The following is a 576,716-nucleotide window of genomic DNA, read 5'->3' on the forward strand; positions in this document are numbered from 1 at the left end:
TTACGGGTCAGATGAAGGCTGAAGGTCTCTTTTCCCAACAGTCCAACAATTGAACAGTGGTGTGCAAGAACGGGATATCAAAGAACGTATGATAAGCTATTTGCAGCTCTAGAAAAACACTCTTATGACAAAATTTTCAATGCATGGAACCAGTGCTTCAGTGTCATGAATAGCAGGAAGGGTTTTCCTCCCCCTCACTGGTCAGTGCCTCCATGTAGTGCAGCAGGACTTCTGCAGCTGCTGCTGCCCTTCACCAACAATGAACTCAAGATGTTATCAGATCCTGGGAGAATACAAAATCCTAAACCAAGAATTAAAACATATGTAATTTGGGTCACACAGGCCGCCTTTCTTGGTTATCAGTCAATCAAGCTGCTACAAACCAATGCTGCTGGCTTTCTGGTGGAATATCAGACAGCTTGGGCAAAGGGCACCTAGCTCAGGAACAGGGTCAGCTCTTTATCACTCTGCTGGAAGTAGAGCAGGCCACCAGCATGAGGCCAAGTTTCACAGGTTAGAAGCAGAGAAGTCCCTGTCTGCCCCCAAAAGACTTCTCTCTGAGTAACAGAGCTCCCAGCCCATGATGGGAACAGCATTTTAATACTGCTCATAATGATGCCTTGTCTTGATGAGAGAGAGCCAAGACAACATCTAACATGTATTAGCCTTCCTCAAAAATTCACATACATAATCTGGAGCAATGCTGAATCTGGGTAGGAGCACTGAATGGAGGTGCTGGCCCCAGCTAGTTGGGGTATGCAGGCATCCCTGGGGCTGGCTACAGTTTCCACCCAGACTCCTACAGAGGTACAAAATACAAATGCTTTTGTAGCTGTTTTCTCTGTTTCCTTAGCAAAGATGCCTGAACAAAAGTAGTGTATGCCCCAGAACCGTGAGTGTTAAGAATTAAAAAGCTGCACCTAGAAGCAGATTTCTGCACAAAGGATATGGGATATAAATTCGTGAGCCCATGAGATTAAGTGGTCCCTCTGGATGGGGGTGGCACCAAGTCTGCTCTAAAGCAGCTTTGGGCTCTTCCCTCACCCTTGTCTGAATGCAGCCCGTGTGGCCTCACGGGTGAGCTGCAGGATTCCAAGTAGGGGAAAAGATCCAGGACCACTTGCTATCGTGGCCATTACTCATCCCCCAGCACAGGCTGGGCTGCAGCCAAAAGAAGTTATGTTTCTGGGATGATCATTTATGGTCAGGCATGCTTTCTGATAGAGGCAGCTAAACCTTGCTAACGTGAGATGTCTGGGACAGCAAAGCCACCACAATAGGGGAAGATCAGCCCAGGCCAGCCCATGGGAGGACAGACATTTGTGATGGAAAACAGCTCCATTAGCTTGTTGCTTTTCCACCTCCCAACTCACACAGCCTGCTCTCTCAAAAGCTGAGGAAGAGAAGAAAAAAAAAAAAAAAAAGCTTTTCATTAGACAGGGAGGGGAGGAGGGGAGTCAAGCGAGGCTCTCCACACTTCTAACAAATAGACAGCAATAGGGCCTTCTGTAGCCTCCCTTCTCAGTCTGCTACCTAATCAGTGGTGAGATGCTCCTTCGAGCTTTTAAAATGAGTTCCAGTTTAGATTTCCTTCCTCTTGTGTAAATCTAAGTTTTTCTGTAAGGGAAGCATCAGGTCCAGGTCATGAAGTGCCTCCTGTACATCATGAGGCCATCTGTAAGGCTGCAGAACAGCACGAGGAAACAGCAGAAAATGGGGAATTAATATTAAGACGCAAGCTCAAAACAACACCAAAATACTCACATCTGTGGCACAGTGGTCCTCAGGGTGAAAAAAAAAGAAAGAAACAAACCAATTTTTGAACATATTCTGCTACATTTTGGTACAGTAAAGCCTTTCATTCACTGATGGACTCAAAATATGCCAATGCCACTTGTTGTCATACAAACCCTGACCCAGGGATATTAAGGTGGGCACAGTGACATTAAATATTTCCTTTTTTTTTTTTTTTTTTTTTTTTTTTTTAAAAAAAAGATCATCCACCTCATGGTAAAAGCTGCCAGACAAACTGCTCAGCTAGAAGTCCTTCACTGGGCACAACAGACACAGGGCTGAGGATGCAATGGGCTCAGAGGCACTGCTGGCTTGCTAGGGACGTGCCTCCAGTGATGGAGCTCTTACACAATCACTTATTCTTCTCAAAATCAGCATCTTGACCAAATTACATTTTTTCTAAAGGAGGTTTAGTTTTTTTTTTTGTTTGTTTGTTTGTTTTTTAAATAAATTAAATGGATAGACCAACACTTCCCTATCTCTGACACCCACATACATACCCCCTGAACACTTTCTCAAAGAGCCAACATCAAGGCCCTTTGGATTTAAAAAAAAAAATAAACAAAAATAGTTAAAAAACAACAATAACAACAAAAAAGACACCTATGGTATCATCCTAGTATCATCCTCTCCACTGCCAATAATCAGTATTTAGAGAGCATTTACCTCAGGTGGTAATCATACCTGAAGCTTCAACTTCTACAGATGTGCCTTGACCCCAGGTGATCTAATTTATGAGTTTCCATGTTGTGGCCATGAGCTGCGCAACATGGCTGTGTGCGGGGCTTGTTTTAAACCTACTGGGTGGTCAGACCATCTCATTCCTGCATTGTAGGGAACAAAACTAAGCACCGAGTCACAGCCTTGTGACTCGTTGACAGCTCTGCAGCCCTCCCCTGCTTTCCCTTTGTCAAGCTGAAAAGTTGCCAAGCCTTTCACTGGATGGGAGCATGCTCTCTTCTCCTTGTCTGATATTTTTCACAATTCTGCTGTGTGACATACTTCTGGAGTCCTTTGGTATTGCCATAGCATCCTGTAACATTTCCCAGTCTGCTACAGGGAAGTTTTTCCCCAGATTTACTTAACCTGACTCTGTATCACCTACAGACTTACCACTGGAAATGCAAGCAGACCCAAAAAACCCAAGCCCCAGGATGTGAGGATGCCATCTATCATCTCCTTGCACCACGAGCAATAATTATCTCCTCCCCCTGTTATTTATGACCTATGGCCTCCTCCCTCACTGGGTTAGTAGCTCTGCCCAGAAGTGTCCTCCTGAAGGATCTCAGCTGTCCCCCTTGTCATGTGTTAATTAGGGACAAAAATCAGGCACTGAGGGGGAGGGGGGGAACCCTATACAAAATAGTACTTGTTAAAAAATAGTAATATACATCATTTTGGACTAGCAGGGATCCAGATTCTGTATTGCCTTACATTCATAAAGTCTTCTGCCCACTCGGTCCATTCAGGGCTGTCATGTTTTTGGAAAAAAGTGGGCAGGTTTCAAGGTCTCACCGTGATGCCAGTGAGTGGATTTATGGATTTTTGCAACCCTTTCTTCCACTGAATATGGGGGCTGTGTGTTCAGTAAGAAACTCACATTTTGTTGCATGGGTGTTAAGATTGATGGGAGTAAAAGGAACATGGGCTTGTATTTTAACACTTTGATGAAAAAGGATATTTCTTCTAAGGTGTAGTAAGTTTCTTTTCAGAACATGGGCAATTTATTTTTTTAAAGGTATTTGTCCACCAGAGGACTCATTTCATGACAAATCACAGCAAAGTTGTGCTGCATCCCATCCTCTCCACTCCACTCCTTCTTACGCAAGATTGAGGCCATTTGCCATTATTGCCACCAGGTGCAGCAGAGAGGGACTTTCTGATGATGCCCTCTGTGACAGTATCGCCTTGAAATCTGTATTGATGGCACAGAGAACTGATCTCAGTGAATCCATAACAGGAAAAGTTGGAAGAGTGATTCAGTTCTCCATTCACCTCCTTGATGTTGGCACTTACGAAATTTCCCTTGTTTAAAAAAGCCTTTATAAAATTCCGGGGAAAGGACTGAGCTTTCCAGCACAGATGTCAATCCCCTGCCTTAGTCCTGCTGAAGGATTCTTGTGAAAGGCTTAGAGTCCAGTTCTTAGTTTCATTAGGAGTTGGGAAGGGCTCTAAATAAACTCCAGCCTGTGCAGGCTCCTTCAGTACAACCTCACACTGCTGCTGTAGCTACATGGACCACGGGGCTGAACGGGGCATTTGTTAGGCTCTTAAAAAGCCTTGTGCATTAAAACACACACATGGAGTGTTTTAGCACTAATGTGCATGTCAGAAAAATGGGAAATGTGTATTAGATGCACTTCAGGTGCTCTGGGAAACAAAGCAGAACACTTTCTGAGCACAGGGTGGAATTTAACACCTAAAGAGCCCCTGTACTTGTTGCTGGGAGGTGGCCATGTAGATGGGGTCTGAGCTGGGAGGGTGCAGAAGACTTCAGGTCTGACCCTGTCCTCGTCTGCCCCTCTGCAGGAGGCAGGAGGTGAGTGGTGAGACCACTAGGATGCTAAACCTCCTCCTGTACCAAAACCTTCTTACTTTATTAGTTCTACCCTTAGAATATCCTTTTTCTTTATTGTAATTTTCCACAGTGAGTAATTTCATTATTGAGGAGAGGGCTGGGGGAAGCACATCCATGAGATGCCTCATGCAGCAGATGCAAGAGAACTGTGCAGGATGTGCTGAAATACTGTGTGCTGCCACATCTTGTCTTGCCGGGATGAGCTTGACCTCCAAATCTGGGCACAACAGCAAACTCAAGGTTAAGGGATGGATGCAGCTTCTCTTTGCCAAGGTTGATTAATCTATGTTGAACTTCTTATACAATTTTTTATTTTTATTTTTTATTATTATTTTTTGAGGTAGCATGTGTTAATTCAGGCATTTCTGAAATATGGAGCATCTGCTGGTGGGTGGCTGAATACAGGAGGGACTGTGTCGATGCTACCCATTTGTTCCTCATTGTCCCATACTGGAAATGTAACTGGAAATGTTAGCATCCTTCCTGCTGGCAATGGACGTGAGCCACAAGAGCCTAGTGTTTAGCACCGGGCACGCACCTGAGCTGCTCTCCCACCCAACAGGGGAAGCTGAAAATGAAGCAGCAGTGAGCTAGGGCTGGCGATGCTGAGCTCCAGGTCCAGCTGCATGTGCTGTAGGCAGGGTGTGATCTCCCCAAAATACAGCTGAAAAGACAGCCAAAGCTGGTCTAAATAATGCTAGTGAAGAGGATGTGAAAAATAAATAAAGTAGTGGGAAGGATTTGATATACTGTGATTCTGAACCAAAAAGCTGTGTGCTCTGTATTTAATGCATCGTGAGCACATTTATTACTGCCTCCCAGTGTGTCAAAGCTCTATCGGGCTGCCTGGGAGAGAAAGTGTTGTATCTGTAGGGAGAAAAAACATTAAACCTAGTACTATTTAACATGTTTACTAGGGATAAAATGTGCCACCTCCAGTGTCAGAGCTGGACTCATCGGAACAGTCACCCACATGTCTATTCAGAGGCAGGTGCTGTCATTGCTCCAGTGCCACTGACTGTTACTGGGCATAATTGTAATTAGTAATAGGAAGTCCATTCTAGAGCAGTGTTTTTTGTTTTTAATAGTGACTATTTTAAAAAAAAAAAAAGTACTCTATTTATTTTTAAAGCCTGACATGGTGATTAAAGCCCTAAGATAAAGCCTTTGAATTACAGCCCCATTTATCAGGATGCTTCAAGCTGTGGCTGCAGTGCTGGGAAAATCATGTCCTGACTGCGGCCCCTGCACGCTGTCAGCTCAACACATGCCCTCTGCAAACTCTCCTGCAGGACATGGGGCCATCACACCCTAAAGTGTCCTCCTGTGGGCTGGGATTTGGCTTAGGGCAGCCACTGCTCTGGCCTCAGCCACTCTGGGGACAGTGTCCGTCCTTGATGGCTGCAAATCGAGGGGCGCCAGCACGTTGTTGTGGTTTAAAGAGCATCAGTAAGGGGTGAGAGAACTGCAGTTTGGTTCATGTTCCGCAATCCCATGCACCAGCACAGTCCCAGAGGTCCCCAAATCGGCAGCATTAACGCTCCAGGCGCTAGCATTGCTGCTCAGGCTGCACGTAACAGACCAAAGGGATGCAGCTGGCTTGGAGCTTGCCTGCACACAGGGTGCAGTGCCCCTGAAGCCCCTCTTGCACTCCGTCTTGGGCACCACTTTGCCACCCAGTCCAGGCCTGGGGAAAAAGTAACGCCACGTGTTGGGGCTGTGCAGGGGAGACTCGGGCACGGCTGAGCATCTCAGCACCTCCCTTGGCTGCCACCATCAACAGGAGGATGGCGTTAAGGACTAGAAGGGGTGGCAAAAATTCACATGAGAAAACTTGCAGCTTTCCCTCCCACCAAACCATTCCCAAAGGAAGAAAACTCATAGCCACAGGCTGTGAGGTGAAGCAAAAAAAAAAAAAAACAAACAGTTTTTATTGTGCCTGGAGCAGAGAGACTACACGGCTTGGTGCACAGATGGAAATGCTGAGCTCCCGCTCAGCTCGCTGTGATTGGGGCACATGGCCCCGGTTGGTGCCAGCTGATGCCTCCTTCACTCCCTCCTCACCCCATGTGAAAACTAGGCAGGAGGCGTCCGCCCCACTCCCCCCTCTCGCTCAGGGTTTCTCGCCCCGTGCTCGGCATGGGGCCACCTCTCCCCTCCCGCAGGCAGCTCAGGCAGGCTTTGAAGAACTCATTTATTGGCTCGCAAACAGGCGGTCGCATCCGTCGAACTCAATTTAAGACCCAGTGTGTACAAAGTCACAGTCACGGCTTGAAGAGCACAAGGCAGCACCCTCGGAATAATCATTAAAAGTCCCGGCATATGTACAGCTAAGTGCCACCTTGAGTATTCACAACACAGTAACGTACTGCAATTAGTCGCTTAAAAGTAGTTCCCTAGAGAAACAACCTTCCGCTCCGGCTGCGGTGCAGGAGGGAAGCCCCCCGCGAGCGGGGCCGGAGTCTGTCCCATCTGTCCATCCATCCCATCTGTCCGTCCCATCGTGGGGGGGACGGTCAGTGTCGCTGGCAGGTGTGCAGGCGAGAGGTGTCGGGGGGGCCGTGGTCTCGCTGCAGGCGGCACGCCAGCCCCTCAGCGCATTGGCAGCGCTGGAAGATCTCCAGCCCGTGGGCGCCTTTCCGACGGTGCCTGGTGCACACCTGCCCCTCCCGCAGCACCGGCTTGCAGATCTTGGACCAGAAGTGGCGGGCGCAGCACAGCCCGGCTGCGCAGTCCGACGAACGCAGGCAGAAGTCCCCCTCCTCACCTGCGGGTCAGAGCGGGGATCAGGGCGCTGAGCGCCGTCGGGGGGCTCCGGGGCCCCTCGGGACGCGCGCCCACCACCTCCGCCCCCCCGGGGCTCCCCCTTTCCTCTTACCTTTGCGGGCGGGCAGCCAGGCGGGCGCGGGCGTCCGTCGGGGCAGCGCCTCGGCGCCGGTCTCGTCCAGCTCGGCGGCGCCGGGAGGGGACTCGGGGGGCGTGCAGAGCCCTGTAGGAGGCAGCGCGGTCAGCCGCGGGGTTCGCCGATCCCCTCCCTCCCCTTTCCCTCCTGCCCGACACCCCCCGAACCCCGCCGCCCCTCACCGTTGCTGCAGGCCGTGCCCGGGCAGCACATGGCGTCGCGCAGGCAGCGCTTGCGACGTCTCCGGCAGGCGAGGCAGAGCGGGGCGCCCCCACCGCGGGCCGCCCCCCCGCAGAACTCGTCGGGGCCGCAGTCCTCGTCCTCGGTGCACGGGAAGGGCTACGGGCGGCACAGCAGGGACCCCCCGGTAAGACCGGGGCCGCCGCCGGTGCGGGGTCCTCCCCCCGACCCTCCCCATCCCCGTCCCGGCTCCTACCTGCCGGGTGGCGGCCGGCGGAGGTTTATTGCTGCCGTCGAAGGGCGCGGCGGCAGCGGCGGGGGCGGCGCTGGCGGCCGCTCCCCCCTTGATGGCGTTGGAGCTGAGGGCGCCGCCGGGCGCCGCCGCCCGCCCCGCCGGGGCCGTGCAGCTCAGCGCCGCCAGCAGCGCCACCAGCGCCCGCATCGTCCCGTCCCGTCCCGTCGGTGCCGTGCCGTGCCGCTCCGTGCCCTGCCGTCGGTGCTGCGGCTCCCGCGGCCCCCGAGCAGCGCTACCTGCCCGCCCCGCCGCCGCCTTTATACCCCGGGGGCTGCCTCCTGCTCCCGCCCCTCGGGGAGGCGGCCGCGGCGGCCGCGGATGGGATTTCAAAGGGCCCCGGGGGGCTGTGCCGATGCCCCCCCACAACGCCCCGCCGCCCCGAGGGCTCCGTCATTGGCCGCCGGCCCGGGAGGGGGATTTCGCAACGACGGGGGCAGCTCCGCGGCCCCCCCCCAGCACCCCCCTCAGTTCCTCCCCCCAGGCCCCACCGCCAGATGCGGCTGCGGCTCCGCTGTCTGCAGCACCACCCCCCCCCCCGTCCCGCCCCGTCCCGTCCCCATCCCCGTGCCTGTGAGCCGCCGTGGGGAGCGAACCCACCCCCCCCTCAGCCCCCTCACCCCGCTCCTTTGGTCTCCCAGCCCCGCGTCTGTCGTCGTCCCCCCCCTCCCCGTCCCAGCTCCCTTCCTGGCGCCAGCGCAGCTCTGCAGGAAGCTGCAGAGAGCCGGGATGGGGGGGAGAGGAGCCCGCCCCGTCGGGCCCCCCCCCCCGTGCACTCGCCTGACCCCAGCCCGGAGAACCGGACCGGGGGGGTTGGGGGAGTCGTCTCTGGGCTCCCTTTGATGCGTGGAGATCAAAGGGGGGAGCCCAAAGAGGACCCCCGACCCCCCCCCCCGCTCCCTCGCACCCACCCGTCGAGGCGCCCCGCACCGCCGCGCCCCCTGGCGGCGCCTCCAGCGCTTCTGCGTGGAGGTCGGGGTTAATTGGAGAGGCTTTAATTGTCTTGTCGGATCGGGCCGGTACCTGCCTTAGGTACGGCCCCAAAGCCCCAGCACAAGCGTATGTTCCCCCCCCCCCCGCCCCGCCCCCATTTGCCGTCGCATCTCGGCTCGGCTCCTCGGCAGAACACCCGGAGGGGGATACGAGGTCGTGCAACGTTTTGTTTGGCTCTCCCCTCCTGCGTGTCACCGTAAAACTAAGCAAAAAGTCCGACTGAGCAGGAGAACTCTCCCAGCTGAAGAAAGAGAGCAACGCGCTGCTCAAAAGTAATTATTTTTATTTCAACTCTATAAAGTATACAACAGGCACTCGGCAATTACAGCTGCAGGGAAAATACAGAGCAAAACAAAAGCAGTTAAGTTCATGAAAAAAAGTTCTTAAATCTACCTCAAAAGAGTGCAACTGGTCGACGACCATCGGATGACAGACAATTTTCTGACGAACAAGAAAACTCTTTTATGTAGAATCCATTGTAAGAAGAAAACCAGAGAAATCAGATTACAAAAAATAAAGGACCAGTGTAAAAACAGCATAAATCGGACTCAGGATGACAGGCAACTCCACACAAAATTTCCCTTTTGCCCGTAGAGCCTGAGGCTGGCTGAGTCCCAGTGTGATGCCCGGCAGCTTGGAGAAATGGCATTGCTCCCAGGCTGGCTGTGGGGCAGTGCTGGGGCCTTGCCTCCACGATGGGCTGCATGGGGGGCTGGTGGAAAGCACGGATCCTGCTCGGTCAAGGGGCTCAAACGAGCTACTGTGGCGTTTCTTGGGGGGTACCCGGTCTTGCCTCAGAGACGCGAGTAGCACACAATGGCAATTCACCGTTAGCTGGTCATCGCTTTTCAGGGCAGAACATTTGTTGTGGGTTTTATAAAATATGGTACGTTGGAGCCGGACTGCACTATGGGCTGAATCTGCACAGCTTAGCGAAACAGGAATACCTGTATACAGACTGATAGGATGTCATATATTAATTTGACCCGCACATACATTTATACATTTCACAGAAATGACTCTGTATCTCATTAACAGATACACAGCTCTGGTACATTTAACAGAAATAAGAGAACGACTTCATCATTTCTGTAATTCATCAATATTATATAATAAAAGCTTATAAATTGTTAGCAGAAAGAACTGTAAAAAGCAGCAAGCTAAGAAAGGACAACATTTTGAGGTGTGTTTGTCTTTGTCATGCAGCATAACACCAAATTTGTATTTTTTATAGGATGCCATGGATTTAAGGCACTTGCAACAATGCCAGATAGCTAGTCATGTTCTAAACCTATGGGACAGATGAGTAACAGTACAGTCGACATAAAGTTTAATAATACTGACAATTATGACATTAATTCAAGTCTACTTCAATCTAAAAACATTACATTACAAATAAGAAAATGAAGTAATAATGCCATGGAACTCTAAATAAAAAGATATATGTGTACCACAAAATATCAACACGAAAATACCTATTTACATAAATATTTGCTTGTGGTCCTGTTGTTAAATAAGAGTTTGCTATGGATAATGCAGCACTGTAAGAAGCTACAGATCTTCTGTATCTTATGACACCAATCCTAATATGCTTGTTTTAAATACGGCAGCTGATTTCCCCTTGCATAAATACACCGTTGTCCCATATATTAAAAAAGGAGACAAAGAAAAGACAGTAAGTGGAAATGCAGAGGCAATCAGTTGTTGTGAATATATATATATATATTATGCAACTCAAATATATTACTTATAAATGAAGGCGTCTATAATATACATATGCTAAGTATGTCATTTAAAAGATGCTTAGTAAAAGTGATGGAAGTCGAGTGAGGTGTTTGATACCAAAACAAATTTATATTCAGTACAGTGCATGCCACATGATGCAGGTCTTGCGGTGCATGGCACAAGGAAAAATGGATAGGAAGAAAGGAAATAACTCATCAGCCCATTTTAAAACATTCTTCCCATAACATTTCTGGGTTGCCCCCAAGGGGTTGTGATGCTCCTGGCAACCCTTTGCTCGACAGACAGTTGAATCTCGCTACTCACTGTGACTGTATTGAGACAAACTCCTCTGTATGTACTTCTGTAGAAAGCCAACAAATGCAATGAGTTTTGTCCTCCATAGTAGCCACAGCATTGAGTGAAAAAACGGGGGGACGTGAATAACGAGCTCAGCCTTCATGCAGCAGGCGCGTGACTGCCTGTTTGCTCGGATGACTGATGACTGTTTTAGCCCTAGTGTTCAGCGTTTGCTTTCAGTCCTTTGGATTGAAAACTAAGTATTTGTTCTACACGAGTGATTCCTGGTAGGCGTAGTTACTGTCTTTTCCCTACCATTTTCAAGACAAACAAATTTTGATATGATGCTGTATGGGACAGATGAGCACCGGAAAAAATAACCTGATGTTATTGTGCGGATGACGTTGCCTCGCCCTTCTGCATAACTATGGAGAAAATTCAGCAGAATGGACTGGGTTTGAAGGGGCCTGTGGTGACCAAGCTCTTTAGGTTGCTGTCAAGCAGCAGACATTGTAGATGCTGTCAAGGAAGTGGAGGAAACATCTTTTTCATATGTTCTATTAAGACTATGGAAGTCACTTCCATTAGGAACACAGAAAAGATTTAGCATTGGAGAAATAATTTTTTACAATTAAAACGTATGTTTTCTGCACACTATGCAAAAATGGCCAGCAAAAGTTGATCTTTTGACTTCCAGGATATGTAACCGCTCTTGACGACTCTGAGATGAAATGGGGCAGCATTTGCTACTTTGGGAGCAGGGTCTGTTAGAAAGCTGATGTTTCTTGTTGGTACAATGGGATAAACTTTTAGACCCGTGTACAATGCAACGAGTAGGCATACAGGACAGTATTGCCTTCTTACATCTGTATAAACCAGAAGAGACTTCACTAGAGCAAAGGAAAAGCAGTGGAAGTCAGGGGAAGGAAAGCATACATGCACCAACATCCTTCTCCCTGGCTTATTTTTCACACAAACTGATCCAGCGCTGGCCATCCCCGTGCCTTAAATGTGGTCACTGGGGTCTTAGTACAGTGATGATAAGGTAGATCGGTAACTTTTACAAAACAAACCCACATGAAATATCAGATTTCCACTAAATTCCACTGACTTTTCTGTGGAGCTCCTTCTGATTTAGTTTGGTGAGACGTTAGGATTACATTTTTATGGGCAATACTAAAAACAGAGCCAGCAAACTGTCCCTCCACCACATTTTATATTGTTTTAATTAGCTTTGTAATAAACATGGAAGAGATGCAGACATGGAGACGTAAACTCATCTGTTCTAAGAGCATGATGGAGAACGATGCCTCTTGCTACATATTTCTGAAATGGTGGTTGACTGAATAGGTATATTCACAGATGAAGGATGTACGTAGCACCTATAAAGTACATTACAGGTCTTATATTTTCCCTTTGGGTTCTAAAAAGGTAAAAGTGAAGCTTAGTTTTATGCCTAATAGCTAATCAATAACCGGTTAATAGCTAACCAAAAGACCAGTTGGCTGCTGTTGCTTTATTATAGGACCATTATATTATTATTTTATAGGTAAAATGGGTAATTTTATGATTTCTTTCCATGCATTTATGTTTTTGTACCAAAGGAAAGGAAAAAATGCAAATGTCGTGTTACGTTATGTTCTCAGCTGTACGAGAGAAGCGACCCATATCTGCCTTAACAGGATCTAGAGCAGTTGTGCTTTTGTTTTACCAGATTAAATAAAAATTCTCCAAAAGATAGAGGAAAAGTAACATTCATTCTTGTCATGAACACTGCTTGGAAAGAAAACGGACAAATTTTACCACTGCTTTGACATGAACTCTTTGACCAGTACTGTTGCTGTCCTCCTTTGTTCCTACACTGGCCAACAGCCGAAGACCTACCTAGTTTGGAGTGTGGGAGAAGCCCAAATCCTGTACTGTATTTACCTACAGCACTTAATAAATTTCTTTTGATCCTACTGATAAAGCCAGTACCTTGCAGCTAGAATGAAGTGTGTCTTACACTATGTATCTTTCGACTTTTGTAATTAGAGCGTAGCAAGATCATTGCAGTGATAGAAAACATGTTTCTTTACTGGTGAAAGGCTTTGCATCAGGACCACCATGTCAACTGCTATATTAAGTTTGAACATAAAACATGAAGAGCACTATTGTCATCTAAGCAATAAGTCCTAATGCCACTGTAGTTACTGTAGCAGCATCAATCAAGGCATCATGGTGACCCCGAGCACGAATCCTCCCCAGTTCTTTCAGTTTCGCTGGCAGCCATGTCCCAGGAAGCTGTCTTCAGCAAGGCAGAAGCAGGTAAGAGAAATACATTAAAAATCTATGTCCCATCCTGAGTTGTCGTCAGGGGGTGGTTCGTCATTGTCCTCAGGGAAGCTGTCAAAATTGCTTGTGTCTGTTGGAGATGCAACCTGTGGAAAGGACAGAGTGACAAGATGGGGACCATCATCAGAGCTGGTTTTTGGACCTCTACAGACCTCTTGACCTCACAGTGATGATCATGCCAAAGCATTCAGTGGTTCTTTTTATTTACTCTAGTCCCAAGGATACAGCTAAGCAAGGATAAGCAAGGTGTGGCAGTAGAGAAGTTTTGCATTCAACAACTTTTTGCTGAATCCCAGGAGGACTTTCCACAAAATCCCCACTGGTTTCCTACTGTCTCTAATGACCCAGGCCCTCTAGGGCTCTGCCTCAAGGGGAATTTTTCCACCCATTGGAATAAAGTTGGCAGAAAAGACTTGAAAAAGCCCCTGTGTTCCAGGAGCACCTTTTTTCCCCAAAGCCCAAGATTTCCAATTTATGGCTTCAGGATCCTGAATCTGAGGTTGTCAGCGGGGCCTCCGGTGCTTTCTAGCTTCCTGACAAGTATTCCTCTGCCTACAGAGCCAACCAGACAAACTAATATTCCTAGGATGTTTCTGAATTTCCAATTATCAATTTTGACACAAATGACTGTTCTAAGCTACAGTGCAACCAACCATGACCACTAGAACAAGGAAGCAGAGAGCCTGAGTTTCAGCTAAGGTTTATGAAGGCCAAGCAGAATTACTTTCTAGGAAATAATGTCATTTAAAATCTACTGTAGCTAGATGGTTTCTATTTTTATTTTTTGCTTCATGAAGATAATCGAAACTTTATTATAATGAGACCCTGACACATCCAATGCAATTGAAATAAATGAAACAATACAAAAAGAGACCAGAAGTTCCTTACAGGCCAAAATAATCAGGGTCAGACTGAAGGAGTATGTTGAGCTGTAAAGTAGCCAGTGCAGACTGGAGAGGGCAGCACTTGCTGTAGCAGTGCCGTGTAGGAAATGCTTGCCATATTTTTTTCCCAACCTACAGTCCAGGAGACATATTTGATGCTGGATAACTGCTCAGCTGCATCAGAATTTACCTGTGGAAGATAATGTCAAACTCCTTGCATACTCAACTCACTGTGAAAAAAAACACCACTGTATACTGGATTTGGTATTTATTTATTTATTTATTTATTTTTAGTTATCTGGGTCTGCTTACTTTGTTGAGTTGGAGAACCTTCATCTTTAGGGTCCTCATCCTTGGTGGGCTCTGAGTTTGCTTTCCTTCATGGCCCTTGTGCTGGACCCTGTCTCTCTTTTTCTCTCAGCCCACCCCTATGCGAGTTTTCTCTTTGGGAGAAGAACTGAGGGATGTATGCACAAGATAACAGCTACCAAAGCAGAAGAGATGCAGCTGGTGTGGCCATTCACAACTTACGCGCACAACCTGTAGCTTCTTGCAAAACCCCTCAGCAGTGATGCAGTGTGCATAAGTGGACTGCATGGGGTGAAAGCATCTGTGGAGCTCCCCTGGGTTCCTCTGCAGATGTCTACACTAAGAGCATCTGGCAGAGCTGGCACAGTCATTTGAACTAGGTGAAACTTTATGGGAGTAAGTCCTGTTTTGGGAGATGGGGTCTATTTTGCCTTCATCTGACAAAATAAAAAAGGCAGAGTATATCCAAGACAATTATAGAGTGTTTCTGTTTTTTTTTTTTTTTTTTTTCTTTTTCTTTTTCTTAGAAGAAATATGATCTAGAGAGAAAGGCTGTGTGAGTTGTCACTCTGCTAACTGACATTATGTGTTGCTAATGCTGTTGGGCATGACTCTCCACAGCTCTGTGTCACCCGTATGTGGCCTGTGGTCCTTCATGATCAGAGAAATGGGAACAAAAGTCTTTCTCAATGCCCTCTCCAGCCAAGAAGGGATACTCCAGATATATCTCTTGTCCATCCTCGAGGGTAAAGTGCAAACATTGGTATCATCTGCCCGGTCACTTGCCAGCATTAAGAGCTTGTGATGAATTATGGTGAAGAGATCTGCATGTCTTTCTCAAAAACAAGAGCCATGATGCAAGACAGCAAATCTTTGGAAGAGTCAAGAAGTAGGAGTAGCTTTTCAGGTCAGCTTCCATCACAGATTTTTAATTTGTGGTATCAAAGCTCAGCTGCTCCTCGAAGCAACATTCTAGCAGCAGATTTATCCTAAAATCCTGTGGAGTGAGGGCTAAGGAGTAGGTTTTGATTGTCTCAGTGGTAGTACACAACTGCTAATGAGAGTTAAAGAAACTGTGAAAGGCCTATTTCTGAAAACAAAACAAAAGCTAGTCTCTATGTTTAGCCCTTCTGGCTCCTTTCCAGCTAGGGAGGAGAGGTGCAATGAGTGAAGGAAAAACTCTACACAGTTTTGGTCACTTTGCAGATATGGCCATTACTGAGAGTTGGGTCTTCTGCCAAAGCAACCGAGCTCCTTGAGGAAAACAAGACTGAGCAGGACAGACAGCTTCGGGGTTGAAAAACTGTCAGTGAGGTTCGCTAGGTAATGGAGGCACATTTTATAGAGGATATCAAGAGTATGTCCAGAAAAAATATTCGTCCTAAGAACTCTAGGAAAGAAGAGTTGTGTTGCTTTGGGAATGGGGCAGTGTATGGCTGTCAGCATTGATAAGTTGCCCTGGAAGAATGGTTGAGTCTTCTGAAGAGGGAAGGATGCTCCTGTCTTATTTTGGACAGCCCTGACGTTGGTGTACTGGCCAAAAGGATGGTGGTGTGCTGGCAGCAGATCACTTTTGGGACCATTGCAGACATGTCCCTGGTAGGATGGCACCAGACCTAGGAATATACATACCAATGATGCCAAGAAAAACCCTTTCCTGATACCGTGTTGGACCTATGTGAAAAAGCTGAAGAAGTGTGACTTGTGCAAAACAGGCTAGAGAATGGCCTCTGGGCAATGCCAAAAAGAGTAGAGACAATTTCTGGTGGTGGAGCAATGTCATGGGAGAAATTCATGCCCGTAGAGAGTAGATATTATTGAAGTCACTGCTGTGGGTTGTTCTATTTGAGGGTTAGACATGCAGGGCTGATACATATATTAGGTAAAAGCAGTGTTTCAAATGCTCTTGCTAACTAAAAAATCCACTAAAAAAAATAGAAAAAATATTTGGGCATTTTCATCTACATTGGCGTTCTGCACAGAGCACAGGCAAACCAGGAATTGAAACTGGACATAAAGGAGTAAACTTGATTTCACTGACTTGAAATATGGTGAACAAGTTAACAGTTATTGAAAAGTTAATAGCCATTAAAATCAGCTTAACAGAAAAAAATAAAAAAAAATAAAAAAATAAACAACCACAATTTTGATTTATAAAATATTTACAAGCTGTTTGGTGATCCTGCTTTAGGCAAACATTTACAAAGTCCTGATTTCTCCTGCTGCCTGTCACTGACTTCTGTAGCCCATAGGGCAAAAGGGGTACACAAAACCTCCTTGTTCTTTCATAGCTGTTAAGAAAGCTTTGGGATGGCAAATTCAGCCCCGGCGCTGTGCCTGCTGTTGCTGCAAGAGGTACAGGACCACGGACAGACTGAGCAAAGGGGTGCAATTAAATACAATTGCTAATGTCATTCTCTCACTGATCCATTGGGAGAGGCGTGGAGAGAAAGGGATTAAATTGAAACAAGGAGGGGAGGCTGCCGAACAGAAGGGGCCAAGGTAATTTCTATCAGCTAATCCTGTTTGGTTTCTCTTTGCAGCAGGCTTTGTGGGTAAAGGGCTCACAAAGACATCAAAGGAAGAGCTTTGCTGCAAAGGAAAATGAGTAGAGCTGTCCCTCCGAGTCTGCTCCCAGTTAAACATAAACTAGTCGGTAACAGGGCTTTTCATGTAGGACACGGATGCAGGAAAAAAGGGTAAAAAGCACAAAAGAAAAGACAGAAGGAAAGATTAATGCAAAAGAAAGGGAGATGGCATACAAATCCCACTTGCCCATCAAAAACAGGAATAAAGTAGAAAGAGGACACATCTGAAAAAAGGGGTGAAAGTAGCAGCTCTCTGCTGGAATGTGAAAAGTAAATGAAGAAAAAAATGCAGCAGGTGAAAAAGAGAAGAAAACATAATAGTGAGTGATTCTGCCCGGGCAGCTAAGAGCATTTCATCACAGTCATGCCCTAAATGACTTCCACTGGAAGAGAATGGCAGGAGACAAAGTATAGGTGAAAATGTCCCTAAATGGACTTTTTTATATAGGGTTTTGCTCAATTTTGTTCTCTGACCAGCATATTCAGATGAAATAAAGCACATGCTAACTATAGTGTATTAGTGCCTGAAACTCACAAAATTCGTGTTAAAGAGACAAATTGCTTGGGAAAGAGAAATGAAGTAGTAAAACTTACACTTGGTATTATAGGAGGTGTCAGTGTCCCTTTTCGTAACCCTTCCCAGTTAAAGCCTTCAAACCACCTAGAAAGGAGAGAATAATAAAGCATGTCGGGAAGTTAGACATATGGCTAAAATATCACATAATGAAATTTAAATTGCTTAAACAGTGGGTTTTAACTCCTGCAGAGATGTTCTTCAAATGGTCAGATTAGCCTTAGTTATTTTTCCTGTCATGTTTATATTCGCTTTCTCGGCTGAAAATGGATTCTGTGTTGCAACCCAGTGGTGATACCATGGCAAGTACAAATTACAAATGCTCAGAAGAAAACTGTTCCTCACTGAGGGTGTCCTGGCATTTGCTCTTTCCTTCCTATATAGCCAGTCTGTGCCATATGAGACCCCTAACGTCCTTTCTTTGTATGAGATTGGATGCTCCAGCCTGCACAGGGATGCTCTCTTCCTGGTTTGGGCACCTCAGGTTTTCTTGGGTTAAGGGTGAGCCCTGAGCTGGGCTCACCCTCAAAATGTCTATCCAATGCATTTGTATTGCTTTGGGGATGGGAGCAGAGTAGGACAAGCACAGATGGAAGAGGTAACCTGCCTCTGCAGTGGTCCCTAACTTGTTGTTTTTTTTCCTTTCAATAAGTGTAAAAACTCTTCATTAAATTTCTGTAGCAAAACAGAGCTTATGTAACATCACTTAAGAACTCTCTCCCATCAAACCAAAAGGTTTGATGAATTAACATTATGGGTAGAGAGAAAGTTTGCTGGGGACGGAGGGGAGAGAAATGGAGGAAAACCTTGGAAAATGATTCTGCAAACCAGAGAAATCCAAGCAGGCAGTGGCTTAGTTGGATTGTTTCCAAATGCTCTTCTGCATTCAAGTAATTAAAGTGTAATGGTCAACGTGCAATGTATTTTGGTCATAGGCAAGGCTAGAAACAATATCAAAACACAGGAAAAAAACCATCCAACGCAAACTCAATTACAATTTAAAGCATACTAGATGGGAAAGGCCAAAGGAGTTTGAGGAAAGTGAGTCTGGCAGAAAATGGAAGTGTTTGAAATGTATGTTTCTGTGGGTTCAAATGATGGATGGCTGGGGAATACACTTACTTGTGCTTTTGGATATCTTTCACTCCGTTTTTCAAGTTCCCTAATCTTTCTGATGGATTGTCCCTATAAAATGAATAACAATTTAGGTTACTTTCTTAATCCTTCTGAACAACTCATTTCTTTACAAATAAGAGAAAAGTGATTATATTTTATGCATTTACCTGCATAGTTTTTTAATTAAATTAGCAGCATTTTTGGCAATCTTCTTTGGAAATTCAATCATGTCAATTCCTCTTAATATGATATTATAGGTCTTCATGGGGTCTGGGCCTGAGAAAGGGGGACTTCAGAGAGGAGAGAAAGAAAATGTTAAAAGTTTGTCTTTAAAATAGCATTAAAGATTGATTAAAAAACAAACAAACAAGAAAAAAAAACAATAACAACAACAACCAAGAAAAACAGTACTCTACTGTGAAATGAGGAAAGGTAGGTGACAAATAGGAATGGTTTGCTTTGTATCATCTTAACCATTTCTCAGCCAAGGTGCTTTAATAGTGTCAGAATTTAAGTGATGCTGGCTGGAAGGAAGTACCAAAGAGTAAAGTAATGTTTTCTGGAGCAGCACATGACAAATCTTGTTTCCATGAAGACCCACGTCCCAGCAGCCTGGGGAACAAGGGTCCTAGATTTGCTCACTGGCTTATTCTCAATTTGATGTTGTGACCTGCTTTCAGTGGGGATTAACGCTTCCATTGGTTTAACAGAACAGGGACAAGTTCACTGAAGAACAGCAGTATGTGAACAAAGAGTCCCTAAAGGCAGATGCTACAATTTGCTTGCTTTGGGCTGAACAACGAGGCACGTGCTCCTGCAAGGTGGCAAGACGTGAGGTCCCAAACACAAAACAGGCTTCCACTGTCCTGGGTCCATCCCCAGAGCTGCTACACAGCTTAGATGATGGATCCTTTTCAAGCTCCTGTATCTTTGGTGGATAAGGTAAGGAAGTGCAAGAAATCCAAAACTGTCAAAATATGCAGTAATGTATGCATTCAACTTTTGCAACTAAACTAAATAAAGGAAAGGGTGGATATGGGGTCTCAAGCTCTCATAGTGTCAACTCTACCTCCTCCTTTTCAGATGTGCAGCATCCCACTACTGCACCTCCTTGGTTGAATTACAAACCCTTTCACTGACATGTTCAGCTCGTTCTCAGTTTACAGGAGCCTGGGGACAAAAATGAGGGTGGAGTTCTGATGACATGTCACAGCATTTCCTAAAAAGCCTGTTCATATCTTGCCGTTTGAGAGATCTTCATGGAAGATCTCTCAAACGGAAAATCTCTCAAATGGAAAACTAATTATTAGGTTCAGCAGCACAGTGTTGAGGCTTCACTGTGCCATTACAGCACATGCCTGCTCTGAATCTTTCCTGTCATCTAATCAGGGTGACAATGGCAGAAATATTTGGATCTTTTTTCAGCAGCTGCGCCAGCTCCAATGCCCATACCTGCCAGTCAGGAGTTCATACATTAGGATTCCCAGTGACCAGTAGTCTGCTGAAATGTCGTGACCTTTGTTCAGGATGATCTCAGGGGCTACGTACTCTGGAGTTCCACAAAAAGTCCATGTTTTCTTTCCAAATCCTATTTTCTTTGCGAAGCCAAAATCAACCTGTAAAAGGAGGAGAATAGCATCAGGGCAGAGCAAGAGAGGGAATTTCAGCCATGCACTCATTCCTCTTGAAGTGAAGCAATGCAGAAAGAAGATTTCCTTATGGGAATATTATTGCAACTAAAACATCATGGGTTGTTCAAGAACCAGACAACTGCAGCGATCTTTTTGCTGATTTACCCGTCATAATACAAAAAGAAGATTCTTGTGAGAGAAGAATAAATGCCAACACCGAACATTTCTTGGAACATGTAACTTCACATCATTGCAGATCAAGTTGTTTTGTTGTTGTTGTTAAAGTCCCAGCTTTTACCTGAGCAAGAGCTATTCAGGCTAAATACAGACCATGGCAGCATCTGCTGAGAAGTTCAGATTTCTATTCCAATCCAAAGAGCTTTGTAGTAACAATTTATTTGAAAATGATGCAACATGCTGGTGGGATCACTAGCCTCAATGTACCCTTATACCCTTATACCCTTATACCCTGTGGCACACCAGAGCATGCTACAGGCAGTTGTGGAAAATGAGACTACACAGGGAACCAAAGCTGTTCTTTGGGGCCTGAGCAGAGCTCAGGTTAGTAGGTTTAGTGTATTTTTAGCTCTGCCCTCCCCTGCCTTGGTGCTGTATTTGCCCAGAGGTGTGGTCTGCAGCACACTCTGCTGTCCCTTGATAGCTGTGAAATGCTCCTATGCCTTCCTGCACTAGTCAGGGACAACACATCAGTATTGTCATCCTGAATGATCACAAATCCACAAGAAGGATCAGTCACGCTGTGGGATCTGGGATACTTCCTGTGCTACCATAGATGGATCCAAGGAGATCAAAATGCCTAAGGAGCTGGGGGCTGGTGATGGGAACAGCAGACCCTGGTCCAGATCCTACTCGGGTGGAGAGAAGGACAGTCTGACATCTAATCCACCTCCATCATCTGACACCTTGCTGGAACCCTCAGCTTCAGTGAAATGCTGTAGAGGATTTATTCTTCTGTTATTTGTTAAACTTAGTATTATGGTGATACATGATGGCTGCCGCAAGGCTGTAAAGGCCCATGATAGTGATGGTCTGACTTACCACTCCCAAAGACTGACATCTTCTCCCTGACTGACTGACTCCCAGGTTTCCCTTCTCAAAGGCAGGGAAGAGTCCCACATCCAGTCAGAGATGTTGCCCCATTGTGAGCCTCATGAATGGAATGAGCCCCTCTTGGACACAACTCTTTTAGGGTTGTGTCGTCCCATCCTTCACTGGTGGTTTCCCAGGTGCCAAGATCCTCATTAGTTAGAAAGAGGGGTTCCCCAAAAGGGGTGCGACAGCACCTCCTGCCAAGGACAGTCTTTCTTTTCTTCTCCCCTCTCCATGGGTTCACAGAGACTTTTTCAGCCTTCAGACTTTCTGAGTGTACTTTATTTGCAGCACACCTCTACACTGATTTTTGATGCAAAAAAAAACAATATACATGAACAGTTCAATACAGTGAAATCCATCAGTGACACTTTAATGTGAGGAGTGGAGATCTAACACAGGTGCTCCCATCCTGGTTTGAGGAGGTGGACGTTGTAGAAGTACAGCACTGAGAAGTACCACAACACTCTGGGAAGAGCAGGTTCAGGGAGAGCCTTCAAGAGTCACTTTAGAGGAGCTGGCACATATCAGTCAGGTTTGTCATCAGTGCTAAAGTGCAAGTGGCCTTAAAAGTGTCTGCGTCTACCCAGAACAGCAGTACACAGGACATGGATACAATTTGATTATGCACATTTTGCTTGATAGATACTGAAAAGAATGCAAAGCTGAAGGACAAAGAGCATGCAGGGACTCCTACAGAAATGGTGCTAATGATGCAATATGTGCGTTGCTCCAATGAACAAATGTAACCTCTTCCATGAAAAGTTATAGCCTGCAGACATTATAATGCTATCAAAAGTAAAGACAAACCAAATTTCAATCCCCTTTCTAAAGCAAGAAGCTGAGTCAGCTACAGTTCAGCAACAGTCTGATGATCCAGAGCAATTAAAAATAATAATCTTGTGCCATGACAAGGTCATGGTTAACATTTCCATTAAGAATAATGTGGTTTTTTTTTGCTTATACAAAGGAACTTATTCAGAAACAACAGTCTGCAAAAAAATGCCACCTGACACCTATAAAGCTCACAATGTAAGTCCTCTCTGTCTCCTAACGGTATCTTTTTGTCTTTCAGTAGCAGAATTAGCGTTTTCCAGCTCAGCTACAGCCTCACTCTGCTGGAGGTTGGGAAAACATCCCAGTGATGAGTGACGATATTCTGGCCCTGATCGTATCTCAATATTTACTGATGGCCACCATCAGAGACTGGACCTTGGGTTGGGTGGACTTTTTTTCTGACCCTCTATGGTTAATTCCATCTTCTCTACCCATAACACTAGTTGTCCAGTACTAGAAGACAGGAATGGTGTCTTTTATTTATTTATTTATTTATTTGGCAAAACCAGACATGGCAGGCACTTACCAGTTTGGCATAACCTCGATGATCCAGAATGAGGTTTTCTGGCTTGAGGTCCCTATAAATTATTCCTTTGGAATGCAAATATGCAAAAGCTTCGACTACGCATGCCGTATAAAACCTGGTTGTTGAATCCTCAAATGAACCTCTGTGTAAAACAAGAAAGAGAAAGATGATAAAGTGATTTCTGGGTACAGGACTGAGCTGTTTCTACAGGTCATTATCACCATCATGGATATAAAGTAAGGGCTTGATTTTTGCAAGAGGTGAGCTATTCTTGCTGTAGTTAACCTATATTTATTCTACCTAGAGCAATTCTTTATATTTACAATTTCTTTTTCTTAACAGCCTAAAACCGTATTGTAGGCCAATCCAATCTCTTCCCTTTCTGGACTTCATCTTATATCCATATAAGATATCCAATATATCAATATCCATACGGTCCAGTAGAATCACCCAATACCTGGAAAATGACTGCTGCTGAACTGACCTTTTTACATAAATTTACATATATTTCTATTTTTTAGGTTAGCTTCTTGGCCTTCAATTGACATTCATATCAAACATTTGAATCTAAAATACTGTAATTTTTATTTTGTATTTACATATTTTAGAATTTAAATTTATAAGTAAGTGCCTTCTATGTAAAAGGTGATTTCTTTATTATAATCTTTGACTTTTAGGTGCTGAAAGAATTTTGAACTGTGAAGATTAAGAACTCCCATACTCATGTTCATACGCGACAAAAGACAGAAAAAATGCATTTGCTGGGACTTGAAGTGTTAATCGTAAATTCAGCGTTGTGTGCTTTTTGATCCTCATTTGAGTACAAGTTTGCAAGCAGTTTTCAGAAGCAAAGTATATTCCGCTGCCTGCCTTGAGCTTGTGGCTGGAGTAGAGCTCAGAAGCACATCTAAGCTAGGTGGCAGCAGAACCACAATTTAAAGCTGAGAGAATTGAAGATGGAATTATCAGGCTCTGACAAAGATGAAGGATACCTTCTAGCACCTGCTAACTTTGCTACTCTTCTCCTTTTAATGATACAGAGAAGGCATGGTTTTAGGAGAAGGAAGAATTATAAAAATTCAGTATGGATAATTAATTAAAAGTAATTTTATACATGTTTTTTGATCAATCTTTCCAATGCATTTCTTTCACTTTCCAAATTTAATTAAATCATGTTTCAATTATGATTCTATTGCGTATTTATATGCGATTGCTCGCACACTTCCCTGCCCCGCCATTGTGTTATGTGTATGTACCATGTACACCCACACAACCCACATTCCACCTGCCTCCTGCTTACACACAAAAAACAAAAACAAAACACTGCAAGGTCAAATCCTCCAAAGACAGGAAATACCAGGACCACATTTGCCTGTGCATTACGATGCGGTATTTAATTACATGCTTTCAGACTATTTTTTCCATGGCACTTCTGTGCCCCAATCACATAATGCTAAGCTATGGATTCAATGCACGATCCTGTGTCCCACGTTGATGAATGGCCCTTAATAAAGCTGGACCCAACCCCCGCACAGAATTACTGGTTTCCTCCTGAGATTTCCTCTGGTCTTCATTGCTATTATACCTGACTTCTTCGTAAGCATTAAGAAATGTTAATAGATATGGTTCATTATGGTTTATGACTTATTGCAATGTCTCTGTGACAGATGTGGAGGCTGCTATTCATAGTCGGGGGGGCAGAATTTCATACACTGAAATGAAAAATGCAGGTCTTTTGACAGGATGGGAAATACTGATTTTTCAAAAGGCTTTGACGGACTTTGCATTTTTTATTTCTAAATTGCACTTTCCCATTGATTTTATTCACAAATGTGGTATCTGATTAATGCCATTATTTTTTTAAAGTCCAAAGTTAAGGCCATGTCAGTAATGCATAAAGGTGCTGTGCTGGAAGGACTGTATCTCTCAACCATTTCTTGCAAGACTACAGTGAGAGTGAAATCACCACTGCACCTACTGCAACCCCTGGTTGCACCCTGCAGGGTCACTGTTGGCCTTCATACATGGTGCCCAAAGTCTCTGACACCCTTACGACAATCCCCCATTTTCCTATCAAGGGCCTGAACTTCCAGACAGGCTCCCAAACATGAGGATCAGTAGCATGGGCACCTAGGATGTAGCTGCCATCTCTGTGATCAGAAAAGGCTGACATTAAAATGTACCATCAACTATTCAGGGGTATGGAGTACTTCTGGTATGAACACAATACGCTTCAGAGATGAAGACACTTATCATGAATACAGTTTATCACATGATTATCATCATTACCACCACTACTTTCTGTATCTTTTCCAGGTTTGTAGAGATGTCATGAGAAGGTAGCCTGAGCTAAGTCTCCATTTATATAAAGCCTTGTACATGTTGGAGATAACCTAAATCAGTCCTAAGGGTATTCTCGGTTATAATTGGATTCCCTTTGTCTCTAGTCAACTGCATGGGAACAGAAATATTGTATTATTTCCTTATCTTCTGGGGATCTTAAATTAAACATAACATAGTAAGACAGGTTTTGCAAATGAAAGATAAAGACCCTTGGTTATCTGAAGGCACATTAAAAAATATTCAACTTTTTATGACAGTAACTTTTTAATACTCACCTGTCCCTGAGAATTGTCCACAGCTCTCCACCTAGACAAGCTTCCATCAGCATGTACAGGTACTTGCTGTCCTTGAATGTCCTGTAGAGCCTAGCATCGGAAAACAAGAAAATAATATAACATTGACAGTAAAAGTCAAGGTGCCAATTGTTCCCACTTCTCATAGACCATGTGCTTCATCCCACAAGACTGGGAGGATCTTACAGAGCTAGTGCTGAATTTATGGAGATCATTTCAATCTCTCATCAGTCCTTTGTATCTCATGGGAAATAATTCAGCAGAAAAAGATGGGAATTTGAGTTGTAGAATCACAGAATCATGAAGGTTGGAAAATACCTCCAAGATCATCTGCTCCAACCATCCCCCTACCACCAATGTCAGCCACTAAACCATATCCCTAAGCACCATGTCCAACCTTTCCTTAAACACCCCAAGGGACAGTGACTCCACCACCCTCCTGGGCAACCCATCCCAATGCCTAATCACTCTCTCTGAGAAGGAATGTCTCTCCTCATTTCCAACTTGAGCCTCCCCTGGTACAACTTGAGGCCATTCCTTCTAGTCCTATCATGAGTTACCTGTGAGAAGAAGCTGACACCCAGCTCCCCACACCTCCCTTGCAGGTAGCTGCAGAGAGCAATGAGGTCTCTCTTGAGTCTCCTCTTCTCCAGACCAAACACTGACAGTTCCCTCAGCTGTTCCTCACAGGATTTGTGGGCCAGGCCCTTCACCAGCTCACAGCCCTTCTCTGGACATGCTCCAGGGCCTCGATGTCCTTGCAGTGAGGGGCCCAAAGCTGAACACAGCACTTGAGGTGTGGCCTCACCAGAGCAGAGTACAGGAAGATGATCACCTCCCTGGTCCTGCTGGCTGCACTATTCCTGGTACAAGCCAGGATGCCGTTGGCCTTCTTGGCCACCTGGGCACACTACTGGCTCATGTTCAGGCGAGCATCGACCAACACTCCCAGGTCCTTTTCCTCTGCACAGCTTTCCAACCACCCTGCCCCAAGCTTGTAGCACTGCATGGGGTTGTTGTGGCCAAAGTGCAGGAACCAGCACTGAGCCATGTTGAACATCATCCCATTGGCCTCTGCCCATCAACCCATCCTGTCCACGTCCCTCTGCAGGGCCTCCCTACCTTGTGGCAGATCGACACTTCCTCCCAACTTGGTGTCATCTGCCAACTTATTGAGGGTGCACTTAATTCCCGCATCCAAGTCATCAGTAAAGATATTAAAGAGGATGGGCCCAATGCTGATCCCTGGTGAACACTGCTTGTGACCAGTTGCCATCTGGATTTCACTCAATTAATGAAGTGTATCAGAGCAAAAGAAGCAATTACAATAGCTCTGAGTATTAAATATAAAGTCTGACACTTCTAATGGCATAACCTGACACTTGGCTTTCCAGATTTGCTTGAAAAAAAAAGAAGTTTTCCTACAATTTTAACAATGTCTGTATCATCTTATTCTTCGTGCTACAGATACAGCTGTAGATCTGCTGTATTTCTTCTTCCATTTCAAGGAAGTGCTGCCCAATTTGTGATTAATTTCAGAATTTAAAACTACTGATTTAGTCAAGTTTAAAGAGAACCTGCTGACATTTAGGTATCTAAAAGCACCCTTCCTCTTCATCCTAGGGGCTGAATGTGGAGGAAAATTTGTCTAAAGCGATAGATGGGCCAGGATTTATGAACCCATATTCCTTCTCAGAGTGATATATTAAACAAGTGCAATTATAAAACTATAGACATAAACATAGGGAATTCAGTGTCAGCTACTTTATTTGATTTTAATATTGAACCAATTTTTCCCCCCAAAGCTCTGAGGTGGGCAGCAGTATCTCTTGCAGGAAGACAGGAGAAGAAGGGTGGGGAAGGGATTTGCTTGTCAGGGAAAGGAAACCCATCAGGCACCTTAAGACTAGGCCGTGTGATGGATCAGGGGGTTAAAAAAATAATTAAAAAGGCAGGATTTGGTTCATTTTGCAGGCATTTTGTTAATATTAAGGTACAGGGCAAAACGTGGGTTTGGTATGCCTTCACACTATGATGCTAGACAGAATTTGTTTCCTGTGTGTGTTTGCATAGCACAGCACACGGTTTAGCAGCAGCTACCTGATACATTTTTAGCATGTTTAACAGAAAAAATTCCAGCAACTGCAGCTGTGATGCAGGCAGGACATTGGGTACTTGCTGATTGTCCTGCTGAAGCTAGGACAGGGTCTGTTACTGCTGTCTGAATCAATCTTACTTTTCCTTGCTTTCACATGCATTAGAGGTCATAAGATTACAAAAAAAAAAAATCACAGAAAAAAAAGCTCAGTGCTTATCTACCTGTGAAATATTCTGTAGCTAAAATGTACTATATGTGGCCACAATGAAATTTAATGGAAAAAAACAGACTTGTGCTTTAGAGCTTCCCTTACTACAATATTACCTATGTTGACATTTAAAACCTCAGTTATGCATCTCAGAAAAGTTGGAACAAACTAATTGGCCATTTCATATGTTTAAAATTTATGGATTTACAAAAAAAAAAAAAAAAACATATTTCTTGCTAGTTGAACAAAATAAAATTTATACTACAATACCATAATTTCATCTACATTAAAGTTTACAGAAAACCTACATCTTCAAGAACCCCAAATATGAATAATTAAATATTTTTGATTGCCTGTTAATTTAAATGCTGCTGAAATAAAGCACTACTTTCTCTTGTTAAGGCAGCCCTGCTGAAAGCTTACTTTCCAGAACACCTTAAGGGCATCAAATCTGGCCAATCAAATATTATTTATCAACTTTAACAGAAGTGCAAAGTTTATACATGAGATGTATAGCATGAAGTATGAAACCACAGTATTTCAGTAGATCAAGCAGTTATAAGTCTGAAATGTCACAATATTGGAATTCATTCCTTTATTCATTTTCTTACTCATCTAAATATTTACAGATCTGCTGCAGAACATCCGTGGCTCAACACTTGCTTGTTCCTTTACCAAATCCACACATAGCATTTTGTTCTGTAAAGTTGTCAGTTTATCTATGAGTAAATTTTATTGAGTGATATTTGGCTTCTTTTTTTTTTTTTTCTTTGCTTGGCTTAATGCATTTTGAAAACCTAACTGAAATACTTTTCCAAGATTTTTCACAAACAGTTTCATGAAGAATTAGGAAAACAATTCTATTCTTCAGGAATTTTGTCTTTCCCATTCTGTTATCCCAGAGGTTGTCCTTGGTTCAAGATCATTTTAAACCTACCTTTAACCTAAAGGCTCAAAACACGATTTGTCTACCAAAATGGTAACATCTCTGCCTGTAGTACCCAGAAAAAAAATATCTCAGCTACAGGCCTGGCCCAAAAAAGGGTACAAACACGCTATGAATAAATTTAGGACAGAAAGTAGAAGAAAACTCAAAATCCCCATGGAGATGCAAAAGGAGAAGTGAGAGAGAAAAGTGGGCATGGGCTTTGATAAGCCAGTGAACATTTTCTAGTTTCCAGCAGCTGCAATAAGAAAAGGTTGGGCTTTGTGGCTTAGAAAGTCCCTCTCCTGTGCAGGATGTCTAAGGGGTATGAAAAGTGTTTAGGGAAGGCTTGTTACTCTAAAGGACAGGAAATATTGCATGATATGGAAAGAAAAAAAGGGATTCAGTTTGGCCCTACATCTGAGCTGCCTGCTTTGTCAATAGTGTACAGATCATTTTACATGTGTATGCAAGTAATAGTGCAACATAATTATATAATACCATATAAATATATATAGTGATGTTATAGCTAGGGACAGACACAGAAAAACAAGAACATATAACGAGACATAACAGCAGCAAATAACTCAGCCTGACTGAAGTCCTCTACACTGGCGTGCTGGGAAGTCTGCACTGAATCAAAAATTGAGTTTTGATGGAAACTGCCAGGCCATAAAGCACTGGAAAAAGTTCTTCCTTCATCCTGTCTTCTTGTCACCTTTTCCATTTTGGGCTCACTTTGGAACAAGAAGAAGACTGGGATCACTTCAAAGTTCATCTTATCACTGTTTCTCACCATTCAAAGCACCTGCTTTGGCAAAGGGGCCGGACCCAATCTCTCAAGGTCCCTTCCAACCCCTACAATTCTGTGTGATTCTGCCCTAGACCTATGACCACTGCATCTTTTTTTTTCCCACTTGCCTATTGAAAGAACAAAAAACTTAGAAATAAGGAACTGCAGTATATTTCTTTTATTAGCTATGAATATCAGTGGCTCCATAAGCAAATGTCTGTAGGCTCAGGCTTTTTATTTAGGAGTGGGTATTCTGGAAATGGTGTTAAGATGTCCCTCTGGTCAGCTGGCTCTGTGTTTCACCTTTCTTTACACCAACATACTAAGCCAGCTCAGGCTTCAGAAAATAGATCTATAGGCTAAAATAGCCTGCAAGGTATATTTGGCTCTAGCCTAGGTAATGGGGGCATGTTTGTGAATCAAGTATTACAGTGTGAAGGAAACTGCAGCTGGGTACAATGTCAGCATGCAGTTGTCACCAATGAATCACAGGTGAAGCCTGGGCTCCTGGGGAATCCCAGGGATCAGCCAGGCTTTTGGCCAACACTCGCAGTGGTTCTGCCTGTGAAGGAAATACCCCCTTAGCAGATGATGGGTTGCCATCCCCGCCATGCACTTGCCCTTATATTTTGTCACAGTGGTTTGGTTTCTCTCCTGAGTTAGCACACCTCTCTCCAGCACTTTTTGGGAGAGGGGTTGATCTCTTCCAGCAAAAGCCAAGGGCTTCAGCCCATCTCTTTGGGGGTGGGATGAAGCATCCTTGGCTTAGACATGAGGGCTGTCTTTTAGATAGCTCCAGACTGGGGAAATGCATTACCCTGTCAGAGGTCCTGCACTCTGATCCTGACCTAAAACATATAAAAGGACTGTTTCTCCTTCCTGCAGACAGATACTCATAAACTTGAAGCATCAGAAAACTTCAATATTAGGGTCAAACCAAAAATGATTAACACCTGGTTTTGTTCCCTGAAGAACTGCATCTGCTTAAGTTTCAGGAAGCATACAATTTCAGTGCATTTGCTCAAGATGAGTCAAGGGACAATGAATCAAGTCTACAAAATATACCTTATATATGTAATGGATACAACTGGTCATTCACATAACAGCACGTGATCTCCAAAGATGAAACCCTGCCTTTTAACTTCCTTTTGTGAGATGGAAAATTCAGAAGAAAGAGGAAAATTCCTATTGAGTAGGGGCAACACTAAATCATGGTGTGTATGTCTATGTGGAGCATCACGCGCTGGCATCAGCAAATCTGCCCATGATCTGGGATGGCAATGTGTTTGCTCCAGGAGCCACAAAGCCGTGTTAGCATGGCGCAGGGACCAAGCAAATCAGTCAAGACATGGATTTAGTTCAGGCTTGGGAAGAACTCCCCGATTCCCTATGGGCAGAATAATTTCATATTTTCCTGGGAAAACAAACAAAAACAAACAAAACAAAACAAAAAAAACTTATTCTATATTCTGTATTTGCAGTCACTTGCAGGGAAGATATGGCTGAAGTGTTTTTTTAGTGATGCATGGATAAAACCTATATGGTTTTATCAAATGCTGAGACTGGCTGTCCTTTGCTCTATCACGACAGTGTGTGGGACAGAGGGACAGTACCTCACGATGAAGTCCGAGTGAGCGCTCTGCATGATCTGCTTCTCTGAGCGGATGTGCTCCTGCTGTCTCGTGTCCACTATGTGACGTTTCTTCAGGATTTTCATCGCAAAAGTTTTTGACTCTTCACTTTTCAACTGGACCTTGGGTAAAGTAGACAAATGCACTGGTTAGAAGCAAGGCGTGTCCCCTCACTAAGCTGTGAAAGCCTAACTGCATGGGCTCACCACCTATCCTTCGGAAGAGTTGAAAAACAAGTTTCTGTCATGAAAAGCACAATGCACTTGAACAAGAGCTTGGTTGTAGAACCTGAGCATTCCCGCCACATGCTTTCTGCAGTCACACACAGGTCACCTCCTGCACAATCCAACATTTCACCAATGGAAACTCTTCTTTTGCCCCAAATCTATGTTCTCTTCTTACCTCTTCAGCCATCAGCTTCATTAGAATATGAAGCAGATTTTAACCCATGGCTACACCAGGTACTGCTGTTTGCTATGAGGGTATGCCATTAAATTGAAAAGCCATTTCCAAAACTCATTGTTGAAGGGAAAACCCAACTGTCAGCATTAGTTTCAAGTCAGAAGATGTTGCTAGCTAATGTACAACATTCATAAAGCCTTCTACAACTAGTAATACATGTACCGCCTCTGGCAGGGAAATGCAATCCTTGGATGTTTTTAAGGGATGAGAAGAGCTGGCTTTTTAACACCACTGCTTTGTCACGTCTTTACTTTTAACCTTAAGCCTCAGCAACCTATTTTTAGCCTGATTTCCCGAGATGAGATTGAAGGGAGTTGTTTGCTTGCTTGCCAATGTTACCATGGTAACTTCTGAACCCTGAACCATTCCCAGCTAGCTCTAAGCAACAGGTACAAATCCCAAAGAAAACTACAACTGAACTATCCTTTCCATCTTGCTCATCCCCTATTAGTCACCACCAAATGAGAAAGCAGCCTCATCGCTGGCCTACCAGGCCTCTTAGTTTGCTAAATTCCTCCATTAGCTGTTCATAATAATATTGCCAGTTAAGTGATTGGGAAAAACATTACGCTTACAGTAGGAGGTGCCACTTGGTGACTTCTATTTTGGTTTTCTTGCAGGAATTTGGCCTCAGCCAGCAGACAACATCTTGTTTGTCATGAGCTCCATCAGGAATTCAGCTTGCCTTTTAAGTTAGGAGACAACATTCATGCAATGGCATTTTATTTAATATAATATCTATCCTTATATTTTTTAATAACAGAAATATGAGATGTGACATCTTCAAAAGTTCTCCCAGGCTGTCCCTACAACCATAGCATTGCACAGTTTCCTCTGTATTTGTGTGGTAATGGTTCAGGTTACAGGGAAAATACAAGGAGGGATGGCATCTACAGCATCCAGTCTTTGTCAGAAATCAGACTGGTTCCCAGGTGTACACCAAGGCGCCTACAGCTTAAGGAGATCAGATCCAAAAAGCTGATTCTCAGATGGCAAAGAGACACATCAAACAGATTCGCAACACAACTAGAAGTGATTAAGAAATATACACTAATAAAGGAGAATCCACCTTCTGTGGCCTAATATTTTCATTATAAATTCTTTATTAATGCTGTTTCAGTGGTTTCATCTACAATGGCGCAAAATGCAGACATAATAGCTCACATCACCAACATAAATCTTGTCTCTGCCTGCCAGAGAACAGAAGCTGTAGATCTTTGTGATATGTAATTTCTATAACGTGGTTTAGGACTAATGAACTTAATAAAGCCAGGAAAATTTGAAGATGGAATGAACTTCCTCATTGCTCTTATGTTTCTCAAAACACCTGTGGATATCTCAATTTTGCCATCATTTTGCTGTTGCTTTCATAGAAGTACCTTCCTGTTCCACGATCTGATTCTAGGTTTGCAATCACTGCTTGGTGCAATATTGGTGTGCTCAAGTACATATACTGACATATATGCATGCATGTACATATGTATGCATGTATTTATCTGCCTGTTTTAAAACCACTTGGGGTTTCTGTCGTCATATTGGTGGCTTTTCGTTTTCCCTGCAGCCACAAGCATTTCCAATCTCACATAAAACTTCTTTTTCCAAAGGAAAAAAATTCTGCATCTCACACTGAGACTCATAATTATTATCTTTGCATGAAGCCTGTGCTCGCCATTTAATCTTCATGGAGACAGGGTACAAAGACCTAAACAATCCACATAAAACAAAGAAAAACATTTTTCCTCATCTCTGAGGTTATTTATTGAGCTCCCAAGTTATTTATTGAACTGGAGCTGCACAATGCTGCTCTGCTACATGTTTTGACCACAGCTCAAAGCAGAACAAAATTCTGTATTTACTCCAGACTGAAAGTGATAAAAGTGAGTTTGGTTTGGGGTTAGAGCTTTTTTTTTTATTTTTTTTTTTTTACTTTATTTCATTTTGAGTAAATAAACGGCATATGGACTTTAATTCAACTGTTTGAACTAAATTATTTGACATTATTCAATCTAAATCAAACCAGGGTGTTTCAGGGGAAAAGGGAGATTAAGGCGGTGACACAGGGGATGAAGCAATGATGAAGGTAAGGAAAAACCTAGGGTGAGCAAAATTTACTAAATCTTGAAAACAACAACAACAACAACAAAAAGTAAGTTTTAGTATGATTAAGAATGTAATTCTGGAGAATTTGTCCCTCCTCCTATGGATGGCAAACCAGATTGCTGAACCTCTCATGAGCCTCACCCATCCAGTGCAGTGTAATCAGCTGCCATGCAAATTATTTCAAAAGTCTTTGCAAAGCCATATCACATGTTACAGATCATTTGTTTTCTTTTAGTATGTTTTATTGTTAGATTGTCCAGAAACAAAAAATAAATGAACAAGAGAGCCAAGAAAGTAGATCTCCTAGCAAACCTAAAAACTAGTCGGTCAGTTTGAACAAGACACATGTTCAATAAAATTATATTTAACACTTCTAAACTTAGTCGAAACACAAATCTGTGTTTCTCTTTCTAACGTTAATCTTTACTAGATGTCAGTGTTAAAAATAAACATGACAACTGGGTGGAGTCTCAGATCACTGAATTCCAAAATTATAGGATAAAGTGAAATATGTATAAATCCCAATTTGTCCACTTATGGTATAACATTTTGATAATGGGTATTCTGACTACTTGTCCTACTTGTCAAATTTTTGTGTCTTTCATTAGAAAAGTTATTTCTCTTTCTTTCTCCTTTTTTTTTTTTTTTTTTTTAAATTATAATTTTTTCATGGATGCCTGGGTTTTGAGGAGGTAATCTGCTTTCCTATATTTACCTGTACACCTTCAAAAGAAGTACAGGAAAAGAAATTACTATAAGGAAGAAAAAGGCAGCATTTTCGTTTGGCGTTTGATAATGTTATCACTGCCACAAATGTTTAAATATGGAACAAACAAGTAGCTACAATTAGCTAATGCAAGACTTTGACATTATGCCACAGGAGAATTTATATACATTTTCCATTCCCTTTCCTAATGTGCTTCGTAATGCAGAAGATTTGCAAGAAGTTGAGAACATGGGGGGATTAACTTGCATTCAATGTGCTGATGCACTGAAACATACTGCTGAGGTACAAAATCTAAGGCTTAAATTTTGGATCACTTTCTTTCCTATGTTTTTCTCTGAGCTGGTTGTCCACCTGGATGATGAATCCTGAAAACTTCTCCTTCTCCAACATGCCTTAGTTGGTTTGGAGTTTCTGCTGTAACTGCCAAATGATGGACTGTGATGACTATTTTTTTATGATGTAAAGCTGTCCGTCTCCAGATCATTTCTACTATTCCTATAAACAGTAACTTTTAATGTTAACTTCATGGTAGTTTATAGAAAAAAAGAACATGTCTAATTCCAATCTAATTACTACAGTTGAAAAAAAATATCCAAGAGTCACCTACACTTTTTACTTTAAAATTCAGGATTAATGTTAGGATGCTGAGAATGGGCTGTCCTCCAAATATAATGAAAAAAAAAAAAGCACGTGATGCCACAAAACCACAAAGATTTTGTCTCTCAGCTCAGAGGGAGGTGGATATGCTGGGCAGGAAGCTCAGCCTTCCGAACAAACCCACCACAAAAATATCCTAAATGCTTTAGAGAAATGAAAAAGGCAGGCAGTTTGCAAAGGAGCCATCTTTGCTATACAGCCCAGGAGATCAGCTTTGACATAACTTGAAGCAACATCTTAAATTTCAAAGGCCCCAGGACTATTGATTTGGTGGAGACGTGCTGGAGCCTTGGGTTTCAATCATTTTTCTCCAAGAGGATTGACACAGGGTAACCAGCAGCCTCCATCTCTCTCATTTTTTTGCAAGTAAAAAGCATTTCCAGTCCCTTCCCTCCTTCTTTTCTAATTACTCTCCTCACTTTGTCCTTACATAGTCATTACCCTTTTACCAGTGCAAAATTATCTCTTTTGGAGATGCAGAGCACTGAGAGTAAGAGCAAGCAACATGGCCAGTGTAAATGTCCATATTCACTGAAAATAATAACGCTGCATATTTTACTGAAAGGCCCACTGGCAAGGAAAAAACTACAAATTAAATTTATAACACTGAGTACAGCGTTATACTTCCCCTTCTCCCTGCTGTCAAACATACGCTTCAGCTTTCCATTATGCAGCCATCTCATTGTGTTCCGGCACATGGTCCATGTTTGCAGTTCTGCCTCTCGCTTGCACGGGCTAAACTGAATTCAAAGCAGGCTGAACAGCAAACCTCCACCAATAGCAGACTACAGGCCTATACAATCTTTGTCAGTGCAAAAATCCTCCAAAAAGTGAATCCTGATAAACCTATAGGTGCCACTGATCAGGCTCCATCCTGGTTGGGCTCCCTCCTGGTCAATCTGTGTAAGCTCTTGACCTCTGTTAGAAATGACACTCTGTAGGAGGGTCTAATCCTTTTCATTTGTGGAACAATAATATATTTTCTTGTCAAAAGGTAAAAGAAAATCAGTCGGGAGTGTGGTGAAATAAAGCCCAAATACCACCCTAAATTGTGACATACGAAACCAGTACTAAGAGAAGTAAAATGCTTTACATCAGGTCATTCTGCAGGATTGTTACCCAGGAAATGAGCTGCATCCCAGTGACAAAAATAACAGCAGAAACCTTGTTTATAACTACGTGAGGTTAACGGTGGCAGCCACGTGCCACCTGGGGAGCACATCCACACAGAGTCATCACCTCATCCTCTCCTCTTTGTCTGTGCTTCAGCATGATGCCCCATACCCAGGTAGCATGTACTTTTTTGGCAGCCTGTGTCATCAAGACAAAGCCACCCCTGAGTGAACCCAAACAGATAGGTCGCTATTTGCAAATACATTCAACAGACATGAGGAACAGTCAGGAAGACAGGCTTAATTTTGCTGTTAATAATTTACATTCACAGGACTACATTTAACTTCTCAGCATTCAGAAAATAATGCTGCTTCAGTAAAGAAACTTTAAAAAATCCATTATGAGGTGGGTAAAGATGCCTTGGTGGTGAGTTCAGTAGAAGAGGAATGCTACAAGATTAGGACAAGATGCAACCACAGGGGAGAAGAGGACAGTAAAAGTAGTGGAGAAGGAGATAGAGAGCGAGAGGAATGACAAGGACAAGAGAAGTCCCTTCTCTCTTCCTATTCTGAGTCCTTGTTTCCTTAGACCTTAGCTGGCTTCTCCTGCACTCTCTGTGCTTATAGAAAAATGTTGCAACCACTTCAAAAATGTTGCTTTGCTTTATGATGTACAAACTCCTGCAACTTCCAAAACACACAGTGCGTTCAAAGTCTGCTCTGTTAACACAGCTATCATTCACATACAAATAAAAATGTTTTTTACCTTAGTGCTTTTTCATTTTTATTTTATTTTATTTTATTTCTTTTTTTGGGGGGGATGGATATTTATAAGACAAAATTGTGCATTTGTTGTGCAATTGTGATTGTGCATTTTCTCTAAAAAGCTGCCCCAGATAATATGTTCCTCTGTGATACTCTTTGCAGACCCTTAAAGCCATGAAAGACATGAAAGAGCAACAGACCCACGGGCATGGCCTGAACACATTTCGTATTTATAGTTTATCCTTCCTACATTTTGGCAGCTAAAATAGAGATTACAATTTGAATGGCATTTGCCACTGAAAAATGCCCAGATTTCTTCTGATGGAACAAGCATATTTGAACATGAATTCTTGCAGCTTCTGGACACTATACTCACAAAAATTTGCTCATAAGCTTCAGAGTATTCTACTAATCCTCAGGGTAGCTGGCCTCGCTCCTAACTAAATGAGAACACACAGTGAGCAGAGTTTGTGCAAGTAAAAAACATTTATTTTACTCTGGAGATGTGGCTTTTTCCTAAATGCTCTGCAATAGTGATCCTTTAGGAGCTGGCCAGAACCTTTTCTTGAAATCTTGTATACACTGCTGACAGGCAGGTTTCTTGTTGCTAATGTCTCCTGCTGATCACCCACTGTGGGCATGGTGATACCTATATAACAACAACGATGGTAGTTTAAACACCTTCCTAAAGGGCTTCTGCTAGCTGACTTATGTGTGCTTTATTTGGAAATAATGGAGAAATCAGGGCTATCATGAAACATGAATATCTTTGTATCATGTTAAATAACAACTGACTCAATGCAGCGCTTGGGAACTGAAGTGCAAATGCTTTTGCTTGCCGGGTATGCACAGGGTCCTTTATTTTCCACGGCTTCCCAACTAGATGCATTTGAAGCAACAAAAATAGCAGCAGCTGTTGCTGAGCGCAGCACTTGGGCTGCAGGCAGGCTAACGAGAAGGCAAGCTGAGATCTCCTAATCCCAACAGCTGAACTGCTGCACGAACAAAGCAGCGGCATTTCCCCCCAGCAAAAGAGTACAGCATGTTTTTAGTACTAAATATACTTCTGTTCTCCCAGGATGAAACAGACTTCCCCAGAATGATATTTGTTGCCTTACAACTTGCTTTTTTTTTGCCAGCATTTGTTTCTATTAGGCAAGGGGGGAGATATCTTGCTCATATTTATTCCTCAAAGTATTTCAGATGTCTCCATTAAGGTTTTAAAGATACTTTGCTCATCTCCGTAAGGCCAGATTCAGCTGCTCTCCTCACCTAAGGCTTAGAGAGAAATTGTAGCTTGCATCTCCAAATCATAACAAGCAAACTACCCAGTGGTTCTTACTCCATCCTTTCCACCTCATGCTCAACATCACACGAACAAGTTTTTGCTCAAGGCTGTTGGGAGAAGAGGAGGAATGCAGCTTATGGGGCCCACGTGTGAATAGGGGTAGCGATCAGGCTGGATGAGACTGGGTCGAGACTAAAAAAAAAGATCTTAAGATGAAATAAAATAATAATAATAATAAATAAGTTTCTGGGATATACTGTAGGCTGAAATTGTGAAGGCTGAATCCAAGAATGAATTATAAATGGGCATTAGAGTGGAAACTGTCTGTGCTGTCCTCATTTTCTTTGAAAAAAGTCTAGATTCATTTGGTTGGGGAAGCACCAAATATCATATCCTATCACACAGCACAATCAGAGTGCTATGGGACTCCGTTGGAAAATACATTGCAGAATTACACTCTATGAGTACACATAAATATGTAGTAAAAATTCAAGTTCCTGAGAAAACCTCAGATATTTAATAATTTAAGTTACTTAATCAAATTCTGACTTTTGCAAAAAATACATAATTCTACGTTTTGATCCCTGTACTGAAAATTGCTATTCAATGCTTGACAGCATGAACAAGTAAGTTTTTTATAAGCACGGACATTGGGAAATGCATTAAAATTCACACCTTTCTCTAAACCTCAGAGGTAAATATTTTTTTCAAAAATGTCTAGAAGGAAAAGGCTAAAAACCAGTGAGGAATGTAAACTGTTTCATGCATAAAATCATTCCAATAAAAAGTAAATACCAGAAGAAGGGTTATATAGTTAAAATATGTTAAACCAAATGGAAAAACTCACTACTGTGGTTTCCTGAAAATATAAGATGGACATAAAGTCTCAAACCTCCAACCCCAGCCCCACTCCTGAGTTTGTCTTTGTTCATAATACAGCACCTATTTTTACATCTTACTCCTACCTCCAACATGAGCCCAAGCCTCCAGCTTGACAGCTCATATCCTGATCAGGACTCCAACAATATTTGATGTGCTACAAATGGTGTCTCATCTTTCCAAACCATGACAACATCCTTTCCATTAGCAGGCAAGTCCCAAGAATATATCTCAATCTACAAAGTAACACCTGCCAAAGATGTATTCAATTCCATCGAGAATTAAAAATCAAAGGAAAAATAAAGAAAAATGCCCTATCTGACAGTATCACTCAAATGTTTCAAATCAAGCATCCTGCATATAGTCAAGAAGGGCAGAAGAAAACAAACAAAAACAAACAAACAAAAACCACACACACACAAAACAAAACAAAACAAAACAAAACAAAACAAAACACAGACCAAACCTTCATAAATAGTATTTTGCTCAGCTCCACAGCTGTAGTTTCATTATTGTCTGAATGTGGGATTTACTCAGGTACCTACCTGATCTTCCAATCCTTCACTAAAACCAATTTTCTTGTATTGACTGTATCCAAAGTACACTATCTTTCAGAAAGATGGAGACGAAAGGATTCTTAACAATTAAAAATAAGAAAAAAACGTTTCAAAGATTTTTAAGAGAAGACTGATCTTGAAAAGCTTCGTAATAGCTGGAATAAAATGATAGCTATGCAATTGGAAATTTCCACTGATAAATGTCTGAGTTATGCATCTGTCACTCTATCGGAAGACAATTACAGGATTTTTTGCCTTGCCATCTAACTACTTCACTAATGTTTTTATTTACAAAAAAAAGGCTATAACAAATTTGATTGCACTTCATCATCTGTGGCCAGATTTTTCTTAAAACATAAATAAAAATGAAAAATGCCATACTACCCATTTTAAAAGGTCTTGTATAGTCCCAGTAAAATGTGGCAGAAACTCAGTTTTTATGTGTATGTCCTGATTAATCTCCATATTCTAAAGGAGTTTTTAGTGGCCATCATCAAGCCGAAAGGAGGTTACAAGGAGGACTTCAAGGGGGTCTGTCTAGTATATATCACCATTACATACTTTTATTAATGGTTTGGATAATGAAACAGGAAGAATATTATTAACTTTGCACATACTAAAATTGAGATAGAAAGGGCTATGAATGCTTCTGAGAAGAGCAAGGGAATTAAATTTGATTTTTACAAATTGAAGTAATGGCTTGAAATAAAAGGGACACAATTCAGTGACGGCAAAGGCACATAGCTGCACTTGTCCTGCTCTACCTGACCATGGGAAGGTACAGGTTGGACTAACGTACCTAGTATGGGACACTGCTAAAAGAGGGGAGAACCAACTGGGAACTGAGAAAACATAATGACCACTGACACGGAAATCACGAATTGCATGTCAAGCTCTCAAGAAGAATATTTGTTTTTTCTAATGGGGAGTATTTCAGGTTTATGTGATAATGGTCTTCAAATATATACAACTCTACTGCATGAGAAGGGAAGAAAGTGCCCCCAAGTCCACTTGAAACGAGAACAACAAATGACAGGCTAGGAGGTGTTATATATCAGGAAAACTTTTCTTGCAGCGAGGAACGGTAGGCACTGGAATAAAGTGCCTCGGGAGCCTTCTGTCCTGCAGACTTTCAATGACAAATCAGGGAAAAGTGGTCAGAAGTGGTTAGGTGTATTTGATTCTGCTGTGGGGCAATGGTGTTCGATCTCTTTAGGTCCCTTCCAGCCCAAGATATAATGAACATATGGTTGAAATATGTGCTTTAAGTGCCACTGACTTCCTCAAAGCTGCCAAACATTGAAACATATGATTAAATGTTTTGTCAAGTCAGGGCTAAAAGTTGGGCCTGTCCTTAATCTGCCTGTTCATACTGTTGCTCTCAGGATCCCCAAACCATGTGTTACCAAAGCAGCACAGAAGGCACAGCTCCCTCCAAGCTCGCCTACGTGCAGAGGTAGTATAAGTCTGTAGGTTTTGCCAGCATATTTTCCCGAGAAGCGAGAAATATGTAGCTGAAACCAAGCCTCAATGGTGTGGGGTGGATGGTGTGTGGGGGAAACATGTTATTTTTGCAATTTTACAATAACAGGAGAGATTTAAAATCTCCTTCTCCCTTCTCTGAGTGATTGTTCGAAGTGATAACTGCATGTCAGTATAACCAAGGCATGCATTCAGGCCTGGACCTGATTTTTAGTCTACCTGTACTCAGCCATCATCTACATGAACTGATTCATAGCAATAATGACTCTAACCTTGTATGTTCAGATACTCTGATACATTTATTTCAGAGCTGTCTAAAATAATCTTGATTTAAATCTGGAACACGTGACCTGGGGCAGACGATTAGAAACATATGACTTAAATTAAAAGGAAATTAAAGAACAAAGACAAAAGCAATAAATTCAGGAGAGATGATTTATGAAGGCTGAGAACACCTGACCTACATGTCTGTTCTTTGCAAAGTAGTGCTTTGTAGGACACAAACCCAAGACGATAGATTCATTCACTGTTGTAATGTGTTACTGAGGCACCCAGATCCCAACACAGAAGAGGCTCAGCTGACACAGTCCTGACAAGCTAAGCAGCAAAAAATAGTGGATGCATCTTTTAATCTATGCTATTAAACACAAGAAGTCCAGTCCTATTATTTCCCTTCTCCCACGCTAAGAGACGTGTCCATGAGCTGGATGAGAGGCACAGGAAGAGATGTCCCAGAGCTGCTTGCACTACCTTGGCAACTCTCCAAAATGCAGAAGGGTTGCCCTAGGAATGTGGCACCAGCCGGCCCTGGGCAGACTATGGGCTCTCGAACCCACCTGTTTGTTTTTTTTTTTTTAAACAGTGAGCGTCACACAGCTCCTGCTGTACGCACACAAATGCCTCTGTTTGCTCCATCATAGGGTCACTTGTTTTGATGATCCTGCTATCGAAACTTCACTGCCAGTGTTTAGAAGCAGCCCTACAATGATTCTTTTCCATGGATAGCACATGGAAAAACTCCTTATTGCCTACTTTCAAACCGTGTTTTGACTGACATGCAAGGACGCGATGCAGTTTCTGCCTGACGTGAAATGCTGCTCCTGTTCAGTGGCAGAGCTGGTCCCCAGGGCAAGCAGCATGGGACAGCTCAGCTGCTCTGCCCCCCTGACAGTAGCCTGGATAAAAGCTGACTGCAGACAAAGTCCAGCTGGGGATAAAGGAGCAGAACAGCGGCCATAAGGACAAGACACGTTGTAAGAGGCATTAAGTAGCCATTAAAAATCTGGGCCAACTACGTACAACAGCAACGCAAATCTGTTGGAAATTTCTCTTGACATATGGAAAATAAAACTGCTTAGAAAAGGTCCCACATGTGCTAACCAGGACTTCTCACCACAGGAGATAAGCTTTCTATTACAGGAACAAAACCAAGACAAAAAGATATTTCCACGTGTTATCTCCATAGAATTGAAAATTACTTAAATAACAGGCTGTCTGGCATGAAGGAAATGTACTACCATATGAATTCATTGATGGGATGAATGCTGAAAACAGCCGGCATTCACGGAGGTGCCTGGAACACCAAAGTGTATTTACACAAGCCACACCAGAACGTTAAAAAATGTATGCAAATGGGAACGTTATTTGCCTTTGGCCAGCAAGACCCAAACTCAGACCTAGACATTCCAGTTTCCAACCAGACACCACCAGTGGCCCTCTGGAAGGGTATACAGATGTCCTGGGGGACTTGCCCACAGCAGCTGGGGTTAATCTATAAAAATCCTCTTCCTTGGAAAGTGTAAAAATTGCAGTGTTTTTCGGGAACAAATTCCAGAACTGCTGGGCATTAGCAAGATGCAGTAGTACATGAAAGGAATAAAAGAGTCAAGTCCTCCGATACATTTTGCATTAGTTCATTTCTGGCCGTAAATCATAAAACATGTTTTTTGTACCAAAGACAGAAACAAGAGGTAGCAATTCTCGGCTCAGCTTTGATGAAAATATTCTCTTGTTTGAATAACATAATGACCTCATTTTCCAGTATTCAGCAATGAAATGGCAATTCATAAAGGTACTTAGTTTTTTAAAGCTGACAGAATATTAACATAGTTTGCCTTGGTGATAAAGAAAAATAATTAAATCATGAGTGCTAAGCTAAACTTTTAAATATTTTTATCCTTCTTTGTGGAATTCAGTATTAGTTAAGAACTGCTACAGTCTATTTAGCAGAAATATACGACTACTTAGTGATGTAATACATCTTTATTTCCTCCTTAACTAAAAATCTTAGGAATGTAAATCTGAAATATAAGGTTTTCTTGAGACACTTAGCTCTGCTGGAGAGTCTGAAGAGCTAAATGCAAATTGTTATCAGGCTCACTTTAGGAACAGTACCTGAAGAAGTCCTTTGGTATGTTATACCTTCACATTTTCTTGCATTTTTCCTCTCTTCCCCATCTCACTTCTCTTAATTACTGAAACACCTTTCCCAAAGGAAAATGCTTCTCTAGTCTTGTCCCCTCCTCCTTCACGTAGCAGGCACAATGCAGGGAATAACTGTAATCACACCATACAAGCAACTTCTGTGTCTCCAACAAACTGACAACAGGAAATTAATATGGGAAGTGGTTTAAGCTGGTGAGAAAGAAGAAGACTCTTTCTTCTTCATTTTCACCAGATTATTCACCAGAGTATTTATAATTTACCCAGAAAACGACCTGCTTAGGACAGGAAGGTCACGGGGAGTTAAACTCATCCTTGAAAAAAAAAAACCCTAAAAGGTGATTGAAATATTTCTCCCATTAGTAGCCTTTTGTAGGCTTTGTAGGTGGAACCAGGGATTCTCGAAGGCTTCTGAGTTTTGGAACTCTGCAAAGATTTAAATATTTCTACCTGATACTGATTTGATATGTTAAAGTAACAGCACGTTCATTCCTGCTCTTCTTCACACCTGACCAGATGTCATGCGTACATAATATTTAGTTTTTCTCAACATCTTATAGCTTCCAAATTAACTTTGAATGCAGCTAGAGGTAGAGGACTCATGACCATCACTCATAACACAGTACAATTTTTTTTCACATCTGTGCATTTTTAGGGTACCTGAAGCAACCCCCCATGAAGACAAACTCATCCACCTTCCCAGGAACAACATGAGGTATTCAAAGCTTGAAAATATACCCCCCAAAAACTCAACAACTACACCCACTCACCCAATCAACCAAAAAAAAACATCTTAGAAATGAAAATAAGCCTAGCAAGCTCCTTCCAAGATTCAAAACAAGCCCCCAAATGGTAGGTCCCTCACTACAGGTTACCTCAGGCTGATACCCAGTGGTGTTATCAACTTAGGAAGCAAATCCCCTGACCTTTATAATGGTGAAAGACCTTCATATGTGAAGTTGAGCACCACCTGAATTAAACTCCTGCTCTAAAGTCTCCTCTGCAGAACATGACTGTAGAAGGAATGGGGAAAGGACATCCTTTCCAGGCTGTGCGTGAGCTCCAGTGACTATCTTCCAAAACAACTGCTGCTAATATTAAATAAATAAAAACAAAAACCAAGGAAGAGATCAAAGTTCTCATTGATGTCCTCTGTTTTTCACAGTTTTACATAAATCAAAATAAGAAGAGTTAGGAACAAATCATATGGAAGAATGACTTCCACTTTTAACACTGATTTTATCCATTATATCACAAATAATTACCAAACTACTTATTTTGCCAGTTTTCCAGTTCCCAGCAATAAACAAATAATATAAAAAAAGTCATTTGGGGCTCTCATATGGTTACAGAGTAAGGATTTCCCATAAATTTTGTGTTGTCAGCAGTAAATGTTCACTGTTCTGCTCCTAACTTAAAGGAGTACCTAACATATTGTACTGGTGTTCAGTATCAGAAACTCCTCCTTGGTCAGCATGTTGATGTAAACTAAGCTGCTTCTTTCTATTAGAAGTTTTTGTATTTACATGATATTACACATGATCACAAAACAGCTGCTGATCCATGCTCCTCCTGCTCAGGTTTTGTTTTAATAAAGACTACATAGTTCTAAATCTAAGCAGAGCAAAAAGCTGTTTTTGCTTTTTCACTAGAATTCACAGAATCTTTAGTGAAATAGTATTTTTCTGTGAAATTTTATTATAATTGAATCTACAGTTTCCGTGATAATCAAGTAGATCTGCCTCTAGATCTGAATTAGAAACTGCTTAGAGGAGACATCGCACCGTTATTCCAGTTTTGGCTAAGTAACATTTTAAGATTTTTTTGCTCTTTCAATCTTATCACTTAACCAACAGCTGCACAATGATTCAGGTTCTTGCTAAAAGACAATCAATGTTATAAACAGCATTGCTTCAATGTATGACCATGTAGAGAGAAACAACACGTGCTCCTCTCTCCTCAACCTAGTATATATTTTTCAGTTACTGCAAATTATTTATTCATTTGTTTTTATTTACCCAGAAATGTCATGCAGCTTTCTTCCACCATTAGAAAATATATGATCCTATCACATACTTCTCTTCTGGGAATTCTGTTGTAATACTGAACAAAAATAAAAAGACTCATAACACAGTAGTGGTTCCCGGACATCACACAAAGTTCAAAGAAGAAAAGGTTACCTACCAGTTCAACTCGTCCAAAACCTCCGACTCCAAGGGTGTCAATGATGTTGAAATCAGACAGTTTCAGGTTAGCGAAGAAGGCAGCTTCGGCTTCATATCTGGATTTTTTTATGCGAAAAAATGGAAATTTCTTAGAGGTGCAAACATGAGTACTGCGCAATACTGTACCCGCATGGCATGAGTGTGGAACAGCGTTTACCTGCTTAATTTCCATCTTATCTCTTAGAGTTTGCTTTTATTCACACTCATTGTTTCACAGTTCCCAATTGTAGCATAGCTCCAATTTGCACAGTTTTCGAAGTGAGAAAAGCAAACATACCTACTGCATGCCTACAATGCAAATGTCTGGTACTGTAATTCAGCTCCAGCTACCCAACAAACGCTACATTTTGACATTTTCTATTGATCTTCTTGTGAAGAGAGGGTGGTTTTTTTTTGGTCTTTAAGTATTTTTGGAAGATAAAGTCTCTCATACAAGTTTCTCTTATCCACAGGCTGGCAGTAGTTTCTATAAATGTTTATTGAAAGTGGCAAGATCATTAAGGTCCCTGGAGAGAAATCACAGCCAGGTTTTATGAAATCAGATCCAATAAGCTGAGGGCTGGTGTGCAAATGCCTGAAATGAATGACTTCAGTCACATATTAGCATTCCTATAAGGATATCTTCAGTTCTTTTCCTTCTATAAACTCAACTTGGAGTAGAAATTCCAGCACAGGAGGTCCCAAAATCCAGATGCTCCCTCTTTAGCCCATGTGCAACTAGCTTGTAACAGAAGTTCACAAAGCCCTTAACTAGGGATGCATGCAAATCCAACACATGCAAGCCTGCCAAAATAAGCTTCCCATGACTATCCTCATGAATATGATTCCTCTAAAATAGCTCCTTGTCAAGGTTTATGGTATTTTTAGAAAGGCTCGGAAGGGAAATGGATGAACTGGATCCACCCACTCAATAAAGTTTGACATTCAGCTGCCGGAGAAGGCCCTGTGCATGAGCAACCTTTGGCTGTTGGTGACACAGACTTGTATGGGAAAAGAGCATTGACGGATCATGAAGAGAGGCATGGAAGGTGGGAAGGGGGAACTGGCTTGGAAACACAGTTTTTGATATTTAACTTCAGCCATATTATCTTGCTATTCACAGATAGACCATAATCTGCTATTTCACCCCAGTTCTTCATTTGAGCATGATAACGCCATAGTAAAGATAAAATAACATAGTGTTAGCTACAATCATATGTACATATCTGAGCTACAATCATATGTACATATCTGCCTATCCTTCTAATGTATCTTATCTGTCATGCCTGTTTCTAATCTAATTCAGTAATGGGATAACATTGATTTACTGACTTACTCCCCTCAAAATAACTTATTCATTCTATTTAAAACTGAAATGACATTGGAGGAAAAAAAAATTGTGGTGAAAGAGAAAAACTGAGAGGTGTCACTAAAGGTGAAAGGTCACATCACAAACCCCCAAATACAATGCAATAAAGTGCAATTTTATCTTGGGGATACTGTCAACAAATCAGATAAGCTCTGCTTTATTATTTATACTGTCACCAGATCCTCTCAGTGACCTTGCTCCTGTGACCAGAGCAGCCTGACTGCATCCGATTTTGGAAACTAATCAGCACCGAGCCTGCTTTGAACTTGGGATAACCTTGTGTGACACAGCTGCTTATTGATCATTTTATACTAATCATGAGGTGCATATTAAACCTGGAGCTGAAAGGAGCTCTGGTAAGAGAAAGCCATATTTGTATGTTCCCTTCTAAATCACCAAAGACACATCATTTTAGGGGTGACAGTGCAACGAGATGCGTCTAATTTTCATGATAAATGTATAGACAGCATATGAGTTATCTTCTGTTTTCCTGACCAGTTAAATACCTCTAATGATTTATAATTGCTAGAAAGATGAAATCCCAGCATGAGAAAATTTCCTTTCAGCAGTGAAACTACTGAGGCAAAACTGCTAGTCAAAAAGCCCTGCATTAAATTTGCCCAAGGCTTGGGAGTCTCCCTTGGTGGAAGGAGGCAGGAAAGAAGATGCCAGCCAGAGGGATCACTTGCTCTCAGAGAGGCAGGGAAATAGCTACCCTGCCTCCGCTGGGCAAGGTATTTCTCAATGCTGAGCGAGGAGGGGACAGGAGATGCCAAACAAGAGTGTCTCAGGAGGAGTAGGGTCTCCAAAGACATACAACAAAGTTAGAGGAAATTATCCTGAATAATGGTGAAGTCCTACCAAAATGATGCACAGTTCACATCATGTGACATAGGAGGACAAAACTAAGTCAAAGATGCCCCTGCGCTGGCAAGGAAAGCAGGATGTTAGTCCCAGCCCCTGGAAGATCCACCAATTCTCCTGAAAATGCCTTGGTTTGATGGGAACAGGGATATTCTGCTCCAGACACAACTTCTTCAACATTTTGTGTACTGAGTTGTAGAAGCTGAAAGCTCTGCTGATGGCCTTTCAAGTAAAAAAGATGTGATAATTTATTATTTTGTTTAAAAAAATGTACTTATAGTGTTATTGTTATTGTTTTTTGAAATCCCTCAGTTGATTCTTTCTGACAGATAAGACTGTTTATATGCAGTTAGTACATACAAGAGCAATGAAGCCTATGAAACAAACTAGATGCAGCTTTCTAGGCATCCTAGAAAGAAAAGAAATTTAAAAAATATATAGTAAAACAAAAATGTTTGTAAAATCAAGCATGCAAGCCCTTCACATGCTTACTAACAACAGGCACATCTGAATTCTGTTTTATTCCCAGCTACAAAGGTCAAAGTCCACCTTCAAATCAAATTCCTACATGCTGAGAAACAGGAGTTATTCACTTCAGCCCTGCAAAGTTAAGAATAAATCTCACCAGTCTTTTAAATAAAAATACCCAAGTGCAGATATTTCCAAGGCATCTCATAAATCAGAAATCAGGGTGTAATCCTCACCCTAAAATTAAGAATATGAATTCAGCTTTCGTCTTTTAACTTTGTTAATTTGAGCATGTTTAAACTCTCTAAACAAAAACTATAAGGGTTCTGCAGTCTGTGCCCTAAGAAGTTCTAGGGACAAGCACATGGGATGTCTTAATTTTATCACCTCCAAAACAAAGGGGATCCTTTTGATAGGGGAACATAGTGCAAAGAAATACAGAAGTAGTTTAAAAATCGTGGTGTGTCAATTGGAATATGTTCAGCTCTGGACCAGGTCTAAGAAATCTGAGATACTGTGGAGGATGCTTGGGATATTCTTTGGGAATATAACAGAGATAGGATGAATGGGAGAGATGGTTTGACGACACTTGTGCAAGCTAATGTGAAAATAACTCAGTAATAACTCTGTGGGAAAAATATCTGTGTGTCAGGTCAGGGCATATTTATTCTGGGTACCACTTCGCAGATGCCACAGCCTCTTCCCATCTGATAATCAGGAGTCTAATGAGAAAGGCAGTTATATTCTAAATATGCAGCCATATAGTTGTGCTCTGAAATTTGACAAAGAAAAATATGACTTTTTGACCTTTGCAACAGTTGGTGATTGAAAATATTTGTATTTTAAGTTCATAATTTAATAGACAAGAGGTGTTTTAGGAAGACGTCTTGGGCAAGCTCTGAGATGTGAACACTGATCAGCATCACATCTGCATTCAGCAATGTTCTGGAGCTATGCAGATGCCAGGCTCAACCTTTCTATACGGAGATTTCTGGGATTTTCTGACCCTAATTGGAATAGACGTTATTCGGAAAGAGCCCTTCATGGGGTATTTTGGTACTGGTTCTTTTTAAACCAGATATCAAAGGCCTGAATGCCCAGCAAGTCACAGCTGGAAATGCACAAAAATAACAGATACAGAAAATTTGTCAAAACATAACAAATCCAAATAGCAAGGAACAACAAAAAGTCCGTGTTTCATAGTATCCTTGCTAAATGCCTATTCTGCTTCTTTGATAAAGAACTTTTAAAACGAAGGCTGAGATTTTCAGAGGAGCTTGGAGAAGGCAAGGTAGCAACTCCCAGTGCACTAATGAGGCTTTTTGTTTAATATAAACTGGGTTTTGTAACTTGTCCTATAAAATCAGCTCAACCAGAGCTCACAGTTCACTCCTGTAACTAACACGAGAAGTAGCTTCTCCACTTGGGACTTTAGAAAACAGTACAGAGGAGGAAATGTTCACATATAGGTCAAACATGAGCATGCTGCAGAATCTCCCAATCTCTCCTCCAAGGTTTGTTGAAAATCTGAATGACGGAGATACCTACTGAAATCTCATTCAAACGACTGTCTGTATTGGTCATATGAGTATCGGTATCCTCCTATGGAAGAGTTGGGGTGTGGGATCACCCTTTCCTTCTCTCCCTCCAAATAAAATAAATACTCTTAAAGTGTCACTATTAAAGGACTTGGTTTTGTATCATCTTCAGCATGGACAGGTGTCACATGCAAGAAAACAGAGTTCTCAGGGGGATCATGAATAAATACCATCGTCCACATGTCCTGTTACTTTGAAAAAGCAGTGCTGGGGCCACAGCCAAAGCATTTGGGCAATGCCTGTTATGCAGAACAGGAGAGGAAAACATGTAGGTTTCTGCACTGCTGGAAATTTCCAACAATTTAAATAAGCAACTGCTTCATAGGACAACTATTACTCCAAAACACGTTTCAAGCTTTTTTTCCCCAAACTATAAATACAAAAATTCAGAATAATCTTAACTAGGCAGCTAAAAAGAATATATGAGAAAATGATGGGAGCAAAGGTTTGTAATTACCCAACTGCTCAGCTTTACTAAACTAGCTCATGATTCCTATCACATGAGCTAAATGTGTTGGGAAACATTAGACATCTGTTACCAAACAGTCATCGTGATACAAAACTTGGCTTCTCTCCAGCTGCACGCTGCCAACTAGATGTAAATTGTAACCAAATGGGAACCAACCATCAGCTCCCTGATAAGAGCGGACGGAACAATTTGGGTTGGATAAAACACAAGATTTTGGAGCCTTCCTCAGTGACAGGCACTTGCTCATTTAAAAGCTATTTTGGTGGCCTTATATTCAGTTTTGTTGGCTGTCCCAGTCACTATAGCACCCATCGTAAAGGCAATGCACTTCTGCAAGCAAAAATAATGAATGTCTGCAAAGACTAGAATAACCTGAGTTGCAATAGTTGGATGGTGATGACCAGATCCTGTCTGCGAGAAAACATGTCCAATGAGCCTAAGACCCACAAATGGGGTGGGGAAAAAATATCACAAAAGCAAACCTTATTTTCGTGCTTACCAAATTAGTTTTACCTCATTATATCTCCCTATGATTCTTACAATAAAGCTAATGTCTTTCTAGCATTCTGCTTCAGCTAATGCTACTCTTGAAAAATGAGTTTGTGATAAATGAAAGACAAAATTACCTCAAATCTTCGTTGTTGTCATTATTTTTTTCAATACATTTGAATATACATATTTTAGCCCTGGCAAAATGACCGACCTGGAACTACTTGTGGTACCCAACTGCTGTTTGGCTGACTGGTACCTGAAGTCACAGAGAAACTTCTGGATGGATTAATGCTAGTAAGAGAGATCCAATACCAACCATGAATGAAGAGTGGCAGAAGATAATGATCAGATTCATGTAACAAGGAGGCTTCAAATCTGAAAGCGATGTGAGGGAGAGCAGATGTGGCAAATGCTGCTGCAGCTTCCATGCCTTCCCTTCCACGCTGGCCAGCTCTCTTGCCCTCCTGTTATGATTACTCCAAAAAGCTCAGATTTGGGTATTTCTGAGTGATTTTGGAGAACAGGAGATCTATGAATGGTTATATGAGTGAAAGCGAAATAAAAAGCGCCTTGCGTCATTTCCATGAGATCCTTACCTTGAACTACGCCCTGTTTGTGTGGGACTCAGAAGAGTTAGCCACATTCAGGCCACAGACAGAAGCATGGTACAGCGAGACTGTATTTTACACAACCAGCAAGATCCAGAGCCTGGAAATGCCTGAAAGCAAATTCTTGAGAGGCATTGAGAGCAAATCTGTATTTTTTCTTGGTGTACTGCCACTCATCCTCTCAGAGGTCCCACCCCTGTGCAAAGCACTTCTATTCTAGCTTCTGCTTAAGATACTCATCCATTGGAGTCAGTGCATAATTTGGGTGGGGCAATGTCCCTTGACAAACTATTACTGGAAGCCAAACCCAGAAAATATCTGTACAAACCCAAAACCCTGTTGTGAAGACAGCAATATGCTCTCAGAGCCCAGTCAGCTCTCCACAAGCTAACACTGGCCAAAAGGAAAATGTTCACCCCAAAACTGCAGTCAGGCAACAAGAGCAGAAAATATGTATTTTCTAAGTACTGTCCCTTTGTGTGGCAATGCCCATGTTTTGTGTTTCTTCCTCCAGGTATCAAATGTCTGTGTCTCTCATGACACACAAATACACATTTTTTACTTTCAAACATCCCTTTCAGATACATGCTATGATCAGTAAGAACACAAATATCAAGAAAAAGACCAGCTCTTTACCTATTTTACTGTCAATCACGTAACATTACAGAATTCATTTCAAGCTCCATCACATTACTGCAATTTATTTAGCTTGTTCACAAATATGGAATTACAAAATCATACCAGGACATCTCCATGGATAGTGAAAGCAGGAAGATGCTGATCAAAGACACCAAGCTGTTGGATAAAAGTACCGGCACAAGAAGACTGTGATTTGTCCCATTGGCAGTAAAGTTGTCCACCCAGCCCAGAGCTGTATTAGCCAGGGGCACTGACATGCCATTGCCCTAAATCCAAAAGGGATTTTTTGCCCTTTAACAGAGACACAGGGTTGAGGCAGATTAGTATGTCCATAAATATTTTCTGCATGGTATTTGCTAACCTAATGTTAGCTCGCTCCTGGGAGGGATGGGTTTTATCCACAGATCTTGACTTGTTAGAGTAAGGATTTTCTTGCAGATGAGGATTTGCTGCCCTCTGCGGAGGAAGAACAAGGAGGAAAACATCACATTGATTTTGTACTTCTCCATTTTTTCTAATTGTGAACAACACTGAAAAAGTAAAAAGTGTATATCAATCTACCTACAGATACATGTAGAGGTGTATCTGCCTACTGATGTATGTAGATAGACGGATACACACCTTTTACTTTTTCAGTGTTGTTTGCAATTAGAAAACATGCAAGACTGGAAGACTGAAGATCAATATGATGATTTCCTTCTTGCTCTTCCTCATTGGAGGGCAGCAAATACTTGTCAGCAAGTCATCTGTAAATAGATAGAAGGAGAAAGTATGATAAATGATAATATAGCTTCTCATTTCAGGTCTCCTTCTTCCAGACCATCTGTCTGAGGTCAGCAGTGCAGTAGCTTTAATTCCTGACTTAGCTGCTACCACTTCCTTCTATGTCTTATACCTTCAACTGAAAATCCAAATCAGGGAGATTTCATCTGGATTTTTAAAAAGCAATGTGCTCAGGGAGACTATGCAATTGAAAGCTGCAGCTGCATGGACAACTGCATTGAAAAGAAAGGGTTGTCTTTCTTTTCAAGTTCATGCTGTCAGGGCTGTGAATTTCTCTTTGACCTACTAGCACTTGAACTTACAGTGTACTTGCCTTTAATGACCTTCAAATCAGGAGAAATAGCATACCTCCTGGTTTAGATTTTCTTACAGAAAGTGAACATTTTAGTTGCAGCTAAAACAGACATTAAAGCTATGGCATCTCTAACTTCCTCTGGAAAGGGAAGGAGATCTGAAATTAAAAACATAAAGTTAAAAAACTAACAAAGAAATGATCTTCCCTATTTAAAAGTACATTACTTTTCAATTAGAACTCCACAATGTGATCATGGTATTATGCTGTTATATTAAGCTGTGCTCATTGTGAGTTGTTTCAACAGTTAAGCAAATAAGAGATTTGTTTGAATTATGGGGCTTTGCAGACTTTCTATTGCATGGAGACCAATTTCATTCATGTAATTGAATGCATTAAAGTACAGTCAGTTAAAACAGTTCATAAAGACTTTCTCATCATCCAGGCTCTTAAAAAGTCTAATACTGTTGAATTCCTAAATGTGACAAAAGGTTGGTAATACCTTATTAAACAAATTATGCCTATTAGGTTCTGTCTAGCACAAGTAAGAGCACTGCAGTGGGACCTTATCTGAACATAGGACATGCAAGGAAGAAAAAAAGCCCCCAAACCCATATTTCACAGTTTTCCTTATGTTTGCTGTAGGAACTTGTCCTCTTGTAGCTTGGGGAAATGCATCACTCCCTTCAAAATGCATGACTGCTCCCCTGTCTATGCTCACAATCAACTTGATCAGAAAAATCCACACCTCTCTGATTTAAGCAGATGCAAGAATCTTGTATGAACATGAGTGTATTTTGATTGCCTTTATTCTGTTACTATACTACTTCACAATACTAGTCACTCATATGCCAGAAATAAGTACAAATTTTCGTGTATGAACTGAACATGATTTTTTTCCTTCTTGTTTTGATGAAACAGTTTGCATGAGCAGAGTTTCTGTATCATTGATTTTCATGATTTTTTTTTTCTGTTAAGCAGACAAACAAGGCTAACTGGATATTTCTTACTGTGAAATACCTGCTAATAAAAATTCATGGCAAATCACTGATTGCAGTACAAAGCCATGAATTAAAGTGGTTGCATACAGCTAGTGGTTCTCCCCAGATTCTTTCCTCACTGCCTGGATCATGGCCATGAGAAATCTGAATGCTCTCTGAGTCTGTCTGGGGGCTGCAGATCAGCGAGAAAACTCACAGTGTGTTTTCAGCAGAATAAATCCTTCATTTTTAGCTGGGATACAAACCACTGGCTGAAAGGGAGGTGATAATCCTGTACAGGTGTGAAGTAGAGTTCTTTCAATCAAGCACAAGATTATCAGGTTGTTGTTTAGGGAATTGGGTCCTTGTTTTTCACTGAAACTGAGAGGAAGGTGAAAACAAAAAAATAAATAAATTTGGGAATCTGAGTTTTGCAAGTGAAGTAACCAATATGCCCACATCACTACCAGCCTTCCTGCCAGCCTGCCTTTGAACACCTAACACTTGTGCAATGACAAGCAGAGCAGCAATAAGCAGCATTGCAGTGCCCAAACTGCACCCACCCAACTTACCTGGACTGCTCTGCAAACGCTCTGCTGAACCTGAGTGGTCCTGGTCCTTGCAATACTACATCAGCCTGGGCCCTATTTCATGACTGTATTAAATATGTAGTTCTACTGACACATCACTAAAATGTGTGTTTTATTTTCTAGATCCACATGTTCCTCCTTTTTTCTCTAATGAAACAGCCCAATGTTTCCAACGAGGCTCTCATTTGGTGTCCCACTTCGGAAAATCCCACTTTCAGCTCTAGTTAAAATAATATTTCCACTTTTGAAATATGCCTAATGCTGAGAATATCCTGAAATAGTTCAAACATGATACATGACAGTATAGACTTACTTACAAAAACAAGACTTTACTCAATTTTAATTAAAAGGGGTGGAGGGAGGATGTGGAATATTCCTTCCTCTGGTGGTGTTTCCTGCTCTGTGCAGTATTAAAAGATATTGCGCAAGGAGGGGGACCTTTTTTTTTTTTTTTTAACACTGGATGGTGAAAGCTGATTGAAGAGATGCAAATGTTAGAACCTTCAAATGATTTCAATCAAAATTGGACTTGCTATCATGTGGGTGCTAGCTGGAGACCAAAGAAACAGTCTTGTTGCCAGTGCATCTCTGTCTTGGCTTGGCAGTGGGGGACTGAACCCAAAACAGTTGCTGACAGCGCTATTGTCTACAGTAGGCTGGATTAACGTTGGGTGGAAAGCTCATTGCTGACAGTGGAAAAGTGAAATGTGACCTTTTCCAGCTCCAAGATGCTGCTACCCCAGGCAGCAACAACAACATCTGGAATTTAATGGAAAACAAAATTCCAAGGGAAAGCAAATCATTTTTCATTGCGCCTCAAACACTGCACTCTGACATGTCAAATGAAATTGGCATCTCAATTTCATTTGAATGAAATCAAATCAATACAGATTGAAATATCTTTTAAGAATGTTATCCATCCACATCTTTTTTTTTTCCCAAATGAACTCTTGCTGAAATCATGAATATCTGTACAGCATTTCCTTGCTGACAATTCAACACTTTAATTAAGAAAAATCCCCACCAGTTTTCCTTGTTCAATGGGCATCGTCACAGTTCCTGGGTGGGAGAAATACTGGTTTACTATCTACACATGCCCCATTGTCATCACATTTCCATGCAGTGGATATGTGGTACAGGGTTTTTTTGTTTTACTTTGGTTGTTTGTTTTGTTTTGTTTTGTTTTCCTCAGTTTTACTGTGTTGAAAAGATCTTCAAGTGAAATATTACACCCACTGGACAACAAAAGGTAGCTATTATATGCTTTAGCTCATTGCACTGCACTGCACTGCACTGAGTTTCACTTCCCAGACACCCCATTCCAACTCCCAAGAAAGCTGTTCTTGGCTTTTTTCCACAGCTGTGCTCATTACAGCAGAAGAGTTGGGTTAGGATCAGATTGCAAAGAAACGTTTATTGTGCTCGAAGACACATACATTGCAAAGAGAAAGCTCTTCTGTCTGGCTGATGAGAATATACTGAGAGCACAATGCACTTCAGTTGGCTTTCTTTATCTTTGCTATTGCAGCACCCTGCAGTATTATGCCTTAATGGCCTTCTTGGCACATTTCTCTTCTCACATGCTAATGCTAGTACAAATAACCAACCTTTTTGAATAAAGTATTAGATTCATGTTGCTGGGTTGAAGCACAACATCTAACATCCCTCTGCAGACTGACACAGCTTCAGTCAAATGCAGTTCACTGAGGAACTGCCAGGGACTTTTCACCTATAACATATTAATTCTGAGTTTATTCTTTCTAAATCATGGTTTAGTACTGAGATAAAATTCAGACTGAAATCCTCAAATTCACCAACTAATTCAGCTACAGCTTGGGTGTAATGAGTGGTAGTGAATTATATTTTAGCACTCAAACCCTAGTTTTTACAGTAATACAAGCTCAGTGCAAAACAAACCTCCTGTGACTGTGTGCTTGCTTGTCCCTAATGATAACTGCCCGTCAAATACAGAAGAACAGGAAGTATTACAGTAAGGAAAGAGACAAGTACACTAACTTCCCTCTAATCTCTTAATGAGTTCTGAATTTAGGTGTTTGGATCTGTAGACAGAAGGTGGAATGAAGTTGCTTTTTTTTTTTCCACTCTTCTTATTTACTTTTGAGAAAATACTTTGCATATCACAGCATCACAGGATCACGAAGACATGCTGCAGCAGTCCCAGGCCTGTCCCGGCAGAGGTGGATCCACTTCCACCCGTTCCTCCACACCTGGTGGATCCAGCTCCATCGGCTCCACGGTGCTGGGCAGAAGGCTAAGCCAGTCCTTGCCTGGGACTGCCCAAACGGGATGCCTTCCATCTGGGATGTTCTCAGGCCAGGGTGCCAAACCAGGGGGTCATCCAGTCCCACGCCTCAGCCCCATGCCACCGTCAGCTTGATTTTCACGCGTGGGTCCGGCACTGCCCTCTGGTTTATGGCCATTGCTGGGTCCTGCACTGGGCTCTGGGCTATGGGCACGCCTCTGCTCCCTGCGACTGTCTGCTTGATGCTCCCGCCTTTGCTCCACGTCACCGTTGCTCCTAGGGTAAGGCCCAGGCCCCCTGTCGCTGGCTGTGTGAGGGGCCAGCCTGTTCCCCACATTGTTGCGGTGCCAATGGTACTGCCTGTGTGTGTCCGTGGGCTGGGCACCAGAGGTCCCTCAGGCACTGGTGTCTCTTGTGCCACCGGCGCTCTCCCTCCGCCCACGACACACCTCCTTCTGCTCAGGTGCATTCCTTCTTGGTGCTTCACCGCACTGCATGGCTGTCCTCGCACACAAGGAGGCCTGCTTCTTGCCTTGCTCTTCTGATCTCCTTCCTGCAGCATGAGCTGGCAGTCAGAGGGCCCAGATGCTCAGCGAATGCTGGGCCAGCTGCAGGGGGCCTGTTTTATAGGGCCCGCAGCAAAGTGGTAGTCACGATGGCCTCAGCAAGCCTCTGCGATGGAGTGGCCTATGCGTGGCCAAAGGCGGCGGTGCTAGGAGCGGCCTGGAAGATGCCCTCCCGTGGACAAGGAGAAGGGTTGGGGGGCTGAGGGCCCCTTTTCTGGGGCTGGCTCCCCCACCCCATTTGGCTTGCCATAGAGAAAGGCTGCTCCTCGGCCACAGGGACTGCCCTGCACCTCCCATCCTGTGCCCTGGGTTTATTTTTAACACTGCGTTTTAGGCAATTTCATTCTATTCTTTACGGAGAAGAACAGAAGCAAGGTGCATCTTCAGCCCTAATTCCCATGTGCGCTTTGTGCTCCAAGTGAAGAATTTCTTCCTCATGTCACATCTCATCTAAATCTCCCCTCCGTTTGTTCAAAGCCATTGTTCCTGGATCCATGGCTACACTCCCTGATAGAGTCCCTCTCCAGCTTTCTTCTGAGCCATTTTTATGGGTAAGGTTAGGTGGCAAAACAGCAGGACCTAGGAAATTGCAGCCTTATCTACCTTGTTCCACACATTTCACATGATGTTTTCCAGCTTAGGCTCTAGCCTCTCACCAGTGTAACACAGAATCATTAAAGTTGGAAAAGACCTTCAAGATCATCTGGTCCAACCATCACCCTGCTACCAATATCACCCTTTAAAGCATGTTCCTATGCACCAGGTCTAGCCTTTCCTTGAACACCCCCAGGGACAGTGATGTCACCACTTCCCTGGACAAACCATTCCAGTGCCTGACTGCTCTTTCTGAGAAGAAATGTCTCCTACTTGTTTTAATTGTCGCAGAGCAGTGCTTACTGAGTCAAGGACTTTCCAGCTTCTCACACTGCCCTGCCAGCAAGGATGCTGGGGGTGCAGCAGGAGCTGGGAGGGGACAGAAGCAGGACAGCTGACCCAAACTGGCCAAAGGCCAAAAAGAGCAAAGGACCAAAGCTATTTTAAGGCAACTTGTCAGAGTCAATGTGGAAGAGCCATGGCCAACTTACAATGTTAGAAAGCACTTCCTAGGTAAGCGAGATGTGATCTCAAGGAAAATTCAGTCTAATTACAGTTTCATGTTGCTCAAATCACAGTTAATTCTGCTTGTTGCTCTTCTGCTTTACAAAATCTCATGATCTGATAAGTGTATTGCAAACTGCTAATTAGTTCCCATGGATCCCAAATCTGCTCATCTAACCATGTAAACACTTAATGGCCCTTTTGCCTCCATTCTTAATGTAGGACCATGTTGCTTGCATAAGTAAATGCTCACCATGGCAATAGCAATACTCATTAAAAAGACTTGATTGCTCTATTCTTCCCCTAGATTATTTTTTTTAATGTGGAGAACAAATCAATATACTGATGCTAGACATATTTATATATCCAGCTCACCATGTTTGCTATTTATTGCACATTTGTTAAAGTCCCATGGGTTTCAAACAGTGAACTCTATGTTTTGCCCAGCGACCTGTATGAACTTGCTTCTTGTTTTTAAATGGCCCTAACTTTCTAGGAAAAAATAGCTTCCTAAATGGTTTCCAGGTTGATGACTGCTCAGAAGTCATCATTACTTTGAGCAAACTTGTGTCTTCTCAAGGGCTGCCCAGAGCCATTTTTGCAATGTTTCCTATATAACCTCTTCCAAGTTGTCAAGCAGACCCATGTGTGACAGGACCTGGAGACGCTGCTTCAGCAGATGGGTGAACTCTGTTTTTCTTGGCAGAGTTCAGTGGCTCCCCCAGTGTGCCCACAGATCACCAAAGAAGAGCTGTTCATTGCACTGGGGTCACCAGACCAGACCTCCAGAAGTGTTACTATGAAACCATCATTTGGCAAATGTCAAATGCTGGCACTGCTGAAGTTGTTGCATCCGGAATGTTTCATCCTAACTTACTTTGAAAAAAAGGTGACATATAAGGAGAAGGCGGGGAGGAGGGAAATATTACATAGGATCCTACTGAAAAAGTGGGAGCAGGCAGGAAGCAGATTTTTCCTTACAAAGCAAGTACGTGTGCACACAAAGCGAAATTTTCACGCTGCTTGTTTTTTCTGGCAGACAGATGAAACTGTGGGAAGAGATCAGTGAAACTGGGTCCCACTTAACCAGCTCTGTCCTGATACTACCCTGTGCTTAACTTCTTTTAATTTGACTTATTTGCTAGGACTTTTCATCCTTATTGTATCACTTTCAAAAGCAAAATCCATGTCTTGGGCCCTGCCAGATACACAGGCAGGCACTGGGGTCCTTCAGGGCAGGTCACTTGTATGCATTGTGCCCTGTGAATCTGGAAAACACCCTGCAACATCACAAGGAGTGTATCCTTGAGCCTCTCTCCTCTTCCAAGATGGTCCATGGCACAGAAATGGGATTGCACTTGCTGCCAGTTCAATCCCTCTCAACACACAACTCCATCTGTAAGAGGTCTGCTCATCCTGAAGGACACAAGTACCTGCTTTCTTCAAGAAGTGGCATATGTATGTCCTACCACTGAGTGACTGCAATAGGACATGCTGCCATATGTTCACTGTCACCACACTCCAAAACTTACAATGAAGTATGGATTTGTGTGAGACTCCTCTTATTGGAAGATTGATCTCCCTGTTGAAATGAAACTCCAACACCACTTTAGACAGGAAGATAGTGAGAAGCCAGGGAGAAACCCTAGGTTTGAAGAAAAGTAAAAGAGCTGCCACCAGACACAGGTTGAACTTGTGAATGCAGGCGCTCAGCTTGCACAAGTCTAAAAGCCATTTCCTTTTCTGCTTGGTCCCAAAGCAGCCACCTCTGCAAACTGCTTCTTCTCACTATTAGCTCTGCAACTCTGCCAGACAAAAAAGGATCAGCCTCCTAGCAGAAGAAGGACTTGTCAACAGGACCCCTGGGGTTGGTGTGAACTGGGAGGTGGCAGAGGGTGAACTGAACAACTAGCCATCAGTCAGACAATGCTCCAGTTGCACCATAGGGACACAGAAGTCCAACACGGGAAAGGAGAGGAGGAAGAAAATGCTCAGGACTCCTGAGCACATCTGCCAGACTACTGACGCGCAGCAACAACAGACTGCTGGGGAGGTAACTTGCAATGGAAAAATGCTGCTATGATGATGCTATTGATGAGAACTGTCCTAAAGAAAAGTGTGGAGCCAGACTCTGTAGCACAGATTGAAGTGAACAACAGAAGAGTATAATAATAACTTCCTCCTAGGAAAGAGGAACTTCCTCAAACTTGTGATTTGATGATGAACAATATGCAAGGTCCAGTTCAAAGTACTAACGCTGAAGAGCCTCCCTATAGGGGGAACCATGATGTACTGAGATTTCACATGGCTGAAGGTCTGAAAAGAGGTTTAAAATAAAAGCACAACTCTTGCACTTAAAAAAAAAAAATGAGTAATTCAAGTAATGCAAAGAGCAGTTAAAACTTTGTTGGGAGAATTAAATCTTAGCAGAAGAATGTAACTGGCTGGAAGCATATAGCAAACATACATCAACGACGGACCTAGGAAAGGTCGGAAGGAAGCTGGTGTGGCTTAACAGCAGGATAAGATAGTATACTAAAAGCAATAAAGCATCCTTCAAATATGAAGAGGTTTCGTATAAGAAAAGAAAAAAGAATAAAAAAAGAAAGAATCAAACCCTGTCTGGTTAAAAGGAAAAACACCACAAGGAAGGGCATTATACATATATATATATATATATACATATATGAAGTAACAACTTCAAAAGGCTTAAAAACAAATAATAAATCCTTCTCAATCACAGCAACAGCAAGAAGCCTGACGGTAGGCTGTAGGGTCTCCAGAGGATCATGCTCTAGAAAGAGCACACTGAGAAGAACAAAGCCATGTGAGGAAACACTCAGTGCACTTTTTACCCCTCGGTTCAGCATGGAAGATCTTGGGGAGATCCTGCTACCGCAATCTTCCTTCCCAGGGGAATCACCATCAATTGAAGTGTCAGTAGGGGACCTGAGTCAACTAAATGAATATTAACACATCTCCAGCCCCAGATGGTATTCACTCAGCACTTCTGAATGAACTCAAGGTGAACTACTAACTGTGGTTTGTAACTAGCTCTGCTCACTGAGGGATGGAAGTGGCTTTTTGATGTGATCCAGAGTGCTGTACACAACTAAGCCCAACATCTGTACTAACAGAATTAGTTGACACATGGATAAATCTGACTTCTATGGGGAAGAGCCAACTTGCTTCACAAGTCTACTGGAGTTCTTTGAAGAAGTAGACATGCACATGGGCAGGAGAGATCTGGTTGATATAGTTGGCTTGGATTTCCAGAAGGCATTTGACAAGGTTTGAAAGACTGTTAGAAAAATTAAGCTGCCATGAGATAAGAGGAAAGGTCTTTGAATTGATTTAAAAAAGGTTAAAAATAGGAAACAGCAGATAGTAATAAGTGGCTGGTTTTCCTAATGGAAGGAGGCCAAGAGTTCTTCAAATCTCTCCTGTTCAACATTTTATAGACTATCTGTAAAAGGGAGGAATAAGTAAAACGACAACATTGATTGAGGATATTGGATCACTAAAGATAGAAAGAAAAGCACGAGGTGAAAAAATGCAGAAGGACTTAAAGATACCAAGGGACAAAGTAATTTATTCTCTTGAAATTCTGAAGAAACGCAGTGATGAATGTCAAGAAAAAAAATTCCTAATCTTGCACATGCAACAGTGGGCTGATTTGGCCATCTTTATCCCCTCTCCCATTTCAAAAACCACAGAGTACAACTAGAAAAAAGTACCAAGAGGTGTAACACTGCAGATCACAGGATTGATTTCTGTTGCAGGAATAAGACAACTCAGGAGATGAGAAAGCTCTAGAACTTGCATGGCATATATAAAGTGGCTAAGCAGAATCAAGGTGGACAAATCATTGAGAGCTACTAAATATATAGATAGCACCCACACGCAGGAAGGTCCTTAGTCCCAAAGCATTGGAGACTGGTGGATTACCATTAATATCCCAAGCATCTCCTTGACTCTTTTTCCTTGATGCCTAGTGTTGGGCACAGTCAGAGACAGGATACAGAGTTAGCACCATCTTTTGTCTGATCCAGTGAGGCCATTTGTATATCAGCACTTCCAATGTATCTGTATATAAATGGATGGAAATAAATTGAGAAATTTAGCCCCTTCTTGCAATATATAAGCACTGAAAAAAAAAAAAAAAAAAAAAAAAAAAAGAGTTGTGTTCCACAGTGCCTGGCACCTGATCTGGAAGTCTGTTTTTGTTCTACAAGGGGAGAGATGAGCTGTTCAATCTTACAACTTGTCTTGACTAGATAAAAGGAAGTTTTTATCAGAAAGTATTTAACATATGGTGGCTCACATGAGGAAAAAACATAGTTTCCTTTTATTCACTGATGCAAATCCTAAATTCACCACATGAGAACTCTGCCAAGTGCTTCGTCAACATTTCAATATTATCATGTACTAATTAGAGAAAAGAAAAGAAATCCAAACCAAACAAACCACCCCAAACACCACGTTTTTCTAATGCAGATTATTCTTTGGCTTGAAAAATGATGCAAGCTATCTCATTTTGTGAATATCAGGAAGATGGAAGGAACTCCTAAACTCCTCAACTCACGGAAGCTCAACATCTCATTTGACTTTTTTTTTTTCAATTGGGGAAATATTTCCTAATACAATTAATACAAGCTGTAGCTCTCCAGATCAGCAAGACTTGTAAAATATTTTTGCTGAGTCCAGAGGAAGCAGTAAGGATGTTAACCTGCCATTCAGCACATGTACTTCCAGTATATTTGTTACCTATGAGAAAGGTGTTTGGGGAGCTTAGGGGACATTGGAGTGTTGCACACAATTCCCAAGTACTCAACTCATTTTAGAGAGGGGCATAAGACATGCCAGGAGTTGAGCATGACTTGCATTAATTGCTGAGTGCTTCCCAAAACACACTTCCAAGCCAGAATCACATACTACAACACTGAAATGTCACCGGTTGCACATCATCTACTAGGTTCAGTGCCCCAAAACTGGAAAATTCAATTCAATAGAAGTAATGATGTGTGTATCTGCACACATGGGCAGGAGACCTAAAGAAGACCAAGTGGTTGTTGTTGAGAAATGCTGATGATAATTCAGGGGACAAAGAATCAAAAGCAGTGAGTTTCCTGGTAGCTTCTTAACACTCATATGGGCTCCCATCCATATTCAAGCCTTGACAACTTTTGAAAGGCACTTTCCCGTGCTTCCACTGGAGGGCAGGAATATCCCATGTTTCTACAGACAACCTTTCAGCTTATTGCTGCAGACCCAAATGCTTAAAAAAACTCTAGCAAGGCCTTGTCTTCAGAAGACTTTCTTTTATACTTACAGACTTCAACTTGTCTTCTATTCTATGTTTATGAGCAGCTTTTTTTTTTTTTTTTTCAAAATGACGTTATTTCCAAAAAAAAACCCAACAAACAAACAAACAAACCAACAAACACGATAACTACAATATTCCCATTTTACGCTCTTGTCTCATGTAGCTCAGCAATATCACCCAGAGCCCCTCTGCTTGAATTATGTGCAACACTCCAATGTCCCCTAAGCTCCCCAAACACCTTTCCCATAGGTAACAAATATATTGGAAGTACACGTGCTGAATGGCAGGTTAACACCCTTACTGCTTCCTCTGGACTCAGCAAAAATATTTTACAAGTCTTGCTGATCTGGAGAGCTACAGCTTGTAGCATCTGTATCTAAATTAGTGAAAACTATAATCAAGAGCAGAATTAGCAGACACAGGAACAAATTTGATATGCTCTCTTCCACAAAGGAAAAAGGGACACATTAGTGTTACTGACAGGGTTATGGATAAGGCTGATCTCCTTGATGGCGTTTATTTGGTTTCCAAAAAACATCTGAGAAGGTTCCCCAGGCAAAGGCAATTAAAGACACTAAGCTGCCAGGAGATACAAGGAAACGTCTTCTCATGGAGCAGTAGCTGCTTCAGAGCATGGAGGTCAGTCAGTCACCTGTGGTCCTTCAGGGCACTGCATTGGAACCTGTGCCATTTGATGGATTTAAAATTGAACTGGATAAAGGTTCAATAGTGGAGTGATGTGGTTTTCTGTTGACATTAAGCTACCCAGAGTAGCAGAAAAAACAGGGTGAACCATGAATAGCTGCAGAAGGACCTTAGGATATTCAGTGACTTGCCAATAAAACGTCAGATGAAATGAAACAGAGATGAACTTATATACACAGAAAAAATAGCCCAAACTATACACGTGATAAGATGGGCTCCGAGATGACTGTCCAGTCCTATGAAAGCAATGGTTCAGTGGTCAGGGATGGTCAAAAAGACAAACTGAATGTCAGGGATTACTAGGAAAGGAGCACAGAACAGCATGCCTTTATGCAAACATACAGCACCTGGTACTTCCATGCCCTTCTGTTCCACCCTGGTACAGATACAGCAGCAAGATTTACTTAGCATATGCAAGCATCTAAATGCTTAATATCTGGGCATTAATATCTGAGCTATATCTGGGTAATGCTGAGAATGGTCTGCTGTAAGGAACTTTTCTCCAAATTAAAGTTTCCAAGTTTTACAGACTAATTCTTTCACAATTGGAAATAGAAATGTCAACATTTTCTTGCTGTTTGCTACAATGACCCTATGTTAGCACATTAAACAAGAAGTAATTCTGCAGGTTAAACTTTTTCCACTCTTTCTCTGCTAATTACATTTCAATCTGTGGATGGAAGATGTGAGAGAGCAGGACGGTGCCAGCTCCATCTCTGCCTTGGCTTTTCTTTTTTGATTGCTGGTTAATTTGCTTAATCTTTCCATATCTGTTTCCTTATTTGTAAATGAAGGCCCACTGAAAGACTTATTTACAAAGAGATCATCTGTGGGATGTCTGGGATCAGATCAAAAGCCCATTTTGCACATTACGTACTCTGGAGAACAGGTGTAAGGATGCCCAGGGAGAATCACAGAATTGTAGGGGTTAAAAGGGACCTTGAAAGATCATCGGGTCCAGCCCCCCTGCCAAAGCAGGTTCCTTAGAGCAGACTGCCCAGGTGGGCATCCGGATGGGCCTTGAATATCTCCAAAGAAGGAGACTCCACAACCTCCCTGGGCAGCCTGGCCCAGTGCTCCGTTACCCTCACTGTGAAGAAGTTCTTGCGCATGTTGGTGCAGAACTTCCTGTGCTCAATTTTGTGGCCAAAACCCCTTGTCCTGTCCCACAAACCACCGAATAGAGGTTGGCCAAATCCCTCTGTCTCCCACACCTCAGGTATTTATACACATTGATGAGATCCCCTCTCAGTCTTTTCTCCAGTCTGAACAGACCCAGGTCTCTCAGCCTTTCCTCATAGGGAAGATGCTCCAGGCCCCGTATCATCTTTGTGGCCCTCCGCTGGACTCTTTCCAGGAGATCCCTGTCTTTCTTGTACCGGGGAGCCCAGAACTGGACACAGTACTCTAGGTGAGGCCTGACCAGGGCAGAGTAGAGGGGGAGGATCACCTCCCTTGACCTGCTGGCCACGCTCCTTTTAATGCATTGGCCCTCTAGGCCACCAGGGCACACTGCTGGCTCAACCTGTTGTCCACCAGGACCCCCAGGTCCTTCTCCTCAGAGCTCCTCTCCAGCAGGTCGTCCCCCAGCCTGTACTGATGTGTGTGGTTGTTCCTTCCCAGGTGCAGGACTCTGCACTTGCTCTTGTTAAACCTCATTTGGTTTCTTCCTGCCCATCTCTCCAGCCTGCCCAGGTCTCGCTGAATGGCAGCACAGCCTTCTGGCGTGTCAGCCTCTCCTCCCAGCTTTGTGTCATCGGCGTACTTGCTGAGGGCATACACTATTCCCTCATCAAGGTCGTCGATGAAGATGTTGAACAAGACCGGACCCAGCACCGACCCCTGGGGAACACCGCTAGTCACAGGTCTCCAGTCAGACTCTGTGCTGCTGATCACCACCCTCTGAGTTCAACCAGTCAGCTAGTTCTCAACCCACCTTACTGTCCACTCCTCTATCGCACACTTTCTCAGCTTTGCTAGCAGGATGTTGTGGGAGACAGTATCAAAAGCCTTGCTAAAGTCAAGGTAGATAACATCCACTGCTCTCCCCCCATCTACCCAGCTGGTGATGCCATCATAAAAGGCAACAAGGTTGGTTGAGCACGACTTCCCCTTGGTGAATCCATGTTGACTGCTCCTCATAACCTTCTTCTCTTCCAATTGCTTGGAGATGGCATCCAGAAAAAGCTGTTCCAACACCTTTCCAGGGAAAGAGGTGAGGCTGACTGGCCTATAGTTTCCTGGATCCTCCTTCTTGCCCTTCTTGAAGACCAGAGTGACATTCGCTATCCTCCAGTCTTTAGAACACCTCCTCTGTTCTCCAGGACCTTTCAAAGATGATAGAGAGTGGTTCAGCAATCACCTCTGCCAACTCCCTTAGCACATGTGGATGCATCCTGTCAGGGCCCATGGATTCGTGTGCTTTGATCCCACTCAGACGCTCCCGAATCATTCTCTCGTCAAAGAGGCAGGAGCTCTCCATTTCCCAGACCCTTTCTTCTCCCTCCAGGGTCAAGGAGTCCCGGGGGGGGGCGAGTCCTTGAAGCAAAGACTGAAGCAAAGAAAGCATTCAGTATCTCCATCTTCTTGGAGTCTCCCATTACCAGGGAGAAATACCCCCCTTATTCAGCAAGGGACCCACATTATCTCTAGTCTTCCTTTTCCTGTTTACATACTTAAAAAACCCTTCTTATTATCCTTTATGTCTTTTGTAAGCCTTATCTCTAGGTGGGCTTTAGCCTTCCTCGTTGCGTCCCTGCAGGCCCTGACAACCCTTCTATACTCCTCCCAAGAGGACAGGCCCTTTTTCCACATTTCATAGACCTTCCTCTTCCTTTTGATCTTGTAGATGAGCTCCTTGCTCATCCATGCAGGTTTCCTGCCCCCCTTCCCCAATTTCCTACTCTTAGGGATGCACTGATCCTGAGCTTGGAAGAAGTGCTGTTTAAATGTTGCCCAGCTCTCACAAGCAGGGCAAGCACGTAGTGCTAGTTCCATGAATACTCTCATAGCCTCAGCTGAGGCTCCACAGTTTCACAGGAGCTACTATAAATGTGTTACATGAAGAAATAGCAGAGTTTTGACAGCAAGATGATCCTTGTAGTCATCATCCTCATGATAAGCTCCATAACAAGGGCTTCAGGAGCAGGAAATATAGCTTAGCATCCCCTGGCCCCAGTAAGAAGAGGATTGTTCCACCATTTATATTTTTGTAATAAATCCAAGATTTTTCATTAAACTCTTAAGTATCTTTGTGGTACAGAGATGCTTCTTCCAACAGAAACCTAAGCAGTTGCAAAGGAATGATCCTCTTTATTCCATGATCTGATACAAAGCCTAGATCAAAGCAAGGATTTTTTGCATTGCAAACACTTCTCCAATATCACCCCCTTGTCACTCTATACACAAAATCTTTCCAAAGGTGCATTTGTTTCTTCTCTCAAAGAGAATCATGCACTTTTTTTTTAAATGATTTTTTTTTTCTCCCTCTTTCAGCATCTTTAATAATCAGCAAAGTTCTAACTCCTATTCACTAAGAAGATGGAGAGGCCCAATAACACTTATTTTTTAATGAAGTAAAAATAATACTTAGCTAAAAGGTAAATACTGATTCCCGGGGAAGAATTATACAGCCAAACACTTGGTTTCTGATAAAGACCGTCTTCCTGCATTTCCACTCCACTAATGGCTATGCTGTCACTTGAAACTCCCCAAAGAGACTTAATGCCTTCTTCTTTTCCTAGAATTAGCAGTGGTGGTTTTGAATTAGCTTCCCTTGCCATGACACAGAATTGATAATGAATTAGAAAAAGGGCTGAACTCAGCTACATGCCAAAGAAGTGTAATTGTGAGATTTTACTGTATGGCACTTCAGTGTCAAACGCCACCAACTCCTGATTAATAATGGGCAACCCAGGGAAAGTCAGAAGCCTTTCTAAGTGCTACAAGGGAATTAGGGATGTATGCATCCAGCAGGGGGACCAAAATAAGAGAAGCTTCTTAAATAGACAGCACTGTCTCATCTTACTTACTATGCCACAAAAATACATGTAGGTTTTCCTTTTATTTATTTATTTTTCTAGTAGAGTGGGTTTCAATCCTTTGTAGCCAAGACCTGCAAGCGCCCTCTTCACAACAGCTGTGGTATTTCCAGAGCTTCTGGGGCTTCAAACTGGCAAAACCACTCCTCTGGGTTCACAGAGAGAAGAACAAGCCTATTTAGCTAAAAAGCTGTGAAAAAAGGCTTTTATCCCCTTGTTTTCAACCTGACAGGAATCCACTGGTGCTAAGCAAGTGGCTGCAGGAGTGTTGCCCTGTGACAAGCAGCTACACTGAAATATGCTGCCCTCTGACTCTGCTGCATATTTTCCTTCCCTGCTATTTGTTTCCTGCTTAGCTGTTCTGATACTCTACCTTACTCCCATTTTTCTCTTGATTTCTCTACCCACAGTGCAGCAGGACCTTCTGTTTTTCCATTAATCTGCAGCGCTATGCAGCCTGCCTTCTCCAAAAGCAGCGAAATGTAAGCCAGGGATACTCCTTTCTGATAACAGACATTTAGGACCTAAAAATATTGCTTTTCTAATGTTAGGTCTATGCACCACTCATTTTTTTTTCAGTCTTGGAGGCAAAGGAAGTGGAGGTAGTCACACATTCTTGAACAGATATGATTCCCAAATTAATCATTCCCAAATTAATCATTCCTTTGTCCTGTTAGCATCATTCTTTATCAATGCTGATACCACTGGGCTACAGCAGCTTCAACTTGTCCTTTCTATGACATTTTTAATTTAATCCTTAGTTTTTAAAGCAGTTCTTTGCTACGGTTGAATTGAGGGGTATGAGATTTGTCAAAAATGCTTGCCTTCTTGGGGAGGCTACACAATTTGAAGTGGCTTCCTTCAGCTTGTTTTTGTCTGATCCTGATGTTTTGGATACTTCCTAGGAGCAGTAATTGACATAGGCATCTAGTTAGGACAACTCCAGATATGTTACATGGTGGGAACCAAAAAGGTTAAGGACCACACCAGAAGAGATGCAGCTCTCTCTGCCTGTGCCCAGGTTTGGGAATTAGCGAGGAATCCCTGGGCTCTGGTGACCCACACTCAGATGCGTGTAGGAGGCATTAGCAATGAACTGAAGGGATCACATTTCCCCTGTAAACCAAAAGGTTGAGTGTCCAATAGCTCAAATGACCATGTAGCATGCAGGAGATGACTGTGAATTCAAGGTCAGAGGTTTGAGACCATTGCAGAATTCCTCCTTCGGCTCTTCCTGCAGGGGCTGGAGCAGTGATCCTGTGGTTATTACGGGGGGCTGACCTCAAAGAGGCTGCCTGCCACTAGTCCTGCTCCCATTTCAGGAATTCTCACAAGGATGAGCCTAAATCTGATGCCTGGTTCCTCAAAGTCTTCTACACAGACAACCTCATTGCATGATTATCTGTTCTTTGCTGCTCACAAAGCTGAGTTATGACATTAGAAGTAGCACAGTGCTAGGTCAGGTTTACCAGTCTTGCCAGCTGAAAGTCTTCTACACATAGCAGTGGAGACCCTCCAAGATCCCCAGGAATATCGTATCCCATGGCAGATACCACCAAGATACCCTTCCCCAACTTCTTGAGCCCGAAAATCTCATCACAAGTCAAAAGACCCCTCTGGTCCTGTTAAGTTCACTTGTTGCCCTGGCAATTTTGAGAAGGGTCAACTTACATTCCAGAGCCAACCCTGTTTTTTAAATGAATGGACTACATCCTTAGTAAACCTTTATGAAGTGGTCAAAGTCATTTGAACCTGGAGAACCACTGGAGAAGTCCAAAGTCTTTCAGTGGAGGTGGAAGAGACCACCTTCTGGAGAGCACTGGGTTCTGCCATGAGTCTCAGTACTCTTCCACCACAGGGATGTGGAAGGACCAGAGACACAAGGCTGCTACATCATTGCTTACCTTGATGAATGTCTACAAAACATAAATCTCCGAAACTACCTCTGGAGCAGAAATAAAGGGAATCTTGTGCTATTTTATTTATTCTCTTCTGTTGGAACAAGTGAGAGACATTTAGATATTTCAGAGGGCGGAGCACCACAATAATGAGGACAAAAAAAAGTAATGCCCGGGAGAAAGGGATAATGAAGTTCTCTCATTGAAAAAAGAGAAAAGAAAAAAGAAAAAAAAAAGTTTGGAACTGCAAAAGAATTTCTTGCCCAACAGATAGCCTATATAAATTCAGGAGTAACACTGAGTGTAAAGAGATGACTGAAAAGAAAGATGAACTTCCTGGCATGGACAAAAAACTACTTATAGATGCTGTGTTATGAAGTGAAATGCTTACCACTTCCCTTCTGAACACTACATAGAAAGATAATTTTGAAATCACTTTACTTCAAAAACAAAGCAAGCATGAAACTTAGGGAAAAACATTTCAAGGAGCTCCAAAAAAAGATGTTGAGATACCCCTGGAAGCTGTAACATGGGATGATGGAGATAATACAATGATGTCAACTTCTGATGTAGTTCCTTTCTTTAGTAGATCTTAAACTGTTTTAGTAGATCTTAAGTTGTTCTTCTGATCCTTAAACCAAGGGACATAGAAAAGCAAATTGTCCAGGGTTGTTCATGGTGCTGTTCAGCAGTGCTGAAAACTTCAAGGTTTTTAGCTACTCTATTGCTTCTGAACCAACAGAACCAAACAGTGGCAGCAAGGGAAGGCAAGCAAGTTCATCTAATACAACCTACCCTAAATCAGCAATACCAACCCAAACCGGCTTCAAAGAAGGTAGCAGTGAGAAGAAAAGGTATCTATCAAGAGAAGGGTTATGTCAATGTGATTGCCACATCAGTCCACACAGAAATTCAGGTTCTGGAAAGAGCCTATAAGAGCAGATGATCTCAAACAGGCCTGCTCGACCTCAGAAATAAGCATTTGTAAAAAAACAATAGTATAGTGATGATAACACTAAGTATCCCAAAGGGTGTCCTGGCTTCAGCTGATTCTGTGAGGAATATCTCATTATCTGTTGATAGCCAGTTCTAGATATTCAGGAACACAGCTGTGAACATCCACCTCAATGCATATGAACATTAAACCAAACAAATGACATGTTTCAGGAAATGCTTATAAGTCTTAGCATTAGCCCTACCAAACCCACTGTTTCAAAGACCTTTTCTGTGGGTATATGTGTGTATAGTCTGTATATGTGCAAATTTTGGCAAATCCACTGTATTTTAAATCCAGACCAGTCAAAAGATGCAATTTTATTTATTTATTTTAAATCATAGCCTTATGCAATCTGTATTCAAAGTATTACATTCATATGCTTCCAAGTCAGTTTGAAACACAAGCATCTCCTAAAGAATTTATATACACACTGTGCTGCTGCAAGGAATGTCCTTCGGAGGTTTTCCTAATGATTTCCTACTAATTACTTCAGCTAATTATCTCAGCTAATCTATTACCTCGATTCACTGGCAGATTCCGAAGCAGTGGATGCTAGAGGATATCATGATATATGAACTACAGTGTATTTTCCTTTGCATACATTTCCTTTCCATACATTGTACTTTATGTCAGGTTTCCAACTCACGAGCTATAAATCATTATATCAAGTGGATAGTTTTTGTTTGTTTGTTTGTTTTTGTTTTGTTTTAGTTTTGTTTTAGTTTTGTTTTAGAATTATTATTAATTTTTTTTAAACAGTGGAAGACTAAACTGAAATAGCCATAAAAGAAGGTAATAGAAATTGTTAGCTCCCCATCAGAAAATGTAAACCTAACTTTTAGGCACTGGACACTAAATTTTCAAACCATAAAAGCATAAAACCACCCAAACAAAATATTTCAGGAAGGAGAACCTTCTCTCTACTCTACTTCCATGAAGAAACTCAATTACCATCAACTTTCTTGCATTTAACTTGCCCCAATTTTCCTTTCCAAGTTTATTTGGTTCTCTGCTTGTTTGTGCTTGGTGTATAATGCTGGCAATTCTGCACAGAAAAGGAGCTATGGTTTTGAAGACCTCTCTTCATCTCTTTATTCTCTGTTGTTGCACCAGCTCAGGTTCCCATAGAAACTGAGAGTAAAGAGTGAAAGTATAAAATACAAATGAACAGGTCTAAGCTGGCACTGTTACGTTTTATTAGACATATAAATATGAAAAACAGGCACTGAGTACGAGTGCTGTTGCAACAGAAAAGCCAGATAATGCTCAGCATATCATATAAATAGAGGGAATATAAATTTTAAAGACTGGAGTCACTGAGTGCTGACTATTAACAGGCTGATAACTGCTTTCTGAAATCAAATCGTCTTCTAGAGCAGACCATCGTGGCCCTGAAGCGCATTCACAGCATTCACTTTGAGAACAAGCAAAATACCTTCTCCTCAATGGTGGGCTTGGTCCTGAGTTCTCTGGGTGCTCCAAATCATAACTGAGTTTCCTACATTTAAACTGGAGCTTTGAGTTGTGGGAACAGGGCAGCAAGCACTAATTTTATGGATGTTTATGACCTTGTAAGGTGGATTTTATCATTTTAAATTATTACCAGTGTATTGATTCAAGTTCCTGAAAAACTGCTTCTGATTGTGCATTGTGTTTTAATTATCTGATATATATTTGCTCCTTTTTTATACGAAACTCCAAGAGTCCTGCAAAAATTCATCCAGGATTTAAAAGCCAAAGCACTGATTTGGGCTTCTGCACAAGAGAAGATGCTAAAACCACTCCTGCTGGCCTTGCAGGGGCTGCAGACAAAGCACAGTGCAGGGATATGTTTCTGGGACATGGATGCTTCACAGGGTGTGCAGGAACAGGTTTTGCAGAACTGGCTCAAAAACGATGTGCAGCCAAAGGAAACTCCAATACATGCTGATCATTGGGTGATACTGATGGAACATGTAGCACAAAGCATAGACAAAAACCTCACTAACACCCAGCGGCGACCTCCTAGCTTGCAAATGCTCATGTAAGCTGAGCTGCAGCTGAGTCCTGCTCCTCCAGTCCTGATAGATACATGTGAGAGGCAGCTTAAGCAGGACACAGCTGCAGCCATCAGTCCGAGTCCAGCCAGTAAAGCCTCCTGCATGCTGCCATCCCGGCTGCATTTACACTTATAGAAAATATTAATGTCTTTGGCAATGATGTCTGGAGAACCAGTTCCAGCCCCTGGTCCCAAACCCATTGTAAAAATGGCTTTCTGAACACAGAACAGTCCAGATGCTTTCTTCATGGTTTTGAAGAAATGAATGTATTTTGAATGCATTCCTAGATTTTTATTTGAACAGAACTAGCTTCAAAAATCTAGATAAAGGGGCTTACTAAAGATGGAGGACTTCAGGAAAATTAGCAATTTGGTTGTCCCTGTGAAATGCCAGTATGATATCAGGATTTTTCATGTCATAAACAAGATATTTGAAAGTGAGAGACAATATTATAAATCAGTTCAAGCTTTGAATAAATTTTAAAACTCAGTGATAAATCTGTAACTGAGTGTAAGTATTTTTCTAAATATGATTTCCAGCAAAAACATAAAAATTGCACCTGTATACAAGTATCCCATTAGCATTTCTCTCCTTCAACCAAATACCTCGGATAAATACCTCGGATAAAAGTTTACTTCAATGGCATAAATGCCCAGGTAACCAAGTTTCTTTCTGACTGACAGCCAAAGGAGGTCAGCATTCAGATTCCTCCAATGCTAAGCTTAGATTACAGGGGAACTTAAGTTATTTTTTTATTATAGCCTTCACTTACAGACTGGAAGGGCTTTTCATCTCAAAATGCCTCCATGGTAGTTGGAAGTTTCCCTCGAGGAACGTCTCTGCCTTGTTCCTGAGCACCCTCCTCTTGCTGTCTCCTAAAGGGCGATGCTCAGCCTGTGCTGAGCACCAGCTCTAGAAGTAATGATGCCTTCTTCTAGAAAAGTTCATCTTCTAAGCACTTCATATACTAAGAACTTGTGGGAAACTAAGAAAACTTAGCTCAGGTGGCTATAATTTTTTTTTCAATCCAAAATGTGACATCCAGCAATCATGAAGTTGAAAGGTGAGCTCACTATTTGTAGCTCCTGTTGGCTTCTTGAATGATATGGTCTCTGGCATACCTAGAGCTCGGCTTTCTTATGTTAGTTTCCTCAGTTAAATGGTGCAGGAGATGCTGCTGCTCAAACAAACATTTGAGATTTTTTTCTCCCACCCATGTTCAAAGCAATACTGCAAAATGCTTGAAGCCATTCAATGAGACTCGCTATAAAGGGCCCTTGCACTCAAGGGACACCCTTGTACATGCCCTCATCTGAAACCATCACCAACCTTCAACATTAGGAAAGTGAAGGTACAGGACTGCTTGCTTCCAACCTTTACACCTTCTATCCTGAAAAGTCTGAATATTTTCCCCATTTCCAGGAGCAATAGACAGTAGCTGTTCTGGACAACAAGGCAATGATAAAAACCTGCCAGCTTTAAAGGAAACCAGAACAAAACACATAGAGAAACTAGAGAATCACAGAATCACAGAATTTCTAGGTTGGAAGAGACCTCAAGGTCATCGAGTCCAACCTCCAACCTAACGCTAGCAGTCCCCACTAAACCATATCCCTAAGCTCTACATCTAAACGTCTTTTGAAGACTTCCAGGGATGGTGACTCCACCACTTCCCTGGGCAGCCTGTTCCAATGTCTAACAACCCTTTCAGTGAAGAAGTTCTTCCTAACATCTAACCTAAAACTCCCCTGGCTCAACTTAAGCCCATTCCCCCTCGTCCTGTCACCAGGCACGTGGGAGAACAAACCAACCCCCACCTCGCTACAGCCTCCCTTGAGGTACCTAAAAAGAGCGATAAGGTCACCCCTGAGCCTCCTCTTCTCCAGGCTGAACAAGCCCAGCTCCCTCAGCCGCTCCTCGTAGGACTTGTTCTCCAGGCCCCTCACCAGCTTCGTCGCCCTTCTCTGCACCCGCTCAAGCACCTCGATGTCCTTCTTGTAGCGAGGGGCCCAAAACTGAACACAGTACTCGAGGTGCGGCCTCACCAGAGCTGCGTACAGGGGGACGATCACCTCCCTAGCCCTGCTGGTCACGCTGTTCCTGATACAAGCCAGGATGCCGTTGGCCTTCTTGGCTACCTGAGCACACTGCTGGCTCATATTCAGCCGACTATCCACCATCACTCCCAGGTCCTTCTCTGCCTGGCAGCTCTCCAACCATTCCTCTCCCAGCCTGTAGAAGATACTCATACTTTTGCTTCTGCATTTAAAAAGTTCACCTAAAGTAAGTTAAGTAAGTTTTTGGTAACTAGAGTTTTATTTTAGCTGATTCGAAGAAAAGTATTTGATGATATTTAACTTTTTGTGAAGTGCTGAGCACAGTCCAGGACCACGGAAGGCTGTTCCTGGCACTCAGTCTTGGAGGATTTTACCCTCGCAAAGGCTGGAACAATAAAAGACAAAAGTAATGCCTGATTTTGTTTGTTTGTTTGCTTGTTTGTTTGTTGTTGTTGTTGTTTTTTTTTAATGTCAGCTTCAATATTTAGCAAGGGTGTTTTTGAAACAGCAGTAATTTCATGCAGGGCTTTCTTTCCTGAGATTTGAACTTCGGAGCTCTGGAGTTTTGAAACTCTTGTTTCAACTACCTTTTGCAAGCAGGAGGTAATGCCTTTACTAAGCACATGCTCAATGCTTAACAAACATTTTTATGTCCAAACCTGACCCAAATACAAAATGTAACAATGCAGTTTTTGCATACGTATTAAAATGGCTTATTTGTAAGCAGTCAGGTTGATAATAGGATCATAAAACATCTCTGAAATTTTGAAAAGATAAACTCAAGACTTTCATTTCCCTAAGTGTATGCAATCGGAAAGCAAGCTAAGAAACTGGAGAAATTTAAAGAGATGGCTCATTTTTCAAAGCTTTCAAGTATTTAGCTTTTCTGCAAAACCAGCATCTGTTGGGACTGACTGGCAATTTTCCTACATGTTAAAAGAGTAACAGCCAGTTACTGGCTTATTGCCAGCACATTTCTTACTACCAGCTCCTAAAAGAATTTTGAGTTATAAGAATACATTTTGCCATCAAAGATGAATGATATCCTTTTGACACAGAAAGTCTCTAAGTGAAATAAGGAGTAGCTATCCATTAAAACTTCAAAGTGTGAGAAATACACCTTTATTAGAAAGCATCTTCTTAAAGGATGAAGGATTAGGCAATGCACCAAGTGCAGCAAATCTCATGATTTGAGACTACGGTTGGTACAAGGAGCTGGAAGTGCACCTGCAGTTCTGATGGCTGTGGGTGAAGGTAAAGCATAGCCATTTGTAAGAGATAATCAACAACCCAGCAAATCTCCCTTGCTTGGGAGCAGAGCTGTGATTGCAATTCCACAAATGCTTTTGAGCACAATTTGTCAAGATTGTGTCAGACTAATCCTTTGTTTTGCTATCAACAAATTATGTTGTTTGATGTGTTCAGTAGAGCAACCTGAAATCACACCTGAAAATGAAATAACAAAGCCTATAAAATATTAAAAACAGAGTGTAAAAATGCTTGCGTGTGATAGTACATTGAGCAGGTAGAGATAGGAACGCTTAATTCCCATTACTGAAATGAATTTTAAATACAGCTGTGTTCTTGTAAGTTATATCAGAAATTTAATCACAACAGTCCTATTATAAACTTCCAGGTAGTTTTACATTCATGTCCAAAACAATGGGGAAGATCAGACTTTTATCGTCTCTCTCAGGGTTTACAGGGACTCAGCTTTCTCACATATTCTAAAACTTCATTTTATCTACATTTTTTATGTTTTACCTTGCTATACATATGACAAAGCTGTGGGATCATTTAAATCTTAAGAACAGTTTTTCCTCTTTTTTCTTTTATTTTCTTGAGGAGCTGATTTATAATAGACTTAGAGCTCAGCACTTCCCAAATCACTTAATGGAGTCAGGCACTGAGAAAATATAGCAAATGCAACACAGGGCAAATCAATATAAGTCGAGTGTGGCATAGTCAGGATAAGTAAGTGTACTGCCCAGCTGTATGGCTTGGGATGGCCTAAGTGCTAGAAGCAAGCAAATGGAAAGAAAACTAGAAAAAGCCATCAGCATTGCTGGAAGCGTCTTTTTTGTTTGTTTGTTTGTAAGTAAGCCTCCTTTACTTGGTGTTACAGATTAAGTTACTGTAGTAGCAGGTTGCCACCTTCCCCTTGCACCAAAAGGAGGGAGTGTGGAGTCGTGTGGGTCCCGCAGCTGTCTACCGGCAGCGATGAATACAGGGACTCATCTCGGCAGAATAAATTGCTCTTCCTCTACAAAGCCTCTTGGCCTGCCTTTGGTTGAAGTGCTTAGCATTTGGCTAAATTAAGGGACATCAAAATAAGAGAGTCTTGCAGTTGAGTTTTGGCAGCCCGCAACATAGGCACCACATTGCCAGTATTGCCACGGTCCAATATTGCTCATAATCATGAGATGATGAGATATGAGTAAAAATACTGAGTTTAATGTGGACTACATTTACACTGTAAGCTATCTCTGGAAATTAATTTGAACTTTCAGGAAAACCGATTATGTATACTTTGCAGGGGAAAGGAGAGTAAAAAGAAGAAAAAAGGTTTGTTTTGATGTCTCAGCTGCTGGTGGAGTGGAGGCGTCAGCAGTAACTTTGGAGTTAAGCCTGTATTGCTTTTTTCACTACAGGAGGATTAAATTTCTTCCATTTCATAGTTCAGCGATTGAATTTCATCTCTGAATTTGACACAATTACTGTTCAGGGGTCAATTGAATTTGCTATGCAGTTTTTGGGTAACACACTAACTTTCTCAGGGAAAACAATTCACATTCACTCATCTTTGAAATATAGACCTCCACCCTCTGCTCTTTCCCCTCTCCCTGCTTTTAAAATAACTGCATAAAGCAAATTTTCAAACCTTTATAGCCATTCCCTGCATATCTCTGCCTGGAAAGTTTCTCAGGTACGCAGCATGAACTTCATCTGGCAACACCTTGATCTGCTCTGCCAAGGAAAGTCAGCAGAGGGGAGATGGTGCTCCTCCACCTCTCCCCTGGTGCTGCCCTCCCTGGAGCCCAAATCTCTTCCTCCTAGAGTTCCCCTGGGTGCCAGCACCAGCCTTGCCTTTCAGCTCTCACTGGCACTACATTTCCCTCTTTTCTCTCCTTTACCAACATTTGCCCCTAAAAGTGAGGTCAGACCAACTCCTGGTGGACCTCATAAGAGTTGGTCAGGCACAGCCAAGGACAACTGCTCTAGCAGGTGCTGGAAAAGCCACAAATAATCCCACAACTATTCCTAACAGTTCTGAAAATCAGTAGGTCTCTATGGAATAAGCATAAGTGAGTTTCATTTACAATATATTTGACTCTGTTGAAGCACGCTTGTTATTTACATCCCTCTGATGAAAGTGGAGCAGAAATAGCATGTCTGCCAGTGCTGTAATACAGCGCTATGTAGGTAATGTTGGGGACAGCTCATACTGGGCAAACATACTGGGCACCAGATGGACAGAAACTGTGCACAAAGGCTTTCATGTTACTGTTGCCCCTCCGTTCCTCTCAGATGCCAAAGCTTACCAAAGTTTCTGCTTAAAGCTACCAAGACTGCACTATACGAATGGCAGTGTTAGGGTTAGGAACATATTCTGAACAGTTCCAGAATAAAGTGTTCAGACAAATGCCAGAAGAAAGGCTAATATTTCTAATACGCAGACCTCCTTTTCCATCAAGCGTTACCAGGTACAACTCAAGTTGCTGAGCACATAGATGCATTCACAGCACTATTTTTCTGTTTCCTCTGGAATGAGACTCATAATCTTCAGAAAGCTTTCTGCTGCATTTTTATTTAATCATCTCTCAGCTAGTATTGGGCTCTAATTTATAAAACAAATGCAGCAAAATATTATCATAGCAGCCTATTTCAAAAGCACTTTTTTCTGCTATCTGCCATCTGACACAGCCCATTATCATATCGAAAGGTCAAGTTAGCAAGAGAAAAGCGTATAGATTATTATCTAAATAAAAATGACCTGTTTTTAAAAGCTAATCTAATATATCCCTTGTGAGTGACACAGTGCATTACCCAGTGCATTTTCTCAAGACGAAAGCAGCCATTAAGTCTACCCAGCACAGATCTCTGCATGAGTAATGCAAGACTGCAAGTAAATGTCAACTCACCATCAAAAAAAATAAAGCAACAATTTAGCAGTCTCTACTATTTTTACTTAGGACTATCACCTTGGATGTTATCTTGATGTGCTCTTACCTTTTAAAATAATTTCTGAGAGCTTATTTTCTAAGTAAACACCTATTTGTTACAGCAATTGGGAATATCTGATAGCTAGACTTGGATACAAACTAACATTGGCTTCAGTATGAAATTACAAATTATTTAAGGACAAACTCTGTTATACACAAAATTCTCCATCAGAAAGAAAAAAGTCTCAGAGTCCAAATAATGCTATTTTAAGTCAGTTACATTCTTGGTGTTGTTTTTATTATTTTTTTTTCTTTTCCTTTTCTCAAAATAGCAAGAGTTATTTTAATAGTTTACACAGCCTAAAAGAAATGACTGTGAGCTCTGCTTTATATAGAATTAGTGATCTTTTTCTCCCATTTTGCATGCCCTAAAAGCTTCCCCCACTACCACTCTGGCACTGCAGATAGACAAGGAAAAAGCTAGTTTCCATATGGTCAGTAATTCAGAAAACAATTGACACAGAGGGAGACAGAGCCAATTATTATAGCCCTCATGCTGTCCAACTTTTGTTATGCTGTAAGCCAGAAAATATTTTCTCTTGAAGAAGAACAACTAATCTAATCATACAATAGCTCACTGACACCGGGGGTCAGTGAATTATTTCAGGAGAAGTTTTCAAAAGCTGTGGCCCAACAGAAAGTTGGGTCTTAATTAAATCATTCTCTTTAATTGGTGTCTCCTGATTTGGAACTTCTAACTGAAATTTCACTTTTGGCAGGGGTTAAAAAACCTTCTTGGCTTATCTTTCTGAAAAAAAGAGAAGATAAAGAAATAAAAAAAAATCCTGTCCTAACACACAGTGTTGTTTATCACTTACAAAACCCACAGACTGGCTCTACTGTCAGTAATACCCTGCACCAAGGAGCTTGCAGACCAGCATCTGCATGCACAGCTTTCCCATCTTACCAGAACAGGAAGTGCAAGCAGGGTTCTGCCATGGCACTATTTTTGGAGCTGGGTACCATTAGGGCCAACTCCAGCCTCACTATGGGCATGCAGAGGTTGGCCACAACTTGTATCCTGGAACCCATAGACCCCCGAAGGGCCAATGCCTACACTACAGGAGCACCAGCATGTGTGACCAGATCTCTGCCACCACCTTCAGACAAGCACTGTGATGGCAAAAGCAATGAAGAACAACAGTCTTTATGCCCAAGGTGCGTTAAAATGTATTTTGCCCCAGATGAAGAGCATGCAACTGTTAGTGCAACTGAAGCTTACTGTTCCCTCTAACATCAAGAATATGAGAAGTGGGCTCCTTTAAGGTGAGTCCAAAGGAACCAGACTGGAAGTACTCCAAAGGAAAATGCCACTGAAATGCATACAGTTTATACAGCAGGCCCTTGCCACCAACATTTTTTTCTCTACAAATCCACTCCTATTAATCTGTACTATTTACTAATACAGACCTAGCACAGTAAGCACCCAGCTCCCAGAGACAATTTCAACTCTAAGAACAGCTCCCAAAGAAAACCTCATAAAGCAAAAGAAAAGGCTGCATAGGAAGGAGACACATAGAGAGCCAGCAGTGGCCCTCCAAGAAATACCATTGAGGAGGAGCACAGGATACTTGAAAATACTTTCGCCTTTTAACATGTTGGCAAGAGAGAAATGAGACAGACCAGGGGATACGAGTCCAGTACAGTACTTGGACACAGCACGGGGAAAACCCTGAACAGCAGAGGGCACCTGGACTCCAGCTACTAGGCACTGCGAGACACCAGGAGCAGGCTGCCCTCCAGCCAGGAACACAAGCACCTGCTGAGCCAAGAAGTTTTCCTAAACTGGCATTGTAGAAAATACTAGTGCGAAAATGTATTGCTATACATATTGCCATTTTGGCAGCTGCAAGTGCAAGGAAATGAGACAGGGCATCACCCTGCTTTGTTTGCTCAAACTGTAAAACTATCTGTGTCCTTCTCATTAGAATAAAGACAATTTTACTTTTCAGGCCAGGATAAAACGGGAATAATATCTAGAAAGTATGAATACAAAATTGGAAAAATATTGAAAACAACCCTCTGCATCGAAACTAAGTCAATAAAGTGTTAGGATGCCTTGTTATGAATATATGTAGCGAAAGACGAGGGGTAAAATGACAAAACGGATGACCCCAGCCAGTAGAATAAAAGGTTTGGATGGAGCTCTTTATTAAAAAACAGAACAAGTTAAAATGAAGGGTGTTTGGGGTCAGAGCTGCTAAGAAAGGAAACAGAATTGTATACCTACACAAAGGTCCCTGCCTCCTCAAGTCCCATGAAAGGGAGACAATTTTGGCTGTGAGTATCAAGATGTATACCTCCAGGGCTGCAACACAACTAGAATGAAAGAAAGCAAAAAGTGCAATCAAAATAGCCCATGTCTGCAGAGAGCCTGGAGCAATATCATGGAAGGCACCAGTGTCTGGACTTCAATAGGGTATTCATTTCAAGCCCCGCTGCCACAGGAGATAAACATCAGCAGATAATTCTGGATGTGACAGGAGAAAAGGAGCGCGGGGAGACCCTGGTCATCAGAGCGGATACGCTCTGCTTGGCAGGGTGAAGCCAGGATGCTGCTAGCTTTCCCAGTGTGGTGGTGATGGACACCTTGTTGCTGCCATCTCTGTGCCATGGGCTAGGGTGCTGCCTTCCTACAGCCTTATCACAGAAAGGTGGGAGCAAGCTAGTGGGGACCTTATCTGATGACCTTGTTAGTGGTTGAAGAAGCGTGCAGTGATAAACCTCAAGAGTTTTTTGGATAGGGAAGACCAGCAGAAGGGATGGGATTTCTGTGCCTGGAGCGAGTAGTGTTTGTTGAACCCTCACCTCACTTGGCACCAATAACTGCAGTAGAAACCACCTGCTTCCCCTTGGATTTATGAGAGTTGCAATAGTGGCTCTATCTGGAATGAATCTACACTTAGATGGGTCTTATTTAGGTGTCTTCGTCATGCCCCAAACACCAACACCACAGGCAGAGTGTGCTGGACCCAAGCCTGACGCTGGGACACGAGTGCTGCTCTTTTGAAAGTCCTGCTTTCTCAGAACATGAACCAAGTTAAAAGTTTGCTTCTTTCCTTCACCTTCACGCTGGCAGGAATGTAACTAATATTCATTAGCTGATGAATTTATTAATGTACCTGAATACACCCGAGGAGTAGAATATTAATTATGTAGTTTCACTGATGATTTCTGACCTAATCGAGAGACTGAGCACAAAGAATGCACTTAAGGAGTAATGTCACTTCCAAGCTTGCAATAAGCAGGAAAACATCTCTCCAAAATATAAAAGCAGGAAGATATTACTTGTAAACAAGTAAATCAAATCTAGTGTTGGAGTAAGCTTATGTTATAAAGATGATCTCTGTAATTGTGAGGATAAAAAATGGGTCCTTCCATTTAGATGAAGACTGGAATTTTTATACTCACCAGAATTTAAGAAAACTCACAAAATGGTATCAAAAATAACTCAGCTCGAGTACATTAGCAACTGAATTCCACTGCCTTCAGCAGCTCAGGTGCAGACTGGCTTTCCTAGACAGGAAGGTCGAAACCCTTGAAGAAAACAACTGTCTCCAAGGTCTGCTTGGCAGGAACTGCTGGGCACCTTCCCACTGGAGCACTGGGACAGCCTCATATGGGGCATCCTGGCTGCCTGTGTTGGCCAAGAGCCAGGCATTCAGGACACAATCCAAAGGTGTCCACGCAGAACAAGGAGACGCCTACAGCTGTCATTGACACTATGCGGATGCCTAAAAGCAGGGGTTGAGAACAGAGAAAAGCCTTAAATCCCCACTATGACCCCTTGTTTATTGATGCAGGGAGCCCCTCTGCTCAGCTGAAGTATTTTTCAATGGTGCTATGCATTTTCTTTTCCTTCAAGAACCTAGCAGATACTTTAAATTGTGCCCATGGGCAAGAAGTGGTACCTCCATTGTCCACAGCAGTTTGATTGCTAGAACATTTTCCCAGGTCCTAGGAGCAACTTAGCCATATCTCAGGTCTTAACTGGGAAAACATCAGGTTGCCAAGAGATAAACTCAACAAAATCTTGTTCAGTCCTTTCAGAGCTGGAAGATTTTTGGATGCATGGAAAGATTTTCTGCCCTGCAACTTCTGCCTAACCATCTCTCAGATGCATCCTGCACTGGGACAAAAAAAAAAAAAAAAAAAAAAAAAAAAAAAAAAGTAGTGCCACCAATTTTGTACTATTTCTGCAATGAACACCTGCCTATGGCCCAAGTCCTGCTTTAGGAACATGAACCCTCTAATCAATAGGAATTTAATAATCATCTTGATACGGATAGGTGTTTAAGAAAATACGTATTTGCTGCCATTCTGTAGCATATTTTGTAGACATTTTTCATATTTGTTAATCAACAGGAATAAATAAAATATTACTGTTCGCATTTCAGCCCTGAATGTGTCTATTACTCCAAGGAAAAGCAGGCTTTGACACATTGTAATGCAGTCTTAGAATGACGTCCTCTGCATTTACTTGCATGACCATGCCTGATGAATGTCTGACCTCTGCATGGATCATCTTGGTCCACCTGACACATGGTGAGATAAGGGCACACAGAAAATTCCTCTTCATCCAACGGCCTTTTGTCACCTGCCATGCAAACTCTGAAAATGAGATGCTAGCTATAAAGATGCAAAAGTAGGACTTTCTTTTATGTGATTTGAGTACCCGAATGCACTTTATGTCCTGAGCTCTTCCATTTTGCAAACTTCTCTTCGGAAAAGGTAAGTCCTTGAAGGACAATTAGCTGAAGCTAATTAACACAGCTTGAAAAGTAATCCAGGTTAAAATTTCTGCCAAGTAGACTCTTCTCCCAGAGGAGTTTTATCTTGCAAGATATAGAAACAATAACTCTTGAGTGATAAAACTTTCTGAAGCAGCTTACAATACATCTCGCTTCACTCTCGAAGTAACTTTGTCATTTGTTTCCTATTCTTGTTCATCTCTTTGCAGGAATGCTCTTGCTTTCCAAGCAAACGTGAATATGGCATTCAACTAATAAATGCCATATATTTTGAAAGCATATTCCTTTTAAAATGTTTCTCAAGACAGACAGCACTGATCCCTTCCGCTTTTTCAAAGACAAAATGTCAATATGTGAAGGTCAATAATGTCATTGTCACCTACAGTCTCAAGTCACCGGATTCAAGCACTGGCTTCTAAGATGGCAGGAAAAGCTGCTTTCAAAAGTTGCTATCATCAGTTCTTCCTTTTGGGAGACAATTCTTCTATCACCAGCACTCCTTTGCTTTGCCCTTCCATTTGGATGAAATAGCATTGGAAAAGAACAAGCATCAAGAAGATAAAAGTTCAAAAATGCTAAGGTCAACACAGGCCCACTGGTTACCAAAAATTAAGACTTTACTCAAAATAGGTCCAAAATCAGTCCTCCTGAAAACATGTTGTAAAGTGCACAACAGATCCTGAAAGCCTTCCCCTAAAAGTCACTAAGCCATACTGAAACACTCTACAATACAATCTGCATACCCAAACATTGCCTGCGATAATAAATTGCTATGTGATATTCTCTATTAATAATACAGCTTAAAATTGTAAATGTGAGAAGACAAATGATGAAATGGGAAATGACAAGTTCTATCTGAAAATTTTGTTTGGTGCTAATGGATTCTGGTATAACCTTAATATAAGTTCCTGTGATAAAAACATCATCTTAATACTAAAAAAAAATAAAATAAAAAAATCCACAGTTTCATTACCAATGTTTTCTTCCTTTTTGGTCAGATGGAAATCAAAATATTCCATATAGTAGCACTAACAATAAAATCTAAAAATATAAAATCACATGCCTGGGATACTTGGGACCAACTATCTGAAGCTGCTGAGGTTACTTTTTCACCGCTTTGTAAAATGCTTTGTATAAGCTGTTGCTGGCATTAAAATGTCATGTTTTTAGCTGGTACTAATAGATAATTTATATAATAATGGACACTATATTTATCTGTAATACCCAATAGCTATTTATTGACTATTATAACATACTGTCCCATTTGACTTTGTATTCTGTGTTCTAATTACCTAGTTTCTGGGAAGGTAAAAAAGGCTGATAACTTCCTGTCTTAATTAAGGGAAGAATTTTAGGGAACTTGAGCACTGGAAAAAAAAATAGTACATGGTTAATTAGGGGCAGGGAAATATTACTCAAAACAAAAATGCAACTCTAGGGTGCCTTCTAGTACCTTAAAACAAATTAAAACATAATTAAAAATGTATTTCAAGTATCACTCAAAGACGGTAATACAAGAAAAAAAAATAAATCTTAATTTGCACATACTTTGCAATATTAGTAAATTTCTTGGGATGCATATTCATTTTTTGAAACAAACATTTTTAATTGAATAACTATTTAGGTTGTCTCATTTTCTCTCCAGTGAAGTGCCAAATACCCTTATTACACACTATTTTAAGCCTCTCTGGTTTGAAGAGAAGTTTCTATGTGTAACTTAAGAGCAAGCTTAAATTTATAGTTCTGCAGACCACTGATTAACAGGCACACTTTCTGAGTGTTTGACTTGGAGTAAACACCCAACCCCTTTGTTAATGTGGTTAAAAAAAAAAGGAAAAAAAAAAAAGAAGAATAAAAAAAAATTAAGTGATTTTTATACAGCAACTTCATTTTTTTTTTAGACTACCTTTGCTTTGGAATAATATTGGTTTATATTCACTATTATTTTTATCAAAAAATGTTCTTCTTAATAAGCTTTACTGTTGGTATAGAATAAAGTATCGACATACCAGTCTTTCTACTAAAAAAAATTGTATATCAAGAGTGAATTATCAGTTGGGATTTTTTGAAATACTTTAAAATCACAATACACTAAAGCTCATTTCTGAAACAAATGAATATAGCTAGAACTTTAGACAAATATATTGCTTCACATCAAAATAGCTGTAATATTCATTCAAAAATGACAACCTTGATTTCCCACTCTTTGTCTCCGAACAGGATTTGACTCTGGGAAAACATTTCAGAAAGATCAGAGCTCTCTAAAGAAACAAATCATGTTAAACAGTGCTTTTCAAGACCTGTAATTTCGTACTTCAAACTATTGCACGATATTATTATTATTATTATTATTATTATTATTATTATTATTATTATTATTATTATTATTATTATTATTATTATTATTATTATTATATTTATTATATTTATTATTATTATCACCATCGATGAATTAATCATAATATCAATAATTATTATCATATTTATCAATGACACAGTAATATATTTATAATACCAATAATTATAATTATTAATAATTATATTTATTAATATTATTTTTTTCTTTATTTTCTTAAGGTCTCAGACTTCTTTGGACTCCAGTACCATGATTAAGACATGATTAAGACCTGGCTCTGGGCACCAACCTGAGGAGAGCCATCTCCTTCTGGCCCTCCCATACTCATGGAGAGCACCAGGAAAATCCAGAGTAAGCACCTAATTCTCTACTTTTTAATCTGTTTTACACTATTATGTTGAGAAAATGTTGTTTTTTGTTTGTTTGTTTGTGTTTTTTTTTTTTTTAAATTACCATGCTTCACTATCAATAAAACCATTGCAGCAAGAAAAATGAGGTTAAGATTTTATGCTGAACACAAGGAGCTGGCACTTACTTTGCTTTTGCTTCTGCATCTTCATAGGCTTTGTTGGAAACATCATCTAGGCCGCCAATCAGATGTTTGAAGGAGCTGTAATAACAAAGGTGCATTTTTAAGAGAAAAAGGGTCCAACTGTGAGGGAGCTAAGCAAGCCGACGTGGCTGTTCAGCAGCAACCTGGGGATGTCCTTTAATGCTCCTGGATAATATCCAGGAAGATCCAAAATTTATTTATTCTGCTTTTAGAGACTGAACCCAACCTCTAACAAGTTTCACAGTAAATCTGGCACTGTCAATTTGACTGGTAAGTCCCATAATGGTGAGGTGCCACCACCATGTCCCTGTCTTCCAACCAGAACCCCCTAAAATACCTCAGTTTTCAAAGTGAAGGATAATCTTTATTTCTGTATCTCAGCTTTCTCACTGCAAAAGAAACAGCAACCAAGAACACAGTAAGGAGAAATAAAAAGAAGGGATAAAAAAACAGACAAGGAAAAGAAACTGACGGCAGAAAGACAAGCAAATTATCATAAGCCAAATTGTTTAATGACATTTAAGAGGATATGTGGCCTGAATTGGGTTAAACACTGAATAAGATGGTGAAATGTTAGGAGTGCCCGATACAATCAGAGTTGAGCTGTCTTCTGTACAAGCCCAGAGTAGCTTGAGAAGTCCCCTAACACCATTCTCTGTCTCAGGGGAGATGCAAAGGGCATAAACAGATTGGAAAAAGAAAATCTTTTTGTATCACGAGTGACTCAAACAAATGGACCCAATAACCATATAATCAACTAACAAGTATCACTCCAGCGAGAAAAGCATTAAAATTGTGACTATTATGCCCGCATTAGTGATACTAAACAGTATCAGAAACCAAATAAGTAAAAAAAAATTAATATTTAAATAATATTTGTAATAATTAATTTCAGTTATTAACAACTTAAAATATTACAGATGAAAAGTATACTTCCTACACATTTCTATTATTCCCAGGAAGTCTGTCACACATAGGGTTGTTTTTTGTTCTTTTAAGAAAGAAAAAGCCTCTTTCAAAATGAGGATAGAGCTAGATTAATTTGAAAGGATGAACTGCTGTGAATGACAGTCTCTTGACTGATCTCAGCCCTAAGGTCACAGCTTCAAAAATAAGAGCACTGCAGTTCCTCCCTCTTCTATATGGTCATGACCCTTTTGAGGCACTGAACAGAGACGAAGAACAGAATGGCTATTAAATCAAAAAGTTGAAAAAAATAGACCACTCTGGAAATATCCTCTGCCCACACAATTCCCTCATTTTTCCACTTTGTTTAATTTGTAATATTTTAAATTATACAACCTAGGAAATCATTTATGCAGCATGGGGAAGCAACAGGAACTCATTAATAAAGAAAAGAAAGTAAAGACCCCTTTGCTCTTCCATGGAAACTGTGTTAGGAACTTTTTAACAAGGCAGGGGCTCAGCAGGCTGTAAGCTTCATTATTAAGATGTGTTAATAACCAGAGGATCTTTTCAATGCAAAATTTTTCCCTCAGCAGTGAAAACATTAAAAATTTAGTTCCACGGTTTGACACATCAAGGTTTGTCTTCCCAGCAATGAGTATGTGCTACGGGATGAAACCAAACCCTTGAAAGATGGCAGTGAAAGCAGAGATGTATATATTAGTGCACCACAAACAGATATTTACACAATTGAGCAAGACAGTGTAATACTGTAATCCTCCTGGCATGCTACAAGACATGAGGTAAGGCTTAAAATACAATTTTAAGTAGCTAGGGTTGCTTTAATGTGGTTAGGAAAATGTAGTAGGGTTAAACATTCTTTTTTCTATTTTGGCAATGTGAATAAATCTTTGTATAGTGAAACATTACATAGACAAACAAGAAAAAGTCACAGAAAGGAGCAACAACAGTTTGTCTAAGTTGCTTAATTTTTTTTTTATTATCTTAAGCCAGATTTAGGACTGGGCAGGATTTTTAAGTTCACTGGTGTCACTCTTCTATTGTCTATCTCAGAGCTGTTTGTCTATCACCTTGGTCATAACTTCCCCCAGAATTTCATCAGAGAACTGCTCAGTTTTTCTCTGCATAGCCCTCTCTTTTCATTTTTTTCATTCTCTCCTCATAACCAATTTTCTCCGTGGATAAATCTCACTCCAACTGGGAAAAATAGTAAAGAAGAAGAAATGAAAATCTCAAATGAAAGGAGATTCAGCTCAGCTTGTACGGGGTCAGTCGTGCTAGGATAAACTTTTTATGTTATTTTTCTCTGATTTCCATTGCCAAGAGGGTTGTTACAGCAACCTTTCAAGACAACTTATAGCTAGCAATCCCATCACAAACAAAAAAAAAGGCTTTCAAATAAGGACAAAAAAGTAAGACAAGATGAAAATTGGAAAATCCCCCAAATACTTAAAATGCTGTCTTAAACAAACAAAAAAACAACAACACAGCAACTACCCAGAAATAGGTATGTGCAACTGAAGAAGACAAACAGAAAAACAACATTTAGCACTCAATATCTGCAAATAGCAGGCAATTTTGAAGCACTACTAGCCTCCATCAGGAGCAGCTGTGCCTTGAGTTTTAGTGGCTCAGCTTGTCTCTAATATTTGCATCAGGCAATTTGTACTCTCAGCACCTACAAGATTTACACCTGGTAAATCTCAGCGCTACGGGAAAATATTGTTATCAACATAAACAAATTATGTGGAGGAAAAAATCACATATAAATAAAAGATGAATCTGAACCATCAACTGCAGTGTAAATATTCTTACAGTTCAGAAGAACACAAACTCTTTTAAATGCTATTCTAGGTTCAACAGGTATATATGAAAAAAAAGTTTAAAAAACTGCACAAACTTCTCTCAGGGTGCCAACAACGATCAAAATTTTACGAACATGTTTTGAAAATTTTCTTCCTTTTTTATCTCCATACAAAGTAGCTGCAAGTAAAGTGTGTCTGTATGTGATTATTCAAATTAATTTCCAAAACAGACACTGAAGGTTCTCCCACTTGTGCCTACACAGTTTTTAGCAGAAGATGTCTTAGGCAAAATTTCTGAGCGGATCGGTCCATCAAATTCAATTCATTGGAATTATTAACTTTTCCCGAAACAGTACAACCTACTTCTACACCAGATCTAATAACACTTCCAGGGAGTGTGAAAATTCACAATGACAGGGCTAGGGCCAAGCTTGAAATACCTTGGGGTCAGCCACATTGTACATCTTCCACTGTTACTTTCTTCCTAGAGGATGAATTACTGCAGTACAACGGGAAATACTTAACTAGCAACTGTTTGTTTTATTTTACATAGGTTTTTAGCAAGTCATAAACACAGAAGCGTTCTTGGAAATAAAAACCAGTAAAAGATATCTGACAATGAAAAAACATTATAAAATATTAATACATTTACCTAGATCATATATTCCATCGGAAGAAAGCTACTTCTGCAAAAAGCTTCCTAGTTCCCCAAGCAGAGAGAGGTTCTACAAATGGTCAGATGATTTGCTGCATAATTTGACAACTACCATGAATTACATGTTAATTTGGAAGTTTTAAAACGAATTTCCCTATCCCCCTAGTTGGGTCTACGCTTCACTGAAGGCAGGAAAAGCACCTCTGTCACTCCATATAGGCTGTCTAAATCACGCAGGCTTACTGCTTAGCCTCAGCATGGAGAACTATGCACCCTGCCCACCACGGAGGTCCCTTAGCAAGGCTGTCATCCCCTTCTGGTTAGCCTTGTCACCTTCTAATCTGTTTCCCCTGTTGGGTTAATGGAACCATGGAACCTCTTCCTCCATGACAGAGTGCATGGACGTGTTGAAACTTGGAAAGTTTTCCTACCTATTACAAAGCTCGTTTCTATGAAATACACCTGAACATGTAGCACTTCCCCTCCTCTCCCCCTTTTCTTTTGTACGGCAAGAGGACAACTCAACTTTATAGCAAATTAGCAAATCATGGATTTGCTTTCATATTCCTCTTTCTTGGAAACAAACTAGGGTGGACAAAATTAATAGAGCTCTCAGAGCAGCCAGTACAGAGCTTGTACTAATGCCATCACCTCACCTGGGAATCCCATCTTTGAAGCTCACTTCATTTGCTATGGATTTTCTAAATATTGGTAGAATATGGATTGCAAACCAACTAGCCAATTCTCTTCAGACATTCCCCAAAACAAACTCCCAGATTATAAATTGATTCCCTATAAATCATTTCCTAAATGTGTCACCTTCCTATGACGAAAATTTCTAAGAACTGATGCCTGCTAGATGGAAGAAACCTTAGGTGTCCTTGTCCAGTTCATTTACCCAAAGAGCCCCTTTCATTTCTCACTGTTCCATTTTTAGCAGAGAACCACAGTAATGAACCAACTTTTTTAACTTTCTCTTTAAGCTTAATAGATGACCTTCCAGTATTAATAGTCATTATTTTTCCCTTTTCTCTGAAAATTTACAGTCATTTCTATTGATACAAGTCCACAAAATGTTTTCACATTTATGCTATACAGATCTGACCACATCCATTTCCAAACACATCCAGGACTCCCTTCACTACTAGTACTTTAACGTCTTCTTCAAACTGATTTTGACCCAAACCAGATAGCCATACTGGTCACCTCTTCCCTACAAGGTTCCAGTCTATTGAATCCCCAAGAAATGCGTCCCCTTTATTAATCTTTCTCCAGCTGTGCTTCATGTTGTTTTTCTACTATCACGTTTCTGTCATCTCTGTGCAAATTTTGGACCTGACACACAACACATACCTTTCTGTTTCTGAGATAAGACCACGATTCCCTCTGCTCAGGAGGCAACAGTTTTCCTTCTCTTGTTCCTTGCACAATTCCTTGTTTTGCAACAGATTCCATGCAGAATTTCCCATGATGGCTGCAAAGCCTCCCTTCTTTGTACAGTCACAGCCTGGATTTCTTCACAGATTGCAGGTCTTGGCTTCTTCTCTGCTTTTTTTCCCCTCTTGTAGGTCATGCTTTCCCTCTCTTCATGATCACAGAATCAGCTAACTTTGAAGAGACCTCCAAGATCACCTAGACCAACTTCTGACCTAACACTAACCTCCTCTAAGCCATGTCACTAAGCTCGACATCTAAACATCTTTTCAAGACCTCCAGGGATGGTGACACAACCCCTGAGAATTGGCAAGAGTCGTTTATTGCCAGGACTTCTTGCAGGCAAGCCTGCGGGATGTCCATGGTGTTTGGTGGCTCCAAGCTAATGCTTGCGATGGAACCTGAGCAATGAGTATGGGGCTTCACCGCACTGCATGGCTGTCCTTGCACACAAGGAGGCCTGCTGCTCGCCTTGCTCTTCTAGTCTTCTTCCTGCCGCACCAGCTGGCAGTCAGAGGGCCCAGATGCTCAGCGAATGCTGGGCCAGCTGCAGGGGGCCTGTTTTATAGGGCCCGCAGCAAAGTGGTGGCCATGGTGGCCTCAGCAAGCCTCTGCGATGGAGTGGCCTATGCGTGGCCAAAGGCGGCGGTGCTGGGAGCGGCCTGGAAGATGCCCTCCCGTGGACAAGGAGGAGGGTTGGGGGGCTGAGGGCCCCTTTTCTGGGGCTGGCTCCCTGGGGCCATTTGGCTTGCCAGAGAGAAAGGCTGCTCCTCAGCCACAGGGACTGCCCTGCACCTCCCATCCCTTTCATTTTTCCTCCACCATCAACTCTACCATGGTATATACTGTCCTTACAGAGCCTCCAGCACACACACTGATCTCCAATAACTTCTATTCCCTGAATATATATACTCCATCTATACTTCCCTTTTTGCTAACTTATTTGCTAATAACTAATGTTATTACATTTTCTTCCTTCTTATCGCCTTAAAAGCACGTGCCAAAACTTCCTACTTGCTGCCCTAAGTTTACTGACTCTCATCATTTGTTGGCTTCTTATGTGTAGGCCAAAATTATATCAACAGATTGAGCTAAAATACTCACTTAACAAAATTATCTCCCACATTCACATTTCCTTTATGCCACACGTGCTATTTTCAGAAAATACAATGTAGAATCTATGTGAAATAGTTCACTGGTATCTAGTTTAAAATAACAAATTTCTAGTTCAGCTTTGACCCTGTATCTTCATTGTTGGCTTCAGATCATTGCTAAAGGACAAGTTCCTAAAGGTTCAGCTCACAGGTTGTTCATGAGCAATTTGCATTCACTCACACGGGAGTGAAATGCAGCATAATCTGACATAAAGCAAAGTCAGCTGAAACTTCTGCCAGAGCTTGGTTGGAACTGGATGATCAGCTTCACCTCATCTCCTGTGTGGTGGAGACTGCTGATGAAGCCAGAGAACACCAAGGACCAAATCCTGGTCAAAGTCATTATTCTGGTAAAGGAAGGAACTGAAAAATGTAATTGCAAAACAGACAGAATGTCTGTATCGTCTGTCAAAATAAAATTTCCTTCACAGAAGCAAATCTGCAGGAATGAATATAGTTTCAGCGCAAGGATGGGTAGGAATGGCTTAAAATCTGTGCGACACATCAAATGTTTGCTACACTGCAGCATCTTCTTATTTGTTAGATCATGACTGCTCATTTCTACATCAGAAAAGGATGCTGAAAATTCATTGATTAAAAACATTTCTACACAAATATGCAAGAAATAGCTATACTACTTTTTGGGTGGTTTGGGGGTGTATTTGTAACCACAATGGCCTTATTGTTTCACAAGGAAATTAAAAAGAAAGGCAGCACTGACATAGTGAGAGTTTGGTAACTGAAGTCCTGTCATATGGTTAGAAAGCCATTTGGCTTTCCTCATGGTCTTTTCAATCCCCAGAGCTACACTCCTGTAGCATTTTAATACATATTTTTTCTAATTTCAGAAATGATTTTAGGCAACCATTTCATCTTTTTTGAGCTTAAGCAATATCCAATCTCACAGCCAACTCTCCCAGAACTTGCTGGTAGCGTGGCTCCTTCCTATGAAGTAAGTTTCCTACCTTATTACCCTCGAAATCCTCCAGCAACTAGAATTGCCCTACAATTACTTGTAATACTGCCAAATGCAGAGATCAGACTTCCATCTCTTGGGAATAACTTGGTGTGATAGCAAGGTGTACATGTAAATCTCAAAATTTTAACTGTTCACTAGATGGACTAGATGGGAGCATGACAGCCTTATTACAGTGCAGCTCACCTGATCCATTTGACCATTAAGGAAACGATATTATTGCATAACTTGTTCTTGGGAATTGCCAAATCAATTCTGCCAAAATGTTTCATATTTGGATTGATACACAGAGCATGAAAATTGCTGCTTCAGTAGTTATATCTGATTAAGCAAGAGCTTGTCTTGTAATAGAAAATATTAAAAAACCTTAGTGACAAGCATCACTCCTCATTCTGCTCAGCACAACTTTCAACTGTCAGCACAGCTGCCTTCTGTTTCCATTGCTGCCTAGCATATAGCTCAGTGCTAACCTTTATGTTGACCACCGTGGCAAACCAAGCGTTTTCATAACTCAGTGTATCCAGATATACAGATATGCTATTCTCCTCATTAACCGAACAGTGTCTACACAATTTTCCAAATTTACAGAAGTCTTATTAAAATTTCTCCATTTGAAAATTAGCTTCTACAGTTATCCACATACCCATAAAACAATAATCTAAGAGAGAAGCTATGACAAGAAAGTCAGATCTGGTCAGAAAAGAGGACAGTCATCCTTGAACTATAAATAGTGCTATAAATAGCATTACTTTTCTTGCTCTATATATAGGATTCTTATAAATAGCGTTACTCTGCTACTAATTGCCGAGCATTACTAGAATCTCTAGTATAGATTAACTACAGCTTCATCAGTTAAATATAACTTGTGCTTCCTTACTATTTCAAGGGCATTATGTTCAGAGAAAAAGGCCCATTAGACAAGCAAACAAACAGTCTGAAAAATGATCTGGAAGGAATTGCTTGTTATTTATTTATTTTTAAAATCTTATGGTACAAACCAAAAATGTCCCTCACAGAAGTGTTCAGAAAAAAAATGCAGAAATGACTCTTTGTTTTATATTTCTCTGAATTAATGCTTACTAAAATATTTAATTGTGTTGATTCTTCTTGCCCCACAGAATGATAAGGGTTATTATGTATTTATCTGCCAGACTACCTTGCATGTATATGCAAAAGAAAGCTACTCAACTGACAGTCCTGAAGTTCACCAGCTGTTTTTGACAGGAACACCATTATTTTGTTAATTGATCATAAATTAACTTACATTAAAGATACCTAGGATTTTTGAAGTGTTCTTCCTCAGTTCTGCCACTACAGAATACTAGATTTTTGGAAACAAAGGTTTGGAGGAAGTCTCAAAAGATAACTGAACACGAAACTCCTGTATTAAACCAGGACTGAGTGTATTTAGATCACCCCTACACGAGACATCTCCTATTAATGTCATCAGACTACAAGAATGAATCAGAGGTCACTCCTGACCCAGCAGCCAAACTTTGAGTGTGTCTTGTGTAGATTCTATATACCTGAGAAGGAGTTCAAGAACAGATCAAGCGTTTATATTTACATCGATACAACTGAGACTCCCTAGAGCCAACGGTAGATCTTACATATTTAATAAATCCAATACATTTATTTTCTTTCTGAACACTTGCAAACGTCTTGTTTTCCTATGGCAAGGAGCTCCATGAGCCATCCCTGTATGAAGAGCCATCTCCTTTTGGCCTTTACCTCCCTCCTACAGGTATCTTTGGATTCTTGCTCTGGAGGAGGCAGTGAAAAATCAATCCCATTCATCCTAAAAATCTCTCTCCTGATTCACAGATCTGTACTACATTCTCTTTTATCACTTCTTTCCCCAATGAAGTCTTAACCTACTTGCTAACAGAAGCCATTCGCTCCTTTAATTATACTTTTTACCCTCCTCCAAACAATTTTTGGGTCTAACATACCATTTTGAAGGTAGCAAGAACAACATGCAGCATGCAAAGTCCAGGCAAATCATAGATGTATTTTTTTTTTCTTAAGGATTCCTAACAACAGATTTTTGTTTTATTTTACTTAGGTCACAGCTGAACTCTGAGCTGATCTTTTTTTGTGGCACTGTCCATTACAAAATCAGTCTTCCCTACGCAGTAACAAGACACACAGCTAACGCTCGCTTTCTAGTGTGAGGCATCTCTGTATCTTGTGATGTCCATTCCTGTGCCTCACAACCCTCATAACTGGAAAACCATCCCAGGAGTCACACTAGATTTTCAAGGTAATGCTATTTTATTTTATTTTTTATCCCTCTCCCAGCAGTCATAGGAAGCTGTCAACTTTGCAGCACTGTTCACTGGACTGCAGGCATTTTTTGTCAAGATTAAAATCACAAATTCTTCCAACTTTTCCATGTAAAGTAGGAAAGACATTATTTTGCTCTTCTGATCTACCACCTCTGAAGCATCAAAGATTCAAGCAGAGCTGGGTCCTTTGGACAGTGACCATCCAACCCCACATGGAAAAGAATAACAACATGTTTCCCTAACATTTGCCAGAGGATTTATTTCTTTCATGACATTTTGCTGATGCAAACTCTATCTGTGTCCCACCATAACGCCTGGATCTGTTTCCACAGTAATGCTCTTTCCCCATTTATTTCTATTTTGTGTTTCTGCACATCTTAATTTTCTGCATTTGTCATCATTGAATTTTGTCTTACTGATTTAGGTGGATGTTCTCTCTACTTCATCAAGGACACATGTAATACATTGTGAATGTATTTCTCAAAATTAAATGACAACTCTACAGAATTTTTTCTAGGGCTCTAGTTAAAAAAAAATGTAAATGGTGTAAACTGAAGATACACAACACCACAAGACAGGAAAACTATGTACTTACTCTCTGTCTATGACGAGACAAGTTACTGCTTCAGCTGCAATGACGTTGGCAGTTCTGACATCCTCCCTGAAAGAAAAACACAGTATATTTACAAATATATTTCATTCTTAAAGCACTTCAAGAATAAAATTCTGGGTTTCACAACTTTTTTCATATACTGATTTGGACAGATGTTCATCATCTGTACAGGCCTCAAGTGTGTGAGAGCTAAAAATCGCACATGAGAAGAAAACCAGAAATAGGTTCCCCTTGTAAATAGGACATCAAACCATGTATAGGCCCATGCTTTTTTCTTAGGCAAAATCTTTTATCTTATGGTGTATGTAAATGGTTATTATCAAAATATATCAAAATATCATCCATTTGCATAGATTTATTTGCAAACATTTAGACTTCTGCTACATCCTTCTTCCTCAAAGTCTACATTTTATCTACCTGGGCCACGGTCCAGAGGGAAACATGTCAGCACTGAAATGCGAAGCATGCAGTCAAGTAGGACATTAGAGCAGGCTACAGGACGCACCAGGCATTTGCTCTCTGAGCACACAGGTTGGAACTAAACTTATCAAAGGGTGTCAGATTAGGAGCAGGGTGTTGAAAGGTCTCAGCATAAATCTCCTCTCTCAACCATTTTCCAGGTAGCTTCAGCACTAGCTCAGCAAAGCCATTTAAAGGCACTGCCATGGTGCTGCTACTTTTCACCAGCTTCTCAGAAACATCGTGCTTAGAAATCGGTTCTGTGCACCTGCATCTTTGTTATCAATTATTTTGTGTCTTCCCTCCTCCTGCCACACACAGCTTGGCCATGGTCAGCCCCAACTAAAAAAATATGAGGTTATTTCATTTTAATCACACTGGTTTAGTGCTTCATCGTGGTTTAAATGTCATTGCATTTTTTTTGTGTTGGCAAACCAAATCCACAAGACACAGACACTGGTTTAGTGCTTCATCGTGGTTTAAATGTCATTGCATTTTTTTGTGTTGGCAAACCAAATCCACAAGACACAGGGTCATTGCTTTATTCAAAACCACTCAAAATTTTACCATCTATGAACTGTAAATGGATTACAGGCAAAATAGATCCACTTCTTTTAAACACATCTAATTAATTTAGACTGGAAAACCACTGCTCCTTTCCACTGAAGTAGAAAATGAGATTTAAAAATGCTGTTGGAAATAGTTGTTCCTCTGTTTAAAGACTGGAGGTATTAAAGCAGTAATATGGTGAAAAGAAGTTTGGTACATGCACACTCATACAGGAAAAGGCACTCTCTCTTTAATTGTTAATTAAATTTACTTTAAGTACTTTCAAGCTATCTTTAATTTACTATCCTTAAACTATCTTTAAAGCATAGCAAGCAGAAATACAATTGAAGTAAACATTAATGCTCAATCCTACATCCAAATACTTTCTTTGAGCTTATTTTCAATTAGAGTACATTAATGCTAATTTATCCATGCCAATAAACAAAATTATGGTAATTTAAAACAAGTAGAAAAAAGTAGCCTAACAGTGTGATACAAATATTTCTATTAACTTCTAAAAATTTGGTAAATATAGAAAGGATAAGAAATTATAACAATTAATATTCCATTAAGTTGATGTAGTCAACTTTTGCTCATATATTATTAATTTATTTAAAAAGTATGCAAGGTTTTTAGTTGTCATTAATTCCAGTTAAAACTTAACATGTCTTACTATGCAGGATGCCTTTCTGTCACAAAGAGTCCACCATTATAGAATTATTTTCAGATTATAGACAAGTAAAATACAGGTGTTATTGCTTCAGTGTTATTGCTTCAAATGTTTTAAATAAACTTTAATGTTACAGATTAAAATACACGAATAACTGTTAGGGTTTCCACTATCTTGTACTTAATACATGTGTCTAAGCAGCATGAAATTAGTGTAGAAGGAAGGCTCTTTCCCAAAAGATGCTTTATTTAGCTCAAACATGAGTCACAGGGATGGTAAGGGTTTCTATAATGCAGAAAGTCATGTGATTCTGAGGCTTCCTTATGTTCAGCACACACAGAATTAACTGATAAGTCAGGGAAAATACAATTTTTTTATGAATTACGTGGTGCAAAACCACCTCCCCATAAGTTTGCATGCCCATAACAGCCCCAAAATGCCCACCTTCACAGCACTTCTCATGGAGAAAATGAAACTGTAACAAAGAAACATGGGGAGAAAGCATTAATCCAAAGGGGATGCTCTGAGGTGTACCCTCTGTGCAGTCACTTGGGAGCTGGCTACCAAACCCAACGCTGCCACCACTGAAGGACCCCTGTCCTGCACACAGAAGCTTTCTGCTCCTACCACTGGGGCACATCTGTCCCAGTGGAAAGGCAGAGGTGCCTGCTGCACAACACCAAACTGAGCAAAAGGACCAACAGACTGACTGCCACCAGCCAGCTTGGATTTCTGGGGGTCTAGCACCGCTCGTGGCCATGGCTATATGTCACTGCCATAGTGCAGGCTCCCTCTTGTCACCTGCTCTGGAGAAAATTGATTTCACAAGACCGAGGTGGGTCAGGAAAGTGCCGGGTCCCATGATTTTCTGCTTTGCTGAACAACCTTATGCTTCCCCAGTCTAAATTGATTTTATGTGGTTTTATAAACCTTGTGAGCTCCCATATTAGGTTTACCCATCATGCAGGATTAAAAATCTAATCATGTTCTTAGAAACAGAAGGATGAAGCAGAAGGAAAGTCAACATATTTTCAACTCTACATGAACATTAATCTTTTACATGCATCAGCCGTGAAATACAAGACAGTTTTAAGCACTGCCTACTCTCACTGTACCCTTACAAATTACAAGCATTCCTAGAGCCTTGCAATGCCCCTGGGAAGTAACCTCAACGACCTTTGCAGCAAAACAAATGATCAGAACACATTTAAAGGTTATATTGCAAAAGGTGACTGCCAGCTGCAGCAGATGACATTAAATGCAACAAGTAATTATTTGAAGTGAATGGCATTAAATGCAATAAGCAATTATTAGAAAGCATTGCTTGCGAGCACTGACTCAGATATTTTCTTGGCTTCATCACAGGAGTACTCATCACTGCTCCCAGAGAAAAAGCGCTCTTCATCAGAGCAAGTGCCTTCACTCTCTGAATAATCCATTGCTGATGTTTGCCTTCACCATTTTCTCCCAGGAAAATGCCTGCTTTCTTCCAGCCAGTTACTATATTTTATCCTCTGGGCGAGCTCCGGTATTTTACAGCCCCTCCAGCTTCAAGCTTCTCGACTTGGAAAAAGGTCGCGGCTGCTCAGGGGACTTCTAGTGTGCATTGTTGGGAAATTCAAGCCGAGCGTATTTGGGAGCAGCCACAAAGAGGTGCAGGCAGCACACAGGCAGGCACAGATCCCAACAGCGCTACCAAAAGCCCTGGCAGGATACTCTGTACCACCCCGCTTCAGTAGGCGCTCGTTAACCCCACAGTGGAATTAGGTGGTAATCGAGCACATCCTGTACCACAGCAGATCATGCAACACAGCAAATCTTGTGCTTATTTTTGTTGAGGCTAACCAGTTTCCTAAAAATCAAAAATCTTTTTACCCCCAAAGATCAAAGGAATCCTCCCTCCTGCCTTCTGAAATTGTAAAAGGAGGAAAAAATATGTACACGTATTCCCTGGTTATAATTTGTCACCATGTGTATCTCCAGAAGATTCAACAGCTTTGATTCTGATATGCCGTCAGCAACTTAAGAGCTATGATGTTGTTTCCAGGAAAGCCTTCTGATAAAACTGTGTTGATACACTGCATTTATAAAGCTGTGTTGGAAAATACAAATATGGAAAACAAGGGAGCTTTGATCAGAGACTACATATGGGGCCCTATGACAGCCTCCGTTATCTGGTTCTACCTACTTTGATCATAAAAATTGAACTTAGATTTTAAAATCTTTGAGGTGATTGCTTCCTACTTCCATCAGAGTCCTGTCCCAACTCTCATACCTCCTGCCACACACCACCACTCAAGAAAGGCAATACAATCCTTGAAATGAATGGAAACTACAATTTAGAAGGTTTAATTCAGCAGTATGTTATTACGTTGGCTTGAACCTTTCAGTTCCAAGCTTAGGAATCCCTGCACTTCGCTATTTCCAGAAGTTGGCCATGATACTGCAAGCAGAGCCCCCCTGCCTGCCCAGCTTTGGGACCAACCCCCCCCAGACGCAGCCGCCCCACACAGAAGAGGGTGTGTTAGGAGGCATGAGCACGCTGACACTGGAAGTATCAAGTTTACAGCTGAGCCTCTTCTGCTCTAACCCTGACTGGCACTTTGTCATTCAATATTAATTTCAAGGTAAAACAGAGGAGAGACATTTTAAGGTGTGTGGGTAGGCAAAGCTGTCTCCTTAAAGGACAGAGCCAGGGCTTGCTTTTCAGAGGATCACCAAATTCGTGTACTTCTCAGAATATTCAGTGAGGGCAGTTTTTACCTGCAATGTTAAAGTTAGGGTGTAATCAGAAAATACCCAACAAAATAATACAGGGACATTAGAGATGATGGTTTATGAGTTTATTAGTCTTAAATTCAAGTTGTTAATCAGTTTCAGTCATAATATTTTTTCCTTTCACCTACTTCAGACATGTCCTAAAACCTTAAATCAAGCTTATTAAAAATACCATAACAAGGTCAAGCGTGCTGTGGTTGGAAGCGGCAAAGAACATTTAAGAGCTTGAATATCAGCAAACTGGGGACCTGCGAATAGCTTCCCTGTAGCAAATTTTTTAAAACCACCAGGGAAGACCTAATTTTTTCTTTCATCTTTTCTTTGAAAGCCCTCTTTAACACCACTTTGAACCTCATTTCAATGATCTGAAGACTCATTTCCAAAAGTCCCGCAGGACTTGAGGTCCCTACCACAGACCTCTCCCAATCAGAGGCAGCTTCTCAAGGGAACCATGCAGGGCCAGGTGCTGAGCCATCAATGCTCGGTGGGCAGCTAAGGTCCTTCAGTTACTTGCCGAAGAAAAATGGGATGCTGCTGTCAGTTTCAGAGAAAAATTAAAAATAATTACATTTACACACATTGCTATAGCCAATAGCTTTTCAGCAGTCTACGAGCCCATTTAGATCGACAGTCCATGGTTCTTCCTGGGAGATACAGCCTGAGCAAGAGCAATGTCACCTGTAGGTGGTTCCATCTAAAGGATTAGGGCTAACCTTGGGAACGAGGTGATAACTTTACACAGATTAGCAGCAAAAAGACAGGTTGATTTTGCGGTACCCTCCGTTGTTACAGTTTATGTCGCTCTGCACACTCTTCCCTATTTTTTCTTGGTAGCCACCTCTGAAACAAAGTCAGTGTAGCTCTACAGAACTGTAATATGGCGCAGCACAATTAAGAGTATAAGCCATGGTCTTTATTAGTTACATGGATTTATGGATTGATCCCAAATCAGAAAAAGGCCCCTTGTAGACTGGGGTTTGGTTTCCTAACACTTCGGCTTTCTGAGGACGTGGTAGACATTTGCCATTGGTTTGGACAATAAAAATATTTTACTGGAAACAATAAATGTAATGTGACCTATTAAACATCTAAAACTTGTAGTGTCAGGTATTTCCACAAATGTCTACAGAAGAAAGCGGTTTCTTGTAAGAAAACCTTGGCATGATTTTTCCTCTTAAATGGCTATGTCTATACAAAACGCTTGCCTTACATTTACAAGCATAAATCAGATAGTAGCCAAATAAAGAAACTCCACTACAAAGCCTAGTAAAACATACAAACTTAAAAAGCTTCCCTTGAAAAGAGTTATGCTATGAAAATCCCCATTTTTGCAGCAAGAAAAGGCATTAAAGCCTCACCTTTTATAAAAGGAATGAAATATAATAGCCAAGAGGATTTGCTTCAAGGTACCAAAATTTGAAGGCACTTATCAAGACATATGCACGCCACCATACATACAATACACATTTTTGTGTAATTTAGGTTATATATCTACTGAGAAAAGAAAGCACTACTTACAGATCAACATCTTGGTTCAGTCAATGTAGTTTAAAAATACTATTTACGGGCCTTTTATTTCATAGAAGTTATTGAATAAAAGCTCCCCAAATAGGCTAGAGAACGTACCAGCCCTTTTTAATAATTTGTTTTGTTAACTTTCCTTGGATTCCTGTTTCTAAAATCTATTTATTCTTCCAGTGACTCCCACAGAAAAGAGAGAGTCCTTTCTGGTAACTTATTCTAATATTTATAAATTTGAGGACTCAGTGATGGTGAACAGGTTACTCAAGACTCTGCTGGCCCCAAAAAATCTGTTCTGTCTTTACTGCACTGGCACTTCCAAAAGCACATAGAACTCCTCATAATGGCTGCTACAATTATACCAAATTGTAACTCAAAACAACTAACAATGTGCTGGAATAATTTCAGGATGGCGTGCAAGGTCTGACAGTTATTTTCTGGCTCATATTAATGGTGGATGTTATTTCATGAGAATTAAAATGCTTGAAGGGCTTGTCGTTCTTTTTACCTTCATGAATGATACAGAAATCAAGTCCAGCTTACATAAAATGCCATCTATTTTGGTATTAAAGCAAATGTTCTCATTATAAGAGAGAATCTGATTTTTGTAATCACATTTGTTTTGAGAAGCAGCTACTGTACAAAAACTGCACTGGACTGAACTGTTCCCCTGCCTGCCCTGCCAATACCTAAACTCCAGCCCTGAGCAAGCCATTTCACTACCCTACACCTGATTACTATACGAAAATGAGAAAAATTGATTTGTTTTGTGAACATTTGGTTCTACAGGCAGAAGAAACTTCTGGAGACATGGCTGCTCTTACTTCAATTACACATCTGGTATACTAAATCTGCTAAATTAGCAAGCGTTACATTATCATTACCTTTGCCCATATGAAGAGCTACAATGCAGATAAATATAGCCCAAAATAGCATTAATTAAAACAGAGGCACTATGAAAGGCACCATCCATGTGAAACACCTTCCTTTCCAGCCTGCCTGATTACCTTGGGAGGGAAAGCTGGTAGGCGTCTTCTAATCATCACCACCTGCCTTAAACTGCAATTACTTCCTGCATCCTCTGCAATACATGTATAATTTGCACAAGGTAGTTCAATAGTTGCAATTAGTTCAAGCTAGTTCCTAGGAAGCTCATCAATACCATGCTGTACCTAACTGACTCCCATCAGTGAGCCCTGCGATCTTAGGGCTCTGAAACAGAGCTGATGTGGACCTTGCATTGCTGAGCTTCTTCAGCCCCAAGGAAGCTATTCCTGCCGCTTGGAAAACAAATGAGAAAATGCAGAGGGCAAGTATTAACAACACAGAGATCTTCTGCAGCATTTTTAAAAGTTGGTTTGAAATTGGCCCCTGCTAGCCACCTTTGCATTTATATATACTATTTAAAGCTGCCAACGATTCAGGAAACCAAGAAGGGATTTTGTCAGCTGCAAACTATTCTGAGAAGAGAAGGGTACGCGTGCCTCGTGTTCTGAAAGCAGAAAAAAAAGGTCTCACTACCATTTGATTACCAAGAAGCTGGCATATATCTAGCAGTACCAACTATTTTGACAGTCAGCATGAGCCTTTTCCCCTTGCTGAGAGGCATAATCAGGTTCTTCTACCAACTTCTCTCTGCATAGTAATCTTTGCTGCAACAATATGAAAAAGTTAGGAATCACATGGGTCACAGCATTAATGATGTTATCATTTTCAGTATATTCTCACTGTATTTAATCTATAATTGATAATGGCTAAGTACTCAGGAAATAATCTATGACCTCTGACATGACTAATTTAACATATGTGCACTTTTCCTGAGCAGTAAGTTACTATTTTGTCATTATTGCTGAAAACAGCTACATTAAAACTAAATCAAACTGTGATCTGAGAGTTAAAGCACTGAGTTGTATCTATTACACATTAACAAAATCGACTCTGAGCTTACATAATGTCATTTAAAAACATGTAAGAGCTTTGCATGATCACAATTAAACCTCAGGAACAGCTAAGGTATATGATAATATTTGCAAGCGTATTTCATAAGTGGGTAAACTAATGAAGCACAGCCTAAATGAGGTGCATTAGATTATGGAGCCAGCAATTAGCCTCTGCAGTAACAAAACTGGCAGCTGGCTTCTCTTCAAGAATTGACCATGCTGCATCACTTTGGCCTAACGTACTTACAGGGTTGGCATGTTCATAAAGCCACGGGCTTGTCATTGCTGCAGAAGCAAGGATCATATTATCCTTAACTGTGCCACTTGGACAATGGGCCAGCATCACTATTTGCCATCCTTCTAGCTCAAGCCCCATGTTAACACAGAATATTCTTCAATAAAATTACTGGGGAAAAAGTGCATCTAAACTCCTCCTTACAGGTGGAGGTCTTTAAATAGCTGTTTTTATTCTTTTTCTTTTTCTCCCTTCAGTGACTTCTCCCTCCTATGACTGTTATGTTCCTTTTCTTGCTCAGCATCTTTGTACATTCAGAGTACTGGGATAAATGTTCTTTGTCATGCTGGTGCAATAAGTGATGCTATTTGTATATCGAAACCATGTCTCAGAGCAAGGATACCTGGCCTGTCTTCAGTAAATAAGGGCTTCCTTCAGTTGAGAATGTATTTTAAAGGATTTATTGTGAATTCACCTTTTTTTTTTTTTTTTGAAACAGACTATACCAGTAGATACCGGTGGAACCATACCAGAGGATCTGGGTACCTCTGCCCCGGTGACCATGCCAATTTTGCCTTCATCCCCATGCTACTACAGGTCCACCCACCTCTTCTTCACTTCTGCAGGCCAAATTCACTGCATCCACTGTCACCCCACAGATCCTTTGACTTTCTTCTACAGTACCCAGCTGTTCTAATTGATGTCAAATTTATATTCACAAAGTACAGTTTGCCATTGCCCTGCATACACCAATGGGCTTTTAATGGCCCTGAGCAGCCTCACCCGGAACCTCCACCCCACAACTTCCCTCCATGGTCCAGGAGCCCCATTGCAGCTCAGCCTGGGACCCTCAGCTGTAGGTACAGCTGGCTCCCCTCATCTCTGGCCCTATTTCTAGGCTGGACCTTGGATTTACAATGTAGATAGCTTGTGTCCAGCCCCACCTCTCCATGCCTGATTCTGTAACCTTGTTTGCAGCCCTGCCTCTGTCTCTTCTGCTCCTGCTGGCAGCAACCTGGGTGGACCCTGGACCTTGGCCATCTCCTCCCTGTGTCTGGGAGTGTGGGAGCACCCGGATGCCAGCACCCAGCTCAGCATTTGGTTCCACTCCGAAGGAGCTTGGCTAATTACAGCAAACCCTTTCTCCTGTTTGCTGCATGGAGTGTCACACCAGTAAGGGGAACAAAAGCAGCACAGGCAATAGCAGAAAGGGTCCAAACACCTCATCTTGAACTAGAACAAGAAAATTAATATCCCGAATACCAACGGTTAATGATGCGAAGAACCACACTGGTGCCTGCTGATGTGAATACATCAGATGTGGCCAAGCAGGAAGGGAGCTCGGAGACACTCGCTGCTGCTTTTTCTTCAGCAGCCTTTTCACGTCTCATTAAGCAATGTTTCACAGATAGCTTCCAGACTAGCTAGCAGGGCTCCAGCAAGAAATCAGTATCCTCCAAAAACTTCTCAAAGCTTCCCACTGATGCAATTAGCTCTTTTGAGACCCTACCAGTCTGCGCTTCCCATGCAGCTTGCGCTTTCATGTGAGCTCTGCTCAGCGTTGCAACACAGGGAGACCTGAACCAACCTTCATCAGGCTGCAGCAGGTGCTGGCTGCACGCAGATGAGTTGCAGGGACTCTGTCAGCCTGCAGAGTTGGAAGGACTCTGTCAGTCCACGGTGCTGCACACTGCCAGGCTCTGCTCCCCTGCGGCAGTGTAACTCCCGCAGAGTCAGACCAAGCATCCCCTGCTGCATCCTGGGCTGCAGCACTGACAAGCAGGTGGGGCTGTGGTTTGGTCTGCCTACTCAATTCCTTGTTCTGTTGTTATTTTATGATGGTAATAGAATAGGAGGGAAAATTATGGGCAAAATTTATCATCAGTAAAGACACGAAGCCGTTCATTTCTTCCAGTCTTATTTCCTCACTTGGGTGCACACAGTGATAGAGCAGATATTACAGTTTGCCCAAGAGTGCAGCTCTGTGATCACTTTAAAGCGATCTATGATAAATCAAACGTTTTGGAGGCTCGGTTTTCACTTAGGTCAGTGTGACTTGCCCAATAGCCACTAGTGCTAGAGGAGGGGAGCAGTGGCCAGGAAGGAACAGGGAAGCTCAGGGTTAGCCGCTTTGGCACCAAGACGGCATTGTACTCACTTCAGGTGACCGCATAGCCTCATCCAAAACCACCTGTGCTGGCCTACACGCAGCCGAGCTTTCAGCCCCATCTTGTCTTTCAAAGCTGTCAAGTTGGAACTGGAAATCCACCCTTCTCTTAGATGTTCCCTCCTGATTTCATCTTTTAAGCAACCACTGACGAATTGCAAAACCTGCCAACCTTTGCAAAGGCTGCATTTCTAACACATTTCATAGCACAGTACAACTGCTTACGGCATGCATCAACCACAGCAAAAAGCAAATGACACACTTTGCCTGTGAAAGACATTGTCACAAAATAAAATTTCTTATTTTTTACCTGTTAGAAAGCATTCATTGAACAAACAATTCTACTAGTACCAAAAAGGAAGAGATGGTATGCTTTGAAAAGCGTTGCTCATGAAAGCTTGAATATGCCATTAATATTCTTATTAAAACTCCATTATACTTATTAAAAATCCATTAATATACTTATTAAAACACAAAACAAACATCAAAAAAACAAAGCCAGTTACGTAATGTCTGGAGGGCAACATAGTGGAGCCTTAGAAAATAAAGTGAAAAATCTGAAAAATCGATTTGCTGCAGCCTGAAAAGAAACCAAAAACTTCGAGCAAGCCAAATGAGATTTTATGCTCCACCTACACCCAGCCTTGGTGAGCAGAGGGAAATTTGTTTCAAGGCAGTATTTACAGTTTTCTTTCAGTAACAATGACAACAGAGGAATACATCACAACTTAAAACAAATATAACCCCTAAGTTACTGATACACTACGCAGTCCCATCTGATCTGATGACTTCTTCACAGATTAAAAGTCTCTCCAGAGTTTAGTTAGTGGAAAGATGTGCTGTCTCCTTGCATGGTGATACAGAGTATTTCATTGCTCTTCGAAGCAAGGCAGCTGTACAGCACCTATCTTCATTTGCATGACATTTTACATTTATGTAGTTAATGCTAATTACTGCGGTGGTGGATGTATTTATTTTTCTAAATCTATTTCAGTAGGAAATGATTAGCCATGTCTGAAAGCTGAATTGCACTAGAAGTACACATGGTGCTTTGTAGCTGGTAACGACTGTCTCCACTTGTCTGAGTGCATTCAGGCTCAAATACTCTAAAACCAGAGGACATGACAACTAGGCACTCACCAATGCCCATAAAGAATAATGGTTTTGTCTTTCTTACATCTTGTATTAAGAATAATGGTTTTGGCTTTCTTACAGCTTATATTAGTCCAGGTGTGGCTGCCTCTGCATTCAGGAGATATCCTGTCTCCAGCTGTGTTGTTTTATTCTTTTTACATGTGTAGAAAGCTGTATTGTAACAACATTACACCATAAGTTAACTTACATTCTAGTTTTCATAGTTGCTTAGTTAAAGTGGGAGAAATTGGACCACTGCCTTCAATTATTTTATCATTCATTTTCATGTAAAAGGTTTTGTATAGCATATCATGATTTATTTCTTTTTGTATCTTACAGTCTTCTAGCAGAAATGTTCCATGATTTTCTAGGATAAAACATTTAATTGAACACTGAGTTTACTTTCTCTCTCTTCACTGTATTAAGGCATGGTAATGCAATGGTTCTTTACTGTCAAGAAAAGTAGACATATGCATTTTTATTGACTCCATTAGTATATAGAACTGGATCTCAAACTGAGACTCAGTTGCTTTTGATTTTTGGGTCTGTGGAGGTGGGACTGAACAGAGACTTCCACCAGAGCTGATTTCCCTGAATTCTGAAGCTGGAATACAATAGTACCATCTCCTGGGGACCCTCACTTTTGGCTCTGGGACATCCCCTGGATCATTCAGGAATTTCCTGAATGTCATGGAAGCTCAGTTATTTTAATGGACAGCAAAGTCAACATTCCTGCCATTTCAGAAATGCCATATAGTACCATTCACAAACTTCCAAATTTAAATCAAAATCATTTTTACCAGTATAGCCATTGAAGATGCATTCAGAACTCATTTCTCTCATGGTCAGCTTTTTTCTGTTTCTGAGTCTAAATTTACTCAGAGCAAGCTTAAATATAATTGTTCCTGGACCAAAATACAGTTTGCAAGGAAAAAAAATATATTTTTTTATATATTCACCTAGAAAGCCCAAAAAGTTTCTCAGATTTTACTTTGCTGACATAAATGAATCTAGGTGTCCTATGTTTTTGTCTTAGGCTCTCTTAGTCTCTGGTCCTTCTCTGTACCTATACCAGCGTGAGTTCATTTTCCATGAGCTTGTGTGTCCTCAGTGGTTTGGAATATTCTAAGTTACATCTCACTGGGGTTTTGTACAACAGTACAACATCATCCTTTCCTCCCTGAATAAACCTCTTTTGATGTCACCTAGAACAGTACTTGCCATTTCACTGCTTCATCAAACTGGTGGCTCACACGCAATTTTTGCAGTCGAGACTGGGATTCAATCCCTTTCTCCATGCCCAACTTGAGTTGTAGTCAAACTCGTGTATGCTAGCCTTTAAGCACATCGACTCTTCAGACATACGTGACCCAGTTCCTTCAGTACGACACCCTTGATCTTTGCTGCCTGTGAACAGTGCCTCCTGAATTAATGGTATCAGCCTAATACCGACATTGTTAAATGATGGTAATTAAGCAGAATTAGTTGTAAGACCTTGCTTAATGATCTCTACTGGATTCTACTCCAGCATAGTGAGAACTCTTCATACTACCTGGTTCATACTTATTCTACGGTTCTTTCGCTAGTCTCTGCCTCATGCTGTTTCATTTCTGCATCTGCTGCCAATAAAACCTTGTATTCATACCCAGATAGATTATATCTGCTGTGGTTCCCTTGTCCTACACTTTCACCTTGGCCTGCAGGCACAGCTGGGCCAGCTGTGACAACCACCTCATGTCTACTGTCTACTCTAAATTTAGTAAAATAATAGTAAATAAATAAATAAATTACAAATTGACGAAAACAAACCAAAACTTCATAGTTAATAGGTCCAATTCCACTTCAGTCACAAGATTGTTTCATGAAGAAAAAAGTTGGCTTTGCTTTGAGGAACAGATGGGACCAGTTTAACTCCAGATCTGAGCTGTTCTATGCTCCTGTGGTAAAAGTAAAACATACATGTACAGTATTTTGGAAAACATTGACTTAAGTATTACATCAAACTTCTGGTTTATAGTTTCATTTGATCAGAAAAAATAAAATTTCTAATAATTAATTGAATTCCATCAGTAGCACTGTTGAAAATAAAGTCTAATCTTGAAAAACAAACAAAGGAACAACAAAAATACCCAACCTACCAACCAAACATACAAAAAACTAAAACTAACCTTCAACCAATGAAGATTATTGCTCTTAAGCAATGTCGTGCACATAGGTCATGACACAGCCCTACCACAAGATTATGTGAATCTCATTTTCAATAACCTATTTCCTTAGTAAATCTCAATAAAAACAAGGAGTCAGATGGCAAGCATCTCAAATACTTTTGATTCTCCATGAGCCTGCTCTATATACCAGCTGTAAAAATAATATCAAAATAAATTGTAATACATTCTTATAAAAGGATTAATCATCCATATTTATTATTTGAGAGTATTACAACCACTAGAAGTATACTATGCTGATAAAAATGCCTTTTTAAAAACAAAAACAAAAACAAATTTAAATTAAGTTTTACAACTGATACCTCTAAGAGAGTTACAAATAGTGTCTGTGAACAGCTCTTCTCTGTCATTGTGAAAATCCTACCTAAGGAACTAAACTGACATGAAAAGAAACAAATTAGTTTCTGGCCCCAGTGGGGGTGCCATTTATTTGACCTACAGGAAATTATGTTGCTGGAAGTAAGATAAAAGTGTTAAGAGAGCAATTAGGGTTGTCACCTATCATATTCCCAGGAGGAAAGTGATGGATCCTCATTCCTGGCCTCCTGTGCTAGACATCTTGGTGATGAATATTGCTATTGCTTTAATGGGCAACGAAAGCAGCTGGAGCTCCTTCCTTCCATACCCCGACACGGAGGCAGCACCCTGCAGTGGCTCCCTCCATGCCTTTTTTTCTGACATTTTCCACCAAAACAGGTTGAGGGACTCTGACAACTTGCATATAATACATCTGACAGCTTAGGCACTTTATCGTGGTGACAGTCTCGTGCCTTGACAGCACTTTGTTATACCAGCTCTTCTCAACATGGTGGTGGGGCAAACTGTGGAGCTGCTCTTGTTCTGGATGAACATGTACCACTCTGATAAGATGGATTTTATTGCTTCAAGGGCTAGTTTTATATGACATACACTGATGAACACCTGAATATCAAGGTGGAAGATTCAGCAGCGAGTGCCAGGGAATGCACAATAAAAATCTAAGCAATTACCTTATGTCTTACAGCCATAGTTTAAAACTATTATACTCTTTCAAGATACTTTTCCATTTTTTTTTCTAATTTAGATCGGCCATGCAGGTATTTAAAAGCAAATTGTGATGAATTCCAACATCACATCTGAAGACTAGGACATTTAATATGGGAAATACTAGAACTACTTGCATCAGTGAGTATGAGCAGGTGCAAATTTATGCTCCCCTTCCTTCCCACCTCCAGCACATAGAGGCATTGCCTTGCAGGACTGCAGCTTCTCAGTCCCTCAGTCCACAGACTGTTTCTTGGATGGTCACTACCTGCATTTAGGGCAAAATCCTCTGTATGCCACTGTCCCATGGAACAGCCCTAATGCATTACATGGCTTTAAATAAACCAAGTGAAGACTTCCCCCTTCAGGTGAGGCAGACTTGCCCCAGTATATAAAGCATTTGTAATTCAAATCTGAACCTGAAAGGACAGATGGGTCTGAAATGAAGCCATAAGACCTGGAGAGCTGAGGGACTTGTGCAAGGATGTAACCAAGGAGAGTCCAAGCTCCTCCTCTGATGGGGTAAAATGCCTCTATGGATCAGTGTTAAACCATCTCCAGTGCTAAAATGGGACACCTCTTATTTAAATTTGATTACAAATGCAAAGTTTTAAAAATAGGGTTAGATGAAGAAGAAACACGAGTCTAAGCTTAAATAAAATGATTAAGCAAAGCAGGTAAGGATCTAACCATTTTAAATTCTTTTAACACTAACCTGCATTTTACTTCAATATATGTGAAGAAAACTGTATCTATCCAGAGCTGGAAAGGGATAAAGTTCAAGAAGTATCAGGTTTTATGCCCAAATTCTATCTGAGGCAAACTGCTGGGGGGTTGCTTATGGTTTGTTGTCGTATCTAGTTGCATAAATTCCACTGTTTCAGTAATAGCAGCTACAGAACAAGAAAAAGAAATCTTTTCTATAAGTATTCAGTAACAGAAGGATTACCTAGGCTTTCTTCACTACAATCATTATTTAGCTCAAATGCCAGTAAACCACTGCTGAGCAGAACAGAATTTTAAATAGGCTACACTTGTAATTTATGGGTATCATTTTTCCTAACTCTCATAAAACTTTATAAAACAACTAGGACAAGGATTACATTGTACTTTTTTACTACATTGAAGCCTATGTCGTCTCCTATAACCTATACATGTAAACCCTACACGAAATCATTTTTATTCTTTTATTTTTAATTTTTAAATCTACCTCCAACTTTCATTTTACCTGCAACAATGAGAGCCGTGGCAAGTCTAGAAACCTTACTTATAAAAGTGAAGCCAATGGTGAAATTATAGAGAGTACTTTTGAATACAGTAGTCTAAGACCCATTAAGGGCCTGCAGAAGTAATCTGGAAGCCCAGAGTTACATTTATTTACACATATTCTTACTACTGTATTAATATGCACTAATATATTAATATTCAATATGGATTTTGCTTGGCAGTACTAGTACCACTAGGTGTTCTCAAGACATCAGTCTCCATGGGAATAGAATTTCTGCTCAATTAGTTTTCTGAAGATGTGAAATTCTGATACATTCCTTGCAAACCTGATCTGAATCCCTTGGTATTCTTTTTAACACCCTTGTTAAAGCCACGTGTTGGTGAAACGCATAGGAAAGCTAAGTATTATTAGCATTCTGCTAAAGATGAAAGACAACGTACCACATTTTCTGATAAACAGCACTTATCAAGACTCACGAATAACAGCTAACAAAAGCCACGCAAACAAAATTTCCTTTGCCCTTTCTAATGACTGCATCTGGCCTGGTCAATTAGATACAAGTCAGTCGCAAGGCAGAAACTGAAGTCTTATTTTTCAAAAAGCAGGTAGCATGAGAGAGCGTAGCAGGTAAACTTGGGAAGCCTGCCTATAAACCCATAAGAAGTGCTATCCTCTCATCAGCTGTTCACCCAGGTGTTAACACTTGAAAGCACAAAACATCAATTACTAAACCATGGGAGCATGCAGGCAGGCTGAGATATTTTGAAAAAAAACACTCTCTTTATTAATTTTAATCAGCTTTTCTTATTGCTTCAGGGAAACAGAGGGATTATGGGCAGCATTGGGGCGTACAGAATACTTGAGAGTCAAGCACTTGTAGGCTATTATCTGACGCAGTCTCTGCTCTGCCTTTTTAGCAGAGAAACTCGTACAGAGCCTCTGCTTTCTGCTGTCCCTTGGGGAATCCATCTGGTTAGGAAGGGAAATCCAATAAAGGCAGAACAGCTGCGAGAATGCATTTAGGAGTTACACTACAGATAGTCAGCTGAAATCATTCATTATACAGTCTTTTAAGGGTGAAGAGGAAAAAGAGATAAATATCTCCGTTATCCTGTGCTACTGACTCACGTGTGGAACATTATCTGGCTTAAAACATTGTAATTGCACTGATCTCATCATGGCTGGATTCGCTGACATCTCGCCAAACATCCCACAGTACATGCCAATGATGATCACTTTGCTAATTCAATCTAAAGTGTAAATTGAGCACAGTGTGTGAGGAGGTGAAGGTGGCCAAGCGACTATAGCATGTCCTCTTCAGGACATCCAACCAAATCATTTGAGCAGTCTACCTGAGGACCACATGAAGGCACGTGACAAAACTTCCTTTCCAGCCCTGGTCTTTTTGCAATCATAGCTTTCGGGATGAAGCTACGGTAATTCAGTTGCAGCCGAAGATGGAGATATCATTTCTCTGGCAACGGTGCTTGGGCATTAAGTTGGTTCATTCCTTCTCTAGCCTCCTTTCCTATCCTCTGTCTTCAGGAGTTGTATCAACTGCTTGAATTTTTAGACTTCCTTCATCCGGACTGCACCAGTCTGTGCTGCATTCAGCACAGCTTCTGCAACAAAGTTTACTTGCACATTTACAATTACCAAGTCTTAAAAGTCCTGCAAATGACACTTGTAGCGTGTTTTATGTGTGCAGGCATGATTGAAGAGTCCCTTACTCTGCTGCTGTATTGCAGCAGTTATAAAGAATTCTCCCATTTGGGCTTGCATTGTTTATTTATTCATTTATTTATTTATTTTTCTTAACTTTTTTTTTTTTTTTTTTTTTTTTAATCCCCTTTTCAATCTTCATTGGCTTTACTTCCATTTCATTGCAGTTTTTCTCTGCACTTCTGCTACTGCATAGAGCCGCTGCGGGGAAAGCACAACTTCTTGCAGTTATCTCCCAGACCCCCAAATCCTTCTGCTCCAGCAGGGGGACTGAACTAGGATGACCTTTCAAGGTCCCTTCCAGTCCCCAACATTCTGTGATTATCAATTTCTTCCATTGCAAAGCAAGCAGGACAGCGGCCACAGTGCTCACCCATTGCACTCACAGCACTGGCAGCCAAAACACAAGGGACATGTAGGGTATTACAGGGGAGCCAGGCTCGGATTTATGTGTGTGTTTGGGGCTGAGCCGTTTTTTCTTGTGTCATCCATATTCCTCATACAACACTGGTCAGCCTTGCTGCTGGCAGAGAGTAAGGCAAAGATGCAGTCCCACAAATCAAACGCATCTTGGTAGTTAATAAGCAGGTTGCCAAATCTACTTAATGACTTAAACCAGTAATTCCTGTAATTTACTCCGAATCAGTCACGAAGCAGTGTCTCACTAGCAAGTCATTAATAATGGTGCCCATGTGAAACAACTCAGGAGTTTGCTTTGAAAGAAAAGCTGCCCTTCAGCTACCACATGCATTACGCTGCTATTCTAAACAGCCGAGAGTGTTTTTAAGGTATATTAAATGCTAATTATCACATTCAAGGACAATTATATTTGGGACAAATCAGAGGAGTTCTACAAACATTGATCACATAAGGTAAATCTAGACAAAGTCAAAAGATGAAGAAACTTGCTCGTATAAAGAGGAAACCAGTTACCTGCGTACACGTTTCCTCAACATATGTGTGTTGCAGTTGAACAGAGCAGGTAACAAATATTAGTAAGTTTTGAAGAATATAAGCTGCATAAGTATAAGCTGTTGATTTATAAGTACTGAGTTACATAAGTTGAACAGTATAAGCTGTATAAGTATATAACGATATCAGCTAAGAAGACTTTCTACATATCTGCACATGCACATTATTGTTGCTTTTCTAATTTTTCTAACATTTTAAATTTGAAAAAAATGCTCTTCGGAAGTATTTTTAAAGGGAAATAAAAAGTAGCAAACCACAAAATTTTGAAAAGGTTGCTTGCGGAAAAGTAATTTGCAGAATAGCAGCAACAGACTTTGGCATACAGAGCCACATGAGATGGTGTGTGACCCATTTTCTTCATGAAGCACTCTACAGCTGCACTTCAGCGTATTATTTAATAAGTCACAAGAGATAAATGCAAACAGGGAACAGAAAAAAACAACAACACACTCTTTAAAAAATAATTACCTCACGTTGGGATATGGTGATATCTTAACCTTGTTAAAAAACCAAAGATTCTGGTTGGAACAAAGTCTTGTTATTAGTGAACCAATTAATTTTCAAAACATATTAATAAGCAAAATTTCATCCAGTTAAATAGCATGAATAAAATCTGAGATCAAAGTCTAGCTAATGAAAACAGATGCTCTTCTGATTAACTTGTACTGAATTAAACAATCAGATTAAGAAGTTGGGGGTTCTGTTTAGTTTTAGCTTAAGCTATATAACTCAAGGAAGTCTAGTGAAATATTTTGTTTGAATAAAATTAGAAGAATTTGTTCCATGTCTGTTTCTTTACAGCTTATTCAGACCAAACTGTCACCAGAACAGACCAACTGCTTAAAAATACAGGACCCGCTGAAGCAGAAAAGAGGCAGAAGTCCTGCACCTCTCTCGTTCTGGCTTCAGCACCAGTAGGACATGCAAAAAATAGCTTTCAATTTTTCAAATTAAAATTGGAAAAGCAATGCAAAAGCTACTTCTCTTATTCTCCTCAACCAAAAGATGACTGGGACAGTCACTTGGACTGCAACGTACAGACAAGCAGCACAATACCTCTACAGATCAAAACTGAAAGCATCAGTGACCGTCTCTGTATGTTCTCCTGGACCTGGGAAGAAAACATGTTGCTTTGTGATCCGCATATGTAATGAAATCTCATTTCCAATGAATCTGTGTGTATTTTGTTCTAGGAATGAGTGTAGGAATCTAATTGTAATTTATTTTTTCCTTTCAAAATTGGACAAAGCTATCATGAAGGCTTAAAACCTAGCACTGCATAGAGAAATGAAGACAAGGAAAACATGGAGGTAGTAAGGGACAACCAAATTGGATAAGCAGCATTTCCTCAGACTTGGAGAAAATTCAGATCCTTCAGTCTGTGCATGTATGCTCCATGCATACGTTCGGAGTGAAGCCCACGTGCAGGCTCACATTATTTTGGAAGGTAAGAAACCTATGTCCATGAGCTACCTTTTGTTAGTCCCTACAGCCTCCAGACAGTGAGTGAGGGGACCAATTTTGGAAGAGATGACCTAACCTGCAAAGTGTTATTGCCTGAAAGGTCCTGAACCACTGCAGACGGTGTCATATAAAGGCCATAAACATGACTTCCTGTGTAAAATAATCCAATAAACCATGCCTATGGAGATGAATACTTACCATCTGTTTGGATAGTTTTAACACCTCACACTATGAAGTTAGATCTGCTGTTTGTGAAAAATAACCTCCAAGAAACAAGAGCTTTTTTCTTCTTGCTAAATCTGAAACGTACAGGTTTGCGTATGTGTCATACCAGTGCTGTGCAGAAAACCCAGCTGACTTTGAACATCCTAAATGAGTCAGGGGACCATAAAGTTTCACTCTGCTGACCCAGGGCTCTTAAGGACACAAATCCAGCCCCCTGGATTCCCATCCAGCTGCTAGCACATACGTTGACTAACTCCCTGAACATGGTGATTTTCTCTTTTTAGAAGAGCAATGTTTTTCAAATAAACATGACTGCTTTCCCCTCGTGATTTAGAAATGAGGGGGAACTTAATCATATATATTCAAATATTCTTTTTGGTTAGAAAAGTGAAGGACAAAAACTGATATTGGACAGCATGGCATTAAAGTGCACATAATTTGAAATGTTATAGACTTTTGAGTATACAAATACTGCCAACAGCAGTGTCACCAAAATCACTGGAACTTCACACACAAACTGAGAGCTTCTTTAGCTGCTGAATAAAAGGGGGTGTCAGCAACAGAACATGGGAAAATAGCTGGGTCTAGGGGTCTGAACTAAAGTCTGCTTTCCGTGGTTGACTCATCTCCCTTGGGTACTGATAATATCACAGAGTGGGTTGGGTTGGAATAGACCATAAAGATCATCTAATTTCAACCCCTGCCATGGGCAGGGCCCGCTGCCCCCAGCCCCACCCAGCCTGGCCTTGGGCACTGCCAGGGATGGGGCACCCACAGCTCCTCGGGGCAGCCTGGGACAGGGCCTTACTGCCCTCAAAGGGAAGAATTTCTTTCTCCTATCTCATCTAGTCCTACCTTCTTCTAGTTTAAAGCCATACCACCTTGTCCTATCCCAACACCTTCAATTTTAAAAGCATAAAACGTTTTATAAATTAGCTTGCATTCCTCTTAGATGCCCTGGCTTAGAAAGGCAATATCTTTATCTGTAAAAAGAGATTTGCTCAAGGACACATTCTGGGGTTATTCTGAATCCTAAATATTTTTGTAATATTTTTTGTAGCATCAGAGCAATAAACCAATAGCACAAAAGCCTCACACTTTCCCAGTGATCAAAATAGTTTCATTCCCTTAGGTAGAGGGATCTCTCAAAAAATGCCAAGTCATGTACATCTCTCACAGAGTCTACAGATCCTACCTAGAAAGGCCACCGTATGCAACATTTAAGATTTGAACATATAATGTGATGCATATTGATCAACTCCTTGGCTTGTGTGGGCTCCCCTGAAACCCATGCCGATTAGATATATTCCCATTTTCATTACAATAAAAGACTGGGCTCAGTAGCTTTTTGAAGCAAATAGTTACAATAATCCCTGTTAAATGCCAGCCTGTTTGTTTAAATTACATCTGTTGGTATTTTTTCCCAGGCAGTTTTTTGAAGGCAGAAACTACAAGTTGCCATTTAGAAACTTCAGATTGGACTTGCTGAAGAATTTCAGAAAAACTTCATTTGGAGAGTTGTACAATTCTGCAATAGATTAGCTGGTAACTGACTCTCTCTCCATCCTTGGGGATTTTCAAGATCAGGCTCAAAAAGGCAATGACAAATTTGATCTAGCACTTGCAACAGCCCCACCTGAAGCAGGCAGCCAGATCAGAGACCTTCCTTTCAGCCAAATTTCGTATGTTTGTTTGTTTGGTTTGGTTGTTTGTTTAGTTGGTTGTTTTTAGTCTATCTCTAGGTACCAGTTCCTTTATGTGACTTCTTCCTTTCCACAGTAAATTCAACTAATTAAGAGCCAAGTAATACAATGGTTACTTTCTGGATTAAAATGAACTTTCACTTTGGCACTAAGAACTTTCAAAACTCATGGTGCAAACTCCAAGTTACCTAAACAACAGGAACCAGATACCTTTTTATGCCAGCCTCCTGGTTTTCCTTAAGGCTTTTATATTCAGACAAATCTTGAAGACAGTACTAAGAGAATTTTAGATGAGGACTGTAGATGCAAGATAGGAAAGAATATCACAGCCAGAGTCATCTTTACTTTAAAAATACTACATTAACCTATGGTAATATAAGATATTGGAAATACTCAGCTTCAAAATAAAGTAATATTGAGTTTCAAATCCATTCCATTTCTTTTTGAAAAGTCCTAGCCATTACCAGAGGAAATTTCAAAATGTCCAAGGGTCAAGCTATTAAAATCACAGTGAAGCCTTCACCAGCAGATAAAGCATATTACCTCCCAGTGACCCGCAGGTGATGGAACGAAGATCTATTCCACAGCTTTTGCATAAAAGCTTGTGCATACTTTCTGCAAAATCTTTCTTGGCTATTTATGGACTGATGCACAGACTATACTCCTTTTAACCTCCAAATACATCCATCAAGTTTTGCCTTGCTTAATTACTGTCTTTTCAGTGCAGAGAGAAGATGCTCTTGACCACTTCTGCAATCAAGTGTGTAGAGGAGGTGGCTCTAGGAGCTGTATGTCTTCAGTCTGTCAGCTGCTTGGCAAAGAATTCTTTATGTTTACTTCTTTCTGACTTAATTTCAGTTGTTTTTTAACCTGTGTCACATGTGACCCTATCTAGTCAAGTGTGGAAGATGAAAATAATTTTCAAAATTACTATGAAGGACCAAAAGAAGCTCATCTCCATACCTGACAAAACTATTCATATCACAGCGTGTTGCAAAAGTCATTCGGGCACTGCAGAAGAAATATTCAAGAGTTAAAAATATGGGTATCCTCACAGCAGTGCCTTTTGCTGAATTTTAGGTAGATTATTATTGGGCTCTTGCTAACGGTACTGATTCTTCACTCAGAGTTGACATGGGCCGGTGACAACACTGAAGTTACCTAAGAGAATAGATAACTTAATTTGGAAGAAATACTAATCCTCATCATCCCTCTTTCTGTATTTAACACTTAGCCCCTCTTGCCAAGTTCATATCCTTATCAGTGGCTTACTGTCTCTGTTTGAAAGCAAAAAAAAAAGTCAGACCTAACGTTATCGCACAGTTCCAGACAAATTCTTTGTGAAGTTCCCAATCCTCTTTTACCTTAAATTACACTATAGAATGGGAAAATAAAATAGCACCTAGGATAAATGATGATTAACCTCTTTTAATAGTCATTATCATCTTCATAATATCATGGCAAAAAATATTTGAAAGTGTTCCAACTTCTACCCAGTTCTATAATTGAAAACATTTTTTCCACTTAATTGTAACATGATTGAGGAAATAATGAAATTTAGCAAGTGCCTTAAAGATAGGCATTTTATAGCTTTAGACTTAAGAAATCAAGAATTAGATTTGAAAAAGCCCAGAGGCTGAGGAAAAAAAAAAAAAAGAATTTTATAGTAATATAAAAATTATATGAATTTAAATCTTTGCCAGCCCCTTTAGCTGCCACAGGGAATTGCTTCATTAGGGAAGTTCTGCCATATAAAGGTTTAACATTTGCTTCAGCCTGAACAAACCTAGACAAAAAAATGAAACAAATGTTGACCACAGCCTCAGCACCTCATTGATGTGGAGGAGAGTCGAGGTGAGGGCAGAATACTGGGGACAGCCGCATCCCCACCCAGCCAGTAGAGCTGAACAGCAGGAAGCTCTTGTCTACCTCCCTAGCTCTCTACGACGCTTCAAGGACCAGTTTTATTCCACTCTTCTCTTTCACTGTTTTTTGTAGCAATTTTGTATAGGAACAGGAATCATGAAGGTGTCTTGATGGGTTAGAAGAGACCAGGTGAGAATTCTTGCATTCGCAACAGCAAAAGAGTAGTGCAGAGCTGTGGTGGGAGGTTGGACAGCAAGCAAGGAGAATTGCATCTTTTGCAATTTCTTTTAGAAAAGAGAAAAGCAGTGAGATAGTGGGCAGAGAAAGGAGACGCAAGCTTGACAAACGACTGTCAAGGAATGAAAAGACAGCTGTAGGACTGGTGTTTACTTAGAGAGATGGCAGAACAGGGAAGACAATCATAATTAAGGAAATCAGCCTGGCTGCAGGATTTAAGCAAGGGTAGTTTGGCAGCACAAGAGCAAATGAATTTGCAGATAAAGACCTTGTGCTTAGAGGGCAGATAGAGAAAGGAGTCTTGGAGCCTGAAGAGCATCAGCTGCTGCGGGGCTGAGGGGCCACAGCTGTGGGTAAGAAAGGAGAAGTCCTGGTGATCATAAATTGAGGTGGACAAGCTCACAACCAGCCAGAAGACTACTAACAGAGCTGATCCAATAATAACGCTTTAACAGGGCAAACAACTCAGTACTGGAAAAGGCAACATGGTCCAGTCTGTCATGTAAAGATCCAGAAACAAAGGGCTAATCTCAATGCTGAGGCTGGGCTGCTTTTTCACCTTTATTGACTGGGCAACCTGACACATTGAAGAAACCTAAGGCTTCCATAGCCACTGAAGTTCTCTCTTCAGAAACAAAACCAGGTCTACTTTATTTGAACAGATCATTTGTTTCCATTCGTTAAAGTATTTGGCATAGCACAGAAGAATTATTCCTGAGACAAGCATTAACATTTCTAATATATGTGTACAGGTTGAAGGTCCAGAGAAGTGCACATTATCCCCTTAAACTTCCTTTACTGTCATCAAATATTTCCTTAAAAGTCATTAACTAAGAACATAATTCCTAAAATCTTACTTCAACCAAAACAACATAACCGGCATGTCAAAAGGTATGCGTAAGCTGAAGATAGGTTGGAATTTTAACTTCTTTTGTACTTCAACTACTTTGTATATCACAAAAAAGCAATTGCTTTGCCACTCTCAATTTTCAGGAGTTATATCATTTTCCTTCTTCACACTTCATCGGAGCACGCATTAAGGCAGCCTTCAGTGCATAGGGTATTTTTCCCCATCTGGGTAGATACCCCTTGGGAACAACAACAAAAAAAAGGTAAGATAAAAAACATCATTTATCAGGCCACTATGGAGTGCCACAATAATAAAACATCCTTTAAGTCCTGTTTGCAAGGCTTTGCAGCATCCTAGCTATGAAGGTTAGAGGAGAGCTTGGCAGCACAGCTCCCATTCCCGCCATGGAGCCAGACCCGTTCATGTACTGTCCCACGCAACTGGCACACTTACAGTTCATTCCTGCGTTAAATTCAACTTTAAAATGGAAACCCCAAACCCTAGGTGAAGTTTCTAAGGGTCATTGGTTCATCCTATTAAAATATTAGTAGGTCATTGATGAACTACAATAAGGAACATTTCTACATAATGCTGCAGATAACCTGAATCTTTTGTGTTAAGTAGCCAGATACATTATGCAGATATTTACATCAAGGTTGTATATAAATAATAAACTCCTAATAGGAAAAACATTTCTAAAAACCCACTTTCTACCATTTATAACGAAAGCCAAACATAAAGGTAACACGAGCTTTGCATATGAAGTCCCAATGCTGTAATAGGAGCACCACAGCATCTTTCAAAAGCTATGCTCAGATTTCATGTTTGCCTAAAATAAAACCTGACTTTGTTCAGGGCTAACACAATCTGTTTATTTTTAAATGTTAAGGATGATATCTGCAGTTGGTGTCCATGATCCCACTAGCTATACTGGTTCCAGATTCCCTTGTGGAGCCTGGCACTGAACCGGGACAAGCCAAAACCAATGTATTTGCTTTAATGTGATGAATACTTCAAAGCTTAACTGTATAACTCACAGTAACAGCCAAGGACACTTGCTTCATGTTCAGAGGCTACAACTGAAAACAGAGCTGGTAGAGCTCAATTTTGCATCACCAACGTGAACAGTCCCACTGCAGTCTTGAAATGGGGAAAAGATCTATTCCAATCAGTGCTAGTGACAGGAATTAATTTCAAAGCAGTGATCTGGTAGACAGATAGCTGTCAGGAAATAGAAATATATATGGTCTAAGAATAGCATACAGTCTACAAAACTCCTTGTACATGCAGAAGGAGAAAAGCAAACCTTAAGAAACCAGGTCCAGCAGTCTTGCAGTCATCACCTAACCTCAACATGCATCAGCTCTGACAATAAAGCTATTTTCAGAGATGGTGGCCACCACAACTCACCTCCTGGCCCCTTTGGAGAGATTCTAAAACTGCCAGCCCAGTAACATTTCCTGTGATGGGCTCACGCCTGCATTAGGAATTAATTTGAAATCACTGGTTTACGGGACACACTTCCCATTACTAGTAGAGCCAGCACTTGTGGGCTGTCTCCAGTGGTTAGACCCACTCAGACTGAAAAGCTCTCCTCTCCATAACACAGCTGTGAAAAGCTAAAAGCCAGCTTTTAACTGAAAAAGGTGGATGTAATGAACAGAGGCTCATCCCCATGTTGCTATCAAGCTCATATTACATGTTCAGCAATTCTTTGCCAATGCCAAGGCAGATATGCTTTTCAGGGTGACGTACCGTGAGCTAAAAAGGTAATTAGCCTACTCAGAAATCATTAAATGCATCCGCAGAAATGATTCTTTCTTCAGTTTATTAGCTAGATGGGTCCACATGGTCTGAATGTTTTTTCTGCCGCAGAACACAATACCTATGTAATTCCACACTGGGTTTTCCACAGCTGTGTTCAGCTGTTTACCCGCCACCCTTCCCTACAATGAGCCACGCTAGGCACTCTCTTCAACAACAAATATCTCCAGCACATAAAACTGTAAATGCCTAACGCAGTCTGGGAAAAGGAGCTCATTCTTTCAAAGACAAGCTACAAATGGAAGAGGATTTCTTATTGCATGGCTTGATAAATATATCTGTATTACAGCAGATTGAGTAAGCCTTCAGAGCCCACTGAAATATTTGCTTTGGTCCCCATTTCTTGGGAAGATTTGGTTTGTGTTTGTGCTTTCCGAGTTAGCCAGCTCTCCTGCTTGCTTGCAGTTGCTTCCCGTGCCATAGGCATCTGTGTCTGCCTAGCGCCTTTGCAGCCTGGGTCCCTTTGGGGATGCATTAGTGGTGCCACCGGCTGGCAGGCAGTTGCTGAAAAATAAACAGGTTCAGTAGCCTGAGGAATAATAGCAGGGCCATGGGTGGGGATGCAGAAGGATATAAATATAGCTAAACAGCAGGAGGAAACAGCTTTGTTTGCTTCATTAAGTTTTACATGAGAAGTGCTAGGGCAAGCTCAGGTCTGGACAGAGATTAAACTCCCCTGCTCCCAGGGCAAACGGGAGATCATCCCTGCTGGAGGGCATTTGGCCCCAAACCTTGCTCTGTGCTCTCATCCAAGAAAAGGAAGCAAAGGGACTGGGTTGTGACAAGTTCAATTATTTGCAGAAATGCTCAGGCAACTGCTCATGGGATGAGCTGTAACTGTGTGAGGGCATTTGATTCTCTTGTCTAGACTTCAGCAATACAACTGTCAAGTCTTTGGGGAACAAATGATGCTATATCTCTATAGCTCTGCCGGAGAGAGGTTTTAGCTCATCACCTCAGACAAAACAAGTAAACAAACTCAAAAAATCCACAATTACATACTCCAGGCTCAAGCAGATTCTTAAACTGCATGCCATGAAAGAGGGCATTGCTCTTTTGATGTCTTATTATCAATTTCAATGAGCATTACTTGAAAAGGGTGATCTTAAAATGGTCTTTTAATACAGTAGAGTTCCTAACAAAATAGAATTAAATAGGCATTCATGCAGACAAATAGCCAGCTCCAGTCTCATAAATATTTCATTCTTAATTTTGAGCGTGTCCATGGCAGTTAACTACGTTACTTAACGGTTGGATGGACGTAACATGAAATCTGGAAAATAGATGTTCATCACTAGGCTTCCTACTGGTAGTACTTACATGCAGCCACTCACAGACTTTTTATTTTATTTTTATTTGTTTATTTATTTTTAATCCCAAAGGAAATAAAGCTGACCTTCATTAGGCTGCTGAAAGTGGGGGGACCCTGTCTGGCCCAGCTGTCTGCATGTCATTGATAGACAGCAGCTCCGGAGGGGACAGACCACAGACGAGGTCTGGCACAGGATTAATCCCTCATTGGAAGGGCCACTGCATCCCTGTAAATTATAGGAACATCTACTGACTATTGACCCCTAAGCAAAATGTTGGTGGAATGTGCAGTACTTTGAAAACATCTATAAATTGAAATGGACACAGATTATTTCATGGTGTTGCAGGGCTATGCAATCCATCTGACTTACCTTAAGTGCTAATCTAGTTTTAGTGTTGCTACATTTTATTTCTCTTCTTAACTCACAGCCAAGTGTTTTGCTGTTAGAAAACTCAAGGTCATTTGGATTCCTACTTCGTTGTACGTAGGAGATAACCTGTAGCCAGTATCCGATGCTGAAAAATGTCAGGGCTGTGATCCTGACCTGCCAGAGAGTTCAGAAAGGGAACTGGTTGTTCAAGGATGACACATGCACTACAGAAAAGTCATTTTAAAAATAGCAAGTCTGTAATGGCATAGATTTGCTTTCCCCACAATGCTGAGTAACCTGGGTAACATAAGTTACACTGAAAAGTGATTGTTGTTCATAATCTCAAATATGCAAATAAGATCAAGAAAATAATTATATGCACTACATACAAACTTGCACCAAATTGCTCTTACATGGGTGGGGGCTTAAAATTATTGTACTATATATGTATAGTATAGTATATTTAGCCATATTTACTATATGTCTAAATCAGGATCATGTTAGAATCACCAATTTAAATGGCCAGTATTTGAATTATTTGACATTCAGAATGAAAGTCATGAAAATACATTACGCTACAGTTTAGAGATAGAATTATTTTAATATGCCACAACAAGGAACATGCTATTATTTTGCATCACAGGGCTTAAATATTAAATATCACACCTGATGATGCCTTATAATGATCACAAAATGACTAGACACGGCATCCCAATATCAGGCTACTATGCATCCTTGCAGAAAGACACCCAATTTTGTATGCATGACCATTTTATAAATGACAGTTATTTTAAAGGGAGTTACAAGCCTGACACAAAAGGCCAAATCTGTCCCCATTACAAAGAGAAGAGAAGAACCACATCACGTTGTGCTGTACCTGAGCTTGTCCATAAATTAAGCCCCTTTCACTGGAAAGCAGCCATTGCAGGAAGAGATAGAAACAGGCATTGTTTTGTGAATGCCATTGGGCCCGCTGATGCTCAAAGATGTATGTTTAAATATGTGCATGGCTGCTTAAATGATTCAGGAGCTGAACAAAGACAAAATATGCAGCAAGAAAGCTTTGCTCTTTTTTTCCCTGTGATTACATATTGTGGTAAAGCTGCCCTGAGGGCTGGCTAATGTGAATTAACTTGTCTGCACCACTGGCAGATGCACAGAGCAGTCAACAGGCTGAGAGTTCATGCACAGCTCACCCTGCAGTTACTCAGACTTGTGCTTCTGCATCCCCAGCAGGGATGTATCTATTTATTTTAAGGGACTTGGGAAAGAATTATAAAGCTGTGCTGCATTGTTCAGTTTCACTTAGTGCTTATAAACCCGAACAGAGCTAGCAGGAGTAATTTGATGGAAATATTTTCCCAACAAAACGTGATTTCCTCTGGAGGTCTTCTACAGGCATTTTTAATTCCCTCCCTATTAACACGTTTGTTTGCAATTATGGATTTTTTCCCCCAACTAGAAACATCTGTCGTAAACTAGCATTTCAGCATTTTGACAAATGCATGACCGTTTTGAAATTTTAGGATAAAATGTTCTGACATCAAATACCAACATTGTTAAAAACAATAATAAAAAAAAATACTACAATTTGTTGTGGGACAGAAATTAGTGTTTTTTCTGTCTTTTGCACAGGTATTGTTCGCAAAAAAAAACACTAGTGCCATTGGCCAAGGGAAAAAGCTTGGAGGACTGTCAGCACTAGAAGAAGCCTTCTGTCCTTCAGGCTACTTTGCATTCTCTAAGCAAGAAAAGTAAATTGCAGTCTCAGGTTCACACTCTTTTAATAAGCAAGACTCACCAGATCTGATCCCTGCAATCATTTCTATCACTAACTGGTATCACTCTTCAAGAGGATACACCCCCAAACTGTGCTGGTTTAGAACTTTAATAAGAACGTGTATTTCATATATGAATGGTGCTCTAGCAGCTTAGATACCTAACAAAAAGCAACAATACAATACCTCTGTGGTATTTCCTGTGCATTACCTATTTCAGCAACAGGGTTTTTTCTCATACTCTGAAATAATGTTCAGTTATAGAGGCATCAGAAGAAAATTCAGAGACAAGCACTGCAATAAGTGTAAGCAAATACATTCATAACAATAAAACCCTCGTAATTCTGCTTTCCTCCATCTGGCAAAATCTTGCTGCCCAGTGTTATATATATTTTAAACTCAGCGGGAAGAAGAGTGTATTTGCTGTGTATGACTGTATTCTCGAAGGAAAACAAATACACGGTTTCAGTTCCCAGGGTATGATTCAGCTGTAAAAAAGCCAGAACTATAAATAATCTGTGCTCTTATAAACTAATGACTGTTATCTTTAAGCCTCAGAACAACCTGATTATTAACTTGATCTGAGTCATGACTCTGGCTCTGAGTATGACTTCCCTTGTAAAAATTGAAGCAACTTTATTTATATATTTTATGTTAAAAGAAGAGTAGTAAAACAGGCATTTTGAATTTATTGCCAATTATCTCGTAATAGCTATTTTTTCCAAAAGAATATTCCTGTTTGATAGACTAAATAAAAAGTCAGGTATTTGTTTTCTTTCTCTCAGACAATGCAAAAAAAAAAACAACAACTATAGATTTTATGTACAGGCCTTCTGATGATATGATTGTCTTTATTCCTTCAGTTACGGATGTATTTTCATGATTATGTATTTTATGTAAACAGGTTTCTACAATGCAAAGTAGCTATTCAAAACGCAGCACAAGGCAGGCAATTGATAAGGCACAAAAGACTCCAATTCTGATGCTCACTGATCTTGCTTAAGTATATAATCATTTGTTTTTCCTTCTTAATGCACTGTTTACTGTCATTCAACTGAAATGGTTTTTGTTCAGCAATATTACAAAATAAAGCTGCATCTGATTTCCAAGTCAATTACCCTGAAATTCTAGAAATGTGAAAGCAAGATATTTGACAATGGAAAATCAAGCAGCTGAAACCCCCCGATTCGCTTAAATCCAACCCTACTCAAGCTTTTTAAGTGATCATCTAAGCACAGACATTGAAAAGCCAGTACGGGTATGATTTTTAGCTAATTACTTTGCTTTTTCTGCTTGAAAGTGTGGGTGTATGAGCACAAGGAGTGGTCTGCTGAACATCTCTTGCTGCCATGTACAACTTTAGCAAATATCACACAACCAGGAAGGAGCTGTTTGAAATCTGGACAACACGTAGTTATGTACTTCAAAACATCTTCTCTGGTACAGCTAGGAGAAGACATAGGCAGATCATCATTGCTCTCGAGACAGTTTTGTTTGGGAAAAGTATCTGGCATAGGAAGTCAGGTAAGAGACACATTTAGATAACATGTAAGAAGTCATCTTAAAACCAAAGAGTACAAAATGGGGTACCAAAAATTGTATCTACTACTCTCCTTTTTCTAACTCACATGAATTAGATGATTTTGTAATTCCTCTCCTTGCTGTATTGCTTTGGTCCTAAAGAAAGCCTTTGTCTATGCAAGCCTGGGAGAGTAACTCTTGGACACCTAGCTACTGGAAGCAAATCTAAAAAGCTGCACAGCTTTCAGGCAGAAATGCGAAAGGCCACCGTTACCTGCTTGACCAAGGCATTTCTTCTCATCTTGCATACTTAAACTGTGGATCTAGTTGCCACAGAAGGCCGTGGATTTTAAAAATACTTGCATGAGTTTGAAAGTAAATTGAAAATCCATCAAGGACTATAGATTAAAGCTACCAGCTCTGGTTCAGAACATTCTTGCAGGTTTTGGCTACTTTTACAGATAGGGCTAGATGGACCTTTGGTTTCACCCTGGTGTTATCAACACTATATTCCTATTTAAGACAGCAAAAGTCAGTAATATCAATTCATTGCTGTTTGAAAAGCGTAATGCAGCCTTCATCTCTGTAGTCACAACACACTGCTCGCAGGCAGAGTGCCGTTAAAGCCGATACATCTTGTCCCTGTTTCCCTTTACCCCTTCATTTCTCAATATGCTACTTGTCAAAGATGATGTGGATTTAAAAGGAGCACACTTATTTTTTCCTGGTGACAAAGCAAGGTTATGTTTTTGTAGCCGCGAGTTCAAGCCCGTGTAACAACAGCTGGCACAAACCTGCCTGCTCCTTTTAAAGGCTTTGGATGAATCTCTTAATTGGGAGCCTTGTCCCTGCCGGACCTTCCCCAAGCATTACGAGCTCCTGGCAACCAGCTGAAGCAACTGGCAGCACACTTCTGTGCAAGCCAACATAATACTGGCTGGCATTTTATGAAGAATACAAAGTGTGAAGCATCTGTATCTATAGAAAGCAGAGAGACTACATCAGCAACCAATACTTGCTTGCAATAAAGTAATTAAACAGATTGCAGAGGCCCTGATGAAGATTTCATAATTTACTTTGGAACAGCAGTTATCTTTTTGGGTATCAATCAAAGAAATAACTTTATCTGTGCCAGAGCAATTCCCTGTCTGAGGACCTTGGAACCAGGACACCCGAACACAAGCAGCCAGCCTGGAAATGGCATGGCGACATTTTAATAGCGTTTAATTAATGTCGTGGTGTGCACTTAGGAGATCAATCAGACCACCCAGCCACCTCTCCAGACGAGCAGAGGCCAGATGCCTGCAGGACGAACGTGAGCCCCGCAGGGAAGCATATGGTGATGTTTTTGAGGTGTCCCTTTGCCTCCTCACTTCCAGCTGTCTGGGCTTTCAAGCTGTTGCCCTCGAAAGCCTCCAGTGGGGTTTCATTTCAGAGCTTGGCCAGCAGCTTTCTGAATCCTTTAAAAGCTTCTGGCATTCCCTGTGCTGCAAGGTGATGGGTTAAACTGCTTAGTGCCATACTGCCTGAAACAGGACTCCCCTCTGATTGTTTTCAAGCCATTATCTGAGTGCTTTATTCAACACCCCCAATTTCCTCTGTCATCAAAACCCATCAGTCATCGCTCCCTTCTATCTGCTCCCAGGCCTCCCATGACATTATGGGCACGGATCTATCTTATTAGGGGAAGACGACAGGAAATAAGGCCATAATGGCTGAAATACATTTTAAGATTGCCTAACGCTTGTAATGAATGTAAAAAGCAGCTGATGTAATGGATGAAATAACTTCCTGCTGGTCCTCAGAGACTCTGTGTCGGATCCACAATCAGTGAACTATGCATACAGCATTGCAAGGGCTGGACGTGAGAGGGGCTGTGAAATGCTTAATATTAATTAATATTAATTAATTAATATTTTAATATTAATAAAATATTGATAAATAGTGAGACATTATTTATCAACAAAGGTGATAAACTGTGCTTCCCAACTTGCTACTTCTGATAAGTTTAAGAAGTTTCAGTTCTGCTGCCCTACAACACACACAACCTCCTTTTATGCAAGCAGCCACCTCTGGGAGCTTATATCCATCATATGGAGAGTGGTAAAGAAAACTGATTTAGCTGTAAACACTAAAAACCAAGAACTCAGGAAGCAGGACAGCACAGAGCTGGTACATAGCACATCAAATGCTTCAGGAAAAAAAAAAACAACACAAACAAACAAAAAAAAACAAACAACAAACAAAAGGATTGGTATTTCCCCTTGGAGAAACAGAAATTAAAATGTTGTCCTCTGACACCAACCTACAATGAGACTTCTCTTTGCCACCTACAAACTTGTGCGGTCGCCGAGGAATGCCACAGACATTTCCAGTCTCCATTCCCTGCTCCTTTTCTGAGAAAATTCAAGGCCATGAGGCCATGAGGTCAGCAGATGGCAAGATTTTAGTAGAAGCAAATGTGAGCAACGTGTCCAACCAAGATGAAACATGACTCTTGTGTTCCACTGGGAAGTTCAGTCAAGGACGTTGAAACGTTTTTTCTAAACACAACTGCTCAGGCACAGCGAGGGCTGAGAGCAATGACAGGGCATTTAGTAAATTAGAACTTTTTAGATATGTCCGTCTCAACAGGTGATTTGTAATACGGAGAAGTTTGTGCATGTCAAATGAAGGGGTAAAATAAGAAACATTCGACAGCAAAGGATTATGAAATATACTATTTTACTGTGAGAGTGAGGATCGGTTTTTGAACAGGAGCATCCATTTTACCATAAATAAGTAAATACATAACAATTATAAAATGTAACAAAACTAAAACTAATAATAATAATAATAATAATAAAGATATAAAAGACACTCCAGTCTATACTTTTCAGGCAAAGACTGGCTCTGTCTCTTTGAACAAATTGAGCAAGGAATGCCCACTGGAGGGAATCCTTGACAAGCAATCAAGTATTGGGGTTGTGTAAATTGCAGCTGCTAATTCTGACCATATGCTACTTTTAAACATCACTGTGCACAGTGCCTGCATCAGCAAAGGAGCAGGGCTCACGAGTGAGCAGTGGCTCAGCCCCCAGCCTCGGTGCCTGCCCAGACACAGGTGGGGTCCATCCTTCTGCCACAGAAAACTCAGGATTTAGGACCTCACCGAGCCTTGGTGCACAAACATGCACAGAAGGTCACAGGCAGGTTGAAGAGGCGCTATGTCTGTACCTGCACTCACAGTCTGCTGCTGCCATGAAGGCACAAGGATGATGAGTACTGCTTTCCCTTCTGAGATGGGAACCAGCTGTGAGGGAATGGTTGTCTTTAGGATATGGATCCCCTTTTTCCTCATAGCAACAACTTTGCACTAACCACAGTTTGTGAGGAGCAGCAGGCAAATCAGCCTTGCAAGCTAACAACGGCAAAAAATTACCAGGCTCTACTCAGGACCTTGCCTTGCCTGTAGTTACTTACACGTGCCACAATTTTGTGTAAGTCCCCGTAGTTATTTCCTGATGGGCTCTGGCCATAGAAGACTGCCAAGGTTGCTGTGAATTGCATGGGGCACTGAGCGTGTGGGGTCTTGTAATACAGAAAAGAGTATTTGAAGTAGACAGCATACAAATCTGTTTTACCCTCCAAATTAACTATTTTCTAACTGCTGAGAAACAGTCTTATTCCCTTATCACTTGAACCAAGTAAATAAATCCTTGTAGTCCTTTAAAAGCTATTCATGAGCAACAGGGGAAAAGTATTTCTGGAAAAACAGAAAAGAAACAGGAAAGAAGACAGAAAGTGAAGAAAGAAGGAAGCAGGATGGCAAGGTAGTCACTTAAATAGGCTTCCAGGCTTTGGCATTTAAGTTGTTGATTAAAACCAAATTGTTATGTTCTTATCTGGAAAAGGATTAGAGTAAAGGTCAGCTGAGCAGTAGCAATGGTATAATTACACAGGAAAAACATAGCGTTAGTGCAGGGAGAAGACCGGGAATATTTGTGGAACCCCAGCACCCCTTGCAGTTTATACAGATTTAATAAAAAATGATTTATTTGTAGGCTTACTTGTAAACCCGGTCACAGCAAGAGAAAACAGCAATATTTTCAAAAAATAAATGAATCAGTTGCACTGTCAATACTCTAATGCCCTACTAATGTCTCGTTCTCTTCTTAGCTGCCAGCTACTAGACCTTTCAACAAGTTTTTGGGATTCTATTTAGTTCCTATATTAATTTAGGGAAAAGTAAAGGTCCAAGATTTAAAGATTCATTAATATCTCCATGTCCACTACTTCTTTGTCCCTCACACCATCTTGATTCTTCCTGTCACAGTTTCCTCCACACGCACATAAAAATTTGTCCTGGTTTCAGTTAGAACAGAGTTAATTTTCTTCCTAGTAGCTGGTGGAATGCTGTGTTTTGGCTTAGGACGAGAAGAGTGCTGATAACACCCCGATGTTTTAATTGTTGCAGAGCAGTGCTTATACTAAGCCAAGGACGTCTCAGCTTCTTGCTCTGTCCTGCCAACAGGCATGCTGGGGGTGCAGCAAGAGCTGGGAGGGGACAGACCCAGGACAGGTGACCCACACTAGCCAAAGGGGTATTCCATACCATCTGACATCATGCTAAACAATATATAGGGGTGGCTAGCCAGGGGAGGGGGGCCGGACTGCTCGGGGTTAGGCTGGGCATCGGTCAGCAGGTGGTGAGCAATTGCATTGTGCATCACTTGTTTGTACACATTATTATTAGTAGTACTATTATCATCATTGTTATTATTATTATTATTATTGTTATTATTATTTCCTGTCTTATTAAACTGTTTTTATCTCAACTCACTGGCTTCACTTTCCGTTTCTCTCCCTCGTCCCAGAGAGGGAGGAGGGGGGGAGGGTGAGCGAACGGCTGTGTGGTGTTTAGCTGCCGGCCGGGTTAAACCACAACAAAATTTAACTAGTGCAAGCTGCTGTGACAGATTTTAATGGGAAATATGGTATAAAGTTTTTGGGTGGTCAGCAAGGAAATTTTCTTTTTACACTACTATACACACAGATCATATATTGTTTTACGTATCATGTGAATTGCCAGCACACAAAACATACCGTAGAGATTTTGGGGACAGTGGTTTCTAACAGTAGGACTGTAACTAAACAGGAGCCTTCAAGAGCTAGAGACACAAATGGGAAACAGCACAAATTCTCTTGAAAGGAAGATGTGCTGTTATGTCCTGAGAGACTGGTATTTCTGTACTCATTTTCCAACCATCATCAAGGTAACAAAAAATTTCTATATCCATTAAAGCGAAGGAGCTCAAATATCACTACAATTTGTCACCATGGCAGAGCACCTTGTCCATGACCTGAAGACCAGCATTCCTTCTTCACCCTGTGCACCACCAGTATTAAAATAATAAAATTTAAAAAATTAAAATAATAAAAATCTGCACTTTATTCTTTACAAACAAGGAAGAAGAGAGGACACCCTTTGGCTGGGGCTGTCTCAGCTGGGAGCTTTTTCTCCAGGTCTCATTCACAACCTCCAGCGGCTGCCAGAGGCAGGAAGACTTTCCTAATTCTCTTTCCTAATTCACTTTCCAATATGGTATGCCTTCACATAATTAAAACCAGTTGCCAAGGCACTCTCATCTCTTCCAACAGGCTGTCACCCTGCTACGGAGGTGCTTGTGGTCAAGTGGTTCACTTTGGCTTAACTGAAGTCACAAAAACCTCTCTACAAGGCAAATGCACATTCAAGGGGCTTTATAAATCCACATGATTGAAGATGATAAACTCTACGTGAAAAACAAATCATTTCATTACTTTCAAAGATACCTCACAAGGACAAATGAGCAAACTAAGCTGCTTTCAAAATTCAGCTTGGTTTTAATAAACCTCTTTTACCTCACAAGCATCTGTCTCAGCCACATTGAGCTAGCTACCTATTGTGGTAACCACATTAAAAACAAACCTTTCAAAGACAACAGACTAGCAATACAGCAGAAAAGTACTGAAAGAAGCTGCCATTTTCATCTCAGAATTTGAAAAACATCTCTGATAGAAGTGTTTAATATATTTGTGCAAGTTTAAAATCTAAGCATGACCTCTGTCCTCCCGGTACTTTTTTTCAGTACTATGTAATTCCAGCATTTTTATTAATGTCAATGTAAGTATATGTTTATATATATGGTGAGCCCCATGTCAGCTTCAACCAGGCACACTCACCCAAATTCTTCTGTTCTTGCCACCAGAGACTTCAGGCCACAGTCTTTTGAGGTTCCCTCCTACAAAAGCCAAAGCGCTCACCAGAAAACCCCCAGCTACTGGACCTCAGAGTTGGATGTACTCTAGCACTACTTAAAATGTTATGAACCAAAGTATTTGTATTTCTTTCAAAATCCCTCTTCTGTTCACCAAGGTGGGCTCCCACGCTGCCTCTCCAAAACATCAACCCTCTGTCACATGCCATCACCATTTTGTCCTCTGGTCTGCAGTTCCTCCTGGATACCCAAACGAGGTGAAACCCCCAGTAGCCCAAATCACAGCTCTATTCAAATATACTGTGTAATGTAATAGTACAGAAGCAATGGCTCAAACTGCTCCTTTTTCGGGTTGGCCAATGGGAAACCATTTCTGAAGGAGAAAGAGCCTTTTCATATGATCCTCCAGATTTGCTTTTCTTTCCTCTTCTCTGCTTCCATCATTCTCCCTACGACTGTCCCCTGTAGACTAACACGTTTTCCATCGATGCAGCACGGCATGCTCTTGCTCAAGAATTCAGCTGTGACATCATCAAAGCAGCACAATTATTAGCCAGTTTTAGTAAAACATATATTAGCCACAAAGTAGGATTGAGTTTTTCTCCATTGCCTATTTGAATGAGTTCTGTTATTTCCCTGTTGATATAAATAATTATCGTAAATAGCACTATGTTTGTTTTTTTTCCAATTAAGAAAACATCCCAAAAAGTAACTGATTGCAAGTATACATAAATGATGTGTTGTTATACTGTAAATTATACATCTGCAATCTCAGATTCAATTAGCAATTAGCCAGGAAGGTAAGAGAGCAGTGTAATAATTGGGAACCATGAGTATTACTGTAAGATGATGGGGCTGATAATTTTGTGACTTGTTTTGTTCCTGCTGGTGTGGAATTGGATACTGTGGAGTAAAGTCTGCCATCTGGTGCAAGTGAGAAAAACAGAATAATGTATATCATCAGTGGATTTATATGTCAGTATTAACATTTCTATCAGAGACTAGAAGATATTTGTTATCCATCCTCCTACAGTGCAGTGATAAGCAGAATCAACATTGCAGCTATTACTTTCTACTGGCCAGAAAGAAATGCCTTGAAGTTGTAACCATATCCTACACGTATGAAATCATAACACATGACCAAATAGCAAGTAATGAAGCTGTTACTGAACAGATTCCAGCAAAATTTTGAAAAATGAACCAAAGAACAAGTGAAGAAAATACACTTAAGTTTCTTGAGTTTATCCTGAACTCTCAATCTTAACTGTATTTTACACATGCAGCAGAAGGCTTACGTAGTTGCTGAACAGCGATGGCTACACAGTCCTGAAAGTTACTAATTTACAAGTAATTTATTGAGTTGCTGGGTGCTCTACATCACAATGTTTCCATACCATTCATTTTAAATAGAGCTACAGAATTATTGAACTTACTAGCAAACTGGATGTACAGTACTTGAAATATGCTGTCTCCATATCAAAACATATAACAAAATCAAGTTTTCCTTCCAAACTGAGAATATAGTATCAATTATTAAGTTTCAGTTTAGTTTCAGAAGATAAACTTATTATGTATTGAATATTTAAATACATGCAGACAAGTATTCCTTGTAAATTATCTAATTTCAGACTCTGCCAGTCAGCCAAAAAACTTAATTTGAAAAGCTGAGAAATTCTCACAGTTGTGTTGCATGTCACTAGAAATATTCAGGGAGGCAAGCTATGAAAATCCTTTTATTTGCCATATCTGGTCTTCAAAAGATGGTTTGTTTGGCACACTATTGCCTGTTCTCACTACTGGATTGGCTGTCTCAAGATATTTGGTTCTTCTTTTAACATACCAGCACTGAGAGTCAAGTTTCTGTGAGACTCTTGACAAACGAAAATAAGTGTTTCTAGCTTATATATTTGTGGGTGAAATTTTAAAAATATAGTTCATCTCCACCTTAGCATTAAGAAAGTAACCAAAATAAGGACGTTTATTTGATAAGCATATTATTTAAAAATTAATGTATAGATTTTCAGAGGTATGACAAGTTTTGTATGGGACAGGTATTCCTGGCTGCCAGAAGGAACAGAAAAATTGGGCATCAAACATTCTGGCTTCCCTTTGGAAGAAGAGAAATTTATGACGGAGCAAACACACAATACATTCTCACAGCATCAATGAGAAGACCAATAGCTTACATGCAGAGCTAAGTACTCAGAGTGAGATGAAGTGTTTGTTCATTAAGATTAACGGTTGCCCCACATTCCTGCATAAAGCATGTTTTCCTATTCCCATTCTTATTGTTCCCTATAGAAATAAAGTGTATTTTTATAATCCATTGAATCTGGATTTTTAGTTGCTATTCCTTTAGTTGCCCCCCAAGTCATTCCCAAAGGATATTGCTTATATAAAAGAGGTCACTCTCATACAATTACCATCTCCACCAACATCATATATACACAATAAGACAATTTAAAAAACAGCACTACTGCCCTGACTTCAGCTGTCTATCCCATACAGAAGACCATGATGATCTCCTTTTGCCATACCTGAGAAATATGGCTGAGTTGCAAAATATCAAACATTTCAGATCTTCAAATATATGACAGTGCCATGATATAATATATATATATATTATAATATATATGACAGTGTCAAAGTATCTTCTTATGTCTACAAACAAGGGAAAATCTACATTTGGCCACTCCATTGCAGAACAAGTTATATTTCCCCATTAAGGAACAGACACATTGCAACATGCAACACTAAGTGACAAAGCACAACTCCAAAAACATAAAACCACTTCCAATGTAATTCTTGCGTATTTCTAAATTGTAAGAGCCCTCTGAGGATCACATAAGTCCTTGAAAAATTATCGCAGCATAAAAGCTACATCATAAGGAGCACTTACCCTTGAAGTGCTTTTTCTCCAAACCAATCTCCTTTCCCTAAAGTACGGAGAAAGACTGGATCTTCACTGGGGGAGTCTTCACGAGTAACATTCACCTGTTGAAAAGCCAAAACCCCCAGCATTTAGAAAACCTTTAATTAATGAATACGGCCCATTTGTTCAGAAAGGGATTAGTCATCTCCCAGATCTCTCAAGAAGGGTTCCAGTTCATATTCAAACCATATAAGTCACCAGTACTGAACTTTTCCCTCAGCTATCAGCAACCAGTTACTATTTCTCCATAAACTAATCTCAAGCCATCCAAGAAAAGGAATTATTCATTATATACAAATGAGTTATTTCCCACCAACAAGCCTACTACTCTTGGAAAAATACAATACTTGTGTTTTTCGAAGGCTCTAAACATGGAGTTGGCTGCACAAGCACAGTCATTGCCTATATGGAGTCAACAGCTCAAATGGGTTCCAAATATTTCATGTGTATAAGACAGACACATGGCATAGGCTTCTGTTAGCTTTGTTCCACATGATTTCTTGCATTGCTCGAACGTAAGGGAGAGCACATTGTTCACGTAAGGGAGAGCAAAAAAAGAAAATCTACCTTTAGTCATAATTTAAATGAAACAGTTTGGATCATTATAGGCTGAAGGATGGCTCCTTTCATTTTCATCATGTCCTGAATTCGTTGAGGAGATAATTCTAGCCAGAGCAAAAATAAGGTATTTTCATCCCAGTATAAAGAAAAAATAAAACCAAGATGGTATTTTGATTTTTGCAGTAAAAGAGAAAAGCAATTACTGCTGATGGAATGGAGAGTTTTACATGGAATGTAAAACAACAGGAGGTGTAACCTAGTGTAAGCCCAAGTTTAAGATGGAAACACAGCAACAACAGGTAGATGACTACACATCTCCGAGTGATGATGTCCCATCTCTGGGATCCTTTTTATTTTCTGAAAAGATTTCAGAAGAAAAATAGTAATTGATCGTCTGAACACACTTCTACTTTGTATTATCTTTGTAAGTGGCTCTGGTTCCCCAAGCCAGTATGGAATACAAATCCCAACAGCTGCATGACAAAACCCTGGAACACACTGCTGGGGGCTGAGGACAGCATGACATAGTTTGCTCATTATCAAGATCTTACGAAAGGTGAGTACTATTGATGTAATGGCCCTCTGTGAGAAATATTTTCTGCTCTTCAGCTAGCCCGTATCAGAGGCAACTCATACTTCTTACGGCATGCAAAAGCCATGAAATACTGCCCCTGCAATCAGAGAATGGTGGGGACCATCTCTCTTAACATTAACCATCTATCAATCTAGTTGTCCAGGCTCCATCCATTGCCAGTGGAAAGCGACAGGAATTTCCAAAGCCAGAGCTGTCCAAAATTTAAGTGGAATGAACAACCCTCTGGAGGGTTTACAAGGGAAAATCCCTTTTCTCTTTGCAGCATTTCAGGCTGTTTGCTATAATCAGAGCTTTTACACATGCAAATTCACAAAGCCCAAATTTAGGACAACAGACACTTCCTTTCTGATTTAGAGACATTTCAGTTTAATTATACCATTACATTTACAGTTCTGCCCTGCACTTTCTCTGGTTTCTTGCACGGATGGTAAAACAGTGGGTTTGAGTCATTAGTGAGCACTGTGTCTCCAACACACTATGTTAAACATCTGCACTGACTCATCAAGCATCAGATGAGGGTAGGAAAAGTGTAACAGACAAGCCAGGAAGGTTTATAGCCGATGAAAAACAAACCTGGACAAACAAAGGGAACTTTAACACATATTTAAGCTCTTTCTCCATGACCTTCACTGATCCTCAGAAATGAATGCTAAGGGACTACGGGAGTAATTTCAACACAGCTCAGAGCAATGACACATCTGAACAGCCCAGCACCAGTGAAGAACCTGCATGTTATGGTATTAAATTGGTGCCACACCATTGTTTTTAAGGGGAAAATGGTGCACAATGGCACAGCATGACACATGCAGTGTCTTGGTAAAGGGAGGACACTGAATCGGCACAGAGCAGCAGCAAGTCACGACCAAAAGGGATCAAACTGTTCCCGTCTGATGTGTTAGTCAACAGATTTCTGCTCACAGGTTGTTTTGAACAGGTTTTGATTTCTATTCACTTGGAATTGAGGAAGTACGCTAACAAATAGCACTGAATTGTAAGGCCACGTTCACCATTTTTGCAGCATTAAAAGCACCTTTGCTGCTGCTGCATTCACTGTCCCAATTCTGCAAGGAGCTGTCTGTTGACCACAGGCAGTCTCAGATAAGGGAACGTATATGGGGTAAATTGGTAGCCACATTCCCCCAAACAATTAAGTGACTAAAATCCAACTAAGAGGATCTGGATTGAGTAGCATATGAAATCAGGAGGGAGAAAAAGGGGAAAAGGGTCTACCCTCTGCCACTAAGAGAACTATCAAAGCACAGAGTGAAAGAAAAAAAAAATCTTTTGAAGTATTTCTGAAAAAAGTGCTGAACTCAGAAATTTAAAAATCTCGCTTCTCTTGACTGTCACTGCAGAAGCTCTGACAAAAGGTAGGATAGAGTTTTTAAAAGTAGCTTTCACTGCTAATACACAATGCTGCTGACTGCAGAAAGTACACGTGAGGTTCTAGGTACGTGAGCTGGAAGCAGAATTTCTTCTGTTTTACTAAGCCACCTGGGTGAGGTTTCAGCATGGGGCATGGGACATAATGTGCCCCTGCTTCAGAAAGTGCCAAGCAGCAGCATACACTGATACGTTTATTCTGTATCTCATTGCTATTTATTCCATGTTTCACTGCTAAGGCTCTATTTCTGCTAGCCTGGGACATATCCTTAGCATGGGGTAGTTCTGATATCACTGTGTAGCTATGTCCCAACACAGGCATTAAAATTAAACACCCTCCCACTCCATCCTTCATCAGTAACAGATATCTCATCTCTTCTGCAACTCAGTGAGGTTGCAAGAGAAAACTGGGCAGAATTTAATCGTCCTGGTGAAAATTCCTGTCAAGCCACCAAGATCCAGCTGAGGATCTGGGAATTCCTCAACAAGCCCATGTGCATTGTTTTGTTTGAACTCCCTTTTTCTGGCCATCAGCTGCTACAGTAAGATAAAGCTGCAAAAGCCATGGAGATAAAACCAAGGAGCTTCTCAAGAGGGATTACAGAGCTCTGGAGCAATGGTCAAGGACATGAGGGGCAGGTGGTTCTCTCCTCCATCCTGTTGGCTTGAGGAGTGGATGAACCACACAGGTCAACAACTGTTTGTCCAGTGGCTGCCAACAGCAGGGATTTGGTTTCTACAACCATGGCACTCTGAGGACTGAGGAGTGCTAGGAAGGTATGGAGCCACAAGACCGAGTGGGTCAAAAGCACCCTCACCAACAGGCTGGTCAACGTGGCAAGTGGGCTTTTAAAACTTGGTGAGGAAGGGAGGTGCATCCTCCCATGAAAATGGTCTGAATAGAAAGGATTTGAAGTGTACATCATGGTTGTCTGTGTTCTGGAAAAAGATGAAATCCTACTTCTCAATGGAGCGAATCAAAAGAGCACAGGGGAATACCATCAAATTCCTACCTCTACTGTCAATGATTGGCTTCATTTCAGAAACCTGTCCATGATCATCTTCTTCATCTGAAAAAGACACCCTTTTCTTCTCATAAAGACTGCCTCCCAGCAATAGAGAGTGGAAGATGACGGTGAAAATCTAGTTTGAGTATCTGAGAGCTGACAGCTCAGGATTCAACCCAGCTGTGTACAACACCCACATTCCTCCTGTGCAGATGCCATGTTTGTTTTTTTTTGCTAACTTTAATTATGCATGGACTACATTATCTGCCTTGGTGCAAATATCAAATCCATGAACCAGGAGGCTTGGGTTGGCTTAATTTCAAGCATATTTAACTATTTGTGTTTACTTTTCACGGATCACATCTGATCTGCAGTGGTAAACCAGCATGTATTCCCTTGAATGTCAATATCCTGCTACATGGAAAGAAGCCAAATGTTTCTCAAGTGTAATAATATTAGGCCGGCTAAAACAAACTAAAAAAGAAAAAAAAAAAAAGTCAAGTGGAATGAAAAAAAAAATGGATCCATAAAATCCCACCAGGATTTTACAGGAAAAGAGGTCAAAAAGCATATTTTCCCCTGTGAGCAGTAAAGCAGAAACTTAGACCATTTTTCTTCCCCTAAGAGAAATCTGAGACTTCTCTGAGTTCCTATTATTTAATTTGGAAAAGCTACAAAATGATAGTCATGGGAATGAAGTCTGGAAGTCAGCCTTGTAAGAGGGATACTTGGTAAAGACTAGTGTAGCATTGCAGAGTACCCTATAAAAAAATTTGGCTACAAGAATGCTGGGGTAAAGAAGCATGCAGGGACTCAGAGTAGGTGTCTGCAATTAAATAAAAAAGCAAAAATAAAAAGAAAGCTCTAACCCAGCTTAGAAAACTGTGATTTAGTAAGAAGGAAAAAGCAGGGAGATGCATGCAGCATGCAGGAACACTTTGGGATGGCACAGGACTACCTAATGCAGATAACCCATCAAAGAAGAAAGGACCGAGCTCGTTTGGTCATGTACCAAGAGACTTAACTGTCTTCAAGCCCCAAAATGTTCACTGTGAGCACACGTGTAAAACAGCATAAGATCTACTTTTTTTTTTTTTTTCCCCTTCAGGTCACTCGCCACTCTTCCCTACTGATACAATGCCAAGAAGTTTAATTAAATGTCAAGTGTTGCAACATTTGTGCCCTGGGGAGGGGAGAGAGAAAGCACTGGCTGGCACTGAATTTCAAGTGCATATCATCACCATTGCCACCTTCACATTTCCTTAGAAGAGTGTCAACTTACCTTTCCTTTGCTGATTATAAAGAAAGTGTCCCCTCGAGCACCTTGTCGGATAATATACTCTCCGCTTTCATAGTGTGTCTGCAAAAAAAAATAATAAAATATGACCAAACATAATCAGATAATGTTATTCAGTTGATAATTTGGCAGTTTTGCAAGATAGTGCTTAGGGAAACATAACCCTGGTCCAATTTTATCCAAGTCTGGCACTGTTTGTGATTTAAGAATTGTCCTATGTCAAGGAATATAATAATTAAAAAGAAACCATTTCTGGCTTGCCCATTTTTCTTATTACTGTGCTAGTGCCAGCTTTTGCCCAGATGAATTATCCTCACAGCCTAAATCCACTTATACTAAGTAAACCTGACACAGGCATTTTTGACAGAGAATACAGTACATGAACTGAACTGCAATAATATATTTGTTGTAAATATAGTTCTCTACCTAAACCACCTGAAAGCCTGGTATTTTTTCAGCACTGCCAGCAAGGGTTTTATTGAATAAATAATTTTTGCTCTCCCCCTGTTACTATAGTAGTTTAATCTGTCTTTTTTGTCTTATTTTATGGAATATTTATTGCTGAATTTCTGTCATATCTTGCCAGAGCTTGCATCTAAACTTAATAGGATAGCTTAATCCCCATCACAATCAATATGCATTTATACTTCACCAAAAAATAAGCCAATATGTTCTAAATAAAGGCTCCACACAAATATTTAACCCTCCCACCCCCAAACTAGCAGATTCTTCTGAAGTGCTCTGCACCCTGTGAATTCAACAAATATCCGTTCAACAGCAAGCAGAGGTGAGCAAAAGACCAAGCATCCTCCCCAAATCTCCTACTGCTAAAATGAAAGCTGTTGTTTTAGTCAAGCCTCTGAAGAGAACGCAGACGTGGCTGCAGGTGTCAGGTCTTCCATGTCCCAGCACTGATTTGTGACAAAGCCTGCCCCAAAATGCCACACACACTGAGCCCTGGTGCGGATGCTGTTTGGAAGCTACAATGAGCACAGAGCTCCAGAAAAGAACACCGGATCTTTTAATCCTAAAGTATGTATAAACAACAGCAAGCAAGGATTTGGTTAAAGCTTTAGATCTGAGAGCTTTACTCTCAGCTTCTGGCCATGTAACACACCGACATGACAAAGCCCTCTTCCCCAGGCCAGCCTGATGTCTTGGCCTCAATCAGCAGGATGAACTGCACCAGCTGCTTAGCGCCGAGAGCCACAGTCCTGCAGCCGTCTCTGGATCCTCACATGAGTCCTCCCAACCCTCCCATTCAGGCTTCCACAAAGGGAATGGAAGGAGAATAAAGTTAGAGCCTGGAAGGATCCAAAGCTGTCTCTGGCTTTAGCATCTCTTGCCTACCATATATATATATATATATATATACATATATATATATATATGTATATATAATTTTTTTCCCCTAGTCTGTAGACTTATTCAAAATAAATACTGCAAGCCCTTCTCCCCACAATTCAGATCATATTCCTCCGGCCCTTTGATCAGTTCCCAGTCAGGCAACGCTTTCCATTCGCTTGACCCTCCCATGCCCTTCCTCTGGTTCATGTCTTCATCTTTACATATTCAAAGCCCATCTCCCTCATGGCTAAATCCAGCGTGCTGTTTTTGCTCGAATCATCCAGTCTCCAACAATGCTCTGATTTGCCCTCTGAAATCCTCCTTCTCTAACACAAATCAATTCATCCATGTGCTTTGCCCATTCTAACCAAATTATTTCTGTGCGTTTACACTTGAAAGCACTGTGTGAAGTAAGCAAAGCACATTAGTGCTCACTCATGATACATGCAAACAGAAGTAATTCCAAGCCTCTTGCTTTTAGCCAGACACATTAAAGGTACCAGCATGGTCTCTGGTACATATGGTACCACTATACATCCTCTGAAGAAAGCATTTTGGCAGGTATGCCAAAATATAGGTATACAGATGTATATAAGGTATACAAATTCATGGCATAGCTGATTCATGTTTTAGGAACACAAACTCCAATTCACATAGAGAAAACCAGTTCAAGAACAGTGGGAGAACAGCAGGAATTCTGACAGCTTGACACTGGTGTGGTGGCACATACAAAGTAATAACATTTAAGTTAAAACCACAAAAAGGGAAGTCAATAAATGAGTCTTCACTAGCCTTAGACTGACCCCATCACTATTTCTGGACCTGCCTCTGCAAGATTAAATGTAATGGCTGAGATCCAGTAAGCTGCTAAAAGCCAGGCTCTACTGAAGGGGATCCTTCTGATGGAGATAACCATCAGTCGACATCTTAAACTCTAGCTCCAGTATCCTGTATACAACTGGTTAAAGAGTTTCTAAATTGCTTTTAAAATAGGCAATGAATATTTCTAACCACCTTTGCAATCAGCAGATAGGTAAATAGAAATGCACATAGTGAAACACCCCGTATTTTAGTTTAGAGCTCATTTTTTTTGATTGACTTTTCCTCCAGGAGAAGAGACCCTGGACTGAGCCAAGAGCTCTTACCTGAATACTGTATTTTCAAAGGCAATAAACAGCACAGTGATGAAAGCTAACTTAGTGTCTTTTTCAGTGAAACCTAAGTGTCACATAGGTTTTTGAGTATACTTCTAAAGACACAGAAGCTGCTCTATTCTCGTGTTTTTTTTCTTTTCAGCAGAGAAACAGAGCTGAAGGTCCAGCATGTAGATGGAGTGCAGAAAGCCCACAGAGAAGCAGGCAGGCTGCAGAAACACAGCTTGACAAAGCCAAGACAACCAGGTAGAAAAGCAAATAGTTTCAAGGTCTTGTGTGTAGGGGAATAAAAGGGTTCTAAGTCATTGAGGTCCCAGCTTTGCATCAAAATCTGCACGAGTCGGCACTCGAGAAACAGCAAGGATAAAGCAGAGAAATTACTGTTGGGAACAGTTGCCTACCAGCAAGCCACTAACGTGTACTTTATAAGCTCTGGTGAATGGGGATAAATACTCACTTCAATGAATTATAAATGCTGCAAGACCTGGAACACTCATCATGCTAACCAGGCTGTTGTTTTACAAAATAACACCAGGCCCTTGTGGTATTTCACAACAGGGCAAGAGCTGCTTTATGCCTCTTGAACAGGTAGTAACCACCTGATCAAACCCCTCAATGCAGAAAGCCCTGAAACATGGCTAATCCTGCTGTAAAGCTTCTGCACTGAGGGAATACCATGGTGCCAGGTGAAGGAATGGAGCTGAAGCTAATCCCCACATGGTGTGGAGGTGCCTGCAGCAAACATCGAATGCTGGGACGGACATGGAGATGCCAGCATTGAATTTCTCCCCAGGGGAGACGGATCTGCTCCACTCACATGAAGAAGCCTCCAGCCTGTCTCAGTCTTCATTTTCTATATAATCCAACCTTTCCCAGTCTACACCAGTAAGGGGGGACAATGTTCTCCTCCACAAAGCACGGAGGTCCGTGGGGAGCCTGCTGTGCAGAGTGCCAGCCAAACAAATGGCCCAAGCACTCGTGTCTGCATCAGGAACCAATTCCATGCTCTAACAGACAGCTTCTTCCTCACAAAAGAAGTGATAAAACCTTTGGGTCCTGGGGTTTCTGCTTTCTTGGAAGTGCAACACATCCATACTTCAAGATTGAAAGTTTCTGTAAGAAAACAGAAAGCTCAGATTCTTTGTTAATGCTTATAGCTTTGGTTTTGCTTTCTGTCCCATACTTCATGTAATTCCTGTGAACATTTAAATACTCTTGCTCTTCAGTGATGAGAGAGGAGCTATGGACACAGGGCTTCCATGTTTTTAGGGCTCCTGAGTCTATCCCATGAAGCAGAACTCGGAGCTCAAAGCCACTGGATTATATTTACAGAAATGATGTGTGAGGAAAGGGAAAAGTTAAGCTAAAAAAAGAGAAAGCCCTCACTAGCTTTCTCAGGGAACAAAGAACTGGTCCTAAACAAAAACATTTTAATAGGAAACAAACACGAATTACCCATAAGCGAGAGAAATAGTCATGTACTTACTACATACACTCATTTGTCCACTGAATTTACTTCATGTGTACCTAGGCAGGCCTGGCAGGTGCTGGGCAAAGAGCAAACAGGCTGAGAGAGCCAGCCCAATGAGCGTTTCAAAGGCACTGGAGCATTTCTCGACTGCTCTCAGCCAGCGCTGTGGCAGCAGAGCCCTGCCAGCATTTCAGAGCAGCCCACTTTTGAACCTTTCAGCCTTTATTACCCCTCTTTTTCCTTGGCAGTTCTGCATAATACCAAATTGTTAATTCCTGAATCCTTGCTCAGACAATGGTCAGCTTCTCTTCTCTTGTATAGTATCAAAAGCTTTCAGGATCAGGAACATGATGTCACCTCATCCCTTTTTAAAAACAAAAACCAACAACAACAAAACTGGGAATTCATAAAAAATCTATGATTAATAAAAGAGATATTTTTTAGACCTTAAGAAGCTAAACTGATAGTTTTTTTTTCTTGTTTAATTGTTAAAAAACAATTATATAACAATTATAGTTATAAAAATATAACTAACACAGAAAACCTTTGTAACAAGGAGACCTGTGCAATCATCTGTTTGTCTTTGTACTTTTGTTTCCTCACCAAAAACTAACAAAGATTTTTCTCCTCTCATAGTTCAAAGGGATCATTGGATTCATCTAAATAATATCCAGAAAGGGAAAGATCTCACCTGCAGGAGCCATAGCCTGTTTGGGCAACCCTTTATCTTCATGCTCTCATGTCACAGAGTACCAGATCATGCTAGGCAGGCTAGAAAGCAGAGGTTTAAACAGCACTTTTCCTGCATTAGGCACCCTGTTTGTGGCTTCTGAGCCAAATGAAAGAGCAGTTTTAAAAGGATTCTGGGCCAGCCCATGCATCAGTAACTGCAGTTTCACTCTGAGGAGGTTTAACTAGAAGGACACAGCTCAATAAACAGAGTTGGCTCTACTTACACCTATAAGTGGTAGGCTTCAGCTAGCATCTAGGCTGACTGAACATTTAAGGTGGATTACAAGCAATTCAGACAGCGCAGACAGAGCAGCTTACTTGTATTTATCTTGATATTAGGAACAGCAAGAATTTTATCATCTGAATCAGGATTGAGTAGTGAACACCAATCTAGTGAACACCAAAGCTCTCCATTACTATCAATGCTACCAGCACTCCCACTACTCCCGGAATTAATATTTACAGCAAAATCCTCAGCACATCTGGGATACTAAATTTACACTACCAGGATGCAACCACACACATCAGATCTCTCAGAAAATTGTTCCTCAAACATACATGAAAGCTACTTGGTGCCTCCAAGTGAGATGCAGATACGGTGAATACCTCCCGTACACTGAACACGTTGAAGTCTAGGTATCAGTCAAAGAGTTGGAGTCAACATCAAGAGTCAACATCAAGAGTTGTTGGAGTCAACATCAACATCAAGAGTTGGATCAACATCAAACAGAGTTTCACTTCAACTCTTGCAGTAATTCCAAACTGCCATTTCTCCAAATAAAAGAGAGAAGATGTAAATAAATGATATTAAATAAATAAATAAATCCCTAAACAAGGCCAGTTTCTATGCAACAACACTACATATCAGAGCCAGACCTTAATCCATGTCACGCAGTACTCTGTGTCTAAACGGTCTTCATGCCCAGTTAGGTTAAAATCAACCTCAACATACAAAGAAGCTTGAACATTTTGTAAGATATCTTTCCCAACCTAAATTAACACAAGTTCTGGAAGCCATCCTTTTCTTTAAAGTCTTCCTCTGCGTGGCCAACCAGCAAAGCAGATCCCCAGTTTGCCTGGTAATCACAGCTTTTATATATATAATTTTTTTTTTACTTTTGTTGTTGTTGTTGTTGTTGTTGTCAGTTTGACTTAAAGCCTAGCAGAAATCCCAGCACCAAGGGGAAAAATATTTAATTAGTGGGATTCATCAGGTGAGACACTGGTCAGCCCCTCCAGTGTCCTCTATGTACGCCACAGAACTTGTATGTGAGCGGAACAGCCTGCAGTCGAGGCAGGCCGTGCTGGGAAAAAGGAAACTTTTTCCCAACCTCATGAAGCCCTCCATCCCTTGCAGAACACCTGCAGCCCAGCTCTGACTGGGGAAACACCCCTGTAATTAAACCTCTCTTGAGAAGCAAATGGATTTTTCTGAGACCAGCCTTGAACACCGACAGAACTAGGAACAGCAAGGTATTAGTCCCATAACTGTCTTTTTGTGTTCTCCTAGTGTCACTGAGCTCTGTGTGTGAAACCACAAGTCCTCACTGAGCAAAACCTCAGCTGAAACAAGACCCAAGGGAAAGAAGAGCTTGTCTGAGCAGCTGCAAAAAGCTCCCAGCAATCACCCGATGCCACCCCTCTCAGAAAAGTTATTTGTGCACTTAATTTCCTTTGCTAGCTGCTAAGCAAATGTAGCATCACACACTGCATTTCTTTCTCCTCATCTTTGTCCTTCTTTCTAATATAACATCATGGCTGGAACAAGAGGAGAAAGTCTGAAATCTGAATTTCTGCACCTTGTCCTTTCCAGAGGGGTTTCTATCACAGTGCTGCATTGTGCATGGGATCGACTCACAGCTCATAAACTCAAAATGCTGCACTAATCAGAGGAAAAAAATCACCTTTCTTACTTCCCAGATCTTTCCACCCTCAGCGCAGAGAAAGCCTGGGCTTTGCAACTTCAGACATCTGGGGGAAGGCTTTGGTCCACCAGCCTTATTTTGGCATCCACCAGCTTCATTCAAGGCTTCTGTTCCTGACCACCACCAAAACCTACGGAGCTTTTAAAGCCTGCCAAGTGTTGACACAGGCTGTGAGGAGAAACCTTGACACTAGAGACCAACTCGATGGTTAAGCTTCAGAAAACCTCATTTTCCTCCAACTGGATGCCTTTAACTTCTGTGTTTGCACTGAGACCATTTGAAAGAGGTGGAAAAGAGATTTAATGTTTGGAGTGCTACGTAACCCACGTCGGCTGTGGTGCAGAGAGGCCAAAATCCTCTGAAAGGTCATGTAAGGGGAACAGAAATACAAAGGTAGCTTTGAGACGAGGAGCTTCACCCTCTGCAGCCAAAGGCTCTGTTAACAAGCCTCAGGTTTGCACCACATAAACCAGTGAGGATAACATGGGCTTGATGACAGTTCTGAATGTACAATCCATCTCCCACAAGGTGTATTTTTTAAATACTTCTAAGTACATTATTTTGCTGGCTGTTCAAAAAATATTCACAGAATCTCAGCAAAACTCCAAACATACGAAGCTTTCAGAATACTTTTGTTTCTGTTCTGGACTTTCTGCTCTATTTTTTTTTCCAAGTCTAAAATGACCACAGCAACACTAGCAAAATAAAATTTTTAAAAGTTTATTTGCTAGAAAATGTGGCAAAACCCATTTCAGGGTAATATTGGTGTAATGTACTGAATTCTTTAGGAATCATGAAACTTATTTTTTTCTGCCTTTAGTACGAGTACTCTCACGAAACATCTAAAAATGCTGCTCTCCGAGGGAGCGGAAGGGCAAAATCGTCCTTCTGTAGTCCCCTGCTTGCTGAGCCTGAGAATCCAGGTGCAGCCAGTGGGCCTGGTTTTTGACACTCCCTGCAAACAACAGCTTAGCACAATATTACCTCTAACAAATAGGGAATTGAAATTTGGGAAGGGCATATGACTGATGGGAATCAAGGGTTGTTACTTCATGCCTTTTAATTCAACTTCATTGCAGAGCACAGGGCTGGAAAAGCAGATGAGGGAGGCAAACACCCCAGAGGGTGCTGCTTGCTCATGCCAACTCCTCCTGCCGTCACCTGTCAGGGACAAGGGGCGCAGCCTGACCTGCAGTGGCACATCTCAGCAGTGATTAGGATGTTATTAGCATCCTTCTGCCTTCCCAAATGGTTGTGAACTTAAGCAGGAAACCTGCAGATGAAACTGCGGCAGCCTGGGTTTGCAGTCTCCCGTACTGATTCAGCTGGCTCTAACTGAGCTGCACTACCCTCCATGAAATGTTCCTCTCTCTCAGAAAAGGACTACAAAGTTACTTTTCCTTCTGAAAAAAATCAAACTAGCCTCTTGAATTCAAATCAGAAATCTCTGTGCGCTTGTATGCAAGTTGAAACTGAGTTGTAATAATCACTGGAGATTGTCACCTTGGTAAAAGCCTTGTGGTAGGCTTTTTATTTGTGCTGCACTGATTCGCTGTAGCTTTGTAATGGACTCTGTCAGTGATGACAAAACGTTCTCCTCAGCACATTTTGCACAGCCTGGGCATCTTTACCAGTAGTGGTGTCTCCTGCAGCTTACATTTTGCTTCTGATTCCTGCACCATCAACCCCCTGATCAACACCAGGTGTAGTGCACTGAACGGGACTATTGCTGTGTGGGCATTTGGGTCCAGCATACTGGAATAATACAAATTGCTGCACACGGTTGGTTTGTCTGTCCTCTGCTGCAGTTGCCTCAGCATCCTCCTGAGATAGGAGGTAAGAACCTGGTAACAACTCATTTCATTTCCAGAAAAAGGCAAAAGGCAAATGCTGCAAAATAACGAGCTGCGATCCAAAACATGTAGCAGCTGATATGCCAAGAGAAACCTTTTCCTTAGACTGAGAAATAGGTTGGTGGCTCACCTCCTAATACCAAGATATAAATTCATGATTTGAGAACAACGTACCAATTTCTCCACATGAAAGGAATATAGCATGGAGTACAGCAGCAGTCCAAGAGGCACACTCATCAATTGTTTTGTTAAAGCAAACAAGTACAGCCTATGACAATTCCACTGGGTACAAAACACAATGAATAAAACATCAGTCCTACAACAGTCCTCTGCTGCTCCTGAAACGTAAAGATGTGATACATGTTCCTAATTTGAAGTTCTTTGGTTAAAAGATTGCTTTAATTTCCTGTTTCTTTTGGAGTTTGGCACTACTATTCTGTAAATTTGAATTTCACCATGTTACATGGAGAGCTAGCAAGGAGGGGAGCATGCCACACAGGGATGGAGCTGGGGCTGGTATCCTCCTTTGCTTCCTTTTCTCCAGAATTCCCCCTGCCAGTGTCCCATAGACATGCAAGGAACTGAGCTGGAGCCAGCCTTTCCCATACTACCTGCCAGGCAGTACCCACCAACACTGCTGAGGGCGAGGCAAGGAGAAATAAGGCAATAAAAATGTAAATTGCATGGGCTAGACAGAAACTCAGGCAACTCGACATACTTGGTTTAGAACAAAAGATAATTTCCAAACTACAATTTTGAACTCTGACCAGAGTGCTGACTTTGTTGGCTGAAACTGCCAGCCCTGAAACATAGGTTGAGTTTTTACCATGAATTCAAAACTTTTTAATTGCCCTGTAAATATGGTTTTACAGTTGTGGTCATTTAGGATCTTGCTAAGCTTCTCACATGAAAGGAAGAAGTCCTTGCTCTTTCTAGGACCCAGGGTGCACAGCTGATCAATTCTGTTTCCATTTACACAACAGGAGTTAGACTTACAACACCAGAACAGCCAGCCTTAACAGCTGTCTTCATGGTAATGAATAACAGATAAAGAGAACCACTTGTAATTTGTGTGCCATACATACTTGAGATTTATTTGGTCTCTCACTGAAAACAAATGTGCCTCATTGAAAAAGTCTCCTAAATGAAGCAATACTGAGGAAATGGGTATGAGGAAGGTTTAAACTTCAGTGGTATCATCTTCTTAGGCTCCCTCTTTCCTGCTCCTTCACATCAGCAGAATCCTCTGGTGAAAGGAGGTTCCTCCGTCCTCTCCCCTGTAACTGTAAGATTTGCTCAACTCTGCATACTGCAGCCTTCTGCTCTGCCTTGGCTATAAACATTTCTCAGATGAAGGCAAGTCCTGCTGTCACTGTCAGGTTTCTTTCCCAGACTACCATCAAACAAATGGTCTTTAGCAACCCGGAGAGTGTTTAGGGACACTTTTAGTGCCTGTCACATTGGCTGAACAGCAGATGCAGTCTTGAGCAGATGAAGATTTGTTGAGCTTCAAAGGTCATGCACAGTTACCTCTAAGGCTAAAGGATGTCACAGAGTATCAGCTATCAGATGGCAAGCCGGGATGATGTGGGCTCTGGGAGTCCATTAGGGTTTGTATCGATGCCCTGAGACAGAGTTTTGATTCCTAAATTCACTGTGCATTTTTAAGGGAAAAAGTGGAGGAAAGAGCATCTCAAAAATGCATTATTTAGTTAAACGAATTATCGCTAAATAAATTTCCTGCCTTAATTTGCTCTAAAAGTAGACACAAAGCATTAGAAACCACATTTTCATTCTTGTTCCATCCACGTTGTCACTGTAATGCAGTCTGACAACCGATGTTGGAGAGCCATCAGGTTTCCTAAGCCTAGGAGGCAACTGCCTCTCGGCTCCTGAAGCAAACATCTGTTTCTGAGTTTCTGACCAGAAAACACATTAAGGCACGAACTGATGTCACCTGCTGGTGCAGGAGCCACCACAGTCCTGACCCTGGAGCCTGACCTTGTCCCTGCTGCCCCCTGAGGTCGCCTCCACAAGTAGGAGCAGACAGTGCACCGAGTCAAGAGATGCCCAAGCTGCTGCCTGCAGCCCAACACCTTTTTATAGAGGACATCTCTAGTAGAAGCCCAGAAATGCTCCTTTCTGGAGGTATAGCATCTACCTGCCTACATACATAGCAAGGACTGATGTGGAAATATAAGACGAGAAAAGAGGAGACGAAGTAGGTGGCAGTGGGCCAAAAAGAGGATTGGAAACTGTGGTGCTCTTGGAGAAAGACCACATGTAAAGAGGCTCAAAGGATGAGAAAGGAAGGACGAGGGATCAGAGAAGGAAGCTCAGCCCTGCCACCACACGGGTATTTGGTACCGCAGGAGGCCTCCAGAAGAGATCAACTGCAGAAGTGCTGCCAGTGGGGGACAGCTTCATTTCCTCAAGTGCAGAGAAACAGGAAAAGAGAAATAAAAGTAGATTAACAGTCAGGACAATCTTCTGAGAAGAAAGAGGAATATCAGAAGGAGGAGAAATGGAGGACAGAGAGGATGCCAAATAGGCTGGAGAGTTCAAAGAGATGCAGATGGGGATGAAGAGGGAAAAAAGTCAAGAGAAATGTCGAAGGAGACAACTCTGGGCGAGGTAGCTCAGGGATTAAGAGAACACACAGGTGGTGCATGTGGGCAAGAGCAGTGTGTGGGGACAGGTGAAGGCAACTGGAAGAGGAGCCTTATAAAAGAGGCTTGCTCTAGAAAACATGAGAGGAGCTGATACAGACAAGATTTATTCCCAGGAGAAATGATGGCGATAACGAAAGACAGCAAACTAGCTGTGTGAAAGTTGGTGGTGATGTTAGGCCACAAATCCACCACTGAACTGCAATAAAAAAAAACAATACTTCGCCTGTTGGCTGTAACAACCAATTCACAGATAATGAACGGGAAATGCAGGGAATTAACTGCGTGAGAAGCAATCAGAGAAAGGATACCTAGGCAACAGAGTGGAATTAATCAGTTACTCTGACTAAAAATCAGTGAACAGTTAAATCAAGTCAAATTTAAGTTAAAAATATTATATATCAAGTCAATTGCATGGGTTGATGCCGACTCCAGAGGGAATAAAAAAATTAAGCTGCCCATTGGAAATCATAAGCTTTAACATGACAAAAAGAGTATGTCAATGCCTATGACAGGTCACACACATTTAATTTTGTTATTCCTCTTTTGTAGAATTCAAATCTCTATTTGAACAACTCATGTCCCATGACACTTTGCACCACAAACCTGTTGCCGCAGCCCAGGCTGCTTCCCAGCGCTGAGATGGCAGCGCCCTCTGCCTCCCTGGTGGCAAGGACTGGAGCTTTGCTCTGCTGTTAAACACCGAAACCCAAAGGTCCCCATCATCCCTATAACAGCATGTTGACCCTGACAGCTTTGTTTTGAGGAAATGCAGCCAGCAACCAACTGCTCTTACAATGCTGTGTCACTGCACCTCAATGTTTTGCCAAAATCGCAAGCAACTTTTTATAAAGATATGGGGGTTTAATTAAATTTAAATGAAATGCAAGAAAAATAGCCCCTCTTCTCCTCCTCCTTTCATGAACAGCTCTGTTTCTGTCCTCTCAAAATGTCTATGAGATGAAAGAATGCCTATGGAACCATAATTTTCCTCCACAAATCTCCAAATCAGTTCCACAACCATTAAAACAGCAATTAATTCCTTGCAAAAATGAAATTGGAAGTAAACTATGCAAGTCAACATGATTCTTTTTTTTTTTTTTTCATTTGCAACAATTTTTAATGCTTATTCATAAAAGTTATTTGTATTGTCATGAGGATCAAAACTAATTTTCTAATCTGTCACGAGGAATAAAATAGCATAGCAATTGAATATACTCAGCCACTTTTGAAGTAACCTCCAATGAAGCACATTTTCTTTTTGTAATCTGAAGCAAAGAAGAGAGTCGACTTTCCATATCCAAATGTTCTTCTTTAAATTGTTTTTGGGAACTGAATTTATTGACAGCAAAATCATGAAAAGCATATGATTTTTACTGAAACGGGTAATTTTGCCCATTGAGTTCACCAGTTTCTCCTAGTTTGGCAGATTCTTTAGGGTTTTTGGTATGTGACAATCAGCTTTGACTTAATGTGTGAGCACTACAGCATCAAATTAAATGTTACCTAGTGCAGATTTTGCTCCCTTCTTTACCTCCGTGGATTTTGTCTATTGATAGAAAATATTATCCCCTTACCTAGATTTCTCTCATTAACTGTACAAAGAGAAAACTGAAGTTTTATCAGCTTGCACACATACAAATTTCAGGCTCCACTCCCAATTTGCCAACAACTGCTCTGGATTACACTGAATTTTAGAAGTGAATTACATTAGTGTAAGCAAAATAAAGCACCTAAAATATACTCATTACAGCAATGATGGGTAAACTTTTACTCTGAATGTGCACTGAAATATGAAAAACAGAATGCTCTGTTATTTTATATAGGAAAAAACAACTTTTATCAATGGAAAGAGAACAATATAAATACTTCCAATAGTGACAAGGCTTAGGCTTAGACAAGGAAGGCTTAGATTATTCTAACCAGGTCAATCTGAATTTTGCTACAAAGCTGTTATACAGAAAGTTTTACCAGACCTTTCAGATGCCTAAGATTTATTCCAGACATTTGTCCAACCAGTAATGAAATATGAAACTAAAGTCACATTAATAATTCAGAACACGATAAAAACTTTAGATTACCAAAAGATAAAGCATACAAAGAATTAACTCTACACCACCAACATCTTCATCTGGGTCTCATGTACTGACTAGTCATATTCTTATTTGACTGAATACATCTATTGTATGCTTTAAATCATTTTTTGGAGTATATCTTACTAATAGTCCTAAAAAGAAAAGCAGAACAGCACTGGGAAATATAATCTAGGTCAGATTTCTGGCACAAAACACAGCACTGCTAGTGGACAACTGACTATTTCCTCACCAGGCAGGGACAGCATGCTGATCCAGAGACTGCTTCACTAGATTTTGAACTCCAAAGCGTGACAAATTGTTATCTTTTGTGGCTTCCCCTGCCAGGAATTTGGAAAATTATGACTTGGGACTATCGCAACAGAGCCAGGATTGGCCACCATGATGCTTAATAAACCCCACTCCTCCACAGCCAAGGAAAACCTCCACCCCAGTCCAAGATCACAGCCTAAGACTGAGTGCTAGTAAAACCAGGCTCATTGTTCATGTTTCCCAGTCCCACATAGCAGGCAGGGACGGGAAGAGCAGAGTACAGCTGTTCCACCGACACCCCGATTTAGGACATCAGCATTTTCCTCTGCAGCACTACCATAAATTTTCCCAGCAATGAGCTATTTTTGCACTCATCTTCCCTCTGAATTACCAATACAGTGAGTTATTTTTTATTTTTATTTTTTTTTAATATATTTTTGAGATACTCAGGACTCTTATTTTTCAGCACGAACTGTTAACAGTGATTGGAGGAAAGGTGTCTGAAGGACACAGGTCTCCAGTAAAAGTTCCCTTCATGCATTTTTTCCATGCCCTTCAGATGATGAACCAAAGGCAGACTAAACGGCCATTCCCAAGGAGCCCGCAGCTTAGCAAGGAATTGACTTTCAGCCTTTCCCATTTGTATCTGTGCCTTCCCAATGCACACCTGGCTTTTTACAGGGACTTCCCCCCTTTTGGGGGATGCCCAGACAGGGGGAGAGCTGTGCTGGGATCAGGCGACCACCCGAAACTGCAGCTGTCCATTTGGACCCAACTGTGGGAAATCCAAGTAGAAAAGCTGAAGCAGCCCGTCTGTGTTACTGTCCCCAAGCATATGGAGTCATGGCAGTCGCTAATATTTCATTTCTAATGCTAGGCATTTGTTATCAAAGCTGCACGCTACAGCTGAAGAGTCAAATGACTTGAACAAGGGGATCAAAGTGCTCTTTAGTGCATACAGCAGGAGCCTTTGGGGAGATGCTAACCTGACCCAGCGTGCTCTGACCCACCACCTCCCATCTGGTGTGTAATCCTGAGGATGACGAGCGCTTACACTCTGCGAAGGTGGCTTTCCTTACTGTCCTCAGTGTGTTCCTGAGGTCTGAATACAAGTACTCTACTGTAAAAGTAATTTTCAGAAAGACAGCCAACCTCATCTTCCTGCCACACTGGCAAGTCAGGTCCAAGTATTTGTAGGATTTCCTCTTGACAGAAAGCAATGTAGGAACACCCTCACTCACATTTGATGGCACAAGGAAAACCTGTAAATGCCACCCTGTGCTCTTGGTGTACGTCTGTGGAGAGACCAGGCTTTGCCTGTACCTTTCCAAACCCGTCAGCAGCAAGGGAGAAAAAGCAACTGAGGAGAGGGCAGCACAGGACTGAATTATGCCAGACACAATGCCTTCAGACACTTTGGATGTGGCCACACAAGCAATTCAGGCCGCCTAAGGTTTAGGTTGCTTACAATTGTACCAGAGTACCCGAACCCTGACCCTTTTCCACGGTTACGATCAAATGAAATACCGTAAGTGGAAACATCACGCAACCAACAATGAGAGTACATCTCTTATGGGGACCAGCCTGAGGCTTAAATTTCACAATTTCTGGTAGTCTCTTGTGGCAATGCTTTAAGATGACGAGTCTCATTCCTGTTCTACTGTTACAGGATCCAAACTAATATACCCCAAAACTTGTGTGTGACACTGCAGTACAGTCCTGTGTTCCTATTTCCATAATCCCCAAAGATTGCAAATGAAAAGTTAAAACTATCAGCGGTGCTCAACTCCCTGAAAGCTTTAAGGATTAGGAACACATTTTTTGAGTTTCAGACCTTTTCAGGGTCAGTATGAGCCATTCACATCAGCTCATCCTCGGAAACACACAAAACGAAAATCAAACCCCTTTTCATCTAACCCAACAACCCATTACTGAACCAAAAAACTTCTCCTCCAGCAGAAGGACGTCCCATTTCCATTGAAAGGCTGCATGGGAGGATGATTTAGCCATTACCGAGCATCTGTTCCAGTGGCTGATAAGCTCACTGTTAAGAAGAAAATCTGTTTTATTGATGTTTGCTTACTTCAACATCCAGGTTATGTACTTGCTAGGAATTTGCTAGAGGAACAGGCCATCCAGTAACAGTTTGGGGTGAGCTGAACAGCTTTTCTAACTCAGGGAAGACTCTGAGTTTGCTGTACCAGGACTGCTGTTGCAAGCAGATGAAGATGCACCCGAGGGTTGCTGTGGTGCCCAAAGGGGTTGCTCATGGAGTGCTGACCACTACAAGCATTTCAGTTTTCCTCCTGGCTACTCCAGCACTCCTGCCCCCTACACTGGAGAGTGAGAGAGGGCTTTGGTGAGCAAGGGCTGGCATGCAGAGCTTAGGAGATGGCTTTGGTGGAGAGCAGAGCAAGGATGATTCAATCAGCAGGCAGCCCTGTGGCACCCAGCACTGGCTGTGGCATTGCCTCCCCTTGCAAGCCCCAGCTGGGGGACAGAATCTGACCCCTGCAGAGGTGGGGAGTGCCACTTTGGGCAGCTTTGCTATAAATTCTCCATTAAGAAGGACAGAAACAAGTTTTATTATTTACATTTTAATACATCTCAAATGCTGTTTTGCTGCGTTCTGCACAGTATGGAAATAAGGTCATTTCAATTTTACCACATCAGTAACTCCATTTCTAATGCCTTTCTCCCTTCCTCCAGCAGCGTACTCTTGTGGCTATCTATTAAGATATCCGATGCCTACTATTTCATGGATTAAGGATGAAATGGATTTCTGCTATCATAAAGACACTTTTCAATTACTATTATTACAACTGTGAGATACTGCAAATACCGCACCAATAGCGGGAAATAAGAAGTTAGCTCAAATATAACCCTGAGACCTTAATTGAATATTTGATAACATACAGGCACAAAAATGAATTCTACACAAAAAAGTACCACTTCCCAGGGAAAATAAACTCCCTGAAATAAGAAACACCTGCCAGCTGGGGTGCACTTTGAGAAGCCACTACAGCCTGTGGAAAGGAGGAATGTCCCCATGGTGACATTTGCTCTTTTGCTTAGCACAAAGTGGCGATCCGACGAACAGTTCCGTGGCTGGAGGCTCTGCAGCTGGTCCCAGTTCAATGTCCCAGCGCAGAGCAGGGAGTCATGGTTCAAAGTCCAGCCCAGAACCATGCCTTGGGTGGTCGTAGATGTCTCCATGGCCACGTTTACTCTCCTCTGGATTTTCCTAGTTAATGCCTGGCATGACTTGCTCAAGACTACAGCCTGCAAGCCAGCCTTGTTCAAAATGCCAGTAGGTGTCACTGTGGGCAATAGTATAGAAGCCGGAGGGAAATGTTTGAATCAAGGGGAAAACACCCAAGTTAATTAAAGTTTAATATAATTGCTAATTATATTTTTTTTGCTATTATAGATAAAGTTCATACAATGCACTTTCTACAGATAACAGGAACTTTATTAGAAACAACTCACTTTTTCTGCTTCGTGCCATTTGAGGGTGAAGATTGGAAATCATGTAACATTTGCAAATCAGCATACGGTTGGATTTTGTTTCTTTGGTTCCTGAAAACAAAAATGAAGCAAGTCTAGCAAGCTCCTTGCCACCAAAATGTGCCTACGTGTGTATATATGTATGTAACTAGTGATATGGAGGGTGAAGTAGGGACTTCTGGAAACCGCTATTAGGATAAACTCACAGAAGGTCATTTCACCAGACCAGAAATGGGGACTTGCACTCTCCCTGCAGGCTTCCCATCACAGCAAGCTAAAGCCCCGCAGCCTGCTTCTCCCTCCACCTGCACAAAGACACAGCACTGAGCAAGCACCTCACCAGCATGGAGACTACTATGTGCATCTTCAGGTGGCTGAGAGCGCTCGGGCTGTTAGAGCAGCTGCTACTAGAATCCGATACCAGCCCCAGCAGTGCTCCTTGCAAACCAAGGGGCTGATGCAGGAGGCAACCAAGACTGCTACAGGTGTTTGTGTGCTTTTTTTTTTTTTTTTTCTTCATGTTATTCATTAAGATGTATGGTGTAATACATCAAAGCTGAAGGTAATGCTTGTGTAATTCATCAAAGCTCTATATATAGCATTAAGAGAATCAGTGGTGAAAGCATTATTTCATTAAAAGGGGAGAATGTGCTGTATGAAGCTTTACTCTGCCTGTCAAATTGGAGCAAGACGATGCGATACCTTGCTGCTGATCATAACATCACTGTGAACCAGCTCACTTTCAGAAGAGTACTATTCATCAAATGCCTGTTTAGCAACTGGAAAGAAAACACAAAGTGCAGGAGCGTAAGGAAACTGAATGAAGCTGCTAGGCACGAGAAGTGAAGGACAGGCACCAACCCATTGGCCCTGACCCATTTACAGGTAAAAAGCAAAATACAAAATGCCTAGAAAAACGGAGTCCATATGCCTCTGCCTATATGAAACAAAATGCTAAAAATCAACCCTGCTGTTGTAGTTCTGTTTTTTTAAGTGCTCCTTTCCATCAAAAATACAGTTTCTGACTTTTTGGCTGATGCAAAGCACTCACAGTCTAAAGACATTGGCAGGATAGTGTCTGCTCTCCAGTGCATAACCCTATCAGGCTTACAATGACTATGGCAGGTAGCTAGAATTTTCTCCTTTCTTTCAAGGTTACTTCATGACAGATAATATTTATCCATTCTTTCCAATCTCTTCACACAAACAAATCCACTGTGCATTTCGATAGCCAGGCATGCTGCAATGCTTCTTACAAACGGCAGCAACCTAATAGACACAGGAAAATGAAGCACATGGCTGGATCACACAGGAAACATTTACTTGATCTTATGAGTTTCATTGTGACCTCCCTGTTGTCCCACATGCTATGAAAAATTCAAATCCATTGGCATGCCTGAAGTCTGCAAATCTGCTTATGCAAATGATAAGGTTCACTTACATCTGTTTTTCATACCTATGAAATGATGGAAGTCATCTAATATTAACATTGATTCTTTTTCTTTTTTTCTTTTATGGCTGTGATGGACAGGCTGAAGAATCCATTTACAGATAATACAAAAATATATTCCAGATAGGCCAGAGCCAGTTTTAATCCAACCTGTCAAAGAGCAACCATGTATGCCCATGAAGCTGCATAGTGCTGGTGTGGTGATGCCAAGTGCAGAAGCTTTATAAACAAGCAACTTATCAGGGAATTATCACAAAGAGGATTTAATTTCCGCTCAGTCCATTGTTACCAAAAAAAACCCACACCACCTGAAGTCTGAAGCAGCATTTCACTGATTTATTTTCTGATCTCCAGGAAACTGTTCCATGACACTACCATTGCCGTGTGCCCTGATGGCAACCACATCCCAGCCAAGTGGCTTTTTTCTACCCACTGACCTAGATGAGATGGATTTATCGATGAGAGAGGGATGCTTAATGCAGGGGGAGAGTGTAAAAAACAGGAAAGGATGACACTTCTCCAGGGGCAGCTGGAAACAATGCTGAAACTCCTTTGAACAAGGAAGGCACACACACACACACACACCCCAAAAAAAAAAAAAAAAAAAGCAATAAAAACACGTCACTTTAAAATTCAGACTGAAAATGGGAGTCCCCATTTGTTTTCAGGTTCTTGCCATTTCTATGATGCTATTTCACAGCTCTATCATCTCTGTTGACCTCTGCAGGCATTCAAGGAGTAAGACATTTAGAGATTTTTAAGGCTGTGCTTCGGGTGCCTCTGCCAGAGCTGCGCCCTCAGGAGGAGAAGCAGCCCAACCATGGGTTATTGTTTCTACGGAAGGAAAGAAATATGTGAATGGCTCCAATCTGGTGCTGTTTTGGGGAAACCATGTTTCCATTGCCGCTTTCTGCCATTATACCCCACCTCCCAGCCAGACCTCTCCACCTTCTCTCTGGAGACCTCCAGCACTGGCTTTTCTGCCTTCACTGCTGGATGCTGTTCAATAGCCAAGAGAGTTAACATTTGATGCTAATGAGTGATCTATAGCTTCTCTAGGTGGGAGGCACATCCCAGCAGTTCTGCTATTTGCTGTTCTTGATCTGTTTAAATACTCAACTCCCTGCAAAGGCAGTAACACTACTGCAGAAACTGCTCTGCAACAGTCCAGCAAGCCACTGTGCTGTATGAACAGTTGATGAAATCTCTTCTAAAAATCCTGCCCTCCTGAATGTCTTTTAGGATTCTTGCATAGATTTACAGTCGCTTTCCATATGCATGTATCCACACGTGGTGATGGGCCATAGGAGATGCAGTTCTCCAGCCAGGGCACCTCAGAAACTTTAACCTGACTTCAGCGCATTTTACAATTTTCACCAGGGGGAAATAAAAAATAAATAATAACTAAAAATATATATAACAACAACACAAAACAGATCCTGTGTTTGTGGCTTATGAAATAAGCCCAGAGAAAAGTGCAGCAGTACTTCTGACAGCAAATTAAGAAATAATAAATCCCTGCTGTCTGTGGAGCAATCCAGCTCCCCATGGAAAGCCTCCAGAAAAGATTCCTCCCAAGCAGCTGGGATTTTCAGTGTAAACGCAAGCTGCTTCTTGAGAGATTTTAAAATTAATTTCATAAAAAACAGTTTAAAGAGATAGTGTATTTCCTCAATTGTAAAGAAGGTTTGGCAGAAGCCCTCTATGGCTGCAAGGTTTGCATTGCTCACTGACTGTATCCACTGCAAATACTCAGCAGGTTACAGAATCATTAAGGTTGGAAAAGACCTCCAAAATCATCTGGTCCAACCATCCCCCTACCACCAATGTCACCCACTAAACCATGTCCCCAAGCACCACATCCAACCTTTCCTTAAACACCTCCAGGGGCGGTGACTCCACCACCTCCCTGAGCAACCCGTCCCAATGCCCGACTACTCTTTCTGAGCAGAAATGTCTCCTCATTTCCAAACCGAACCTCCCCTGGTGCAACTTGAGGCCATTCCCTCTAGTCCTATCACTAGTTATCTGTGAGAAGAGGCCGACCCCCAGCTTCCCACACCTCCCTTTCAGGTAGCTGCAGAGAGCAATGAGGTCTCCCCTGAGCCTCCTCTTCTCCAAACCAAACATCCCCAGTGCCCTCAGCTGCTCCTCACAGGACTTGTGGGCCAGGCCCTTCACCAGCTTCGTAGCCCTTCTCTGGACGCACTCCATGGCCTCAATGTCCTTGTAGTGAGGGGACCAAAGCTGAACACAGCACTTGAGGTGTGGCCTCACCAGAGCAGAGTACAGGAGGTCCCATCGTGAGAAGAACTGAAGCTGTTAGACATGCAGAGCAGATGCAAGGCAGGGCTGCCTGCAAACAAAGATGCTTGTCCTGAGCATTTTCAGTCCAGAAGTCATTTCCAAAGTGGTGAAGTAGCCTCACACATGTTCACTACAGGGGTTTTATTGGTGAAAACAGGGCTTCAATGGTAGTTACCAGTTTGCAGAGAAAGAGCAAGGCGACCACCACCATGCTGACCCACATGGTCAGCAGCAGAAACCACAGAAAGGATGAGGGTTGGCAAAATTGCAAGGGCAGCGGCTAACTTTTTAATAGCTAGGGATGGATTTAGCTGAGACCGTGGTAGGGAACAGAGTGCCTCAGGGACAAGAGAGTACTCACGCTAAGCTGGAGGCAGAGCCCTAAACACGTCTGTGTCTGGTGGTGAGCTTATGCTCATGAGAGATCACCGCCGCCCTGCAGGCAGCCTTGCCACCTGCACGCACTTGAGAGTCCTCAGCGGTGAATAGGAGGAGATGTACAAGCTGTAGAGAATTTTAAAAATCACCCTTACCACGTTTTGCCAAGGCTTGCCAAGGTGGAAACACGAAGCTATTTCTAAAGAAAACATTCCTACAGTAAACAAGTGTGATGTGTTTTGGAGATACAGAGAGAAGTTACTTACTTTCAGAACTAAAGAATCACCCTAGTTGTACAAGGAAATATTCACTCCCAGGAACTAAGGTGTTTCCTCACATACTGTGATTTTAATTGTTCCACCGGTGTCATTTAGTCCCTGAACTTCACATTGAGCAGAGGCCGTGTGAAAGCAAATTCAAGCCATACAGAACAAGTTGTCTGTTAAAATAAAATTTTACAAACAAATTGAATAAGCCATTAATCTATCACGCCACCCACTTCAGCCTGCTGAAGCTGAAAGGAGAGGGAGGTCCCATCCCGTCCTCTGCTTGCCTGTGACACTTGAAACACTAGTTCTCGCTGATGGTAAGGGGTCACATCACAGCACAACTAGCACAAGATGAATTGGAAAAACTGGCATTCGGAGGGGCTTCTCTGCACTTAACCTCCTGTTTGTATCAAAGTCTCAGGCTTTTGCCTGATAAGTCCAGACAAGTCTAAGCTGAGGTCTGCAGGGTGCCAAGCTAAGAAGCTCTTGCATAGGTGATATGTTTTGTTTATTTTCAAGGTATATAATACACAACTCATTCAAAGTCTTGGCCCTATGGATGCAGGATTTTTATGTTCATTATGATTACAACATGTAAATTTTGCAAAGGACAGAGATGCTAGTATCTCCTCATGGGTTTATTAATAAGCCTATCTTTGTACTAAAGCCTACATAGATAACCACAGAAAGTTTTTCCCAGTTACAAACTATTTTCTAAAGAAGTCCATGTGTTCTGTTGGTATCGATAGCTCCAGTGTTTCCTGGTGCTGACAGTGTTACGCACTCTTCTAGAAAAGCAATACAGTTGAGAAAAAGGAGCCAGTCAGTCAAGGACTCAATTACAATTTCCCAGCACCTTTATTTTAACCAGCAGTACTCTATTTTCCTCAACCACAGTCATATGAACCAGATAAATATTTAGTCCTGTTTATCTTGGGTATTCACACGAGTTTCCATTTCATGAGACATGCTGCTCCCTCCCCACTGATTTTCCATCCCCGTTATTCATGCACGACACTATTTGGTTGATATTTGTTAACAGAGGATCAGCACTGTCTAGCCCAAAGGTAGCTTTCCATTCAATTCCCACCAAACAAAAGAAATGCAGTGGGGTGTGCCTGAGGTAGTAGATCTGGCACAAGGAGAGAAAAAAATAGTGCTCTGTATCAGTGTCACCTCATTTAGTCCTTCTGGGTTTAATTTCCACCAGGATAGAGTGGCCATGGAAACCGTCAAAATAAGTCACATGCATTTTTTTTTTTAAATCAGGATGATAGATTAATAGCTTATTCAGTTTGTTCGTAAAATTTTATTTTAACAGACAACTTGTTCTGTATGGCTTCAATTTGCTTTCACATGGAAGAGCAGTCTTAAATACAAATAAAAGCTTATGCTCTAGTTAGACTGAGCCATTCAGCTGATACAGCTTTGAGTGTTTTTAAGAACTCATTTGTTACTCGCCCTCACCAGTCTTGACCTGAGACCACTTTCAGGCTGGAGGGTTTTACTGGGTTGGGTGGAAAGGGCACGGTCATAAAGCTACTCTGCCTCACCCTCAGACCTTTGGAGATGTTTCTCTGAATTGTGTTTGGGAAATACAGGAAGGGGCCAGATGGCATCAGTTCGAGGATTTTCCTTGCCCACTATCCTCTCCCCAGCAGCAACCACAAGTCTGTGCTTTGAGAAGAGTAAAAGCAGGCCAAATATTTAAGGAACTTCTTCCATATGGTCTCAGCACCTAACTGCTTATGCACAGAGGGTCTCCAGTTGGCAGTCTCCAGGTCTCTTCTTCAACCCACAGAACTTTTCTTCACCTGCATCAGCCTAGGTTTTGCATATCTCTTAACTGCTGCATGAAGGAATGCCACCTTCATTTCTACCACTGCAGAACAACACGGCAATCAGGATGGTAATTATAACATCCACATGGATGATGAGGTTCCCAGCATATCTGTGGGGACAGGAATATTTAAACAATTCCTTCCCTCCACTGTGATAACTAAGCATGAGCTTATTTATAATTGCCTTTAAATGGTCAGTGCCCACAACAGACTGCAGAAAACAAAACAAAACAAAAAGCTTAAGCTTTTTAATCAAAATGAAACCTTTATTTCATTGCAAGTATTCTAACAATTTTTAAAGTAAGCTTCACTGTACAGCCATGTCATTACATAGAGAAAAACATGATTTTTTTTTGTTTCTCCCTAATATCTTTAAAAATTATATTTAGGTAATTCATCTGCATTTTGTACTCTGATAATAAAGATGATCTATTTTCCAGTTAACTAGCACTCTTCTTATTTCTTTTTTAAAATGCTGAAAGAAAATGTTTCTAGTTCTTTAAACAGCCACAATTTGCAGATGAAGGTACAGTGTACATACACTAAATATACACACATTTTGCTGATCAAAACATGCTGCTAGGCATCAGCTCCGTAAGTGTCAGTCAAAGGCCCTATTCAGGAGCAAATATTCCACAGGCTGAAAGGCCAGAAAAAGTTTGTCACGTACATAAAAGAAAGATGCTATTCTACTCCACTGCTCTAGACGTTGCAACTGACTACTCTGTTGTACTCCTGCACATAATTTTTGCCAAATACATTTTATTTTCTAATTTTTTTTTTTTCAGTAGACTCAAAATGCTTGTTTTCTGGAGCAGTTGTGCAAACAAAGCTACGTGTTCTTGAATCTCATTTGGAAAGTAAACAGAAACAGAAATCTAGTATCAGAAACTGAAATTTGAGTCAATCATGATTGAATCTGTTTTGTTTCCCTCACAAGCAGGGCTTCAACTGTATCCCATAACTCTTTTGGTAAATGTACTTCAATAGAGTGCAAGCTTTAATCAGAAAAGATAAAGAAATTTTTCCTAACAGAAACTTTTTACTCTTCCTTGTTTATTTCTAATTCCCCTTAAATCTAGTTTGTGTCTTTAAATTAGAGCACTATTCATCTGCTCACCTAGGCATCACCGACTGTCATGCCCTCCATTTGGAAAACTGCTGGCTCCTGCAGGATGGATGAGGATTACACTGACCTGAGGACAATTCTCAGTCCTATCTGTAAGAAGTACTAGTTGTATTGAAAACTGATTCATTTTGTATATTTCTCCTGTTCTATTCACTGTTGCCAAGTGATTCTGCATAAAAGGAGAAGTGCACACAGACTCCATTAATTAAATGGAGGCATCATAAGAATTTCTGATCTGCATTAATTTCACAAAGTGCAGAAAGAAGGATGGTTGGCATCTTAGTACAGAGACCACCAAAACACAGCAAGTCTGAGCAAGCCAGCTTTTGAAGCTGAACTAGGCATTGAAACTTTCTCCAACATCACCGCTTTTCTTCAGGCCCTGCAGTGAAAGCAGCCAGCACCACTAGCAACACAAATGAATTTTGTTTTCCTTTTATCATTCATGCTTTACTCAGTTCATTCATTCTTTTAATTGGGAAAAAGAAAAAAAAAAAAAAGAGTGGCAAGGAATTTTCATCAAATACATTTGCAGTGGCATTAATTAAATGGCTGAAGACAGTCGCTGCAATCCATGCTTTCAGCACTTTGAGATCACCCTCCCAAAACATGTTCTGTAGACGATCAACGAGCTGCAGGAACACAGAGCTCAGGCTCAGCATAATCAGCCTGCAGTATTTAACACATTTCTCTATGCTTCTAATGCTCAAATAGTTTGGCAGCTCCTTTTGTCCATGACCATACATGCTTCGGGATCAACAAGAAGCCAAATCACAGCCTCCTGGGTTTAGAGAAAGCATATTACTGGCACTTGGGAGTCCATAGCACATCAAATTAAGCTTCTGAAATACCAACATTTCTAGTGGAAGTTTCCACAACTCATACTGGGAGACATGGGGAACTGCAGTCCCAGGGGCATAACACACTCCTAAGCCAAACCAGGCAGTGACAACACAGAAAACCCGGGCCTTGTGAATGGAGTGTTGGCATTCTTGACTTGGGGGAAGCTGGGTATATTTCAGAGCACATACTACTGCAATACTGTACCTATGGCAGAGCTTTCTATTGCTCTAGATACATAATACATAGGAAAAAAATGTTTTACGTAGTTTACGTTTGACATTACACCCAAAATAACACAGTAGTTTGGTAACCAAATGAGAATGGCACTTGTTGCTCTCTGTTGATCAGGCTGCTCAGATTCATACCAATCATCTGATGGGGATTAGCACGCTAAACCTGAAAGAGCAACGGAGCATCAAGAACATAGGATTAAGAAAGCTCCAGTCAGAAACACCAGTGAAACCTTATTTCAGCCCCTTTCTGTGCGTTTCTAACTACAAACTTTGAAGTCATAAAATAATTTCTCCAGGCTCTATGCACTCTTGGCCCTTTCCCCTACCTTGAAAGCAATATGTGACTCAGAGCCAGTACAGATATTCAGGCAGATAACAAGGCCATCCTTGACATACAGGCAAAGCAATCTCACTCTTTGAAATAGGATTAGTGTTTTAACTTAGGAAAAAAATTAGAAAAATCACCTGTAGGCTAGCAGCTGCAATGAATAATTTTAGATCAAATGGATAAGTCATCAAAATCATAAGCTACTGGAAATGGCTTCAGAAGAGACAAGGTCAAGCAACCTTAATTATAAGTATTGTTAGCTGTAATCCTGATTTTAGATACAAGTCTTCCAAGGATATAAGCTTTACATTTGAATGACACAGAGGATATACTTGAAAGAGGAAACAGGCTACAAGAAAGATTTCATTTCCATCTTGAGGTTGGTTCACATTTTTTTTTGCCCCAAGGCAGATGGCAGAGCCCAGATTTTCTGAATGTCCACGCCCACTTCGAGTTCATCCTTATCCTTGGCCTAATGAGAACAAAGACACTGGACCAACTTTTCTTCCCCCAGCCCGACATGCCACAGACACCTCTCTAGGTCAGCTGTCCTTCTCCCTGCCTGCAAGTTCCCTTTTCTCAGTATCCAATCTCTGTCCGCTTTGCAGAGAGCCTATACATTTACGTGAGGAATAACGTACCACTAGATTATACCAGAATCTGGATATTCTAGGATTCAGTGCTTTCTTCTTTCCCCCTCTTCTCTAAAATCATAAATCAACTTTTCTCTCTCGTACTGATAGTGCAATAGTTCCTGGCAATCTGATCCATTTCTTAAAGAATCACTGTCTTCCATTCTTAAGAATTTTATTTAATGAATGGAGCTAATCTGTAAATAAATATAAGAGCAACTTTGGTACCTTCCAAATAATCGCTGGGTACAGCACTGGATGCATACTGCCCACGTAATATTATCATTGCCATGACGCACAGGGCTTTTTCAAACACCTTTTCCTTACAATTAGAGTTTTGCTGCTCCCACGAGAAAAAGAGGTGAGAGATATGAGACCTGAAGTTGGGGAAGGAGCTCTTCCCTCTCCTCCCACATTTCCCACAAAACACACCCAGGCAGCTACATCTCCACAGCGCCTTGGAGTTCGGAGGCTGGGGGACAGGACAGGACCCAACACAGAACCTCACTTGCATTAAGTTCATTCTATGGGTGTTCGAACACATTTTAGTTTCCTACAACTGGTAACTCACTCCTTTCTGTTATAGGCTGCCTGCAGAACCCTAAGAAAACATATCCTTAGGAAGGAACTGTTTACTAACAATGTTCATTTTCTCCCCAATATATAACTGATAAATATTGAAGTATTTCATCAGGCACTGTTATCTGAGAAGAATCACTGTGTCTCTATTTAGAAAAGAAACACAAATTGTTTCAAAGCCTTCAAAAAGTGAGAAAAGAAAGACGAGGCTTTTACCTATTCAAAGAGATTTTGGGTTTATAACAGATTTAATCACCTTCCATAAATATTTTAATTTGCAAATAAGTTTCCCTCTACCATCCAATACAACTGTAGTTTTTATTCATGAAAACTCTGAATAATGTGCAAGAAGACACATTACAGTTTTAAAAACTGTATTCCAAAGGTGACGTGTTCAACCAGGGCAAGGATATTTATGCAACTGATTCAGGTATTTATACACCTGAGAAACACAGCAATCATGGATAATGAAAAAGCTGCATCCGAGCAACTGTTCTTTTCTAACTACATTAATACATCAATATTTAAACAAACATGACGGTTTTCCTTACAAAATGAACAGTGAAACTTGCCATCAGCTCACCACTGTTAAGTAGCAGGGCTGTGAATATGCAGTACCAGAGACAAATGTTATGGAGCAACAGATTTTTTTTATTTTAATACGAAGAAGCAACCCAGGGAATGATGTTTAAGGCACTGGAGAGAGGTCAAAAACTGTTTTTTTTTCCAACAGAACTAAAATATGAAAAAGGAGGCACTAACGAAGAAACGTAAGGAAAACATAGGGGATAATACTAAAAGCATCAATATTAAACTTTTCCTGGACACTAGGGCTACATGTTACCTCTCACATCCTGGTAACCAGCAAAGACAGTTAAGCCCTTTCAAAAAAGTTGTTCTGCAGAATTACTGACAAATTTGTGTCCTTCATCCCCTGCACAGTATGAACACTATTAACCCTTGCTTTCTCACTTCTCCCAAACAGCTTCCCCTGCCAGTAATTCGGTTAGAGGCTGAACTGACCCCAAACAAGCGCACTTGTGTTGACTCAACACCCCAGTAATTTAAATCTTTCTTCTCTACCTACCCAGTAATTTGTATCAATCTCCTAGGAACTTTGCATCACTGATGCTTCCTCCCACGCAAACTTGTTTCAGGCAAGCAATTACAAGTGATTCAAGGGGACTGTCCTACAGGCAAAAGACAGAGTGATTGCCTAAACCACCTCCTTAAGACTACCACAGACCAAATAAAATAAGCATCCAGTTTTGAGCTGCAAAAACATATTAGTCGTTGACTCGTGCATTATGTTGGCAAGCACAAGGATAAACAACACAATAAAATCATAGGCCAGGCAGAGCTGTTCCAACAGAGATGGCATTAAAACCAAACTAAATCAACCTCTGCACTGAAAGAGCTGCTCAGCTTTCCACAATGAAACATGCTGCAGGGGTTACTGGACATTTTGAGACTTGTTAATTAGGTAACGTATAGCTGACCATTAACAAGCAGCAGTGTCATGTGAAGGGATATTAATATAATGAAGAGTGGAAAAGAAGGAGACAGAGGCAGGCTTTGGGCACTTGCAGCAGTGTGCCAGGGTTTTGTTGTGATGCCCAGATCCTCCCCGGGGCTGTAGGTGTAACCTAAAGCCACGGTCAGACAGGTGCTGACTGTGGCCATCTGGATCCAGAGAAACTGACAGCCCCAGAACAAGGTCTGGAAGTGGGGTCAATTATGGCCTTAGAAACCTATTTCACATGAACAACAGAAAAACAAAAAAAAAAAACAAAAAAAAAAACCACACACACACACAAAAAAAAAAAAAAAAACACGGGTTGCTCAGGTTAGGATCTGCTAAAGTTGAACACCATAAACATGCTTTGAATCTCACACATGTATAAATCACGAGCAATCACAGTGATGTGAGTGATCACACCCAAGTTAGAACCCACTGCAAGAGAAAAGGAAATTCCCTCGTGTTCTGCTAATTCTCATTCAAGTTATCTTTGTGAAGAAACTTGTTTTGGTATTTCCATCAATTCCAGAAATGAAATTATGTTATCAAATATTGACCTTCTTTCCTACCATCTTTTTAACACCACTCTCTGGTTTGATTTTGATAATGGCCAATTAAAACAGCTTTTTTTTTTTTTGCTTCTGGGTTTTAGTTAACACTTTTTAGAAATTATTTAAAGAATGTAGGACAGAAGTGTTGTATTATTCACAGAAGTGTATCAAAGAAAAACTGCATGAAATCTTGACATTAAGAAAGAGATTTTTCCCTGCCTCAAACTGTGCCAAATGAGTCACTTTTATTCAACACTTGTTACAGCAACAGAAAGGATAAAATAAAGTTATTGCTGCCTAGTTTCAATATGTTGGGTACTGTTAAACAAGATGCACATTATGACAGTACGGGGATTTTATAGTTAAAATATGATGTTAAGTCAAAGAAAAAACAGAGTAACAAGGACAAATCCAAGTCAGAAACTGGAATTAATTTGTTTTGGGAGTCATATCCAGCAGTCACCCAGTACAGAGTGCGAATGATCTTCATAATGTAGTTGGAGCAGCCACCCTAAGCTTAGTTGTCCTCATGCAGCTCCTGGTAAGAAAAAAAAAAAAAAAAAACAGAAAAACAAAAAACCTACAAAAGTAGCAATGCTCTCATAGCATTGTAGTAGCATGATTTTATCACTATACAGCTTGCCTCCTCTCCATTTTTCCAGTCACTTCTGGGCTTTAGCTTCTTTTTGATACTAGTTCTCTCAAAAAAACAAGGAAAAGAAGATTGCAGACAATTACCTTGGTAGCATTGCAAGTTTAAAATCCACAAGCGCAGTGTTAAGACAACCTACAGATGATTATTGCTTTCATGCCTAATTTCTTCATTGATATTTGTTCTGATTGGCCTCCCCCGCACCCACTCTCCCTTGAAGCTTTTTCTTAACTCTTGACAAGGAACTTAACATTGGTTATGTGATGCAAGCAAATTAAAATACCTATTTCTGGTTAGGCATGTGGTTTGGAGAGGCAAATTTAATTCATAGTATATTGAGTTAATACAGCTCTCTAAACCTGAAGACTTCTCTGGCAGTAAAGGAAATAAAGCTTATCTATGAATATGCAATTACTCTGCATGACAGACATGTGAATTTATTTGTATATGAAGTAGTCAAGGAAATAACAATGTCATATCAATGCTCTGAAAATCAACTGAAACGTCAGCAGCTTCATTGCTTAAAATCAGTGGCAGAGGTGGTACTTACTACAGAGAAACATTTTCTTATAAACAGTTATTAGGACTGTATCTTGACCTCTTATTTTTAATAAGAAAAACAAACAAACAAAACAGAAAAAAAAAAACAACAACTAACAAGGAATGAAATAAAATACTTCTGTACACAATTTTCCTGCAGTTAAATCACGAAAGGCTACATTTTGAAAGGTTTTAACAGTTTCTGTAGTATTTAATAACATGCAATTCTTCAGGTGCAGAATATAACACTATGTAAATAAACTACACAGACAAACTGCTTGCAATGCAACTCATATTTTGCACCCACTTTATTTTGCACCCATTTTACATACTTGCTTACAGGGCAAGGTTTTTTGTTTGGCTTTTTTTTTTTTTTTTTAATTAAAAGCCTGAAAATAATGAAATAACAGTTAAAGCCAGGTAGGCAAGACACAACTGTGGACAATCAGATATCTTGACATATTTTATATTTACCCATCTCTTCTGTAATTACCCTGAGAGCAGATTTTCCATAATATTTACTTTAAGGCATGATTTGGCCCTCTACCATAAGTTCCCCATTACATTTGAAAGGAACTGCCATTTCCACGTACCCCCTTCTCCACCACTGACCCAGGACAGAAGGTTTCCCCTCTGCACAACACAGGAACTACTTCTTCAATCCCCAGTTGGACAGAAATCCAATTAAAGACATGTAAGCCCTGTTCAGAAATAGATTCATTTTTCACATAACTCTTCTCATCGTCTTGACATGCTGGAGCAGTCAACCGTAATTGGGAGCAAAATTGTGAAGCTGTTCTTTCGGAAAAGAGCCTCGATATTGCTACCAGAAGGCTCACAAACTCTGAACTCATTAGCTCTCAAAATTAAAAGCACTTACCTCTTCAAGGACATCTGCAAGCTTACTAAGTATCTCCTCAGGAAGGCTCTGGAATGTGGGAACACTGCAATACAAGAGAAACTTCGATTAATGGATACTGCTGTGTATTTCTTAAACCCAGCTGTAGTTCTTACATAACATTCACACATATTTAGCCCTCATCATTTGGGGCTGAACAAGTGTTCACCAGAAGATCAGTATATATAATGGGAAACCAATCTTTGCCTTCCAGCCAAGGGGTATTTTTAAGTGTTCACTTGCTACAATGGGAGACTACTTGCAGTAAACATCTGGAGAACCACTTGTAAATCTAGTAATCAACTATGAATAAATTACGGATTTACTGGAATGAATCTGTGCGGCAAACCTGTTCAGTCACATACACGACTGTACTAAAGTTTCCTGCTTGAGCTCCATTACACCAGAAATACAAACAAACAAACAAACAACAAAAACAAAAGAGATCATTTCTAACCAACGATACATAAAAGACTGAGTGAAACTACATACAGACATAAACGCAGAATAAGGGTAAGGGAACTGTAACAAACCTGAATCAAACAGCTGTTATAATTATTGAGTACCTCATGGTAGAGCTTTACATCCAAGGTTTGTTTGTTTTCTTTTGCCAAAACACCAACTTTTCCACTTTTTTTTTTGGTAGTATTTCCCTTGCCAAAGGTCTCCCACACCTGCATGGACTTGCTGGTCAAGATGGGAGCGGTGCACCCATAGTCCACAGAATTTTAATTCTGTCTGGGGGAGGATGAGGGATATGAAGCTGTCTCCAAATCTCCTGCAAGTACCCCGACCTTATCTGAGGTCAGGGTGCATCTCCATGATCTTACAGTCTTGACCCAGAGGTCCCAGCCACACTGCGACCCCTTGCTCTCTCATTTGCCATTTTCCATAGAAGCTCGATGTTCACCAGCATTCCCATGTGACACCAAACAAAACACATGGGCACAATGTTTGTTTCAGAGGCAGGAAGGCAGTGCTGTACCTGCTTTAATTAAAAATGCTTGTCTTTGGCAGCCTAATCAGCAATGCAACATGAACTATTAGCTCAAACATAGCACCGAGCTGATACAGCTCTTTTGAGCCTATTTCCAAGAACAGCTTGCTCAGGATTTGCTTTATCATGCTCCATTACAAGGCATAAACATAATCTTATGCTGCTGATATTAAATTTAGATCCCCCGTGTGTTGCTTCAGTTTCAGGAACACTGATGATCAGGTGCAAAGCTAGGAGGGAGCCAACTGCTGGGGGGAGTTTCTTACAGAGAGGCAAATATAACCCTAAATAAATCAGATTTTACCTTTCATGTGAGTTTTCACATGTTATTTTTGATCACGTACAAGTTATTTGCCATGATTTGTAGAGCTAAAGCCCCAAAACCCACTAGGTTTTTGCAACCCAGAACCTGCTGGAGAACAAGTCTCCTGTCATTTGACTGTGGGGCAATTAGACTGCTTAGGTTTCAGGAGCCTGGAACAGTTTCTGAATACAGAATTTGATGACTGGTAGTGCACCCGGAGAAAACCCAGCCACAAAAAAACAAAGGGAGGACTGAAGATCTCGCAGAGAACATGCTAGCAAGTAGTATTGTGCCTGAGGCCAAGCTTTCCTGTTTCATGAAGTGCCCAGTGAACTTAATTTGTGAGCACAGTTAAAGCAGAATTTGCTTTTATTAACTTAAGTATATTCTACTCTGTAATGGAATTAAGAAGGACTTCTAAATATTCTATTTCTCTTTTAATAAATAAATAAATAAATGTAACTTTAACTGAACATGTAATTTAGTAACAGGACAGAACCAGCCAGCTATGTGCAAAAAACTGTGATTGTTCTGGCTCTCAGCTTTTTTCTGCTTAGGAAGCACTCTTTTTCAACGACAATACCTGGCTCCACAACGCAACGTGAACACAAAACAAACAAAAAGGAGTTATACGGTGTCTGGGTCTGAGCATAAGATGAAAGCTCACGACACCAACACTTATATTCCGACACGAAGAATTAACTAGTGGGAGAAGGTAACACTCCCAGACATCTAGACAAATTCTGCTGTGGCTGCACCACAACACTCCTGAAAGGGGGTCAATTCACTGCAGTATTTTCATTTATATATTTTGCTAATTGTGTCCTGTGAGTCTGTGCAACCCACATGAGGGTAGCAGAACACATTCATTATAGGCCAAGCACAGGAGAAGCATGGGAATAGCAGGTAACCTCTGAATGAATTGTTAATTTTATTATCAAAAACCTGTGATATTAAATAAACAAAGAAAATTGCCTAGGAGAAATGCTTATAACTTAAAAACAGCAATAGAGAAAGTCAGCTTGTTGACACAACAAGCTCCAACTAAGGCACATCACAGATGTAGTATCCTTCTCAACAGCTAGAGGTAGCAGTACAGCCAAATTGTACTGGGGTTTCATCATAAGAAGTTAAGAAGTCTTACAAGACTCAAGACTGCTCATCACTTCAATACCAAAAAAAAAAAAAAAAAAAAAAGATAAATAAATAGAGCTGCTTACCCCAAAACAAATAAGTAAAAACAGAAAGACCACCTGTACTGAACAAATGTCTTTTGAAAAAGCAGAGGGAAAACATTCATCGGCCTGTTAAAAAAAGTGTTATAAATTTCTGTGAACAGAATTGATGATAGCAATGATAAAAACAAGATTTGAAAACACACTCTAGTGTGCAACAGTACTGAATACTTGGTTTAATTCTCCAGATCAAATATATGTAAACACACACACACACACACACTCCATAACAAGATTAAACAGAGTCTTAAAATAGATCCTTACTTGCCTGCTCTATGAAGATTTGCATATGAAGATCAATATTTTGGAGACTATTTCACGCAGGTAACTGCACTCACATGAAAATGGAGCCTCGACTCTAAAGGGAGAGCTTTGTGGAAAGCATCTGAGCAGCAAATTGCTGCACGTTGGAAAACATACACTGGGAAGACAAACAGGAGCAGAAGGCACCAAATAAAGAAATCTTTGAAGATTTTGCAGCCCTACAGGTAAGAACAGTTAGATTCTGTTTTCTACTATTTTGTGAAACTGAAATCTGAAAACACGCAAACCAGATAATTTAGCATTTCAATTCAGATGTATTCATTATTTATGATGGAAGAAGTCACAGCAAACAAGGCTCTATCTCATCATGAAATCATTTACGCTGTGCACAAGTCTAAAAACAAAAAAAAAAAAACAAAAAACAAACAAAAAAAAAACAACACAGGACTACATAAATGCAGACTTTCTCCGACAAGTTCTTTTCTCCCCAGTCCTTAAAAACCTTCAGTAACGAAGGCTTTAAAACATCCATGTAATCCATTCTAGATAACAATTGCTACAGCTAGAAAAACATTTTGGTATCTAATGCTCATATCTCTCAGCACAGGGCACTTCATCTTACCCGCAATCCACGTGAAGGAGTTTATTCTACTTCCCTCCATAACCACCACGCACACAGACAAGGAACATCACCTTTTGTAGACTAACACTAACAACTTATTTAGCCTTTCCTTCTATGTGGTGTTTCCCACAAGTCTGATGATCCAGTCCTGGGGGCTCCCTCCAGCTGTCTCTTATTCCAAACATTGAGCAGCAATTTCTCTACCTACACTGAATAATTTATTGTGCAGCTGACTGGAAGGGGAAAGATCTGCATTCAGACCCACCCAGGCAGAAGTGTGAACGAACACACCTCTTGTTCATCGTGGGTGAATATCTTGATTGCTCATTCCTAGGACAGAGAGAGGGTGACCAGGGTTTTCTCTGCTGCCTAATCCTTTAAATCTATTTTGTGAAAAAAATGGCGATTAATTGCAGAAGCAGCTCCAACTCTACTACAAATTCCCCTGTGAAACAAACAGCTGACTTGTGAACAACACTGCAACACTTAATGCCTGTAACACTGATCAGTTAAAAAAAAAAAAACAAAAAAACAAACGCACAGAAACCCCACCTATGGACTGTAATTAATGACATAAGACAAGGCTCTATATGGAACAGAGAGGCTTTCACAACTGAAATTCTGCTCACCTGTAGTCTCCCCCTGCTCCTCTAAGTTTTCTATTGTGATACGGGTGCTCAACAATATTTCTGTTATTTATGCCTGTTTTATATGACCTGTCTGCAAAAGTACAGTCCAAAACCCACCTGAAGAGTGACCACCAGGCCATCCTACAAAGCTGCTTAAGAGCACACGATGAGGAAAGGAAAAACTGATCCCTAACCAGTGTTTTCTGCCTGGTTAGTGGCTTCATGGTTCAGATCTGCATAAGAAAATTGAATTTTACAGCAAACAGCAATAAACGTCATGTTTTTACATCAATCCACAAACACCACAACACTATCATTTTCTGTCCCAAACCTTGTTAGATTTTTCCTTTGACCACGAAACACAGAACTGAACTAGCTGCACCTGTGGAGCTGGTCAGGCTGGCAAGAAGAGGTGGCTTTTTGTTAGCTATATTCCATGCCATTCAGCTATGGAACTATTTTGTACTATTTTTGCTATTGTACTATGTTTACTACTGTGTACTTGATGACAATCCATACACCTTGTGAGGGCATTGTGGGGAATTGCTTGCTGTCAGTAGAAACTGCAGAACAGCTTTTTCTGTTGGCTCTAGAAGCTAACGCTTTCACAGGGAGCTCAAATGTTAAAGAAAGGATGCCAAAATTGGGAAAAACAGCTGTGCGAAAGTGTCCATGTAGAATCTCCATCCAAATAAAAAAGCAAAGATGTGCCTGATCGGAAGGGAGCGGAAGGAGGTGTGAAAGGTGAGGTTTTGATTCCTAGTGATCTGCAGTCATTGACTTTTAGATGGAAGCAACATCCCATTGGTAACAACCATGATCTGCAGGAAAGCGCGTGATGTAGGTGACTGCATTAACTTTTGATTCATCCCATGGGACTACCCCTGTATAAAACCAGCAAGGGCTTCCAAATATTCCTGGCTATAACCCAAGGGGCTGATTTTACCTTAAAAAACACTTAGCAGCACAGATGCCAGCTTGCAGACAGCACATCTGTCTTCTGACATGCATGAAAACAATGCAGAGTCCTTAGATGTCTTCTGTATTCAGCCCAACACAAAAGCAGCTATTCACTTTCTAAATACACTTCAAGATGCGTTTCCTTAACTTTTAAAGGGTGTTCATTAAAAGTGTTCATCTAGCTTTGCAGACAGGAACAGACAGTCCTTGTGGGTTAACCAAGAAACAAAACCTTTATCTTTTATTATTGGTTGGCACGGTAATAAATGCACAGTCCTTGTGGGTTAACCAAGCAACAAAACCTTTATCTTTTATTATTGGTTGGCACGGTAATAAATGCAATTGTTGTCAATGTTTTCTTCCTTGGGCCAGTTAGGGTAAGCACAGTTTGAAAGTCAAAAATATATCAGTAACAGGAAATGAAGTCTGTCTGTTTTCGCTGATTTTTTTTTTTTTTTTTTTTTTTTTTTTACAGCCAAGTGGAATGAAGGTTGAAAAATGCTAAAACTTTTGCTCTTGCTTTACCAGATTTGGAATGCCCCTAGAGCACAGTCTCTCCTCTCTGAAAGAACCAAGGATAAAACTTACCTGGCAGAAGCTGTCTCTTGATTTATGATGCTCACATAAACTATGTTTTGATCAACTCAGCCTGAGAATGCTCTGTAACAGGCAGCCACCCATTGTGTCATTGTGTCAGATATGAACTCTAGTTCTGCCAGGATCTGGTCTTACCAAAAGAACTAAGAAACAAGTTTCCAGCCTTATTCATGAATACTTCCAAAAATTCACTGTGACATCATTATGTTGTCTTTTCTTTGCCTTCTTAGACTGGGACATATTGCATCAGACAACCCTATATAGCCCCACGGTACAAAGGGGAAATTACCTTCCCCATTTTGACATCTGTCCTGAGAGATCTGGCTGCTACTGGTTCAAAGGGGATCTTATAGAAGACAATTTCAGAATGAATATATATATAATATATAGAGAGAGATATATCTATATCTATATCTAGAGAGAGAGAGAGAGAGAATGAGTGAATGCTGACACTGCTTTTGGAAAAACTATATTGCTCCCATACCACACATATCTTATGGGACAGATTCTGTCCCTTTCACACGTGCCAGTACATCCATATGGAACAACAACAAAAAAAACAATATGGAACAAAACATATGGAACAACAAACCAAAAAAAATGGCTGATAACGGAATAAATCCTAACCTGAGCTAGGAAGACAGAGAACAGAAGTACAAAGAAAGGCTTGGCTCTATGTTTTGCAAGGTGCTTTTCTTCTTCCAGTACTTTAAAAATCTATTTCCATCCTGGTAAGCAAGTTGCAAGCCGAGTTTCAGATCATGAACAAAACCATCTCCCTGCGGCACTCGAGGATGCCATGTGGATTACTGGGTGTCAGAAGTGCCTGGCAATGTCCAAGCACTGAGATTACCTGGTGACCGGATGGTGTATCAGCCTTTTGGAGAAAATACAACGCTTTGGAGGAGGTGGTAGTAAAGGAAGTCTCCTTTGAAAAGTGAGGAGAACTGTTAGCATGTGCCTGAACCCCACACAGCTGTGAAATGCTTTTGTGATACAGGCCAAGGCACCAAGTGAAACAGTAGCATATTCATTATGTATCTGCAAACTGTTGCATCCAGATACAATTTCTCTTTCCCATCAGAAAAGAATTACTATTTGGAGGATAACCTATTTCTTTACACGTAATACCCATCACATGGAATGGAAAAGAAGAGGCAGAAAATAAGTTCAGAAAGTGTGTTCACTTCTCTAGAAACTCAGTATTTTCCTATTTTAAATGTAATTGGTAAGTCAAGGGTAGCTTTCCTGAAGCAATTTCCTGCACCTTTTGCTTAGCTTAAAGAATATTAGAGGGGAAAAAAGAAAGAGAAATGAAGAACGACATTCACTCACACTTGCATTAATTACACTTACGTCTGGCCTTGAAATTGGTGCAAATAACACAACTTTTAGAAAGACTAAATACATTTGTTCTACAATTGCTACAGATGACTTATCTGCTGTGCTCAAGCTACAAAGGCATTAAAATCATTTACGATTGTTCATCTCTAAATGAAAATATTGTTGCTACAGTTTTAAAGCCCAGCCACTCATAACATAGAGCTTATTCTGGTAAATAAACTCCTTAAGGGCATTTGTAGTAAGCATTTTCTCTCAGAGAATTACTTGGTGATGGGAGCAGTGACAGGGGTAATGGGACTGTAAGGGGAAAGCAGCAACACAAAATGGCTGCTCAGCCCTGGCAGGAGAAAATGGCGGCTAGCCTGGGAAATGCAGGCCTGGGAAGCAGGGGCATCCTTGGCGTGCAGCTGGACACCTGAGAACCAGAGATGTCCCGAAGATACTGCCAATCAAGACAAAGCAAGAAACCGAGAAACAACTTAGCACCCGAGGAAGTGGGAATTGAGGTAGGAAACTTTTGTTGTTGTTGTTTTTCAAGAAAATGAAGGAAAATAAGAAACACTATCCTGTACTGGATTTCTCACCTATTGGTTATCTGAAGTGACACTGTTCTATGCTCTCGTATGTCTCAATAATATAATATGGGCCATATTTTTACCCAATATGGAGCTTGTCCGTCTGAGAAACTTCTTGTTCAGCACGTGTTCTTTATTCTCTACTATTTTTTTTCTTTTTCAGATAGGCTTCTATGGAATGTCACGTTGACTTTGTGATGCTGTGTATCAAATCCTAAACTCTGCAACATGCTTCAACTTCCAGGTGAGAGTTTCCATCTGTCACTTTGCTACCCTTTCTAGGTCCATTCCTAAGGTGGTCTATGTCTCAGGTGAGTTTCTAAGACCCTTTCACGTTTGGTCCTTTCTGAGATCGATTTCTTAATTAAACCTGTTTGAGGTCAGTATCACCTAGACCCTTCTTTTGAGATCAGTTTGATACATTTGGTATCGATCATTTTATGAATATGTATATATGTACATAGTCTGTCATAAGTATAGTACTGATAAGCATAGCCTACTGTAAGTATAGTCTTGATAAATATGACCTACCATAAATATATTAGACAAATTTGTAATCCATAAGTATTTTCACTGCCATAGTATTACTGATGTTTGTTGAACCCATTTTTTTTTCTCCCTGCTTCTGTCAATCCCTGTCTTTCCCTGACAGGGCTTCATGATCAGAGACAGCCCTCCTACTTCATTTTACAGTCACTGGGGAAATTGCACAAGTGAAAGAAAAAAAAAAAAAAATGTTTCTGTCATGATGAGAGAAAAGGAGCAAAATTAGCAGGTATATAAACCCATTCACCCATTTTAGATACATTTACTCAAGATTATTAATCTTGCAAAGGACAGTTGCTCAGAAAGAGCAAATGCTCAAAAGTAACAACAACTTTGATAATATTGGTAATTCTAAGCATGCACATTTTTGGTCACCCAATTAAAGACAGGATTCACATTGTCAGTAGCGCTACTGCCATGCCAGCCCTTGCTGGAGGAAAACTAATACCTCACCTTAGAATAAGTCCATAGGAAGGCCACAAAAATGATCAAGAGGCTGGAGCACCTCTCCTACAAAGGCAAGCTGAGGGAGTTGGGGTTGTTCAGCCTGGAGAAGAAAAGGTTCCAGGGAGACCTGGCAGAGGCCATTCAATACATAAAGGGGGCCTAAAGGAAAGCTGGAGAGGGATTCTTTGTTAGGGAGTATAGTGATAGGACAAGGATTAATAGCTTTAAACTGGAAGAGGGTAGATTTAGATTAGGTATTAGGAAGAAATTCTTTCCTATGAGGGTGGTGAGGCACTAGAACAGATTATACAGAGAAGCTGTGGATGCCCCATCCCTGGAAGTGTTCAAGGGCAGGTTGATTGGGACTTTGAGCAACCTGATCCAGTGGGAGGTGTCCCTGCCCATAGCAGAGGGGCTAGAACTACATGACCTTTAAGGTCCCTTCCAACCCAAGCCATTCTATGCTATTACCTTTTGAGAATGCTTTTTTTTTTTTTTTTTCCCTCTTCTGCTGTTGTGTTGGTATTTCCTCATATTTCCAAATCAAATTATACCTGTGGTCCTAAAGGAAAGATTCTACATCTTCCAACTCACTTATCTTCTCTGAAATTACTAGATAGGCTATTAAAAATTAATACCCACCACAATACGCCTTACACTCTCATACATCGAGTTCTTTATTTCTATGATCCTGCATTTGCAATATAGCAAAAATTAAGTTCTCCATGGCTAGCAATGCCTAGGAATTATTACCTATTCAGAACAGTTCACTGCCAATGAGTTTTTCTCCAGCTTTTTTCCCTTTCTGTTGGAGATATTGTGGGAAATGAACCCTCATACTTCAGCCTCCATGGAAAATCCTGAATTGGTGTGTCTAGCCTGATTTATTATGAATTTCAACTGAAACAACAAATTCATCACTGTGACAACGGAATAAAGTCAAATGGCATCACAAAAAACATGATCTCATACAAGATGCAAATACTTGAAAATGAAAGATGTTTTCGACTCACTCTTGCACTATCTCAAATAGATCCTTAAACACCGAGTAATATTTTGAAGACAACATTGCAGTGTAGAGTTTGAAGGAGTGAAAAGTCATATTTGCATCCATAGTCCATTTTGTCACATTTCTCCAAATTGGATATTTACAACATCTTCAAAAACAATTTAAGCCAGGCATTTTGTGTCTAACAGATGTCTACTGCACTTGACAGCAAATTGTCATAACAATATCTCTTTCAAGAAGACACTGACAATACTGTTTTCAAAGCACAGACTCTGTTTTGCAATGTTTGCTGCTGTTATGCTGTTCTAATGCTGTTTCCTGCCTACAGCCTTTTAACTAGCAGTATTAAAAGGACATATAAAAAGATTTAGTTTTCTGCCTTCAAAATTACATAAATATATATATATTAAAAAAAAAAAAAAAAACAAACAACTGTAAATGTGTTTAAGATCATCAGAATCACAAGCATTTTTCATTCTCCCAAGCAACTTCTTTCAGTGTCCATCAAACCAAAGGGACCTGAAGTTCACTGTTACAGACCCAACACTCTGAGGAAAAGTTACTCCCTAATGCAGCCATTGACTGAACCTGCATGATTCACAAAGTAAGCATTAGAATACCTGAACACCTTCTCTTTTTTTCTTTTATTGATTACTACATGAAACGTCAGAAGAGTTTTTGTACTACAGATAATCTATTATATGTGATGTAAAAAAAAAAAGAAAAAAAAAGGAAATCCTGCCCAGCACAATCCTATGTAGTGATTTTGATGGATGACCCTGTGGTGTGGTTTCATCCTGATGAGCAGCTGAATTCCACCAGACCATTGCCTCACTCCCCATCCGCAAAGGAACAGGAAGAGAAAAATGCAATGAAAAAGGGCTCAAGGGTTGAGGTAAGGGCAGCATCATTCACCAATTATTGTCATGGGCTAGAACAGACTCAAGATAGGGAGATTAATATAATTTATTGACTATTACTAACACATTAGAACAGTGAGAACTAAAAGCAAACTAAAAACACCTACCCCTCATCCAACCTCTTCTACATCTTCCTCCCCAGAAGTCCAGGGGACCAGGGAATGGGGGGTGCGGTCAGTCCATGACACTGTGTCTCTGCCAATTCTTCATGGTCACTCCCTGCCCCTGCTCCAGCATGGGGTCCCTCCCATGGGCTACCATCCTTCCCAAACTGATCCTGAGTGGGCTTTCCACAGGCAGCTGCTCTTCAAGAACTACTGCAGTGGAACTTCTGCCCTAGCACTTGGAGCATCTCCTCCCCTCCTTCACTGACCTTAGCATCTACAATCACATTTCTCTCACACTTTATCACTCCTGTCTCCTATCTGCTGTTGCACAGCATCTTTTTCCTTTCTTCAATGTGTTCTCCCAGAGGCACAACCAGCATTACCCACAGCTCAGCTCTGGCTGGCAGCAGTTCTCTTTTGCAGCCAGCTGGAGCTAGTTCTTCTCTAATATGGGGCAGCTGCTGGGCTCTGCTCACAGAGGCCACTCCTGCAGCCCCTGCTAACAAAACCTTGCCACGTAAGCTCACCCTGTGTTTGGCAGTGTCATCAACTGCTAGATTCAGTAAAAAACAGCAGAATTCAGGGGTAATCTTGAACTTCTCTGCCCAGATCAATGCGCTCTGGGTGATTCACACACAGACAAGTCCAAACAAAAGCACTTTTGATTAGTAGATCATCACTGAGAATAGTCTTCCAGGAATTGACTTATTTAATTCCTCCACAGAGAAATAAACTATGAAAAAGGAATCAGAATCCAGAAAGAGCTCATTCCTCTTCATGGTACAGATCTCAAGCAACCAGATTTGCATGAAAATATGAGAATAGCATCATGTCAATTCATCTCAGACTGCTTGATGGAGGCATTTCAGACATTCTTACAGACAAGCAGTGTTGGTGCAAGCCCCAGGTGTTATCAGCAACTACTTCAAGACATCCAGGATATACTAGCCAGCCTAAGTCAGTCTCTAAACACATCAAAGGGCAAAAAGCCCACTTCCTAATTTCTAACCTGCACAACCACAGAGCAGCATTGAATAATTACTACTCAGTCGGAGACAGAAGAGGAACACTGACTTCAAGATTTGCCCAAGGCAAAAATATACTGCCAGCATATCCCTTCCTATTTTAAGAAAAGTCATTCTCTCAGCAGTGTGCTCATTTGCTGGTCACAGCAGTAAGAATGGCACACACATTATTGATTTGGGGGTGTAATTTGGGACATTTATCCTTTGTGAACTTTTGAAGGCTAACAGATGGGTTGTCTTAATTCTTTATTTCTAATGGCTTTTATTCATACTTGTGGAACAGCTGCTGCTGTTGCTCTTCATCTTTTTGTTGAACTCCTCTGTTATCTTTGAATGCCTTTATAAATGTTGCAGAGACCTTTGACTGAGTAGAGTTTGAAATGTATAATACTACCACAGGTTTTAGGAGGCCCAGTACACCAAATACCTCTGAAATGGCTCTAAAGCTGTAAGTGATATACCTCCTTTTCTCTAGTATAAGTTTCAGTCCTTTTATTGAATTAAAGAAAACAGAAGAATAATTTAATCTTTGAGTTTATGATGTCGTTGATTTTTTTTTCTCCCATCAGTAAAATCCTTGCATCTTGGGAGTCAAAAATTTGCTATGTACAACAAACCTCAATACTTTTTTTTTTTTTCTCTCTGAAAATGGAACGCAGCTGAAAATAAATTAAATGTTGAGCATTTTCAAGTTGCTGGGATTGTATTGAAGAAATGATCAAATAAGATTGACAGGTTCAAAATAAGGTCTGAAAATTCAATTGTTTCCCAACAATCTTGGGAATATTGCAAACAGGCAAGCAATATAATGGGAAACAAAAAAAAAAAAAAAAAAAAAAGAACAAACAAACAAACAAAAATGACGGGAAGATTATTTAAACTGTTAAGTAGAACCCTACTCAGCTGCTGCCAAACAGTCGTTACTTATTCCTTCCTCTGTATTTGCTCTAAGACCAGCTGTAGGGGCTGTAACCCTAAAACTGGCTCCCAATTTTTTATTGTAAGATACCTCTGTTAAGACCAGGTGCCTGAAAGTGTCTGTTGGGAGCACAATGTCAAGCTGACTCAAACTGGAGTCAAAAGACATCTTGGGTTGGATGAAAAGCAGGGTGAGCACAGATCTAGACACGTGGGTGTATCTACAATGCACTCCAGTTACAAACTTGTTTGGAGAATGGGAGAAACTTCTTGGTAGGCAGTGACACGGACTGACCATGGTTCAGTTGACCCTTGTAATGGCCATTCGTACTGGTGGGCAAATTCTTGGGAAATTTAATGGACGTTATTGAGCCAATACATGTTGGATATGTTCAGCCGCACTGTAGCTTTCTGAAAGCTCCATTTATCTTTCTCCACTTAAATGACAACAGATGTGTAACTTTGCTCTATCCAGTACATCTTATATTTCCATTTTTTTCCACTGCAACATGAAAGCTTCACTAACTTCTATCAGCTTGTTGAAATAATTGCTATTCAACATATTACAAAACATCAACATGCTACATAAATGCCTCTTTATCCCCAATATGAATGTCAGTGAGAACACTACTATACTAACCTGATCTCCTCCTACGGTAAGACGAACAGCTTAATAGATGAGGGAAAGGCTGTGAATTCCTTGGATTTTAATAAAGCATTTCACATGGTTTCCCACAGTATTCTCCTGGAAAAACTGGCTGCTTAGGGCGTGCACAAATGTGCAATTCACTGGATGAAGAACTGGCTGGATGGCTGGGCCCAAAGGATTGTCATGAATGGGCTTAAATCTGGCTGGTGGTCAGTCGCAAGTGGTGTTCCCCAGGTCTTCATATTGCGGCCAGTTTTGTGTAATATTTTTATGAACCATCTGGATGAGGTGATCAAGTGCACACTCAGTAAATTTGCAGATGACACTAAGTTCTGTGAGGGTGTTGATCTGCTTGAGGCTAGGAAGACTCTGCAGAGGGATCTGGATATGCTGGACTGATGGCTGCATCCAGTTGTATGGCATTCAACAAGGCTAAGTGCCAGGTGCTGTGCTTGGGTCCTAACAACCCCACAATGGGCTACAGGTCTGAAGAAGAGAGGCTGGAAAGCTGCCCAGAGGAAATGGGCCTGAGGGTGTTGGTCCACAGGGGCTGTACATGAGCAAGCAGTGTGCCCAGGTGGCCAAGAAGGCCAGTGGCATCCTGGCTTGTATCAGAAATAGCATGGCTAGCAGGACTGGGGAAGTGATTGTCCCTTGTACATGTCACTGGTCAGTCTGTACCTTGAGTGCTGTGCTCAGAGTTGCTTGAGCGTGTGCAGAGAAGACCAACAAAGCTGGTGAAGGGACTAGAAAACAAGACTTAAAAAGAGCGTCTGAGGGAACTGGGGTTGTTCAGTCTGGAAAAGAGGAGGCTCAGGGGAGACCTCATCATTCTCTACAACTATCTCAAAGGAGATTGTAGCATGCTGATCTCTTATCTCAAGTAATAAACAATAGGATGTGAGGAAATGGCCTCAAGTTGTGCCAGAGGAGGTTTATATTTGATATTTGGAAGACTTTCTTCACTGAGTGGGTTACCAAGAATTGAAATAAATGGGTTGCCCAGGGAAGAGGTGAAGTTGCCATCTCTGGAGATATTTATGAGATGTGTGGACATGGCACTAAGGGACATTGTTTAGTGACAGGACTCAGTAAGACAGGTTGATGGTTGGACTTGATGACTTTGAAAGTATTTTCCAACCTAGATGATTTTATGATTCCATTTCAATCTTTCTGAGTTGATAGGGACTGAGATCATTGATAAGCAATGATCTTTTGACTATGGTCAAACATTTAAAACTTTTCCATTTGCATGTTTTGAAAGAGTGATAAAAACAGTACTGAAACTAGAGTTTTTGGGATTTTTTAGTGGGTATTCCTTCAGATAACGTGATTATTAGATAGAGATCTAATACATGGGAAAGGTGGGACATGACTTCTGTTGTAGACAGAAACAAGTCAGAATGGAAACATGATGCTGAAAATAGCCCGAGTTATGTTAGTGAACCAGAGGAGACAGACCTAAAAGGTAAGAAGTTGGCATACTCATTTTTAGTGTTGAAACCCTGTAACACAGGATGTGCTGTGCTGCCCCTTTTTGCTCATGGCAGCATCCAGTGAGCCTGGTTATGAGCAGAGCCTGTCCTAATGAACCAGTGAATCTAGGACTCTATCAAAAATATTTTTAAAATATCATTTATGCCAGTCAGCTTTTTGGTTGTTTTTGTTTGTTTGGTTTTGGTCATGATTTTTTTTGGTTATCATGATAATGTTATGGCTCTGGCTGAAAAACGCAAATTTACTGATTTACTATACTTTGATTTCTTCAAGGCTATGTGGCATCTTGATTAAAAGTAGCATTATATATTTTTAGAAGGAAACACTTTAATTAAAATCTGACTCACTGACAGGTATCAAAATATGGTTAAAATAAGTTAAAATAGCTGTTGAAAGCAATTCCCACAAATCCATTTCCTATTCACTGTCATTTCTATTTTATTGATGATCATTTCTCAAGTTTGCAGATGAGGCGATTTACTTCCCTCAGGTGATTAACATCTACCAAAGAATCCATTAATAGCCTAAGTATTCAGTAACTCATTTTGGAAACAGGCATGCAGATCACAGCCACAGCATCAGAGAAAGCACATAGGCATTGAGTTAAAACAAGATAGCCAGCTCCTGCTAAATAACTTCCTCCTCAAAAAAAAAAAAAAGTTCTGTTATCATTGGTTGAAGTAATAGTACCTGACCAAAGAGTGATAATCTTGAAACTATATGCAAGTTGGAGCAGTCCAGAAACACTGTGTCCTGTTCCCATATAGCAAAACAGGGTAAAATACTGGGAAGAGTTCAAAGGAGATTACAATAATTAGCCAAAGCACTGGGGAGATGGGGAACTTTATCACTGCATATGGATTCAGAGTCATTTTTTACATGGGAGTAGATAAAACATTGAAAACAGACACTTAGGAAAGCCAAAGAAAGCCCTGTTAGAATTACATTTGGCCAGGGACATCAAGGGCAACAAGAAAGGCTTCTATAGGTTGATAAAGATATTATCGGTGATAAAAGGAAGACTAGGAAAATTGCAGGCCCTCCCCAGAAGGAAACAGGAGACCTGGTTTCCTGGGATATGGAAAAGGCTGAGGTACTCAATGTCTTTTTTTTTCCCACAGGTGAGAGCTCCAGCCACACGGCCCAGGCCCCAGAAGTCAGGAACTGGAAGAATGAAGAACCACCCACTGTAGGAAAAGACCAGCTTTGAGACCATCTAAGGATCCTGAAGGTGCACAGGTCCATGGGACCTGATGTTATGCATCCATGGTTCCTGAGGGAACTGGTGGATGTAGTTACTAAGCCTCTCTCCATCATATTTGAGAAGTAGTCCATTGAGTTTCCACTGACTGGAAGAGGGGAAACATCAGCCCCATTTTTAAAAAGGGAAAGAAGGAAGACCTGGGGAACTACAGGGCAGTCATTCTCACCTCTGTTGTAAGATTATGGAGCAGATCCTCCTGGAAACTCTGCTAAGGCACGTGGAGAATAAGGAGGTGACTGGTGACAGCCAGCATAGCTTCACTATGAGCAGATCATGCCCAACAAATTTGGTGGCCTTCTACAATGGGGTTACAGAATTGGTGAATAGGGGAAGAGCAACTGACACCATCTACCTGGACTCATGTGAAACATTTAACACTGTCCCACATGATATCCTTGTCTCTAAATGAGAGAGTCATGGATCTGATTGATGGACCACGTGGTTGGAAAGGAATTGGCTGGATGGTTGCACTCAAAGATTTGCAGTCGACAGCTCAATGTCCAGGTGGAGACCAGTGACGAGTGGTGTTCCTTAGGGGTGAGCATTGGGACTGATGCTGTTTAACATCTTTGTCTGTGACATGGACACTGGGATGGAGTGCACCCTCATCAAGTTTGCTGATGGCACCAAGCTGAGTGGTGTGGTCAACATGTTGAAGGGAAGGGACGGGATGCCATTTGGGGGGACTTGGGCCTCTGCAAACACCATGAGATTCAACAAGGCCAAATGCAAGGTCCTGCACCTGAGTCAGGGCAATCTCAAGCATAAACACAGGCTGGGCAGAGAATGGATGGAAAGCAGCTCTGAGGAGAAGGACCTGGGGGTGTTGGTTGATAGGAAGCTAAACAAGAGCCAGCAATGTGCACATGCAGCCCAGAAAGCCAACCGCATCCTGAGCTGCACCAACAGCAGTGTGGGCGGCAAGGTGAGGGAGGGGATTGTCCCCCTCTGCTCTGCTCTCATGAGACCCCACCTGGAGCCCTGCACCCAGCTCTGGGGCCCCAAAGAAGGACATGGAAATACTAGAATGAGTCCAGAGGAGGACGACAAAGATAATCAAGGAGCTGGAGCACCTCTCCTACAAAGATGGGCTGAGAAAGATGGGGTTGTTCAGCATGGAGAAGGCTCCAGGGAGACCCGACAAGCGACCTTCCAGTACCTACAGGGTGCTACAGGAAAGCTGTGAAGCAACACTTTGTCGGGGGTGTAGGAATATGACAAGGGGGAAATGGCTTTAAACTAAAAGAAGGTAGATTAAGATAAGACATTAAGAAGAAACCCTTCACTGTAAGGGTGGTGAGGCACTGGAAAAGGCTGCCCAGAGAACCTGTGTATGCCCAAGGCCGGGCTGGATAGGGCTTTGGACAGCCTTGGCTCATGGGAGTGGTCCCTGTGCATGGCAGTGGAGTTGGAATTAGATGATCTTTAAGGTACCTCCCAACCCAAACCATTCTGTGATTCTGTAAGATTTATGGGATCTTGCAGATGAAGAAAAGCAAGATCCAGTAGAATTACAAATCAGAGCAACATTATTTAGGATAGTGTTGTCTTCATTTGGGAGGCTATAAAACAAGGTTCAAGTTATGTATTTTTTTAAATAAAGACTTCCTTTTTCCTTTGTCTAAGAAAAATTTGGTGGCATACATCTGTCTGTGGAGGTTGTAATTTATCTTATTTGCTAAGGAGACTCTTGCTTTTTTGCTGTCCCTCTGGCATCCAAAACCCTGTGAAGACTGCCTCAAAACAGTGTGACACAGCCTTTTAATCCATCGGGCAGGGGGTTTTTGGGAGCCACTTGCTTTCTGAATCTCTGTGCCTGCTGAAACTGAAAATTCAGCAAATGTAAAGGGAAAGAAAAATTAACCTACTATTCTGAAGAGGGATTTGGACCAGATGACCTCAGGGGGGCTCTTCTAATACAAACTGTTTTATTAATCTATGCTCCGAAAATAATTTTTTGTTTTGTATTTACTTATTCCTGATAAGGGTATACACGTTATTTAGCTGTTTTGAATACCACCTTTTCTTTTCAACTGATATCTTCTATTTTCCCATCCTTGCATAAAACATTAAAAAAACTATGTGTTTGTGCACACACGTATTGCAATTTGCTTTGAAAGCTATCAAAGCTTTGCAGTTTGGGTTTTCTTGTTAAAAATGGTATCTTAATGATTTGTACTGTGTGTTGGCCAGCTGGTCCTGCTTGGCTTCCTTGCTAGCAGCTTAACAGAATGTTAATTCACTGAATGTCAGATGTAATTTTCTAAATATTTAAGAAGTTAAGTTCTAAATACTTAAGGATTTTTACTGCCCCTTTGAGGGCATTTTAACCTAAGCTTTATTTTTCTTTATCTAAAGTTCAATTCAACAACGTAATTCCTATAGGCATGTTCCATGAGGTCATTTTCATTGTATATAATTCCTTGTTTTCTCTACACTTCAAAATACATTTTTCTAATCACGCTGTGAACTGCTGGGACACACTGCAAGTTTCTCTTCTCTTGAGCTGTAGAAACTCTTTCATCATTTTCCAGAAATAACTATACAGGTTTATCATTGTCTGTAAAAAGTTTAAATTATTCTGCCCAATATACATTACCTTTATTTTTTGAAGACACAAGCAATAATACACTCAAATCCCACAGTTTAAATCACTCTGGTAATTATAAAAAACTAAGGAGGTAGGTAATCTATGAGTTGTGTTTATTGGCAAGTCGCTTGTGTGATATTTCCAGAGACAGTATATAATCGAATTTAGAACGTATTCCTGATGCTCATAAAAGCAATAAAACCGTCACCTTCTGTCTGCACATTAAAAATATATCCCATGAAAGTAGAGGACAAATGCATAAAATGATTATTACAATTTGCTAATGTGCAAAGGATACAGGAAAATGAGACCAGTCTCAGGCTGGACATAAAAACATGTAACACTCAAATGGCAATATTTACTGAACTTTTCTAAAATCACCAAGGAAAATATGTTCAATTAGAAACTTGACTAAGTCCAATTTACTTTATTTCAAAAATGTAGTTCCTACCAATATTAGTAAGAATGCAGAACCTACATAAAATTAGAATTAGTTCCCTGAAATAAAAACCAAAAAAGATAAATTGTTCTGTTAGATAATCATATCTAGACAAGTCAAATTATTTATGTTGACTATTTTCTCGTAAATTTAGACACAAAGGGGAGAGACTATTAGCATTTTAAACCTATTCCCACTCAGAACAGAACCTCAACATATATGTAAGTTTCAGCAACTCATCCCTGAGCTGCTATATATATATTTCTCTTCTAAAATGATGTCCATATACACCTTCTACTCTTTTCCTTTCTGTTTCATATCTCTGTTTAGCTTTTTCTTCACAACTGAATTTATATTAAGATCAAAAGATTCAAGCTAGTTAATAGAAATAACATTCAGAAAAAAAATATATATATTTGTTGACTTGAGCACTCTTTGGTGCATAATCTCATGCTACTGTGTCTTGTATCACAATAATTTGTTTTCTCTCTTAATTTTTATCTGTCTTTAGATAAAGAAGCAATAAGCCTCTCAGGGTAGCCTGCTCAGCTCGCACTTTTTGCCTGCTCAGCACAAAGTAACATTAACAGGCAATTAAGTGCATCGCAAGTCATTAACTCCACTCCAGATTCCTGGGATGCTTCCTAAAATGAGGAACAGAAATTAAAATACATCTTTGGATTGTTTTTTTTGTAAGAATGAAATATTACATGTGGTCAGAATTCCAACACACTGCCTTCCAGTGCCAGAGTTGACTAGTATTGGTTATTGCAACCAGGAGGTCAAGCCCCAGTTGTTCCATTCTGTTTTATTTCACAGCCTGGCCGAGAGACACTGATCAGCAGCACCAGGAAAGGATGTATGAGCTGATGAGTTTTCCCCCTTTGCTTCCCTAATGCAAATGGAAACGCCTCCAGAAATACAGACACTGTTCGGTATTGAGAATGTTATGTGCTCCATGTTGTTGTGGTGCTGATAGCTTGTTATTCCTAAGATACTTTGTAGAGTTATTTAAACACACAGAGTTGGAAATAATTTAACCTAGCAGAATTATTTTAGTTCACGCTCCAGCAGCAGGCAGGTTTGCCAGAGGTGGTTTGCATCCCCAGCCTGACATCACTTTGCACCTTCTTCTTCTCACCCTAATTCTGAGTAATTATTTTCTGACCAAATTCATGCTAGTGGGGGATTTTATCTTTAAATATCATCATCAAGATGAAGCTGACACCTTTTAAACTGGGAAGAAAACCACCCCCAGGAGCAGAAGCCTTCTCACCAGATCCTCAGAAAAAGTACACACATCAAACAAAAGCCGGAATTTCAAAACCAAAACCAAACAATCATTTTGATTAAAACTCATCAACAATTGCTCAGGAAAGCCAAGTACTTGCTCCTCCACAAGAAATACGTATTAAAACATAGTTATGAAATTTTGGCCATTCAAAAAACCATTCTTAAAGTTTTAAGAATGGTTTCCACACTTCACCATGTGGTTTTGATTGGAAGACCTCAGATGAGTAGGCTGTTCTCAGCCTTTCCTGAGGAAACTGCTCTGTGTGGATGGAAAAACATCTTAATTGACAGCCAAAAAAACAACTCATGGAAGTGAGAGATTCCTGAAATCCAGACTAAGCATCAGTAAACATTTGCACTGTTTTTGTGTTGTTGTTGTTGTTGTTGTTATTGTTTGTTTTTGTTTTTTTTTTTCCTGGTGTATCTCTTCTCCAGGGGAGATTAAGAATGGGCCACCCCAAGTATCTGATACCACCATGGTTATGACATTATCGCGAGAACCAGGTTTAGGTCAGCCCAAGAATGAGAAAAGAACCTCATCTTGATCTCTCAGATACAAATCAATACTTTTTGGCAGAAGTCTGAAGAGTAGAACTCCACGTTACTCTGAAACTCCTACATTTATCCCTTGTTTCACTTTCACTGGAAGCTCCCAGATAGGAACCACATTCTTTGTTTTGTTCAAATCAACAAGAACTTAACAGTTACAGATCAACAATGGGGAAAATGTAGTTCATTAAAAGCCTTTTTTTTTTTTTCTGAAAAGAAAACAAACAAAAAACTAAAACAAACAAAACAAACAAACAAACAAAAACTCTCTACCCAGGTATTCCTGGTCTTAAACATGTAAATAATAAGAGCAAAGTCATTAGAAAAGTTGTTGCATCACTTAGGGAATATTTTCATACATATTGTGAGGCACAAAAGAGACATCATAAATTAGGGACAAGGAAGGCAAAATAATCAATTTACTAAACCTGTAATCTATGGGATTCAGTGATCAAAAAATTAGCTTTACTCAGCAGGATATCACACGAAACAAAAGCTTCTGAATGAGATCTGCACTTATAAATGCCAACGGCTACTTTCTATAACAAATTATTTTCTGGTAATTATACTTGCCTATCTGTAGATCAATACTTTCTATATCTTCATACTTCAGCTTGCTAAATGATTCTGAAGGGAAACTACTATTCGTATGTATAAGGCAGATTGCCAAGTCTCTCAACGATTACAAATTATTATTTGTAATAACGAGATACACATCTAAACAGCTTTTTCTAATCACATTAAAGGTTTTGTACTTAATCCTTCTTGTACTTTGCAAATACAAAACACAACAATTACCAGGTAAAAAATATGTACTGTACTCAGAGACTTGAATAAAGATGTACTTTGAGAGCTGCAAACACACTGCCTTTGTTAGCCTTCAAGCACACCACAATAAAGACAATAACTTAACCTCTCCAATGGGTTTTCCTTCCTGGAAAAGCATCTTCACATTTGAATCCAGAAATAACTTTTCTATTCTCACATTATCACAACATACTGCCTCCATCACAACAGACTATCTCGGATGATTTCTTTAACCACCAATACTCAAACATGCATCAACAGTGTTTCTCTTGCAACTATGAATAGTTATGGCATTACACTTTTGTCCTCCAAGGCAGCAGCACTTCAGCACCCACTGCTTTTTCATCTACTTGATTTCCGAACTGATACTCCTTCAACTGTTTTTGTACAACGGTGGATAGTCTACATCCAAGACCGCAGACACTGCACACCTGCATGCTGCACTGTCCTTCCAAACAAGCAATATTCTATGATCATAAGCTAAAAATACCTCACATACTCAGAACAGTGTGGGCTCAGGCTAAAACAATAGCAGAGGCATGAGTACCACCTTCTCAGCATTCCCTTTGGGTGAGTTCCTACCCTGCAAAGGCTATTGATTTATGTCCCTAACATCACAAACTTTTTTTTTTTTTCTTTTGAAGATAAATGTCCAAAGTCATACAACAGGTTTTTTAAACAGAAAAATGAAAATCTCATGTTGTTCTAAGTTATGGGAGAGAGAGCTGAAAAGCACACTGAGGTCAGATGCAATGTTTGGAAGCATGGAAGTCATAAAGAGATACAGCAAATATCCCTGGTGGCTGGCCAGGTAGCAGGGCAAGCTTTATGAGCCACCGCCTTTTATCATACTCTGCCACCTGTGTCCAGAACATGCTGCTCACCTTATACTGCTTTCACTCAGCTCTTTGGGTGAAACTCACAGAATTACAGCACAGGCCAGATATCCTATTGCTCATCAGACTGGTATTTCTAAAAGCAATATTACCTGTGAGTACCAAAACAGCATAAGAATATACTCAGAAAAATAGCTAAATGCTATACCCATGTTAGTGTTTTAACATGATCAGGAAGAAGAAAAACTAAGGCAGTCTGGAACAACACGGTTAAACTCAAAAATAGAAATATTTAATTCAAGAAAAACCTGGCATACTCCCTTTGCTCCTAGATCCATCAGTGGTCGTTGGTGGTTCTGAGGGAGTTTGTCTGGGTATCAAAAGAAGGAGCAGAACCAGCAAAACAAAAGAAAGGGTAAAAGCTCCCTAAGCCCTCTTCCTGACTTAAGATGTATGTCAGATATTTGTTGAAGTCAATTTTCTTCTTTTACCTGCCAAACAAGTTTGCCAAGCTGTAGGCGTAACTCATGAACAAGAGAAATAGCTACCATATCGCAACATATAGGACATAAAAGTTGATAAATACAAACAGGTTGCATTAGTAGAACATAAAAAGCATCCTTCATACTGAATGCTTTAGAGAGATACAATCTAAATAAAGAAAGGATCTATTTTCCTTATGAATCACTGTTAGTTTCCCATTAATATAATGCAATATTATCACAATATTTCACTCACACCTTTAATTGCACCCAAATACCAAACCAGCAGCTTTTTCTATGCTGAGGCTTCAACTCCAGCACAACATGCTTTCATGTCTCTAGCAGAAGCTACAACATCTTTTTCTAATGTCAAATCCAAAATTAGATGTGATATTCTTTGCCAAAGACTATCAAAGGGTGGCCTTCCTGCATGCTTCCTAAGAACCAACAGAGGGGTGAAGTTTAATGAGCTATTCTTTTGGAAGCATGCCCAGTTCTTTACTTAATTTGGCCTTTAAACTCTAATACAGTTCAGTGTATATTACATGCTCCTGAGTTATGCATTGCGACAAGATGAATTCAAAGACCCTTGTCCATATTTTTAATGTCAATACTGTTTATTTTGTATTCAGCAACATGGTTTATTTGCTGTCAGCAACTGTCTCACCCAGATTATTAACAAAGACTAAAATTGCCCCTTCAGAAGGATGTATTCCAATTCATGCACTTTATTTTCCCATATGTATGGTTCCAATTTGCAGAGGAAGTAATACTTCACTGTATTTCAAAGCTCCAAAGAGCCAGTGAATGCTATTTCATTTTTGCTTGAACAAACATGTACTTCCGACACGTATTAATCCCCAAAGGATTTATAATCAGCAAAACATGATTATGTGATATTTCAAATGAGTACATCTTAAGGGGTTTATGTTTAAGAGTTAACTGAAGTTACAGCTGATCAGACTCTTGAAGAAATCTCTGTTCTTGTTGAAATACACTTTTAGCAAAGGTTTACCAAATGGCCCAGGGGAAAAAAAAAAAAAAAATTTCAGTGACAAGTGGCACATCAATATCCACTTTTATATTAGTCTGTTTCTCATCCACAGCTGGGCTAGCTGGGCAATGTGATAATTGTCAGCCATCCATAAGGAAAGATTAAATGAAAGCTAAATCCTTTGATATGCAAGTTTGCTTACTAAACCATATGCGGTTTTTTTGCACCGTGGCTCTCTTCAAAAGTATCAGCCAGCCCTTTCCAGCAGAGAGAAAAAGCACTTCTTCATGATCTGTTATTTAACTAACAGTTACCAAAATGCCTCCACTTGTGAATCTGTATTGAATCTTTCTGACTTACAGAAAATAAATGTCAATTAGATAATGTCAAGAAATAACACCTTTCTTCAACTTCTGCCATGGTGGTTTTTTTACTCACCCCATTAGAAGAAGCTTGCTTTCTCAATTGTGGCTGGTAGACAAAGGTGTCACTTCTATCTCATGACCATTTATTTCTTAAAGGAAGAACTGTCAACACCTAAGCATTATCCCAATTTTTCCTGCATTCTGCAGCCATGACACGTTAACTTCCAATGCTTTGAGCCAGGCTGTGAATCTTTCAGACCAGGCAATCTGTTCTAAATCTGTTTCTAAAGCATCTTTAATAACAGAGTCCAAAGCAGGTTTTTAACCACTACCACGTTATTAAGTACTACTATGAGCAATGCCAGGAGAGAGCAGTGAGGAGAAAGGCTGTTCTCATTAAGTACACAGCCTCCTGCAAAACACTGGGTGTTTGCACTGCAAAGACAGTTGCTAAATACTGAGCAACTTCACAGCAAATTTAAACTTCGAAGAATACTTTCAAGAAAGCAAACTCCAAGTTAATGAACTGCTAACTACTTACAGACCTCAAAATTCCTGCCTGAACCTTTCTAACCAAATTACAATACCTTCAGAAGTATCTTCCCTCAAGCCCGATGCACAATTTTCAAGGTTTGGGAATGATTTAAGCATGGACCTGAATTCAGAAAACAGCTGTAAGGAACCCAGAGTGAGAGACAGTGATCAAACGTTAAATATTTACTATTTGCTCTGTGAAGTATGAATTTTACTGAATACTCATGTATTCATTTCTCTCCCAGCTTCTCAACTATTCCTGGCTGTATCTTGACGCTTACGACTCGATGCCGTACCAGTCTCTGTTAGTGGCAACTCACATTTGTCAAAGCAATGTAACAAGTCTCATAATAAAATTGTCATGCATTTCTCTCATGCAAAATGTGTTTTTGGAAGTTGCACACCAAGGTCCTCCCTGTACATTCATTGAAAACACTCTGCAAATTCTGGGAATAGATGAAAGAATCTTCCTATGGTAGCTAAATATAGAGTTTGAAGCCTCGAACCACTTTCTTGCACAAACTGCTACAGTTTCAAGAGTTTTATCATGGCCATTCAATTTAGACAATATAAATAAAAGGATAAAAATGAAGTATATGGAAGGTCTGTTGCCACTGTGACCTCCTTCAGTGCATGAGTTAGACACTGACGTTTCCTATTGTGTCGTGAATTTTTTACATTGGAGCTGGATCTCAGAATAGGAAGACACCCAGCAACCTTACACTCCTAAGTCAGAATGGTTGGAAGTAGCTCCAGTTTGACATTTCCATTAACTGCAGCAGTGTCACCACTGCTGGAATGAGAAAATCCCCATAAACCCTTCAGCTGAGCACTCACTCATACATAAAACACAACCTTGAGTGAACAGAGATATAGAAAAGATATGATCTCAGAGTACACTCAGAGTATTAGAAAAGTAACTGCTGTTTATTGTGACTTCAATGCCCTCCAGGTACATTGTAAAAATAAGTCTGTTTAGCACCTAGCATAGCCTTCTCCACTAGCAATTAAGAAGTTGCCATGGTAATGAAGCTGATCCTGCCTGACCTATTTTCTTAAACACGGTGGTCATCATGTGAAATACTACCTCTTGCACTGGTATTTTTTCTCTGTGAGTATCTAACCTTTAGATGAAAAGATCAGGTTGTTTACTTCTTTGGCACAACCAACTCCCTGTTAAATCCAGACCTGACCTATGAGGTTCCTCCTGAAATCTTTACACGGAGTATCCTCAAACACACAACTTTCCTAAGCACTGGACAAACCTTTTGATTTTGACACAATAGACAAATTTCTCAAGGTCTCCCTCAAATGAAGGTCCATTTTTTTGGCTCGGCACAAACAGCCCCTATCCCCTAATTCATGTCCTTTGATGGACATCTGCTGAAGATGACCATCCAATCATCTGGGTTGCCAGTGGAGACGTGGAGTACTTGCCCCACTATCATCCCCTAATGAACTTTGCTTTTCACTAACACCAACTGAACACCAAAGTCATTGATTACCTCTCTTTGAGCCTGACAGCCTTGTCAAATTACAACCCATCGTGCATCTAGCCCATATGTCCTCAGCTTTCAAGTGACAATACTGCATGCAACGGTGCCCAAAGCCTTTCTAAACTCAAAATGAATTACATCCACCACTCTCCTGTCATCGTTGTAGCCACTTATTTCATCGATCACTGAGAGCGCTGAAGTTTCTTTCATTATTTCTGAAATAATCTGTCAACAAATTATGCAGCCCTAAAGCTGCATTGTTCATCAAATAAATGGTTAGCCAAAATGTTCTGTTTGTCATTGTGCATTTGCAGACAAACTCGCATTTTTCATTAGGATCAAAAGAGAGTTTGGATATACAGTTTTCAAACACAAAGTCTGAGATACCCTTCTAAAAATTAGTTGGCATGCAAAACTTCCCACCAAGTGTGGAAAAAAGACACTTCTTTAACTACCTTCTCTCCCAAACATTCAACATATTTTAAACATTTCAGTTTGTAGGAATACAAGCATGATTTCTTTGGAGCCTGTTAGTAATCCTCTAGCAGGTTTTTTCTTCATTGGAGACCTCAATTGGTTTTCCAATTACCAACCCAAGGCGATTAACAATTTTTCAAGGAGAAAAATTACTGTTCTGGCACATACCAGAACAGAGGCTTTGTGAAGGGCTGGTGGATGAAGATATGCATAGAAATGGAGAGTGCTCCAGTGCACTCTTATCCTTTTTATTGGGATAAGAAAGGTAGAAGTTGATTTTACAACTGTTCAGCATCCAGCAAGTGACCAGTAATTTCCCTTGGTGATTAGTTATTTCTGCAGCACTAGAAGCCATTTTGTGGATAGTCCTTTTAATGACTTGCTGTGCAGTCCCAAATAGAGAGAACAGAAAGTAAGTGGAAGCCAAAAATGTTATTTGGAGTGTACTTGAATACTACATACTAGAATTCAGTGGCAAAATGATTTCCAGACAAATGTAACCCAAAGGCATGATTGTCCCTGGACAGACACAACAGTCACATACAAGCACTAGTAAGAGCATTTCTCTGCCATGGACTTGCATGGTTAATAAAAAACCATCAGTGAAGAACACTAACACTTATTTAAGGTGACAGATCCACTGCCTATTTAACTGTCCCTTTCACACAGAATTTCTATTTCTAGGTTGGAAGAGACCTCAAGGTCATCGAGTCCAACCTCCAACCTAACGCTAACAGCCCTCCACTAAACCATATCCCTAAGCTCTACATCTAAACGTCTTTTGAAGACTTCCAGGGATGGTGACTCCACCACTTCCCTGGGCAGCCTGTTCCAATGTCTAACAACCCTTTCAGTGAAGAAGTTCTTCCTAACATCTAACCTAAAACTCCCCTGGCTCAACTTAAGCCCATTCCCCCTCGTCCTGTCACCAGGCACGTGGGAGAACAGGCCAACCCCCACCTCGCTACAGCCTCCCTTGAGGTACCTAAAAAGAGCGATAAGGTCACCCCTGAGCCTCCTCTTCTCCAGGCTGAACAAGCCCAGCTCCCTCAGCCGCTCCTCGTAGGACTTGTTCTCCAGGCCCCTCACCAGCTTCGTCGCCCTTCTCTGCACCCGCTCAAGCACCTCGATGTCCTTCTTGTAGCGAGGGGCCCAAAACTGAACACAGTACTCGAGGTGCGGCCTCACCAGAGCTGAGTACAGGGGGACGATCACCTCCCTAGCCCTGCTGGTCACGCTGTTCCTGATACAAGCCAGGATGCCGTTGGCCTTCTTGGCCACCTGAGAACACTGCTGGCTCATATTCAGCTGACTATCCACCATCACTCCCAGGTCCTTCTCTGCCTGGCAGCTCTCCAACCATTCCTCTCCCAGTCTGTAGCTCTGCTTGGGGTTATTGCGCCCCAGGTGCAGGACCCGGCACTTGGCCTTGTTGAACTTCATGCAGTTGACCTCAGCCCATCGGTGCAGCCTATCCAGATCCTCCTGCAGAGTTTTCCTACCCTCGAGCAGATCGACACACGCACCTAACTTGGTGTCATCTGCGAACTTACTGAGGGTGCACTCGATGCCCTCGTCCAGATCATCGATGAAGATATTAAAGAGGACCGGCCCCAGCACCGAGCCCTGGGGGACGCCACTAGTGACTGGCCTCCAACTGGACTTGGCTCCATTCACCACGACTCTTTGGGCCCGGCTATCCAGCCAGTTTCTAACCCAGCGAAGCGTGCGCCAGTCCAAGCCAAGAGCAGCCAGTTTCTTGAGGAGAATGCTGTGGGAGACGGTGTCAAAAGCCTTGCTGAAGTCAAGGTAGACCACATCCACAGCCTTTCCCTCATCCACCCAGCGCGTCACTCTGTCATAGAAGGAGATCAGGTTCGTCAGGCATGACCTGCCTTTCATAAAGCCATGCTGACTGGGCCTGATCGCCTGCTTCCCCTGCAATTGCTGCATGATGACTCTCAGGAGGATCTGCTCCATGAGCTTTCCTGGCACTGAGGTCAAACTGACAGGCCTGTAGTTTCCCGGGTCTGTCCTCCGGCCCTTCTTGTAGATGGGCGTCACGTTTGCTAGCCGCCAGTCGATTGGAACCTCCCCTGATAGCCAGGACTGTTGATAAATGATGGAAAGTGGCTTGGCCAGCTCCTCTGCCAGTTCCCTCAGTACCCTTGGGTGGATCCCACCCGGCCCCATCGACTTGTGCACATCTAAGTGCCGTAGCAGGTCACCAACCAGTTCTTCATGGATAATGAGGGCCACATCCTGCTCCCCATCGCCTTCCACCAGCTCAGGGTACTGAGTATCCAGAGAACATCCGGTATTGCCGCTAAAGACTGAGGCAAAGAAGGCATTGAGCACCTCCGCCTTTTCCTCATCTCTTGTAACTAAGTTTCCCCCCACATCCAGTAAAGGATGGAGATTCTCCTTAGTCCTCCTTTTTGTGTTGATGTATTTATAGAAACGTTTTTTGTTATCTTTAACGGCAGTAGCCAGATTGAGCTCCAGATGAGCTTTGGCCTTCCTAATTTTGTCCCTGCACAGCCTCGCTACTTCTTTAAAGTCCTCCTTAGTGGCCTGCCCACTTTTCCAAAGCTTATAAACCCTCTTTTTCCTCCTAAGATCAAGCCACAATTCTCTGTTGAGCCAGGCCGGTCTTCTTCCCCGCCAGTTCGTCTTTGGGCACGTGGGGACAGACCGTTCCTGCGCCATTAAGACTTCCCTTTTGAAGAGCGCCCAGCCTTCCTGGACCCCTCTGCCCTTCAGAACCACCTCCCAAGGGACTCCACCAACCAGTGTCCTGAGCAGCTCAAAGTCAGCCCTTCGAAAGTCCAATACAGCGGTTTTACTGGTCCCCTTCCTGGCCTCGCCAAGAATAGTGAACTCCACCATTGCGTGGTCACTCTGCCCAAGACAGCTCCCGACGATCACGTCCTCCACCAGTCCTTCTCTGTTTGTGAAGAGAAGGTCTAAATTTGAACCACAAAATAAAAAATAATGAAGAATTGACACTGATTTCTGGAAGCCGCATTGCATACAGAATAGCTAATCAAAGAAAACCTAGGGTGTTACAGACCATTGTTTCAGGCTGCAAGTTGTAAGACTGTTCAGGCCCATACAAGCATGTATCTCTAAAGACACATTGCCTCTCATTGCAAATGAGAGCAAAATATTATTCCAACATCCCCGCCCCCAAAGTAAAATTGTAATTTTTTTATCACAATTATCAATGTAATCAAAAATCTGTAAAACAATCTACGGTATTTGAAAATTGTATTTAGTCATGTCTTCTAACAAGACAATGAGCTGAGAGCTTCCACAGGTGGTCAAATACATTGTGGTGAAATTTCTTCTTAGAAGAGCAGAAAAGTAGATACAGAAGCTAAACTTCTGCCTGTGTGTTCCTGTCAAGAACTGCTCAGGTTACTCATTCATTCGAAACAGTAACAATAATAGTAATATATATATAATAATAATCCTTTCACATAGGCTCTGATACCTATTAATATCTGATTATGAGAGGGGCAAAAATAAGTGAAGTTTGTTGTCATGCAGCAAAGTGAATATATCTTTCTGAGCCCTTTACAGCAGTCAGACACAAAAAGACCTCCCTAGTCTGCAGTGTTGCTGCTTTCGCTTTGATTTCCAACCTATTGATTTATTAATAATTTGACACTGATCGCTTTGGAGCTGAAGGGTTTTGACCCCTTTGGAGAGTAGTTCTGGATACTTAGGCAATTTATCCATCCAGGTCAAACCACTGGTGAGATGTGTTCTGTGGGCACGCAGTCAGAATGACAAACAAGGAACATCTGTGGCCATAAAAGAGAGATCAATGCACAAGGGTGTCTCCCATTGCTATTTCCTACACTGTCAGTAAGCTATAGAAGTAGTTTTACAAATTAAGGACTAAGGCCTTTATCCTGGCAAAATGCAATGGTCATTTGCACTGGGTTTTCTGGGATTAATCCTAAATTTTAAAACTGATATCAATGAGTCATTCTAAGTGAGCATGAGTCATTCTAAGTGAGTATCAGTGAATTACAAATTGATTAGTAAACCGTGAAAGCCAGATAATAAACCATGTACTCTGATTTCTGGTACAGCACAGGACATAGAACTTTTTTGAACTAACTGCTTTAAAACAGAATGCAATTTTTAGAGAAACATAAAAACTTGATTTCAAAATAAATAATAAAATCCATCATAATCTCTTTCACCTTGTTTCAATATCTAAGAATTACCTTTGTTATAACACAAGGCTTATTGTTACCCTATCTCAACCTCTGTCCTCTTTTTTTTGCCTTCTGTATGAGCCTTTTATTAAGGTCCCCTGCATGGATTACAGAATCACAGAATCACAGAATTTCTAGGTTGGAAGAGACCTCAAGGTCATCGAGTCCAACCTCCAACCTAACGCTAACAGCCCTCCACTAAACCATATCCCTAAGCTCTACATCTAAACGTCTTTTGAAGACTTCCAGGGATGGTGACTCCACCACTTCCCTGGGCAGCCTGTTCCAATGTCTAACAACCCTTTCAGTGAAGAAATTCTTCCTAACATCTAACCTAAAACTCCCCTGGCTCAACTTAAGCCCATTCCCCCTCGTCCTGTCACCAGGCACGTGGGAGAACAGGCCAACCCCCACCTCGCTACAGCCTCCCTTGAGGTACCTATAAAGAGCGATAAGGTCGCCCCTGAGCCTCCTCTTCTCCAGGCTGAACAAGCCCAGCTCCCTCAGCCGCTCCTCGTAGGACTTGTTCTCCAGGCCCCTCACCAGCTTCGTCGCCCTTCTCTGCACCCGCTCAAGCACCTCGATGTCCTTCTTGTAGCGAGGGGCCCAAAACTGAACACAGTACTCGAGGTGCGGCCTCACCAGAGCTGAGTACAGGGGGACGATCACCTCCCTCGCCCTGCTGGTCACGCTGTTCCTGATACAAGCCAGGATGCCGTTGGCCTTCTTGGCCACCTGAGCACACTGCTGGCTCATATTCAGCTGACTATCCACCATCACTCCCAGGTCCTTCTCTGCCTGGCAGCTCTCCAACCATTCCTCTCCCAGTCTGTAGCTCTGCTTGGGGTTATTGCGCCCCAGGTGCAGGACCCGGCACTTGGCCTTGTTGAACTTCATGCAGTTGACCTCAGCCCATCGGTGCAGCCTATCCAGATCCTCCTGCAGGGCTTTCCTACCCTCGAGCAGATCGACACACGCACCTAACTTGGTGTCATCTGCGAACTTACTGAGGGTGCACTCGATGCCCTCGTCCAGATCATCGATGAAGATATTAAAGAGGACCGGCCCCAGCACCGAGCCCTGGGGGACGCCACTAGTGACTGGCCTCCAACTGGACTTGGCTCCATTCACCACGACTCTTTGGGCCCATTCCTACATAACATGAACATTTTACTACGTTGTCTTCTCTCAGTTAGACTAGATGTCTTCATCTTCTTGTGTCCCTCAGTATAAAGCAAATTTTCCATCCCCATAATTATTCCCATGACTCTTCTCAACTTATCCTGAATTATGGACATCTGAGTTGGGCAAATTCTTACAGCTGCAGAGAGCACACCATATGCAGGCTCATGTAATTGCCCTGTTTTTTGACTACTGGTACACGATTTCCAACTTTTTCTGGCCCAACATTGCATTAAGTTTGTTTCCAGCCACTGATGCTGGTCCAGACCCTCCAAACATGTTCTACATTAGTTTTCAGTTGTTTCATACCAGGTCAAATTCCTCACAGGCGTATGGTGACATTACATCAATGCTTCTATATTTATCATCCAGACTTGTTTCCACAGTAAAAGACCTCAAAAATATTCCCAATGCTAACTTCCCACAAGGCCACCATTTCTCACAGTCCTATCATCCTCTTTTATGACCTGAATCCCATTTCAGTTGTTAAGTATTTTGTCCAAGATGACCATCACCACATTCAATCAACACTGGCCAAACATAAACTTGTCTTCCACTTCTAGAAACTCTGAGCTGTTGTGAGATTCATTAAAATCAGTGTTAATGAGCAAAAGTTCCCACCAAGTAATTCAAAAAATTTGTTGATGCATGCAACCAAACTGGCCAAGTATCAGGGATGTCTGTTAGTTTTCACAGTCAGAGACAGCCTATTCTCTATGGCTATGTGAAACCTCACCATTTAATCCATTCACTACATGTCATAACTACTGTTTGTACTGTTCATTTTTAAACAAGGCATAAATGTGAAGCGTAAACTATACTCTGAAGAATCTCCAACATGTAGTATCTTTTGCAATTCGTCACAATTCATCCATCTTTAAAGCTAAGCATCACTGTTCTGCACTCTGCTGCCACAACTAGGGTGTGAATGACTAACCTGGACATTTTAAACAGCTAACAGATCAAAGATGCAAAGATTATCACCATATAGCATTTGCAAGACAATAACCCGTCACATCTTGCTTGGTAATTCTAGCCTGCCTCCTCATCTTTTCACATGTAAAGGACACTTCAGTGAAGCCACCCAATGCTATCCAGCCTGTGGCCGTGCTGCAGATCATGTTTTGGAGATCATGCTACCTTTGCAGAGTCTCATTTTAAGTGACTTTATGTGTTCAGAATAAAATAACCTTAAGTACAGTAATTTCATCTACTTTAATATTTGCAGAATCCCAAATCTCAAGATGTCTACTCTTTACTACATTTTAGATAGCGATGGAAAACAATCCTGGTATACAGAGCCACAAACAATATTGCAATGCAAAATGTTGATTTGGAAAGGATGAATTACATCAAACAAATTCTAACACCTTGATGAATCTCCAGTTACACTGAATGTTCTGTATTAAGCTGTGAAGAGCTGGATATCTTAGTTGCTGCAGAAAACACAAACATTTAAGTCATTTCTCAGCCCAGTTTGTTCTGGAGCTCTGTCCTTCGAATCCTGACAGCAGCAAATAGTTAGACAGCAAGATAGAATTGTTTTTGACCTGACAAAAAATTACTGACAGGAGTTTTCTTTCTCCAGTCAAGATGTCAGATGTAACCAACCGTGATGGCTCTGAAGCACCACTGCAACAATACAGGACCAGATTCTGGTCATACCTGTATCAACAGGAAACCAGACTAATACCTGGTTTGCCAGTAAATTACCTCTGTCTGACTGATCTGCACCCAAGATCAGACTCTGCATGCACTGGAAGGTAAAACATGATTCTCATCATGGGAATAAAAAGTAACTGATGACAAAAGAAAGAATTAAAGACAGCATTCACCGAAAAGAAAAGAAAAAAAAAAGAGGAAATAAAAAAGAAAGCAGTGCCATTCTTTTAAAAGGCTAACATAAGAAGGCAGAGATTTAAAACAAAATACAAAATATGATCTGGTGTCTATTGAGACCATAACCACATCTTTGAAGTTTATTTTTTTGTCTACTGATACAGTCACTTTTACAGGGAAAAAAAGTGTGCATGTGGTAGAACAGAGACAGGATCTTGGTATGTTTTCCTTTGAAATATAAAGACAGTGTGTCATATAGCACAACAAGCCTACAAGCAAATTAGATTTTATCTCCCCTAGAAAACCCCAAGTTGAATGAATGAAGAACCAGCAAAGTCAAGCACTTCAAAATCCTCACCATCTGTGGTTGCCCACTCTGTACACCCTGGTCCAGGTCACAGGCTGTTTCCCACAAGAGAAATCTATCCATCATTTCAGCAAAGCCCTAAGTTACCCCACAGATGGACACCAGGAGCAAAGTAACTGCCTGTCACCTGCTTTCAGTAAATTATTTACTGCTGAATTGCAGATCAAACCTTAAGACTACCACTGCTGGAAGCAGGTATAATGGGGAAAAGCCCTTTTCCATCATTACACTCTAGCTAAGCTGTAACAAGCACCTGCGGAAATAGGGAAGAAAAAAAAAAAAGCAAGCCTGAAGCATGAATGCTCTGACTGAAGGTAAACATGCAAAACAGCACAGGAGCTAATCAATCCATGCTAATGGCATTCCTAGCAGCAGATGCTGAATCCACAATCAGGCGCTGGAGTAAACACACAGATATGTTGGTGTACAAACACTCTGGTTTTGTCAATCAGCAGCAGAAGCAAGAGGGCAATCAGCACAAACCATTGATACCTGGTTCCCCCTTCGATGTGCAAAGTATTAGGACATTGAAATGAGATATAGATTTATTCTCATTTGTATTACACAGAATCACAGAATCACAGAATTTCTAGGTTGGAAGAGACCTCAAGATCATCAAGTCCAACCTCTGACCTAACGCTAACAGTCCCCACTAAACCATATCCCTAAACTCTACATCTAAACGTCTTTTAAAGACTAATCCACATTTAAAATACCCTGGACACCAAGGCCAATGTTGTCTTTAGGGTGGTCTGGGGTCTGCTGTCTTCAGTCTCCTTAATGTATTTGGTCAGGTTATTGCAGCTGAATGGATTGATATAAATCAGTAAAACAGCAATTATTCATCCACCTTCTTCATGCTTTGAATCGACAGGAGCATTATACTTCTGCCTTCTACCCAGTTCTCCTCCCTTGTTCTTGTGGTGCATTGGCCTCCAGTAGAGATTTTCCTTAGATTAAAAACATACTTAGTCAATACTCACCTTGCATTACTTAATAAAGTGTCTGCCGCTGACACTTCACGTGCATTAATAGCATTTACATGGGGATACAGAGGCTAGGTCAAAAGCAGTCATTACAAAACTATTTCAAAAACTCCTAACCTGCCTCTCTCACCACTGAAAGATCAGAAAGAATATTTTTCATGTTGAAAATCGACAGCTTGATACTGCATCACATCGTTTCAGTTCTGCTTCAGCCAGCACCTGCCTGCACGCCGTGGAGCAGTGAAAACCAACCCCTTGCGCTCAGCCACTTGCAAACATTAACTTCCCTCAAGATATCCTCAAGTGTCCTGAGCTGAAACCAAATTTAAAGCAACGAGGTGAAAGCAAACAGACCAGACAGACAAGATTTTGTGTGATTTCCAGATCCAAAACACAGCTTTTTTTCACATGAGGCTCTTGAAATTCCACGCAACCCATAGGGAGTCTGTCTGTGGACTGTCTTCATGAGCCTAGGAGGTGTGCAGGACTCCCTGAGAGCTCCTGTGGGCACAGAACATTTCACCCTTGCTCTGAGCCTCTCACATAAAAACAGTCCTGAACCCTTCCCGTGCCTACCCCAAGGAAATACAACAGTCTTTTCCTTCTTTTTACCTTCAGGCCCTCCCTGCCTTGCTTCCTGACATCTTATTTATTCTCCACTTCCCATCCCGGAGGATGCCTCGGTCCTCCCTGGCTGCGGTGCTCGTTTAATGCTCTGCTCTGCAGCACCCATCCCATCCCGTCTCCCACCAGTGCTCCCTCTGGCTTTTGCAGGGGGGGGCTCATCAAACCCCACAGCCCAGGAGCAGGATCCTGCACTGATCCACAGCAACCTATGAATTCCAACCTCGGATGCAGCTCTTTTTGTACTCTCTTACTTTTAGTAAGAAGTCCGAGCTAAAATGCAAAGCTAGTCTGGCTTTCTAAAATGTCCTTGCACCAATGCTGGCTGTAACATATGACTTACCTAAACAAAATGCAGAAGACTGAGGTTTCAGTCTTGAAAACTTTCTTAAGTCACCTTAGTCTTTCCCACGAAAACCTGAGGTATAACTAAGTGTAGCTCCTCATGGCATCATGAATTAAACACAACCTTCACTGGCTAAACTGTATTTCCATCTCACTTTAAAAAAAAATAAAAATACATGTATATATATATATACACACCACTGAAAGGCATATTATATCGGAATATTCTTTAATTTGTTCTAAACAAGGCTGAATTTGTTCTTCATTTTGATGTTCACTGAGGAATCCTATAACTCCACTAAAACTTCTGCACTAAACAAACTCAACCTTGAATTGTTTTTCTGCTTGCATGAATAGTCCCTCTTGCCTATCATTTTGCTCGCATTGAACACTTATGAAAAGGCAATTTAAACCCTCACTGCATTCTCAGAGTGGCTGTAGAGCTCAGCCAACAGCGTATTAGGTGGATGTCTGCTCTGAAAGAGCACCCATCACTTCCAGGTGCTCTCTTCAAGGCCAGACCCTTGCTCCCGTGATGCAGAAAGAATCTGGCTGCTTACATTTTCCAGCTAAAATCACCACTGTGCTCTCCTGTAGATCAGCCACTCGATCTTACCTCTCTTAGCAGACCTGTGGGTTTTAGGCAGCATAAGGCAATACAAGAAACAGTGCATCTTAAGAAAGAAAAGAAGATACTACTTGACAGCTCTGCAAATCAGAGTAAAATTGTGGGTGGCATGCGATTCACTTTGCTTGAGTTATGCTAACAGGCAAGAGAGGTCTAAAAATGTCACATGAAGACCTCAGAAGTGAGAAAAGATTCAGAGCTTTCCACAGAGAGGAGTCAGAAAGCCAGCTCAGATGCAAACCAGCCAAATTACGTACGAATTACCTCACCCTGTTTTTACTCTTTCCTGAGCATCTTACTATGGTCAGTTTGGGGCACTGAAGAGGAAGAGAAAGGTGAGCAGATATTCAAGTCCTATCAGGACTTGACAGCTCTCAGGAGGTGCTGTTTGTATGTTTCCAGCCTTCCTGGCTCCATACAGGAGATCCCAACTTGGACATAAGCCTTTTTGTGACCAGTGACTTGTCACTTGTTCGACAGCACGGTTTATGAACACAGGACTGAGACGGTGTCAGTCAGCTTGGACAGCAATAGGGCACCACCAGGTGGGATAACTCTGCTTTCTGGGCTGCCTCTGAGGTCAGAGGGAACCTGGCCATGACATAACGGTGCAGCTCGTTCCTCCAAGGAATACTCCTTGGACTGTCTTGGAAAATGTGGGCACCCTAGCAGACCTTATGGAGGTGAGCACCACTTGAAGTGACATGCTTGGTCTTCAAAGTCCTGAGCTGCACACCCATCCCAGGTGTTGGGCCTCTCCATTTTGGCCTTGAACACCATCTTGGGATGGAAAGGATGCTGGTCTTAGGTGGCCTTCTGGTTTGAAGAGTTACATCTGTTCTTCCACAAACATTTGTATTAGGAATACATTCATTAATTTACCTTCTAGAAATAACTTCCCTTTTCCTCTTTCTCTGCTATCCCCTCTGTTCACTTCATCTATGTTCCAGACCTCCACAAAAGCTGTCTTTGTTAGGCCAATGCCTATTTTTCAGATCTGGAACTATCTCAATGTACATATTTCACCAACTCACCACTGATTTCCAACTCTCTTTTTTAAAAGCTTCTCTTCTGTTTTCCTGTCTCTTTTAATTTCACTCTCACTTCTATCCAGAATAATTTCACCCTAAGATGCACTTTGGGAAACATTTTGCATGAAACTGCAGGCAATCTGTTGAAGACACAGTCGTTTAATAAAGCTTCACATGTATTCCTATTTGCTTTCCTCTCAGTGATAAATGACTTGCATGAAATGCAAAACCTTCTCTCAAATCATCATTCTACACACACTGACCAATTTCGGCATTTCAGTATGTTGCAACAATTAACTACGTTTCTACACATGAAATTTACCAGCCTAATACTCCACGCAGATAAGCCATGAGGACAATAAAATTAGAAAGGTCCCCTTTCTTAGACGTAATCTGCTCTGTTCTGCCATGTGTGGCCAGATCAAAACTTCCTACAATTTGGCCCTGGATATAACTGTAAACGACACTTCAGATCAAGACAAAACACTAAAACAAAATATTAAAAGCTGAAGAGTGAGAATTTTTTTCATCAGGACTACAGTGAAGTTAAAATTTAAGGCTTGGGCTAACAAGATACTTTGATTTTCTCTTCTCAGTACTGAATTTTTATTTATAAGATTCAAGGTTGTGTGTCTGTATGCATTTAACTTCCTTTAAGTTTCCGCTTCTAAAGTTAGATCCTTCCTCTGAGGCTACACAGAGTATTCATCACTTGTTCTCCTGATCCGTTCCAGGGTCTTGGATAAATCAGAGTTTACATGGTGGAACAGAACATGAGGCACTTTTTAATGGAAAATTTAGGAAGTCGTAAAAAAATACATAATTTGCTCTTCCAAGGCATTCTGGCCTTTTTGAAGAGTGGATATTTGTGCCCCTCCTTAAAACTTCCATGATTTAGCAGGAAATGATTACACCTGTTACAGTGAAAATCTTTTCCACATCTTATTTCCTGAACAAATTTATTTTATAAATCATTGTTTCCGTAACTGAAATATGCTTATCTTGCTTAAATGGAATTATTTTCGTTACAGGCTTGAGAAGAAAATCATTGTAACCTTGCAAGAATGAACATTGCAGTGAGATGTACGGTTGATTTAGCATAGCTGTAATCTGCATTGCAGGGCAATGCTTTTTCTTGCTTGTATAGGGCAGGTATATTCAATAACATACAGTAAGCACTAAGTTGGGTAAAGATTAAAGATTAAACGTTCAGCATTTCCATCCATAAGGAGTTACTAACTCTACAGTACGTTTTTAGAATATATTAATATTTTAACTCTTGACCAGTACCTGCACATTAGCTACACTTTGAACTAGCTGAATCTAGCATTGATTTAGCTCCATAATGAGCCATAGCTGTGCTTCAAAGGGTATCAGTGCTACGATTTGGTATTCAGCATATACACAGGGATCAAAAAATAGCCTGGATTTTCCATTCCTTATTTGAAGCAGGTGCTGCTATGGAATTTGGCCGTCTTCTGATCACTTTCAAGGATCATCCGTTGACTTTACAAGCAACAGAAAGGAAAACAGAGACTGGTTCCTCACAAATACCACGAACACTGAGATGTTCAGTTGCTACTAGCTTCAGTGTATTGCAGTTGATTTATATAAATCAAAAGAGTCATCCTGACTTTTATAAGACTACGAGAACTATGTACTACTACTCCTTGGAGCAAACAAGAAGACAGCCTTCTGGCACAGTATCTTTACTGGTATTTCTTGACTAGGAAATGTACTTTTTATGGGCTTCCTACAGCATTTAGAAGAAAGGACTAGTACACATTCTCTGGAGATAAAAGGGTGACATTAGGAACATAATAGCTGACCCATTTCAGCGGTATGCTCCTCCTCAGGAAAAACATAGCAAGACCAGCAAGACCACAAATACTGACCAACAAGCTAATATTTTGTACAATGACTATATGGAGCCCTGGTGACACCTGGGCTCAAACTGCACCTGTTGTCAGCAAGATGAATGAGAAGATATGAATGCTCTTATTTCACCCCAAAAGCTGCATTTCTACTGTTCATAGGCGAAAACATTCTATTAAAGAGAATAACTGTTACATTACTGACTAAGAAAAGATTATAAAGGGCAACTTTTTTAGAGCACTGAGAGCAAAAAATAATGCTTTCTAACCTCACTGACATTTTTGTGAACAGGTTTCATTTACATCTTTGTTTCTGTTCTGTTAAAGTTCTTAATGAGCATTTTCATTCACTTACTAATATTGGAAAGGAAAAAATAACAAATACATGTAAGGTCAACAATTGACATACTCCTTGTTTTCAAGATTTAGTGTTGTTTTTTTTTTTTTCCTTTAACACTGAGAACGTGAGCATTCTTAAAAATGAGCAGTTAATACCTCATTGAAATAAAAAATTGGATTTATGTTGAGATTGAGATAGCTGTTGATGCACAGAGCAAAACTAGACAATATCATTTGATAATGACCTCCATGCAAATAGACATTTTAGACAAATAGCCCCATGCTGCACTTGCTGCACATGAAAAATATTTTCCAAAACTGAAACAGCAAGATTTAAAGAAAGAATACTTGCTTTTAGCCTTTTTAATGAGCATTAATATGCTCTCAACACACTGTAATAGGCTGTGACTAAGAAGCTCTGATACAGTGAGAAAACTCTTGTGTTTCTTACTCACACTGTTTGCTTTAAAATTAAAGCTGGGCAGGCTCTGTGCAACCTGCATCCAAATTAATCTTGACAATCTTCTAGAAAATCTCTATTAAAGCTCAAAGCTTAAGAGCTTAATATGTGCATAGCTTCTGCTTTGGAAGAGAGCCAGGGACTCTAACCCCCAGAACTGATCTTATATACATTTTTTGGTTTCATTCACCAGCACACAAAAAAGGCCAATGCTTGTTAACATTTTAATTCATGATTTTTTAAATGCTTTCAACACAGCAACAGGTTTTGTTTTCTCTCATGAGCTTGCTTGTGAATAACCACAAACAGACTCCTGGAAAAAGCTAGACTTTGATCACTGCACTTGTATGTAATCTCTGAGCAGCAGAACATCTCCATGGAGCTCCAGGTCCACCCTAGGGCAACATCTTGTCCTCATCAGAGGCCATGATGCCTGGCCAATTATTTTAGTTCTACTACTTCATTGTTATTACTACTAACCTTTTAATATTCTTAAATCATCTCTGAAGCCTTACCTGCAGATCTCTGGTCTGTGACTGTGGTCACCCTCCTGGGCCCCTGCAGGACAACCCAATTATGTGACTCCCAGCTAGGAGTGTCATGAGGGTTTCTTTAGTATTGATATGTTATTTTTACTAACTCCCTTTTCCTCCAGTGGTAACTGAAGAAAAACTAATTTTAGGTTGAATGAATACAGGCTGCTCCTAGAGTTTATGAAAGCCTGAGTGATTGTACTGTGCATGTTCTTCTATTTTTATAAGTCTTATGTTTGAAAATACATTAAAAGTTCAGAAACAGAAGTAAATAAAGGTAAAAATCAAGTGAGCCCATGCTAGGTAGACTTGTTATCTGTCATTTGACGTAGCTGCATGGAATTAGTGTTAAAAACATTCCTTTACAGGTGGTGCGTCATTACTCAGTTTGCAAACTGTAAAATCTTCTAGGTCTTATAAGAGTAAATTTCTCTGAAAACCTCTGTTTGGGAAAAATTAAGCAACTTATTTTGGAAATTACACAATCAGTTTTAAAACGTTTCCCTGTGTTGAAAATTAGCTGAATCCAAAATAGAAAAGAGAGAAATCAAGTACAGCCTACTGCTGGAGAGAGGTAGAGGAAAAGGAGCCCAAATCTGAAGGGTTTTGTTCCTTTCCCCGTCCACCAGCAAAAGAAATCACCTCTCTGGTATGTTACTCCTCATTACTTTTGCACAGAGAGGTCCTCAGCTCGGGAGGGAAATTTTTCAGCCAGGAACGTTTTGATCTGGGACAAACCCATTGCAGGGTACCATTGACTTGGTAACGATGGGATTATGATGGGATTACTTTCAACATCACTGACTTGGGCAATTTTTTTCTCTAGGATTCAGTGATGTTATGCTCCTATTTGCTATGACTTTGCTGACATGAAGCATAGCCAGTTCTTTACTGCTATGGCAGAGCTGAATTATTGGGATATTAGCCATTGCTTTGGTAAGGAGGATTTGTCATAGTTTGGGATAGCGGCACTAACTGAATGGCACTTGTGAGACTGAGGCCAAATTTAAGGAGTGAAAGACTTGGCTTTATGCCTTTCTTGCTACTCATCTAAACCGTGTTTTACAGAAACCTGTGGCTTTTGCTTCACTAGAAACTTGCCTTTTGCCTCTGGAAGTACAAAAATACACTTTGAATGGACTTGCTTCTACAACACTTTGCAAACCAGATGTTTCCCTGGGGAGGTTTTTATTTTGATGGGTATTTTCTGTAATAATGTAAGCTTTGAATGAGTCATAGCAAAGCTTTTTCTTTTACAAGAAGGCTGCGTGACTCTGCAAATGAATAACTTGCAATGGGAATGAAACTAAAGAGCAGCACAATTCCTCTTGGTGATTGCCCTCCCTTTGGCTGAAGGATACTGCTTACAGATGGTTAAACAGCAAATAAAAAGAGATGAAAAGCACACAAATCAAATACTGCATTCACAAAAAGTCAAAGATGAGGATGACAATTTCACTGTATTTCTTATAAAGCAAACAAGTGTCATACCTTTTTAAAAATTCCATATACTCAGTATGCTTGATGAGGCCTGTCCTCATCATTATTGTTTGAAAACATTGCCGATCAATAGCCCAAAGTTTCACATTTACGAGAGCTGGAAAAAAAAAAAAAAAAAACAAGACAAGGGGAAAAACGTGATTAGCAAAATTTCAAAATTTGAAAACCTATTGTGAACTGCAGAGGAGACAAATTAATTCACGAGAAAGCATGAAAATGGGTACACACTTCAAATCAGTAACATAAAACTCATCCGCTAGACAATGGATTAAGCATGCACTGAAATGATGCAATATATGTATCTAACTTAATCCTCATTTTTTTCTGTACAGCACATGGGTTTTGGAAAGGTTGCCTAAAACCAATGGTATCATTGAAATGGGGAGAAGTCAGTGCAGGCTGAAAGCAGGCAAGAAATAAGGGTCTGGATTCATCATTATGTGGGACATATCATTTTCTATGCATGGCTAACAACGAGTGATTTGGGGAAATTTGTAGCGTATAATCACGTTTCAGAGGCAGAAAAATTCATTATGTTTCATCCTACCCCCCATTGTACATGACAAATTTCTCATTGACCTTGAGAGGTTTTCATGAGAATCCTGTTATATCCTAATAATTGAATGTGTAGTGATTTTGGAGGTGTGAATATTTTTTTCCAACTTTAGTAGTCACATCTCTGATAAGTTCCAAGACTTCAATGTCACATGTGATATACTACACTATATATTTCAGAAGCAAGAGTCCCCTTGTAAAACCAAATATTAAAATTAGCATGGCATTAACATTGCAATACGTTCAAAGAAAACAGTATAATGCGAATTGGATGTACAGAACACAAAATAGTTCAAATTTTCTTCTTGGAAGCAGTTTAGACATTTATGCTAACTATAAATGTTTTAATACACAGTATTTCTAATAGAGTTACTCCTCAGAGAAACAGTTCAAGTAAACAAATCTACTCTGAAGACCTCTGCACTTGTATTTTTTTCAAAGAGTAATTGCAATAAATTTCATCCTCATATCCCATTTCACTACAGGGAAAAGAAATTAGCAAGAAGCATTTCAACAAAATATTTAAAAATATTCTTATGAATAAAATCCAATAAACTACTTTGTTTTTATTTGTTATTCCTTTAGTTCATAAATACTCTAGTTAATGAGTTTTTCTCCATAACAACATTAATAGGAAGTAAAACCTTAAAAATGTAAATTTCAATTTTTCTTCTCAAATTACATCGCAGAACCAAATGAATGTATTAGAACACTGGAAACCTGCTTTTCAAGTCTAATTTTTAAGACAGAGGTTCCTTTCTGAGAAATGATTTTAATTTTACAATTACATTAATTGGAAAGAATGATCTGTAGCTATAGTATGAGTTATTTCTGTTAATTATATATATATATATATAGTCTTTCTTCAGAATGGAAAAGCCAAGCAATATGAATGGGATCTCATTTTTTCAGTGTTTTTTTTTTTTTTTTTTCCTCTCTTGTACAAAATTGGCATTTAAACTGTTTTTAGATGAGCTCTGTTCTAGAAGAAAAAAAAAAATGTTATTCAACAGAGTGGCAGGGGATACTGAAAAGGACAGGCTCCCACTGTATTTGCTGGTGATGATGGGGCCTGACATCAAGTCACTAAAAACTCTGCCAATCTCAGTAAATTCACTGAGAGCAGGAAAATATGAACTTGTAAAGTAGGTGCTTTCTGTCAGATGTGAAGAAGTGTAACTAGCCTGGCCATTTCATTTTTTGTTGTTGTTGTTGTTGTTTTGTTTTATTTTGTTTTGTTTTTATTCAGTATGATGCATGATTGTCACAAAAAGCAGAAAGGCAACTTGATTGGTTGTGAATGGTAAAAACACTGATAACTGACTATTTAAAGGAATAGATTAGTGATTGTGACAAAAATGAATGAAATACTTTGGACTAAAATGTCCAGCAGGACAACACAGCGCCCTAGCGTGAACAAATACTATAAACATATCTTAGTAGTTCATCAGAAATAGGTATTTCTTCATGTGCTGACATTCTTTAGTGAGAAATTAGACACTTTGCCTATATTGTTTTCATACTATTTTCATAGCAAAGGCATAACTGTTAAGCTGACACCACTAGTTGAGTAAGCTCAGAAGACAGCAAATACCAGAATTTTCATTTCTTTCCATTGACTCCTGTAATTCTGAATTTGTATCCTTCCTACAAATAACTCTGCTGCTTCACAACATATTCATGTTAACATATTTATCATATTATACAAACAAATAACACTGAAAAATGGGATTTTCATTGCAGTACTAATTCTGACCAGCTGGTCTGTAACGGATGCATTCGATTGGCACCTGGAAGCAAGTTCCTGTTGGTATCCATCACACAATTCCAGAGCAAGTACCACCTGCAAAGCCTCCAAAAGGCAGAGCTTCCCCTCCTTGGCAGAGATCAGCTGGTCAAACACATTTATAGGAGGTACAGTATTACTGCCTTAAATCTGTGACTGATGGTAATCAGCTAACTCTTCTTTCTATTTCAGGCATTTCAAGAATGATGAACACACATGGTGTATTTTCCTCCCCACAATGGATTCAGATGTAGCTGCAAAGATACCACCTATCTCTGAGGCCCACACTGGTACCAATGAGACAGATAAGCAGCCAACGCTCACTTATCCCCCTCTGATCCACAGGCACTTTATGAAGCACTACATCTTTTTTGATATCAATCCCCAAAGACCACAAAGTCACTGCTGCGCAGCACATGCTGTGCATGCTCGTACTCGGTCTTTTAATGCAGTTAGGTAAATGGCAAATGTAATTTAGTACCTCTCAAGCAAAACAAGGACCCATTTATTTCTGTTAGAAATTGCTCTGTAAGACAAATCTCTGCAGCTGGCAGGGTTCATGAGAACACAGGACCAGAGGTTTATTTAATGAGACTAGAAAAAGTCACGTCCCTCATACACTCAACTTAAATATACATATATATTTGTATGTATATAACTGTATACATATAACTATGCATACTTACACACACACATACTTTTATATAACCTGTTACTACATATACAGGTGCGTACTAGCTCCCTAACAAAGGCCATGCAGCTCAGGTAAAGGTAAGTGCAGACAATGCACTTTTGTGCCACTAATTATAATAATTGCTGGTGCTTTATATTCACATTTCTCGTGCCTGATGATAAACAGATGTGTTAATAATGGCTAATCACAGTAGAGCTTCAAATGTCAATAAGACCCTTATAATCAGGTGTGAGCATCATCTCCTGTTATGCTTAAAATCCTCTGTGAATGTGTTAGAGGGTTACTGCATGAGCAGTATGAGTTCTGTAAGATTTGTGGATATTAACAACTTCAGAGAGAGAGATTTAGGAATGCCCCATGATGAAAGCTATGTACATGGTATGTATACCATGAAGTCAATTCCAAAATGAGTAACCAAGTTAGAAAAGATACTGAGAGGTGATGCAGGGATTTTGGGGTCCCTCCCTCTGCAAAGAGCATGTTTTGTACACTAGCAATAGAATTTTTTGCGAAGAGTGATTTCAGGAGAGTACCTTATTCTCTGACTGTAAAAATAAAAAACATAAGGGAATGTGATAAATAACACACTGAAAACAGATGTGTGTACATTTATCTGTAACAGGGGTTTCATAAGCCTACTCAATAATATAAAATATTATACTGCAATCAAAGGAGCTAAATGGAGTTACATCACAATTAAAGTTTATTGGTTCTTTCATATTTTTTCATACTAAAATGTTATAGCTGGGGTTTAGTTTTATCTTTATAACAGCACATAATACAATCACTGATCATCCTAGAAGCCGCTAAAATTTCAGCCGGCACCAAAAAAGTAGCAAAACTGCAATATGCATGTTCACAACCTTGAGTATATTGTAAAGTAAATATTGTGACAAATGCGAAGAGGCAAGGATGAAAACAGGGATGCCCAGAACAAGGAGGTGAGTTCTTTGATTCCCAGAGCACACTTAAAATGTGAGGAAACCAGTATTTGTTTTCCATATCGTTGATCAGGAGTGCTGACATAAGTATTGCTGGGACCTCTAAATTATTGATTACATGGTATTATCACTGCATTTTTAGGAGCCACAGTTCTATAAATGAGGGTATGAGATGATGCCTAGAAGTCTGCAGTAATTTCTGAATATTTTAATTGCATGTTAGAGATGAGCAATCCCATCAAAAGGACAATTCAGTGCAAGCTCCTAACAAAGGCTCTAGATACTTAGAAAAATGCAGTACAAGAACAGAATTCTTAAATTAACCTCAGCAAAGGAGTTGGACTTGATGATCCTTATGGGTCCCTTCCAACTTGGGATATTCTATGATTTTATGAAAGGCACAACTTCTTAAGCTTTCTGTCAAGATTTCCTTTAAGAAACAGCTCATGTTGAATCTGAAACTCCAGGTGAAGGCATTGCATTGCAAGGAGTGAAACCAAGCCCAGGTTTGTACTGTTGCAAAATGCTCTTGGATAAACAGGAATGAACAGTGAGTGCCACAGCAAATTTTTTTGAAATTTTGCAGGTCAAAACAGGACAAGGAAAAAAAATCAATACTCAAGTTTACATTTAAAGCAGTCAACATGGTGAGTACTTGTAATTTCAATTGAGACTCCCCAGCAAAACTAAGAGCTGGGGCACCTCCTGGCTGGCTGTGTTGGGTTCGCTAGCTGGCTCTTTGACTGGGAGGTCTCTGCAGCAGGCCGGAGCAGAAAGCAAGGCAACATAATGCCATTTTCTCTGCTTGGAAAGTGTGTTGTTTTCTGAGTTACTCACTGTGCCTCCAGAAGTACATATACTTCATTACCACGCCTGAAGGATTCAGCAGCTTGTGATGCTCTTGGATTGTCTCCCTCCAGCAAGGCAGGGAAAGGTTTCAGAGCGAGGCACCTCGTTAGGACATTTTTGTGCAATATGGTATTTTAAGACATGAAATTCATTGCAAAGAGGTAGCACGCTAGAACCCAGAGGAGCCCAGATGTTACCGGCAGCCACGGAGGACAAACCAAAGCCAACTTCTAGGCTGTAGCCAGCATTGAGCTGACCCTATAGAGCTTCCCACTGCCCGATGTGATTTCGCCACCATGACACCGTAGGCAGTGCCAGTAGAGAGATGCACTCATAGATGTTTGATACTGGTACTTCTCCTTCCAAAACTGTAGCACCTTGCTTTACATGGCAACTTTTGTCTGTCTGGTCTTCAATCTACATACTGGTAGTAGTTACATGATATTATTGTGGCATCAGAACGGGTAGAATACCTATCTCCATAAACATTAAAGAAACAATTCAGACTAAATTCAGACTTTCTTTATCTAAAGTACTAACAAATGGGGATAATGCATTACTGATCCCTTCTGTGGCATCATTTTCTTGCTTTACAGGGTGTTCCTTACGCTGCTTGTTTCCCCAGCCTGCAGAAGGAAAGAGTTTTGCTTCCCCATTATTTTATTCTTGTGGAGCCAGCGAGTGAAAATCATGAACTTCAGGCTCAGACATGAGCTACTCCTTTTCTCACTGCATCATGTGCAAAGGCAATGAAATGGAGAAGGAGGTGACAGGAAAGTTTAATTGAAAAAATATTTACAAAACAGTAACAGAAGTATTCTTGATGTTATACGTGCTATATGATTATTTATATCATATGTTAATACATGTGGGAAGTACTTCTGGTGCAGCTGCTAAGATGCACCAGAACATAAATCAACCTTTTGGGGAGCGCTGTTGGAAAACAATCTTCCCACCAGAGACTTTAAATGGTCTGTTTTTCTGAACAGCAAGGTCCATCACACCCTGCCCATTAAACTGTGGCCAGTGGAGCAAACCTTTATGCATATGACATTTAAATATGTTTTAAAACCTTAAAATCACAACTACATCAAGTACACTGCACAGATGGGTGCATTAGTTCAAAATGGAGTGAGATACTCAAAGCCCTGCAATATTTTAGCATTTTCCCAAATTTTTACATGCTCTCTTGAAGCTTTCCAAAGTTTTCAGGATCACTGAGCAAATTGTCCTTCGCTAAAGCACGTGCTGACTGCATAATGGTACCGCGGACATTTTATTGCCTGTCACCATAGGCAGAATTTATCACCTCACGTTTGCTTTTAGGATGTTTTATTCAAATCACTGTTTCTTTTCCCAAGAAAGCCTCAGGCAAAGAAACAGGGTCTTTCTGCCAGCAACGATAAGTAGAATTTCTTAACATAACCATCCTCTTACTTATGTTCAGTTTTGAGGGATTATTGTAAAAATTAAGCTTCAGCGAGAACAGTCATTTCCAGTTCCTTGTATTTTGTAGCATGCATCTTATAAAATAATGATGAAAAGCACATGTACATTTAACTAAACAGAAGGAGTATATTGAATTATTCTACCCCTCCAGACACATCATGAATCATGAATGAAGCCCCAGCAGACTCCATTTCGAGATATTGCTCAGAGCAACGCAGAGGGGATGTATTTAACAGCTGGAGCAATAACAAATTTCTCTACTCTCAGACATTTGTGCTTCAAGTTTCTAACAGTGATGGCACCGGTACAATGATGAGTTCATCCCAATCCTGTCTGCTTTCTCAACAGGTCCCTTCACTGAACTCCACAGTGATATTTTACCACCCCGTACTGCGCAAACAGAGTAATTTTATATTTGCACAATGAAAGATGCAGCATTCAGGCAAAGATAAATATTTTAATGCTTTTTCTCCTTGCACAGTTTATATCCATGTGCCCGTAAAATGGGGCAGTTGAAAAGAAAAGAAAAGAAAAGAAAAGAAAAGAAAAGAAAAGAAAAGAAAAGAAAAGAAAAGAAAAGAAAAGAAAAGAAAAGAAAAGAAAAAGTCAAATATCAGTGTTTAATAATAAAAAATAAAAGCACATCCACAGAAGCAGCAGTCAATGCTTTTTTTTTTTTTTTATTTTTGCATCCTCTGGTGAGAGCCATGGCTTTTCCTGGCACATAGAACAGGACAGGTATTAAGAAGAATGTGAAGAAAAAGACAATAAATATCCCATGAGCCTAAAATCAATCCTAACCGTGGCACACAGGATGATTTTGGATGCCCTGACATCCAAAACAAAGCATTAAAATGAACAGAGGGATGCTTGGTGCCTGTGTTTCAGCAGCACTTTATGCCATGCACTGAATTTTTGGAGGTTGTTCTCAGGCTGGCAGTAGGATACCCCTGCAGCATCCTCCTTGAGGAGCTGGGCTGTAAACACGGTTTTCTTTGCATGCACGGTGGAAATCCAGCATTGCAGTGTTCATGTGCAGTAAAGTTTGCATCTTCTCCATCCACGTCTTTGTGAACTGCCCATTTGGGAATAGCCTTTAAAGCAGAGTATGCATAAATATGCACTTTTATGAGTGCCTGAAATTACTGGCATATTCCTGTGAGCTGGAGTAGGTAAAGACAGATTTCATCTTCACTTTGATGCTTCACATTTTTTTCTGCTGTTTGCCTCTCTGAGCTTGACTAACTTGAATTTCAATGTTAGAAGTGCATACATTGCATGTATCACAAAACCATGGCGCACTGCAACTCCTGGGCTATACTGCTCATGTGGAGAATTGGGGGCAAGTGCTGTTCACAGGAAACAAGTGAAGTGCTTCAGTACCTCAGCTCTTTTCAGGACACAGATAGAATTAACTTCTTATTTGGATTTGCGTGCTGTTTTGCTAAATAGAGCCTATTCTTTGCCACGTGAAGGACACCCTGATTTGGAGTCAGATGCAGGCAGCGATGGTTGCATGGTGCTCGTTTTCTAGGGTCCCACTGCAGGGCCAGGGCACCGGTACAGGGGCAATCTTGCTTTCAGTGCATAACAACCACTGAGCTCTAGGCAGCAGCCTTCTGGTTTTGCAGCCTTTGCAAGTAAGTGCTCCTCCTCCGCGTTTCCAGCCTGTCTTGCAATCACGAGAGTAAAAACCTCTCTTCTGTTTCTTTTTAAATGAAGGATGATTGCAGGGTGACAGCAACTGAGGCACAAGGAAAAGCACTAATTACTATAAAATGTGTTACAGCAGAGAGATGCAAATACTGGACATCGTTCTCTCACTCATGCTGGCTGGGATGTGAAATCCAGAGGTTTCTCCCATTTTTCCCCATGCCCTACCAACCCCCACCTTTCTTCCTCAGCACCAGGCCCCTTCTCAGAGCATCACGCTGAGGAAGGAAGGTACAGAAATTTTCAACACAACTTCTCTCTTAAAGCAAGGGATGTTCTTGCACGTATACCGTGGATCTTTTTTATAGTTAGGTTTGGCCACTGTATAAACACCAGTCTCAGTGGAGACTAATAATGTGTTCAGATTACATGAGGAAGAAACAAAGCAGGAAGGACGTGACTCAGTATAAGTTTTCCAGAGAGTTTTGCTCTCACTACAATAAACCATGAAGACCCAGGATATCCCAAGAACTTTATATCTCTCACATAGAAAAAAGCACTGGATATTTTACACAGGAATGCCTGGTTAAGATCAGGTATGACTAAGAAAAGAAACCAATGGAAATGGTTACTAACAAAAAAAACCAAAAAACTCCATCCCTCCACAACCAATCCCTCCTGGGACTTCTCCAAGTCTAAAGGAGAGGATTCAGTAGGCTCTAAAGAAAATGTATCATGCAAACAGAAAGAACACACAGAACATACGAAGGCTCCTAGTAGCACACTTTCAGAAAATCCTATTGAACTATATTAAATAACACCCAGAGCTGCTTTCTGGTAGACTGTCACCTGGTGTCTAACTCTTCCTGTTTCTTGCTGCCTGCTTTCTAGTTTTTCTCTTTTTCAACAGAATAAGGTCATTTGCACTATCAAAAAGTAAGCGAGTCAAACATCATGGATCGTAACATGAGCTGTGAAGACATCCAGGCTCAAGGGAAGTGCTCGTCTTGCCCCAGCTGCCGTGGTGCCCACCCCAGGTGGGTCGCACCTTAGCCCCAGCAGTGGGTTGAGCCCACCTGCATGAATCCTGCCTCGTTGCACCAGGGATTATGGATAATGAGATGGCAGCCTGAGCATGACCAACTCCACTGTCCCTGGAGGTCTTCACAGCATATGTAGATGTAGAGCTCAAGGGCATGGTTTAACGGTAGACTTGGCAGGAATGGGATAAAGGTTGGAGCAGACAATCCTAAAGGTCTTTTCCAACCTGAATGATTCAAGCCCTTGTAAGGCTTGAGCCACACGTTAACTTCAGTGAGAGGATTTCACCCCTGTACTCTGTCCTACGGCTTACAGCCTGCACAACCCTTATGTGGGGGGATCTGACAACACCCTGTCAGCCAGCACTAGACCCAATAACTCACACCCCGTACTGTGTAGGACCCGGGGAACTTTTCTTGCCTGAATCACAGAATTGTAGGGGGTTGGAAGGGACCTCTGGAAATCATTGAGTCCAACTCCCCTGCTAAAAGCAGATTCCCTGCGGTGACAGGCCTCCAACAAGACTCAACACTGCTGATCGCAACTCTTTGAGCCCTGCCAGTCAGCCAGTTCTCAATCCATCTCACTGTCCACTCATCTCCCACACACCTTCTAAGCTTTGTTACAAGGATGTTGTGGGAGACAGCGTCAAAAGCCTTGCTGAAGTCAAGGTACACAGCACCCACTGCTCTCACCTTATCTAGCCAGCCAGTGATGACATCACAGAAGGCTACCAGGTTGGTCAAGCACAATGTACCCTTGGTGAACCCATGTTGACTACTCCTGATAAACTTCTTCTCTTCCAATTGCTTGCAGATGGCTTCCAGAAGAAGTTGTTCTATCACCTTTCCAGGAATGGAGGTGAGGCTGACTGGCCTGTAGTTGCCCAAATCCTCCTCCTTCACCTTTCTGAAGACTGGTGTGCCATTGGCTATCCTCCGGTCATCTGGCACCTCTCTCATTCTCTAAGAGCTTTCAAAGATAATAGAGTGGTTCAGCAATCACATCTGCCAGCTCTCTCAGCACATGGGTGCATTCCATCGGGGCCCATGTGTGTTGATTTTGGCTAGACACTCTCTGATCATATCTTCCTCAACGAAAGCGAAGTCTTCCTTTCCCCAGACTCTCTCTCTTACCTTCAGGGTCTGGGATTCTTGAACGGCAGTCTTAACAAGTAAAGACTGAAGCAAAGAAGGTGTTCTGTATCTCTACTTTCTCATTGTCCCATTACAAGGGCACCCACGTCTTTCAGTAGTAGACCCGCATTTTTCCAAGTCTTCCTTATACTACTGACATACTTTAAAAAAAGCTTTTCTTGTTATCCTTGACCTACTTTGCCAGATTTACTTCCAAATAGGTTTTAGCCTTCCTCATCACATCCCTGCAGATCCTGATAGAATACCTGTATTCCTCCCAAGTGGCCAGGTCTTTTTTCACATTTCATAGACTTCCTTCTTGTCTTTTTTCACATTTCATAGACTTCCTTCTTGCCTTTGAGTTTATCCATTACCCATAAGAGTGTAACCCAACCTTCTGCACTACCTTCTTTACCCCATTTTTCAAAGGGAACTGCTTGAAATCTCCCAAGTTACTCAGGAAACACCATCTAAGGTGTTTCCATGCACTGAATCATAGAATATCCTGAGTTGGAAGGGAACCACCAGGATCATCAAGTCCAACTCCTGAATACCCATGGTGTTTGCCTAAGGGTATACACCTGAGGGTGTGTGTATATATATAATGTTGGATTTTCTCTAACCTAATTCCAAGGCCTCCTATTACTTCCCCAAATATCTGACGACCTCTTTTGGAGATTCATAACTTCCTGGCCTTAACATGACAAACATTAATTAAGCATTATGAAAGTCTTTAATTGTGTCAGGGTTTTTTTCCTTTGAATTTCAAAGCATGTCCACATAATTTGTATTACAAAAAATGGTAATTAGATGTCACTTGCTGTCTTTAAGCTAACCGCTATTTTACATAACCTCTACTATGTCATTTTATTCATCCCTGCTGTATAAATATAGTTCTACTCTTCTTACATTTCTATGATATGGACATTTTTCAAGGCTTTTAATTAAACTCACTTTCCTTGACAAAGAGCTCACGAACTACTTAATAAATCGTATTATACTATTGAACATCCATATACAAGACGAAAGCTGAAAGAGTTCCTTAAAGTAGTTTATAAAGAATGTATTCAGAACAATTCGAAAGACACAAAAATCACTTCAAGTACTATTTTAAGTTTGATGGTAATTGGTATCTGTTGGATGAGTTAATGGAAAACCAACAGGGTTAGAAGCTTAACGTTCAGTTGCCCAAACATCTAATTCTATGCAACAAATACTGATAACTGCATATTGCACGTGAACTCTTGAAGAGGGTTTGAAACAAAGTGTCTCCAATTATTCGTGAAAAGGAGAAAATAAACCAAGTCCCTCAAAGTTCTGCACTGCAGATATGGAATTGCTCTGCTTCTAGCGAACAGAATGGGGTAGAAGACCTGTATGTGGCTTTGTGTTATAAGCAAAGAAGGGAGTCCTGAGAGAAAAAGGAAATCTCAGGCTGCAATATCTGTGCTTCCTGGGACCTCTTCATCGAGAACATCGACCTTAGGGACAAATTTATAATGACCATATAAATATGTCCTGCAGTTTAAGTTGTTCCATTTCTTAAGAAATTCAAGTCTGGACAAATATGCCTTCGACGGTACTTCTGCTGAGAGTGTTTTTTAGATACAAAATAGTTGAAAAATAGACATATTTTGGTGTTCAGCGTGAAAAATCGTCTTGGGAAATGGCTTGGCTAGTTGGTAAAAATATAAACAAAAGGAGCAGGCATGAAAATGAGAACCGGTAGGACAGAACTTGGGGTTAATTTTTGAGATGACCTGCAAAAGTTTTGAGCTAGTTTGATTATTCATTGGGGGTAAGACATCAAATACACAATTAAAAACAACATTCCATATCCTAAAGAGGGTGCATACAAGGCAGAAAATGCTGCTTTAAAGATATGTGGCTACCAGAAAGGAGTTGCTTGTTAAAGTAATAAAAAGAAGTGCATATGCAATGCCTTTTCAAAAAAGAAAGCTGAAGCACTTCGTAAGTATTGATTATGCCTCACAGCATTTACATGTATAAAACCTATAAAGCATTACCTACTGATATCTCTGGAAAAGAAAAGAGGAAAGCATCTCTGCTGCTGCTGGCCGGATGCTTTGCTGGGACTTCAGGTCTCCTGAATTCACTTTAAGAAACACATACCCATCTTTTCATCACAAGAATATGCATTAGCTCTTTTGTTGCTTCATTATTACCCACAGTAGAGCTAACACAAAAGCCAGGTGCAGTTTCCTTCTTCCTTTCTCCCTCAGAGTAATCACCGGACTTCAAGCAGAGTCATGGAAAAAGAGGAAAGGGATGGTTTTAATTTGTAATGTCCCAGCAAGCTGCAAAGCAACAAGGTCCTTTCTTCCATCCATACTCTCTGAGCACTGCAACACACACAGACCTCAATACTGAGTGACTGAAAATGAGCAGGAGTTACAGCTTTATCAATGTTTGTTTGTTTTTCTAAAGAAAACTATGTACAGCTCTAGGGAATACATCTTCCACTCTTTCAATTTTTATTTTTTTAAAGAGCTGTTCACATATAGGAAAACTAATGATGCTTTCTAAAAAGTATCAAACCATTATCTTACTGCCTTTTTTTTGTTGTTGTTGTTCAGCTCTAGGTGCTATTTGGCTATTTAGCTCCAAAAGGTAGCTTGTACAGCCAACTTCTCATAAAGATCAGCACGAAGCCATGTGGAAATCCATTTACGCAGCCAGACGCTTGCACTTACAATTCTGCACTGCGGGACACTTTAGTTCATGAATAAAACCAACAGGAATGAGAGAAGTGACATATATGACTTCACTACATATAACTAATTGACTGGGGATACCTTTCAGGGGAGATGTTTCTATTGATTGAAATGCCTAATTAAAGCAGCAGAAGTTTATGAAATTAGAGTATAGGATAGATTAGAGGTTTTTTTCTCTTCAGTAACAAGTAGCAAAATATCCCTGTGCTACCTTTCTCAGCCCTGCTGTTCATAAAATCTCTTTACAGCTCCAGCATATAGAGTTTGCTGCAGGAACTAACGGGATCCCCAGGGTCTCCTTCAAGTTACCAATCTCTCCCCTTGTAATTCAGCCACTCCTGAAGAGCTGTGCCTGCCCAATGTTTGTCTGCAGTTTCCAAGAGGAGGATGACAATGCAGGTTTTTAGAGCTGCTTCATCACTGCGTGCTTCACAGAAGGGGCTTTGTTGTAAGTTTTTACGTTTCTATACACAGGACTGTTTAAGCTTGCGTCTAGGATTTACATTTTTGCTAAAAATCATAACTGCTCACTGGAGCTTTTGATACAACTTAAAATTTACTCTGAAATAACTACACAAAAATTATAAATACAAAGCAAAAGCACAAATGCAGCTTTCCATATGAAAGCAAAGGAATATAAAGAATTTATCCTTTAGTTGATGTTATTAGTAGAACAAATTAAACTGACAGCAATTTTCTGTTAAGCAAAAGGACACACACAAACAAAGATGAATTTTGGGTTGTTGCATGTAGAAGAGTTGCATAATACTAAGCAAAGCAATGGAAGACATTATTCTGTGAATAGTGTAAAATCGATGACAGCTGAGCCCTGTAATTCACTAGGCAGCAATGGCTGTGGTAGGCCACTCTCAAATGGAAATATTCACAGCGCAGATCCTGGTACATTTCTGACTAACAGAAAGGCAAAGCCATGGCACAAGCCTTTTTTTTTTTTCCCCATTTGAATTAAAATTCAACCATCAGACACACGAACTTCAGGCAGCACAAATGACCAGCAACTTGCGCAAGTACAATAGCATCAGGAAGGAAGTTTTTTGTTGCCTCACACTGTTTTCACCTATGTATTTTCAGCAAAATGCTGCATATAATTCTGGAACATAATATAGTACAAACCAGTGTTGTTTGCAAGTACTGCTAGACTTTGAGATATGAGTTTGAGGAACAGTGTTTTGAGAAACCCAGGGAAGTTGAACTGCACCTTTGGCAGCACACCGGGGATATCAAGCAACTGGAAACCTTGGCGAGATGGAAACGACTCCTCAGTAATCAAAAAAGAGATGGTTTGCTAAATGAATGTTATAATAAGGAAGTATTTAAAAAATGTGGAGTTATTTCCCAACAGCCCCATTTCCATCAGAATGTCAAAATAACCCACCCCTGGCCATCCCCTGCCATCTCAGATAAAAGGGGTTAAACGCTTTTGCTTTGCTGCATCAAAATATGGGACCTCGTAGGTCTCACAACAACCTCACAGAGCGAAGGTTCAATGTGTTTCTCTCCCTGGCATTGGGTATTTGTATTTCCAGCAAGCACATTTTTTAGAACCTTGTCCATCAGCTGTCATGTAGATCTATTTGCTTTGCATGTTTTTTACAAGGTGTCTTGTGGATGCCATGAAATTAGCAATGAGAAGCTTAAAACCTTCCCTTCTTGCTGCTCTCCACTGCTCCTTGTCTGAAAATGCAACCCCAGCCATATTTTTTTCTATTTCCATGCAAGATCCTGAAGTAGCTTTCCTAGTTTGGGGAAGCCACCTCCCATGGACGTGCAGATGGTGCCTGGAAAAAATGCCGTATTTTGTTACGCCAGTGACTTTTCCCCCCCCTTACTGCTGCTTATGGAGAATGTAAGCCACATATAACGAGTGGATTATAGATCTGTCACTCCCTCATTGGGAGTTCAGAGTGACAGCTCCTAACGCTTTAGTCATTCTTAAAGAGCAAAGAGTAGACTGCAGAGCATGGGCTAGATTAACACCTCTGTGCACCACATCCACTGCCCAGTGCTGCATGTCTCTGCCCTCAAGAAAAGCCGCATTTTGGGGGACTACATCCATCAAACAATCTCAAAACTCAAGCAAGACCCTGTCCAAACAAGAGGTAGGTATCTGAGATGGCAGGATATATCTGAGGTACCTCCACAGAAAAGGGCAGAAGACACAAAGACAGGCACTCATGGTGTGATATGACACCGACAGATACGAAAGGGTAACGACGAGCACTGGGTCATGTTGTTTAAAAGGCACTGAACTATTTGACAAGTTAATAGCGCTTTAATTCTTCATCTGAAATTTAAGCTGTGACTCAGATGCTCATCTCCTCTTTCTTTACATCTTCTTTTCTGCACTTCTAGTCGCTACAGTGTCGTTCTCCCCCTCATTAATTCTGACACGTTCAAGCTGTTGAGTGCTGAGCCATGAAAAGAGCACGCTAACTACAGTGTTTGGCTGGGGAAAAAAGAAAAAGAAAAAGAAGAAACATCAACACTACAAGCTAACGCAAACCATGGATAATACCCATAGACCAATAAAACAGTCAGAGTTGCGTGAGAACCTTCCTGCTTCCCAAGAAAAGGGACTGTGTTTTGAGAGACACACATATAAGGCAGATAATTTAGCCTGTCTCTTAAGTTTCTTTCCCAAATCTTAATTGTGATTGTCCCTCTCTACTCTGTGCTGGTGCGGCCTCACCTCGAGTAGTGTGCAGTTCTAGGCACCACAGTACAAAAAAGATGTAAAACCGTTGGAAAGTGTCCAGAGGAGAGGGACGCAGATGGTGAAGGGCCTAGAGGGGAAGACGTATGAGGAGCAGCTGAGGGCACTGGACCTGTTCAGCCTGGAGAAGAGGAGGCTGAGGGGAGACCTCATCGTGGTCTACAACTTCCTCACAAAAGGAAGCGGAGGGGCAGGCGCTGACCTATTCTCCTTAATCACCAGTGATAGGACCTACAGGAATGGTGTTAAGCTGAGGTAGGGAAGGTTTAGGCTAGACATCAGGAAGAGGTTCTTCACCAAGAGGGTGGTCACACACTGGAACAGGCTCCCCAGGGACGTAGTCACTGCACCAAGCCTGTCTGAATTTAAGAAGCTTTTGGACTGTGCACTTAGTCATATGGTCTAAAAAAGTTTGGGTAGACCTGTGTGGTGCCAGGAGTTGGGACTAGATGATCCTTACAGGTCCCTTCCAACTTGGGAAGTTCTATGATTCTAATTAATAGATGATTACTTCCCCTGTCATGCCAGTGGAAAGGCACCAGCAGTAAGAGCTGTGATCAGCTAAACAAGGGAGAAAATAATGGAGTGCTACAGCTTTTTCTTTTTTTCTTTTTTCCTCTCAAACATCATCGCATAGCCTGAAATACTAAGCTTTTAGTAGCTCCGTTAATTCATCAGCAAATGCTGGCACTTGCTGTTGCAATGCCCATAGAATGAAAAACATGAGTGCAGCTTCAGCCCTGTTGGAAAGGCAAAGAGAAAGTCTTATTTCTGGTTAGCTGGTCCCAGCTCCTGACCACCTTTACCTTTAAGGAGCAGAAAATCCAGCAGAAGTGACACATACAAGCAGCCATTTAAAGAAGTCTAAACTAAGATGGAGGGGACGTTCCTGTTGCAAGCCAGATACAGCTGCTGACATGCATTGCTGTCCTAGCAAGAGTCAAAAAATTCCCTTGCTTGACCTGCTTCAGCATTTGCCTGTTTTGATGATGCATTTACTTTAATAAGTTTTAACAAGCACTCGTGTTCAGGAGTCTCTGTTACATTTTATTCAGTGCCAGAGTTAATATTTTGGGATATAGTTCTTAAACAAATCATTGCCTCCTTGACAAACACATGTAATTCCAGCCGAAGTCATGGCAGGGGTCACAAACTCACCCTTCCTTGAAAGGAAAATGTTTTGTGGAATTATAGTCCAGCCCTGAGCCTCCACACTTTTATTCCCTGAAGTATCCAACATTAGAACGAGACCATAGCATCTGATGCTTCTTAATCAGATTTTAAACGTCTTTCCAGGGGATTATTTCTTCCCAATATTCTGACTTACAAGTGACTGGGCAGAGAACTCATCACATCCTATTGCTGCTCCTACTTGGTTTAATGATGTTTTGGGTTTATTCACCCCAAGACTACTCTCTGCTTTGACATAGCAGCATAACCAGTGGGTCACACATTCCCCCTGCAGTCCAGTCCCCAGCACATCCAGCTGTTCAGAGGTGATAGGGAGAAATCTCTAGCACCTCTTCTTCTTCCTCCTCCTCAGCAAAGTGGCATTTGGAGTGCAACCCGAGGCAGGGAAATTCAACGCAGGCTGACGAGCCTCATCCTGCTGGTGTGCGGTTTGAAATCCAAACAGGTCAAAAGGGATCAAAGAAGAGCACCATATGCTGGCTGCTTGCTGGCTCTAGTGAAACGAGATGGTAGCTTCAGTCCAGCTGTGTGAAGATAACACTGCAAGCAATTAGCAACCCACTTCCCCTACAGTGTTTCATTTCAGAAATGTGCTTTTCCTTTCAGCAATGTGCTGAACACAGCAAAAAAAAAAAAAAAAAAAAAAAAAAAAAAAGGATTAAATCATTAACAGTAGCCTGCATGAACAAGTGATCTTTCTGGGGAAGGGCAAGACTTTTTGCTATGCAGGCATCACACAATTTAATAAGAGGTCCACTCTGTTCTAGCTACATAGAAGCAGAAGATTTGGCGTCTGGTCATGATTTAGCCCATTTGCTTTGCTTTTTCAGTCTCTGATCTCCGAGAAGGGACTTTTGTTGTTTCTGCCATTGGAAAAGAGCAGGCAACTATAGCCTGAATAAACCAGCAGTCAAACAGCAGTACCACCCAATACAAAAAGCACAGGCAGGGAAATGGAAAAGGGCAATCTTAAAAGATCACTTATGAAACAGAAGGACTAAGCATTATGTCTTTTGAAAAACAGGTTTTGTTATTCATTCAGCAAGAAGGCAGGAGGAAGATGGTATGACATTGTCTTAAAGCAAACAAACAAAAAAACACAGGAACTTCCAAAAATATTGCCATCCTGTTATTTTCCTAAGCACAGACAGCAACGTGTGGTCTCTCCACAGCGTTTCACCCCACACCAGAAGCAACACCTTCTCCACCCGCCCAGGTGAAATCTACCTGATCTCCCCTCCCTTACGGGAGGGAAATCCTCTCCTTGCAGACTTAGTCTGCAGCACACCACAGGGCTACCCGCTGGCTGAACATGGGATCTCCCTGGGCTTTGACAGGGTCTCAAGCATCCCCATGCAGACGGGTCTCCCCACACAGTCCTTTGCCATCCCTGAGCTATGGGGAACCCTCCAGCAGCCTGCCAGGAGGAGAGGACCCCAACTCCTTGCTCAAATTCTTTGCATCAGCATACGGACAAATTATTAGTGTTTGCCCTGAACCTTCAAATCTTGGTCCTCCAAGCATCTGATCTAGGCAGCAAGAATATTCTGCACAGTCAGAGGTAGACATTTACTTTCTTTGATGACAGTGGACTTAACATGATTCATGAGAATCTATCTTCTAAGCCATTAAATACATATATGAAGAGAAAATAAGGCTGTGCATTTCACTGGATAAGCTTGTGGGGTTTCAATACATACTGCAAGGGACAGTCTGGAAAAAGAAAGAATCCAATATGTTTGTTGAAGTCTGTAGGGGGCATACATCTAAAATAGCTGTTGATTAATACATACATCAAATAAAATCTCTTGCTGATTTGCAGAAGCATCATTCCATCATTACAGATCGCTTTAACTTTGATGAAAAGCACTGCTAACTTAAAACCAGCAGTTGTAGCAGGCATCTCGGCTGTACCAAAGCACTTCAGCTATCAGAAATTATGTTTAAAGACTGAATATTGAGGAGCTTTTTTTCTTCTTATAAAGACATTTATTAATTATTTTACAATTTCTCCAGTCCCCAGCCAGCAGCAGTTTTTAATAACTCACGTATCATTTGACGTTGCCTCCCAAAGGCAAGCAGTAATTGAGGTTAAAAAGCACTGAAGGCTGCCTCCTCTGTAAAGCTTGCTCATCTGCTTTGGAGCTAACCACATGTCATTGCTGCTGTGTTCAGAATTTCAAGTGTTGGTTGTTGTTTTTTCTTAGTTTTGGGAGCCACTAACGAGCACAGCTATTAAGAGAAGAAGACACAAGATAGCAGGCCAGGGAGCACAGGAGGCAGTGCAGGTTACCTGCAGCTGGTACTGTGATGTGCGAAGGAGCAAGGGCAGGAGAGAAGATGGCCACTAAGCAGAAACCAGGCATGAATCCACCTCTGGACACCTGAAGGCAAACTCAGGGCAGTTCCTGGCTGTACCCCCAACATCTTTGTTACCATACATTTTTCTGTGCTAACATTACATGGTTCCTACTGCTACATGTTCAGCTGCCTGCAGTAGCTGTGTTTGATGTACCTTCACAGCCTGTATTTTTTTCCCGATTCAGGGAATTGTGATGTATTTGCTGCCCAGGATTTTGATTCTGTGAAATTCTGGGTGCTCTGTAGATGATCCAGAGAAGCATGTAAGTGCAGATAAACATTAAGAGAATGAGTAGCTGGACCTCCTGCCCTCCACAGGATGATTTATGTGCTTGCAGCTTGCTGCCATTCCATTTATTCAATTAGCTTGGTCTAATCCACCACTGAAATTACTGCAAACTGACTGAATTAGGCCCCTTCAACCAGAAAGAAATTGTTTTCTGTAAGTATAGAAGCTCTACAATGAAGACAGAAATCAGAGACGAGACAGCAAGGACTACAGCAGCAACTTTAATACTGCCTGAATCCTCCAGTTCTTCCTTGGCATGCCTTAGCCGGCTGAACAAGGTATGTGCCTCATTAGCCTCTGTCATTTTGGCCAGGGGGAATGTAATCCTTAACATTTAGTTCCATCTATTTGAAATTTTACAAAGTACGTATTTTTGTGTTCTTCTGAGATGAACCTGCAGCGTATTAAACATGGTTGTACTGCGTGTATTCAAATGTGGAATCAGAACAGGCTTATTTGAGCAGAGCACTAATAGAAATTAAAAACAACTACTTAAAGCTCTCAGATCTCAGTAAATAGCTGTAAATGCCTTTAACTCTTTTCTATCTTGATTTTTCCTCCCCCAGTTTTGCTTTCATGATCCTTGGGGGGGGGGGGGGGAGAGCAATGTTTCAAGGCATTATTTAACTACAACAAGCACCCAATGCACCCTCAGTAATTCCTATGCTAAGAAAAAAAAGACAAATATTCTTCTCCCCAAGCCTTGCAGTGTGCCAAATTTCTGAATTGTTACTGTTCTAAAGCTATAAAAAATAATTCTCGAGAAGAGAGATTGTATTTGTGTTCCCACTCCAGGCATCTTCCTCTGTGACCTTCCAACCAGCAGATCTGCTTCCTGGATATCAGAAACAGTGGCCAGCAGTTTATGATGCTCAAAATAAGATTTAATTGGAAAGTTTTCCAAAACAAAGAACAAGGAAAGCTTACACCAGTGGAAAGCCATTCTTTTGATGTTATTGAAACAGTTTTGGTACACACTGAAAGTCTCCTCCTTAAAGAAGACCCTTGACTTGGCTGAAAAACAGTTCTTGGGCCAGTGCAAAAGGTCTGCTTTCTAAAGTTTCTGCTGCAATGTCACAAGATCCTCAAATTCAGCATTCCTGTGAAAGTGAAAAATCAGAACTACTGCTACAGCATGTTTAAACCCAAAAGAGAAAAGTTGCATAGAAATGAGGAAACCTGTTAAAAGGAAGTGGAAGAGGGCAGCCAAAAGGGAAAAAGAAACATTCAAGGTGGCGTAAGAATTGTGTCTCTGTGCCTATGAGAGTTTTGGAAGAAGTACTTATCAGCTGTCCCCAAAATGACTTGAAATAAAGAAGTAAATAATTAAAATGGATGAACAGCAAAGTGCAGAAAGATATCAGAAGTAAAAAAAAAAAAAAAAAAAAAAAAGATAACCTTGGAAAACGGTGATTGCACCTGAATGAGGGGAAAAAAGAAGAGCACAAGGTCCAACAAGAACAGTGCCAAACCATGGCACAGTACCCAACAGAGGCTGAGAAGCACCTGGCCAAAGTCTGTCCATAAAGCCTTCTGCAGGCAGGGAGCTTCCCGGAGCACCTGAGGGCCATGGAGACCCAAGTTTTGAAACGAGCACTTGAGGCAGACCAAGTTAAGAGCAGAGAGGCTGGGTCGGGAGCACTCAGCAGTGAGGAGCTACAGGAGTTCCCCAGCTGGCTGACTACAGGTGGGAGACGTAAGAGAAGCTTTCTCAAATTAAAGCATCAGCACAAAAGATTTACAGCAAATAGATCCAGTGAAGGGTAATAAATTGTCTAGATCAACTCACGCTGCCTTTAACATACGTGAACACAAGTTGTTCAGATTGCCAACCTAATCATTTTAGCACATAGTCCATGGTTTAGGTCAGATTTTGCAATAAAGGAAAACCAGGGTGGCAAATGTGCTGCAGCTTTTTAAGGGACTCCTGGGGGCTTCAAGCAAATTGCACACCACTGAGTCTGATTTCTGGTACCAGTTGAGTCAGTACACATTTAACACGGAGTCGATATGAACAGGTAAGTTGTGCAAGTGGCCTCTTAGCAAAGGCTCTAACAGAAGCTCAGCTGTTGCAGGGTAAAAGGGAATACTCTCTCCTGCACGAGGGCTACAAGGCACAGAGCATGGGCCAAGCCTGCAGGGACCTGCGTTGGACTCACGCTGTGATCTGATAAAGAAGGGCAGGGGAGAATGAAGGAAATGGGATAAAGTTTGAGGACTGTGCAACAGCTTCCTGGTCAAAAAAAAAAAAAAAAAATAAAAATAAAGCTGGTGTGGTCAGGGAGAACATAACCCAGACACAAAACTGGGATTGCATGCAGTGCTGCGGGATGCCATATAATGCATGAGGGGAAAGCTGCCCTTACCAATTGACCACCAACATCCTCCAGTAAAAAATGCAAAAAAAATAAAATAAGTACAAACTGAAAATGAATATGTGACAGCAGTTCAAACAGCCTGCACTCAACTCACAAAAGGGGAAGCGTCAAAGGTTTTACACAGTTAAATGCCTAAACTAGAGAAGACCCTGATAAAGGATCAGATAAGAACCCACACACAACTTCAGTCATTTTCTGCAAGCTGCACAAGGATAAACTGCATGCAAATGTATTGGAACTGCCTTTTCTAAATATATATAAGTACAAAGACACAGCCTGCCTTTCCCCACTCCCCTGGTAGTTGCAACTGAAAAACATCCTTTGGAAACTGATTTTCACTTGTAGGATCAGATACAGCATTGAGATTGAGTTACTGGGGTCTCTGTCATTGTGCCTTAAATTACACTAATACCAAAGCTCAGAAAAAGCAACCACCAGCACATTTACTATGTGGTTTTGGATCACTGCAGTACGTGCTGTTGACCCATGCCCATCACCTCAGCTTGACTATGCTCTCTCATCAGGAAAGGCTTCTTAGGTTTCCACGTGTTACTAGTTCTGCCTTGTGCTGTGTGCTGGAAATCAAAATGATGAGCAGCACCAAACCAAACAGCCTCAGCACACTCGATCTGCAACAGGCATCAATCTTCCCAGAGGAAGAAATCAGACACGTCTGGCCAGTTTTACATAAATACATACTGATTGTCATTGCAAATATGCCCAGCCTTTAATCCTTCATCAGCTGGATCTTGCAGAAATGTTCCCATTATTTCACCCTGCATCAGTACCAGTGACATTGCAGATTTGCCCATTTATAGATGCTTTAGACCATAGTCAGCCTATATTGGTGCAGAATTGCAAGATTAATTCCACATGAGCACTGGGGGTTGAACCCAGCACCAGGACTGCTGGCAGCACGACAGCCTCAAAGATTTTCATACCCAGCAGGCAGGTTTGGACATTAAATTCTCAGTAACTTCTCCAGATTCCCGTAGAGAAAGTCCAGCAGTGAGATTTAAAAAAAGGTTAAAGTGCTGGTTGTGCCTGTTTGGAAAATATTTAGATGATGGGCTATTTCTGAGATTAGAGCAAGGTATCTGCCAGAATCACATTTTTCTTCCAAAATTTGCAGCTTTTTTTGGTAGTAGTAGTGATAACCTCTTTACAGGCAAAGACCTCCTGCAAAGGGGCATACAGACCTATATGGAGGTATACACAGCTATAGGAGGCGTAGAGCTGCTTTTTAGCAACTGACCCACGCATAGCATGAAACTGCTCCCTTACTGCCAATACTATTCTCATGAATATCTTGGAAGTCTCTTCAAGCCCAAGCAAAGCTTTTGGATTTCAGCACTAACATCACTTTTGCAGTACTTCCAGCTGCAAATACACAACCCCTGTGACTGTTGACAGGGGTGCCACTCCCAGGCCATCATACCCACGTTCAGATGAGTTTGGCATCAAGCAATTTATGGCTCTGTGTCCTACAGCTGCCAATAACTTCATTTAAGAGGAATTTAAGAGGAATTTATAGGAATCCTTTTGGAGAATTGCTGAAACCATGGATCACATGGACATCCAAGACCTGTTCTCAGGGGGTTACTCTTACCTAATCACAATTAATCCTCTCCTAGGATTATACTTGGGAAGTCAAAAAGTTATCCATATAATATATAGCATATATATGCCTAAACTGCGTAATCATCAGAATATAATACTAAAAGAAGACTCACGATATGCACCAAGAAGTGGAAGCACAGCTCCAACCATTAACACAGCACTCTAATCTCTTTGAAAGAAACAACTCACACTTTTTCATTGCAAATACACTCACATTTTTGATTCAAATAACTTCACATTAAGACTTATAGCACTTTTCTTTACGCTTCTTTTCCTCCACTTCTGCATTTACTTAACTTTAATTTTTTTTTTTAGTTACACCTGGTTCATTAAACACATATGAGACATTATGTACTCTAACGCTTAATTTTTTCTTTTAAAAGTACACACCCATAATAAAGCAGAACGTACATTTGTATCCCAGAGATGACTCCTGGCCCCTCACAGTTCAGGACAGCAAAGCAATTATCATATCCTTTGAAACACAACTTCACTTCTGCTGCTTACAACGGTGGCTGCTCATTACATGCACACACACCTGCCAGCTGTTAGGTATTATACCAATTAATGTGTATTTCGTTATTCCCAGCTGTACCAACACCCATAAACCATCAGCTAAGCTCTAGCCTATGCCACTTGCTGCACTAAAGCTGATTCTTTCTAGAAAAGAAAAAAATGGGGCTGGAAACACCAAGGCTTGCATTTAGCAAGCTGTTACAACCCCAGCATCTATGCAGATAAGGAGAGGACATTGAAAACTGTGTTTTGGCTCCTATAGGATGCAGCTGCTCAATCCTGCAGTTGTAGCAAAGCACTGAAAGCATTCAACCAGGTCTAAACAGAAAATGCAGGTTTCATCAAATTAACCACAGCAGACATTTCAATCTTGTTCACGTAGCCCGGTCCAAAGCCGTGCGGAAGAAGGCTCATATGTTTGGGAGACTTTCAAGAGCTGATTTCCTTTAGATTGGTTTCTGACATCTAGTAACAAACAAAAAAGAATCTTTCTATTTCCCTAGGAAAGCTGTAGTCTGGAGTCTGCAGCCTTGGCCTCTGAAATCAATGCAGAGACAACAAGTTGAACCAGAGTTATGGATGGCAATCTTGGCAGATGGAGACCGCTGTTGAAGCCCTTACCCTAGCGATGAAGGCAGGAACGTCACGGAGAGCATCTTCCCTTGCTGCATGCAGGGAAAACCCAGGAGCACAACCATGGGCAGCAGGGGTTATGCCAAAGGTCCATCTTGTCAGCTGTGGGTGGTTTTTTGAGCCTGACCCCACTAGCTACTTCATTCACACCCCTCGAATTCCTGTAGCAGAGGAAGAAGTGGACAACTCCTCTGTCCTTGGGGTCTTCATGTGGCTCGTCACCATCCAGACCTCTCTTATATCTGCTCTGTTGTCTCTTTTATGGATGAAAGCATGGTAAGCCATTGGATATTTCATGTTTTAGATGCCTTCATTACCCTTTTCAATCTTCTTTCAACCTTCCCTGGTTTGACGAGAGATTCTTTGAGACAGGGCAGCCAAAAGCCTATGCAGTATTCAACATGAAGGCAAGCCATGAGTTTACATGAGGTTGGACAGACTTTCCCTCTCTCTCATTTCTTTTTTTTGTCACCCTCCTAGAGCTTAGTTTGGCTTTTTATTATTATTATTATTATTATTATTGAGAAAGAGAGACTGCTAGGCTGACATTTTCAAAGAACAGCACAAGGCCTCGTTCCTAAATTATAAACCGCAGCCCAGAGGCCATCAGCATACACAGAGAAACAGGCCTACTACTCTTGCTGTGCAGCTTTCCATTTATCTGCACTCGATGTCCTTTTTAACACCATCATACGTTTTCGTAAGATGCCCCCAACATTCCTCACAACCAAAACACTACATTTTGATTTTAAAATGGTCCAAGCAGTCTGGATTATCCACAGAACCAGCAGATCTGCAGAGGATGAGGAAGGCAGGGAATTTCTCTGCATGCTGCCCAGATGCTCCAAACGACTGCAAAGACATTTTGGGCATTACAAACCTCGGTCAAACCCCAAATCTGTTGCTATTATTTTAGTCACTGTTTCTTGCTGTTTATTTAGCCATGGATCGGCTGAATGCTGTGATCACATACGAGATTATGAGCCAGTGTGCCAGTGGCGAAAAACTACAGCGTATTGTTGCATCCCCCTGAATACTGAAGGCAACGGGTAACCTCTTTTGATGGGGCACTTCCATCTGAAGCTGCCAAGCTTTCGCTGGAGCATATTCCTGTTAACACACTTACTCCAGTGGTCTGCCAGCAGGTTTTTTTTTTGGATGGTTGTATTGTTAAAATGCTCAGTGTATATGCTAAGCTACTGCCAGCTGAGGTTTGTTGGTTTCTTTAGCTATAATAATCCTCAGCAGTTTTTGTGCTACTGATCAGCTGTGTTAGCTTAAAGATGAAGAGACACAGAATTGGCTCTGCATTTCACAGTGAGACCACCACCTGCAGCACAGAGCCAAAATGCTAGTCTAAAAATACCCTCTTCTTTCCAAGAGCAGAGGCACATATGAGACCAGGACAATGTGTGAGTGTTGAGTGAAATGCTATTTCTCATGATATCTGAGATTTGTTTCTAGGCATTTGTCATCCTAGAGAAAGACTTTTTTTCTTCTACTACATAACATAAAAACACAGCATAAATTTAGATAATGTTCTGCGATAAGTTGCCATTTTAAATAATTCCCACACCATCGATATGCTCAGACTATTACATTTGGGGAATAGAAAAAAAAAGGACAAAAGGAGCATGGCGAAGGACACGTATTTGATGTGCCTGCCATGTATTTTATAATGGGATAATTGCTACTCAAACGTTTTGTCATAAAAAATAAATAGCTACTGATGATTTTATATTAACCCCACATTAATATTTAATTATAGGTTTTATACTTTACTACATAATTGAGCAGCTATTTGTTTTTTACTGTATTTTATTACAATTCACCTCTTCTCAAAGCAAAGAAGCTTTTCTATGTCTACAGCCTTTCTTACATCCCATCTCTGTAGAAACGTTAACATCTTTAGACATGCTGCAGAAAGGTTCCCCGAGTTTGCTGTTGTATTATATCACAGAGCTTCGCTACTTTTTTATTGTCTGTTACAGAATGTAAGAATTTTAGGCAGGATTTCTACCTAGTGCATTAGATAAATCATGCCGTGGTAGATGTATCTGTTGACAGTTGGTGGATGTCTGCCTGTTTGCTGTTCTGTGTTTCTTTTATTTAAGAGCTGAGCTGCACAGAACTCACAAGGATCAACAACAAGAACACATTGCTGAACACAAAATGCTGTTTCTTGATTACATCTGAAAATGGGGAAACTCTGGTGTCATTTCTCTTGTCTTAAAGCTCATGCAGTGCTTTGGGAGAAAGAGCAAGTGCCCTGGATGATGCCGAACGAAACATGGAAGGGAAGATGGGCATCTCCTGTGATTTACCAGGTATTGCTGCTGCCTTTCTGCTTTGCTGAAACTCAGGAATAACTTTGGTCTCTGATAGCACTACACAGCTTGTCAACAGGATAAAATACAGTTATTGAAAGGAAAAACCTGCTAAGAGAACCGGTAAATTCTTGCAAAACTGTAAAAACAGAAGCTGCCAAGTGTAGAATATAAGATTGTAATCAGAGCATGAGAAAAGCAGATGTCCTGGAGTTACAATGACAACACACATCATGGTTTTAAAAGCTTGAATACTGGTCTACTTCACATGAGTTCAGCCTGCTTGATCCACCCTGAATAACCAAGAATAGCCTTCCCGTATCTCACAGGGCTTGGTGTGGTTTTTAATTAATTGTTTTTTACATCTTTTTTTGCATCTTTCAGACAAGAACGTGCTGCATCCCTAGTGTGCATGGTATCGAGATGGTGGAAGTACCCCCAGCTGCTGCTCCACCATGGATAATACGACCTGGTAACTGGAGGCCAGGCTTGACACTGGGACAGCTTCTAGCTGCATGTATAATTCATGACAGAAGGCTACTTCTCTCCACTGCAGTTATCTTCAGAGGATAAACTGCCTTAGGCAGCTTTCCGCAGTCACTGCTGTGTCACTCACCAATATACAGGGCTGAACATCATCACCATGAAACTTTGTGTGCAGGTTCATCTCAACTTAGCATGCACTTTTATTATTCTCAGTGGTCATCCACTGTCAAAACAAGCGCTGGAAATTCAAGCGCTCACATATTCATGCTCAAAATTTGAGAAGGGCAATAAAATCCCTCCCGTAACGCAATGCCCCTGGGCAGCCCGTGTGCTTGCAGTAAACAGTGTGAATCAACCCGAGTTGCTACCTGTCAGAGTGCTGAGAAAATTACTCATCAAGGCACCAAATGCTCTCCGGAGGAATGCCTTTAGTCTGTTTTCTTAGTCTGTTTTCATCTTCAGCTCAAAGAGCAAGTGTTGCGTGCACCTGCAAACTGCTGAAGCTCTTGCCTGAACTTTAACTTTTCTTAAACTAAATTCACACACCCTTTCTCCGGGAATCCATGGGGAAATACTCAAAACCATAAACTGAAGAAACCGTGTTCCTAAATTGGCAGTACTTTATGATCCACCCATAAAATAACAATTATCAGACAGGCACATCAACCTCCTGGATAGCGACAGACTACAAGCTTGGATTTCAGTCTCCTTGGAAGCCACAGCACATCCAGACAACAGAAAAAATTAAATTCTCATTTTTCTAGGTTCTATTTTTAGCAAAACATACCAAGTTATCTGAGGAATGAAACAAAATATACTAAATTACCCTTAACACATTGTGTGGTTTCACAGGCTGGACTGGTTCATAAAGAAACAAGCAACAAACAAAAGAACACATCTAAATTTAAAAACACAGAAGTGCTAGAAAATGTATTTCCAATTTAAGGAGCTTTATATGCCTGTTTTGTCCAGCTTAGCTACATACTACAGAGAATAGCTTCGGCTGCTCTTACGCAGCTGCAGTGATATGGCAAAACAGTGCAAGGTATCTTACAATGATTGCCTTTCAACACACAAATAACATCTTAACTATTGATAGAAAACCAACAAACAAACAAACAGACAAACAAACTTATAACTGGGTGATTTCATTTCTTAAAAATAAATAGTTTTATGCTTTCATCATATTTTCTGCCACTGAGCAAAGCAATGGTCTCTTTGAGGGCTGGAACTTAATTCCACGATAACCAGCAGAAATGGGAGAAAAGTTTAAAGAAAAAATCTGAATTAAGGAGATATATTTAAACAGTTTTGTACTTCTGACTGCCAGTCTGTGTATTTTATCACCACCATCAGAGGCTCCCAACCCACAATTACTACTGGCTAATGCTGAGTTATTTTGTACAGACAGGAAATCGGAAGCCCTGCTCCCATGGAGGCTTGGTGGCAAGTTACAAAGTTTTTGAATGGGTGGTGCCTGGCTGCCCAGGTAGAAGTGCTGAGATAGGTAGATCTATATGTGCTTTGTGGCTAAGGGCAAAGCATTTGTCTTATGGAGAAAAGGTTTTAGTCTCCAAGCATCAGCTCTTCCCAATTCAGCTCCTTCAGTGACAGCAGAGATGTTTAAAAAACAACCAAACAAGAAATTACAAATAAAAGGAAAACCTTCATGCTAGAGTGCAATTAGAGGAACCTCAAACACTGTCACAGCATTTGTACTCGCCTCATGTTTCCTCCACCGCTTTGCCTAACTCATTGCATAGCTCAGTACTGTACCTAACTGCGCTGAAGAGCTACATCCTTTCCATCTCAAGAATTTTTAAATCATTCTACACTATTCTGAATATCAGTAATGGCAATATTTTATATTACAAACTAGCTGAGCAACATTTTTGACGGAGTATGCAGGCTGTGAACAAACTCTACCCAAGTGAAGTAATTTAGCCTGAAAAGAAAAAAGAAACACCTTCAAGCGATGCATAAGGAATATTAAGCATTAAGTTGTTGTATGTTGAAACAAATACCATTAAAAATGCCACCTATACCACTATGGGATGCCAAAGCTTTTATCAATATCATTTCATGAATACTGTCATGCCTTAATCTTATTATACACTGATCATTTCTATGTATGCATCAGTTTGCTTCCTCTCAAGTCTTGTTGAAACAAATTCTTGTATTACAAACCTCCACTGCTAAAAATCCAAGCAAGAAAAACCTTAAATCTCCCATTTTGAGTTGCAAAAAACAGAACCAAGCTGGAAACTGCTGTTCCGCTGGTTCCCTGCACAGAAGTGCATGGGCTGGTGTTTTTCTTTGAAAAGGCAGACAAATGCTTGCTTGAAGCTGAACCGATTAAATTCCTCACTTCACATATATTCAAAAACAAATCTGAGAATTAATAAATACATGTAAAGTACTTCAGAAAAGCTTCCCTTAGTACTCATGTTAAATAAGCATATCTAGGTAAGGCCAGCACCACTGCTCCTAGTTCAGACTTAAGCCAAGCTCTAAAAGCATCCCATTTCAAGTACTTAAAATTTTCAGGAAACCTCTTATAATAAACTGGCAATAAAACAGAAGAAAATCTCAACACTTTTCAGCATCTTCAGGCGAACTCACTAGGAGCTCGCGCCAGACAGGACATGCAGAGCTTTCACACCCCACAAACCCTCTAACCAGGGAAGATTTTTACACAAAACGAATTAAAAAAAAAAAAAAGTATCATATCTTCTTTCTGGCTATTTTAGCCTGGAAAGTGCACTCTGTATTGCACTGGAACCATCCTCTTTCTTCAACCAGAAATAGTTTCTCCCACTTGCCACCGAAGCAGCAAATGCCTTCCAAATACACGACAGTTGCCAGAGGATGTTGCTGTCTGCAGACAAACCGTGGCAATGCCTACGAGGATAACTCTCTTGCTCAGACAGACAGTGAGGCTGCTCACATTCAGATAGCTCCTCAAGGATCTGCAGAACTTACTCAAATATTTTAAAAATAGACAGGGAGAGTAGCTTTAACAAAAACAAACAAACAAACAAACAAACAAAAACAATTATGGATAGGCAATTCTGCTGATGAGAAAATCACTGATTTTGGCCATGAAAACAGCACAAAGGGCATTAGCTCATGTTAAGCAGGTTAAGATAGCTGGACTTTTAAAACACATCCTGACGGCTAAAATTATCCTCTGAAATGCACAGGGATTGGTTTGCTTTCTGATTATCGCTGCAAGTATGGTTTAAAGATATGTGCAGGAAGATAGCTTTTAACTATGAAGTCTTTAGACTTCATACAGTTAACAACAAAAATTAATTAAATAAAGACTGTATGTTTAACAGTGCCTAGCAGTCTTCTGGAGAATTATACCTTAAGAAGACAGCAATTTGCTTCTTCATATACTGTCTTTAGTCCTAAATGTTCAAAGTCAGTCATATAAAACTGTACAGTGGTCACAATGGCATTTTTGCCTGTAAGCTGCCTGCAGGACACTGCCTTTAGTATTATATTCATCAACTTTATTTATGCCTTAAAAAACTCAGTTCTTATATTTACTCCCCGTCCCCCAGTTCTTTAGCCAGGCTATGCACACAGGAGACACTGAACAAAGTTTAGGCATGCTGGATACAATACATGTTGTCCTTAGAGCCTCTGCAAGTTCAAAATTCAAGCTAGGAGTAACAAAATTTGCATGCAGTTAAATATTCCTGATTTCTTGATCTTTCAGAGCAGCTCAGAAGCACCATGTGCTGGAGGCACAGCCCTGCTGGGATGCCTGAGGTGTTGTGCAGAAAACAATTACCCAACACCAAACCCATGCACAGGGCTGTGGATAGCTTCCTAAGAGTGTTCATGCTGTGCTACGCCAACCCTACTCGCTAAAATTCAATTTTAGGACAGAACTGAAAATAAATGCAACTATTTTATCCAAAATCCTTGCAGCTTCTTCTTCCTATAAAGAAAATGACATGTGTCAATTCTACCTGGCATTACTGGTCTCACTCTTCTGCAATCCTCACATTTCCAATTTTTAGCCAATCTTTAAGTATCTTTGGGAAAAAAAAGAAAGCCAGAGGAAGTATGAAAGGGATCTAACTTTTTGCAAATAGGGGCCTGCTGCATTTGCTGCTTCTTCTCTTGGAGTAAGATTTTAAGGCCTCTGTTTATCCTGTCAAGCTGTCCTCACTTTGTATTACAGTGTAAGATGTTATGAATGTTAAGCAAAAGTATTTTATGAAAGAAAAAAAAAATTTAGTGGTTATCATATCCCACCCTGTCACAAGAGCAGTAAATTAACATAATTATTACCTAAGTTCAATTATATTCAGCTGAGGCCAGAATGGCAATGACACTGTCAAGTGGAGAAATTCATCGATGACAGTGAAATGCATTCATATTTTTAACCTGCAATTCTTGTACTGAAGGCAAGGAGTCCTTCCTTGAAAACAAGCCATTTTGTCAAGAGATGGTGACACAAACGTATCATCGTTAGAGAGCTTGACTCACTGCAGTTTACCTATAACAGAAAAGAGTCATTCCACCATTTCCTTTCCTAAAATACAGGTAACGACAGCTTTCTGCTTGCCAGAAATAATACTTGGAATTCCTATAAATCCCCAGTACAACTCCCTATTTTGCACTCTCAGCTCTCACATTCACTGTTTGAGGGCACATTTACAAGAAGCATCTCAGAAGAAATTGCCCTGCCACCACTAAAATCTTTGACTATGGACGGCATACAATAGAAACCTAGAGCTCTCGTTAGCAATGGTTTTAGGAATAAAACTGCCAGGTTACAAATTGGCAGTCTAATTTAATAATGTCTAATCTAGCACTAAATACAGGGTACACTGACGGTTGTTTCTGTCTCAGGATGCATGTGATATTGGAGAGGAAGTATGAGATGTGGGGAAAATTGCTTTGCCAGCCCATGGTGACGATAATGCATGTGCATAGTTTACCCCTAACCTTAGCAGAGGTTTTTGTGAAACAAAGGCTTTATGCTGGTGAATGGGATGTGAAAGCTAGTGTACTCAGTTTGTCACATCAAGCCCGAGCGCCCTTGCAGCAATGCATCTTCCTGCTCCATGGCTTCCTTGCAGTTGTTACATAGATATGGCATATGTTTCCTATGGCACAGGTAGGGCAAAAAATATATATACATTTCTAAATTATTGGAAAAATGGTCAAAAGTGGTAAATCTAAATGAATGTCATCAAAACAGCTGACAGCATTTTATGGGGCCAAGCGGTGAGGCAGTTTTTCTGTATGGTTTCCATAGCGCAGGTGGCATACAGCACACCAGGATCTGCCCAAGACACAAAATACAGTGGTACTGGCTATTGTACATGTTTTCTGTATCTGGTTTTTTCCTTTCTGAGCTGGTAATTGCTGTGGATGGGCTACGGCTATCAAACCCAGGCTGCTCAGCTGACTTCTTCCAATGCCTGAGCGAGCTGAATGCCTGAGGGTTGGAAAATTATTCTGTGAATGCTTATGACAAGTCCAGAGCAACAATAAAGAAACTGCAGTTCATATGATAAGAAAAAGAAAAGGGAAAAAAGGCATTAACTCTGAACCTTGGCCATTCATCTCATCAGAGAGGGGCTGAAAAGCCAGCCTGACCTCACTGGTAAAATGCAGAATAACCACAGCCGAGCACAGGCTTGGGATGGAAAGGGGCTGTGTGGGGCGTCCGTGCAGGTGTGGGGAGGTCTCCAGTCCCAACCCAGCTGCATGCTGCTCATCATCAAACCCTTCCCTCATGCCATCTACATCCACCTGAAAACTGGCTTGGGACCCAATGCTCCCCGGCTAGAAAGCCCTCAATGCTGCGGTCAGTGAAAGTTATTTCAGAATTATTACTTTTTTAGGGCATTGCTTTTTTGTGGGTTTGTGGGGCTAGGCTTTGCTCCTTTGCTGGTTTTCTTTTGGCTGGTTGCTATCAAGTATAAATGTAAAATGAGCCTTAGCCAGAATCAGGTTTTTGCCTGCAGTATTAAACACTGACCATATCTGGGAAGGAAACAGCCTGCTTCTTAGGGAAAGCACTTCTCTAGTGCTTTATCTTGCCTTTTTTTTGTTGTTGCTGTTTTTTGTTTGTTTGTTTGTTTGTTTTTCCTGAGAGCTACTCAAAATGTTTTGTATTTCTTTTCTTTGAATTTATAAAAGGATAATCAAAGTGAGGGCTGGTTCTTGTTTAACAATAATCTAGGCCCCCAAAAAATTGAACTCAAGCTTTAAAAAATATAACGGCTTTTTATGTATTTCAGTGGCATACTAAAACAGATAAAAACTTCATTGCACTTTTTTTTTTTTCCAATTTAAGTACCACATATAAGTGATGGCTTCATTCCATTCCCTTGAAATATTGCAGGGAAAACCTGTAACACAATGTTGAAATTTGAAATTGAAACGTTTATGGTTCTCCAAGTATTATTTCCCCGTGGAGACTAGAAATATCTAAATCTATTAAATCCTACATTAAATCTGGACAAAAAAGACAAATGGCCATGCACTGCTTCAGATACAGATAAATCAATATAGAGACTTACCACGTATCAAAACAAATACTCTCTGTATACAGATATATATATCTACACGTAGTGATATATAGATATCTATGGATATGATGTATATCTATTTAATGTAGCTCATTAGCTGCTAAGACTGTATTATTTGTGTCCATAAGGCTAGCGGCTCTGTTTTCTGGATTAGTATTCATGGAGCTGAGCAACAATGTCAACATTTCCATGAGTGAATCAAAGCAAGACCCAGTGCTGATGGACAGATGAGGAAAGAGATTTTGATAGCCAACGTCACAAAGTCACGTAAGAATAACAACTGCCCTCAGACTGAAGGGTTGTCAGGCAGCAGCATGTCTCATCTCCCTTTAGGTTGTCAGTGTGTGAGGAAGGAAAATTAAATATATATATATAGACTGCTGGTTGTGAAGACGCTACAAGTGCAACTATCTAAAATGAAAAAAAAAACACTCATGCAAATTCACCTGTAGGCTCTCTGCTCAGCATTTGAATTGACTTATTTTTTATTAAACTGATTTAAATTCAAATATGCAAATCCTATTAGAAGTACATAAGATGTGGAGTCTAAGGCCATATCACTGCTTTTATTTAGGGTCGTATACGACAACCTGATCTGGGAGTCAATCAAAATCACTCTGTTACTGAAGGAACTCAAATTTCTTATTCTTCACCAGGAATGAAGTCTATTTTTGGACTTACATCAGACTCTGTCAGTTGTAGTCTACTCTGAAATCTGAAAAGCCTACCATACATGACAGAACAGGAAAGAAATCCCAATGGTTTGTCACACACCAGCACTTCATCTGCAAGGCTTCCTATCTACTGAATTACATCTATTATGTGCACAAGCAATCATCAAACTGGTAAAGTTTGTCCAAGCCTTCAAATCAACTTCCAAGACGTGACTGAGTAAATAGGAAAGCCTGTAACAAGACGTTAAAAGCCATCTAATTGACTTAGGCACCTAAGTCCCATTTTGCAATGCTCATTACAAAGGAAGAAGCCAAGGTCCCATTGATTTTTTAAATGGTGCTTTGGTTCCTAGATGTCTGGTGCTTCTGAAATGGGAGCTGAGCACTTTAGCTGATTCCCCCTTTTTAAGCATCTATGCATAGTACAGACTGCATTACCATATTACTTTCCCTTTCTCAACAATGGAAAAGAAGTTACAAATCACTGAAACCACAGGGAAACAACCACAGGACATGACAATGCTTTGTAGAGACAACTCAGCTCTAGTTGGACCAATTAACATGGATTTTGACGTAGGTTTCATTTTCAAATAGGCCAGGACACCATCAGTCATCTTCATATTACCATTTATCCCAAGCTGCTCGTGCTGGTGTTTCACAATCATCAGTAAAACATTCCTTCACTTTGTTTTCTGGGTGGCCAGCATCTGTTTAACACCCTCCATTTATTATTACCCAAATGTTGCTGATACACATATCGCTCACAGGTATAGTCTGAAAGTCTGAAAGTCTGTGTCTCCTTACCTCCTCAGCTCACCTCTCCTGGATAGCCAGCATCCCCCTCCACCAGCTTTCGAGGAATACAAGTTCTCATTTCCAGACTCAGTAGTGCTAATTAAGTCAAACTGTTGATTACACACAGTCTTCCAGCATCTTGTTATCGGCATACAGATATCCAAGACACTCATTCACTAGCAACTTTTTGAGGTTTTTCTTATTTTTTTGCAAAATAAAAAGCACATCTCTCTCAAAAACCGGAACAGTTTTAAACTGAAAAAGAAATACATCAGTGTGCACATATGCAGAAAACACTCACTACCATTATAAAGCAATCCAAACTTCTCTATTCATCAAAAACAAGCTTATCATGTAGTAGTCTTACCTGCAGCAGAAGTTTTATGCTGACAGTCTAAAAAGCAATTTCCCGTATTTTACTATAATATGCTTGTAAAGGAAAAAAAAAAAAAGATTTTAAAGGTTTTTTTTAGACACTCAGAATCTTTCTCTGATAACTCAAATGGAAAACTTTGGAAAAAGTCATCATAGCAACAGTACAATCCTATGATATTTTAAACATCTCTAATGCTTTCTGAAGTCCATCGAGGTAGAGGATGCTCAGCTTCAACCCTAATCACAGAATCACAGAATGGTTGAGGTTGGAAGGGACCTCCAGAGATTGTCTAGTCCAATCCCCCTGCTCAAGCAGGGTCACCTAGAGCATGTTACACAGGATTGCATCCAGGAGGGTTCTGAGTATCTCCAAAGAAGGAGACTCCACAACCTCTCTGGGCAGCCTGTTCCAGTGATCTGTCACCCAAACTGTAAAGAAGTTCTTCCTCATACGGCGATGAAACCTTTTGTGGTTCAATTTATATCCATTACCCCTTGTCCTATTACTGGTCATCACTGAGAAGAGTTTGGCCCTATTCTCTTCATATTGTCCCCTCAGGTATTCATAGAGGTTGATACCTCCAAGTCCCTTTCTGCAGAACTGCTTTCCAGCAGGTCAGCCCCCAGCCTGTACTGGTGTACCTCTGCAGTGCACCCACATTTCCCTTAGTCTTCCTTTTGCTGCTGATGTATTTGAAGAAGCCCTTCTTGTTGTCTCATATGTCTCTTGCTAAATTTAATTCTAACCAGGCCTTGGCCTTCCTCATTTCACCCCTGCAATGAACTCAGCCACTGTCAGCCTGGAGTTCTTTATGTTAGGATAAGTTATTACATAAGTCTTACTATGTCAGTGTGTTTATATATATGACTATATATATGTGTACATAATATATATGTATATATTTTTATATATATTTATATATACATACACACACATAAATCACAAACCTTCCCAGAATGGCAAGATTTACCTCATACCCAACAGTGTCACAGACTTTTCTATGACAGAAATGTTATCAGGAGCAAAAATAAAGTAATTTTTCAAAGAAACATGGAAGGTTTCAGTATATTGTACCATGAATAGTTAATAGCATAAATATTATTTATTGGGTATGTGTACAGGATTCATTTTGTGATTAAAAATGCTAATGCTCAGTTCTCTTCTAAATGAAAAAGTTACAGCTCTCATGAGGGAACCCTAAGCTTCTCATTAGATACCAGAGCTGATTTTCAGCTTTATATAATTTCAGATAAAGAAACCCATGAGATACAGAGATTTAAAATGGGAACTAATTTCAGCAAATATTTAACTGATTGGAATTAGGCAATAATTAACAAACAAATTAAAGTCTTCTAAAAAATTCTGCGTTTGCTGAGCACAGTGTACCATTTACACTATCATTCAGCCTTTGGGAGCTCATCTCTCCTTCCAAAAACATATACTTGTTCTCACATTGCAGTGAGGTAATAAGCACAAAATTAATTTAAAAACAAAATTTACTCAGAGAAGTTTGAAGAAATTACAAACCAAAATCGGTGCTGTTGTACAAAGCACAATCGGAAACCCAGAGCTAGCTTAACAGCCAGTAGGTCCCAGTCTTAAGAAATTTATTGTACAGACTCTACATGGTTGTAGTGGGTTTACGTGGCAAGGTTTTGGTAGCAGGGAGCCATAGGGGTGGTTTCTGTGAGAAAGATCTAGAAGCTGCCCCATGTTTGGGAAGGGCCCCATTGTTTTCCAGATCCGAGCCAATAAGCGATGTTGTTTTGCGTCTCTGTGAGAGCATATTTAAGACAGGGAAAAAACGCTGCGCCACACAGCAGCCGGCAGTGAGAAACAGCCTGCAGTTGCCAAGGTCAGTGTAGGAGGGGGAGAGGTGCTCCAGGCGCCAGAGCAGAAGTTCCCTGCGGCCTGTGGTGAGGACCATGGTGAAGCAGGATGTCCCCCTGCAGCCCATGGAGTACCACGGTGGAGAAGGGTTCCACGCTGCAGCCCGTGGAGGAGGCCACGGTGGAGCAGGTGGCCCTGCACCGACGGAGGCTGCTGCCTGTGGAAGACCCCTGCCAGAGCAGATTCCGGGCAGGACCTGTAGCCCGTGGAGAGGAGACCACGCAGGAGCAGGTGACCTGGCAGGAACTGCTGCCCGTAGGGGAGCCAGGTTGGAGCAGTTTTCTCCTGAGGGATGGACCCCGTGGTACGGACCCATATCTGGAGCAGTTCTGGATGAGCTGCTGCCTGTGGGAAGCCCACGCCGGATCAGTTCATCAGGGACTGCATCCCGTGGGTGGGACCCCACAGCACAGGGGACGAGAGTGACAGAGAAGGAGCGGCAGAGAAGAAGTGCTGTAGACTGACCATAATCCCCATTCCCCCGTTCCCCTGCGCCGCTCGGGGGGAGGAGGTGGAAGAGGGTGGATGGGGGGAGTGTGCTTTTGGTTTGCTTTTTCCTTTGTTTCTCACTTCTCTCGCTTGTTAGTTGTAGGCAATAAATCTTACTATCTCCTTATGCCGAGTCTGTTTTGCCCGTTACAATAATTATTGCGTGATTTTCTCGTCCTTATCTCAATCCTTGAGCCCTTTTCACATATTTTCTCCCCATTCCTCTTTGAGGAGGGGGAGTGAGAGAGCGGCTGTGGTGGAGCTCGGCTGCCCACTCGAGCGGAACCACGACAATGGTGCAGTGCTTTCTGGTCTCAAAACAGTTTTGTGTCCAAATACATCTCGCACCATGGAAAAGGCCTTTGCTGCCAGTAATATAATAAGCAATCCTGCACACCTGGCCATGGGATTTACACACAGCTGGTTGCAGGCTGATGCTCTGTCACTGCCCAAGCACAAGAGCCATTGCAAAAGTCCTCGCTGCCAATTTTAATGGGGTATAAAAGATGACATTGACATACTCTGGCTAAAATTCTATCTGTACCAGAGATTATGATTTTGTTCTTATTTATTGAAAAGTAATTAGCAATGCTTGTGCATCAAGACACTATATTGCTTTGTTTTAGAGAGTTTAAATTGGCTTCTATTAAAATTGTTTCGTAAGAGCTAAGAAATTGGTTGGTAGGGCACTGGATTAAGTCAGAAACATTAAACAAACAGAAAGTAAATAATCTTTTTTCCTGCTGGATGGAAGGCCTCATGCTGGTAATGCACACAGTATGTTTTCCAATTATATTACTGGTGCCTGGTATCTAACACGCACCAATTTTAATCATGGGAATAGATACCTGACACTTTGAACCTCAACTGAAAGATTCCCACACCTAAGAAATGATGACTTCAAGTATCATTAGACTTGATTTAGCAATTATTAAAGGTGATTTGTGGCCAGCTTTTTGAACTACAGATCCAATTCTTTTCCTGCTTGAGTATATTTCCACAGAGGAGTGAGGTCAGGACAATACCAACAGCAGCAAAGATGCAGCATATATAGCATATATAGTATATATGCAGCATATATCCAATGTACCTGATGAATCTTAGGATGGCAAAAGGAAAACAAAACCACCCACCTACATCTATGAAGTAAAGGACCTCCAGAATACTGGATAAAGGTTCACCTCCATTTAAACCAGAGCAATTTTATATTCTTGAATGGCTGGCATTAGAGACAAGCATGGTTCTCAGATCTGAGTTCAAAACTGTATGGTATTCCAATAGTGACACCATGCTTGATTATACTGGTCTTTTGTGTTGTTTTTGTTTGTTTGTTTGTCTGATTGTTTGAGTAAAGATTTGGCACTGGGGAAAGAGAGGAGGAGAGGTGGCTGGCTATAAGGACTAGTAACACAAAGAGGATTTTGAATTCAGGCATCTCCATCTTCCATGACACAAGACCAAAGTGATGATATTACTTCTACAAAAAGCAACCAACTGGCAGAAATCATCTTGCTAGATCATAGGCTGGAGAATGGCTAACACTGTTAAAAGCATGTAAGACTATGCAAAGTAGATGACATACAGAAGAAGATATAAGTTTAACTTGGTAATCAGCATGACAACAAAAATACTTCTTTCTTACTACGCATTCTCCTCTGGTATCTACACAACCACTTACTTTTCAGTCTTAGAATACACATGTTATAATGAGCTTTACTAATAATTGGCACACTACATTTTCTCTCCACTCACTTCTGAATAAATTCTCATTTCACATGTATAGAAATAGAATTAAATGATATATTTCCAAAGCAGCTCATCTGACTTCTTAATTTCACTGGTTTATGATTTCTTACAGTTCATAAACTCATTTGTAGTCGAGTTATTCTCAATTAACACTTGCAGAAGTTAGAGGGTAGATTCTGTTAGAAAAATCCCTATTTTGGGAAAAAAATAGAAAATCCCTTTGATGCCAATAGGTGAGATAAATTGATGCATGTCTGAGGGACAGTTTTACTGGAAGGATGCTTTGTAACAAGGACTAAATCCAGCTGAGGAATTCATCTTACTCAACTATGTGGCATTGTTTGCAGTACCAAGGACTGCTGTACCCAAGCTCAGCTATTAAACTGGCAGAACCAAGGTTTCCATAAGCATCACTCATGGAATTAAATATATATTTTATATTTAAAATGGTGAAATATTGGCATTTTGACAAACGTCCTAAAGGAAAGCAGTTCAAGGCTTATATCCATGAAAACAACATCCTTGTTCTATGACTTGTGGTTTTTCTGCTAAGGCAAACCTACAAAGTTCAGCAATTTAGCTGCCTCTTCTAAGACCAGTAACAGAGCAAAACCAACAAAAATAAAAACAAACAAACAAAAAGAAAGTAATTAAAAAAAAAAAAAAAGGAAAAGGAAAAGGAAAGGGAAAACTGGAAAATGGAAAAATGAAAAAGGAAAAAAGAAAGAAAAACATGGGTCTCTACTTTGGAAGGAATGGCAGGATTTGACACTCTCCTTGGCCTGCAATGAATGTTGCACAGGCATGTGTGCTCACACATTACATACAGCTCACTGGGTTAAAGAGTGAATAAATGCTTTAATTTTGAATTTTCCCTATTTTATTAGCTTAAATGGGAATGGTACAGAGTCCTTTAAACCAGCCCACATGTTCTGCCTGCTCGTGCTGCACCTATGCGCTCCGGTCAGCCCTTTCAAACCTCAGAAGCTGCCTGCCCCATCCTGGTGTATTCTCCAAGCTAAAGACAATCACAAGGATTGAAACAAATATGGATTCTGTCACATCATTGCTTCATGACTTCTAAGAAATTATAGAGTAAAAGAGGGTCCAGCCTCATGCTCTGGAGTTTAAGTGAAAGCAGCCATGATATCATCTCTAGATGGCAGAAAATGACTTTTTGGACATAACAAAGCACCTTTAATCTCTGGGACCAAAGCTACATTAACAGTAATTACAGAAAATAAGAGAAAAAAAAAGGTGAAGAAAAAAAAAAAATCTACAACTAGCAAATTTTGCACCTTGCTTCTGAAATTGGTCTATAATGTACCACACCCTTGACTACGAACTCTCGGAGAGACAACTTCTGAAGGCAATACGTACAGTGCGTAATTCAAATCTTATTTCTTATCATGACATAGACTATCCTGAATTGGAAGACACCCACAAGGATCACCAAGTCCTGGCGCCACACAGCATCACCCAAAATCAGACCAAATGTCTGAGAGCATTGTCCAGATGCTCCTTGACCTGCAGTAGCTAGGTGCTGTGTGCCCAGTCCCTGGGCAGCCTGTCCCAGTGCCCGACCACCTCTGGGTGCAGAACACTTCCCTAACTCCCAGCCTGTCCCTCCCCTGTCCCAGCTCCATGCCATTCCCTCAGGTCCTGTTGCTGTCCCCAGGGAGCAGAGCTCAGCGCCTGCTCCTCCACTCCCTGTGAGGGAGCTGCAGGCCGCCATGAGGCCTCCCCTCATCTCCTCTGCTCTGGGCTGAGCAGACAGAGGGCCCTCAGCCGCTCCTCACATGCCTTGCCCTCTGGGCCCTTCACCATCCTCTCAGCCTCCTCTGGGGGCTCTCTAATGGGTTTACACCCCTCTGGTACTGCGGCACCCCAACCCGCACGCAGTGCTTGAGGTGAGGCCGCAGCAGCCTGAGCAGAGTGGGACAATCCCCTTCAATTCTGTTTATTTAAGATTTTTTTTTAATGAATGTATTCAGAGTATGCAAAGTTGTTTCCCTCATTCTTTTCGGATGACCTATTCACTCCAATACTTTATGTCTGACTCAGCCTAATGCAAAACAGTAGGTCATACTGAACTGCATAATCCTGTAAGAATAACTTCAAAAATCATCCGTGCAAAATGGTCACGATTCACATTTTTCTGACTCGAGATACAGACTTTGGCCATCACCATCACTCTGTGTGACTTGTATAAATAATTAATTAAGAGAGCTTTGCATATTGATTCCCAGGTCATATGTAAACATAAAAAAAATCTGCCTTACATTCCACAGTAAATCTGGTCTCATTGAAGCAATGTCCATCCCATGTCTTGTGATATTGCACCGACAGCACATGTCAAAAGTAGTCCAAACTAATCCGCTTCCCATCTGTCTGTGCTACCACTAAATACCCCCATTTTCTTATCCTTCTGCTTTTAGGACATCAAACAAACTTGACATTTCTTAATCTGAGCCTGTTTTCCAGGTCAACAATTCAATTTTTAAGGCTTTGGCTTAGTTTTCTGAGATTAGCATCTCACCCACTGATCTTTCTCTGCCTGTTTTTTGAGTTGGCAGTTCCCAAAGTATTTCATAGTCGTGCAAACAGCAGGTACTGAGTCAGGTTCAAACTTCCCCTGGGTTCTTATGATAGAAGTTGGATGTGGTTTGACCCACCCAATCCCTGTCTCCTCCTAACATAAAACATCAAGCAAACAGACCACTGAAAGGGTGGCTACAAAGAGGATGGCAGCTCTCTCTATGCAAGGAGACACATGGAGATGACAAGAGACAAGGGGTACAAGCTGCACTGGAAGTTTCATCTTGGTATAAGAAATTAATATTTTACAGTGAGAACAATTGATACCTTGAAAAACCTCCCCAAGGACATGATGGAGTCCCCATCACTGGACGTTTTGAAGATAGAATTGGAGATGTTGATGGGTCATCTAGGCTTCCTCTTCCCATGAAAGACTGGACCCGGTGACCTTCTGGGATCCGTTCCAACCTTGGCTGTTATGCAATTCCATGAGGTTCACCTCAGTGAGTTGAGAAGGACACAATTTTTAGGGCATGAAAATGATCCATGATGTTTCCTCACCCTGAGCCAATGCAGAGGATTGGTCTCACTTATGGCTCAGTTCTGCCATTCACTTAACACTATTTCCCTGCTCCCCAGCTCGTGGAGAGCACAAAGGAATTCAAAACCTTGTCTTCAGGGCACTTCTGAAAATTCATTAGAGGAAGGTCCATTCTGCATTGGCACTTCTGTGGACTTTTCCCAAAGAAGGCACAAACGAGCCATGGGAACATGACAACCCACCACCAAATCCACAGCAGCAAGACTCTATTCATGGTTGCACGAAGCTCGAGAATCATATCTGGACTTTAGTGATCTTTTGATCATGCATATTAGTTTTATATAAAAAAATCTTCCTCTTCAGGTGTATCATTACTCCTTTTTTAAAAAAAATGTGGATTTTATCTCCCTCGTCTTATGATGAATAAAATTGCACACCTTTTTATGGATAAGCTCGGCCAAGGGGAACCCTGGAAAACAATGGGATGTCCCAAGCCCAAACACAGCCACAGACACTGAATCCACAAACCTCAGGTCTTTTGAGAAAAAGGTCAACATTATCTGGAAGCAGAATTTGAAATTTAGGTTTTGAATTTAGGATTAGTCAGAAGCTTGTTTGTTTTGTTTTATTTTCAATTTAAATTAAAAGACAGTGTTGATTGAAATAAGTCTTAACAGAGTAAAACAAAATCCTGTGTGTTGGCAGGAAATGTTATCTGTTTCAGGATACATCCTGATGCCTTTGAGTGCTATTTGGCACCTTTCCCCATAAGATCAGCACTTTAACATAAAGGTCCTAGACCCATTAGGAAAGGGCAGCAGCTGAGGACTCGGTGTAATCCTTCTTGACACAGCAGCTCCGATCATCACCTTATTAAGCAACATCAAATATAATCTGTTCCGCAGGTTCACATAGCTTCTCGTAAGAAAAATTACTGTGAAGTGAATTACCAGAGAAGAGTACTGTGTAAGTGATACTTGTTAAGTTTCCCCTTCTCCTCAAGATGCCTTTTATTGTTCCTGTTTTCAGATAAGCTGTCCTAAAGGATGATTCCAGCATATATTGCTATTTAATGAATTCTGTTATTAACAAAGATCAACAAAGGTCTCCAGGAAACTAAGCAAATCCATTAAGAAATGTAGAAAGAAATAACTAAAACATGTGGTTCTCCAACTTGTATACTAAAAGAACATCTCACAGTCCACACAAAGCTTCTGCTCCTCAACAGAGAGCATTTAGTGTCAAGAAGACTAAAATCAGTGGAATGCTCAAAAGCTGGAGTTCCTGGGATTTTCTGGTTTATAAAAATCAGTAGGAAAATCTATAACATACTGTTTGAACGGTTTTATACCATACCAATGTAACAAACTAATTAACAGAGAGAATATCTGGAAAAAAAAGTCACTGTTGCACTGTTTTTTACATGAAGCTATTTCAGTGAATGATAATATTTTTATATTCAACAGTAGCCTGAAGGATTTTCTATCTTACAAAAACAAGTTAGACATGTGGCCACTGAAATTACTGGATCCCCTGCCTCAGAGGTTTGATTTCTTATAGCTGCACTGAGATATTCTGCTCCATCTTTCACTGTAAAAGCAGCTGGTCCTGCTGAGTTGAACATGCTAATTTTAGGCTGCCATAGTGACCCTTCCTAGACAAAACCGTGCTGCTGGTGTCAACATGCCTTGAAGGTATACTTGCTAAAGGGAAATTGCCTGGGAATAATCCCGACCACTTTTATTTTCAAACCTACACAGTTTATGGTTTTTGTCAGAAAATTTTGCTGAAATTCCATTTTACAGTGCTAATTTACAAGTAATTACTTGGCTGAGGCTTTATCTGGCAAATTATTTCATTACAACGTTGATTGTTTTAGACAAATATGCATTAATCCACTTTTATTATAAAAGTGTGTTTGGAGATTTTCTTTCCTTATGTGATGATGACAGTGCTAAGAAGACATAAGAACTCTCAGGTTTCAATTTCTGAAAAGATGAAATACAAGAAAATAGGTATTTAACCTATTATTTCTGAGCAAAAATGACTCCCAAAAGGCCTGGATATAGCTACTGATGAAAAATGAATAAATAAATAAATAAATTATACAATCGGATTTTTTAAAATATTTACATACAGATAGACAAAGATGTGCATAATAACCAAGATAAGAAAATATAGCCCAGGCTTATTTTATCATTCTGACACATCAAATGAATGTAAATACATGTGCTACTGAAGAGTAAATCCACAATAGTGAGAATCAGCAGATTTTCATTCTGCACATTTGTATATGCAACTCTAAGATAGTATCTGCCCACATGACTTCTATTTGACATCTAAAGAGCTCTGTTAAAACCCTCTCAAAGACAACACTGCTGATCAGCTTGCAAAGAAGTGAGAGAGGCATGGAAGCAGAGATGCCATGTTACTAATGATTAGTTAGCTGTGGAGGTAAAAGACATTGCAGTGATTATGCTAATACAACCATATGCATGCTGTATGCAAACTCCAGCATGGACTGAAATTCCTGTCATGGCTTTTGTGTCCCTCCACAGGCTCTGCAGAGCAGCATCCTCCAGGACACTGCAGTACCAGGCAGGTAGGAGGTGGGGTGGATGGCCATGGGTCTGAGACACCATGGTTTGTGAGTTAAATAAAACACAAAAACAGTGAAAGGCATCAAAATTAAAGACAATTAGTAATTGCTTGGCAAGACTGTAGTTAGTAAGAGTTTAGAAACTTTCTGCAATAACCTAACTTGTTTCATCAAAATTCCACACTGAAAATAACTAATTTCTAAAGATCAAGGATTAGTCACAAGTTTTCTTATAAAGTGTACAAATATATAGAGCCTGGAAAAGACTAAAGGTAAATATACAAATTTTACTAAAAGTAAAATTTGCTGTGTTTGAGCTAATGGTGCTTTCAAATGTTCACTCTGTTATCTTCATTCCTAATTTTCAGTTCTCAATCAGATACGTATCTTCCTATTGAAAAGCACTTGAATTAATCTGGAACTTCAAGATGACATGGAATGAATCACTCTTTAAAATCCCAAAACAATATGCATATAATAGCATACAGAAGTACACACAATCTCTCCTACGGGGAAAAAAAAAGTCATTTTGTCTTCATGATTTTTGCAGCAACGTATCTGCCTGCTTACTAACAATGTATCTAAAATCATAAATAAATCAAAATCTTGACTATCATACAACACAGGCTGTATTTACTGGCATTTTCATCCTGCTTTAAGAAAAGTCAGTGTTGCCCAGCATATATACAGCGTTCCTGGGTGTTTTTACAGGCACTACAGCTTCATCTTTGATGGCTTTTTGGCAGCTCCAAGAGGTCCACAGAGCCGTGTGGCTGTGGGCAGAAAGCAGATGATATCCTGGGCCATGGAGCAGCTCAAGTTCAGGGGTGCTAGAAGAAAGGGTGCAAGGGGATCCATCATTTATACCACTCCAGGAGTGAGCAAGTGTGACAGGTACTTAAAAGTATACTTTCGTATTACCCTTATGCCCTTTGGACAGCATTAATTCATTCTACCTTCAAAAAAAAAAAATCTCCCCTTATTGTTTTTTTTGTCACCTGAATCATTGAAGCCCACACTGTTGTTTAACAACCTTGCTTGTGTGAGACAGGTTCCCGACAGCCACCAGATCACAAAGCCATTTGGGATATCACTTTGCTCAAGGACTGAATTGTAGAAGGTTCAGTGGTCCCAATTTAAAGAGGATTTCCCAGTTACCACTCCTCTGATGCTGGTATTTGCTACCTAGATATATGCTCATGAAAAGCTCTGATTTTTCAGCTGAAAAGTCTGAAGGAAAACATTTAATACAACATATTCCAAAGCAGAAAGTGTTCTGCTGGAGATAAAATATAGAATAATGCATGTTTTGACATTGCTCATCTGCATCCTAACCCCATTCATGTACTGAGATATAAAATGTTGGGATACACTATTGGATATTAATGTGCTTGGAGCTCTTACAGCATTTTTGCCTTGTATTTGGGGGAAATGCCATGATGTGGAGGCCAACAGCAAGACTCCGTGAGAAACATGCAAGCAGATACTCACTTCTTCTTCTGCACCACGTTAAACCGATTGTGTCCAACAAACCCTTTCCGCTGCAATAAACCTATCAGGGCTACTCTTCCCAGCAAAATTTCATTTAAATTCCAGCCCAGTGACAGTTGGGATCTCTTCATCCATCCTATCAAGCCAATTTAGTCCTGCAGTCAGCATGGTCAGGCTGGGCTCAGGAAAGCCTGGGGACTGATTTGAAGGGGCACCTTTGCAGGGGAAAGGATGCATTAGGAGAGAGGATTTTTTAAAGGACAGCAAAAGCTCCAGGATACAGATGGAAGAAGCAGCTTGTATTTGGGATTCAGCACAGCCACAAGTGGCTTATCTGCACCTTCTTCTTCACAGGTATGTCAGGAAAGGACACTCTTCTAGGCTTTTTGATAACTACTGAAAGATTTCTATGATGGTTTTTACTGTGCTTGGGAAAGACCTTTCCATCCCTTTGCTGTCCACTTCCAAACACTGAGATAGATGGTCAATTGGTGATGGAAAAGTAAACACTGCAGCAATGCCCCTAATAGTGAAGCTAGGAAATAATTGGTACCAAAATTCTTATCCGCTTATCCACAGCCTCTTGATTTAACTGTGGTCTGAATCTTCACCACAAGCTACCAGGGCAAAAAGAGGACTTCACAAAGTGGGGAAATGTAACCTGCTTGGTCATAATGGGGCCCCTTTAGGTCCTCCCCAGGAAATCCTCACCTTTCACCAAATACATATAATACTTGAGGTTCTAGCTCAAATTAAAAAGATAAAAGAAAGAAAAAGAAGAAAAAAAGAAAAGAAAAAAAAAAAAAGAAAAAGAAAAAAAAATAAAAAACTACACATTACAGAGTCCCTAACTAACAAAGGGATTGTAAGGAAAATCAATTTAAGGCAAAAACATTGTAAAGCAGCTTAAGTCTGGACTGTGCACAACCCCTGTATATCCTCTCAGAACTTGTAGTATTTGCTATACACATCCGTAACATCAAGTATCTGGGAGCAGCTCGCTCCTTTAGAAGATCTCATGAAAAACTCTCACTCTGAACATTTTTGTATTTGTAAGATGATACGGTTGACAGAACTGGATTCAATTGATCGAGGTGGAAAAAGCTAATAGGGCTGGCTAAGAGCTTGGACTAATGAAGCTTTCCTTGGGGTTAAAGTAATGCTCTGACATATCTAAAAGCTACAGAGAAAGCATTTCACTTTTAGTCTCTCAACCCTAAAGTACATCAGGGCAGGCTCGCAGCTTTTATAATTCAGGAGCAGTTGTCAACAGGCTTTGGAGACTCTCTTGGAGGCCAGGAGATTGATTAGCATGGGAACGATGTGGCCAAATCCAATTTATTTGGGAGGGCGGGGGAGAAAGGGAAGGAAAGACAGTCATAAAGAAGACGACAGCAATTATTTTCCATATATACAAGATGGAATTTGTTACCTTTTTGCCTCCTTTTTTGTTCTTATGCTACTGAAGGAAAAAAATATATTAATATTAGATCAGAAATATGGGGTGTTATCACAGTTTCTAGAATAGTGAAGGAAAGTTCCTTCACAAGAGTTTTGTTTGAGGACTGTACAGTATCACAGTAACATCAGTGCTTAGAGATGGGCGAGGCATTTTTTTTTTTTTTCACAGTAAATTCTAATACTGAAAAAATTAAAGTCAGAAAGTTGAATTTTGAACCTTGCTCAGGAAATATTTTGTACCCATTAAAAGCCGTTCAAATTTGCCTTCATTTTAAACTTTCATTATTTTTATTTTATAATTAATATAATACACAAAGCGATTTTCTAATGAAATATCTATTGCTAAAAGATAAACAGCTTGAGGTCAAATGGAGTATTTTGACCCTTTCCTGGTGACTTTTTTTTTCTTTAACCAAAACAAAATGTAATTAAAATCAACATATCCCTGTATAGCAGTGTTGGCATAATATAATATTTTAAAAAAAGCAACAACCTTCTAATGAGCATTAAATGTCACTCTAACAGTTCATATAAAAGCACCAAAGTAGATGGTACTGAATTATTAAATGTAATATGGGTTATTTTTCAAGCATTATGACTCCAGAATCACCAGGGAGTTGCAACTTACTGTAACTGGGAAATCTGACATCTGAAATTATTGTAAATAATTAATGACACCATGCAATATTTTACATTTGAGGTTTGTATGATTTCTATTCAAATAAATCATTGTGAAAAAAAAATGAACATCTGCTGAAACCCTGCTACCAGAAACTAGATGTTGACAAGCATCTGTTTCCATTAGCCCTGGAAGGACCTGAATCTTTCTAGCAAATTCACAGCATGAACTAATCCTGACCTTCCAGACTGGGGCAGGTGAGATTCCACACCTCCCTATAACAGGGATGGGCAACCCTCTCAAAGGATGCTGCCACATTACGCAGCTGCATTTAACGCATGTCTTTAATCAGCATTTCCAATGAAATTTCTTCTAAAGCTTTGCATGCTTTTAATCTCAGACTTAACAGCATGAGGAAGTATCTATTTGTCTGCATCCTTTCTCTATAAACCACTCTTAACTAAAGGTACTACATTTGCTATTCTTTGATTACAGGGTGCCATCTTTGATAGAAATAGATGTAGAAGTACTTAAAATTTCACGTATCAGTTCTCCAAAACTACACTAGAGGCATCCCATCTCATATGAGTGCATTGAAATAATTGTTTTGTTTGGTTTGGTTTGGTTTGGTTCTGTTCTATCCTATCCTATCCTATCCTATCCTATCCTATCCTATCCTATCCTATCCTATCCTATCCTATCCTATCCTATCCTATCTACTTTATTCTATTTCCAGCAATTTCCTTTGGAAGGGGTAACCAAGCTAAATTTTTGACAGCTCCTGTTTTTGCTGCATAGCTCTTGACATTGACAATGAATTTGCTGATCTTTAATTATGTGCAAACTACGAAGTCATGTTTTTACCACAACTAACATGCCAGCAGCTAATGCAAAGCAGGTTGATTTGCATTTACATCCACCAGGAAATTCACATTGCCCCTTTTCTTAGCTCAGTGGCATTCTTATTGCTATTTTTGCTGCATTATTTTATTCTGCTGCAAAGAATAAACCCCGCATTTGTTGTGTTCAGTACTCAGGAGGCCTCTGACCAGTAATTTCCCAGACAGCAGAATGATTTCCTTGCCTATGCTGAATTTCCTTCTCACTAAGCCACCCCAGTAACAGAATATATACAGCAGAATATATACAGTGTGTATATATACATATACACACACATATAAAGTTAGTTTTGCTTCTGGGTGGACCTGGAGATATATATCCTGTCTCCATTAGCAAAGTCTTTTTCTTTCCCACTAGAAAAAAATGTGTTTCCCAGTAATAAATTGGAAAAAAAAGCCTATATCCAGGTAGAACTTCTGTAAGTATTTCTCAGAGTGCCATTCAGTATTACTGATCCTTAAACTGGAAAATAAATGAACGTGTCGCTGCCCCTAGCCCCACCTCTCTGCAGCTCACTGTCTCCTACAACATAGGAGGAAATGTTTTTCTTGGAAATGAAGTATTTCATTGCATTCTTTGTAATGACACCATTAATACAGTCTGGTCCCTGCTTTCCCAGCACCAGCTAGTGTCCTTGAAAGAGGGAACAGTATTCTTTGTAAAATATACATTTATTTGGCAAAAGATTCTGGATGGATCCTGCCTTACCCAAGCTCTGAGACCTGAGACATTCAGTTTTTGGGAACCCTGTAAAACATTGCTTTGCATCTCAGTCCCGGTGCTCACCTCACTGTCGGGTGCCAGCTGTGAGAAGCCAGCATCACCTGCATGCCCTGAGGTTACCAGAAAGTGGCGCATTATGATAAACTTCAAAATATCACATTACAGAATATATTGAATATATTCACTACACAATCCAGCACTTCCAGCTGAATTTATTTTTTATATTATTTGTTTTAAAAGTATTACAATGAAAAGCAAAATTAAAGCCACAGCTGTCTTAAAATTTCATTGGTACTATTTGCATTATCTCTTTCTGGTCAATACGAATGTGATCTCTGCTCTGGATGGGAGGAAATAAGTGTTATGTACATATTTTCTACCTCAACTGACATGAATTGCACATGGCCTAAGCTGTTTTTCACTCCACAGGCTGGGCACGTGTTTTACCCCCCTACTGTCTTCCCGCTGCCTCCTCCAGCTGCAGAGGCAATGTGGGCAGTTCTGTACTGGGGTGGCGAACAGAAAAGCTCCACTGCCAGAAAGGAGAACCACACGGGTTTTGCTTGGCCCTTGTTTACATACGTGCCTACACAGTCATGTTAAGTGCAGTTTGTTTGTTTTAAAATAGATGGAAGATGAGAAATAAGGCTTCAGCTCAGAGTGCAGCTTTGATGAAGTCGTAAAGCATCCTGTACAGCACAACAGCACATCCTCATCCAAAATGCTCTGCCGTTCCCCAGACTCTGCAGCGGGCAAGGAAGCTGTGCTGGGCTGGCTTTTCTTTGCAAACCCACGCCTCTTGGGGGGTTTAATTATATACACAAACCATTTATTCTGGATTTTTAACATATGCCCATTAAAAATGCTATCAAAAGTCCTATAAACACACGCATGACTACCTTGTGTGGCTCCATCCCTACAGAAGATGTTAGAGGTGGGTGTAAGCGCAAATAGGACAAATCGTAGTGAAAAGTTATTAGAATGAACTCATGACTCCCCCCATGGAAATATTCTTTAAACAGCCTGGGAACCAGCTGGACTGCAGTTTAACAAAAAACACTTGTGTGTTGGTAAAATATCAGTTTTACATCAAAAAATGTAGCGGTATTTACATGGGAAAGCCTGTGCATCATGTAATTTGTTGTAAACTGCTCCCATGGTTGGCTGGAGAAGAAAAACTAAAAACAGAAAGCCTAAAATAATTTGCACCATGCAGTAAATCTCTGAAACGGGCTCCGCAACATAACTGCAATACAGCTAAAGATAACTTTATGGAGCCAACAGGAAAAAAAAAAAAAAAAAAAAAAAAAAAATCTGAGCTTGTAATACATCCAGCTGCAAATACAGCGAGCTCTGCTATTTTCATGTATAATTTATAGCAGAAAATGTTATCTGAAAGTCAGCATCAGAGAGGGAGAGGAGATAGGAAAGTGCTGGTTTGCACACCTCACTGCTCCTTGCTTGATGGAGCACGAGAGGCAGCAGGGATATCGGGCAATGGCAGGGCTTGACTTCAGAAATTTATTTTTGGGACAAATTTTTGTTTGTTTTTAGGCAATTCTCACACTGTGTCAGCTCTCCATCAGCTCCAATCACGGCTTCAATAAAAAATAACAATATACTGGAAAATAACGTGGAAAAGGACAAAAAGGGGGAGGAGGCTGATGCAATTAAGTTTGGGTAAGGAGCACCAACTAACGAGTGCAGCATTTTTTATTTTTTTTTGCTGGCCTCATCTGTCACAACAAGGCTATTCATATATATACAGTTCTATGCATTTCTTTTTATACAGATATAAAGGACATTATGGAATAGCTCCGTGTTCTGTGAATTTCATTTCTGCAGTAATTCATTTTATCTGCTGGTTTTATATGCAAAATGAGAAGGTTTCAAGAAGCAGCCGAAACCCCCAAATAAGCCATGCCACCCACACAAGCCACCCAGAGGAGACGCCACCTGGCCCCAGTGCCAGGTGCCAGCCCGGTGGGCACTCTCCAGAACCACTGCAGCCCGAGCTCTGAACTTCTCCACTTTTTAAAGTAGAGACAACCCATACAGCCACCTCATATAGACACAAACAATTCTCCACAGGAAAACCTGTGTCTCTAAAATGCAGTATTTACCAACCTGGTGTTTTACTGGGTTAGAGACAGAACTAGATAAAATACTCACAAATTTGTATTTGTGGATTGGAATCCAATCAAATGGCACCGAACACCTCTACGAACAAAGTTCTTTCTCATCCAAGACCCTAAGGAAGTTTTCTTGTTCTTGGTAGTTACTAAAAGTCATATTGAACACACAAAGGAGGACAGGGAGATGAACGGGTTTGTTCCTACAGACCCCAGCACAGCAGCTCAGTGCTAACCATGTCCTGTCGCGGACTTACATCCTTTGAGTATTTCACACACCAAAAAATGCAGGTTGCTTCTACAAGTATAGGCTAAAAAGCAGAAGTACCAGTTGCTGAAAATAAAGATGCATGCTGTTGTTACGGCAACTAAACTTTTTAAAAACATTAAGGGAGCGATAGCTTATCAAGAGCTGCATCTCGTTGTTATGGCAACAAAAAATGTTCAAAGCCACTGCTTTTAAAGATTTCTTGCTTCTCCTTCGTATTTCTAAACACACCACAATACAATAATACGCTCTCATCAAAAGGACAGAGTATCTTGCCTTTCGCCAAACAAGCGACGATTTGTCGCGATTTAATGAAGCAAATATTTTTGGTGTTCGTTTGCAGACTACAACCGTGCCTCGCAAGGGAAGGCAATGCTCCTTGTGCCAACTTCAAACTACTGCTGCACGAGTTGGAACTAAACTTCATACAGAAAAAAACTGTGTAAAAAGTTCAATGCTGGGAACACCTTTTTGATGAAGAACATGGTTCTAACAAGTATTGTGCTTTACAAAATGCAGCCTTAATCCAAGAGGCACTGCAGATTTTGTATAATACCATTCATGTGCACTCAGCGTTCAGAAACAGCAGGCTTTGACAGTTTTTGAGAATCAGAAACTAAGTAAATAAGAAATATTTTTAATAGCCAGGTGTAATGGATCAAGGAACATATCTTTGCTAGGTATTCGATCCATTTGTTGAGTTATAAATGCTGATGTAGTACAACAGGACTACAACATCACACATAAATCTTGATGTAGTATAACTACACAAACATAATTTAATACTGGCAAAATAAAACCGTATTCCAACACACAGCAATAACATTGTAGAGACAGGGAATATACCACCAGTATTTACGGTAAAATTAGGGCAGCGAATACATTTTGTTCAGCTGAGCTGATGTAGAAGATGATCTTTGCAACATCCCTTTCTCCTTCCCACAAATTCACCAGCTGAAGATGAATCTGTATTAAAAGTTTAGTCTTAAATAGAAAAGTTTTGAGACTGTGGAGCATATTGACACGTGTTGAAATGCACGGCCTCCTCTAAACAATAAACCAGGCAGCACCCATTACCCAAGGAAGAAAACTCTGGCATTAAAACTGCAGCGTGAAGGCTCCACATGGGCACCCCGTTGGTTTCACGGTCATTTGAAATGATCATTTGATGGGAACTGCTACACGTTTCCCCCTTCTTTATCAAACTACATTAAAAACCAAGACAACCCCCACACTCAACCACCCCTCATCTTGAAAAGGTCGTGGTTTGGTGTTGGCTAATACCTCACAGATACTAAACTCATTCATGGTTTTGGTACCATCAAAGAAAAAAAAATATCTCTGTCCTCCTTTTGTCACTGCTGGCTACACAGCTTTTGGGGAAGCAAGAATGGCACAGGCTTTAGCATTTATCAAGGTCTAAAAAATCACTATTCTGTTGTTAAGTAAAGTTACATTGCATCAGAATACAGCCCACACTATACTTACACTGGTTTACATTTCAAAAACAGACACTGTCCTTGTTCAAAGGCAAAACCGTTACTGAACTTGTCCGTCATTTGATCTCTTCCTATCCCCTGAACAAGTCTCTTTTTTTTGGTATATCAGAAGAAATATGATTGTGGCAGCCTTAATTTTCTGCTATTTCAAGAAATCTAAATGAGATCAGCAGCTACCTGAATCCCACCTTGTCCTCGGTGACTCTGCCTGGCTACACATTGAACCTACAATGTTAATTGTTACGGAAGCACATGCTGTAATCCAGCCTGCTAATCACAAGCGCTGCCTTTACAGCAGATAAGAAGTGACTGAAATGTGCCACAAAGAACGGTCACAAAGATGGAGAGGTTCCTATTCCTCCATTCCTCCCAGGGAATGGTATGAAAAGTATGAGTTTGGAGAAAGAAAGAAAACTGTATGTCAACCGTTATGGCAGAGAAGCACAAAATAATCATTGTCTTGACATTGTTCTGCAATATTTTTATTGCTACTTTGAGTTACAGTGACAAGTTAATCGATGCAATGTCAGGCTGTTGGCCATGATTATTTTCTGTTTTGCTGCAAGTCTCTGATGACTAATTGGCTGCTCAGCCATTCAAGGCTGAACAACAACGATGCAAACATTCATGCGACTACGTATTATCATAGCCGATGCTATTTTTAATTACATGGAAGCAGCAAACGCCACCTATCATTAACAGCGATGGCATCCATTTATACTGTAGAGTGTGCTTTGCAAGCTGTTGCTCTGTAAGGGAATATGCTTCAATGTTGATTTAAAATAGTGATTAATAACAATTCTTCTAATTTCTTTGTACGATGCTGAGTCATTAAAAGACTGCCTTTGCCTTCACTGAATTTGGTATTATAGATATTAAGTTGTCACAGGCATTACGCCTGTACACAGTAAAATGAGCAACTACAGAAGTAAACATTATGCTGTTAAATAAACTGGAAGAAAATTCTAAATCCTTCTAGCAAATGATATGACTTGAGAAGTTTTGTGAAAACTTATTAAGGAGTGTGTATATTTATTTGTACAATTACGAAAAGAAGTCACAAGAGGTTGCATCCTGTGTCTCAGCCACCAGGCTGGTATAGAGACAATCTTTGACCCTTGGAGAAAACCTTTCCTTCCAACTATCCTATAGAAATTGCTGTAAATATTTTTTTTTTCTTTTTTTTTCCCCAGGCTGCCTCTATTGTTTAAGAACAGTAATCAGAACAGTAATCATGATTAGGAAGCATCTTGTTGCAGACCTTGGCTGTTTCCCAGTTGAGGGTTCTGCGTGCCCTTGATATAGAGAAAAGCTGCAGTAGTGCTCTCATGATACTGAGAGTTTATAACAACAATAATTTTACCAGTAATACAGACTTTGCAGCCTGAAAATCCAAAGAAAATGAGAAGACGGCACAAGCAGCAATTCACTGGCCTGCCATGAAGTGGGCTTCTTTCGCCCATCAAAACCTGGTACCTGAGCTCCTAAATAAATCTCCAAAGTGCTCCAAGGAAGGCACATGGATATGTGATGCAATTATGAAAATTTTGCCACATTTTACAATATGACCCTGAACAGCATTAAAGTTCATTAGAAAACTTTATGATTTTTGGTTTGTGATCAAAAAACTTTATGATTTATGACTTTTTTACTGTGAATGTAAACGGGCACCAGAGCTAGATAACCAACAAGTATATTTACCATGTCTTTACCAATTCTGGATGAAAAAGGAATAAAGCACAACAGCAGAACACATTAGAGAGAGACAATTCTGATGCAGGTGGCTGTTTTGAAATGAAAGGACAAGAAGCAGAGTTGCCACAGTAAGGAGCTAAGTAAAATCAGGAGGCTTCAATAAAGACTCTTTGAGCTATGCAAATAAAAATAGCAGGGTAGCAGGTTGCAGTTAAGAATGCTGTGGCTTCAGAAGATGTTCAGAGAAAACTTTTGTTCGCCCTCCGTTGTCATGTTTTATCCAGAAATCTGAAGAAAACCTCAATCATTTGGAAAACTACTTTGCTTTTTAAGGAAAATATTGCCCATAGATAATGGATTCCCAGACTCTTTTTAGTCTACATTCTGGTTGTATTCCAACCACAGAGCAGAACCTGAAGTGAACATTAGATATAGGCAAAGGAAGAAAAAAACATTCCTTAGACCTTGCCAAGCTCAGAATTTAGTTGGTGGAAAGTGAGAAAAAGAAAGAAAGAAAAAAAAAAAGTTTCCTTTCTCTTTGTTATTCTAATGCTTAGAGACCAGTTAAGATTTTTGAAAACTGAAGGATCTTCCAAACCTTCACACAGACAGCACACACGTTTCTGTTCATCTCCCTGCAATCTGTGGGACCTCCCACGTTGCCCCACCTTGGTGAACAAACGGATGTCAAAGCCAAATTCAACCTATTCTTTCCAAAGCAGAAGACACTGCAGCCTCTGAGGATGCCATAGAGCTGGCTAGGGATTATTTAGCAAAATGTTTTCCCCTGCATTATCTGCAAGCCAAAAAGTAAATTTTGCATTCCGATTGCTATTTCAAAATCCATTTTTCCCCTGAACTTTTGATTCCACAAGAGGATTTTTCTATAGATAGCATCCACTGCACAAAGCAGCTATTGTGCAAGCCCAAAGAAATGCTTGAGTCAGCGTGGTGATTGTACGCCACCACATCCCAACTTGTTATTTTTAACCGAGCAGCTGACAAGCTACAAGGAGAAACTTGGGTTTTACTGGCTGGACATTGAGATGGATGGAGAGGAAGGCAGCAGCTGCCCTGGCATTCAGCTCCACACTTCAGCCCATCCTGGCCTCCCAACAACATGGCCTTTTAGCGGTTTGCGAAGGTGCAAATGAGGCATTCCTGTTATTTCTCTAAAAGTATTGCAATAAGCTGATAAAATAAAGATATATTTGAGGGGAAGGTTGCAGGAGAGCTTACACAAGACCTGCAGAAAGCACCCACCTGAGTTACAGGGCAAACAGGCACCCATCCATGGCTGTGGGTTACCTGCAGATGTAAGACTTGTCACATTTTATGCAGGCAAGGAAAAGTATTTTTCTAGAATTTATTTTACTGGCAAATTTTCTTCTGGGAAACTGCATGCTGAATTTTTTTTCTACACATCACAGGATCAGCTATTTAACCTAATGGTTACCAAGCATCACAACATTATTCTGGCTTATTGCTGGCTTCACGATGAACTTGAGATGAGCAGGACATCTATATAATTATGTTCGTGTACTATTTGGGGACAGATGAGCTCTAAAAAGTCACAGGGACCTCCAGGTCAACACATATATATGGGCCTACAGCATATTCAGGTGGTCCCAAACCTTTCAGCACAGCAGTGGTCTGCGCCTTGGGCATCTATTGAATATAGAAAGCTTTGCTGCTGTCTGATCTGTGTCCTAGAAGTCCTTTTGTTTTCTCTCTTCATTACTTTGATTAAAACAAAAATATTAACACATCTTAAACACATAGGAGCGCTGCAGGCATTACCAGTGGTAGTAATGCACTTGATGAAGCAGAAAAGCATCATGCAAATGAAAAACATTATTAATGCACTGTTAGGAAAACTTGTTAGAATCAAGCATTTAAAAAAAAAAAAAAAAACTGTCAAATTTTCCTCATGCTCCAAACTATTTAAAGCTCCATATTACTGCAACTGTTCTGAAATCACTTCTAGAACTGTTAAAATATAAAGGAAATACTGCAAGAAAGCACATTCTACCATTTCAGCCCCAGTTTTGGTGCATGGGGTGTCAGCCAACCTCATGCCACTGATACCTGGTCAGTGCCAAACAGGTCGGCTCCTCGAGTAACAGCAGCCATTCTGTACAACACCCATCTCCATCCCCATCAGCGCTCTCAGAAAGAGGTGAGTGGAGAATTCTACCTATCACCTTAAGCAGGGAAATCCAAAATTTCTTCCCACCTCGCATTTTTCACAGCAGGCTATGGGCTGCAGCACGAGCCCAGCCACGGCAGTGCTCACCCATCAATCGCCATGCCATCCACAGCCGCTTCTGAGGAATTCAATATATCCCCTTCCCTCTGCCTGCGACCTGAGGCCACATTCATGGGTGTGGTATTTCGTATTTGAGCTGTTGCAAATGTTACAATCAATGCATCTTTTGCCAAGTGAGATCAACATAAAGAATCCGCTATGTCTTTTTAGTCTGCTATAAATTTAACTTTATGCAAGTAGTTACCTCTTCTTTATCAAAATTGTCTCAATTTTTCAAGGCTGGATTTCTCTGCTCATTCATATACTGTGTGAGAATATACAACGTCATTATTCAGCGATTTTTTTGCCGTCACTGCCATCAGAAACGATTCTACTGCTTAGCTGCAGGCTGTCCTGGGGATAACAGGGAAACTTGTTTCTCGCTTATTTCACTCCTGCCCTAAAAGGATGCATTTTCCCATGGGTAAAAGGATTCACAGGCTTCCTTTTCACCTAATCCTTGCTTTCTTCTCTGAAAAATAAAAATACTGACCTCATGTATAGTGCAGATTACAACAGAGGATTTAGAGCAGCTGGACTCATCTCTCAAAAGCAGGGATGGTATGGCCTGATAAGGCACTCCAAGTTTTATATCCAAAACCCACAAGGTTAAAAACTTGTGCTTGCCAAAAAGAGAAAGAAAAGAGTAATAGGAAATCTGGGTTACAGGGAGAAAAGAATGATAGTCTAATGTATCCAGCAATATTATTATAAACTTCTATTTGCAATTCAGCATTTATCTCAAATTATTTTTATACCACACTATGCTATTAGTTAATTAAGAAGTATTACCAATAAATCAGCTGAAGATGTTCTATATATCATGTAACTGCAAATGCTGGGCACCTGCAGCTCCTCACAGTGTTATGGCACTTTTCCATGGTGTCACTTTACAGGGATAGGAACCACTCATTCAGTAAAACTCCATCACAATTATATATCCTGTTGTTCCAGATCCACACAACAAATAAAGAAGTAATGGTATTGCACGGATCATTTGCTCCACTGCTTGTTAAAACACTTGGAACAACAAGATTTAGGACAGGGAATGGGAATTCTGACATCAGCTGCTGGCCTTTGTACTGCTTCCTGGCATAAAAGAAAATGAGCGGGCAAACCCTTCAAAACGTTCTGTTTCTTCCACCTCCAAAACATTCTTTTTTTTTTTTTCCAGTGAAACTAGCAGCAGTTTTGTTCCTCAAATGCTGACATTTACAACTAATAGCCATTATTGTATCATAAAACTGAGAGTTGAAAAACTTCAAAAAAAAAAACTTCATAAAACTTCAAAGTTGAGCCATATTATTTGTAACTCCATCAACAAAAGGATCATGAATTTTCAAATATGCATTCACACACATAATACTGCTTTAATAAAGAAATCAGTATATTTCACATGGCTCTCAATTAAAAACTGCACTGAGTTCTCAGAAATGGTATATTTTACTAATCCCACGGGGATCCTAAAGCAGTAAAGAAGAGATGAATTTTGGTAATACCACAGGAAAATTAAAAGTCCCACTGGCACATACAGGCTGCTTTTTCCTATAAATGGTAAATAATCCTTGGTATTTCTGAGTGAATACAGTCCTACTGTTGACTAATCTAAATAATAAGTTAATCCTCACTTGGTATCATTGGTAGTCAGAAAGCATAAATAATTTATCAAGCAATCTTCTGAAATTAAAGCCTTCCAAGACCTGCTAATTAGCTGCCTTGCAACAGCTTTCCTGGAAAGTCAGCAGTAAAACACGAAGGAAGGGTGCCCACCCTTCTCCTCCATTAACAGGTAAGCCACCCACAGGAGAGGCCACAACAGGCACTGGGACTTTAACAATACCTATTTTTAAATGGATTTACAAGCTTTTTCCTGAAGGCTACCAGCCTCTAAGGCAGAGGTTAAATGTGAAATACTGTTTTCCAGGAAATAATATGTTGAAACAGTGTTAATGACTTGACAGAGCATCCATTTATAAGCTAGAAGAATTTTTCATCTTGTTTTCTAATGCTTCCATAGCTCACGGCTAATCAGGAACAGATGAATTAATTCAGAGATGGAAGGTCTTTGGAGGCTTAGGTGATACAACAAGTTTTGGCGACTTCACAAATAGCATTTTTTCTTTGGCTACGTAGTTAAACTCAGCATCTTGTTAGCAGGATTGGTGCTACATGATAGCCTGGGAGAAAGCTGAGCTATAACAAAATCTGATTGTTAAACTTCCAAGGTGGGACCTTCATAAGCCAGGGGAATGCTCTGCATGTAGGAATTTAACAAATTATCTATCACGGATCAAATTTAAAGCTCTTTCTACAGTCCCTATTTGGATGTAGTACTCAGCTGGGGTCAATATTTATTTATTATTCCAAAATCCTTTTGTTAATTTACTATGCTCTGTCAAACAGACATTATTCTTCATTCTAGGTTAAACAGAAAAAATAAATCCAAAACACCCTGTTTCAGAGCTGCAGACTTTCCAAAGAGTTAAACAAGACATTCTGCCAAGTCTCTTCTTCCAAATGCAGAAGAACTTTTTAGCATCATTAAACTGTCCCCACAAAGGTCTCACAAGCTGTTGCAACATGTTTGCATATTTATTCCACATTCATCTTAATTTCAAACAGCTTCTTTTATCTGAAGGCAGTCTGAATTCCTCGTAAGGGGGTGTCGAGAGGCAGGAGACCTTTTCTCCATTAACACCAGTGACAGGACCCGCGGGAACGGGGTTAAGCTGAGGCAGGGGAAATTCAGGCTTGACGTCAGGAGGGGGTTCTTCACAGAGAGGGTGGTTGCACACTGGAACAGGCTCCCCAGGGAAGTGGTCACTGCACCGAGCCTGTCTGAATTTAAGAAGAGATTGGACTGTGCACTTAGGCACATGGTCTGAACTTTTGGGTAGACCTGTGCGGTGTCAAGATTTGGACTTGATGATCCTTAAGGGTCCCTTCCAACTCAGGATATTCTATGATTCTATGAATTCTGCAAACAAGTTCATTCACTAACATTAGGAATTGGTGGGGAGACACTGACAGATCACTAACTATGTGCTGGATAACGTTATCAGACCTGACTTCACCTCACACCACCTCATTTCCATTCCAGAAATTAATTTTCATGCCTGTTGTCTGTCCCTCTTTTCTTTTGCTAAATATTAACACACACATCAAAGCAGGGTGAGATTCTAAAATGGGGTTAGCCCACGGCACAGACTTAACAACCAGTGGGCACCTTGAATTCACAGAAAAAAGGAAGGAAATCCTTCATTTGCTTAGAAAATCATCACATTAATGAATGTTTGGTTTTCTTTTTCAGAAATAACCAATAAAGATTTGGTGCTGATGACAATTTGAGACGGTTTTCTAAAGACACTAGATGTATTCTAGCCAATGCTTACAAAAATAGTCTTTCTCAAGTGATTTGGGAGTCTTACTGCCCTGAAGAAGCAAGTATAAGTGATGTCCCAATGTAGTGTTGCCCCTTTTTAAAGCTTTATGTAAATACAAATTAATATTGCTCATATACTACCACAAAGACACTTTAAGGATAAAGTCGTATAGGCCTAAATGCAACAGCACAGTTGCTGAGAGGTTCTGATAGCAGCAATCAAGCCATCTGCTGACAGGTGTCCCATAGCCAATGTCCGTCCACATTGGTGTTTGCTGGACAAATCTGAAGGGCACACGTTCTGGTACGACTTGCTTGGAGGACACAGCTGACAAAGGTGAACTGTGAGAACTGAAGATCACATGCAAGATTCCAGCAAAACACGGAGCTCTTGAGCAGATACATCAGGAGACTTGTTAGGTTTGATAGGTTAAAAATTTGCCTTGGGATTTTGCAAGGGGGCCCTGTCTGAAGTGAGTGCCCCCACATATAACCTTCTCTCCCTCCTTTTGCCAAGGCAGGAATGTTGAATTGACTTTTAAAATTACTTAAAAACTGAACAACAAAACCCCATAAATACAGGAAATCAGAGATTTACCAATATTTAACATCAAACTGCTGCTTCAATACTTTGAGGAAGTCAACCTTTACAGACAACAGCTAAGTTCAAAAATTCCAAAATAAACGTTAGTAGAAAATCATTATAAGCTAAATGCCTGCCAGGCTTCTAGTATTCTTATTTTTCAGAAGGCATGACTGTGAAGAGATTATTGCTCAGTCAAGATAAACGTGGTGAGTGTTTGCTGGTACATCAGCATTTTCAGCATCTCTGCTTTGCAAGGAAGCTTTCTGAGTGCTCATGGCCAGACACAGCTCTACCAGGCATATGGACATCCCAGCCTGCTCAGCAGGGATAAATGAGCATGGCAGACAGTTTTCCTGCATCCCTCCTGTTGGACAGCTCATCCGATGCCTCCAGGTCTCCTTGGTGGAAAATCTCATGGACTGACTTCACCGTCAGAAGGGGAAGAGACTCAGATGAGCTTGTCGGAGCTACAAAGACGGGGGGTTGTAATGCTGGCTCCTAAGGATATGTGGGATTTTGTCAATATAACTAGAGAACAGAGAGGTTTTGGACTTAGGGAAACTGGGAAGCCATTTTACATGGATTGCACCACTGACGAATGGTCACACCAACACAGTTTTCCCTATCAGTACAAAACCACCTACTTGCATCATATAGAAAAAAAGGGGCTGCTAAGGGTTATAGCAAATGTGTGGGTTAAAAATTTACTCCTATAGACATAGCATGTTTACAAACATAATTTCTTCAACAAAATCCTATTATTTACAGATTTTGGAAACTGCTAAAAATATACTCACACAATGTTGTTGTGTATTTTTTTTGGTAACAGAATGGTAACCAAATCTGTTATATAATTAACTCTGAGGAATCAGCCATAGCTGGCTACAGTTCCTAAGAGAAATATTTTGTCTTGTATTAAGATTTACCATGTGAATAAGAAATAGATAAAATCCTGGTATTAGGTGGAAATAATAGTGATAGAACTTCACCTGATGTTGTGTATAACATCTTTTGGCAGGAATTTTTTTCTCCTTTTCCGTATTCAGATGACAGCTACATCCTTGTCTGATTGAGAAGATGTACAATAAATAGCAATGACAAGAATTGCAACATATTGGCATGCAGTATCTTGACCGTCAACATCAATGCCCAGAAACAACAACTGATACTCCTGTTCTGGGATTTCTGAAGTGTCTGGGTTTGGGTCTGTGAAACGCAGGAAATTAATGAAGTGCCACCACTAAGGTATCACCAGGATTTTAATTTTTGGCCTTCTCTTTTACAACAGCTATTGCTGTTGGGAGAGACTCACGCACAGGCAAACCTAATCATACATTCCCCAAACCTACTATTTAGCATGGGTTTCAAATGAAAGCAGCAAAAATACCCCTGCATCTGCTGGTAATTTACTATTGCTAGGGGTGGCATCAAAAGAAAGAAAAACAAAACAAAACAAAACAAAACAAAAAAACAACATTCATAGAGGGATATTGGGATGAAGATAAAGGGAGGGTTGTCTTGTTGCTTGGAATGTACAGTAAGGTTAATTCTACCTTTTAAATCTAAACATATGGTTGGACATTAAAACATGTTTTTGAATGATTAATTTTGTGGATTATTCCAAAGGCAATTGTGCTAAGCTATTTTCCTTCTTTTGTTGTCCCTTTGAAAAGCTTTCCAGCTTGGATTCAGGCACTGAATCAACAGAAATCCCAACTGATAAAGTTGCAGGACAAAGCTGCCTGAAGCATTACACCTGGTTATGATAAGCACGTCTACTTAAAGCTGGTACTCATAATAGAGGATGTTTTCAGCCTTTCCTCTGCTATTTTGTTGGTGGTTTGTTTGTTTTTTCCCCTTATCATAAAGAATAAATTGCTACTTCCATTTAGGCGGAAGTACAAATCATATTGTCATTATACCAGCATGTATCACAACGCTGAAGATGGTGACAACTACAAATTTTTATGCTACAATGAAGCATCAAGGCACTTAGCAGGGTCCCTGGGTGATGAAAATTATCTCAATCCTCCATTCTGTCTTTGCAATAAGTAATTATATGGGCAACTGTGATCAGACTATATAAATCTGCCCAATAAAAAAGCTTATTAAATAGGGAATTTGTGATACAGCAGGTATCACACCTACACATCTTGTTTCAGTTTACTGCCCAATCTGCTTGACACTCTTCTGTCCAAACAAAGGAACTTCTAAAAAGTCCACATACTTTAACTATGCCTCTGAACACCAAACTCGACAGATCAGACTTCTGATATTCTCCACACACCATGCAGAAACGCCTGCGTCCTCCTTTTTGTGCACAAGCACAGATGGGAGTGATTTACGATGCTCCCCAGCTCATCAATTCATAACTTTACATCTCTGAGTCTTGCACAGAAAAGCAAGCAAAGAGTTCGCAACACCATCCTATCCTTAATGGCAGGCTTTGGCAGCAGAGTCACAAGATTATAACTTTATTGTAGATTGCAGCAACAGAAGAACCAGAGATGAAGGCTGAGATACCTGCTGTTACTGGAATAACAACAAATACAGAACATGACCGGAGAACTAACTAGCTTTGTGCATACACCTTTTCTTATTTTAATGTTTGCTCAAATGTGAAAAGGCAGTGATGACAGCAGAATTATTAATACTTACAATACCCACTATTCTTACAGGTAATCCCTTTTATTATCCTCACAAGCCATTTCTGTATGGCCACATGCATTTCAAAGCAGTAGTAATCAGGGAACAAAACGAGTGCTTCAAAAATAATTCTAATAGCTTGTGGGCTCCAATCCTAAAAAACACTTAGAAGATTCAAACAAAACAAAACAAAACAAAACAAAAAGTCAAAGGCATACTTTGCCCCATTTACAGAAAACTACCTTTTTCCCACTGGATTGAATCAAATAGCTACAAGTTACTGCCTGATGCGTATGTGAAAATGGAGCTCCACAAATTCTGCACCTTTCAGGAACAGCCCTTAACAACCCAGGTTGATTTTCCAGCCTCTTTCCCATGTCTGATGGAAAATTATAAGTGAATGGTACTGGAAAATGCTTTATTATGATTGACCAGCACCATTTTGGTACACTGCCTCATATGCAGTAGGGAGGAAGGGGCTGGGACCATTGTCCAGGAGCTGGCACACCCTGTACACACAGAGGCTGTGGCCTCCCTGGAAGACTCGACTCTCTGCCTCTCTCCGGTCACTAGAAACATTTTTATTCTCTTTCACAACCTCATCGCCACTTCATGGAGGAGGTCTTCCAGCAATGCGCGTCTCAATAGTGACTCCTGGGACTGATCCAGGACTTGTGGAGGTCAATAGGAAACTTCACCTTCAACATGAACTAAAGACAATCTCCCAGAAAGGTGCCTGCCCCATTTGCTCCCCTTGCAACCTGTGCTTCAGAGCCATCATCCTGCCACCAGCAACAGAGAATGAAGATGAAAAATGGATTTTTCAGAGAAGCAGCTACAGACTTGCCTAATGGTTGTGGTGTGGCCCACATCAACGCCGGGAGCAACAGAGCCTCCGCCACATGGCTCATGACCTTGCCTGACAGAAGCTGGATGAATTTGTTTTATACAAAGACAACACTATTCCCCTTTAAGTATTTTTGGGGTGGTTAGAGTGAATATACCAAGATGACAGAAAATAAGAAGAGCAGACTTCACAGCTTTTCCCTGTGTTAAAAATGCTGTGCTCTCCATCATAGCAGGTCACTGCCTCTACTTTTGTTAGGAAGATTTTAGCCAACGGGACTCCCATAAGTTAATAACAATTTAAAAAAAAAAACACCTTTGTCATCCCATACTCTAGAAATGAAATATCGTAAATGCTTTGGTTCACTCACACTTCATCACAATGACTTGACACCTTCAAGACGTGGGCTTCCTTTCTCAGATATTCCCTGACCTCTCCCTCCAAAAGTCTGACCAAATTACAGCAGTAAGCTTTGAAAACCAGGGATGTGCTCCTGTGCAGGCTTAGAGGTTTGACATCTGAAAAATGAGACAATTTGTCCTGCACTGACTCGAATAAAGATTTCCCATAACAAATATAACTGGGAAATGTGCAGAGTGGACCAGGAGTGGCTGCTACCTGTGGAACAGGCTTACCCATACATGCCAGAGCCTACATACAAAAAGTCAAACAGGTTTCTAAGTCTCTTGTTTCTTTGCCCTCAGGAAGCTTTAAAGACTCCCTGTAAATGCGTCTTCTCTTCCTGCTATTTGCAACAACACAGTATGTCAGCAACCATCCATTCAGAAGCCTGACAGATCACCTGCTAATGAAGCTAATTTGATGCCATATGATGGCATTTCTGCTCTGATTTTGGTTTGATGTTTTATGAAACTTGTGTAATGACAGAAAACCTACATTAAGATGCAAAGTGCTGCGAAGTCAGAGTCCCATTTTAAGGGAAAATGTAAATGCATCATTAATTCCTTGGTGAATATGCATCATGATACTATATTTAATTACATGACTGCAAATTACTTTTCTCTCATGTATCCTGCCTTATTCCAGAGGCCCGAACAAAACCAGCACAGATAATTTAAGTCCTATGTCCCAAGCCAGTAGCCAAATTCACAAAAATGGGTGTTCTCTAACTTCTGAGGTCTCTGTTTTCCGATTCAAATTGCATATTTGTACCCCAAATTTTTATCTGTAATACAGTGTTTTTGTTAGCCACTTGACAATCAGGATATTGCATATTTGCCTTAACGCAATGACTAGAGGATGAGCATGCTCCTGTGTCTCTGAGTATGGCCCAACAAGCAGAAAAGGTCAGGAAGATGCAATCCAGGCATCAACGTCAACATGAAGAAGCAGTACAGGATCCAGAATGCAGGAAACAAATTATTGTACTTCATTTTATTTTCAATAGGAATTGCATTTATTCTCTTTATTAAAAACCGTCTTTTTTGCCCCAAGGAAATGTGATGTATTCACAGACTTACTAATGACTCCGGCCCAGGAGACTTGTCTGTGGCTGTTATAACACCCACACACCCTGTGTGTGTCCAGGTGAAAGGTATTTTCAAGACACACCAAAACAAATAAAAACTCAAAGGGTATTATGAGGAGGATAAAGGTTGAAGTATTTCTTCTAGAAACCATGAAGAAAATGGTAGTAAGTATCCCTTCAGATGCAATTGTTCTCCTTTATCAGTAATTAGATTAGCTGCAGGGTCCAGCATCGCTTTTTGGAAAACAAGAGGTTGGCAGGGCTTACCGAGACAAATTTACTTTAATGCTATTAATATAAGCCCACATTTTACTAAAGCTAGGAAACATGGAAATTAAAGTCACCAAAGTACTGCAGAAACATTAACAAATTAAGTCATATTTATCAAAACCAAACAACACACAAAGGAGGGGCTTTGACCACACCGCACAGAGCCAGGAAAAGAGCTTAGAGTCTTACATTCAGTCCAAAAGATCATCCTGCCTTTCCTTTACCACTCTGTAAGAAATCATCCTTTTGAAAGCTGTTCACAACCAAAATAAAACCACGCAAAATTTTCCTGCCAGCTGACAGATGTCTTTACAAGGCTTGGGACCTTGAATACATACATGTAAATTAAGAGATTTGCTGAAGGCTACTACACATCTGGCTACATCCTGCATAGTGTTCAGTAAGAATATGTCCAGGTCTACAGTTTGGCACCAAAACTGATAGAGAATAAAGCAGTATTGATTCAGTCGTAGCTTGATATTCTGAATTTCTCAAAGCCAAAGACTTGGAAGATGAACTCACATCTGGAGCCACAGAAGCTGTCAAGATAGAGATGCCTTTGCGCTGATGGGTGTGAGCGATGCTTATCCCCACCACACGCACAGGGTGGACACAGGTCTAGGAAGGAGTCTGCACTGCACCATTTTGGTTTCAAGTTATAGCAATGTATGTTTTCACACCAATCTCTGAAGCTGCTCAGTGGCTGGAGCACAATCAGAGGTATTCACTGCTGGACCACAGGCACTGACGATGCCTAATTGGGAACACACATCCCAAATGAGAGAGGTGGCTTCTCCAGAAGATGATTTACAGCACTGCTAGCTGTCTCCACCTCTCCAGCAGCTGCAGAGAGATGCTGAAGTTGCATGATATCCCCTACCTCATCTACAATTACTCTGCATCGCTTAATTGCTGTCAGAGATAAAATATTTCTGTAATATGGAAAGCTACACTAAAAGGTAGTGTGGTGGCTACAATGGAATGTGTTTGTTCCTTTTAGCAATGAAGAATCCCCTATGCAAGATTCTGAAGATGTCAAAAATAGCTCTTAGTACAGTGCAAAGTAAAAGGACATCAGGATTTAACCTAAGTCTGTGGCACCAAGTCATGATCCCTTCAGTAAAACTAATGCTACGAAGTGTGATCCTACTCTAACTACAACCAGCATTTATGGAAGCAGAAGCTGATGCCAACAGCTTAGAATCTCACTTGGCCTGCTAAGACAAAGATGGCAAAATAATCCATGGAAACTGAAAACCATATGGAGTAAAAGGAAAAAAACCCATGATTTCACACCTGAAGAAATTAGTTAATTGCTGCAACTGAGCAACACCCAGCTCTCCAAAGATGATTTTGTTCTGCTTCATATTGCCTCAAAAGCAGCTACAGCCCTACGGGGGTCTTCAAATGCATTTCCATTTGCAAATGTACAACTCTTCCTAACTTTAGTTCTGTGGCTTGGGAAATTTGGTAGGAAAAACAGAGCTTAAGAATTCCATCAAAATCATCGCACAGTATGGATGCAGGACACTATGCGTTAACACCCCTTCCACTTTATGTATTTGAAGAGCATTTTCATGCCTCTCTCTGTACCTCTCATACTTTCCAGACTAAACCTCTGAAATCTCCAGAACTGGCTTACACCTTTCTTAAAATATGGTAAGCAAAATTGGGTCTTCACCTCAGCAGTAGAAGGGAATCTTCCATGTGCTCTGCAGGCATCTTTATGAAAAATGAACAGCACCAAAAGACATTAAACCAGTAACTGATTACTATGGATTTTTATTATTTTTTTAAGATAATGTACTTTCTATTGTGGACAATTTGTTTTGTGTAACAAACTTGCCTTGCAAACAGAAAAGGTTCCAGTGTCCTGTTCTAAAAGGCAAACATTAATTGAACATTAATTTCTAATTGACAGGATGTACTCTGGGTTTTGTCAATGTTTTATTAGATCTGGGAAACGAAAATGCTGATTACAATTTTCATAAAGAAACCATTAATTTATTATTTTTTTACCCCTCCCTGCCTCTGCTACAGATTCAGTAGGTGAGCTTTAACAAATTACCTACTTCTTACATTTCACACAGATCAGGACTATGTCTTTCTCATCACAAAATTATTTGATACCTTCTATCCACTTTGGGATTTTTAGCCTTTTTTAAGAAAACCCAAGTAGGAAATTGCATAATTAAAATCAAATTGCTTACACATTTTTACCCAGGTTCCCTCCATTCATTTTCAAATGTTCTTCTGAAGTCTCTAAATTGACTCTAAAGTCAATTTTTCTAGAGTTGGTTCTTTATTTTCTCGCCTATTTTGATCTTTATCAAGACTGCAAGCAACTGCTTGATGCTACTTAGCTTCGGAGCTGTTTGGAAGTGCTCAGAAATGGGGCATTTTTTCATAAGGAAGTTATAACCAGTTAAGATTTGACAGAAAAAGCAGTAATGGTTATGAATTATGTAGGGATGCAGAACAGGGTTGGTCTCCATGTCTTGTTAGAAAATTTACCCTGTACAAGCAAAGGCTCTTTCACTCATACAGTATATTCATCATAGATCTTACCTACGATGTGAGATAGCTCAGCCCATCATGCAATGCAGATAGTAAGATTGCTAACCTGGTGCATTTCCATTTAACAGATTTGCTGTTTGGTTTTTGTTTGTTTGTTTTGTTTTGTTTTGTTTTTCCCTTAAAGTGTTGCTCTTAGAGTTGGTGTTGGAGTAGGGTTATCATGCTCTGTTTTGGAAGAAAAAAAAAAAAAACAAGAACATTCCTACTCTATTCCACATGCTCTGAGTTATAGTGGAAAGCGTAAAAGCATGAACCTTAAAAGCAAAACAAAGTTTGGCTTCATAAAACTGAAGGCTGGCTTCCCACCTATTTATCTCCCCGTGACTGATGGGCTGCTTACCTGAGCAGCACTGAGGCTGCCTTTCCAACCACAGAAAGCCTGATGCCATGAAATCTCTGATGTGTAGGAATGAGAATGATGCCCCCCAAAGCTCTTCTTAACCTATGGGTTGTTTCTATCAATGCTACATGTGGATTCTCAAGTGTCTAATACAGGACAATGCCCATGACCTCTCTGACGTGGTGCTGAGGGGATCCCAGTCTTCTCCCCACAAACCTGCCTTCCCAAAGCTTGGAAGACTTTCACCCTGTTGGGATCAATCAATCTCTCTGCCTTTCTGGTTCTGTTATCCAGAGACTTCAAAACCAATGTCCAGACTGATGGCAAACAGGTAGGCTGAGCCAGGCAATAATGGGCAATGCCATGGTTTTTACATCTCGAACATCTTTTCCAAGTATTTCAATCACCATTAATGCCATGAAGGACCCTTATGCATTCTACTGCCACTAAGAATTAGAAAGGAGGTGGTAAGTGCAAAATACAAAATTCCCTATCAGAATACATTCAGGAATCTTCCTCCTACGCTCCAACAACACCTGCTCAGATCTGGGTTGGGAGCAGACACCCATGTACACAGCAGACTCTCCCTCCAGACCTACTGCCCTTCAGCACCTACCAGAACATCCCATTTACATCATCAGATGTTAAATTGGATGCAAAATAAAAGGGGACTTAACTACAGCCTTTTCCCATATATGCTCATAAATAAAATTTTTACTTTTATTGTTCCTTTGGTTTATTTAGGCTTCCTAAGATGTTGATTTACTCCCCACTGTTCTTTCTGCAAAACTAATAAGAACAGAAAAGCAATATACAGTACCAATAGGGCAGTGAGGAGCACTAAAAGCAAAATTACTGAAATTAATCAAAAAATAAGCAATCTGGCATTATTACTCAAGTGCGTGGAAGTGGTTATAATTCAATAATCTTATTAAGACACACACACAAAGAAAAACAAAAACAAACAGAAAAGCCAAGCTGCACGACATGTAAGCAGTAAACACTTAAGGCTTTGAAGCAGTAAATGTGTAGGGGCTGGGGTTTTTGGTAAGCATCACCCTGTTAAGCCCTGCAGACCTCAAAGAGCCGAAGCTCCTGATAACTGCAGTGTAGCAACACAGGAGGGCATTGCCCGGTACCCCTGAGTGAAGACAAAGACACTGAATCAATAGCAGGCTTCTCCTCCTTTATCTATTAATCTTCATATCAAAAACAACTAATAATACTCTCAGAGTGAGAATTCACAGAGGGATATTGCCATTGTGCCTATCACCAACAAAAAGGATGCAGGCTCCCATCCTGTCAAAAACTATCTGGTTTCCATGCAGCATAATTGCCTGATCCCAGCCAAATGGTAGCATGGGTCTGCATGTACTGACCTCGTCTGTGCAAAATACAGAGCATTTCCATGCACATATTAAACATAAGGTTCCAAATACTATTCACTGTTGAGATACAAATGCTGCCTTACAGGGTGAGAGAAAGTGTGTTATCTCCTAGCAGATTTGCTCAGGGGCACTGGACAAATATTTAATTAAATGCTGGAGACATAGAGGATATATTTAATTAACACTTTTCCTGATTAGGTTTGGAGATAATGTGAAGGCAGTCAATAGTCCAAGAGAAAAGTCACCAAAGATCCTGTTAAAGAAGTGGCTTGATCAATAATCCTGACACTGGGGGAGACCCCCATGCAACGTCAGCAAGCAGTTTGTCAGTGCTGCCTCTTGGGGTGCAGGCCCTCCCTCCACTTCATCAGCCCCTATAGCCCTCACAACTGCTACTGCTATTTAAGCAGTTACAAATATATAATTAATTTAGCTTTACCTTGAGGGGGATGATTTCGTGCAAGGTATGCTGTGCTTGCAGATGTGGTTAGCCTCAAAACTGGTGGCAACAAGCGCTACGAGATAACCCTACAGCTGGGGAGTGGTTCTCCAGGACATCCAAATTTCCAGGAAATGTTGCTTGTTCTAGGCAGGAGTCCACAGTTTTGTGTGATACAAACCATCTTCCAACAAGTGACACAAGAACTCACACAGATGTATGTATATTCTTGTAGCTCTGTTTTCTTAAGACAAAGTGATAGCTTGCAGCAGATAAAGGCTGTTTGGTTTTGTATCTGCTATGATATCATGTAGTATTAAGCAAACAAACCAACAAAATGGGTTACACATTAGTTGGATCTATCTTGCACAAATAAATACGCATTAAATGACATCATTTTGCAGATTTCTGCTGAGCGCTGAAGGGATGCAACATGCGATGTCACATACCTAGTGACCATCACTGTGCCACATGCCTGACCCCCATGTCACAGAGAATAATGCCTAAAGCAGGCAGGAGGCTCTCAAAAACAGGATGAGAGCCGAATCACCAAAGGTGCAAAAAAAAAATGCACAGGAAGAAAACTTAATCTTATAATGCATCAAAAGCATGCACATAGCATTTGTGTGCCATTTGATAGCACTATGAATAGTTCCTGTGGCCATCAACTCCTAGAAATCCAAAAGCAGCCTGGAAAACCTCTCTTTTAACTTAAAAAAAAAAAAAAAAAAAGTCAATTTTCAGATTACTCATCAAAAGTTTTGAACTGCCAACCCCACAAACATTTTAGCGATCTAGATGCTTCTATTAAAATCTGATTTCACTAACTCTGTAAGAACATGAAGGCCAGCTGAGCTTTCTCGCTATATTCCTCCCCTCCTTCAAACGCAAAACAAAGAGAGTGTGCTGCAATTATAAAAATACCTATGTAAAATGCTTCCTGAAGATATCCAAACCAGAGCAAATAAATATCAAGTACAAGAGCATACTGTTAGCTTCTTTTTAAAGCTGTATGAATGCCTTTAACCCTTCAGCCTCTAATAAAGTCCCATGAGATCCCTGCTTCTAAGTCTCACAACAGCTCTGGCATCCCAAGGATTTTGACAATTGTTTTATAAAATGAACTAATATTGGGGAAAAAAATCAGACAAAGCCATTTGGAAATGTATTAGGAGAGTTGACATCCTTCTTCAATTATCAGATACGCAAGGCATTTCCTTGCAGAGCACTCTCACCCATTTAACCTACATGCACCTTGATACAGGGAAATAATTATCCACTTAGCTTACTCATTTCTAATTAGCTTCAAAGAGTGCAATTACTGTAACCAGGAGTTAGGAGAGGAGGCAAGGCCAGGACAGGTAGACCAGAATGGCTGTGTAGGAGAAAGAGCAACAACTGGAGCAGGAACAGGGGAGGAAATACCATGCTCAGCATTTTTTTGAATTACCACCCTTTCTTTAAAAAATAATAAAAATAAAAATAATAAAAAAAAGAAACATTCATTCTACGGGAAAAGTGGGTTCTTTAAAAATGAGGAATCTGACAACTGTATTTCAAGAAACATCTCTCTTTTTTTTTTTTTTTTTTCAGATTATTCCACCAATAAAGTTTTCTAGGCTTTTGAAACTAGAGCCCTCCTTTCTTCCAGAAAGATGAAATTATTTCCAGCCTCTTTCAACCTCAGAATTTGGTGCTAATCTGCTAAAACAGCAATTTTTCATGCACCCATTGCTCAGATTTTTTGCTGCCAGAGAAGGGACAAAACCCTGGATCCAGGAAACAGACCTTGCCCAAAGGGCTGTGCCTCATCCATACAGCCAAGAACTAGATAACCCAAAGAGTGTGTGGGGAAATGATAGCAGACAGTAAATGTTCTAGAAATTCAAAAGCCATCTGGAAATAAATTAAGAATTTATCAGAATAAAATGTTCACTGTGGAGGCATTTGTAACAGCATCTGTAATGCTACTTGCATAAGCTCCTGTCTTTCCATTAGCTTGGGTAATGTACAATTCATGAGTCATACTGGCACCTCATTATCCAATTAAAATTACTCATTTTTAACAAAGAAATAATGTAGGAAAGGGAATTATTAGGTTAGCGATTAATTCTGGCTACTCATATATGAAATGGCTTCGCAATTAATTTGGGGAGTTTTGTGTGTTTTAAGCTCCTCAGCCTAATTACGACAAGCTGCATCACTGGGTCTTACACTTCTCCTTTCCAATTAATTTGTTAATGTAAGCACAAGAGGCATCAGCCCTAGAAAATAAGAAGCACTGCCATAAGTAACAAGAGATTTTTTTAAGAAAATAAACCCAAACCAACACTCGGGAAGATGGCTTTCCTCCTGCTCTGATAGCACACCGGCCACCACCCTACTGAAAGAGCTACACATTACATCTGATCAGTTAATTAAGTGGTTTGATTTAATAATAACGCAATCATTCGACTTAAGAACCATCCAGCAAACAATTTCCTAGGTATTAACCTCTGGAAATTGCATTTTAAGATCAAGGCTGTATTCTTTTTAAAAATGCAGCATGAAATCCTTATGAATCACGGCCCTTGGAAGAAAAGGCATTTATTATTGGAGAAAAGCATCTACAGCCATGGCTGTCTACTTTACTTTCCTTCTTTTTGTCTGACTCCTTTCCACTGTCTATTTAAGCCCCTTTCCCTCTCATTTGCCCATTACCAGACCTCATCATCTGCAGGTTATGTTACTCATAAAATCACCTACAATTCCGCCAGTGCTTAAGCACCTCCAAAAAAGACATTTTTGGCAATTATGAACTTCTGACATTGTTGCCCAGGAAGGCAAGACCAAGGAGGCACACTGAAATGCTCCAGATGGGTCTGCAGAGGAGGTGGGAGCAGGGCTGCAGCAAATGTAAGCACCACAGCAAGCTCTGGTGAAAAAAGGCAGGCTGGATGCTTCCCCAGCACTGCCAAACAGACCTGAGCTCTACGACAAACTGGAAGTCACATACATTTTGCTTGGAAGCACTTTGAAAACCAAGCAGAAGAGATTTTGGAGGGCTAAAGCGCAATGTTTTGCTCACTGGGGGGACGTCCTGCTGCTGGGATGTCTCACTGTCACCACAGAGCTGTGTGACTCATAGCTGAGCTGCTTTAAGCAACGAGGCACCGTCCTGAAGGACCTTGGGGTCTTGGCCACCAGCCTGCTGGTCACTGGCTTGCTTGTGATGGACTGTGCCCATGGATGTTTTGCTCTGAACAGCCTTTTCCCAGAAGCCATGCCATGAATCATCTCTTGTGTGCCACGGCACACTAATTGCAGTACAATTAGTTACTGCAAGCTTTTCCTGAGAACAGACAAACTGACATTAACTTCATGGAAATAATCTCAGCAGTTTTTGATTTCTCCTTTTCACAGCCCAAACATACCACTTACCATTAATTTTCCCTCTCCAAGCACTCATGTCTTGTCTTCTGTATTAGAAACACACGAAAAGCATGAAGTTAGTTAACAGCTATCTCTAATCCTTTTTTTTTTCATAGTTCTTGGGCTATCTAAAATACAGTACAACTTTGACACCAAGAAGGCTGGTACCATATTCACTGCCATTCAGACCACCTAATCAAGGCAATCTGTCATCAGAAAGGGAATATCCAACTGTAGAGCTTTCCTTCTGCACAGACACGCTGGACATTTTCCATAATGAATGCTATTTCAGCACTAACGGGGGAAAAATCAGTATTTTTGCAATACCGCTTTGCACACAGACAGTATCGTCACTTCTCTTTTCCTTCAGCAATCACTCCCAGCTCTACACTGGGATTTGGATTAGGCACAAAGCACCAACTGCCCACTATTTCCCCTCCTTGATAAGCCAACCTAAGGGTGCAAAAGCATACATTAGCAGGGTTGCTTCTCATTGACAGGGTTGCTTCACCGCATTTCTGAGATGTTTTGTATTACAGCTTTGACTACTCAACAAAATCACACTGAAAACAACCCAAGAGCTAATTAAATCAAGCCAAAGGTGAAACAGCTATGGCTTACAGGCTGTAGATGAGAAAGAAGTCTTTACAATAAGGAGCAAAATACTCACCACCCCCACTACTCTTTACGTATACATGGAAAAGTGAAACTCGCGGGGATTTCAGGTACAGAAACATATCAGGAAAGGTGAGGATATTTGAGCAATGCTCTCTTCCCCATTTATCGCAAACTATCAGCTGCAGAACGGAGAGAGGATGTGGGGCTGCTGTGCCATGATCTGCTCTCTGTAGGAATGTTTTGTGGGCTAAAGGAAAATGGCATGTCAGCCAGCTGAGGATTTCACTCCACAGCAGCCATCAGCTCGCAATGGAAAAGGCTGATGTTAAGACCCCGTGTGTGTCACTGCAGAAGTTGCTACTGCCAGTTATATTTAGAAAAATGCAACCTGATAGCAGTCAGGTACCGCTGATATTTCTGACATCCGTTGTCTATCTCACGCTTTCAGAGCCTGCTTGGTGATATAAAGCAAAATTGCTTTTGCATTCATTTTGAATTTGTGATCATACCTGTCAAACACATGATGTATGAGCACTTTCTTTTTTCAGAGAGGCAACCAATTAATTTTCTTATGCCCGTTGAGAAGTTTGGAGATGGAGTTACAAGGCATTTAATGATCAAAGAGAATAGCGAGTAATATAAATAGAGATGTCCTCCTGCTCCCACTACCCTAATCAAACGCCTTCTAATAAAATATTCTCCAGCCCCCTACCTTCGAATTATGCTAATTTTAATTTGGAAACGCACAAAATTGCATTTATTGTAAGCAGTGAGTGTCAGGGAAAGGAGTCACTTCCACGCACACAGCATTGAAAAAGTCTTCCCAACAAAAAGAAAAGGCACGGGGCCTTTCTCATGAGATTCGTCCATCCCACAGTTTCTGTATTTCTTTTTTTCCTTTAACATTGTGGTTGTAATAGTGTCATTGTAAAATGAGTACAAAACCGCATGGCAGGTAAAAGCCTGCACCCCTTGAGGCCCCTGTGGGCAGGTTAATGAGAACTTTTTAACTGAACCCAATGGGCTCCTCTGCAGTACTGATGCTGTTTTCCAGATGCCCATGTGTATGTGTACCCTGCTTGGAGCAAAGCATCTTTGGAAGGGGGGCTGAGCTGAAGGTCCCTCTGCTGCGACAAGTTACAAGACTGGGTTGACTAAGAACAGGGCTTCACTCTTTCACTTTACGCATTCACACTACAAAAATCAAACAAATGAAAGCATTTCTTTAATAAATTTCATCTGCAAGTTCAATGATAGAATTCATTGTCTTCTCAAATACCATTTCTCTTACGGAAGCTCATGGCTGCAAATGAAAACATAATCTAAGCTCTGTGCTTCAAAACTTGCTTAGTATTACTCTTCAACATAACTATCAGAATGTCACAGAGGTAGTAAAACAGTGGTGTATTTAGTTTGCTCAACACGTTATGCAGTTTTTCTCTTGGAATAATTAGATTTTTTTTTAATTAAACCACCCTTACAGGGGGGGAAAAAAAAAAAAAAAGTGAAGTTTTCTTTGAGAGTAATACATGTATTCCCATGGCAAAGCTGCCTTTCTGTTTCAAAGCAAAAACCTATGACGCTGACTCATCCATGCTTGTCCCTGGCACTTTAGTGAATGGCATCAAGAAGATACTTGGCCCAAAATACACATAATAGGTTTTCTTAGTGCACTTCTTTCATTTAAAAAATGATCACATTCTATGTATAGGAAATATCTTACTCATTTACTTCATGGAAAATAAGTAAGAAAGCAAAGATCCATCCCCATCACCACCTTCCACCAAGATCCATGGTCATTTTTGTTTTCCAAAAAAAAGCACCATGACTGAACAGCCAACTTACAAAGTAAAATTCTGAGAAGCTGGGAAATCCCCATACTGTGTTTTTTCTACAGCAGCACATCTCCCCTTAGAGGCAGATGGAGCAGAACCTTTAGCTTCAGGATCACGAGAGATCATAGAATCATAGAATCACAGAATATCCTGAGTTGGAAGGGACCCTTAAGGATCATCAAGTCCAAATCTTGACACCGCACAGGTCTACCCAAAAGTTCAGACCATGTGCCTAAGTGCACAGTCCAATCTCTTCTTAAATTCAGACAGGCTCGGTGCAGTGACCACTTCCCTGGGGAGCCTGTTCCAGTGTGCAACCACCCTCTCTGTGAAGAACCCCCTCCTGATGTCAAGCCTAAATTTCCCCTGCCTCAGCTTAACCCCGTTCCCGCGGGTCCTGTCACTGGTGTTAATGGAGAAAAGGTCTCCTGCCTCTCGACACCCCCTTACGAGGAAGTTGTAGATTTCCATTCCCTGAGCATTGCACGTAACCACTTGGACGAGAATGCCTGTCCCAGGAGGTCACACCTGTACCCTGAAGGATGAAAGGGCAGAGCAAAGTTGGAGTGTTTTTTTCAATTGGTATTAACTAAAACAAGGATTATTTGACTTTCCACTTGCTCGTTCATCTTCTCTACGACATGAACCACAGATTACTTTTGCTATGTGATATGTAAGATATAAAAAGAAATGCATATGCCTGCATTGCAACTGCTTTAGGCCTTCCTGCGGATTAGTTTTTGGTAATCATCAGAAGGGATTATACAAGGTTTCCTTTTTTGTTACGCAAAACTCCAGGATGATTTTGCATGATAACATACTTCATATAATAAATAAGGTTTGTGAAGTGTCATAATGGATGTGGATAGCCAGGCAGTATTGAAGCTGAATTTATTTCTGAATATTTAGCTTGAGTGACTTTAGTAACCATTCTTGGTGAAACCATCTTGTGCAACACAACCAAACCAATACAACAAAAGTCACGGTGCCCCAAAGGCAGCAAGCTCTCCTCCTCGCCTGGCTTCCTTCCCCCAGCGAGAAGGCTGCCTGCCTCGGGACAAGCACGGTCAGAGCTGGCCATGAGCTAAGAGCACATCTGCTCCTTAATCCTCTTCTTCTTGAGCACAGAACACACAAGAAAGCTGTGTAGCCAGTGCTGCCTGTCTGCAATGGAAATGCTTTCGGCAATGCAAAATCTCCTGACCAGAGGCTTGTTGCCCATCTAAAGCCTGTTATAGCTGGAAACAATTTTTTTTTTCTCCTCATTATATTGAGTTTATTTTTGTCTCCCTTTGCTGTAGATTATATACTGTAGTATAAGACAGTGATGGTTGCTGTAATGAATCTGTCTGGGTTTCATTTTCATTAAATATGAAACAAGAAGAGTGTACAGAATTTTAGAAGTTGCAAAATTTTATTAGTAATACGAAAATTTTCTTTTTTTTTCCCCAAAGGAAACTTTCTGCACTTTTTTTCTGTTGTTTCAGAGATACTGCATACACCTTCCAAGCTCTAAACAGCTCTAAGTAGGGATGGGACACCAAAAACATTCCATATCTGCTTTATCTTCCCAACCTGCCTACAGGCACCAAACCAAAACAAAAACATCATATTTTAAAAGTATTCTGCTTTTTATAACCACATTTATTTGAGCTATTTAGAAACAGTTCCCTTGGGTGAGTAATATTTTAAAACTCATGTCAACTGAAGAACATTCTCAGTCTAATTATAAAAACTAATTAAAAAGCAATATGAGCAAAAGAAGACACTAACATGACATTTTATCTGTCTATAGGTGGGTTGAGAAGTTAAGTTAAATTCAATTACCTTTTTCTGAGTAGTACAGATTAACTGAGGGATCAGCACAACTAATGAACTGCTTAATGAGCAGGATTAAGAACACTGAAGTCCAGAATGACAACATCCATGAAAAGGGAGAAGTCAGGTGAGCTAAGGACATTGGAAGGTACTAAATAAGAGTATAAACTTTTTCCTATTTTCACAGTGGCTTTGTATTCATGGCCTGAAGTGATCACATGTAGGTGAGCGAAGCACGCTGGGCTTTTGCCACAGGCAAAGCACAGATCTGTCAGCTGTTTCATGGTCTCCAGGTCTATTCCATGGTCTGTTGAAGCACATGGGCCTCAACAGGGCATGATCAGGATCAGGCCCAGTGGCTGATTCTCCACCACCAGGCCTGCAGTGTCCCTTTGGTCCCAATGGGTGGCCAGGCACTGAAGAGCTGCAACACCCATCTGGGACACAAAACCAACACTAACTGCAGAAGAATTCTGCTCTCTATCATCCCTGTTGATGTTAATGTTACTGCAGTGTCCCACTGGAGATATTTATCCGTGGCTGATAATTGGCATTTCCACATGTGCCAGTAAATGCACTGGGAATCACGCAAGCAGGGGCCGACCCTGAGTCCATCCCTCTCACTGCAAGAATTCAGTGGGAGGACGTTGATCTCTGAAGAGTTTTAGGGTCACACTCCTAGCCAGGATTTGAGTTTCTTGTCTGCTACGTGCCAAGAAGGCATACAGTGCTTACTCCTTAGCTCCTTGGTCTCTTGGGAAGCAGTCGTGCTATGTGACCACAGGTCCCGGCAACCCAGTTACTATTCCTGCCTTCGCAAACATGTACCCCTAGCAGGAAGACTAAGGTAAAATTAACAATGAGAGTCAAGAAAATAACCATGCTTCCACATATATTTCCTTTGTAGCTTTGAAATCTGAACAAAACTTGGTAACATCAACCTCCTCGTCTTTTAAAGTGCCTATTCTTCTTAAAAGGATGGGATCCCCACCACATCAAGTCACCTTCACAAGCACTTGCTTTATGCCATTTCCTTGCTGACATAATCACAGTAGATTAAAGTATTTCCCACCTTACTGCAGTCTCATACACAGCTGCAGCTTGCCACAGCACCCAGGCACACCAGCCAGCTGCATGAACTGAACTTCCCACCATGTGGAAAATCAACCACCAGCCTTCAGATCCTCCAGCAAATAAAGAAGCCGCTAAAATGAACTGTAAGATACATAAGTAAATAAAGACAAGCAATCTCTCATAGTCAACAATATCTGTTGCAACAGTATCATGAGCTTCCAAGTTAGCCATATCTCATTGGTTGCATTTTACAGCTAATATGTTAGCAACATAAAATCATCAAAATCACTCTGGGGTCTAAAAAGTCAGTCTGGGTTCTTGCTCCTTTATGCATCACTGTCAGCAGCCTATTCTGCACAGAGCAGAAGTTGCTAAAAATACCTAGCTTGCCATCCCAAAATGAGCCACCCCAATAGTTTCAAAAGATACTAAACAAAACTCTGAAAACTTGTACAAGCCATCAAAATCAGCACACAGATCTGCATGTACACACAGAAAGCTGACCAGTTTAGAAGGCAGGTTTCCAACCATAGCATACTGAAAGCATGGAGAAAATTAATTCTCCCGTTAATGGAATCATGCACATGATCATCCCTGTTCCTGCCTATGCTCTCGCATCCTCATTCTCTCAGCCTGTTTTCTCACAAAACATCATTTAAATTTCTGCAAATATATGGTAAAGGCAGGTTTGCAAAATGGCAACCATTTGTGCCAGCACTTTAATACATTTTCTTTTGGATTGTTAAGATACATTTTAGAAAGAGAAAGCAAGTTACCCAATGCATTCGCACACTGCAATTAAACTAAAGGATGTTTTCATTCATTTTGTTTTATGGAATGGAATCGTTTAAATAGAATAACTTAGGCTGGAAGGGAACTCCATTGGTCTCTGGTCCAAGGCCCATCAGAGCAAGTCAATGTCACTCAGTTTTAGTATCTCTAGGGACAGGGAGCCCATCACCTTTCTGAGCCCAAGCACAGCACTATTCTTAATCATAAACACACAGGAAAGTCACCATCAAAAAAAAAACATGACGGTAAAGGATAGCCCCATAAAGCCAAACATTCTGTCCTGTTTTCTCACCCAATGCCCTCGGGCCAAAACACATCACCCCCTGAGCCCAACACACTGCGGCAGAAGGGTACTGGCTCCAGAGAGACATCAGGGACTTCTCTGCATGCGCCTGTGCCTGCATGGGTAGGATAGAGACCTCAGCACCCTGGAAAACCTTATCCTGCAATTACTGCTGAGCACATACAGACAGCTCTCGTGGCAGCACCCTGTGGCACTTCACCACTGAAACCTTCCTTCTGCATGGCTTTATTTGCTTTCCCTGCTGCTTCTGCTCCTCTGTGTTCCTCCTTGACCTTATCAGTTTTGGGATCAGATCGTGTCACTTGCCATTTCTAACTCTTCATTTCAGGCTTTTATCAGGCGTTACTCTGCTCCCTGCACATGTAGGTCCTGTATCAAAATAACTTTTACTGGGAAGTTTAATTATAGAAATTCAACGTATGGTACTTGAGCACATTTCCTTGATAAATTGTTATTATGTGCTAACATTTAATTCAAAATAAATTATAGCAACTCATATATTAATATAGCAACTCATATATTACTCATTTTGAACTTGTGTAGTAATCACCAGTAAATGCTGTTGCAGCGTAGGAACTTGGTGTACCAATAAAAAAACCCTATGAAAATTGTGAATCAATTAGTATGTGTAGTCATCTAAACTAATCCTGGTCTATATTCTGATTATTTGAATATTTTAAATATACTGCATTCATGATTCATGAGACACAATAATTGGCTGTGTTATGTTTTGAATTATGAAAACAAAATTGTTTTTGTGGAGCTGTTTCAAGCAGCTATTCAAAACAATTACAGAAATCAGTGAAAACAGCTTTTAGTAACAAAACTTAACATGGCTTTAACCAAACACATTGTAAAATCTTCACTATGCTATTTTGTGCAAACCTTTTAGAGTTTACAAGTTCCTTTCTCAATGTTTTAGTGCATTTCTTAATCGAAACATTTACAGATGAGCATGTGCAAATCATAGAATCAGTAAGGTTGGAAAAGACCTCCAAGATCATCTTGTCCAACCATCAGCCTACTGCCAATGTCACCCACTAAACCATGTCCCTGAGCACCAGGTCATTCATACTGAAGATAAATTAAGCATGATTTTATGTGAAAATAGTATTAAAAAATAAAAGTTTAAAGGCAAGAAGAAAATATTTCTGTGGGAAATTACAGTGTCAATTTAGAAAGCAGACTCTGCGCAGTGAAATAAATGCTCGAGGTTTTAAATGCAATTGTTAGCTCATCATTTGGCAAAATACAGGATCTATAAGATCTGACCTGCATTTTCCCATATTAGAGCATGCCACGTTAGGCAACAGCGTGCAAATGAATCCAATTAACCCTTAGTGAGTTGGTGCCAGAAATCTCTGGTGTGTGGCAGAGAAGTGGGAGGGAACAAGACAGCTGCTGGCCATCCCCAGCATCTCTCCCCAACCTGATGGCACTTTGGAAGCAGAGGAGAGGAAATACTCATGCGCCAGCAGGATGCACAGATCAGAGCAGGATGCAACCAGCTCCATCCAACACATTACAGGCCAAAAGCACATGCTGGTGTGTGCAAGAGACTGTGGTATGCTTTAGATCTCTTCCACGGCCTGCCCGCACAGGCAAGCTCACCAGATATTTTAAAATGTTTTTTCCCCCTAAATGCATCCCTCCTGTTCACAATGTAAACTTTATGTAGGTTTAGAAGCTGTAGTAAGAAAAAAATCACAAGGAATGTTATTTAAGACTAGATGCAAAACTAAAATGTTGTTGCAGGAAGAACGGCCAAAAGCACGACAGACACCAGTATGGTCAGATCATGCTCCATTTTATTGCCCGAATAGCCTAACTTTTATAGTGAACTTAACAGGGGCGGATAGTGTCTCACACAAGATTATTGGTCAAAAGCACTCAGACAAACAACTACAAGAAAACAACCCCACCTGCAAGAAAACAACCCCCTTGTGATTAGCAGTCACGTAGACCTTGTCCTTGAAGCCAGCTGCTGGTAACAATATTTTTCTAAATTCCTCAATTGGGCGATGTGGGAACACTGTCATGGGAACTTCTCATAGTTGCCCTGGTAGCTTGGTTTGCTCAGCTGCAGCAAGCCATGGGATCTTCGCTGTTTCAAAAAATTCCTCAACAAAACGTATTCACCAATTACACATTGGTTTTAAAATGATTAATTGCATGCACATTATGATCGGCTTTTAATGCCACTCAGAACAGGTTTCAAGAGAGCTGGCAGACTCTAAACACACCTTTCCCAATGGATCTCTGTCTGTGGCTTTAGCTGGAAATCATGCCTTTGTTCTCCATGGCATAAACATTCAGAAAGCAGCCAGGACTAAATCTGTTAGCATCTAAATGTAAGAAGGAAAGACGAAGCCATCCCATGCCATTTTGCTCGGCGCTGCAATTGAGAATTGTAGCACAGGTATGGCTACAGGCAGTCAGAAAGTGCAGACGTGCTTCTTTTCCCAGCTTGGGGTATCTTTGCTTTTCCATTAAACAGGTGTGTCTTAGAATATGAAAGTACTGGTGTTTGTAGCAAGCTGTAGTCAGACTACGGAGCTTTTGCTAAACTAACTGTGATATAATTTGTGAGTACAAATGTCTTAACAGCCCCCTGGACTCAGAAGTCTGAATTTATAGCAGTGTTTCACATAATGTTTCTACACACAGAGGGAAAAACTAATTACTACCTTACTTTAACTTATCATTGTCATAAAATTAATGCACTTAGAGCGGGAGTGAACTTAGCCCAAGATGCAGTCCTAATTATCATGTTAGCCTTTAAGTAGTAACAATCTCTGCAGTGGTTAATAAAGGTTAATGTCCCTGATGTTGGAGAAATATTACATGGATCTGGATAAAGACTTGGTGGAAAAGAAGTTGTAGAAGCTGAGCAATAACTCCCCACTAAAACAAAATTGTCTACCAAAGGTTTTCCTCAGGAGGGTTCAGAGAGGCTGACTCTTCATGACTTTACGTCCTGGATATAATATCTGAAATTTTAGGAAATGTTGAGCCAGGCAAGTACTCACTCATAAACAGCTCAGTTCTGGATGGACCAGATCTGTACACAGAGACAGGTTAGAGAAAGAAAGACACTGTGCCTAAAGGTTGACTTCCGAGCAGCCCCATGAAAATGCAGAGACCTTCTCTATTCTGCTGGTTGCTCCCCCAGATGTCTTGCTAGAGATGGATGCTAGGAAAAGGAACGGTGTACGGATCTGCAGTATTTGCATCCCTTATTTCCTAAGGAAAAGTAACAGCTGCCTGGTTTTATTCGACTCGCATCAGTCAAAGCCAGACAACACAGTTTGCAGAAGGCTGTAGCAAGGCGCACCTCCTCAAATAACTCCATGTATCAGATCTTCGAACCCTGGAGAGCTATAGCATTACAATAAGAATTACAATAGCAATTAAATGACATTTACATTGCTCCACTTCTAAACATGCTGAGTTCAGAATCTGTGCATTAATCGCCCGTACAAATGTGTCGCGGTGAATTAACTACAGCATAGAGAAGAGAAGCGATATGGAAAAGGAGTATTTCTTTCCATGAGGAATTATTTCCCAACTGATTTCTGCTCTTATGCCATTCAAGGATAAATTGAGATTAGTGAAAGTTGGTAACACTTTATCAGACTAAAAGCAAGCAGGGACTATTTTTAAACATGGTTTCATAACATTATTATTCATCTTTCAGAACCTAGCATGTACACACAGAGAAAAGATTAAATTTCCAAAATAAGCTGGAAAAATAAGAGCCTTTCGTCCAAACCTCCCACCCTCCAAAAAAATCTCAGTGAATGGGGAGCAGGCTGTGCTCTCAGGCTCTATCCACTCTGGTGGCACAGCCCAGTGCTGAACCAGATTCACCAGTTTTACCCTTAAATTCAGGACTCTCTTTCCTGCCTCCGAATTGTGCATCTATACAGCAACTCAAAAAACCCTTCAGCTGTTTCACAGACTTCAAAACATAAAGAATAAGCCACAGCCATTTTCTGTGGTCTCAAAAGCACTTAAAGCACAGTGCAGCACTGTGATGTACATGTTAACATGATGTACATGTTAACATGATGTACAGACATCAGGGTGCCTGGGGTCAGCAGGGTGGAAAGGTGGAATGGGCTCAGTAACACTCAGCACCAACAGAGGGAGGACGAGATAAATATTTTCTGATGTCAAGTCTTTAAAGCATGCATATAAACAACATCAAGGGGCAATGCAGCCATGGGTTTTATTGCTATGACACTTGGTTTTGTAAGTATTTAGCAGGCATCCCAGTCACAGAGACCCACGCTTTTCTCCAGCCCCGCCAGAGGTGAGCCCAAGTCATCTCCTGCAAGGTCCAGCAGTTTGTTCTGGACGAGCACTGACTGGGATCCTGCAAGCAAACACCTCCACACAGAGGCAGCTAGAGAAACACACGTGTTCACCCATGTCTTTCCATTCAAAAGCCAGAAAGAAGCAACTGCAGAGTGATGCCCGGAGTCTCCCTGACCTTGATAACACAGCCTGTTGCAATTGATGCACTGATGTAGCCTTTTATTTGCCAGAATGGAGGGGAGATCACGGTAACAAGGAAGCAGGAGTTGAACAACAGCTCTTGAATGCACCCTTCATCATCATCGTCTATTTCAAAGGGAAGGGAGAAGGATTTCTTTCAAACCACAGGAGTGCTTACTGTAGCAGCAGCCAAACCCAGCAGGTCAGTGTATTTACCACCCTTTCGTAGCACATAGGTGTTAGTACATCTTTCTAGGCACTGCAGTGTTTGCCAAGTAAAAATTAAAAATGGGACAATGCTTAAATAAACATCAAAAATCCTTTGTGATTAATTTGAAGCAAATATTTGCACAGTGAAGAATGGCAGAAAAATTCCAGATCAAGCTTGAAGAATAATACTATTTGACTGCCCTGCAATATTCAGTTCAAAATACTTCATTTTTAATTTGTCTTTTAGAAGACTCCATTCAACAGACTGTACACATTTCCCTCTAATGAATAAATGGACGTGCAAACACTATCGGACAGGTGTAACTGCCCAATCACAACGTGACTGGATTACACATTACTACTAGCAAAATTTGCTAATGCCTCAGTATTGACAGCTTCCAGGAGACGTTAATGACAGATTAAAAGCCCTTCAATGGGCAGATTAAAAAAAGCAACCTTCAGTGGCAGATGAAAACACCTTTCTCTTGTCATCTCAGAGATGACACCAGCTAATGAAGGATTTGCCAGTAACTAAATTATGATGGGAAATGTGCAACCGCGTAGGGGCACGGTGTTCCTCTGCTGCCCACCTTCTCCCTGCACAAAAACCCATTAAGTCCTACTCCACCACTGCAGTGCAGAATAAAGAGGATTTATGCACTTTTAACGTTTTTCCACTGCTACCCAGAGCAGTGCTGACTGCATTCCTCCTCTCCCCTGCTTCCCATTCCCAGGCACTGCCCCCAGCTCCTGCCAGTAAAACTGTTTATGCAGCTGCACTGAAAAGTGGACATTTAGGTTAAAAATAACCCAAAGCTCTTTTGGGGGGTTTCTTTTGGATGTATGGAGGGAGTTAACATTTAACCCAGATTACTTCCCAGTGCTGTTCCTGTCCCACTGGCCAGAGGTGTGCACCTGAGCACCAGGAGGCACCAAGAGCTGACAGCTGTGGATTTGGGGAGATTCTGGTTGGTTTGATCGAAAAGCTTCTTCCTCGGGAGGTGGTGGAGCTCTGGGACAGGGCACCGGGGAGATCCCCATCCTTTGGGGTTTCACAACCATTTCAAGCCGCTGAGGTCCAACCAACTTGAGCACATCATAAACCAAGGTGTCTGCACGTCATGGAACTGCTTTAGGTTCTCCAAAAGAGCCTTCACATCCAAAGCACGGCAGCCTTCACCTGCTTCACTCATTCAGCTAAATTTTCCTCAATTCCCCTTCCAGATGCTCCTTTGCACTGTCTCATGTGGGGAAACCATTATCTGCAGTGTAAACAATGTGTGGCCTCCACCCCAGGAGCACGCAGCATCTGCAGCACATCTCGGCATCTGGCACAGCAGCAAACTCCTCCCTGCTTCTGGGAATGGATAATGCTCTGTCATCTCTTCTGTTAAGTTTAACCAGCTTCCTGCATGGCACGTGTACAATTGGAAAGTCAGGACTGCCCGTCACAGAGGGCACAAAACACACAACATCCCCATGAGAATGCTTTCTATTTTAGCCAACACAATTTTTAATACAGGAGCATTGACTTTGGAGCATGCCACAGGCAGTGTCAGAAACGATAGCGGCTGCAGTCCGAATCAACAAGTGTCTGCGTCATCAGGAAAAGGGGAAAAAGAATGAAGTTCCCTTTACGATCACCTAGAAGCCAAGCTAATGGTTTGTAATGATGAGATGATGCCTCCTCAAAGCGAGCATTTAAGACGCAGTGAAAACGGGGCCATAAATTGCTGCTGTGCAAGCCGCTTAGAACAAGGGATTAGAGAAAACTTTTTTAGATCGATCACTTGAGCACCCTTATCCTTTCAAAACACCTTCAAGTCCCAATTTGTTATCCAGTGTTTTCACACCAGGCCCTTTTCTGGGTGCCCATGACTCGCCCTGGCTATGGATCTGGCTAGGCCGTTGACGCGTTTCCGCAGCTGGTGGCATTTCCTGAGCCTGTGGCTGCCTGTGTGCACCTATGTCCTATATACATATACTGGTTGGTGTGCTCTTCCGTGAGAAGTAACACACACATACAGCATGAGATCAGCAGACATTAGGCAAAATGTACTCCCTACTTCAAGAGCTGAGCAAAGCCAGTGAGGCTTGAAAGTGCCTGAGCAGGCACAGAAGGATAGCTGCGAGCAGAGCAACACTCCCTGACTTTGGATTACCATAGGGAGAGGCAGTGAAAGGCAGAACGAGACTCCTCCCTGGCCTGAAGCACTGAAGGAAGTTCAGCACAGCTATCCATATAGCTAATTGAACAGCAAGCTGGGGAACAGACGAGCGTTACCTCAGGGTGAGGAGTTCCCCTTCCAGCCCTTTTCTGGCTGCAGGACCTGGGAGGGTCCCCAGCAAAAGCTGCTGCGGGCCAGTGGCACAATGTGCCCACCCTGAGGAGGTTTGCTGCCCAAGGACAATGCTCTCAGCTAGGGCCCAGGGAAGAAAACACAAGTTTAAAAGGCCGGGTGCTGAGCTGGGTGTTGGGCAAATTGAACAATCCATGACTCCCACCTTCTACTGCAGCTACAGAGGAAGCAGGCAGAGTGACACAAGAGCTGAGAGAAAAAAGAAAAAAAGAAGAAAAAAAAAACAAAAACACAGAAATGGAGACAATTTGACTCCTTTCTCAAAGATGGCAAGGATTTCTCTGTGTTTAGATGGCTGCATTTAGTCTTCAGTGCCATCTGGGCTGCTCAGATGGCTTCAGATGGCTCCGAGTTCAACTCAGTTCCCATAAAAACAACAATTCAGGGTGTCCATTCTTTGTTATATGAAAATAAAAGACATGACTTTATTGTGGCACTTGAACTACCAGAGAACTACCAAAACACGATTCATCTTCCTCACACATTCCTTTTTCCTACTGATAACTAAAATAATGTACTATTCACATCTCATTTTCCTCTCCTATGCACTGGGCAGACGCTGAGGAGAGCAGACCTTCACCAGACACCTATCAAACACTCATTACTTTTGAACTCAGAAAGGCAGGGTTTTGCAAATACCTTAGGAGGAGTAAATACACTTGTAAGGGTCTGTTGTCTGGATGTTTTTTGTTGCAGTCTAAAGGAAATTAAATGTTCCTGGTCCGATTACACTCAGAGAGAAGATGCAGTTCATGAAACGTAATGAATTTTTCAGTCCTGCAATACTGAGAATTTGGTTGCTTCCTTAATTAAAAAGTTTATCTGACATTTTGTTGATCTACTGAGTATTCAACTGCTTTTAAACACTAGCACTTAAATAATACTAAATCCATCCTTGCCAGCAACCTTTAGAGCGGATAAGTGCAAGTAAATTACAGCCTTCTTTATAGCATGACAAACTGGAGTAAATATTGGTCACTAAAACTGCATCTAAGGTATCACAGCACACAGGAAGCTTACGATTTTTTCCCCCCAGCTTAGCCCAGTTGCCACTAGTAAATGGATTTATGGTTAGAAGATTTATGTAATAGAGACAATTTCGGTTGTTTTGTCAGAGTATCTGCAGATGAGAAAGGACAGCAAGTTTGACGAGACAATATGCAGAGCTGAAAAATGCAGCAGCAGTTTTCAGGTCCTATGGAGATTTATTTTTCTTCAGGAACTATAACTAATGTCATATTAATCGCTATTTTAAATTGACATATCACTGCATGTGTACATAGCTATGGTAGATGAAGGCTTACTAACACATAATTCTGGTTGCCCTTAACAGCTTTTTCTCAACTTTAAACATCTTCCCAACACATGGTCCAAAAAAATCCCACTTCAAACAGCATCCATGAAACAGAGAAACAGAACAACTGTACAAGTGCAAAGGCAGTCACAGCAACACAAATGTATCAAGCGGTGCTGGACATTAAGTAATTTACGTATTTTTGTATTAATACAGACATTGTCTGCAAACATCCCCAGCTAGAGGGCTGCTGCTTGCTCCCTTTGACTTGCATTCATCCCAGATAGCAGATGAGGGAGACAGAGCCCTCACACATCAAGTCTCATCCATGCCCTGAAAACCTTTCCAGGACCTTCATGCCCATAGAAGATGTCACCAGGGCCATCAGATAAAGGTCTGCCCAAAAAAACAGCCTCAGTGCTGGCTATGTATTTGCTTTAGAGACAGCTTCCTGTCAATGGGCCCCACAATAATAAACAGCCGCATCAGTCTCATCAGGCTGAACAGCATTTTAAACCAAGACAAGTTGAACGTTCATGCGCTGCCATTAAAAGGATGCAGAGAATACAGCCTTCATAGCAAGGTGCTAGCCTGAAGCCCAGACCCTGGCAGTCAGATCCCTGATGGAGTTGATCACAAGATTCCAGCAGAGATAACCCACACATGTCATTTATTCAATGCACCATCAGGTGCCGTCTCCATAAATACCTTCTACCTTACATCCACTGCAGGGAGGAAGAAAGCTTTTCTCCTGGTTCTCTTGATTCGATAAACTAGTGCTTCACTACCATCAGCCAGCTGATAATTTAGCAAAGCTTAAAAGGAAGAAGAAAAGAAAAAAGATTTTCAGCTGTTCCTACATGTTCCTTAGTGCTGTTTCAAGAATTCCGTTTGGTGTGGCCCATGTACCCTGAACAGAAGGTTGCAAACAATTTGTATGCTGCTGGGTCAATCGATTATTTTGGGAAATGCTGAGAAGTTGGGCTGTAATGTCAGCCCCCAAAATGAGCATCCTATTGTATAGAAGGACACCAACCCAGCTCCAAGAATTCACAATTCCTGAAGGTAAATTAGCAATCACAGATGGTGAATTGCAACAAAAATCTACAAGCAAAGCCATCAGTGTAGTAGATAGACATGTTTCCTTCCGTCTCTATTTTGTTTTTCCATGTATTAACTACAACCTCAAACACTATGTAATACAGCACATGGCATAGCCATCTGCTACGCCAACACCTCCTACTCTGAAAACACCCAGGCAATGAAGACGAGAGCGCAGACCACTTCCAGAAAGAGCCACCTACTTCCCACCAGCAACTTTCGGCAGCTTTGTCAGTCACAACAAACTCCACAATCCCTCCTGCTTTCCCACGGGAGCCACTTTCCATCCCCTCATGGGCTGTCTGCTCCTGTCCTGTGTGTCCCTGGACAGGAAGGTGCCTTCCTCCAGCACCGTGCTGTTACGGGGAGCCCTGCCTTACTCTGTGCTACACAACAGCTAAAAAGGAATGCAAAAATAAGGAAAAATAGCTGGCATTATGTTTGGGAGCATGTAAGAGAAGAATACTTGCAGTTTCAGTGTTTGCACGCATTTTTTCATTGCAGGGTCTAAACTTTGGCTTTGGACAGGTGCCAAGCAGGAGTGCTGCTCACTGTCTCTAGGCTGAACTGGACAAGCCACACATTGTGAAACCATACAAGACAATGAGCAGTGCCAATCTGTCAACAAACGCATCCTTATGTGCTGTTTAAATGCCTGTAGAGATCTATCAGTGACCTTTAACTGCATGGAGAATGAGCATACTGCTCCTGTCGTGTGGCATGCTAATCCTGCCCTGCCCGGGCAGGGGACCGTGCTTAGCGCAGGGATGGAGCACCACGGCTCAAGATCCAGAAGCACATCTGGTGAGAGAGCAGGTTGATGGGAGGGAAGACAAACTTCTTCCTGCTAAATAGCTTTCCAGAGAGGCATGAAAGAAGGCTTCAAGCTCATTTCAAGATAATTGTTCACAGAGTCAAACCGCTTGCCTGCAGACACACAGGGAGAAATGGAGTGTTCATAGCCAGAAGATGAGGGTATCACTGCCTTATGCCAGTCCTAGAAGCACTTGCATATTCTACCTACAGTTTATTAATCTAAATTAATTAAAAATGAAGAAGGACAGCTTCCATGTTTTTATTTGCAACTTTTCTCATGTAAATTATGCTAACAGCCCACACTGAGGTAGTCTGTTGCTTGAGTATCTCCTCAGCTGTTCACATGGACAACATGTGGAAGCTATAGATTCTTCTGTAGTTATTTTATTTTAATGTCAGAAACCTTACAGAAGCTAACAAATTTACCATAAGTTCTTCAGGTGCAAATACAGAAGACTAAGTAAGGGAGAAAGAGTTCAAATTTAAAAGATATCCAAACATAGCAGATACAAATACTCATTGTTGATCTCACATTTGTCAGAGCAAAAAAAGGTCTTTCAATACTGGAAAAATTAAAAATATCCTTCCAATTCACTTACAGTGAACAATGGAAACAGTTTTATTGAAAGTGATGGACTTTTAATGGAGGGAAGCACAAATCCTCCACTACAGAAAGGTGTACTGAAATCTTTAAAATTAATCCACTGTAAATCAGAAAGAATCACTAAATTATGGAGGCTAAAAGTATCTTTAAAACTATGTTTTCACAGATATCAAGAAAGGTAGCACAGAGTAATTTCCTCTTATCGAGCATCTCCTAAAGTGGTTTTAGAGAACAAAAGGGAGGACTTGCTTTGGCTCTGAAACACAAATTGTTCATTTCTGTGTCTGTCTTAGTACCAAGCAGCTCATTCTTCTACAATTAGTGCCAGAAAACAGTCTGGAATAAGAAACTTTTGTATATTGGTGCGTCAAAACCAGACTCTGTGCAGTCTGTTGTGTTTCAGTCTGAGAAAAGACCATGTATTGTTGAGCTCATAAATTAGTATAAACTGCAAATACTATTATTGCATTCCCTTGTTTATCAAACTCTGCTCAAAGCAAAAGCTTACTATCATTAGAGAATTTCAGTCATCCCATTTATCAGGACTGCTCTAGCCTGATTTCATGCATCAGTAATGTTTTCGGAGATATGAATAAAAGGGGATGGGGAAAGGAAGCTCTTGTGAAGTAATTATTTTACAGCTGCTGCTAGCTACTTCTTCAAGGATTGCATAGAGAAAGTCATAATCTACTTATAGATGTGTTTAACTGTGTTTGTTTCTCAGATTATCCAACTCTGTAATTAAAACAACATGAAAAATACCAACAAAATAATTTTCAGGAGTATTTAAAAACAACTCAAGTGCTTCTTTTCCCCTGAATGATGATCATCCTTCCACATCAGGCACAACGAATATTGTTTTTTCAAGAGCACTGGCAAATACTACTACATAGTTTTTAAACCTGAACTTATAGTGAATCTTTTTCCTGTAATAAGATGATTTCATGCTATTGAATTTTACATAGTTTTATACATCTGATGGAGAGGAAAGTGATTCTCTGCAACATATCAGGCACAGGATACGATGCCAGACTGTAAGACTAAGTTGGGGCACCAGGATGCAGTTGGTCAGCACCTTTTGAGCATCCACAGTCCTCCCAAGGCATCGCCCAGGGATGAGCGGCATGGCTGAGGATCTCGAGGGGAATGGTGGCTTCTGTAGGGCAGCAGGACACCTGTCCATGCACCCCTGAACACCTCCCTCAGCCCCAGCTCGCTGTACATGGGCTCTGCCATGTAGCCTTCAAACTGCACCAAGTTTCTAAGTCTCAACATGCTGCAGGAGCTGCTCTTAGCAGCACTTTTGGTGAAAGCACTTCAAGAATGTTCCTGGTGAGAACAGCTTTATAAGCCTTTAGTTCTCCAGCTACTCAATAAAGCCAGCATTCAATTTTCTCCATGCTCCATTGTGCAAACCTAGCCACAATGAGTTTGCAAGTCCCATTCCTCAAGGTGTCTCCTAAGTTAAACTGCCTGCGAGCTTTCCAGGCACTGCTTTATATAGCTTTCCTAAAGCCTACAAGTAGGTGCTGAAGACTGAACTGAAACTAAAACCTTCAGTCTATTCTAAAGTTGACTACGAAATTACCAAAATAAGAAAACAGAGAGATTCATTCAGGTACTTAGGATGCTGCTGCACTTGTTTCCTGCGCTCTTTGCAGGACAGTGCCATGTACATACCCTGAAACTCTGTACCGAAGAAGGCTGCAGAAATTTTGTTTCATACGCTGCCTATACAAGCAATCAACCATGCTTCAGCACCCTCTTCCATTCCTGCCTCCAAGACAGATTGTAATGTCTTCACTTAGCAGAACCCCTAAAGTGGCTAAAAAGTCCTCACTGCTTCGCTCTCTCTGATCTAATGAGCTCTGCAAGCAGACAACGACTCACATCAGCATCTCTCCTCCCAAGTACCTGCAGGTGATCTAATAAAGGTAATGGCAGAATTAAAGCTAGAAAAAGGACCACAGGGAAAAAGCTGGGTACTGGGCAAGCACTGTGATAAAGCTAATACATAATAAGTTTAATGGGGAGAAAAAAGAAAAAAAAAGAAAAAAAAAAGAAAATAAACAATTCAGTTTAAAAGAGAGAGAGAGAAAGAGAGAGAGAGAGAGAAAGAGAGAGAGGAAGAGACAATGAACAGCAACAACAAAACTGACAAATGAACAATTCCAGCCAAATGAGCCACGGGAAAGGATGTAAGGAAAAGAAAAATCTACTGTGCATGATTTTCCATCCCGAAAAGACTTGGAAAATGCCAAAGATGCCAACAGCAGGCAAACTAAAGAAACCATAACGTTAATAACAACAACAACAACAAAGTTTCTTCTAATTAAATCACAGAATTTCTAGGTTGGAAGAGACCTCAAGATCATCGAATCCAACCTCTGACCTAACGCTAGCAGTCCCCACTAAACCATATCCCTAAGCTCTACATCTAAACGTCTTTTAAAGACTTCCAGGGATGGTGACTCCACCACTTCCCTGGGCAGCCTGTTCCAATGTCTAACAACCCTTTCGGTAAAGAAGTTCTTCCTAACATCCAACCTAAAACTCCCCTGGCGCAACTTAAGCCCATTCCCCCTCATCCTGTCACCAGGCACGTGGGAGAATAGACCAACCCCCACCTCACTACAGCCTCCCTTGAGGTACCTGTAGAGAGCAATAAGGTCGCCCCTGAGCCTCCTCTTCTCCAGGCTGAACAAGCCCAGCTCCCTCAGCCGCTCCTCGTAGGACTTGTTCTCCAGGCCCCTCACCAGCTTCATCGCCCTTCTCTGCACCCGCTCAAGCACCTCCATGTCCTTCTTGTAGCGAGGGGCCCAAAACTGAACACAGTACTCGAGGTGCGGCCTCACCAGAGCCGAGTACAGGGGGACGATCACCTCCCTAGCCCTGCTGGTCACACTGTTCCTGATACAAGCCAGGATGTCGTTGGCCTTCTTGGCCACCTGAGCACACTGCTGGCTCATATTCAGCCGACTATCCACCATCACTCCCAGGTCCTTCTCTGCCTGGCAGCTCTCCAACCACTCATCTCCCAGTCTGTAGCTCTGCTTGGGGTTATTGCACCCCAGGTGGAGGACCCGGCACTTGGCCTTGTTGAACTTCATGCAGTTGACCTCAGCCCATCAGTGCAGCCTATCCAGATCCTCCTGCAGAGCCTTCCTACCCTCAAGCAGATCAACACACGCACATAGCTTGGTGTCATCTGCAAACTTACTGAGGGTGCACTCAATGCCCTCGTCCAGATCATCGATGAAGATATTAAAGAGGACCGGCCCCAGCACCGAGCCCTGGGGAACACCACTAGTGACTGGCCTCCAACTGGACTTGACTCCATTCACCATGACTCTTTGGGCCCGGCTATCCAGCCAGTTTCTAACCCAATGAAGCGTGTGCCAGTCCAAGCCAAGAGCAGCCAGTTTCTTGAGAAGAATGCTGTGGGAGACGGTGTCAAAAGCCTTGCTGAAGTCAAGGTAGACCACATCCACAGCCACCCAGCACGTCACTTTGTCATAGAAGGAGATCAGGTTCGTCAAGCAGGACCTGCCTTTCATAAACCCATGCTGACTGGGCCTGATCGCCTGCTTGCCCTGCAAGTGCTGTGTGATGACTCTCAAGATAATCTACTCCATGAGCTTCCCTGGCACTGACGTCAAACTGACAGACCTGTAGTTTCCCGGGTCAGTCCTCCGGCCCTTCTTGTAGATGGGCGTCACGTTTGCTAGCCGCCAGTCAACTGGGACCTCCCCCGATAGCCAGGACTGTTGATAAATGATGATAAATGTTGATAAAGGCACTAATTAAAAAACTCAAACAGAAAATACAGATTTGTCTCAAGTACAAAGGCAGCACACACACACCCCAGAAGAAGAGCAAGAAGCGAGCAAGCACTAGGGACTTATTTATAGCAGCAGCTGAAAGCAAAGGAGGGAAGGTCTGCAGTGTAAACTGCCAGAGGCTGTGACAGTACCCTACAAGGCAGCCAAGCCACGTTGCAGCAGCACCCATCTCATCCACCTTTGCTCAGGCTGCAGCTGCTCCACGTGCAGGCACTGAAGCACAGTATCCTGGGCATCAATACTTGGATCCAGTAAAACACGAAGGAGAAAGCATTTCTTTAGAGTGAAATAAAATATTGTCAGAGCTTGCACTTTCCTTACAAATCAGTCATTTTTTAATTTCAGTCTCGTGATTCTTAGGAACTGGATAAATGGAGCTTTGCTTTCCTTCAGACTTGTAGGGCAGAAACACTGAAATGGGGAAACAAGAACAAAGAATTAAACATTTCAAATGTTGGGTCACGGTGTTTAAAGTCAGAAGAAGAAACTAACTTCCCTTGTGTTATTAGAAGGGTTGGAAACTGTAAGGTATGGCAGAAAGCATCTGTTTCCCAGACGGGGTTGTTAGCTTTCTATACCAAAGACATTTCAATGGTAAAAGCCTGAGTCAAAAAGATGTCTCAATGGATACTGCTGTTCAAACTCCTGAAGTGATAAGGATCAAAACTTCCTGCCAAAAATCCTGAAATAATCATCAAAAGCCACTATTTACATAGTTGTGGGCAGAAAGAAAAGACCACATGCAGAAATGGAAGAAACAAAGTACACGCAACCCAGTTCTGCAAGCTCATGAGCTCTTCTAAAAGCAGGCTGCTCCGTGGCCCCATCATCTCCGGTTTGCACAACCTGAGAGAGACCAGACAGCTTTTAACCAAGCAGCTAAATATCTAAAATTAACCTTTGCTTGCCAACATCCTTGTTTTGAGAAGATCAGAACAAACTTTACACAAGCTTCTCTGATTGTTGGAGGAGAATATCTGAACATCCTTCTCGAAGGTTTTTAACGAGTCTCCGCAGTTATAATTGGCAACTGGCACGCTGTTGCCTGAATTTTCCTTGCAAATTATCACCATTACCAAGCTCCTTTTAAGTCAGAGTATTTTCTGGGGCTGCAGCTAGCAAGCAAGCCAGCATTTCCACAGGACTCCATTAAAAACACAGTGGTGGAGAACTCAAACTCATCCAAGCTTGGCAACAAAATTTACAAATTCCTTCAGCAATCACACTGAACGGCAGTGAGCTTTGCACAATTAGCACTGCTGATAAGCAGAAAAGGCTCGAGCAACTCTTGTTTGAGGACACACTGCTGGTGTTACCAGACACACACAAAAAATTATTTACTTAATTTACAGTTTATCAACTCTAGCTTGTGCTTTCTTTTTTTGCCCAAGTTGTTTCCCTAAAAATATAGGCTAGTGCCAAGCTGCATACAACTCCTCTGAAGCCGGCCGTCCCGCAGCCAGCTGGCTTTGTGAGGGGTTCATTATGATATTTTCTCAGGGGAAGAACTGGAATTAAGATGCTAAAGCCACCTCCCAAATATATATCATGCCCTTAGGTGCAGGAATCCACTCCTTTCACAAAATCAGGGTTCCCCCAACCTGCCTGCCAAAATGGTGTGCAGTTCTATTCATCAGATAATTCAGAGTGAAAACAACTGCAGAGGTTTATTATCTCAGAAGAATCTCCACTTACTACGCAGATCTTTTGTGTAATCCAATGAAGAATTAACAAGTTTTGCATACAGCCCCACCTGTTGGGTTGGATTTTCTGCCTTTTTGTTTCTTTCTGACTTATCAGAAAGCCCCTTCTACCATCCATGTTACTAATGAACAAAATCGAATTTAAATTCTAATAAAGCTTTTTGCTTCTTTCATGCTCATGTGATAACATGCTTGGAGATGCAGTTTGCTTGGCAGCAAGCAAGATAAAATCCTTCTTTTCTTAGGTCTCTTAGCAAATAGGAAAGACTCCTCATTAAAGGGAATTGCAATTGAGCAGGGTGGCTGCAGGACAGACAAGGTCACCAGAGCCTCCCCCCATCCTGTCCTGTCCTGTCCCACCACTGAAAACTTGGTGACACCTCTGCTATTTGCTTCCTCAAAGAGTTGATGATAGCAATTTGAGATATATAGGTAAACAGGCACACTTGGAGGATGCTACTCTCCCAGGGGACTAGATACATCATTTTAGCATGCCAGCCTTAATAATGAGTGGGATTTCCTTTCTCTTATTCTAATGGACTGCATAAAATTACTTGTTGGCATTAGGGAGGAAAAGTCTGATTCTGCTTTAAATTGCAAGTAGCCTCGAGTTTTGCATGTAGACAATGGAAATGAACACTTAGGAGAAATGTAACTGCTGATTTGGATTTCACTGTGTACGTGAGGGAAGCAGATTTGTGAACAGCAGCAGTCTGGAAAGCCATGACAATGACACACTTGGAGCATCAGCCTGAACAGTCTCCAGAAAAAAATAATAAAAAATAATAATCTTTCTCTAATATCTAGAAATGAAAACCAAAAGCTTCAGAACAACTGAGAAAATGTGCTCTGAAGCACATTGTCCAAAGGCTGTGGTGCTCTTAGACCCCAACCTGCTTTTACCTAAGACTGTAGTAACAACTGAGAAAATACTGTCAGAATTATCTTAGGGCAGCCTTTCAAAAGACCCAGGTTATCTCATTAAAGAGGTCATAATGAACCAGAAGGAGTCAGATCAGAATAATTATAACTTAACGTCTTCTGAAGTGTTTTCAGAAGGCGAAGGACTTCCTGTAGGGATTTATCCCTTTAAGGCTGCAAGCTCCTACGGGGCGAGCAGCAGCTGAGGAGCCCGTGCAGACTACTGCAGTGAGTAATGACACTAAAAACTTTATTATTTACCAAGCCCAAGCACAAGCACACACACAAATGAGTTGCAGCACTAGATGTCAGCATAGCTGACGCATCATTACAGCCCAAAGGCACTGCTGAGCTTCACACCCCCATAACGCATCCCTCATTCAAGTCTTTGCTGCAACTTCATCTTTTAAGAAGAAATACTTAATGCCCTTATAATGAAGTACTGGCAGGCACATCAAAAAGCTCTTCTGACACCAGAGGTAATGGAAATCTATCTGCTGAAAATTGGGAAGCCCTGATTTAAAGTATTTCTGTAAATGAAAGTTGTATGATGCCCCTTGACACATCTTCCCCATCACCAGCATCACTGTTGACTGGGTGTCTGTTTTCATTACAATCATCAATTGTTCATTTCTCCTGAAATAATCCTTGTAATGATCAAAGTTATCATCAGACTTAATGGAATATTTGCTAGCATTCGCCTTTCTTGAGGCTTATGACATTTATTTATCTTTTAGCCAAAAGAACAAACAGATGTTTGAAGCCGTTTATTAGCAGCATCAGCAACAATTTAAGTCAATAATGCACCCTAAACTGATCCACACACCTCAAAGACGTGGCTCTGTTCAGTTAGGTCTAGCTGAAACAGTTCCCAAAAGCCGAGCTGTGACCTTGCATGCCACTGTACTTGAAAGGACAAAGCTGATTACAACCACGACTGCTACCTACTTGTGCAATAACGAGAAACCACCTAAAAACCACTTGCTGGCATCAGAAAGGAGATTACAAATGGCCGCCAGCTGCTGGTGGAATAAGATGCATAATTAACATAATTTTATGATGCTAATGGAAAAGGAGCAGAGTAAAACAACAAATGCAGGCACCTCCTTCTCGATGGAAGATCTCTCCAAGGGTGGTTATAGTAGCAGCCTTACTACTGCCCCCAGTTGAACAATGAAAAAAAGAGGGATTTAGTAAAAGTAAGCACCAAAAGGCAATCTGGAAGTCTGCTCAAGAGAGGGACATGCAGAACATTACAGAGCCAGTAACAGTAAAGCTGGCAGTAAAAACAGTCTCCAGTATTATATCCTATTAGACTGACTTGTATGAACACATTGAGAAGGGGCATGCACACAAAATGGTGTGACTGCACAACGGTGTAGTGCTTATGGTACCAGAGGATCCAGTCACTTTCAGTTCTGTTCTTGTACAGGGAAATAAACGAGGATCCACTCCTGTCCCTTCCTAGGGATCGATCATCTCCCCTGTTTCTCTCTGCTCTTTCCAACTTCCTGCATAACCACAAAAACCTGCAGCTCAGCTGAATTCATCGTAATCACCAACACTCCAAACCTTAACTCGGACAGCAATACAGCCTATACGACTACATGGAGAACACACTGACGGGGCAGGAGGCATGGGGAAATAGGGTGGATCAACACCTGCTTCCCATGCACACCCACAGTACATGGCAGGAGACCAAGCAACGCATCAGGGAGCAGCCCAGCACACAGCCTGAATTATTCCCAAGGTCTCCGGGGTCTGGGACTCGGCACAACATGTGTATTAAGCACATTTGCTCCATCATTTGTGATTATGGATTACTGCAAGGCATAAACTGTGCTGCCAGTGAACTCACTAGAGGTTAGCCAAGCATCTACCTGCAATAAACAGTACTTGTAAAAAGGCAAGGCTTACACAGGCAAAACCAAGAGTAGGTCAGACAGATTCTTAAGGATTAAGGATAACATCCTGTTATCTTTTCTTGTTTTGACTCTTCTGTCCATTGGTCCTCTTTCTTCTTTCTCCTTTTGAAGTAAAAATTACACATTTTTGAAAGACTCTATTCTGAACAGGAACTCACGTGCCTCATTGTTTTCATACCTTCTTTTTTTTTTTGTCTCTGTATTACTCTCATGATCTATCCCACCTGTATCCTAACTCTTCCCCTACAGAATAGTATTCCATCTCTCATAAAACCCCACTGCTTAAGATTTCATCTTGAGCTCTTATCCCCAAGATCAAAAATTCTCAACTACAATAAATGAAAACATATTTATGGCATACATAGTAATGCGATTTTCCTCTACTTATTGTGCAACCTAAGCTTTGCCCAGAACACTCATAAAAGAAACCAGATTACAGGAGAAGAGCCAAAGACTTAGAGCAAGGGATCAGTGCCACCCGGGCTTTTTTCTTTTTTTTTTTTTTTTCCAATTCTGTCTGCTTAATCAGTTTAGGGGGAAAACAATGACTTGCCCTGAAAAAATACATAAACTTTACTTCCAGTTTCCATTGAATACCTACATTTACAGGGGTAAGAAATGCTCTTAAAAGCAACAGTCATATCCTGAGTTTGGGCTGCATCCTACTCTGCACCATACACTATCACAGTGCAGGGAAACCTTTTACCCATAGCCTGTTTCTGTCCATCCACAGGGTCTGAAATAAGATTGTACGCGTAGGAGGACAGGAGTGCAGCAGCAGGACCGAAAAAACTCAGTCATGCTTCTGCCCTCTTAGAAACTCATACAAGTTTCCAGGATCTGTGACCATGTGGTAGGACAGCTCCTATCCCATACCTTGTCCTGATCCTCACTGTAGGCATCACTGCTATATGGACAGTGGGGGTATTAGCTGTAGACTCCTCTGCCTGCGGCAGCATCAACCACTGCATTAACACAGGAGGTGCCCTACAGGAACAAACCTCAGTGAAAGAACCCAGTGAAGCATTTCTTTTCTATCTTCTTCCCGCTCACAGTGGCTAAATGCAATGCTGTAATCCATGCCACAGAGAGCTTAATTAATTAAGAAAGCTGAACACTGAAAAGCGGCTGCAACTCCAAAGGGAAGATGAGAAGCCAAAGAAATACCAAGACATTCAACATCAAAGTTCAAAAATGATCTTACTTTTGACAGTTGCTGTCCGGGTGCAATTGTAGAGAATGGCTAATTCCCCAAATACCTTGCCAGGTCCCATGGTGCACAGCTTCACGCCTTCTTTTGTCACTTCAACCTTCCCATCTGCAAGGAGACAAATGAGAAGACCATTTTAAATAGGAAATTTCCTTCAGACTTGTTTTAAAATTTATTCAATTATGCCGTGAAAACAAATACAAGACTCATATGACTTGAAAACAAATTAAACTCACATACAAACTCACAAAAGATGTAAAAAACCTTGCATATATAAGCTTTCAACACATGAGTTTTCTTAGTGGAGTGTCTGTCAGACAATACTTTGCAGTATACTAAGCTCATTGTGACCTTTGCTTCATATATTACACTTTCAGGTGAATTTTTCTCCATTTCTTGTATTGAAAAAGGAAATAATTTAGGTCTGTAACACCACACACAAAAACCATGGAGCAATTTTGCTCATTTTCACCAAGAAACTAATCCCCAAGAACACTCATCCATGAATAACACAGCTATTATCAAAAGGAAAATTACTATGACCCATGGCCATTATTTAATTCACATCCTACTGAACCTTTTCTTTTTGAACATTTCACCTCAGAAGAACAAGTCTGTTTTATCTGCTCACCAATACCACACAGACGGGAGACATGCGAGGGGGGGTTAAAAGCAGAGGTTGAATGGGAAGAAAGCAGCTCAGGGCCAATTTGTGGTTTTCAAAGGACATCTGAGGAAGAAGAGCCAGGAGAACAGAACACCATGAAAACGGTCCTGCCATCGCCTTTGGGCATGCACGGGCAATGGGACAACGAGCAAGCGGAGCACCCGCATGGGTTATCACACCTATGAGCACCATCTAGGCTGTAACAAAACAGTGCAAGACAGAAAAATGAGAATTCCTGTACAAAGCCTCACCTCTCCCCAAACTGGGAAGAAGGTCGTTTAGGGATCCTGCCAGTTCTCACTGCCACTGCAGCCCCTAGCACATCACTGAGCGGCATGCAAGGGGTCTGTACTCAGCAAGTGGGGAGCTCAGAGCCCTCTGGGTCCAATGGAGCACCTGTATTTGTATGGTAGAGACCAAAGGTGGCCAGGAAAACCTGCAAAAATATATTGCTCCCGTTTGCTATGGGGCTGCGTGGCTCTGTCTCCAGCCGAAGGAATCTGGAGGTACTCATCACAGAAAAGCAACAACTTCTATATAGTTTATATGCTCTAAAATACAATCCTGGCAGCCCTTATACCTGTTTGTAAATCTATGACCCCATGCTCTTGGTGCCCCTTGAAGCCAGCATAGCGATTCCAGCAGAGCCATGCTGCTTGGCCAAAACAATGTGCCAAGGAGAAAAAGCAAACCCGGGGGACTTGTAAAATAAGTTTATACACAATAACCCTACTAACCACAGAAAAAGGAAACTCAAATTGAACAGAAAACCTCATACTTTTCCATAGCGGAATAAAGAAAGTTGGTAATGTAATATGAATGTGAGTGGAGGACGCATTTTTGGAGGGGTGGGGTCTTACATTGTCTGATGCCATAGATCCTGTGGCTTTGCTGATTAAAATAATAGAAAAAAAAAATACCTTGAATTTATTAAACTGTCATCACTTCAAAATGACTCACGGCCAGAACCTAAGAAAACAGATTTAGGAAAACTTTGGGCAGGTCAAATGCATCCATGCGTGTTTTGAGGCCACCTGGATTCTGCTGCCCCCCAGGTCCGTGTATGAGTATATCTATATTAATATAAACATGTACACATATATATATGTATACATGTATATATGCACATATACACAATACCGTATACATATGTATTTTTACACCCAAATTTCAGTCTTCAAACCACTGCAGAAACTGCTGGAACATATCCAGTTGCACTATTTTTAGCACATTAAACATTTCAAGTTAAATGCATAGCAATCCAGAAAAAAAAAGAATCAGCCGTGAGAAAACTAACTGCATAAACAAAACACATCCCATACATCAGTCCTACACTCCAGAGGATTTGTAAAGATGACATTAAAATGAGAGAAACACAGACTGCTTTACACTGTAGACAACTATTAACCATTCCATGTAGCTAACGCTTGAGGACAAAATTCACCAAAATGACATAACATCCGAGACATCTGGAGGATCCAGAATCAGGCTGTAAGGAGAAATTCTAACCCCACATTGTAGCCAAGACAGAAAAGCTTACACAATCCAAAAGCTGGCAATGGTAAAAGAACACAAAGACCCATCACATTGAGTATTAACACTGGACACTGATAACACATGACTTGTACTTAAAAAGCTTCACAAAGAGCACACTCACCAATATTTGCAGAATAGAAGTGATCAGAGAAACATGACAATGTGTAGTAGAATACCTAGTGGTTAATAAATAAACCTAGGAATTACATTTTGTGGCTATTGATTTATTTTTAGCTTCAAATAGACTCATATTCCCTTCCTAGTATTCGCTAACTTCCTTTTAAAAGTCATTTACTATTTATTATAATTCATTACAAATGTTAAGATTTTTTTGTTCATAGTAAGCATCAATCTAAGATGAAGCACAAAAACAGATATTTAACTCTAGAATGAACAAAGGCAACCTTTAGTGGTGCCTCACACACTCCTAAATGATTTTGGAGAATTAAATTTTTTAACAGACCTGAGCTTCTGCAGAGCTGAAATGGGGATTTTTCTGCCAAAAGCTCCACTACAAATGCCTGCAAATGGAAGGGGTTTCCCTCACTTTTAGCTCATGGAGTCATTTTCATAGAAAAGATGGGCAAATCTGAGCAGTAAAGCAGAAGTAATTACATTACTCGAAAGCATTTTAAGATCCGTCTCACTGCTCAAGGTGTCACCTGTTGCTCCCCAGAGCAAGCTGTGCTGATGAGCCATCTTTGGACAAAATTCCCACAGACCATTTATCTTCCTATAAAGACTTAAAAACAAGAACCGCATGGTTCACTCACATTGGTGCACGATTACAAGTCGAGCTGAGCAGAAAAACAGAAGCTTCTTGAAACCCCTGGGAGGAAATGCTCAAATTCAGGGTGGTTTCGGTCCAATGGCAACCCCCAAAAGCTACTGGCACTAAGCAAAAGATGATAGTTCAAATTTCCCATGACCTAAGGTGATGTTGGGTTTGGAAAGCAGTCAAAAAAAAGGTGACCAGCATTTCTTTTGATGAATTCAATATAGATTTCTACATGAGAATTACTCATCTTCAGAAGCATTCAACAATAAACCCCCAAAAGCATTTGTTGGTTTGTCTTAAGAAACAAGGATTTAGATGCTCGTTTAAAATTTGCATTTAGACTAGTTTTATTCATCATAAGAGTATTTAAAGCAAAGATTGCAGAGAGGATACACAACACCATGGGGTGCATTTTCCCATACAAAGCCTGGTTCCTCCTGAAGTACGACATGATGTAATGCAGAGGTCTCGTTTTTCAAAGCAAAATTAAAGCTTGCTGTATAAATACAAATTTCGGCAGTCGCTTCAAAGCTTTTGCTACCAGCTCTGCTAATTAAATGCCATTTTGATTTCAGCACCTGCTTCTTATTTGTGAACTTAAATGTAACGTTGGTGATGTGAGGCTGTGCTTAGGGCTGTGCCCAGCGTCTGAGCCACAAGCCATGGCCAAATGCCGCTCCCAGGAGGGCACGGGCAAGAAGCCCTGCAGAAACAAAATATGCACACATATGTGTGTATGGTTCTTTTCAAAATGCATTAGAGAAAGATTGAGGAGGACAGCAGCCCACGTAAGGTTGGAACTGAAAAGCGAAGGTATTTGATCTTTGACACAGCTGCAAGCGAACGTGGCTGCTTCTCCTTCCGTCTGCTGTAGGAACAAACCTGCTGTTTAATAACAATTCATTGCATTGGAGAAAGTATCCTGTTCTCCTGCTGTGTAATTAAGCAATCTGGAACATTAAGCACCTAACAATAAACTCACCAGACCATGAGCCAAATTCACCTCCCATGGAAATAAAGCGTCTGACACAGCTATAAAGAGAAGGAATTTCACCCTTTTGCTTGTCCTCCTTGGTAGCCTATGCAGGGTGCTTTTGATGTAGGAAATAAATTGCTTGCTTTGACGTATCAGCCAGATAGAGAAGCCAAAAGAAATGCAATGCAATAGTGATTGGTTAATGGAGATAAAAATAAATGCACAGCTTCCTCTGACATCTCTGTAAAGCAAATACTAAATAATGCAGGTGCTGCTTTATTTGACGCAAGAAGAAAACACTGGAAAACAATGCATTTCTGCCAAGCATTGAGCACTATTGAATGACAATATTTAATTTACAACTGAGCTGATTTTGCAGAGAGTTGGCATCTGAACTACACATTTTTCTGTCAACCATAAGAAGCTATTCTGGATCGGTGGAGGACAACGCAAGTATTTTCCATGTGGACAGAGCCTAAAATAAAATTAAAACCTCTGTCTTAGCTTTCATTAAAGACTTAACATGAGTAAAGGATGGCAGCTGGATTCTGGTGACTATATCCTGGGTTCTCCCCAAATCCCTATTCCTTTCCACTCCCATATGGTCAAAATATGGACCCCCAAAGGGTGCCATCAATTTGGGTATCTCACAAAAAATGTGAGAAGGTGGGCAGCATGAGGACACACAACCCAACAAGAGCTCTAGAAGCCAGCAGCCTGCTCCCAACAAAAAGAACTGCCAGAACTCACATTAACAGTGAATAATTCAAAATATTTTGCTTTTGGCAGATGCTCAGAAGTCGGAGTTACACAGGAGGCTCCTTTGCTTCTTCTCCAGGCTCTTATATTTCAGTCTTGTCCCACCTTTGACAGAACCAATTTTTATGCCTCTAATATTGTACCCTCATTCCTTGGATTTGAAGACCAGCAGCCTTTCTCTTTGATCCTCTATTTTTTCCCAGAGATACTCTAGGATGATTAGAACCAAGGCCTTACCCTTACTCCTTTGCACAATTTTTTATGTGAACACCTTCTACCTGGGTGTGAAATGTTCACACTGCCCAAGACTTTGCCCACCTTCCTCCCATTTTGTCACTTGTCATCCAGAAAACACAACTTCTCTTAGCAGCTTGTGAAGCAGCTGGGGCAGCAGAGGATTATTTGGACGGGTGCAGCTAAATGATCCCATTCTGTCTCCTTGAATATTCCTGCCACTTCCTACAGAATTAGGACATCAAGAAGTCATGGCCCCCGAAGGAGAAGCAACCAAAGCTGTGGGCACTGCTGCCCTCGCTCCCCTGGCCCCCTCTGACTCCGGGCCAGAGCAGTGCTTTCGTAAATTAAACTCAGAGTCCTAATTGCATTGTAATCGCAAATTTAATTGCGGAGCAATTAAAACTCTAATTGCTAAGTGGTTAGTTTACATCAGATGCAGGCTGATGAAGATTTGTTAATGTTTTTGTTTGTTTCAAAACACAGACCAAAAATGGTCTTCGTTATTCGGGGGGGTTGTGCCAACACCGCTGCATGTCTTAACTGTGGTGGTTGTAGAGCACTGCATTTCCCAGTGACAAACACTAACCATACTTAATATAAATCCATTACTTTTTTCTTAAAGCCCTGCTCCCCAGCTCCCCAGCATCACTGCCCCACAGAATGAAAGGCACGGGTCCCCTTGTGCACAGCTTGCACCTCTGGACTGCCTCTAAGCAAATGCTGCAAATATTTCCTCAGAAATAGGCAGCATATGGAAAATGCTCATCACGTCCCCAGGACATGAAGCGACACGGTGGTCTTTGAAAGCATGGAAAAGTAAAACACAGACGGATGCAGCAGGTAGGAAAAGTAGGCTCAATTTGGACCGAAGGTGCCAACGCCCCACACGTTCCCCACGCAACAACGAGCAGGGCCCACAGGCTAGTTTTGTTTAGATGAGGACATTTGGTTCTTTGTCGCATTGGGTCCATCCAATTAAACACTAAATAACATCTTTGGCTCAACTGCATCCACGTTCCTCAAATAGATTGAACTATAAACCAAATTGCACTAATGTGACTCCCTCAATTAGTAAGATAATTTTTTCTCCCAATAATTAAATGGTCATTTTCTCTTTCCGGGTGCAGAGGAAAACCGATTAGGCTGACTTGAGGAATTTGTCACCCTGCGTGTAATTTATCTAACGGGCAAATTTCTCGTGCTATATGTTATTGGTTCTCCCTGCCTCTGTCTCTGCATTCCTCTATTTCTCCTCCTGGGTATAAGAGTTGCTGTTTGGAAGATCTAATGCTTTGCTTTATTTTCAATTGCCTATCTTAGCAATGCCTTTAAGACATCGATAAGAGTTATCAGTTCTATTAGTTTGTAATTTATTGGTCTCTTTTTAGAACCTAGACCCTAAAAAAAAAAAAAAAAAAAAAAAAAAGAGGCAAATCCTCCTGGGAGGACCCTATTTTTCCCCCATAGTTACATGCAAATTTAAAAATAAGAACATATTGGACTGCAGAAATCAGGAAAATAACAACACAGACTCCAGTACGAGTTCACCAGCAGGTACATACGCATTATGGTACAGATTTTGTCAGGCAAGTCAAAAAGTGGGGGTGCAGGGGTCACACTTGATTCAATGCAGAATTCCTGAATCACTGTACAGTATTTTGCTTCATCCATGCTGTTCCACACAGTTTTATTTATTGGATGCTGTTCAAGCTCTGCTCTGAAGGCAGCATAGTAATTATTTCTGGTTACTTTTCTTTAGGAATTATCACCGTGGATCTGTATATTTTCCTGAACAATAGTGAAAATATTTCAGAAACCGAGCCTGAGATGAGGCAATCCCATTACAGAGCAACATTTGCCACTCTGAAGAGCCCAACAGGCAAGACTCAATTTAGAATTTAATTTAATTTATTCTAACAATACTTACCACCACCCACTTCATATATTCAAAGCTCAGCTCTGCTGACTTGGAGTCATGTTCAACGCAATGCAACGTGCAATGGCAACATTGCAAACTGCAGCAAGACTGTTTGAAATACGGAGAAAAACGTAATTTTTCCTTAGATACCTCCCTGGAAAACACTAAACGATTTCTGATGACATTCCTCAGGACGATTTCATTTTGAACTGCCATCTGCAGCAGCAGTTTGAAGCTCAGCTTCTTCAAGTTTTGCAGACGATGGAAAGTGATGGAAATGCTCAGCACCCAGCCGGCATTGAGCCTAACAGCCCTGCAGATTCTGGTCTGCAACACCCTTACAACAAGCCCTATCTCCTTCTGTTTGATGGATAAGATCTAACAGGGAGATAAAATCTAACAGGGAGAATGCAAATGAAGCAAGACATGATTTAGACTCCCTGACCTGGTGCCAGCAGTCAAAGCGTGTCTTCAGTCAGCTTTTTCAGCCGGGAGAGCTTCCTTCACTGGGTGCAACCTCAGAGGCCCGGAGCAGCAAGTAGCAGCAGCCCACCTTGGATTTAACTCCAGGCTTACTCTAGAGAAAGGATTACTGGAGATAAGAGCAGATCTGCATCCCGGTTTCCACCCTGACTGCAAAAATGGTTTTGAGAAATGGGGAATGGAAATAAAGGAGGTGATCACCAAAATCTGTGAACAGTGGCCTACGGGCACAGAGGAGCTTGGAGGATTGTGAGCATCTGGAAAAAAAAAAAAGAAAAAAAGAAAAAAAACTCCTCTGGGCTGCAGGCAGGAATTAAAACCTAGATGAGAGGAAGACAGAAAAGTGAAGCCAAGCACGAAGAGCACACAGCATCCCCAGCAGAGCGGGGAACAGGTACGCAGAGCAAGGAGAGATGTTAAAGCATGGCAGGGCAGAGGGAAAATAAGCCAAATAAATGCAGATGGGGTTGATGAATGCTTGGGAGTGGAACAGCCAAGCTGCCCTGAGGGTCAGCACCGCCTGGCTGCTCATGGATCTTCCCAGAAGAAATGTTCCCCCTGTGCAAGATGGGATTCTCAACCATTTCCTTTGTGACCTTCCAAAGTAAACTGTGAAGCCAAAGCAGCCTGAATGGGTATCTGCCACTTCTAGCCGTGCAGCTTGTGTCTGGAAGGACCTACAATATGGGTTTTTTTCTTCAGGAGTTTGTTTTCCTGTTAGTATCATTTTAATTATAACCATGACAGAACACGTTAATGGCAGAGGCCCCAGTCCCAAGTGGAGATGTACATCCTCAAATACCATACAAAACAGTTAAAAATATATACCTATGTAGATATACATCTTCTCTTATCAAGTTTAAATTCCAAGATCCCTACTAGTGGAATACATACATTTGGATGGATGGATAGGTCGCTTCCAGAAGTCCCTTCTGACCTCAGCTGTTCTGTGACTCCATAAATTACTTCTGACAGTTTTAGTCTAAAGGTGCACATGTACGATTTTGCAACTTGCATAGGCAAGCACTGTATAGTGATTTTGTTTGCAATGAGGCTGTTAAGACTTAAACTCTAGAGGAAAGTGAAATAAAACTGCTAGGGAAGCTTCTCTCAGAATAGGGTGTGAGTTGGCTGAAAGGGATAACAAGGATTTGAGGAGAAATTTAGCTGCTGGGCAGAAAAAGTAAAAAATAAAGTTATAAAGTCAAATCAAATTTTATCCTCTGTGCAACATTCTGTACAGTATTGTTCAGGTGTTTAAAAAAGAAAAGGGGAAAAAAGGCAAGGAAGAATCAAGAAGTACAGCTGGGAAAGGTTTACTGGGGATGGATTTGTAATGGTAACTGCAGAGAAGTACCAAGGAAGTGCACACCGGAGCCACACAGGTGCCTTCTGAGGACTCGAGCCTCATCATCTGAACCCACATCATTAGCAGGCACTTTCTGTCCGTGACAGCTCTGCTGAAGGCAGGAATGAGTTTCTTGTCTACACTGCTCCGATTCTAGTTTCCCCCCTCAGCTGGAGGGCCTACTGAAAAATTAGCAAGTGACTGATCATAGAATCATTAAGGTTGACAAAGACCTCCAAGATTATCTGGTCCAACCGTCCTCCTATCACCAATATCACCCACTAGGCCACATCCCTGGGCACCACGTCCAACCTTTCCTCAAACTCCCATGGCCATGGGCTGCTCCATGCTTAGACTTCTGATTTTTGGGGAACCCAAGCAGGGAAGGCATGGAGATGCACATGGGTCATCTAGGGCTTCGTCCTCAGTCACAGGGCTACTTCTGGAAGCTACCTGTGGGATAAGGCGATTGGCAAAGAGAATGGAAGAGTTTGTATTTATCATCAGATAAACCATTGAATACTTTTCAGGGAACACTGGGAGAATGGGGTGAGGGATGGCCCCACAGCCAGTGCTACTCTCCTGATGGTACAAAAAAAACAACAGAGCCGCAGCCAAGGCACTTGGCGCTCATCTTCAGGGTTTCCATAACAACACTTTTGTTACTGACATATTTTAATGCTGAGAAATCCTGGCTTCTTTCTTCCAAGCCTTCTAAGACACTCACTTAACTTCATCTGTCTTAAAACACTGAAATGTTTTCTGTTGAATACACTGAGAAAAGGCTTATTTTGTTCACCTACTGTTGGATTATGCTATCCAAGTTCATTTTCAAGTTACAACACTCCTCCCTTGCTCTTCAGAGCGCTGGCTTTCATTTCCTGGCTTTACAAAATATTTTGGAAGCATTTCAAAATGCTATCCAAAAATAAAAAAAATAAAAAGGTTAAAGCTATAAACCCGTAAAACATTGGAACTGACCAGTCAATTTTAATTCATTTTTTTAATTAAAATGAAAACCCCATTTGGTATGTGCTGTGATAAGTGATAGTGAGACAAGAAATCACTGCAATCTCTCATTAAACACAACAGAACAAAACCAAAGGCAGAGATCCTTTTGAGCAGCAAAAGCATCACTCCCTTTCTACCTATGATAACCATGTGCTTGAAACGCAACGATAAAAGAACAGATGCATTAAAAAAAATGAGAGAGGCTCTTCATACAGAAGTTGGAAATCCAGAAAAAAAAAAAAAGAAAAGGTTAAAATTTATAAAGATTTACACACCAATAGTATTTTACACTATCATATATGCGTCTACCCACATATAAATGCACTGTGAATATGGTTTGGAACATATAATGCAGTTGACTGCCAAACACATATAGCTCTAAACGGAAAGCACTCTTTGCCAAATAAAAATTACTTGAGGGAAATCCTGGCTGAGAAGCTCTTCTGGCCCAAAGAGGCTGGCCATATCCTCAAAAAGTGAACGATTATTTATTTATTTATTTATTTATTTATGGAAAACAAATCATTCTCCATTTACCCAAAATACTTCTCCACTAAGTGAGGTTCTGCTAGATTCCCAAGCACCTCCAGCACAGACTGAAGAACCTTAACCAGTTACCTGAAGCTTCCAAGCTGGAAAACCAGACAAGCAGCACTCCTGGTTCAGTTTTTTTTGGAGCCAGCCCCCAGCCCTTCCCAGTGGCCAGACACATGCCCAGCCTTGGAAAAGCAAGGTTTTGCTTTGCAGAAGTCAATGAGGCAGCAGGCTCATCCCGCCGCATCCCTGCTACACCTCCGGTTGGTATGAGATCGCTTTGCAGGGAGGAGTAAGATGACTTGGATGTTAGGAAGAACTTCTTTACCAAAAGGGTTGTGAGGCATTGGAACAGGCTGCCCAGGGAAGTGGTGGAGTCACCATCCCTGGAAGTCTTTAAAAGACACATAGATGTAGAGCTTAGGGATATGGTTTAGTGGGGACTATTAGTGTTAGGTCAGAGGTTGGACTCGATGATCTTGAGGTCTCTTCCAACCTAGAAATTCTGTGATTCTGTGATTCTGTGACTTTCCACTCCTCTAAGGCAGGAACATCTGCTGAAAACAAAGGCAGCTGATCCTCTAACCGCAGCAAGATTAGCAGGAGGAGGAAGCTTCCCTTCCAGTATCCACACTGCAGCCAGACAGGGAGGTGAACACCACTTTTTAGCCTGTTATTTAGCCTACTTTGCCCTGAAAAGGCTCCTAACTCTGATTTGAGACCTTAAAAGCATCGTGTGTGTGAAGGAAGGAGAGTTTGTGACTTTTTCTGCTTGAGAGAGAGGGGAAAATAGCATCACTGGCTCAGCACAAATCTTACGAAAAATGTCAAGTGTGTCAAAAACCATCCGAAACAATCAAGAAGAGAACCAAAAATACAGAAAGAGTGTCAGAAGCAACCAGATCTCCGACTCCTCAGAGACTGTCCCCCATCCAGAGGATTCAGATGTCAAAACAAACTTGTGCAGGACGTGTACTAACAACTTCCATTCGTTTAACAGCTTTTGCTCTCCTCTTTGCCCAGCACCACGTCCAAAATTCAATTTCCCTTCATACCACAAACAAACGTAATGTTTGATAGCTCTCCAGAGCTCTTCAGCTGACACGACCAGCTCCATCCTCCCAACTCCTGGAGAACCAGCTTGAAGCCGGAGCTGCATTTCCCTGAAGGCCACACACCAATGCCTGGCCCCAGGCAGTGCCTGGCACCTCCACTGGGACCAAGGGGCTCTTCTGGAGGACCCTGAGCAGTCAGCAATTCAGAAAAAATACAGGGCTGTGAGCTGAGGCAGGATGTTTGGCTTCAGGAATAAAATGCAGGCGGAAAGTAAGAGACACTGAATATAGAAAAAACAGTCTGTAGCCTGAGATGAAGAAAGGTGAATTTATCACCCAGGATCTTTACCAAATCACATGTATCATTGGAGAATCGAGGTGGCATGCCTGAGGCAAACAACCCAGGCTGCATCTAAATGAGAAGTCTCATTCTTTCTCCCCTTCTCACATGCAGCTGTATGTTCACAATACATACAATTTGTTCATACAGCAGCAAAGGTGTTTGTCAAGTGGCACCTCTGAAGCAATACCTAGCCACTTGTTTTTCAAATAAGTCTGAAATTAGATAAGACAGACTTTTAATACAAGAAGGGCTTGTCTGATTTCTTGGGAAAGCCCAACAGACTGACCCTCTTTCAGCAGGCCAGATGTAAGTGCTTGAAAACCCTTCTTTCAGTCTTTCTTTTACCAGCATTTTTCTTCACCCTCCTTTTGGTCTAGAAGAATCCAGGACTGCAAAACCCCCACCAGATAAGCATCAAAGGTGCTCCCCACACTTCTGCGCTCCCCACAGATGTAGCTCTGTTCATGAGGTGGCTGAGGATTTCTGAACTGCACCACAAAATGGGAAGAAGCATGCATATTTAAAAAAAAAAAAAAAAAAAAAAACTACACCACATTTTTCAAAAATAATCTTAGGACACGGGGTAGCAGCATTTCTGGGAAAAGATATCCTGCACAACATAGATCAGACTAAGCAGGGCTGCTCATGTGGTGCAAACATGGCGATAACATTCCTTCTCCTCTACAGACAGCCGGCCAGAAAGGGCCACGAGGATGCCAGAGACATTTCATAAATAGTGGATACCACCTCCTTGAAATGTCAAGGTGAGAATAATGATTTATTTTCATGAGGCTTGCTGGGTGATCACTGCTAGAGAAAAAGATTGCTTTGTGGTACGAGCTCTTGTTTAAAATCAAAGGTGACAAATGGGAAAATTACAAGATGAGAAACACCTTGTAGTATAGAGAGACATGATTTCTCAGTCAAATGTATTTGAAGTCTCTTCTGGAAACAGGAGCAAACTGAGTTTTAATTAGTTTTGCATACATAAAGTATACACTGAACTTTCAAGTAGCAAGTTCACTTACTAGAGCCACAATCTGCACTAGTCCAGGTTAATCCAACAGCTAGTCTTTAAAAATCTGAAGTTTAGACTTTTATTAGATGTTACTTCTGGTTTGCAAATCAGCACGTTGACTCAGCTCGGTGAGATGTGATTTATTACTGCCTGCAGACATCAGAGAGAAGCAAGAATCACTGCACCAACATTAACTCATGAGGTGATATAGACTGGCAAATACGATTTTGCTTGTGTTCTGTTGCCAGTCTCTTGACTGTGGAAGAAAAAAATACGCATATCTGATACTGCTTTCTTGGGCATGCAGTTTCACAAACCAGAGCAGAGCATCTGATGATCTGCCTACACACAATTTTTTAGCTCATGGTCAGCAGCTTCATGCTACACAGGGCAATGAAACAAGTTTTCCTCAGCAAGCCAGAAGAAAGGTCAGGAATTCCTATCCAAACGATAAAGGCCACATAAGATGAGCATAATGGACTAACGTTGAAGCTAAACAGATCTAGTACTAACGCATGGGCCAACAAGATCAGATGGACAACTTTGATTTGGGAGGCTTGACAAGTTTGAAACCACTTCCACACGGCAAACGCTTGTTTTCATGCCCACTCCCCAGAGGAACACCCTGCTGATGCTGATGTATATTTACATGTAATTAGGCTGCAGCCCAAAGCTTGATGCTAAGCTCTGGCAGTTCACTGCTCTTTCTCTACTGCCACAAGGGTGGCAGCTATAATCCTGTTTTACTGCTTACACTTGTTCCTGCCTAAAAGCTTCCTGGTTCCGAGGTACCTGCCTTAAGTGCTTCCCCTCTGTCACAATGAGAAGCCACAGGTTTAGCTGGAGTATTTCACAGCTCACTACAGTAATGTCACCAGGAGTCGTCCTCTGTTTCACCAAAATGCAAAATAATGCCCCTCTCCTTTCCCTATGCAGACTTCTGGGGTGGGAGCAGGGGCACGGAGAAGCTCCTTCGTTGCGGTCCTGGAGAGAAACCCAGCAACTCTGCCAGCAGCAAATCCATCTGCTCCCATCGATGGGGACGAAAAGGCTGCAGGCTGTTCTCCCCAGCATGGATGCAAACACTCACCCCTAGGCTTTAATTCCTTTCTCCCACTTGAAACTTCTCACGAACCTCACTAAATGCATTTGATGGAAGGCATCACACGAAATAGAGCACTCTTCCCATGCAGCCGTTTGAAATGGCACTTTAAAGAAGCAATCCTCCTTCAGAGAGTGGTGCATAGGTTTCTTCAGAAATGCTTTCTACCCTCCCTAGCAAGCAAAGCAGCAGCTTTTATTTGCCCAGTTTCTGGCACATGGCAGCACATCGGCTCTGCCCCATGGGTTTGCCAGGGCCAGAGAGTGCTTCACCCCCTCATGCCACAGGGTCTGCACGCATCCCAGAAAGGATGTGATGTGCAGAGCCCAGAGCATGCTTTGGGCAGCAGATTCAGACCACTAGGGAGAGTCGAGCCCTAATTCATGCATAATGCACACAACTGTTGAGAGCTCTGGGTGAATATACGGGACAGCATAAATCAGAGAAGCTCACACCAGACTGAGGATTAAACTTGCAAAAGGCAGCATTATTTAAGGAAGAGGATGCATGAAAAAGCTGGAAAGGTTATGGACAAGGGGTTCTGAAAAGAAGTAGAAGAAACACAGAACTGCCCACAAATCTCATTTTCTTCCTGCTTTTGCTCTGTGTGTGCAGAGGGAGATGAGAGAAGGAGGAGAAAAAGCCAAAGAGGGTCCCATCACTGGACTTTGACACAGATTTCACTCTGAGGGAGGTTATTTACTCCTATTAATAGGAACACTATTGTATTTTCAAGGACTAACTCCCATTGGGAAACCAAGAGGATATATTAATTTCCCTTCCATTGAGCGGCTTGAATAAAGGTTTTTTCTACAACTTCTTTAAGTGACTGCCTTCCTCCTACAACCCATAATTGCCCTGACACTTCTCCAGGTTTTTAATAATGAGTGTATCAAGTTATATTGAACACTAGTGGATGGAAAACTGTATCTTGCACAACACTCCAGAGCCATGAATACAGAGGATGATTACGGGTTTCTCTAGCATGTTGTATTTGTCATCAATATGGTGTAAACTATCTCATAGAGAAGCACAGTGGGAGTACTCCAAACTCACCTGTGGGATGAAGCTGTGCTCCCTAAAGTCACTATTCAATTTGATACGCTCTGGATGTGTAAGCCCTCTTCACCTTATGATGTCATGAATGAATGCCTCCTCCTCTAACATAATTTCCCCTTTTGAAAGACAAAATGATTCCACAGTCCTTAAATGGTTGACCCATCCTTGAGCTTCAGTCTTTGCAAATTAGGTTGTGTTAAAAATAAAATTTAAAAGAAAAAAATTCCTTATAAAACTGCCTCTCAGCAACTCTGGTTGAGATCTTCTGCCGGGTAAAATGGCTTACGGAGAATAGCAGCTAGGCACCCTGCTCCCCTCCTGCAACACAGACCAGCAAGGCCTCGTGCCTCATGCAGTTGCCCCTGCCTCCCACAGCCAAGGGAGCCCTCCATGCCCTGCACCTAGGAGAAATGGGTACTGCTTGACACAGGACTGTTTGATTCAGTATCCTCCACGCATGAAGAGCAGAGCAAAAGCAAATGGCAGCACCAAGCTGAAAACACAGCTCGGTGATGACCGTGAGACCACACGCAGACGCCTCCCTCCACAGCTGAGGAGCCCTCATGTTGAGCATAGGAGGGAAAAAAGTCACCAAAGTCAAAAACCTGGGATGCTAGACGTACCTCCACCTCTACAGCATGGCACTTTAAACAAGGTGACCTGGAAGGGCAGGCTGAGATGGCAGCCAGGCCAGGCCATGGCCTCCTCCTGCAGCCACAGCCATGGCCCCGCACTGCAGACTACTGCTGCCCCAGGCAGGTGTCTGATGTTTTCCAAGGGGAAACCACTGCAATGGCTCTGCATCCATGCAGGCTACAAGCCTAAACAGCCCCTAATCATGCTGGCTGGCTGTAAATAAGGATGGATTGAGGCCAAGCAAATTGCAGGGAGGTAGTTCATTGCACTGCCAGCTGAAACACGGGGTCTGAGACCGAATGAGTGGTGTCATGCTGAGCCATTAATAAGGAGAAAGCTGACTGACAAAAGCAGAACCACTTTCAGCTACTCCTAAAGAGCTCCCCTCTGTCTCCTCCCTCCTGCCTTCCCCGCTGCCAACAGCAACAGCCGTGGCCAGGAAATCTGCAGGGCAAGCGGCCCGGATGTTTAGGAGGGATTGACACCTTTTAAAGCTATTTAACCTCACCTTCAGGCTGCTGCATTTAGCTGTGCTGGGAGCAACCTGAAGGTCCGCCAGCTACCTGAGCCTCAAATGCTTCCTTGGAGGACTCTGGCTGCCTGCCTCCTGCTGAAGAAGCTGTAATGCCACCCAGGCTAAAGAAGCTGTCTGCTTAATTGTTCCTCAGTGTGTAATCCATCTTTGTGATTAGGATTAATGGAAGGGCCACCTGTAGAACACCCTCACAAGGTGCAGATTCCTTCGTCATCCCTCCCAGACCTGTGCCGCAAGGAAAACACTCCTAATGACATTGGCCCCAGACAGAAAGCTGTAGGTTTCCCGTCCTCTTCCCTTATGCCAAAGTCTGAGGATCAGTTGATGATGGCTGTGGCTATGGAGAAATAATGCCCCATGAATCCACCCAAGGTCTGGGACTAACTTTCAAAGACTTTGGCCCAAACCTTAGCCAGTCCAGAAGGCAAACGATTTGCTCACATTCCCTGCCTGACGTCCCCATCTTTTCTTCTTCATGGCCACTGGGCCTTCCTTCTGCCAGCACTTTGCTAGCCATGTTGTATGTTCCTATCCGTCCGTGTTCATTTAACTGACAGAGGTGCCCTAGGGCGGAGAACAGAGCAAACGTGACCAGTGGAAATGGCACACCTGTATTTCATCACACAAGATATCAGTCTGGTTATGAACTTCCCCACAGAACGCAGGACTCTGTCTGTGTCTCCTCCCACAGAAGCAACTTGTTTATTTTGGAAACTTCAGGGTGAGAGAAAGGGAGTCATCAAATCCCATGTTCGTTTGTCAAGCCAAGGGACAGTATGCATGACTGCAGCCACCCTCAGAGCCAGTGTCCAGTGAGCCCCGGCTCCCGGCAAGCTGTGCTAGATGGGACAGTTATCAGAAATACAACGCAAACACCAGCTCACAGGTCCAGGGAGCACAAATAGGATGATGAATGGGTTCGTGCAGTTCAGAGGGGAAAAAATAGGATAAAGATTCCTTTATATTGTCCTCATTTGGTTACCTCTGGGTCACAACGAAATGCATCTGTCTGTCTCTATCCTTCCCTTCCCACTCTCCAGAAGCACAATTTGGGAGGCAGAAATGATAGGAGCAATTTCACTGTAAACTGATGGATCCTCTTCCTCCCCTCGGGAGATCTGAGGCTCTGTATTTAATTTGCTCTCTTCTCCATTTTGCATTTTAAGTGTTTGATGTGCCTAAAGCATTGGAGAGGTGAAACTGGAAAAAAGCTGGGGTACGCAGCAAAATACAGCAAGTCTTAGGAAACACAGAATTTGAAAACTGCCTCTGAATCTGATACATACTCTAACGATAAATTGCACTGCTTTGCAGATAAGTAACTTTGAACAACTATAATTACTTCACACTACAATTATCTCTTTTTATTTGAAAACCATATGTTTACTCCATATACCAAATTTCAGGTTTTCCCTCAGAGGTTTAAAAGATGCTAATAAAAGGCAAACCCTTTACACATTCATTGCAAGCTTACATTAATTTCATTGTTGTTATTATTTTTCTTTACTTGGTCAATTGTGTTTATCCGCAATAGGAACCTGAAAAAATAGAGGCATACAGTATGTGCTTTAGATTCATGCTCCAGCTTCATACCCTATTTCTCATACAGGGGAAAGAGGAAAAGCCTCTCCTCGTTGCACTGTTAAAAGGATTTCAGTGGGACAGGCTGCGTTGCTCCCACCATCAGTTCCCATTTATTCTGTACAATTACATCCATTAACAGTGACACACATTTATATTCAATTCAATTTTAAGGAAGAATAGCCAAAAGCTACAAGAGCAAAAGACAATGCAAGTTGTCCAAAAGGCTTAGTAGCAAAATTAAGTTTGTATTAAAATTTGAAAGCTGTTGTGTACCAAACACTGGATGATTTTGATACAAATTCTCCTCCCATTTGCTCTTTTTTAGAACAATTTTGTAGTCAAAGGAAGTCATGGAAGATTTACTGCTCTTACTTCATTGAATCTTATCTTCCTTCCGCATGCTTACAAAAAAGGGCTGCACTCCCACTCGGAACATAATTAAAACTATATTACAAAAGGAGAGCTACGAACTCACGATCAGCATCAAAAACATGTACCCCATTCATGGTGAAAAATTGCAATATTTTCAGATTAGTAATCACGGGTTGAAGTCTGTTTGTTTTACTTCTCTTGGAAGCTTAGTTCTTGATCATAGAACTGCTCAGCAAATTAAAACCATGGTTTACCAGGAACAACTGCAAATAAGACACTTTTATTCTACCCTCCAGACAACATTACAAGGAGTTTCCTTGCTTGAAGATGTGCAAGAGAACACAGACTGGCTCCACACAGCCTCTTACACAGCTGTACCTTCTCATACTATGCAGTTCTGTGAGCAAAATCTTTGGCTCATCCCAAATTCTCATTATGTTTCAAACTATCTCCAGATGTATCATCAGTACCACACCTTGAACATGCAACAGCAAAAAACAAGACCAATTTCCCTCTCCAGGATCAACTCTGTCCATTCAGTCACAAGGAGCAGCTAGCTACCAGCTTTCTACTGAAGCCAAATCTGTGAAGAAACATACCCAGCAGCACAGTTTTGGAACTCTAGATCCCTTCTATAGCTCTGGGGTCAATAGCGATGTTCTCTGGCATCCCAGTCCTGGAATGGGGTCACAACTCTCACCAAGTCACAACCTCTATCACGTCACATCTCATCCTCTTCAAGCCCTCAATAAGCGCTATCTTGAGACTGAACTTTTCCATCTTTCTGGCATCTCTTCCTGAACTGCCCTGCTCTGGATGATGATCTGTTCGAGCATCCACTTCAAACTGATGGTCAGTCTTTGACTTATATAGCGCTTATTTTTTCTTAGCCTTCACATAACAGCAATCACATCAAATCTTATTTTTTAAGGTTAATAATGCCAGACTCTTTCAAACTCCCATCCAAAGCCAGGCTCTCTATCTCCTCTGTTATCCTAAAACCAGTTGGAGGTAGAGGAGAATTAAGGAAAGCAGGGAAGAGCACATGGCTCCATGGGTACCTGCTTTCCCAGATGACAAAATCACATACAGGACAGCAGGTTAATGTAGCGCTTTAGTAAAGCCTGCTCTGAGGTAGCATCTTATTAGCAGTGGTGTAATGTAATCATTAGTGCTATTGCCCAATTTGATGCGGCTTAGCTGACCTTCAAATGTTCCTAATTAAGGCCTTCAGAAGCAGGTTCAATGTCTGAGGAGGTGGTATCACCGCTGTGGCTAACACAAGTGGCACTGGGAGACACAAAGCATCAGCAGGGCAGCTGAAATTGCTGTAGCACTGAATCTCGGCATGGCTCAGACCCTCCTGCCATCTCTCTGAACCCTACCCATGGACAAGGCTTAGAGGCTGATGCGGTAATTCAGCTGCCTAATGTTTACTCTTGTTTGCCTTTACCTTCCACCACTGCTCATGTATAGCTATGGAAAATTTCAGGTACTCTTTTTCCATGAGGAAGCGGCTTGAAGCTGCAGCTCTACAAAGCCTTCCAGCTGCGGAACTCTTCCTCTGCTTTAGTGAGAAAGAACCAAAATTTCTGGAGACACAACTCTTAGTACTGAAATGCAAGGATGAAAATGTTGTGTCCGTAACAGGCCTGAAACCTCTATGAATGCAACAGAGGGACGATGCCACAGGATGAGAACTGGGTTTTTGGAAATAACCTGCTACAGATTTTAGGTCTGCAAAATTCTAGACATAGCAAGAAAAGTCAGCCACAATAAACATTTTCTACAACAGTTTTCTTAAAGTTGAGAGTGAAATCCTATGGAAATATGAGGAGCAATCCAAGCCAGAAACAGTTGTGTTACACAGAACGAATGCCAGAATACTGGGAGATATGCCCACTTCATCTGATGGTGACTCATGCTCATATTTTGCAGCTTTGATTTACAGAGAGCAGTAGGTAGTTGCATTTTGACCAATCACTAATTCTACGTAATTGCTCTTGCTGACAGCAAACAAACAAACACATAAAAAATGTCAAAATATACCATCACTCAATGTCTAAATGTCAGATTAAACACCAATTAAGAGCCCATCTTTTCCAGTTTTCCAATGCAGCTTCTTAACACACAACAGAAGCTGTGCGGCATGAAAGCATGGAGTCGGTCTTGCATCATTACATATGAAACAAGAAATTCAAGCCTTGATTTTTTTTAAGGTATTTTGGCTTATATTTTGATTTGAAATTATCAAATTATGCTGGATATGTGAGTGTGAAGCAGAGTAACTACTGACCGTTATCACTTCACAGTTAGCCTGGAAGAATAACTGGGAGCCCAAGTGGCACATGGAATCACTCGGGTGTACGGGTGTCAGAGGTGACGTGGCAACAAGTGTCCCATTGCTTGGCGAGATCAACTGAAAACAATTCTGCAAGCTGAGAGGTTTTCCTCCTGAGAAGTTCATGTTGTTGCTAAACAACACTGCGCTCTACAAAAAGAGCACTTATGCTGGCAGAAAGCAATAAACTTTGTAGCTAGAGATGTTTTTCCCTGGCAAATACTATTTCTGCTTGCCAATCAAGTGTATTTTAGTCAACATGCAAGCTAAAAGATATTTTTCATTTCTGTTGTCTTCTCATTTGGAGAACTTTCCAAAGACCAATTTGGAGAAACTGTTAGGTAAATATTTGGTGTTCAGAACATATGTTATAATAGATACAAATAAAAGTATACATTAAAGAAGAACTGACATCAGTAGCTACTTAGCTATTTTGCTGCCTAAAGTGGTATTTCATCTACTGTAGTGTCAAACTGCCTGCAGTCGTCTGTAATGGTGGAAAGTTTTTGGTGCCACCACAGAGTGCTGAAAGGTACAGACACCACTGCAGAGCACCACAGCTGGTTTCCTCTCTAAGCATGGCTATTTTGACCAAGATTCTCACAAACTACAGTGAGTAAGTTCTGATAATCAAACCTCAGTGCTTATTTTTGTAGAGCAGACAACAAAACCATTTGTGCTTATTTTTGTAGAGCAGACCAGGCAGTGGTATCATACACATGCCAACTCCCCGATGAATTGCCCTACATAGCAGGACTGTCTTCCGTAAGACACAAAGAGTCACTGCCACATTTAAAATTGTGGTTTAAATACTCTGAAAACCTTGGCACAGGTATCCGACCCAAAGGAGCAGGGAACTGAACACAACAGCAAACATAAACCTTGGCCAAACCTCCAGAAGCAGCTCGTAGAGGAACCTGATGTGCAGAAAGCTCACAGTAAAACCGCGCAAGCAAAGCAGGTGGCCCAGGTTGCCCTACCTCTATTTAACTAAATTCCTTGCCTAGGCGAATCGCCCTTACCTTGGTTCTCCTCCATAAAACCATGATAGGCGTTTGCGAGAAATGGAATGGAAGGTGATCTGTTGTGTGCCCACTTTGAATTTGAGCCTTAATTCAGTGTCTGAGACGTCTCCTGCTTTCCAGTGAGGCCTCGTACTTCCTCCCACAAGGACACCACTGGCCCCAGGGCAGCTGCACTTCGGAGGTGCTCCAGAAGCTGATTCCTGTACGAGCATGACCAGGTAAAATATAGGAATAGATCTGGACAAAACCTTGGTACGCTGTTTGGTGTATCATGGAGAGGCAAGTTCTCAAGTTGAAAATAAAATGCTGGAACAACGTTGTTCTTGTTTTGGTACCACTGTGTTTCGATCGCTTGCAATCCCACTAGAGAGCCCTACCATCGTGCCCAGCACCTTGATGCCTGCACCAAACACCATGGCACAGCCCTCCCGATGCCTGAAGCCATGCTGTGTGAGCCAGAAAAGCTATCCCACAACAAAACACAGTGCAAGGGAGAACAGATCCAAGGCCTTCAGATTCTTCTGTCCTCTCCATTGTAGCACCCACATCAATCTCGTGACAGCTTTGGTTTCACATGGAAGTTCTCATCACTCTTTTTTAAAAACTTGTGATAAAATAAAGCAAGGTTACCTACTGAAGAGCAGGCAGCACTAGCATGATAGCCACCTACTAAAGGGAACCCCCAGATTTCATTAACAGCCACATCGGGAGCTGGAATTTCAGATAATATGTAGGACTCCAGCAAAGCCACACTCACAATTTTCTCCATTTGCACCCTCCAGTTCATCATTTTGTTTTTCTCTTCAAAGGACAAGAACAGAGTGGGCACGGATCGTGTTTGCTGGATTTCAAAATCGATTCGTGCAGCATGCAGCTAAGAGACCAGCAGCAAATGTCCACATTCCTGTTGCTCAGACCCAAAACCAGGAGTCTGGACGTGAGCACTAAGGAAAGAATACATCTTTCATCTTCCTGAAGAAATGTGTGAGCATTGTAACTGCCTCGGGCCAGCTAAGCCTACTGAGATGATCACTGCACCATGCAAGAGTATTTTCACATGCCTCCTTGCATTTCTGTGCTAATGAAACCAATGGGAATTCAGGTAGGGATGCACCCTCAAATCAAGTCCTGACATTCCTTCTTTTGGCTAGTGACAAAGAGCCCCAGAAAAAAAAAAAAAAAAAAAAAAAAAAAAAAAAAAAAAGAGGCAGTATCTGTCAGGAAAATCTAGCCAGCTTTTCTTTTTCATAAAGTTATTTCTCACTCTTAGTGCATTCAATAAATTTATTAGTAAGCTCAAGTTATTTGATTGGAACTGCTCATTCAACTGATCCCAGCATATACCACTATCAACACAGAGCAATTGCAGGTGAAAACCTGAGAGCCTGAGATGTTGGTTTGCCCCTCTTATATTGGCCTAAGAGTTTTCCTTTTAAGAGGTATTTAAAACTGGGTCTCCTTATCTTTTGATGGTTTCTGCGGTGGAGCAGGTGGACACAGCGCTCCCACGAGCCAGCTGGGTGCTAGAAGCACAGCATGACAAAGGGCACATCTACCACGTAAGAAGTCTGGAAAACTTGTCCAAGGTTGGTGATTCTCCTCTTCTTGTTTGAACTTTTGCAGGGCTGGCAAGCCAGAGGGAAACAACAGATGGGATAGAGCCTCTGCACCGGCCACTGGGATGGGCTCACAGGTGGGAAAAGCTTGTCTTGTTCAACCAGGTTTTCCTACAAACTACTGCTGTCATTGCTGCACTTACGCCTTCCAGTCTCTCTCCACAGTGTGTTGTTTCCATACTGCCACCGAGATGTTTTTTTACTGGTCCCAGTCCAACCACCCACATCAAACAGCTTTGGTGGATCCTGCAGGAGCAGGTGGCAGACAAGGGTGGTCGCCTGTGTTTAAAGCCTACTCACAGAATCACAGAATCACAGAATTTCTAGGTTGGAAGAGACCTCAAGATCATCGAGTCCAACCTCTGACCTAACGCTAGCAGTCCCCACTAAACCATATCCCTAAGCTCTACATCTAAACGTCTTTTGAAGACTTCCAGGGATGGTGACTCCACCACTTCCCTGGGCAGCCTGTTCCAATGCCTCACAACCCTTTCGGTAAAGAAGTTCTTCCTAACATCTAACCTAAAACTCCCCTGGCGCAACTTAAGCCCATTCCCCCTCGTCCTGTCATCAGGCACGTGGGAGAACAAACCAACCCCCACCTCGCTACAGCCTCCCTTGAGGTACCTGTAGAGAGCGATAAGGTCGCCTCTGAGCCTCCTTTTCTCCAGGCTGAACAAGCCCAGCTCCCTCAGCCGCTCCTCGTAGGACTTGTTCTCCAGGCCCCTCACCAGCTTTGTCGCCCTTCTCTGCACCCGCTCAAGCACCTCGATGTCCTTGTAGCGAGGGGCCCAAAACTGAACACAGTACTCGAGGTGCGGCCTCACCAGAGCTGAGTACAGGGGGCGATCACTTCCCTAGCCCTGCTGGTCACACTGTTCCTGATACAAGCCAGGATGCCGTTGGCCTTCTTGGCCACCTGAGCACACTGCTGGCTCATATTCAGCCGACTATCCACCATCACTCCCAGGTCCTTCTCTGCCTGGCAGCTCTCCACCCATTCCTCTCCCAGCCTGTAGCTCTGCTTGGGGTTATTGCACCCCAGGTGCAGGACCCGGCACTTGGCCTTGTTGAACTTCATGCAGTTGACCTCAGCCCATCGGTGCAGCCTATCCAGATCCTCCTGCAGAGCCTTCCTACCCTCGAGCAGATCGACACACGCACCTAACTTGGTGTCATCTGCAAACTTACTGAGGGTGCACTCAATGCCCTCGTCCAGATCATCGATGAAGATATTAAAGAGGACCGGCCCCAGCACCGAGCCCTGGGGGACGCCACTAGTGACTGGCCTCCAACTGGACTTGGCTCCATTCACCACGACTCTTTGGGCCCGGCTATCCAGCCAGTTTCTAACCCAACGAAGCGTGCGCCAGTCCAAGCCAAGAGCAGCCAGTTTCTTGAGGAGAATGCTGTGGGAGATGGTGTCAAAAGCCTTGCTGAAGTCAAGGTAGACCACATCCACAGCCTTTCCCTCATCCACCCAGCGCGTCACTTTGTCATAGAAGGAGATCAGGTTCGTCAAGCAGGACCTGCCTTTCATAAACCCATGCTGACTGGGCCTGATCGCCTGCTTGCCCTGCAAGTGCTGCGTGATGACTCTCAGGAGGATCTGCTCCATGAGTTTCCCTGGCACTGAGGTCAAACTGACAGGCCTGTAGTTTCCCGGGTCTGCCCTCCGGCCCTTCTTGTAGATGGGCGTCACATTTGCTAGCCGCCAGTCAACTGGGACCTCCCCCGATCGCCAGGACTGCTGATAAATGATGGACAGTGGCTTGGCCAGCTCCTCTGCCAGTTCTCTCAGTACCCTTGGGTGGATCCCATCCGGCCCCATTGACTTGTGCACATCTAAATGCATCTAAATGTGCATCTTGTGCACATACTAATGCCCTACATCTTGTAAATACATCTTTAAAAGAAATTTAAAGCAAAAAGCAAAGAAACAGTGGAGGGTATGTCCTCATAGATAAATTGGGTGATGGCACTTTCAGAGATTGATGAGACTTGTAAAGAGAGAAAGCTCAGTGTATGAGGCAGGTGCCATAAATAAAGGGACAGCTAAAAGTTTACTCTAACAGTAAAACACTACCAGAAATGAATACCATTTTGTAGCTCCATGGACCATGGCTCCTCAGGGAATCAGTCCATGGAAGGGGACCAAGAGAAGCAAGCCTGCTGTTGGCAGGCGAAGGTCGGAGTAAGAGCTCTTAGAGAAAATCTTAGGTGCCTGTAAATCACAAAAGTTGAAAGCCACAACTGCTGAGAGCCTTGCTCCGTGTCTGTGCTGCATGGGCCTGCCAAAACCAGTGAGATTTACAGTCAGAAAACTTGTATTTGCTGCTCCTTGCACAGGATTCCAACAGAAGGGCAGCGGAGTCTGGGGATGGAGGAGGTGTCACTCAAAGTAACCGCCTCGGCCTCAACCTCAGCCACAACAGCTTGCTCAATATTTGGACAGGACTCACAAAATAAGACTGGTTATGACCCTAGTGGGAAGGAGCCCATTTCTTTTTTTTTTCCTGGTAGTACAGGCGAGGCATTTTTAGAGCACTACAGAGGAGACACACAGGCTGAAGCCAAGCCCCCGCATACAAAGGTATGGAATAAAATGCTAATTGAGGGACCGAAATGAAGAGAGGAGAAGATAAAGAAAACATGCTCACCCCGGTCTAGACTGGGTTTGCTCTCAGAAAACAGTCATGCAGAACATGGTTTATTTTATGGAGTAAGGAAGCGCAGGTCACAGCAAACTGGAATAACCCAGGATGACAAGGAGTAGGCTTGGTGGGTGCCCTTCTTCTCCTGCGAGACTAAATGGATCAGAGGGGGAGCCTGGTTTACACTGGGAGGAGAATCTGCCCCAGAAGCCAAAAGGGAGATCAAGGGCTTCATTTCTAGGTATGTCCCTATAGAAATTAGCAATAAAGCCGACTTGTGAGGGACAACCAGATCATTCAGAGTAACTCTTCCTCCTTTCTTTGCTCTTTGAAAAGAAGTGGAAAATAGAAATGCTAAACTTCCAAATTGGTTTCACTTGATGAATATATTGATGTGTTGATCAAACAGAATAAGTTGTTGTTTTTTCTAATACAAGTCACTTTAGCTCAGCACATCATTAACAATTCCCTGATTTTTATTTATTTCTCTTCAGCTTCAACAAACGTTCGTATGATCACAGTGATGACCAGTATTTTTCTAGAACATCCAAACAGAAGATATAAGGAGGTAATCTTTTACTAAAATTAAAGCAACCTAAGCAGAAGAATAAATACATGTGACAATGCTGTCCCCAAAAAGGCAGCTGGATGCGGTCTGCAAACCACAGACAAAACCTCCCTGCTAGAGACAGCACAAACCCAACTGCACTGACTTAACATAAGCTGTGAACGCAGCAGCTTGATGGTTTGCACAGCCATATCTGCTGACCTCAGGCTTCGCTCACGCAGTCCTTCACCTGTGTGCTTCAAAGCCACAGCCGCCACCTTGAACTTCAAACAGTCTAACGGGGGACTCCACAATAATGAGCTCATACAGCCACTTCGTGCTTCAGAACACACGCTGTTCCCGTGACAAGATGATGCTTTCATAGGTGTTTAAGTTTGAAATCTGTCTCTTTGAAGACCAAGTACTAACCTGCCATGCTGCACTTAAAACCATTGTTAACACTGCAGCTCCCACGGAGACACGTGCCTTAGAAAGCAAAGGAAGACCCAGTAAGGTAAAAGCAGCTATTCTTTTGCTGCTGATAAATGTGTCCATCACTGTGTTGCTCCTGTGTCTAAGAGGGGACAGTGGCAGCCTGACATTCCACCTAAAAGCTGTCAGCAATGCCTAGAGCCTCACAAAAAAAGGACTCCAACCTCAAAACATAACAAAGGAAACAAAAAATACAGAAGTCTTCAAATTAACTGAAAATTACTCATTCTTTCAGACAGAAGTCAGCCTCACCGTCTGCTTTTATTACTGCAGTACGAACACAGGCTTCTTCAGATGCTGCCATTACACAGAGATTCTTGTAACCCAGGCGTCTTCAAAACCACAAGACTTAAAACCAACAGATTCAACTATAGCTGAAAAAAGCAACAGCTTTCAGCTTCTTTCCTGTACAGCTATGGCTGGCAATATATCAAACATCTTAACTTGACTATATCAAATGAAATGTTTTAAGTGATACTCAGTATGTTTTAATGACCTTTTGTCTTCGTCTAGAGTACATTAGAAAGACCAGTTTTACTCAATCTGCAGATGGGCTTCACACAGAGAATAAGGTCATGGACCACAGAGAGACTACGAATTCAGAAGGGAAAAGATGTTTTCTTCACCAGAGCCTAGTAAAACGGATGCTGTACACGGAATTATGTTAGGCCAATGGCCAAGAATGAGCCAGCTACAGCAGAGAGATTAACCTAGAGAAAAGCAGCAACAGCAATGAAGATGCAACTGTCTTCTCTTCAATATCCCAAGCTTGAGCCGAGATCACCTTAGAAGGGTTCCCACCGTTTTGACATGCAGTTGGAAGCACCCACATCAATAAGCCATTTCTATCCATCACATCTGTTTGTCTGATCTGGTACAACACTTTTACTTAGTGTTAAATATACTACAGGTGCTGCATTCAATCTACTTACAACTTAAGCAGGAAAAAACCAAACAAACAAACAAAAAAACTTATGGAGAAATAGGTGTATTTCCTTTAGGACATATGGAATAAGTTATTAAAGGATTCCTTGTTAAATGTATGCATCTGATATTCACAAAATTTTATTGCATGTGCAACTCCCACTTACTGCTTTGAACTTAAATTGAGCTTGAACCAAATTCTCTCATCTAAAACCTTTTATTTTTTGCAAGGCGCAGAGTATGAGAGTGTTCAGATTCAAGCCCAAATCCCCAAAGTTGAGTTGCCCCTGCAAATTTTTGACTGGATGCAAAAAGTTTGGTGGTTTTACAGATCCTGATTTGCCTACCATGGCATCACTGGGGCCATGGCTGACATCCCAAACTCACACGGCCACCTTGCTGCAGTGACAGCAGAAGGCTAAGGGAGAAAGGAGAAACGTCTCCTGCCAAACTGTGGGCATGGCGGCTGTGCTCCTTCATGAGACTGCTCTCACCATAAGCTGACAGAGGTTTGCGTTAGCCACTTTACAAGAGCCATGCTCCAGAGAGGCAACTGCCAGATGTTGCACCTCCAGCTTCTAGCGGTCAGAACTGTTTTTTCCTGTACCTTAAACAGACTCACACACGTGCATGTTCCCCATGCCAAGTGAAACCAGCTCTGCAGTTCGCAAACTCGTCTGGCAGGACAGGAGCAGGTGCAGACTCACCGCCCCTTGCTCTGGCCAGAGGGGATTTCCAAAGGGATGTGGGTGCGTCAGCAGAGCCCTGCCTGCCCAACCACTTATATCAGCATCCTCACTTGCATCCCAGTCACTGAGCTCCTTCCAGCCTTCTGCAGAGGGGCATTTTGCAGTTTCTCGCTGGTTTGTGTGTCAGTTGCCTGGGAAACAGCTGAAGGAAGGAACTGCATTGGCTCTGGAGCGCTGGCCGGAATTTGCTATAGGGAAAAAAGGCACCCGGGCACCAGAAGACAATTGCACACACGTGTGCATGCACGCATGAGATGGACAATGCTACCTTTGCTGCTGGAGCGGGGCTGGCCCCACATGCTGCCCCATCGCCACTTCTCTGCCCCTGTACTTCAGGGCTGGCTGGCAGTGATAAAACATTTTAGGGCTAGGCTTAATGAGCAATCAGGTTCTGTAGTTGTTCTCTCACCTGGCTGATGTCTTGCTGCAAGGTGCTCTGTGTCAGGCTGCCCCTGTGTAAACAATACAGCATCTTCTGAATTGTTTCTGACTTAATATACTTGATTAATAGCAATAAAAGTTTTTGGTTTTTTTTTCATTAGTGCATTTTCCCCCTCTTTTTTATGAGAAGCTCTAATCGGAGCAAAATGTAGTGACAGATGGCAGACGCTGAAGCCCAAAGGTGAAGAACACACTGCACCAGCAATGAAATTTCTGAGACTCATTTACTGGAGCTGTTATACTCCAGAGAGTAGGCAAGTTTGGGACATCTCCTGAGGACGGAGGAATCCTATTTCATATTAGCATCAAAACAGGTGAGGAAGAACTCAAGAAAGACTTTTTTGCTAGGAACCTTGCCCTCCCCTGTGCCCTTTTGCCAAATCATTTTCCATGCAGTTTTACTAGCTGCTAAAGCAAAGAAAAACATTATTCACCACAGCTCAGCTCTCTTTTTCCCCAGACATCTATAAGCTTTACAATGCAACCCAAAGTATATGTCTTAACACCTGGCTTACCCAGTTCCGTAAAAGGCTGTGATTCAATAAAGCCCCAAATTGGGTTATAGTAATTTACCGAGGGACAGCAGAGTAAAGGGGAAAAATAAGGAAAGGAAAGGGTATCAGTCACCTCTGAGCAGAAAATGGGAGAAGATACTAAAACCTGGCAGGTTCTTCCTTATCTGATTTATCACACGCTGGTTACAAACTGTTTACAGAAGGAATTGTAGTGGTTGAAATTGGCACAAAAAGTAGTGTCCCAGCAGGTTGTGTCAAAAATTGCTTGACTGCTAGAACCAGAGCAACCAAAACACTCACTATAAGTTAATGTTCTATATGCAAGAAAAACAGAATGAAACATCAAATTTTCATGCCTGTGTATTGTCACATTTTAAAGTATATCAAAACCATGTCTCAATTCAGAAAGGATCCCTCCTCTAGCAACCAGCCAGCTGTGCAGCAGCAATTTAAGGCAACTTCAATGCTGAAGAGATGTTTCTCATTGGTGGATGTTAATAATGGTTTAAAATGTAATTAAGGTGTAGGAACGGGCTGCTATTAATTTAAACATGGGCTAAAGCAGTACATCACAACAGGAGTTACCAGCTGACTGTCCCTCTGTACAGATAACTGCCACAGAAAAGCATTTCAGAAGTTAAATGAAAGAGAAAACTGTCATCAAGTGTGTTGAAAGACAGCACTTCATAGAATTACTTATTCTGAGTGTTAGATACCTACTTTTTCAATCCTCCAGATGCTCACATAAAAGCTCAGCATCACCCAAGCCACCTCTTCCCTTTTCAGATCTCTCCTAGGACACTCCTTTTAATTCATTCCATCAGCTCATTGGACAGCTGTACCTGTCTTTTTGTTTCCCTGGGGATATATAGGGCCTTCACAAGCTTTCTGTAGATTACCCAGCACATAAAGAAACACCTTTCTTCCTCCTTGAAAGGTATGCAATAACTTCTACAACCCTTACCTAGCATTTCACCCATTGCTCTCCCAAGGGGCTCACGAAGGAACTTCCAACAATCTGTTGGAAAAAAAAAGTGCTGAAAGGAGCCTCCTGCTTTGCTGTGCTGACACCACAGGCAGCAGTCCCCTGCTCTTCTTCCCACCACGCCTCAGACACTCCAGGCTGCCTGTGGCTGCCAGCTCCAGCTGCAGCCTCATCACCTTAGGTCAATGAAATCAGAGACCAAGTCACACAAGCCATACAATTTACAGGGCACTCCCGTAACTGTAGGGGCCAGGCATTTAACCAGTGAGAATCCCATGAGAACAGTACTGCAGTGCTGCATACAGTTCCGTACAGACACTTGTGATGTGCCAGGCTTCTTCCAAAATCTCTGTATCGCTGTTGGAAGTGACTCCAAGTGCAAAGGACTTTGACTTGCTAGACACATATGCTACAGAAGGTGAAATGAAGGCCTATCAGATTTTTTCGATTGCACTGGGGAGTTTTCACCTGTCTCCAGCCACTGTTTCATTGCAATGACTCTTAGCCAGCCAGAGGAAGCAAACACTCCAGGCTTCATCAAAAGGTGTTGTAATTACTCTTTCTTAGTTGTGATCTAAAATGAAATTAATTGTGATGGAGGACATCCATTTGCTCTTTGAAGAGGGAAAAGAAAAGTCACATTGGGGGAAAAACTTGACTACAATACCACTGGGTTTGGCTGGCAAGTGTCAGTCCTGAGCTTTGATGTTCCCTGCACGCAGCGACAAGACACCTTCCTTAGGAAACAAAGAGATCAAGTGATAGATATCATACAAACAACAGAAAATGATTTTCTTTGATAACACAACTTCTAAAAGAACAAAAATGTGAGACCTTGGAGCTCCTCTGTGATGCTCACAGTGCACGGCACATGCCACCTGCACCAAGGACTGCATTTGGTTTGAGACAGTCCCATCAGTGCGGGCCTGAGGGGAATAACAACTCATCTGTCCTGCCCCATCCAGAAAAAATGGGATTCTTATGGAGGCAAAGAGTGACAGAAAAGAAGAAAAGAACAATGACACTTGCAATGCATCTCCCAGAGCCTAAGTGCCGCTAAAAAATCATTTTTTCCCCTTATATATCTCCTGACGTCCTCCAGCAGTGCTGGCAAGGCATTAAATCAGCCATGCTGAAGGTTTGGGAAATTAAGATACCCAAACCCACCCTCTTGATAAGAAATAGGCAGTCTCTCCTCCTTGCTTTTAGACTATATTTTAGATAAATAGTGCGAAGCCTGGACATTACCATAAAAAAAAAAAAAATCCAGCTAACATCAATGTCTGCAACAACCTGCCTTTTGCTGCTCAAAAGGAGGAGAGGTGGAGAAGCAAAGCCAGATTCCCTGGTGCTGCTGAGCCTCACATAACTTAAGCCCTAGCTTTTTCTGCTGAAATCATTTTGCTATGATGTGTTTTGCTAATGTGACAAATAACCCGGGTGGCCCAGTAGGATGTTTTATAGTAGGGAGCACTGGCATTTCCCACCATTGGTACAACTCGCATGTACGCCAGCCACTACGCAGCAAACCCAGGAGGCACAACTCCTCACATGAGCGAAGGAGATGGCGCTGTCCCAGCACCCCATGCTCTGCAGGGCGTGCCATTTGTAAATCAGCAAACTGCTTTTGTCCCTTCAAGTATGGCCCTGCAGCAGCTGGGCACCAGCAGCACTGCTGGGAAGAGCTGCTCGCAGGATTAGAGGAGAGCCTCACTAAAGGTCCCCTGCCAGTTTTTGAAATATAGATGGTGTTAACTTGCATTTCTTGGCTGGTTCAGAACTGGTAATTGCTAAAGCTGTTCAGCATTTCCTACTCCATTTGTGCTTTTAGGGACTAAATACGGTCACCAGCAGTGGACACCGTCTGTAGAAATGTCCTCATCAGCCACAGGTGCCCAAGGAAGTGTAAGAAAGTCTTCCACACACATTAAAACTCACCCTGTTTCCTCCTGAAGATATGTGCAGGAAAAAAAGCCTTCCCCAAGCAGCACTGCTAATTAAAACCCACGTAACTGAAGTTGCAGACTACAGACACTCACCATGTCTCCCAGACATCCACGCACAGGCATAATGCACTTCCCCGTGGCCAGAAAGGCTGGAACAACTGAATTACCCAAAAACACAGCTTTGGAAAGAAGATCCAGAAGAGCTAGACATATTTTAAAGACCTAATTACTCAGTCATCTTAACAATGGACCTGCCAGAGCAGCTCCATTACAGACCATGATGCCATTTTAGAGGGTAATAGCTGTATCACCAGGTGTTCCCTATTACATTTCAGATGAGCACGTTTTTGTTAAATAAAACCTTCTCCACCAAACTCCTGCTCCTCTTCTAAACACCACACTGCACCAAAAGCCTTTCATTGCTGCCAAGACATTGACCATGAGTACCACAGGGCAAACCAACCCAAAGTGATGTGTTTGTTAAGAAGAATAGGAGAGAAAGAAGGGAAAATATTTCCCAAAGGGAAGCTTCACTGTCTGAAGGCTTTTTAAACAAATGAAGCAAAACAGTTAAAAATGCCTGCTTTCTTGAGCAGAACTCTGCTGTGATTCAAGCTAGAATTTCACATTAAATGCTTTTCACATGCTGCTATTATTTCTGTTCTCATAGACACACACACACACACAAAAAAAAGGTTATTTTCCTGATACTGAACATTTGGAAAACTCTAAAAATACTATTTTGTCTTGCTGGGACATCGTATTTCAGGCCGTGAAGCAACTTAAAGACTGCCTGCAACAATTCCATCTAAACCATTGCCTTGAGATGTCTTTATATGTCTTCTGCTATTCTCCTGCGTCTTAACTTACGACAGCTTATAAAACAAATAAACCAACCCCCCTTCAACGTCTGTGGCTTTTACAGAGGCCACTCTGGGATCACAAACTTCTGTCCATGCATCTCCCAGGCACTTCTCAACTCACTCCCCAACCTTTATAGCTCAGGAGTCCCGAGCATATTTACTCCATTACTGCTGCCTGGTTTGCACTGAGTGCTTGGGAACAGACCCCTGGATTTAATCGCTTGGGGCCAGCCACCTGAAGCCAGGGAAGGGCCATGAGGAGCAGGGAGTGCTGCATGCCTTGGATGGATTTACGTGTGGATATGAAGCCCATGGTGCTGAAGTGCACATGCAAGACAGAGCTAGAGCAGGAGCTGTGGCAGTGGCAAAGCTCTGCAGCGACTGCTTGGTGCAGCTGAGAATCACAGAATCACAGAATCACAGAATTTCTAGGTTGGAAGAGACCTCAAGATCATCAAGTCCAACCTCTGACCTAACGCTGACGGTCCCCACTAAACCATATCCCTAAGCTCTACATCTAAACGTCTTTTAAAGACTTCCAGGGATGGTGACTCCACCACTTCCCTGGGCAGCCTGTTCCAATGTCTAACAACCCTTTTGGTAAAGAAGGCACAAGAGTTTTTCATATGTGCTCCTTTCAGAGAGCTTTGCATGACTTACCTCCACAGCACCCACGTACGGTATAATTCTTGCAACGTTGCGTCACATTAGGTTACCAGTCACATCCAATATCAGCTATTGTACCGTAAAGCTATCAGCACAGCTGACGCTGTTGGGACAGAGATGCTCAAACCTCACTCTCAGCAGCAGCACAGCTTCCTCGCCTTTGCTGGGGAGACCCTGCCACGTTCAGAAACCACGAGTCTTCTTCACGGAAACACAAAGTGTTTTCTAGCATCAGGCGGCCTCTCATGGATGGGGAATAAAGCAAAGAAGCACAAACACAATGTCCCCACTTATACAATTCATGCTCCATGTCAAACCCAGGACAACGCTGCAGAGGCTGTATACAAACCAACCCACTGCCAACACTGCCATTTTCCTGCCCCAGACCACACTTGCTCCTTTTGAAGAGCAGATGGAAAAAATCCATTTCCAATTAAACTGATCATTGCATTCACTTTAAAAGCAACTAAAAATAGCATTGTTAGTTCTCAAGTAAAGATACCTTGAAATAAGCCCACTGTGTACCTCTTGCCAGAAATAATCATTTTTCTTCTTTAACTAATTACATATTTAAGTCCAGACCTTCTTCCACCTACACTGAAACACTCACATAACTGTGTAAGCTTTCCAGGAGGTGTGGGTTGCTGTTTTTTTTTAGAATCTGGCTTGTATAAGCTTTGTTGCTTTGTTATGTATATCCCTAAATGAGCTTGATAATAAAAACAAATAGGACTAAAGGGCAATTCTGAAATTTGCTTTGTTTATTTTGCAATAACTTGGTCAGGTTTTTCTCAGGTTCTCCAAGAGGCTGCCAAAAGCCTTCATGAGCAAAGGTGGGGGCCAGCAGCCAGAAACACATCTCAACACCACAGCTGCTGCAGGACATTGCAGCCAAACCCCTTCCATGTCCCCAGGTGCTGCAGCAATCCCCTACAACAAAAATCAGCAGGAACTTCTGCAGGTAGATGTCCCTGTGGCACAAACCCAAAACACCCCAGTCCTCTTTGGGAAGAGTTTCTTAGTTTTCTCACGGCCAAGGAAGTAAAAAGTTGCTCCAGCAATTCCTGTCTGCAGGACTGGATAAACAGTTTGTATCAACAACTGCCAAATATGTAGGAAGAGAAAACTATCCGATTTCTTTTCCTTATGTGTATTGAGATGGAAACACATCAGTAGGAACCAGCAGCAAAAGCCTTCAGTACTCTTGTATGGACAAGGCAAAGCTGTGGCCAGCCAATGAGATGAGCACATAGATGTTAATGAGATGCTCACCTTGGAGAGCTGAGCTCACCAAGCTGTACCATGAAGAACCTTCACTGATCTCTCCTGTCTGAAAAGCAAAACCTCCTGGCTCACCGTGGACAGACTTTTAGCCGCAATGAGAGTAACATCACAGCGTTTGGTGCGCAACAAGAGACATTTCCAAGGCACAACAGTTCAACTCTTATGTGCTCCGGTGCTCCATGAAGATGCTATGAAGATGCTAAAGCTACATGTTTTAGTGTATTTTTACAACCCGGTGGGGTGAAAAATGCCTCTCTGTATTTGACCAGCTGAAGACAAGCCATGGTAGGAGCCGACATCTAATTTTCAGTTCTGCTCCCTGAGCGTAAGCCAGCGTTGGACCCTAACCTCAAGCACAGCAGTGTAACTGAGCAATGCCATGACCGGTGGGCTCCAAACAGGTGTAGCACCAGCACCAGACTGTCTTCAGTAGCTTTACCTTTGAGAGGTAATTTAAAATTACTATTTCGCAATAAGTTAACACTTTCTATGTTCCCTAGCAGAAGAAAGAAAGTAGTTAACAAGGAACATACTTGGACTAAAATTAACAGCAGTGCTTTGGTCGTATCAAACAATCTGGAAACAGTTGCTATGTGTTACTACCTACAAAGCTGTGATCTTTTTTTTTTTTTTTTTTTTTTTTTTTTGTCAAGTGCTTGCATGAGTGCTTCCAGAAAAAAATCAGGAGGAATGGGGTGAATCTAGGTGGAAGTGGAAGGTTTGGGAAAGCACAGCAAAACACAAAATGCTTCAAAACGATAGCTAAGAATCAGATTTGGGGCAAAAGCCTTTTGTGCTTCCTCAAAGGATTTAAGAAAATGCATAGATGAGTATTTGTATTTTATGCCTGTTTCCATCAAAAAGCTGCTACAGAATAGCCAGAAAGAGTACCGTCAGAAAAACACAGTGCTGATCCAAATTGTGCCCACAGAATTACGGGCTGTTAAAAACAAATCACAGATACCTTACTAGTTGAGCAAAATGATCTTTGTAAATGAAGGTGGGAAAGACGTGTTTCAAAGCCACTTAACAGTAATGGGTAAAAACAGCGAAGGCTGTTAAACAGCAAAATGAAGGGGGGAAATCATAATTAGAACCAAATCATGTTTCAGCTCTCAGCAGAGATTGTGACTTCCAATTAATTCTTAAAAAAAAGAACAAGTGAAACTCTGCAGAATCTGTTGCTTGCCCAAGATTTCAGCACAAGATTTCAACACAAGATTTGCAGAGGCGCAAATTCATGTTTTTATTTTGTTTTGTTTTTAATTTTTTGCAGATGGCAACATTAAACTGGCAACAGACACTGTCCTGTAATGCTCCACCAAACACCAGCTTTGAACGGCATGGAGATGAAGAACAGTGTTGTTTAAAAAGAAATATTAGAACAAGAATATTTGGGCTTCCTGCTCCGCTGCTATGCTTTATTAAGAAAACACGCTGCTGTTACAATTCAGAGAGCTCTTCTTCGCCCCAGGTCTGACACTTGTTGGATTCAGCACTACTCTGAAACTGCACCCTGCCCAGCTGTGCTGGGAGGCAAGAGAACACTGACTTTTTGTTTTCCTGGAGCCCTTAGGGGGACACGGCAATCCCCTCCAGACAGGACACAGCCCATTTCTCCTCTACCACCCAGATCACCAGCTAAATGCAAACAGCAGCTTGAGTAGAGGGCACCACGCTGCAATGAGATGTGTAATGGCAGCAAATTAGCCAGAAGAGGATGCTCAACGGAGATGAAACCTACAGTATCGGCCACAAGGAGCCGTCATGAATTCACTCCTGCCTCTCTCTTCTCAGAGTATTCAGATATGTTGGCCTCATAGGGTCCAGTCACAAAGCCCCTAGGAAGATTCAGTTGTCAAGCTCCAGCCACGAAAAACAAAAGGAAGGGGGGCTTTGGTACCTGTTATTTACACAACTGGAAAGGAACACGTGCTCTTTCACGGTCATGTGCATCCATTGCTCCAAAGTAATGCTCTCATTTTCTTCCTGAGAAGCCGGCTGCATCGCTTATTCACACTGTCAGGGTTCATCAGGAAGTTGTGATTAGTTTCATTTGGAAACTTTTATATTACATCCTAAAACACACCACGAAAAGCTCGACCAAACAGTTCCTATCAAATTCCAGCTCCCACGCTTCAACTTGGGGATCCACAAGCCAGCTTTTTCCGGAGGGCACCGCTTAAAGGAACATTCAGACCCCAGTCAATGCACACCACTCTGCCACTTCTGCAAACAGAGAGCTTAATGAACGCTGTTAACAAAAACAGTGTAGAAAGCATCTGGTAAGGGAATGGGACTCCTTGGGTTCCAAGTGGTGTGTGGATGTAATGATTAGACTTAATTATTCTGTGACTTCTACTGAGACATACCATTGCCATTAAATGTTTAATTCCTAGTTAATCTGAGAAGGGATATTCAAAATATTGTACCCCGTCCCTGACACTTGCAAAGTACACAATCCCCCCCAAAACAACAACAACAACTGGCGTACAGCCAGCTCAGCTTCACCTTGACATCATTTAATTAAAAATCAAAATCTTCATGCAACATCACACCTCCCTTACCTGAAACACACTTAGATGTTTTAAGCAATAGCCAAGTACCGGCTAAATCCCCCGAATTCAAGATTTCTCCCCCAGGACAGTATTTTAATGTTCTAGAAAGGCAGACCCAAGTCTTCATACAGAGTTGAGTGGGGAAAAAAATGTAATTTGCTGAAAAATAATCTAGGAGAAATTGAATTCCAGATCAAAAGAAAAAAAGTGAAAGTTTTAATTTTCATCAGGAAAAAGAAGTAGAAGCCTTTATTTTAATGATAAGGTCAGTATGAAAAAGTGCTTTAATTCAATAATTTCCATTCATGCTATTTTAAATACAGAATGCTTAATAGCCTACTAAAATTATAACAAATGTTTGAGGTTTGTTTCTGGATATACTATGCTATGGAAGCAAAGTGACTCAAAGCAAAGAATGCAAAATGTGATGTTCCCTACCTTCTATAAAGAGAACATTTCAACAGTAACAAAACAATACAAGCTCTTACTTTACATCACTTGGACTTCTCGTGCTGCAATTATAATTAAGTGTGCAATCTCACCATCTTCTTGTGAAAACTGTACTGACTAGTCCAAATTATTTATTGTATGTCAGGTTGATGCCCTTTAAATAACTGCAACAACAGCTTTATCAAGCTTCATGTAAGAAGAAAACTTTCCATCTGCGCCTGATGAGTTGCACAGGGAAAAACATGACAGTTTTTATAGCCCAGAAATGCTGTGTGTCCCACCATGGAAGCACTAAGTGACTTTGACTGGGACTTGCTCACACCAACACCTACGGCCAATGGCAGCAGGGATTACATGCAAAACCCATCAGATACTGACAGCAGATTATATTGCTAATGAGAGCAGTTTTGACTCATTTACCAAAACACAGCAGGCAATACTGCACCCTGTTAGAGGAAAAGAAAAGTTGTCCCAGGAACTACACTTGGAGTGCAGCCGAAACCAATACTCCCTTCTCCCTGTGATGGCAGGAAGAAATTAACTGCTCAGAGAGAGTTTGGAAAATGCGATCTCACCAAAAATCCATCCTTTCTGTTAGCAACATATTAACCTTACTACCATGTTTGGATTTTACCTCTTTTTTAACTCATAGATCTGTAATGATTTAAAAACAAATCACTGAGGAATTTTCAAAGGGCCACAACAATCTACTACAAATTTATACTCTGCTTTAATCACAAGTGCCAGAGCGTTTCTTAGTGATGTTTTCAAATTATTCTGGTTGAAAACAGAGGGGGAACAAAGTGAACAAACAACAAAATCGGCCCCAAAACCAGAGTTTTCCAGAGGTTGCATTTGCTGATCCCATTACATCTTTGCTGGGTACAGCAAGCAGCCCCTCCTTGCTGCATCAGAGGAGAAAAACGCCTCATCAGCAGCTTTAACTGCTCGAGTTAAAAAAACATCTGACCCATCAGAAGTTGACTTACGATGCTTTTAAAATATCTAAATGCATTTTGGGAGCATGATGTGCAAGCTACTGGTGATGGAGAAAGCACAGCTGCACATGGGCCGAGCAGGCACAAGGTTTCTGCAAGACTTGGGGGTGCCCACCACGAATCCTACTGCTTCGTGGTAGTCACTTGGTACTGAAAGGAAAAAAAAGCAATCAAACCTGTCAAAAAGTAGTAAACTGACACTGTGGGGCTGATGCTTTTCAATACAAACATGTCACTGAATCATCACGGTGGCCTCCACGAGAGCGCATACAAAACATCAGGCCAGCAGGAGAAATACGGCCACAAGAAGCTACTGATAACCACCCACAGACCCTGTTGGTGTCTTCTTTGCTCTGGACATGAGTTGGATCAGCTTGCCCCACAGTATCTAATTAGTATTTCTGGCCTTCTGATTAACTGTTACTGTTTTGTCCAGCTTATACTCACAAGAAAAAGAAAGATGGTTCATTCCATTGATTTAATTAGAGAGACAATATTGGAAACGCATCAAATTTCTCAACTTTGCCTAGTAAGGTTACAATTACACAGAAGTAAGATGGATATTTCTGATCTTCAAGTATTTGTTGCAAAACATTTACCAGAAAAGCTTTTTACAGCTTTCATTGTGTATCTGTTGAATCAAAAGCATGCACTACCCTGAATTAAAACCTACAATGCATCCAAAGCTGCGATCACGTGCAGTTCTCTTCACATTTTTGTACCATTTTGACACTGAATTTGCTAAGACAAAAGTAAAATGTATTTCCTAATTTGAAACTATGACATAAAAGACAATTCTCTATATCAGAAAACTTGCCGGGAACATCCCTAAAGATACAAAAGGACCCTATAGTAACATATCTTTTTGTTTGCTGGTTGCTTTTTATAGGTATGGAGAGGATTTATCTTGCAACAATTGATGTACTGTAGCTAAATTTTGGATTGAATTCTTACCAAGATCTGTTTTCTTCTTGGTTCTTTGTCTACAAGTGCAGGGAAAGAAATCCAGACAGTTAAAAGAAAAAAAAAAAAAAAAGCAAAAAAAAAAAAAAAGCATTACTGATTTGCAGGCAAAAAGAAAATAAGACAAAGGTTTAGCTACCATAGTTTTTCAAGAGAACAGATGAAAAGAAGAAAAATCTTTGCACCGACACTTCAGGAAATCAGCTCTGTAAAATAAAAGGATCTGAGCTGACTGGGTTTGTTTTTTCCAGGCTACACAGCACCTATGACAAAAGCTCCTGCAGGAATAAGGGGGTGATCCATTTATCTGAAAGGAACAGAAAGTGCCATATGCTACCATCTCCAGATGATTACACAAAGAGCATTTTCCTTTGTCAAGAGGATCAAATAACTATATGGTTGCATTAGGTAGTTAATGTATAAATAACTACAATAATTTTGTACAGCAGTTAACTTAAAAAGCTGCACCTGCACTTACGTGGCTATAGTATGGATGTATATATGATTTTATACAAGTATATAGCCAAAATGCTGCTGGAGAATATACTGCACACAGACGCTGCTGATTCAGCCCGTTAATAAATTATATATTCCTGATTCATTTGTAATCCAACCTGTCATTTCTTTTTATGACTACCATATCTGAATTCATTTTTAGCCTATTTCTTGTAAAAATACATTCCAACACCTGTCTGGCACATATATTTGAAGTTTACAAGAACATACTTTAAATAAAGAAATTTCAACATTGAGAATAGAAATAATCTATCAAATGAAACGTGAATAGAGGCGGCAAGAAAAAGAGCCCACAGACCTTAACATCAAAACCACTTCATTCAAGGGGTCGGCTCTCCTGCTTTTCACTCCATTTGCTTTGCTTTGCTAAACATCAATCTTAGACAAGTAGAAAAGCAACACTCAAGAAGCAGGTTGCAGTGGTATCAGCACAATCCTCACCCAATTGAATGAGGACAATTCCTTGGATTTCAGGGGCCCGTGGCAAATGACTGATCTTGCACACCTTCAGCAGACATCTGCTCTGTGTGCCCTGGACAAAAGTGATGTTTCCTGCTGCTCCGGCCGTAGGCTGGGTCTGAATTGCCATTGCTGGCCCCAGACATGTCACCTCTTCTGTTTTCAGAAAGGCAATGGCAGAACTACAAAACTATTTTGCAGCAGGAGAAGTGAATTCTCCTCATGCTCCTCTTAGGGTTTATTTTTCTTAACCTTCAGACAGAAGCTAAGGATGTAATATTCCTGCTTAATATACTTAAAAACAGGAGCAAAGCAGCAGAAATGGAAAAAATATTTGTCAGTGCTGGATCTAGGAGGTCAGAAAGAGTGACATAATGACAGATTTCTGCCACTCTTGCTACCCACATGCTCATGAAAAAGGAAGACAGGGTAAAAGCTGTGACTTTTGTTACAGAAAATGTGCTTTACACAACACACAACAGAAATTTATTTTTTATAGCTTGTTTTATATTAAATTCCTGTTCCCAAAAGCATGCAACCTCGGTCTATCCCTGTAACCACAGGGTATGGCGAAAGGCAGGAGGGAAGGAGATGGGACATTCTGGCCAGCCTTTGAAATGACACCAACTTCTTAGGGAACAGGGAAATGTCATAAAAGGTAGGCGCCAAAAGAGAGGTTTACGGCCACCAGGTTATATCCCCAGGCATGAGGAACATGTGATATCCTCGTAAGTAATGGGGATGTCCAAACCATCTGGAAGACTCTTGCAGATCTGATGCAAACCCCGTCTCAGAGAGATGGTACACTTTCTCAGGGGTTCACAGTGGACAAAACCAAGCTGTGTTCTACTTTAAAGGTGATTTTCCAAAACCTGCCCATTCACCCAGCTAATTAACCCAAATGGAGACAAACCAGTGGAAACCAGCAGAGTAAAAAGTTTTTCTCCACAAGCGTTTTTGCTGACACAAATAAAACAGTGCAAAACTCTTCAGAGAACAGCTTCTGAGGAATCAACAAATACCAGCTGCTAATGAAGCGTGTCGTTTCAGCTGTCTCATTGCCTTATGTTCAAGGACCAGAATGACTGCAAACAACTCCTGCACGCAGGCTGGCAGGAGCATTATCAACAGAGGCAGGACAGACACACGGAGATGACAGCAGCTTCCTTCAGCATAGGCACAACAGCACTAAGATACTACTAAAACTGAAGCAGAGATGAAAGAAACATAGGTACATTTGTGCAGATTACACATCTTGAGGTAACATCTGCAATAGCCTTTATTTTTGTCAGTGAGGACAGAGCAAAGCTTGCTCTGGATTCCCTTGGATTTAAAGGAACTAGCAGGCAGGTCCAGAAGGGGATGGCAAATGGAGGGGGGAAGTCAGAGGGCAGACAGTAAATACTACAGAAAAGAAAAGCAGGTGAGCCCTGGACAGGAGGAAAGCGCGGTCTTGCTACAGCCTCACCCCAACAGCTCAGAGGAAAGAGAACGCTCCCCCTTCACCCAGACCCTTCTCCTTCCACCAAGAAAAGCAACCTGCTCCTGCATGATGTACTTTGGTTTCTGCTTTCCCCTAGGGTGAAAAGGGAAGAAAAACAGGCTTTCTTCATAACCTGGGAAAAATTAATACAGATTTATATTTGACCTCCATGTCTAGTCCCTCGTAGGTTCCCCTTCCTTAGGCACCCTAAGAGCTGTGATGCCTTCAGCTGCAAACCCATCCTGAACTAGAAATCCAGATGGTTTCAAAAACCCTGGTGGGAAGAAGGCTTCTAGGACCTCTGAGATGTGCACAAGACACCAGCTAGGGCCAGAAACCCCTGAGCACCCAGACCTTGAGAAAACTAGTTTGCAAACTCCCATCTCCACCTGCTTTTCAAAAAGTCATGTTTCTCACAGTATTTTGTCAGTTGTTCAAATGGACAAAAGGAATACTGTAACAAGGAAGGCAAACTCTGCCCTTCCACACAGAGCTGGTGTGAACACAACCTCCACTTACTGTTCATAAGGCACAGAAGGCTCTTTGCTTGCAAGGCCACCAAAGACATGAAGATACTCCTTTTCTTAAAAATTTCTTTTAAAAGCATCACATGACACTGTATGCCAAGCTGCAAAAATGATTACTAGTTCTTATTATAAAGACCAACCTTTTCCTGGAGGTTTTTTTGTTTGGTTGTTTATTTCTGAGTAACCACAAAACTATTGTTTCTACTCTAAGCCAAAAGAATTGGTGGCAGAATAAGATCGACATTTCTGAAGGCTTTCTCTGGATTTCCCAAGAATAAACACTTCACCTAGTTCATATAAGGAGCTTAATTTTTCTGTTTTTTAATCTGCCTCAAACATACAGAACTGTGATGGTGCTTGGCACAGTGCAGACAAACAGAATTGCTGTGATATATTTCTGTGCAAATACTTGATTACTGTACGGGTAGGGGATTTGATTTCTTTCTCTCTGCGGATGCACTCTATATTTAGATGCTGTTCTATGGCTTCTTTGGTTTATTTGATTTCCTTGGTGAACAAATGTATTCAATGCAGGTGGAAGTAAACATCCGTAAAATCAAGCCCTCCTGCTCATCTGCCAGCTCTGGATACACATGCCTGGGGGCTGTTCGCCCACAGACTTCCTCTGGGAGAAGGGGACAGGGGTGGGGGTGAGGGCTCTGCTGGAAAATCAATTGGAAAGCATGAGCAAAAACAAACTTAAAGAAAACCCATTTGCTCACCCCAAAATTAGGCAGGCAGTCTCCCAAAGTGGGAACGTTTCAAGCAGACAGCGCTACCTGGAACATGGAGCATGTTTTACACAGCTTCTTCGTTTCCCTAAAGCCATTTGAAGCAGCTCCGCAGCGGCACAGCTGATGAAAATGCATGCCGTGTCACACTGCACACCAGAGCCTGCCCAGCGGGTGCTCCCAGCACACAGGGCTGGAGAGAGGCAGCACCGCCGGGATGCAGGAGGTTGGCAAGAGCTGAGGAATCGCCACTGGGTTTCTCCAGAGAGCCCCCATCAAGTTTCTGCCAAGACCAGGTGTCTGCGAGCATGCACACATACCTCAGCTTCCTAACACATACTGAAGTAGCTCTGTCCTCACTTCCAAGCCTTGGAAACCTTGTTTTCCTTGAAACATCCCAAATTTTCACATGGTGACATGACACTGGAAAAGAGTGTATGTTCTCCAGAAAGATGGGACTTTCTGCAGAAATCCTAGGTTCAGCGGGATTTAAGGATTGGGGGGAGGGGGAGAATGCTCACTTCCCACATATCACAGCCCAAAGCACTACACCAAATTCTGTCAGTGAACAAAACACATCAGCAACACGAGAGTTTCAGCAAGAAAGGAACTGACGATTTTAAGCTGAATTAGTGTACCTGTGCACACCAACACTGTGGTGTGCAGCTTGCGTATGCCTATAAATCAGCCACCAGCAAAGATGCATCTCTGCACCATGCAGAGGCCAAAGTAAGAAATGTGTATTTTTGGGAAAAGTGAGAGAAGCACTAGAAATGAGGTCTGACATCCCCACCCTGTCTGCGTGGAGGCAGGTGGGTGGGTGGGATGCGCCAGAAGGTGACAAATGACAGTCCCACCAGGTAGCTACAAGGCGCTCAGTGCTTCCTGGGCACAAGCAAAGCCTTTCTGCTGCTTGCAGTTACTGTGTGAGCACCTCGCACCTGACTGCTGGCTTCCCAGAAGTGAGTCTTCCCAGTGCTCAAGTGCCTGAGCTCTTACATGCAGCATCTGAAGCACAGATGGGCAGCAGCACTGTCTGGAAGGGCAAGAAAGCAATAGCATCACACAATGACAGCAGGACAAGAGGAGGAATAACAGCTTGCTCCTCTTTGAAGATGAGGCCACGCAAAGCAAAAAGTCAAAATAAATGTTCTATAAGTATCAGCCACTAATTATTGTCCAATGGATATTTCTTCCTCATGCATCAGCCCGCACACAGGCTCACAAAAATTAATAAGACAATTCATGGACAAGAGAAAAACCAAGTCTTTTAGACAAGGGTTTCCTTCTCCCCGTCACTGGATAGACACAGACTTTCTGTGACAACACAGGAGAGCTGTTTCCACTCCCCCAGCAAAGCAGGAAGAAGGAATGTTTCTACTCAAATAAGAGCACTGAAGAACTTCTTTCGGGCACATGTATATATATGTGTGTGTGTATACATGTACATCGATGCACTGGGAGAGCAGCACACCTGGCTTTGCAACCCATCTCCTCCAATGCTGGAGGAGGAATGAGGATCAGACCTTGCTAACCCCTGTGCTTCTGTTCAAGCTGAGCTGTCAGATGAGCTTTATGCTACAACTGGCTGTAAGCATCAGCAAGGTTTGTGGCCGAAGTGCCGTAAAGCTCATCTGTCGCTGTCGCAGCTCTCTGTGCTACAGCTCCCAGCAGGGCTCCAAACCAAATACAATGCAAGTGGAAGGGCAAAAAAGAGCAGCTCAGTGATGCAACAGAGCTCTTTTCTAGCATGCTCTTATCACACTGCAGAAGTACACTGATCTTGGGGATTTAAACCCTTTAAACCCACTAGCTCCCAGAAAGCACATCCAATAATACACATCTGAACCCCACGTCACCTCTAGGGGTAATTCCTTGGGCTTGCCAAATAACAAGCACAGCGATTGGCCATGGTGAGAAGCAGCAGTGCAGCAGGTCTTTCTGCTGGATTTCATCCAAACCCAGAGTTTCTACAGGAAGGTGGAGATCTTGCATTTTAAAACTCTGGCCAATGCATTTCATTTTAGCTTGTTTTGGAAAAGAACACTCCAATCCCTTTTCAACAGTTTGGGAAAACTTCATAAAATACGTACACGATTTTACAGTCTACAGTGCCTCAAAAATTGCTGAACTCCATTTTTTTCCCTAAAAAATAAACTTCCTTGCAAATTTTTGATATTGTTCTGGTTCGCAATGAAGCAGAGTACAAAACCGCAATGTCTCCTACAAAACAAAACACCGTGACTCGCACAGGCCTTTAGGCAATGAAAGCTAAGACAGAGGAGGGGATAACATAACACCATGCTGGTAAATCTTACTCTGACTCATTTGTTGAGCCTTCAATGAAGCAAACCCAAAAGATGTGCTCCAAGGTACAGGTATCCCTATTTATAAAATCTCACTTAATGGGGGAAACCTGGCTATTAACACTGGAAAAAGGGACTGGTTCTGCTCCACATCCCTGTGGTTTTCTGCTAGGCCTTCACTGCATGATCTTTCAGGATTACTATTGTTACTATTTTGCTTAACATGACGAAAGTAGTTAGGTCCTTCTGAAAAACAAATCAACAGGGAAAAATACCCTTAAATGGTTATTTCTAAAATCAGGTTTGTAGGTAGAGCTGAACTGAAGCTAAAGGCATGTAACTGAAGCTAAAGGCATTTCTCCTTCTATGACAAAGTGACGCGCTGGGTGGATGAGGGAAAGGCTGTGGATGTGGTCTACCTTGACTTCAGCAAGGCTTTTGACACCATCTCCCACAGCATTCTCCTCAAGAAACTGGCTGCTCTTGGCTTGGACTGGCACACGCTTCGTTGGGTTAGAAACTGGCTGGATAGCCGGGCCCAAAGAGTCGTGGTGAATGGAGCCAAGTCCAGTTGGAGGCCAGTCACTAGTGGCGTCCCCCAGGGCTCGGTGCTGGGGCCGGTCCTCTTTAATATCTTCATCGATGATCTGGACGAGGGCATTGAGTGCACCCTCAGTAAGTTTGCAGATGACACCAAGCTATGTGCGTGTGTCGATCTGCTTGAGGGTAGGAAAGCTCTGCAGGAGGATCTGGATCGGCTGCACCGATGGGCTGAGGTCAACTGCATGAAGTTTAACAAGGCCAAGTGCCAGATCCTCCACCTGGGGTGCAATAACCCCAAGCAGAGCTACAGACTGGGAGATGAGTGGTTGGAGAGCTGCCAGGCAGAGAAGGACCTGGGAGTGATGGTGGATAGTCGGCTGAATATGAGCCAGCAGTGTGCTCAGGTGGCCAAGAAGGCCAACGACATCCTGGCTTGTATCAGAAACAGTGTGACCAGCAGGGCTAGGGAGGTGATTGTCCCCCTGTACTCAGCTCTGGTGAGGCCGCACCTTGAGTACTGTGTTCAGTTTTGGGCCCCTCGCTACAAGAAGGACATCGAGGTGATTGAGCGGGTGCAGAGAAGGGCGACGAAGCTGGTGAGGGGCCTGGAGAACAAGTCCTACGAGGAGCGGCTGAGGGAGCTGGGCTTGTTCAGCCTGGAGAAGAGGAGGCTCAGGGGTGACCTTATCGCTCTTTACAGGTACCTCAAAGGAGGCTGTAGCGAGGTGGGGGTTGGTCTGTTCTCCCACGTGCCTGGTGACAGGACGAGGGGGAATGGGCTTAAGTTGAGCCAGGGGAGATTTAGGTTGGATCTTAGGAAGAACTTCTTTACCGAAAGAGCTTAGGGATATGGTTTAGTGGGGACTGTTAGCGTTAGGTCAGAGGTTGGACTCGATGATCTTGAGGTCTCTTCCAACCTAGAAGTTCTGTGATTCTGTGATTCTGTAACACCCCTAAAATAAGCGTTCAGCATGCGTCAAGCACATTGCATGAAAAATTCTCAACACATGCAACCTTCAGCACTGAAAGAAAGCGTGCAATTTTCTATGCCACTGTTTTTCGCTTTCGCTGAAGCAAATTACTGTTACTAGGCAGTAACATTATCTTTTATCATCTTGCCATTTACTGTTTCCTTATTAGCATTCAAGCCCAGAAGAGAATGATATAATTTTCAACAGTGCAATGTTCTTTGGCCAAACTTCTCCACAGTCAAGGCCAAAACACCAATAGACTTAAATTTCTCCCCCGTGCTCTGGTCCCAGACTAGCAGAACTGCTCCATTATTTTCATTATGAAAAAACATTAAATAGCCTACACTGATCACTAAGTGCATAAACTGCACTGCAGAACCAAAATCCCAATGTAATTTGCCCAGATGTCAAAGTATCCTCATCATGTACTCCAGCACAAAAATGCAGGTCACCGCAGCTTGGTGACCTTCAAACATCCAAGCCAGTGCCTAAAAGCAAAGTGCTCCACATTAGAAATGAAGTGTAAGGAAGGACAAGGACACCGAGACTTTATGTGTAGCTGAGACACTTGCAGCCAAAAACACTTGGAAGTGAGACTACATGGGAGGTTCCCAACCAATGGCAGAGAAATTCTCCATGTCGCATCAGTGAGGTGAACACTACCGTTTAATTCACACGCTCACATTCAGCAAGGTGAGAGGTGTCACTGTGGGGTGGGGGACAGGCAGCAAAGGGGCAGCAGGTTGCACTACAGCTTTATGACCCAGAGGAGCCAGGCAGCTTGACACAAGCACACCCCGGCTCTGGCAGGGTGAGGACAATCAAGTTTCCTGACCACTGAGCCATTGGTTTGCTGCCCCAAAATATTTCATTAGGAGTCCAAGAGCTACTGACCACCTTCAAGCACAAACAGGATGACTGAATGGAAATAAAAAAACAGTGTTGAGAACAAAGGGGAAAGAAATAGGGAGGAGTGTAGATTAGATGAGAAAGAAAAGCAGAGGAGAAGTAATAATAAAAGAAAGAAAAAAAAAAAAGCTGAAAGGAGATTTTGTTGCCTTTTAAATAAAGACAGTAATTAATTAGAGGAGAGACATAACTCTTTTGTGGGACATCAGAAAAGGGAGAAAGGTGTAATGCACAGGAAGGACTGAAACAGGAAAAAGCAGTGAGTGAAAATGACAGGTCCTTTCAAGATACTGCCATGAATTCAGCAACAGGGAGTAAACATTACTTGGAATATAAAACATTTCCTTCTTCATTGCACAGGGCCACAGAATGAAGAAGATCGGGATGTGAGTGATGCTTGGATTACTCTAACATATTCAAGAGCACATAAAATGCAAACGCACCAAATCTATTTGAGAGGGGAAAAGCATAAGGCACAGGAGGGCAACAATTTCAAGCAGAGGTATTTATGAAATCTCCACACAACATAACACCACTCCATCACAATCGCTGGTATGAAACAGAGCTGATTTCCCTCGCTGCTGTTTAGTTTTAGCGTGGTCTGAAGAAGTGTGCATGGGGCATAAATCTCACCCTGGCACAAACAGACAGCAGAGCTGTGATGGCTCCAGCTGGGCTGGTGGTACAGTGCTGCAGAGAGAGAAGAGGGGCTCATCAGCTGAGCTGAGCCCCTCTGCAGCAGGGGAAGGAGGCTCGGCTCCCCTCCTCCTCCGCCACACTCTGTCCCCCAAATCTAAAAGCTCAGCAGCACGGAGAGATGGGGAAACCACGGAGAGATGGAGCAGCCACTACGTTTCCAAAACATGACGGCATCCAAATGTAAGGTGGACAAGACTGAGGATTGTCAACACAACTGCAACTTCATTGCCAGCCACTTGGCTTTAAGAGACCATGAGGAACACAAAGATTTGGGGCGCCAAATGAACAGATTCCATCGACAGCTAAGACTTTCAAGAATTCATCCATCATTGGTACCTGAGGAAACCCCCTGAGATGGAGGGATCGGAGGCATCAGTCACACCACGGCAGCATGGCCAGGAACAGCAGCATGGGGAGGACATAAATCTTGGCATACCTTCTGGCTTTGTGAGGGTATGCTTGGCTCTTATGTTATGCCTGAGGGGCATCCCAAGAAGATCTGTGGCCTTTTTCTCACTTCCTCACTGTAGTTAAGCAGCACAGATCATTAGTGAGACAGAGACAGGGCTGACTTCCTTAAAAAAAAAAAAAAAAATTAAACAAAAGATCCCACAAACATTATTAGCTGTACCAGCTGGATCTTATCTACTTTTTCTGCAACTAAAAAGCAGTGGAGCTGCTCTCCTTGAACAGCACACAAATCAGTCTCCATTGTTTAAGCTGGCAATAGCTCAGTCTTTCTGAGATTCACCACCAAAGAAAGTTTTCTGAATATGAGTGCTCTTACAAGCTGAATGAAATTTTCCACTAAATTAAATTAATTCAACAAATCATAGAAATCAGATCTTCCTCCTGCTAAACGGTTAGCTTTCATTCTTGTTACGATTCTTTTCCGTACTATAATGCAATTATGTATGGCAATTAACCTGACATTTTCTTAGCAATATCCTTTTTTTTTTTTAAATAAATTAAAAAAAAGAAAAACTACCTGAATGTAAAAAGGCTTCTACATAGCTCTGCAATATGTTAATGACTGTTGTACCGTGTATCTTCTTTCAGATACAATACAATGACTTGACACAGTATCTAATAAGACAGAACTCTACAGATCACAAGAGTCTTTTCTTCTGCCTCTTTTTTAACATTGTGAGCATGTTAAATACTAGCAAGCACTTCTTACAGCTTTAACACCTGTGCGGCAGGGCAGGCAAAGCAGAACCAGTGTTATATGGTAGCCAAAACTTCTTTCTTCTGAAAGAAGAAAGTTTTGCACACAACATTTGCAAAAGTAGAAGCTGCCTTGTTTGTAGTTTTAAGTGTCCACCTGGCTCTAAATAGCCACATTCAGTATTTGCCTGCAGGGTACAGGAGCCTGCAAGGAGCCTGTAAGCTGCGAGTAGCCAAGTCAGATGTTTTCTTAGAGCAGTTGTACGATGACTGTGCTCGCCACTGTCCCCAGTAATTAATGTGTGCAGGGCTGGATTCTTGCAGTGCAGCCTGTGGAAATACAGGACCTGAGCCAGCAGTAGCAAAATGGATTTAATTTAATGAACGAAACTTTTGCAGCAACTGTCTTGATTACCAAACTTGGGAACCAAGGCCAAGCGCTGAGCATCACCAACTCCTCCCATATGTGCAGAAGACCAGCAGGCACAACCTGTGCTACAAAGCCCTGCACCTCAAAACTGCAAGCAACGCATTTCAAGTCCAAAAAAATACCAAAACCAAATCACACTCCCTTGCATCTATCCTATGTGCATTTTAGAGCTTGCATATGAACAATCAGCAGCCTACAGAGCTATAGCATCAGAGAAAAAAGGACACGCTGACACTTTAGGTCATGCAAAGCATATGTTTTTTAAAGAGGAAATTCCAACACAGTTGCTGATTTGGGTGATAGGGTACAGCTTTGCTATAGCACATAAAACTCATGCAATGCACTGAGATCCTAAGAAAACAACTTGTTTTGCATTAGTCTTCTGCACATTTAAAATGTTATTAAGGCACTGGTACATAAAACAGTAGGTTTCAGCAAAACGGAAACAATGCAGAAATCCATTGCAAAAGCATCATTAATCAGGTATAAATCTTGCTGCTTCTTATTAAATGCAGAAGGACTGAAGCCAGAGCACAGTGCCTGAGAAAAGCCATCCCTTTGCATGCTGAATGTATGCTCACGATTGTGCTCACGAGGCTCCCTGTCCTGGCACTCAAAGCCCTGGTGCTTGGGCAAAGCTGCTGTAAATCACATTTCTGTGGCTTTGGCGGGCACTGAAGCAGCTGGCGAGGTGCCTCCTCCTGCCCCACTCTTTTCCAGCTTCAATGTAATGGAAAGAACACACTGAAGTGAAGGTCATCTGCAAAGTTACCTGCAGGAATGTCAGAACTCCTTTGCTTTGGGGCAAAAGCTAACTTAGAGCCTACCATTGTGGGTCAATGGTTAGGTCTGCCCGTTTTTGTTATTTTGTGCTGAATGACACCAAATTAAGTGGCTGAGCTCTTTGCAAAGGATCCCATGTTCATTACTCAACAGGACCAAGCTTTGCCCCCTGCCCACCCCTCAGCTTTCTTTCTATCACTGATGACCGCTGTCAAGCAGGGCCCCTGTGGGCACACTGGACCCCAGAGACCGCAGGTAGTCCAAGCCTTGGGGATGCTCGAAACACAACAGGGTCAGGCACAAGCTGAACTCCGGTGGATGTCAGCCCAGCCATGAGCAGCGGTCTCTGGACTTGAGGGTTCCTGAGGTGTCTCCCCCGCCAAGCTGAGTTATTCCAAGGCAGTGCCGTGCCCTGCCAAACCCACGGCTCTAATGATCTCAGAAGTCACAATGGTGCCACTGCTTCCCTCATGGAGAGCCCCAGAGTTATCAGCACAGGCTCAGCTTTGAGTGTTTCTGTTTGCATTTCTACTTCTAAACAACTGCAGGTTCAGGTGGACTTTGCATGTATCTCCTCTCTTAAATTCCTTGTGGTCGGATGCTTAAATCTCCTAATAGCTTCAAAAATCACCTTTACTCTAAAAACACAGAGCAAACTGCCCCACTGAGAGAGTAAAACTTTAGAATTGGCCGAGTCACTGCCAAACTCTCTGAATTCAGTACTGAATAACAGAAAAGAATACCAATTAGAAGGGAAAAAAGAGTAAGAGCAGAAAGAGGATGAGAAAGAACAAGAGCGGGACAATATATCCCTGAAAATGCACCTTGGGGTTGCTCTCAAATGCCATCATGCTGCGGCATTGGTGTATCTGACCCACCTGTGAAATTCTACCAGTTTGATGGAAGCAAGGACAGCACCCCAGTGCAAGCCTGTACATCTGTGCTTTGCAATGCACAAGCATTTTCACACACAGCTTCCACAGCCCTGTGCTTGCAAGGCCAGTAGTATTTCAGGGAAGGCTGTGCAACAGTCCCGCAGCGCTCACAAGATGCACTGAATTAGGCACGGTCTTGCCAGCAGCCAAAACACACTCAAAGAAACATTCAAAACACTAAAAACGGTGAGCCTCACTCTGCAGATAAGCTTTAGCAGGTGTGATATGAGGAACATGCCCAGGGAGTTCACTTTGCTAAACACTAGCTCTATTTCAGCCATTACCCTCAATACTGCTCACGTCTGGCAGCACCCTTCTTTGCACTGCCTCAGGGTCAAGGTATCTTCACAAACACTCCTGGGCAAGGGAAATGCATCCTAAGGAAAGGCTGCATAACATCTTGACTTATCCTGTTTTTCTCAGCTGGCAACAAGAGAGAGATGCTTTGTTTCACCCGCCAAAGTGTTTTTGGCTTTGCTTATTCCTGCCCGTAACAGCAGCAGAGATTTAAGGATGGGTTTTGGCACACTCCAACTTCTTGTAGTAAAAGCAAAGCATCTTGATAGGTTATCTGAGATGGAAATACAGGGTAAAAATAAACAATTGCTAGCAGTCAAGCAGGCCACGGATATTTTTTTAATAAATTGTTTTTCTGAAATACCAGACACAAATGCCTCAATCTCTGGCAATAATATTGTTTTAATTGCAATAAATGTTTGTGTGTTGTTTGTTGTTGTTTTTGCTTTTTTTTTTTCCCCTAAATGAATAGTTTAATAAATCTTAAAACTGGATTACATGCTAATTATAACAACATGAGATATTGTAAACCGTGCATCCTTAACAATACAGGCCCTTATACCAAAAGAGATGCTGTTACACATTCTTGCACATGATTAAAAGCTTACCAATTAGTGTTTCTTAATAATTAAAACATCTTAACAGAAAACTAATTTAATTGTAGTCCAACTACTGGTAATCATCACAAATGCACATAAATAACTCCTTAATGAAAGGCATCAGGACTTGCACTTTTAATGCATGGTAGGTTAGAAGGTGCATATGTTATCCACGGAGCTCTGGTCTCCGCTTCTAGTATCTGGTGTCAGTTTTGGTAGGTTCTTCTTAAGTTCTGAACCTTGATGCATGCCAGACATGTATCAGAAACTGTTCAAGTAACAAAATTTCCTTTTGTTAAAATTAGTTTGGCTGAGAATCAATTGAAAGGCAACTGCATCGCAATAAACTGTTTCCTGCAGAGGATGCGAGCAGCTCTGAGAAACATGGACCACGATTTGCTGCTATTGCCAATGCAGAGCCTACGTGTGCTCTGTATTCCCATAGAGATGCTAATGTTGGCACAACTAACTATTCCTGTGGTCGTCTGCTCTGCATAGTATGCGTTGTACTGCAGGAGCTTATTGTGCTCCATCCAACAGCAGCACCAGTCAGTGGGCATCATGTTCCAACCTGATGCTTGGTGCTGCTGGAGACCTGGCGTCTTCAGACGTGTGTAACAGCTACAAAAGTAATGGTCATCCCACTGTTTCAAACTGGAAAACAACGCGTCGACACGCAACGAACCGAAACTTCTGTCCACACAGACTGCTCTTTTTCAGATGCAAATAGCCAGCATGATGCCATCAACCTGTGCAGTCACGTGCCAGAGGAAGACACATGCTCTGCTTCATGACATCTCTGCCAAGGACTGGCGGCCAGTACACATTCAGCTCTGCATTTGTTAAAAAAGCACTGAAGCCAAAGCCAATGAACATTTTGAGGAAGCCTGCAAGCCCCCATGCCTGCTCAGGTGTTGACACCAGTAGTACCACCACGCCGCTCTCTGGCCTTGTGCTAAGGTTTGCAAGCGTGGACACAAAGCCTTAAGAGAATTGCTTTAATGAGCTGCAGAAGTGCTGGCATGTGGCAAAATGGGAAGCCATTGTGCAATCTGACACACATACACACCAAAAAAACAAACAAACAAACAAACAAACAAACAAAACAGACAAGACAGACAAGAAAAGCTCCTTTTTTCTCAGCAGCTACCTGCTCTGTTTTCATTTGCACCTTTCGTGCAGCATTTGGATATTTCTTCTATATGTTTACGTGAAAACCTCTCTGGTTTTCCTCCAGGAGCAAATCAGTGATGGATCTATGAAGGTCAATCTAAAGCTTCTTCCTTCAAGAAACAACACACGCACCCATACAAGCAAACAGTAAAAAATCCTATTACTCAACTTAAAAAACCTACACTAGTTCTCTGCTTGGTGTAACCAGACACAGCTTTTAAAGAACAAAAACCAACAAGCATAAAACCCACCAAGCTCTGCAGACAAAATTTTGGGGAGACCTCCTGCTCCTGCCAAAAGCAAGGCTCACCCAACAAGTGCTTTCATATCTCGCAAGATGAACCCAACTTAACAGTACATGTTGGTTCAGGACACCAAAAAAGAAAAAACCCAAGACTGGAGTCATCAATCCACGGTTATTCTGGGACCAAAGAGCAAAGGACATCAGTGTGGGATGAAAGCCGTGCTACATCTGCTCTGCTCTTCCAATTAACACCTGTGTTTGTGATGCTCCTAAGAGCATCCATCCACAAACTAAAGCATAGAAATACGGGAAAGATGCGGTGCCCCATAACTGTAATGTCAGCCAGCACATGGTAGTATCTTTGACCATCTTGTACTTAAGAAGAATAAAGCAGGGCAAAGAGTGAACTTAGTATTTGCTGCTCTCATTGTATTTTTAAAGATAAGAAGACAAAGTGGCCACAATTTCACCATCTGAAGGCAGCTCTGGAGTAAGATTCTCTCACCCAGCTCTTTTTCATCCTGGGTTTTAACAAAGCTTTTAGAGGAAGGGAAATATGCATGTAATTGGCTTATGAGGTCTCTGCGGGGTTAAAAATAAGATGGGGAAAAACAGAAAGTCAAGCATTAGTGTGAAAGTCATTTTCATGCCCTGCTTTCTCAGCTGAGGAGTATTTCTTTTGGAAGATAGTCACTTACACGTAAACTCTAGGGGATTTTTTTTCCCCTTATAACAATAACTATTTCCTGTGAACTAGTGCTTGGAAAATCTCAACAGGTTTAGAGGTTCAGTTCTGTACAGATAAGCCTCCAAGAGTTCAAGTATGTATCAAGGCTTCTTTGATCTACAAAACAGACTGGAAATCCCAGGAGAAAAATCACTCTTGCAAGATTTCCTGTATTCCTACATTTTTGCCAAGGTAGAAATATCTTATTCCCTTTTCACAGCAGTTGAGTGTTTTTGCTTCCAGCTTAGCTGCGAATGAGAGACACGGACAATTTAGAGGAAACAATTCAATGAAGAGATCAGCTTGCACATACCCCGTACAGAGAAAAATCTCCCGGGGGGACCAAGGCTTGCATGAGCATCTTGGGAGTTAAAAACAGGCATTGGCTTATTAAAAATGTGAGTTTGTGGGCATTAAACAATGTGGCTATTGACTGCATTAGAATGCTCCATCTTACAGAAAAAGCTGGCAAAGAACAGTATTTAGCCTCACACGATACAGGATCTGACAGCGCAGTTATTTTCTCAGCCCAAGCAAAGGGCCCTGCTCTTGCAGAAGCACACATCTGTGGATGGAAGTGGAGCAGTAATTAAATGTTGCACATCAAGCCTGATGTACCCTCAGGTCCTTTAAACATGGATGCTCACCTGAAGCCTGCACTGCTTCGTCACTTCCAGAGCTGGTTAAAGCCAAGATTTTGTGTGTTGCTCTCCTCTCCTGTACCTTGCAGAAAAAGTCTGAAAATGAGAGAAATCTCTGAAGATCACCTCGAAGCTCAAGTAGCACCGCCAGGCTCCTATTACCCGATCCCAATGCGCACTCCCTTAATGAAGCGCTCCCACAAACGAGCAACAGCACGAAAGGACCCACTCGTTCTCCTTGTTGCAGCCACCAAGCCTCTGAAATATAGTTAAAGGGAAGAAAGAGGATCCAAACACCAGGCCATGTTTCACTAATGCCATCTATGGTCTTTCCAGAAGGCCAGAAATATGTTTTGAGTTGTGGGACTGCCTGCAATATTGTACCTGTAGTTCTGGGGTTTTGTTGGCAGTGGTTTTTTTTAATGTGGGAAGAAGGGTGACAGAAGGCAATCTAGTTATCTCTGCAGACAGGAGGATGAGCTCTGTATGAGCAATGAGCATCTCTGGATGGCTGGAGGCATCAGGCACCGGCCGCACTTGCGCACCGCCTTACTGATGTGCTCAGGCACAGCCCCGGTGCCTCAAGCACCTTTTTTTTTTTTTTTTTCCTGAACAAGCAAGGGCAATGGAAGGTGTGGGGCTCAGGACCCGCTTTCCTCTTTCATTTGCACTCAGAAGACTCAGTAGCCATCTGATATATCGCGAGTGAGGAAACACAAACCTAATGCTGACAGAAAACAACTCTCCAAGGCTATGTGGCATCCTGGAGGAGTCCATTGTGACAACACAAAGAGAAAGTCTGGTTTCGGGTATATATAGGTTTTCTTTCTAAAAAATGTCCTGTAGTCACACGTCCATACTTACTGCATGGGATACAGGAGCAGACCCAGCTGGCGGGGCTACTGGGTGTCCTCCAGCCCTCATCAAGAGGCGCACTAGGTACCCAAACCTCTTCTCTGACGTTTCCCAGGAAAGTATTTGTCCCTGCTGCTTTTCTGCAGTAAAAAGAGAGAGCACTGCCCTTCTTTTAGGCATCCCGGGGCTACGGTTCCTGCTTGGTTAGGAAGGCATTTACAGTATGGTTAGGAAGGCATTTACATCTCAAGTAAAGGGCCTTTTGCTGCGGTGTCACCCAGCAAAGTTCACTCAACATGTTAAACAATTAGCAATGCATGCTTCATGCTTCGAGGAAACACCAGGAGAAAACAATTACAGCCTTCGTCATGACTTCCTCCAAACCAAAATGCTTGCCTCCATGTCACTCACGAAGCAGCCGTCTCTCTGTGAATGTTCGGTCCTACGAAATCAATGATGCCCTCGTTTATCTGCTGTTGCAAATTGCAGCAGAAGCCTACAAGTATGTCGCAGTTCAGGGAACACACAGCATTATGACACAGCTGAATCAATGGAAGTGTTTCCCCAACAGCTTCATCTGGAAGCCCCTCTATTAAAAGGGTTACAAACAGCTTTGGGAATTGAGCATTTTAGAGATCACCTGGAGACCCCAAATTCTGAAGGATTTTTTAGTAGAAAAAGTGATTTCATTGAGATGTATGAACCCCGTTCCCTCAAAAAGTCAGTGATTTAATAAGAGTGCTATCTACCTCCCTACATTTCAAGCTCTTATTGCAAATCTCCTTACTCACAGATGAAAGCTTCTGTTGTCCCAAACTCCCTTAGACTTGAAGCAGTTCAATAAGCCTAGAAATCTTCTTGCAAAGGCAAATAGTTTAATTATAAATGAGCAGAGAGCTACAGCAATAATCTCCAGGAGCACACAGAACCCGTACAAAACTCATCGGTGGGGCCCACAAAACCAGACAGGACAGATCTTCTCCCACCTGAGGATTCATGTCCTCCACCACCATCAGTGAGACAAATCATCAAAATAAACAGTTCTGCATTTCCCTTTGTACAAAGGAGGGCTTTTTCATGTCTTGGGATTTAACTCGTGTGTCCAATCTCTGGATGATGATGTTTGGGACTGAGGTCTTGGGGCAAAGAGACGCACTGCAAAACGCAGTCCCTGGAGAACATCCACAACCCAGAAGCCTGGGGAGAAGAGATGGATAGCTGCTCTGCCTCAAGCAAGGCACGATGCCTTTGTGTTAAATAGGGGCCCTACACTCAAAATATGCACTTACTCAAAGCTTAACTGTTTTTTGCAAGTCCAGGGATTTTTAAATTCCTGGCTATTTTTGTAGGCTTGGTTTGGCTTGGCCAAGTTTTTAAGAAAAATGTGGAAACTGTAGGTTTACAGGTAGAAATATTGCAAACAACTGCAAAGAAGCTGCAAGGAGAATAAATATGCCCAGATGGTTCACTTATTTAAATACTGTTATATAACTAGTATATATTTTGAGCAAATACAGTAAGATGATAAGGTTTAGTGCTTGCACTTTCTTTGCTGGCAATCACTTTACATCTACTCATGAAAACTTGCAAGGTTACAACTGTCAAGAGGGGCAGATGTCTTTTGTTTCATTGGCTTGAAAATGAAACATTTGACATATCAGTATAAAATTTCAGTTACGAGGGCCACTGACTTATGTACACCATGGGAAAAGTCTAGCAGTGATGTGAGATCCCTGTCTCTTTATGGCCTATATACATTCACACTGGCACAGACCTCCTGAAAACGGGAAGGAGAAAAAAGAGAAGGCCCAAAGATTTCCAGCAGTACGTACGGAGGGTATTTCTTTGTCCCTAAGCGAGAGGGGTGTATTTTCAAGTCAGGGCTGATGGCAGCTTCTTGTACAAAATGGAGTTTGCAGTCCAGAAACATAGCAAAATGCTCACAACAAAACATATTCCCAGCAAATGTTTCTTTCCCAACAAATCCCCCCAAACAGTCAAAACAACAGGTAAACTGGAGAATGGGATACCGGTTCTGTTGTGGTTAGAGCACCTTACTGTTTTTATCCTTAGTTCAGTATACACATCTCAGAAACAGGCCCGAGAACCCATCTCATCTGCTCGTCTAGACAAGGGTGACTTGCTAATCCATTAAAGTAAACTCCTTATTCTTCCACACTAAGCAGGATCTCTGTTAGTATTAAATGTCATGTTCTGAAGGAAAAAGCTCAATGCTTGACAAAAAATCACTTTGCCTTTCAAGACCAGATTAACTTCTCCTGTCTCGGCAAACACGTGGTGAGGGCAGAAGGCCACAGTGGAGGTACTGGCTCACCCTGCTTGGAGTATGGCTGCCCCGATCTCCCTTTTCTCCACCTTTGCTTTCCTAAATCCAAGTGTAGATTGGTGTCAAGTGTAAGGCGCATATCAAACAGGCCTTTTGTTTCAACTCAGCACAGCATGTCCCTTCCAAATCAACACTATCAAACCCCCCCTTCTGCCCCTACAACCTGCAGCCTACAAGCACCAGTGGAAGCGATTTGGGTCTCAAGCAACCAGAAAGGCCGCATGGTGGCTCCCATCAAAGCCAGAGCTCCTCACCCTGCCCAAGGGCTGTCACGAGCAAAGCCATGCCACGCAGGCAATGCTGCAGGAGGCTGTGCAAAAATCCTTTGAAGTCTCGCATTTGGACCCTGACAGACAGGAGTGCTGCTGGAAAAAAAAGAGAAGCCTAATAAACCATTCGAAAAGTTGGCTTTAATAGGTTAAACAGATGCCAGCCTTGCCTAACAATGCAAATGAAACACGTCTCCAAATTTCACAGAGAGCTGCATCAACTCTATTGAAGGAGTTAGATGTCAAGTCAACTTTCTTTATTAGCTACCGCTACACGTCTGCTCCCTAAACGTGGCTGGAGCATGGCTGATACTGCAGAAATGAAGGGAGAACAAAACACCAGTATTTATAAACTGAAAAATGTGCTTGGCCCGCAACAAGGGCATCGCTGTGTTAAATATTGCAGCCCATCAGGATTTTACAATCCAGTGGGGTCACAGTGTCTGCAATACTACAAAAACATGTTTAATCTTCTGGGAGCTGATGAACATGGAATATAAAGCACCTCTGTAGGTTTTCAATTCAAAAATAAGCAGAGTTGGAGCATTTTAAATCACTCTGGCCACAACATCCACTGTTTAAATCTTTCTAAGCTAAAAGCTGATCTGTACCTCTCACAAAAGAGAGAGGATTTTCTCTTGCATAAAACCATCTTGGGCCAAATCCCGCCTCAATTGTGGCAATGCAGGCTAAGGAAAATCAGCACTGACACATCAGGCTAACTTGAGGTGCCAAATGGCTGCAGCACATGAGTACGTCCCCAGTTCTCACCTACATACAGGGCAACAGAAATTCCTCAACTGCTCCCAGGAAGGTTGTTAGGAAGCTCTAAAGCCTCACAGAAAAGTGTGGAAAACACTCCTCTGCAGACAGAAAGAAGTATCTTAGAGAATAACATCGCAAAGCAAAGTCCTTCCCCACCATGCACTCTCCTGCATACTACAGGAGGCACGTGAGCATATAGGGGAACCTGCATGTCCAAAATCCCTGACCCACCACAAAGCAGAGACCTGGCACCAGTTATGCTTTCAGCAAAAAGCTACAACTGAACAAAAAATGGACTTCAAGCAGGTGGCCCGTGCTCCCAGCACTGTGCCAACAGGGACATTGCAAACACACAAATTTTTAAAGCACGAGACCCACTCGGCAGCTGTCAGTAGCACCATCAGTCAGAGAGGAGGATCCAGAGTAATTTGGAGAAAGCCTCATGGAAAGAAAAAAACAGCAAAATGACATCCAAATAAAGGTGGAGAAAGGCTGAAAACCCTCACCACAGGCTGAAACCATCCTGCGTTTGCCTTGCCAACAGCTCAACACAGACAGCTGATGGCAGACAGCAGCATTACAGACTGCTAATCCAACGGAAACCCAGCTGCTGGCCTTGCGAGAAAAAAAAACTTCTAAAAACTAATAATAATAATGGAGAAGAGAAGGAGAAAAAAAAAAAAAAAAAAAAAAAAAAGAACCACACAGGTCTTTCTGTCCTTTATTCAGAAAGTACCCAGATAAAACCACAGAAATGATCGGACAGTTTCTTTAACTATGCCTTCCTTGTATTTAATCAAACACAGTATCATAAATATGAATTTCATTTAGCTGCTTTAAAAACAAAATTTGAAGTTAATCACTATGGACAATAACCTCTGCCATCTACAAAATTAAGGAATTGACCCACTAAATGTCCAGAAAAGCAGCTAATTGCTTAAAATACATAGACTGCTGTTCAGGAGCAGCTTGAATTTTTTCCATCTGCAGTGAAAACCATCTGTTCTGCATGGTAGATTTCACGGCTTTTCAGGTCCATTTCTAAATTGAAATGGATGTTTTAATAATGAAAAATGGGGAGAAGCGATGAATACTTCATTAAAGCACATTATTTCCCTGTCAAACTTCTAGTCTCCTGGCTGTAAGCAAAAATAATGTCTGAGCAGAGTTAACATTTTGGGTTATCAGAACTGCAGATGCCTCTTGGTATTTGACTGAACAAATAAGCTATTTCATAACTGGCAAATGAAAACAATTCAATAAATCAGAATTTATTTTTGTTCTAATGAAAAACAGTTTTCAAACTCTTTAAATTACTGGCTTGTAATGCAAAAGACATTGACTGAAGAGATGACATTTCTACCTGTTTTCAGTGCAACATTCTTACAGCCATCAAGGTATGTCTTCACATCTTCAGACATTAAGAACATCAACAGGTATAGACTCACTCAGCAGTCCCTTTTGCAAACTGTATTTAATTATTTTAATGTGATGAGAGGATATAATTTCCTACCAACATAAGCATATGATGAGGAACCAGCAAGCTGCAGAAAACATTCACATCTATCACAAATAAACACACACTGTTTTTCTATAACATTTCTTGAAATATTTGCCAATTACCACATATTTTCGGACTGAAGCAAGTGTTTGCTCAAGCAGAGAGAAATGATAACATAAATATCCAAACAGGGCTTTCTTTTGTGCCTAGGCAATTTATTAAACCAACAAGACATTTCAGTATGGCATGAAATTGGAAGGAGTAAGCTAGAAGAGAGTGATTGTATTAGAATTTGGAGTAAAACAAGCCCCTTCGAAACCACCAAGCATCAGAAACAAATGCTCAGCTCCCTGGGCACTCTGCTATCCCACCAGCCTGGGTTAGCGAGGCTCTGCTTCTGCCAGCACCTAGCCCAGGCATCCAGCACGACGAAAATGCCCAAGAGGAGACTTCTTGACCACATCAAGGTTCGCTACTGCACCTTAGATAACCAGTTCCCTTTCCAGACATCTAAAAAATCAATAGGCATTTATGAAAACCCCAAATCCAGTAGCGTTTGCAAATGAGATCGTGGTCTGGCTGACAGTGTAGGGGAAGATGCATAAAGGTCTGATGGCGCTTAGGTTATTTAACGAAACGAGGCAAGATGCTGTAACATACAATGGTACTCAATTGAAAAAAAACATGTACTTGTTTGTAGCAGTAAATATGGTGTTTGATTTAATTGAGAAAATTTCAGCTTGTCAACAGGAAAAGAGAGATTAAGCAGGAAGAATCTTCCTGGATTTCTCCATATTCACCCAAACAGGGTACCAGGAATTAAATAATGACAGATTTTGGGCAACTGACATATAGTGAAACAGATTTAAAGTAACAATATTTTGCTTGCTTGGTGACTGTTTCTTTTTCATAATTAATTTTACACTGAAGTTTTAAGATTGCATTTGCAGCCTCAAAAATATCATTACAAAACAGCTAGCTTATCCCTCTTGTACCCTTTCCCAACAAGTTAATTCCTGGTGGAAGACTTTCCATCGCTACCTAGGTGCTGAATTTCAGTTAGTCACTGCATTTCTTGTGTTTGTTTCTACAGCGTAAGACACAGGGACTTGAACCACACTCTCCCTCTTCATACCCCTTGATCAAGTTAGACAAAACCTGACAATGTCATCTGTGCCCCTGGAGAGCAAAAAAAAACCCACTGAGCACATTTATTTAAAAAATACCACTTCATACATCCACAAAGGGGAGCTTATGAGTGGATTACACCAAAAATATTGAAAACCTTTTCATCATAATCAAAAATATTATTGCAAGGCTGTAGGTCATTGCCAAAGGCAATGAACAATATGTGATCTTATTTCCATGAGTTGAGCTGACTGGCGCCTTTGAAACCAGTTTTGGCATCGATATAAAACATATTTCTGTTGGTTTAAGGAAGTAGGAGCAACAACGTAAATTTAACTTTTGAACCAGATATAAAAGGACTCTGGGTGAAACATCTGCCCATCATTAATACTGCTCTGTAGCAGCGGACCAACAGCTAGTCCTCCAGGTGACCCCAGGGTGTGTATATTATTCACAGCATAGCAGTCATTTCATAGAGTAACTGCTATGTTTAACTTGGATCCAGACCTTAAAATATTCTAACATGGTTTAAAAGTATGGTCTGGAGCCAAATGGGATACAAGGATTTTCAGTTTGCGATTATTTTCTTTTCGGTAAGGAGATTCCATATACAGTCCTCCTAAACCGAAACTTTGTCCATATGTAATAGAAGAAAGAAGGCAACATTCGGAAATACACATCCTACCAACTAGCTTTACGAAATGAAAAGAACAGAAGAATTTGAGAAGATAAATGTAAAGGCATGAGTGCAATAAATTCTAGCCTTTCTTCCAAAAACCAGAAAAACAAAGTGAAATCAATAATAAAATATTGTCTAAAAAACTGCTTGCAGAAGCTGCATTATTTTTAAGTGCAGAAATCTTATGCCTGGCAATACAAAGGTGTTTTATTCAACCTACTCTATCACTTTAAATAGCTTTATGCTCCAATACTCCAGCTAGAGCTGAGTTTGAAATGGAGACATCGTCCACAGCTCTTCTTGATTCACTCTGCAGACAGACTGCTCTCCTCCGGACAAGCCAGGAAAGGCCTCCATGTAAAATCCACAGAGGGAAGGATACCTGAGGATCACTGTCCTTAGTGTTAATTAATGCTGTCATTAGACTTTAACCTAGAAAATGAAGGTATTTAAGTTCTAGCAATACATATAGATTAGCTGTATTTGCTACAACAACAGCCAGTGGAAGGACGGCCTCGGTTAGCCAGGTCTGCTTGCAAGCCGTAAAACAAGCCCCGTGTCCGGCATGTAGAAGTTTGTGTGCTTCCAGAGATCACTGCTCTAAGCTCTGCACTCCTTTCACCTGAGGCTGGCTTTAGTTCGCTTTAATTATACTAAAATGGGGTGCAAATTTTAGGAGCAGATCTTTTCTGCATCCATCACTTCTGAAGATGTAGACGTGCATTTATTAGCAGTACAAAGGCCACTAAGATATATGTTTCTCTACCAGGAATAACAACAGATAGAAAATACGACAACTGGGGAGAGATGTCAGGGGAAAAGTAATGCCCACATTCAGTCCCTGGAGCGAAAAGTCACTAATGATAAAAAAAAAAAAAATCAAACAGCTTTTTGATCACAGTGCGAAAGATGTTCTTTTCAAATATACAAGGAGAAAACCACCACCAGAAGCACCTGAATACATCACAGCCTATGGGGTTCACCACCCTGCTCTAGCACCTTACTTTTTTTGCATAAGCAGGAAAACCACAAAGTCCAGCACCTATTGCTGCTCATGGTACCTTTCTGGAGAGGAGGGGATCAATTCTTGCTGCAGAATTTCCATTATTCTCTGTTTTTTTTTGGCAGCAGTGCTGTGCCATGTGGCTCTCCTGCTTTTTTCTTTCTCTAAAATTGCACTTTATTGTTTTCTAGACTGGAGTTCCAATGATTGGTTTTGTCTCAGAATGAGGCTTTCTGGCTACAAAACTTGAAGAAAAGGGATCTTTTCTATTAGCAATTGTGTTTAACTGCACATCTTTAAGAAGATTCTTGTTGTTTGTGTTGTGTTTTTTTCAATATTTCTGGCAGTATTCAGCAAAAGAATTTATTATTTTTTAAATCCTATTCTCAGAGGTTTGCACAAAACCATCTTTTTTTTTTCTGTAAAACGAATGTTTACAAGAAGATCAACAAGAAACGTTCATAAACACTTTTCCCAAAGACCAACAAAAAATTAGCACTGAAATTTGTAACCTTTGGGTAAATGGGGACATACCATACAGAAGAATAATCGTTTCCCAGGGGGGCACTGGATGCATGTTTGTGCAGGTTTTTGAGACTGTAGGCAAGACAATTTTAGTGCAGAACACAGCAGACAGGGCATGCTTTCCAAAAATACCAAATTGAGATTATATAAAATGGGTGCAAAGACTGAAAAAGAAGAAAAGGTCTTGATCAAATAGTTTATGGCATTTCAGACTGTGAATGCAAATGAAATAGTATCAGTGACCTTAAAAATGAACTAAAGTAAGGGGTCCTTGGAGGCATGGAGTCAGAATAGATGGCTTTTTTTCTCTGAGGCTGAGATAATGCTTGGACTGGAGCTTTTTAATGCATTGTTCTCAGTAAATCCAGTCCAGGGACAAAACTCCTGGAGAATATTTGATTTCTGGCATGAAAACTACTGTGTTGAATTAGAATATTGTTCTGCAGTAAGTTATATTTTCAAGGCTTCAGAATGTAATTTTCTGGAGATTTGCACTCCCTTACTAATCACTGTCATGGATGGCAAGTAAAAAATAAAGGATGTCATTCTGAAGGGTGCTTTATTTTTCTTTCTTACGTAATAGGCATGTTTTGTTTTGATTTTTCCCATAGGAAACGGCCAATACTAGCAGTACTCAAACTTCACAAGAAATGTCACCAGACGAGACATGGAAAGAACTTTACCCCTGCTAAAAGTAATTTTTTCCTGCATCACATGAACACGTTCCCAAGAAAACTTGAAATCTAAAACGTCCACATATACTTTTCATCCTGTTACCCAGTATCCATAGAGCTCCCCAACATGTTGCTTTTCAAGTGATGCTTTACAAGCTGCATATTTGGGGCAGGAAGCAGAGAATGCAGACCTTCACCTGCCAAGAATTTTTCCAGGACAGTAGATCTAGCCCAGGGATTTTGCCCACCTCCCTCCATGTTTGTCTCATGGGGAAAACTGTTCACTTGTCCAAAACTTTTGCATGAGGTGATGGTTGACAAGGGCTTGCTCTTCTCAAGGATGAAGATCTCCTTCTCTTGGGAACAGCTTCAGTGTACTGCTGGTTCTATAAAAATAGTGCTTTTGGAAGCCAGACGTTTCCCTGTCCCTCCCATTCCAAGACAGCCTGGAACGGGATCACTAGGCCGTCACTGCGCAGGAGGAACACCAACCACATCCTGAATCTGAACTGACACTAAAAAAAAAAATAAAAAATCAATGGCTGGTTGGTGGGTCCCTGGGGAAAAAACATAAAGAGCAGCTCTCAGGATAATTTGGTAGCGACCATTTCTTTGTAAGACCATTTCCTAAGAATTACCCAAAAAAGATAGCTCTCTCAGCCAAATCTATAGTTTCCTTCAATTTCAGGGAAGAAATATAAAATAACACATAATCATTTTTAAAGCTGTTGAGGACAAAAAGCTATAAAGAAAGTATAGGAACATGGGTTTATTGATGGACCACACACTCAAAAAGGGAAGAAGTCTCACTGCAAGGCTTTTTACAGTCCACAAGACTCTGGTTCTGAAGGCCCTACAGCAACGCCCAGTCACACAGCCAGTACCGTGCTGGTGGACCTCACCTGCTGCCTGCTCCTGCCTTGCTTCAGGAGGAGGGAGAGCCACAGAGGCTGCGGCTCTTAGCCTGGGGAGCTGCTAGGACAGAGAGCCCGCAACCGGCCCAGCAACCAGTGCTTTAGCTATACCTGCAGCAAGAGCCCAGGGAGCAGGGGTTGGAAGCAAGGTGCAGCAGCTTATGCAGCTTATTTCGCTCCTACTTGGCTAATCCTCAAAAATTTAGTGACTGGATAAGCACTAGCAATGGATGGGGGAAATAACTTTTTTTTTTTTTTTCTCCTGTACAGAATTGGCAGATCGCTGACCCTGGCAGCGTCAGAAGTCCCAGCCTCCACTGAGGCTACCTCAGTTTTGCACAACGGACATTTCCTAGCAAGCATGCAGGAGAAATCCATTGGTTCTCATCATCTATCTACAGCTCAGACCAGTCTAAACTCACCAGGTATTACACACAGCTCTTAATTCTGTCAAGTGACATAAAAAAGAAAACTCGTACCAGGAAATATGGATGCAGGATCTAATTTATTTATTTTTTTTTAATCTCTGTATTAGTATGGACTTTTGTGAGCCAAGCTCTACATGCCCTTTATTGCCACCCAAAGCCACTGTTTACCCCCACTCCTATGCCCTGCGGAGCAGCAGCACTGGGATTTGCGCGGATTGCCTCTACCCATCCATCCTCCTTCACGCTGAAAGAGCAAACAAACCGTGCGTCACGCTCACCTCCCGCACTCATCCTTCACTGCTGCAGACAGCGGCATCAGGCACGTTGTTACGGCTGTCTCATATGCAATTACTTCTCATTCTCTCCGAAAACAGAAGCCTTCTCCCATCAGCTGCTCTGCTGCGTTACCTACAAATGTGCACCTCTGAATACTTATGGACACAGGAACTGGGCTTTGCCCATAAAAAAGTTTAAAGATATACTCTAAGAAATATTTTGGGTGAAAACCCTGTTGTTTTACCTTCTGAAGACTGGGCACAGCTTTTCTTTCACACATCTGGTTGCTACACGCTCTCCTTGGAAAGCTTTCCCACGCTTTTGAGACTTCAGTTGTTGCCCTGTTTCTGTATCAATTTGAATGCCAAATAAATAGTACTGAATCAAAATTACTCGTCAGGGTTTGGCAGCTGGCACAGCAGTTCACATAAGCACGTAGGAGTATAACTAGATGACAGCTACACGGTTGCTTTCCAGCACAGGAGCAGCAAAAATAATACATGTATTCACACAAAGGGTAAGAGAGTCGGGACAGTATTTTAGTGCCAGCCCCGAGCTCATGCCAGTTAAGGCAAACAACCATTTAATTTTATTGCAGAGAGGGAGATGATTGACTTTTCATCCTAAGTGGCCCTGAGCAAATCACCAGAAAAAAAAAAAAAAAACATGTAAATAGTAAGCCAAGATGAGCTTCAATGTGCTGGACTGTCCGTACTCACAAGCACAGCAGAGGCGAAGCAGATTCACTCACATCACCAGAACCCAAACCAGAATGCCATCCCTAATGCCTGGGTGCAGGCAGTGTCCCAGCCATGCTGCTGCCTGCCACATCCTGTTCCCAAATTAGCAGTGCAGTCATCTGCTTTAAAGACGAATTTATTACACAAAAGGACTCTATGACCCCACTGCTAAGTACACTGGAAGATGAAGCTCAAGCAGTTCCCTCAACCACCTTCCCAAATTTCTAATGGTAAGGAGGCTTGGACAATTTTAGCTGAAATTAAGGTCATGTAAAATTTACACATGAGCTAAGGCAATGTCAGCAATTACCAGAATGACCTCAAGGCTCAGAGAGAAATCAAGAGCAGAGAGAAGCTTGTTTTTCTGCAATAATTTAGTAGCAGATGGTGACTTTTGTTTAGACCTTCTGAAGAAAAGTAGCCTTGAAACAGGCAATTTACCAGTTTAATTAACGTGATATTGAGAGGAATATTAAATGTCTAAAGCAGGGACAATTCCCTCATACAATCAAAACTTGAGACATTTGTTTAGGGTCCTTTTTGGAACATGAATCTGAAACTCCCGATGCCTCATTCCTCGTGTTTTCCAATTTCATTGTGCAGTGAAACCAGTTCAGCTCCACTTCTCAGTTATGGCCTTTGCTTGTAAAATGCTGCAAGTTTTACAGCTCTCAGCAGGGGCTGAGACTGCTCAGCATTTCACCTACGCTTTGTTGCCCACAGGTGAAATAAATATCCAGAAGCTGTTCCCTTTGTAACTTATCTTCACACACACACTAGAGCAGACTCGTTGAATGCATGGGCGTGCTCTGAGCCTGCAACTGCACAGACGTGGCCCAGAAATCTCAAAAGTTTTAACCAGAAGTAAGGAAGGAAGTAAAATGGGTCAAGATCTAAGAAGCAACTGCATATTAAGCACTCAGCAAAGGGTCAGAAGTCAACAGCTTCGCATTTGTAAGCGCACACAGGACAATTTGTGGCCAAGCATTCAAGATGATGCAGACCTCTTTACAATTCAGAGGAAACCCTGCCACGCGTGTTGCACTTCTCTGGACTGAAAATACTGCTCTCCTCAAATAGCTTGGAGTAGTAGAAGCGTAGCACAGCCTCCCCTCTGCCTGAAGAAAACACGTACGTCTGCTGTTCTTCTGCGTAAGGATCAGAACAATGTGTTTACATGAGGGTGACATTTCACAAACTGTGTCTCCATTACCCTCCCACTTACTGCTTTGACAAAGACAGCATCCAGCCCAGACTGACGCATGTTAGCTGAAATAAAAACGCTCTGTTTCAGCTAGTACATGGAGACAGACCAAGAGGAGTTCAATTACAGACAGAAAATACACAACTCTAAACTGTACGTCCAAGGTAAAATTCAAATGACTCCTTTATATAAGCTGACCCATAGCTGAGATTTCTTAAAAGCTTTCTCATACACCTAAACCAGTACTCTATGTGTTGACCTCCATCAGCACATATATTAAGCCAGAAAGTGAAATTATCATATGAGCAAGCAACCACTGCCACATAAACAAAGGTGAAATCCATTTTTCCCCAACTCACCACTGAATGGAAACCACACAAACATTAAACATCACAGAGAAAGGTTGGTCCTGAAAGAGTGGAAAGAAAAATGATGAGATATTTGCTCATTTAATTCTAATTATGTATTTTTTACCATACTTTATTATTATTATTATTATTTCAGTGATATTTACATTGTCTTCTCTTCTCATATACTGTTTTACATGGACATCCCAACAGTGCCTTTGGTTCCAAGACTTTCAGACTCGGGGAGATGCATCTTCCGGGAGACGGCACAACAGCACTCGTGTTAGTGTTCGGCACGTCACTTAATTAAAACAGAGCATTTTAAAAGGGCAACTACATCTGCTCTATGTACCTGTGCAAACGCTGCTGCAACATCACTGGGCTGCTCATATCCATGGTGCTTCCTCACATATTTTTGTAGGTCCACTTCTTTTTAAATATATGGCCTTGTTTTCATTACTCTGCAGTGCTATAAAGAAAAATGCTCATGCTAAATCTCCCTGATCACAAATGCAGAAACGAAGTGTACGACTGAAGGAATTAGTTACTCCAAGTGTCTTCAACTACAAAAGCATGTGCGGCATATCTCGGCAAAACTTAAAACTGTATCAGATCTGCAGCAAAAATATATTGATTTTTGTCACAAGCTGCCAAACCTCATTAATCATGTCCTGCTGAATGAAAACCTATTCATTGCCATGAACATAAATTCACTCTGAAATGGTAGAAACGTTTCAGGTTAATCTTTTTGACACAGTATTCAATTCAGTGAAATAATTTTCTCCATGCAGCCTGGATCCTCAACTAGTATAAATTTGAGAGGCTCGGCTGGAGCCAGTGAAGTTATGCTGATTTATATCAGCTGTTGCTCTAGCCAAAAATTTCTCTCCATTTCAGTGAAAATGCATTAGTCAAAATCCTCAGGGAACCCTGGGACATATTTTCACATGTTAAGCCGATGATGTGCTTGGAGAGGCTTCCAAAATTATTTTAGAAGAGAAGCTGAAAAATGCATGGTCATGTTATCCTTTAAAATGGTGCAGTGAGGGGCCAAGCTGACCTTTACTTAAGAGTATTTTAAGGACGAGAGTCACTTGGGGAATACTTAAATGTCTTTGGATAAACATATTTAGCTGGAAATTAGACCAAAACAAGGACACCACAATTAAAATTGGCTGTGTGTTTCAGCTTATTGTATTCACAGTACATTTTCTTTAGAAAAGAGGAGAGAAATGAGAATTTTGGTCTTGAAATTTTCTTTGACCCTGTTATAATTGAGCATTATGTGCAGTACAGCATCACAGCACCAGAGCTCATCATGTTTAATAAGCACTGCTCTTACCTTCTATTAAATACTATTCCTAATTTCACTGGGCTCAGAAAGTCATTTTTAACATCACTTAATGCTAAAACTGATAACATCACCAAGATGCATGCATTGGTCCTGACCTAAGCTTTCTTCTGCTTAGGTTTCACTATAACGTTTAAGGTTTCACTATAACGTTTAAGAGTTTTTCGTTATTACTGTTATTGTTTTTAACAGCAGTTTGTTATCATTGAAAACACAAAATTCAGCAACACGCAACTAAGAAAAGTTTTTCTGAAATTCTTCAAACAGCCTGGGATGATCCAAAGTAGACACACTGTGAATATACCATTCACACAAGGGCTGCAAAGCAGCAGGTTTGTATACATTTTGTAGAGAAAGCAAGTGCCAGAGCTTTTCAATTTGCAGAGGTCATACACTTTATCAGTTTTGGGATTTAAAGGTAATTCTTTGCAGTTAATCACAGAATCACAGAATTTCTAGGTTGGAAGAGACCTCAAGGTCATCGAGTCCAACCTCTGACCTAACGCTAACAGTCCCCACTAAACCATATCCCTAAGCTCTACATCTAAACGTCTTTTAAAGACTTCCAGGGATGGTGACTCCACCACTTCCCTGGGCAGCCTGTTCCAATGCCTCACAACCCTTTTGGTAAAGAAGTTCTTCCTAACATCCAACCTAAAACTCCCCTGGCGCAACTTAAGCCCATTCCCCCTCGTCCTGTCACCAGGCACGTGGGAGAACAGACCAACTCCCACCTCGCTACAGCCTCCTTTGAGGTACCTGTAAAGAGCAATAAGGTCACCCCTGAGCCTCCTTTTCTCCAGGCTGAGCAAGCCCAGCTTCCTCAGCCACTCCTCCTAGGACTTGTTCTCCAGATTTTTGTTAAAAAAAAAACAAAACAAAACAAAATGATCAGCTGGGTATTTTAGCCCAGCTGCAAAGTTCTTCCTGAAATGGATCACTTAAAAATAATAATTAAAAAAAAAATCAAAGCACTGACTTTTTTTCAATACAAGTTGAAAGTCAAGTTTTAGAAAGCAGCACTCCAGTGACACTGAGGCATGCTGAAAACACCCCAACCTGACAACATCACCACCTGACATCAAGCTGCACCGTTTTCACCCAGAAGAGCCCAGATTTGCCATCGCTGATGCAAAGGTGTGTTCTGGACACCCAGAGCAAGGCACAGCTCTTACCATGGAGCCACTACCTTCCGCACTGCAGCCACATCACAGGACAAAACTGAAATACTGTGAGGCCTATGTGATATTGGAGACACTGTGAGTGGCATGTTTGTAAGAGATGGTCGGCTCTGTAACAGGAGAAGTCTTCTCACAGCACCAAATAAAAATGCCATGATTCCTTCTTCTTCTTGGCCTCCTATTATACAGCAGAAAAAAACAACTTATTTTTTTTTAATGTAACACTCTCTTCAAGATTATTACAGACATTAAATAGACTCATAAGTGCCTTTTGTAATCACTCATATTAACACAGGCTACAAATATATGCAGCTGCAAAAAGCACTGTCACAAAGGAAGAAGTAAGCTTGAAGCCTGGGGCAGAATCTGTTTTTCCCCCCAAAATAACATCTTGGCAGCTTTTTATTATATCATGACTACAGTTTAGTTTACTCTAGAAGATGACACTCAGAAACATGCATTTCATGGATTTCCTAGTGTACAACAGTAGGGAAAAAATCAGGATTTTAATATTTATTCCTAGAAATGCTGCATGAGCCAAAAGCAATCAACTCTTCCAACTACAGAGGTGATCATTTTTCTGGCAGCAAAACATAATGTTCCTTGCGCAAGGAAAAAAAAAAAAAAAACACTACCACAATACAATGCTGACATCCTCTTCTGTACGGCTGCTTTGCTCCCGGGTTAGAAAGCACACGCAATTTCCAGGCCTCGCATTCAAAGCTTTGCCCACGCAGAAGAAGATTAACACAACTCCAAGACACCAGAAATATGAAGGAAATTCCAAAGCAAAGCACCACCTGCAAACCTCATAATTCTCATGCAATTTAATACTCAGAGGTAAGCGGAAAGTAAATAAAATAGAAACCTCCATTTGGAGCAGTCCAGCTACAATCAGAACCTTAAATGCCACAATTATTTAGTGTATTTCAAATTCCTCCAGTGATTTTTTCAAGCAGTAAGTAGATCAAACCCCAGGATCTTTTAATGGAAGGGCTAGCTCGTTTTTCTATGATTATTTTACCAGTGAGCAGTTTATTATAAGGACTAATTGGAGGGAACAGAAGCCTGGCCCCAGGTGCCCCCCTCCTCAGATGCATCCAACAGCAAATCCTTCCTGCCTGCTCTGACAGGTCCCAGGGCACTGATGAGTACCAGCACGGCAGGCTCCTTGCCTGCTTGGTCCAGGAGACAGGCGTTGCCTGCCCAGCCTTTCTGCTTGAAAGACATCTCCCCATCTCCTTCATGGCTAACAGCAGTCTTTCCTGCACATTCTTCTCTCAAGACTTCTTTGCCCCTGACCCCATTTTGCCTTTTGCTCCTTTGCTGCAGTCCGTATCACCAGTCTTGCAGAACTGCTGAAGAAAGCGGCTGCCTAAAGGTTTGCTTTCTTCTTAGCTTCTCTTTCGATCACCTGCAATTTGAGGCTTCTACCCACACAAACTACATCTGGATGTTACCTTGGCCAACACTCAAGAAAAGAACCAGGCAAGAGAACTGTGGGGGCAAACAACAGACAAAAATGGATCAAAAATACCATAGGAAGCCACAGGGTCATAAGAAAACTGAAAAAGGGAAAGGGAAAGAGAAAAAAGGAAAAACAGAAAGTACCCATGCAAGGAGGATGCTAAAATAATTACTTCCAGGGCTATTGGATAATGTTTCTGTTCCCTTGTTGCTCTGATGAATGAACATTTGAGTTAATTTGGAATAGTTAATAATTTATTGTTCTAAAACATTATGGCTCCCGCATGGTCACTGTTACTGCAATAACTGCTAGGGATCCTGCAACATCTTGCAGGGGCCTCCTCTGTTTTATTCAATTCAAAAAGAAAACAGAAGCATCTGCCAACTCCCCCCAAACTTCATCCTCTTCATATTATCGCTGCAACCATATCCTCCACTACTGGCTGCTCTGCTCCTTTCAATAAAAGCATCAGGTGCAAGGCTGCCATAAAAATGAACTCTCTGCAAGAAAACCCTGGTGCAACCAGCATCTCTCAGGCAGTTCATGTACCAGCACACTGATTGTCCTTGACTCCTCTAGGAGTACCCACCCTTATTGCCAAGAGAAAAGCATGCCACATGCTAACAAATAAATCCAAGGTACCAATCCAAGTGTAAGCACGAGCCTCAGTATCTCACCCCAGATATCACACAGCCATCCATCTGACTGCCTTTCCCACCCCAACAAAGGACCTCAAGCCCCTCTCTGCAGGTTTGGGCATGAGATTCTGATGGCAATCTGTGAAAGGCTTTTCTCAGCTCAGAAGTGAGAGCAAAGAGGAATGCAGCAAACACTGGAAGGCTGTGAACCCCCCTCTCTGTGCCACCCCAGACAAACAAAAACAAGCTGCAGGAGATCCCTCTGTCTCTGGATTTTCTCCTCCAGGAGTCCCAACTGGAGCTCTTTCTGTTCCAGGGAAAAAAAAAAAAAAAAAAAGAAAAAAAAAAGATTAAGCAGTTTAGCGCAGGTTTTTGCAAGGTCTCCTTAAATTAACTCCTGTGGACAACTATTGCTCTTTGGCTTCTCTCAGGCCAAAGACATGGAGTTGGCTGCATTTCAGTACAAGTGGGAATAGTTCATCTCTCCTTAAAACAGAGATGGTACCACTATCACTCAGCAGGTTTGCAGCAAACTTACTACAAACACAACCGTCACTCTGTTGCTTCCTGACCCCAGCTAAAAGTTGGAAGGACGTAAAGGAACAGTTAGGGTTGGGGTGAGCTTTTTTTTTTTTTTTAATATATTTTGTTCCTTTAAACTGCATATGCAAATCAGATTATCAGCTTTTTCAGCAGAAAAAGAGCAATTAGATTAAAAAAAGTGAATATGCATACAAAGTAACTCTGGAGTGTAAACAAAGCTGGTTTAAACCATTCCACTTTATTCTTTTGCATTAGTTTGCAGAGATTACGTCCAACTCTTTACTTTTTTTTCACATTTGAAAACACAAATTTTGTATAAACAGTCCTGATTTCAAGTGCAAACAGTGCTTAATTAGAAGATCTGGGAAATGATTTTAGGTCCCGCAGAAAACAAACGTGCATTCATTTCAGACAGAAAACTGTTCTCAGGGCAAAGGGCATTCACTTCACTCCTGGGGGGAAAAAATATCCTGAAGACGAACAAGAAGGCAACTGCCATTGGTTGTGGATCAAGGTTCCCTTAAATTCTCAACAACGAGGTGAATGCAGAGGGAAAAACAGGGGGAAATCTGTCCTTCCACTCAGCCCCCACGCAGGCTGGGAAGTTGTCCCTCGTCCCAGCAGGGTCCCAGGGTGATACTGGATGAACACAGCTGGGACAGCGCATGCTCCATCCACACTGCATGCAAGTGTGCCTTTCAAATAGTTCGGAGCCTGTAAAAAGCTCATCCTTTCTTTTGGGAAGCAACAAAAAAAAAAAAAAAAAGTTCTGATGTGAAATTAATTTTAAAGAAACAATCACACTGCCCTGGTAATTAGCAGGTGCTGCTGTGCATTACTACTAAGTGCTGCCTCAGCAGAACCAAAGGGAGGAAGAAGACACAGCCTCTGAAGACCTAAACTTAAAAAAAAAAAGATGATATAACACATCAATAAATCCTCCAGCTTCCACAGAAGATGGACTCACCTGGGAGGTTATTTAATCAATAACCGCAGCTACTTAAGGATGTCGAAGACCAGCAAGTTGTTTTGAATACGGGAAAACAATCCAAGAAGTAATGGGAGCATTTAAGGAGACATACCAATAAAGCTACTCTGGTCATTTGAGACCACATTACTGCCACTTGACCAGCCCAAACCGCCGGCTGCTGCACCGAGTTGTTCCTGGAGCACTGCACTACCTTCCTGTAAATCCACGGAAGTACACAACTGGCAAAGCCTGGGCACAAGCACGGCATTTTTGCAACAACAGGAGCCTGGTTTGTCCCTGTGGCCTGTTCATCGTTCAGTACCAATGCCCGGCACCTCACTCCCTAGTTAAGCACACACCTCAGGTAGGTTTCTGAAATAAATGCCCACTCTGTCACCTCCTGACCACAGCTCTGAAGGACTGCAGTGGTCCATAACGCATGCTTGTGCTCAGCACTACAAAATCTTTCCTTTGCCCTCCTCCTCCAGGTCCGATAACATCATTATTGGAAAAAAAGGTTTGTGTCACTCAGAGCCTCTAAAACATCCCGGAGGAACAGAGGCTGTTTGACTCGGACCTTTATACAACGCAGCACCCTGGCGTCAGCACAGCAGGCAAATATGCAGACAGAAAAGTGATTTTTGCCCTGAAATTTGTAATCTATCTTATGTCCTCCCAGCTGTCCTCAGGATTAGCCATTACCTTCTGCCTTGTACTGTCATTCCAGGACTCTCGAGTTATTTGAAGAGTACAAATGAAAGTGCACAAGTGCAGCTAACCTTCTCTTCTAAAAGTTTTTAAAAATGCAGCATTCATATGGGCAAAAACAGCCATCAAGTTTTCATCTTTTATTCATTTGACCATCTCTAACTGCAAAAGAACTGAAAATTAAAGTTTGGTCAGAACTAGGAAAGCAATTCAAATGCAAATAGCAGCAGCTCCACGCAAAGACAATGAAATTCAACACATGGACACCGAATTAAAACAAAAAACGATTAACAGAGGTGTCAGAGTAGACAAATAACTAGGCAACCTGGCTCAGAACATTATGTCAGAAACTTGCATTTGCTTTATAATATAATCGGGAACTAAATACTGAAAATAAAACTTCATCAGATGCCTGGCGTGGAGGTGATGCCTGGCATGGAGGTGAAGCTCATGCCATGCAATCTCTCTCTCTCTCTCTCTGGAGCTTGTCTAAGTTAGAAAACTCTGCCTGTGCACCTCTACAGAGATCTTCCGTGCACCTCTACACAAACTCTCTCACCAGGAACACTTTAGACATTTAGCGAGGCAAGATGTCATTTTTCTCAAACAAAATAAGTCTGAATTGGTGAGATTTACATCAGAATAATGCCTCTGCATTGCAGGAGCTCTCCATCTGGTCAGTTTTCTGCTCTCCCCTGCTTAGGGGTTATCACTGCCATTGCCAGACTTCCTTTATAGTTTTCATGCAATTTTGGACTAGCGGCTCTGTCTCTCTTCACAGTGCCTCGTTCATCCCCCTGGAGCCTGATGAGGTCTTTGTCTTGAGTGCTCCGAGAAGTGAAGAAGGCATCAATTTCCAGCCACCGCTGCCGCACTTGCATGCTAACATGAGACGGTGGCTCGCTGCTTCAAGAGACTGTGCCCGTTTGTGTCCGAGAGAGCCATGGAGATGGGAAGCAAGAAGGACTCCTGGACTGCTTCATCCTCAAAAGCTCGGAAACTTGGAGGTTTCACAACTATTGTGTGAGATATAAAATGACTTCATGAAGGAGGTGTTACACACAGTACTGTGAAGGTCGTCCAAAATTCTCATTTGTCCTTCAGTTTGTCAGAAACACTTGGCACCAACATCCCCGAATGACTCCAGGTGACAAAGTATTTCCTTCCTCCATCAAGACCTCTGATAACCCAGAGAAGTTGCAGGAAGGTTAAAATACAAGGTGGTGTAATCCAGAAGACAGCAGAGCTCCTTGCTTCACTCCTGCACACAAACCTAAGTTTTACTCGTGGTGAAGCAAACATTTTTTAGCTGACTGACCTACCAACCCAATATATCTCCTCTGCTGTTAAAAACAATGTTTTGAAATCCTTGGCTATTTAAGAGTGACACAGAAGAGAGAAGATAACTACTTCATTATGCAAACATACACTCAGTTTCCTCCATCTCTAACTAGGAAACCACAAATGAAAGGGATCTCCAAAACGCCACCCAGCCATTCGCCAGCACAAAGCCCCAGAGCTGCAGACAGCTCAGCATCCTCCCTCCTTGCAGGAAAATCCAATATATTTCAGTTAATATGCATGACAAAAGCCCATATTTTCGGAGGGAAAAAAAAATAAAAAGGATGTGAGCATCTTCAAAAGACAAAAAAGAAACACAATAAACAGACTAATAATGCCTGTGTACTTTATCCCCACCACACACAAGCAAAGCACAAATTTCCTGCTAGATCATATGCAGTATAAAAAAAACACTTAAAAACATGAACTCATAAACTTATGTTTACACCTTGCCACAAGATTGTTTTCTTGAAAGGGCACAAGCCGAGCAGTTTTGAGCATCTTCTGAAATGATGAAATTGCTGCCAACTCAAATCTGAATCAGCTGTTAAACATCTCTACAAATTACCTTGATGTCTGAAGAAAAACAGTCAAATGCTAGCCAGAAACGTTAGAGAATGTGGGATGAATCACAGCATGACGTTGCTGTTGTGGTTGAAAAGATGCAGTCATGACTAGGTGATGTTATCAGATGTTGGGGAACAGTCACTCACCAATACGTATTTTTTGGTAGCTTCTTTTGAAAGCTTCTCAGGTCCAAGGATCGTGCACAAGTGTGATTTATTTTTGGCCAAGAAAGCAACATTCTCACCTCATCAGCTACTTTATCTTCCCATTAAGTAGAAAATTCCTCTTAAATCCTTGTTGCTTTTTCTTTAAGGACCCTCCAAAAGAGTAAACGGAAGTTACAGAAAAGGTCAGACAGGTTTTTTTCCTCACACATGAAAGACAGAGACATTTTTAATCCTTCCGATTAAAGAAAGTTGATCTCCTGTATCACTTTCAAATAGCTGGAGGCAGATGCCTTTCTGCACCTGACTCTCCTCTCTCTAATGTGGTTGCTTCCTGACACATTCAGAAGTACGAAGTGGATAGTGAATGACAGAAAGAAAAGTGCTGTCAGACTAAGAAATAGGGACCCAAGGGGCAGACATCATTCATCTGATGTGGGGATGGAAAACTGGGTCAGAAGTAACAGGCTGCTTGGTCACTTCACTTCTTGAAACGGCAATTAGAATATATAGGTACACATATAATTAATATTGGCAGCTGGGGGATGGTTGGACCTGATGATCTTGGAGGCCATTTCCAACCTTAATGATTCTACGGAGATATATTCCAAACATGAGGCAGATGTTGTCAGCTACTCACTTGCCATAGACCAGGAGGATCTGCATCTCCTGGGCAGCTACACCCCGTGGAGACCCATCAGATGGAAACCCACGCTCTGTGAGGCAGGAGCGAATTGATTGGGAAGGAGGGAAGGAGGAGAAGTGTGTTAAACAGGGCTGGCACCTTGGCTGCTTGCAGACAAGTACACGCTGTCCTTTACACTGATGAAGGGAGTACACTGCTTCCTACCACCTTTGACCCATGTCTCCAAGTTACGGAGGCACAGGAGGTGCCCTCGAGGACCCCTCAACCCAAGGTGGCCCACCACAGCCACGGGAGGGATGAGAGGGTCACTGAGGAAGGAGCACCTGCCCACATCTCAGGCTAACTGCCCGCCAGCAAGGGAAGGAGATTTCCTGCAAAGGGACATAGAAAGGCTGCCCAGTCCCACCAGGTCTTGCCCGCCGCCCAGTCCTTGGCCCCATTCACCTGCAAATAAAGCACCAAGAGTGCTATGGCAGCCCTGCAACCAGAGCAAATGAGGCTAAGTACTGAAACAAGATGACTGGAAGTGAATGGCGAGCCTGAGGTGTGTTCTGCATGACATCCACGTGAGTCCTGCCGTGGGCAGACCTCGCTATTTCAGGGTGGCCAGTCCCTGCAGCACCTGTGCTGGAGCAAAGCCGATCTCTGCTGTCAGATGGGTGTACCAGCACCCAAATGTACTACAAACAAGGCTTGGCACAAGGTTTATCACACATAAAAGGAAGCCAGGATAATGGAGTGCAAGTCCACAGGAGAAAATATTATTTCTTGCTGAGCAAAGGGAAGTTAAAGTACAATAAAATATTCAGCCACTTGGTGCTTCCATAGGGTTTGGTTAATAATGCATACCCAAACAAATTGGATGATTTTCACCTGCATTACTGATGAAAAGATTTTGAAATTGCCTACTGCGCATTCGCTCCGGATTCTTCACAAAGGATGCCATTGACTAGTCTGCAGACCACTCAGAACTGATGCTTTGAATACTTATAACCTGAGCATATTAATTCAGCTGTGTGCATGAGGCCAGCTTGCTTCTAAAAATAAATAAATGCCTTTTCCCAACCAAGATAAGTGGGTTTTGTTTTGTTCCTTTTATGATTAAATACAGTTCCCTGGGATCTCCAGAAAAGTGCTGTACATTCTGGGCACGTAGGTCAGGGCCTGGAGCTGGAACACATGAAGCCGTGGGATCGTAGCACCTCACCATCTAACTGCATCACCTCGTTCTCAGCCCTGGACACACAGTTCTGACACCTCTGCCAAGGCACTGACACTGAGATCCACTCCTTTATCATGCTTGCTGCGTACTCACCTGCGTCTTTTGGGGCATGGTTTTTCAATTTCCTTTTCATCCTGAAGCTGATGCTAACACTGGGCATCTGAACGATCCAGACAGAACACCCTTCCCCAAGGTTCTCTCCTTCTTCAATCTACATCAGCCAATCTAACAACAAATTTCTCTTCCTACAAGCCTTGCCCACTTTTTTGACTAAAACAGGTACAGCGACTTTATTACCAAAACCATTCTGTCATTCAGTTACAGTATTCAATAAGACCCTTCTGCCTGTCTTCCCTATTTTTCCCAATTGTTTTATCTGTTTACGCATCTTGTTTTTTCCCGTTCATTTGGGGCACGTGTCCCACATAGGATTATACCCTTTCTCCAGGCTCCTGCAGAGCATGAAATGATATGTTTTGAAAGACAAACTTACACTACCTTTTTCTGAAACACGTATTATCTTCCCCCCTCTCCCTCTAAGCCTCAGCCATATTGGCTGTGAATCAAAATCATTTTCGAGGTTATTAACCTGCGCTGGAGAGCTGATGGGAGAATTTTGCACGTCTTATAAAATGAATTCCTCTGGTTCACATAGCAGTATAAATAGTTATCCACTGGCATGATTAATACACTGAGCATACCTGCAATTGTTTCAGCTCTGCTCCCGTTTTAGGTTATCGGGTTCCTTTTACTGAGGTTGTTCTCTAAATTAAGACAGTTTCAGATTGCCTTGAAATGCAAATTCTTAATGCAGCTTAGCAACAACAGCTAAAGGAAGAACCATTACAATTACAGAAGGCAGAAAATAGGAATAAGTTAAAAAAAAATCACCCATAAGTTTTTTGTTAAAACTTGTTAACAACGTTATCTGGCTGTTCTCTGCTGTACAAATTATGCTTTACTTTGGTAAATACCACTGGGCAAAGGCAGGAAAGCTGGGAAGGGCGTGACAGCGGAAGATGCTGTTTCAGTGCAGTGTCGTGGATCCTCAAGTCCTTTTCATCTCTCTCCAGCTGCATTCAAAATGACAGTAGTTGAGGACATTGAATTTTTTGAGGCTCTGGGTACAGAGGAGATGTATTGCCAGGGTTACAAGACAAGGCAATGCAAGGCATCCTCGCTGAGAGCAGAGCTAGTGGTGGGGGGTAAGTGTGGAAAAGGTGCACCAGGAACCCTGCAACACATATGCAGATATTCAAGCATCTCAATTCTGGCACTCACATTTGAAAACTGTGCTCCAAAGTTTACTGCAAAGGTCTAGTAATACCCACCTCTTCTGGGGTGAGGAAAACTGAGCACCTGTATCAGTAGCACGGCAGGTAAAACTCATAAGCAGGGTACCCTGCCTCCACCACATGCAGTGGCAGCAGGAGCCAAGAGGCTCCATCCACAAATGCACTAACATGAAGGATCCTAAGAAAGCACCAAATCCAAGGTCAAGTTGAGCACTGATACTGCTCTGTACATAAATCAGCATCTTTCACAAAATAACCGATTAGATCAGCTAAAAAGAACAAAAAGTTAAATTCTACATTCGATACTTTGGTTGCTGTATGACAAAAGTCCTTTACAATGTCATACTGAAAGTTTCCATCACACCAGGATGGTTGGAGTCCAACATGAAATCAAGAAAAATCATGCAGTAAGGATTGCGTGGCAAACTTACAGGTAACTATTGTCAGGGAATCATGCAGGAAAGCCAAAAAAAAAGGGAAAAAGATAGGGATATCCTCAAAGACAGAGGCTAGGTAGCAAAGTAAAAAGTGTTGATACTGCTCCAACATAACAAACGTGGCTGAAGTAATCTGGAGTTGGGCTTTTTTTTTTATGATGAAAAGATGGATGAATTGCAAGGAAGCTCTAAACTGCACTGATCTAACCGCACCAAAAAGCAGCACAGCATTACTATCCATACAGCAATGCCTCTCCATCCCAAGGACAGCAAGGGGCTTCGCAACAGCAGGTTGGCGCACTTCACAAGTACTGTGCAAGTCAAATGAAAATCCTCATGCACTTGTGTGGCCTTCATAATGATTCCATTATGAAGGACTGTCATCTGGAGAGTCCCTCCAGCTGAACTTCTCAGAATAAATCTGTTTCCTGGGGATGGTGTGTAAGACAATATGCGAGCACTTTCTGCCCTTAACATGGCTCTTAAATTTGAAAAGGCAAAGTTTCAATCCCAACTAAATCCCATACTACTTATTTATTTAGATAAACCTTTAGATTCCCGTTTGCACTGAAGAGCATTCCTAAATCTCTTCTGATCTCTCACCATTGTGCAGCACCTACAAGGCACACTATTGCACAGCAATTCCACTGAAGTGACTGGTCTGGAAATAGCCACCACTTGCACAGAGAGTTTCTTAAGTTAGGACGCCAACATTGTCTCAGGGAGATTTGTGTTTCTAGTACCATTTTAGCTCTCAAAATACTCCTGATACTCTTCCTTAGAATTTGTTCAAACAAACACCTGCTGTAGGAACTGTGGTAGGATTGCCAATGGGATGATCCATGGGGTTCATCACTTCCCATGGCCAACTGCAAAGCCGGCCTGAGCAGCGTGCTCTGGGGAGAACCGATGGTTGCAGTTTGCCTCAATCCACTTTTTTTCTCTCAGAGAGGCAAGGGAGGAGCGAGTGCAGTTGGTGTGCACACTCCACAGGCACAGCAAGCTGGAGTATACCACACTTAGCTGACGCCTCCCAGATCTCTGGTGTGCACACAGAAAGCCCAAACGTATGGCAAGGGAGCTATCTTTCAAGGACCAGCCTTGCTCAGGGCACGAGCGGCCACTAAGTGCTCCCTTGGCTTGATGCAGTCTGTGTTTTGACGCATTTCTATAAAGGGACGGTCCCTCATTTCTCAGCTCTTTCCTCTTTTTGTTTTATTGCATCATTAGTCATCCATGGAGACGTGGCAACCAAGGGGCGGAAATGCTCTTGATGCAATGTGAGAACACTATCAGTAGAATTAGGTCTCCAGGCTCCATGCTAAAGGGTTTAGCCTTCTCTAGTATGTACTGGAGGAAAAAGCTCTTTCCTCCTCTGTTCAGATGACTTAAGGCTTTCACAGACAAGCGCTCCTCCTGGAGGTCCTTCTCCACAGCAGAACAAGCAATGAGAAAGTTGAAGTATGTCACTTAAACAATTATGCTCTTTTGTTAACAACCCAAGAATCAACGTTTTTACATTCTTAACAAGGCAGTAAGTTTAAGCCTTGCTTACTCCCTACCAGTAAAGAAGAAAGGGGAAAACAGTCTTTTCATGATGGGAAGTACTGGAGAGCAGCCGGGTTGTCCACTCCTGCAGGCAGCACCAAGCACAAGACCAAGGGTGCCAACTCGCCTATTCACAGGCATGTGTCAGGCATTCAAAAAACAGCAATTTAATTTTGCTTGACCGGTTAGGCAGATAAGAGTCATGGTCTTCTGGCAAGCAACACTCCCTTCACTAGGGTGAGATAACTGCCAATTAAACTACTGAAAGCAACACACGTTGGCAAGGAACAATTTTAGAAAGTCAGCTCAGTCCTCTTGTCCTCGTTCTAGTCTGTTTGACTTCAGGACATGGAGAACTTCAACATCGCCAAGAAAACCAGGGCGTTTTCATAGTTTTCAGCCCTCACTGTGTGACAGAATGATGTCAGAAATCAAAGCAGTATGGAGACAGCCAGCAGTAATATTTTAGCACATTAGCAATCATCTGCTATCAGATTGATAACTTTTTTTCCTCATTACACTCTGCTATTAAGCTTAGATATTGAACAGTTCAGTTTGTACCTGTTCCCAGCCTGTTCTGGTCAAGTCTATTTTGTAATCATTAGGTTGAATAAGGGTGATGAAGGGGAAAATGGGGGAAAAATGTTGGTAAAACACTTCTTTCAAAAGAAATATAACAGCTATTAATCCAGGCCAAGAGCAGATCACCCTTTTGGTATTGTAAAATGAATTAAGACTTCTGGCTCTGTAACATTGCCTTTTTCAGAAGGCTACACATGAAAATTTTCAAGAGCCCAGGAAGGACATCCATAGATGAGCAGCAATCCGGACTCAAACGACATCAGCAGTATATTCTAAATACCATGCACATAGGAAAGATGGTAAAACAAACATTAGAAAATGAAATAATTAGGCCACATTAATAAAACAGCAATTTTCCACAACACATGCCTATTCTAAATGGAAAAGTGTTTCTCCATTTCATAAGATATAACCTATGTGAAATCTGTGTGTGGAGTCTGACCGAGATTTTCTCAAGTGCAAACCCCCTAGAACTGTCAAGCTTCTCAGCAAGCTTGCACATCTCTCCCTGAACCTGCCCAGCAGCCAGTACACACATTTCCCTTCCTCTACACAACACTTTGAACCTTTACTGTACCCTCCTGAGACACAATCAGCACTGAAAAGAGCACTTAATGTGGGGACAAACTAAGACCCTACACCATGCTAGAGCGATGCTTTCTGGTTTACTCTCAACTCCTTTCTCAGTTAAACCAAACATGCTACTTGCCCCCCCCCCCAATTTTTTTTTTTTTTGCTAGACCAAGCAACAGCCAACTTAAATCCTGCCACCATGTGCACCCATTAGAGCTGTTTCTTTGCATCAGCATCAAGCTTCCCCATTTCCATCGCCCAATCATGCCATGCACTCTGTGCATGACACTCCTCATACGTATAAACACCTAATTTACACAAAGGGGTGCTCAGGAAAGCAAACATCCCATTCTGCCTCAGCCTCAACACTCATCAAGTGTTGTACCAAGAAGTGTGGGCTTCCCAGGTCTAGCCTTGAGAGCTCGTAAATGCGCTCAGTTTACACACCCCAAAACTATTTTCTTAACTGCCAAATTAAGCAAAACTCAATCTGGGCTCTTACAAAAATAAAAAAGGAGGCTCAGAGGCTGCAGAAGCCAGGGTGGAGCAGAGCTTGCTCTCCGCTCACAGCTCTTAAGGGATCAGAGAAGCCAAGCCGGCCCATGGCCATGAAGCAAGTGGGTGACCTACAAAAAGGTAAGGTAAAGCTTTATCCCAGAGCTCACTGCTATTAGCCAGAGCACATAACTCCTCCACAAGCACAGGATGTCAGGAGTCAACACTTTCAGCATTCGCATGTATTAGTTATGAATTTCAGAAGTGTCAAGCGAGCTACAGTTGTGCCTTTTTTAGCCTGCCCTAGTTTATGTAATGAAATTTTTCCTCCTGTGATCATTTTTAAATCACTACCATAGCTTTGAATAGCTGATTTTTTTTTCCTTCTTGATTTTATTTGCAGAAGTGAGGGGTTTCTGTTGAGAAAACATTAATATTAATCTACAAAGCTGCTCATTAATTGACAGCAGAACTGAATATGCTCCATTTAACGCTCCGTAACAGCAAAAATAGAAGGATGGTGACCCCACAACTGAAACCCAACCGCAAGTACCCCCCCACGAGCTTATCTGAGAAGAAACTACGAAATAAGGAGGCGGCACAAGCAAACAGGCTTCATTCTTTCTCTGCCATTCAGACAAAGTAACACTTCTCCATACGCTGACATTTGTCGCTGTAGATGCTGCTGCTTCTGAGGGGGAAAGACGGGTAATTTAGAAATAGTTGTTTGCTAATCAAGTAACCAATTCACTGCAGCGCACCTTGGAAAAGTTCTGTTCTCAGGCTGCCAGATTGAATTTGCATTTTTTTTTCTAGAGGTGATTTCATATGAGAAATGTAAATACTGCGCATTTTTTTCTTCTTCTTAAAAGCCTTTTGTATTAATGAGATTGTTTTGGTGGACTTACAATGGCACATTCAGAGTTTTCTGCTTTCTGAATAACCATCTCCCAACCTTTATTAATAGCTTCAGGATGTTATTCTTGGGAAAGACTTCCTGCACTTCCTTATGGCATTTTGAAAATCCCAGTTACTCCACAAGGGGCCATCTAAACAGGTCAGCAAGCCGAAGTCTCCCACACAGGGATGGAAACAAGATGCTGTTCTCTGCTTACTTTTCTACTTACCCTAAAGGTGGATTTCTTCAGGTTTAGGAAAATATGCAGGGTTTATGGGAGAGTCTCAAGGCTAAGGCATGTTGCATTTACTGAAAAGCATGCTTGCAAGGTCAGCAGTGAGCTCCCTCTCACTAACAGCTCTGTAAAATGACGTTACGGGGAATAACATCCTAAACAACCAGAGCCCGACCTAACCAAGTCTCTGGCAGGACTGTAAGAAAAGCTAACACTGATGCTGTAACGACCACGTTGCTGAAACAGAATACAGACATCTGTGGCAAACTTTTACATACAAGGATTCTTTCTACTAAGGAGTATGGAGCTCTTCAAAATCACTAATTTGTAATATTAGAGTGAATACTTAACTGATTTCTGTTTTCAGATCAGAACAATTCTTAACACAGATATTCCACAGTTTGACAGCTGATCTGCATAATATTGTGAATACAGCACATAACAAATCTCAAGACAGTGAAACAAGCCTTCAGTACATCTCTTTTCCACATGATGCGATACAATGCAAGATTTATGGAAAAGGCTTCTTGAATGCCGATTTTAAGTCATAGGTATTGGAAAATTGAAACTATATTTTTAGGACACGTCATCCTTGTCACTTCCTCAGGTCTAATAAAAGCCCAGCAAGAATTTTTAGCCCATTAACTGTTCAGACGTTTGTCACCTAGGCTATTTATCTCACTGTTTATCTTAGTAAAGCCCTCCCTTCTCTTATCGACTCAGCCTGACTAGTGTTTAAAAAATCATCTTGGAATGTCCCCACATAAACACATTGTTCTACTGTACATTTATTCCCATTAGCTTTTGCTTACTGTGAGCATTATTTTTTATTTTTGTCCTTTGACATAAACGTTCAAGATTGGTGGCAAACTTCCAGCTCAGAAAATGAGCAGGTATCTTGCAAGATCTAGCAAAAACCCCTCTGGTGACAAGGATGGCCAGCTGTGGAAGAAAGCAAGCCAACAGGACAACATGTCTCCTGCTTGGTGGAGGTCATGGTCCTGGCCATCCTGCTGCAATCCATGGGGCTCTGACTCACAGACCAGGAATAGGGGCACTACGCTTTCCCCCATAGCAGGAATAGGGGCTGCTGAGGTGTACTCTGAGGCCCTGAGTTCTCCAGAATTGTGAGGAGGAAAAAAAAAAAAAAAAACAACTCTGGGACTATGCTGGGACTCTGTATTTGGCTGTTTGATTCCCTGGCCTCCTTCCCAACAGGTTTACAGTAAGAAACATCCGCCTTGCTTGTTCAAACAGTTAAATAAGACATTTATTTTGCAAAAGAAAGATGGAAAATTGAGGTTACCAATAAAATTCAAAAGACAAAGCAGCAAGAGAACCTGCTGGGACATCTCGGCCCTCTCCAGCTTTCCCAGCCATCACCAAAAGCAGATAAGGAAACAAAAATGCTTGAATTCCCCAACAGTCACGATCTGTTCAATAACAGAGCACAAGACTAAGAAATAAATTACCCTCTGAGCAGCAGTTATAAGCAAGGTTAGTCCTGCAGTGTTAAATATTTCCAACTAAGTAGGGTCTTGAAAAAGGCTTGTTTTTTCCAAGAAGGAAAACAATGTACTGCAGATAGCTGACAACTGATAACAAGCAGGAGCTGCTGAAGAAAAGCAGAAAATAAACTTCCTCTCTTTTCATTCATCATGCAGCTCTTGAGGTCCAGTTGTTCCCTCCAGATGAACATTACCAAGAACACCACCTTCCTCTCTTATCTTGTACTGACTGGGAATAAACACATTCCTTGGTGAAAAAAGATCTTCCACTGATTTAGTTCAGTCCAAATTTCAACACAGGAAACCAGTGTTTAGAAGGAGATCTCTGGAAATTGTTGTCATTTTAGGGCACATTGACCACCCAGCTGTAACAAAGGTCTATGCTCAAACCTAAGAGTTTTACAGCCTCTGGGTTGCGTCTCCCCTATCGATTACTACAAACCGGAAAACCACCAGGCTTAGGGACAGAAACCAGCCCACGGTCCATAAGAATATTTTTCCAGGGATGTCTGCACCAGAATTCACAAGTTTTACAGCACTTTGCAGTAGCAAAGTTAGCAGAGTTTTGCCATGGGCTGTTATTTCCCACTGAAGCTCTTTTATCAGTATTAGAATTTGGCTTTATTTTTCCAATGGCAGCAACTGCCACAAGAGGACCTGGGCAAGAACACAATGTTTTGAGCTCAAAACCCTGCAAAGGTTCATTTATATAAGGTTTCACCCAGCTGTGCACGAAGTCCTCTCAGAAGCTCCTATCCCTCTCCATCCTCTCAAGGACAATGACAAAACCAGAAAGGAGGCGAAGGCTGATAAAGAGCAAGAAGCACCACAACGTATGATTAGCTTGAAGAAACCTGTAACGCTATACATCATTAGCAGAAAAGAACTTAAAGTTTCCTCCCACTTCAAGATAAGAGTTTGTATCAATTCAGCAGTGATAAACAGTCCCTTGTGAATCTCTACAGAAAGGATGCGACTGCATAACTACAACAGGATTATTGCTTTTCAAGATCCACATCATCTCAAACCTCATTCTGCTTTTATTTTTAATATGAGAAAGCCTACCTGGAGTTATTTCATGTTCTAGTTGCTTCATGAAATAGCTGTTTTCAGTCAGAACTGAGAGGTTATAAAAATATTCAGCAAAAGGATAGCAAAACATCTTGTTTTTATTAGTTTTTCAATCTTAAATTCCTATGTATTCAGATTGCATTTAATTAGCATCTCCGCCTGGATGTGCTATGAATAGCAGCTGCTGGGATACATTGTAATTTCCATTATTTTGGAAGAATACACTGCAAACATAAATCTTTTAGATACAGAGACATCGGATCTGTTTCCCATGAGCAAAATCCTCCATTTTCGCCAAGACTCATATGCAAGTGCTACACAGAATTTTGAGACCAGGACCAATGTATTAAACAGAAAGAAAAATACAAAATCTTTGCTGAAGGACATCAAAATCTCCCCACTTCCCTGACCTTATTCCCATTCATTCCACTCTTTCTCTGATGTTGCCATCTCAGACTTCTGGTCTGCAGAGAAACTTGGCTAAACAGAGCCATGGGAGATGTTCCCACTGCGAAGAGGAGGGAGATGAAGTTTCACCTGCATTTCCCCTGTGTCTTCAGCCAGGGCAAAGCACTCAAGGAGCACGTATGCATTTTGAAATCTTGCCTCTGTGACTCAGGACCGCTGATGGGTTTCCCCATTTCACCCTGCATGGGACAGCTACAACCAAGCTACCACTTGAATCACACCCAGAACCCGCATGGTGCAGGCCTCACCCACCAGGGTGGTGCAAGCACCTTCATCCCCTCCATTTCGACCGATCCATAACAGCACGCTGTATAACTCAAGTATGAGAGACACTGGATTTCTACAGACCAGAAACCCCCTTCTTTCCCCATTGTCCTGTTTTTATTCTCTCATTTTCCACTTCAGATTACTTTAAAAAATAATAATAACCTTACAATAGAGATGACCTGAATTTCCAGTTTAAGCAAGAAGCAGGAAGCCTCTCTCTCTTCCCCAGATTGTTTATTTTGAGCTTTCTTTGTAGAACCTAGAGCATTAGGAAAGGGCAGGGGGCTCTACCAGTTCTTGTTTTTTGTAGATCAGCTTTCAAAGCAAACAAGCAATCCAAAACAAATCAAGCCTAAATCAAGCCTAACAAAAGAGAACATTTTGCCTCTAATGTTCCTTTAATAATAGTTTAGATTGCTAACACTGGAGTCTTTCTATCTGCATACATAGTCTAAATTGTATAGCCATAGATTTTAATGGGCAGAAACACAGGTCAAAATCCAAGCACTTTCATGTATACTATTATGATGAAAAGTCCTTTTGTTTTACACTGCAGTTGTGGTAGTTTCAGTAAAAGGGAATCATGGAACAGTGGGGGAGACAAAGCCATTTGTGCCTCCCTTTTCAGCTGCTATTAATAAAATGAATGAGACTTTATCTAACCAATTTATTTGGTAAATAAAACCCTCCTTCAGGACAAAAGCAGTCTTTGCATAACTGCTGAGAAATAGAAAACTAAATAGCCCATCAACAACTATGATCTTACATGAGAACATGCATTCAATTATGTTTCCTCTACACTGAGAGCAATTTTTTAAGCGGTTATACCTATGCATTTTGTTCCCTGAAATGGGGAAAATGAATGTTTAATTGCCTACAGACAAACCAGGCTGTTTGAATGCATTTACAGGACAATATATCTATTTGATATACTCCAAATACTCCTCCTTAGCAATGAAGACTGCAGCTTCTGCTGAATTTGCTCCAGCCTTGTTCAATAATACACCGCAAAGAGACTGAGAACAAGAGCCGTAAATGTGAATACAAGCGGATCCCAAAGAAAGCTGGACTTTGATTTTTAAAATGAAAATATTTTCAGGTCATCTTGACACTATTATTATTAAACTATTGCTTAAGAACCTGCCAGGCAGTTCTCTCCACTGAATGTAACGGGTAAGCTCACACCAACAGCATGACTTGAATGAGGACAGAGATCTGAGATTTAGCTGTTCAGGTGCTTGACAGCATTCACATAAAGACTTTAATTACTGTACACTTCCCTCTTTTCCACTGATCAGAATTTTGCAATACCTTGAGAAGCCTGAAGTGGTTTTACTATTAATATTATCACATAGATAGCTACAAAGGAAGCATTTGATAGGTCTGAAGTCACTAGCTCCCAGCTTTGATTGCATTTTCTCCTCCCCTGGTACCAAATACTGGCTTAAATGAACCACAGGTTAGGTTCTGATGACTGAAAAGGAATTATTTAATCAAACAATACCCTTAGAATTTAAGTGCAACACTGTGCAATTACTTAACATACATTATATAGGGTTTAGGGTTTTGTTTGTTTCTTTGCTCTTTATACAGAGGTCAGTACATAACCTGTAGCTCGTCTGTTTTGATTTATTTGCTCACCTCATGAAGCGCCTTAGCTGAGCAGTGCTGCAGGACGGTGGTCACAGACAGCACTGTGCTACTCCTCCCTAAACTGTATTTCTGTTTTGCAAGCTCGTATGCTAATACCTGTGAGATTTATTCAGACCTTCTTTCCTAAATCCTGGTTCAGGTGACAATGAATGTTCCCACTGCCCTAATAACAAACACATTATAATCTTTCCTTCTATAAACCCTGCTTTTCTTTGATTCAGCCAGTCTATTAGTTTCATATGAGTTCCTAAAATATATATATATATAAATATATATATATATATATACACACACACACACACAAATATACATACACACACAACAATTTGCTGTTTTGTTGGAGTTCTTTTCTGGAGAAAGGGTAAATGAGAGTATCTCCAGTGACCCACTGGAGCAATATTCCAGTACTATGTTTATAGACCCCTATTGTTCTTATTGTGCAGTCATTTAAGTGCAAAGAGTTAGTTCTGTAGCTTTAAATATAATTACTTTATACTCAACAAATATCAAACTACATCTAATCATGAACACAATCACCACCTATAAAACACTGCCACTGTGACAATCACAATTTCATATCGTAGTTGATCTCATGAACATTTCATGATATAAGTGCAAGAAATATTTCCTTTTCCCTGTCTAATATGAGTAAATAGCTACATTTAGGTGAGTTAATTACTAAGACACTGTAGAATTAAAGTGACGAGATGATAAAGCTGGAACGCTTGCATTTATATTGTACTACATATGAAAACAACAGAGCACAAACACCCCATTTCTCTCAGAGACAGGCAATACAGAAGGCTCTCAAACACCACACAGTAAATGAACACAGCAGCTGAACATTCATATATCCTGTCTCAGAAGACTGCTAGAAACAAGGTTTAAGTTGATAAATAGATTTGAAAAAACAGAGCAACAAGCATTCGTAATGGTGCTCTTGTAGGCTGGGCCTCAAGAGAGCAAAACCAAGCCATCTCAATGTAACAGCCACACAAAGTGCACACTTCGTCTATTTATGGCAAAAGACTTTGGTGAGAAATCCTACTCGTGGATTTTTTAACCAGTAAATAACCACAGTTTTTACTTTGGGGTGTAGAGGGGAAGGAAAAAAAATGATCAAATTTTATCCTGAATTGTAGTAACTCCAAATGGAAGCAGTTGGAACAATGCTCAATTTATGAAAGCAATAGTTTAAGAAATCCTGGAAAAATAACAAACAGGTTTCTGTTCCACCTTCACATTGATGGACACTTATAATTCACAGGAACCTATGAAGACACGTGAAGCCCCCTCTGAAGTGCTGAAGCAGATTTAGCTGGAGTTGCAGACTGCTGCGGCAAACATGCAAGCACTTTTCTATTCGATGTATACCTTATGGAGACTTCTCGAGTGCTCTACGTTTTCACACCGCATCCACAAAAAGGAAGCAAAGTCACATGGCAACCTTCTTATTATTCGAAAGCTGCAAGTTCCTAAATACTCTAGTGGGGTATTAACGCCACTGAAGAGATGACAGCGAAATGCTCTGAGTACTCCCAAGCAGGACACAGCTGACACTAGCACACACATCGAGCTGTCTTTTGGGACCTCACGCCTCAGACAGAGGCATGATGGTATTGTGATGGCAAGTGATACAAGTACAGCTACTGGAGAGTGCCAAAAACAGCAAAATTGTTCTTGTTGAGCAGGGCTCAACGTAACATTACCAAGTTTTTTGCAAGTACTCAGGCAGGCCACAAAACAGTCTGAAAAGCATCAAATGACTGGTAGGAAAAAAAAAAAAAACTCACCACCAAAGAGGTGGGATAAGCTCCATGGAAATCCTCAAGTGAAATACCCACCAAAAGGTGAAAGTGAAGCAACCAGAAGCATTTTAGGATCTCACTCTTCACTCCTATGTCCTACAGACTCTTCTCCTGGACTCTGAGTTAGAGGGGTTGCAGCACCAGATGTGAGCACACATAATGAATGACAGCAAGTTTGAGGAACGCAGCTGGCAACCTCCCTTGCTCCTTGGGCCCTTATGTAAAGTCCTATTGTTGGGAGCTCTAGGAATAATCTTTTAGCACATCTACATTGCCCAAGGGATGGTCTTCAACTCTTATAAACATGCTGGCACCACGAAAGGCCAGTTTCCAACTGGAAGCTACTGAGATGTCTTACACAGGTAGAATGACACATGGTATTTCTGCCTCCAACAAGTCCTAACAAAGCTTGCTCTGCAATAAGGGAACCTCAAGAGCAAAGGCATCAGTCCTAGAGAACCTCTTAAGCTCAGTATGCCTTACAAAAAGGTCCTGCCCTGATATCTAGTGGTCTCAGTGCTGGACATGGGGATGTACGGAGGAATGAGTAACGATGGAAAGAAAATTTTCAGAGGAAACAGCCATGAAACCACTTACTTCCATGGAAAAACAAAGACATGAATGGGAAACCCATGAAGGCTGCAGGCCTCCAGTAAGGAACGGTATCTCAGACTGCAGGAAAAATGTGCCCAACTCCAGCATGATGAAAAAAAGAAAAAGAAAAAAAAATAACAGAAGACATTAAACAGATGAGTGAAGAAGAAACTAATGCCACAGTATATTTTTACAAAACCAGTGGGAAGTACAGTGAAAGACAGCTTCTTCAGAGGCTACTGATTTGTTGGCATGCTGTGCAGAAAACCCCATTTTGCCACAAATGTCTAATTGACTCCTTCCTACGCAGAGCCCCTTATGGACACTGAATAAATGCTCTCCAGTCTCAAGAGCCACCTAACATCTGTGCCTTGAGATGCTATTTTTTGATGTTTGCTTGGGAAGGCAGATCCAACCCTCTTGAAAAGAGGTTTAGAGGCTCAGGTAGAGCACAAAACACTCACACTGAAAGGCAGTGTAAGCTTTTAAAGTAGAACTGCCTCAACTGTGTTAGGAAAAACCCCGATTAGAGTGGATGCACCCATTATCACCTTCCCAAGCATCTTCAGGAGATGCTGAAAGGTGGTAACGCAGGTTGGAATACCCAGCTATGTTACAAGGAGTACATCTGGAAAAAGCACTGAAAACTGTCTGGGTCCTCCAACAACAAAAGCTGCAACTTCGTGGTTCCACAAATGATACGAAGGGCCACCAACCCTGAGAAAGTCTAGTGAGGACACTGGGTACACACGGCAGCCAGGCAGGTCCCCACCTGCATGGACTCAGCTCAGCCTCTCCACACATCACTGCGGCGCGCAGCACTGGCACGAGATGCCCCAGCCCAAAAAAAATTGGGAGCAATTGCATTTAGTCCACTTAAATCCAGCATGGGCCTCTGTTCTACATCTCTGGTTTAGAAAAAAACAGCCCTACCAAATGCTTTCTGAGAAGGAACTGACTCAGAAGACCCTAGGGCTAGAAGAGCAATTATGTCCTATTAAATCAGATTCTTATTGAGACTAGTCCAAAAGAGACAACAGAGGGGTCAGAGAGAGGCGACACGAAGACAGACTGAATTCAGTATTTGTGCATGATCGCATTTAGTAGCCAAGAGTCTGCAGTGATCACTCTCCCATTAAAAACAAAACAAAAAACACGTAACTGCATAATTGCCAAAAGCAAACAGGAGAGAGGGGTGACGTACTCCATCCAGCACACCTTCAGAAATGAGAACAAGGATAAGCATGCTGACCAACGGATTAATGGTAAGCCTTATGGTACCAGAAAACTTGGGCAAAAGCTGTGATAACCCGCAGGCGGCAGCAAGTTGTCTTGAGGAAGACAGATAGTATCTACATGCCTACTCTGGTTTTTGATTCAGCAACAAAAATTCCAACAGACTGAGGAGTTGCTTTAAGATCCCAAGAATCTCATCTGAGACCAGACAGCTCTGCTGCCTCTGATGGCAGATCTTCTAGGGCCTTTTGCATTTCTCTCTGTTCTCAAATGGCTGCAGAGACTGTATTTATCTTCCTCTGTGTTCCCTGAGCTTGACTTGCTTGAGAATCCTGCACTTTCTAGGAACGTGCTCCTTCCCACGATGTCTCCCACTCCCCAAACCCCACATCCCCATGCGAAAGCACAATTAGATGTTTCATTGCTTTGGAGAAGCTATGAAGAACAAAGCGCAAAACCAAGTCTCCCGAAGGAGAATCTCCTTGACTGAAGATTAAAGTAAAATGAAATTTAGTGGGTTTTCCTCTCAAATGTCACTCTAAAAGATGGGATGGGGAAAGCATAGGCTGCTTCCCAGCATGGTCTCTCAGAAAACTGCTTCCTCCCTTCTCATCCCCACAGCACCAGGAGCCCAATGGGTGTTGGCAGGGCTGCAACCTCAGTACCAACTTGCAGGACAAGCAGTCAGGGAGGATGTTACAGCCTCCACTGCCAACACAAAAGGATAAGCCACAAAACAGTTCATTCAAGTAATTTAAATCCTCTCCATGCAACTCACTCTGTTACTTCTTCCAATATTTCATCGGAATAGCAACAAGCATGAAAGAAGGGCTCTGTAAACCTATTAATATAGTTTCTAAAAAAAATCAGAACAAAAAATTATAACTGTTTATAGTGGCATGACTGTTATCCACATGAGAGCCTAAAACTTCTACGTTGTCACCTGGTTCATCTACAGCTCTGCCAATATATTTTCCTTTCATAATGCAGCCATCAAACATGACATCCTGCAGTTGACAGGTTCAGACAGAGAGGTAGCGCAAGAGGAAACATTTGGTTTCAGATGTGGGATATCACATTTATCCTCATTAGTGTGAGGTAACACCCACATATAACTCAAGGCTGTCAACACGGTACAGATCTAGATGCATCTCTCAGAAAGAGACCTTTCCAGGTTTTCACATTTTTAAGTGCTTTCAGAAAGTTTCAGAAATGCAATACCCAAAAAAGGCTTCAAGACAACCAATCCAAACCTGCAAAACATGAACCTGGATAACACTTTTTCCTTTTCCCCTTAAAGAAAACTGGAGATAATGGCCTAATTCTAGAGACAGAATATGACTGACCAGCAGAGATAAAATTGAGGTTTCTTTCAGACCAAAAAAATAATAAGACAAAAGTCTGTTCAACATCTGCTCATACTAGTATGTGTGAGCAGCATACTTACTAACAAGAAAGGCAGTATTTCTGGTTAGCTTATTTTATCCTCAAAATTGCTTTACTTGCAGTCAGAGTGCCAGCATAGACTAGTTCAGATGCATAAGCTACAACATCACTCGTTCGTCTCTTCAATATCAGCTTCAAACACCCTGAAGGCATGCCTCTGCTGTAGGTGGTCAGAGCATGCGTGGTATTTTTTTTCCATCAGTTTATGCCCATAATAAATACTTACTTATACCACAACTAATTTTCACCTTCAAAGCACAGTTATAAGAAAAGTTTTTGGCTGTTGCATGAGAAGCAGTGATCCTCAGGCTTTCGTGCTCAGGATGCCATGTGGCACTGTGCAGCAGGGTTGTCCTAGAGAGTGACCCAGGAGGGCTCTCCAACAAGCACAGCACAGCTCTTGCTTGGTAGCTTCTAACGGCTGTACCTCATGAAAGCCAGTGAAGAAGTCCCCCAGAAAACCAGGTAATCTTCCACTTAAATCCTGCCTGTATTTCAATAACTTTTTTAACAACAACAACAACAAACAAAAGCCTTTACAAAAAACTTTTCTGAATGAAGAAACATAGAGACAGTCCAAAAGTCCAGACACGTAGCCAGAAGAGGGAAGTCTACTAGACCTAGTTTTACAGACATGATTGAGAGTATTACTAGTCTCATCCTCTCAACATGGTAACTAACTGCTCATCTAGCTTAGCCGTGCCCAACTGAAGAGCTATTCTATACAAACACCCTCTAAAGCCAGCTCCTGATCAGTGAACATTTAGGCTTGAGGGTGTTTAGATTAAGAGCTCCTCAATCTGGTGGATGTTTCCCTCCTGTTGGGCCTGAAGAATAAAAGGTCATCCAGCTGAAGCATGGTACACACGAGAGCCATGCTCCTACCCTCTTCACACTGGACAACAGCATGCTGGAGATGGAGAGCACATTTTCCCTTTCAACCTTATGCTGCTTTCCCTCTGATAGTATTTCACCTCAGTAACTCCTATCAAATTTCACAGTATTGGCCATCTCGTCATTTGTAGGGTCTGAGCAGTTCATACCAGCGCTGCTCTGGCTCCTGATCATAAAAAGAAATACCAGGAGGGCAGGACACCAGACGCAAGGTAAAAATAATAGGACAAAGAACACAAGGAGTCAAACCTGCTATCACGGGTACTGCTGGGCAAATGCATGACTGAAAGTGACTGTTCGTGCAAACCTGGTATCAGGCAGCAGCGAATTACCTTTCTGATAGAACCAAAGAGAACATGGGAAAGTAGAGTCAAGACTTCTCCTGACACTTTGCTGAGGTACAGCACTACAGCCATTTCCACCCAAAAAATATAGCAAGTCTGGACTTACTTTCAGAAATCGTAATCAAGCTACAGTAAAGAAAGAAGAGTTTGGGTTTTAACACTAATCATTATTCAGGCTTTTAAGATTCCCTGAGCTCAGCAAGTGTCACAGAGGTAAGTATTCTAACATCCAGGTTAAAGAACCAAAACACTCAAGGATCATAATAAGCCTTACAAGGATAAGCAGAAACGTAAAATGGAGACTATGGCTGCTTTACCAAGAGAATAAAAGAGAATGCAGAAAGTAACAGTGAAAGTGATGGATGTTTTCAAATCCGTCTTACTTAAATTATGATTTAGAATTAGTCTAAGGAAACATCACCAATGTATCTCAGACTTCTGGTAAGAGGCTGTATCTAACTGTTAAATCATAAATTAGCATCTTGCCTAATAGTACTGGTTATCAAATTATCTTCATGAGTAATTTTAATTCATATTCATCACACTTATAACCCCAAGCAAGGAGGGAAAGAGGAATACATGGAAGAAACATTCGCAGTGTTTATGCAATTTTTGAGAAAATAAAATATGTCTCACTAATTTCATAAAGACAGGTTTTTCCAGCAGAACTCTATAAAGTTGTAGTTGGTTGTAGTTTTTTGTCTGTTTAATAATTGAAGAGATAGAGTGATAAGCCAAAATGAGCAAATGAGCCTGCTGTCATAACCATAACCCATCCCATTTGACAACATCATCTCCCATTTCCATTATTTCATCATCACTCATTGCATTATGTCTAACCAAAGACTATAAACTCTTCATAATTTTGTTTGTAAAGCATTATGCATATTTACATAGCTATCTAAATAATCTTAAATTAAATTACAAGACTGAACAAATACTGGGGGAGAGCCAAGTCATGCCCTCATACACAGGGAGCTGCCCGACGAGCAAGGGTAAGCTAAAGAGCCCAAATGACACGATGTTGTCTTCCACATACAGTTGTTTTAGAAGACAAGAATCAGGGGACAGAGTTTGAAGTAACAGTTAGAAACATTTCTTAAATTCAGGGAAGTCAAAGCAGTAGCACACCATCACATACATCAAATAACAGTAATCCGAGTACCCAGCTATATTCAACACTCCAAGCCATGGTGGAAAGAGGTCTGCCCACAAAGCCCCAAAAATACTCTCCAAAGGATGCAAGGACACAACAGAAGATGAGTATGTGCTCATTGTGAAGGCGCTCTGTTGTTATAGGGCTTATCCAAGGGACAATGCTGAACATAACATCCAAAAGCAGTCATGCAGCAGAAAGACTATAAGCATGCCTCTGACATGATGGCGTTTTGGCAAACAAACACAGAACTGTCTGATAAGAAACTGCACTACAAAAACACTTCACTATAGAAAAAAATAATAATATTCAGGTATTGTTTTAAAACAGTATGTTCTTACTGGGAGGACAGATCTTGCACTTCATCAAAATAGTTTCTGTATTCAAATGGAGTAGGACCGAAAAACCTACATCTTTTCATATAATGCTAGGGTGGGAACATATTGTTTGCTTTGGAATCTCCCACTAACTATTTCCTAATGCAAAATACCATTTGAGTGTGCAGAATGTATAAATATTAAAAGCTAATGAAATTAAAGCTGTGCCCTGAGAAAGAATTTAACCTTAAAAGGGCAGAACCTTAAAGCTGTTTTCTGAAACTACTAAAGACCATTTGCAACTATACAACATTAAGTCGTTGGCAGGAAACCATGTTAAAAGAATGGCTTACTGTCTTGAAAATATTTCTGTTTAAAAGAACAATTTAAGAAATTTATTTGTGCATGTAGAAATATATATAAACACACAAATTATACATAATCTGGAGTTTTCTCATATTCACTCAAAAGGCAAGCAGGAAACCTCTGTTCCACTTGTGTATTATCTGGTCAAAGTGCTTTCAAGTGTGTCAGCAGCACAAAGAGATTTTGTAAGCATCTATTCATGTGTATTGTACCAAATCAAACCAACAACTTATTTGTTGTGTTAGTTGAATTAAAACAGCAATGTTTGCTTCACAACACTATCAGATGCTAGAATAGGGATGCAACAGTAGATGGACATGAGGCTTGATCAAGCTCAGTAACTCCTATAGATGAACACAGAATTCCTGTGAAAATATACATAAAATATGCCCAATTCAGCATACAAATTTAGAGAACTTGGAAAGAATAAGACAGAATGCTAATAGCTGACGTTTTGGAAAAGCAGAGTGCTGTCAATACCCATCCAGCTAAAAGATTTTCAGAAACCTGATGGCTCCCAGGAACAACAGAACACCACTGCTGCTCTCATGTTCCACCAGGAAGACAGAACCCTGCCACGACACGTACTGTGACAAATCAGACATGCTAAACTGCAGATGATACACTTATTTTGTGCGCAAGGCAGAAAAATACTACTTCTATCATGAAACACATTGCTTCTGCAGAGATCCCACATGCTTTGACACTATTTAAAAGCTCGTTCTCTCAATACCCTATAAGGTAGCAAGCTATTACCAGATTCTACTTGTTTTACCATGATTCCCCATTTTCATACCACCATTATTTCTGTTACATCCCTAATTTATACAGCAAAGAACTGATATTGCCTCAAAGCCAAAGAACTGTATTTAATGGAGGCTTATTCCAACAGATCTCAGTGCTGGGTTAAGAGCTTTAACCCTCTTTCTTTATATAGGGAAGCACACATTTCTGGTATGGAATTTTCCAGGCAAAAGTAGTCCACACAATTCTTCAACAGCCATATTTAGACAACATTTTTAACCTCTTTCTTCAAATGATTTTTCCCATGAAATACAGCTTTCATCTGCATATGTTGCATAAAAGGAAAAGAACTGTTAGCATTTTAAACCATACCTTCCATGACATACACCAGGGAACCCACATCTCCCTCCTTGATGATGCAGCTGTCTTTGCCATACTCCACAGGATACATACAATCCACAATCTCCTGGATCTGTGACAGTTCCAAATTCTTCATGAAGTCATTGTCAAGGATTGCTTCCTTGATTAGCTCCTTGGACCTGCAAGGAAAAAAAAAAAAAAAGAAAGAAAAGGCAAGATTTATCCATTTGTCCACCCACTAAGCTCAATAATACCACATGAAGTTTAGCACAACCACATCCCGCCCTAATGATCATTTTGTTGGAAAAAAAATCCAAACTTTTTCCTTGAAATCTGATGAAATCCATTTGTAGAGAAGTTTAAAAAAAAATATTGTAACTAGTTTTGTAAATAATTTTAAATAGTTTTGAAATGAAAATAGATCTCATGCAATTGCAAGATCCCCTTTTAGCTTTGAGTTTAGCTACATCAGTAACACAAAGAATAACAGAGCTACTTGAAATATCTTCCATATGCAAAACTGAAAGGCTGTACAAACAAGAAGTTCAAGGATTTATTACGTAGTTTATTATATTTCTATTAAATGACACAAACTGGAGAATACAAGAGTGTGATACTGCAGTGATCCCCTAAGTATTAATCAAATAACAAAGACAATCACATTCAACAGAGGAAGCACCACTATTACAGGAATAACATCACCAATTCATTTCTTGGAAGACTAACTGGGAAATTTAAAAGTTATATTAGCATGCCCAAAACTATACATGCAGTTCTGACTTGGCATGCAATGGGGTTAAGAGTCCAAAGTTCTAAACCGTGACAAACTTATACGGACACAGGTTCTTACGAAAACACAAATTTCATCATCTAAATCTCTGTGGGAGACTGTCCAGATGCGTACATAGTAGAACCTACATTCTCTTCAGTCACAGAAGGGTTTGGGTCAGAAGGGACCTTAACAATCACTAAATTCCAGCCCTGCCACGGGCAGGGACACCTCCCGCCAGCCCAGGCTGCTGAAGGGCAGCGTAATGTGAGCGTAATGCTATGACAGGAAATGAGCAACAAAACCACTGAAGTGTTTTCCCTGATTTTCCTGAGATTCAGTCTCAACAACTACACTGTTTGCCACACCATCAGTCACACCCAGGTGGAACCTCCAAGCCTCCCTTCAGGCTGTAACTACCGCACTATGGCATTTCATATGCTGTAGGCCTCTACAGCAGCTTGTGCAAATGAGCAAGTGAGGATGCTAAACCTACATCCAGACAAAACTAGAGCCTCTCAAAGCACCTATGGGTGGACACCGGCTCCTCAGTGCTTCATTTCTGAACTGTTTGCTAACACGGACATAGCCCAGCTGCCTGCAGAGCTTATGCATTACGATGAGTTTTGTGGTTTTGAACTACAAGTATGATACAAGTCTTTCAAGGACAGGATCCATTAGTGGATCACGGCTTCCTGGAAAAGAACCATACTGGGCTGTCAAAAGCACAAACCAGTCCATAGGCCTTGCAGACATTCTGCCCCTGTCATGGTGCTTTTCAAGTAAGCCTCAAGGTTATATAGAGCACAGGTTTAATCCTTCAACATTTAAAATGTTTTCTATGTGTTCAATAGCTTTGGAGTTATTTCAACAAAAGGTACAACTAGGCATCAAAGGCCACCAGCACTGACCCCCTGCCACACGGGATGTGAAGCAGGCTGGCCTTGAAGTACTGTCTGCAGGAAGGCACAGGCTCAGACTGCTGCAGAAACCTGACTCTCTCCAGAAATTTAGTTTAACTTCACACAGCATCACTCTAATTCTTTGTGCAGGCCAATCAAAACCACAAAAAGAACAGCTACGTCTGTGCTGTTTTTGCTTTCAGCAACAAAGAAGCCAGCAATCCGTAAGGCTGCCTAGATGACAGATACCCGCTTTCCTCACTCACTCCTTCTGTGCTATGGCACGGCTACGCTTTCTGTGCTGTGCCTTGACTAAGTACTGCTCTTCTGGTCTTAGCCACCCCCACAGGGCCCTGAAACCCTCATAACAAAGCCACTAATTATTAGCATTACTCAAACAGCATGCTGAAGAAGAAAGCATAATAAAAGCTTTCACATTAGTCATATCAACCAGCATTACAATTTCAGCCATTTCTTTCATTCCAATGCTCAAAGTGAGGCTTTCTGCCTGATAAAATAAAACCAGCCTTTCAAGCGGAATGTTTGTGAGAATGTCCACGAGAGACCATAAGGAATTGAGGCATGGTGAGTGTCAGACCACCCCTGTAGTTTGGGGGCCTGCAGCAAGAAAGCGATGCTTTTCTTACAGGAATCGAGCACTGCAAATGATTTGAAAGGATCACTTGGTCTAAATGACAGCAAAGGAGCACCACAGAGTCTAAGAAAATCGACTGCAAGTCCATTCTGGGGAGAAGCAGCGGAACATACATGAGATGAACCAGCTTGGGGATTTTGTGAGCCCAACAATATTCTGATTAAACCCTAGGGGTACATCTGAACCAACATCTACATGGCTTCAAAAGCCTCTACCCTTCAACAGAGAAATAATGGAGAAATTAAAGTTCAGAGGCCCACCAAGTCATTCAAATGCTCTTAACAACAAAAATACACAGGCATTAGAAGGAAAAGCACACCGGCCACATTAGCAGCAGTTTCATCCCTGCCACATCTCAGCATCTTAGAATTCAATATCTCCATAGAGCAGACTGTATACATACTCAGTCACACGTGAGTACAACCGAAACACGTATTATTATTTAAGGATGATTAGTTAAAATGAGGCTTCCAATAAAGGCAACCTAATATGGGAGAAAAACACATCAGGAGGTGCTTGTTGAAGGAGCAGGCACCTCATGAACCAAACTCCAGGTTTTCCAGCGCATTCACATCAAACCAAACTATGTTTCGTAGTTTGTAAGTCACACACCTTTTCATCTGCAAATATTCCATCCATCCCCCCAAAAAAGCAAAGCTTAGCTTGACATATTTGAAAATTAGTTGATACTAAAAATACATTGTCATAGCTACAATAAGATTTACTCTATAGTTCCCTGCAAGAGAATATTCGTCAGTCTAATAATTTAAAAAGTTATTCATGCAATGTAGATTACCATTCCACATACTCGCACACGCCAGGCCTTCAGCAACTTACATATTATTTTATCACACAGTTTTCTTTCAATGTAATTTCCAAATGAAATTTCAGGTAAATAGATTTATTTTTGTTTTTATATGAAATGAAACTAAAAGCATATAAATTAGCTTACAGTTCACAATGGATCCGTAACTAAAAATTTTCTGAACCGCATCATTCCTTATTCATAATTGATAGTATTTGAAGACTGCATCTATCACAGACGTGTTAATACCCAAGACTACCTATTGGTACACAAAAAGATATTAAAAATGGCCAAAAGTACACTACTTCAAGTAAGTGGTTTAAATAAGATGCAGCGGTTTCATTATCTTTCCTTTTGAAGAGCATTTAGTCTGCATTTTCTGATTAAAATTTCTAAGAGAAAGAAGCAGCAAACAAAAAAGTCTACAATATTTATAATGGAATAGACATTTTCCAAGTGACCCTGCTTTAGGAACGGGACATTTTCATGAATATTCACTTGGTGTTGAATTGAATGGCTCCTAATGTAGAGAGAGGGTCATTCAGAGCAGACAGTAGTAGCTGTCATCTTTTACCCTCCAGAGGTGGGAATCTGGCACTACACAATTACTATTTTTATGAAAAAATAATGACCAAAAGCTAGAACTAGCTTTTGAACTAACGGGAACTAGATGAACAGTTTAAAAAAATAAATAAAATAAAAGGGCACAATCCTCTGAGGCACATCCTTTCCCAAATGAGTTTAAGCCAACAGTAGGAACAAGCTAATTGCATCCTAATTGCAGAAGTCATACAAAAAACACCTTAAGAAATTTGCTAAAAACATACTAAGGCCACCAAGTGGCCTGCCTGGTTGGGAACACCCCTCAGAAGAAAAGCACATAAAGTTGCACGATTTGCATGCTGTCAGCCCCTACCAGTCCCCCTACCAGACTACCCTAGTCCCCTGACCTCAGCGACACTACCAGCTCCCCCAGCAAGGCAGACTAGCAGCTCAGGAGCAGCAAAATGCCTGCAAAACATGCATCCACGGTTTCTGTCCGAGCAGATGGGCTGGGACTTTATTGCAGCGGCCGTCAGATGCAGAATCTGGCCCAGCATTTTGCTCAAGACCCTGCTGCTCACCTGTCAGCTACACAAGCTAACATGCAGGCAGAAGATAAAAACTTTGCTTTGTAGCAGATGCAACAAAATCTGAAATGTTACACAGACCTAGGTAAGAAGCAAAGTTAATGCTACAGTAACTTGCAGCATACACAGCAATACACCAAACCCTGTATTACAGCCCCTTGTTACTCTGTCAGTAATTTACATTTTACAAAGAGCAAAATTAATAGTCATCTCAGTCTCTTAACACACAGCAAAAATACACATTCTCTAGGCTAGATTTGTACTTTCAAGCATGTAAAATAAATATTAGAACAAAAAGTTAAACTTTGTCCCAAAAGGTCTTATTTCAACATTGGAAAAAACTGCTCACTGAGTGTAGGGAAAGGATGAATTTAAGGGCAGATGGGAAGGCTACTGCAATACACACCCAGGGAAGCTTACAGAAATTCAAAGCCTTCTTTGACATGTACTGCATGGATACAGACAGCATCAGTCTGCAACAGAGTCAGGATGAACCTCAGGCTCAAATGGAGAACAGAGGAGCATCAAGAAAAACAAGAAATCAAGAGTTCAGTTAAACAACGCTAACAAAGAAGATCTGGAAGCAGATCTGAATGTTACTGTGTTCATAACAGCACAGCTATGGACCAAAACCATTTTAAACCATCAGGCTGATGCAAAGAAGAAAAATGAAGAGCAATGTAGTAGGCAAACAGGCTGGAAGAGGTCTCCAAAGAAAAAAGAAAAAAGAAAAAAAAAAAAAAAACAAATCCTACATTTTGTACTGACTTACCACTCTAGAGTTTTGTTTTTGTTTTTTTTTGTTTGTTTGTTTGTTTTGCTTTGTTTTGCTTTGTTTTGTTTTGTTTTTCTTTTAAGAAGCTTTCCTTAGCTGTTCCTCCCTCTGAACTTTAAAGAAAAATTTTCATTAGGAACTTTTATGGCGATACTGATGTGGGGATAACTGTTTTTGTAGAGCCTCCCCCATCAAGAGTCTGCAAACTACTAAAAATGACCCAAAGCACCATATTTAGGAGAGAAACAACTATAGGCATTTGACCAGAGGCAGCTCACCTGCAGGGCTGAACGTTAAAGCAGAAGTGCAGCTCCCTACAAGATGATGCCTTGGTATTTACACTGATAGGGTAAAGCTTGCTCAGCACTACTAGGATCAATAGTATCTTTCTTGGTCTGTTCCTTCATTGCTGTAACAACATGTGCTAAAGAAACAGAACAGATGAACATTGTTTATATCTAACCAACAATTAAAATATACTAAGTCTATCTGTAGGTATTTATGCCCAGTCTCTACTTTTGGGAACTTCCCTATCAATACCTTCCCACTGAGTTCAGCTCACTTCAATAGGTATGAAACACGGAAAACACTGACTGCCTCTCAACCAGAATATAATAGGCAACACAAGAGCCCAGGCGATTCCTACAACAATCGTCTGTTTAAAATCCACACCATGAAATGTTTGAAAGTGTTTACTTCTACAAAATGTGGCTATGGAAAAAAAACACTTCTTTCCAAAAAGAGAAAACACAGGCAAGCATTAGGCCTGCTCCAACTTTCCAGAAGCTATGCAGTGGGATACAAATACACAGCAAAAAGTGTTCAATAAAATTCTTAGGAATTTTTCTCTTGCTTATGCCTGGACATACCTCCATTCCATACAGGGGGATCCATTCTAATTGACACGAGAAGCAAAGACCACAAACTTCTCACAGATTTCGGAAAGCTCTTTGCTCAAAGCCCACATTCACAGTGCATTTATTTAACTGATTCTAAGCCCTTGTGTATGTAAGGAAAGCACATACGCTCATGCACTGCTCTGGAAGAAGACCTCAATATCCTCTCCTTAACCACCAACAGAACACAACCTCTGACAGAAGGATGTATGGTTAATCCCCAAGGACAGCAACTTCAGAACAGCCAAGTTAAGTCATTTGCATGAGATATTTTAAAAGTTCTCTTCAGAGATGCTCCTTTCAGCACAAAAAAGCCCATACCTTCCAAAAACCAGTAATATACAGACACAAAAGCCCTGCCATAAAACTGCTGCTGCTTGCTATATGATCGTTCAATCCACCAAGCGGCCTGTATTTCCTGCACAGCCACGTACTTATCTGGAATCTTTATCGCCTTGCTTCTGGTTATGAATACAGTCACGTGGCCAGTTATACGAACAGAGGTCTAAAAATATCAGCCTAAAAATCATAAAGGCTTCAGTGATAACAAAATAACTGTCAACAAAGACAGCAATTAAAATCTCTTCCTTGCACTGTTATTTATTGTAGGTATCCCCTCAGTTCCTGCAGAAGAAAGAGACATAAAGTAGAACTCAGATTATTATTTGATCCCTCAACCACCAACTTCAACTCTGCCGCAAGGTAGTTTTGAAACAAAAGCATTTATGTTGTAATAAAAATTACTTTTGACAAGTCAATTACAGAAAGGTGGAGGCCTCCCTCAGCAACTGCCCTGGGAGATTTTGCATTAAAGCCTGGCAGCACAGTAACAAACACTTGTAGGATAAGGCAGCATACACTTTTTGCATGACACCAAGGCACTAGAAACACCAGCTTTCTGGAGTACATAATACTGGATAATGTCTTTAAACAATAAAGCCTGCAAATGAATAAATGGATCCTCTTTTAAGACTCACACACGTTCCATATTAGAAGAGCACTACAGAAAAGACCTTTTGGTAAAAATCTCAGTCTTGCTTGTACTGTAATGCCATTAGTAACTAATAACTCTAAATTAGCTATTTGTTTTGGCTATGGATAAAGACCACTTTAAATGTTTCTTAAAGGGAAAATTAAATATAACTCCAGAGAGCTATTTTTGACTAACTAACTGGAAATAGAGTAGGACTCAAGCCCAGGACTGAAGAACATGGAAACGTATTACTATACTCCTGATTTTTTCATAGCACTTGCCTTTCCCACAACATACAGCCTCCAGCATGGCTTCAAGTCGCAAGAAAAAAATTCTGAGCGGGATCTTAAACATTTTCGGCTGAGACCGCTACTGCACAGTTGGATGTAAAAATATGTTCTTCAGAGGAATACACTAAAAAAAATTTAACTGACATTTTGATTAAAGAGACTAGCAACAGGGAAAGCAACTGTGCCCTGATCTAAATCTTTAAAAAAAGGAAAATAAACCCCACATTTACAGTGTGCTTGTATTTAAATACGACTTATAGTTGCAGAATAGAGGAGCTCTGTCAGGAACGTGTCGATCAGACAGCTCCAGTTAGGATTTCTAAATATATCGGTAAAACATGCAGATCATGTACACTGTTGCTTATTATATCTTATTTTGGCATTTGATATTTAAGAAGCAAAATAATTTAAGGAAAAGAATGCGAAACTCTCCTTTCACCTACACTGAAAAGTGTTGTTTGGATAAAAATATGGTAGGCAAGTGATATGGTTTGGGTTTTTTTTGGGGGGGATTAACTGCAGTATTTTAACATCTCACCACACATATCTTAATTTACCACCCTTTTCTAGGCTAGTATTTTGCATCCTACAAAAGAACAGCTTTAGATACTGGAAAATGGCACTCTCAGTAAGGGAAAGTCATCTCTCACCAACCACAATTTGCCTACTTCTGAAATGGCTGACACTTCTCAGAAACTCCCACATGAGCTTCACTTTGAGAAACCATTACCAGTACCTACAAACAGGACTGAGTGGCTACTTCCTTAGGTGAAGGGAACGGTGTGAGCTGTGGGCAGCTAGCCTGGAAAAACATGGAAACATGTAGCAAGGGCATGGTGAAGAGGAATAGGGCATCTCTCAGATGGTTGTATGCCTGGCCAGAAAATAGTGGTCTTTTGAGGGGTGTTATTCTCACACATCTCTCATTTTTGGTGCTCACATCCAGCATGACTGTGCCGGAGACTTTTCACACCAACAGAAATAGTAGAGAAAACATATGTAGCCATATGTCACAATGCCAAGGGATGAAGCAACAACCCAAACTCCTCCGGGAGGCTTCAGGTGGCAAGACTGAGCTGTGGAGATCCAGACAACACATCTTGAAGGTTGCAACAGTGTGTCTTGAAAAGAACCACCTACTTACTTTTAGAGCAAGAGTTTCTCCATCCATCAAGCAATTACACATGTACACTTCCACCGGTGGCACCTCCAAGCAGCGAGCTCTGGCTGGAGGCAGGTATCAGGAGTCTAGCTAAATGGCAACTAAAACAGTTCCCCAAAGTTTATTAGCATATTTGGAGGTCTGCATGGCTTCATAGTGATAGATGAACATGTAGACAGAGAACTGCATTTAGATGCCCTGGAGAAGAAAGTCACTGATAGCTGCTACAGAGATGGACTTCACCCTGGTGGAATAAGCAGGAAACCTGCCAAGTGGATGATAACCTAATTTAAATAGATGCAGAAATCCAATTAGAGATCCTCTGAGCAGAGACAGCTCATTCTCGTCTCTTGGATTAGAGGCTACAAACATGTTGCAAGCCTTTCTAAATGTGCTGTTGTCCAGGCAAAATGAATGTGCTCTGCAGAAGCACTTTGCTCCTCCTCAGCAGAAGAACAACAGGGAAAGCTATCACAACAGTGTAAATACATAGCTGCTTCCAATGTAAGCTTAGTAGGGGCTTCACAGGGAATGTGATTTATTGAAAAAAGTGATGGAGATTTAACGTCAGTCACTGATTCACCTAACACTTCTGATGGATGCTACTGTCACTAGGAAAGTTCCTTCAGCCCATCTGCTTTTCTGCTGCCTGGCAAAGTCCACGGTTCAAATGCTATAGGTGCTCAACAGCAGAACCCAGACAAGCATTTGGAGTCTCAGTCCTTAAATAAATAATGTCCGGGATTTTAGGGAGAAGCACTTCTTCTCTCTTTAAGGGTCAGCAAAAGGACTGACATTAGCAGCCGTGCTTTGGGGTGTAAATATTTGGAAGATGTATGGGATTATCTGCACAGCACTCTCGCCCCAGCTGAGCGCCGAGGAGCAGGCTGCAGGGACGAACAGGCGAGCACTGCCGATGGATCTGCTTCCAGAGAGGTCACCTGGGGATACAGCAATCGTGGGAGCTGTGGAAGCACTATCGTGCAGGCTCCGTCTAGCCTCCTAAGAAACCCGATTACAGCTGGGCAAGCACCTTTTGGCAGACAGCATGAACTCCATGGAACCCGGTCAACAACTTTGTAACGTTTAAATGGAGGAAGAACAGCAGCAGGAAACTCAAACAGCGTCCACGGAAAACCAGTGAGGCTGGGGCTCATGGCAGAAATTCAGAGAAATTGCCCAATTCCCACGTATACTGTATCGAGACAAACTCCAGAGATACCTGCAAGCTACTCTGCCCCATCCAGCCAAGTGTAAACGCAAGTCAGAAAAGTTAAAATTAATGCTTTGAAGAGTAACAGTGGGAAATATGACATCGGAAGGATACCGAGTTCAAGCGGAAGGCAAGGAAAAGATTAAGCGATTTTAAAGACTCTAGGAAATGGCCCTTCTTTGATCAAAATAACTGCCCTCCAGGGGCTTTGAATGTTTCCAGGAATTTCATTCTGAAAGTACACCATCAGGAGAAACATCCTATTTCTTGCAAAAAGGACGATATTTTTGCACAAGCAGTGCAGTAGTATCCTCACATTTTATGGCATCGCTTGCCTTCAGGGAACACTAACAGGAATGGACCTCTATAAATATAAAAGGAGGATGCAGCACCATAAATGCGTACTGCCAAGGTAGAGCTGAGGAACAGCATGCTCATCTGGGAAATCATCCCTCAGAGCAAGTTTTGGAGATTACCCCTGCAAGCATTTGCAACCTATTGGTCTTCCAGCCTAACAGTAAAGCAAGCCATAATCCCAGCACAAGAAACACTGAGGTATTCCCAAGAGAAAGCTCTGCTCTCTACAAGCAGGGTTATTTCAACCAGAAACAAGAGCACCACTTGTTTGTTGAGTATAGACTGCAGCGTACATTAAGCACATTGCCATTCTACCTCCTTTGGCAAGCCAAGAAAGCAATTCCTTTAATAAGGCAGGAAAGCTCAAGATTCATTCTGCTGAGATGTGAGTGATGGGAGACATATATATTTGCCATCACAGGACGGGCTCTGCAGACAGCAAACAAGGCTCAGTTCTCAAAGGCAGGGTGCATGACACGCAACTGCAGCTTATTGCTGTCACATCAAGGGATGGGGGAATTCCATGTCAAGCACTGCAAAAGGACTGAGCAAACACGAGATGAGATGATGGCAATACAAGTGCAACGGAAGAGACAACAGATACTGAGCTGGTGGTAGGTAAATCCATAAATGCATACAGTAACGAGGATTTGAAAGTGCAAACAATCGTGTTAGAGAAAATACCAAGGGTTTACCTGAACATCACTGAGAGGAAAATAAGAGTTTCAAAGCTTTAAGAAGGATTGTATCTTTGATCTTCAAGCCTCTGGGATGGTCCTCTTATGCACTCCCAAGTGACAGGGCCTGAAACACCAACCCACCCCTACAAATGATGCCCTGGCTCTGAGATTTGATAAACCAGGTGAAATCCAAAGGAAGACATCACTTGGCTATCGGCATCCCACGCTTCAGCACTGCTGCAAGAATGCTAGTAGTAACTCAGTCATGTATGTTTCTCCCAAAATGCTTGTAACGTCACATACAGAAGATGGATGGGTTTGTTGTGTACCAACTTCAGTGCACCACTGCAGCATATGATACAGCTGTGGGCAGTTATCAATGTCCCTGCTCCCCGTAATCTGGGATGAAGTGGTGCCACCAGACTGCTGCCCAGGTCCTTCAGAGATGGCTACCTGGAAGGCTGTAAACAGGGCTCCTCAAGGGGAGAAACAGCCCTGAAGGCTGAGAACAGACAGAAAGCACATAAGCCACAACAGAGCACAGAACTAAGTTACACTTATCTGCAGCGTATGAACAGCAAAGTAAGTTTGCTCACAGACCTAACGTACTCCATGTTTATTTTCTTTTCCTTGCGTTACTATCCTGTATTTACTTTCCACTTTCTCACCCTTATGTCTTATCACCTTCCCACACCACCTTCAAAATCAGAAATGCCTGCTTCAAACATGACAGCTTCGGATCATCTTTCTTCTTCCTTTAAGTACCTTACTTGACATTCCTAGGGCATCACACCATGGTTTCCTTTCCTATTTTCCCCTACCACTCAGATTTGACGAAACTGCAGACTGCAACAGGAGACAAGCAGGCAGCTGAGCCTCAGGCCGGGAGGCAAAGGTCTGAAGGAAGACACAGCCAGCCTGGAAACAGAACGGAATGGAGACAGGGGCCCAAAGGCTTTCACCTGGAAAATCACGGAGGAAGCAACTGAGGTACTCGCATTAGATTTGGAGGGAAAAGGTGGAAAATGCACAAAAAATGTGGAAGAGTAAATCGGTGTGTCACTGAGATGGGAACGGCAGTCCTCCCTACACCTCACGCGCGGTTCTCTAGGGAACCAGCCGGTTTCCTCTGTCCCAAATATCTGATAGGGTTAAGGATGCAGTTTTGTTCGCTCTGAAAAGCACCTCTACAATTATCCCACATTCTCAGTGTGTTCTTCAGTCCACAGGCTGCGTTTTGGAAATATTTACATGAAGGGATACACAGAGAGAGCTAACGAGATGGAGAAGATATGCATGCCAAAGAGCTGAGTTATTTTGGTGTAGGAAACAGGAACTGCAGAGAGCTGAAACAATTTAAAATCCCATTTAACCCTGACAGGCCTGAAGAATGTTAATTAAATGACATTTAAGTGCATTTTAAAGACATCTAGACAGTTCTTTGCCCCAAAGTCAAAAGCAGATACAAGCTCTTGGCATACATGTTAATACAACACAAATTCAAGAGCAGAACGGGGCTAGGAAGGTGAGCCCAAGAGTATGTTAAAGTCAAGAGCCATGAAAGTAACTGACACTGAGACTCTTGGAAAAAAAAAACACTCCCCTGTAGCAAGTTTATGGAAGAAAAGCACCCAAACCTTTGAAGTGAGTGAGCAAATAGCAGAACTTTCAATTGTTGGGTGTTTTTGTTGTTGTTTTCTACAATCTAAATTCAGTCTACTATCTCCTCTCTGCCAGCAAACAGCAACAGCAGCCAGAGCTGAAAGACAGCTCCATGACACCAGCGAGGCACAGCAGCCTGTCTCTGCACACCTCATTGTTTGCTTGCCTGGAGACCCACACTTCTAGGCCTGCCTTTACAGCAGGTTTGAAACTGTTTTGTTTTTTGTTTTTTGTGTTTTTTTGTTTGTTTGTTTGTTTGTTTTTATTTTTAATTGATTTCAGCTTATTTGCCCTAAACCATACACTGTGCAGGTCACCCACTGGTCATGCAAGATTCACCTATTCTAAACGAAATTGCTCTGGTCATCTAACAAAACCATTTTTTTCTAACTAGCTGTGGTACACAGACAGCTCTTTGGAAATGCACTTGAATTTTACCTGTGTCTCTACGAGGCAGATTCACTCCAGAAATGAAAACTCTTGGCATTTCTCCATTATGAAACACTGAGAACAGAGATCCACCTCTTGCAATTGAGGTAACCGATCAGTTTTGCCTGCTTGTCTCAATTTTCACCCCCTATTACAATAATAAAGTTACCAGTTATTTACTCATCTTTAATCCTGGTGTTCCTTAAAACAAAAGCTCTCTAAAACATTAGGTGTAATGTTCCTAAGGTGATGCTAAACTCATCATTGAAGACTTGGCTTACCACATTTTTCCTTCGCTACAGCACATGATTTTAGCAGTTGTGGCAGTAACATTTCAAATCACGACATTTCCTTCCTCCCGTGCTGCAACTCATCAATATTTTTACTAAAAATCAAAGGTAGAGACCTTAGGAACACAACAGTCAGTTTTCATCTGCCATTTTTACGTGTATGCCTCCACAGTTTCTTGGCAGTGATCTGAGAGAGATGATATATACTGTGCTTTTCCGTCCAAATCCTATTTGGACAATCTGCCTTTCAGGTCAAGGAATAAAATCCAGCAATTCCTATATATGGTGAATAATAAATCTGCATGCTACTTTCTGGGCTTTTATTGCAATAGGGACACAATGCTGTTCTATTTATAAAGGTCAAGTAAACTGGATGCAGTCTGCAGAGCTCTCATATCTCTGTATTATTAAAACAGAATATTTAGACAGCCCCTTTCAGAGACAAAAACAAATCTCAATAATATTTTTGTCCCTCCGATCTCAGTTGAGGTATGCATACAATTTTGTGTACACTGTGTACATGACAATGAATGTTTATTTGTTCTTCATTTGAATTACGACAACTGTTATTTTTGAAACACTCTATAACATTTTAACAGGTTGTTTGAATAAGCCACAGCTATAAATCCTGCTCAGTTGTCAAGCAAGGAAAAAGCTCTGCATTACCTTGTGGGCAAGAAAATAAACTGCTCAGACGGCAAAGGGGGCGGGGGGAGCGGATGGGAGCAAGGACGGGGTTAAACAGTGCTTAATACACTTAATCTGGGTACCCAGAACAAAATAGTTGCCTTCAGCCATCCTCCAGGAAAGGAATGATGCCCACACTTTCACACAAATTGTCGAGGAGGTCATACGATGACTAAACAACACACAAAGCCAACACTATTTTCCTTAAATCTTCCTCAACTTTGTTAGAAGCAGCAAAGGTTTTCTAATCCTTAAATCAAGATCTCAAATTAAACAGTACTTACAATCATGTTGATGATTGTGGTGCAGTAAAATGCAGAGGCCTGCACACACAACCACTTTAATTGCATAGCTAATAGCACCCACGGATATGCAAGGACTGCAAACAGCCCTTCCGGACTCCAAGAAAGGCAGCAAATGAATGATCAAACAATGAAATCCTATCTATCTAAACCAATCTCTATAACAGCATTTACAGCTAAACGCTGAAACTTGCTGTGAACCCAGAAAACATATGAAATTCCTCACCTGACCCTGGTTTTTGAATTTCTGATGACATTTCATCTTTAATGTTCTGCTACCATGGCCTCCAAGGCCCGGCAAATGCTGAGGACTGTGCCATGCTATCGAACCAACATCGAAGAACACGAGTGCAACCAAACACGCAGCTGAGGAAGAAGATATCTCCACAAGTTTCAGTTCTACAGCTGTCATCTTTCTCCCCCAAGCAGTTCAGAGAAATCTACAGAGCCAAGAGAGGTCAAGGCGAACGAGAAGTGACAGACAGAATTACGACTTGCAGGTACTCTAATTTCATGGCTTGGACAGGTATGCCCAGTACACCCAGCTGGAAGTTAAGCAGCAGAAATCCCAAGTGAGCAGCTGTACCTTCCAAGAATTAAGCTGGGCTCTACATAGCTTTTAGACTAGGGGAAAAAAAAACCAAAGAGTCTAGCCTGAATTTTAACTACTCAGACCTGCCAGGTGTTCAGATCCCTGGAATATTTCTAGTAGCAATAAGCCGTATTTTACAGATTTCTGTGTAATGTATTCTCAGGTGAATGCCAAAAGAAAACCCTAAATAAATCACTCATTAACCTACATCTGTATTGTTTTGTTATTTAGGTGGAAACTTGGGGAAAGTTTCTCCTCCTGTGACAATAAATGCCTATTAAATGAGAGCACCGGAATTTTAAGTGACCTATTTTTGCTAAAAACTTTGCCTTGTAGTTTGCTATTTAATTAGCTATGAAACCTAACTGCTAATCACCAATTGTTCATGCTTATGAAGGAATCAGAGTTAACATTATCTGTGATAAAAAAAAATAAGACTTTGCAAATGATGGTTAATCAGCAAGGATAGCCAGACAGACCAAAGCCTACAAAATAAGTACATCTGAGAAGGAAAAACAAAAAATAAAGTAATAAACTAACTTCATGCTGTAGTCAGGCCACCTTTGAGGTTGCAAGAAGCATTTCTTGCAGGCATATGAAATCCTTCTCTTCTAACACTGAAACAACAATCTGAAAACTCCCTCTCCTCATCTGCTCTGGCAAGACGACTACAATATTTGCTTCCTTGAATAAAGTAACACCCATAGAGAAATAAAGGGCTAAGCACACAATCACTACAAACAGCAGTGCCAGAAGAAGAGCCCACTGTAGGGGAAGAAGTTACAGGTGGCATCAAAAACATCAACTATAAGTGAAAATGCTTAATTAATTAATTTATTTTTCTTTAGGCATATGCTGCTTATTATGGATCAATAAGGTTTTGGTCACAGAGTAGAGTTTTGGGGGCTTGGTTGTTGTTGGTTTTTTTTTTTAAACATTAACTGTACTGTAACTAGAAGAGCCTGTGGATGAGAGAGAGCGCAAGCCTGGACACAGGGGCTGTACACCCAAAAGCCTGCCTTTTTCATTTTCAGCTGTAACAGATGTCCTCTCCGTACCACTCAGAATTACTCTTTTTGCAGCGAACAGAAGCCATGAACAGCCAAGACATTTGCAGACAGTATAAAAAGCGGTTTTGGGGGTGTGAGGGGGAGGGTCAAAGGCAGAAATCTGTTTATTTGGCACCTAAATATAGCCCAGTTAATTCAGCAAACATTTTTTCTCAACTACATGCTATTTTGTCTATATTTAGAGGCTGTAAGGAACCAGCTGTAGCATCACCATTTTATTACATTCTCCGATGGGGAATTCACTTTTGTTCCCCAGAACAAATCTCCGCTGTAAGCAACCATGACCACTCACCTGAGTCTTGGGTATAAAAAGTCAGTTTTCAGCTGAAGCCCCAGCAGTAGGATGGGCTCTTAACCTCAGCCTTACATGAAGGGGCTCTGCTCAGATACACCTGGCTGTGAACCAAGCCTCTAATAATCAAAGCGGACACATCACAAACCTACTATTCGAGATGAGCCACACATTGATTAGGTATTTCATTCAACAAGACATGGGTGCCAGTAAAAGACAGGTTTCAACAGGCTGCATTCAGAATAGAAACTGCTTCTAAGAAAAGCCTTTTTAGATGGTAAACAAAAGTAGGTTTCAGTGTTTTGAGATGCTTGTTTAAAAAGCATTATAGCCCTCCAGATATTTTTCTTTAATAGGATCACATACCTGCGCACCTGCAGTATGTGGAGGCAAACCTTTTTTGCAATTAAAGTTATTGTACATTAGGGCTAGGGCTACACAGAATGATTTTTTTCCCTAATCGCTTAAATCTTGCCTGTTGAGGGTTTATCGTATGGACAAATCTCTGCCAGTGCAGCATCTGATTTATCTCTTTAGATGAGTACGAAAGGCACAAACAGACAACTGATTTCACTTCTCAGAAACACTCGCGGGTACTTTTTGTAAAGCATAGGCAATAGGCAACAAAGGATAGCTTTTTACTCAAAAAAAAAAAAATCTACAATTTTTCTCCAATGCTTTCACGCTAATTTGCTGAGACAGCTGTCCTTTATTCTCAGTATATGTACTGCAGAAAAGTGCACTTGAGTCTACAAAGCAATCTAGAGAAAATGGTATCAGGGAATTCAATGGCCATGTCTGAGCAATCCCAGGATCGCCAACATGAGCAGATAAAAAACAGACTTTCAGGTCTTCCAGAAACGTGCAAAGCACAAGAAAGGTTTTAACCAAGCAGATGATGTCAGTGCAGAGAAGAAGGCTTGCCCAGCAGCGCGAGCAGGACTGACCACGCTGTCCATCTCCCTGTGGTGGACCTGGAGGCCCTACCCTTTCAGGCCCTACACAAACAGGGTAGCAGTTCATGATGCTTATGATTAAACCTGCTCATGGTTAAATAGCTTCCCTCGTCTGTGTGGTCCTACAGACAGAATTTTGGCTCACATGCCACTAAGTCCAGTGAGTTTAATCATATCATTGGATTCCCAATTATAACACATACACATCACAGACTGCATCAAGATTTAAAAAAAAAAATATCCACTGCAAAAGAAAAAAGCAGATACAGTTTCACTTTAAACCTGCACCAGGAGTCCCTATAGCTCAAAACCAATGACAGCGAAAAGAACCACCATGCTCCAGAGGTTAGGTCCCCACCTGAAATTTGAGTGATGTGGGCTCATGTGCCTCACCCTGCCCAATTTCAAAAAAGCCCTGTAAGCGTCCATCCTCACTATGTTGTTGGGACAGACTCACACCCTGTGGAAGCTTTTCCATTTGTACCTGCGCATACCGCAACTATGCCTCGAGACAGGTTTATGCATCCCGAGTGAGGCTCTGAGCACTAGGCTACTGGCGACCTATCTGAGCTCCTTTTGGCTTTCAAAAAAAAAAAAAAGATTACCAATTACCTGCTGTGTTTATGCAAAACTAATGGACTAAGGGCATGAAATCCAAAAGCTACAGTTTGTTTATGCTGTCCCTTTTGGGCTTGCTTTGCCTCCCTAAATAACAGCAACAGTTGTACAATGTCTGAAGGAAAATCAGTTGGGGATTTAAGAGGGAAATGATAATTAGTTCCTAGTCATGGACAACACATGCTGGTGAAGTACCTACCACAGCGGCTGAGGAACTAGCACCCACAAAGCAGAAGGCAGAGCAGCTGCTTCAGGCACAATGGGAGTAGAGGCCACGTCTGCAAGCACACAGAGCCCAGCATCACTCTCAGCAGTGCCTAACACCCAGCCACCAGCAGCACACAACAATCCCTTGTTCGAAGGTACTGGGTAAGGCACACTGGTCTTCAGGCTCACTGCATCTGCAGAAAACACTTCTTGACAGTGCACGCCCTCCTGCAGGTGCATTAATAAACCTAGCAAATAAATGGAGGGAAATAAGACCGATAGTTAGCGTTCCCTTGGGACCCCTCTAATGAAAGACCGCTGGGTCGCAACACAATATCCATCCCACAACAGATCACTGTGCTGCTGCCAAAAAAAAGGCTACATGAGCTCTTCCTGCCAAGGCAAGCTGCAGCTCTGATACACCCTGTCAGAGTCAGTTAAGCAACAAAATAAGAGAGCTGCACCACCTGTGCCCTTCTCCAAGCAGAAGTGCTCTGAAAGTTCAATTATCTTCCTGCAGCAACAAGTCTAACTTCAAATGGCAACTCAAAGGCTGGGTCTTCCTTTCAAGAACTGCAAGGAATGCTCTGAAGCAAGATATCTTCAAGTAAGCATAGAGTATCTGCATTATTTAAGCTCTCCCTATGTCCTCATTATCATAGTATCTGAGCACATTTGTGTCTGGGTATACAGCTAATAGAGAAAAGCCATCATCTCTCCATCCTTCATTTCTCTTGTGTGCCTTGCAGATCTGCACTTCTACTAGAAAAACAGAAAGCAATCATGTATTTGATGAGCAGGAGATGTTACCTCCCCTTCGTGCAATTGCTCTGTTAACAGGATTTAGAAGTGCAAAGATGTGTAAGAAAAAAGCGCATGTACACACACACACCCCAGCTCAGCACGTTCTCAAACACCCAGCATGTTTTAGCCACACCATCAGGGCGCTGGGCCCTGAGGTAGGTATGGCATGAAGGCAGGCCCTTCCCACTCCCAGCTGAGATTCGGCCACTAACTAGGCCATCTGTACACCCCCCAGCAGCGAGAGCCAAGGATTCAGCCCATGGGCATGACTGCAGGATCGATGACCAGCATATGATTCTGCTACCGCCTCACAGTGCTGCGATGTTTTGGCAATGGCACCTCAAGGCCATTACTGCTGACTGACAGCCCTGACATGAAGCAAAGTGCAGCTCTCGCTGTGGGTCCCTTTCAGTGTTAGTTCCTTTGGCCAGGGGAAGCGTTATCTGGCTTTCGTCCGAGCCGAGCGAGGGCCAGGCAACCCACCTGACAGAACTGCTGTTTCCCCTAACGGGAGGCCTTGGGACATCACATTTGATCCGTCACAAGTCAACGGATCCTGCACAAACTGGCCTGCTAGAAAAGCTGGACTGTCAGGAAAATCAAGCTTCCTGCACCATCTCATGCTGCAGCCACTGGAAGCTTGCTGCCTCCTGATGTATAGAAGGAATGAGGGAGGTTTCTTTGGGAGATGTAAAGTCTTGACCGTAACAGATGGGACAGCTTTGTGGCTGAGGGAGAAGATGAGCAACCATCTGTAGGAAGAGAGAAAAACCCTGGGGAAATGGAGGAGCAGGAACAGGAACAAACAGTCCAGGGAAGTAACTAAGGGCCAAGAAGAAAAGGGAAGGGAGACCCTTTCCTGAGAGGAGCAGTCTGCTCTGCCACGGCAGGCAGGAAGGCCAGACCTGTGAGGGCTCAGGAGCACAGAGCCAGAGTATGTGCTGTGAAAGGGACAGGGAAGACATCCAGCGCATGCGGGAACCTCAGCAGAAACTTGGAAGCAGAGATGGAGGGAACACATGCAACAAATTCAGCCCACAGACCGCAGTTTGCAATCCCACCACAGGTCACTCCTGGAAACTGGAAGGATGTACCGTTTCCTTTACCCTCCTCAGCCCCCTTTACAATTCCTGAAGGCCCAGTTTCTCCATCCGCCCTTCTTATGGCAGGAAGAGAGAAAAGAAACCCTACTGCCTTGTCTGCTTGTTCAGCAAGTCTTTGCTGCTGCCTACCCCGCACCTCTGCAGCCTCCCAGGCAGGTATCAAACTGTCTGGCAAGCTGCCGTCATCACAGGACCGGTCTCTGTGACAGCTGCATTGAACAGCACTGCTCAAGATCATGTGTCACTTATCCTGTGTCAGAAGTATTTACTTCACACATTCATTAAAAAAATAAAAAAATAAAAATAAAATCGAACGACAAACATAGTAGTTGCCAAAAAACGCACGTCTCCTGTATGTGATCAGATTCAGCTAACTTTGCCAACTTTGCTCATAACCCATTGCAGGATTTTACCAATTTAAACCATACCAAAACTTCAAGGCAAACATCTGTATGCATTTATGCATGTATTTCCAACTCAGAAAGGACAATCTCCCATTTTAACTAAAGAAATTTCTCAGGCTTCTAAGAGACATGATTTTCAAGGCCTATCAATAGCAACTAAAACAACTGGTATTGTTTTGAACAAGTACAAACTTCCAGCTGCATGGCGTTATTTGCATCACTTTTGGTTTAACTACACCTTCATTATCTGCTTGCCTATTGTCACCTCAATGTGCTGTTTCAGTCATAAAGTGATTGATTTCTTCTACTCATTAGAAACATCACACACCAGGGAAGTTATTGTCTTCATTTGGATTCGTTTGCCTGTGGATTACAAGAACATGAATTCCCCTCACCCAGTGGACTTTTGAGAAACTTGCATCCAGTAGGCAGTTTAAATAGTAATAAGCACTGACAGATCCAGATCCCAGGGACCAACTGGGGGCAGGGATGTGATGAAAATCTAAAGCCGTGGCTCCATGTCACCACATATTTACTCTTTTGCTCCTGAGTCTGAATTACACTCTATAGCCATTCCGCTGCAGAAGCCAACAGCACTAATACATTTCCGAAGCACTGGTGATATTTGTAAAAAAATCCATATACACCACCATTATCAAGATTAAATGGTTTTATATTCTAATAAAGGTTCATCTTGTGCTAATGTACTACACCTATACATACAGTATGCATATACATGCACACACAACTGTCATTATGTCCATTTCTTGGAAGCGAAGATAGTAACGCTCAGGCATGTACAAGAGTACAGCTCCTTTCCAGCTGAGCCAGACAGCTACGTTATTTCTCCTGTTCATCCCAACTACCCACCACCTCACAGAACATGATATGGCTTTATTTCAGTGATATAAACTGCCACCAACAAATAAGCACTAAATAGAGTCCAAATAACCCTAACTCCACTTTGCAACGTCAGGGTCTAGGAGCCCATTTTCTACTTCAAAACCACACACCAGTGTTCAAGTTTGGTTGTATGTGCTCAGGCACTAGTTTCCAAGGAAACCAGGGACTGCATGAACATTGCAAAATGCAAGTCCTGTGCTCACTGTTCCACAAGTACGCTGTAGATATCTCCGTGACACAAACCCTCCCAGGTAGGTACTCTACCAGTGTTTCAAAGAGACCTTTATACAATTTCAGACTTTCGGATGTCAGTGTACACAGGACATACCGAAACAATGCTAATACATGCAACCAAGACACTTTCTATAGACACACAGAAAACAAGAAAGGAATTATTCGATAAAGGAGTTGTTTTAGGCTCCAGTGTAACAAATACTTTTTTTTTTTCCTGCTCTATTAGATCTTCGAAACAAAAATAAGCTGCACAAAATGTGAATGGCGTGGACTTCTCTGCCTGCACATACCCTCTGGAAATGTCAAAACAGCAACTGAAAAACATCTGCAGAGGTATTTATCCTTTAGCCAGCTACAAATGCATTTTGGCACCACAAAAAGCCAGAAGACAAGAAATATCAGCAGCACAGGCAGCTAGGGGTGTCATTTAAGACAGTAATCAAAGCAGTCTCCCAGGACCATTACCTTAAGAGAAGGTTCACGTTCATTGACTTCTGAAATTTTAGCATACCACAGTATCTATTCCAAGCAGCATAAGCAATGAAGCCATTACATATCAAGCTGCTGTAGGATTTGTTGTTTTGTTGTTGTTGTTGTTGTTGTTTTGTTTTGTGTTTGTTTTTTAAACTCTGCAGCGGAGCATCTTCCCCCTTGACTCACACTCTGCATCAGGTCCTCAGTGAGAGGGTGTTCAGTACAGGCATGAAGTCCTTTCCCCTTCCAGCAAGTCTGCAGGACAGGTCGCTGCTGGAGGACGAGTAGCCTAAAGCCTTGCCCACATACATTTTTGCCCACTATCAGCACACTGATCTGGTGAGTTTTCTGACTCAATTCTGATACGTAGAATGCATATTGTATTTAGCAACACAGGATGCAAAAGCTCAGGACAACTTTCACAGCAAGTCTGAAGAGATGGCATTCATGCCCAAGGCCAGGGATCTTAGTTTCTGCTGATGTACTTTAAAACTACCCATCAACAGCATCCATCCAATAATACAAAGAGGGGGAAAAAAATCTCTAGAAAGTGAATTTATGGAGACTTATTAGAAATTAAAAATATGTTAATGACAGCCCTTTGTTAAGAGCTATTAGCTTGCTTAAAACTACTGTACTTGCTGAATAGCTTTGTTTTGCAGTCACCAAAAAAATCAATATAGTTTCTAAACAAAAGTTGTTTTGCTTAAAAACGTTGTGTTTTACACTATGCTGCTAAAATAAATATCCAAAAGCTGCAGAGATTCAGAGAGCTTTGTGTTGCTTGCTGCTACTAAGCAAAACTAAAAATAATTGAAATTGCACTGAAGTTTACTCTTGCCACCACTACTCAAAGCAAGAATCAGACACAAAATGACAAAACAGATGGTTTTAATACCTTTGTCCAACAAATTACTTTTGACCTTCCTTTGAATAAAAACATGTCTGGTCATTACAGTTTACAGTTGGCATAAAAATTACCTGCGTAAACAAGTGTACTTCAGAGATGACCCAGACACTACTTGGATATAGAAAAATCTTTGTCCCCTGCATAATTAGATACAATACAGTTATTCCTTACCACTGCTAGTAACCTGAGTCTCAGAAGGCTGAATCATATGAAGAGCAAACCTATCAGCAATCTCAAACTGCCACTTCACAACACATTGAGTGGCACAGACTTCGAAGCATGAGTCACGTGCGTGCTCCTGTGCAGAGGAAAGCCCCATCCACCAGCACCACAGTACTTTGCTACTGCCAAACCAGACCTGTCAAAACAGAGCAAAATAACATTTGACTGACTTGCATTCTCCACTATCTTCGCCATGCTGCATGCAAAGCTCCTGTCAAGGAGCATATAACCTTTCACAATGGAAACCCGTCCCTGCAAAGCGAGAGATACGGGTTTCTGAGCTCTCGGACCTGCTGTGTGAGCACGCTGGGTGCCTGGGAGTCTCTGCAAGCCGCCTCGGCTGACCACACAAGTAGGGGAACAGCGGGCACCTCGTCCCTTCCATAGATCTCCTACCTGTGGAGAGGTGTTGCCCCATTGCCTCAAAACCTCTAAGTCCCCCATACCAGTGAAGTCCTAACCCTAAGGTCCCAAAGTCCCCTGAATCACAAACACCCACTGACTTCGGTGGATGCCAGAGCTCAATCAGGAATTAGCAGGAATTTCCAGGCATGTAAATTCTTCTTTAGGACAACACTGACACTCAGACTGAATCAACGTTACGTCACATAGCAACCCCAGCAGTTAATTACACTCAGATCATAAATTAATTCCAACTGGTCCCATCACATGGAATTATATTTTGATACTGGGGAAAAAAAATATAAGGTTGCATCACTGTTGCCTGTTTACATCCATTGCTGCTGACTGCTCTTGACATTCTGTGCTGTGTGACACCAAAACCTGAACGCAGCACGACTGTAGAGGCCACCACTCCTTGCCTGGTTTCATAGCTCCTGCGTTACTTTTCAGGAAGCAATCACTCCAGGAAGGTTGTCTCAGCTCCTGATCACAGGCCCCTCACTAACCTCTGTTTTGAGTGGTTAAATTATGTTGCAACCATCCTCTAAATTATTGTAGAAACAGGAATGTGTGCATTTTTTTAAAAAAGGGGCTGTTGTTATATTTGGAACTAGTTTAAGAGTTGTTATTAACGGACGGCTCCTAGGTACTTCAGCATAGACATCATTTATAAATATCAGCAGATAACTTTATGCAAATACTCTAAATATGAAGTGCTTTTCAAATATTTCTGTTTCTTTGTTATTACTATTATGATCGCTTAAAAATATGCCCCTGGCCCATACAAGATATGCACATTTGCCTTCAAAGCATCGCTTTAGCTGTTGAATGGATTTTGTTAAATCTCTTGTATGTACGTTGTACTTTCCCTAAGGCTATGCAACCAAATATGGGTTTTGGTTTTTTAAGACCCAGAACTCTTTAACACCACGCACAGACTGCTCCTCCCCTCCAAAATGAATATAAGATTTTGGCAGATTTCCCAATTTTACATTCAAAGCATTCCTAAGTTTGTTAACTCATAAAAACAAGTCTTTTTCCATCTTACTCAACAGTTTCTATAAATGACACAGCACTTTGCCTCATCTCAGTGAAGGCAATGACAGAGCACACGCCACCTCTGACAAGAGAAGACCGGGCCCTATAAATCCTTCATGCTCATTAGCTCTCCGCTTTGGTTTCCATTCCACTCGTACAATTTTTTTCCTTCTGGAAAACAAAATATGCTGATTACACAATCTTCCATCAAAAAGAAACCATACAGCAGGGGCCGATCACAAAAGGAAACATCATTTTAAAGTAAGAGTCCTGGGTGTTTTCCCACTGTAAGTGCAAAATAAGGAAAGCAAAGAAACAAATGCTACAGCTTCCTAACTGAAAAAGCTCGTTCTTCAGTCTGCAGCTTTGTAAAATGTTAATTGAAATAACTGTTGGTACAAACTTGGTCTCACAGTACTCTTTTAAAGCTGACAAGCTGTTAGCAGTCAGAATATATCCTGCAAGAGGTCAAAGGTGTGGAAAAACAAACAGAGCAGCAATTCTAGGAGATGAAGAGGAGATAAGGATATGTCATGGCATTTTGCAGCCAGGGAAAAGCATCCAGCATTCTCAACAGTCTTTACCAACAAACTCCAGTCACTTCTTGAAACCTTTGGGGTGAAGAAAAACAAAACAAAACGCTTTAGACAACCTTAATCTAGTAACTTCAATACAAAGACTGATAAAGATGCAAATGTATGACTTAGCTCATTGGTCTCGTAACTGAGAAGAAACTGGCAGGATGTGTCCCTCTGCATATTTTAGCTATATACTCCTCACATGAACTCTCATTTCACGTTAGTAGGATTAAAAAATAATAATAATAAAGCCAAAATAAGCACAATATTGCAACAGGGACTAAAACTGAATGCTCTGAAACAGATTAAAAAAAAAAAAAAAAACTATGTGTATCTTAACCAGCGGTTTTTCTGCATGCAAGGTAAGGCCTTGCAGGAATTTTCATGATATTTTTCCCTAAGAGGCAATTAAATTTATTTTCACACTTAAAAGACATTCAGAGTTTAATTATTTTATAACCAAGAATCTTTCATGTGGCATCAAAACAGCTTCCACAGATGTTTTACCACAGACAGACAGACAAGTAACACAAGCTATCATGCTTTCATGATCAGCAATCATTTCCAATGGGCTTTTGCTGGCCCATATAACATCCAGGTGCCTTAGGTGCTCCACCAGATCAGGAGGTCATACCCAGCACCACTTCGCCACTCAGCTGAAAAGGGAAGGAAAAAAAAAAAAAAAAAAAAAGGAAAAAAGCTGCAAATACAGGCAAGCAAACAATGGATTCTTTCCTTTGTCCTCTTGGCGCTCCTACTTTGCATAATGCTGAAAAACGGGCAGATACCAAAGGCTGGATCCCATCACCTCAAGAATTCTTGAAGTTCAGCAATTGGGAAAAAAAGACAACCCTGCCTTTTATGTTTTAATTGTGGTTGGCTTCTAGCTCCTTTCTACCCTAACCTCCAGTACCACCATAAACCATTGTTCTGAACATCAAAGTATCGTAAAGATTGTGTTCTGTTTGTTTAATCAAGACAAGGGCTTCTCAACCACACGTGAGCAGACTGTGCAAGTCACATGTAGAAAAGTGTAAGAAAAATCACAATTTAAGTATTAACGATACCAATAAATTAAAGCAGTTGTGCTTCCTCACCCAGTTTCCCAGACATAGACACCACGATGAGAACAGCTTATCGGGATTTTAATGGTAAGAACTCCAGGCAAAGCAGAACACACGGCTCTTGCTTCTGCTTTCTTTTACATAGGGATATCTTCCTTTCCACTGAAATGTTCAAATTAAAAATGCTCAACAGTGCCATACCTTATGGATTTAGAAAGTGCCTGAAATGACCACCTCCATCTCCAGGACACCACATTGCCTCAGCAGGCATCAATCCTCTGTTGTAAGGCTTTGAGAGCTGACCACAAAACACGACTGTTCAGGCAGAACTGTGAATACTAGAGCAGAGCACGGTCCTGAAGCTGTGAACAGTGATCTTTCCCACCTCAGCAATTAAGGTGTGAAGCAGTAACTCAGCCTGGAGTATCCTAAATGGCATTGGAGTATTGACCGTGGAAGGTCAATATTAAATACAGCTTCAGGCAGGTAGCATGCACTACGCTCCAAGTGAGGCTACAGGAAGGCATTTATGGAATGAGAAACTAAAATTCAAACCAGAAAATGTTAATTCAAAGCTTTGACAGGCTTCCTATGTATTTCACTGCATGGCTCAGAGACTGAAGATTTGCTCTGCTTAAAGTTGGAGCTCTTTCACAAGCTCTGGGCGATTCAGCATACAGCTCTATCGGTTAAAACGCAAGAACCACCACATCTGATGTGCAGCAGCGCGGGTTTCTCCATACCAAACCCTCTGGGAGCGAAGCCTTGACCCGCCACTGCCCTCAGCTCCCCACCACCATTTTGTGCTTGGACATCAAGGGGTGAGCACGCATACACTCGTGAGAGAAAAATAAGTGTTTCTGTCAGCGACAGGCTGGCATACAATGGAAATTATAGCCCAGTCCCTCACGGCAGACTCATTGTTAGCTGTTTGGGTGTGCTGTATGCTAACTGAAGGTACCACAGGTGTGCTCGCGGTGCCAGAGAGCACCAGCCCTCGGTCCCTCACCGCTCCTCAGCTGCCTTATGCTAGCTATGCTAGCTAAGAGCTCGGGCTGCCAGGCGGCCGGGCACCGGGGCAGGGGGACGCTTTCTGCGACCACCACAGCATCGCCCCGCCGCTGGGACGGATCCCGATCCGCAGCCGTTTGCCTTAAAAGGGCAAAATATCTGTGGACAACCGGCAGCGGGGAGGGATGGAGGGCGGGGAAGGGGGAGCCTGCCCCCGCCACACGGCGGCTCCTCGGGCCCGGGCCCGGCCGAGGGTCCCGGCCATGGCAGCCGCCTCCTGGGGCGGTTGCCGGGAGACGGCGAGGCCCCGCCATGGCGGCGAGCAGGGCAGGGCAGGGCCCAGGCGGCCCGGGTCCGGCCCCGCTCTCGCTCTGCACCGCGGGCAGCGAGCGGCAGCCTCGGCGAGGGCGATGGGGAGCACCTGGGCGCCTCGCCCACGGCACCTGCGCGGGTGCGGGGCGCTTTCTGGGTGGGTTTTATACGTATTATTATTATTATTATTATTATTATTATTATTATTATTATTATTATTATTATTATTATTATTATTATTATTTTGGTGGAAGGCTCCGCTGCCTTTTTGCAGGAGGGATGCGGCTGCCAGCCGGGTCAGCGCCACGGCCACGTGCGGCGGCGACCTGCGTCCCGAAGCTGGGGGGGAGGGGGGGGAGGAGAGAAAGAAAAGAAAAAAAAATAATGATGGAAAAAAAACAACTACGGGGACGTTCTGGCCGCGACCCGGCGCTCCCGTGCCCTCTCGGTTCCGCGGGAAGATGTCAGCCGCCGGCCGGGCGCCTGCAGCCCCGATGCCCCCTGTCCTCCTCTCCCCTCGGGAGCGCCGCGGCTCAGGGACCGGGGGGCTCCGCTCCCCCCACGAAACCGCCGCGGTCCGCGCAGCCTGCAGCGAGGCAGGACGGCGACACCCGCCCCATCCCCGTCCCTGCCGCTCTCCCTGCCCGCAGCCCCGCCACCAGCTCCCCCCCTTCCGCGGCAGCTTCGCCCCCTCGCCGCCCACAGCCCCCGGCCGGCCACGCTCCCAGCGGCCGGGCGCGGAAACTCCGCCGGTGCCCGGAGCTCGCAACTTTCCCGGAGCTGCAGGCGACCGCTCAGCCGTGCTTACTGCGGGCTCTTGGGGTAGAAGGGGAGGGTGACGTGGCTCAGGTCCTGGATGTCGAAGGCGGTGGGCTCGGCCGAGATCGCCTGCCGCTTGGTCCGCTGCTCGCCCTGCAAGGTGCCGGCGCTCTGCTGCTGCGCCTGCTGCGTGGCGGGCCGGATCACCGAGCGGTACTTGTCCAGCTCGTTTTGCAGCTTCTGGATCAGTTCGTCCTTCTGGTCCAACTCCAGCTCCAGCTCGTCGATGAGCGCATCCCGCTGCCGCAGCTCCTCGATCTTCTCCTGCAGCGCGTACTGTAAATCCCGCAAAGTGCCCATGCTCCCGCCGCCGCCGCGCTCGCCCCTCGCCTGCCGCCCGGCAACTTTCCCCCAGGGCCGCCCGCCGCCTCCCCGCCCCCGGCCCGGCTCCCCCCCACCCCACCCTGGCCCCGCTCCGGCCCCCGGGGCCCCGCCGCCGCCGCCGCCGCCGGCCCCCGCGGCCCCGGAGCCGGCTGCGCGAGGGGCGCTCCCGCTCCACCGGCGCCAGGCGAGGCAGGAGGACGGGCGGGAGGCTCGCACACGCCCGCACACACGCGGCGGGCAGGAGGGGGCGGGCGGCCGGGGCCGAGCCCGCCGCGGAGCTCCCGCCGCCTGCCGGGCCGGGGGCAGCGCCCGGGGCCGCGGGGGGAGCCCCCTGGACGCCCACGCCGAGGGGAGGCCGCTCCCGGCGGGCCCAGCCCCGTGTCTGCCGGTGCCTGCCGGGCTCGGCTGCGGGCGCTTCGTGGGGCTGGGGGTGTGAGGGAGCGGGCAGGTTTCGGTGGCTGCTCCGAGGGGAGCACCAGCTGGCCTCGGGCTCGGCGAGCTCCGAAAGCCCGGAATTTCACGCCGGTGTTGGGCCGCGCTGTCAGAGCCCGGAGGCAAGGCATGGGGGTCTCAGAGCACTTCAAAAAAAATGCACGCAGTTAAAATATGGGAACAGGGCTCTCTGCACAGCCCCACAAAATCCAGGTGCTACCACACCGAACCCATGTGGGGGTAGCCGGTGCACAAGGGCTTTCTGCCTGTCAAGGCACCATTGCACACTGGTTCTACCTCTGCCATGCAGTTCATGGGGCTGCGGCACAAAAATAACGAAATAAAATAAACAAGCCACATCAGCCAAACCCTCCATGCCAAATGGCTCTGTTTTCTCTTGTCTTGCGCACCCCAAGCACAGAAAGGACTGTGCCATAGCACCTTAGAAGGGGGAAGCTGTGGGCAAGCAAATGGACAGTTTGGGGTTTCCCGCAAAGATTGAAGGGTCATGAAGAGTCAGGGGTAAAAAAAAAAAAAAAAAAAAAAAAAAAAAAAACAGCCCAGGTAGGTGTGAGCACTGAGCCACCAGCATGGATGTTTTCAGGGCAGCACCTGCAGCTGCTTCAGCTCCTCCTGGAGTTTGGGCTGGGGAGGAGAGCTGGGGGATGCAACGGTGGATGGGTTTTTGAGGTGGGTGCTACCTACTACATGTTTGTATCTGCTGCTGGCAGTGTCCAGGCCTCCCAGCAGGGCATGGGAGAGGAATAAGAGAGATCCAGACAGTGCTTATGGGGTTGGTTTATTTTGGTGCTGCATGCTGGTGCTTGGCTGAGTCCAAAGGCCAAGCTCTCATCCTGCAGATGGTCTTTATAAAATTAAACAAAAAGAAAAAAGAACGGACAAGGAATTACAACTACTACCTGTTCAACACTGCTGTTTGAAAGGGCCTAAATTCTGCTCATAAATCTGGTGTGAGGCTCTGCAGGTTCGTTGACGTACTTGATACCTTCCGCATTTTTCAAGATGCGTGTGTGGAAAAAAATAGGGTTATGTAAAATGCTTCAGCTCTCATTCTACTTGCCATATATGCACCAGACACAAAAGCAAGGTTCCCTGATTGTTTTCATGAGTTGCCGCCACGCTTTAAGTTCAGACAGCGTGTTTTTGCGTGTGTGTGTGTAGCTCTTCCATTTCAACCTTCCATAATTCACTGGGAGCAAAAATACCAAATACCTTCTGAACATTTCCATTTCAAAGATGGACGGTGTTAAATGGATGCACATGTGCTGCCTACAAACTAGAAATCAATGATAAAAACACATATAGCATTGAGCCAACATGCTTTTATTGTTTTCCTCCCTACAGAAGCAATGCAGACTGGTGGACGAGGGAGATGCAATACAGTTAGCTGAAGCCCACCAAGATTCAAGAGAATAGCATCCCTGGGGGAAATTTGTGCATAATTTCTCGATGACAAGCAGTAAAACCACATTACTCAGTTCCTATTAGAGGTGCACAGCCTGTGACTGAGACAGCATTACAGAGATAAGAAAAGATCTGGAGAAAAACATGAGAAATTATGGGGAATAAAATTGGCAAGGAATTTATCAAGTATATGTAAAGGGAATATTTATTTACAGGTGGAAGGTAGGTTTTCAGAAGACCTACAGGAGAGATTATATGGCTTGACTTTAGCTCTCTGACTATAACCAGCAGCCGTAAATTCGTGGCCAGTCTTCCCCAGCTGACAGATGAGGCCAAAGCAGCCCAAAGGGTTTTGCAAGCTGCCAGCCGAGGTGTGCCACCTGAAGGCAGCACCCAGCTGCCTACTTTCTGCTGCGTGCTGCTCTCCCAGGGAACCCATCAGGTAAGTGCTACCGCCCTGCTCCAATAAAAATAAATCCTCCCATCCTGCTCCTCTCAATTTAATGTTCCCCCCCCAAAAAAAAAAATAATCTCAGACTCTCAAAGCAGCTGCTTTGTCTTCTTGATCCCATGAATGGAAAGAAATGGCTCTGAGGAGAAGAATGGCAGGAATGCACCAACTGGCTCAGTTTCGGGAGGATGGGGTGAGGCTGCTTGCAGTTTGTTAAGGGAGCCTGTGGAAACCACCATCCCAAAGCCTGCTCCTAACCTGGCTGTTGCAATGCCATGCCTCGCCTTGCACATGAATGCAAGAAGCCAAAAAACAGCATCTGCAGGCAGTGTTCTCCCCATCCTAAAACACCGCACCAGGCCCGCCAGTGGGAATCACAGGCAAAATGTGCAAAACATGCCCACGTCTTCTGTGCCCCTCCTCAAATGGGCTCTGATGTGCTCACAACACTGCCTCTCTGCACAGCTCACAGGTTTTAATAGCTTTGCTTCTAAACCTTTCAAGGATCATCTGTCACCAAATGCACCCACTCAGCTGCCATCTTCCAAACTAAAAACATATTTGAAAGCTCTCAATTCTGCAAACACCTCCCAGGGCTCGCCAATCAAAGCTCAGGTACCGAGCGGGATCACTGACAGGCAAATGTCACCTTGCTGCTGCCAGCTTGGGCAGCACGCAAGGAGAAGCTGGAGATGCATCACTGAGTACGTGCATAAACATTTTCCTCCTCCTCACAGCGTTTTTGTTTTCTCCTGCCTAATCCACTCCAATCCATTCCTTACTCCTTTCCCAAAATATTGTCTCACATGTCTGTAGTGGAGGGTGAGGAGAGAGATGGCAAGACCAAGGGTGTCCAAGGGCTCTGGATACGGCTCCTTGCCACTCACATTTGTGAGCACACTTCTTTTTTGCCTTCCCTCCTCACCAGGGCACAGTTGGCCATTCTTTTTGCGTTTTGCCCCAGAGAGAGTGTCTTCAGCACCTCCTTCTGGGGCTGTGGTGCCCTGGAGGTTTGCAAGGGAGGGCTGGACAATAATTCAGCCCTGAACAATGAGGATGAGGCTGGACCTATTGCCTCAAAGCAGCCTCACCAAAAACAAGGAGCCCTTGTGTTCCTCTCCACTGCAGCAATGGAGAAACCCAGAGCCAGCACTCTTGCAGTGAGCACTGTCTCTTAAACCCCATTGTGTACTAAGTGCTGGAAGTGCATCAACATCTCAACCAGATTATCTCAAGGTTTTTCTTTTAGTATGTAGATTTTTTCCACTATCAGCAAGAAGCACTGAGAAGTAGCTCTTGTGAAGAGCATGCAACCGCTCCAGCCTTCTCTAGGAAGTCCTCCCAGTATAAAGAACATTTGGAGCAGATAAAGTGCAGAACAGAAAAAAAAAAAAACAAGGTCTATTAACGACACAAAAAGTGCACACTGCAGAGACAAAAAAAATAATAGCACGCTGCACTGTAATTGGTAATATGTTTAGCTTTTTATATCACATTAGGGACATAATAACACAAAAATGAATGCTTGTGTCATGCAAGGCAAAAGGATGAGCCATGATGAGTGTATAACAGCACAGTTTCAGCTCTTCCTCCCCTTGCACGCAAACATGTATGCCAGAATCTTGCTTTTTCCTTCCATTGGAGCAACCACAAGAGGTTCTTTTGGCTTCCTTCCCTCAGCTAAGTCCCCTGTCCACACCTGCCTGCCTCTGTGTCTGCAGGAACCTCAGACCCCCTGCCCTGCAGAAAACATCCAACATGCTTTGGCTGTAAGGTGTCTTTCTGAGCCACGACGGACAGAAAGCTGGATTTTCAATGGCCTGCCCCATCAGATGACCACAGTGGTGGCAGGGGGTGTTTGGTGCCACCTGCAAGTCCTTGCAGGATAGCAAGGGCCACCAGGGGCTCTGTCTTATGTGAAGCCTGTGGGGCTGGGCTCTCTCCAGGACAGAGCAGACATTTTCCACGTGCCCAAGGCAGGAGCCACAAGCAGTAGTGAGTGAGGAGCACTGGTCCCTTCAGGCCAGCTTTTCGCCCCCGCCAGGAAGGGCTGCACAGCCTGGCGAAGCCAGCACAACGCCCCATGGGCTGGATCCAGCCAGGAGCAGCCTCAGAATGATTCAGCTGCCTTAAGAAGTCTCTTCATGCTTGCCTTAAGCAGCAACTTGTTCCAAAAACTGCCAAAGTAAATACTTAGTGCTGTTTTGCAGTTACCACAATTAGACACTGACTATGCCCCTGCTTTTCTCAGCAGTCCCAGTGCACTGACTATGTAGAGCAAAAGGAGCATTTAGGCAAGGAGAGTCATGGAAATGCAGGTTTTTTTTGCTTGCAGCCTTAAGCTACCAGCAAATGAACCCAGGGACCAATTAAACTAAATGTGAAGAAGCAGATCTAGTCTTGGAGCCACAATATACATGATATAAAGGAGGTGAAGTATGTAGAAAACATCAACTCAATTGACATAGTTGGAAAAACAGACTGATTCTGTTTTCACACACGCATCTGTGAGACCGGGGGAAGCTGCAGCCTTTGAAGGAAGGTGGGAACAGAGCACCAGATCTGATGCCACTGATTTGGGACAGCCCATGCTCAGTGGCCATTCTATCTTTGCCTTTCCCCCACGTGCCATCTTGCTGTCACAGAACAGGGGCAGGAGTGCTCGGTGACTCATCCCTCACCCAGCCCATGCACCAAGCAGCGCGGGGTCACCACCAAAGGACAGAAATAACTCTGTTGGATCACACAGCAGGGACAGCATCCTGAAGCCCTACACATCACTCGGTCATGAAACAGTCAATGTGGAGGCTACCAAAAGTTTCTCAAGCTTCACTTTTCAGAGGCAAGACCTTTACAGAGCCACTGACCCAGCCAGAAACCCTACAGCTGCACAACATAAGGCCCGTGCCACCTTCACGTTAAGTTGCTTCAGAAGGGCACTTAGGCAGAATACAAATCTGACTGATCCAAGCAACCAGGTGCTGCTCAGTGGGGCATCACACATCTGGGGTCAGATCCTGTCTTCTTGCATTCATTCTTCTGCTCCTACTGACCTTTTCAGTGCAAGATCATTTTTATTTTTTTTTCTCTTCGTATAGACCGTATTGGGCTCTGACTGGCAACAACAGCTTCTCATGGCACATTTGGGAGTCGGATTTTTGAACTGGCATTCAGTGGTGTGCTGGGTTGATCAGCAGTGATACTTGTCTTGTAAGTCAGCCTGCAATGCCTGGTTTACTTGTAAAACCCCTCCGCAAAAACTCAGCTAGAGGCATCACCTTTCAGTATCTTGCCACATCTTCCACTGCCACAGACCTCCTTTGCCTTCTCACTGACTTCTCTATCACAGTTCTCTGGCTGCAAGAGGACAAGAGCAGAGTACTTACTTGCAAAGGCATGAACAGCAAGACACTTGCTTCCCCCTCCCCCCCCCCCAAAAAAAAAAAAAAAAAAAAAAAAATTAAACTACAGCAGCTCATTTCTATGGCCTGATTTTGAAGCTGCTTGACACTATTCTTAACTTCCCGGGGCAAACTCCTTGCTTGCCCCAGGCGCTGGCAATCCAGGTGCTCCCTCTCATTGCCCATTTGGACCCAGGGCATTTCTTATCTCTTTTCACCATAATGTGCCACTTGCCTACCATAATTGCTCTGGTTCTTTGAGCTGATTTATCCTACCTTCAAAACAATTCATTTATATCTGAAATTGGATTATAAATAACCATGGATTACTCTACCGCCAGTATGAAAATAACCAGTGCATTGTTATCATTATCTTATGGTGAACGCATTGTGAACAAGTGCACTGTCTATACAATCAAATTAATTCCTCTGCTTATTAGAAAGTATTATGTGGATGTTTCAGGTATTTATAACAATAAGCAAGAAACATTTTAAATCTGCATTTTATGCAGCTGGACAGACTGGTGTTTCTTAAAGGTAGGCAGGCAACTTGATTTTGTTTAGAAACAGATTCATGCTAGAATTTACTCTGAAGTCTTTTTCTAAGAACAGCTCATCCTGGGCATATTTTACTGAAATACCACTTTTATTCAAATATCTATCTGTTTCTGTCCACAATTCTTAGCTTGCAGAATACATTTCCAAAAAGGGTTTGTACTCCACGTTGATACCCTGGTCATTTAAGGCTCCGAATCAATGGCCATATTCCACAGAGGACCATCTCATTAAGATACGAAGGAAACACCCATGAATCATCCAGGCAGAATCTGCAAAGAAGGGATCACATTGGGTTTCACAACGGTTTTACAGTGCTCCACTGACTTCCATGGCTATTTCTTATTTATGCTTGAGAAAACTTCACCAGGTTGGGCTCCCCTGAGTGTGTAAAAATGTTTATGCTCACAGCTTTGTCACAGTCTGCTCAAACTGATTGCTCTACTCATCAGAGCATTAGAGGCCACCAACGCCTGATTTCCTCTGCACTGCCAACATCTCTCAACTGACTGTGCATCACAAGGCAGCGCTTTTCTTCTCACCCGCGCAGTGCCCGCTTCAGATCACACCTCAAGCCCTGGGCAAGGTGCGGGGCTCCAGCCTTGCTGTCACTGCCTGGACATCACCGTGCAGAAACCACAGCTCCTGCACTTGCTCTGGGCAAACCCAGGGCTAGGCAAACCCAGGGCTTCCAGCCCCTATATGTCCCGTGCTTCTGCTCTCTGCAACGAGAGTGCAAATTCAGAAACAGTTGGAAAATCCCCCTGCTCCTTTACAGGTAAATATACACGTGTGTTTTGTTTTGTGTTGTTTTCCTTTTTTTTTTTTTTCCCCCCCTCTTTCTCACGTAAAAGACAGGACTGTTAGTAAAAATGCAGTTTTCAGCTCATGATTTGGGCATGACGTAGTGGGAAGCACCGTGTGCCCTCGCCCTGCTCGGTGGGTGTTTGGCCCTGCTCTGTTCCCTTACATGGCCTGCAGATCTGCTAGGCACAGCATTCTCCATATTCCTCTTTCCACCCCTCCACCCCTCCCCACCCCCCGCTTTTTAAATCTCATTTCTTTTAGGACGAGAGAGCCCAGCACACAAGGAGTAATGCCGCCCTCTGCTGCCCTACTCCCGGCTCCAGGGGTACAGCTATGCTCACACCAGATACCTGGGGAATCATCACCAAACAAAAAAAGTCAACCAAATATACTGTTGGAGCAAAAATATGCCTGGATTTTAAAAATGAGGAGGGTGACTGACACAGAAGTGTTGTTCAAACATAGCGTTCAATTCCCATTGATATGTTAATACATTGCATTTCTCAGCAAGAAGATAGGATTCACACTATAAGTTTTTAACTAGTTTGCAACTACAACTGTAAATAAATGACCATATGGTATATTAAGGGGCTTATTTATATAAAAGAGGACTCTAACATGAACTGTAGCACAGTCTCTCTGTATGTCGCTTACAGGAGTCAAACTCCTAGCCTTCTCTCACCTGAATATTCAGTTTACCTGAACGGCAAATCCAAAACTCTTTCAGAGGCATGGGAGCTGTCTGAGAGCCCTGCAAACCATACCTCACATTTTAGGTGGATTTGATTTACCACTCCAGTATGCATTCCCCTTAAAGAGGTGCAGATTGATTTGTTGGAAGTTTGGATCAATGATTTGATTCACTAATAGGCCTTATATGTGAGCCTTTAGGAGCTCATCGATTTGCACCAATTCCTGCCTGTCAGCTCAAAACCCGATACACATCGCCACTAAAATAACATGCAACAACTCTGGGCACGTGCTGAAAATTCAGTGTGTATAAACCTAAACATCTCCATCTTTTAGCATTAGCAGAGGAATGTAACGGCAAAACATGACCGATTTGGAAAAGGAAGACATTTCTTTTTTGATGTATATCACTATTTTGTATCTAGCCTCATTTCTTAAGAGTTTTTAATGATTCATTTTTCAGAAGTTTGAATCTTTTAATTTTCCCTTTATATTTCCTAGTAAACATTCAGAAAACTCAACTAAAATAAAACACCTCATTCTAATACCACTACACATACACACATACCCCTGAAATTGCTATTAATCCATCACCTCAAAAACAAACAAACAAAAAAAGAAACAAACCACCTTCCTTCCCAAACTCCTCAGATGTAAAGAGAAAGTTAAACTTTGCAAGGAAATCTTATTTAAAAAAACATTAATGTAATTTCCAGACGGAATTGGTATTGACTGGGCAGCAGAAAAGCAAATGCTGAGCAGAGAGGACTAAATTATGGGGAAAGAATCAATACAGGAGCCCAACTAGAATGGAAGATTTAAACAGATGTTTTTTCCCCTCAAGCTTTTATCTATTTTGTAGGGGACACTCAGGATACAGGGTAAATAATATTTTTAAGAGGCAGATCAAAACCAATCAGATTAGGAGATTCAGGGAAATAAATTTATCCTCAGGCCAGAATGGTGCAGAACCCAATTCTTTGGTTGGCCAAGCGAGTTCAGCCCAGATTACAGCCAAAAGTAACAACATGTCCCAGCTCAGGTTGTAGACCGAGGCAATACATTTTACTAGTCCAGCTAATGATGCTGAAAAAAAGAGGCATGATATTGAGGCTAAGCTACAAAATATCTTTACAAAATAAGCCATAAGACATCTACCAGGAGATGAAGTTGGATATGTGCAGCCTACATCTGACACACAGCCCATGATCGAGCACAGTTCTGCAACCTGTGCTCTCTCAAAGAAACAAACAGCCGTTGTCAGACCACAAACAGATTTTGCTCCTCAATTCCTATACCCTGAGCTGGATTCGAAATATCTCCACAGCATCTCCATGAACCCACATACAAAGAGGGAGCAGAAACTGCACCAGTCATCTCTTCACAACACAACTCATCTCAAATAATGGTCTTATGCAGTCATGAATGGAGAAGAACTCATTTTGCACCTCACCTGCTGCTTCTCCTCTTACTTTTATTGAGGCATTACTTGCAATTACCCCAGATATGCTAATAATATCTGCATGCTGATGCATCTTATTGAAAAGTTGCACCAACACTTTTAGAGCTATAGCGGGTTTTAAGGTTCTCAGTAGAGATCTCATCACCTTGACGAGAGGGAAAACCCAGAGCAGAGTAAGTGCCAAGCCTTTCCAATTTATCTTGGGAAACAGAAAGGATTTCTTCCATTTTTCTCTCACTGGCCCATTTTTGCAGCATTCTTCCAATTCCTGACTGTTTCCAGTTCTAAAATCTCAACGCTAATTTGTTGAACCCAGAGTTTTGCATTAATGCAGTTCCCTTTTAAACTACTAAATGATGTCTTCTCTTTACTGGAAAAGTCTTACTGTATATTTGGGTTTTGCTGCCTACTGAGCAGCATGCAGTTAACTTATACGTGCTTGCAAAACTAAATCTTCAATTCGTACATCATTATTAGGATTTTGCCCATGATGCTAAGTCCTAATATAAAATAAAATAAGTCCTAATATAAAATAATGCTTTAATTAATACTTTTTCCCCCTACCTGTCTACCTGTTCAGTGATGCATAGGAAAAAACAGTAAAGTGTGCAGAGGTTGGGACAGGGCATCTGGTGGACAATTTCTTGCACTGTGCTACCAATACTTGGAAATGGCTGCAAGTTCTTGCAGAGAGCAGTGATTAAAGCTTAAAAAGAGAAAGTACCTGTTTCCACCCCACAAAGGAAAAATGGCCAGCTGACCATGTGAACACAAATCCTATCAAACATTAGAGTACACCTTGTCTGTTGATCACTCAAACCACATCATTTAACCCATATTTATTTTTTTTTTTTTAACTGTAACTGTAGTTTATAGCAGTGTGGCTCATTTCTGTTCCTAAAAATGTAAAGCAGCCTAAAACGTGAACAAATTGCAGCTCATGATAGCTGCACACTTTATGGGTTATTTAACATAATTACTCATTCTTATCCTGGTCAGCTTGCTAAATTCATGTACTGTATTTCCAGCATGAATAATTTATAAATAATTATAATTATTTATACCTCACAGCCCCTTCAAAGAAACTGCTGGGAGCCCACACCAGGCAGCAGGGCCAAGTGCAGCACCGCCTTGTCCCGGCCCCAGCCCAGGGCTTACAGGAGGGAAGTGGAAAGGTTGCACTTAGCCACCAAAAAGGGTTGTGCATTAAATCTCCCTACATCAAGCACTTGATTTATAGGTGATGCCAGGCAGTTCAAAGGAGCCGGAAAAATTGCATCTCCCTGCCAAGTGCCTTTTTCCCCCCCCCCCCCTCTTCTTCTTTTATCTAGTCAGTACAATTAATTTTAAGGGACAAGGTCACAAACCAGCAAACATCACCTCCCCCCTAACACGCAACCACCTTCTCTTGCAGAAAGCAGTACCTGGCGATCAAAGTGCTTCCCCTGGGGGAAGACCACACAGCCATGAAACAGTCTCCAGAGCACCCAGGAAAGGGAGCTGTGTTAACAGGGCATGCCCACAGCTTTATCCCCACTTTTTGGTGTAAACGTACAGTCGGGCAGTCAGGGACGACGTGCAGACTTGTGACTCTCCACAAGGGCTACAGGACCCAAGTCTTGCCTCTGCATCCCTTAACACATCTCCTGCTGCTGCCTCTCCACCTCCTAGTGCTGGGGCAGGGACCATGGCACAGTGAAGCAATGCACTACATCACAGGGACACCACAATTTGGAAGGAGTGTCAGCATTGAAGGGCATTTTTTGGTGTGCCAGGTAAAGGCATTACAAGGGCCAAAAGTCCAGAACTGAAAGACAGGCAAATTCAAATATAAAAGAGGCCCCACGCTCCCCCCGCTGAGCAGATTTAAGTTTTAAAAGCCCCAAACCAGCCATCTTTTTATTGCCCAAACATATTAACTCATGAATCTTCCCTCTCGCTCTTGTCTTGGGGTCTTGCTGGCACAGGGAACATTGCTGCCATCCCATGGCTCCTCCATTCATGGCCGTGCTCCTCCCGCCACCGCAGAAAACATTCCTACGGCTGCTCCTGGGGGGTTGGCAGCTTTGGCCCAGGAATCCTTCCCCAGGGTTTAACTGATAAAAATACCAGTGTCTGAACAGTGCAGCCTTTCAATCTTGCCTGGCCCCCCCGGGCCAGTGCAACCTCTGCTTGCATCTGTGAAGCTCCTCGGAGGTCAATGTGGTTACCCAGACGTACCTGAGGGCAACGCTGGCTATGTACTTTACCTTATTCAAACCATCTGCTTAAAGGTTTCTGGTCTATGAGCCCTTTTATGAAAGCAGAGGATGGGGATGCAGGGCTGAAAGCACTTCTTATTCCCAGGAAGGCTCGGGGTCTGAGCAGCCCTCAAGCTTTTCCCTCAGCAACGACCTCCCTCTGCTTGCCGGCAACAGAAGTGTTGTATTTTTGATCACTTTTAACCACTTCCCAGCATTAAGCTAAGAGTCATCCTCTGCACAGCACCGCCTTCACCAGGACCCCGAGGGATGACCTGGAGGGTACTGAGGTTGCCTTGAGGGGTAACCTGAAGTCCAGGCATGAGCCTGTCATGGCCTTAACCGTAACACAGGCTGCATCATATGGCAGATGGCACCAAAACAATCCACGTGTGGTTAACCTCTGGGAGCGAAGGACTGCTCAGCCACCTCTGCCTGCATTCCAGAGCTGACCCTGGCTCTTCACTGGGCCTGTTCAGCAGCATTCAGCCAGCACCAAGAGCATAACCCAACCTGGCAGCCCCTAATGTACATGATACTCATCCTCAGCACATTGTGGATAACACCACTTCTCCCCTATGAATGCACGCGAACATCACCGTGTCCCTGCACTTCCATCTGCCCTGTTCTCCCACAGCTCCATTCCTTCCTGTAACATCTTGTGGATGGAGAAGAGATGGCAGAGCTACCTCCTCACCATCCTCAGCCTCACGCCTGGCTTCTTCGGTGCCCTGCCCCCTGTCCTCCCGCACCATGGGACCAAGCCTTTCTTCCCTGAGCTACCAATTTCTCCACCAAGTTCATCTGAGCAATAGAAATTTAGGACCAATGGCAGCATGAGAAGGCAAAACTGTCACTGCTTTCCAGATCTTTCACTGTGGGGCCAGGAGTGATTTGGGTTTTCAGAGCTCAGCCCCTGTTTCAAGGTGCTTCCAACAGCCCCAGGGAAGCATCAATACAGAGAAATGCTCTGTAGGCATTTTCTTCCCTCTGCCCCTGTCGGATGCTATCTGTCTGGCTGCTGTCACTGAGCAACGCCAAAGCGAAACCTTCAGCTTTTCTTTGGCTGCAAAGCCAGGTCCTTAAACAAGGGCACACTGCTGTTTGAAGGCACAAGTTCCTGCTTTAGCCACTGTTTTCAGCTCAGACAATGGCATTCTTAGAACTAGATTTATGCTTTGAAGTGCTTCAAAGTCCCAAACACTGTCCCTTTGCCACACATTGCTTATGGTCACTGGGATTATTATTATTTTATTTTTTTTCGGATCTACAGTTTCTTGAGGCTATCAACTGCAGACCTCCCAGCCCATGAACAACATCCATGTGAACACATGCCATCCAGTTACCTGCTCAAAAACAGGGATACTTCTACCTGTCAGCACAATGTGCTGGCACTGGCAAGGAGAAAGAGCTTGTTTAATTCAGAGCTGCTGAACACAGCTACAACAGATCTAAACCTCTTTGCCATGACCTCCCAGCTCTTTTTCGGTCTCAGCTGTCACCTTCTTGTCCTGCTGCTCAAACAAAGCCAGCTCCACTGGAGCCTGTGGAACAACCTCTGCCAGTGATTTGTCTTATTTAGGAGGTTCTGGCAATGTGAGTCCCAAACCCACCTGCACCACATATCAGTTCCAGCCTGCATTTTCATGTGGTGCTCTTAAATGAGAAGTATACTGAGAAAGAAAAATCTGTGTTTAACCTCCTATATTGGCTAAAGATCAATAAACTTTCATTTACTTCAGCGTGCCAGGACCTACTTTATGAACTGATGAACACAGTAATTACTATCTGCTGAATATATCTTTAAACATATACAAGTGAAAGCTGTACCTGTACAGGCAAAAAATGAGAGACCACCTAAAGGTTTTAAAGATCAGCTGAGAATAGGATGACATTTCACTTCTTCAGGAACACTTGACTGTAGTGAAAGCAGTGCCTAAGCAGGTGAAATTGGGTCATAATTATCCCATTAGCATTGTGTGGGTCTGCAGGCTGCTCCAAGATAATGTCCAGAAAATGTTTCCTACACACTGGGAAATCATTACCTCTGTGGTTTCATTAGTGGAATATTAGGCTCAGGCAGCTTCTGAGGCAAACAGACACTTGAGCAGCCAAAACAGGCTGAAACCATGACTTGACTGTTCCCCCACACCCAGTGCTCAGAGCTGCCTTTTTCCAGTGCAAGCAGAGAGAGGAAGGGTTGTAATGTGACCGCAGGAGAAGAGAGGACCAGAAGACATCCCACAAGGCCAAAGCTGCCTTCGTGTTCTTAGCATGGCAACTGCAAACAGCATAACCTAAAGAGCTGCATAGGCCAGAGACACATCTATGTGCTGACATATATAGAATATATATATATATATATATACACACATATATATGCATATATATATGTACTGCCTGTAGACCCATCTCTAGAACGAAAAGTCCACCTACTGCAAGAGAGCTGTGCTAATCCTGATGGTCTCCACATGGAAGACCACCTCTGCCTATGGCACCAGGCACCTAAGACAAGGAAGAAAATTGTTAAAATAAAATGAGAGAGAGAGGAGAGCTTTTGCAGAACAAAATTGAAAGGTTAGTGTGGCTTTGCCAAAACACCATGGGCCAGAGAGAACAGTCTCCTGCCCACCTAAGCACAGCCTGGTTGTAAAACTGGAATTGCACAAATTCCATTTAATTCCCACAATTGAAGGGGGGCAGAAAAAGTCAGGATGTTAATCCCTGCGGTCATGGCTTCCTTAAGAAGGCAAAATACCGTTATTTGGCAAGTCCCTGGAAAATCCCTGGAAAACAAAATGATCCTACGGGTCAGTGTTTTAACAGACAAAACACAGAGTGGGACATAGTCTGTGGACAGTCAGATTACTGCAAAACGGAGTGGATCAGGTTTTAATATGCTGGGATTTCAATTTTATTTTTTTTTGGGGGGGTGGGCGGGTGGGCAGGGAGGCAGACCTTGAGGTCTTCTCTACTGATGACCTTCAGCAAGTTTTGAAACACCAAGAAACACTCGGGATGGCTGGAGGAAAGCAAGCTCTCCACAAATATTTCTGGAAGACAAATAGAACAGCACAGATAATTGTTTCGGCTTGACATTGATCCTGGACACCCTTCAGGATATGCGATTCTTCATTTAATTGAGGAAGAAATGAAAGTGATATAATGTATATGGCTGTATGGAAAATAGATCTTATGAAGCCAACTAGAGGGTTTTGTTAAACTGCCTGCAAATTGGGTTGAAAAAGCATTCACAGCAATGTAACATAATTAAGACAGACGTAAACAGACTTACAAACACAAACTTTTTGAGCATGTCTTAGCTGCCAGTGGCTTGTATCCCAGCAGAGGAGAGTTAAAAGCAATAAGCCACCGTCCAGCAAGCGTGAGAACAGGCAGCTTGTCCAGCAAGCAGCAGCGTCAGGATTTAACAGCAGCACCATGAAGTTAGACAAATCGAGGCTTAAAACATGGAACAAATGTTTAAGGCAGAGCAATTAGAGCAATTCATCTTTCCAACAAGCTGCAAGGGATCATGGTGCTTTCTCAGCCACTAGCAAGCTTTTTAACCACATACAGAGGATTTTTTTTTGTTATTATTATTATTTTTTTTAAAGACAAAAATGCACTAGACAGAACAAAACCTCCAAAAAGGCTAATGGCCCATCTCCTGCAAATCAGGCTAGATGATCATAGCCAGCCTCACTGACCTTATAACATAACCACTTGTGAAAACTGGTAATTTTCATTCATTCTGCTGCCATTCGACATCTCTTGGGCACACAGTAAAAGGGTTCAAAAGTGAATATAAATGTAACAGTAGAGCCTCTTTCTATAAATCAGGGTTACGCGCTGAATTTACAAATGCTGTCAGTCCAGCATCCTGCAGACTTCTCAGCCCGGAAAGCCAGACAGAATACAGATGTATGGACTTTATCAGCTCCGTATTATGCCTCACAATGTGAAAATGATTGCATGATGAGTAAATTCAACACCCACGCAAATAACTGCTGCTTCCAGTTCCTAATGAATCACAGGCCCAGGATGGGGTCAGAAGAATATTCATGGTGGGAAAAAACAGCTCAAATGGACCATTTCACATGCTTGCCTGGGCAAAAATGATTGCAGAAACACTAGCTGGGGAGATTAGTGACATAACTTAAGCAGACAACTAACCAATACATTCATGTGATTTTTCTCCCCCTATTTTAACATTTTATTTAGACTATTTAAAATCTCTTAAGAGTTGATTTTTATCAGATTTATATTTAGAAACAGGCTGAAGGAGAAGGAGAAAAAACATTTACCCCAAAAGACTCCGATGTTCTGCAGTCAACCAACCTAACATTAAAGGTAGAAATCAGTTTTGCCAACACCATTGTACTGGAGTAGCGATAGCAGATAATGGGTCAACCCAGTTAATAAGGTATAAGAGCTAATAATGAGCTGCAGAAGGAGCTGGGCAGCAAACACACAAGTGATTCAACATCTCCTGGATGCAAATAGTCTCTGCAGTGAGCTGATTATATTCACTGGGATAGATTTCACCGCACATAGAAGAGATTAACCAGGCACCAAAATTTCTGTAAGACTGTCCTCCAGTTGACCCTAACACCATTTCCACTTCCCTTTCCCACACATTTTTCCTCTTCTACCCCCAAGCACATAATTTTATGGAGCAAAAAGCTGCTCCAGCAGAAATCCTCATTTCATATCCATAATACCCACATCAGCTTGGGCCACCTTTCCAGCAGACAGAGGAATGAGCTTCTGCCTGGAGCTGCCACAGTCAATCCCGCTCCAGAAGACAAAACATCCACTTTGGCATATATTTTTTAAAAATAATTATTCTAATGCCGTGGAGGGAAGGGACAAATTGCAAAGTTCAACCCTCTCTGTTTTACCAAGGCTGCTAGACAGAAAAGCAAGCCTGGCAGAACATGCAAAACATCAGGGTTTCTGCAAGGGAGACCAATTACCCTGGTCCACATTTCCAAGAGGCAGCCTAATCTTTCCCAGAACTGGGCATCTGATAATAAAAACTGCAGATCAGAATAAGGCATGGAGAGCCCGACTGCCAAAACCCTAACGGTAATGCCCCAGCAACACATTATGCAATGAAAGGGGACGTACAGACTTTGCCATTTACCTTGAGACAGATTTCTTAATGGAGCATGAAAAAAATCAATCAGGGGGAGGGGGGGGGAGGAAAGGAACCTTTTATGTTGCTTTGATATTAATTTTTTAGTATTTAGTAGTCCTTTTCTGAAGGACTGAAGTCAGACACAATACCACCAAGAAGGTGGATAGTGTAGCATCTACCTGGGCATTCACACACCTTGTGCATTGAAGAAGCAACTCCTTATTGTGCCAGAGATCAAGCTGTGGCAGAGCTTGACTTTACCTTGCCAAAAGCCTTTAAGTATTGATAATATAAAAGAGAGAGATGCACGCAGTCCTCAGCCCAGCACAAAACATTTACAGCCAGCCAGGCACCAATGTGTACTCTGCATCTCATCTCTGCAGAGCCCAAAGAGCAAGCTGGAGGCTTGCTTCTGGGCTCATATGTGAATAGAGGTAGCCTCGCAGGTTTTAAGTGGGTGCCCAAAAACAAGGAGAACAGGACAACAAAAAGGGGCAATTATGAATTGTAAGTTACCCTGCAATCCTACTCTATACTATCACCACGAGAAGCTGGCAAAGGTAATGTAAGAAAAGGAAACAAACAGTGCAGATATAGTTTCCTTGGCCTTAGAGAACTCTCCATTTTGGAGCAGTGTCCATTAACTGGCCAAGCCTGAGGCTTGGATCAGACACCTTAGGTCTTCCTTCTTGACCCTACCATCTACCAACACACCCATCATGAGCAAGTGATTCACCTTTGCATTTGCACAATGGGTGCAAAGAGACTCACTTCCAAAGGAAAACACCTTCAAACCTACAGCTAAAAATATCCTGTAGTGCCTGTTGTGTTTTTCTCTAAGGGACTACAAAAATTTTTCCTATAAAAGCTGATCCTGGGGTTTTTTCCTCATTGAGGGCAAAATGCTGCCAGAGCTGTCAGAAGGACTTTGTGAAAAGGGCAAACCTAAACCTCACCATGTCCCCAGCCACATACCAGCCTCCAGCTTGCATCCTGTGTCACGTTCCCAGCTCTTCATATCCGCAAGTAAAATGGCAGATTTCATCTGAAGTAGAAACTGTGTCTTGCTGCATCAACAAACAGCCTTCATTAGCCCTTATAATCTGCACCTCACCCTTTCAACTCCTTTGCTGATACTTTTTCTTTTTCTTTTTTTTTTTTTTTTAATAATACTTTACCACTTCCTAAGAGGAACATGTCTTCCACTAGTCACTGCCCCATGCGAATACCATTACTGATGCTACTTTCCCTTCAAATGAGCTCTGCGGCTGTCTTCACCCCATCATGCTGGTGGCTCCTTTTGGTGGATCTGGAGCCCCACCACAACCTGGTAGTGGTTTGGTCCCATAGGAAAACCTGTAGCCACATTTGGGATTGATTTTGAGCCCCGAAGTGGAGATCTAAATGTTTTTCAACCCTTAGATGCCAAGGAAATGAGCAACATATGTATTTGAGAGTAACTGTACAAAAACAACCAATGCAGAGTAGTTTTGCTGTCCAGTCTATTATACAATAAAAACAACTCTATTCTCTCTATTCTCAATGCATTCTTTTTTTTTTTTTTCCCTCTTTTGAACAACCCGTGCATGGCAGTGCTAGATCTGCCAATGCAAGCTAAACATTTATCAGTGCTAGGAATAACACATATATGCATTTAAGTAAAATAAAAGCCTCACATAGAAAGCTATCAACTCAAAAGCACAAATATGCCTTTGTTTTTTTTATCTGACCCAGTGTTTTTTCTTCAAAAAGGCTCTTGCAGGTACCTGAGTTTTCGTTGTTTGCAATGATAACTTGAATGGTCTGAAAGCAGAGGCAGCAAAAAGGAATCTGAAACTGTGGCTACTTTTGCAAGCAATTTCTCCAGGTCATCTCCCATCCTGCCACTCAGCGCAGTGGAAACATTCACATAAATCAGATATGGTTAAGCAAACATAACGTACCTCAGAGTCATAAAATGTGTTTTCTTCCCCACTTTCACTGAGCCTGATTATTCATTGTTTCTTCTTTTCTACACCAAAACAAATTCTGACATGCTGCTGTCTGCTGTGCTCAGGCTTTGTGTCTCTTTAGGTGCCCGAGGGTTGCCCCTTGTCTCCAATGGGACAAAACGTTCATTGCCACCGATTCCGACATTGAACGTCAAAATACTAAATCTGTTTTACAGCCTTAAAAGCAAACCAACAAAACCCCTTTTCCACCACATCGCCTCAATTGCACAGGAAATGCACAGCCTGTGTGGAGAACCACCCCCCTGTGCTGGAAAAATTAATTTCATAACACAAGAGCCACACATATTGGAGTAAGGGTTGGGTAGGCATGCAAGTCAAACAGCAGAAATCTGGTGGTTCCTGCTGGCCTTTCTTGGGAGCTCCAGTACAGAGCTGGGAATAAAACCCCACAGCTGTAGGCTATGGTAGGTGGGATGAAATGTCACATTGCACGGAAGCACTGTCCTGCTGCGAGCACAGCTGCAGCTCCTTGCTGGTAGGTGAATGCCATGAATGCACTTCCACCAGATAAATATTCAGACCCAGGTTAGACACTTGAAACAGGAGATGGTAATCTTGAGCAGATAAATTTGTCCTCTTCTAAACAGTGTTATTTCCATTCTATCAGTGATCAAATCAGCAAACAAACCAATGCACGTTAGTGAAGTAAAGCTCTCATACCATTACTGAACTCCATGTCATGGTCTTGAAAGGAACTAGAGCTGGGACCTGTGCTAGAAAACTGCCTGTGCCTACAAGATGCACTTCTCTAGCTAAACCTTGCCCTGTTACATGGGAATAGAAGTCTACTGTTTGTTTTTTGCTTGTTTGTTTTTTTTTTTTTAAAGTATAAGATATTTTCTTGGCCTGCCAAGGTGATCTGTTATTTGAGGAATAGGAAAATATTCTCTTTTAAAGGAAAAATTAAGAATCGTCTTTGAATAATTATAGGATGACTGCTACTTTCTTAACAAAAGAAAACAGGAAAAGGGGGGGAGGTGTCTGCCAGAATAAAATACTCTGTCATTTGGTTGTTTCCCAGCTTCCCCTGGATTTCACTTGAATCACCAGAGCGAGGCTCTCAAGCGCCAAAAAGGAGACCAATTTCAGCTCTGATCCACAGAGTTAGTTCATTACTTTTCTGACCAGAGACCGAAAGACTGCCAGCACACAGCACTCACAAAACACCTGCATAAGGCATACGGAGCTCAGCATGTGCAGCTGTCTCGCTCACCTCGGTCCCAGTTTGGTTTCTCTTACTGCAAAGGTCTCCAAACAAAAAGGAAGCTGGCACCGTGGGTGAAGGAGCACATCACTCCCATTGCCAGGGGACTGAACGGCAGCAGGAAGCCACAAGGGCAACGATCATCATCGACACCCGTGGCATTAGTGACATGGTGCATCCAGTCTGCATGCTCGCTGAAGGCATTCTGATGATGAATTAGATTTTAAAGGCTTCTGTAGACTGTGGAGATGCCACTTCTTGCTGCCCTCCGATGCTCGCTAAAAATAAGCAGTAGCACATGAATACTGTGCAGAATGCACCCTCTCGGTCCTTCTCTATGGCATTGGTGGAGCTGCCCTTGATTTAAACACCCGGTGACCATCCCATTGCTCTTTAGGGACCACCTCCATGTGAGCAGAACTGAAAAGGATTTGCAGAAAGAAGGGGGCAAATCGCTGCATGGGGCAGCAGCAGAAAATGGGCCAGGATTGTGCAGAAAGGGATTTCCACGTTCTGTTTTCTTCCCCCACCACAGGGATGTCATGAGCAGAAAGGAGGCATTCACAGGCTTGTCTCTGAAGGGCAAGACATGGCTTTAATGTAATGCAAGACAACAAAACACCTTAAATCTTAAAATCCTTGCTCTAATCCTCAATGCCATGCTCAGTGCCTTGAGCATGTGCTGCATTCATCTTCCAGGAGCTATGCCATATTATTTATCTGTGGCTTTCTTCCTCCAGTCATCTTCTCAGACACCACTGCCCTCCAGTGATAAGTGCTAGGAGATGAAAAGCAAAAAAGCCTTGGTGTACCCTTGGAGACACAGCCTTGTTGCTGCCAACACTTCCTGTGTCTGCCAAAATAAAGCAGCTTCCCAGCTACTTTACCAAAGATCCTCCCCCCATGCCACAGCCTGTGCTGCATCCCGGTTGTGACTGCAAAAACAACCCCCACACAGCTGGGATCTGCTTCCCACAGAGCTGAAAAAAAAAAAAAAAAAAAAAAAAAGAGAGAGAGAGAGAAATCTAAAAAAAAGGGAGGGTGTTTTACACCCCAGCCATAAAGGGATTGCATATTGCATCTGTGGGAGCATGACCAGCACTTCAGGGCCATGGGACAAAGCTGCCATCTAATAGCTGCAGAGCTGCTTTGTAAAACAGAGTTAGCCAGCCTGCTTGCTCCTTCATGCCTTTTCTTGGCACCACCTTTCCAAACTGCACCAGATGTAAGCCTTCTGCACCTCACGCTCACCATATTCCCACAATATTCCCCCCAACAAACAGATTTATTTTCTTCAGGATTCCAGAAGTGCCTGTGCTAGTGATCAGTACGCCTCAAAAACATCAGTGTGCATTTCTACAACTGCCCCAAAGCATCTCCCAAAGCCGTGGACTTCAGCAAGAGGGAAGAAGTGACATACTTACTCCTTCTGGCTTTTTTTTGATAGGCAAATTCTTTGGTAATCCACAAACTCCCCTCCTGGCCTTACTAAAAGCAGCACAAAATCTCTCTCTGTACCACAGTCACCTCCAAAACTCCTTCAAAGTACTACAAACAGCCCAGTTGGAAAACACCCTTCAGGATGTCTTTTTTCAAGTTTCTTAAATTTTACCTTCCAGCTACACCCACTGATTCCAGCTACTGAAGCTGCATTTTGGCTTACAGCTACAAACACATCAACCACACACGCAAACTTCAGCATACACATGAAGTCATTTAGAGGGTTTGGCTGTATTTCTTTGGGATCTCAGCACATTACCTGCTCAAGAAATTACCTCTAGTTACAATTCCCAATGTCATAGACTGCAGGATATATAATACTGAGCAGGGATGAGCAAATACTCATCTGGGGGCACTTCTCTGCGTGTGAAACATTAAGGAGTTTGAAAAAATTAAACAGTGACAATATTACAGGCAGACACATAAATGGAAAACAGAATTACAAGCTTCAGAACCAGATCCCTTATTAAAAAACTATCTGCTTTGCTGTTGTTCGTAAACAGAAATTATACATTTATTGGCCATTTAAAATACCAGCAGTGATTTTATCTTGGATAATTTTATAGGAATTTCCAAAAAAGAGCAAAATGCAAAGGAAAATAACTCAAAATTGCCATCAGGTTGCATTTGCTAGAACCAGTCACAGCCTTGTACTTCATTACCACAAACCATATGTCAAAAACATACAATAAAGCTTACTTACATCTTCAGCTTCTACTTTGCTACCCTCTCTATCCCAAATTGTACATCACTACATGTCAAGAATGCTTTGATTTTGTGTTCACCTGCTGCTCTGCCAGTATATGCAATCAATAGCATACCTCTGATAAAGCTCACCATATATTACCCTGTAACATGTCATTTCCTGTTCTGATGTTTAAAACAACTGCAGAGTTATACCTACTCCATTACACTGGAAGCGAATACATCAGAGTGCATTGCAAAAAGTCCCCCAAATATGATTTTTACCACGCAGCTAGGCTGAACAGGAGAGAAGCCATGGATTCAGATGGACATTTTTATTTAGCACTGCTCTATCTAAATCAGTTTGCTTGCACTATGGTGAAACGTTTTCCCTGGACACCACTTTTTGGTGATTTCTTCACACCTCTTCCTTGGTAGCGAGGAAGCCAATCCATAACTAAGGCAATCACTTATTAACCAGTGATCGGGACTGAAGCTGGAGGAGGTCATGGTGCTACAACAGCCCCAGCCCTGCTGGAGTGGTCCTGCAGCCTGTCCCGGGAGGCTGTGCCCAGGTATTCCCCAGCCTCCCTTGCGCAATTCTGTACAAAGCCTCGGCTTTGCCCAACACGTGAATTTGAGCCAGAATATAATCATTGCTGCTTGGAAGTCCCACTGGGCAGGCTTGCAGTGCCCCAGCTCCTGCTACACCACATGCAGTCCTGAGTTCAGCTCCCTTCCTCCAGCTATTTCAATGTCTCCTCCACATGCACGCGCTTCCTTTGCAACTACAGGGCTGTATTACTAATGCAACAAATATGCTCAAGGAATATCTATGAGCAAAATGTAGGGGAAAAAAAAAAAAGGGAAAAAAAAAAAGAAAGATAAGGCTGAAGCAGTCTTCATCCTTTCCATCTGGGAGGTCATGGCACAGGGGAAAGCTCTCGAAGAAGCCCTTTGCCAAGCTCTGCTAGATATTTTCCAGGAACTGCATCAGCTCCGCAGGCAACTGAGTGCACATCTCGGGAAGGCTTTTTTCCCAAGCTTCTCATTAGTAGAGCTGCAAAGAGGGACATGTAGTGTTATTTTAGTGCTTTTCAAACTCATTTCACTTTGATGCACTTCTCCACCTGTGGGATTTTTGCTGGAGAATTACCTTCCCTGTAATGTGGCATAAAGTACTGACAAAAACTGACGTTGCGACTAAAAAGGAGCCAAATAAAGAGCTACTGTGTCCAAGTAGTTTATGGTACCACCTGTGCCCACATCTAGGCACTTCTTTGAGGAAGGTGAATGAGACACAGGACCCTTTTCCCCTCCACGCTTTTGGGGTCCCCTCCAGCCACCGCGCAGAAGCAACATGGCACATTTGCTAGAGCCCTTTTCCCTTCTATATCTTTAAAATGAGTTCACATCAGAGATCTGAGAGAGATGCAGTTTGCCCTAACCTTGCCTGGGAGCACAGCTATGGTTTTAAAGCTCACATGCAACCACATTTTGGGGGATTTGTAATCAAATCAGGAACACACTCCATAGGGGAAGGTGTGCCGGATAGTCACCCCTCAGCTGCAGGAAAATCCACCCGAGTGCAGCTTGGTCCCTGAGGAAGCACCAACAGCCTGTGGCTGGAGGCAAGTAAAAATAGGCAGAGGGAAGAATGCATTGCGAGGGGGCCGCTAGGAGCAGCCCTGCGTCAGCAGGGGACGGGCAGCCGCAGCCTCCCTGCCCCTCCGGGCCACATCCTGCCCACAGGAACGTGCGGCAGCCACCGGCGAGGGTGCTAGAGCCTGGTGTCGAGGCTCCGTGGGCTTTCCTCAGCTCATGGCACCAAGAGAACATCCCGAAGCACACTCTAGTTAGAAGATCCCGCTAATTTTGCAGGGGAAAGGAGGCACAGCCCTGTCCAGCCACTTCTCCCATTAAAAATTAAAGTCACCTGTGCCACACCTCACTTTGTGGCACCTGATAACCTGCTCATCTCCCGACTCTCCTGCACATCTCACCATTTTGTGCACAGACTGAGCTGCTCCACTTGGGTCATCGGAGAGAAGGCTGGTCAAAAAACAGGCTCTGACTCAAGGCGCTCTCTTTGCAGTGTTTTCTGGCTGTTTGCAAATTAAATAACCCTCAGACAAACTTTCCTCCTTCTTGTTTTCCTCACTTTGGGCCAGCGATGCATTAAGGACACTGAAAGCGACAGGAGCACCTTAACCGTTAATACTTACTATACACACTGATATCATTGAATCTAATACAATTATTTCAGGTCAATCAGATTTTATTAGATTAATCCTTTCCTGTCAACCACCCAGGGCTGAAATACCCGAAGAACGCGCTGCCCCAGCACACGCTGGATGGGAGCTGATTGGTGATGGATAAATGAGGGAAAAAGAGGCATTTCTTAGGGTGATTTAAAGGCTAAGCACATGTGTGGGCTCCTCATCTCTGCTGGGGTGCTGCTGCACAGGTACAAGGGATTTTTCCCCCTGCCTCCCCATTTTAAGGTCTGTGCCAGCCTCAGTCTCAGCAGGTTTAGGAGATAGAGATGGATTTGTACATGCAAGCATGATCTCCCCACCAGAGGCAAACGAAGGGCATTAATAATTAATGTCAAAAGCACTGCTGTCCCTGACACCCCACCTCTGAATTTTGGATTTTTGGAGACACTGCTCCACAGAAGTAGAGCTGCCTGTTTAACCCAGAGCTGCCCACCTGATATTGGATGAGCTGCGGATCCCAGACCGTCCCTCTCCACCCTCGGGCACCTCCGTAACACAGCAGGCCTGTGTTTTTGCCAGCTGCAGCACGCTCCCCCTATGTGTCCCGAGGGACATGGCTCCAGTCGCATTGTCTTTCAGGCGTGGGCTGAGGCAGGATTGATGTTCCCTTAGCAGACGATGAGATCACATCTAAATTAACCGAACCTGGCTTTACCAGGTGGTGGCAGCTAGGTGCCATACAGAGCCAGAAGCACCTGCTCTAACCCTCTGTCCAAAGGGTAAAGCCCTTAATGCTGGGGTCGAGCATCATGGATAAACACGCGCTTGCAGCAGTGCATTCCCCAGTGCCTCAGAAGAGGCAGAGGGGATGAAAACGAAAGGTTCCTGCCAGGATCCCATCCCGAAAAGACCTCAGCAGGGTGAGGGCTGCTTGGCTGAGACCACAACAGGCCCCAGCACCTCGTGCGAAATGTTGGCCCCCACTGCCATCTTGTGGCAAACACCTCCCAAAAACAGCTATGACAGGGGGGAACCTGTCAAAAAGTTGAGAGCGAAGTTTGCTGGTGTGGTGAGCATGGCCAGCTGAGCTGTTGGGAAGAGGGTGGGGAAATGGATCCCATCCCTAAAGCAATGCTGGCCCTGAAACTGCTGCTCTGGGTGCAGACCAGCGTGGAAGAACAGACAGACAGGGCTGCCCAGATGGGTACAGGGCTCACATAGCCATTGCCTCGTTTTGGTTGTGGCTCTGGCACACCCACCCATACCTGCACACAGAGATTTGTTTGCTGTTTCAAGACACTTAACAGTTTCTGAAGCAGTGCAGCATTGCGTTGGTACGAATACAGCTTGTTGACTCCAACAGGCAGGATTAAGCTGGAATTAGATATCGCACCTCTGAATTTGAGAATGCATTTCAAGTCATCCCCTCAGTAAATTCCACAAAATATAGGGATTATGGCTCATGTTGATCATTTGTACAGCACGAAACATCTTCAGATGCTGAAAAAATGCAGATGAGAACGCCTTGGGGTTTAGAAAGCACCTTGCTGCAGGAATCAGATGGTTTTGAACATCCCCACATACCTATGTGGACACTCAACCTAGCCAATCACCTCAGGTACACCTCGTCATATACTTTTTGCATTGTTTACCATTTACAGTGCCTCGCACCATGGCAAAGACTTTGCTTAGCAACTAGGCACCACTTCTCAGGAAGCACTCTCCAAGGCATTAGCGAAGTGCCTGGGTCACTGCACCAGCTCATCATGCCGCGGCCAGCTGCTGCCGCACCAGGAAAAACAACGGCACATTGACCCTCCTCGGGCTTCTGCATGCATCTACCAGGTGCAGCATCAGCTATCATTACAGTCTGGAACAACACAAAGCACTTAGCGTGCTTAGGTACACAGGAATAATAATAATAATAAATATCACTGAACAAATATACATTAGTAAATCATTCATATATATGTCTCTTTCCTCACCACACATCTCTTCAAGCAGTAGTAACACATCAAGAAAACTACAGGGAAAAAGTATATTCCAGAAAACGTAGATGATCAGCACTTTATGGTTGCAGTGTCCCAAATATTTTGATAAACCCTGGTTTACATCAGAATAGCTCCGTACACGCAATCATCCACACAGAAGCACTTTCCTTTCTTCCATTACAATCCATACAATTGTGTTCTTGGGAGGAAAAACAGCATAAAAACATACTTACGGACAAAATCTATCTTTTGGAACCTTTCTATTTTCACAGCCCTTTCTTCAGATCTTTGCAAGTCTTTCTGACTTTGGCCCTGCTACACATCACAGACGGGTTACGAGACACAAAGCATATTGCCAGATAGAGACACTCGATTTTTTCCTTCCAGTTGGGATTTCACTACTTCTGGGAGTTTCTAGCATCCTGTTTTCAACTTCTTGGAAGTTTTAAACATCAGTGTATATTACATACAATCTAGCCATAAATAGAAACAATTACACCACAGATCGATGTTTATTTATGTTCAGAGATTAAGAAGCATTTCAAGGCTGATCCCAGGCCCAGATGAAGAGGTTTCTGTGGGTACTGGTTAGAAATCAATATGCAGGAGAAAGGAGACTGGTCTAAATATTGGATCAGGGAATGGTGCTATGGAAGGTGTCTCCAGGTTTTAGAAGAGAGGCGCATCGCACGCCTCTCGAACCTCTCACGGACCTCGCGGGTTGAGCAGTTAGACAGCATTACCAGCTGCTGTGGCTAAAACACAGGCTTGAGACTGTCAAGAGGGCAAGTTCCCCCCCTTCCTACAGTAGCCAAAATACCATCAGCAGTTTTTAAGTCAGAGATGCCCACAGAGCCATTAGAGAGCCCTGGCACCAGGCCGGCCCATTTATTCTTCAGGTCAGCATCGGGAACTGGAAAGCACCGCTGCTCCCTTGGTAGGGCTAGACTGCAGCAGTGCCCTGTGCCCACGACAGCCTTGCAGCCCCCTGGAAAAGGGTCGATGGAAGGGGGAGGGGATGGTGCCCGCACTGACACCGAGCCCACTGGCGGGTATCAGCCTAGGGGGAGAGGTGCAGGAGGACCGGGTGGGTTGGGGTGTGATGAGGCTCAGGGGTACAGGGTGCAGCAGCATGTCATGGTAATGAGATGGGGAGGAATTGAGTGGACCTTAATTGAAAACCAGGAGCACCCCCAAACCAGCTGAGTTACTGAGCAGGATGCTGGGGCATGGGAGCAGCAGGGGGACGTGTGCTGTCAGCACAGCCCTGCAGGCACATGGGGGTCATAAGATGTGCTGGGAGGTCCCAACCTGCTTTCTCCAGTGGCTCTGGGTTACAGGGAGAAGACAGGGACCTCGGGGAGGTCGTGGGGAGCTGAGGGAGCCCAGAGGGTGGGGGCAGAGACTGAAGCACTCATGTGGCATTCACGGCCCCTGGGAAGGCTGCGGGTCGGGACTTTGGAAAAGCACTGGCAAAGTAAAAGGAAAGAGAGGGTTTCTGCTCTGCCTTGGGCTGGGTGCGCAAAGGGATGCCCTGATCCAGGAAGGGGGGAACAGACAGGCTGAGCGTGTGGTTAGGGAAAAGGAAAAAAAAAAAAAAAAAAAAAAAAAAAAAAAAAAAAGGAAAGCCAAAAGTGCCCCTCGTGTGTGTCTAAACGAGAGTTGGTCTCGTTAAGGCAACCGCGGCCCCGGCCGATTCGTCCCCCCAGCAACCCCGGCGCCCCCGCGCCCACCTCTCGGCCTTGGTGAACTTGCGGAACGCCTGGCGGAGGTCGTGGAAGGAGCGGTAGGTCTGCGGCTCGGCCGAGATGCCCTGCGCCCGGGTGGTGCGGGGCCCGATGTGCGGGCTGGGCGCGGGCAGCACCGACTGGCACTTGTGCAGCCGCCGGCGCAGCTCCTGGATCTCGTCGTCCTTCTCGCCCAGGCGCCGCTCCAGCTCCCTGATGCGCTCCTCCTTGAGCAGCAGCAGCGCGGCGAAATCCCCCTCCAGCTCGCTCATCCTGGGCAGCGGCGCTGCCCCGCGCTAGCGCCGGGCCGCTCGCATGGAGCCGCCAAGCGGGGAAAGGGAGGGGGGAGAGAGGGGAAGGGAAGAAAAAAAAAAAAAAAAAAGCCAAGGAAAGGGGAAAGAGCTTCCGTGCTGCTCCGCGAGGCTGGGAGCCTGGAAATAGCAACAATTACCATGTGATCGGAGGGTGACGCAGCTCCTTGTAACTGGAGCCGAAGACTTGGGACTCGAACGAGAGCACTTCATAAATATTGAATCGCCGCCCGCTAATGAGCCACGTGGAGCCGCCGCGGCCCCGCCTGGCCCCCGCCTCCCCGGCACCCCCTCACGTCCCTCCCGGGCACTCCGCATCCGCCCCTGGTCCTCTCCATTCCACCCCCAGGTCCCTCCGTATCCCACCGCCGACCCCTGCTGCTCACCCCACCCCGTGGGGTACCCCCATCCTTTCCCCGGCTCACCCCACGCCGCTCCCCTCAGCCTATCCAGTCCCTCCCTACTGCCCCAAGCCCCCTCAGGCACCTGCGTCCCCCCACACACCCCCAGGGGCACCCAGAGCCGCCCCCCCCCCCCCCCCCCGGCCGGGTGCCCCCTGTCCCAGCGCACGCAGCCCCCGCGCCGGGGGGGAGCAGGGTCCCGGCCCCGTGCGAGCTGCCTGGGAGCTCGGCAGCAGCCTCCGGGGAGGCCGGAATTCGCCCTTCCCGGACTTATTTGGAAGAGCCCATCACGGACATTAATGTTTTAATGCCGGCTGGCAAAGGGAAGCAGCGGCTCCTGCGTCGCGTTGCCCTTCCAAATCAGAGGGAGGGCAGGAGCCTCTCGCTCCTTCCCTCCCGGGGGGAGCCCCCGGGGGGCATCTGAGCCGGGCACGGAGGACGGTGTTGTATCAGAAAAGTCCTGGGTGCACGGGGAAAGCAATTAGCGCCTCTCTTTTAATGGGGTGGAGGCAGTGGGATGTTTTACCACACTTGGGCACGTTCCCGCTGCCTCTCGCACGCGGCTGGAGCCCCCCAGAGGCAGAGCTGCTCCCAGGTCCCGTCCGCATCCCAGCAGCATCCCTGGAACGGACGGACGGGGGGGGGGGGGGGGGAGTTATAAAAAAATAAATTGCATGTGGCTTTATTGGAAGGCAAAGAGCGCCATCTCGTGTAGGAAACCACCGCGCAACGCAGGGAAAAGATTTCACACGGACGGACCGGACTCTCCGCTTGCTGCTGCAGAAGAGAAGGGGGGACAGAAGGGTAGGGGGGAGCCCGCCCACGCTCGTCGCCCCCCAGACATTTCCCCGTTAAAATCCCGTTTCATATTAAAAAAAAAAAAGCCTTCATTTAGAGAAATAGGAGCGCTGTTCCTGCGCTCCTCTAAGGCTTGGCAAAAGCATTTTCTGGCAAGTCACTAGGGAAAGAAACCAGAAAGTGCATACTTTCCCCAAAACACACAGTAATTAGGCAGTCAGATCTCACCACTGTCAACCAGTGCTTTTCAGGGTTGTTTTTAATGCACTGTTTGTTATTCGCATTCAAGGACAGCCTACAAGCCTTGGTCTCCACGCAGAAACAGGAACCTGGATAAATGCTGAAACGACCACAATGTAGAGATGATAACCAAGCAAAGACACCCAATGATAAAAATGATACCCAATGATAACCAGACAAAGCACTGGTGCTTCATACCACGTCTGTCTACAGTCCTAAGACTTTCAGTTTGAGGTAGAAGTAGGTATGTAGAGACCTCCACCAAAGAAGGCCACTCCCAAGAGCAATCTTGCATTTCTGCCCTACAGCAACCCTAATGCATCAGAAGAACTTTCCCTCTGGTTCTTACTGGAAATTGTGCAATTCTGTTTCAAACCCAGTAAGAGCACTTTGAGGTTTAAGCTATTTTTCAGCCCTGGGAACCAGCAGGGCAAAGAGAAAATGTCAAGAATGCAATAAATTAAGTGCAATTAGATATTTATTGTGGATTAGGAGAATCTTGTCACCACCACCCCACTTTGACAGGCTCTCCGGTCTTCACCTCTATATTACCAGACCTGAATACAGACATTGCTTATGACTGTGTCTCCTTATAGAGTCTTGTTTAGATGGAAGAAACCCTCTGGAGCAGAGGGCAGGACAGAAAAAGCAGGTCCCAGCCTGCCTTCTCACCCACATGACCTCAGTTTCAAGTGTTCAAATGGCGCAGCATGTGATCAGTATTAATATCCCACCCAGATTTGGATGCCTTGTCCGTGGCCCTGCGTCTGAGCCGCAGCTGGAAACGAAGCGCTGAGCATGGCCAGACGTCTAAATCAGCTTTGGCCCTCCCAGGTCTTCCCAGCATCACTGCTTCTGCTACACAATGCTGTGGAAGAGGGTTTACAGAAAGTAAGCATGCAAAATACGCCAGGTATTGAACCAGGAAGGAGCAGCGTCTTCATTTTTCATTCAAACTCCTTCTAACAGAGGGAGATCACTTTGCAAGAGTGAAACACGCAGACATTAATCAGACTGCGGCTGTAATTTCCCCACTGCAGGCTGTGCCAGTAACCCCTTAGCACAACTTTAACAGGGTATCAGAGGTGACGCAGGATTTTATAAGATCAATAGCCTGACTTTTATTTCACATCCTCCACCCCCTGCACTGCCTCCACTCTCTGGTAAATTCACTTTTGCTACCAACAAGCCCTGCAGCAACATGCACTGGAGCATTTCCCCCATGCAAAAATAAAATACATGTAACAACAGAAATTGCTGTTTATGATCTATTTAAACACATATTACCTCTCCCTCCACCCCTAACATCAGCTAAACCTTTGCAACAACTTCCTAAGGGATGCAACTGTTCAGATGACACGAAGTATGTCCTCCAGACACATAGAGCAACTTATGTTTATAGAGGGAAAACATATACAAAGAAAGGAGATAGAGGATCCAAATAAGTTCTTATTTTAGAGGGCAGCAGCTATTTCTTTGCCCTGCTTTGCTCACTCAGCCCTGCTCTCCCCTCATCTTCCAGCCTTATTTTGTAAACCACCTCCTGGAAACAGGTGCTGTGCCAAAAGCTGGATGGTACCAAATCAAGAGTTAATTAAGTTCGGATGCAGCCCAGACTGCTTGCCTTCACCTGGGTTTTTCTTCATAACCATTTCCTTATCACATACAAGACAACTTGTTACGGGAGGGTGTTTTAAGGTTAAAAGAAGGAGGGATTAATTTTTTCCTGTTTCAATCTTTGGTATTTCTGTTGCTGCCTAGAGATCAAAGACCAAATGTGGTTTTCATCCCTAGTTTTCTGGGTAATCTAATAAATTGTGTCACCTCCCCAGTGTCTAATTTACTACCAGCTGTGAGGTTTCTTCACCATGCAGTAACTCCTCAAATGAGAAGCCAAAAGCATCCAGCTTCCTTCACATGGAGAAATGCAAAAAATATGCTTTTATTAAAAAGTTGTCTTCCCAAAATTCCCCAGCACTTGATGCTGCTACTTCTCACAGCCCATCTTGCTGCCCAACACCTTCCAAAGTGCTGTGGTGTTTGCTTTGTACGCTGCCCAGCTGCCCAAGAACATGAGTGGCTCCCATGAAGCCTCCACTGATGCCACCCAAACATTTCCACAGGGCTGGATTGATTTTTCCTCCCCTGCTAAAGCCAACCTATAAAAATTTACAGAAAAATGATGTTGCAGGCAAGGAAGCAGCCACAGGCTAGAGGAAGCTATTCATTTCTTCAGCATCCAAGATCTAGGCTCTAAGGTTTCATTAGCTCATGAAGTTACAGGGTTGTCCTGCTTCTTCATTAAACATTTTTCCTGACAGGATAAGCTGGAAACATTTCCTTGTATTCCACTCCTCCTGCTTTTTGGTAGGTTTTCTCACTGTTGTTTATGGCTCCATGGGTTTAATTTCTTCTTGTATGAACATCAACTAAAGCACCCATCAGAATGTGATGAGCAGGATGTCATTTTCCATGTTAGGACAAATAGGAAGCCAAAAACATCTATTCAAATACCTCGGCATGACCGTTTCTGCTACACGCTTGTATCGCCAAACTCTTGCTGTGCTTGTTCAACAGCATCACAGAGATGAACAGAACAAAATGCCCAGCAGCAGCAAAGAGCACTTCTATTTTTAATATTGAGAAGGTAAAACAAAATAAATATTAAACCACACAAGTAAGACTTGTTGCAGCTACAGAAATCTATCATTCAAATTTAGACATGTTGAACCCTTACACACAAATTTCTGCTGTTTGTCTGGTACTACCCAGATGAGTTTACCTCCCTACAATTGTGGTTGTGTCACCACTCCTGTGCTGCACACTAGCTTTTGCAAAATTTTGGATATGCAAAAGAATGAAGAGCTTGGTTGTAACTGAATTTAACATATATATATATATATTTAAATCACTTTCTAGTGGATTTCTCCCTTTGTTTTTTAAACAAAAGATTGCCATATAACTTCCTTGATCTTCAGTCATTTGATCTTACTACAAATTTAGGCACAAGCTTTTCTGAGCTCAGCACCTTTTTCTACAAAGACTTTTTAAAGAGCATAACAATAAAAAAGAATAATTATAAATTGTATAATAAAAATCCCTTTGCCTTTTGAGGAAACATCCTCCAGAGCATTTCAGCTCTTCTACAAACCTCACCTGGCCTGGTGGCAGATACATCTGAAACATCCCCTGGTTTCTTCAAAGGCAGAAGGAAGAAACTGGATTGGCACATTTCAGGGAAGCATTTGCGGTAACAAGAGCAAAGCCTGCTGAGAAGTAGTGTCCAGGACATATGCACAAGAGCACAGCCCTAATGCTGCTTGCTGGCACGTCGTGGTGAAGCCAGAGTCAGCACATGCAGGGGGAGTCACCACATGTGGAGTGAAGGGGAACGACGTCAGGTCTATAGGATTTCAAGCCCAAGAACACACATTTTCCTACCATGAGACCCCTCAGAGCACTTTCTCATTTTTGCAGAAACACAGGAATGAGATTGTGATTTTTTATTTATTTTTTTATTTTTTTTAGGGTGAAATGAAGGATCCTCGCCAAAAATGAGCTGCTGTACTTGATGGGGTTACGTTACATTTCCCCAGCATGAGCCTACCAAAGGCCCAGCATGGCCTGCCAATGGCTCTACTGCTGTGAGGTGGGGTTCTGACATGGGGAAAATCATAGAAAATGTTTCAGACTGCTAATAGTTACAGATGTCAGGCAGTAAAATCCCGACGGCTCCTTCTTTAGAGACAAAATCATATTAAGAAGAATTAAGTTCTTGATAAAACAACAGCATCAAGGTTCATGATGGGAAATGACACAACCGACCTGATTCTTCCGACTTCCTGTAATATTTTACCACATCGAGCACTTACAATGTCCTTCATTTCTCTTCAACTATCCATGGGGTTCCCAGATGAGCACTCTGAGACATTTCCCATACATTAATGTTTTCTGGGAAGGGTTCTTTGCTTCCCAGGGAAGGCTCTTCCCACAGGAGAGGTACTCCCACCTTAGACATGAGCTTCAGAGCAGTGGCAGGTTCACAAAAGGACCAGGTACATTGGTTTATAATAAGCTAACAAGCAGCTACAAACACAAACCTCCCTCACAGCTTTCACACAAAAATGCAGTTCGAGATCTTACATATTTCCTTCTCTTTTTGTTGCAATGTGGTGCTCTTAAGACCATCAAAATACTCACAATTACTTTGAATTAAAGAGCCCTTCATTTTCCAACACTTTGCATCAAAACATTAACTCTCACTAATCTTTGGCTCCTTTCTGAAACCCTGTTAATACAAACTAGAACTATATTCAAGTTCAGTACTTTTGGGACTCCTCAAAGCAAAACCTCTCTAGTCAAGGAAATAGCAGGTTGTGACATCAGTCAGATACTTCCTCACTTGCCACCATGCAGATGACCAAAGATTGCCTGAGGGTCCAACATTTTGTCACTCCCACTAGTATATCATGTGAGAAACATAGACGCCCTGAAGGCTTTAGGGTCTTTTCAGGGAAGCTGGTAGAGTTATCTAACTATGTAATCTCACCAGGCTTGGACCCAAGGCTGTTCTCAATGGGAGCAACACCTGTGGTATTTCAACAGGGCCATGTCCTAGAGGGTCACGGCCACCCCTAAGGATGCAGAGCCCACAAACTCTGCAAGCATTTTTTGTGAAGGGAAGAGAGGTGGACAGAATAAAATAAATAAATAAATAGAAATTGTATTTACTCTCACATCAGATGGGTCCTGGTCTCTTGACTTCCCCCAAGGAACAACAACTTCGGCTGGGGTCATGGGCTAGCAATATGGGAGAGGACGTGACCTTAGCTGACCAAATCTGCCACTACCAAATGGCAATGGTGATGCTGCTGTTTGACAAACAGCAAGGGTTTTCCATGCCACACAAGCTGAAGTGACCACGCTAAGGGCTGCAGAACCAGAGATGCTTTGTTTTCCCCAGCCCACAGGACTCCGAGCAGAATGCTGCTCCCAAGTCATCTCCTCCGAATACTCACTAGGTGCAGACAAGGCACAGCACAGCCCCCAAGAGAACAGCTTCATTTTCCACAGTGCCAAGTCCAGGTCTGGCATCTCCCAACGTGCTGTAGATCATGGGCAATCTCAGAACAAAGCTTCTTCCTCCTTTCTGCTCAGCATGTCATCTGGCACCCAGTAATGCTGGGCTCTGATGGCAACTTCCAGCTGACAGCCACCTGGCCAGCCACAAATGTATTAAGCCACTGAAGATCTATTTGGAGACCAAAATGTTTCTGTAAAATGCTCAGCCTCTCATCTGTGACAAATCTAAAAAGCTTTCTGCTCCTTACAACCATGTTCGAGTGCCAAAATAAAACCAGTGTGCTTAGCGTGACAACTGACGGTTATCTTAGGAAAGTGACACCAGGCCTGACTGGAAAGAGCTGCTCTTCCTGAGCACTGCTCTGAGTTTATATTCAAACAGCTCTGAAAGCTGTCTGTGTTATTGCTGGGAGTATTTGTGGAAATCTACTTTGAGGTGTCATCCATCTTACCCTTTCTGAGGCCTGCTAATCTGTCGCCTTTGAACTAGCACTAGAGATGACAACTCAGGCATAAAGAGCAAAAAGAAACTCACTCAAGATGTCAGAAATGGCTCTTTAAATTAGGAAGGTGACAGAGCTGTTTGAAAATGACCATTGCCTATTTTGCTAAAATGGGAACGTTCAGTGGCAGTAACAACAACAAAAAACTGGTCCCGTGCCAATAAATGAGGCTGCACAGAGATCTCAAAGGCAAAGGCTGCATGGGCAGCAAGGACTTCTGAATGCAGCTTTGCACTCCAGGTTACCATCCCAAAAATGACTCTTACCTTGAATTATTCCGACTCCAAAGACACATCATGAGTTCCTCTTTTGAGGTGGCAACAGGCACAGTCACGGCAGTTTGGCACCTCTCATGTCACCCAGCAATCCCCCAGGCCCTGGCTGGATGCCCCCTGGGGCAGGACTCTCCAGCCCAATCCCACTCCGGGCCACCTCCCCCCCATCCTAGGGATGCTCTTCCAAGGGACCCATCTACCAGTGAGATTATTTCCAGAGTCCTGAAACAGCCCCCATCCCTCACTTTGCTACCACAGACCACCTTTTGGACAATCTTGTCATCAGTTCTATTCTTTTATTACTCAGCTCTCAACCTGCTTTTCTATGACATCATATGAATTTCAGCTGCTCTGTAGAACATGCCAATAATATTTGACATTACGAGACTGGCTACTGCCTCATGACATCCCTGTCACATGGCATTTTAAAAAGCCTTTATGTCTTTATATGATATTTAGGTGTTTGAGATTAGCTGTTTATTTTCATTCAGCAAAATTTGTACTCTCAGAGAGCATCCCATAATTTCCTATTCTCAGTTTGGATTTCCACATAATTTTTAATAACAATGCAACTTCCCAGCAGAGCTGTCAATGTCAATCTCAGCCTGTGAGAAATTAGTACGCTGAATATCAATTCTCCTTTTCACTTCAGTTTTGTCCTTCTGCAGCTTAACATGTTTGCCTTTAAAAGCTCTGGGCTCTCTAAATGTTTCGCTTTTAAAACCCCAAACAGCTGTATGTTCAGCTTGCTTACATATATACATCTTGCTTTTAGAAGCTACTGATCAAACAGTTTGAAGAATATCCTTAATGCCTGCGAACTTTTCTAACACAAGTTTTCGTCAAATCTTCTTTAGAAACAGACTTTTTTTATGATCAAACACTTTCTGACTGAGAAATAACACCATTCACTGCTCAGCACATATTCATAAAGTGTGTGTGTGAGGGGGGAGAATAATCTGAAACAAACCAAAACCATTTGCAAAGGCGCTATGAAGTTTACAATCCAGTTCCATCAATGCTGACTTCAGTAACAAAAGTCTAAAGTACTTTAGGTAGAGCAGGTCAAATTAATGAAGTTTTAGTTCATTAGGTAGAAGTAGATCAGGAGTACATTACGGTTGGGGAATTTATTTATTTATTTATTTATTTATTTCTTATTTTTTGTAAATCTAGCAGATATTTACAATGAAAAATGAGGACAATTACTGATGCTATGGATCACTACAGAAGTGTCTTGCAAGGATGTAGTTGTCACAAACCAATGTAGTTTAGTTTTCACCTCAAGCCCAAAGATGTATTTACAATCTCTTTTTTCTTTTACTTTCTATTAAAAATGTAAACATGAATTCAGCAAGAAACACCTAGCACCATACGAGCATCTGTAGGACCAGCTCAGTGCAGTGAGCAAAACCAACAAAACCAGATGCATTTAATACAAATTAATATTTTTCCTTTGGTAAATTTGTTCTTCATTTGAGCATTTTATGCATCACCAGCTTCCCATGCTAGAGCCTGAAAACAGCTAGATAAGCACACTTTTCTCCTATGAATCACCTTATTCATCAGCTAAGAGATAATGTTGTTTTTTCAAAGCAAAAGGACAGTGGAGAATTGCTATTCAGAGTCAATGTTTACCATCTAGGTCAATGTGTTTTCACATATATTTTTTAAAAAACTGAGGTGGTGGAACCCACGGTGATGAAACCTTTCCATCCCCCTCTTCACCAAGATCAGCACCTATTAAGCACAACCTCAGATTGACAGAGCTGTCTCCAAACTGACTTCACTTCTTTGCCAGATATCTCTATTTATGACTGGACTCTCCCCACTTAAATATATATATATATATTTACATCATAAATTTTATCACATATCAGTTTGAAGTGTAAGACACTATAATCTGGGTGATCCTACACATGAAGATGCATATGCTGAGTAGCAGTTAAAAAAGACACTATGAAATTCCTTCTCCCACTGAAGTTTTCCACTAGCCATAGAGATAAATGTTTGGCAGAAGGGACTTGTCACCTACATGCAAGATGTCCACTACACTAATTCTGTTTGTACTGTGGTCAGACAGGGAAGGGATATGTTACTACATGGAACTTGTACTAAAGAAGTCTGTGAAGTCCTCAGCCCAGTCAGGATTTTTGAGCTGATGCCTGTAGTATCTTTCTCTAGAAGTTCCAGATCCAAGTCACCTGAAGTACTGCAGCTTCGATGTCTTGTGCTTTTCAGAAGTAGCTTACACAAACATAAAATTCTTCTGAAGTGTAAAAGCCTCTTGCTCTAGTTAAAAATCAAAAGGCATTCACATAGGGATGAACAATTAATGCAATCAGTCTTGCCAGCACCTTCGCACTCACATTTTAGTGAGACTTACTGTCCAACGTGTTCTCAGGTGTGCTGCATATCAGGAAGCAAACCAGCATCTTTGCAGGGTGATGTACTACGGCTGACTTGCACTGAATGACTTAAGCCCCACTCAGCTGCATGCACCCATGGACTCTGTCTCTAAACCCTCTATCATGACTCCTGATTTGAGATTAACTTGCTCGTCAGCATCCCATGTCCAAGTAGTGAGGTACAATTCATCATCCATCTGCCTGCCCTGGAGCAAATATCAATAGAAACTGTTGCTAAATATTGTCTCCATGGCAGGCTATATTCTGCATGGAGTAGAAAAATATATAGGTTTTTCTTCTTTATAGGAATACAACATCCTACACATGCCCTTTGGATTTAGCTTCTTACAAACGCAGCAGCTCCAGCAGAAATGAGACACTGCTTCAACCCAGGCTTTCCCCCAGCTGATGTGACTGGTGCTACCTCCTGCAAATATGCCTCTGCATCATGCCGCCAGTCCCTTTTGCTCTGCTTTTCTCAGCCTCTGCAAGTTACCGGGGGTATTTTTTTCCCAGATCTGCTCAACAAATGGAATTGCAAGTTTTGATGAAAACAATAGGCTGAACTAGTCTCACTGAGTCCTTCAAATTGTCAAATTTCCAAAGCTTCTTTCATATTTAAACAATGATCTCCTCACCATCTCTTCTTGGATTGATGACTAAAGCTGAGAAGACCTCCAAACTATTTCCTTCACTCAGAAATCTCCCCTGTGTATTGCTCAAAAGCTTTTCTGCCTTCCCAGTTTCCCAGCAAACAAGAAACATCCAAGTTTTTCTTTACAGACAAGCCATATTCTCCCACTCTCTATAGTGGTACCTGAAATCCAGCTTGTTCATCCCCACCCAGTAGTACACCACTGGGTGTCTCTCATTCCTCTGCACCAGCAATACTTTAAGAACTTGGGAGAGGAGCTCAGGGACAAGAAGGCATGATGTATAAATTGCTGGATATTGGACAAGAAGGTAGTCAAATCACAGGATCCCAGGATATCTGGTGGTACAGACATTCCAAAGCCAGGACATGATACACAGTGCCTGGATGAAGTGTGCACAGCTGATGGTGGACAAGATTGCTGCTCCCTAAATTTCCACCCCCAACTCTCAAGTTAAATCCTTCAAGAAAACAACAGCCTAAGGCTAAGTGGAAAATATCCAGCCTAAGTCTGGCATCTGTACAGGTAGCTAAAAGTGGGTCATTTTAATAGAAAGTAGTTTTACCTAGTACAGCCCAGTATTATCCTCATAATTGGTGATACTTTGCTGTCTTTTCTATTTTTGTAGTCAAAATAGTGATTTTTTTCAGGATTAAAGTCTGGTTTCATCACTGTAAGACCTGAGAGGACCAGCCCAGTATTAAATGCAGTATGGCCCAACAGTTCAGTCAGGGATAAGTACTGAAACAGAGTTTAAGTGTTGATAAATAGTAGGTAAAGTTACTGAATACCTTGAATATTTTTCCTGTTTTATGACTTGGGACATTCCTGCAGGATCACTTTTAGAAACCCTAGGGACCTTCTGCAATTTCAAGATAAACACATTGATTTTTGTGCTGTTTTATACAAACCCTTCATAGTTAACAGCATAAAAAAGTTTCATCTGATATAAACTGTTTATATCAGAGCCTGTTTCTTTATTAAAGAAAAGAAAAGAAAAGAAAAGAAAAGAAAAGAAAAGAAAAGAAAAGAAAAGAAAAGAAAAGAAAAGAAAAGAAAAGAAAAGAAAAGAAAAGAAAAGAAAAGAAAAGAAAAGAAAAAGAAAAGAAAAAAGAAAAAAAAAGTGTTATTTATAGAATTAAATTACTTGTTGCTTTCAGAAGAGGTAATAAAAAAGGAAAAGTTTGTTGAGTGAAAGGAATGAAGAGCCAGACCCAAGGGGAAATACATTCGCTTTGCAAGGGATGTTGGCTCTGCAAAGCAGGAAAGTAAGGTATGGGAGTGGTGGGGGGGAGATCTAACCTTTGTCTGTGCAGCACCCTGGATAACCAAAGTTTTTCACGACTTGCAAGGAGACATGTCTTAGGGACCCCACTAAATCCTTATGACATTGGTACCATTTGAAAGCTGAACTTGGACCCACAGATCCCAGTAGACCACAATAAGTATACATGCTACTCTTCCTTTGAAACTGGAAAGATCTTCAAAACTTGACACACATGATGTGAAGAAGATATTATCCTTGACTAAGATTGTTAAAATTACTAGCTTCCTAAATGGTCAATTTTTTTTCCCCCACAACTAGCTGTAAACATTAAATATAATGTTATAGTAGTAGTAATTTTGAATATTTCAGTACAATTTTTACGTCAGCATCTTCCTCTAAAATAATGTTACTTTACAGCCTATAACAAAATTCGCTGGGTGGATGAGGGAAAGGCTGTGGATGTGGTCTACCTTGACTTGGTTGTCACTAGTGACTGTTGTCACTACCTTGGCGGGCAGTGACAACATTGAAGAGAGAAGCCTGAAGGCTATCAAAAGAGACTTTAGGGGGCTAGGTCGGTTAGTGGATGGAGCGGGAGTGCAGGTGGTGTTTTTATCCATCCCTACGGTGGCAGGGAGGGGTACAGAGAGGACACGGAAAGCCCACCTGTTAAACACGTGGCTCCGGGGCTGGTGCCAACGCAGAAATCTTGTTTTTTTCGATCATGGGGCACTTTACTCAGCACCTGGCCTGATGGCCGCAGACGGGTCCCTATCTTTTAGGGGAAAAAGGATCCTGGGCCAGGAGCTGGCAGGGCTCATTGAGAGGGCTTTAAACTAGGTAGGAAGGGGGATGGGGCTGAAGCTAGGATTGTTGGGGCTGTGCCAGGGGGAACGATGGCAAGGCTGAAGGATAAGGCAATGGCCCAGCTGAAGTGCATCTACACCAATGCACGCAGCATGGGTAACAAACAGGAGGAGCTGGAAGCCATCGTGCAGCAGGCAGGCTACGACTTGGTTGCCATCACGGAGATGTGGTGGGACCAGTCTCATGACTGGAGTGCTGCAATGCCTGGCTATAAGCTCTTTAGAAGGGACAGGCAGCACAGAAGGGGTGGTGGTGTGGCTCTCTATATTAGAGAGTCTTTCGAGGTTGTAGAACTCGAGGCTGGGAATGACAAGGTCGAGTCCCTTTGGGTTAGGATAGGCAGGGACAACAAGGCTAGTGTCCTGGTCGGGGTCTGCTATAGACCGCCGAACCAGGATGAGGAGACGGATGAGGAATTCTACAGGCAGCTGACAGAAGTTGCGAAATCTTCAGCGCTTGTTCTCGTGGGGGACTTCAACTTCCCTGACATATCCTGGAAGCACAACACAGCCCTGAGAAAGCAGTCTAGGAGGTTTCTGGAGAGCGTGGAAGATAGCTTCCTGACACAGCTGGTTAGTGAACCTACCAGGGGTGGTGCCCCGCTAGACCTTCTCTTCACAAACAGAGAAGTTTTTGGTTTAGTGGGGACTGTTAGCGTTAGGTCAGAGGTTGGACTCAATGATCTTGAGGTCTCTTCCAACCTAGAAATTCTGTGATTCTGTGAAAAAATAATGATAAAACAGAGTAGAGTAGCAAATCAGCAGAGAAAATATTCAGTTCTTGTAGGGATGGAAAGTGTGCAGCCTATCCCTGCCTATCAGCACCCAGCAATAACATGCAGACAAGCTCACTCTTACTGCCAAGAGGTTATTTCATAGGAAAATGCAGCTGAATTTAACAACATAGCAGAAATCCAGGTCAGGCCACTAACATACTACAAGAAAAACAACAAACAAAGATATTTACCCCTTTAAGGTGTAATTTGTGACATTTCTCACCTGTAAGAGGTAACAGTGATGTTAAAAAAAAAAAAAAGTCAGACCCAATCAATGAAAACGTAACTCAAAGGTCAATATATAATTCCATTTTTAAACCAAATGCCTGAGGACAGAAATCACATTTCAGTCTTGAGAACATGATTAAAATGAGACCACAGCACTTCAGCTCTGACTTCACAGCCATTTTCAGCTTGGACTTGATTGCCTGCTTCCAGACCAGGGGCCAGGCTGAGGTTCTTCCTGAATTAGTTATAGTGCAGGTACACCATTCACTTGTCAAAAAAATAGGGTTTCTCCACACACCAGAAACAGGGTTTCCTGCTTGATGTGCAGGAAATGCACATTAAATAAATTAAGTTCAGACAACACAACATGCCATGTAGACCTTCTTGACAACCAAAAAGGGGAAGGAGGGAAAAAGGGGGAGAAATAAAATACAATCAACCAGTATTGACTAAAATTGATCAGCCTTTTTTCAAAATATTTTCAAAAATAATGCAATGTTTCATCTTCAAATAGTCTCAACAGTTGAGTCAGCCCAAAGGAATTTCAGGTTTCTTCAATTCCACAAGGGCAGAACAAACCTAACAGACATGATTATTCCAGTTGACCAAAAGTACATATTTTTTGGTTAAACCAGCAAACCAAAAAACAGAGCTTTCCACACGACTGTCTTCAAGTCGTTGCCCTGAGGGCAAGGCTTTGCAAGTGGAACTGAGCTGAATTCTTTTGATGATGAGTAAAGCAGAAGAGTGGCTAGCATGCTGCTGGCTGTCTAGGCTCTGAACTAGCACCTTATAAAAACGTATGTGCGTCACCTGGAGCAGTGGCAAAGCCTAGCACGCTTCGGGATGAAGTCAGCAGATCTGGCCACAACCACACTTTAAACATAAAGTTATTTCACTTATCATGGCAGGGGGCCATAGCATGTGAGTGCTCAAGACCCTGTTTGGCATTCTTCGGTGACTGCTTTGAAGTCTCGGTCTATCCTTCCTCTTCTTCTAGAAAGAAATCCTTTTGTCCCCCCAGTCTTTATTTTTCTTCAGTTTCATAGAATGAAGTTTCTTCTGTGGAACAGCTATTACAAACACGTGCACCTAGCCTTCAAGCTAATGTTCATCTGTATGACTAGATGACAATTACTGTTTTTATGATAAAAAATATACTGCTGTAACAGAGCATCACCACATGCGTGTTCAATTTCTACCCACAATCTGTTCAAAGAGTTACTCATGCAATCCCATAGCTAACATGGTACCAACCACCAACTTCATCCTTCCTAGCACGTCACCCCTGTTCAAAGACATGATGTTTCAGCAGTAGAAAATCTTTGGCAAGACTAGAGAAGAAACTAAGCCACCTACAAAAACATGGTTTTAATCCATTTGTGATTGTTTCGCTGCAGGATTGATTCATACAGACAAAGAATGGGTGAAAACCTTGAGCTGCTTCAGCAGTCAGCTCCTGCCACCTCCAGAGGTCCCTTTGGAGGCTATCACTTTTCAACTCCAAAAGTGCATTGTCCTCCTGCAAGAGGAGAGGTCTGCCTAGTTTGGGGTGGAAAGCCAGTGGTGCCCCATCCAACCCCAGCCTCACCACTGGCCCAGCCTTCCTGACTGGTCTTTGACTTCCGCTCTGATCATGTTCTGCTGCTGCCCCAAAATAAAGAAAAGCCTAAAACAGACCACTTACAGGGTTTCAGAATGCATGGAGAACATTGCATTACTCCTCGCTTAGTAAGGGGCTGTACCAAACAAGTAGTAGCAATAATAGTATATTGCTGGGAAAGGCAAGTGACTAAATCCACACCCTTGTGACATCCAAGATATTTTGGTCACTATATAGAGCAGCTGAATGAATCCCCATTTAATCTTATTTATTTATTTATTTATTTATTTTAATTTATATATAATCTGCCAAAACATTATAGTCCCAGGGAGAATATTTGTTTACGATTCAGAATACACATGCATTGCTTGGTTGCATGGCATCTGAACATTTTTTCCCCAGATACAAAAATTAGTAATTAAAATATCCAGAACATGCCATTTCTCAGCAATACCCAGGGCTATGTATTATCTCAAAACTGTAATTTGTTACTGAGCACTGGAAAGACTTCAGCAGTTTCCAGCTTTGAAAAGTTTTGTGACAAGTTTGTCCGCTTTCAAAAGGACAAAAATAGAAAGCAGCACATTACATAAATGTTAATAGCGAGGTTGGTATTTTGGTAGCAGAAATCAGAGAGCAAATGAAGGTTAAAGAGTACCATCTCCTTTCCGTGTATTCAAGAAAGAGTAACATCTCCTTCTGTGTACTCAACTTCTACTCCACAGTTGTTACACTTGCAATAGGCAGAAGTAGGTAGAAAACAAGAAATATCATGACTTGCAAACCCGGGAGGACACCACTCATCTGTGAGCATCACTGCAGTCCTTCAGCTACACAGAAGGGATGTTTTTCATAACAGCTCCAGTGGAAAACCAGTCTGGAGCTGCCTCCCCATTGGGAAAATGTCATCTTGCCACAGCTGGAATTGTCTAAAAGTAATGTCACAACTTCAGAGGGGATGTTCTTCTGGACCAAGACAGTGTTTTTGCTCACAACAGAAGTGAATTGGCCAGCAAAGTTTGTAATGTGAGCATCTTTTTAAAAAACGCATGTTTATTTTCTAGCAAGACCATGTCGACCTGGAGTGCCTGACAATGCCATCCACAACAGGAATCTGAAATGATGGCAAGTGCTGTCATGGAAAAAGCAACATGTGCCACCCAAAACCAGTGCAAAGGGGTGAATAGGTCTCTAACACTGCCTTATGCAAGTGTTTCTGTAGCTGCTTTGCACCCTGTCACTTCAACCTCTTACCAGCTGGATGCTGCAGTGGGCAGGAGGAGGTATCAAGGCCAGAGGAGTTTTAGGAAAAACAGAGCTCAAGAAACCCTTTCTGCTAGGGAGTAGTCAAGACTCGGATTAACAAGTACATTGGGTCTATGGATTCACATACACCTATTAGACCTTAACAAATTCACCAACCTCAGATAGCCACACAGAAAACAAACAAACCAAAGCAAAACAAAAACAAAAACAAAAAACAACAAAAACAACAACAACAACAACAAAAACAGCTTAAATCCCTAGGGCTTTGCCCCGCTTGCCAAATGCAGCTGTTAGCAGTAAAAGTGTTGTTTTATGTTTACAGCTAACCAGAGTCACATCTAGCCTCAATTGCCATTTCCCGGTCACAGCTTGGAAGTCATAGGAATAGATTCTGGAGCAGTGTTACCAGTTTTTGTCTATTTAAAAGCAAAACCATTTTTCTAGGCAAGGAAATATTTGAATATTTAAACTTGGCCACAGCTGAAAAGAGTTTGTTTAAAAACACCACTTTAGAATGAATGTGTTTCCCATACATCATCTAGCAGGAGAGCTTCAGGGAGGGTGCTGGCAGACTATCAGCTGGTGGAGTTCATTTTAAATAGCAAAGCAAACTGTGACACCCCTAAAGCTAACAAGGCCTCAGATTCATTTAGAGAAAAAAAAAATAATAAATGCTTCAAAGGAAAAATCACACACCTTACCCCTATGCTGAAGTGACACAGTTCTGCCTAAACTCCACAGATTACTCTATTTTTCCATTCTATTATATTAAATATTTACTCTGTTAGTGGTTAGTAGTCACACATCCAAAAATAAACACCACCACCTTGCAACACAGACCCTGCTGTGTGCGGATTTGGCCCAGCCACCCACCTGAGCTTGGGTGCAGCCCACCTCTGCAGTGATTTTGTTGGCTGGATCCAAACCCCAGTCCACAGGGAAGTTCACATTTAGACCAGGTGGAAGGTCCAAGCCTCTCAGTTTGGACCTGACCTGCTTTTTGCAGCATCCCAGGGAAGAAACAAACCATCCTGCTTCCGACCTGGGCTCAAATGAGGTCTCATACCCAATGAGCCAACCTTCAGGCTCAAGAATACACAGCATCAAAGCCAACCAACTGGACAAGAGACAGCCTGAAAAAACACTGGGGGAAAGAAAAGAAAGAAAAACTGAAGGAGAACGAAGCTGAGAAATATTAAAGGAAAAAGGCCAGCACTAATTCTGGCTCTTGGCACTCAAAAGCTGCTAATCCAGGTGTAGACATCTAAGTCTCCACCATTGAAATGTCTGTATATTGGGGGGCAATGGGGTCACAGTGTTGCTTATAAAATACTCTGGAAGGAGGAATGGGGACCTCTCTGATTTATGAGAGTAATTTTTCCTGTACACAGAGCTTGAGAAGTTAATCACCCATTGCACAGCTCTATGCTTTCCTGGCAGTATCACTCAGCCCTTACTTAAGTCAGTTGCCCTTCAGGCCACAGGACTTCCTTTTACTTCATTCTGCAGCTCTTTTCATAACCTTTCCCTCCTTAGTTCCCAAGGGGATTCAGTACTGGCTGTTGACGTACAGCAAGGGACAGACCACTCAGTCCTGGTTTACTCCTGTGACTCCTTTCCTTGAGCAAGAACAGCCAAATTCAACCTTAATTAATTTTTTCCTGCCATGAAAAAAGCTTGTTACGGGCGGTGAAAAGGTGGCAACAGGATGCTTGTGCAAGGAATAATGTCTGTCCCATTAAGACAGATCACAAGTGCACCTCAGGAACCCAGTAACAGATTTGTCAGCAAAGAAGTAGAAATAGATAGTTTTGCTAGCTGTTTGCCAGCTGTTTTTTCTTGTGCACAAGGCACATGATGCAGCTTCTCAGGTAGTCCTAGAGAGGAAAAAACAAAATGAAAGAATGACGTTGGGCTCTTGCAAAATTTCAGTCAGCCCATCCCCAAAACACCATCACAACAGCCACCAGGAAAACTATTGCCCTATATTCCTGGTGCCACCAGGAAAACTATTCCTCTGGAACACTGCCTGCTTGCTTCTCCATCCTGCTGAGCAATCAGTAGACCAGTGGATGCCTTGGTGCTTGGATTATGCTTACCCTTAATTTGAGGTGCGTTATTTTACACATAGCAAAGCAAAAAATTTCCTCTTTCTGCAGAGAAATAGCTGAGCCATGCTCACCCCTCCTGGCACAGCACACAGACAAGAGTAAATGCTCTTTCTGACTGTTTTTGTTCACCCACCCCGCTCCAACACTTTGATCAGAGTGTTCTTTCCCTGATTTCCTTTGGGAATTGCTAAACCAGGGACCTGCACAATTCATGCCAGGATGCCAAAAACCAGTCATAATTCAATCTTGAATCAGTGTTAACAGGTATGTACGTGTCTCATAAAGCTTTGTACTTGATGGCTCAACAATATCTGAATGACCCAAATCCTTTTCTGCAATACCACAACATAATAAAATGTCATATTTTGGTGTGTCACAGAAATGCTTTTCAGAAAAAAAAAAAAAAAAAAAAAAGTGTTTACATATTGGAAAGGTACAATGAGTCATGGAAAAAACTCACATTTTAAGAGTGAATTTGGAAATATTCTGCATGCCTACATTCTCCAGGTTGACACAGAAGTTATGGAATGGTCTCTGAAGCAAAGTATACATGGCTAAAGGAAAAGCCACGGGGAAGAAAGCAGAATCCCAGACTATTTGCTTTTGCCTCCCTGGGTGGCCAAAGATCAGAAGAGGCAGAAGACTCTGCTTAGCCAGGAGAGGTTAGTTCAGACTTACAACTGCCGATCTACTATGCAGAAAAATCTCATTTTCTTCAGTAGAGGAAAAGACACCAATTTCCAACAATGACTAAAAATATTTTTTTTCCAATATATAAATATATATGTATATTAAAATTCCACCAAACCTCATTTCTTCCATTTTTTCATACTCAGACTTGCCTAGTATTTTATGCAAAATGTCAGCATCTCTCTTATCAATGTCCCTGTATGCCAAGATCAATACCACTTCCTACCTCCTCTTTGTTTCACATATAATCTTACATAATTCACCTTTTCTTCTCTCCAAAAAATAAGTGTCATTGACCCCATCTTCCTTCCACCTGCACCTAACCACATGGGAAATTCCTTCACTACCAGATTTTCCTCATCAGGTGGGATTTAGGATGGATGTTAATACAGCCAGTTTCTCAGTGCCCAGGTAATTCTTGCTGCTTTGTACCTGAAGGGGACATATTCCATCATGTAGACTTACAGAAGAACTGGGAGACAGCTCCAATATTTGGTGACAAAAGTCTCCTGCTCCAACAAGCAGGACACTGTTGCAGTGCCAAGCCTTCATTCAACTGCATATTATTTGTCCCTAGAAGTGTAGGTTTTTTTTTTTTTTTTTTTTTTTTTTTTGTGTGTGTTTTGTTTTTGTTTTTGTTTTTGTTTTTTCCTTAGGAGGGTTCATAGCCACACGCTTTCCATTAACTTCCATGTGACACCCCAACAAGCCATATTTCTTCACTCTGGTTGGTAACATCTGTCAGTGGCCATTTCAAGCTGTTGTGCCACAGGAGTGGTTTCCCCTCATCTGAACCTTTGCCATAACACAAGACCCTGAGGAAGTGACCAGGATGCTGAAGTTGCACCTGTATTAGAGCCCAGGCACTAAGGTCTGTGTGCTATTGAACAGCTTTATTTCAACCAACGTGTTTCAGGATCTCTCTAGAACTGCAAAAAATCCCCCTCCTCTACCAAAAATAAGTTATACACTGTAGGTGCACATGTAGCTGTGGCAAATGGAGTTTAGGCCTTTTGCAGGGTGTCTTTCCAAAATAAATAGACAAAAAACAGTGCAAATCCTGTCCTTTTCATGTCAGTTCTAATTTGTCCTGAAACAGAAAAGGAAACCTTTCTCCTGCACACACATAAGCCACAAAAAGGTGCTCCAAATAGCTGTGTCTAGCCTTTGGGTTTAATTATTTGTTTCATGATCTACAGTTTCAGCTAGACGAGAGGTTAAGACATGTATTCTAAAGACTGAAATGTAAACAGTTAACCTTAATAATTTTGGCATATGGAATATTTAAACAAGACCTAACAACATCATAGTACTTACTGATTGAGATCTGTACAGCAAATTCATTTACTACTTTTAATTTATGTTTTATGTAAATTTTTACTATTAGAACATCTTATTACTTCATACTGAACTTAAAGATGAAATAAGAGCTGGTTGGGAAATTAAAGGTTAGAAAAAAAAAAAAAAAAAAACATTTTCATACCAAATAATTTTATCATCACCTTACTCCAGAGGGGACATGGAAAAATAACTGAGAAGTAAGTCAGATTTGAATTGTACCTACTCCCCCATGATATGGAAATATTCACTCAGGTCTTCATTTTCATTCTCTGAGCTCTTCTACTTTGCCTGTGAAACACGTATTCAGGAGCTCTCTACTCTAATAAAGATTTTCTTCCATTTTCCTGAGATTTATTACCTTTAAAAATCAACTAGCCAACTTCTTTGTTTTAGTATGAAGGACAAATTTTCTGTTGAATTTTGCAAATATAGCATAAACCATAAAACATAAGCCTTTAAAGGTTTGCTTCCTTATCTTCCTATATAGGTGGAGGACCTTGTTTTATTTTAAAAATTGTCATTTTTTATAACTTCTTTGGTATATTACATATATGATAAACACATCTTTTTCCAACACCAAGCAGAGGTCATCCTAATAGTGTCAAGAGACTGCAGGAATGGAAGGAAAATGAGTCAGAAAGCAAGTTGGGAAATTTTTAGTATAACTAAAAATAGCTGAAAGAAACTTTCAATTAAATTTCCAAGAATTTTGATATAGTGATATTGTTTGCTAAAAGGAAAAACATGACAGCAGGTGCAGAAGAAAATATTCTTTTTATTATTTTTTTTTTTAAGAAAAAAAAGGGAGAGAGAGAGAGAGAGAGATGAAAACATCTTCACAACCAGTGTTGCCATCAGCTCCTGTTTCAAAAATCACTCTTTTTTGCATTTACTTTTAGACACGGAGTTAAGAAACAAATATTGAGCAGGCAAATTAGGAATGAGTGCATTTCATCTGTTCAACAGTATTTCATCTGCAGTCACAGGTAGGATTCTGCTACTGCTTTATGATAATTCACGCTGTCTTTACACCATGGAACAAGGAGGTAACTACAAAAGTATTATCAATGCTTTTGTCTTGTGATCCCATTAGTAGCATTCACACAACACCCACTGGAATGAAGAAGTTGTAATGGCAGCAGGCTCACACACTGCGTTATGAGACATTGGACTTGGGAGCAGAGGAATAGTAGAACATTTATGGACCAGCATAGTGTCAATATTTAATCAATATCCAAACATTAGCCTTGCACAAACACAGCTCATATCAAAATATCATAAACCAAAAGAGTACTCATGACCACAGCTTTATCTTGAAGTCACAGCTGCACACAACTTTTATAATTTATTCTATTTTCTTTGGCAGCAGCATGATCCAACGCACCACACACACTGCTGGCAAATCACTGCTGCACCCCCGTGGCACAGTCAAACCCAAAACATCTCAGGCAGGACAAAGGGAAAGCAACAGGATGAGAAAATGGAGATCCCCCAGCCAGAGGAAGGGGGGGGGGGTGCAGTAACCCAGTAGAGCCAATTTTTAAGAGTTTGGTTTTCACCTGATGTCAGCTTTGGAGCTAAGGCCAAGTTTTCACAGAATCACAGAATCACAGAATTTCTAGGTTGGAAGAGACCTCAAGATCATTGAGTCCAACCTCTGACCTAACGCTAGCAGTCCCCACTAAACCATATCCCTAAGCTCTACATCTAAACGTCTTTTGAAGACTTCCAGGGATGGTGACTCCACCACTTCCCTGGGCAGCCTGTTCCAATGCCTCACAACCCTTTTGGTAAAGAAGTTCTTCCTAACATCTAACCTAAAACTCCCCTGGCGCAACTTAAGCCCATTCCCCCTCATCCTGTCACCAGGCACGTGGGAGAACAGGCCAACCCCCACCTCGCTACAGCCTCCCTTGAGGTACCTATAGAGAGCAATAAGGTCGCCCCTGAGCCTCCTCTTCTCCAGGCTGAACAAGCCCAGCTCCCTCAGCCGCTCCTCGTAGGACTTGTTCTCCAGGCCCCTCACCAGCTTTGTCGCCCTTCTCTGCACCCACTCAAGCACCTCGATGTCCTTCTTGTAGCGAGGGGCCCAAAACTGAACACAGTACTCGAGGTGCGGCCTCACCAGAGCTGAGTACAGGGGGCGATCACTTCCCTAGCCCTGCTGGTCACACTGTTCCTGGTACAAGCCAGGATGCCATTGGCCTTCTTGGCCACCTGAGCACACTGCTGGCTCATATTCAGCCAACTATCCACCATCACTCCCAGGTCCTTCTCTGCCTGGCAGCTCTCCAACCATTCCTCTCCCAGCCTGTAGCTCTGCTTGGGGTTATTGCGCCCCAGGTGCAGGACCCGGCACTTGGCCTTGTTGAACTTCATGCAGTTGACCTCAGCCCATCGGTCCAGCCTATCCAGATCCTCCTGCAGAGCTTTCCTACCCTCAAGCAGATCGACACATGCGCATAGCTTGGTGTCATCTGCAAACTTACTGAGGGTGCACTCGATGCCCTCGTCCAGATCATCGATGAAGATATTAAAGAGGACCGGCCCCAGCACCGAGCCCTGGGGAACACCACTAGTGACTGGCCTCCAACTGGACTTGACTCCATTCACCACGACTCTTTGGGCCCGGCTATCCAGCCAGTTTCTAACCCAACGAAGCGTGCGCCAGTCCAAGCCAAGAGCAGCCAGTTTCTTGAGGAGAATGCTGTGGGAGACGGTGTCAAAAGCCTTGTTGAAGTCAAGGTAGACCACATCCACAGCCTTTCCCTCATCCACCCAGCGCGTCACTCTGTCATAGAAGGAGATCAGGTTCGTCAGGCATGACCTGCCTTTCATAAACCCATGCTGACTGGGCCTGATCGCCTGCTTGCCCTGCAAGTGCTGTGTGATGACTCTCAGGAGGATCTGCTCCATGAGTTTCCCTGGCACTGAGGTCAAACTGACAGGCCTGTAGTTTCCCGGGTCAGTCCTCCGGCCCTTCTTGTAGATGGGCGTCACATTTGCTAGCCGCCAGTCAACTGGGACCTCCCCCGATAGCCAGGACTGCTGATAAATGATGGATAGTGGCTTGGCCAGCTCCTCTGCCAGTTCTCTCAGTACCCTTGGGTGGATCCCATCCAGCCCCATCGACTTGTGCACATCCAAGTGCCGTAGCAGGTCACCAACCAGTTCTTCATGGATAGTGAGGGCCACATCCTGCTCCCCATCCCCTTCCACCAGCTCAGGGTACTGAGTATCTAGAGAACAACAGGTATTGCCGCTAAAGACTGAGGCAAAGAAGGCATTGAGCACCTCCGCCTTTTCCTCATCTCTTGTAACTAAGTTTCCCCCCGCATCCAGTAAAGGATGGAGATTCTCCTTAGTCCTCCTTTTTGTGTTGATGTATTTATAGAAACGTTTTTTGTTATCTTTAACGGCAGTAGCCAGATTGAGCTCCAGATGAGCTTTGGCCTTCCTAATTTTGTCCCTGCACAGCCTCGCTACATCCTTAAAGTCCTCCCTAGTGGCCTGCCCACTTTTCCAAAGATTATAAACCCTCTTTTTTCTCCTAAGATCAAGCCACAATTCTCTGTTGAGCCAGGCTGGTCTTCTTCCCCGCCAGCTCGTCTTTGGGCACGTGGGGACAGACCGTTCCTGCGCCATTAAGATTTCCCTCTTGAAGAGCACCCAGCCTTCCTGGACCCCTCTGCCCTTCAGAACCGCCTCCCAAGGGACTCCACCAACTAGTGTCCTGAGCAGCTCAAAGTCAGCCCTCCGAAAGTCCAATACAGCGGTTTTACTGGTCCCCTTCCTGGCTTCGCCAAGAATAGTGAACTCCACCATTGCGTGGTCACTCTGCCCAAGACAGCTCCCGACAATCACATCCTCTACCAGTCCTTCTCTGTTTGTGAAGAGAAGGTCTAGCGGGGCACCACCCCTGGTAGGTTCACTAACCAGCTGCGTCAGGAAGCTATCTTCCACGCTCTCCAGAAACCTCCTAGACTGCTTTCTCAGGGCTATGTTGTGCTTCCAGGATATGTCAGGGAAGTGGAAGTCCCCCACGAGAACAAGAGCTGACGATTTTGCAACTTCTGTCAGCTGCCTGTAGAATTCCTCATCCATCTCCTCATCCTGGTTCGGCGGTCTATAGCAGACCCCGACCAGGACACTAGCCTTGTTGTCCCTGCCGATCCTAACCCAAAGGGACTCGACCTTGTCATTCCCAACCTCGAGTTCTACAACCTCGAAAGACTCTCTAATATAGAGAGCCACACCACCACCCCTGCTGTGCTGCCTGTCCCTTCTAAAGAGCTTATAGCCAGGCATTGCAGCACTCCAGTCATGAGACTGGTCCCACCACATCTCCGTGATGGCAACCAAGTCGTAGCCTGCCTGCTGCACGATGGCTTCCAGCTCCTCCTGTTTGTTACCCATGCTGCGTGCATTGGTGTAGATGCACTTCAGCTGGGCCATTGCCTTATCCTTCGGCCTTGCCATCGTTCCCCCTGGCACAGCCCCAACAATCCTAGCTTCAGCCCCATCCCCCTTCCTACCTAGTTTAAAGCCCTCTCAATGAGCCCTGCCAGCTCCTGGCCCAGGATCCTTTTTCCCCTAAAAGATAGGGACCCGTCTGCGGCCATCAGGCCAGGTGCTGAGTAAAGTGCCCCATGATCAAAAAACCCAAGATTTCTGCGTTGGCACCAGCCCCGGAGCCACGTGTTTTATACGTATAACACGTGTATATCCAATACAAACTCCTTGGTAGCCTAGAACAATACTCCAGTGGGGTATGCTGTAGGCTGATGAAATATAGGATCTGTTTTTGAAATCATTTAGGCTTAAATTTAATTGTTCATAATTACAGACCGTGGTAGCATTACACTATACAGATTTATGCTGGGGAAAAAGAGCACAACAATGTTTGTATAGCTTCAATGAGTGGTAATGGTGTTTAACATAGCCTGTAACTCACAGCCTTTGGCAAATGCATGCAACCTTTCCTAATACAAGGGAATAACCTACCGCATCCCACTTGGGAAAATTCAAACTCCTTGTAGACACAACTCCTTCCGTCTTCCATTTCCAGCAGACCATCTCCTGGCAGTGGGCATGCCACAGACCACAGGACCACCGAGTGCAGGTGTCCCCACACCTGGAGCCCAGCATGGTGTCATGGTTCCGCTTGAGTGGGCAGCCGAGCTCCACCACAGCCGCTCTCTCACTCCCCCTCCTCAAAGAGGAATGGGGAGAAAATACATGAAAAGGGCTCAAGGGTTGAGATAAGGACAAGAAAATCATGCAATAATTATTGTAACGGGCAAAACAGACTCAGCATAAGAAGATAGTAAGATTTATTGCTCATTACTAACAAGCTAGAGAAGTGAGAAACAAAGGAAAGAAACCAAAAGCACCTTCCCCCCCCATCCACCCTCTTCTACCTCCTCCCCCCGAGCGGCGCAGGGGAACGGGGGAATGGGGGTTATGGTCAGTCTACAGCACTTCTTCTCTGCCGCTCCTTCTCGGTCACTCTCGTCCCCTGTGCTGTGGGGTCCCACCCACGGGATGCAGTCCTTGATGAACTGATCCAGCGTGGGCTTCCCACAGCCAGCAGCTCATCCAGAACTGCTCCAGATATGGGTCTGTACCACAGGGTCCATACCTCAGGAGAAAACTGCTCCAACCTGGCTCCCCTACGGGCAGCAGCTCCTGCCAGGTCACCTGCTCCTGCATGGTCTCTTCTCCACGAGCTACAGGTCCTGCCCGGAATCTGCTCTGGCAGGGGTCTTCCACAGGCGGCAGTCTCCATTGGTGTCCACTGTGGTCTCCTCCACAGGCTGCAGCGTGGAACCCTGCTCCACCGTGGTACTCCATGGGCTGCAGGGGGACATCCTGCTTCACCATGGTCCTCACCACAGGCCGCAGGGGACTTCTGCTCCGGCTCCTGGAGCACCTCTCCCCCTCCTTCTACACTGACCTTGGCACTTGCAAGGCCGTTCCTCACTGCTCTCTCCCTCCCAGCTGCTGTGTGGTGCAGCGTTTTTTTCCCTGTCTTAAATATGCTCTCACAGAGGCGCAAAACAACATCGCTTATTGGCTCAGCTCTGGAAAACAATGGGGCCCTTCCCAAACATGGGGCAGCTTCTAGATCCTTCTCACAGAAACCACCCCTATGGCCCCCTGCTACCAAAACCTTGCCACGTAAACCCACTACACATGGTCAGGCTAGCCAGGCTGTGCCCACCAAGGGGACAACACCAAGGACCCAGGCGGCGTTTTCAGCATTGCCAAGCAAGGGAGGGGTGCTGCTATCACAGACTTGTCTACATTATTGCTGAGCAATGATACTCATCACCATTTGTATAACATGATGATGTATATGTACGTGCAATTTGTACGTAATATACAATATATATTGCCCTCTAAGCTCTTCCAGGACTTCAAGGGGCACACTGCTTTTGTGGGTACATGCGGCTATGTGGCAGCCTTCAGCACCAGTCTCTGAGGCTTGAGAGGGCAGAGCTCTTTAACCCACAGGCCACACCCACCACCCACCAATCCAGCCCAGCAGCATAGCCTTGGTTCAAACCCCTGTGAAAACTGACATGTTTTACATGGGCTAAAGATGAAAGAGGGAATGCAGTTGAGATGTGCCCACTCACAGCTCAAGGATTCAGAGGAAAAACCCCATTGTGGAAAGCTAAGGGAAAATCAAGGCACTGGAAACATCACTGAGGTCCCCCTCCCAGGAGGGATAGAGGTGAACCTTCCCCATCTGGTCAATGACCAGCCAGCAAATCATCCTCAGGTGTCTTCTGGGGGCTAAGCACCTTAATACTTAGCCAAGAAGCTTCCAAGTCTCAGCTAACATGTATTAACAAGGGTTTTAAACTAGAGTCAAAGGGGGGAGGGGATAAAACCAGGCACACCGGTGATGAGCTAAGGGATGGTGCACTAGAATCAGAGGGACTGTGTGCTAGTAAGGTCCTCCGGTCTGGTCCACAAGGTGCTGCGTGTAGGGAGGCTCATTTGAAGTACTTCTACACAAACACACGGAGTATGAGGAATAAAATGGATGAGCTAAAAGTCCTGGTCCAGTCCCACAGCTACAACATCATTGGCATAAGCAAAACCTGGTGGGATGAGTCCTGTGGCTGGTGTGCTGCAATACATGGTTACAGGCTCTTCAGGAGGGACAGGCAGGGTAGGTGAGGTGGCAGGGTGGAGATATATGTGAAGCATGGGCTGGACTGTGTGGAACTTCAAGTTGGAAATGGTAAAGTTGAGAGCCTCTGGGTAAGGATTAAGGAACAAATAAAGGGGATGTCGTTGTGGGAGTCTATTACAGACCACCTGGCCTGGATGACAACGCTGATGAATTATTCTTTGCAGAACTAAGAGATGCCTCAAGATCAACTCCCCTTGTCCTTACAGGGGATTTCAACTTGCCAGACATCAACTGAGATCACCACACAGCTGACACAAGCAAGTCCAGGAGGTTCATAAAGCACCTAGATGATAACTTCTTGGTGCAGGTGCTAAGGGAGCCAATTAGGAAAGGTGCCCTCCTAGATCTGTTGCTGGAGAACAGAGAGGGTCTTGTGGGAGATGTAGCAATTGGCAGCCATCTAGGTCATAGTGACCATGAAGTGGTTGAGTTTAGAATTTATGGTGACAGAAGGAAAACTGCCACCAAAACTTCAGCCCTGGATATGGGGAAAGCAGACTTCAGGCTGCTCAGGGAACTAGTCAGCAAGGTCCCCTGGGAAACTGCTTTTGAAGGCATTGGCATCCATCAGTGCTGGTCAGTCTTTAAGCACTGCCTCCTAAAAGCACAAGATCAGGCAATTCCAAAATATCGTAAGTCAGGCAGGGGGGACAGCAGGCCAGCCTGGCTGACCAGGGATCTTCTACTGGAGCTTAGGCAAAAAAAGAAAGTATATGGTTGCTGGAAGGAGGGTCAGGCGATGAGGAAGGAATACAGGGATGCTGTTCATGTTTGTAGGGAGAAAATTCATGTGGCCAAAGCCCAACTAGAGTTGAAGCTGGCCATGTCTGTGGGAGACAATAAAAAAGTTTTTTAGATATGTGAACAGAAAAAGGAGAACCAAAGAAAACATAGGTCAGCTACTTGATGGGGAATGTCTCTTCACAGACAATGATATAGGCAAAGCAGAGGCGTTTAATGCCTCCTTCACCTCTGTCTTCAATGCTGAAGCGCACCTGGGGGGACAATGCAGTCATTGGTCTCAGCCAGCATGGGTTCATGAGGGGTAGGTCCTGCCTTATAAATTTGATTTCCTTTTATGATAAGATCACCCATCTAGTCGATCAAGGGAAACCAGTTGATGTGATCTTTTTGGACTTCAGCAAGGCTTTTGACATGGTTTCCCATAGGATCCTACTGGACAAAAACATCATACGATGGGTGAGCAATTGGCTGACAGGCAGGGCTCAAAGGGTTGTGGTAAATGGTGCCACATCTGGCTGGCGGATGGTCACTAGTGGGGTCCCTCAAGGCTCCATTTTAGGACCAGTCCTCTTCAATGTTTTTATAAATGATTTGGATGTAGGACTAGAAGGTGTTTTGAGCAAATTTGCTAATGACTCCAAACTTGGAGGAGTTGTGGACTCGGATGAGGGTAGAAAGGCCTTGCAGAGAGATCTGGACAGATTGGAGAGCTGGGCAATCACCAACAACACGAAGTTTAACAAGAGCAAGTGCCGGTTCCTGCACCTGGGATGGGGCAGCCCTGGTTATACATACAGACTGGGCGACGAGACGCTGGAGAGCAGCCCTGCAGGGAGGGGAGTTGTGGTTGACAGCAAGTTGAATATGAGCCAGCAGTGTGCCCTGGCAGCCAGGAGGGCCAACCGTATCCTGGGGTGCATCAAGCATGGCATTGCTAGTTGGTCAAGGGAGGTGATTGTCCCACTCTACTCTGCGCTGGTGCGGCCTCACCTTGAGTACTGTGTGCAGTTCTGGGCACCACAGTACAAGAAGGACATTAAACTGTTGGAGAATGTCCAGAGGAGGGTGACGAAGATGGTGAAAGGCCTGGAGCGGAAGACATATGAGGAGTGGCTGAGGGCACTGGGCCTGTTCAGCCTGGAGAAGAGGAGGCTGAGAGGGGATGTCATCACAGTCTACAGCTTTTTCATGATGGGGAGTGGAGAGGCAAGCGCCAACATATTCTCCATAAACACCAGTGATAGGACCCACAGAAACGGTGTTTAACTGAGGCAGGGGAAGTTTAGGCTGGACATCAGGAAAAGGTTCTTCACCAAGAGGGTGATTGCACACTGGAACAGGCTCCCCAGGGACACAGTCACTGCACCAAGCTTCTCCGAATTTAAGAAGTGATTGGGCTGTGCACTTAGTCACATGGTCTAAACTTTTGGGTAGACCTGTGCGGTGGCAGGAGTTGGGCTTGATGATCCTTATGGGTCCCTTCCAACTCAGGACATTCTATTCTATATATTCTATGCTATTCTATTCTATTTCAAATCTCATCTAACTACATGTATTAACTCTAAACTTCTGCTTTATAACTTTTAAAATGTGTCCATCCTTCTTGCAAAGCCTCTTTCTGCACTATGTGTAAGCCTGCTGAGCCAAGGCAAGTAAGCCACCAAAACCCATGTGGCTGTGCTTGTTGTGGAGCCTGGGAACATCTGCCTTCTGGAGAAAGTCAAGCCTTACAGTTCTGATGGATGTGGACAATACCTTGGCATCATTACTTTCCAAAACCATGTTCTCCTGAATTCCTACCCACTTCTTCCCTGAGCCTCCCCAGGAGTGCTCAAGGAAATCCCAATGATAAATTAATATCTTCCCTACTTCAAAACTTGATTAAGTGGAGGCTGAGGAATGAATCCCCGAGAGGTCCTGGGCAGTGCACCCTGCATTTCCTGAAATCAAAAATATTTTTGATGGCTTCATTATGACATTAATGGGCAGCTTCTGTTCCCCATCACAGCCAGCAGGACAGTGATAATTGAAGATTTGCTATTAATCCCTTGCTGGGCAGCCCAGGAGGTATCTTGAAGCATTTCCAGGGGAAGCTGGGGTCTGGGTTCACGTTAGGAATTTTGTGGCAGGAAGTAAGTAACACAAAGGGGCAATGTCTGCTCAAGTGTTGCTTTTCTTGAGCTGGAAGTGATTTTACTTATATTCCACCTGGCAAGCTAAGAGAAACCCTCAAACAGGCAACCCACTGCTGGCATGATTACGGAAAAGGAAGCAATTATATCTTACTGCTCTTGGGGCTTCTCCACTGTGCCTCTCGAGAGGCTTTCCAGGAAGAATAAACACAGATCATGTCTCCTCTTCTGAGCAAAGTCTTCCCCAGGGAGAGGAAGACATAGGGGAAAAGCATCATAGCAACCTGAGGGCCTTCAAGAAAATTAAGTTTAAATCCCACCTCCTTTCTCATCTGAGTGGCTGGCTTTGTGTGGTCTCCCTGCACCCATATGTGTGTTATCACATTTCCCCCACCCCTGTGGGTCAAACCAGTGGAAGCACAGATGCCTTTTAGCTGAAAATGGGACTCAGTGGCCAGCTTTTAATCCCAAATTCATCCATTTATTTACACATATAACACCACTTGTTGTTTGCATTTCATCTAATGAGCAGATGGCTTTTCCTCCCCAGCAATGCCATTGCAGCTATATATGGCTGCATGAGATTTCTTGCCTTGGACAACCCAGTCATTGGGAGAGCACACGGAGACAAAACTGTTCCCAGAGCAGCAATCCCAAATCTGTAAAATGTCTGTTTGCCTTGGCTAGACATCAGACTTCTGCCATGCTTTCAGACACAACTGCATATGTTGCATTTTCCAGTCTTGTTCATGTATCATCAGACTCACCCGCAGCTGCTCACAGGTAGCATCTTCTGTTGTTATCTCTCTGCCTCTCCCCCAGAGACATTTTCATGACACCATTTTATTGATGGTCACAAGAAGATGCATGGCATTTATTTATTTATTTATTTTTCAGAGATGATTTGGTGCTTCTCTCACTATCACAACTTAGGGCTGTGGCATTTTCACTGAATAATTTCAAATCATTTCCCTGTAGATCCTGACATGCTTGGTGGCACACTGGACTGCAAGCTGGTGTCACACCTGAAATCTGATGTCATCAGTGGTCAAATCTTACAGGTTTCTTGTGGCAGGTGAGGTAGGATGGCACACCAAAGAGACACAAATCCTTTCAACAGGGGAAAAAATTATGCTTTACCTGCTCATTACTCCCAAGCTCTGCCCAGGATACCAGAAGAAGCAGCAGCCCTTAAACCCTCTCTGGATTCTGTACTTAGTAGTAGTGGTCACAACTGATTGGTTGTTGTTTGTTTGTTTGTTTTCCTTCTAAAAATAAGCTCCAAAATCTACATCTGAACCCCTGAATTCAGCAAAAAGGTGGGTAACAGAGGGCAGGCCTTGGCTTGGGAGGAACCTCATTTTGGGGTCATGAAATGGGTCACCACACCAGTGCCTCAATGACAGAGCAGTTAAGTTACGCATGCCATTGAGTTGAGCAGGGCACTGCTGTCTCCTCACCATGTGGAAAGACCTAATGCTTTTAAAGCTGGACAAACAGCAACACAGCACTTTTCCAAGTGTCAGCAGCACCTGGTTGTAAACGCTTCATTTAAAACGCCCCGGAATTCAGCCTGAGCCCATTTCAAGTGTAGTTCAGTGTCCGTAGAAAAAGGCACTCCACGGTGCCCATTTCATTACTGTTAGGGTCTAGAAGGGTTTTAGCAGAGACAAATGTTTGGGAACTGCAATATCTGGACGCCTGGAAAGTACCCATTTCGGAGAGCCTCAGAGTCTCCTGGTCGGCAGAAGAGGCCACAGTCTCCATGCCATTTGCAGTTTGCAGGGTCTCTATGTGTAGGCCAATGGTGAGGCCAATTGGACTGCCTCCAAGAAGCCAAAAACACCCGTGGCAGTCAGGGCTGTGTCCCTTCTCCCAGGATTTCTGCTGGGAGCAACAGCAATGGAGACGGATTGGCTGGGAGAGCATGGAGCGAATAAATGGTAGCAGTGGGCTGTCCTCCACACCTGCCTCTGAGCTGCGGTCTGACTCGGGCCCTGTGTATTTATTTGCAAATATCAGCCTGCGTAGGTGCTGTCTGAGCAGCGGTGACCCAGCTATCTGGTCAAAGGCCTGCAGGGAGCCAGGAGATAGGGCGGGTTAACGTTTAACCTGCAGGGACTGTAAACCAGCCCGGGGCCGCTGAACCTTTGGAGTTTGATATGACGATTGGGGAATAACTGGAGTGACACGTCGCAAACTCCCCATAATCAAGGAGACCTCTTCCCGTGCAGTGATCTCCCAAATTGCTCAGGTATGCTGTTGCCCTCGGGCTCGTTCCACCATGAGGCCTGGGGTGTGGGGGGCTCAGATGGCCCCCCGTGAAGTGGGGCTTTTGGCCAGCTCTGCACAGCTGGCATGGGGAAGGGGAGGCTCGGCCACACGCCTTCCCCTGCCGAGGACCCACCATCAGATGCATGCCTCGGGCACTGCCCAGAAATGCTGGGGTGGAACTGGGGGGTGCCCCAAGCACCCCATGGCTTGGCCCCGCAAGACTCGCCTTGACATTTTGATAAGCAAGGTGAGCAGACAAGGGCATTCGGCATCATCCCTGCCTGGGCAGCGGCAGCAGGGAGTTTTTTTAAGCACTTTCCCCATGCTGATCACCCACGGTTGCTGAAAACTGAAGACAGACAAGGCTGGGGGGAGGAGGGATTTTCCCTGCGATATTTCAGTCTTGATTTGTTAAAGTGCAACTTTCCAGGGCTAATCATTAGGGACCGCTTCACTTGGCCTAGCTGACTTCATATTCCTACTTTTTTTTCTTTGCAAAAGGTCAGTCTCTGTTTCAAATGCAATTACTGCTCCTAAAAATCTCAAATTTCCCTAATCTATTTCCTAATAGTTTCCTGCCCAGTCCTTTAATGCTTCCCTTAAGCTATATTCCCTCAGTGAAACAGGAGGCTTAGGCAGGAGTGAGTGCAAGGTTGGCTTCAAAGCATCTGACACATCATGATGTTGCAAATAAAACAGGGTGAGGAAGGAGGCTGGGTTCAGCATCAGGTGTCTCTCATCCTTGGAAGGAGTTTCTAGGGTGCGCTGCATGCATTTGGTAATGCAGCTGTTTCCAGGAGAGCAGCCACTTTCTAAGAAAAGTGAAATATTAAAAGTGAAGTATTTTCTCAAGGCTCACGTGCTGCAAATGCTGCATGCGGGCAGCACTTTTCCATACCTCCAAGGCACATTGTACCTAGGGAAGCTATACCATTTGCTTTTAAATACCTAAAAGTAACCACTTTCTGTGGGACAACCTGGAAAAAAACTCCTCTCTGGAAAGTTAAGGGATTACACCCTCATTGCTCAATTGGACTCTGTCCTGCAGTGTGTCTCACCCAGGCTAAGAGCTGGTGTGTCTCACAGCAGCTCAAGAAACGTAAAGAGCCTGATTTTAGGAAGAATACAAAGAATACGTCATGTTATATGGATATATATGGGACCTGTAACTCTTTGCATGGGGTGGCTGCATGGGGGCAGAACAGTCTGCACTGGATGTGCCTGCATGGCTTGATACATTCAAACAAGAAGGTGCATTGATCCACACAGGATAAACAGGGGTTTGTTATCTCATTCATGGAAACGGTAACCAGGTTTCTCCGAAGGGCTGTAAGCTGGCAGGCTCCAGGCACAAAAGCAGTTGGGAAGAGCAGGATTTGACCTTGCTTCTGCTTTGGGGCAAGCCCTGGGACCAGTGGGCAGGCTGGCAAGGTCTGCATGCTTCAGAAAATGACAAGAAAATGGTGCACAGAAGTGGTCATGGGGAGGTTAAGCGGTGCTGTAACAAGCTTATTTCTCATCGGTACGGGGTTTGCTATGTCAAAAGTGCCTTTCATTGTCTTGGCATTTTAGAGTTTTAAGAGAAACCTAAAATGAACGATAGCTTTTGCTGCAGAGAGGGAAAAATCAAATGAAACAATACTGATTTTAAATTATTGTCTTCTCTTCCTATTGACCCGGGGTTCTGGATTCTGTGCCCATGATAACAAGGCAGTATTGTTAACAATTTGGCCAGAAATGAGCAAGAAATAGGAGATACACCTGTTGAATAAAATGCAACCTCCCCTCCCTCCCCCCCCCACCTTGTAATACCATTTAACATAATAGCCATTATTAGCAGCAAGAAATCTATGGGTCAATCCCCTGAAAATGATTGAATTCCATAACAATTACTTCCATTAACTTTTTTTTTCTTTGGTTAAATAATATTAAAAATACTGCCTTAATTTGCTGTAGGCATTCACAATTCCTGAGAGCAGCCATTGAAATGGGAGTTTTCCTCCTGTCAGGGAAGATTTGCTAATTGATTGATCACCCTGGGAACAAAGAAAGAAAGAAAGTAATCATGTTTCCCTGGTCCCATGACAGCAGCTCTCCTCCTTTGCACTTACTGGCGCTGACACCTGGAATAAGGGAAAGGGCTGAAATCCCACAGGTTTAGGAAATTAAATGTGACACCATGGTTTGGGGTCTGTGTGCTGGAAATGGGAACAGACTCTTGGGTGGTGGAGGTGGGAAAGTACCCCCTGCAAAAAGATTTTTAGGTGTTCTCAGGAGGAGGAAGAGAAGTAGGGAGAGTGGAGGTACTTGGAAAACTGGGGGCTGGAAAGGCTGCTTAACTGTGCTAGGGTATTGGGAGTTGTTTTGTAGGGATTTCTTCCTCTTAACAAAAAGAGGTATCATTTCTGTCTCCATCCCAGGGAAATCCACCCGATGGAGGAAAGCTCTCTAACAAGGCTGATACATTAGCTATGAATGAATTTGGAGCACTAATTAGTGGGAGGGCCCTCATTTCTAAGAGCAGCACTATCACAACAGGATGCAGGTGGTGCACAAGCCCTGCAGGCACAGTGCTGTCCAGCCATGGTCCCGAACCTTAAATCAGGATTGCTTAACTTATCCTCTCTGCTGGAATAAGCAACTGTCTAGACATGCTGGTCTAAAAGAGGCTAAAATTTGCAGGATGCCTTATGAGAAGAGTTTGTCTGGCCTTATCAACTCAGGCGGAAGCCCAAGAGGGATATTGCTTCTGCTGTAAATGCATCAGCTGAGAGATGTGCTATTCCCGTCCTTCCACCCTCCCCATGGCTCGCTTTATCTGCTCAGAAAGAAGCTGCTGCCTGGATGGAAACATTACTGGAAGCTATGCCTGGGTTTGGGATGTGTGTGGGGTACTCCTCTTCAGATGAGAGGCATGGAGATGTATGGCATCTAAGGCACCCCATGCAAATACGTTTGAAGCAGCCAGCCAGCTTGTCAGGAGACGGGGGGGGGGAGGGGGAAATGCTCTTGCACTGCTGTCTATCTAGGTCGCCGCTGGGGATGGGACTGGGAACCTCAGCTGCTATGGAAACCTGCCAGGCTCGGCTGGCTGCAGTCCAGCTGCTTCACATCCCGGCAAGGAATGGAGATGTGCAGGCAGCTCCCTGTGTGGCCGCAGCGCCAGCAGCCCGCCACCCTCAGTGTTACTGAGCAGTTTGCTGCAGCCCTTGCACCTGCCTCTGCAGCACTGATGTGTCCCACGGAGAGGGACAAAGCCTTTTGCGTGGCCCTTGAGGTGGGGATGAGATGTAGCCTCTCAGCGCTGGTGTGGTTCACACCTTTGCATGGCCTACTGCGGCTCTTACACATGATGAAATCCCAACCAGTGAAACTTGGTGCAAATTCGCACTGATCCCAGTACTGCAGTTTGATCACTCAAGCCCTTGGTGAAATCAGGACACAGCGAAATACAAGGGGCTAAATTAGCAATACACCAGCACTTTCCTCCATAAGGCATATAGAGCATGCCTCTGCCTGTGCAAGGGAGGCTGCAGAACCAATGTGGATTTTAACTGTTTGCTTTGAGTGACCACCGATCATGGAACAAGTGCATACAATATGCACTGTCAGACCTTTTTTTTTACTTTCTTAAGCAGCCTGGAAACTTTGCCCTGTGCCATGCCAAAACCCAGCTCTGCAGGAGAAACCATGAACATCAATGGGGCTTTGCTGCTGCCCTCGGCAGGGGCAAAGGCGTGATTGGGTCATGCATCGGGTACCCACCAACCTCCACGCCTCCCCTGCAAAGCCTGAGTTCTCTCCATGCTTTCCAGTCATTAAAGAAATCCCTCTGGTCTGAAGGATACACACACACACACACACACACAAATGCTTAAATATAGACTTGATTCTATAAAATATAAACCAAAACAATAATCAGACTCCAGTTGCTGCGGAAAACATTCATTTTGCAATTAGAGATGGGAGAGGGCTATTGCATGGCTCAGTCCATCTCCCAGCCCCCGCACATCGGCAGCAATTGAAACACAGGAGAGCCTGGGAACACAACAAAAAGACATCCAAAACATCCCACAAGCCTGCACAATAAATAGCTCCAAAATCTGCTGTTACACAAATGTCTCTATTTCCAAGCCTGCAGAGCTCAGTGTGGCAGAGCCCAAGTGACACAAGGCTCAGACCCTGCAAAAACATGGGCTCACGCCCCATTTTTGGCACTGAAGATAATCCACCTATTTAAATTTAATTATCTGCTTAATTCTTCCCTTCAGAAGACTTCACTGGCAATCTCCTGCTATGACAGCATCCGTGATGACATTGTGAGTCCTCAAGCTCAGCGTTGCATTTGCACACCCATTTCTACACGTGCCCATGCATATGATGTTTGCATAGGCTTGAAGCTCCCCATTTGGTAAATAATGGGCAGGCTGAAATTATAGGCAGGGAGGAGTCTGTCTTAAAAATAGTCCTTTGCCAGCATGTGTGGCCCAATTCAGATTCAGATTTCAGCTTTATGGTGTTTTCAACCCAAAAAGTAAACTTAAAAAATATTATAATATTTAATTAAATACAACCTAAAACTACAGCACTGAATCAAAACATCTGAACCCAAGGTTGTCGCAGCCCTGAACCTAGTACAGATCTGAAGTTCTCCCATGTTCCTGAGTTTTAAAAACAGGCCACATATGGACCTATGTCTCACGCCTCTTACAGAGTGCTGGGCAGAGTGCCAGATTGCCTTCCCAGTATCAACGGGATGCCATGCCACGAAGGACAAGTTGCCTCCTACTTTAAGGCAGATTAGGCACCTTGCATGCGATTCCCTCCTAACACACCTGCTCAGGTATGCTGCAATATCCCCTGCATGTTGCTGGAGCACTGGACAAGATCTGATCGTGGGTTTGCTGTCATTCAACAGGGAAAAGGGGGATATTTTTGCTTTTTTTTGTCTGTGGTATCATTTATTTATTTATTTTATCTCAAAACAACTGATTTAGGAAGAATGAATGACTCATTTAGGAAGAATGATCCTGTTAGTTTTCTCAGGAGGGTGGACTTTCTCCTCCTAGCTGTATTAATTTATTTAATTTATCTTAAATTTGATTGCAGTGAGCACCCCTAATTAACCTGATTTTTTGCTGATAATCACTCACAATGGAATCAAATCACAAATCCGGGGATGGATTGACCGGCACACAGAAAGAAGCCGCCCTCCGTGCATTAATTCAGCGAACAGGATATAATTTGATCCAGGTAGGAACTCACAGTCACGTCCTTCTGCACACGGTGTCTGGTTTCATCTTGAAGCAGTGCTGCACCAGGAGCTTGTGCAGCAAATCTGCACGTGGCAAGTGCTGGTTGTTTGTTCCTCCCTCTCTGCTGCTCTTCAGTTTGCATCCTGCACAAAACTTCGTGTAGTAGGGGCTGTCTTTTATGAGGTGCCAGAGTATTCCCCCTGTCAATATAAGAAGGGTGAAATAAAACCTGAGCACAGATATATTCCAGGAATAGTTGGGATAGCTGTCTGAAAGCCATGGCTGCAGTGCTGTTGTAGCAAAGAAAACCCACTAAACAAGGTTTCAGAAGAGCTTGAGCACAGATTTGTCCATAGAAAGTCCCATAAGTGACCACCAGATTTACTCTTTTTAAAGATCTTTGAGTGCAAAAAAAAATACAAGTGTCTTACCTGACCAAAAGCCACAGGTTTGCTCTCAGTCTGGTCTCCAAGGCCCAAGGGCAGGGTAGGTTAGTGCAGGTGGGGAACAGACAAGTCCTTCAAAAATATCTCAGGAAGTCTTCCCTAGTTAGCATGACCAAAACAAATGAATTTTTCAAAAGTGCTTGCTAGAAATATGGCTTACCTTGCATCCTGGAAAAAGTAACTGAAAACTGAATTTCAGGCAGGTGGTTGCTGTGAACTTTGGCTTGCTTTGCGTAGCACTAGAGGGCACAACAGACCAAAGCAAAAAGGGGACTCCTGGGAAAAAGCATTTTCCTATGGTCCTTAATGTTGTGTGTGCCCCAGGACCAGAACAACATTGGGTTTGTTGCACTTGAGGAGCCTTCCTGATGTACTTGACCCAGGAGAAGATAAATAGCTTCTTTGTGTGTTTTATTTGCTGTGACTTTCTTTACCCTGATCTTTAGTTTTTCATACTGTCACATCTGGCAATAGTTCATTCCTAAACCACAGATTCCTGCTTTGCTGCCCACCCAGAATCTTCTTATTCCTAATTTTTCCCTTTCCTTCAACCTTACCATTTTCTCTTACTATTATTATTATTTTTCCCTCATTATTTTCTTTTCCACATCTCTTTGGGCTTTTTTTTTTTTTTTTTCCAACCTAACCATCACCTTCTTCTTCAACAGCTGCCAGGCTCACATATCTTCTCAAAGGGGACAATGAAGCTCTCCTTCCCCACAGAGACATTGCCAAGATAAGTTCATTGAGATTCAGCCTTCAGGGCACAAATGAAGCCACTGCAGACTGAGAGTAGATTTTATTTTTTCCCATGTCTCCTAGCACACTAGGAGACACTCCCACATATGTTGACAAAATGAGAAAAAAATCTGATTGTCTCTCACTTGGCTTAAAGTAGGAAGGTAAAAATCTGCTGGCTTTTTGCAGACCGTTATTGATGAAAGTAGCATTTCTGCAGGTCACCAAGGCCTTCTTCCAGCTGACATGCCAGTGAAGATCACAGATGACCACAGCAACACAACATACAATCATCACTCTAACAAATGGCTCAAGAGATAAAAAATCCCATGCTAGAGATGTGCTCAGTTCAGCCAAACTGGGGGCAGAAAAGCAGCCTGAAACATCATGATCTTCTCATTAGATCTGCTGTGAAAATGCATTCATAAATTCAAACAGCTTCATTATTATGCTGAAAACATTTTCAAAACGGGATTGGGCATGGATATTTCAGGGCTGGTTATAGGCTTAGGAAAACTGAAATTGCTTGTGCTATACTCTTATATTCCTACCAGGATCCCTGTTTGCTGCAGGCTTAGGTCCTTCAGGCCTTCTTTGTAAATCAGCCATTGCCTAGAACAATCCCAGAGGGAGAAATGGCTACAGAAATGTCAGGAGGCAAAAACAGAAAAATGACCAGAGTCCCAGCCCCTCCAGGCACAGGGCATCACTGCAGGACAAGGAGAGCTGAAGAGGGAGAAGGAGAAGAAGAGGGAGAGGGAGAGGGAGAGGGAGAGGGAGAGGGAGAGGGAGAGGGAGAGGGAGAGGGAGAGGGAGAGGAAGGAGCAAAAGAGAGAAGGTGGAAGAAGGGAGGGGAAAGAAAGAAAGAAAGAAAGAAAGAAAGAAAGAAAGAAAGAAAGAAAGAAAGAAAGAAAGAAAGAAAGAAAGAAAGAAAGAAAGAAAGAAAGAAAGAAAGAAAGAAAGAAAGAAAGAAAGAAAGAAAGAAAGAAAGAAAGAAAGAAAGAAAGAAAGTGGTAGAGGGATGGGCGTCATCTTTCCCCTACGTTTTCCAAGACTGTCTGAATCTTGGACAGCTGAGCTGTGGAAATGGCCTCCCCTTCAACGTGCTGATGCATGTTCCTCAGCAGAACTCAACCAGCTGTAAACCAGAGCCTTCTGCAGTACATCACCAGCATACTAGCTCGGATGCTAAAGCCTTTCGGTACCAATACAGCAGTGGGGCAGCCAGTGCACGCTGCCCCCTCTCCCTTGAGCCTGCAAAGAGATGCTCTTTACAAGAAAGGAGGGTGTTTGCCTCTGGCACTGCACTAACAGGGTGTGCCCAAAGTGTCATTCCTCACAAAGGGACTGATTTTATCCACTACATCATCGTTTTATTTTCCTCCATGGCAGGAAAATGGGCAAAGGAAATACGGTGGCCCACCCCCGGGTTGGGATGGCCCTCCGCCAGAGAGAGGCTGCGAGATCTTCATTGGGAAACTGCCACGGGACCTCTTTGAAGATGAACTTATACCACTGTGTGAAAAAGTAAGACTTTATGAGAGGTAGATATTTTGCAGAGATTACAGAAGATCAGCTCTACATTTCCGTGTTGAACTGGAGGTGATTTGGACCAGATTACCCTTTGTTTGGTGGCAGCCCCTCCAGCTCCTTCTGTGGTGTTTCCTCACCATGACCAGGGCTGATCTAACACTGGAGCTGGCCCTGCTTAGTGTAGAAGATTGTACTGAAACATCCAGCTATGCCTCCCTCCGTAAATTAGACTTCAGTCATATAAAACACACTGTCCTCCACCTAGGAAATGAGCACAGCCACCCAATCACTCATGTACAAGCCTGAGCAAGTGATACCATTCCGACACCAATGGCCATGCAATTCCATTGCTGCACCTCATCCCTCCTGTTTTTTAGTCTTTTTTTTTTTTTTTTTCTTTTTTTATTTCTCTACTGTGTGATGCATTAGCCTCAAAACTGGAACATAAACCTCATAAGCAGGTGAGAACCACAACCCTGGGGCTGCTGAGGTCAGTGGCCAAAATCTTGCTCACCTTGCTGAAGAGCTAACTTTGCCCTCCTCCCTTGTCACCTAAGCACTTGCTGCCTGTGTTTATGACTTCTATTATGGGTCAGAAAGTTGTGTGAAAGCAGAACAGGCTCTGGATGATTATCCTGTAGATGAAGATATCTGAAGAGTTCTGACATGAAAGCACCCAGTCTTGTTTAAACACCTCACCTGGCAAACAGTTCTTTACGAATGACTTTGCTTTCTATTTGCAGATTGGCAAAATCTATGAAATGAGAATGATGATGGACTTCAATGGCAACAATAGGGGCTACGCCTTTGTGACCTTCTCAAATAAACAGGAGGCAAAGAATGCAATAAAGCAACTCAATAATTATGAAATTAGGTGAGAATGGCATACACCTTCACATCAACTTTAAATCATATAATGTATTAATCTGGATTGTTGTGGACAGCATATTTTTCCCTACAGCCCAGAGGAAGCTTCTTTAGATACCTAAACTTTAGTAGGCAGTCATTTCTTTTCTGCCTGTGCATTTGTTGCTTTATGCTCTAGCACAAAGGCAGTACATAGCACTCAGAGACAAAATCTTTTGCAGGAAATGTCTTCCTTAAAGAAAAATAATAATAATAAAAATAAAAAATTCTACGAGAACATTGGAAAAAATATTTTGCTTTGGATCAAAACCATTGATCAAAACCAATGATGTCTAACCATTGTTGTTTATTTCATGTTCCCTTCTGGGCTGCTTTTTGTTGATGTATTCCTATCCACTGTGTCTCACATGAGCTATACTGCAGATATGTTCTGGGAGACACAAGCAATTACAAAAATGGTGAAATGGGATGAAAACTAATTGGCAAAACAGTGACATTTCCTAATAAATAGGAACAGAAAAATCCCTCGTGTTTGTGACTAAAAATTGGGAACAAAACACCTAGAAATCAACAACATATGGGTCCATCAATATGGTTTGTTTTGATTTCGACCCCATTTAATTTTTTTTTCCTGTTCAAAATGGGATGAATAGATGCAATTGCTAAAAAAGCATTTTGAGATCAACCGTTTTGGAAATTTTAAGGCTTTCTTTTTGTTATTTCTTTTTCTTTCTTCCTTTTTTATTTTTATTTTTTTATTATTTTAAAGAAAAATATTGATTGTGAATTGCTTTACTAGCAACATTAGGGATGAGCAGGTCACAAGGCACATAGGGAGGGTTTGGAAACATGACTTATATCAGATGCTGGAGCATCTTAAAGATCAGACTTCAGCTACCTCCACCTCCTCTGCCTACTTGTCTTGTCCCAAAGATGCCTCTAAAGCAATTTATGACTTCTCCAGACCTGCAAGGGGTAGTTGGACCACAAAGGTGTGAGTAAAGTGAATGTAAAGACATTTTTGCTTTGGGGGTCTGCACAGCAATTGGCATCAATAAAGCCTGAAATGTTGTCTCCCCATAACAAGGGATTTTCTTTCTCCAGACCTCAACTGTGAGGCTCTCTGGTGATCGGGAAGCTGCAAGTCACTGGTGAACACAATGAAACCTGGCTTATGCTGACCGCAATGCAAGAATCACAGTGGTGTCCCAGCTGCTCAGCACAGTTGCCTGGTAGCAATCGTTTTTGGAAATAGCAAAAGAGAGACTCTCAAGAGTCAAAAGCAAAATTTGGCTTTGTTTTCTCTTGATCTCAAGTACCTTGTTTCAAATATGCTGCTTTACTTTGATGTCAAATTTAGCAGATTATCAGCCTTTGGAACTAGCCCCTTGTGTTGAGTGAGACCACTGGAACATCCCAAACGACACGTGCCACAGAAGGGGGAGACCTTGCATTTGGCCTTGTGTTTTGGGACAAGAAGGGGGATTTTTTTCCCCTTTCTCTGAGAAGTGATCTTGGGTCCTGACAAACCAACAATATCATTTTTCTGCAGGAATGGGCGTCTCCTGGGAGTCTGTGCCAGCGTGGACAACTGCCGCCTGTTCGTAGGGGGGATCCCCAAAACAAAAAAGCGAGAGGAAATTTTAGCAGAGATGAAGAAAGTCACGGATGGAGTTGTGGATGTCATTGTCTACCCAAGTGCAGCTGATAAAACCAAAAACCGGGGTTTTGCTTTTGTGGAATATGAAAGCCACCGGGCAGCAGCCATGGCCAGGCGAAAATTGCTCCCAGGTTAGTACAGATGGTGAGGGTGGTAGAGGCAGCTTCAATTTAGCAGATGCCTGTGTATGCATAACAGCACAGAAGTCTCCAGAGGAAACATATACCCAAGGGAAGGAACACTACTGATTTTTCTCATTTTGGCTGCCAACGATTCACTTCAAGCAAAGAGGGACCCCATTATGCCCATCATGCTGCCAGACATGCCCTGACTCTGGGGTGTAGGGTGGGTGATTCACTGAAAAGCCTGATTTACCACCATTCTCATTAGCCAGGTGCTTCATTTAAGAGCTTGAAGTTATTAAAATATAGCTAGATGGATCTAGCTGTTTTATCCATTCAGCTCTGTTGTGGGATATATATTATCCCATGGTTATCTTGAGTTGTATGTAAAATATGGCCTCATTTATGACCTCCTGTGGAGCATCACTTAGGGAAATATGACCATATTCAGACTTGACATTGTACTGAGGATGTTCCTGAAAATTATTTTCCATGTGGGAAGAAAACCTCAGATGAGGAATTTCATTAGAATTTAAAAATTATATAGAGAATAAGTCTATGTAATTTAGAGCTGGGGGACATAGTGAAGCAAAGAGAAGATTGATAGGTGATATGCAAAAAAGACACAACATTAATTGCCTTTGCAGTGATTTCACTGTTTTTCTCATGCTTTCATATGCCCAGCAGCAGCTCCTGCACTGCTTTGTCAAAGCCAGCGCACTTGCTGATGAAAGACTCCAATAAACCTTCTGTTCTGACACTTGATCCTCACACATCATGCCCACCAATTTTCTTTCTTTCTACATGATAGCCCATGAAAAATCTTGTCATTTTAAAACCTTTTCTCTTACTGTCAGAAATTAGTTTGATTGCAAGAGGTAATATATACCTGAGTATGCCTGCTATTGTGGGGTATCTCACGCAGATTATTTTTCTTTTTATTCTGTATTTTCTGCATCAGTTCAGCAGCTCCCTAATTATAGATGCACTTTCTGTTAGTCTGTGCTTCAGCATAACTTTCTTATGGTTTCTGTATTGAGAAGGATGGAAGGAGCAGGCACAGGCACCACCACTGATGGCAGCCTTGAGAGAGCAAAGCACTTGAAATCCTGAGCAAAGACAGTGAGACAGATGGGAATGAGAACATAGTCTTGAACAGCCTTGTGCAATGTGCTAGTGATTTCCAATTTAGGGACATCTTGGTAAACAGGTTAGGAATTTGGGAATTTCAGAGACCTGAGCGGGAGTGAGAGTCTTCTGATGTTCCAAGCATACGGGAGGAAATTGAAAAAGGTTTCAAGCCAGGAATGAATGTGTCTCCAGCTGATGCATTGGATGAATGTGAAATTGAATATCATTATCAAGTTGCTTCCTTGACTCTGAACCTCACTGCTCTTTGAGGAAGCTTTGTAGAAGAGGCAGAAAAGCTCAAAATTAAGATGCTTTTTATGAAAGCTTTGTCTTGTCTCCTGGTTAAATAGAGAGGTGGAGGAAGACTGGGTTTTAGCAAGCTGGTAGAGCAGGAACCAAACTTAGCTCCTTGCTATGAATCAGCCAGGTTGTTATTTCCACTATTGAACTGAACATGGCAACTTAGAAAATAGAGCATGGCCTTTCATTTTAGCTGGCTGCCATTAGCTGCTATTTCTGTTCATCAGACTGGTCAGGGCTGGAAGCTGAACATCAACTGCAGTCCCAGCTCCACAATTCCTTGCTCATTCACAGGACTTCCTAGCAGGGAGCAGCCCCTTTACATTTTAGTGTTGTTTGTTTGTTTGTTTGTTTTTCATCTTTTAACTCCTGTTACAGAAAAACAGGTCTCCAACTTCTACCCCTTCCCTCTAATTTTCCTCTATTTTGGACCTCCTATCCTATCTTAGATTATCCAAGTGGAGATGCAAGACGGGATGCCTCCCAGAGTGTTTTGTCTCATTTTCCTTCTACCAACATAGGTATCTTCCAGGTTTTAGCATACACCTGGCCTTGGAGAATCATAAAGATCATATCATAAAGATCAGAGAAGTAATAAGAATAGCACAGACAGGACTATTTTGAGGGAAACTTGCAGAAGAGGCAGACATTTTATTTCATTATTTTGGAGGAAATACCCAGCACTAACCATGCTGCTAAGCCAGAAAATGGTCCCTATTGTGTATCCAAAGCACTGTCTGCTAGGCTGATTAAAATTGCCAGAGAAAAAACGGGTGACAGACCAAGCACGTGGAATTTAGGGCTCTGGATATTGGTGAGTGGCCAGATATCAGCCACTCTTGAAGAGAAGGGGGAAGGATTTCTTCCTGAAAGATGTGCTGAAAGAACTGGGAAGAAATACTTATCACAGCAATTCACACTGATCGGAGGCAAGGCTGTGGCCATCAGTTTTCGTTACACATTAAGTATCATCACAGAATCACAGAATTTTCTAGGTTGGAAGAGACCTCAAGGTCATCGAGTCCAACCTCTGACCTAACGCTAACAGTCCCCACTAAACCATTTCCCTAAGCTCTACATCTAAACGTCTTTTGAAGACTTCCAGGGATGGTGACTCCACCACTTCCCTGGGCAGCCTGTTCCAGTGCCTCACAACCCTTTCAGTGAAGAAGTTCTTCCTAACATCTAACCTAAAACTCCCCTGGCGCAACTTAAGCCCATTCCCCCTCGTCCTGTCACCAGGCACGTGGGAGAACAGGCCAACCCCCACCTCGCTACAGCCTCCCTTGAGGTACCTATAAAGAGCGATAAGGTCACCCCTGAGCCTCCTCTTCTCCAGGCTGAACAAGCCCAGCTCCCTCAGCCGCTCCTCGTAGGACTTGTTCTCCAGGCCCCTCACCAGCTTTGTCGCCCTTCTCTGCACCCACTCAAGCACCTCGATGTCCTTCTTGTAGCGAGGGGCCCAAAACTGAACACAGTACTCGAGGTGCGGCCTCACCAGAGCTGAGTACAGGGGGACGATCACCTCCCTAGCCCTGCTGGTCACACTGTTCCTGATACAAGCCAGGATGCCGTTGGCCTTCTTGGCCACCTGAGCACACTGCTGGCTCATATTCAGCCGACTATCCACCATCACTCCCAGGTCCTTCTCTGCCTGGCAGCTCTCCACCCATTCCTCTCCCAGCCTGTAGCTCTGCTTGGGGTTATTGCGCCCCAGGTGCAGGACCCGGCACTTGGCCTTGTTGAACTTCATGCAGTTGACCTCAGCCCATCGGTCCAGCCTATCCAGATCCTCCTGCAGAGCTTTCCTACCCTCAAGCAGATCGACACATGCGCATAGCTTGGTGTCATCTGCAAACTTACTGAGGGTGCACTCGATGCCCTCGTCCAGATCATCGATGAAGATATTAAAGAGGACCGGCCCCAGCACCGAGCCCTGGGGAACACCACTAGTGACTGGCCTCCAACTGGACTTGGCTCCATTCACCACGACTCTTTGGGCCCGGCTATCCAGCCAGTTTCTAACCCAACGAAGCGTGCGCCAGTCCAAGCCAAGAGCAGCCAGTTTCTTGAGGAGAATGCTGTGGGAGATGGTGTCAAAAGCCTTGCTGAAGTCAAGGTAGACCACATCCACAGCCTTTCCCTCATCCACCCAGCGCGTCACTCTGTCATAGAAGGAGATCAGGTTCGTCAGGCATGACCTGCCTTTCATAAACCCATGCTGACTGGGCCTGATCGCCTGCTTCCCCTGCAAGTGCTGCATGAATTGGTTAATCAATTACTTAATAGATTAAGTAACTCAATGCAAATGATTACAGAGCTCAGCATGATCACATGGAAAAAACATAACTTTTAACTACCTCTTTATTTGCTGTTTTTTTTCTTTGCCCCTTGGCAGCTTGATCCACTCTATACAGAAGCCATATGCTTCTTATCCATACCCTATTTTATGCCTCATTACTTTTTGTTTCCCTTCTTTCTACTGCTTCTGTTGCAACTTCACCCTGTGTGGACCATGCTTCAAATACTTGCACATGGAGACATCCTGATTTTTACTATTTCATTTCATCCCCTGGGACTTCTGGATCCCTTTCCAATTTCCTAGGGAATTAAATATTTGCAGCCAACAGGGATCTTTATAAGAGAAGTATACCCATTACAATATTTCCCTTCAGAGAGCATTCCAGGGAATGCAGATGTTAGTGAATAGTGCCACAAATTTGCTTTTTAAATTCTGGATGCTACATTTCTGCAGGCATCTAAGATGCTAGTGGGAACCTGTGAAAGCGTGACCATCTGCTTTTGGAAATGAGTTCACTAAAAGGCAGCACAAAAGGCTTTTTTGTGGTGCAAAAGACACTTTGAGCACAAAAGGCTTATTTTGGCCCTCTTTGTATAATTGGCCTATTCTGTTGTTCATACTGCATATGAAATAAACTCTGAACAGAAGTGAGAGGAACCTAAGCCTCTCTGACACTGATGATGCCAATCCCTTTAAAGGAAGGATCCAGTTGTGGGGACACCCTATTGCTGTTGACTGGGCAGAACCAGAAGTGGAGGTGGATGAAGACACTATGTCATCGGTAAAAATCCTCTATGTGAGGAACCTCATGCTCTCGACCACCGAAGAGACTATAGAAAAGGAGTTCAACAGCATCAAACAAGGTAGGAACCCACTGACACAGCCCTTAAGTAAGTGCCGCTACTGCAAATGGAAGTATTTCTTCATTCATAGAATGCCAAAGGAAGACACAAAGTAGCAGTTTTTCCATGGTGAAATCTTCATGTGTAATGCCGCAAAATTGCTATTATGCTGAAGGCTCCCATCCAACATGCATAACATGTCATTCTGCTACGGGCTGATTAATTTACAGCTAACACTATTAACCTTTTTAAGGTGATTGGCAACTGGAAGAGATCCAAAATACTGCATGAGGATGCCTATATCATAAAAACAACTTTGAGTCATTTGACTCTTCTTGAAAAAGAGAGTTGTTAAAACAGCTGGGTGATTTCTGCTTTCTTCATCTACAGAAAGGGATGATGACAGAAATAGAGTGGTTTAATTCAACTGCTTTTTATCTAAGCTATCTAAATGCTGAATTCTTTCTTTTTCATACCAAAAATGATCTTCCATAAATTTATGAATAACCAGTGCTTATCATTTTATGCGGGATATGATGGTATTTTCATGGCATATATTGCATGGTCTTAGGGTGAGATTTTAAAAAAGCAAATATGTTTGTGGGGAATAAAAATCCTGCTGGCTTTCAAATGAGATTTTACTTCTGAGCTGCTCCAGTTTTAGAAAATTCCACCCAAAAACAACAGAGTAAAAATAACCCATTTGTGCAGCTCTCCAAGCCGCATATTCCATTAGGCATTAGTAACTTATGCTTGGCAATGTGAAATTGCCATTCATATCGTTCCTATTAACTTCCTTCTATTAATTTTTAAAAATACACTACAGAGCTTCATTTTTCCTTCACCAACTTTTCATTTCTGCTCCATCCTTTTTTTTTTTAATAGGCTGCAATGCAAAGATCTTCAAGAGATCTCTTAACAAGTCTTTTCCGTCCTTCTAATGTTACCAGCTAATACTTTAAGTAACCATCAAGCTGTTAGAAATCCCATTTTAACTCCAAGCTAAATATGTATCATCCCACTCTCTTAACTGTTTCCTCCTTTATTTATTCAGTTTTGTTCCTGATCACTGAACTGCTCACACTCCCCAGAAACACATTTATATCCATTTGACACTTCAGTAACAGTCATCTGCTCTGCTCCTAAGGAAAGTTTTCTAGTACAACAGAAGACTTGAATCTTCTTTAGTTTGTCTTTTCAACAGTTTCTCATTTTGCTTCTCATGCTGGAATTTTTATTTTTAATTTTTTTAAGGAAAGCCTTAATTATTGTGAATGAAACCAAGAATGCCCTTTTTAAAGTGGTGCCATACTTTCAAAAAAAGCATGCCTAGAAAAAGCAAAACCTGAGTTTTGAGGAAAATAAATGCAGTTTAAGTCATAGTGAGATTACAATCAAGCAACTCAGCAAGGAGCTGAAATGATTCACCTCCCACTTTGGTTATCTGCTATGTTTGTTGGGTCACATTTCAATATCACTTGTCTGAAGTGTACATTTGATCTGGGGAATTTAGAAGCTGTTTTGACAATAACAAGCCATCCAGTAAAAAAGTACCCAAATGAGAGGAATTACGAGGCAGAGGTCCCCATTACAGAGCAATTACCACATCACCACAAGCTCCACAGACACTACCAGGAATGCTACATATGCATCCCAAGTTGTAACACAACACAAGTATCACCCCTTTTAAATCTGTGCCAAATTCAGTGCCGGATGGCTTCTGTAGAAATATGCATCACTTCATCAACAACAAGCCCTGCCCTCACTCCCTAGAGATCTTGGCAAATATCCTGAGCCCTGGCAAAGTTTTCATTTGGTTAAATGGGCTCCAGACTTTGCAGCTGAAGTGGGGTGATGCTGAAATAGAGCAGCAACAAGGGGCGGGTCTGTACCTTCCCACAGCAAGGCGTTCTGCCCTGGCAGCAGGAAGGCCACGCTCTCCAAAGGTGCTAACTGGTATGATATTCTCCTTGCGGTGTCACGCAGCTGCTCGTCCTGCTGGGGTGGGAGCACGCCACCTAGTCCCATAAATAGGAAAGAGCAAGGTTTTGGCTTGAGTGAGGATCAATAACACAGAGCAATTTTCAGGAGGCAGAAGGGGGATTTTCAAAACACAGAGAGTTCATTAAAGCCTCAACTCATAACCGAGACAACAGCATATAATGACCTTAATTTTTGGCTTAGAAAATCATCCTCCAATCCCAGAAGGACACAAACAGCCACTTGCCATTTCAGTGTCAGTTTGAAGACATGCAGGCTGCTTGGGTTATAGGCTGAAACATGCTATTTATAACCCACTGGAGCTCCTAATGCCACCCCTTAAACTCCAAAGAAATATTTTTCCTTCTGCAGTTATTTAAGTAAGTGTTTTTTGTTGTTGTTGTTGTTGTTTGGTTGTTTTTTTGTTTTTGCGGCAATTGGATATTTCCCTGTACACCTGTTCAGCTTTAAAAGGAAAGAAACCAACAGAAAAGTCATCCTGCATCCATTAGCCACATTTCCAAAGGATACTTTTAGGTGTGTTATAGCCTCACTGGCTAGGCTGGTTGACAACTGACAGGACTGGCAAACACGAACAACTAGAGGAGAAAAGGTAGATACCTAAAGCTTGAGCCTGCAGGGAGCAGGTGCCAGTGTGGTTATTTCAGAGCCAGAATATTTGGGTGCTGCAAAGTTCCCAGTAGCAGAGCATCTGACAAGGGAACGGGAAGGCTGTAGAGGACAGACACAGAAGAGAACAACACTGAGTGTGAGAACACCAAGTGTCCTGCTCAGCCATCCAGCTCCTGGAGATCTGTCACAGAAGTGAAACACAAAACCAAAGACAACCTCAGACGGAGCATTTTGGACAGGAGCAAACCACTCTAGTTTAATGGGAACCATACAGGTGCTTGCCTTCAAATATTTCTAGTTTTGCTTGAAATAACACAGACATTTTCTTTAGTTTCTCATGGTATATGCATCCTAAGAGGTAAGAAGACACCATTGACTTTCTCTCTACCCTTGGCCAGTTTTTGCTCTTGAAGGGCTCACAAACCAACACAATTGCTCATTCTGATACATATTTTCTAGCTAATACCTATTTCCAACTAATATTCTAATGTTTTCCACAGGTGCAGTAGAAAGAGTAAAGAAAATTAGAGACTATGCCTTTGTGCACTTTAATAAAAGAGAAGATGCGGTTGAAGCTATGAAAGCCTTGAATGGGAAGGTAAAGCTGCTCTGAGTGTTTATTTTGTGACTTACATGCAGTATATTATATGCAGCTGAAACAAAGCTGCCGGGCTTATTAGCTACAAAGACACCCTAAGGGTGCAAGTCCTTTTTTCACTTCTCAGGCTGCTTTTATGCTCCTGAATTCTTCTTTTTTTTTTTTTTAACCCTGATGTTCACAAACTGTTCTTTTTGGCTTCTTTCCTTTTGCATTCATAATAAATGTTTGCCCAGATCAGACTGTAGTTCACCTCTCTGAAAAAAGTTGGAGCAATACTGAAATGAGGACCAGAAAATGAGGGGTTATGGGTTCCCTTGGCTTGCACTCACATAAGTGTTTCATGTCTGCCAACAAAAACACTGGAAGGGAAGCATGTAAATAGTAAACAGGGACAAACAAGGTCAACCCAGAACATCTGCTCCAAATTCAGAAGCAGATTTGCAAGGAGGTTGCTGTATTTAGTTCTTGCGCTGCAATGTAATTCACACTGCTGTAATGTAAGAGCTTTTCCCAAAGAGGTGTTAACCCCGTTCCTATTTTTAGTGCTACTGCTGTTCTCCATAGGAGTACCTATAATCGGGCTGACTTAGGTGCTGCTTTGCAGGGAAGTGAGGCCTTTTCAAGGGCTTCACAACTCTGCTAATTCAGTTAATTAGCCTCTGCTGGCTGGTGTCAGCTCTGGATGCTCTCTACACGTTGAACCTTCACCCAGCAAGTGCCTCCTTCCACCTGTGGGAGGGAGATTTTGGCTGGTTTGGGTGGTTTTCTCCGTTTTCCCAGTCTGTTAGTAAACCATGCGGGGAAGCTGCCTTCTTAGACAGGATAATCCCCATGTATCTCGGAGACTGCCTTACACTTGTGCTTCTCCCGCACTCTTCCTGCGGTATGAAGGTGCTGGATGGGTCCCCCATAGAGGTGACGTTAGCCAAGCCTGTCGACAAGGACAGCTACGTCAGATATACCCGAGGCACAGGTGGCAGAGGCACGATGCTGCAGGGAGAGTACACCTACGCCTTTGGACACATGTACGACCCTGCCACCGCCTACCTGGGTGCCCCGGTTTTCTACGCACCCCATGCCTACGCTGCTATCCCCAACCTCCACTTTCCAGCTGCCAAGGGGCTCAGCAACAGGAGCATCATCCGGCCCCCATCCGTCCGAGGTAACTGCAGTCATGCCAATTCTCTGCTCTTACAAAATGATTCCTCCCGTGCTTGGGTGGCTGCATCCTCATGCTGAGGATGTCCCTTTCAGGAAGGGACAGAAAACAGTTTTTAGGCTCTGCCCTTCCCAAAGACACAGTGATATTCCAGCAGGCTAAGCAGGGTACTAAAAAATAACCATTTTCCTGGAGCAAGCTTTAGACAGCTTCCAGATCACCCTCCTTCCAGGGTAAATAAACCATGAATCCTCCTGGTTTTGCCCCAGCAGGGAAAACAAAATAAAACCATTTTCCTTCCCTCCCTACCTCCCTCCAGAGCCAACTCTCATACAACCACCAGCACAACTCTGTGCTGTTTTTCCCCTTTCCTTTGAAACCCACAAGGAAAGTTTTGCCAGTTCGGATGTCTTCTGACCCAAAGGCACAGCATTTCCCAGGGAGGTCACATTGTGCTGAAGCCGAGTGGGGAACCAGAACTGAAACCAAGAAAGCCGTTAATTTTGTGCTTTGGGAGATGGACTCGTCTGTTTTTGTTGTTGTTGTTGTTGTTTTTTGTTGTTGTTTTTTTTGTTTGTTTGTTTGTTTTGTTTTTGTTTTTGTTTAATGATAATCTAATAATAAGTAACCTATGAAAATAGAGAGTATTTCTGATGGTTGCTGAGGTTCTGCCTTTGACCCCAGGTGTCTGCAGCTGGTACTGAATCAAATCCCTGCATTCAGGTACCCCCCCCCCCCCCGATTAAATATAATTGCAGACAGCATTTGGTACCTGCAGAAGTAAGTTTGGGGACTACCAGAAAAATAAATGCATGTGCTCATTGGGCTCCTTGAACAAAAATGAAAATGTAATAGAGGCCGAAAATTTCACTTTGGTTCATATAAGGGAGGGGCTGTATAAACATATAAACAGTTCCTCATGAAACTGTTATTATGCTGGTGGGTGGCAAGTGACATCAGCTGTCCCTTCTCCAACTTCTGACTACAAATCTGGTTAGAAAGGTGTTATAAAATCAAAACTGGCTTGTCTATGAGCTCAATGGAAAGTTACACCTCACCTGTCAGCACAGAGCAGAGGAGATGGAAACTGGGTCAGACAGAAGCAGGGGTACCCCTATAACTTTGCACCGCCAAGTGTGCAAGCCCAGCAACAGGCTATGGGGGGCTCCTGCCTACCTCCTTCCCAAACTCAGTCAGTGGGGCTAACTTTTCCATTTCAGGGACAATCAGGGTAATTTTTCCGGTGATTTGATTCAGTTTAATGCCTTCTTACATTCCTAGAAATTTACATGAATGTACCTGTAGGGGCTGCGGGAGTTAGAGGACTGGGAGGTCGCGGCTACCTGGCGTACACGGGCCTGGGGCGCGGATACCAGCTCAAAGGAGACAAGAGGGGAGAGGATAAACTCTACGACCTCTTGCCAGGAATGGAGCTCACACCGATGAATCACGTCACACTAAAGCCCCAAGGGATCAAACTTGCTCCTCAGGTAGGTGTGTGCGAAGTATGGTCAATGTGTTGGCCAGGGTTTGCCTTTGCTCAAAATGCTTTCAGAAAAACAGCCTTTGCTTGAATTTAAACTGGTGATTGATAGCTACATCTATTCATAACTCTTGGAATACATTTAAACAAGAAAACACTTGTTAGTTGCATCCTGCAGTGCCGTCCACCTCGCTGGAGAACAGCACTCATTCTCCTTCAAGGGAGAATTTTCATAAACTTCCATGAGTGGAAGATGAAATCCAGCTAGGACTACCCCTCCATAAAAGCACTGAGGAGTAAAGAAATTAAGAAATTTTCACCCAAGGAACTATTTCACATAAATAGAAAAACAGCAACTTTGCCAGAAAAAAAAAAAAAAAAAAAAAAAAGGAAAAAAGAATTGTCTGTGTTGCAAAAGGGTCATGGCATTGCACAGAGCTTTGCTGCCTCGATGTGATTGCTCCAATGCAGTAAAAAAGGAAAACAATGTGGAGCACATTATCTGGGTGGACCCATGTGTGGCAGCTTGTGCTGTCTCCCCTGATGCTGACATATGACACAGTCCTGGCAGGAGATCAGGGTTTGCGTGATGCTGAGAACCGAAATCCTGAACCACCGATGTACAACCTAAATGGAATGGGAAAAGAGGAGTTGATGGACTGCACAGCCCAGACAAATGCAACAGCTCTGGTTGCACAAGGAAGCTTTGACGTGCTTGTGCATGCGGGACTGGGATCCAGACAGCTGGCTGGGGACAGAGCAGAATAAATTCCTCGAGTTTCAGAGGTCATTCTCCTACAGCAACTCCTTTCCCCTTGAATCATCCAAAGCAATGTTAGAAGTTAATTTCACTCAGATTTCAGAAACACACCTCTGTCTAGTAAAAAAAATTGCCGCAGCATTCCATTTGCTAAATGTCTCCCAAAGCATCCTTTTCTCCCCAGAAACCCGGAGTGTTTTTTCTCCCCCTGCAAAGTTTCTCTGTCTCCATGTTACCAGCACACAAGAGGGGTGAAGTGGTCCAGGCTGACTTAGGGCAGGTGCAGTTCAGGGTTTTTGCTCTCCTGACATCTTTGTGATGAACCCCCATGGCAGGGTCAATGTGTGGCAGGCCATGCAGCAATAATTTTTGGAGCACATCTTTCCCTCAGCTGAGTTGCCTAATTCCCTCACTGCCGCTGTCTCATAATAATGTTTCTTACACAGCCATGGCTTGCTTCAGGAAGGTCTCGTTAATACCTTTGCCAAATCAGTCAGCCTCTTCTGCCCACTACACACTGCAATAGCACCTGTGAAGGATGGACCCTCCTAACTTCCTTCCTGCTGCCTAGCTGGGGTACTTGGTTTTCATGAATAGATGTTGCTCATCAAGTATTTAAATGGTGATGTTACATCTCAAAAGCACCATCCTTATGCAGCCTTTGGAACAGCAGGGGACAGGTGTCACCATGGTCAAGAAATCTGATGAACTAGGGTGTGAGCACTACGGAGTAGTAAACTTTAGATCTGTAGTTATCAAATGAAAGGCAGCAGTGAAATAAAATAATTTTAAGGTGGACTGCTGAAAGCCTCAGACTGTGGGTACCCAGGGGTCTCGGCTCCAACCTGGCAAGACCAATGTCACACCTACAGTAAGTCGGTTGGGGTCATTCCAAACAGAACATTTTTGTCTTGTATTCAGCTTCAGGATGCCAAATTGCCTTACTGTGTCACTGAAATGCAAATTGTTATGGCACTGAAAAATACCTGGGGAGACCGCAACTGCTGCTCAGTAGGAAAAACCCCAAGCCCCAACAATTTCTAAGTTGAGCGTCAAACCTGATGGAGTTATTTAGAAAAAATAAATGGTCCAAGCACTACTGGTGGGGATGCACAGGAGCAACACACTGTATCAAACCCATCTGGGACAGCAGATAGCCCCTGGGTTTAGAAAAGAAAGAAAAAGAAAAAGCAAGAGCATTTCCAGACAGTGATTCCCAATTACTGTGGAATAATCTGTGCTAAGGCCAAGGGCAATGTGGTCCAGCATTTCTCTTTCAAACTAGGAGCAGAAATTGCCTATTGAAGCTTGAATAATTAATTGGACAGAGAAACAGCCTCTTTTCCTTTATCCTTCCTCTTTTTTTTTTTTTTTTTTTTTTAAGACTGGACTTTTTATGTACTGTATCCCACCAAGGGAGGGAGGCACCAGAGCTGTGAAGATGAATGGAACCATAATGCTTTAAGGGGGTTAAAAAGATGCGCACAGGTAGAGTTTCTGTGGAGAATTCAGAGAAGGCCATGCCGATAATGAAATAAAACAGCTAATCAGCAAAACAAAGACATCCCATTTAATGAGGTGATAATTAGCTTCAGGAATTAAATGCATTTTTAAGGTATATAACATTTAGATGAATCTTATATTTCAAGGTGAGCTTTACTACCCTGTCTGCCATTTATTTTCTCACGAAGGCTTGAGGAAGCTGCCACTACACTTCTGAAAATTCTTTGGAGGGGAGGAAGCAGAGCAATGCAGGGGCTGGAGCTGGGGAAGAAAGCTACATGCAACAATTAACCTGAGCAAATCCCTTCTTCCCTCCTAGATCTTAGAAGAAATCTGCCAGAAAAACAACTGGGGACAGCCTGTTTACCAGCTCCACTCTGCAATGGGCCAAGACCAAAGACAGCTCTTCCTATACAAAATCACCATCCCCGCCCTCGCCAGCCAGAACCCCACCATGTATGTAACTATTCAAGTTTCTCTGGGTTTTAGGATTTTTTTTAAGTGGATTTTGTCTAGCATCTCTCTTCAAAATACAACACAGGTCTCTATTTACAGGTTGTTGAGACATTAGAGAGAAAATCATCCATAAATAAATTATAAAAAAAAAAAAAAGACCAACAGTGATGTCTGCTGTGCTTGGCACTCTGTGTTCAGTGGTGTAAAAACTGCAGAAAGCCAGAAATAAGTAGGCAAAGGGGTGCTTTTTAGTAAGAAAATAAAATACACAATATTTCATGTAGGAAAAAGAAAAGCAGCTTGTAGGAACATGCTGCTAATTAGGCTCCAGATATGATCCTAAACACTTCTGATCTGAAATATTTTTGTGGTGTTTTTTAATGAGAAAGACTGAAGCAGGCTTTCTTTTGGACTGAAAATGGACAACATGCTCTGAAAACATGTAGTAACCGAAATGTGACCCAGGGCCGATAATCTCAGCAAAGAAACTAGACTGCTAAAAGTATTACTGTTGATGCATCAGCACAGTAAAATGATGTTTCTATTTGATGTATGGGATCATGCCAACTATGGCTAGATTAGAAGGTTTTGCAGGAAAGGCCTAGAGAGGAAAACAAAACAAAACAAAAAGCTATTATGTTGCTGTGTTCACAGACATCCCTTCACACCTCCCAAGCTCAGCGCCTTTATTGATGAAGCCAAAACCTATGCAGCAGAATACACCCTGCAGACACTGGGGGTTCCCACCGAGGGAACAGAGGTGCCTCCTGCTGCGCCAGCTTTTCCAGGTATGTGAAGGTCTGTACAGCAAAGGCCTCCTGCAGTATTATTTTTCCAACGTGCTTCCCCATGGGTTAGTCCAGAACTAACCTGTTCGTGGTCACTGAGGATAGACCTGACTGTGCTCCAGTTCATGGATGCCTCCCTTCAACTGGGAGCCCCCAGTAGGACCCAGACCCAGATGTGGTCTCCCCAGAGCCAGAGCTGGAATGGGTCTCCTTCCTGCTGCGCCCTGGCCAGTGCCACACCGGATGGGTTCGGTCCTCCTTACTGCAAGGATCCCTCCTCTTGAGCCAGCCCCTTGGATTTCATGTGCCAAAGGAATAATATGAATGTGACAGCCAGGATCCAATCCCAGCTCTCTCCCACCCCTGCTGGAAGACTAATGTTTCCAGTTCTTGAGTTCATTCCCAACAGCTCTTGTAACTACCAAAAGAGCTTGGGAAATCATGGAAAACATAAGCCAGGAGCTGGAATCCAGCTTGCAGGCATTACATTTACTGTGCATGATGGTGATTCTGATGTAGTGGGAGCAACTTATGCCAAACTGCACATGAGGAATGCATTAGTCAGTACTACTGAATTGTTTGGAGTGTCTCAAGGATGGATTAAAAAAAAAAATAATAAAAATCTATCCGGCTTCCTGCCACAGGAGTCCGCAAAAGCCACAGAAAAATCAATTTGTCTGGGTTTATGCAGGCTTCCGCAGTGTGGAAACCAAATGGGCTCTTTATTGAATCCAGTCTCCACTTACTGCTTAATTATAATCTCTCCTTTTTCTTTCATCCACCCTTATTTATTTATCTTGGAAATGCAACAAATAGACATACATTAAAATTTCTGCCAGCAGCACACACTGGTGCTCAGTCCACACTCACTGAAGTCCAGCACAGCCCAGGCCATGCCCAGGTAGCAGCTTATTTCTCTTATGATGATGCTGAACATGGTTTAAGTGACAAATTTCTCAATTCCTAATTGAAATCTTGCACCTCGCTTTGCTGATGCAAGAAAGACACTTTCAGCGACCACAACATTCATGTTCCCATGAATTTCTCATGTTTTCTCCCAAGCTAACACCTTCCCTGAGGAAACGTAGTCTTGGTGATGCCCAGTATCATAGAATAATAGAATCACAGAATCATTAAAGTGGAAAAAGACCTCCAAGATCATCTGTTCCAACCATCCCCCTACCACCAGTGTCACCCACTAAACCATGTCCCCAGGCACGTCCAACCTTCCCTTGAACAGGGAAGTGACTCCACCACCTCCCTAGGCAATCCATTCCAATGCCTGACAAACCACTTTTTCTGAGAAGGCATTTCTCCTAACTTCCAACCTGAAATATCTCCAGGCCCTGCCCCAATGGGATTTGGATCTGACTGACCTTGAGCCAATCCCACTGCCAGCTGGTTGGTTGGAGAGTTTGAATCCTGGGAGATGTAGTTTGGAAGCAGCAACAGGTTCAGTAGAGCCGATGGGCATCTTGTCTACTCTTCCCACATTTGGGCTTCGTCTTAATTCTTGATCCTTTCATAACAACAGCATACTATGGTCTGTTTGACAAGATGCTACACTCTCCTTTCAGACAAACCAGCCCCAAATGATGTTTGTTTTCCCAGTGATTCATTTTAAATCAGCAAAGCTAACATTTTCCCATGGAAAATTTTGAAGTGTTGAAACCACATATCCCATTAGAATCTGATGGGGAAAAAAAATCCAGTCTGCTAAATATTTTTCCCAATATTGCATAGAGGGAATTCCCCTCCTCTCTAACATGTTTGTCCTGAGTTGCATGCATTTTGACCATAAAGGATGTCACACCCATGTTTTCTCCCAGCTGTACAAATGTCTTTATGAAACAAAATATGCCCAGATTTTCTATGCAGTACTTCATTTTCTTGCCCTCCTTTGTCATGTGTGGGAGTCCATGTAAAGAGCACTGTTACCAGCGTCTCATCTCAGAGATATTTGAAGCTTAAGGAAAAATATTCAACAAAGAGGGGATTTTTTTAGGCAATGTGTTTAACAAATAATAGGTGAGAAAATGCATTAATTTTCCAGCCACAGTTGTCAAGTTTGTACCTTTAATGAGGAGGAAAAACATGCCAGGAATGATTTATTTAATCTAATCAGATTGTTCCAGTCTTCCCATTGACAAACGACATGATTGCCATTGACAATGAAGTCTTCCCATCAAAAAATGTCAGGCAATGGTAGCTTTTGAACGTCTTCCCTTTAATCTCCATCTCTTATCTCTTTTCCCCTGCAGGATACACCATTGCTAACGCTGCTGCAACAGTCACAGCCACTCACCTCAAACAAGCGGTGACAATGGGACAAGATTTGACAACATACGCCACATATGAAGCCTACCCTGCCTTTGCAGTAGCTGCACGCAGTGATGGTTATGGAGCATTCTAATTCTGTCTTTATTAAATAGTTTCCTTAAATCAAGCACAGGTAGAAAAATTATCTGTCTGGTAATTCTCACACCCTCATGATTTTAAAATAATCTGTTGCCTAAAGTTAGATTTTAGTTGGCATTTCATTCTTTTAGTTCTTTAGTTTCATATCAGGACATTAGGGAGAAAGGAGAAATGAAAAAAATAAATGGCTCAAAATCAGATTTTCACACTAGAAAGCAAAATCTCATCCTCAAAAATGAGTGGTTCTAAGATGTGTGTATATGTATTTATCTATATTTACATATAGATATGTATACATACATACATACATACACACACCATTGTGTTTGTGTTTACAAGCAACAGCCCATGCTGAAAACAGCAGGAGCTCTCTTCCATTCACCCCAAGTTTTTAGCCAGGCAGACCCCAGAATTTCTCCAGACAAGCAGAGAACAGCCAATGAAAAAAGCTATTGATCAAAAATGTGTCTGCCCAACCTACTAAGCTAGTCTACATGCTTTTTAGTGCTGATTGTATTTTAAAGCAGGACGTTAGTATTCAGCAAAGTCTTGCCTCTCACTTTGCTACTTCTCAGCCATACCTACAAGTCACAAAACCACAAACAATGTCTTTTTTAACACCTCCCATCTAATGGCGTACTCAGTGCAATAGTCCAAAACCTTTTGGACTGTTAAGGCTGATCAGAAAAGCCCTATATATTCAGGCCAATTCTTTTCTTAATTAGACCACAAGAGTTCAGTTATTACCTAGTAACAATGGACACCTCTACAGGAACAAAATGATATAGAAGTAAACTTTTCAGCAGGATGGAAAGAGCCCTGCCTGGCTAATAATGCTGCTTTACGCAGCAAGTGAGGGTGCTGGCTGTTATGACTCTTGCGAAAGTTAATTTATCAGTAGCGTTTGCTGGGGTAATTCATGTATATCAGTAGTACATGGTTGTACCTCTCGAGAGCGTACCTCTCGCCCTGGAGAGCACCGGCTGCTGATGGCCAGTGTGTGCATGTGCTCTGAGGATGCTGAGAGTGCCCCTTGGTTTACAGCAGGAGGGAAGTATCCCTTTATTTTAGCCATCAGACTGAGGAAGGAGTAACGATGCTCTAGAGATACAGGAGAAAGCTGGTCTTATATAACTATAGTGTATGTTTTAGTCCTATAGACTACACAGGCTAAGATGACTTGAATCAGCTCAGCCTAGGTCACGAAAGCCCATTTTGGAGGTTAACCAGGAGAATTTACAACCTGTAACAAGCTTCTTCCTTGAAATCAGGGGAGCGACCTCCCCACCAGGGTACAGAACTCATCCAGGCTGGGTTGGTGATGCACATCAATTCCAACAAATATGACCCCAAATTTGTCATCTGGTCTAGATGATGTAATGTGGCACTGTGCGAGCCATTCTGCTGTTTCAAGTGGAACTTTTTCCTGTATCCCTATAGCTGTACCAACTACGATGGTCTGTGACAAGGTGTTGACAAGCAGGAGCCAAGTGTTTTGGATTTTCGTACTTCAGCTGACTTGATTTTGCTTAGGAATGGAACAAACACATATAAGCTGTATAGTTTGTGGTACTATTAGACTATTTCTATTTATAAAGTAGTTCATTAGAGTGATCCAAAAGGTATTATGGTCCTCTGTGATTGCTGTTCAGCACACTCTGATTTGCAGAAAATGACAACCCTATTCACAGAGGTCAAAATAACCAAGAGTGTTATTGTGGCTTTACATGTATTTTCTTTTCTGTCTATGTGTTTTGTGTTTGAGAAAACTGCCAATGAATAATACGTCTCTCTAAGAAAACATTACTACCATTGGCAGAAGACATTTCTCACTTTCCATGTTCAGTAACTTTAGTCTTCTTTTTCAGCTATTTATATGAAGTTCAGAAAGATGTCAAAGAAAAGGGCAAGAAACAGTATTAAAAAGCATGTGCATGAAGCACTTATTTTTGTACACTTAGTACAATATTTGTATAGAGTTTTAACACTATAAAGTGTAGCAAAAATCACACCATCCATTTACTGGAGGACAATCGTTTATGTTTAAAGAGAATAAAGTGAAAATGGCATCTAAATCATCCATTGCAATGAAGTTATAACCTGATTTAAATTCTGTGAAGTGAGTCTGTAATTCTAGAATAATCAAAGGGCTTTAACTGGACTTTGAAATATCATTAAATTTTTTTAAACCAACCTGAATGCTTCAGTCTTTTCTACCCTAAGTTTTATCTAAAAGGGTCATTCCATTCATGGTAAATAAGAGGACACTTTGCTCTGTAAGAATCGATCTGAGGTCATACAGACAAGGTCACATACTGCTTGGCAATGCCGAGAGTGTTTTCAACATGCACTTTGATGACACTTGGCATTTGCATGCAGCAGAAATTAGGGTTATGCTTCTGCATGTTTACATCAAAAATCAAGGATCCTGCATCCACACCAAATACTAAGGGTGTAAGCCCTCAGCTCTGTTTTTGCACCTTTGAGATCTTTCTCCATAAGGATCCTGATCCCAAGAGATGGGTGAAAATCTGATACCTTGCTACTGACAGCACATGGCATGCAAAAAAGACATTCCTACCAAGCCAAAAGAAGGTTTCCTCAAAATAGTCTGACTTTTTTTTACAGACTTACAAGAGGTTGGCCATAAACTGGGCCTTAGCAAGAACTACAGATCTTCCAGCTCTATTATTTCACCTCACTAGATTTTCCCTGATGCCATGCTTTTATTTTCTTTGAAATCAGGGCAATGACAGAATTCACTTTTATGTTTCTAACATTTCTGCTCCTGCTTCTTGGAGAACTGAGAGTCCCTCTTTCCTCTTTAGTTGGCTGATCAATTTTGGAGAGCAAGAATGATTTTCAAGAAATCAAAAATCCACAACCCAAGTTAAAAATTTGTAAAGATGTAGGTTCTGAGTGGATAGAAAAATAAATAAATAAATAAACAAATAAAAATAAAGCAAAAAAAAACAAACTGTAACTGTCCTCCAAAAATAAGTCAAAGACATGATTGAGCCATAAGTAATGAAAAGAATGGTGAGAAATCAGCAGATAGCCATACATTAGTCCTCTTTCAGGACAGGAGACATAAAAACTGCCTGTTCCTTTTCCCTTCTTCTATGCAGCCTTGGCCTGGAAGTCTCTACGGCACAGGTCCTTAATGCTCTCTTACTTCATCAGCAGTCTCCACCACACAGGAGGTGAGATGAAGCTGATCATCCAGTTCCAACCAAGCTCTGGCAGAAGTTTCAGCTGACTTTGCTTTATGTCAGATTATGCTGCATTTCACTCCCGTTTGAGTGAATATAAATTGCTCTTGAACAACCTGTGAGCTGAACCTTTAGGAACTTGTCCTTTAGCAATGATCTGAAGCCAACAATGAAGATACAGGGTCAAATCTGAACTAGAAATTTGTTATTTTAAACTAGATACCAGTGAACTATTTTATATAGATTCTACATTGTATTTTCTGAAATTAGTATGTGTGGCATAAAGGAAATGTGAACGTGGGAGGTAATTTTGTTAAGTGAGTATTTTAGCTCAGTCTGTTGATACCATTTTGGCTAGACATAAGAAGCCAACAAATGATGAGCGTCAGTAAACTTAGGGCAGCAAATAGGAAGTTTTGGCACATGCTTTTAAGGCAATAAGAAGGAAGAAAATGTAATAACACTAGTTATTAGCAAATAAGTTAGCAAAAAGGGAAGTATAGATGGAGTATATATAGTCAGTATATATGGCGTATATATAGTCAGGGAATGGAAGTTATTGGAGATCAGTGTGTGTGCTGGAGGCTCTGTAAAGACAGTATATACCATGGTAGAGTTGATGGTGGAGGAAAAATGAATCTGATTCTGAAGTTTGGGTTGATTTTGAAGACATGGAGAAGTAAATGTACATAGTATTATACCTAGAACCCTTACAGATATTAGCTCAGACATCAGTGTATTGCAAATTTGTCTATAGAGACAACAACTCTAGGGCTGAAGATGCACCTTGCTTCCGTTCTTCTCCGTAAAGAATAGAATGAAATTGCCTAAAAAGCAGTGTTAAAAATAAACCCAGGGCACAGGATGGGAGGTGCAGGGCAGTCCCTGTGGCTGAGGGGCAGCCTTTCCCTCTGGCAAGCCAAATGGCGTGGGGGAGCCAGCCCCAGAAAAGGGGCCCTCAGCCCCACAACCCTCCTCCTTGTCCATGGGAGGGCATCTTCCAGGCCGCTCCCAGCACAGCCGCCTTTGGCCACACATGGGCCACTCCATCACAGAGGCTTGCTGAGGCCACCGTGGCCACCACTTTGCTGTGGGCCCTATAAAACAGGCCCCCTGCAGCTGGCCCAGCACTCACTGAGCATCTCAGCCCTCTGACTGCCAGCTCATGTGGCAGGAAGGAGACTAGAAGAGCAAGGCAAGGAGCAGGCCTCCTTGTGTGCGAGGACAGCCATGCAGTGCGGTGAAGCACCAAGAAGGAATGCACCTGAGCAGAAGGAGATGTGTCGTGGGCGGAGGGAGAGTGCCGGTGGCACAGACACCAGTGCCCGAGGGACCTCTGGCGCCCAGCCCACAGACACACACAGGCAGTACAACTGGCACCACAACAATGCGGGGAACAGGTCAGCCCCTCACACAGTCATCGACAGGGGGCCTGGGCCTTACCCTAGGAGCAACGGTGATGTGGAGCGAAGGCGGGAGCATCAGGCAGACAGCTGTGGGGAGCAGAGGTGTACCCCTAGCCCGGAGCACAGTGCAGGACCCAGCAATGGCTGTAAACCAGAGGGCAGTGTCAGACCCACATGTAGCAATCAAGCTGACAGTGGCATGGGGCCTTGGCATGGAACTGGACAACCCCCTGGTTCAGCACCCTGGCCTGAGAACATCCCAGATGGAAGGCATCCCATTTGGGCAGTCCCGGGCAAGGACTGGCTTAGCCTTCTGCCCAGCACCGTGGAGCCCAAGGAGCTGGATCCACCAGGTGCGGAGGAATGGATGGAAGTGGATCCACCTCTGCCAGGACAAGCCTGGGACTACTGCGGCATGTCCTTGTGCTCTGCCATCTGAGAGCACCAACAGCATCGCAGGAGTGCCCAGCGAGACCCCTACTTATTGCTCAGGCTCCATCGCAAGCATTAGCTTGGAGCCACCAAACACCACGGACATCCCGCAGGCTTGCCTGTGTTGTGGTTCCGCTCGAGTGGGCAGCCGAGCTCCACCACAGCCGCTCTCTCACTCCCCCTCCTCAAAGAGGAATGGGGAGAAAATACGTGAAAAGGGCTCAAGGGTTGAGATAAGGACGAGAAAATCATGCAATAATTATTGTAACGGGCAAAACAGACTCAGCATAAGAAGATAGTAAGATTTATTGCTCATTACTAACAAGCTAGAGAAGTGAGAAACAAAGGAAAGAAACCAAAAGCACCTTCCCCCCCCATCCACCCTCTTCTACCTCCTCCCCCCGAGCGGCGCAGGGGAACGGGGGAATGGGGGTTATGATCAGTCTACAGCACTTCTTCTCTGCCGCTCCTTCTCGGTCACTCTCGTCCCCTGTGCTGTGGGGTCCCACCCACGGGATGCAGTCCTTGATGAACTGATCCAGCGTGGGCTTCCCACAGCCAGCAGCTCATCCAGAACTGCTCCAGATATGGGTCCGTACCCCGGGGTCCATCCCTCAGGAGAAAACTGCTCCAACCTGGCTCCCCTACGGGCAGCAGCTCCTGCCAGGTCACCTGCTCCTGCATGGTCTCCTCTCTACAGGCTACAGGTCCTGCCCGGAATCTGCTCTGGCAGGGGTCTTCCACAGGCAGCAGCCTCCGTCGGTGCAGGGCCACCTGCTCCACCGTGGCCTCCTCCACGGGCTGCAGCGTGGAACCCTGCTCCACCGTGGTACTCCATGGGCTGCAGGGGGACATCCTGCTTCACCATGGTCCTCACCACAGGCCGCAGGGGACTTCTGCTCCGGCTCCTGGAGCACCTCTCCCCCTCCTTCTACACTGACCTTGGCACCTGCAAGGCCGTTCCTCACTGCTCTCTCCCTCCCAGCTGCTGTGTGGTGCAGCGTTTTTTTCCCTGTCTTAAATATGCTCTCACAGAGGCGCAAAACAACATCGCTTATTGGCTCAGCTCTGGAAAACAATGGGGCCCTTCCCAAACATGGGGCAGCTTCTAGATCTTTCTCACAGAAACCACCCCTATGGCCCCCTGCTACCAAAACCTTGCCACGTAAACCCACTACAGCCTGCAAGATGTCACAGCAATAAACAGCTCTTGCCAATTCTCAGGGGTTGTGTGAGTGCTTCTTTTTTTTGGGGGGGGAATGGGCTAAAGTTGCACCAGGAGAGGTTTAGGTTGGATGTTAGGAAGAACTTCTTTACCAAAAGGGTTGTTAGGCATTAGAATGGGCTGCCCAGGGAATTGGTTGAGTCACCATCTCTGGAGGTCTTGAAAAGATGTTTAGATGTAGAGCTTAGTGATATGGTTTAGTGGAGGTCGGAGGTTGGACTAGGTCTCTTCCAACCTAGGTGATTCTGTGATTCTATGATCTGAGGTGCAATGTGAGACCTGAATGTCTCTGGGCATCAGATGACTGCACCATTGGAGCTCGATAGACCCTGAAACATCCCATCTGGAAGGTCTCTCTCACATCCCTTCCAGAAGCCTGTGGGTTAGAGTCTCCAGGGACTTTCAAGGGTATTTGAGTCTGTATGACTCCCTTTTCCCACTAGTCCTGCTAAAGCTCTCATAGACCATCCCATCTGAGCTCCACATACCTACCTGGATTTACCCTTTTTGGGAAAAACACTCTGAAGTGATGTCAGGCCAGGGACTAACTGTCAGGGAGTCAGCTTGGCTCTGGTGCTGCATGTGGCGCAAAGCAAAGGTGCCTTGTGGGATATTCCTTTCCCTCAAGGTGTAGAAGTTGTTATTGCCATCATTCCTTGGCAGCTCTCAGCTGCCCCTTGTGAACTGCCTGTGGGGGCTTAGACAACCCCCATCTATGGACCCTCTCCTCTGGGGGTGTTTGGGGCATATTGCTGTCCCCCTGGAGATACTCTGCTTCCTTAAACACCTCTGCTCACTCAGAGCCTTGTCCCAGCTCCTTGCAGACAGAAATCTTACATGGAACGTGCAAACACCAGGCAACCATAGGATCAGACAGTCCAAAAGCCTCCATGAAATCCCAGAAATAGCAGAGATATTCTCCCCTTTCTTCTCAGTGCCTTAATTCAGATCTTAATTTAGTATCTCTTCTGCAGCACCAAATAGTGTCAGTATTTTTTGAGGGACAAGATGCTGTGCAGGAGGACAGTTGCAGTACGGTCAAGTTTTGCAATGCAGCCCTGCAAAGCAGCTCAGCAGAGCCAGGATCAGCCTGCAGACGCATGCATCTCCTGGATAGGTTTCTGAAGTTCATATTAATTTATATCCCATGATAAAAAAGGTGGAGACTTTGCTTGCCTTTTGAGCACGTACACAAGGCACAAATGGCTAGACATCGAAGGAGAACAGCTCTATCGAGGGAAGAGCAACTGTGATGAGTAATGCTAAATTTAACAACTGGCAAGTTGCCTAAATTCTTGAAAAATGTTATATGCTTTGGCTGTGTTCAGTGGAAAACTAGTTCTCATGTAAAACGGCACTGGCACCTAGCGGCTGCTGAATTCAATCACAGCACCCTCCTGAGCGGTGTGAAGATCGTCGGGAAGGGCCAATTTTGCTGTATGTGAACAGCAGATGACAGCCACGAAACTGTTAAAGAGCAAACAATGCAAAGGACAGTGCAAAGGACAGCATTTCTCACACTGCAGTATTCAGCACTGCTCACGTTTATGGGAAAAAAAAAAAAAAAAGTGTCCTCTGGTGGCATATAAATAAATAAATTTACCACAAGGAAGGGTATGGACCTGCTCTGGGACACAAGTGGGACTCTCCAGATACCCCACTTCTGGCTCTTGACACTTTTCCCATGAGAAACACCGGCTTTCAAAAAACTTTCTTTGAGGTGAAATACTGAAATTTTAGAGGGTAAACCTCACCCATGAGAATTTTAACCACACTATTTAATTTTGCTTGGATAAACATGCTTTGTAGAAGTACTACTAAAAAATTTAACAGTTAGTGTAATACAATAGTGCAAACAAATTTATCTTAAACAATCAAATAAAATATCTTAGTGCTGCCTGGACTAAGGAAAAAAGAAAAAGAAAAAGAAAAAAAAAAAAAAAAGATTACATGATCCTGTCCTGTTTTAAGGTGTTGCAATGTGTTTTACTGTGTGTGATCCTGGAAGAAAATGTGAGCAGAGTGAAGTGGGGAAAAGGTTTTCAAGAAATATTCTGATCATTTTGCAACTTGAGCGTCACAGCACTGAGTGCCCTGTGGCATGGCACAGCCCTGGATTAGGGTCCTGTGTCACTGCCCCCATCTCAGGGATGCTAACATTGCCAGCAGAGGGATTTTGCAGACAGGAGCAGGGCTGATGGACCAGCTGGGCAAGTTATTTGAAAAGGACATTAACAGCATCTTTGGGGATTTAATTCCCAGTGTTGTTCTTCCAAAGCTCTCTCTTTCCTGGCTCAATATTGCAATTGCTTTGAGCTCCTCTGGATGGGAATCTCTGAGACTGATTGCAGATGGTTTAAAATGAATAATTCATTCTCTCCTACTGATTTTAAAGAGAGGCAAAATTATCTGACTGATGATTCTCTGAAGAATCAAAGAGATCACATAATTAATACACATTGTTGGAGCTTATTAAATATTTACAACCGTTTACCCATAAGACACTACAAGAATCCTAAATCCAGATCTGTAAACGATACTTTTTTCTTCTGACGGCCCCAAATGTATTATTTCCAGAATTTGGAAGGGACTCAGGAACAGGGGTGTGATTCCTGCTTACTTCACCTCATGGCAGCGCTGATGGGAGGGACCTCAGGGGGAACTACCACCAGCACTGGGCCAAGGTGGTCATGGATTCATCCAACCAGATCTTGAAACCTGTAGGTGAGAAGGTCCTCCGCCTTCCTGGAGACCTTCCTGTCTTAAAAGTTACAGCTGATGGCTTTTGGGACGATTCTTCTCTTCTTTCAGTGGTACTTTCTTTCTTTGGTTTGATGAACCCTCTGTTTCTATTTCCAATATGTTGGAGGGCACTACGAGCCCTTCTGGTGGCCCACCTGTAGGTGATCACAGCCCTCTCCAGGCTTCAGCTACAAGCCCTGGGCAGACCTTCATCCAGTCAGGGCTTGCCCACCTTGAGTCCTTCCAGGTGATAAAATGAAATGGGCTGAGATCTAGTCAGAGCTGCCTTACCCACAGCTTTAATTCTTAAGTTTGGTTCTTGCTGTTTTCCATTTGAATCATCTGCAATATAAACTTATTGCAATGAAATCCAGCCCCACTCTGGCTGGACATCAGTCACATCCCACTACCACCTGCAGGATCCCCTTCACCAAGAGCTCCTCCACAAAAATTTCATCTGACATATGGCCCCAGCGTTCTCCCATAGCACCCTCCCATTGAAATCATCTTTGGTACATGTAAGCATCCTTAGTCTTTATCTTTTTGAGGTGTTCCAAGCTGATATATGATGGGGGTAAAATGCCATTGGCTGCCCTTCATTGTGGTTGGAGGGAGCATAACACAAGGATGCAGGAGAGGCCAGTCAGCCCTGAGGTCAGTCTCACTCAGCATCCTGATTCTGGACCACAACCACAGCAAACATGTATAACTCTTCCAATGGCTTAACCTCCAACCCATCTGTGGTTGCTTGGGCCATTGGCAGTTATTTGAGAACATTCAGAGGACTTATCTTCCAAAAAAACTTGCCTTTGCATAAACCAATGTGTGGTGGAGAGCACTGAGTCCACATGGCACAACAGTCAGTTCAAAAGTAACATTAGTGAAAGTGAAGAACACAGTTTAGCAGGAAATATCTGCAGACTGCTTCAATATTTTATTTTGCAAATGGCTGACCTCTGTAACATGGCTAACCTTACACTAGAACGTGGTAGGGCCCTAAACAGCCTGTGAAGCCAAGATAACCGATTTATGGAAAACCATTCTGTTGCCCCATATGTTGTTTTTTAAATCAGAGAGTGAATCACCAAAATGTCCTGAAACAGAATGATTAAATGAAATAATATTCAAACCCTTCTGATAAGTATCTATCGATTTTTTCACTTACCGTCCTAGTAAGCCAGCTTTGTCAATTACTTTGAGCACAATTGAGGAGGCTTTTCTTTTGATATCTTGTGAATTCAGCAGCTCTTCCCAGCTTTATGGACTGGGCTCAATTTTATGGACTATTTTATGGTCTGGATTAGCTCCTGTCATGCAATAATTCCCTCTGAAAGCCTATTCATAATCAATAAGCTTCTGATCAATGACTAAAGAAAAACAGTTAACTTTTTATTATAATAAGAATCAACTATAATGAGATCCAGCCAGGACTGGAAAAGCTTGAATGAATATATATCGAACTGGTAAGGTTGATACCAGTACAGGTAAAAGTCAAAATTTTGATACTGGTACAGGTAAAAGTCAAAATTTTGCAGAAGCTAAGCTTTGCACAGCAAAGGACAACGAGCAGCACAACACACGAGGGACAGCAATGATGTATAGAGTCACATATTCCACAAGAAAACTCCCCAGTGTGCATTGGAACATCACAGATATCAAATCTACTGTTCAAAGGAAACAATTCCTTTAATGAACAAGATCACCTACAGACTTGTGATTTCAAACGTTGAGGATATGCCTTCAAATGGATTAATGGGCATGAGTATTTTCTTGTAGTGCCCAAAGTACCGTATCCTGTAGATGCCAGGCTCTGTGCCATCAGGGATGTGCCATTCAATCGTCGCATTGCTCAGACCAAATGATCCCTTGGTCCAGTAAAACCTATCAGGCAAACCAAAAGCTGCAGTCAGCAAGAAAATACACTTTGCATTTGTTTTAATATCGGAAGAGCTCACACTGGCTAAACGAAGCAGAAGGAAATGAATGCACTACAGCAAAGTATATTTTAAGAGTTTCTTTTAACATTTGCTTATATGTTGAGGTTACACCAGAGCAGCAACTAGCAAGTCAATCCAAAACCCAGTAGGGCTGAAAAGTGTCTGGAAATATGGCCACAAGTCAAAGGTCATTTCTGCAGACAAAAAAAAAATATTTCTACCAAAGTTTTCCTACATCTCCAAATCCATACCATAACCCCATACAACACCACCTTCATGAGCAATATAAACAAGTTCAGTCTTTGCTGCACCGGGGAAACTGTGAGCCAAGAGGCTGAGGATTTACTGAAGGTGACAGGTAAAATCCATCAAAGTGGAGCTCAAGGCTTCCGACATCTGTTTCCATATCAAACTCCTTTCCTTTGCAGACTTGTTGTGCAAAAACTTAATACTACAGACAGCCACACAAAAGATCCCCATGTCTGGTGGTGGGGATTATTCAGCCAGCCATGATGCAGCACCTCTTGGGGAGACGAAGAAGTTTAACCCTCTCTTTTTCTGATACTGTCAGCATCGGGTATCCCCAAGTTGTACCTGGGCCAGACATTCAGTGGGTGCTCTGTAACTTTACACATTTCTGGCTCACAGCAGAAATGATTCAGTAAGTTCACACCTCATGGTGGGAAATGGGAAACAATAACATTATAAAGCATTCTTACTAGCTCTTAGTCTTTCTAAATAAAAAGGAACGGACCGAGAAATCTTAATGAGAGTTTTCAAGTTCTACTGCAATAACACCCCCATTTCAAGGCTTTAACCAAAGGAAGCAGATGATCAAAATACATTAATTCTTTGTCAATGTTGAGAAACAGAGTTTCACTACAGCAGTCTTAGTGAGAATATTGAAATAAGTATTTACAGACATTACTTTGTGGAAAACAGTGATTAATGGGGAAAATTTGGCTTCATCAGTTGTGAGTGGAGACTGCAGGCTGACACGTGGTTTGTGTATCAACCTGGTTGCTTTTGTCTGAGGTTTTGGCTGTGGATTGCACTGGCTTTATCACTGCAGAGTGCAATGTTGTGTTAGGAGATGACAGCAAGGCCCTGAGCAGTGGTGGATCTTCATCCTCAGGGTCTGCCCCGACTTTCCTGGCCGTGGCCCTGAGCAACCTGCTGTAGCAGCAACATTGGCCCCATTATCAGCTGGCTCAGAGCAGAGACCTCCACTCCAAGGTCTCTGCTCTCTACCCTCCACACCTCTTCCAGTCTGATCCTGTCTGTATGTAATGATGGGACCTACAAATGCTACTGTGATTGACCTGTGTCATCACCCTTCCTCCCCCCATCCCACCCTCCAGGCTCATTGAACCAGGACCACAATTCATATCAGATCCCACCTGCAAAGAGCTTCAGGCAGATGAGCTCAACCACATCGTATCTCTGCTGACTGTTTGTTAAAGGCAGGACCAGGCAGATTGCTGTCTCTAGCTCAGCCCATCCTCCTGAACTACCCTATGAAAGTGGTCACTGCCCCTGCTGCAGATGTGGGATCTGGCCAAACACTTCTCTATTGTAAACACCAAGATAGCACCCAGCAAAAGTCAAGTCTGCATTGAGTTTGTCCCTGATGCAATGGGGAGTGCAAAACAAAGGGGAGATAACAGCTATCTCCTTCACCAAAAGCCGCTCCTCCTATAAATAAAACTTCATATCTGTTGGTTACCTGAAAATAAGATTTACATAAGGTTTACAGATGTATTTATAAACTATTTAACACTTTGCAACACGGAGATAATGAATAATAATGCATTCCCTTGTGTTACCTTCCTGTTGCAATGCCATCGAGTTCCACAGTATCGTACATTAATTTCCCCAGTACTGAAAAAAAGTCTGACTTCATTAACATCTAGTAAAAATGCTTGATGTTTCCTGTTCCTATCACCTTGATTACTGACATTTCAAGTTGAATGTACTGGTACTGTAAAGACTGCCTTGTTTTTGTTGTTAACAAAACCATTTCCCCTTTCTCATGTTCTTTTATACTTTCCTGGGGCACCAAGAAAGGAGACATTACTATCTGCATTGCTTTGCCTTCTGTTCAGCTCCTTTAGGCCAAACAACTCCTCATCCTTATCAGCAGAAATATTTAAGCATAATTCAGAGCAAGCAAGATCCAAAGTCTGACCTTTCTCAGGAATTAAAACAATAAGCCTAGATTTCTCTTTTCAGCATCATGGCAGCACATTCTTAAAGTTTTGTCCTTTTTATGTTTTTCATCCTTTTGAGAGACATTTTATTAACCTTTTTTCCGTGTTCACAGCTGAGATTTTAGTAACCTTGTTGGTTTGGGGGCAGGAGAAGACATCTTTTCAGATGTCTTTCTAGGCAGAGCTACATATGCCATGTGCATACCAGTGATAAAATGCCTGTGCTGCCTTTATGTAAGTAGGGTGAATGGAAAGAGGAAACAAATGAGAAGGACAACATAACATAGTGTTAGTGTTAAATAGAGGCTAAACACTTAGAAATGCCAAGCTCCAGCTGCTGGTAGATTAAATCTCCCACACTGAGGTAGGCCAGGAATCCATACAGAGCACAGGAGCAGTACATCACCTCTTGGTTCAGAGAGCAACTTCAGAATGAAAAAATTGGCAAAAGATTCCTTTGGTATTCCTATTTCATATATGGGCTTCTGGTGTAGCTCTGAAAGATGCCATCATCTTTGCTGCTTAATGGATATTCTTCCTTATGACTGATATCTCTAGCCTTGATTTTATTTTCTTATAAACGTTTTAAATTATTGACTGTTTCTACTTTATGATGTTTAGCAAAACTAGCCAGCCTATTCCCATAAAAACCCTACTGCTGGCTGAACCTCTCATTGGTATCTTAGCCATCAGCAGCATACAGGAGATGGAAGGATGTAGGCTATGAACAAATTGAGTGATTCTTCTCTAATTCTTGCTCTTCAGTCTACCTTTTCCAAACTTACAAGCCTTCACTGTAGAAGTTATATCAAGGGGAAGGCTAAGTGTTGTGCTCTGGACATGTTAACCAGATGAATGTAGACCTGTCCATTGTCAGAGAGCATCATCTGAAGGGACAAGACCAACCTAGGTCTGGGAGCTCTGAAATTGAGCAGGTTGGATTAAACTCAAAGTACTTTCTTGAGATTGTGAAACAGTGAAATCTGTTAGGGTCACTCACCTGGTGTCCCAGGAGGCATCGTTCCGTACCACCTGCCATTTTCCTGAACCATTGACATATGTCTCCACCGTCAGGAAGTTGTGTTCGGTCTGTGTAAAAACAAGAGAATGAGCAAGATGCTGAATGAACAGGCATGTCCCTACTCTTTTGTGTCATTTCAACTGGAGACAGGGCTATGCTTCTGTGTGTTTTACTGGCAAATCCAGTAATTACTAGCAAAAGTGCTTATATTTCACTGGCAAAACTTAAACTTAAAAATGAAGCAGAGAAATTGATCATTAAAACAAGAATGAACAGGCAAGTAATTAGCAATCAGCTTCTATCTAAGATGATGGGATTGATGAGTGATGGGATGAACTATGTATTTTCTACTTTACTTTGTTTTATTAAAACAATGCACTGGGCTGGTAAGATGGAGACTAGAGAACATCGTTGTTCAGACTGAAAAGGCATTAGATACTGAGAAAAGTATGTGGACTAGAGTGCCTTTAACCTCAATAATGTGAAGACACCATGGATGGTCTGTGGTGACTGATGGTCTGACCATGAGTGTGGATTTCACATTTTGTATATCACATACAAACCAACATAGTCTCTCACAACCAGACAAGGACTTTGCTGCAAAAGTATTCTGGTGGTGTGAGTTCCAAAAGCACATGAACTCCCAGCTATAAAAAAAGCTCCAAATTACATGAAATTACTCCTTTTGAAACCTGAACATCGAAGAGTAAAATGCATAAGGCAGAGGCAGTAGCTAAATATTAACTAATCCTTAACATCACCCTTTCCAGCATCATTCTCCTCAAGACCCTGTCTGCTCATGGCTTGGACTGGCGTACACTTCGTTGGGTTAAAAACTGGCTGGATAGCCAGACCCAAAGAATTGTGGTGAATGGAGCCAAGTCCAGCTGGAGGCCAGTCACTAGTGGCGTTCCCCAGGGCTCAGTACTGGGGCCAGTCCTCTTTAACATCTTTATCGATGATCTGGATGAGGGGATCGAGTTCACCCTCAGTAAGTTCACAGATGTCACCAAGTTAGGTGTGTGTGTCGATCTGCTTGAGGGTAGGAAGGCTCTGCAGGAGGATCTGGATCGGCTGCACCGATGGGCTGAGGTCAACTGTATGAAGTTCAACAAGGCCAAGTGTGGGTCCTGTACCTAGGGCGCAATAACCCCAAGAAGAGCTACAGGCTGGGAGATGAGTGGTTGGAGAGCTGCCAGACGGAGAAGGACCTGGGAGTATTGGTTGATAGTTGGCTGAATATGAGCCAGCAGTGTGCTCAGGTGGCCAAGAAGGCCAACAGCATCCTGGCTTGCAGTGTGACCAGCAGGGCTAGGGAAGTGATTGTCCCCCTGTACTCGGCTCTGGTGAGGCCGCACCTCGAGTAATGTGTTCAGTTTTGGGCCCCTCACTACAAGAAGGACATCGAGGTGCTCGAAAGAGTCCAGAGAAGAGGCAACGAAGCTGGTGAGGGGTCTGAAGAACAAGTCCTACAAGGAGCAGCTGAGAGAGCTGAGTTTGTTCAGCCTGGAGAAAAGGAGGCTCAGGGGAGACCTTATCGCTCTTTATAAGTACATTAAAGGAGGCTGTAGCGAGGTGGGGGTTGGTCTATTCTCCCACGTGCCTGGTGACAGGACGAAGGGGAACAGGCTAAAGTTACGGCAGGGGTGTTTTAGGTTGGATATTAGGAAGAACTTCTTTACTGAGAGGGTTGTGAGGCATTGGAATGGGCTGCCCAGGATAGTGGTGGAGTCACCATCCCTGGAGGTCTTTAAAAGATGTTTAGATGTTGAACTTAGCAACATGGTTTAGTGGAGGACTTGTCAGTGTTAGGTCAGAGGTTGGACTCGATGATCTTGAGGTCTCTTCCAACCTAGATAATTCTGTGATTCTGTTATATTTACCATGTTCTCTGCAGAATTCCTAGGGTTGGCACTTACAAAAGTTACTTCAGCAACTTCTCCCTGAGGAGGAAATTGAAATTTATGTTAAAGGCTAAGCAGCACATTGCACATTAAAAACAGCCTTTGAAGACACCTTAAAAGTGTTTTATTTGCTCTTTGTCTTTAAATAATTTCAATTGTTGCAGCAGCAATGGACAATTTATATTGTGAATCCCTGTTCCTGCTTGTTGGATGAACACCATAGCACATAAAATTTCTATGCAAAAGAGGGAGGGAAATGAGTAAATGTTTAAGAATAGTTTCCTGCCTTCTTCCTACCTTAATGCTGGAGACAGCAATGAGATGAAAGTCCTTGCTCTGAACAACTTATCTAAATTTTACAGACTGAAAACTGAATCCTTTCTAACATTTTTTTAATTTCATTTACATGCCATACCAGAGACATCAGAGGTTACCTGATTTCTGCTTGTAAAGACATCACTGTACAACATTTGCCCATTTCATCATCGAATTATATTTTATGTAGAAACAGAAGGGGAAATATTCTTCATGTTGAATACTATGGTGACTTATTTTCCCTTCATTCACACATTTTAACCCCACATTCAGTACAATGACATTGGCATGAAAACTGCCTCCTTTCTGCTGCTTTGATCTGAAGAGTACTGCTGCTTCATAAAATCACTAATGCGTTTGTTTCATAGAAATAAAACTTGGTCACCTACAAGCTTCATGTTCAAGGCTTAAGTTTGCTTCATTGCTAAAAGGTAAGTAACCTGGGAAGCATTATGAAACGGTTTTTAAAATTCAAGAGGCTCTCTGACATCCACTACAACACTCTAGAAAATTCAGACTTTTTAGCAAGATAAGTAAGTATTTAAGGATGATTTTCTAAAAAGTTTTTAGCAGATGAAGCTCTCACCACTCGATAGTGTTGTCTCACTTCTTGAAGCACGTCCCCAAATGTCTTATTCACCGGTGTCCTGTCGGAAGTGACAGCAGGCACCAAGGTGAAGCTAGTTATATTGAAAAATGGGGGCTCTGGGCCACTTGGCAAATCCTGAACTGTGTTCTGTGGGAGGGAAGAGGTGCTCATTATACTCAAATACAGATAAACAAGACCTCCACCCTGAATCACACCCATGCTGTGGCTCTTCATCTAATTAAGTTGGTTCAAGCAGATTTTAACAGCAGAAGCAATACAGTGAATGTAAAAGCAAGCAAGAGGCCCTTCGTCTGTGCTCCACATGCAGGACCAATACCCACAAGACACCTGTTGCCCTGTTGCTGATGTTCCTCAACCCCATCAGGCAGAATATCCATCCCATGCCCTCAAAAGGCAGCTCCCACCTGCAGGTTCTGCTCTATCCGCATGGTCCTCAGAGGGAATGTGACATTGTCACATACAGTAAAAATAAAGCTGTTTTTTTATACCGTGGTAGGAAAACAGCAACTTCAGACCATACAGAAAGGTTGGAGGAGGTAGGTATTTTTTTAAACTTTGAATCAAAAAAAAAAAAAAAAACCCTAGAAATTCTAAAGTTGTATGAGACTCCCATTATAGGAAATATTTTTATAGCATAAAAGAATTTCTCAAATGGGTTTCTTATGAGAAAGAAGTGTAGCAATCGAGCCACCTCACTGTGAAACAAATATAGCCAATACCATTTACAGGATTTAAATGCCTCTAGCAACGTAAGACATACAGAAAATTTTGATTACCGTAGCAATAGCCCTTGCAAGTCCTCTGTACAGCTGAAGGTAGGCAGAAAGGGTATGTGGCCCATAAATAGTCGATGCTGCCTCATATCGCTGAACCTAGGAAAGGACAAAGTTGGAAAAGGAGGGTTTGAAGGGCTCTAGAGCAGATCATGCAGCTCATCCATCTGCACTAGGACAAGATTAGCACTCTAGTGTACCTGCAAGGGTTTATTTAATGATTAATAATTAATTTATTATCCTTATTTAAGGGGTTGTTTTCCAGAAGAACCTCAATCCCCTTACTGCTACAGGACAACAAAACTCAGCTCACTTAGGTATTTCTGCTGCAACTTCAGGTTATTCTTCTCCCATCCATCACAGGCAGGGAGGCCCCGTTGTCACTCTTCCATCTCTTAGGGCTCTTTTGCTCTTCTGAAGGCTTTTTTTCTCCCACTTTTTAGCTTGGACAACCCCACTTCTTCCCACCTTTCCTCCCAGGTAAGTGTTTCTAAACCTTTCCAACTACCCACATCTTCCTTAAAGCATGGCATCTACCCTGCCTTGGAGGGACCCTTAAAACTGCTTCAAGGGTCTTGTAAGCTCTCTTGTAAGTCTTTTCCACAGCAATCTGATGCTGCAGTTCATGCTCTTATCATGACCCTGCAGCTCCAAAACTTTCTTATTACAGTTCACCAGCCTGTGAAGATAATTTCATCCAGGTCATGAGGAGAAAAACTAATACAGACCAAGCTCAGAGGAGCTTCCTTCAGTACCTCTGACTATTTCCACATTAAAGCCACATAAGTATTTTCCAGCTATGGTCAGGAAACTGTTTTGGCACTTGCAACATTTCATCTAGTCCAAAATAAAGAAGGCCATTTTAGGATTTGTATCACAGATTCTTCAGCTTTTCATGGCAAGGGAAAAATTGCACAATTTCACGTGAATTATCATCCCATATAGTAAAAATTGAACTCAACTACCTGATATTCCTCATAGGTGGTAATGTAATGGGTGTAGACATTGCACAGCCCTGCAATTACGACATTCATTCCTGCAGTACCATGAGAATCAAATTCCTAAAAAAGGAGATAAATCACTCACCTTGTATCAACCTCTTTATGCACAATTATATTATTATATTATTGTTATTTACCAGGGCAGAATAGGAAGTTACAGTGGGTAGGGGGCTGGATGTTCATGAAAGCAACTCCACCAGTGTTATTTGCATATAGTAATATCTCGTTTTTGCTTCCCACGTGAAAAAGGATAAATGACCTCATGCTCCAGTGAATGCAATAAATTTAAGGATTTTTTTTTTTTGAAGTCTGATGTCTGTGTTCTTGGAAAAAAACCTTGGCAATAAAACTATGTGAGGAAGGCTCAGTGAGCTTCGGGGGCAGCAGGCAAGATTAAGTATTCAGACCAAAGCTAAGAATAAGACATATCCATCAAGAAAATGGAAAAAATACATTTGCCATTTTTTCCAACAGTTTTCATGCTGCAGAATTCTGGTAGAGATTAAGGAGATATACCACTCTAATACAGAATTAACTTCTGTTGACTTAATGGATTGAAACCCAATCAATTTGCTTCTTTTGGGGAGGATATGAATTTCTGTTGCATGTCAGTAAGTACATGCAAAATGAGTGTTAAGCAACTGTGAGAAGAAGCGCTCCATAAGAAATGAGCCCTAGGACCCCAGCTGGGAAGGGGACAAGGGAAAAAACAGAAGGGTCAAGAAATGTGAAGTTCCAGATCCACAGCCTTCTCAAGAAACTTCCTCCTCAGCAACTTACAAGTTTAACAGCTTCCCGTAATCTGCGTCCAGACATGGTCCTAGGGACATTAAGGGAATGGCATCAATACCCAGAAATGCAGGGATCGCTTGCTTGACATGCGGCACACCAGAACAGAGGGGAGGCCACCAGAAATTCATTCAGCACATGCAGTGGTTCTCTGGGGTTTAGCTAAAGCACCCTCAGGGCTCCTCTCAAGAAACCCAATCAAAACACCTCAAAACATTTCACATATATCATCACAGCCAAGTTGAGGTTGGAAGCACCCCAGGGTGGGGTGAGATAGAAGAAAAACAATAGAAATAAATCACTGTTCTATTCAGATTATCACCATTGTACCATCAGCGATCAGTGCAATTTGTTGTTCCAGCATTGATGGTGTGAAAAAACAAAGTTAACATACTCCTTTCATTTCAGTGAAGCTGTATTTTGCTATGAACAGCTAAAATTATCTTGGAAGCTTGATCGCATCTCATTCATTTCTATGGCTAGTAGAAATACAGAAGAAAATGAGAGTTCCAAAGCAACCAGAGAAGAACACATGCAAGAATCTAAGTGCAGTGGACATATGTATGTAGTGTTCGCACTGCTGTCTTGTATCGAGGACAATTTTTGTCCTGTCCCCCCCTTTTATGCATTAGATTATGTACCCACACACAGGAGTACTGCAGGTAGTTTGAATGAAATGCTCTCAGGTGCAATATGTAGAATAAGACCAAAGAATACATACGTAAACTCTCCAGGAACTGCAACAATTGCCAACGATCCGATGGTAGCGATCTGAACATCCACAATATCAGGGTGCCATGGATGAGGCCATGTCATCTGAGATGAAAAAAAAAAAAAAGTATATGACTTTTATAGGAAAATAACAAAAGAGATAGCTGAAGAGTTTTCCTTCCTTTAGTGATAAATAGGGAAAATATTTTTTTTCCATAATATAGACAGGGACATGAAAAAGTGCACCTCCTACACCACATGTACAGCAAGCAGCCTGACCGCAACAAATAGAGAAGGAGAGACACATGCAAATTACATGGGTAAGGCAAAAATAAATAAATAAAAAGTGTTGGCGGAGGGGCAGCTTAAAGTAAAGTAGGTAAATAAAATCAGAGTAGCACCCAGAAACAGAGTCCTCACCAGTAGAAACTTCCCACCTGTGTCGGGGAAGGACAGTGTTATGACTGGTAAGGCCGATCATCTGAGCAGAATGGCAAAACTGAGTGAATGAGGGAGCTTGGTGGCAATGGAAAACGATGGTTACCTCCTTCTACATGATGCTCAGGTAGCCCTGTAAAGGAGTCACCTGCAGCCCAACCCTGGCTTCAAACCACCCCATAGCAGGGACCACGCCACACCTGGACTCAACACCCTTGCAGCAGCCAGATACAAACTGCACACTACAGGAGCATTTCAGCTTAAAAAAAAAAAAAAAAAAAAGACTACACAAAATATGAAGGAGTCTGCTAAAGGCAATTAAGAACAACAAGAACCTGAGGGTGGCACAGCTCTGGTGAACAAAATGCAAAATCTTGCTACAGCAAGCCAAAAAATTTTTGAGGAGTGATTTACCAGGGGCATAACATGAATGACAAAATCTCATGATGTACATCAAAGGAACACGTGAAAGCAATGATGAATCACCTCATCCAGATGGCATCCTCTAAAGTGCTCTAACGGACCTTGGATATGATCCCACTCCACTATGGTGCATTTGCCTTAATGCCAAAAGAACAGCAGGTAGGAAACGTGGCATCGATTTTCTTTTAAAGATTTAACTAGGATTTGGGAGAGTTCAGTAAGGACAGCCCTGAGCTTGTCCCTGGAACAGCACACCCCCCTGGAAAGGGGCTGGCAGTGGTGGGGCTCCATCTCTGTGGGCCCTGAGGAAATAGCCTTTCCTGGGGAGTGGGTTGTCCCTGGGGGCACAGGACTGGTGGCAGGTGGCCTCCATCCCCAGGGACAGCCCTGGGCCAGCTAGGAGCATTGGTCCTGCCACAAGCAGGGTCAGAGCAGAGGCCTCCAGCCCATGGTGTGCCCACCTGAGCCCAGTGCCACTCCACCATGCCCTCAGCATCCCCACAGCTCTCTCTCAGTCCTTGTCCTTCACCGTGCAGGCTAGCACAGTGCTGATAGGGACTGGGTTTCAGTAGGGCACTCCAGCACTTACCAGAGTGCACACCCAGCTCTGCCCTTACCTCTCCAGTGCTAAAGAGAACCGGCTTGGGTTCATGGCAAGCTTTTGTTTCATTGGATGGCTTTCCCAGGAGCTGGTCACGGATTTGATCCCAAAATGGGTCCCCTTCTACCGAGCCTTGAAGGAAAACATCTTTTAAACACTGTTCCTTCAACTTCCCCAGCAGCTATCAGGCAGAAATATCATATATTGCCCACTCCCTCCTTTTGTCAGATAGGCTATTTCTTAGTGGATTCCAACTATCTCCCTTTTCTGGTGTGGTTTCTGCCAGGCTTTAGCCCAGCTGAGCCCCATTTCATCAGCATTAGGTAATGAGAACAAATGGGAAAGACTGCCCTGAAGTCTGCTCTTTCTTCTCCCCACTCTCCTCCCTGCATATCCTTCCTCCAGAAGCTTTGCAATGGACACAAACTCGATCACACCTTCCTAAAAGCATCCCTTTGGAGATTTAACCACGTGTTGATATTCTCTGAAAAGGTCTGAGGGTTTGAATTCACCTGGGGTGTGCCCTGTGTCCTTCTCATTTGCACAAAGCCATGTTGACATCCACTCTCCAAATTACCTTGTGTGAAGTTGAAAGCCCCCACTCCATCAATAGTCCCTGCAGCAAAGCTGTATCCCAAGGCTGGTTTACATGTTTTGACCTTAACCAAAAAGGGAAAAAAATGAGAGATTTTAAAACCAGTTTCCTCCAGTTTGCCAGATCCTGCTATGAGAACATAGCTGTTTTTCCTTCCTTGTACCCCAGTACCTCCCACTCTTACCGTGTGCGTGGCATTGAGCTCCACCTGGACGTCACTCATGTTCACCCACTGGTGAGCTGAGCTGAGAGGTCCTGTGATCTCCTGGGAAGCATTGGCATACAGCTCCTAAGGGACACACAGACAGCAATCAGCAGCCAAGGCAAAAAAACAAGGGAAGGCCTCCCGTCAAAGCAGAAAGTCTCCAGAGTGTGTGGAAATCCTTGAGGAAGAAGAAATCAGGCACCCCAGTCTTCTGAGCTTCAGCAATATGAATTATTTCTACACTCAGTTGATGTCTTGCAGTGGCCTCTTGCAGGAGCATATTTCCAAAGCTCTGTTGTTTCTATCATCCTGTCTCTAAATCCCACGTCCCCCGAGTCCTGCAAGCTTTCCTGTCCCAAGCAACATGGGGGGGACACTGGTCAGCAGTTCTGTGTGCACCTTGGTTTTCACAGTTAAAGCAAGCAACTATTCCGCCTGAATGGCTCCCTCCCTCCCTTCTTCCCTCCCTCCCTCTCTTCCTCCCTCCCTTCCTTCCTTTCTTCTTTCCTTCCTTCCTTCCTTCCTCCTCACCCATATTACTCAGCTCAAAGAGAAGGCAAAGCAACTGTTGACTACAGGAGCTGTTAGAGTATCTGCAGTTTTCGTGCCTAAGACCAACCAAAACAAATGTTTTCTATGACAAAGATGCAGTCGAATGCATTAATTTCTTCAAAACTCATGGACTTGACTATGCATTTATTATATGGGTGACATCTCCATCATTCAGCTCTTCAGCAGATGATTTTCCTGACACACATGCCTCAAGCTGGTACACACCATTGCTCCTGTAACTGCAGGAAGGAGCAGAGGACACAGCCCTTCACAACCCTGAGTCTGCAGTGTTAAAAGTGACAGCAATGTTTTCCCTCTCCGCTTGATACCTATGCCAGGCACCTTGACTGGGACAAGCTTTCGCTTACAAGTCACGATCAGCCTGGAGTGACTTCAGGGCAAGCATCCGAAATGGCAATTAAATAGGAAATAGCCACCATCAAGCCTTCTGCTCTCACTGGACCTGTTCCAGTTCCTACAAGCTGCTGTCCCTGAAATGGTGCCAAAAAAGATCTGCCCATTGACAACTCGCAAATTACTCGAATCCATAGAATGGAAAACAGTTAATTTAAGTGAATTTGGGGCCCAAGAACATAGGCTACATAACGAAGCCAAGAGGGTGGACCACAATGAGTAAATGCAAAGTCAAGCATGGCAAGATGAGTATCTTTCCTGGGTTTTTAAGCTAGCTGATTTTAATTCACATTTGCATTAGTTTGTGAGTGCAATGCCAAGTCAGCTAATAAGTGGAATGTGATGGTGTTGCTGAGCTGTCCTGAGAGGCTTCGCCACCAGTGTTTTTTCCCATCATGACCCATCATGAGGTGCATTCTTGGGGATGGGCAATTATAAGGGAGCAACATCCAGATTACATAGCAGTCAGGAAGAGAGAGATCAAAACTTCAAAATCAACATTTTCAAATTCTGAGTCCTATAATCACATATCTAAAAAAAAGTGTATGTTTTCTGAATAATCACAAAATTTTCCTTAAGTGTATAAACATTAATTTTAAAGTAATTTAAACCTACAAACATTCATAAAAAACAGGTGCGAGAAATTTGCTCAAATGAATATGTGGTTGTTTTTGTAATAACAGTGTTCACATGCATTTGTAAAATGAAACATCACTTACCTTTGCTTTTGAGTAGATATTTTGCCCTATAATTCTTGTACTGTCGAACATATCGGTACCAGGACCCATGGCCATGCACATCGCTGCCTGTTAAGAAATTCGGTTCAATAATAGTGATCTGTTTCAATACTAGCGATCTGTTCATATGGATAACCGTGGCACTGCAAAGTGGATGAGTGCATGAGTGGTTTTCATCATGTGGAAGCTAATAGCTTCTTGCTAGCCATCTAAAATTTGGGCACCAGATTGCAACACTAAGCTTTGCAGTGAGACAAATATGGATTTAGGCTGAATGATCAGAAAACGGTATGAAGATAAGACATGGTAGGTTTCTGAAAAGGGCATCCAGAATAGTCCAGAAGAGGTCTTTTTCATGCAGAATGGTCCATCACAAGGCTCTGTATTTGCAGCTCTAGCCTGAGTTTTTCTCCTCCATCATAATTTACTGTAGATCGAGTAATCCATACGTACCCCCCCCATGGGACAGGTGCTCTGTGGGTTGTCACACGATTCCCCTGTGTTTACGCAGAATGGGCCTTTGGTGTTGGGTGACACATCTCCCAGGTTGGAAGATGCAAAGGCAGCAACAAAAGATCCCTGCAAAATAGAGACATGGTCAGACAGATTTCAGTGACTTGCAGTGATTGCAGACATCCTCTGTGGCTTTCCCTTTGGGCTGCAAACATGCAGCACAACCTCAAGAGAGGTATTAAAGCCAGCTGATTGGCATGCAAGCTGGTAAATGTTTCTGAGGTGACTGGGAGTACTGGCATAGGGATTCAGGAGTGTGCCACAAGCTAGGGACAGGAAGAGTAAGGGAGAAAAGGTCACGGGGTATGTAACTGCCACCTTCCATCTCAGCAGCAGCTCTTCCCCCACCTCCCCTGTTCTCGCATTCCTGATCACATGCTAATGGTTCATTGTGACACCTTGAGCTGGATTTTAACTCTGCCAGGTTATCAACATGACAGATTTATGGAGTGAGAGCCAGGATCTGACCGCAGGAGTTCATGCCAAGCAGTACTTGAGAAGCAAGGCTGGGTGTGCACTGAGCATCATCTGAACAAAGCTCTCACAATGGATCCTCTCATTTCTACCCCTTCTAGAAGCAGCATATGTCCACACCAGCTATTTTAATATCTTCTCAGCTCTTCAGCCATTCTCTTGTAAGACTGCTAGACAAAATGTGTCCGACAAAACACACAACTGAATATTGGATCCTGCAAACACTTCCACACATACTTAGTCTGTGTTCATTTCATCTTGCATTGACTTGCAGCCATAACTATGCACTAGAGACAAGTCTTCTTAAAAGCTTTTAGATAACCCACTATAAAAAGAAATGTTTGCAAGCAGAACATGTCTAAAATTTCTTCAGTTTTTATCCTTGGTATGAACCGCACATGTTCCCCTGCCCAGAATATTAAAATATAAATTGAGCAATGTTTCAAGGTACATGCTGAAGATGCACACAGGACACCGTCATAACCAACACATGACTCAAAGTGACTGTGAGACTGGTTCCTGTCCATATTCACATTTAAGGGGAAATAATTCAGGGGAATAAAGAGACCTGTTTGGACCTGGGGGATGGCAAATCTCTTGGACAAATTAAGACTCTGAGACAGAACTGGCTGGAAGCCACGGAAAACAAGTGAGGATAACCAAAGGCTTTATCCCATACTGCAGATGCAATGTACAGGATCTAATATCCCCCACTTGCCTTTCTAGTGATTTCCAGTGTGTCCAATAGTTGAATCATAACAAATTTGATTTGTTCTTAAAATGGGAGTAAATGGAGTAAAACGGGAGTTATTATCTTGAAAAGTCACAATTACACTTTGTAATTTCTCTTCACCAGAGGAAGAAAGAATAAATAAATCAGAAAGTGCATCTTTGGCCTCCTTTTGATATTTTTACCCTGCTGTCCTATCTCAGTGTTTGACGGAACCTGCTATGGCCCATAAAAAGCATTGACCATACCCTCTGTGTTGAACTTTCTTCCCCGTTATTCTCAATATTCTGAAAGCTCTCTTACCTCTCCAGGAAGCATGCCCTTGTTCTTCTCCTGCTCAAACAAGAGAGACGCATATCCCACGTTGTCACTGTTTACAAGATGGTTTGTGTTGTTCATGCTGACTGGGTGCACGGCAAACCAGCTAGAGAGACAATATGTGTAGGAAATGCATTATTTGAAATAAATATTTGCAATTGGCTTATAGAAATTTCCTCTGGGGAAGCAAAACCCCAGATCATTAGTGCCCAGGGCTGGATTAAGACGGGCAGTGCCCACATCCTCACCCATCATGACCTGGAAGGCTCATAACTTTGGTGACCCAGGTCCTGAGGTGACAATAGTTTGGCACTGTAATTAACAGGGCCACCAAGAGCTAGTTCAGCCCTGGACTGACTCTCTTCTGACTCCCAAGAGTTATATTTTTGGAAAGATTTAGAGGAAAATCCCTGGTTTTTCCTTGCACCATCATCTGTGACACAAGGAGAGAAAAAAATTGAGAGGAAAACCCTCCTGTTCCTCTTACTCAGAGTCAGATTCTCACTTGTGATTTCTAAATGGAGAAGTCATGTTGTTGGTTTCAGGACTACCTCTTACTTCATTTCCCCGGCCCTGAGCTCTGACCTTCGAGCAGCCGAGCACTGCCACAAAGATGTGGTGATAGGATGGGTGTCATAAACACAGCACCTGACACCCAGCACTGGGAATGGCACATTTTGCATGAAATAATGTGGTGTTAAAGGAAATAACCAAAAGAACAGGATCCCAAAGTGGTCCCAGAGATTCTGGGGCCAGACCCTGCTCCCAGAGGCACAGTGAAAGCACAGGAGGCACTAGTACAAGATGCAGCATGGGACACGGCCCCAAGGAAACAGCCCTTCTTGTGTGAGCTGGGGGTCTCTGTCCTCGGGGGCGGCCCCAGTTCTTTGGGACATGGTCCCATGCAGCCTGGAGTGCAGCTCCTGTAAGTGGTTCTTCCAGACAAAGCCTGGTATACCTGCGCAACCTTCTTCCCCTGTTGTGCAAGACAAGCCTTAAAAGACTGATTTGCAATGGCATAGGGTTTTCACCTGCACCTCTGCAAGAAGGCCAGCCATGGTCATCTTCCCCAGCCTCCTCTGCAAGCAGCAGCACAGGGGTCGTGGCAGGAGACATGCCCAACAGAGAGAGCTGGAGGTGGGCTAAGGCTGCTGAAGGTCCCAGAGCAGATGAGAGACACTGACCTGGTTTATGCACTCAGTGACTCTCAGCATAACTTACTCTTGCCTCAGAGGCCCTCTGGTGACTACCTGAGAAGAATGGTCTATGAGAAAGTGCCATAGACCTGAAAGTCAGCATGCTTGTGCAGGAAGGAACTACAGAACTAAGCCTAGAACCACAGCACTGGGGAGCTTTTCTTTATGAGGATTTGGAAGAAAACATCAACAATCAGTACCTGATGAGGCCCAGGTCATGTCCATTCTCATCTACCATCTTCAGCATCACCATTTCTTTATCCGTGTTGGATGAATACCTGGGACAACAGAGCAGGGAAATCCTGTTATCACCAGAGCAACAGTCACATTCTGTGTTGTTAAAACTCCACTGGGCTTAGAAAGAAAATGGGGAGGATATCGGAGATTTTTTGCTAGGACATGGTGACCTTACAGGACCATTCTAATGCTGTTGTGAACCTAAGGGAAGAGGCACAGTCATTTATGACCTCAGGCCTCGGTGGTGGAAAGAAGAGATCCCTCTAAACACAATACCTTATGTACTTTAATGCCATCTGACTCACATGCTAGCATCCACTAAGGACGTTCTTTCACTGCTGTTAACAAAACACGAGGTCACATCCTTAACTAATGTCTCACATTAGGAGAGGGCATGTCTCACATTGGAGGGGGCATCAACAGCTTCCAAGTCCACTTGTACAATTCATTTTGGGGGAAGCAGGTACCCAAGGACCCATGATGGTGACTGTCATTCTGCCATGGACTTGGTTCCACATTTGAACTGTCCTACAAATGACCAGAAACACTGTATGCAAGACCTCTGGGTCATGGTTCCAACCAAAGGGTTCTCTTCAGGGATCTGTTTCTCTGCCATTTTCGGAGCCTCTACCTGCTTTGCTCAGATGCTGGATTCTGGAGATATGAGTACGGGCTTCGGTTGATCTGACTGTTTTCTACAGTGCCTCTGTTTATAAAAAGCCTTCCTCTTTTCAGGTTCTGATGTGCTATATCAATGCTCTGAAAAACAAAAAGGCAGGGAATATTAGTGCATGAATGTAAGCCATATGAGTTTATTTGGAAAAACTCCCTCCCCGCCTGGCCCCAACACTTTCTTGGGAATCTAGAGGCTTTTCATGTTTTTTGTTTGTTTGTTTGTTTTGTGTTTTTTTGTTTGGTTGTTTTTGTTTGGTTTGGTTTGGTTGTTTTTTGTTTGTTTTTTTAATAGACCAAAATTCTAGAAAGTTATGATCATGAAAAGTAATATTTCAAAATCAGGCAAAACCATCTCTTTCTAAATAAAAACTTGAAGGCTTTTATTATCTGACCTGATCTCACCAACAAGCATAAAAACACCTCTGAGTGTATTTTAAGGTTGCAGCATTTTCAGGTGCTACCATAAACATTGCATAAACTGTACCTCCCCTTAACTTTTCTGTGTTTACAGGCCCATGTGTCAACAGTCCAGCTGATGCCTACCTTTACAATGCCCTTCACAATAGCATCAAGGGATGGTTTGATCAGTCCTTTGCTAGTGATCCAGAAAAGTGTGTACTGGAAGTAGCCACCAGGACCCGAGTGCGTGTGGGTGCCACTGAGGATGACGTTGTCCTGTCGGTACAGCTCACCATACTTGCTCTTCAGTTCCTTGAGCACCTAAGAGGAAAGAAGTGGTCCTAAAAACCCTTTCTTATACCTGTGGAGATTTGTATCAACTTGAAAAAAAAAATAAAGTAAAATCATCTCTCACCTGCCTCTCAGCTCTTTTCTTTCCATCTGATACTCTATAGCCAGTGACCAAATGAAGTAGGCTACAGCTGATGATTTGACAACGGCCTTAAAATAATAAAATCCTGTAAAGGAAGACCTCTGTAGCCAACTTGCAGCCCACCCCATGTCATCCAGGGAGCACCTAATTCTCAACGATCTCCCGTCTTCCTCTGTGGTGCAATACATAGGCACCAAGCACCATGTGTATTTTTGGTAACTTTTTCACTACAAAAAGCATGGTCCTAGTACAGCGTCATTTGCTGAGAAATCTTCTTCATCAGAGACACCACACTTCTCAAAGTCCTTTTGCAAGGAAATCCCAAAGCAAATGGCCAAGGTGCTGCTGCATTCTGTACTGTCTGGCAATGACTACAACCTTAGCACTAATACCAGCGATAGCTCACACCGTGCAGATAATTCACTTCCAGCCACGTACCTCCAGCCTCAGTCTCTGAGACACCATCCCTATGTCGATGCTGACAAACACTACTCGCTTGGAGCTGTCGGGCTCTGCCACGATGAAGGCTCGGCTGTAGAGGCGTGTGAGGAGCCCACTGCCCACCTGGTCAGGATTGGCGTAACCCATCTGGAAGGAAAGAGCTCTGTCAGGCCCACACAGACAAAATACTGAGAGATGGATTCATTTGCACGTACATGTATTTTCCTAAGTCAATTTCCAGAAGATCCAAAAAAAAAAAATCTTTCAAGATAAAAACTCAGAGTTGCAACTATCTTGCCCTGCTATCACTCATTTAATGATTTAAGACAACCATTTGTCAAGGCAAGGCCCCTAGGCCAAATGTTCTGAAAAAAAAAATAATAATACTCAGAGATGGTGAAAAAAGAACAGTATTTCATTGAATCCATGCTCAATTCCCCATACATACCAGAGGAATTTCTGCTACTGGCCCTGTACAATCTGCTCGACCTGCACCCAATAAGTAGCCTCCTGAGACACCATTTGATGGTTTCTGGGTTGGTAGTGGGTCATCATAATCTATAATAAGAATAAATAGTAGATTAAGGGCCACACAAACAAGCAGAACTAGGGAAGGAAGAGTCAACACAGCTTTTTCAAAGGGTGTGCATGCCTGGAACCTGCTGCACATCCCTGGAGGACTTAGAAGTTTGTGAACAAAGGGATCTGGCTGATACTGTCTGCTTGGGTTTCCAGCTGTTGGCCAACATGGCCAGCATTTGCTGATGCTGTTAATGTATTAAGGGTGGAAAATAACAGGCCAGGTGTGAAGAACTGCAGAGCTCACAACATGGCGTCACTGAGCTGTGTAAAATGTGCAGTGATTCACAGCAGGGGGGAAAACAAGCTTAGCTTCCTTGACTCCAAATCATCTCTCCAAATTCACCATTGTCATGCAGAAAACAGAAGCCAGGGTATAAGGGTGTTTTCACCAAAAACAAAGTCCATGTCCTATGCTGGTGTCCTGGTCTCAAAAAAAAAAGTGGGGGGTGGGGGAGCACAGCAGCGCCAGAGCAAGCAGTTGTGGGCAATGACCCTGGACCAAACGACAAGGAAAAGGCCCCTCAAAGGAGGCTGAGCCTCATCCCAGCCATCGAAAAGGCTTCCATGGGATGCACAGAGCATCTGGACAAAGTCACAGAAGAAAAGCCATTGAGGGTTATTAAATAAATAAATAAATTCTCTGCGCCTCAGGAAATCCCACAGCCACAAATCACTGGAGGCTGAGATAACACCGTGGGAAAAATATTTTTGTGCAGTTAATCTGTGCTCAAAGTCTTCCCTGGCCAGATGGGGCAACCGGAGGCTGGGCAGAGGGAAAAGGGGACGCTTGCTCTTCCCACCACAGCCTTTCCTAGACTGTTACTTAAAACAGGGGAGAAACAAAACACTCGCATCGGCCACAGACCAAGCACAGGAGCAGCAGAGAGAAAGCAGCGTGAATGAAGGGGGGAGGTTCCCATTAAAATTACTGCTGCTCCACCTCCTTCTCAGAGAGATGTAATGTGGAGGAAAGGCACTTGTGCAAAATTCTCACGTTACAACCTAAAAACTAGAGGAAAGCATGAACTCCATGTAACTCAATAACAAAATCAAGGAAGTGGAAGTCCTCATCGCTGACTAATCAGGCAATGCTCTGGGAAAGGGCTCCTACCACATGGAAACACCTAAAGCTTGAAAATGCTTGGGTGTTGTTGTTTTTTTTTTTCTCTTTATTTGGATTGGTTTGCTGTGTTTTTTTGTTTTTGCTTTTGTTTTGTACCCCCATGATATTTTCTCTCTCCAGAAAACAAGTGTGGGGTATATTAGAAGAGGGTTTTTTGGGGCAGCTCATGCCACCCAGCTGCCCCATGCCTGGTGATGGGGTTGGAGGGAATAAGTCAGCTGTGGTGGGACTGCAAGCGCTGTCGAGCTCCTCAGTTTCTCATTCTCTGGGTTTAGAAAGAAGCTTCATAGCTCATTTTGACTTTTTTTTTTTTTTTTTTAATAACATATTTCTCAACTTTCCAAAAAGAGCAAACTGCTTCAGGTGGGAATGGATTAATTTGACCTGAACATGTGGCCCTGGGACATGCCATGCACATCGCCTCATTGTGGGAGCAGGCAAAAACCGGGATAATATCCAGGTTTATGCAAAAATTGGTGCCCTCTGCAAAAAAAAAAAAAAAAAGGGGGGGGTGGGGGGGGGAAAGCACATTTGTAACAACTTGAGTCTGCAAATGATTTGGGAATGAGACACCACCATGCTATTGTTTCATTTTGGGATGATTGCCACTGGCCAGCGGCCCTGAAAAAGGTTCCTGACCCCTGCTGCCACAAGACGAAATCAGACGCTTTTGCATCTCCTCTCCCTCCTCCTGTATCCTCCCTCAATCCCAGCAAGCCCTCTGGATGGCAGAGAGCTGTGGTGGGCAGTATCAAAGTAGCTTAACTTGCCATTGCTGGAGCTGTTCTCTTGGGTGAGAAAGTGGAGAATGAGGAGTGCCACGGTCACCGCTATCATCAGCACCAGGAAAACGATGAGGACCACCTCCAGGCGGGAGAAGGAGCGCTTGTGCCTCTTTCCACACATGTCAGGGGGCCCTGCGAAAGCAGAGGGGAGCCCATGAGAGAGGCAGAGGGGTCAGCCCCAAGGTGATCCACGAGCTGGCCATGGTTTGCATCCCCCACCCCGTGTGTCCCCCAGGTGGGGCAGAGCAGGCAGCGATAAGGATGGGAAGTGGTGACAGATATCTTTATTTTTTTACCCATTCTGCTTAAGACAGCAAAATCATATCTGCTATGTGCAGCAATTGCTCCCTGTCATGAGGCCCGGTAGGACAGGGCATGCTGCTCTATTACCGCATCCGCGTTTACCGGGACACCTTGCTTGCTCTTTTGAAAAATTCTTTCAAATAAAACCCTAAATCTTTCATCAGATCCTATATTCACCAAGAGAGGTGCTGCAGCCTGAAGCCTCACCACATTTTTGCTGCTCGTGCTCAGTGTGTACAATATATTCATAATAATAATGGTTAATTTAGGAAACCCAGGGCAAAGCAAATACCCCCATTGCATGGGCAAAGGCAGTTTTCTCCAGGATATGAAAAGTGGTGGTTGTGACAGCTTTCCAGAGCAGAGATCTTTGGATTTCCTTTGTGTATATTGTTACCCCACCTCAGTTTAAAGATTAACAAGAAAAAATATTCAAAATACGGTTATGGGAAAATGTACTATTTTCTCCTATGTAAAAAGGTGACTTTCAGTGTGCCCTGTTCTGGTATCTGAGATTTGCATCAAGAGCTTCCATCGGGCAGTTGTACCAAAGATGTGCCTTTTGCCATTCTTGGAAACATCCATACAAGGCCTTTAAAATAAAGTCTTTAAATTAGCTTAAATTAAGCCTTTAAAATAGTTTTGCTCATTTTCATGCATCCTTGGGTGTGTTAGTAGATCATCTTGCTGCAGAACCACTGAAAAGAGCATTTATGGTCTTGGAAGCACGGCAGCAAGAAATATCACCACCAGCAAGCCAACTGGTCACCTAGACTTGCAATAGGTGACCTTTCTATCAACTTATTTTGCCATGGTAAGATAAATCAGCTGTGCTTACTGCTGGATTTCACCCAGCTAATCTTCTAGTGGCAAGAAATCTAGTATTACGGGTTTCCTTCCTCCCTTTTTTGACTTTGCATTTTATTCTGTAAACTGGAATCACCAGCTAGATGCAACTCATCACAACCTGCCCAGATGATGGATATTGCAGCGCCATCCCAAAACATGACTACATGATACGAAATTCTGTTTGTTTTTCCAAGTGATTACACAGCTGAATATCAAAAGAAGTAAACATTTGTACTATGAAATCACAACAACATCTCATGCAAACTTACCTTGCTATGCAGCTTATTAGGGGTTCTCTGTCTATATTCTGGATGCCGTGAGGCTTCAGTACATCCAAATCTGCTTGTACCTGAGGTCCCTTGCCAGTCCCAGGGGTTAGAGAAACATCTCCTTGCTTGAAATCTGCTTCAAGTTGAAAGGTCCAGCTTGAAAAGTATTGCTGTTACAATCCCATGAGTCAGGCTCTGTGTAAGATAAGGAACAGATCAATAACATTTATCGCAAAACAGGTGGTTTTTTTCCATGCCTTTTTTTTTTTTAATAAGTTATTAACAGTGCCTGTATCTTCAAAATAACCTTTCCGAGATTACACAGATCAGCTGTGGTGCATGAGGATTACGGGAACAAGGATTTTCCCTCTTTGTTTTTTCATCACAGCTTAACCAGGCTGCAGGATGGTTGCTGCTCCACATCCTGCTGTGAATCTGAATTCTCATGGGATATCAGTCTCAAGGGCTTCCCAACTTCACTAGAAGAAGAACTTAAATATGTGGACATACTCTCAGCTTTTAAATGTTTGCTTTTTCTGTCTGTTTTCCTTCTGAGCCCCAGCTTGGTTGCATCATGCATTAATCCACCAGCTGCTAAAACATGCTTTCTTCAAAGAGTTGTGTCTTCAGGAGCCATCATATCCCTGAGATAGTAGCAGCTTGCTCTTGCTTGCAGAGAATTTAAAATCCTCCTGAGAAATACACCTTTGCTTTCCCCAACTCCCATGAGTTTTTGAGGGAATTTAAGGATAGGACCACATGTGACATTTTCCATTCTACTCAGCTTCCAGCAGGCAAACATCGCAGGAGGTGTTGTTTTCTTCTTCTGCCACCATTTCTTCCATGCCTCCTAATTGCAGGGGTTAATATTCCAGCTAGTACTGAGAACAGGCAGCCTGAGTAATCACTTCAAGGTCACATTCAGTATCTCCCTTTGATTCAGCAATTTTTGGACTGGCTTGTGGGGAGAAGAAAGATTTTCTGATATGTTATCTCCTCACTGCGATACCAAAGGAACACTGCCCTTGCTGTTGGCAGAAAACAGCGTGCTTCATCTCTGTATAGGCTGACAGATATTCCTGGTGAGCTCCATGCCAAAGTCCTGGATGTGGGTGCCTGGGAGAGAGACACCCCACTGGTTCTGCTCTGGGCCACCACCAAGACACCATGGTCCACTAAATCCACCCCACGGCCCCCTGGCCTCCAAGCATGGTGCCCAAATCCTGACTGTCACCACCCCAGAGCAGTTCCAGACCTGACAGCCATGTCCTCAGGCAGAGGTGCACCAAGCACCTAATCAGGGTGGGAAATGAGTCACATGAGCTAATGATCCTGTTTTTCCTTCCTTTAATGATCCTTTATCTTAATTTGTGTTCTTTCTTCTGGACACACAGCTGTTACGTAGCTTGGGCCAGTCCACCCTGGTGCAGTGTTCAGGCATACCCAGCTGTGATGCTCTGCAAACACAGTGCCCAAGGGTTTTGCAAGGTTGCTCCAAGCTGTGCACCAGCCCTGGGGGAGCCACATTTATTAAGTCCCAGGACAGAAACTAGCTGGTACACCACAGGAGTAGGCTGTGAATTAGCAGGAAGAACAAGAACTCTTCCTGAAGGTGATGTATTTGCTAGATCATCATGAAATGTGAAGAAATTGAGTTTTCAAGGTTTGGAAGGTGATGATTTGCCCTGTCATCTCACCTCAGGGAACCCAAAGAGTCAAGAAAAAGACTTCACTGTGGCTCTGTGGCTCTAGGAAGGGCAACTCAGTTGTTGTTGGACATTAAGGAGGAAAAGGAAGTTTGATAGTACCTCAAAACAGGTTTGGGGGAATATCTTAAACTTTTTCCTTTTAAAAAGACTGCTCAATGAGGCTATGGGGACCCACAGGTCCCTATCTACCCTACATGGCCTGACTATGCCCACCCACCCTGGATCAGAAGTGCAGAACAAAGCAAGTTTTTTGGCACAGAAAAGGGACTGTCTGGACTGCAAAACCCTCAGCTGAAGTGCTAAGAGCTTGGTTAAATCCCTCTGAGCTCCTTCCTGCCTGTGAAAAAACAACCCAACACCTCCAGAAAAGGTGGATTTGCAAGACAACAGCCAGGAAAGTGTTTCTTAAGAAGCAATGGTAGCTGTGGCTGGAAACCAGGTTGCATAGAAACAGTGTTTCCTGGTCTCCTGCAAGTCATCAAGGGCTGGTACCAAATCAAACCAAACACTTCCCTTAAATAAATTCATAGGAGTCTGCAATCTTTTCCACAAACCATCTGAAAATGGATCCTTCCATCCTGATCTTCCAGTGTTGGCACATGCAGGAAAGGAGATGAAGAAATAAAATCACAGGGGAGACAGAGGGAAGAATTCAGGACACCAGGGACTTCCCACCCATCTTTAGCCTTCCAGATGCTCTTCCCATGGAAAACTCCAATCCAAGCAGGTTTAAAAAGAGACTAACTAGAGTGCTTATTTGTCCATTCTGCCCCTTTGCTTTCCTTCCTTTTTCTTTAATCCTCATTTTCACCCTGAATTATATCACAGGCTTTTCCATGGACCTTGGGGGAGGGGGGGAAGGACATAAAGCTCCATCTGTGGTGCCTCACTATTGCCTGCTTCTCTCCAAGGGAATGGCCTAAAAACCACAGCAGAGCAAAAACAAAAGAGCCAGCATGCCTTAGAGACGCCAATATGACATTTTTCTCCAAAACCAGTCCAAAAATGCAGGATGATGCAATGGGACTGCCTTGTGACTGTGCAGTTTCTGACCACAGATATGGGATAGCTGCATTTTTGCAGTCAGAAGCTTTATCTGTACATTTTGGGCAGGCGTAATTACAATGAAAGGTGGAAGGCTGAAGAGCCAGGATTCTGATGGAGGAAAATTGGAACAAAACCTGTCTGGCACATATGCTTAGCTCCCGTGTGTTTCTCCCTGCCTCCCCCCTCATCCTCTTACACCACCACGTGGTGGTATGGCACAGTTCAGAACAGCTTTAACACTTGCTCTCCTCTGAGAGGCCCAGACTCAGCTCATCAGCATACAATAGATATCCCTCCAAATCCCTTCACCAAAGCCAACTTTGGCTAACCCATAGGTGTGTGGTGCCCGGCAGCCAGCCAGGATGCACTTTGTCCCCACCACAAATAGGGCTGTCTTTGCCATGTCACTCCTAAGCCAAATAAGCTGAAAAAGCTCAGTTTGTTAGAAATCCAAGTTAAAATTCTCACTATAAGCTAATGTGAGGATTAAACATGAGGATAGTGCTGAGGATTAAAACAATGCCCACCTTCACCAAGGAAGGAGAAAGAAACCCATCTGTAGGACCTCTGCTTTTATGAGGTAGTTCATTACCACCAGGACAGCAACCTGGCCACTCCACTTCTGCATGCATGACAGAGTTTTTGTTGAGAGACCAGAGACATCTCAGCACGAATGGCCCAAAGCCAAAGCACATGCTCATTTGCATTGCAATTAAAACTTCATTTTGTACCAAAAGCTCTAGCCTCACACCTGGGGTGAAGCACCTGGTGCTTTGTGCCTGTAAAATGCAGCTGCCTAGTGACTCCCCGCCTGCTGGATGAGGTGTGGGGTTTTGAGCATCTTCAAAAGGTTGTCCTGGAGCTTTACACTGGCTTTGCTGCCTTTCTATTAATTAACACATTAAAAAAAAAAAAAAGAGCCCAGAAGAGACCCAAAAGCTGGCCTAACTCACCACATGCACACAACCAGGAAGAGGAGAGATGTGCTGCAGAACGGGGCTGAAATTTTGTTTGCCTCTGCCACCATCAGAAGGGCGGATGGGTAATGAATAGGCTGACATTTTCTTTTTCCAAAACAATGCGCTGTGTTGCCCAAGCTTTTCTTCATTAAGCTGGAACATTTTGTGCCACTGTCCCTGAAGCCAGAAAGCCTGTCTGGGTTTCTGCAGCCACTGAATCTGGCTGCTTCAATACTGCATTATTCTGGGGGCCAATCCTGGTATCTGGGAAGCCACAGAAGATACCCCACAGTTGTGGGCAATTCTCCAATAAGGCCGGGCACATCATACGCCTTGGCATTTGGAGAATGAAAACTTCCCTTCAAGCCTGTTTGCTAAACCCTGGCAGGTTTCTGTAGCAGAGAAATGAAATGAGCACCAGCTCCCAGACTGGATGTGCTATTCATATGGACCCAAGATGTTCACCACAGCCTGGGATCCTGGCTGCAAAGAGGGGAAAGCAATTATGAAGCCTTTTACATGATTATGTTTATTTAATAAGGAATGGCCAAAGTCCTTTTGATAAGGATGTGGGAGGATCCTGATGGCAGGAGATAACATTTCCGCACAGAGACATCAGCAAAAAGCGTTCGGGGCTTTGACAAGGACACGCCGGGGCTTGTCTGCCTTGTCTGCCCTCAGCAAGTACGCCAATGGCACAAAGCTGGGAGGAGTGGCTGACACGCCAGAAGGCTATGCTGCCATTCAGCGAGACCTGGACCAGCTGGAGATATGGGCAGGAAGAAACCAAATGAGGTTTAACAAGAGCAAGTGCGGAGTCCTGCACATGGGAAGGAACAACCGCACTTATCAGTACAGGCTGGGGGACAATCTGCTGGAGAGGAGCTCTGAGGAGAAGGACCTGGGGGTCCTGGTGGACGACAGGTTGACCATGAGCCAGCATTGTGCCCTTGTGGCCAAGAGGGACAACGGGATCCTGGCGTGCATTAAAAGGAGCGTGGCCAGCAGGTCAAGGGAGGTGATCCTCCCCCTCTACTCTGCCCTGGTTAGGCCTCACCTGGAGTACTATGTTCAGTTCTGGGCTCTGCGATACAAGAAAGACAGGGATCTCCTGGAAAGAGTCCAGCGGAGGGCCACAAAGATGATACGGGGCCTGGAGCATCTTCCCTATGAGGAAAGGCTGAGAGACCTGGGTCTGTTCAGCCTGGAGAAGAGAAGACTGAGAGGGGATCTCATCAATGTGTATAAATACCTGAGGTGTGGGAGACAGAGGGATTTGGCCAACCTCTTTTCAGTGGTTTGTGGGGACAGGACAAGGGGCAACAGCCACAAGATAGAGCACAGGAAGTTCCGCACCAACACGCGAAATAACTTCTTCACAGTGAGGGTGATGGAGCGCTGGGATAGGCTGCCCAGGGAGGCTGTGGAGTCTCCTTCTCTGGAGATATTTGAGGCCCATCTGGACGCCTACCTGGGCAGCCTGCTCTAAGGAATCTGCTTTGGCAGGGGGGTTGAACCTGATGATCTCTTGAGGTCCTTTCCAACCCCTTCAATTCTGTGACTCAGGCAGCACCACGTGGATTTTCCTTCCTGTCTTTCCCAGTGAAAACACTCACACACCTGCTCTGGGCAGTAGCTGGTAGCTCCATTGGGTGAAGGGCTGAGGTTTGGGGTGAAGTCTTGGAAATCAGGGCCATGCTTGAGTACAGCCCCCCCATCAGGCTGGCATATGGCAGCAGGCAACTCTGGACTGACGCAGAAAGCACTAGGTGTTAGCAAGAGATCCTCCACTAGCTCCCTGGCTGGTTGTCCAATGCCTTGGACATGCAATGATTTCTTTCTGGAGCATCTTCTGCCTCCAGGGGCCAACATAGTAATTCATGTGTTTCACCAGAAATCCTGGATTTAATGCCTCCCAACCCTCAAAGTTAATCTAGTTGCAAAATGAAATCGGGAGGTGCATTTCAATCGCTCCACCAAAATGCAGGCAATGCATGGAAATACGTGGC

At 42.3% G+C, this 576,716-nt stretch overlaps 4 protein-coding genes across 6 annotated transcripts; 1 reads left to right on the forward strand and 3 right to left on the reverse strand.

The window, feature by feature from the left end:
• Window positions 1-6,888: 6,888 nt before the first annotated feature.
• Window positions 6,889-7,896, reverse strand: DKK1 (dickkopf WNT signaling pathway inhibitor 1; the record flags this gene model as incomplete). Its single annotated transcript, XM_084289761.1, has 4 exons — window positions 6,889-7,139; window positions 7,251-7,361; window positions 7,457-7,613; window positions 7,711-7,896. The coding sequence occupies 4 exons, from the start codon at window positions 7,894-7,896 to the stop codon at window positions 6,889-6,891; spliced, it is 705 nt and encodes a 234-aa protein (XP_084145887.1).
• Window positions 7,897-9,039: 1,143 nt separating this feature from the next.
• Window positions 9,040-477,585, reverse strand: PRKG1 (protein kinase cGMP-dependent 1; the record flags this gene model as incomplete). 3 transcript variants are annotated; one of them, XM_084290587.1, is made up of 18 exons in its annotated part: window positions 9,040-13,181; window positions 17,471-17,537; window positions 18,573-18,635; window positions 18,734-18,856; window positions 20,019-20,182; window positions 22,671-22,812; window positions 25,289-25,378; window positions 30,944-31,083; window positions 45,617-45,713; window positions 87,643-87,717; window positions 97,495-97,560; window positions 138,424-138,518; window positions 143,285-143,362; window positions 174,434-174,497; window positions 217,154-217,259; window positions 320,140-320,253; window positions 421,015-421,181; window positions 477,266-477,585. In XM_084290587.1, 18 exons carry the CDS (start codon window positions 477,529-477,531, stop codon window positions 13,083-13,085), a joined length of 2,016 nt encoding a protein of 671 aa, XP_084146713.1. The 3 variants fall into 3 exon arrangements, with proteins under 3 accessions (XP_084146713.1, XP_084146715.1, XP_084146714.1); XM_084290589.1 differs by lacking the exons at window positions 217,154-217,259; window positions 421,015-421,181; window positions 477,266-477,585 and having other exon boundaries at window positions 320,140-320,207; XM_084290588.1 differs by lacking the exons at window positions 9,040-13,181; window positions 17,471-17,537; window positions 18,573-18,635; ... (7 more) ...; window positions 97,495-97,560; window positions 477,266-477,585 and adding an exon at window positions 448,982-449,292 and having other exon boundaries at window positions 138,420-138,518.
• A 38,004-nt stretch (window positions 477,586-515,589) lies between these two features.
• On the forward strand, window positions 515,590-537,407 carry A1CF (APOBEC1 complementation factor; the record flags this gene model as incomplete). The annotated part of the gene is given in 11 exon segments (XM_084289725.1): window positions 515,590-515,688; window positions 518,267-518,401; window positions 519,151-519,281; window positions 520,827-521,067; window positions 525,493-525,652; window positions 528,745-528,842; window positions 529,737-530,007; window positions 531,286-531,494; window positions 534,070-534,206; window positions 534,861-534,994; window positions 537,256-537,407. Coding segments are annotated over 11 exon segments (1,767 nt in total).
• Window positions 537,408-548,132: 10,725 nt separating this feature from the next.
• LOC311211431 (putative neutral ceramidase C) lies at window positions 548,133-569,871 on the reverse strand (the record flags this gene model as incomplete). The annotated part of the gene is made up of 21 exons (XM_084290164.1): window positions 548,133-548,310; window positions 551,577-551,665; window positions 553,481-553,540; window positions 554,403-554,552; window positions 555,203-555,298; window positions 556,165-556,260; window positions 556,981-557,020; window positions 557,711-557,805; window positions 559,179-559,294; window positions 559,740-559,821; window positions 559,942-560,046; window positions 561,648-561,734; window positions 562,119-562,244; window positions 563,686-563,806; window positions 565,097-565,174; window positions 565,765-565,892; window positions 566,352-566,528; window positions 567,079-567,228; window positions 567,530-567,639; window positions 569,557-569,703; window positions 569,868-569,871. 21 exons carry the CDS (start codon window positions 569,869-569,871, stop codon window positions 548,133-548,135), a joined length of 2,235 nt encoding a protein of 744 aa, XP_084146290.1.
• Window positions 569,872-576,716: the final 6,845 nt, after the last annotated feature.

Source organism: Netta rufina (genome assembly GCF_964035555.1).
Source record: "Netta rufina genome assembly, chromosome: 7".
In the NCBI taxonomy this organism is placed as follows: Eukaryota; Metazoa; Chordata; class Aves; order Anseriformes; family Anatidae; genus Netta; species Netta rufina.